The following is a 576,716-nucleotide window of genomic DNA, read 5'->3' on the forward strand; positions in this document are numbered from 1 at the left end:
GTCCTTCACTTCCCTAGCTGTATTCCTAGGTATTTTATTCTTTTTTATAGCAATTGTGAATGGGAGTTCATTCATGATTTGGCTCTCCACTTGTCTGTTGTTGGTGTATAGGAATGCCTATGAGTTTTGCACATTGATTTTGTGTCCTGAGAATTTGCCAAAGTTCCTTATCAGCTTAAGGAGCTTTGGGACTGAGATGACGGGGTTTTCTAGATATAGGATCATGTCATCTGAAACAAGGCAATTTGACTTCCTTACTTCCTTGTCTTGTGGTGACTTTCAAGGGGAATGCTTCCACCTTTTGCCCATTCAATATGATATTGGCTTTGGGTTTATCAGAAATGGCTCTAATTGTTTTGAGGTATGTTCCTTCAATGCCAAGTTTATTGAGAGTTTTAAACATGAAGAGATGTTGAATTTCACTGAAGGGCTTTTCCGGGTCTATTGAGATAACATGTGGTTTATATCTTTAGTTCTGTTTATGTGATGAATTGCATATATTGATTTGCATATGTTGAAATGTCCTTGCATCCTGGGGATGAAGCCGACTTGATCCTGGTGGATACACCTTTTGATGTGCTGCTGGATTTGGTTTGCCAGTATTTTATTGAGGGTTTTTGCGTTGATGTTTTTCAGGGATATTGGCCTGAAGTCTTCTTCTTTTTCTTTGTATCTCTGCCAGGTCTTGGTATTGGGATGATGCTGGCCTCATACAATGATTTAGGGAGGAGTCCTTCTTTTCAGTAGTTTGGAATAGTTTCAGAAGAAATGATACCAGCTTCTCTTTGTACCTCTGGTAGAATTCAGCTGTAAATCCATCTGGTCCTGGGGGATTTTTTGGTTGGTAGGCAATTTATTACTGCCTCAATTAAAAAAATTCATTACTGGTCTCTTCAGGGATTCAACTTCTTCCTGGTTCAGTCGTGGGAGAGTGTATGCCTCCAGAAATTTATCCATTTCTTCTAGATTGTCTAGTTTATTTACATAGAGGTGTTTATAGTATTCTCTGAGGGTTGTGTGTATTTCTGTGCATCAGTATGATAGCCTCCTTATCATTTCTGATTGTGTCTATTTGAATATGCTCTTTTCTTTATTAGTCTAGTTAGTGGTATATTTTATTAGGTTTTTTTTCCAAAAAAACAGCTCTTGGATTTGTTGATTTTTTTGAAGGCTTTTTTGTGTCTCTGTTTCATACAGTTCTGCTCTGATATTGGTTATTTCTTGTCTTCAGCTCACTTTGGGGTTTGTTTGCTCTTAGTTCTCCAGTTCTTTTAGTTGTGATGTTAGGATGTCAATTTCAGATTTTTATAGCTTTTTGACATGGGCATTTAGTGATATAAATTTCTCTTTTAACACTGCCTTAGTTGCATCCCAGAGATTCTGGTACATTGTGTTTTGTTCTCATTAGTTTAAAAAAACTTCTTGATTTCTGTCTTAATTTCATTATTTACCCAGGAGTCAGTCAGGGGCAGGTTGTTCAATTTTCCATGTAATTGTGTAGTTTTGAATGAGTTTCTTAATCTTGAGTTCTAAATTGATTGAGCTGTGGTCTGAGAGACTGTTTTGGTTTCAGTTCTTTTGCATTTGCTGAGGAGTGTTTTACTTGAAATTTTGTGATCTATTTTAGAGTAATTGCCATTTGGCACAAACTAAAATGTGTATCTGTTGTTTAGGGTGGAGAGTTCTGTAGGAATCTATCAGATCTGCTTGATCCAGAGCTGAGTGTAGGCCCTGAATATCTTTGTTAATTTTCTGTCTCCATGATCTGTCTAATATTGACATTGTGGTGTTAAAGTCTCCCCCTATTATTGTGTGGGAGTCTAAGTCTCTTTGAAGGTCTCTAAGAATGTGTTTTATGAATCTGGGTGCTCCTGTATTGGGTGCATAAATATTTAGGATACTTAGCTCTTCTTGTTGAATTAAACCCTTTACCATTATGTAATGCCCTTCTTTGTGTTGTTTCAATATTTGTTGGTTTAAAGTGTCTTTTGTCAGCAACTGGAATTGCAACCCCTGATTTTTTCTGTTTTCTATTTGCTTGGTAAATTTTCCTCCATCCCTTTATTTTGAGCCTATGTATGTCTTTGCACATGAGATGAGTCTCATGAATGCAGCACACTGATGGGTCTTAACTTTTCATCCAGCCTGCCATTCTGTGTCTTTTAATTGGGGCATTTAGCCCATTAATAATGTTATATGTATATTTAATCCTGTCATTATGATGCTAGCTAGTTATTTTGCAGACCTGTTTAGATAGTTGCTTCATAGTGTCATTGATCTGTGAACTTCAGAGTGTTTTTGTTGTGGCTGATAATGGTTTTTCCTTTCCATGTTTAGTGCTTCCTCCAGGAGCTCTTGCAAGGATGGCCTGGTGCTGATGAATTCCTTCAGCAATTGCTCGTCTGAAAAGTATTTTATTTCTCCTTCATTTATGAAGCTCAGTTTGGCTGGATATGAAATTCTGGGTTGGAAATTCTTTTCTTTAAGAATGTTGAATATTGGTCCCCAATCTCTTCTGGTTTGTAGGATTTCCGCTGACAGGTCTGCTGTTAGTCTGATGGGTTTCCCTTTGTAGTTGACCCGGCCCTTTTCTCTTGGTGTCCTTAACACTTTTTCTTTCATTTTGACCTTGGAGAATCTGATGATTATGTATCTTGGGCTTAATCTTCTCATGGAGTATCTTACTGGGGTTCTCTGAATTTCCTGAATTTGGAAGTTGGCCTGTCTTGTTAGATTGGCGAAGTTCTCCTGGATGATATCCTGAAGTAGGTTTTCCAACTTTGTTCCATTCTTCTCCTCTCTTTCAGGTATCCCAATCAGTTGTAGGTATGGCCTTTCTATATAATCCCACATTTCTCTAAGACTTTACCCATTCCTTTTCATTCTTTTTTTTTTTTTTTTCCTAATCTTGTCTGCCTGTCTTATTCCAGCAAGATAGTCTTCAGTCTCTGAGGTTCTTTCCTTTACTTGGTCTATCTGGCTATTGACACTTATCATTGCATTGTGAAGTTCTTGTGTTTTTCAGCTCCCTGAGGTCATTTATGTTTCTCTCTAAACTGGCTATTCTGGTTATCAACTCCTGTAATGTTTTATTATTGTTCTTAGCTTCTTTGCTTTGGGTTAGAACATGCTCCTTTAGCTCAGTGAAGTTCTTTGTTACTAACCTTCTGAAGCCTACTTCTGTCAATTCATCCATCTCAGCCACAGCCTAGTTCTGTGCCTTTTCTGGGGAGGTGTTGCAATCATTTGGAGGAGAAGAGCCTTTCTGGATCTTTTAATTTTCAGTGTTTTTGCATTGATTCTTTCGCATCTTTGTGAGGTTACCTACATTCAATCTTTGAGGGTGCTGATCTTTGGATGGGTTTTTTTGTGGGGTCTTTTTTGTTGTTGTTGCTACGGCTTTCTGTTTGTTTTTCTTTAAACAGTCAGGCTCCTCTTTCATAAGGCTGCTGCAGTTTGCTGGGGGTCCGCTCCAGAACCTATTTACCTGTGTGTCTCCCATAACTGGAGGCTGCAAAACAGCAAAGATGGCAGCCTGCTCCTCCTTTCTCTGGGAGGTTCGTCCCAGAGGGGCGAACCTGATGCCAGCTGGAATGCTCTTGTATGAGGTTTCTGGCAACTCCTGTTGGGAGATCTCATCTAGTCAGGAAGAAGGGGATCAGGAATCTGCTCAAAGAAGCAATCTGGCTGCCCCTTGGCTGAGTGAGTGTGCTGCACTGAAGGGAATTCCCCTCATCCAGACTGCCCGGATTCTTCAGAGCCAGCAGGCAGGAAAGACTAAGTAGGCTGAACCGTGGAGACTGTGGCCACCCCTTCCCCCAGAGGCTCCATCCCGGAGATCAGAGTTCTGTCCATAAACCCCTGGCTGGAGTTGCTGAAATTCTCACAGGGAGGCCTTGCTTAGTGAGGAGGGATGGATCAGGGTCCTACTTAAAGAAGCAGTCTGGCCATGATCTGCCACCACCACTGTGCTGTGTTGTGGGGAATTCCTCCTGGTCCAAACCGCCCAGTGTCCCCAGCACTGGCAGGGGAAAACAGCAGACTAGAGCCACAGAGATGGTGGCCACCTGTTCCCCTGGGAACTGGGTCATCTTAGGCAGTCTCCAGCCTGCTATCACTGGCCACAGGGATTCCATGCCAATAGGTCTTAGCTGGTGAGACTCCATGGCCTGCTGTGGGGCCTGCTGAATGTCACCTCTTGGCTCCCTGGCTTTAGCCCCCTTCTAGTGGGAGTGGACAGATTTCCTGCCTCACCAGAATTCCCAGGGCTGGAGTATGCAAAACAACTCCTCCATCTCAGTACCTGCCTGAATGGCCACCAACCCAAGCAGCTGCCGCCAAAGTCTACACAGCTTTGTGCTTGGGACCCAAGGCCCTGGTGATGTGAGCTCACAAGGGGATCTCCTGATCCGGAGGTGGCAAAGATATGTGGGAAAAGCATAGTTTCCCAGGCTGGGTAGCACAATCACTCACCACCTCTCTTGGCTGGGGGTTGGGGCTCCCCTAACCCTGGGTGTGCTGTTGCCCCACCCTGTTTTTCCTTGCTCTTCATGGGTTGTGCCAACTACCTAGTCAGTCCCAATGGGAGAACCTGGATACCTCAGTTGAAGGTGCAGAATTCACTCACCGCTTTTGTTCTTCTCGGTGAGGGCCACCAACCACAGCTGTTTCTAATCAGCCATCTTGCTCCCCACCCATAAATATTTTCTTAAGCTATGTTTTTGGAAACATGATTTTCAATAGGTATAAAATATTCTAGCATTTACATATCTTAATTTTTAATCATTACTTATTGGACATGTCTCTAATTTTTTTTCTAACAAAGAATTCTTTTTTTAAACGTTGAGACAGGGTCTCACTCTGTGACACAGGCTGGAGTGCAGTGGCGTAATTTCAGCTCACTGCAACCTCCTCTTTCCAGGCTCAAGGGATCCTCCTGTCTCAGCTTCCTGAGTAGCTGGGACTACAAACATGCACCACTGTGACTGGCTAATTTTGTTTTTATTTTTTTATAGAGATAAGGTCTCACTAAGTTTCCCAGTCTCAAACTCCTCGAGCAATCCACCTTGAGACCTCTCTGGTCTCAAACTCCTCAAGCAATCATCCCACGTTGACCTCCTATAGTGCTGGGATTATGGGCGTGAGCCACCACAACTGGCTTGTAATTAATAATTGTTAAAAAATACTCAACAAAGCATTTTTCTTGAACATAGATACTTATATTCAAGAATAAAATCTTTAATTGCACATTTCATGCTTGATAATTTTCTTAGCATAAATTCTTAGATGTGGATATACTAAGTCAAATGTACAAATACTTTTAAGGTTCTTGACATGTATTAACAAAATGATTTCCTGAGAGGGAAAAAACCGTCACACTTCTTAAATAATTTAAGTGCTTACCTGTCATGTCAAATCAATCTCAGTATTTTTATTGTTTCAAATTTTTTAATTAAATAAAAAAACTCATAATTTTAGTATTTATTCTTATTGAATATAAAACAGTATCCAAATGTTCATTTACTTATTTCTAAGTTTATTAATTTAGTTCAGTGTTTACTGGGAGAGGAAGAAGAGGAGGGAAGAGTGGGCAGGGTGTATTGAACAGAAGGAACAGCTGAGCAGAGGCACAGAGACATAAGAAGGCAGACAAGAAGGCAAGTAGACGCCATTATAGAATTTTAAGTATGGAAATAACAGGACAAAAAGTGTACTTTCCAAAGATTGTTCTGGAAACAAGGTACACAATAAATTTACAAAAATGAGAATAGAGTGAATGGGTAAAAATTAAGTCAGGGAAATCAGTTAAGAAGCTATTTTTTTACAGTCATGTGCCACTTAACAATGGGGATGTGATCTGAGAGATGTGTCATTACGGAATTTCATTGTGGCATGAACCTCATAGAATGTCCTTACACAAACCTAGATGGTATAGCATCCCATCCACCTAGACTTCGTGGTATAACCTATTGCTCCTAGGCTACACACCTGTACAGCGTGTTATTGTACTGAACACTGTAAACAGTTCAACAGAATGGTATTTGTGTACATAGCTAAACACAGAAGAGTTACAGAAAAATACAGTAGTATCATCTTATGAGACCACTGTTGTATATTCAGTGCATCCTTAACCAAAGTGCCGTTATGTGTTACATGCCTGTAATCAACACAAGAAAATGAGAGTGAAGATAAGACAAAATTAAGGTGGTGGCTATGAAAATAGAAAGAAGGGGGCAGCTTCAAGGGGCATTTAGAAGGTTGAATCAATACCGTGTATGGAGGCTTCTTGGATGTAGGAAGAATAGGATAAGTGTGAGATGACTGCCAGATTTCTGGCTGGTGATACTTGGGTGGTAGCATTTCACTGAGTAAAGAAATAGAGGCACCTTGGGGAAGCCACATGAAGACACCCAAAACTAGTCAGTTGCATAGGTTCATCACCTAAAAAAAAAGCAGGGTTTGGAGACAGAGGTTTAAAAAATGCTAGGAAGGGCCAGGCGCAGTGGCTCACGCCTGTAATGCCAGCACTTTGGGAGGCCGAGGCGGGCGGATCAAGAGGTCAGGAGATCGAGACCATCCTGGCTAACACAGTGAAACCCGGTCTCTACTAAAAATACAAAAATATTAGCTGGGTGTGGTGGCGGGCGCCTGCAGTCCCAGCTGCTTGGGAGGCTGAGGCAGAGAATGGCGTGAACCCGGGAGGCAGAGCTTGCAGTGAGCCGAGGTCGCGCCACTGCACTCCAGCCTGAGCGAGACTCCATATCAAAAAAAAAAAAGACTAAAAAAAGCTAGGTAGTACTTGAGGTTATTCCCCCAAACCCTCCATTTTTGTCATTTATAAAGTATGGAAAATCATGCTTAATTCATGGAGTTGTTGAAAGGAACAAATGAAATAATATTTATAAAGTGCTTACCTTGGTGAGTGCAGCATACAGTAAAATTTAAATAATAAAAGCTGCCTTATTATTACTTATAAGGAGGTGAGAATGGTCATCAATGTGTCATCCTTAACAGACATCAAGAAAGATAACCCTAAAAATAGATGAGGTAAATATCTCAGTCACGAGAATCTAAGAGACCTTGTAAAGAGCAGTTTCTGTGAAGAGGCAATTGATGTTGGGAGAGTTGAGGGCTGTTTTGGAAAGTGCCAAGAGCATATTGGAAGGGAAGCAAGAGAAAGGGGAGAGTGAAGATAAATGAAAGTATAAATCATGCTGTTCTGTCTCTTTGGTAGGAGAAATAATAACTCCTAAAAGATGCTCATATCCCAGTCTCTGGAACCTGTGAATTGACAAAAGGGATTCTGCAGAGGTGATTAAGTTAAGAACCTTAAACTGGAGAAAGTATCCTGGAGTGTTCAGGTGGGCCCAATATAATCACAAGAAACCTTATAGGAGGAAGGCACGAGGGTCAGAGTCAAAGAAGGAAATGTGATGACAGAAGTAGACATCGAGTGATGCAGCTGTGAACAAAACACTGTGAACATTCTCTAGATGTTGGAAAAGAGAAAGAACAGAGCTGACAGAGCCTCTAGAAGGAATGTAGCTTGGCTAACTCTTTGTTAGCTGCATAAAATCCATTTTGGGCTTTTGACCTCCAGAATCATTAAAAAGTTTTGTTTTTTAAGCCACTAAATCTGTGATAATTTGTCACAGCAACAGTAGGAAACAGATGTACCGGAGTACCTTGAGAGTTGCTGGGCAGTGAGACCCAGAGTCCAGGTTAAGGGATCAGACATGGCTTAGATGGGCACCTCAGACACCCCTATTTGGTAAGCAGTTGCCCAGATCATTTCTAAGAGGCTGATCAGCATGGCTGTGATTAAAGCCCATGCCTGACCATGGGGTGTGCTCAATTAATATATCCTGACTGCCTTAATAATTCAGAGAATGTTAAGTTTTTATTATATTTTGATCTCACTTCTATCTTTCTAACCTCGTCGGTTACTCATATAAGAGCTCCAAATGTTAAAGGTTGTTTATTTCCTCTGGAAATGTTTTTACTGATTGTAAAACAGTACATTAAAGTTGATAAAATTCAGTTCATTTCTACAGAAGAACTAACTCAAACAAACCTGGTCTCATTTCTCTCTCCCTTGAATGAAAAGTTGACCTGCACAATTCAATCTCCATTGAGATGAATTAGAAATTAGAGGCGTTCTATGCAGGTTTAAGCAGCTCCGGGATTTGTCATTACATTTTTACAAATTTCCTTAGTGGGAGCTAACAATAAAGATTAAAAGCAATAAACCTGCAAAGTACATATTGGAGCTAGATTTGAAAGGACACAACAAGCTCTTGCTCACAAAGAAAAGTCCCTGAGGCTGAGCGTTCTGGTCTTCTGTGTATTCATTTCTTGCTCCCACTGACATCCTTTGAAAGCAGCAACCATGTAGTTTAATTTGACATTCAAAGACTACACTGTTAACCAGGCAGTCCACTGTGGTAAAGTCAAAATGCATGTGAAATTCCTTCTAGGAGTGGAAGAAGGCTCTGGAATTCTTGTCATTCTTCAGCTTCTACCTTTCCTTCCTTGAAACTTACAATTTGCACTTAGTTACATCATGTCCTTCCTTTCCACTACCCTCGGGGACACCTTACTCATTGACTCAAAGAGTGCTTTTAGAGACCACTTCTATCTCTAAATAATAGTGCGTTTGGATCATCCCTTCTCCCACAGACACGTTATCCTGTATAAAATAACGTTTTAGTGACAATGCATATCTCTCATCTTCCTTCCTCTCCTGACTTACTCTTTTCTTCATTCTTTGTTTATACCTGTCTCCCATCAGTGAGACTCGGAATGTGACATTAATCTTGACTAGAAATTTAATCAGATTTTTTAGAAGAGTGTAGCAGTGCCCTCAAAATGGAAGAGGGGGTATGAAAAGTAAACATTAAACAAACAAAAAACATGGAAAATTATTTTAAATATTGTAACCAGATGATCATGAACTACACCTTTTCACGACTCCTTAGCTAGTCTTATCACCATTTAGGATTGCACTGTAGATTTCCATAGTAACTCTCCTTAATTGTTGTTATGTCAGTGTAGTTGTTACCACATCTGCCAAAAAAGACTGGTCATTTTCTCAGGAGGAGAAGAAAATAACAATATCCATGGAGGATCCAAGGAAAGTGAATTATTTATGGCCTTGCCACCTAACTACATCCTGAAGCATTCCCTACCAGTTGTACAGGCACGGTTACTTATTAATAATGAGTTAATTTGTTAATTTCAGAACCAAAATAAACTATTTTAGGCTACTAAGTCACTCTGCAAAAATACATAATGTCCCATGAGCCCAGGTAAATATGGCTTACAGTGTTGGCTTTTATTGGGCCATCTGCAAAGGGGCAGAAGTGATATATAGCATTTAGGATACTTTCTTATGGTAGAGAGGTACTTTAAGGTGCAGGTATGTGTCCTCTCCCCACAAACATACATATGTGTTATCCTCCAATCTTAGAAGATTTTCCAGTAATTACTATTACAGGCATACCTTGAAGATATCATGGGTTCAGTTCCAGACCACACAATAAAGTGAATATTGCAATAAGGTGAGTCTCAAAGATTTTTTGGGTTCCCAGTGCATATAAAAGTGATGTTTACACTATAGTTTATTAAGTGTGAAATAGCATTATATCTTACAAAACAATGTACATACCTTAATTTAAAATTCTGTATTGCTAGAATCTGCTAAAAATCATCTGAGCCTTCAGCAAGTTGTAAGCTTTTTGCTAGAGGAGGGCCTTGCCTTCACGTTGGTGGCTGTGGGTGGCTGTTAATTGATCAGGTTGGTGGTAGCAGACAGTTGGGGTGTCTGTGACTATTTCTTAAAATAAGACAACGAAGTTTGCTGTATCAATTGACTTTTCCTTTCACAAAACGTTTCTCTGTAGCATGTGATGATGTTTGAGAACATTTTACCGACAGCAGAAATTCTTTCCAAGTTGGAGTCAATCCTCTCTAACTCCATTGATGCTTTATCAACTAAGTTTATATAATATTCTAAATCCATTGTTGTCATTTCAACAATGTTCAGGCATCTTCTCCATGCGTAGATTCACCTCAAAAAACTACTTTCTTTGCTCATCCATAAGAAGCAATACTTCATCCATTAAAGTTTTATCACAGGATTGTAGCAATTCAGTCATATCTTGGGGCTCCATGTCTAATTCTAGTTCTGTTGCTCTTTCCACTGTTTCTGCAGGTACTTCCTCCACTGAAGTCTTGAACCCCTCACAGTCATCCATGAAGGTTGTAATCAACTTCTTTCAAACTCCTGCTAATGTTGATATTTTGACCTCCTCCCATGAATCAGGAATGCTTTTAATGGCATCCAGAATAGTGAATCCTTTCACGAAGGTTTTCAATCTACTTTGCCCAGATCCATCAGAGGAATCACCATCCATGGCAGTTATAGCCTTACGAAATGTGTTTCTTAAAAAGTAAGACTTGAAATTCGAAATTGCTCCTTGATTAATGGTTTATAGATGGACGTTATGTGAGCAGGCATGAAAACAATATTAATTTTCTTGTACATCTCTGTTAGAGTTCTTGAGTGACTAGGTGCATTGTTAACGAGTAGTAATATTTTGAAAGCAATCTCTTTTCTGAGCAGTAGTTCTCATCAGCAGGCTTAAAATATTCAGTAAACCATGCTGTTAACAGATGTGCTGTCATACAGGCTTTGCTATTCCATTTATAGAGCCCAGGCAGAGTAGATTTAGCATAATTCTTAAGGGCCTTAGCATTTTTGGAATGGTAAATGAGCATTGGCTTCAACTTAAAGTCACCAGCTGCATTGGCCCTTAACAAAGGAGTCAACCTGTCCTTTGAAGCTTTGAAATAAGTTATTGACTATTACTACTACTACTACTACTACTACTACTACTACTACTACTTCTTCTTCTTCTTCTTCTTTCTTCTTTCTTCTTTCTTCTTTCTTCTTTCTTCTTTCTTCTAGCTAGGAAGGTCCTAGTTGGCATCTTTTTCAAATAGATGGCTGTTTGAAATCTGTTGTTTCATGTGGCCACCTTTATTAATAATCTTAGCTACATGTTTTGGATAACTTGCTGCAGCTTTTACATCAGCACTTGTTGCTTTACCATGCACTTTTATGTTATAGAGCCAGCTTCTTTCCTTAAACCTCATGAACCAACATCTGCTAGTTCCAAACTTTTCTTCTGAAGCTTCCTCACCTTTCTCAGCTTTCATAGAATTGAACAGAGTTAGGTTCTTGCTCTGAATTATGCTTTTGCCTAAGGGAATGTTCGGGCTGAGTTGATCTTCTATCCAGACCACTCAAATTTTCTCCATATCAGCAATAAGGCTGTTTTGCGTTCTTATTGTTGACGTGTTCAGTGGAGTTTCCTGAATTTCCTTCAAGAACTTTTTCTTTGCATTCACAAGTTTGCTATCTGTTTGGCCCAAGAGGTCTGTCTTTCAGACTATCTTGGCTTTCAAAATATGCCTTCCTCACTAAGCGTAATCATTTCTAGCTTTTGATTTAAAGTGAGAGACATGTGACTCTTTCACTTGACCATTTAGAGATCATTGTAGGGTTATTAATTGTCTTAATTTCAATATTGTCATGTCTAAGGAAATAAGTAGGCCTGAAGAGAGGGGAAAGATGAGGGAATGTCTAGTTGGTGAAGCAGTCAGAACATACACAGCATTTGTCAATTAAGTGTGCCATTTTATATGGTCGTGGTACATGGCAGCACAAAACAATTACAGTAGCATCTTCAAAGATCACTAATTACAGATCACCATAACAGATATAATAATGATGAGAAATTTAAAATATTGCAAGAATTATCAAAATGTGACACAGAGACAAAGTGAGCACATGCTGTTGGAAAAATGACACTGATAGACTTGCTCAAGGCAGTCTATCACCAATCTTTAATTTGTTAAATGCAATATCTGAGAAGAGCAATAAAACGAAGTGCAATAAAAAGAGGTATCCTGTCTTTGGCTCAAGTATATAGATAAAAGCTCTATTCATAACAGCTTCAGAACTTCCTGGCATCTAAGATGAAATATTTTTAAACAAACCTTGGTTACTCTCTATATGTTTGAAAATGATGGTAAGGCATAAAGCATAGCAAAAGATTCCATAAAATAAAACAGACTAGAGCTTTCCAATGGCATATTTTTCAAAAGCTTCAGTTGGTAAGGTTGGACTAGAAAGAAACAGGAATTTGTGTTTAATATACTTTCCTCTGCTTTCATTATATGGTCATAACAGAAAAATGCCTATTGGTTATTGGTGAGATTTGGAGCTCATGTGCCTCAATAACATCACCCTATCTATATGTTTTAGAGTAGAAGGTTCTCTGTCACTTGACAAATACAAATGTTTTTTGAGCCCCTGCTTACAGGTGGTAGAGAGCACAGCAGGGCACGTGTCTTTGATCTGCAAACAAACCAGTTCAGAGCGATGCCTCCTCTATGGACCCCCACACCCCAGGATGCACTATTCCTGTGCCTTAATCATCCCAGGGCCAGGCAACAGAGGATCGCCCCTATAGCCCAAAGCTCATCACAATTATTCAAGCCAGCCAGTCTTAAATTGCTCACCCTGCCCTGCCTTGCCATTCCCTCAGAAACTTCGATAGAAACAGTAGCCTAAACCTTCCCTTTGCACCTGTCTTCTGCTTCCTGACCACCTTGGTGTCTTTCTCATATGGCCCTGTGTGGTGTGCTGTGCCTCCTGTCTCTAGGACCTGTGAGTAGAATAAATTTTGTTTTCCTGAGCTTCTTTTATGTCTCCTCTTGTGGCCATAGCTGCCTGACCATCTCATAAAAGAATACACAAAACAACCCCCTTGGCTTTGAGCCAGGCACTGCCCTAGCCCCTGCAAAGAGAGCAGTGAACAGATAAATGAAGTCCCTGTAATCATGGAACTAGTGGTGGGAAACAGACTGTCAACCAATGAATAAATATATCATGTGACAGGTGATGAGAGGTGTTATAAAGAAAAAGAAAGCAGGATAAAGAGGATAGATACTAACAGGAGTGGGTTTATGTTAAGTAGAGAGGTCAAAAGAAGTCCTCTCCAAGGAGGTGACATTTAACATTTAAGCAGAGTCTTAAAAGAAATGGCTTTTTAGTATTGCTAAATGCTCTCAGACTCCGGCACCACTTTCAGTAAATCTGAAGATGAAACAAACATCTGCCAGATGAAAGAAGAAAGAGGGTAAAGACAGGAAACTTGAGTGATAAATCCACACCGATCCAATCCAGGGACTAATTTATGTTTCTAAAGCATGTTGAGAAAAAAGTTAAAAAGAAATCCCTACCCTGGGGCTCTTTGATGAATCACCAGTAGCTAATTGTTGCAGAGCATCCCACAGGCATGACATATCATTTGAAATCTGGGTGAATTTCAGAAGAGAAATGTTACTGCATTTTAAACAATACCATTAGCCAATCTGATTTCACTTACTGGTATGCACTTTGTTCCAGCCATCTAGTCTAACGATGAATTGCCCGATGGTTCTATTGTCAAAATGACAGCGTGAAAAGAGAAGCATGTGGGTTGTAATAATAATGTGGTACATGTGTAGAAGGTCAGAGAAGCAACAGATTAACATTCCAGCTAAAGATTTCCCCTGGGACATCTCTTGAAAGTATCAAAGGCCAAAGATCAGGACACTGATAATGTGTCTGGCGTTGGTGGTGAAATTGTTGTATGTATTTAGCTCTGCTGAGGACAGAGCTGTGTTCCTTTCAATTAGTTGATGAAATCTCTCCTGAACAACGAAGAAGCCAACCACAGGAACTGGCTTCAATACAGCTGAATGAATGGAAATGAGGTTGTGTGAAAATATGAATTGCTTACTTCAGATTAATGAAATAAAATGGAACCCATTCCCTTGGGAATCTGACTAAATAATTCCCCATCCTGGAGACTTAAGCCTAATATACAGAGCATGGCATTCTTTTACTGAATTTTAAAACAAATTCTGACACTCACAACATTTCTGAAAGGTGAATTTCAGATTATCAAGTAAAGGAGTCCCGTGTTCCTAACTGCAATCAATGCAGAGGAAAAGAGGTTAGGATCTGGGTGGTGAGGGACTCAGACAGGGACCTGGGCTTGAAACCTAATTCCATAACTTATCTGTGGAACATTAAACCTCTTTTTCCTTATTTTTAGAATAAAGAAAATACACATAGCCTAAACATTCGTAGGGCAGATTTTAAAATACCATTTTTATGAAACATGTAATAAGTTTGCAATAAATGGGAGCTAGGCGTGAATTTTACGTTTGCTCTGTGGCTTCCCTTGATATCCCTACAGCCGCATCTCTCCCTGCCATGGTGGATAAACTCTGATGACTCAGTACACATCAAGACGAAATGGCATTTTGCTTACAGTTCTAAATATAAGCACCCTTTAAGAAGGAAGATGGATTCCTTTGTTTAAAACTTCATTTATATGTTTACTAATAAAAATGGAGACCTAAAAAACTAGGGAGATGTTTATTGGGAAGTATCAGGAAATAAGTAAAATACAAGTGATTTGCAAAGTATAAAGGAACGATCACAGTAGTAAATTGGGAAGCAGTATGCCTAATGGGTAAAGCGTAGTCTCTGGATACAGGGCGTGGGTTTAAATTTCAGCTGCACTACTTCTAGCTGTGTAACTTCTAACAGGCTATTTAACCTCTCTGGTCTTGGAATCTTTAGCTATAAAATGGGCAAATAATAGCACTCACACCTTAGTTGATGTGAGGATTAACTGAATTTGCAAAGAACTTAATGCATGTGATTCTTGATTACTTGAATTGTCATAAATGTAATTCCAAGCTTGGAAGTGTTTTAAGGAAACTTAATAATGTTTTTCAGATGGAAACTTTAATTGTGGTTTATAATTTTATTACTAATGTGGGTGGTTTTGTTATGATTTTTTTGCTCTGTAGTTTTATTTCTTTGGTTAAACAGAAGCTTCATTCATAAATATCAGTAAGGTAGATTTAGACTGAGCTGACTTGACTTTGAACCATTTTGAGGAAGCAGTTTGTTCTCTTCTCAACAAGATCTCACATTTTTATCCGTGGAGACTATCAGAGCAGATCCCTGAAACATAGCCCCTACCAACCCCTCGTGAGAGCCACAATTTACCATTCCATTCTCAATTCCCTCCTTCAACACAAACCGGGAGGCCCTGAGAAGATAGCCCTGTCAAAACAGTTTATGACTTGAGGAGGCCAAAGAAAGTTCCATGAAGATATAATATTTCAGTGTGAGATGTATAAATCTTCTTCAAAAAAATCTGGCCTCTTTTATGACTCGGATAGCCAATGTTTGGGTAAGATGTTTGAAACCAATGAAGTATACAGCCTTGGGCAGAGCTCCTAATCTTTTTTAGGTTCCTCGACAATGGTGTCAACTTCTCCTTTGCTCTTGACAATTATCACCTGATAGTCTTTGAATCAACAATAAAATAGAAATAGAAGAGATAGTCTGACCTGGACCTTAAGAGGAGGCTGTAGAGGGCTTACAATGATTACCTGAGGAAGATGTAGGCTGATGGGCACTAAAGCAAGGGATTAATAGATTCAATAGCTGCTTGATGAATTTCTCTGAAAAGAGAAGCCTGAAGGACATTGGCGAAAAGAAATGGGAGAAAACATAAATGGCTGTGAGAAAAAGCCAAATGGCCTTTTCCTGTTTCCTAAGAGACTGAATCTCCTGAGCTGTACAATGTGCTGTTTCTTATAAAAGCTTCTGGAAATGCACTTTCTTACCAAAATTCAAAGCAGGGCCACAAATCATTTATAGGAGACAAAAAAACAATAAGTAGTGTCAGCACAGAGGAATATATTTTACTTTGCTCTGCCATGGGAATGATGGTGGGTTGTGATGAGTGGAATATAAAATAACGTAAGTTGCCTGTTGACAACAGAGTTTGAAATTATAAAATGTAAAACCAATATATTTTCTGCACACTATGAAACAGCTGGGGTATTTTTATGGCTTCTAGCGGGATACCATGCCATCTCTCAAAACCCTATAATTCTGTAAGCACATTAAGTGCATCCTGTTATTTATTTTGTTTGTTTATTTGGCTTCAAGGATTTCACAGGAGAATATAGCACAGAATGAAATGTAAAGAAAGTGATCAACACTGAATTGTGTTGTCTTCAAGAATGTTCAGTCCAAGCTCGATTGTAGGGTAGCTTGAACGTTATGTTCAATGTGCCAGTATACCTGGGCAGAATGCCATCTTTTTCCTGTAGGAGGAAAATAAAATGCCTCAATCAAAAATGCTACAGGAATGTTTCCTCCCATGGTCTATCCAGAATCTAAGTATAAAAATTAAGTCTTTTATGAGGTTGACAGCAGTGGAGTTCAAATAAGATCTCTTTAAATGACAGATGGTGATAAGCAAGTCAAACACTTCTTAGATGGTGGTTTATGTGCTAGACATTAAAGATGTTGTAACTGTTGACCCATATTAATGCAGTGCTCTGACAAAGGCAGGCAGCAAAACTCTGTGCCGAGTCTCCTACCCTAAGCAATAATTAATTTTATTGTCTTCATTTTGGTTGCTTAATTTAAACCCTGTGTGTGTCAATCAATCAGTATAAAATACCATGATTGTGTTAAATGATTTGGCTGTTACATTTGTTGGATTTTTATGTTTTACTCAAATATCACATTTTCAATTATTATTTATGGGCTAAACTCCTGTGATGTAGAATTGGCTGGAAATGTGTTGGGACTTTGGCAGCGCAAGTAGTTAGTGATCTGAAGTGCATATGCGCCTGCCAATGAACAGAGGGTCGGGAGGGGAGCTGGGGTGGATACCAGACAAATTCTCTGCTTGGAGATGGAGAGAGCCATCTTATCCTGAGACAGATTCCTGCTGCATGAAAGGAGCAGAGAATCTCTATAAATGTGCTCTCCCTGTTAGAGGCAGAGGCCTTTTCTTTCCTTTGCAGGCTCAGGAATTTTGTGAGGGTACGCATCACCCTTCACACAGCAGTTTGTTAGCTGTCAGCAGTGCCTAACACAACAAAATTCCAAGGCAGGGGTATGGGGATGTGTCATACAGAAGTGCCCAGTTGTTTGAGTTGAAAAAAGAGGAAACATCAGATATTGCTTTTTCAAACAAAGACCCAGTTTCATGCTTAACACCTAAAAGATAACTTGGTTTTCTGTTCTCAGGATTGAAAAGAAAAGCCAAAAAAAAAAAAAAAAAAAAAACAAAAAAAACCCAAAATCTTTGTTCCTTTGAAGTAAGAGCAAGCTATGTGAAATGAATTTTAACCAGGTTCTGCCAATATCTATCAGCACCCAGCATTTCATATTGCAGATAATAAGAGTCTGGAGAAAATGACAGGTGAGAGAAAGGAAAATCTGGAGGCAAGTGCCAGCGTTTTCAGTATCCAGGTCAGACAAGGGTTTAGAAGGCCTTTTGGGATGAGTGTGTGACTGAAGCTGGCGAGGGTGAGTGCCTGTTTCCCAAGTTGTGGAATTCTTTTTAAATGAAAAGTACATTAAACCAAGAATTTAGAGGGGGTGGTCAATTTTCCTTTTTAATAGGCTCACTGTAAGAAAAATAAATGCTATTGATGCAGAGAGGACTTAATCATAAATGAATGAACTATGTATCTCATTATTCTTGGCAGTAATTAAATATCATTTATTAATAAAGTTCATAAAGACCTTTTCCCTAGGAAAGACAAAGAACTTATGATTCCTTTTCACTTAGACAAAGAAAGATGCCAAGTTTTATGAATGAAAAAGATGACATGTCTTCCAAAAGGCAAGACGTTATGACTCTGTTTAAGTGACGTCTGCAAAGAGAATAGGCAGTGTTTGAAAAATAAGCAGTACCATAGCTATGCAGGATTTGTGAAGGTTTAGGGCTAGGTACCCTTCTTAAAGTAATGTTTTCGGATTGCATTATGAAATAGAGAATTTTGAAAGAACGTGAAAGGCATATGCCTTAACTACAACTGGTGGAAATTTAAAAAGAGAGCTTGAGATTTAGTTGTTAATATCAATAGCTGCTCCTTGGAAACTGAAAAAAGAAGTTAAAAAGCCAGAAGCAAGTTCAATGAATATCTCTAATATAAGGCTTTTTTTCTGGGTATGTTCCTCACTAAGGGAAACAAGGGTTAGAAATCATATTGTACTGAGATTTATAGCCTGTACATTAACCTTTTGTATTTCCCTATGGTTTATCTTTTTAAAAATCCTGTTTCTTTTGTTTGGAGTGTTTTTTCTTAGAGTTAGTGGTGCAGAGATAAAATCGAGTAAATTTAGATAAGGGAAAGAAAGGTGATGTGGTGAAAAGAGCACCAGAGTGCATGAGAAGATCGAAGTGCAAACCGAAACACTAATTCACCACATGACATTGAGCAGTGGGATTAGTTTCCCTGGGCCTCTCTTCCTCATCTACAGTAGCAGGCTTTTGCATCATCCTTCTCTAAGACTCTTTTTAGGCCTGTCATCCTGCAATCCAAACATTCTCCATATTACCCCAAGGGCAAAATCATCAATGGTGTATGTATAACCTAGGGTGGGTTTTTAATATCACATACACAGGGTGATAATAATTTTAATTGCATTTTGTGGTGCTACCTATTAATCTTGAAACAGAACTTCCATGTGTTAAGGCAACCATGGAGAATACAACAGCTTAGAAAATAATTACTGTGCAAGAAAACTTCAATTTATTTTAAAATTTTATGTTAATCTCACATAAAGCAAAAGGGTACTAAACTGAGGTTTAGCATTTTTGGGTCTAGGTTTTGCTCTCTCAGGCTCTAGGCAAAGCTTTTGCTTTTCATTAGTTCCAAGTTAAAAGAGGATTTTGGTAAAATGATTTCTTAGATGACTTTATAGTTTCCTTTTCTTGATATCCTGAGAGCATGTGAAGTGCAATAGAAAAATCTGGTATTTTCAGTCAATGATACAGGGACATGAATCACAGCTCTACAATCCATTACTGTGTGATGTTAGACAGGTTGGTTCTCTGAACCCTTATTAGATTTCAGAATTTTTCCAGGCATAAGAATGCATGTAAGGTGCCAGGAGATATATGTAATTGGAATTTAGGGAATATTCATGATTATTATGGAGACTTCCCTGATTTCCCTTTGACACTGGCTTGTGGATCTACAGTAATGTTTATGGTTTATATACAATAATCTGTCTGAAAATTATCATCTTAATGTTCATCATATAGAAAAAGCCCTCTGCTCTGTATGTTAACATCTGAGTTTAAGTTGAAACTCTTATCAAATCCTTCCTGGACTTTAAAGTCTTGGGAGATGGCTCCTGCAACCTTGCTCTGCAAAGAGCAAAGCCTGAGATACTGAAACTTGTACAAAGCAAACCCAAGGGACATAGCTCCACCTTGCCAGATGTCTTAGTGTTTTTTACACTGCTAAAACAGAATACCACAGACCACAGGTAATTTAGAAGAAAATAAGTTTATTTCTCACAGTTTTGGAGGCCAGAAAGTCCAAGGTCAAGGGGTTGGCATCTAGTGAGGGCCTTTGTGCTGCATCATTCCATGGAGGAAGGCAGAGGACAAGAGAGTGCCCATGTGAGAGAGGAAGGGGCCTGAACTCATCCTTTCATCAGGAACTCACTCCCTCAATAACTAACTAATTCCTGTGATAATGGCATTAATCCATCCATGAGGGTAGAGCTCTCATGACCTAATCACCTTTTAAAGATCTCACCTTTCAGTTGCATTTGAGGATTAAGTTCCTAGCACATGAACTTTGGGAGACACATTCAAACCAGAGCAGCAGGGAGTCCATATAAGCCCAAATTGACTCCTGAGTAAACCAATAATATGAAATTCCTCTAGTGAAAGAGCTCCCAAGCTCTTTCTGCCTCTAGAGATAAGTCAGGTGGACACGTATTTGCCTATCTGTCTGTAATGTCCATTTCATCCAAATTATGCAACAGATACACCCCAGAGCCAGAGCCTCTCCCACATCAATTCTTCACTACTGACTGGAAAAAGAAAATGAATTTCTAAAGGAAAAAAATATGGGAAATAATTACATTTCTTAACAGCTAAGTGTATTCACATACATGGACTGCATTTGTAATACATTTCTAGGGAAAAATATAAACAAAATATGAATTTCCACTTTGCAGAGATAAAGAATATATTTGACTTTAATTCTATATTTTCAGAAAGTTTGTTAACCTGTGCAGTCATAATTTGGGAATTTAAGAATAGAAGACAACTTTGAGATCATTTAGTCTAAGATCATCATTTAGAGGAGAAAACTACTTTAAAAATAGTTTCCCATGCCACTTGATTTACCTAAGACTTAATATTTTCTATATGACTTGGTCATGGGAATAAGTTTTCCACAAGTAGTTAAGTGGTTGATACGTTCATGTCAGTATTTTTCCAAGGCCATTTCCGGGTTGAAGCATGTTACCCACACGTTTCATGGAAATATTAAATAAATATCAAATGGTGAAATTCAAAGGATTCTAGATATAAATTATACTTTTACAGACAGATGATGCTTAAGTATCCAGTGGCTTAATTCTCTGCCACTCTGAAAGAGTGACTCTATATCTCAGATGATAAAACTTGGATCTAAATTTAACTTCTGTATGAATTTTCTCCAGCATCTGGGTCATTTTCTAGTATAGCAATTAATCTCTGTGAATAGCATATTTAGAGACCACAAATTCTAGTTTGGAGAAGAAAAGAACCTTTTGTTTTGTTAGACAAAATTGCTTCCTGTAGCAGGTAAAATAGCCAAGACAGTTATCTACCAGAACCAGGAAATATTAATACTATGTAAATCATACACACAGATTTTCTAACACCAAAGGCAACTATGGAATCAAATGGCATAGTATAATACATGGAAATATGGACAAATTCCATGTAAGATGCATTTAGCAATCTTAGGGCTATTTCCACTAGGTTATAAGACCATCCATAATCATCTTAGCTTCTAGAGGTTCTGGAAAATGGCCATGCTTGCATTGCACCCAGCATGCAGACTGAGGCACTCAGAAAATAGAATCCACTCTCTACTGGTTTATAGTGCCCTAATCAAAGAAAATTCTCATGTTCTTCTGGGCCTTGAATGTTGGATAGAATGAATCTTGGATTGAATTCTGTCTTTACTACTGCATGGTGTTATCTTCTACTCTCATATTTTCAGATTTCTTGTAGGAAGTCAGCCCAGATTTGATAAGGTTATAAAATTAATTTTCTTGGGTATATATTAATACACTAAAGATGCATTATTACCTAATTACTAACATTCATTGAGCTTAATTTGTTTATAAATACTCTATCATCTGTGATTTTTCTCATAATTAAACATACTGTATAAAATTGATGACAACTTCATTTGCCTAAAAGCTTAAAACCAAAACTCTTAAAAAGTTTTAAGGCCTGAGATTATACAAGATTTTCTTAAAATGCATGGAAACTCTAACTAAGTCTACAATCAGATATTGAAGATTCAGAGCTAAAAAATTTTTCAAAATTTAACTATCTCTGAAGTATGTCCAGTTATCAAGACTGTTTATTCAAGTAGAAAACTTTATCAGTATATTTATAATGATCTTTTCAGTTATTCATAATCCTTGCATAGGCGAGAGATAACTCAGGTTACCTAAAAATATGGTACACATACATCTCTTTCTGCCCTGAAAAGTCACTGTTTTCACGTCACCTGAGAATAATTATTAATAGTGTTCACTTTCACTTTCTTAAGTGTCCTGGTTGGGGCAATAAATTATGTGGTAAATTTACCAAAAGATGGGAATCATTCTAAGGATATGTGGGGAAGTAAGAAAGTATAGGCAAGTGTATCAACCATTAAATGGCCAAGTATAATGGAAGGCTGAAACTTTGGTCAGGATACCTTAGCGTGTTAAAGACCCCAAAGTAACTCTATAGTCAGAGAGCCAACTGTTAGCAGAGGCAGAATAATGGCAAGAAATTGTTAGGCTATGAAAATGTCAAGAAAACTGCCACAAAGCTAGAAAGATGTTGAGAAAAATTACTTTATTGAAGGTTGAAAAAATGGTGAGTCATGTTATGTGGCAATGAAACAACTGGAAAACCGTTGCCTACTAGAACTTGGAAGAAAGGAAATATACTTAATATACTTTTGGATCTTGGTAAGATGATTTTCAGGTAGACTGTTAAAAGGGTCAGTTGGCTTATTTTAATTAAAAAGGTTTGGAAGATAGTTAAAAAAAGAAATGTTCAATTTTTTGAAGAAAAATGTAAGAGTACTATATAGAGGGACTAGAAATTGCTGAGTTGGAAAATAAAACTATTTCTCATTTTTAATCCCTTCATTCTGAAAAGATTGTCAAAGTGAAATTCTGCCTGAGGCATAGATCAAATCAAGTGTGTGGCTATGACTTTCTTAAGACTTCTAAAATACTTAAAATTTAAGGCAATGTCAAGTAGATACCCCCAACCTTAGTTTAAAAAAAAGAAAAACTTCCTAAGAATCTGAAGGGCATTTTTCCACTGTAGGCTGCCATGCTGAACATAGAGAGAGGTGCATATCTAAGAGAATTGTGCATGTGGCTTTTAAGGCATGGCATGGACCCAAATTAGAGACATAGGAAATGTGGAAAGTTTTTTAGAGAGCCAAGTTATAATTAAACAGTGCTGAGATTAATTAAACAGTTAACTGAATTCTCCAAGTCTCAAAAAGTCTCTAGGCACAGAAATTCAAATGGCAGGAAGAAGGCTAATAAAGCTATTCAATTTGCAACCATGAACTATTTCTTATGGGAAACTAACAAGCCTATTCTAAATTTATATGGAAATCCAAAGACTATCCAAGACAATATTGAAAAATAACTCAGAGATGAATGAATCAAAGCTAAGTCTTTGAACTATAATGCCATATTTCCTTCAGGTAATGATGATAATGATCAGGCATATTTATGAATGACCTAAAAGACATTATAAATGAACTTCATGTGAGGAACCTAAAATAGTGATGAATTAGATAATTGATTATAAAGTCTTCTTTAAAAAATATCAGAAATGTTTGATAAAATACTTTTCCAGAACTCTGAACTCTATCTTCATAACTTGGGGAGACAGCCAGGCTCTGTTCTTCCCTGTACTGAAGCTTGTAAATTCTTTCTAGGCAGTAAGCTAGAGCAATTGTAGGGCTCACTTAATTTGTTTCCCTGTTCTCAAGAATCACTGTCCTGTGCTGCCTGTTGTCCAATGTCTGAAAACTATTGTTCTATGTATTTTGTTTGTTTTTAGTTGTTTAAGGCAGTAGGATAAATCCAATCCTTATTTCTCTAATATACCTGAAAGAGGCATCCTCATTTTCTTTTGACTTGCATAGTTTTTGACGAGAAGTCTGTTGTCATTCTTATGTTTATTCCTCTGTAAGTATGGTCTCTTTTCTTTGGTTGCTCTTAAATTTTTTTTTCATCATTAACTTTCAGCAAGTTGATGATAAGCCTTGGCATGATTTCTGTTGGGTTTATTTGATTGATGTTCATTGATCTGCTTGGATCTGTGAATTGATGGTTTTCAACAGATCTGGATTTTTTTTTCTTTAAATATTTTTTGTCATTCCCCCCCTCCCCACTGCTATTTCTTCTCAGATTCAAATTATGCATACATTAGAATGCTTGTTTTTGTCTAATTCGTCCTAATGGTCTGTTCATTTTTATTCAGTCCCTTTTTCTCTCCTAGTACTTCATTTTGAATAGTTTCTGTGGGTTTAATTTCCAATTCACTAATCTTTTCTTTTGCAATGTCTAATCTGTTGTTAATCCCATCCAGTGTATTTTTCATTTTATTTGTTAAATTTTTCAACTCTGTTGAGTCTTTTAAAAATATTGGAATGTAACTTTCTAAGGGATAACACACAGTTTATGGAGTTTCTCAAACTTATTTGACCACAAACCCTTTTAAACATGGAACACCTTAACATCTCTAGAGCTAGTATTTTGGACAACACGGTTTGAAAAATGGCACTCTATATAGAAAAAAAAATCTTCTTTAATGTTTTTAAATCCAGGAAAAGTGTTCATTAGGTATATTAACTGCAGGAGTTTCAATATCCAATATAAACAAATTCAAAGAAATACAGTTATTGATAACTGACAGAACATATAGTAAGGCATGTTGTAAAGATATAAAATGTAAGATGTTTAGCTGAGCATGGTGGCTCATGCCTGTAATCCCAACACTTTGGGAGGCTGAGGGGGGGGGGGGTGGATCATGAGGTTAGGAGTTCAAGACCATCCTGGCCAACATGGTGAAACCCCGTCTATACTAAAAATCCAAAAATTAGCTGAGTGTTGTGGTGCATTCCTGTAATCCCAGCTACTTAGGAGCCTAAGGCAGGAGAATGGCTTGAACTCAGGAGGCGGATAGTGCAGTGAGCTGAGATCACATCACTGCACTCCAGCCTGGCGACAGAGCAAGACTCCATCTCAAAAATAAATAAATAAATAAATAAATAAAAATAAAAATATAAGATGTCCTATCTAGTTCAGGGCAAGGAAAATGATAAGGTTGTTTATGTTCTACAATGTTTGTGTGTTGTCATTTTGTGTTCTTATTTAAACTGACAGCTACCTTATATCTCTGCTATTTCTCTATGCTTTATGTTCACATACTTATATTAGGATTGTTTTTGCCTCTATCACTTATGATTCATGTGTGCTAGGCTAGGACTATGATAAGAATCATTTGTGCTAGGCTAGGACTATGATAAGAATCATTTGTGCTAGGCTAAAATTGTGACATATAAAAGTTCTGATAGGTAATATGAACAATAATTTTAGCACATAGTTTTCAAAAAATATATGTTTATCACATGCCTATATTGTTTCTTGTATAAACAATGGAAATAAAGAAAAACTCAAGCATCCTTGATAGAAATGAACATATTAAATAACTTGTATTTCATCTTTAAATTATTACAAGTAAATATTTAGAGTTATGCTGTTGATTTTTTCCTTTGTAGTGTAATTTCTTTAAATTCAAAACTCTATGCTTTAACTATATTAGAAGCTAATTCTTTGAAGGTGTTTAAGGTTTATTGTCAATGAAGAACAATTCTTAATAACTATCTGTGTTTGTTTATCTTGTTTCCTTCATTTTTTAACTTGTTAGAAGACAAAGGATATAATTATCTTTTTAAAAATGTAATTAATTTAAATATGTTAAAAATGTAGTTTTTTATGAATGGATCTTTCTCTTGTCATTTAACATTTCTACAAAATGTACTACATTGATGTATTGAAGTCAGTGTGCAAATCTATAGATGAAGAAACATCATGGATGTTAAATACAGCTAGGCCACCTTAATTTAGATATGACATGTTAGATATGACATGTGATTTCTGAAAACAAAACAGATGTTTCTAATACAATTAGATTGATTTAAACTAGTGATAAAGTCTTTATTATTTGGAACAAATGATTAATCTTTCTTTACCAAAATTGCTGTTGTGCTTTCTCAACTAGGCATTTTAATTTTCATGTTGACAACCAGTCAGAAAGAATCTATTATAAATGATCAAAGCACATGCTTCATAGGCTAGTTTCTTAAAATGACAAGTAGGACAGTTTTGTGATAGAAAAAAGTTGACGCGTGCTTTAATCTCCATATTTTGATGTATTGAACACCACATTGCCTTTGTTGAAATGCATTTTGTTCTCAAAGCTTTCGCTAAGTGTTTCCTCTTTAAACACTTTGTCAGGTAGATAGATGTTCTGGAGAGGCTATGTTACTAATAGTGTAATGATTGTTTTACTACCTAACACATGCAGAGAAATTGGCTTGTCTAATATCTGACCGTAAACTGTAGTTCACAAGCTGCAAGACAAACAAACAAAAAAAACAGGAAAAGGAAAGAAAAATCAAGATTTTCCTTTTGATATTTTTAATATTCAGGGATTAACTATAGCAAGTGAAGTTAATAAAAAGAAAAACTCTATAACATTAATATACAGAATTGTCTAGGAATGGAGAGTCTTGGCCTAGGGGCATCAGAATAGAGAGTAACAGATAACTTTAGGTGGCCAGACAGGCCATCTACTTGAGGTATTTGAAATAGGTAGGAATTTTCCTTTGCCATTTCAGGTGGATAAAATGTAAGGTTTTATATATACGTATTTCTAAGACATGTCATATCTAACTCCAAGCTCAATGGCTAAGGTTGAAATAAAGGTTAACATTTTGTAACTCCTGTGTCCTTCCTAGTGGAACAATAGGACTTCCAGAGCTTATGTGGTTTAGGAGAATGGTAGAGAAGTCTCTGATGACAGTTATTAGTTGCTGTTGAATTGCTCATTGTTTAGGCTTACAGGATTTCATACAGACAAGCAAGTGACTCTGCTGGAGTCATGGCAGGCTCATCCTTAAGGACCTCATCCCAGCTCCCAAAGCCATGACATTTGCTAATCAAAGAGCTCTTAATGAAGAGAGGGATTCTCCACCAGTGACAAAACAACGGATCCACACAACTTCTGGGACCAGTCACTTGTTGCTATCATTCAGGCCGTGGAAATGCAATTCAACCTCTTTGTGGTCAGACTACTCCTCTCTTCTCCTTGATTGCCCAGGGGACAGCCCTTTTACCCCAGATTATCCACCTTAAATTTTTAGTTTACTCAAGATCTTCAAAAACAAAGCCTGCCTTGCAGTTATTTTGTAGTACCTAGCAAATGATTTTTCCTGGTCTTGAAACACAAAAGCTACCACTCCTTTCTGGCACAAGGGAGTAGAGAATCCGTGAGCCACAGCCCTGTCTGCATCTCCTGAAAGAGAAAATTACTTTGTAATTTTTTGAAAACATAAAGCAAAGGGAGACAACACTGATTGATTTCTTCACTATTTACTCCATTTCGTGTTCTTCTCAAGGCATTTGATACAGTAAAAACTCTAGAGGAAGAAAAAACTAGTGAAAACCAGCAGATATCAGAACATAGGAAAACGGTTAAGAATTAAAATGTGAGGTCAGAGGGTACATCTAAGAGTCTCAATACAGCTGGGAAGAGAGGGGCTAAGAGATCAGAGCTCACTTATTCATTACTTCCCTTCTTAAGTTCCCTCCCAGAATCAAAGTGAGGCTGGCATTTTCCTGGGTTTCCGTGTTGAGATAACAACAACAAAAGGTATGTTTAGTTGAGAACTTGCTATGAGCTTATATACTGTATAAAGCCAAATACTTTTTACATGCATTATTTTCTTTAATTGCTACAAATCTCCACGAGGTAGGTCTATTATTTTTTTCTTTATCACTGAGCTTTGGATTGTAAGTAAGACACCCTGCAATTCACACTGACTATATAGTAACCAGAAGCGTAGAGACAGCGCAGGCTTCATGCTTCTCAGTTTCTCAACAGCATCATCAAGTACCTTTCTGTCTCTCCATCCTCCCTCTACAATGTTGGTCTTATGCTGATGCCCATCATCCTCTTGGGCAAGGGATATCTTCTGCCAAAAATGGGGCATCATAATTCCTTGTACATCCAACAGAACCAGTCTCTATTTTGTATTTTGTTGACTCCAAGTAGCTTGAGCCTGCTGATTCATGAAGCAATCACAGGCAAGGGGCTTGGATATAACAATTATCTTAGAAGAATCATTGAAAGTGGAATGATGTGTGGGAGCCAGCCATGACCATTACATGCTCCATTTTACTTAGGAGTGAACTAAAGCACTATGAAGTTAAGTGATTTACCCAAGTATAGTTATAATTACAAGGGGCAGTTGCAGGTCTGCCCTGCTACAAAGTGTGCGCTCTTAACCTTTGTACTATGGCACTTAGGCACATTCTAGACGTGAGGGACATGGTTTCTCAGAACCATTACTCTAGACCAAGGTAGTCACATTGCTATTGAAAATACAAAACTTCCTTTGCAACAAAAACTGCTTTTTAATTCTTCATGATTGAGATGATTCACTGTAGTATAAAAAGAAGTGTCAGAGGGTAAGGTGTTTCAGAGAATAGTGGATGGAAATTTTGAAGGGAGAAATTGGACCCCGAGGGCAAAAGGATTAATGATCTTTCCCACTCTTTTTTTTTTTTTTTTTTGAGATGGAGTCTCACTCTGTTGCCCAGGCTCGAGTGCAATGGCACGATCTTGGCTCACTGCAAGCTCGGCCTTCTGGGTTCAAGACATTGTCCTGCCTCAGCCTCTGGAGTAGCTGGGACTACAGGCACCTGCCACCACGCATGGCTAATTTTTTTGTATTTTTTTTTAGTAGACACGAGGTTTCATCACCTTAGCCAGGATGGTCTCGATCTCCTGACCTCGTGATCCTCCCGCCTCAGCCTCCCAAAGTGCTGGGATTACAGGCATGAGCCACCTCGCCCAGCCGATCTTTCCCACTCTTAAAGGCTCCCAGGTAATCGTCCTTCAAATTCCAAAAATGATATTCAGTAAGTGCCAAGAGTGAATCAGACAATATGCACTGTTCACATGTCCTACACAGAGAGTGAGCCTGGCCTGGCCTGTCTGGTATTCTTGCATCAGTCTTTGATTTGCGGAAGAATGTGCTGGAGGTTCCTCTGGGTGGTACCCGGTTTTTCCAATAACTGGAGTGTTAGTGAAACAAAGGGGTAAACAGAGTTGTAGTAGAAGAAGCATCAACGAAAGACAACAAAAAAGGTATTTGTGAGATACAGAATATTGTAGGAAAATTATATAGTAGTGAGAGATAGTGTAGTCATAATGTTTGCAGAGGTTTAGCTAAAATGTACCTTTAAAAATCTGACAGATATTTTCTTTGATAGTTATTAAGCTGTCAAACTTATAGGGCCTTGAAGAACTTCTTTTAAACTGGGGATCAAATTTGGATCTTATATGTGCCTGTCAGATGGCCTGGAATCCTGGAATTGGAAAAATTCTCATTGAAAAGCAAGATGATAGTAATCAATGCAGATAATAAGCCAGCACAAGGGATAAAGCACGCTGTTTTGTAAAGATGTTTACTAGCTTCAAAATACTGTAGTTTTTATCTAAGCAGGCTAATCAGAATTGAAATTCAGAACGGGTTTCCCCTGGGCTATCCTGATGGGTACTGATCCCACGTGGAAGTGCCAAAGGCAGTGTATGAATAGAGGATGTTTCAAAAAGTATGCCACAAAAAATGCCTGATGCGAAAGCCTATAGAGTATCTCTGAACTGATTCCCAAATATTTGACTCCACCTGGCATCACTTTTCTGAGGATGAAACGTGTATGCATTCAACTCTCTCTAGGTAACACTATTTGAATGTGCCACAGGCACTTGAACTGGGTGTGTACAAATCTGAGCTCAACTATGACCTTAAATCTGCTTCTTTCATGTTGCCTATCTCAATAAAAGGCAAACATCTGAATAACAAAGACAAATTCTACCACAAATCACTGTGGATCTCTGAAACTGTTCTGTCTTAAAGCATTTTTCACCATTAACTCAAGATGAAGTATCCCTCTTCGGTTTTCCTCTTGAATCTTGTGTATACACTATATAGTGTCCACAGTATAGACTGTAATCTTCTGTTTAATCTTTCTGTTTCCCATCCTAGACCTTAAGCATCTTGAGGACAACCACTGTGTTTTAATCATCTTCATTTATCTAATGCTTGGATTAGGATAGGTGTTCAATCAATATTGTTTTAAAGACTGAATCATTGAAAGTTTGACCTTATCCAGGCTTATCAATAGTAACCATTTCCGAGACTTCTGAAAATACTTAACACTCTTCAGTTATCAAGGAACATGTCTAAACAAGTTCTTTAGTTGAAACTTTCTGGCTTATCTTCAAATTTAATAATAGTTTAAGGGGCATTGCTTTCTAAGACCCCCAGACATGTTAACACATTTCAGTGATGCCACTAAGATGCTAATATAAAATGGCCTTGAGGCACAAAATTTTGTACTCAAAAGTAATTCCTAAGAAAAGTACTATCAAAACAAAGCACAGAAAAACCTTTTCCTGTTATCACTGAAAGTTTCAACTACATTTTATTTAAAATTTATTTCAATCAAAAGTATTTTTAGAGACCCGTTATTGAGATTAATTTTGTACCTAAATTAGCATGTCTTTCTACTGCATCAATTTAGCTAAGCTGGAACGTCATTTTCTGAAATTCCTCTCCTTGTGTAGGTCTGTGTTAGAGGTGTCCATAAAAGAAATTTGTATGAGACTAGTAAGGCAGAAGTGAAGTACATTTAAAAAAAAAAAAAAAACCACTCTGAAAATCAGCAAATGACAAGGAATTATTGCAGCTTACTCACTTTTTCACAGATACCTTAGCTCATCTTCTTGGTGCAGGACAGAAGGTATTACTGTAGCCCCTTCAGCACCCATCAGCTTCTCCTTTAGCTTTTTCCAATCATGGGCCAGCTGCGTAAAGGTCTGTGGCAAGGGATGCCAGTTTATCCTACAGGTTTTCTGCAACAACATGATTGGAAGAGATCAGGGTCAACTTATGCTTATGGGTTCTAAGTTTGTACTGGCTCTCTCCTTATTCAAATCCATCTTCCTTTCCAACAGTTAGGCCTGTTGACTTCAGACCCAACACCAGCAAACCTCCATAGACTGGTGAATCCGCTCTCATAATCATGTTCAATCAAATCTGGCAAAATGTCCCTTATTTTGTGTCATCCAGAGGGGTTCTCCTTCTCTCATCAAACTGTGACTGATACACTGAATGGATTTATGTCACCAAATCCGTAGTGCTGAAATATTTTTTTCAGACCCTGTTACTACACAATTGTCTGCAAGAAAAATGTAAATTTCTAGCGTCCCTGAGTCATCCACTATAGCAGATTCTAAATTATGTAAAACCACTTCTTCTGCAATTATTGAGGTTTGAAAGAACTTGTAAGATTTTCTATGTCTTCATTTTCAAGCTAACAATATAGCACAGCCAACTACATAAGGTCCCACAGTGGCACCTGATGTGTTAAAGGAGGTTTGGGTGAGGATGTTTAATTAATCAAACTGCCTGAGGAATTTTTCATAAGATATTAACCCTATTATTTTCTCATAAAATATGCTTTTATGGGGAAATATCTTAATATTAGTTTGAACATTTGTCATTTTATTAATGGCCACATAATCTAAAAATTTTCACCCTTTTGGAATGCAAATGACAGCTGAGTGTACTATTATTAATTTCAATATTTAAAGGGGTGAAACATATGTCAGAGTATTTGGTATACTCTATCAAGACCACTTACATTTTTATGGGAAGTGACCAAAATTCTGGATCAAGTACCATATTTACTTTAAAGGATCATTCCAAGAAAGAACAAGCATTTCAGTTATTACACACCTCTTGAGACAACTAATTTTTTCATTTTTTACCTCACACTTTGTTGAAAAGATTACAGCTATGGAATAATTATTTGTTATATATTATGGTTGCTGAAAATTGTGATATACTTCCCTAAATGGAGTTTAGAAAATTTATGATTAAGCTGTCGCTATATATCTTGACACTTTCAAGCAAATGGTTAGACTGAAAGTCAGGTTCAGATGACTGGAAATATTCTAGAAAAATTGTTGGAAACATTTTTTTAATACTTAGTTCCTCATCAATCAACATGCCCCTACACATTCCGTTATAGAAGCCAGTTCAGATGAGTTATGCATCAAATATTTTCTTGCTTTAAACCAACTCTATTCAAATTTAGGTGCTTATTTATAAGACAAATATGAGAGATCTACCAAAAACACCTTGTTTATTTTTTTTAATATGAGCAACAAAATAGATTGAATTAATTTTGTAAGGGAACACTGTGGTAATATGTATTGTGGGACTTTGGACTCTCGAGGTTTTGTATTTACTTGTTACTGAAAAGCAAGGTTTTGTATTTACCAAAAAACAAGGGACACATAGAAAGAAGAGTGAAAGATATGACCAAGGGAAAGTACAATAATTGGTTACTCAGCTTCATTTGAAGCAAGGATTGATTGGTAAGGACCTGCCTGTTTATTTTCTATGACTATGTTTTAGCTACTACTCAATTCACTCCTGTCATGTGAATTGAACTCCAAGTTTTAAAAATAAACGGACAAAATATTTATTTTGGCAGATTGTTTTCCTCCTCTATTTCTAAAAACTTAAAAGTCGCTAAATAAAATTTGTCAAATACAAATAATTTTTAACAGGTCCTATAAATGACTGATTCTATTAACTATTGAATCAGTAAAGTAGAATCTCGTTCAGTGCCATGGGAATTATATGAGAGGTCTTTCCTTTTCATCAATAACTGAATACCTCTGTGTTAAACATTTCGTGTTTCTCATCACAGATAGTGAGCAAGAAGGAATCTCTCAGGCACCTGATTTGATTCAGTATCTGTGTGAACTAAGGAACAAAGGTTAAAAATCCTTTTGCAAATGATGAGAATGGGACTCATTAACAGTAATAAAATTACTTTGAATAAACAAAAATCAAAATTTCATTTCTTCTTTATCTCCTTTTATTCTTGTCTTATTTCAAAAGAACACTAAGTTCTTCACATGGACACAGGGAGGGGAACAACACATACTGGGGCCTTTCGTGAGGGTGTGGTGGGGGAGAGAGAGCATTAGGAAAAATAGGTAATTCATGCTGGGCTTAATACTTAGGTGATGGGTTAATAGGTGCAGTAAACCACCGTGGCACACATCTACCTGTGTAACAGACCTACACATCCTGCACATGTACCACAGAACTTAAAATAAAATAGAATAAAAAAGAACACTGTGTTCTAAAAGATTTTCAATTTTTTTCTTCTTTTTTTATGTTTTTTTTTTTTAAATTTTATTATTATACTTTAAGTTTTAGGGTACATGTGCATAATGCGCAGGTTTGTTACATATGGATACATGTGCCATGTTGGTGTGCTGCACCCATTAACTCGTCATTTAGCATTAGGTATATCTCCTAATGCTCTCCCTCCGCCCTCCCCCCACCCCACAACAGTTCCCAGTGTGTGATGTTCCCCTTCCTGTGTCCGTGTGTTCTCATTGTTCAATTCCCATCTATGAGTGAGAACACGTGGTGTTTGGTTTTTTGTCCTTGTGATAGTTTGCTGAGAATGATGGTTTCCAGCTTCATCCATGTCCCTACAAACAACATGAACTCATCATTTTTTATGGCTGCATAGTATTCCATGGTGTATATGTGCCACATTTTCTTAATCCAGTCTATCATTGTTGGACATTTGGGTTGGTTCCAAGTCTTTGCTATTGTGAATAGTGCCGCAATAAACATACGTGTGCATGTGTCTTTATAGCAGCATGATTTATAATCCTTTGGGTATATACCCAGTAATGGGATGGCTGGGTCAAATGGTATTTCTAGTTCTAGATCCCTGAGGAATTGCCACACTGACTTCCACAATGGTTGAACTAGTTTACAGTCCCACCAACAGTGTAAAAGTGATCCTATTTCTCCACATCCTCTCCAGCACCTGTTGTTTCCTGACTTTTTAATGATCGCCATTCTAACTGGTGTGAGATGGTATCTCATTGTGGTTTTTATTTGCATTTCTCTGATGGCCAGTGATGATGAGCATTTTTTCATGTGTTTTTTGACTGCATAAATGTCTTCTTTTGAGAAGTGTCTGTTCATATCCTTGGCCCACTTTTTGATGGGGTTGTTTGGTTTTTTTCTTGTAAATTTGTTTGAGTTCATTGTAGATTCTGGATATTAGCCCTTTGTCAGATGAGTAGATTGCAAAAATTTTCTCCCATTCTGTAGGTTGCCTGTTCACTCTGATGGTAGTTTCTTTTGCTGTGCAGAAGCTCTTCAGTTTAATTAGATCCCATTTGTCAATTTTGCCTTTTGTTGCCAATGCTTTTGGTGTTTTAGTCATGAAGTCCTTGCCCATGCCTATGTCCTGAATGGTATTGCCTAGGTTTTCTTCTAGGGTTTTTTATGGTTTTAGGTCTAACGTTTAAGTCTTTAATCCATCTTGAATTAATTTTTGTATAAGGTGTAAGGAAGGGATTCAGTTTCAGCTTTCTACATATGGCTAGCCAGTTTTCCCAGCACCATTTATTAAGTAGGGAATCCTTTCCCCATTTCTTGTTTTTGTCAGGTTTGTCAAAGATAAGATGGTTGTAGATACGCAGCATTATTTCTGAGGGCTCTGTTCTGTTCCATTGGTCTATATCTCTGTTTTGGTACCAGTACCATGCTGTTTTGGTTACTGTAGCCTTGTAGTATAGTTTGAAGTCAGGTAGCGTGATGCCTCCAGCTTTGTTCTTTTGGCTTAGAGTGAATCCTCACATTTGACAAAGTATATGTATTTGAACCTCTAGATAAAGATAGAATTTTAATGTTGAGATGGTTTTCTGTCATGCATATACATGATCTGAACAAGTTCAAACTCATGACAAAATTAGTACCTTTCACTAAACTTAACTTGGCTATTTTATCAATGACAAGAGACACAAAGGTCAATGGAGATAGGCTATTAATAGTCTCCTGAAAATGTGCTCAGTATCATTAGTCATCAGAGAAATGTAAATTAAAACCACAAAGAGATATCACCTGTAGTCACAAGAATGATCAAACTTTAAAAAGAGATTGACATCTTTAAACATTGATCATTAAAACTAAATTACATATTTTCGTTTTTGTGTATGTGTATACAGATAAGTAATTTATTTTCTATTGAACCTAAAGACAAAATCTATTCACAGGATCTTGTGTGAAGTTATTAAGTTTTTTTGCTCATTTTTTATTGCGTTGCTTTTTGTTATTGATTTGTAGAAGCTTGTCAAATATTCTGGATATTTAATATTCATATAATTGTACTGCAATTATGTTTTCCCAGTTTGTGGCTGAACTATTCATTTTTTAAATTTTTACTTTTTAATTTTTTGGGTACATAGTTGGTATATATATTTATGGGTTACATGAGACAGTTTGATACAGGCATGCAATGTGTGATAATCACATTAGGGTAAATGGGGTTATCTGTCACCTCAAGCATTATTCCTTTGTGTTTCAAACAATTCAATTTTACTCTTAGTTTTTTTTTTTTAAAAAAAGTACAGTTAAGTTATTTTTTACTATAGTCACCCTGTTGTGCTGGCAAATACTAGGACTTATTCATTCTTTCTGTTTTTTTTGTACCCACTAACCATCTCCACTTCCCCTGACCCCACCCTCCTCACTATCCTTTCCAAGTGCCTGCTCATTTTAAATGATTTCTTTTAATAAGCAGACATTAATTATGGTAAGTTCTAATTTATCAATTTTATCTTTATGATTAATATTTTCTGTATCCCAAGACAGCTTTGCCTATCCCAAACTGCTATGGTTTCAATGTGTCCACTCCAAAATTCAGGTTTCAAAACGTCATGGACAATGCAATAGTATTAAGAGGTGGGGGCTTTATAACCTTGTAATAATACATAGTTATTGTTTTTGCTTTAAGCACTTGGTCTTCTAAAGAAATAAAAACATATAACCAAAACATAATGGAGCTGAAAGAAAAGCTTTTGTGTTCTATTTGGTACTATTTTCTTCAGTCTGAAGAATTTCTTTCTCCATTTTATATTGTGAAGGTCTTCTGGAGATAAGTTAGCTCAGTGTTTTTCTACCCCTGTAAGTATTATTTTGGCTTCTTTTTTGAAGGCTATTTTTATAGGATAAAAAACTCTAGGTTGAGAGGTCTATTTTGTTCTGTTAGCAGTTTCAATGTCTTTTGTTGTCTTCTGTTATTTCTGATGAGAACTTATCCATTCTTTTGTTCACTTGTACACGTGTCTGTTTTTTCTCAGTACTTTTAAGCACTGTTCTTTATTGTTGGTATTTAGCAATTGACAATGACAAGGGTTTTTGTTTGTTTGTTTGTTTGTTTTATGTATCCTGCTTGGATATGCTTGGAGCGACTTGGATCTTTTATTAATTTTAGAATGTTCTTAGCCATTATTTCACCAAATACTACTTTTGTTCCATTTTGTTTAACCTCTCCTGGGACTATTTGACATTATTCCACAGAGCTCAGATGCTCTTTGCTTTTTCTTTTTAACTCTTCATTTTCAATTTAGATATTTTCTATTGACTGTTTTAACTTTACTAGTAGCTTTCTCTGCTATGTCCAATCTGCTTCTAAGTCCATATATGAGTTCTTCAGTTCTAATGTTGTAATTTTCATTTCTAGCATTTCCATTTAGTTTGTTTTTTAAAATAGTTTTTGTATCTCTGCTAATATGTCCCATTTCTTTATGAATGTTGTGCACCGTTTTGAATATATCTTTAATCATTTTTGCTATCTATATTTTAAAGTAGCTGTCTGATGATATCAATGTTTGGTCTATCTTTAGATCTGCTTCTATTGATGGTTTCAACTCTTGATAATGAATGCCATTTTCTTGACTTGTTGTGTGTCTTGTAATCTATAAGTGTATTCCAGACACTTAATATAAGGAACAGGGAATCTAAAGTAGATATTTATCTTCAGAAAAATACTGCCCCATTTTCTGTCAGTCTACTAGAAATGAGTCAATCTGATCTGTGGCTTAGCTGAGTCTGGATTTTATTACAGCATTAGTTTGATTCAGTTCACAACTGGCTTGAAATATTTTGAGGGTGGGAGTATAACTTTCCCATTAGCTGGGATGGAGATCTGAAGAGATCTGTCTGTGTTCACAGCCAAATCATCAGCTTTTAGAATTGTTGAAGATACCACTATAGTTTACTGCCAAGTTAAAAGATAATGGGGACACCAGAGAGTCTCTTTCTCTCCAGTCCTACCACCAATTAGTTTCTTTATCTCAGCAAATTGTTTGCAACCTTCCCCCACCCACTTCTCTATTCTTTAGAAAGACGGTGTCATACATTCATGAAGGTCCTCAGTGCTTTGCAATGTCCTCTTAAGTCTCCTGCCCACCCTCAGTCTCTGATAGTTAAAGCCTGGAGTTCCTGGGCAGGGAAATGTTCTATGAGCTCTCCTGCCAGGCCTACAATCTTTTATATGTAATATTCTAGATTGCCACAAGGGGTTTTTCTTAGCTGCTTAACTAAGTATTATTCTAATAAAATGGTCCCAGATTCTTTATTTAAAGATAACATCACCCTAGCACTTCAGAGGAAATTTGGCTTTAAAAATTATGCAATCATCACAAAGACAGCTTGACAATATACAGTTTAGTTGACATTATGGTTTTATTAGGTGGACTACAATGTATTGAAGTATTATTATTGAAACAATCTATTGCTTAGATAGCTTTTTAGTCTATCTAAGAACTCTGTCACAAGGTAATTCTTAATTGTATTTTTTTGCTTCTTCATTGCTTACTAATGAAGCTTGGGAGCATCATGTGACTTCATTACTTCAGTTTTCTCAGTCTGTTCATATTCCATTCCAGGGAGAAATGTGAAAATTAATAACTCTCTAAAGTGCTTTGGAAACTTTAAAACAGATACTATGTAAATCTAAGTAGTCATTACCATAGATATTTTCTACCTTAAAGAATGTTTTTATAATTCAAAAAAAAATAGGCTTTTCAATTGTGTAGTATTCATCACCATGTAGAAGACTAGCTAATGACTCACAGAGCTAGCTTCTCAGTTTCTAAACAAAACACTAGTAAAATGCCCAGCTGGTTCACTTTAATTTTAAATGTAATGATATCTACACATGGGAGCTGGCATGCCGCTTTTAAAATTTTGGAAGGAAAATACAGTTAGAGAATTCCTGCTGGAGGTAATAGTCCACTTGAATCAATGCTAGTCTATGGAATTGCATTTATGATTAAGCCCCCATGCTAACTAATAGAAAAAGAGAAAATCTCTTGTGTCCTCGTGGAAAATGGAGTATAACTGGTGGACATAATGCATGATAAAGATCTGTTTTCTTTGAGGACAAAATTATGAGTGTTTGTTTCCCAGCACAGTAGAACCATTTAGAAGACTCATTTCCATGTTTGTGAGTATTCCAAGGATGAAAATCAAGCCCCAATCGGCATATCAATTACCGAGATAACTTAAAAATCTACTTTAGAGTTAGGACATTTAAAACTATAATAGAAGTGAAGTAAAATTTCCAAAGTGTTCATGGTTGTTTGCCATCAAGTTCCAAAACTTGATGCAGTGGTTACTTGAACAGTATATGAAATATAGAGATAATAGTAACTCAACCTAAAAATCAGTGCTTGTGCTGTGTGGCAGGCCACTAGAGTGTCCATCTTCACCCTTGAAGCATCTTACTAATCTTTGCCAATATCTTACTAAAATTTGCCAATAGAGAGGTTTCTTTTGTACTCTGCTGTATAGTAGTTTAAGGGAAAATTGGTACATTTTCAAAAGCAATACTAATCTTCCACAATTCTCAAAACTACATTTTATAGTTATGGGAACCTTAATGTTTTGTTATTTTATGAAAAAAATTTATTCATATTATCCAATTGAAAATATACTAGATCAGAGGTCTCCCAGCTATTATTGTACACCTCTATTAGTAAAACGATGTTGAGAAAATCCCCCACTACATGAATATTTATTTATTTATAAATTTTATTCTTGTACAATTATTAACTAGTATCTAAAGGTGAAATATACGCTTGGGATTACAGCCATCTCTAATGATAATATGAGTAAACCTATATTCAAAACAGTCTTCTCAATAATTTTAATTTTGTCGGCTAACTGCTTGTCAGATCTTTTTCCGTTTTTTTTCTTGTGAATATTGGCTGAAATTGAGCTCACTTAGAAAGTAGTAGTGACAGGTCTGCCAATTTCTAGTTGTTTGCCTGTTTTGTATTATGAGTATAACCTTTAACCTTTAATGTGTGTTTTTCTCTGCCAGAATCTCTTAAAGTCACTTGTACTTCTTAATGAGAAATGGTCTTTAAAGTGGGTCATATTAAGCTTTCCTTAACCAGACACACAGAAGCTGCAATATGCCAATAATAGGCTGAATATTTGTATAGAATTTGTGACATATGACAGTGTGACATATGAACTGGGCCTCATTCAGTTTACCTGCTAAATATTAGAAGAAATAATTTATTTCATACTGTTAGACTTAAACACAGGGAAATTTTAATACTTTCCTTTTGTATTCCATCTTGCACACCCACTGGGTTGTGACCCCCTATTTGAAGCCCACTGGCTTAAATGACTTATATTTGAAAATGGAAAAACAAACACGATGAAAGGAAAAAAAGAGCTATTTTTAATTCTCAAATACATCATGCTCCAAGTAAAAATCAAATTGAAAATCAAGAAAAGATAATAACACAGGCAAGGATCAAATTACATTAATTTCTGTTGGTCTTTATCTAAAAATACAAGACAGTTTATTTCTTAGAAAAGAAGGAGAGTAATATACGGTCGGGGGAGGTAATTCCAGGGGTATATAAGCAGCGTACAGCAGATTGATGTGTCTGGCAGGGCAAGTACATAAAAATGAATTTTTAAAAAAGAGAATAAGACTGGTAAGAGAAAAAAATGGTAAAAATCAGTATTAGAAACTCAGTGGAAATCAAAGTGTGGAAGGAGAGATGTACTTTAATTACAGGTGAGTGTGTGTGCTTTTGTTGTCATGATGAGGTTGTAATAAAAGTGAAGGAAGGTATAATCTTCCTCAGATACTGCCTTTAGTATTTATATCACTATTAAGATCAAGTCATTATCGGTTGGCACATTTAGTTACAGTGACTTACTTCTTATCCTGTCTCCACTCCAGAAGCAAGTCCTTCTCCTCCTCTAAAGCTCAGAGCCACTTTTGTGCCATCCTACTCTGCTCTTCCCAGGCCCATAAAGACTCTAATTCTCAGTTGATCTCCGCCCTCTCAGGTATCTTCAAACCCTCCTCACAGCTTTCACCCTTATGCCTTCAAAAATGTCTAGTTCTTCGCTGTCTTAGAAAATGTTCTCCTGACCCAGCTGCCCTCTCTAGTTACTGCTGTAATTTTTTTCTCTTTTCAAACTTTTCAAATAAGCAGCCTATGTCTACTGCCTCCATTTCCTCTGACATACCCTGGAAACAGGCTTCTGCTCTCATCACTTTTCAAAAAAAGAATTTCCCCTTGTTCTCATCCAACTATTACTTTGGCCTATTTACGGGTGTATTTGATAGCTGTCTCAGATCACATCTCACCCTCCCTCTCCTTCCCTGCTTTACCCCTAGTGTGGCCTTTTCCATTTCCTGCCTCTAATCCATACTTGCTTCATCCTGTCCAGGAGTTTCACTGCTCCATTGAGACACCTCTCTGTTTATAATATTAATGCTTCCTACTTTAAGACACAGAACTTTTTAATTTCTCACCCTCACTTTTAAGTTTCTCGTATTTTCCCCATACCCACTTTATCAAGTCATTATTTGTTGCAACAGAAGTCACTGAATAAATATTTTTTGAATAAATAAATGAATGAATGAATGGACATATATTCCATGCCCTGGTCAGATGGTATCCTAATTGTTCTATCATAACCATAGTTATCTCCTATCTTTATTATGTTGACAAACTATAGCCATTTGGTTTTGGTATGTAATCGAGTCACTATACATATTTGAATGTGTCAAGCTGCTTAAGTTCATGTTAACAAGACAGGAAACTTTAAACTGCAGTATGTGATTACTAGTATTAATAATACAGAGTAGAGTTTCATTGAGCAGCTCTTCCTGGATACATTATCATGAAGACTGTAAGGGAAATTACTCTATAAGCATGTTTTCTTACTCTAAATTTTTCTATTACTAAAACACAATAAACATGAAAAACGTTCATAAACATCTTCACTAGACAAAAGTTGTAAGAAACAGAATGTACTATTTAAAAGTTAGAAGTTAGGAGGCATCAGCATTTGGGGATCATCTTGACTCCCTTCTACTCATTCCACCTATGATAAATTTAACTGGTTTTCTTGTGGGGCTGCTTGAAGCCTGGTGTGTGTTGAAGGCTTTCAATTAGCTAGCTAATATATTTAAGCTTTTCTCTAAGAGTGACATTCATGATTTTCTCTTTGCAACTGCTTGCCAATCGATACCAGCCGAGATGAACTCAAAGTCATGAATAAGGTGATTATGTGGCTTTTGTGCTCGCCTGCTTATGCCGCTCCCCTCCAGGGAAAACCTGACATGCCTGAGGTTCCTACATTCTTTGCCACATCGTATCCCTGAGTTTTGATTTGGCTGATTTACTACTGAATGAAAATCACAGAGACCTCTCTGCTTCCTCCCAACAGCCTATTCTTGTGGTAAGTCAGTTTAGCAGAATGTGACATCTGTTGACAAGCTTTCCTTCTGCTTAGAGGCCCTAGTCAGCCAGTTTGGAAGCCAGTCTCAGTGATTTCATTTAAGGAATTACTCCATGTAACAACAAAGTAAATGAATATAATACATGTCATATAATCATAAAAACAATTATATGATGTTTTATGTATATTATTTTCATTATTCTTCACTTTTCAAATCCCTTTCTGTACCGGGAAGCCTTTTACAATTATAGTTCCAAACTTTTCTGATGTTTTTTGCCTCAAACTCTTACAAAATTTAAACATTTTCATAGAATCCTATAGTACATGTGTTATTGTTTTCTGTTTGTTGTCAATCACTTGTCCTTATTTGAGGGAAGGAGCCATATCTTTTCGTTTAAATCTCTACCATATTGCACTTTGTGAAATATGTAGTAGTGAGTTAGCATTCATGTGTGCATTGACCAATTAATGTTGGCTGGAGTGGAAGTAGGAGGGAATGTGGAAAAAGAGATCAGAATAGTGGTGGAATGTATTAATAATTTCAAATTACAAGGGTCACTGTTCCAACCGAAACTTTTCTTTTTTCCTTCAACAAATATTTATTGACCACCTGCTATATGCAGACACTGCCCTAGATGCTTAGGATATGACACTGCACAAAACAGAGTAAGATTTCTGTTCCTAGGAAGCTTTCACTGAAGCAGAATGAGATCGATAGTACACAATAAACATAACAAGAAAGTAAATTAGAAAATTAGGCCAGGCGCGGTGACTCACGCCTGTAATCCCAGCACTTTGGGAGGCCAAGGCAGGAGGATCACCAGGTCAGGAGTTCGAGACTAGCCTGGCCAACATGGTGAAACCCTGTCTTTACTGAAAATACAAAAATTAGTTCGGCACGGTGTTGAGCTCCTGTAATCCCAGCTACTCATGAGGCTGAGGCAGGAGAATCGTTTGAACCCTGGAGGCGGAAGTTGCAGTGAGCCAAGATCACGCCATTGCACTGCAGCCTGGGCAACAGGGTGAGACTCCATCTCAAAAAATAAAAAAAGAAAATTAATGAAAGCTTATGGGGAAGAAAAGAAAAAAAAGGGGGGTAAATATTATTGGGAAGTTGGTTGGGGGAGATTTGAGAGTAGGGAGGCCTCAAGAGTTTGGTAAAGACTTGAAATAGGAGAAAGAGTGTCATGCTAATATGGGTGTCTTCTGGGTACACATGGCATCAGTACACAGGCTGTAATCATGCCTGACATGTAAGTTCAAGGCCAATGTGATTGAAGCAGAGTGAGCAAGGGGGAGAAGAATAGAGGAAGGGATCAGAGAACTAATAAGGTGTATGTGGTGTGTGCGTATGTTGGGGAAGGCTATCATGTGCGGTTTCATAGGTAACTGGAAAGAAACAGTTTTAGTCAAGTGAAGTGGAAAGCTGATGTTAATGTAAGATTTTGAGCACAGGAATAACACGATTTGACTTTTAGTTTAAAACATTCACTCTGGTTTATGTGAGAGCAATGTCAAAGAAAGGAGAACAATTAAGAGGCAATTGTAATAATATAGATGAGAGATGGGAGTGGCTTGAACCACAGCATTAGTGTAATATTATTTAGGTTTCCAATATGTAGTTTAGATTCTAGATATATTTGGAAGGTAGATTCAAGAGGATTTCCTAATAGATTAGACTTGAGATGTACCGTGGAATGAATTGTATCCCCCTAAAATTCACATGTGTCCTCCTAACCCCCAATGTGATGGCATGTGGACATAGGACATTTGGGAGATAGTTAGGGTTAGATGAGATCATGAAAATGCAGCCCTCATGGTGGGATTGGTGCCCTTCGAAGAAGAGACACTACAGAGCTTGATCTCTTTCTCTCTGACTGCCATGTGAGGACACTGTGTGAAGATGGCCTTGTGCAAGCCAGGAAGAGGGCCACCACCAGAACTCGACCATGCTGGCACCTTCATCTCAGACTTCCAGTCTCCAGATGTGCAAGAAGATAACTTTTTGTTGTTTAAGCCACCCAGTCTATGTTATCTTGTTATGGCAGTCCAGCCAACTAATATAGGGCATGAGAAAAGGGAGGAGACAAGGATAACTTCAGGGCTTTTGGTTGAGCAACTGGTAGGTTGTAGTCACCATTCAGTTAAGGCAGTGAAGACTGTAAGTAGAGCACACGTCAGAGGAAATGTTGGTAGTCAGCTTTGGGCATGTTAAATGTGAAATCTCTATCAGACATCCAAAGACATTGAGTAAATGACTGGATATACAAATCTGAAATTTTGATGTGAGATTGGAACTGGAAAATAATTACGGCCTTTTAAACTACAGTGGCCAATAGCAACCTACTCTTCAACTACAAAGTAGTTACACGGTATTATGATAGCTCAGTGTCTATGCTAATTTGAGTGAAATCATCAAAGTTGTGATCATATTGTAAGTCAGCTATGGGCCCACTTCCATCAACTTCTACTTAAATTCTGAATATCTGTTAAATGGGAAAATCTGCTTCTTATAATGACCTCCATTCTCCAGTTTGGATTTTTCTCCACATCAATTGGTATCAAAGAATGAACCATGATAAAAGGATATTTCCCTGCAATTAAGAGTTCTGGGCCCTATGGGATTAATTTGGATGAAAAACAGCACTCTGTCTCTCCTTTATAGGTGTTCTTGAGGGATAGTCAGAAGTTTGCATTCATAATTGTATACTAGTATCTTAGATCTACAGCTATCGGATTTGTCTTGTGTATAACAAATGTATGTCTTCACAGACAATGCCTTAAATGCTAGTTTACTACAATTGAATCAGTTTGCAAAAGTGAAACGTTGTCATTCACAAATATGGGAATAAAACTTACTGATGGATTTTTTCAGCTGATTTTTCTGAAGTGTACTTATTCACGTTACCAGCTTAAAGACGGTGCTTGTACTAAATTTAGTAGACTTGTGCTAATTCTTAGGTACCTTTAGCCTCATAGAATAACACAAGACAACAAACTCTAGTATAAAGTTTGTATTGCCAAAAATTTTGATTATCTACACAACGTAGGAGGTTTGAAATAAAATTATTTTCTAAATAATTAGGAGCTATATAAAATGTTCCTAGATAATAATAAAGAAACATCACTGTCCTGGATAGGAAAATAAGTAGGAAACTACAATTGCTTATTCATAAGACTAACGTCAGGAATCAAATGCTGAATTTGGTGGCACGCAAAGGCTGTTTGCCTCGAAACCAACCTAATATTTTAAGAAGAGCACTCTGAAAATCTTGTCATAAGCATGCTCAGTCTAAGGACTATAAGATTTTTCTGAATTTCAGTTTTTCTGTCTGCAAAATAAGACTTATAACACCATTTGTCCAGAAAGGTGGTAGTGAAAAATGTAGGTTGTGTTACAGAACCTGGTAAAAATAGTTCTCTAAAGTATCATGCAACTCCAAACTAAAGAGTTATTTTAGGCTGGGCGCAGTGGCTCACGCCTGTAATCCCAGCACTTTGGGAGGTCGAGGTGGGCAGATCACAAGCTCAGGAGATCAAGACCATCCTGGCCAACATGGTGAAACCCCGTCTCTACTAAAAATACAAAAATTAACTGGGCGTGGTGGTGCATGCCTGTTGTCCCAGCTACTCAGGAGGCTGAGGCAGGAGAATTGCTTGAACCCAGGAGGCAGAGGTTGCAGTGAGCCCAGATCGCGCCACTGCACTCCAGCCTGGGTGACAGAGTGAGACTCCATCTCAAAAAAAAAAAAAAGTTATTTTATTCATTATAATAAATATTGTATTTCCAAATATTAACTCTAATATTCAATAGAATAAACTGAATTCCTATATCAGGAAACTCAGATAAGTAGCCTGTCAATAATTCTACTCATGCATATAACACTTGTCTCTGTAAAACTTGATACTTATGCACGTAGACATCTAAGACATTCCTTTTAGCAATGTAAAAGTTGTTTTATGACCAACTCATTGGCCTTCACCCACCTGATTCTGCAGAGCATATATTTTAAGAGGAAGAGGCACAAGAATTTCAAAATATATAACCTTACTGAGCTAAATTCTGTGCTGACATGGAAACCTTTGACTATAATTATTCTAACAATAGCATCAGGTTACCAACTCCCTCACCAGGTGAAGTCAAAAGCTTCCCCTGAAAAGGCAAAGGTTTCTCAGTGAACACTAGGCAACGTGGTTCATAAAAATTCATTATATTGCCCTTCTTTTCCTGTAGTAAGACAGATGTAAAATCAGGAATTTTCCCAGTAGATCCTTCTCATAGCATTTAGAAAATGAACTTGGAAACACACACACACATAAACACACACACACACACACACACACACTGACAGAATGCATTGAACTCGATAAGAGAGTTGTAGGTAAAGCATGTGACATGCCACAGATAAAAGGTGCCATGCATTCAACAACAGCATCTTTTAATGCAAAGGATCACCATATGCACGTGCTAGGAACTTGCACTGCTCACATAGTTATGGGAAATGCGGGTGGAATGTCAAACATGTAGAGAATAGGCCTATAATTATTCCCGAAACTTCAGGAAATAAACATTCACTTTCAAGAAATTGTTTTCAGCTGCTTTAAAGCCAAGTGACAGCTAAATTACAGTTCAGGGAAGGAAAAGTTTCCATTTTCTAATTTGATGCATTTGGTTGCATCGTTCTACATTATCCAGAGTCAGGGCTGCCATATCCTGTCATGCTTCAAACCCTGGGCTGAAAGCTCCAGGCAGCTGAAAGAGCTGTCTGTCCAGACACACAGTGTGCTCAGTGTGCCATAAGGAAAGCGTTTGGGGACTTGGAGCAAGTCTTTTGGTTAACAATCCTCAGATTTCCACCAGTGCTTTTGACTGTACATGCTGCGGCTGCTCCTTCTGCATCTCCTTTGTGCCAGCCTGTGATGTGTTTATGGAAACTCTGCTGGCCTTGCCTGGAAACAGCCCCAAACCCATTCTTCTATGGTTTTCCTGGGAAAGAAGGATGGAAAGGTAGACAGAAGAGATGGTGGGAGTCAAAACAGAAAGTCTTAGGTGCTCACAAGTTGACCAGTAACTGTCAGGAAAATAAATAACGTGCCGATATCTGACAGTATAAGAAGAAAGAAAGGAAATTAAGTTTTTATTAAAAGAGATAACAGAAATGTTATCAGTCAGGCAGTTTCCTATTGCCTGCTGGGTCTAGTAATGAGGATTCCCAGTTCTGTAAAGGATAAGCTGTCAGAAAAGGCCTATGGATGCACAGTAAGAGTTTCATCGAAGCTTCATTCCACTGCAGATCTTACTCTTATGAAACATTTATTTAAAATACTCTAAACAATTAATATGAAAATTTAAAAAATTATATATACTTTGCTTAACTTGGGGCCTTCAGCTAGATTTTTCTGCTTTAAGTCCTAGAGCATGATGAATTAGAAACATGTATTCAAAAGGAAAAATATTTCATATAACAAATTTATACACAAAAGAATGAAGCTAAAAGTTCTGGCTGAGATTAATGTTTATTACAAGAAATTCAAAGTACTATTTCCCTGATTTCTTCTCATTAGGACTTATGTATCCATTTATTATGATATTGAGCAACTCAAAAAGAGAAAAACACATCAAAAAATTGAAAGTTATATTAAAGTTAAAAAAAAAAAGAAAAAAACCCTGACAATCTCTCCTATAAGATCAGTTCACGTTGCCTGTCAAAGTTTGCTAAACAATCAACTTGTTGAATTAGGCAATGTTTTCACCCCATATGATACCCACACCTCAAAAAGCTTTTATTTATTTTATTTTTATTTATTTATTATTTTTTTTGAGACTGAGTTTTGCTCCTGTTGCCCAGGTGTAGTGGCGTGACCTCATCTCACTGTAACCGCTGCCTCCTGGATTCAAGAGATTCTCCTGTCTCAGCCTCCTCAGTAGCTGGGATTACTGGCATGTGCCACTACGCCCAGCCAATTTTTTGTGTTTTTAGTAGAGACAGGGTTTCATTATGTTGGCCAGGCTGGTCTCGAACTCCTGACCTCAGGTCATCCACCTGCCTCAGCCTCCCAAAGTGCAGATTACAGGCGTGAGCCACTACACCCGGCCTCAAAACCCTTTTAAATGTTAAAAATTATGAATGGTCCAAATAATTGAGTATGGAACAAAAGAGAAGATGAAAGAGAGGCTTGATTCAAATGAGTTATACATCTTTATTAGCACAAATTAAAGTTCTTCATATGTACCAACTTCCTCCAGAACACTAAATTGGGAACAACAAACAAGTCCCAGAGAGCGTCTTTTCACACTTCCTAATCTTGGTTTGAACAGTTCCTGGGTTGCATTGAAAATTGATTTTGTTTTCTAAGTAGGTTTTCAAATTCAGATATTCTGAACAGTGGTTGACTGATTGCATGATTCATGGTGGCAAACCCTTCAGTGCTGGTGAAGTGGGAAGATCCGCAGATGTCAGGGCAGTCGGGGTACAAGTGTGGATACTCCAATTTTTAATTTAATGGGTTATTTTGGTGTGGAAATGGCTGAAGCTTGAGTGAGGAATGAGAGAAAATAATTATCTGAGGCATGAGAGCTGAGTAGAGTTGTTCTTGATTTTAAAGTTATTTTTGCAGAACCAAAAAACACACTACATATTCTTTTAAAAATTATTTCTAATTTCTGAATTTATTTTAAAAATTTTCAGAAAGGAATGCAACTTAAATAGCATTTGTATTGCCCTAAAAATCTTTGGGGGAACAAAAAATGATATAAATAAGCAAGTTTAGTTACTACTACATGTGTATTCTTTATTGACATATAGTACTTAAAATCCAGACTGTCCCAGAACATCTGCAGACCATTTTATACATTCCACAGGAAACCTTTGGGCACGAATTATTAAAATTTCTGAAGAAGGAGGTGAAATACAGAAAACTAAGATATTTAAATATGTCTCAAACAGGCCTTTGGTTAAAATGGCTCCATAATTTCACACTTAAACATATCACCTCTTTCTTTTCCAAAGACAGAGCAATGGCAGATAAAATCAATTAAGAGTAATTGAGCTCAAAAAAAACTATATAAACATCTACATGCACTAGAAGTGCAACAAAAACACAGACCAGTAATAAGCTGAAACTCAGAGCTTTCTGGTTCTTGGGGAGGTTGGCTAAAATCTTGGCTATTGAAAAGTTAACAGGGACTAGAAATGCCTAATCTAAGCTGGGAGGCACAATCCAGTCTTATTAATTGAAGCCAGGGACTCTCTTCAAACCCACCATGAAATGAGGCCAAAGAAAAGAGCTACTGACAACCAAGAAAATCAACAATGAGACCATCAATTTATTCCAAATAAAATTAATTTTAGAAAGCACTTTGACAGTCTTTAAAGTGAGGATACTTATGATGCTCATTTCATCTGTTTTCAAAGTGGAAAAGAAATTATAAAATAAGATGTGGAGAAATGAGGCATGAAAAATGTGAGCTATGTGAAAAAGCTTATTAGGAACCGTGAAAATAAAAAAAAAGAACTTAAAAAATCTTCTTAAGTTACAAAAAGGCTGAAATAAGCACAATTAGAGAATTAGTAAATTTTAAGAACTGGTGAATTCCCTCAAAAATGTATCATGAAGAGATGTAAAACAAAGAGCAGTTGAGAGCCAGAGGCACCGCCTTGCAAGTTCTCTGCATCATAGAAAAGTCGGGAACTACCGCCCCCAGAATCCCCTTTCCTCCATGATTTCAGGTTAATATTCACTGGTGAATGGCATTCACATGAAAATGTGGGGTGGAAGGGATGGGTAGGCATTATTCTCCTGAGACATTTGCACCCAGACATACGGACAGACATGAGATTCACATCAGCTTTCCCGGGAGCTCTTGAGGACCACCTGCTTCAGAACTTCAGGCTGAGATTATCAGGGGTGGCTCTTTTGATCTTCACCTCCCCAGTTCTTCACATGTAAGCCCCTAATGGTTATATTAAAACCACTTATACCCAGAGTGCAGAGAGAGCTTCTGTGTTCCTGAGCAAATACTGAATACATGCAGTTTGCATATGATAGTTATTTTATTATTTATTTTATTATATCCTCTCTTAGCCTTTTAAAAGATGAGAAAAAAAAGGCATACAGAATTAGCTGCTCCACATCACAATAAATAATCAGGGATTGATCCCTCAAGCCTATGCTGATCCTGATTAAATAGGAGTGTGTTGGGAAGAATGCTGAAGCTGTATGGGCACAGTGAGAACCAAGGTCATAATCTCCTGGCAATATTACTGACAATGCGTGGGTACAGGGCAGGGAGTGGTCATAAATGTATTTGTCAGTTGCATACTAAAATATCAAGGGAATAATAAAATGACAGCCCTGTTTTGGCCCTCTGTGACCCAGGTCTGTACACTAGAAAGTTACACTTGCATTGGGCAATTGTTTGGCCCTCTGCACAAATCAGGATCAAAACATAGTCTCTCATATGTTAAACATTATAAATTAACTACATCATGTTTCTTCTTTCACATTTTTAGACGTCTCCTAATCATTTTACTGCCCATTTAATACCTATAAACAGTAATCTTTCTAAAGGTTTTTATATTAACATATTCCTTTCTGGGCTTACTCAGACAAAACACCGGCTTTACTAAAAGCCCTTGGTCACTCAGTAAAATGTTATCATTCATCCCATGGTGCTGTGTAACCTTGCAGAGAAGCCTGCCTCATACATAAGATCAATAATAATTGTGATGTACCCTGTATGGGCAAGATTTGGTACTTCCTTTATGAAAGACTGAAAGACAGAAAAAAGAATAGTGTTACTGTTACTGGGCACATTTATTCTCGTTTTACAAGCACTATGCAATTTAATTTGGATTCAACTTCCCTATTCTATAATCTGCACTTCTTTCCGAATGCCAATAGGAAGGAAATGGCAAATCAGAAGAGTCTAGTAAGTGCGCATTTTAAACATAAGGCAGGAATTTTAGATCTACCATGTGTCAGATCTTTGTTCTTGGTTCATCAGGCCACAATTCATGCCAAATCATTTATCTTATTTTTATTTCAAGACTACAATTGATACACTATGAAGTGTAGCAGTTAGAGAAAATGATTAATAGGTCTCTTTAGCTGTTGATAAATGGTTGAGAACATAAAAATGGAACAAAAGAAACAACAACTATAGATTATAGAAATAGTGATCCTGATGTAGAATTGAAGTCTTTCATCTATTTCTGGGAAAGAGGGCAATAATCTAATGAGAATATTTCTCTATTTTCCCACTCTGAACTCCTTATTTACAAGTAGACATATTCTTAATTTGCTTTTTGATAATGTAAATCAGTACTATATTTTAGACTATGTTTTAGAAACTTTAAAAACTTCTTTCTATACGTGTCTAATTTGAGGCTGCCGGGTGATTTGGTTCAGCTAGGATGTGAGTTTTACTCAGTTCTCATTTCAAAAGCAGAACGTTCGGGCCACTATTTGTCAGGTGATTATGCTCTGCTTATGTTCATTCAGGTGGTCACTGAATTGCCTGCAATCTGCACCATTAATCAAGTTGCCTACTTGGTTGTTAAGGGAACTGAAAACCCCCGCTCAGCTATTTTTTCCAATCTGGTGTTTTTCATGGTTTCACCACTTTATCATGTTAGTTACTGAATTTCCCTATTTTGCATTCACTTGTTCACTCACATTAGAAAAATACATCAGTGTATGTATTTTAGTCTGCATAGAAATCTGGCAATGCCTTTTAAGTCGACCCTGATAAAAAGAATACTAAGAAAATTTTCATAGCAAGAGATGTAGCTGGTCTCCAAAAGATAGATTTAATTTACTAGCATGGGAAATAATAACAGAATCATTTTCTATTTACCAATCAAAACTATGTCCATGTATTTCCACTGTCATTATCTACTTTATATTTAGTGGAAATACTTAAGCAAATATTAATAATCAGTATAATATTCCTGAGGACTCTGACTCTGTCTTTAGAGATGAAATTAAGGAGAGAGCTGAGCAATTACCAAATGGGTTTTATCCACAAAGACAAGTCCTAGAAAAGCCTTGCTAAAGCGATGCCTTGCCCTCAATTTAAAAAATCTTTTCTGTAATCCATTTCACCCTGTTTTAAAAAATATTAATTAACTAATCCAACAAATATTTAATGGGCACTGATTTTGCTATAGGCTTTGGGGTATTTAAAAGATGAGAATACCCTCAGGAAGTTCTAGAAATGGGGAGTCCCCATAAGTTCGATCTCATACCCTCTCTTTAACCCCTGTCCACTTAATAAGTTTCAATATGGTGCCCCAGTATATCAGATGAAAAGAATTATAGCATTGAAAGTGTAATAACTATGTGAAAAATGGATGAAATAAGCTATATTAATTATGAAACACATTCATGATGTCTTCAACTAAGTCTAAAAAATGTGTACATTTTTCAAGATAGAAAAATAAATTCACAGTTTATGACTACAAGCTTTAGGAGAGATGGGTCACTATGCCATCCAATATGTATGTATTGTATCACATCCTAAGCTGTTTCTCCCTGTATATTCTAGTGAAGCAGAGAAGCTAAACAGCCATGACAAGTACAAGGACAGGTTATCACATGTGCACATAGGAAGGGCAACTAGCCAGCAACACGTCTATCAGAGATTCTTTATTTCAGCAGGAATGTCCTCTGAATTATCACCTGTTTTTCCTAATAAAGAGACTAGGTCCCTAGAAGGTGACAGTGGCAAGAGATAAACTGTAGGTGTTCATTTACTGAATGTTTTCTCATTATACGTTTGTTTATTGGACATACATTCAGTAATCTCTCAGGTGCCAGGTTTTGCATCAGCATCTGTGATGTTACTATGTCTTCTAGAAAGAAAATAAAAATCCCAGAAAGAGCTTCAGATTCATTATCTTGTCCTCTACCCAGTGAGCTATCCAAAGTTTTGTAACTTTTGTTTAAAAAAGCCTTATGTCTGCTGGGAGTGAGTTTTCCAAATTTTCTGTGGGGAAAACCTTCCCATTATGAAAATTATTCTTCAAAGAAATTAAACTAGTTCTTTCTGTCTTGCAAGCCATTGTTAAAGAAATAAAGAAAACTCTAAGCCTAAGGCAAGCCCTAGATAACACCTAAAAATAGAGATTTTTTTGGCAAAAATAGAGATGTTTTTGGCATATTTAGAAGAAATTACAGAGAATATACTTCTTTGATCACCTTTCTTTGTTTCTACAGTGTTGGAAACTTGTAGAAACAAAAACCTACTTGAAAAACAAAACCTGTAAATGAGTTATTTCACTTAAAGGAAATGCAATTTTACCTAAAAGGAGTCTTTTTTTTTCCTTTCAGTGTAAGGCAAGAGTAATTTAATTTAGGAGGCTGTTAACCTCCAATGTAACAGATACATAAATCATATTAAAACCACCTTGGAATTTGTAGTGAGCAATGAAATAGATCCCAAGACCAATAAAAGAACTCAGCTAAGTGACTTATCTAAAATGTACACCAGGTAGCAAAGAAGAGGATTCAGGTTTAATTTAAAAGCAAATATCCAGTTTCCTTTTCCTATTTTTCTATATTTTCCTCTTCACTAAGATATAGTTTCAAAGTAATATTCTTGTTCTTTTTCATTATGCTTTCTTTCCTTTTATTTTTTCTTTCTCTTTTTCAGGCTGAGTTTGATGTAAGTTTGGAAGCTACTAAAAAGGGCTTAGGTCCATTTAAAAATTAAAACCAACTCTGCTTCTCAATTGTTTGATTAAAAATTTTGCCTGATTTAAGTTCACAAAATACTAATAGTATTTTTTGTATGATTATATTATACCAATTGTGTCATCTCAAATTAAAATTTTAAAATGCTATTTTAACATTTCATATAAAAGGAAATAAATTTAAGATTTGGAAACTTGACCAGAATACATGTAATACACATAATAAGAAATTATTCCTTGCAAGTCAAGGTGACATTCTGCCCCTAAAAAATTTTAAATAATTTACTTCATGTGAAAATAATGTAAAGAGTATACATTCCATAAGATACAGAGTAATCAAATACTGCATAACTTTGGTATCTCTCTTTCTCTCTTGATTTTTGCTATGTATCACTAGTAACGATATGTTTGTCAATGGAGCAAAATAAGTTTTAGGAATGATAGTACTAAATTAACATAGCCACTGGACATCTGCTTTTTATAATCTTGATGTCCTACATTATTAAGTTATCAATCTCTGAAATACAGTACTGTTGTCTGTTGCTAACAAAAAGAATATTGTACCAGAAAAGGGAGCATTAAACTATCCCAATAATTGGCATTTCAATAGCCAAAAAAATGCCTCTTGAATTTGCTTCTTACAGGTCTGAACATACTATAGTCTGGCATGAATTGACCCAGGAGTATCCTTGCAGTGTTGAGGTCTCTTCTGTTTACAAAATCTAAAACTGTAGAAAAAGAGCCAACTGGCTTGAAGGGGCAGCCATTGCTTCTATAGCTATGTCTTTGTGTCTTTATTCAGTCTTAATGCCTTTACAGAAAATAGTCCAATTTGGGACCTACAACTACAATAGTCCAATATGGGGCCTACAACTAGTTCCTGACCTCAGTCAAAGCAAATAAAATGTGTTTATTTACCAAAAAGACTTTTACTACTTGTATAAAATGCCCCCTTTGGGAAATAGGTACTGGGTAGATTGTTGAAAGTGAAGATGAATTAGTTTACTTTGGGACAGAATGTAGAGAATAAGATATGATGGCATATATTAGCCTTGGTAAAATCCCAGAGGAAAAGGACACAAAGAAGGGAGTGAAGCAGGAAGGCAGGGAAAGCAATAACAGGGATGGAACTATTATCTACCTGGCCACCCTGATAATAGTTACAGCTGATCACTGGAACATAACGGAGGTTCTGAGAGGCCACAAAACTATTGTGCCTCATGACAGTCTGTCTGTGGGAAAAGAGGAAAAGAACGTACATGTTGGTTTATTTTCATTCACTATTTATCGCTATATCCATATACTTCTCAATTTGTCACGAACTGCTGTAGTGTAGCTAGCATCCTCAGGGCTCTAGTTTGGCCAACATGCAGATGCAGGGACCAACACTGTGTGTGTGTGTGTGTGTGTGTGTGTGTGTGTGTGTGTGTGTGTGTGTGGTGGGAGTGGAGAGCAGTCTAAACCTGGATCCACATCTGCAAAAACAAGCACATGTCATTGCTAGGGCTGTGCCAGAAAGCCAAGCAAATGTGTTCATCTGTGGTCATGCGGAAATATACCCTGTACAAAGAATAAGTCTAGTTTGAGAAAGCTGATTACCTCAGGAAAGGTTAGTTACTTCCTCCCCTGTGTTTCTACAGCACCTAATATACACCAATATTAGTAATTTGAGCCCATTATATCATAACTATTTATGTGTGTGTGTGTCTGTCTGTAAAAGATGGTTAACTCCTTAAGTAGGGTAACCTTATTTCTGGGTTTGTACTCGATTCACTACAGTTTAGTTAACATTGGATAATTATTTTAATTCCTTCTTTTACTTTCAAAGTGTCTTTGTTTGGGTAATGAATTACAGGATCACTGTACTCATAAGATATAGTCATGTTTTATTCAATATTGAAAGTACATTCATGCCTAGTATAACATCTACATCATAAGATGTGTTTAATAAGAGTTTATAACCTTTTGAAAATGGAAATAGTGATAAGATTGAAGAATTTGAATAATTTAGAATGTTAAAAAGAGAAAATAGAGATATTGACAATATTTGCTAAATTTAAAAAATAATTGCTTTCATAGAATTTATTGGATAGAATGCAAAGATATTAAAATTTAAACACATCTGGTATGATTTTAATATTTGCTTACTGAGAGAATTACAAGAGGGAAATAATATTAGTTGATAAATAAGCAATAATAGCTACAGTGGTTGTCCTGTGCCAGACACTAGGCACTTTACATGGATCATTTCATTTCTGGCAGACATTGCTAATGCCTACCCAATTAATAGTCTGTTCTTTCCTAACAGGCCACTGATTTTGTTTGGGGCGGAAATGTGTCCAAACAAAAATCCCTTTAATGTTCTAGCCTCCACTGCAGCAAGTGGTAGCCATGAGACACTGTAATAGCTTCTGAGATGCAGTGGGAATCCAGCAAAAAGATTTCTGAAAAAGGTTTTGCTTCCTTAAAACAGGTAGATACTGGTTCCTTCTTGTCTTTCCTGCATAAAATGTTGATAATAGACTTTCAGGAGGAACAGCAACCTTGCAACCATAAATGTGAAAATCACACATGAGTACATGCTACAGTCTTGGGCTGCCAAATTCTAGGCTTCTTCTTATGTGTGAGAAAGAAATCCCTAACTCTTCAAGCCAATGTTAATTGCATTTTCTGTTGTCTACACCATTTCCAAAAGATACATTATTTACTTTTTATAATATCACTATGGAGTATTAGGTTGAATCATATGAAATACTGATCTATGAAAATGGCAATTGAATTAATTCATTTTTCATAATTAATTTAACAAATATTTATCACACATCTACCATGGGCCAGGAACTAGCACATGCTAGCAAACTAGAAAAAGTCACCCTTATTTTAAAATGTAGTAATGAAATATTACTGTAGACCCTGATATGGTTTGGCTGTGTCCCTACCCAAATCTCATCTTGAATTTCAGTTCCCCACATGTTGTGGGAGGAACCTGGTGGGAGATAATTGAATCATGGGAGCGTTACCTTCATGCTGTTCTCCTGATACTGAGTGAGTTCTCATGAGATCTGATGGTTTTATAAGGGACTTTTCTCCCTTTTGCTTGCCACTTCTCCTTCCTGTCACCTTATGAAGAAGGACATGTTTGCTTCCCCTTCTGCCATGATTGTAACTTTCCTGAGGCCTCTCCAGCCATGTGGAACTGTGAGTCAATTAAACCTCTTTCTTTTATAAGTTACCCAGTTTCAGGTATGTCTTTATTAGCAGTGTGAGAACGGACTAATACAACTCCCAAATTCATAAAACTGGAACCATAGTTAACTAAACCAAAAGGATAATGACCTGAATATAAAAGTCAGATATGATAGGATGAATATTATACAGATGTATTAGTTGAAGCCAAACAGATAATTGCCTTTCAACATACATTTGGGAACAATTTGAAGTTTAGTATCATGTATAGTGGCTGTTATAAAGTTGAGAAAATTGGAGCTCTGTAAACACAGGAAAAATAGAATAGGGTAATTCCTCTAAGAGATTGCAGTTTAAAAAGAGGAGGCCAAGATTCAGGATCCATTGGTGAGCTGCTTTAGTTTCTCTACAATTTCTGTTTAAAATGTAGGCCATGGACTTTGGACAGCAGCTTCAATCTGAGTTTATATCCAAGTAATTTTTTTTCTTGCCAAGAACAACCAGACTTGGCAGGAAATGCTGACACACAAGCGTCAGTTCCCCAGCAGTACCAAATCTATCTTCTAAGAACTGTGGTCAGACACCGTAATGAGGCTTTCATGGGGAAAAATAATAGTTCTTGACCTGACACCTGAAAAACTAAACAAAACAAAAGCCAAAAAAAGTTACTTTAGTCGATTCTAAAAATTCATTTTAGTTGGAAGGATTCCTCTTTAGTTTTTCTTTTTATTTTCCTAATATGTCTCCTGTAAAAAAATCTTGATTTGAGAAGCAAAGTATACTTTCCAAACATCTAGGCAGAAAGGCTACTCTAATGGTGTGTTTTATCAAACAATTACTTTGTGATATGCACACCACAAGATTTAACTTGAAAGTTGGGGATAAAATTCAATTTTGCTTTGCAAGATTTTTGAGTATTTCCTAGTAAGAAAGCATGCCATTTTGTCTTCACATCTTGAGGAACTGGAAAAAAAAAAAAAGCGTCAATGAGAACATTGAAGGTTTTCACTAAATAATATTAAATAACGTTTAAATGGTGATTTCCTATCTCTATTTATGGTTCAGGCCTTCTAGCTTGCTAATTCCAAGTAACAGGATCCTTTGGTAGATAAGATGGGTGTTGAAATGCCTCTTTTCCCCAGCAGAGTATACTTAATTAGGTGTTTTCTGCTTGTGTTGAGGTTATTAGCTCATCAAAAAAGTACTGATATTTTCTGGGGGGAGCTTAGGGTGGCTTTGGGTCCTGGTCTGCCTGACTCCATCTTCTCCAAAGAGAATATATGTCCTGCATGAAGGGACCTGAGGAACTTATGATCCTGTTTTTGTCAGGTGGCATAAGGATGGAGCTGATACGAAAGTGCTGGGGAGGGAAGAGCGTGGTCCCTTTAAATAATATGAGAAGGGGTAAGGGAAGTGCTGAGGTGAGGAGATTGTGGTCCCTGGCTAGGGTTCCACCCCCATGGACCTAGGTGAGGACAGGCATTTCCTGCCCAAATGTTTTCCCAAGACCATGCTGGCCTTCCATGCCCCCATCCTGTGCCTATAAAAACCCAAGACCCTAGTGGACAGACACACAAGTGGCTGAACATCGTGAGAACACAGCGGCAGAAAAAGACACAAGTGGCTGGTCCTCGAGAGGAGCACCCCAGCAGAAGAGCATGCCGACAGGCACTGGCATGCCGGCAGGCCATCAACCGGTGGGATGAGGCCAAGTTTGGTGGGGGCAGTCAAAGAAGAGCTGGGGCCACCAAGCAGCCCAACTCCAGGGGAAAACCATCTCCCTTCTGGCTCCCCAGTTGGCAGATAGCTACTTCCACTCAATAAAACTTTGCACTCATTCTTAAAGCCCATGTGTGATCTGATTCTTCCAGTACACCAAGGCAAGAACCCAGGATACAGAAAGCTCTCTGTCCTTGCAACAAGGTAGAGGGTCTAATTGAGCTTGTTAACACAAGCCACCTATAGGCAAACTGAAAGAGCACCCTGTAACACATGCCCACTGGGGCTTCAAGAGCTATAAAGATTCACCCCTAGACACTGCTGTAGGGTTGGAGCCCCACAGCCTGCCCATCTGTATGCTCTCCTAGAGGTTTGAGCAGCTGGGCACTGAAGAAGTGAGCCACACCCCCATTGGATGCCCTGTGAAGGGGACAAGGGAACATTTCCCGTTTCAGAGCCAACATAGGAATAAGAGATAACAGCAGCCACAGATAATCATGTATTAAAGAAAGATTATTTCTTTTTTTAAAACAAATTATTTAACTCTTAAAAAAACAACAAAAATGAATCCTGTAAGGGCTTTCAGAGCTAATGATGAATAAGCTCCAGCTCATGAAAAACTGTGTTCCAACCAAGCAGTCTACTGAAAACAAGTGCTTGGATTTCATCATAAACTAAAAGAAGAAAAACTAAAAACAAACAAAATCCTTGGTTTATTTTGATAATGAAAATAAGGAAAATTTATAATTAAATAAATGTTATGCATGCTCAAAAGTATGAAACTTTTAAAAGCTGGTTTATTTCTAACTATAAGGGAAATATATGTTGACTGTGGAAATGCTGGAATACATTGAAACATACAAAGTAGAGTCCCCATAAACTGCTAACAAACAATATCTATTATTTAGAACTTTTGCTCTGTGTGTGTATGTATCTATATGTATTTTCTTCTTTTTAGGTTTGAATATATGTTAATAAAACTTGTACATATATTTAGTATAAAAGCTAATACTGCAATTATATCTTTGAACCCAATGCCATATTTTTAGAATTTTTTTTTATATCCAAGCCCTTTTTTCTCAAAAGCGTAATTTTGATGTTGCAGAGTATGGTAGACAGACTTTAAGCGTAGCCCACATTATCCCCACCTCCTGGTGTTTGCATTCTGGTGTGCTTTTTGAGTTTGAGTGGGACCTGTGACTTGCTTCTAACAAATAGAATATGTCAATTTGATAGGACGTGCAAGATCACTTGTATATGAATGACATTATATTACATCAAATGAGAGTACCCATCTTTCAGGAGTCTCTCTCTTTCCCTTGCTGGCTTTGAGGAAGCAGATGGTCATGTTGAGAATCCCTACATAGCAAGGAACTGCAGGTGACCACTAGTGGCTGAGGATAGAATTCCAGCTGACAGACACCAAGAAACTGAAGCTCTTAGTCCTATAGCTGCAATTCTGCCAACAGCCTGAGTGAGCCTGGAGCAGATCCATCCCCAGTCAAGCCGCAGATGACACTGCAGCCCCTGTCAGCATCTTGGTTGCAGCCTTGTGATATTCTAAGCAAGAGACCCAGCTAAACTCTGCCTGCACTCTTGACTCACAAAACTGTGAAATAATAAATGTGTGTTGTTTTAAGCTACTAAGTAATATTGTTACATAGCAGTAGTAATATTAAAAGTACTTCATCCTAGGAATATGTTATGATTTATTTAGCCAAGCACTTATTAATAAGGCCAGTTAGATTGTTTCTAATTTAAAAATTTTTATAAGTCTGTGATAACTATTCTTGTACATACAAATTTTTAGTTAAAAAGTGATCAATTTTGTGTGCATTTATTGTTTTTAAAATTATATGCTGAGTCCTGATATATTTACCTAGATACATATTTCCTGTTTGCTGATGGATATCTTCCAGGACTTCTAAACTGATGAAAATACAAAGATAAGCAATATACTGAATAAGAACATGGGATTGCCTAGGAACTCTCAACGTGGATAGCATCTAGGTATGCTAGGAGAAAGTTTGCTGAATGAATGTACAGTAATCTCCCTAGGAACTTATTATCCAAAGAAACAAATGTATTTTTAAAAGCATTCCACATAAAATACACTTGAGATTCAGTTTAATAGGGAACAGGGACTTTTTCGCCCCATAGGCCCATAGGCTTAATTGGCCCAATTGATCATTGCATTTCTCTTTTCAGCCTTATACATTTTTCTTTAAAGATCTGCAAAAGCTATAAAACTTTAGGTATCCCATCCTATAAAATTAATTTCTAATTCTACATAAGAAATGTATAAAAGATGGCTCTGAATGCTAAATGCTTATGAATATTTATAATGCAAATAACTAATAGAAATGCATTTTCCCCCCTTTTTTGGTCAGACAATTGTAGGAATTGACTGTAATTACCGACATAAATGAAGATTCATGTCAGCACTATCATACTTATGCTAATTGGAAAAGCCTGGACTACTTTAAAAATTATGATTTACTTTTGGGACTTCTATCCAAGCCTGTCCAAGTATTCAAAATCAGGACTAGCCTATGCAAACCTACAGGGGACAGATGGGCAATTAATGAGTGGGAAGGATGAGGTGAGGGCTGGCAAGATTCAACTGGAGAATCCTGGCTTCATCTAATGCAGGCAGCTACCATGCAGCATACATGGAAGTGGGCTGAGGATTGGCAGATCTTTGAATTTTTCAAGACAAAGCTAGGAGATTTCGATTTTTTTTTGGTGATTTTTAAAAATTTTTTTAATGTGCTACAAGCCAAATAAAACATGTCTACATGCTGGATTCAGTCAACAGACTGCCTATTTGTGACCCATAGTCTTAGTATTTATTTCTTAAATATGACAATAATTGTATGCCTATTTAGCAACTGAGGGGAAAAAGAGAGTGAAACTGGGAATTAATAAGAGCAAACTTGCAAAAAAGGATTGCCAGACAGGCATAAAACCAATAAATCAATTTATATGATTGGCTTAATGTACTATCCATAGGAGATCAGATTGTCACCGAAGGAATTTGTCCTGAAATTCACAAATGATGTAAATTTTAGAACATGTGCTTATGAAGATTTTTTTTTTGATCCAGCTCCTGCAGGAGAGATGATTTTTATCAACATGGTTTTTGGTGGAATAAACCTTACAGGTAAATATGTAGAGAATTAATTATTCAAAAAGAAGAAATGAAAGCAATAAATCATATCAAAAAAGGTTCTGATAATGCTATACCTGGTTGTCATGAATGTAGGCAAACAATTAGCAGACATTCAGCTCTGCTTTCCAAATACACAGTGTTTGATCATTGAACTAGACAGTACTCTCTTTGGCAAAGCTCGCTCTGCATCTTGAATTTCAAAAGCATTGAAGTAACCTTATGAGCCAGCTTTCTTGAAAGAGCTCTCCCATAGTGGACATAAAAAATGCAAAATGTTCTATGAAAATATGCTCTCAGAGCTACATGATACTACATCCAGCGAAACTAAAGTTCTTCTAATATAAGCAGGTCAGGTTATAATGTTCTCTTAATTTTAGCAGAGATCTTGCTTTTTATAACTTGCTATGTCAATATCTTTGTTAATTCACATCTTAATTTTAGCTAGTCTAGGAAATTAGATAGTTGCTTGTGCAGTTAGAAATACAAGACAGAAAATTCATAGGAGACTTTTTTTTTCTTCAAGATGGAAGTAGTCTTTCACCTAGAAAGGTCAAACATTCTCCATTTGATGATTTACTACACTCTACAGAAAAACATAGGGAATTTTTGCAACATCTTGAGATTCACATAAGAATAAGAAAAAGAAAATAAACACAAAGACTTGCAGCAGGAAAATGTACAGCTTTCCAAAGAATAAGAGACAAGAGGGGAGTCTGGAGGAACGTGTAAGTAGGCATTTCACATGGGAAAGAAGATAAATAGGTAGGAGAGGCAGAGAGCAGAGCAGGAAATCAAACTGGCTGAAAGAAGCCTCAGTATGAGACAAGAGACACAAAGGCAGGAGCTTCCTGAAGTGCAGATATGAGCAATTATATAATGGGTTGCATGGAGTTTCTTTTCATCCTTTATCCCTTCATAGCAAAATGTTTCTTTATTTTAGTTTAAAATACCTGAATAATTGCTTTGACTTTCCTGTTACTCTAATGACTCCTGAATTCATTACCAATCAACCAACTAACAATTACCAATCTTAGGGAGACACGATTATTAGCATTTTGGTAGTTCTGAGGAGAGAATTTTGTAGTGTAGGCCTTGTGGTTTTTGAGCCTAACCGGTCTCATTTTAGAATGTCTTGCCTTTTTGCCAAAACCTGGTGTGTCAAAGGATTGGAGTTAAGTGGAAATTTCACTGAATATAAAGTTATCTCTGAATTTATATTTTAGGACAAGCGAAGGTCCAAAACACATTCTGCAGGAACATAGAAATGATATATGGCTTTTCTAATTTGTTATGTTCATGACAAATTAATTCTGGGTATTTTTAAATTACACATAGCCCATAATCTGGTTATATAATGATGTTTTTAGACACATCTTTTAAAGACACAATTTTTTAACTTACACCATTGAACTTCCTGTGTTTTCGTATACCTAATTTCAGAGGAAATTACAGGTAATTAATGAATTTGAATACATCTTTCAAGACTTCCATTTTAATGATCAATAGAATATTTTAAAAGCCAGGGGGATCAAAATCTATATTAACTCTGAAATCCGGGGCTACTACTATCCACAAGGAAAAATGTTGATATATAGACAGTGCTGTATCTTGTGCATCCAGGTAAAATTAAGCCTTCCCTTTTCTGAAAAGGAATACTTGCTAATCGACACACCCTCCAAAAGATCCTAATAAACCTGTCTACTAGAGTGAAGAGAAAGAGAGAGGAGGGAATGCCACGTGTAGTCAGGCATCCGGGTTCCTCACATAGTTCAGTTATTTTCAGATTACTCTGAAAAGTCTCAGAAAATAGTAAACCTTTCTAAATCAAACACCAAATTGAGATTTTTATGAATATGTATGTAAACTAAAGTAAAAATCTGAAAGACATTTAGATTTTCTTATCCTTTGAGTAATTTGGCTTTCAGAAATAATCAAAGACGAGTACAAAAATCTGAGCGTTTTGTTGTTTTGCTGTGTGGTTGTTGTTATTGTTTAGTAAGAGTAAAAACAATCCGATTTCCCAAAAATAGTGGGAGATAGCTTATTCAATTGAATTTTATTGAATATTTAAGGACATACCAATTACAATGTATTACTTAGAAAATGGGGCAGAAGACAGAACTTTTATAATTATTTTAATACGTTTAAGAGAAAACCGTATTTGACTGTATTTCTAGGCTTTCTATTAGTCATATCATGCTTTTCTAATAACAACAGCAACAAAAACGAGAGTGAGATAAAAAGATATTTAAAAAATTCTCCCTGGTGGTTAAGATAGTCAACTGATAAAAATAAACCCTTTTTTGTTTGTTTGTTTGTTTTTTCTTCAAAGGTTAACACACCTGGTACATTTCCAGTTGAAGTTCTGGAGATTCTGTCTTACTGCTGTCCATCATTTGACAATAATCTCTTTGTGTTCTTAGGTTACAGCTGTATTTTCTTCAAATGTATTATATGATTATTATTCTTGGAATTTAAATTATACTCATTAAACAAAACCAGTTCTGGATTCCCGAAGACAAGGAAGGATCTTATACAATGGCAGACATAAATAGACTTCTTTGAACTCCTGCGCAAGCATCCACAACAGTTTGAGTTGTCTTCTTCTTTAGTTTTTAATAACAATGCCATTTTTGTTCCAAGTCTATATTTGATATAACAGGTATATTGTACATATATCTGATTTTTTCTGAATTAAAAACATTTACTTGGTACTATTTTTACTGACTGCTTGTTTACTTTGCAGTCACAAATTTATAAATTTTTAAATTTTCAAACATTCTAACTATTTTTAACAGGATTTGATTAGCCTCCTTTCCCTGTTTTCCTCATTTTTTTCCTACTAAAATCAATAATCTATTTAATGCTCTTATCTTCTTTTATAGTTTATGTAAAACTTTACTCCAATTTGAATAAAAATTAAGTTTTCTTTCTTTGCAATTTTTTAATTTGACTTTTTCTTATTCCTTTTAATCCCCTTTCTTGTCTTTGAAGCAGTCTGTTATTTTCTTGTCTCTTTTCTACAAGTCTTTACAAATTCTGATTAGTTGTTTTGTACCCCATCATATTTTTATTTATAGGGCAATGTTTTTTTTTTTTTTAAATCATCAACAATAAGACAAAAATGCCATGCAGATATACACATGTTCATCTTTCTTCTTAAAGGATTGTAGTGACTCCTATGAATCACACACTTTTTCAATAAATATTTTGTACTTCGCTTCCACTGGAACTTCACTAACCTTGTCAGAGAGGTGGGTTCTACTTACTAGCAGCGGTGGTGACATTTGACCTGTATCCTAATGGAAAGCAAGAGTTTGAATAGACAGACCATAGAGGAAAACACATCCATGGCCCCTAGTGAAACAAGGCAGTTTAAAACAGTGGATTTGATTAGTGGAAGATCATATTTAGAAAGTATGGTCTTCCCTGGAAGTCTCACAAACTTCAAGGTAAGTAGTTTTAGGTTGACAATATAGAAAATCTAATGAGGAAGCCATTGAGAGTGTAGGCCTGTAGTCTTTGGCGTGTTTTCTTGGGCCATAGTAACTTAAGTTGGAGTTGAGCATAATGAAAAACAAGAACCAGCTATAGGTGCACATTTAATCGCGCCTAAAGTATCTATTTGTATATCCTCTGAAAAATAATGCTAGTGAATAGGGCTAAAGTCCATTTGATTTAAAGACATGCTTTAAGGCCTTCATGAATAAAGAAGAATAACATAAAGGAATATTTCCCTTCCACCTTTCCATTTAGTGTCACTCTTATTAGATTGTTGATTATTTTAAAATAAACTAAAACACAGTAAATCGAGCCTTGTGCCTCATCTACCTTCCTAAAGTCATTTTTCAAAGAGTGAACAGGCCCCTAAAGTATGTATCTTATTAGGCAAATATCTAGTAGGTATGTCCTGACTGACGTGACCAGGCCTAGAGAACAATTCCTTGGGAAATCCTCTAAACCCTCAAGTACTGAAGTACAAAATGAAACCTGTATATACATGTTACAAGATGGCAAATTGGATTTTTCTGCATCATTTAATTGGCCCAAAGTTGAGGGCCAGGTTGCTAGTGATACTACAATCTAAGTTGGCGAGATACCAGTGAGCCAATTCAAGCCACTAAAATGAAACCAAGGCTGGTTCTGGTGGAGTAGGGGGGTGAGCATAAATGAGGCAAGTGGGGAAAGGTTAGGAAAAGAAGATTAGCTCAGAATTGAGATTGAGACTGATTTTATAAAATGAACAAAATCAAGTTTTACAAAAACACCTGAGAATGTCTTGAACCAAAATTGGCTGGAAAGTTAAGAAATCTGACCAAGATTCCATTCTAGAAATGGGAAATTGTCAATAAAGCATAAATGGGGGGAGCTGCAATGAAAACATTCAGTAAGTAGGCTAACAATGCATTCAGGTCAATTGGAAAAGGCACTTCTATTCCTCACTCCACAGCTTAAGAAGAGTGTGATGACTTTAAAGTGACTACCGACATGTCTCATCTCCAAAACAGGGCATAAGAATGTCAATTTGTTTAAAAATCCAGTATTAACCAAGGTTCACCCCTGATTATAGCACGAGTCGTTAAAAATATGGCTTTGGAGCCAGAAGTCTTGGGATGAAATTCTGTTAGTAGCCAGGTTACTTTCATCTCTTGGAGGCTCAGGTTCCTCACCTGAAAAACTGGGGGTAATTACACTTACTTGAGAGGGTTGATATATACATATTGATTGGAATAATCTCTGGAAAACAGCCTTTAGCAAGCACTCCATAAATATTATTGTTGATATTAAATATCATTTTCTGTCTTTCTGTCTAGATGGCAGTGCTGTTCATGGGTAAAATTCAATTATTGTCAGTATATTAACCTCTCTGCTTAGCTCCAATTAAAGGGGCTGAAGCCAAGTTGGCTTATGCTCATAATGATGATCTGTAACAGTACTGATGGACAAAAATCTTGCTGTGATGTTTAGAAAAATATAAAGAATTGGGAGTGCTTGCTAGAAGACTAACATTTTAAGGAGTGATCATCATTTGAATGAATCATTGTTTATGATTCGAGATGTAGATGAGAAAGTAAATACCACTCTTATAATACCTACATAGTCTTTGGCTTGAATAGTTTTTCTTCTTTTCTCCCTCATTTGATTTGTATTCCGTTTTCATTTAGTTCCATGTATATGGAACTCTGCCAGAGTTGAGAGGGCTGAAATGTGACTTACCACTAAATATTTGTTCAAAAATTTCTAGTGTTTTTCCAAGTCAGTATTTCAGTACATTTGCCTCCCCTCCCCACTGAAGGCTAATGCCAGCAGCCAAAGAACGAGAAGTAATCCTCAACTGTCTAACCAGGCAGTTGGCATAGCAGAGAAAAACATTTGACTATGCAAATATCCTCAACTTTCAAAAAAATTGGGATTAAAAACATAAAATAGAATGACTTGAAAAACTATTCAGAAATACTTGGGCATAAATTTTATGTGGCTATCATAAATCCCTTCTTAGGAGTTAACTGTCTTTTGCTACCTCATCTTCTTTCCTCTCTCCTGATAGTGATTTTCTCATTCTTTCCTTTAAGATGCAGTTGCAAGAATTGAACACTCTGTTTTACATTAATAATAACAATGTTCTCAGTCTCCATCAAAGCTAGGATCCAAGATTTTGTTTGGTACTTGGATTGCCACAGTGGATTTTTAGGGATATTCTTTCCCAACAATCTCTTACAATTCCAATGTGCTTAAAATGATTTTGCCAATAGAATAACTTCTATTTTCAGAATCTCTAATTCCAACATCTCCGATATCACCTCACCACTATCACCACTGTGTGTGTATGCACGCACACGCTCATGACTTTGTTTTCTCCCTAGGCAGACTGAATTAAGTTACAAGCACAGATGTCATAGACAAGCCCAAAAGTTTCATTGAAAATAGAGTATAAAAATGATGAAAAAGAAGTTAGAAAGAAGAAGAAAGAAGAAAGTTTGGGCATAGAACTAAAACAATGCAATAAGCAGCTTAGAGTAGTGGGTGTTGTGTTTACCTTTACCCCAGATGCCAATCTGTTTCATTAATTGCTTTTAATTCTGTCATGCAAGATAAGCTGATTATAGAATCTTTCAGAATTTCCATTATGGTTGTTTTTTTTTTTTCCCTTCTTGTAACTCCCATCATTTCAATTTTAATTAAAATTTATCCTACTATCATTTCAATTTGCCAAAATTTCACTTTGAATCACTTCTATTCATTTTCTTTAGGACAGCTTGATTACACAAAAATGATATATCAAGATGATGTTGGCCATCTTTGGATAAAACTATCTAAGATAAATCTTCTAATAGCTCATCATTTTTAAAAATTCACCTGAAATTTTTTTTCTAAAATATATATTTGTATTCCTGATCTGACACAGTGTCCTCCAATGCCTGAGACTATTTAGCCAGGTACTTAGCTACATAAATCAGAGCACATTTGACTGGCAAGAGACCGAACTTCAGTGAACTATTCTAAGGCCAGTTCTTTCAGAAAAACATACAGTGAGTAAGAAAGGGAAAGACCTGGGAGAGTTAAAGCTAAGACGGAAGCAGTGTTTTTACATGCTACAAAGTCTGTACAGTTTAGAGTTCTCCCAGGTTTGTACCAATAGAAACATATCAAATACAATACCCACCATTCATAGAATTCTGCAATTCTCTATGGGCTTTACAAACACACATTAGGTCCTGATAACCACTCTGTGAGTTGAGTACTAGCATTATCATGCAGTGGACATTTGTCTTTGCCTCCCTAGTATCTGTTTCCTTTTCTTGGATAAGCAGGCTCCGCTCTCTGTCCATCTGTTTGAATGGGGCTTGCTGTGGTTTGAATGTGTGCCCTCTACAAAATTCAGGTGTTGCTAATGTGATAGTATTAAGAAGTGGGGCATTTAAGAGGTGATCAGGCCATGAGAGTTCCTCCTCTGTGAATGGGATTAAGTCCCTTACAAAAGCAGCTTCACACAGCATTTGGCTAGCATGCCCTTCTGCCTTCTGCCACGTGAGGACACAGCATTCCTCCCCTCTGGAGGAAATAGTAGTAAGGCACCATCTTGGGAGCAGGCAGCAGTCCTCATCAGACAATTGAATCTGCCAGCAGCTTGATCTCAGACTTCCCAGCCTCCAGAACTGTGAGAAATAAATTTCTGTTTCTTATAAATTATCCAATCTCCATATTTTGTTATAGCAACACAAAACAGACTATGACAGGCTCTATCTTCAGCTCCAGGAAATAGTTTGTGTCAACCTCAGCTATGCTGTAACACTTTATGCCCTGGGACACAGAAAGTGGTTAGTAATGGCCTGTCTTTGGAAAGCTGAAAAGTGGTCTTTAACCTCAAAGGTCATAGACTGAAGCTGCTAGAAGTGACTTGCCACCACAGAGAGAGAGCCTGTATGAGAATGGAACCAACATAGAGCAAGGGGAGCTGATATATGGGAAAGATAAATGAGACCGTAACTGAATATTCATGACGTCTTTTGGATTCTGAATCAAACTGAACCCTGAATTCAGTCCAACACTGATTTTAGGCACTTGAGCCAATATATCCCCTTTTTGTTTTCTTGAGCTTGACTGGATTGAGTTTTCTGTGTCTGGTAATAGAAAGAATATTAATTGATTACATAATGTTATAAATAAGAAAACTGAGGCTCAAAAAGTTTTACACTTGTCCAAAGGTATCCAGCAGGCTGCAGACCTGGACTTTGAATCCAAGTTTTTCTCATTCAAAATATGTTTTTTCTAATGCAATATGAGGCATGAAGGCAATGGTATCCTTTTGAGAGGTGTGATGGTAAGTTTTATGTCAGCTTGGCTAGGCTGTGATGTCTAATTGCTTAACCAAACACTGGTCTAAATGTTTCTATGAAAGTATCTGTGGATATGATTAACACTCACAATCAGCTGAGCACAGTGGGCTCATACCTGTAATCCCAGCATTTTGAGAGGCCGAGGCAGGAAGGTCACTTGAACCAAAGAGTTCAAGGCCAGCCCAGGGAACATGGTGAACCACTGTCTCAACAAAAATAAAAATAAAAATTAGCCAGGCATGGTGTCATATACCTATAATCCCAGCTACTTGGGAGGCTGAAGTAGCAGGATTGCTTGAGCCCAGGAGGTCAAGGCTGCTGTGAGTAATGACCATCACACCACTGCATTCCACTTGGATGAAAAACCAAAACATTGTCACCAAAAAAACAAAAATGTATAAATAAATAAATAAATAAAATTTACAATCAGTTGACTTTAAGTAAAGCAGTGTATCCTTCATAATGTGGGTGAGACTCATCGGATTAGTTGAAGGCCATAAAAGCAAAAACTGAGGCTTCCCAGAGAAAAAGGAATTTTGCCTCAAGACCATAACACAGAAATACTGCCTGAGTCTTTAGCCTGCCAGCCAGCCCTATATTTTTCAGACCTGCCAGCTCCCAGAATCACCTGAGCCAATTCCTTAAAATAAATCTCTCTTTTTCTTTCTCTCTTTGTATATATATAAATATGTATATGATATCTCCAATATATACATATAATTGAGGGGACATAAATATAAATCAATCTCTCTCCATTAATATATGTATATAATAGGTTCTGTTTCTCTAGAGAACCCTGACTGAGACAAAGAGTAACTGAAAGTCACCCAAGAGAATGTGGAAAAGAGTCAAAGGAAATGTATTTCTCCCTCAATAGGTCATTTCCTAGACAACTTTCCAGAATACGACAAGAAGCACATAACTTCATGATCAAGGTCAGAAAGATGCTTTTTCTGTAAAGTGCCTCATGAGAAATTTTGTATGCTTTATTTTTTTCAAGGTGAAAAAAAGTTTGTGAATGTTTAAAAATAATTCTTTTCAAATTGTCCCAGTGCAGTAATTTTTAGAATGCAAACTCACTCTGAAAAAAAAAAAAGAAACTAAGAAGTGTTCATTTGGATAAGCATGAGAGGATTTTCTTATTCTTACAAAGAATGTAATTGTAGTTAATTAAGTGCAGGAGTAGAGTCTAGAAGGAGAACTGATGGATTCTACTTTGATGCACGCTCCATTTCTCATATCATTCTTTCCTGTATACATAGCATCTAGCCAAAGGATGTAGCATTGTTCAATATAATGTGGAGGGTAACTGAACGATCAGCTTGGCTTCACACTGCAACAGTGCTGATGTTTGCTAAAATGCCCAAACCCAGTGGGATAAATAATTCACAGTTTCCCTGAAAGATATGAGGGAAGGGGTTTGACAGGATGATAAAAGAAGAATGCTGCTCTACTCATCTTCTTTCAAAGGATGGAAAGACTTGTCAACTCTATCCTAGTTCTCAAATAAAGCATGAAATTTACAACCCCAAATTGAGATTCTCATTTTCAGCCACAGCTATTCTTAATTTCTGTTCTACTGATACTATAGGCATAGAGAGATAAGTCAGATGATTTGCAGCTCAAACTATAAAAGAAGTTTTGGAAAGACAATAGAAAAGAAGAAGGTTTGGTAGGTTTGGAAAATTCTTTTTCTTCTAATGCACTATAAAATGTGAAGCAGAAACACAATAGCTTAATGAGTTTCCATCTCTGTACTGTGACAAATCTACAATTTGGCCATTGTAAAAGTAATGATGTGTTTCATTAATTTCATACGTTCTTTTAATAGAGTATTTGGAGGAAAGACATTTTTGCTTTAGAAATTAGAGCAAAGAAAAGCGGATAAAAGCTTCAAGTTGGTGTTCAGTACTTCCTGGAATACATTAATAACATTCATCCGCCTTTTCAAACACACAGACAAATCTCAAAGTGATGCTTTGTCTTCTCAGTCATAATTCTAATAATAATGGAAGATGAGACATCCTTACCTCCTAGTCTCTCCCCACAATCCCCACTCCCTGGCTTGCACATGCACACAAATAATGCACTTTTTACTAGTACATTTGCATCTGGAAGTTCACATTCTATAACCTCCATCAATACATGTGGATACTCCAGGGCACATCCTCTGTGCCATTTCCAAATGCCCTATGGGGCTCACTCTTCAGACACAAGTCACATAATCTATGTAGTTCCACCTGCCTTTTCACAGATATCCTCATAGTGTGCTTTCTTAGGCTGGGATCCCCCAGGATCTGACTCCAGATAAGGATTTTAATACAAGTGCTTTATTTGTGAGGGGATCCAAGTAGCACCAGTAGTGGGATGAGGAAATGAGAGAGGGAAGGTAAAGAAGCCGCTAAACGGTGCCCTACTGAGCCAGTTATCATGGTGGGCAATGGGGGCATAACCCCACTGGGGACTGTTGAGAGCCAGTGTAAAACATATCTCAGAGTTCTCACCACTGGGGTATATATCCACCAACTCCCATGTGCCATTGGCTGCTCTCTGGGGGAATGAAATCCCAGTGCTTCCAGCCTGCACTCTTTGTAAGTCAATGGAAGCTGTTAGGAGGAAAGCCAAAAAGTCTTGCAGTAGGGCCCCATCTGTACGTGTGGGACAAGTGAGAGCTGAGAGGGTGAGAGTGAGCAAATGTGGCTGCTGATGGTGCCATAAGACTCCTTTATACCTCAGTTGTCCAAATGCTACTGTCCACAAACCATATGGCAGGTTTTCAAACCAGTCACAGAAACACATTCATCTGCCACACTTCTTCCTTGCATTCAGAAGCTTGACAGTGATGAGTTTTACTTGACTATGTCTTTAGAAACAACTCTGGGCTTGTTCTGTAACCCTAACAGAGGCAGCTGGAATTTACAAACCCACTGTGAAATGTGATGGGCTCAGTGTGTTTCTTCTCCAGCAGTGTCTTACTTCTCTTAGTGAAATTTCTGTCCCAATCTTGTGAATAGAAAAGCGAGGCTGGGGGTTTGGGGATGGAGTGGGAGGAAGGAAAATCTACATCATAGAGAAGGTTTACATATAGAAAAACACAGCATAGTGGGGTAGATCTCAAAGTCTATTGCAGTTTTCTGAAGGGCAGAAGGTGGGTTTTTTGTTGTTGTCTATCATTTTCCTTAGAATTACCAAGGGTAAATTAAGTGCTGCTCTAGAAGCCCTGTCATGGCCAACAACTCGGCAATGGACTGTTGAGGTCTTGAGGTTTCTGCAGAGGTATTTTCAGTTGGTGGGGCTCCAGCACTTTCTTGTTCCGCAGTTCTAAGCCTATTTGCATGAAGCATTCTTCAGGTTAACTGCTCAACTCTCACCTTCATGAATCTGGCATATGAGCAATTATCTCTCTCCAAGGACCGGCATTTGTTGGTCTGATTTTCTCGTTCATAGAGTGATGAGATTTCTGCTTGACGTCCTAGTGCCCCTGAGCCTGGCAGGACATGAGTGGTACTCCTGGGCAACCACAGCACTGTTCCAGATAAGAGCAGTTCTCACTCTGAGGACCCTCAAGTCTTCCATGAACTCAGGTCCTTAAAGACACAAGAACAAATACCTAAACGGGAACTGCGCCGAGACGTGTGTATGTGTGTACATGTGGGTACCTTATGTGGAAGCACACACATGTACATGTGCGCAGGAGCTGAAGGGAGCATGATAATTCCCTACGATGCCATGAATAAGAGAACAGCTGTTTATCTCAGATATTAAAAGAATGTCAATTGGGTTGAGTTTTCTTTTGGCACAAGAATAAGGAATGCTTAAGTTTCCCACTTGCATTTAATTTATTTTTAGGTTTATTCACCACCATTTGTCAGGTTTCTTGAGCGTGACCTGAAACTGACCTTTAGATAAACGTGAAGGCAAACAGAGCCCTGAAACTCTATCTGTATGTTCTTTTGTCTTGGGAACTGTAAATCGGGGCATTAGGTGAATAACACAGCTTGGCTTTGTGTCATGAAAAGTAATTCGGGCTGTGGTAAGGGCAGGATTTATGAAGCTGTCTGGCTAGACTTGGGCAAAATGCCAGCTTACACCTGCCTTGCAGATATGGATGTGTGCAGTTGTCACCTTGCTGAAGCAGCCAAATTCCTTTCACTGGATAGAGGCATTGCTCTGCCACCAAAGCTGGGAGCGGGTAGGGAGGCACTGGTGGGGGCACCTGCTGTGGAGGAGCGAAACAGTCTTTAGGAAACAGACAGCATAGACTTCCCTTTTTGAACTTCCCTTTTCTAACTCCCAGGCAAAACTCTCTTTAAAAAAAAATGTAATTACTATTTCCAAAACATTGTAAGTAATCTTGTGGGGTTGGCAAGAAAATGAAAGTAAATCAATTTGCAAAGCTTTACAGCTTTTTTTTTTTTTTTTTAATGAGAGATTGTGTCATAGCTAAGGTGGCTATATAATTTATCATCCAAACAGGGACACTTTTCAAAGTGAAAAAGGGAGGGCTGTAATTAATTCAGCCAGGACAACAGGCATAAATTGGGGCTGTCTGAGGCAAACCAGGATGGACGAGGACCCTAGTCATGAAAATTTACACTGCCACACAATGAACCCACCAAAGGACTGTTGTGTTACAAGGATGCTTCTCTAAGAAGTGACAGAAATTACACTGTCTCGTTGATGGTGCTGGACTCCCTCCACAAAGCAGATGGCCAAATTGTCATGATGCCAAATCACACTGCAGAATTTCTGTAGTAAAATCGTCATGCGCCCTTTTTCTCAGTGCCTTCCCCATCTCAGAAAAGTGCAAAAGCTCAGCAAATCCTTGCTTTTCCTGAGAATGGCCATCAGATAATATACAAAGCCTGGTCAGCATCTGATTAATTAGGATAAAGGCACAAGGGAGAATGTACAGTGTATGGGGAATAGCACTGATCTTTTTTATCTCAATGCTAATGAACTTTGACATGAACTTCCCCTTCTCCAGCAAAGTCATTTCTTAGAGTTTTCAGCTTTCTCCCCACTTTCTCATACTTTATAGCTTCACTGGTGTATTCATTTCATATGGATGCCATAACAAATAATAAAAAAATTTGGTGTCTAAAAACGAGAAATTATTTTCTCATAACACTGGGAGCCAGAAGTCTGAAATCAAGACGTCAGCAGGACTATGCTCCCTCCAAAGACTTTAGGGGAGAATTCTTCCTTACCTCTCCCAATTTGTGGTGGCTCCTGGTGTTCTTTGGCTTGTGGCAACATAACTGCAAACTCTGCCCCTCTTTCCACATGGCCTTCTTCTTGGGTCTCTGTGTCCTTTCCTCTTTTATAAGGATACCTGTCATTGAACTTTGTGCCCACCTTATATCTGGGATAATTTCGTCTTGAGATTTTTAAATAACTACATCTGCAAAGATCTTATTTCCAAATAACATTCTGAGATTCTGGTTTGACACAGATTTGGGGGGGAACATTGTTCAACTCACTACAATTAGTAAATGACAAACAAATAAATTTCTAAAAAGTAGTCCTTAAACTCCTGGCGACCCCTAGCCCCCATCCAGGTAATTGACTGCATGTGTTGTGAAACCCAGTGCCTCTACATTGCTTCTCTTGCTGTGCGGTTCACATGACAGTCCAGAGGAGGAGGCTACCCACAGAGAATGTATAACTTGAACTCAGCCTTAATAGAAGCTTAATAGAAGTTTGGATAAATTGTGAGAAGGGAGAGGGCATTTGAGTTGAAATTTTAAATCTCTCTTTTAAGCGTCAGCCATAGTGATAACCAAAATGTCTCTTCCTTCTGTAAGAGCCTAAAATTCAACTCAAGCAGGCTTATGCAAAAATGGGCTAATGTATCAGCGATAGTAACGGAAAAGTCCAAGTCTAGGCCCAAGAATCACTGGATGTTGCTCCTGTAAGAGTGCTTTCAGAAATACACTAGTCTCTTCTTGACTTGGGCTTCCTCTGTTTTGACATAATTCCTTGAGAAATGGTCCCAAGCAGCTCCATACTAACAGGCTCTCACATTAGTAAATCCAACAGAAATTTCATGTTTCTTTCCCAGCAGTTCCAGAAAAAGTGGATGTTAAATGGCTGTGATGGTCACACGTTCTCTCCTGAGTAATCATTCTGTCAGGGGCTACTGTACTCCTCCTTCCAGGTCTGAGTCACCTGCCCTACTTAGAGCCATGGGGTGGAGTCAGCCATACCCAAATCATGTGGACTAAGCATGAGAAGAGTGAGGGAGGATTCACTTATTCTAGGAAAGCCATTGTGATGTTAGAGGGGAAGGAGAAATAAATGTAGGCAAACAAAAATAACGGCTGTCCACTCCCCTCACTCTGACAACTTTTACAACCACTTCAGACACTATCGGGAGAATTTCTATTCAGCTGTAAGAGCTGTGTCTGTCCCCAGATAATCCACAAAAATACAAAATGTCTGCTTTGGCACCACAGGTACCACAGATATGTTTTATTTACGCATGGTACCTTAGACCCTATTTTCAGGCAACTAGATGGAAGGTATATCAATCTGCTAGTACTGCCATAAAAAAAATCACAGACTGGGTGGCTTCAACAACAGAAATTTATTTCCTCACAGTTCTGGAGCTACAAGTCCAAGACCATTGTGCTGGCCAGCTCAGTTTCTGGTGAGGGCTCCCTTCCTGACTGGTAGGGGCCTGTCTTCTCCCTGTGTCCTCGCATGGCCTTTCCTTTGTGCTCCTGCAGAGAGAGAGAAAGAGAGAGAAAGTTCTCTTGTGTTTCTTTCTCTTATAAGGACACCAGTCACATTGGATTAAGGTTCTACCATTTTTTTTTAACCTCATTTAATCTTGATTACCTCCTTAAAGGCCACATCCCCAAATACAGTCACATTGGGGGTTGGGGATTCAACATATTGATTTTGAGGAAACACAGTTTAGTCCATAACAAACAGGAAAACATTTTTATTCCACTTACCTCTTACTTAATGTTTTCCAAAGACTTGAAGCAATACATTTTGACACTGATTAACTCTGCCATGTGGTGCCACTTCAAATATTTTTTCAAGTGCAAGATGTAAAATATTTTCCAGTTTCCAATCCATGATATCTCAGAGGTCACATCATGATCCCAAGCACAGCCAGAATCCTATCAGTCTTCCCCTATCAATTAACCCTACAATTGTTTCCATTTAATTGCCAGGTGTTTTTTCTCAGATTAGCAGGCCAACAACTAGACTGCTGCCTCCCAAAAATATTTTCAGACATGAATGACACACGTACACACAAATATTCTATGGCATGCAACATGATGAGATCCTAAGCATATACTGATGTTATAGCCAAGCCTGATTTATGGATGTAATCTCTAAGTATTATGGTGCTTGATTATTTGAATTTCTTTCCACTTAAGCTGACATCAATATATAGAAAAAAGACCATCTGAAAACATGTGATACCTATTAAGTGAAACACGAAACATGACTCTTAAAAGCAAATTGGTTACTAATTCCTGGAGCTGAGTTTATTTAAATCCCATTTAAACCAAGTACCTGTTCTAAGGAAACATTTAGAAATCAAAATCCAGAAAACAAAAGGAAAATTCAGCTCTGGCTCTAGGTTGCCTGATAAAATATTCTGACCCGATGCTGTGCCAAGTTCGCCCAGAATTTATAATACAATCCTTGTTTGAGTTTCTCAGGTACTCCAGATTGGAAATGCACCGAGTCACTATTCCCTCTGTGTTTGCCAATTTGACTTCAAAGTCACACATTAGAATTCATTAGCCAGTTATTGAACTACCCCCTTGTTCCTAGTGTGCAATTTAAAAAGAATTTACAAGTTAAAAAATAGTATAAAGACTACCTCTAAAATGTTTTCATTTTGGAAAAAAAAATCGTGTCTACTTAACACATTAGTTGCTTTTGACAAGCTTTAGTTTTAGATGACTTGGGTAGAATTCAGTGTGTCATTCTTGGCATCATGTTCTCACTGGAACCTTGACAATATTAACATCTCCATCTTTGAGAAGACTAAAACTGGAGTTACCGCAAATCTTGGATTCAATGCTTTTTAGTATTTACACTCAAAAGTATCCTTTTTTCACAGGCCCCCTTTTGAGAAAAGGCACAAAAAGCAGGGTGGGAGTGAATGAACGTTTAACCCCTGAAGGCTGTGCAGACACTTAAACAGAGAAATAAGCATTGACATTGCAGTCCAACGTAAAGGAGGTCCAATTAAAAGCTTTTTTTGTATTAACTAAGATAGATAGTTTTTAGTAAGTCTGCATATATATTTATATTCAGCTCTGTAGAATACAGGATAAATTTAGAATAACAATCATCTCTGGGGTTGGACTTATTTATTACTAATATTAGTGGTATTAACAAAAGGAAAATAGCACCGAGGAGTAATTATTATATCCAAGCTTTATGAGGCCTTTTTTTTGAAAAATGTTTTTCTAAACTGAAAATGAAGAGGATAACATCTTGAATGTAATCCTTGACAGCTTCTATTATGGTTTCTGTCACCTTTTAGTATACTTCCTAACTGTGCGTACTACAGAAAATGGCAAGGAATTAATCAGGTTGCCAAAAGAGTTGGGTTACACAGCATGCAGAAAGCACTTCAGCTACATTATTTGTACAATTTCTGTAGGGAGTTGTGCAATAGAGGCCTTAAATTTAATATGTCTGGCCCCTTTCCACCTGGACTCAGTTCAAACCCATTGCCTGCAGCTTGCTGAATCCAGAGTGGGAAATCAGTCATTATATTAGGAACCAATGGCAAATGATTCCAATTCACATTTTTCAGCTGGTACATTTTTTAACCTAGAGCAACACCAAATTGGAAAATTCTGCAATTCTGCAAGCTGGGCATTAGATCTATATTGCAGTCTAAATACATTTCTAGTCTTAAGAAGTTGACAAGATGATTTTTCTTTAGAATTTCTTTAGTTGATGTGCCATTGACAGAAATTTCAAGGTCTACCACATCATCACCTTTTGCTGGTCCTTTGTTTTTCTCACTGAGGGTAAGTGGTGGTGTCAGTGCCATAAACTGCAATAATCTATGAAACATTGACTCGACTCCTTTATGCCTGTGGCCACATTAGGTAAATTGAAAGGCCATATGCAGCAAAATGAAACTTTCTTGGAGATTGTTAAAAACAAACAAACAAACAAAAAATTCCAAGCATAGTGTCTCTTGCCTGTAATCCCAGCACTTTGGGAGGCTGAGGTGGGAAGATTGCTTGAGCCCAGGAGTTTGAGATCAGCATGGACAACATAGTGAGACCCCATATCTAAAACATAAAAATAAAAAAAAAATTAGTTGAGCATGGTGGCACGTACCTGTAGCCCCAGCTACTCAGGAGGCCAAGGTGGGAGGATTGCTTGAACCCAGGGGACTGAGGCTGTAGTGTGTTGTGATCATGCCACTGCATTCCAGCCTGGACAACAAAGTGAGGCCTTGTCTCATAAAAATAAATTATTTTTTATTAGTAAGTAAACATAAAGGAAAGTAATGCTATATGGAAAATGAAATGAAGAAGCAAGTAATAGAAAAAGAAAGGCCAACCACCTCTTAACCATATGAATATATGGTCAAACATGTTGGTAGCAAGGAAATGTAAAATAAAATATAAATGAGATCTCACTTTCTATTCTTCACATTGAAAACTAATATCAAGTGCTGGTGAGAATATAGGGCAACATACTTTGCTGGTAGAATAAAGAATTGCTACAACCTTTATGAAAAGAATCTATCAATACCCATTGACCTAGACATCCCAATTTTGAAAATATACAAAAAGATGAGTAGGTAAAGTCGGAAGTACAAATATGTTTAAGGCAGTCATATTTAAACTACAAAAATTATTAAAACAACCCAAAACGCTATTGATAAGGAAATGCTTGGTTAAGTTATGGTCAATATAGTGACTGGTATGCAACTATTTTAAAATGGGCCCTATAAGTATTTGCTTAGAGGCAGTTATATAATGTATTGCTTAATTTAAAAAGCAAATTATAGAGTGTTATGTAGAATATAGCCACCTTTAAAAAAAACACAATAAATTATAGACATGTGAACATGAATGTGCATTTGTGTATGTATGTGTTTTATTAAGAAAAGTATAGAAAGGTATACAAAAACAGAAATAGGTTTAGAGGAAAGAAAAGTGAAGAATATTAACATTTCACTTCTATAAGCCTATATTGTTGAGCTTATTAAAATAAGCATGTATTATTTTTGTAAATAAAATTTAATAAAATTAAAAGGAGCAAAAAGGGCAATTAATTTTAGAGCTATAATTTACAGGTGTATTTCAATTAGGGTTCTCTAAAGAAGCAGAATCAATAGGGTGTGTGTGTGTATGTGTGTGTGTAGATGTTCATATATAACTATATAATATATAATGTATAACTATAATACAATTATATGAATATATATATAGGTATATAGACAGACTGACAAATTTTAAGGAATTTGATTATGGGGGCTGGCAAGTCCAAAATCAGCAGGGTAGGCTAGTAGGCTGGAAACTCAAGCAGGAGTCTTGAGATAGAATTTCTTATTTTCTGAGAAACCTCAGTTTTTGCTTTTTTAAGGCAACTGCTTGCGTGAGGCCCACCCACATTATTGATGGTAATTTTTTTATGTAAAGTCAACTGATTGTAGAGAGTAACCTTGTCTACAAAAATATCTTCACAGTACCACCTAGATTAGTGTTTCAATAAATAACTGGGTACTATAGCCTAATCAAATTGACACATAAGACTAACCATCACAGTCCACCTCTTGTCAAATTGGCAGCCATACACATCTCCTTACAACACACTTAATCTCCAAAGTAAAAACAATAAAACAGTAACAAGTCACACTTTTATTGTATCCACCTAACATGATACAACTATGTAGTGTATGACAAAAAAATATACTCTTTCCCCAAAGGGATGCAAAGTCCTTGGATAATGTTCACTCTTCTCTTTGATGTCCTGTAACTTAAATGCTATGGTGGAAAGGTAGCTATTATTTAATATGTCTTATGTCATTATGATAAGAGGAGAGAAAAGAAAACAGAGATATTTGCCATACATACACACAAACACACCTACACTTACACACATACATACACACAAATTTATAACAAAATAAGAAAATAGGCAGGGCATGTTAGCTGACAGCTGTAATCCCAGCACTTTGGGAGGCTGAGGCAGATAGATCACTTGAGGTCAGGAGTTTGAGACCAGCCTGGCCAACATGGCAAAACCCCTTCTCTACTAAAAATACAAAAATTAGCTGGGTGTGGTGACACTCCTCTGTAATTCTGGCTACTCAGGAGGCTGAGGCATGAGAATTTCTTGAACCCAGGAGGCACGGGTTGCAGTGAGCCAAGATCACACCACTGCACTCTAGCCTGGGTGAAGGAGTGAGACTCTGTCTCAAAAAAAAACCACCAAAATAAGAAAATAAGGAAGAAAGGCTTGTAACAATTTCAATTTTTATTTATGCAAATGGTCACATCGTTTTAGCTGGTATTTAAACTACCTTCTTCCACTATGCCCTTTACCTGGTGGAGTGACACAAACTTCTATTCCTAAAGGATCTAGGTCATTAATAGTGCTGCCTGAATTGTGATGTTGCAGTTTTCCATTAACATTAATCACAAGGCATGATAATACTAAGAGATGCCCTAAGGGAGCTCCTATATTTCAGACATACTCTTCCTTCTCTCCATTATGTAGTAGCAGGCCAATTTTCCCTTGGTAATCAGGATCAATCACATCAGTCAGTATACAAACAGGTATATTTTTTGCCCGTTGAGTCAGAAGCATGAGGAACCCAAAGTGGCCAGTGGCTATCTTAACATCCAGTTCAGTAGAATCATTGTTTTGTCTCCTGGTGGAAACATTTCTCCCTTTGGAACTAAGACCTCTAAGGTCAGCAGAGTATGAGATCATGGAGACAGGAAACAAAATGTTGCCAGTGTGTCACCAGGGGTAATGATCAGTGGTGCTACTCACATTTCCACTCATTTCCTTGATTTCTGTATTCATGAATCCTGGCTGTGGGAGAAACAGCACCAGATCTTGGATGCTGATTTAGAGCATATACAGCCTCCTGAAATACACTGGCCAAGTTCTCTAAGGTATTGTCACCCAACTGGCATTGCAATTGAGTCTTCAAAAGCCTATCCTACCATTTTATCAAGGCAGCTGCTTCAGGATGATAGAAAACATAGTAAGACCAGTGAATTCCATAAGCATGTGCCTGTTGCTACACTTTATTTTCTGTGAAGTGGGTGGGTTATTGGATCAGAAGCAATGCTGGGAAATGCCATGATGGTGGATAAGTCATCCTGTAAGTCCACAGATGGTAGTTTTGGCAGAATCAGTGCATGCAAGGAGGCAATTCTGTATCTAGAGTGTCTATTCTGGTAAGATCACAGCACTTCCCCTTCCACGATGGAAGCACTCCAATATCATCAACCTTCCACTAGATGGCTAGCTGGTCACCCCAGAGAATGGTGCCATATTGGGACTCAGTGTTGTTCTTGGCTGCCGGCAGATTGATCACTCAGTGATGGCTGTTGTCAGGTCAGCTTTGGTGAATAGAAGTCCATGTTGCTGAATCCATCCTTGCCATCATGGCCACTTTGTTCATGAGCCCACTAGGCAATGGCAGAAGTGGCTGGAAACAGAGGCTATTATCCACAGAAAGAGTCATCCTATACACTTGATTATTAAAATACTCCTCTGCTGAATTTACTCCTTGGTGAGCATTCACATGGGACACAAATATCTTCACATTTTTGCTCATTCAGAGAGGTTCTCCAGAAAAGCAGAACCAATAGGATGTGTGTGTGTGCATATGCCTCTTCTCCAAGCCTCCCTGTCACCATTTTTGAATCGGGTTTCTTCCAAGTTCCTGACCATCCAGCTAAAACATTAGCCACAACTCATGAATTGATATATACTTGTACTTCTGCCATTTCTCCTTCCAAGTAAATGAACAACCAGGTACATTTCTTGAAGTTCTGCTCACTGTGGAGATTTCCCTTCACCATTGTCCTTTAGGAATGTCCTATAAAGGACTATAGTGCTGTAGATGTCTATTTTTGGATTATGCCTACATATTGTACAGGACCATCTGTAATTCAGACTTGAGTGTTTTGCCTCCACAGTCATTGATTTTAGGGAAAATCCATAAGTATGGATTGAGAAAGAATATATTGTAGCAGGTGTGGAGACCATGGGCATTTGGGCCATTTCTTCATGAAACTTATGGCTTGGTGGGTCAGATAACACTTAGTTCATGATGGGCAATTCAGATGGCATGTTAACTTGGTGGCCCATGATCAAGCATTCTGTCTCTACTAAGGCCCAGTAGCAGGCAAAAGCTGCTTCTCAAAAGGAGAGTATTTATCTGCAAAAGGTAGCAGGGCTTTGCTCCAAAATCCTAAAGGCCAGTGCTGATTTACCTATTGGGGTCTGCCAAAGACTCCAAACAGGTCTCCATCTGTGACTAACACTTCAAGCACCATTGGATCTGCTGGGTCTTATGGCCCAAGTGGTAAAGCAGCTTGTGCACCAGAATGGACCTGTTGCAGAGCCTTCTCTTATTCAGTGACCTACTCAAAACTAGCAGCTTTTTGGGTCAATCAGTAATACACTCGAATGAGGAATACGTCGCCTCTAAAATCCAAAAAGGTCCACTAAGCATTGTGCCACTTTTGGGGTTGTAAGAGAGGTCAGCTGCAAAAACTTATTCCTCATCTTAGAAGGGATATCTTGACATGCTCCACAACACTGCACTGCTAGAAATTTCCTTGTGGTAGAAGGCCCCTAGATTTTTGTGAAACATATTTTTTACCCTCTGACTTGCAAATGTCTTACCAATAAGTCTAGAATAGTGTTGCTTCTTGCTCACTAGATCTAATCAGCATAATGCCATCAATGTAGTAGATTAATGTGATATCTTGTGAAGGGAAAGGCAATCAAGATCTCTGCACAATAAACTATAACACGGGGCTAGAAAGCTGATATGTCCCTGAGGTAGGACAGTGAAGGTGTGTTGCTGGTTTTGTTAGCTGAAAGCAAACTGCTTCTGGTATACTTTACTAAAAAACAGGAGAAGCCATTTGTCAAATCAATACCTGCATACCAGATACAAATGCATACATTACCTCGTTCTAGCAATGAAATTCATCTACCAGAGCAGCTGCAATCAGAGTCACTATCTGGTTAAGCCACTGTCATTCTCCAAAATTTGTGTTCAGTACAGCCCAAATAAGCAAGTTTGATGAGGATGTGATAACAATCACTACCCCTTCATCACTCAAGTCCTTGATGGTGTCACTAATCTCTGCAATCCTTTCAGGAATGCAGTATTGCTTTTGGTTTATTATTTCCTAGATAGAGGCAGTTCTCATGGATTCCACTTGTCCTTTTCTGCATAATAGCCCTCAACCCACAGGTCAGGGAGCTAACATGGAGATTCAACCAGTTACCAGGTATGTTCAAATTATGTATTCCAGAGCTGGGGAAATAACCATATAATGAGTTCAGGAATCCACTGGACCCATTGTGAGATGGATCTGAGCTAAAACTTCATTGAACACTGATCTCCATATTTCTGTACTCGAAATGGTGGACCACAGTGACATTTTGGGTCTCCTACAGTTAATGCCAATTTATAGCCAGGTTCCAGTAATATCTGAAATATCTGCTTATTTCCTTTTTCCCAGTGAACAGTCACTCTGGTAAACAGCTATGGGTCTCTTTGGGAAAGGCTGGAAGAAAGATTAATAGTATAAGTTTTTGGCAGTGTGGTGGGGTCCTTCCTCAAGGATCCTCAGCCTCCTCTTCATTCAAGGGGTTCTGGTCTGCAAACTTGCTGAAGTCTGGGGTTTGATTGAGTGGACATGACTCTGTTTTTATTACTCAAGTTGGACTTTTGTTTACTTGACCTAAAACTCTCCACTTTTACAGATCAAGTAATAATTTAGTAGGCTTCCTACCTATTTCACTTCTAAGAACACTATGATCAACTAGCCAATGTCACAGGTCTCTGTGAGTCAGATTATTACGACTGCCCGTTTGACACTGCTGTCCATTATGATATCCGTGCCCAACTTGCCTTTTGAGATTGAATGTTACCACTTTGCCCCTGCAACCCAAGGGATCCAGTTATTCCCATGGTATCTGGGCTTCTTAATTCAGTAGTAGCAGTTCCCATGATAATTCCAACCTACAGAAAAAAGCAATCACAAAGCTCTTCAAGGATATTGGGACTCCCTTCACAAATTTATTATTCACAGTCATGATGAAAGATATATCTGTGGACCATTCTTGGGTGGGCGAGCAAGTCTTAAATGATAAATCTACCCTAAAAATACCCCAATCCTGAAGACTTTGGATTCTTTACAATATACCATGCCAGTTCTGGCATGTCAACTGTACTTATAGTGGGGCACTTTTTGGTCTATGTTTCAGCCAACCAAATAAATAGCTAAAACCCTTTCTAATCCCCCAAGCTGCAACATTAAACCCAGAATATCTGCTCAGTGAGAATATATCAATAAATTTGGCCTGATCCAACTTTATGCTTCTTCTACTATTATTCCACACCCTTAATATCCATTCCTACATGTATTCCCCAGATTCCTGCCTGTATAAATAGAAAATCATGAAGCTCTTTTGGAGGGTAGTGCATGTCCTTATAGCCACGTGTTGTACCTCACCCTTTCAGGCCTGCTGGAACTTCAGTCAAGTTATAGGTCTAAAAGCAAAAAAGGAGTGGTATAGATGGTCCCTAAGGAGAATCAACAGAAAGCCGGAACCTTGCTTCTTATAAGTTTTTGATTTGGAGTATCCAATGATACTTTGTATCATTGTATCCAGTGATATTTTGCCTATCTCTATTGCTATATCACACTGTGGACTATCAGTGCCCTCTTTACCACTGGAAATAATCATTAGTGTCTTTAAATATAATCAGATTAGAGAATCAATTACAGAAACTCCAAATCATTTCAAAGAATTGATCCTTAAGATCCTGTTCCTCTATAACCACTCTTAGTACTGAAATCTGTATCAGTCAAGGTCTCCAGAAAAATAGAACCAATAGATTAAGATAGACATATAGAGATATAGATGTTAACCATTTCTACGGTATACATTCATTGCAACATCTAGATGAGCATTCAATCAGATTATTGGGTATTACAGCCTGGCTATGTTGATAAGTAAAACTAACTATCACAAAGGAGATGACCAGTAGCTCTCATTAGAATATTATGCTTGGTTTTACCTAGGGTGAACTTTCCTGAAACAATCTAGACTGATCTAAAAACATCTTGTCTCAGTATAACTTGGACATTTTGAGGATAGGAGTGGGAAGGCAACCTGATTATACATAAAACCTTTTAAAGTAAGAAATAAAAAAAAGAGTTAAGAGGTCAATCAGGTTGGCCAATTTATTTGGTAGTTGAGGAGCTGAAGCATTTTTTAATCCATTAATATATACCCATTATGGCTGTATACTCTAACCCTTCTTAGCTGTTAAACCAGAGTTCAGAATGCCTGGATTCAACTTCTAGCTCAGCCATCTTACTCAGGCAGATTACTTCATCTCTATAAGCCCTGTTGGAAATATCTCAGGGTTAGACTTTATGCATTTCTATCACTCAAATTCATAACATTTTAACAATTTAAAAACAAATATCAAAATAATAACATATAGGTATAGATGTGGTACAAAATTTTGCTTTATTTCCAAAGGACTTGAAGAATTTACTTGTTTTCATCCAACACACTTTTGAAAACATAAATAGCAAATATAAATATATTCTCATTGGAGGAGGGTTGATGAGATTTCCCGGGAGCGATGCTCTGCATTCTAAATCTGAGGCATCCTAACAGGTCCTGTGTGCCCTTGAGTTAAGGTGGGAGTCCATGACATTTGGTATAGAAATTGTTGCCTTTGCCAAATGAAAATGAAATTGACATATTGGCTGCACAGCTTATATTCTGAATTGTGTTCCCAGGAGTACATAGCCTGTACTCTTTTTCTGTTTTCTTGTAGTAACTTAAGAAACAAGTTTATAAGTTGCCTAAAGAGTCAAGACTGCTGTTGTGAAATAGAGGTTTTCTTGAAGGAAAACTAACCCTTCTAGTCATTAAGTTTTGTTGTAATGCTCTGGATAACCTGCTCTGGAACCATTAGAGCACTTTCTATAAATATTTCTGGAGGCCTTGATAGAAAATAACTTTACATTCAAATAGAATATAGTGGAATATTTGGAAATATAACCTCTTCACCCTTTACATCAAATAAGTTGCTGTATCAAAACAAAAATAAAAGCATGAGATTTGACCATGACTTTGAGACCTGTGGCACTATTTTCCAGCAGTATAACATCAGAGTTCACTTGGTTCCTCTGAGTCTCAATTGTCTCATATAACAATGCCTACCTCTCAGTATTCTGAGATAATCTTATAATGATATATATGAGAGAGATCTGTAAACTTTACAACATTGGCAATATTAATAGTTCTCTGACAATCATATGCTCTTATAAATTCAGAACAAGTTTCAAAAGAAGCAGATGCTATTTGAGAGAACAGAATCACAATACTATCTTCTTAAAATCAAATCAAAATTTCACAGACGTAGCAACATAAATCCACAAGTGTTTATCTCTAGAAACAGTGAAATGGGAAAAGATTATCAGTCCTTTGTGCAAAGAACGTCTGGTTACAAATTCGGAAGGGTGCTGAAATGCCGGTTTTATATATCTATTTCTGCTAGGCAGAGAGACTAGTCAGGAGATAAAGGACAGAGTGCTGGAAAGCTTGGGCACAGATTTTATGGAGCAGGGAGGAATCATGAAGGTGGGAGCACCATAGACTGTTCTAATATGCGGACTGTCAGTAAATGTCAAGACTCCAACTGAAACATCTTAGTACCGATAGCATCTGTTTCCCCAGCTGGTTCTCAGCCTGAAATTGTTAAGGAAAACAACGTGGTGGCAGGAAAGGATCAGTTTGGGAAAGATTAGATTCCACTCCCGGAGCCATAGAATCAACAGGAAGTTGCTGCATGTGATCTTTATTCAAAACTAGGAGAGGAATCCAGTAGAGTACATTTGTTCTGAAATTTCTTTAGCTTGGCCCAGACTACCTGCCTTTCTCCTTAGAGATAGGACTATTCTAAATAATGATATTTAGTAAATGGTATCTCAAATGTACTGGTAATTGAAAATAAAAACCTGGATGTGATTCTTGAGACCACCTCTCAAATAGTTGTCAAACGGGTTCACTTCTCATCATTTCCACCTCTACCCTTCCAGCCTAGCCCTTTCCTGGGGGTGACACAAGTGGCATTTGAGCTGGATTTTCAATAATATAAAAGATGTCAACAAAATGGAGAGGGGAGGCAGGCAAGGAATTCAAAAGTCAAAAGAGAACAAAGACATTTTGGTAACAAACTGGAGCCTAGAATGCAGAAGGAAGCATGGTAAGATATAAATTCTGACTGCTGAAAATCTTGAATGCCACATAAGGATTTTGGACTTTATGCAAGAGACAAAAAGGTCATTTGGAGTCTTTGAAAATGGGTTTGGCAGGATTAGAACTATAAGGTAGGTATAGAAAACCAGATTTTGTTATCCATTCATCTATCTGCTGATAATAACACATTAATTATCCTCTATGTAATTTTTCCTTGCCCTTCTCCTAAGCTTTGTGCTTTGGGTGGAATTCATTTTACTCCTAGATCCACGGGTAACTCTGTGACTTAGACTTGGCACCCCCAAAATTGTTTTCCATGATCACTAAAATTGGCTTAGAATGGATGAGTGATCTGAAAAGCCAGTAAAAGTCAATGGGACTTTTGTTGATGCTATTGTGGGTCACACTGTCTTTCTTGTGAGACTCAAATCCGGGAGGTTATAGGTTGCAGCAGGTATTTATGCAATCATGTGGAGCCTGGAAATGACAGGCCCATGGGGAAGAAAACAGAGCCTGTGTCCTGGTCATGTTATCTGCGTTGCTCTCAAAACACCCAACCCTTGAGCTTTACGTGTTACCTAAGTCATTGAAATATCTTTCCTTTAGTTAGATTTTCTGCCTTTTGCAGCAGAAAGAATCCTGACTGAAACTCCAGTGAGAGAGATATGTACAACGCTAACGATGTGAGAATACAGATACCAAAGGGGCAAGAGTAAAATCTGATATATATGGGGAAAGAGGTTTTAAGAGAGGATAATTTATGGTTCCCCCTTATTTTCTATCTACAGGGTTAGCACTGTTATTGATCAACACAAGGGAGACTATTGTTTTCCTCTTATGAACCTTCACAACTGTTTAAGAACATTAAATATTAGGGTAAGTTTTCATTTGATTAGAAAGTTCTGTCTTTGTCTCCCTCTTCCAAACTATGATCAGATATAACACTCACACAAGAATAGGCTAACTCACTTATTTATGCACATTTTAAAAAATACTTAAAATATTAGGAAGCTTAAGTGAAAGAAGATAAGGCTATTATGACAAAGTAGATCCACTGTGACTCATGAAGCACAATTTTATTTGTCAGGAAATGTATGTAATTGATGCAGAGTAAATCTTTGTTGAGAAATAGCAGCTAACACTTACCAAACATTATGCTCTGAGATTCTTATATATATTAACCAGTTTAATCCTAATTATAGCTCTTTCAGGAATATATCTTTTAGTTTTAATTTACAATTCAGGAAGCTGAGCACAGATAGGATAAATACCTTGCCCTAACTTTTAATGATGCCAGAATGCGAAACTGGATAATTTAGCTGTAAAACCACGTTTAAGCACTGTACTTGGAGCAAGTGAATAAATGAATAAGCAAATAGATCATCCCTTCTTCCTAATGCTGGAAAAAACCTGGCAATTGGATGGTGTCTTTGTAACAACTCAGTTCTGTTCTCTTCAATAGAGTCATATTCTTTTAATTCCTCAGTTGCTACCTGATTATCAATTAGAAACTTTGAGGAAGCTGTATTCACTATTTCCAATCTCCCAATACAATTTAGTGCACTGAAAAGACAATTTACTCAAACAAAAAACTTGTTAAATGCTAGTATGGTAAAGTGGAGGACTAAGTGTTATTTCCTATATTATCTACTTGTAGTAAGGGAGTAGATGACTCCCTGAGAGAAAATTTGCCTAATTATGGGTCTGATATCTAGTACTTCATAGCATTTTCTGCTCATGTTGAAATGGATGCCAGGCTGCATCTGTGTGTTTTAAATGAAAGTCTTGCCCAGGAACCAGTGACAATTTGCCCAGTCCATGTTTATAGTCTACAGTATTAGGTGGGATGGGTGGCACTGTAGTCACTAATCTGACATGAACTAACACTTACCATAATGGCACAGGATTTACCACTTGAAATTGCACCTGAGTTTGTGCCTCTCAGCTAACATAGAAATGCTAATCATATCTCATACAGATAGCAATTTAAAAATCAATCTCTGTGTTCATGAAAATATGACTTAATTCTTGGCTGATGTCACTATAATGGGAGGGGTAAGATCAACTTCTATTTAAAAATCAGGTCATTCATGCATTTAATTGCAAAATATCTCACTGTCACAAAATGCCTCTCCTCCCTTTGTAGATGCATCCTTTTGTGTTCATCATAGTTCTTTCTGCAGCCTTTGACATGGGCAGGCAACTACCTCTTTGCTTTAAAACATATTATCTTTAAAAAAAAATTAATTGACAATAATTTTACATATTCACGGGGCCCATAGTGATGTTTTCATATGTATAATGTGAAGTGATCAGGTCAGGTTAATTAGCATATCTATCATCTCAAACATTTATAATTTATTTGTGTTGGGAATATTTGCTAACTATAGTCATTTTACAGTGGTTTAGAACACTAATACTTATTTCTCCTACCTAACTGTAATTTTATACCCTTTAACAAATCTCTCCCTAACCCTACCTTCCCTCTACCCTTCCCATCCTCCAGTGTCTTCTGTTCTACTTTGTATTTCTATGAGATCAACTTATTTTAGCTTCCACATGTAAGTGAGAATATGCAATGTTTAACTTTCTATTTCTGGCTTATTTCACTTAACATAATGTCCTCCGATTCTATCCATGTTGCTGCAAATGACAGGAGTTCATCCTTTTTATGGCTGAATAGTATTCTATTGTGTACATATACCAGAGTTTATTTATTCATTCATCTGTTGTTGGATGCCTAGGTTGAATCCACATCTTGTCTATTGTGAATAGTGCTGCAATAAACATGGGGGTGCAGATGTCTCTTTGATATTAACATTTCCTTCCCTTTGGATAAATTCACAGTAGTGGGACTGCTGGATCATGTGGTAGTTCTATTTGTAGTTTTCTGAGGGACCTCCATACTGTTCTGCACAGTGGCTGTACTAGTCTGTATTCCCACCACAGTGTATGAGAGTTCTCTTTTCTCTGCATCCTTGTCAGCATTTGTTATTTTTTGTGTTTTAGGTAATAGCTGTCCTCACTGGGGTGTGATGATACCTCATTGTGGTTTTGATTTGCATTTCCCTGATGATTAGTGATGTTGAGTATTTTTTCACATATTTTTTGGCCATTTGTATGTCTTCTTTTGAAAAATATCTGTTCAGATTACTTGCCCTGTTTTCAATTACAGTGTTTAGGTTTTTTGTTTGTTTGGTTAGCTTTTGCTGTTGACATGCTTTAGTTCCTTGTATATTCTGGATATTAGTCTCATGTCAAATAAGTAGTTTGCAAGTATTTTTTCTTATTCTGTAAGTTGTCTTTTCATCCTGTTAATTGTTCCCTTTCCTGTGCAGAAGATTTTTAGTTTGATATAATCTCTTTTGTCTATTTTTGCTTTTGTTGTTGTGCTTTTGAGGTCTTATTTATATAACCTTTTTCCAATCCAATGTTCTGAAGTGTTTCTCCTATGTTTCCTTCTAGTAGTTTTACACTTTTAAGTCTTAAATTTGATTTTTTTGTATAGTGTGAAAGGTGGAGGTCTAGTTTCATTCTTCAGCATATGGATATCCAATTTTCTGAGCATCATTTATTCAAGAGATTGTCCTTTCCCCAGTGAGTGTTCTTGACAGTTTTCTCAATAATCAGTTAGCTAGGAACACGTGGATTTATTTCTGGGTTCTCAATTCTGTTTCACTGGTCTATGTGTCTATTTTTTATGCCGATATCATTCTGTTTAGTCCCTCAGCTTTGTAGTATATTTTGAGGTCTACTAATATGATACCTCTTCCTTTCTTCTTTTTGTTCAGGATTGCTTTGGCTGTTTGGGGTCTTTTGTTGTTCCAAACAAATTTTAAGATTTTTCTTCTACTTTTGTGAAGAATGTCATTGATATTTTGATAACAATTGCATTGAATCTGTAGATTGCTTTGTGTGGGATGGTCATTTTGACAATATTAATTCTTCCAGTTCTTAAGTATGAGATGTCTTTGCATTTGTTTGTATCCTCTTTAGTTACTTGTAGTTCTATACAAAACATCAATGTTTTATAGTTTGCCTTGTAAAGGTCTTTCACTGCCTTGGTTGAATTTATTTCTAATTATTATTTTTTGGGTAGCTGTTGTAAATGAGATTGCCTTCTTGATTTCTTTTTCAGCTAGTTCATTGTTTGTGTATAAAAATGCTACAAATTTTTATATATTCATTTTGTATCCTGCAACTTTACTGAATGTATTCATCAATTCTCAGAGTTTTTTGGTAGAGTCTTTGGGGTTTTCTATATATAAGACCTGTGTATAAGATATTATTATCTGCAAAATTTGACTTCCTTCTTTCTTATTTGGATGCCCTTTATTTCCCTCTCTTGCCTAATTGTTCTGGCTGGAACTTCCAGAACTATATTGAATTACAGAGGTGAGAGTGAGCATCCTTGTGTTGTTCCAGTTCTTAGAGAAATAGCTTTTAGACTTTTGATGTTAGCTATGTGTTTGTCATATATAGCCTTTATTATGTTGAGGCACTTCACTTTTATACCTAATTTTTAAGTTTTTATCATGAAGAGATGTTAAATTATATCAAACGCTTTTTCTTTATCTATTGAGAGGAACATATTGTTCTTTTCCTTTATTTTATTAATGTAGGCATAACGTTTGTTGATTTGTATGTGTAGAACCATCCTTTCATTCCTGGAATAAATCTCACTTGATCATGTTATATTATCTCTTTGATGTGTTGTTGGATTCAGTTTGCTAGTCTTTTGTTGATTATTTTTCGTCTATGTTAATCAGGCATGTTGTCCTATAGTTTTCTATTTTTGTTGTGCAGTTGTCTGATTTTGGTGTCAGGGTTTATACTGGCCTCATAAAATGAGTTGCAAAGAGTGCCCTCTCCTTCAATTTTTTAGGATGGCTTGAGAAGAATTGATATTAATTACTCTGTAAGGTTTTGATAGAATTCGGTGGTGACGCCATTTGTTTATGGACTTTTCTTGGTTGGAAGACTTATTATTACTGATTGGTGTATTCTAGTTTTCTGTTTCTTCTTCTTGATTCAATCTTAGTAGGTTGTATGTGTCCAGAAATTTATCCATTTCAAATTTATTTGACATATAATTGTTCCCAGTAGTCTCTAATGATCCTTTGTGTTTCCATGGTATCTGTTGTGACATCTCTTTTCTTATTTCTGATTTTACTTCTTTGGATCTTCTCTCTTTCTTTTTTAGTTAGTCCAGATAATGGTTTGTTATTTCCCTTTGTCTTTTTTATAAACTAGCCTATTGTTTCCTTGATCTTTTGTATTATCTTAATTTTGTTTATTTCTGCTCTGATTTTTATTATTTCTTTCCTTCTACTAATTTTGGGTTTGCTTTCTTCTTGATTTTTTAGTTCTTTGAGATGCATTGTTAGCTTATTTATATGACATCTTTCTAGTCTTTGATGTAGGCATTTATTACTATAAATTTGCCTCTTAATACTGATTTTCCTGTGTTCCATAGTGTTTGGTATGTTGTGTTTCTATTTGCATTTGTTTCAAGAAATTTTTCTGTTTCACCCTTAATTTCTTCCTTCATCCTTTGGTTGTTCAGGAGCATGTTGTTTAATTTCCATGTATTTGTATAGTTTCAAATTGTCTTCTCATTTGTAATGTCTAGTTTTATTCCACTGTGGTTAGATAATATGCTTGAAATGATTTTTATTTAAAAAAAAGTTTTAAGAATTGTTTTGTATTCTAACTTATGGTCAGTCATTGAGAATATTCCATGTCCTAGTAAAAAGAATGTGTATTCTGCAGCTGTTGGGTGATATGTTTTATAAATGTCCATTTTCTCTATGGTGCAGTTTAAATTCAATATTTCTTTGTTGATTATCCACCTAGATGATCTGTCTAGTGCTGAAAGTGGGGAATTTAAGTCCCCAACTATTATTGTATTGGGATCTATTTTTCCCTTTGGATTTGATGTTTGCTTTATATATCTGGATATATATCTGGTATTGGGTGCATCTGAATTTACAGTTATTATATTTTCTTGTTGAAGTGATTCTTTTATTATTATATAATGTTTTTCTTTGTCTTTTTTTTTTTTTTTTTTCTGAGACGGAGTCTCGCTCTGTCGCCCAGGCTGGAGTGCAGTGGCGGGATCTACGGCTCACTGCAAGCTCCGCCTCCCGGGTTCACGCCATTCTCCTGCCTCAGCCTCCCAAGTAGCTGGGAGTACAGGCGCCCGCCACTACGCCCGGCTAATTTTTTGTATTTTTAGTAGAGACGGGGTTTCACCGTTTTAGCCGGGATGGTCTCGATCTCCTGACCTCGTGATCCACCCGCCTCGGCCTCCCAAAGTGCTGGGATTACAGGCGTGAGCCACCGCGCCCGGCCCTTTGTCTCTTTTTAAAGCTTTTAACTTGAAGTCTGTTTTGTCTGATATAAATATAGTTACTCCTGTTTGCTTATGATTTCTATTTACATGGAATATCTTTTTTCATCCCCTTACTTTCAGTCTGTGCATCTTTATAGGTAAGGTAAGGTAAGTTGACCAGCTTAAGGGCTGATGGTAATGGCAGACCATTCCTCCAGCTAGAAGTGCAGTGGTGAGGATTGTTTTCTCTGCTTTGCAGGACCAGAGTCATAGCTGATCCTTGGCCCAAGTTCCACATAGCTGGGGTTATGGCATTCAGCCACCCATGTGGGCTTGGCATGACAAAGTTGGTACCCCAGTGCTGGAGAGGTGCAGTGGCTACTGGCTTCAGAGTAGGGCACACTCCAGAGGTGGCTCTGGTCTCAAGATGGAACCAGGTTTCAGCTGCTTGGCTCACAGGGTGTGGGGGTGGGGTAGGGAGTACACACCATGTGCTCCTAATTTGGAACAAGGCAATCGCATGAAGTCCTGACAGCTCTCCAAATTCAACTCAGGGATTCTGAGGACTGTGGGATTCTCCTGTTGTAAAAATTGTGGGTGTTTGAAGTGGCAATGGGGGTCGGTGAAAATTTTCTGCTTATGTTTTCCTTGCAATGGGGAGTCCTTCCTGACTCTAGGCTGATCATATTTGGATGGGGTTGATGGGGCTGCAGATGCTGGGTGCTTCCATTCTGCCCTCCTGAACTTCCAATCACCTCAGGTGCCTCTCCACTTCAGTACTCTCCCATTGACTCTCCTGTCAAATCTTAGCTGTTTATTTGTTGTCTTGGTCCTTGCTTGCAGACCAGCTATCTCTAGTCAGCTAGAATGCCAGCTATCTCTAGTCAGCCATCTTGCTGACGTCACTCCAAGACATAGTGTCTTGAAGCCTTTCCTTAGAAGCATCAAAGGAGACGCGAGGATTGTTTATTTGTTTATATCTTTAGAAAAAATAGCTCAGTATTAATGATTGAAAAAAAATTTAGTCCCATCCACTTTAAGCTCATGTTTTTGTAGCTCCTCAGATCTTGGCAATATTAACAACTTCAGCACTTATTATAAGACTATATAAACCAGCAAAGCACTTCTTAGGTATTTATGTTTCCCTTGCTGAAGTTTTGAAAACATTTTGGTTGTCTCCCATGGGATGTGATTTCCAAATTCTCAAATTACCCTCTGTTGCTTCCTTTTCCAAAAGATAAAGAGCTACATTGCATGCTTCTTTCTCAATACTGTGTATACTTAATGACATTTTTAAAACAAGATTTTTTTCCTTCTTTTTTGTTTCCCCAGATGCAGATACAAGTGAAGGATAAAATTTACCAAGTAGTGTATTGAGTGTCTATTGCTGAGTCCTCAAAAGCCATGCATCACTCCAAAAAGTAAAAGGATCTTAATCTTTTAGCATTTCTTCTCTTTTAACTCTCTGACAATCTCATTTCTCTGAGTATTAAGAACATAAATGTAGTGTCTACTTATACATAAATGGGGTCATCTACTTCTGACATCCTCATATTGGTTAATTTGGTAAAGAGCTGCTTGAACTGTCCTTACATTGAATCCATTCAGCAGCTCTTGCTACTTGTCATAGTAGCTCAGACAGTTTCATCCAGGGCGGGTATCCACTGAGAAAGAAGGTTGATGAAACTGGATCCTTTCACTCTGACACATACTTCTTGAAAAAGTTTCTAGAATGGGTATACACAATGTACATTTCTGGTCTTTTGATGCATTTTCCTCATTATCTAGATTTTCATATGTGTAGTCATTTAGACAAAGTTCCTTTTCTTTGCACTGCTATATTCAGTCAACTGTTGACTATTTCATTAACCCTCTCCTTATGGTCCTAAACTAGGACCTAGTTTACATCCTATCTAGTTGAAAGTGCTTCTTTATTTATTTTCTGGCAGTGCCACACAGTTTTTTTTTTTTTTTGTTCTATTTAGAGCTTTTCTTTGTTGTATATGTTTATATATTTTATTATTACTTTCATGAGCAAGCAGAGCCCAGCAATTCCCAGGGGATGAACAGTCTATAGTACATATCTTTTAAAAATGGCATATGTCAAAAATTCAGATTATTGTTTCAAAGCAAAAAGTCAAAAGACTTCACTAGTACTTGAAGGGGTAAAGCAAAGAAGAATATGGAGGTGAGGGGTGGAGATATCAGACCTAAATTACACATTTCATCTTCTGGAAACCTCAGCCAATCCCTTCTTTCTTCAGAATCCCATGAGCAGACTATCAAAGACCCATCTCCCTCTGAGCCTTCCTCAGTAATATCCTCCTTTCCTTTTGAACTTACCAACTTTAATCCTGGCAGTACTATTTACCCTACCTTCCTGAGTCATTCTGTGGACATTGTCAAGGCTTGTTTCTCTCTCCCACTCCACTAGCTAATGTGTATATAAACTGATAGTTTATACATTCAGTGTGTACTTTGGTTTAGTTCTTTGTGCTTGTGTCCAAATGCATAGCACATTTGTCTATCAGAAATGTTGAGCAAGGGGAAAAAAGCAATCAGAAATCAAGTTTGATTTAGTTCAAGTTGACATTTATAAAAATAAAGAGTTGAGCCAGGCTGTGGACAAAGTAGAAGGGGGTCTGTCTGCCCTTCTTACTGTTTATATTAGTAAGATGAGTAAGGCAGTGAGAAGTTAGAGATCTCTATTTTAGACTATAAGCTTTTGAGGGAGTGCACAGTAACACTTTTAAAATATATTGCTATATCTTTTAGAATGATATTTGGAAAAATGTTGCCTTTAATATCACCATATTTTAACTTGTCCAAACACAGAGGTTTTAATAAGGCAGTGATCTCCAAGCCTCTTTAATTGTGCATCTTTATTAGTAAAAAAAGTGGAATGTATAGTCCCAATACACAGACATATCTATATGGATTATTCACGTATATTACTTTTACTTTATATATTATAAAGCATAAAAATTAAAGTTAAAAATGAATAAGATAAAAATAATTTTTGAATAAAATTATAATATTTTACCCACACCCTAATGGATTACTCAAGCAAGTCTGCCGTACATGTACCCAATGATAGAGGCAACTGTATTTGACTATTTTCTTGCGATATCATATCTTAAGAATGACTAAGTCCTGGCAGTTATATCTCTGAATTTATCTCAAATTACCACTTCTTTTCTTTTCCCACCACTGTGGCTTTCAATTAGAATCTCTTCAACAACCCTTACCTGAACTCTCTTGCTAGTCTCCTTGCTTCCTTTAGCTCTTCTTCCCAATGCACACTTTACCCAGTGGCCTGGATGCTCTCTCCAAAATTCAGTACTCATTGGTCTCTGCTCTGCTCAAGTCCTTCATTGGCTCTGCATTGCCTACAAGACAGAGCTGAAAGCTCTGAGCATCACACAGACTGTCCTTACTCACCTTTCTAGTTTGCCTTCCTCCTTTCCCACCTGACTCTCTAGCTATGTTAAATTGACTGCAGCTTTTGAAGGCACCCTTCTTTCTTTTATTTTCACCTTTGTGATATTTTATCTTCCAGAGATGGCCCTTTCTTCTTGTCTGCTTATCAAACCTCAATATTCAGCTTAAATATCACTTCCCTTAGAAGGTTCTCTTTACTTCCCTTTGCAGAATTAAGCACTTGTCTTCCTGTGTTTAACACCTGTTTGTGTCAAATTGGGGCAATTATCATACTACTCAAACAATTTCTTTCCATGTCTCTGTGCTCCTAAATGATGGAAACTATGCTCTTTTTTATTTTCTATATTAGGCGTGAAGCAACTGCCTGATCTTCCTTAATAAACAGAGTAGATGCACAAATATTAATTGAACAGTGTATAATTTTGGTGGCAGTGAAGGAAACATTTTAGTGGGCAGTCTTCAACAAATAAACAAAAATATTTATACAATATATAGGAAAAATACTTCTTGTCTAGAGTTTTTATTATTTTTTTTCACAGTTCTTCAGCTTTAAGGTCATTTTCAAAGTCATGCCTCTTATATTGACCAGTCAAAATAATTAATAAGGATAACAATAAATAACATTTATGAGTGTTTACTATTTGGCACTGTGATAAGCAATGTATTGCAATATCTAAGTTAGCTATTTCGTAGCCCTGTGAAGTATTTCATTACTAGTATTTCATTCATCTTGCACATGAGCAAGTTAGTGAGGTTCTGAAGGGTGCAGGGTGACTCTTTCCAAGGAAGTGAAAATGACAAGGTTTAGTAGATTTCTAACTACAGGATGTTTACCCAGATGTTCTGCTGTCTTCAGGCTGCATATCTCCAATTCTCTTTTCAGAATACCTACCCTGAAATTCAGTTCCTTCCATGCTAGGTTGGAACATTTCCAGTGTTCTTAGGATAGCTACAAGTTAAATGTAATAAATATGACGGGTTTACATAATGTATGTTGCATACAGTTCCTAAGAGTTGAGAACTCTTCAGAAGTCTCCGGACCAGACTGTTTATATTTAAGTCAGATGATTTCTTTCACTGAGTGTTTCGGCTTCACTACATTATCTCTTGTGTGATATTATCATCTGCCATAGTTGAGATAAATACTCCTGCAAATGCAGTTTTTTTGTTTGTATATGTTTTGGATAATTCTTATTACATCAACAACCTCAGCAGAAATTGATGCTAAATTCATTATTGATTTATCATTCTTCATGGATACCATAATGAGATTGGCCTCAGAAATAAATAGGTGGACAGGGAGACAGCTTAAAAAATTGTGTTTGCTTTTTATTACGTCAAAATGTTGTTTGCTAATTTTTTAATTAGAAAATTATAATCCATATGATATTCACTAGAAATTTGCAACAAAGATGAGACAAAAGCAGTAAGACGAGAAGAATTGAATGATGCCAAATAAATTTAAAATGTGAAAAAAAATCTTTCAGTTTACTCAACTGCACAAAATGTACAGGTGTTACAGTAGTATTTTCTTTCTTTCTGGTTTGGAATAAGTCATTATTTGATAAAGTAGGTAGGTAAGTGACTATTTCAGTAAGTAACCTGAGAACAATTCTGCTCCTCTGAATGTGAGAATGAAAAAGATTTTTTCTTTAACAAAATTTTAATAGAAACTATGAACAACTCATAGTAAAAAAAAATTGAAAACAAATTGGATTTTACATTTGATAAAGAAAATATTTTGAAAATCCTTTGGAAAATGTGAGCTATTTAAGATTCATTTATTATTTTCTGTATTCAGTAATATTTAATACAATTCATCACACATGTAAGACTGTACAAGCCTTCACAAAGCAAACTAAATAGATTTCTATTTACTAGGATCACATGTACTGCAACAGACACCATTGAAAACATACCCAGAATGGGATATAGTTAAATATCCAATTCAAACATCTAAAGACATGATTATGTGAGTAATTATTGATTATCCTGTATTTGGATTTCACTGTGTTGGTATTTGAGAGATGGCTAGTGACTGTATTGTCATATTGTCATCAAGACTTTCTTTTTTATTTTTTTTTAAATGGGGTCTTGCTATGTTTGCCAGGTTGGTCTTGAATTCTTGGCCTCAGCAATGCTCCTGCCTCAGCCTCCCAAAGTACTAGGATTACAGGCATGAGCCACCACACCCAGCCCTCATCATCAAGACTTTTAATTGCAGTTATCACCTGCACTTTCTTCCCATTTAACTAGGAAAAGCTTTATAGGTAAAATGGGTTTTCAAGAGGATCCTGAGTACAAATGCAGGAAGATCAGCATATAGTAAAAAAAACAAAGAAGATAAAGAATTAGTAAAAGAAAACTTCAAAAGGATCTCATTTAGTCCAGATTTATGCCAGTGACTCATATATATACTTTTACCCTGACCTAGCTCCCAAACTCCAGATTTACATACATGCTTGCTTGTCATCTCCACTTAGACGTCTAAGAATACTTTCAGATACATATGTTTAAGATAAAATTCTTGCTCCCACCCTCTCCCCATTCCCCAACATGTTGCTTCCCTAGTGTTCTCCATCTCAGTAAACAGCACGATCATCCATCCACCCAGCTATAAGTCCTCTAGAATCTAACTCCAAAACGTGTCCAGATCCATTCACTTTCTGTCCCTTTATGCCACCACTAGCTGTTGTCCAAGCCACTATCATCCCCTGCCAGATTACTTCCACAGTGTATCACCAGTCTGCAGTCTCACAGAGGTCAGCATTACATTTGCCAGCTTAATGCAAATGGTAGCACATCTCCATTTAAAGCATTCCAATGGCTTCTAACTCTTAAAAAGTAGAACTCAGACTCCCTAGCAAGACTTTAAGGATCTACATGATCTGGTTCCTAATCTGATTTTTCTTCTACCTCATTTTTTATCACTCTCCCCTTAGAAGCCTGCCTCAAATGCCATATTCCTTATTTTTAACTGATGATTCTTCTTGCTTTAAACTCTTTGCACATAGCTGTTTCCCACAAAACAATTCTTTCTTCTGATCTTCACTTGTCTTCCTCCTTCTGGTCATTCAGGTGTCACTTTTTCAGAGAGGTATCACTTCTTCAGCAGGACTTTCTACTGCCATCCAGTTTAAAGTAGCCTTCCTTCTCATCCCCTGAAGTCACTTTGTCTGACATCAACTTGTTTCATTTTCTCCTTAACGCTTAAACTACCAGAAATCACTGTGTGTATTTATCACCTTATTAGTTCACTATATGACTTACTAGTCCATAGTCACCTTGGAGGAGGGTTCCAGGGCCACTTATTCACCTCTGTGTCACCCATATTGAGAATAGCCCATAATCCGTAGTAGATTGGTAAATGGTTGTCAAATAAAACAATAGAAACTAATAGACTCATTGACTTTTCAGGAGTTAGGAGAGAAAAGGGAGTTTGAGAAACTTGATTTCCAAGGGTGCAGTCTTAATCTATGGGAAGAAATATCTGAGATCATCTGTGTATCAATGGGGGTAAGCATCCACACTCACTCGTTGAATAGATTCAATTTATGACTGTCAAAGGAACTCACTTAGTCAAGTCTGATCTATGTACTACTGGTACACTATTTAATATGCATGTTGTGAAGTAAGGATGAAGCTGCTTGAATTTTTCTGCTTTTTTGTACAATTTATAAAAACAGGTGAAGTTGTAGGGTGGCTTGCTACTTAGCCAAGGGACTAACATTATTATTACTCACTTAAGCAATGTTTCAAGTTCCATTGTCTTTGCAATTACTTCAGAGATGAGCGATGAGAGCACAAAACTAAACTGGTAAAATAAGCCAACTACAGCTGGAGACCATTAACAGCAAAATTGGGTATGCAGAAGAGAGCAGTGGGAAGCTGCAGTTATCTCAACTGGAGAAGCCATGTGGAAGTTAACAACATTGCGCTGAATCCTGATCCACAAATAGTACCAACAATGCTTTCTGATGTTATTCTTTCTGCCTCCAAGCTTCACAAAGCCCTCCATTGATTCTTTCACTTATTCTAACAGTTTCATGTGTGTCTATAAATTGGAAAAATATAAGGCAAAATAGTGAGTGCCCCTGGAATTGGGAACAAGATGTTAAAACATCTCTGAAATTGAAGCCAATGACCATCAAAACACAATGGCAAAGATGAGCCTCACAGAGAAGTAACTGAAGCTCCTGGGAATGATTTGTAAGAGTTTTGCTGCTAAGCCTAAGGTGTCTCCTAAATCTTATCAATACTAGAAGTTATTATAATTCCCTTCTGGGAAATATTAAGCTAAAATAAGATAAGATATATAATTTTGTCTGCCAAGAGGTTGCTTTCAGTACAGAACATCTCTGCATGGGGTGGGATGGGAGTGGCAAAGAAGTGGGGAAGTAGATATGTTTGACTGCTAGCTTATTTCTGAAACAGACATTGGTCAAGTTACCGGCAGCCCATCTCTCCATCAAACTTCATCTAGCTTCAAAATCCCATATGAGGAAGGGAAGCACACCTTCTTTTTACAAGTTAGGGGCTGATATGGTTTGGCTGTGTCCCTATTCAAATCTCAATTTGAATTGTATCTCCCAGAATTCCCATATGTGGGAGGTACCCAGAGGGAGGTAGGTAATTGAATCATGCGTGCCCGTCTTTCCCGTGCTATTCTCATGATGGTGAATAAGTCTCACGAGATCTGATGGGTTTATCAGGGGTTTCTGCTTTTGCTTCTTCCTCATTTATTCTCTTGCCGCTGCCATGTAAGAAGCACTTTTGCCTCCCGCCGTGATTCTGAGGCCTTCCCAGTCATGTGGAACTGTAAGTCCAATGAAACCTCTTTTTCTTCCCAATCTCGGGTATGTCTTTCTCAGCAATGTGAAAACAGACTAATATCTTACTCCCTAAAAAGACAGGACACTCACTACTACACAAGATCCTCATTGAGGACACTCCTTTGATAAAATAAGAACAATGATAATAATGAAAGTTATTTAGCCTTCCCTTGTAATTTTATTGACTTATATTAATTCATGTTAATTCGATTTAATTGAATTAAAACCTTGGAATAAACAACCCATTCCTCCTAAGCTTAGAAGATACACTGACCTTCCTCCTTCTTGGGAAACTGCAATCACAAAACAAAACCTAGAAATGCTGAGATGTGTCAGATTTTTAGAAAAAGCTGTGAAGGCTTAGGTCTGTTCTCTCCTACCCTCCCACTCCCCAAAACCTAGCTTTGCCATAGCCAGCTGTATATGGCAACTGGTGACTTGTTTGAGTCTATCTTTGCCCAAAAATTCTGTGCTTGGAACCCAGAATAAAACTGACTTTTAATAATGTATTATAATGGAAAACTATTATCCAAATTGGATAATACTTATACTTTCTTATATCAGTAAATGAATAAGATTTTTTGCCAGTAATAACTTTACCAGAGCAGTTTTTTTTTTTTCCCGGCACTTTGGATGGAGTTTTAGTAAGTCAATTACTAGTGGTAACCATTTCTTTCCAACCACTTTCCTCTACCACTACCCTCTCCCATGATATCATTATATGTAAATTGGATTCATTTAACCTGTATAGAGAAGCTCATCTTTATAATAAAATCATTAGACCATAATGACAGATGAAATGGAAAGGCGGCAGAAAGAAACAGGCATTTCAGAAATATTTATGTAGCTCTGCAGAATGGCGGGTGTCAGTTGCAAAGTTACTATTAGCTAGAAGGTCTTACTGTGTATCCAATTTAATACCTGGTAATATGTTTCTCTCAGTCATCCACAGGGAAAAAGTAGGGCAGTGGAACCCGGGAAGGTTTGGGAGTGGGTCCATCTGAAAGGCAATGTGTGCATATTTGACTGGTTTTGTGTGCATGTGTGTCTGCTTGTAAATGAGTGCTTCTAGTTTGGAAAAATCTGACTCTGAGGCCTGATACATTCCTTATACATTAGGGTGCACTTTTTCTTAGCTTCAGCATTAGGGAATAGAAGGCATCTCTTTTAGCTCCTGCCCAGTGACATCCTTTAGACTTTAAATCATTTCCTTTACATTTTATTTGAAAGAAGAGGTGCCTAAGAATAATAATGCATCAATGACTTCACCATTAGACTTTAGGGATTTGACTGCTGTAATGCCATGGGCCCTTTTTAAGTAACAGTTTTTTTTTTTTTTTTTCTCTTTTCTTTTCACTTTGGTAGTTCCATCAAACTGGGGCCGCTTTATTGAAAGGGATTCATCTTTTTTTTTTTTTTAAAGAAAGAAACATTACTTAAGGACATAAGAATAACACAATGTGAGGCTGATTTCCCCTAAAGATAGAATAGCAATGAAATGAAAAAGAAACAGTGACTATGTAGAATCTAATCCTTCCTTAGAATAAAAAGCTCAAGTTAAAAGAGCAAAACTAGCCCATGCTTCTTAAGATGAAAGTGATGGTAGGGGCATTGCTATTTTGACCTAATGGGAACTGCAAAGGGAATAATGAGGTTACCTGACCCCATGCTAGTTTGTAAATGACTCCTTTCTTACAGAACAATTCTATTGTCAGTAGCTGTCTAACAATTACATTCTCGACTAACACACACACACACCCACACGAGAAAATGGTGGGTGTACCCCCCTTCCTTTCTAAACCCAAACATTCTTGATTTCTACCTCAAGTGTTGTTTCAGTGGTTTTAGAGCAATTTAATTCCAAATAATCCAACATTTTTCAACCAGAATTTTTGCCTTTCTCTTGAACTATCCTTGCTCAAGCTCCTTTTTAAACATGTTTAATGTATGCATTTGTCTTATCTTTGCTGCTTTATACAGATTTTAAAAAGACATTTGGGTACAGAAACTTGAGTCACTATTGTGTCTCTTTAGGGACCCACTCAGGGAGTGATAAAAATTGTTCTTGTATCAGAAATGCCAGCCAAGGCAGATTTTAACCATGCAGCCCTGTCAGAGATCCCTCCTACTTTTACAAAGTAAATAGCATTCTGTCTTGCCTGTCACCATTTGATCAATGTCTTTATGATAACACAATAGCGTTATGAAAACAGTAAAAGGAAATATCAAAATGATTAACACAAATGAGAACTTTGCAACCTGAAATGGGACTGCAAAATGCAGGGTGGGGTGGAGGAAGCAAGATGATGAGGGGAGGGAGTAACAAAGGAAACCAAATGGTTGCACTCCATGCATGCTTCGATTGGCTTTATTGATTTCTCACCCTCTCATCGCTTCTACCTCCAAAACAGTCAGCCCACTCAAGACTTAATTATTTTCTTTCTGAGAGAGAGAGAGAGCAAGGGAATGAGAGCAAAAGCGAGGTGGGGGTCGGGGAGAGGAAGAGAGGGAGAGAGAGAGAGAGAAAATCTGTTCATAAGGGAAGCAGTCATTGCTGCTCATTTTTTAAAAGCACTTAAGGGTCATTAGTCTAACACTGCAGTGAATGTATTATTCATTTTGCCTTAGCCCAATTTCTCAGCTAAGAATTTTGCAAGAAAATGATACACAGTTCAGTAGAGAGGTGATTGATCAAGCCAGAAGGAACAGAGTTTGGGCATCCTGATAAAAATTTTTCTCAGTTTTCTCAGTTAGCATAAATCAATTTTATTTATGTAGTAACACTTGAATACTAACTACCCAATGCCATCCGTCAAGACAAAATTGATGACTATACCTTTAGGTTAATATTACTTGAACATTTCATTCTGAATAATTTATACACATTTCTGTCTGAGTGTCAATTCGCGATTGTTTATTTGGTTTCAGTAAGTATAGCTGAACCACAGCTTTTATTAAGAAAAGATTTTCGCCTCTGTTTACTTTGTGCATTAAAGGGGCCTGTCCTAGTTTGGGTCCTTGATATTATTCCACAGGAATGGAAACACGGAACAATTTTGTGCCAAATCTAGGGTAGCTTACATCTTTTTTTTAAGAGCCTTTTGCTAAATGATTTGTGCCATTCAGTGGAGAAAACCGCTAGGATTATATATAAACAGATAAAAAGCTGGCAAAGAGAGGTGAGCAGATATTTAATAATAACACTTACATGTTGTTTGTGAAGAGGATGTGAGTACATTGCATTAACAGCCTCAATTGCTGTTTTCACTCTTTGCCAAATAATCTAATCTGTCCACCAAGACTAGTGCTAACACCACCCTCTCCTCTTAGGTGACATTAGATGTGTGCATTATTATTCATCTTATGAAGAACGTGATACATTTTATAATCACTCCATTTGCTGCTGCTTCTTCAGTTTTATGGTAATCACCTTCCTACTGGGCAGATAACATGAAAGCATGTGCATGTTCAGATTCTGTGACTGAAATGAATGGCTGATGATGAAATGCTAGTAAATTTTACACAATAAGAAAACAGAAAGGCTCCTTCAACTCAGCTGAGGATCTTCACCTAAATCAACCTGATTGTGTATTTTCACACAAAAGAAGGAAAGTCTTTCATTTAATCTGAAATATTCTGCCCGTTACATTTATAAATTCTTTCTTTTCCTCTCCATCCCCTGCCCCCCAACTCTGTCTTACATGCACGTTCTTTTACTTTTGAGAAACTTTCCCTCAAGCAGTTATCACAGAGTTCAGTCTCAAGAGAATGTCTGACAACCAATGGGAGGAAGCAGCACCTTATACAAGGTGATACCTTAGACATTAGAGGAATAGTATGGAAATGAAGCATGAATTCCAAATAAATCACTCACTCTGCAGTTTGATTTCTAGAAATAACATTTCTTCTGTGTTCAGAGTCCACATTAGCAGGAACCAGCAGAGCTGCAGGATTTTATAGGTGTGCACAGATACTGTACATACACATACACAAACACATACTGTTGGGAATGATTCATGGCTGCCGCTGGAAAGTGTACCTTCAGATTTGCCTCAGATATAATTAATGTTAAAGGAATAAAAATAGAATCTACCCATAAAAGATACACGTATGTAGGCACCGATCAAAAGGTAGCCCATGCTTAACTTTGCTTTGACAACCACATGTGCAGTTTCATCTCCTAAATAGTTTGAATCATTTATTCAATTCAACAGATAAACACTGAACTCCAATTATTTGGAAGACACTGTTCAAGAAACCACAGAGTTGCAGAGATGAGTAAGTCTGAATCTCTAAATAACTTTACAGGTAGCTTAAAGGAGGTTGAGAATACAAGTAGTATGATAAATATCATGTTATGTATGTATATATAATATGTATAAATAAATGGAACAAAGCCAGATTTTATAAAAGCAACATAATAATACTTCTGAATTATTAGACCATGATACATTTTATTAGGGGCATTTATTTTGGTTGTGCCACGTCTATGATTAATAATGCTGTGTGTTCATTAAAGTTTGTACGACAAGATTTTAATTAAGAATTTTTAAGTACTTTGTACATACTGTATTGTTATGCAAAGATTAGAAGTTATTAGAGTTACATGTGCTTTTTGGCTAAGGTAAAAAAGGTATTGTGCATTTTTACAGTCTCGGTTGGGAGAACAGGCTCCTAAAACATTGTGCTATAACTAGACCAGATGTAGATAACGTCCAATAGAATTAAAAACTCTGGTGTTGTGTATTGTTTAAAAGGTGAGTCTCATTACTTTGTAACAAATCCCAGATTATGTAATCATTGCATATGTAATCCAAATCTTATTAATATTAAAATAACACCTCAGTAAATATCTATGTATTGTCAATATTGGGAATATAACTCTATGACGTTAATTTGCCTTCATCTATCTTGTTAAGTGAAACATGCCTTTAACAAATTATACAATTTTTATAAATTAATAGAGATATGATTATACATTTATTGCTTATATAATTTTATTTAATTAAGGGACAGCCCTATAGATAATTCTTATTAAAGTTTGATATTCTTAACAATCAATGCTACTGAAGTAACAATTATAACCATTGACCATTTCGAATGTTATTGTCTCAATTAAATGCTGACTTTAAATACTCAATTTTCTGTGCAGTTGACCTACAAAACTTCTGAAATAACTTTAAAATTATTTCTTTCTTAATCTTAAACTTTAGCTTAGCATATATTTTAAAAACCTACCCAGATGGACCAAAACAACTTGATGAGTATTTCTTAGGGGTGACTTAGACCCAAAAAAGGCCGGAAAATGCTAGGACTGGTACAACAAGTAAATGGCTGGATTCTGGTTCTTTGATAAAACTCCTCAAAGACACCTAGTCTTTTTTTTTAAGCAATAGTTATTTATAGAGTTTCTCAGAACTAAAATCTGTCACCGATATGTCACTAATGTTTTCAGATGAATTTCAGTATTGCATGGACAAATGGGATTGTTTATGGGCCAATAGGTGTCAAGATAAACTAATGACACAAGCTGCTCCTGTCGATACTTTCCATGATTCCATTGGTGGGGTGGGTTTGGAGTGAGTCTGTTTAGCCATTGTGTATTTCTGCAACCCACACAGTGCTGAGAACAAGAACACTAATCTCAAAATTCATGTTCAAATCCAAAGATCTACAAAGCTTCTTGCGGTTATAATACACTGTAAATGCTCACAATATGCCTCTAAAACGTGTGTCACCATATCCATTTTTTTTTAGGGCAGGAAACCAAGGCTCAGTAGCCATGTACCAAACTAGCAATGAACCTTAAATTAGAATCCAGATTCTTCTAGATGACAGAAATTTGGTCTATCTCCTAAAGAGAGATATATCCTTATTGAGAAATTAATCCAGGGTTTTCAAGTTGGAGCTCAAATAGAGGACTGATCCAATATTGGTCCACTGTTAGGCTAAATACTGAGAATGGTTCCTTGGGGACAAGGTTGAACAATTAAATGTAAACTTTATATGTAGATTTTAATCTAATAATTACTAATTGGTCTGAGTAACTGAGGTAGTCACCTGGTCTTAGAATGTTAAAAGCTAAAGGATTTGAGATATACTCAAACCCACCTTTTTCTCTGAGTGATTTTCACAGTTATCTTAAAATAAAACCATGAGAACTCATGTTGTTTGCTTTTCACATATTTTCCTTTGTCAGTGCTGCTTTATGAAAGGAAAATATTCCCTCATTAAGATTTTTCAAATAAGTAAGAGAAAAGATAAAAGTATCTGTTGTATTTTATTGTATTTTATCAATGTGAGACATATTCACATTGGTAATTTATGAAATCTATTAAGTGTAAAGTAATCAGAGATGCTTTTCTATTGTCTTAGTCCATTCTGGCTGCTGTAACAAAATACCATAGACTGAGTAGTTTCTAAACAACAAAAGTTTATTTCTCACAGTTCTGGAGACTGGGAAGTCCAAGATCAGGGGCTGGCATGTTGAGTGTCTGACAGGAGCTCACTTCCTCATAGACAGCCGTCTTCTCATTCTAACCTCGTGTGGTGGAAAAGACAAGAGGTCTCTCTTGAGCCTCTTTTATAAGGGAATTAATACCATAATACTGATTTTCTGGAGGTTAATACTAATAAACCCCTAAAGATTCCATCTCCTAATACCATCAACTTGGGAGTGAGGATTCCCACATATGAATTCAGGGAGACAAAAGCATTCAGACCATAGAAATAAAATATAATGATTCCTGACACTGTGGAATACTGCTCAACTAATCTGCCCACTTTGGGTATGAGAATTCTTGCCTGACAGTTTTCCTTTTGATGCACCTGAGAGAGAGCTATCTTTAACAATGCCTGAAGGAGTTCTTTAACATCTGTTTTTCAAAGAGGATAAATAAGGAATAAACTATATATGGTTCACCTAACATAGTAAACTAATATTTTGAGATATATGTGAATATGTATATCCTTATATACTTATATTTGATAAATCAATTTGTTTAAGGTTTTATTCCTCCTTTCCTCATTCATTCAGTTTTTCATCAATTTAACACATATTCAACAAACATTTGTTAATCACTCTATCAAGCACTGGAGATGTGGAAGTCAGTGAAACATTTGACCTGCATTTATTAAAATCAATTATTAGGAAAAATTCTTGGAACAATCAGTAGCACTATGTAAAAATGAGACATTTGGAAACAGACAAGACAATAGAATGTGATTTTTAAGTAAAATATGCCTAAATCACTATTTTTAGGTGAAATATGCCTACGTAACTTGTCCTTGCTAAGAGATAACCTCTATCTTTGCACTGAGGAAAATCTTGAGAAACCCCCAAAAACCTCTGCTTTACAGCCCTTTTGTTTAGAAATTCTTGATTAAACTTTAGGTACACAGATCTTTATATTAAAGTGGAGAGAAAATTATTACTTTGGTTTTTTAAAAATTATTTTATTTTATTTTTTTAAGTTCCAGGGTACATGTGCAGGATGTGTGTGTTTGTTACATAGGTAAACATGTGTCATGTGGTTTGCTGCACGTGACAATTCATCACCTAAGAATTTTTTTTAATTTCCATAGGTTATTGGGGAACAGGTGTTATTTAATTACATGAGTAAGTTCTTTAGTGGTGATTTGTGAGGTTTTGGCACACCCATCACCCAAGCAGCATATACTGCACCCAATTTGTAGTCTTTTATCCCTTACCCCCTTCCCACCCTTTCCCCTTGAGTCCCCAAAGTCCATTATGTCATTCTTATGCCTTTGCATCCTCATAGCTTATCTCCCACTTATGAGTGAGAACATATGATGTCTGGTTTTCCATTCCTGAGTTACTTCACTTGGAATAATAGTCTCCAATCTCATCCAGGTTTCTGCCAATTCCATTAATTCATTCCTTTTTATGGGTTAGTAGTATTCCATTGTGTGTGTATGTATGTATGTGTGTATATATATATATATAGATATAGATATAGATATATATCACATATATATATATATACCACACACACACACACATATATATATATATATATATATATATATATATATATATATATATACCACATATATATATCCAACTTGTTGATTGATAGACATTTGGGTTGATTCCACATTTTTGCAATTGCTAATTGTGCTGCTATAAACATGTGTGTGCAAGTATCTTTTTTGTATAATGACTTCTTTTCCTCAGGTAGATATCCAGCAATAGATTGCTGGATCAAGTGGTAGTTATACTTTTAGTTCTCTAAGGAATCTCCACACTCTTTTCCATAGTGGTTGTACTAGTTTTCATTTCAACCAGCAGTATAGAAGTGTTCCCTGTTCACCACATCCATGCCAATATCCATTATTTTTTGATTTTTTGACTATGGCCATTCTGTGGTATTGTATTGTGGTTTTGATTTGCATTTCCCTGATCATTAGTGATGCTGAGCATTTTCTCATATGCCTGTTGGCCATTTGTATATCTTCTTTTGAGAATTGTCTATTTATGTCCTTAGCACATTTTTGGTGGGATTGTTTGTTCTTTTCTTGCTAATTTGTTTGAGTTTGTTATAGATTCTGGATATTAGTCCTTTGTTAGATGTATAGATTGTGAAGATTTTCTTCCACTCCGTGGGTTGTCTGTTTATTCTGTTGATTCTTCCTTTATTCTGTTGACTCTTCCTTTATTCTATTGACTCTGTGGGTTGTCTGTTTATTCTGTTGACTCTTCCTTTTGCCGTGCAAAAGCTGTTTAGTTTAATTAAGTTTAATTAGTTTAATTAGTCCCAGCTATTTATCTTTGTTTTTATTGCATTTGCTTTTGGGTTCTTGGTCATGAAATCCTTGCCTAAACCAATGTCTAGAAGGGTTTTTCCAATGTTATCCTCTAAAATTTTTACGGTTTTAGGTCTTAGATTTAAGTCTTTGATCCATCGTGAGTTGATTTTTGTATAAGGTGAGAGATGAGAATCCAGTTTCATTCTTTTACATGTGGCTTGTCAATCATCCCTGCATCATTTGTTAAATAAGGTGTCCTTTCCCCACTTTATGTTTTTGATTTCTTTGTTGAAGATCAGTTGGCTGTGAGTATTTGGGTTTGTTTCTGTGTTCCCTATTCTGTTCCACTTGTCTATGTGCCTAATTTTATATTAGTACCATGCTGTTTTGGTGACTATGGGCTTATAGTATAGTTTGAAATCAGATAATGCGATGCCTCCAGATTTGTTCTTTTTGCTTAGCCTTGCTTTGGCTATGCAGGCTTTTTTTTGGTTCCATATGAATATTAGGATTGTTTTTTCTAGTTCTGCGAAGAATGATGGTGGTATTTTGGTGGGAATTGCATTGAATTTATAGATTGCTTTTGGCAGTATGGTTATTTTCACAATAGTGATTCTACCCCATCCATGAGCATGGGATGTGTTTCTAATTGTTTGTGTCATCTGATTTCTTTCAGCAGTGTTTTGTAGTTTTCCTTGCCGAGGTCTTTCACCTCCTGGGTTATGTATATTTCTAAGCATTTTATTTGTATTTGTTTTTGTAGATATTGTAAAAGGGGTTGAGTTCTCAATTTAATTCTCCACTTGCTCACTGTTGGTGTATAGAAGAGCTACTGATTTGTGCACATTAAAGTTGAAAGCATTCCCTCTGAGAACTGGAACAAGACAAGGATCACCACTTCTCTTCAACATAGTACTGGAAGTCCTAGCCAGAGCAATCATGCAAGAGAAAGAAGTAAAGGACATCCAAATTGGTAAAAATTATTATTTGTAGCTAATAAACGAAAAGAAAATTATCAGTGGATGTCAACCTGAATCTATAGTTTCTGCACCAAAGAGGTAGTCAGAGAGACACACAAGTTTCTCACTCCCTTCCTTCAACATCGTATAGAAATAATTTTCTTAGCTTGAATAGAAGTTATGAGGTCAAATTTCCTTTTTGCTAGTTTTGGAGTAAAAGGCTTTTCAGAAAACATTTGAAAAGTCATATAAGGGATAAATTACAAAAGTATCTTCTCACCATGAGAGCTTCTGAGTCACAATCTCTGTTGGTAGAGCTGCTGACTTGTTTACCAAATTGCTGTTCATTGTATCAATGATGTTGTGGAGCTATCTGTTATTTCACATTATCATCAGCCAGGATACTATCAACCAATACAGTGCAGGTCATTAAGTAATTATTGTTTCAATTTTCACTTTAGCGATTACTTAGTTAGGAATTGTTTGTAAGTTTGCCATTCATTTGTATTTCTTCTTCAAAGAGCACTTTGAATTCTTTGACCTTTTTTTCTATTGTTTCTCCTTCTCTAAATGATATATTTGGAATTCTGTGTATATTCTGTAAATTAGTCCATTATCTTTTAAATATGTTGAAATTGTTCCTTTCAATATCTCTTTTGCTTTTTAAGTTTATGATTTTTTGTTGTAAAGGAGTTTACAATTTTTATCCAGTCAAATCTATCATATTTTCTGATTTTCTGTCTTAGGAAGTCTTTTATCATCTCTTGATTTAAAATTGTTATTATTCTAGATATTCTTGTATTTCCTCATGCTTCGTTGTTCCATTCATCAGATATTTGTGTATTAACTAAATATCTAACTGTATTATCCATTTGTCACAAATCACTTATTGAATACTTCATCATGTCCCCATTGGTTTCAAATGCCACATTTATCATAAAATTATTCCCACATACACAGTCTGCTTTCAGGCTGTTTATTCCATTTATGATATATGTATTTATTCATGTACCAAGATCACACTGTTTTAATTACTCTTATTTTCAAGTATGTTTTGATATTTGGAAGGACCATTCCTTCTCTTTGATTTTCAAAACATTACAGACTAGTTGTGTATATTTTCTCATATAAACTTAAAAATTTATCAATATCCATTACCAAAATGGTAAGAACATGGATTAGAATTACATTAAATATATAGAATTTTATGGGAATGAATAATTAAAAGAATAAGAATTTGAATTTGCTTAATTTTCTTTTAGGTGATTTGGTAAAGTATTGTGATATTCCTTACATATGTTACACATTTTTTGTTAAGTTTATTTCTGGATATTTCGTGGAATATTATTTTTGTAGCAGCTATGAATAGGCTCTTTTTTCATTATAATTTTAACTGATTGCTTTTGATATATAAAAAAATTATTGTTTTCATATATGCATCTTATATCCAACAACTTACTGGCCTCTTCTCTATTTCTAACATACTTCTAAAAAAATATTTTTAGTTTTCCAGGTCCAAAATTAACACCCACAAATACTGAAAGTTTATTATCTTCCTTTCCAAAGAAGTTGATATTTCTATTTTTTTCTCTTACATTGGCTAGGACCTTGAGTGCAATGGTGAAAACTGAGGGTAATAGTAGATATTTTTGTGCTCATCTTGATGTTAGTAGGAAAGCTTTTAATGACTTATTATCAAATATTTTATTGTAGGTTTCTGGCACATAGTTGTTAGTTTCAGAAAATGTGTTTGTTTGCCCCCTTAGTAGATCTTCTTAGATTAAAAAAATGAGAGTCAAATTTTATCCAATGGATTTTTAAAGCAGGTATTCAGGTGATAATATGGCTTTCCCAAGTTAATCTATTTAATCTGTTAACAGACAAATTACATCAAAAGATCTACTGATGTTAACTCATCCTTACATTCCATTCACATACTTTATTTGGTCATAATGTGATTTTAAAATACTCCGCTGGATTCAGTTTGCTAATAATTTATTTAGATATTTGCATCTTAGTTCATAAGAGATAAGATTGGCCTGGTGTGTGTGTGTGCCTGTGACACTTGCTGCATAAAAGAGGTTAACATGTTTTCCTTCAGTTTCCACATCATGGAACAGTTTATATAACAGAGAAACATCCAGTGTATTGACTATTCAATGCCTAGAAACAGACTTTGCCTATGTAACCATTTGAGTTTCACACATGTCCTTGTTATTAAGTCTTTTTGTTTGTGTGTTTTAACTTTTACCAAGGTTATGTTTCTATACAGTTTAAGTAGCGACAAATTTTATGAGGTATGTTAGGGAAAACAGCAGTTCTTACTGCTCCTTCTCACCACTATCCCTACTGACATATTTCCCATTCTTCAGAAATAACCACTTTCAAGTCATATTTATATGATTTGCTGATATATTTAGGTTACTCTGACCATATCATTTTATGTTTTCTATTTACTGTTCTTTGATTCTTTCCATTTACTGTTTTTGTGTGTGTGTCATATTGTTTCTTATAGCTTTGATCCCCAATTTTCCCCTTCCTCTTGTTTTTGTCCTTTTGTCATTGAAAAGATGTGGATCTTACCTCATTTTTAATATTGGTTACCCCTAAATTTTCACATAAACATTTAAATAAACTTTATAAATAATACCTAGCATTACTCAGTAAATTACTTCCTCTCACTTCTCATATTTCAACAGTATTTCTTTTGCTCAAACTAGACTTCTAACAGACTGTTGTAAAATTTTGTACTAAAGCTGCAATATAGAGGTACTTCACAAAACTTGTTTTAGCTGTCTGTTTCATTGGAAGGACCTCTTCAACCTGAATGTATTGCTCTCTCTGCACTGGGTGCTTTCTGTTCTGAAAAGTCAGAGGTAAGCTGAAGGAAGAAGGGAAAAACAGGAGAAAAAGGTTGATTCAAAATCAACCATACTAAATGCAATGCAGTGTCCTGCATTGGATCCAGGAACAGAAAAAAGACATTAATAGAAAAACTGGTGAATTCCAAATAAAGTTTGTGGTTCAGTTAGCAGTATTTTACCAATGTTAATTTCTTAGTTTTGACAAATATATCATGGATATATAGATGTTAACGTCAGGCAACCTGGGCGAAGGGCATACTGAACTCTTTGTATTATCTTTGCTACATTTCTAAAATTCTAACATTATTCAAAAATACATAGTTTTAAAATTGCTTTAGCCATATATTTTGATAAGGAAAAGAGCAACTTTTAGGCTTAATAGAACTTAAAAAAAAGTTCTAGTGCATAACAGCCATTAATATTTTATCAGGTCCTCTGTTGTTCACCATCCCATGTTCTTGGTCCACCAAGAACCCAAAGTTTTATTGTTTAATTATTTTGCATCTATAGTATGAGTTTTCCATCTGGATAGAAGAGGTTATGTGCATGTCTACGTGTGTGTGCACAAAGGAGTATGCATGGGCACATGTATGTGTGAGTGGTTTTGCAGGTACCTGTTAAGAGATGAAGTTGGAGAAATAATAATAATGATGATCAAAATAAGACTATTAGCCATCATGTACTCTGTATTATTTATATGCCAGGTTCTCTGCTGTGAACATGTATTACCTCATTTCATGTTCATAATAGCCTTATAAATTAGGTACTGTTAACAGCCCTGTTAGTTTCTTTCCGCTACCTCCATGTTATCATTGCATTATTGGTATGTATTGATAAATGGCATTTTCCAATTTTTATATTTCTTTTTATAGTTATGCCCCAGAAGCTAACAGAAACCATATACTTAATAGTAATCACTTATATATTTACAGAGCACTAAACACTATTCTAAGACAGCTATATGTACAGGAATATATAAAGATGTATGAATACAGGCATATGTACATACAGATATTCATATATTCATTAATCCTCACAACCATTTGATTAAGTAGGTATCCTGATTATTATCCAGTTTTACGGATGAGGAACCTAGGCGGTGAGAGTTAAATTACAGGCGTTAAATCAAAAGCTGGTAGGCAGTGGGTCCAGGATTTGAACTCAGTCAGGCAAGCTGTAGAATCCAAGTTTATAGCCACTATTCACTATTTAGTTTTTAGACCTGCTGCCTTAATGATTACATTTGCTATTTATTTTAAAAGACAATAACATTTTTACAAGTGAAATACTATAGTGTTGTGTGATATAAAGGAAAGCAAAAAATGCTGTCAGAAACTTAAAAATTTCCAATCAAGCATGTACAGCTAAATTTTCTGTTGAACTCAAGTTGAAGACATTTGGAGTATTTTATTACTTTTAAAAGTTGCACTGATGGCCGGGCATGGTGGCTCATGCCTGTAATCCCAGCACTTTGGGAGGCCAAGGCAGGTGGATCACCTGAGGTCGGAAGTTCAAGGCCAGCCTGACCAACATGGAGAAACCCTGTCTCTACTAAGAATGCAAAATTAGCCAGATGTGGTGGCACATGCCTGTAATCCCCACTACTGGGGAGGCTGAGGCAGGAGAATCGCTTGAACCTGGGTGGTGGATATTGCAGTGAGCCAAGATCGCACCATTGCACTCCAGCCTGGGCAACAAGAGTGAAAAACTCCGTCTCAAAAAAAAAAACAAAAAAAAAAACTTGCACTGACAAGGGGCAGTGGTTCACATCAGTAACCCAAGCACTTTGGGAGACTGAGGCAAGAGGACTGCTTGAAGCCAGGAGTTCAAGACCAGCACGGGCAACATAGCAAGGCCCTGTCTCTACAAAAAATAAAAAATAAAAATAAAAATTATCTGGGTATGGCGGCATGCAGCAGCCACAGTCCCAGCTACTTGGGAAGCTGAGGCAGGAGGATCACTTGAGCCCAGGAGGTCGAGGCTGAGTGAGCCATGATCACACCACCACACTCCAGCCTGGGTGACAGAACGAGATATCAACTCAAAAAAAAAAAAAAAAGAAAAGTTGAACCACATTCTTTAATTAAGGTAATCAGTATGAGAAGCATTTATTGATATCTCTAATAGCTAAATTGTCTGTATTTTTAATTGATAGAATGCCATTGTAAGTCATTATTGGCAGAAGGAGACACATTGCTCAGTGATGTTTACCAAACCACTGATGTACCCTAGCCTTGCACTTGACTGAGATGACAGATGTTAAAATGACCTTATTCTGATTGCTTCCTATGGGACATGCATCTGAAAGAAGTCGGGAATACAGGCAATTTTACCTTAGGTCATTATTAACTTAGGTTCATAAAGATGCTTTCAAACATAGTCATAAGAATTAACATGGTTTTGCATGAATTCCCTCAACTTTAGTATGTATTGCTTGGTTTTAGTTTGTTTTTTTTTTTGTTTGTTTGTTTTTTGGCATGAGATTGGAAAAGACATTGGGAGGTATGGGGGAGGCAATTACAAATACAAGTGTAAAATATTTTATATTTTTAATAAATCTTTAGCTGGGAAGGTGGCAAGCTGCTATTTGTGAAGTTCAAAGTACTGTAACCATGCGATACTCTAGCAATTTTTCATTTTTAGTTTTTTTAAAATTTAAATGCACAAAATAGATATCCACAATTTTTTGATTCACAACATATTCTTGTTGTCCAACATGGCCATGGCTAGCTTTTACTTGTTTAATTGGTTGTTTGTTTACTTTTAATAATAAAATAAGCACCTATAACTCCACTATCTAAAACAAAAGCATAGGTCTGGAGAATAACAACAACAAAATAACCATGTGATCTCCTGTCCCCTCCCCTTGACTTCCTGAGACTAAAGTAAACATGATCTTGAATGTCTTGATCATCAGCCCCTTCCTTTCTCTTTAAATGATTTTATTCCATCCTTATTCCTAAAACAATAAACATTTTTGTATCATTATTTTTCACTTTATGAAAAGGTATATCAGGGTATGTGTAATCTTTTGGAACTTAGTTTTTCTACTTAATATAATACTACTAAGATAGGTTATCTTTTACATGTCACCGCATTGCATTTATTTTGAGTACTATGTAATTCTATATCTGAGGTTTGTTCATCTACTCTTCCCCTGTTAGATCATAGGTTAGGAGTTTTTCCCCTATTGTGAACATCTATGTCACAATCTTATTATCCTGTTCTACATATGCAAGTGTTTCTCTGGAATATATATCTAGGTGTGGAATTGCCAGGTCATAAGCAATGAGTGTTCAACTTTAGGAGAAATATATTTTCCAAAGTGGTTGTATCATTTGTATATCCACCCATAATACATAAAAGATCTAGTTGTTCTAAACCCTCCCAACATTTGATATTGTCAGACTTTTTAGTTTTGCAGATTGAATGGGTGAACATTGTCTCTTATTTTAAGCTTAATTTTTTTTCCTGATTATTGTGATGATGAACATCTGTTTATGAAAAAGATAAAATTAGCCATTTTAGGAATTTTAATATTAACCGGTTTGTAGCCCATAATTTCTCTGTCCTATAAAAATATTTCTATATGTTTTATTAATTTAGATCAAAGGCCAGCAAACTTTTCTGTAAAACAATAAATATTTTTGGATTTGCACAGCAGATGGTTTCTGTCGTGACTACTCAGCTCTTCCTTTTAGCAAGAAAGTACCCATGGGTAATACATAAACAAATGGAGTGTGGCTGTGTTCCAATAAAAGTTTATTTTCAAAAACAAAGGGTGGACCAGATCTGGCTTATAGGCTGTAGTTTGCTGATTCATGCTTCAGATTGCCAGAGATCTTCATTGGACTGTAGATCATGGATATGTTACAAGTATATCTAGTAGCAGTCTATCTACTAGTCTTTAACATATCGTGGATATGTTACTAGTCTATCTACTAGCAGAGTAGCCGGTCCTCAGTTGAAATCATCACAATGCATTGAACATATACTTTCTGTATGGTATATTATAGTATATTATATCATTGTATTATAAAATACATTTATTTTTCAGGCTGTAAGTAGCAAGAAAGATACATTTAAACTTTTCCAAACACAACTTCAAATTCAACAAATAAATCAAACCTTTATAATGCTGGCTATTTTTTTTTTTTCTGCAACAGCTCAGCAAGAGAGATTCTATTTTGCCCAATTTATGAATGAGGAAATTGAGATTCAGAGAATCTAAGTAATTTGCTTACAATGGTACAGGGAATAAATAGCAAAACGTGGTATTGGAATTTGGATTTGCCTGGCCCCAAAGCTTGTACTTCTTTGACTGAAGTGTGCTTCCATGACCAGGCATGGTGACTCATGCCTGTAATCCCAACTCTTTGGGAGGCCGAGGCGGGTGGATCACTTGAGATCAGGAGTTTGAGACCAGCCTGGCTAACATGGCGAAACCTCATCTCTACTAAAAATACAAAAATTAGCCAGGTATGGTGGCAGGCGCTTGTAATTCCAGCTACTCAGGAGGCCAAGGCAGGAGAATGTTTGAACCTGGGAGCTGGAGGTTGTAGTGAGCAGAGCTCACACCACTGCACTTTAGCCTGGGGGACAGAGTGAGACTCAGTATCAAAAAAAAAAAAGTGTGCTCCCAAGGTGTCCACATAGAATGAGGAATCAGTGTGATTTTACTTCTGTATCCTAACAGTTACTATTGCTAACATTACAGAGAGATTTTTTTTTAAAAAAATATGCCCAACACTCTGCTGTCTTTTGCATGCAGTATCTCTTTTAATCTTTATTAAAGTCTTTAATACTGATGTTATAGTACTCTGTTGCACACACAAAAAAACGTGTATTATAAAGTAAGTTGCCTAAAGTCACATAGCTAGTAATTTGCTCAGTCAAAAATTACACAGAAGCAGGAAAGCTGGTGCCCTCAGGGACTCTGTCTCACTGCACCTCTGTCTCACTGCCACCCATCTGACCACATAAACACAAAGTGAATGAGTAACTCTTCCAGGAAAAATGCAGGCATTTCATTAAAAATACTGGCCATGTAGCTGTCTGGCTATGAGTTATCATCATATACCTTATTACCATTCACATTTTCCTGAAACATATACTTTTCCTCCAGAGTCATAAAATACCTTGTGCTATACAGACCTTGATTTCCATAATCCAGGTTATTTCTTTCTCAGAAATGTTGTCACTATTTCCTTTGGAGAGCAGAAAGAAGCTTCTTTCTCGGAGATTATCATTATGGCATGATTGTCAAAATACTACTGAAAGGGGCTCTGCAAAAATGTGCCCTTTGAGAAGATGTACTTGTTTGCCTGAATTGAGAGACATTCATAATAATGGCTTGCCTTTCTCTTTACCTACCTTCCTGCCTTTCTGTCTTCCTTCCTTCTTTCCTTATTTTCTCCATCCAAAGCTTACTTAATCATTTATATTTTTAATCATGTATCTTTTTATTCAGGCAATAATTACTTAGTTGGCGACTACTATCTGTCAGTCATTGAACTCACATAAAAAGATGACTAGAATGTGGTCATTGCCCTAAGGAAAAATACAGTAAAGGAAAGAGAAGTAGGTATAAAACGAGTAAGTCCTCTAAAGCCTTGCTACTCAATGTTGATTCACCTGGGAGCTTGTTAAAAAATGCAGAATGGCAGGCCCCACCTCAGACCAACTGAATCACAATCTGCATTTAGCAAAGGTGCACTTGTGTGCACAGTAAAGTCTGAGAAGTCCTGCAATGCAGTATTGTCACAGCTGTATAGTCAGTGTCATTGTGGAAGACAAAGGAAGCAGAGGTCGCTTTTCCAGAATGGGAATAGATATTTTAGGAAATGCTTCATAGGTAGCGATGCCTGAGCTGGGTCTTACGAAAGTATGGATATTTGCCAGGGAGACAAGAAGTAAAGGTAGCTTACAGAAAGAGAGAAGGAAGCATAGACTGTGGCTGCAAGAGAAGCCTGAAGCAACTCCATGTTTTTAGAGAAGCACAGGGATGTCAATGGAGAGCAGATGGAAGCAGATGTCCCACAATGATACTGGGACACATCTGTGGACAGGAGTCTGGCCAACCACCAGGTCAGTTAAGGGTTTTGGATCTATTCTGTGAACCAGTGCTTTAGTCTTGGCTACAAATTATAATTACTCTGGAAAACTGAATACAGATACTTGGGCCCTGCTCTCAGAAACTCTGGTTTAATTGGTCCGGGATGAGATTTTTTTTTTTAAGTTCCCTAGGTGATGCAGATGTGTGCAGAATGGATTGAGTCCACTGTTTTAGGCAATTGAAAGCCTTTGACAGGTTTTAAGTAGGAAAGTAGAGTGATCCAAACACTGTGTTGGTGTCCAGAGACTGCTCATATAGGAGAGATAATGTGGATGTGAGCCAGAGGAAACCTAAAGGGACCAGGTAGGTGACCTAACCCTAACCGTGGGGACTGATCTGGTATTACTCAATAAAGGAGAGACTAGGCCAGGGGCAAGCTGGGGAGTGAATGCCCACCTGAATGTATTTACACCCAAATTTTAAACTACACATGTCTGTGAGTTGAATCTTATCAGAGATTACCAGTTCACAGCCCCTGGCATAATAACGCTGTAAGGAAATTAAAGTATTAAGGAGATAGAATCAACAGGCTTTGAAATGAGTTTGGCATAGGATATGAGAGAAAGGAAATAAGTTACAACTGCCTGTGGTGACTAATTGAATGCTGCTCCCATTCACAAAAATAGGGACCAAAATGAGGAGGGAAGGGTTTGAGGGAGAGATGGAAAGTTCATTTTAGGATATATTGAGTTTGTGGTGCTTGTAGGACATGCAAGACTTTGAACACTTAAGTACCCATCTTATGCTTTGTTAGATATTTAGGGTTAGGATATAGATTAAGGAATTGCTGATATGTAGGTGTTGTTTGAAGCCAGAAGAATGATTGGGAATCTCTTGAAAGAACCGGTAAATTGAGCAGAGGAGAATATCACTATTTCAGGGGCTGGGAGAAGCCCACCAAAGGCCGAAATAGAAATGTCAGTGGGTTGAAAAGCAGCAGAGAGTTGCAATGAAAAGATAGTCCAAGGAGAAGAGAGATGGTTCACTTTTGCAGGTGCTTTCTTTTTTACATGCTTTCTTAATGTGAAAGGTAGCTGATTATAATATCCTTCAATTTGGAATATTCCAAGACCCATACTATCTTAGAGTAGGAAAGACCAGAGATAAATTAACCTGAACTTCTCCAATCAACCCCCACATTGTTCCTAACAAGTGATGCCAGATTAGGATTTAATATTACTGATGAGGAGTTGTTGCTACCCTTCAAGACAGCTCTGTCTTACATTATGCAAAAATCCACAAACCTAAAAATGTTTGTTAACAGTTATTGAACAATAACTCCACATACTGCGCTGGACTCTGTGAATAACAAGCCTGATTCAACGTTTATTTAGTAACTCCATGTATTAGGCACTGGGGATATAGAAGGAAATAAAACTGGGTTTCAGGTTCTTAAGAAATGTATAATGGCAGAGATAGATGTGTCATCAATTGCCTTCAATACACTGTGGCAAGTGCAGCCAGTGGCATAAACCTGTGTGGTGAGAGCTGCCTGGCTTGACCTGGCCTGACTTGGTCTGAGATACTGAGAGTGGTAAATATACAAAGCTTTCTAGAAGACATTGTATCTAAGCTCAGTGATGAAGGGTATTAAGAAATAGGCAAAGAGAAGAGAGTAAGGGTCTTCCAGGCAATGGGAATGAGAAAGAGTAAAGTGTCTGTCTTGGAGCTGTGTGTGGAATGACAGGCAGTCTAGCATAATTGGGAGGCTCCCTTGGCCAACTAAGAGATTGAATGGTCCATTTGACAATTTGCTGTGCCAGCCCAAGAAACTGGGATTATAAGGTGTCTCAATTTCAAATCCTTTGTTTAAACAATAGCTAATGCAGAAACTCATTAGGAAAAACAAATAAGGATCTTGCAACGAATGAGATCCATAGTATATTTTATAATTTGCATCATAGATCAGTTTCTGGGGTGTCTGCTAAAGATGAATGTCAAAGGACAAGACCAGAAGCAGGGAAATCCATCAGGAGGCTGTTGCAATTTTATTGGGGCCAAATGAGGTTAACTGGAATGGTTGTTGTAAGAAGGGAATGAGGCCGAGGGATTGGCCAAATTTAAAAAAGAAAGGTAGGATGTTATGACTGATTGGATATAGGAATGGAGGAGCCATGAGGAGTCCAACACAACTTCCAAGTTTGATTCACAAAGATTTTCCATGGATCCTGGCCTAGGAAAACTTCTAAGTTAGTTAACAAGATAAATGTGCACAGAAATAACACCTAGCAGGGCACTACAGGGCAAGAGTGACAGAAGTGAGCAAGGGGATCATTCTTCTCTATGGACAAATTAGAAATACCCTTTCATTTGCAGAGAAAGACTGAATAAAAGCACAAAAGCTTCTAAAACAGAGTTCTCTAGTTTTATTTTACAACTGCAGTTCTTAAACTGTACATTCTAATGAAGAGGGTGAAATAGGTTCAAATACCGAGACTGTTGGCTTGAAACTGTCATATGAAAACCTTCATTTTGATTAATATAATTGAAGTGTTAAGTGTGTATCTGCTAAATTGCAATCAAATCAGTAAAATGTTATTCATTTTTTAAATGAATCTGTCAGAAGTTTTATGGGTATTCTGCCAACAGTGAATTGGATTTGCACAACTTAACTACAGATATTACTATTTTATAAATAAGTAAATGGAGACATTGAAAATTCAGTCCCTTGATGAAGTAGAGTCAATAGTTGACTTGCAAATAGACTACCAAAGTCCCCAGTAAGCCAGAGTGATGCTGTCCCTGGTGACTCCTTCGCAAAGTGGAGCAGATTTAATTAAGGTTCTAAATCAACGCATTGAGAGGCACCTAGGTTGGTAATGAAAAATTTACCAACTTCATTCTGTCCTGACCCACCACAAACATAGATACCACCAACGCAGAAAGTCTTGAGACACTCTGTGGGGTTCATTCTGCAGACTATAAAACATAGTTCCCAGCACCATAAACTAATTAATAACTAATTCATGCCCACACCTCTGTTTTCCTATGCCAGACACATTAGTATTAGTTGCCTCCACACCCTTCTCCCTTTGCCGCTGCCACAGCTGTTCCTCTTCCTCCACCCCATCCCATCCCCGTCTTCACCCTCATCTTCACTCTCCTTGGCATCTCGTCTTTGAAAGCTCCTTACACTAAAATATTTGAATCCATGGGGAAGTAATGCTTGTGGTTGGGGGATACAACTATAATATATGTCACACATGCTATAAAGCAAGAAGTGCAGCGTCCTAGGAAAGCAAATAGCACAGGCACCTCACCCAGTCTATTGGGAGAGATGTGTGTGCAGAAAGACTTCTGAGAGGGACTGTTTTCCTTCAATTAAATAGGGAGAGGGAGACATGAAAGAGAGTCAGCAACTATAAACATATGTAGTGGGGCATCAGCCATGGCTTCATGATAGACCACCTGAAGCAGGTCCTAGACCATTTATATCAGATCCCTAGGGATAGGGTGCAGGTATCAGTGTTCTTTAAAAGGTTCCTATGTGATTCTAATGTGGAGGAGCCAAGAACTCTACCTTATGTTAAGCAACATATTTAAAGTCCACAAAGAAGAGAATGATATGGTTTTCATGCTACAATGTATCTTTTCCTCATTACTCATAGAAGTTTTTATTTCATTGTTGGAACCAGTTTACATTTCTAATGGAGGAGATTAATTACACTATCAAAGCTGAAGATTTTCAGCACAGGTTTTATGATACCACTCACAAGACAGGTTTTGAGTTTTGTTTGTTTTGGTCTTATTATTATTATTTTTTAAATTAACGCCTCTCCACAATAGAACTACAGTGTTAAGTATAAGTAAAGTATTGAAGAGTTTGTTTCATTACCTAATTAGAAAAGAGAAAAACAGCAAAGAGCTCCTTCCCTGTGCCTGCCAACTGTACAAGGTAATTTAATAATGTTATTTAATTCAGTCCACACAACTCTGTAAAGAAACCATGGACAGAGAAACCTAGGCTCAGAGAGTAAAGTGATTTGCCCTGTGTATGTCACACAGGAACTCGTTTGTGGTGGCTGCTTGATATCAAAGCTCGCACTGCTTGCCCTGATATACACAATAACCATCAGTATTTGTGTTGTGGAGCTCTACCGTAGAGCTGCACACTGCTAAGAAGGAGTATTGCAACAATTTCTATCATTAGGCAAGTAGAATTTGGACTAAATTACACCCTTTGCAATAAACAACTGCTTCTTAGTAGTAGAATGATTTTTTTTAATATAATTCAACATAGCTTTTAACCAGGAGATCCTTAAGTACAATACAACAAAAATGCCTACATTTTATAAACTTCAAGTTGCAGGATTCTGAGGGTATGATAATCTATTAGGCTCTCCAAAACCTCAAAGAAATCAAACAGAAGAGAATTGAATGTCTGAGTTATATGAAAAGACATTGAAGAAACAAAGTTTAATTCATGATTTTTACTATCACTAAATCACAAAGCAGTTTAGACAGCTAAAGTTTATAGTGCTGGAAAATGCTCATACAGTGTTGAGGACTGGTAGTTATTGGGTATCTAGTTGTAGGGGGAAAGAAAATAAATTGCCCAGTCTATTTAAGGAAACATCTGTTACCTAAATCTTTACATTGATTTTGATAATTTAATATGCATATTGCACTGTGCTTTATTCTGTAAGAGTGACTTGCAGAACTCACCTCCCACTTCTAATAAATGTGTAGGATTTCTTGGCATATAATTTGTGGGCCAATTTTATGCTTGTGTATATATTTTAACCCTATTTTTCTTATTTCAAATTAATTTAATCTTTAGAAATATATTCATCCATTCTATCACAAGAGGGGAATACAGAAATAAAATAAATTTCACAAAGAACAACTCCTTGGGTGCCAACAGAACACCGCCTGTGATTAATAAATAAGATACAATAGACAAACTTTGGGTAAACATTTTCTAACCAATCAACCCTCAAAAGCAAAGTATATGCTGTTAATGATATACTCTAATGTCTACAGAGACATCAAATAAAGTCTCCCCAAAAGGATGTGGGACTTTCAGTGTGAAAATCACAGGTCTTTCTTGTTCATAGTTACTAAGGGAGAGGAGGTGAGAGAAGTGGAGAAGAACATTCTTTCTTATAAATCCATATGACTGGCACAGAAAGCCAGCCTTCCATCTCTTCCTAAAGACAACAGGAGTGGGTCTTCCTCCTGCTTTCTAAAGCCTTGCAAACCCAGGTTGGCCCAAGAGAAAGGAAGCATAAAGCAGGCAATGTAAGCCTGTCTCCAGTTAATTATCAGGCAGGATTCTTGGTAGAAAGACCAAAAACTGACAAGATCTGCTTCTCTTACAAGAAAAGGGACATGCTGAAAAAGTGCCAGGAGTTCACAGAATGGATGGGCAGAGAGAAGTGAGATTGGAAAACGGCAGGAACTAAGGCAGCTGTGGAGAACCAAGAGACAGAAAGCCCTGAAATTATCTTTTCAGCGGGAATAGTTTAGTGAGGACAAATAAATGTTGGGCACAAATAAATGTTGGGCACAGTAGGTTGGCTGTAGGATCACTGACCACAAATGGCTACTGTCCCTGTCAGACACTAATGCTATTGCCTGGATGAACTCAAACCACCCTCTGCTGTTTTATCATTCACTCCGGACAGAAAAGTCTTAGGCAGGAGGATCCAGTTAGCAGACCAAAGTTATGAACCCACTTTCCAGTTGCCTTAGGTGGGAGAAGTAGGGGTCCCAACCCTAATACTGAACGCTTGTTGGTAAATGGTAAATACTGGTACAGAATATAGGCCAGCGTTTTTTCTATTTGGTCGGTGCCTGTGCAATATGAATTGTTTAGCACTTTGAATATTACCGCGGAACTCTATCTCGCTTTTGCCAAGGGCAGAGTTCTGAATTCTAATAAGATGAATATGTCATGACGTTTAATTTTCAAACAGGAAAATGTTGGGCGGCCCCAAAGTTGACAAATATCACTACAAGACTTTGAATGCTATCAAAGAGTCCTCTTAGTTAAGATGCAATTGAACCTAACTCAGCAGGTAGCCAATTATATATATTACTTGGGCAATATGATGTAATTTGGGAAATAAAAGTGTACCTCCCCCAGACAAGAAGTGAGGAGTTGGAGGGCCCTTGGCTAAGGATTTAATCAAATACTTATTAACAGTAATCTCAAAGCTTTGACTGGGTCTTTGTGTAGTTGAAGAAGAGGTCATTAATGGGTAGATGGCTTAGCAGTGGGCCCTTTTCTCATGCCTGGCAGGCCTTTAGTGTAACAATTTGAAAAGAAAGGGAAGAAAGAAAAGAAATAATATTGCTCTCCATAATTATGTGAAGTACTGAAAACTCCATTGTGTGGAGAATCACCTCATTCACTGAAGGAGTTCAGGCTGCAGTGTCCTTGAGAATTAACATTTGTCCTTGTGAGCACTAGGTATGTGTATGTGTGTTTAATTCAACTGTTCCCAACAATTCCTGGTATGACAGTAGCAGAGGTATCCAAGCAAGAGTCTCCTTATAAGTTCTGTTTCAAGTGGAGTTACCTCCAGAAGATCTGTTATTTAACACTGTCCTCAACAAACATGCCTTTAGTAAGAGGTTCCCACACAGCAGTGTCATTACCAGGAGTTTTCAGAAAGCAGGAATATCTCTCGTAAAAATTTTTATAGTGGTGTCCTAGCATTGAGGTGCGCATTATGGATTGTTTAATCAAAAGCCATTCATGCCTTCCCTTTCCTTTGCTTTCCTCTGCTGAGCAGGCTGAAAGATGAACATCATCACCTTTCCAGAATCCACTGCATCCAGGACTGGCCCCGAGCCACAGTCTTGGCCCATAAGTGTCTGTGGAAGCCCTGGGGTAGACACCCTTATCAAATAGAAAGGAAACCCCTTGTTAGATGGCACAACTTTTTCTTTCACCTTTTTTCCTTCTTCCTTCTGGGAACAAAGATTCAATGCCTTTAAGTGCAGCAGCCATTTGGCATCTAAAAGTCACAAGCTGGGGATGATGAAGTAGTAAGTTAGAGGCCTCTTCCTCTGATTGCGCCATTGAGCCACTGACTCACCTGTGGGCTGTTTGTGTGCAGATTTCATGTTGTATGAGGCATATCAACCCTGATATGTTTAAGCTTCTGAATAGGGGATTCTGTTCTCTGCAGCTGAATGCAATCCTAACTATGCAGTGACTCTAGCAGGGGGCTTTCTAGCATGATGACTCCTCTTGCAGTAACGTCCCTGGCAGTACTCAGTAGCATTATTTTTACAGATTCAATTATCCTTGTCTTACCTCGATAATGACATTCTCACACATGCATTTAACATATGCTATGATATTGATTGGAAGAATCTTCTGTGATGTTTGTCATTTATATTTCTATTACTATATTTTTAAATTTCATCAGCAATTTTGATCTCTCCTAACCAGTGGAATTGGTACCCTTAATAGAGTTCCAGGTTCATTACCATTTAGTGCTCACTGCTATTTTTTTTTTTGCCATTGTTGAATTATTTTATTTCATTTTATTTAACTTGTTTTGAGCTGAATCATAAACTTGAAAACAAGGAGTAAGAAAGTAAGAGATAGCCTTTTTAAAGTTTTTTGTATTTATAAGATGTTGAGAATAAATTTAGTTCTGTCAATGGTGAAAATTTTTCTAGTTGTTTTTCTTTATAATGTTAATCTCACTTTTAGATTCCAACATATAACTATAAATCAACAGTATAATTTCTTTTATATTATACCCTTTTAAAACTGTATTTTTCCCTTAACTTGGGAAAAGATATGGTTAAAACTACTGCAGAAGTCATTTGTAACTCTAAAAACTTTTTTTTCGTAAAAGCTGAGATACAGGACATACAAATGAATGGAGCCTTATCATTTTGAAAACTGCATAAAGGAAAAGAATTAATTTTTTCAAACCCTATTATTTCAAGTTTCCATAATACTTTCCATAAAACCACCTTATGAAGGGGTTTGAATGCCTTTACCCATCATGAAACATGTTTTCAATTGCTTTTAAATGTGCAAGTTCCATGGTCTTCTGTTGGCAATGCAAAGGCTTTCTAGGCATCAGGCTCAGGACATAAAAGCAGAATGGCTTTTATATTTGAAGGTTGTTGTCCATTACGGAATACTGTTTCAGGACATAAGAGAGGAATAGCTTTTATGTCAGAAGGTTGCTGTTCAATACTGAGTGATAGAATGCCATAAGAAAGTGTTAAATGAAATAACTGCCTTTAGCGTTTTTTTTTTTAATGATGTAAATGTAAATTTTAGAACATTGATTTCATTAGAGTAGCAGGAATACAGAGTTTGGAGTATGCATACTTTCAGTTTAGCTTACAAAAACAACAAAAGCCAGATCCAACATGGATGTGGTAGGAGATATATATAATTGCACATGAATTGACATCTCGTTGACACTCATTGCAAGAAAGACAAGAGCCTCTATTTGGAAGTTGAATTTGGCAAAAATCCAGTGACATTTGCAAGAAAAAAAGTCTCACTGGTAAGCATTAAATTTAGAAGGGTCATCTCAAATTTTTATCTCCAACTATGCATTCTTTTCATCAACATATAAATTATTCATTAAATAGTGCCTTAGTTATTTCATTTAGAAAAAGGGAAGACATGAAATAAGCCCTAAGTTAACTATATTCAGAGGTTAGGACTTGGGGAGAATTTTCAAATTTTATAAAAATATCTCTATATTATTAATGTCTCCTTAATCTCATAGAACATAGAAACTTCCCATGCTAGGGACACATGGAGAAAGTAAAGGGAAAGAAACACACCTAAGCTGAAGGCATCTTATGAAAAGGGCAGATCCACTTGGCAGAGCAGGTGCAACATATAGCTGAAAATCTTGGTTAGGAATTTGTTCCCAGTGATGATTCTTGCCCTACACTCCCAAAAATGAAATTTTAAAAATCTTCCAAAGGTAGTTTACCTACAAGTATGCCACAGAAAAAGATATCTATTTGCCAATCCTAAAACTGTATTAAGAAATGTCCAATTGTAGTTGATGTTGACTTTCCAGCATCTCTACATATTTATTGTGATTAAAAATAAATTAAGAAACATTATTAAAAATAACTATGTGTGTTCATAAAGACTAGAATGGTAGTAAAACAGAAGACAATAATAATTAAGACCAGGTACCCTGAAGTTAGAATTCCTGGATTCAAATTTAGCTCAAATATAGTGATTCTCAAACTGTGTTCCAGATCAAAAACATTACCATCACCTCTGAACTTCTTTAAAAGGCAAGTTATCTGGCTCTCCTCCAAACCTACTGAATTGAAACTTTGGGTGATGGGTGCCCAGCAATCTGTGTTTTAACAAACTAGGTGATTCTGGTGCTTGCTACAGTTTAAGAACCATTGATCTAGCACTTACCAGCTAGCGGTAGGATCTTGTGTTAGTCCATTTGCCTTGCTATGAAGGAATATCTGAGACTGCGTAATGTACAAAGAAAATAGGTTTATTATGGCTCACTGTCCTGCAGGCTGTACAGGAAGCATGGCACTGGCATCTGCTTCTGTTAAGGCCTTAGGAAGCTTCCAAACAAGCAGAAGGCAAAGTGGGAGCCTGTGTGTCACATGGCCAGAGTGGGAGCAAGAGTGAGGAAACAGGAGCAAGGAAACGGTAGCAAGAGGTGGGGAAGTGCCATGCTCTTTTAAATAACTGGACTTTGCATGAACTTAGAGCAAGACCTCACTGATTACCATGAGGAGGAGACCAACTCATTCATGAGGGGTCCACTGCCATGACCCAAACACCTCCCACAAGGTCACACCTCAGTATTGGGGATTACATTTTTACATGAAATTTGGAGAGGACAAACATCCAAACCTCATCTGATCTTGACCAAGATAATCATTTGGAATCTTGGTTTTCTAATTTGTAAAATGGAGGGAAATAACATTCTCTCTCTCTCTCAGAAGGTTTTTGAGAAGATAAAAGAAGCAACTTAAATTTATGGAAAGCCTTAGGAAAATGCCCAGCATAGAGTGGTCAATGAGTTTTAGCTCTAGGTAAAACCTTTGTGTAAAGCCATAATGCATAAAGCCATTATGGGTTCAAAGGTAACAGTGTTGGTTAAATGATTAATTTCTTTGTGTGGTGTGATAATATAGTCCTCTTCTGCACACAAAGTGATTTTGCATACATCATTCTATTTCATCCTCACAGGATGCCCTTGAGATGGAGGAGCAGGAATTATAGTCCTTTTCCCATCTATATAGAATAAATATTTATTGGTTACTTACCTACCATATGCCTGGCCTTGTGCCAGATGCTGGGTTAAGAGCCAAACAAGATAAATGAAGCCCCTATCCTCTAGAAATTGACATTCTTAACCAGAGGCACATAGTTTCTAATGAAATTTATATCAGCAGTGAGAAGATTTGTTGAAAATACAGATTCCTTAGCTAGACTTTGTAAGATGGTGATTTATTAATATTGGAATCTGAACTTTTTATAATCTTCCCAGGTGATACAGGCGCAGATGGTTCAGGAAAAACATAGAGAAATGCTGGACAGTAGCCTACCAAGAACATACACTAATTCTACAAGTTCTTACAATATAGTGTAAGTCTCATGACAGAATTTCAGGAGGATATGGGAGAATGGGGACCGTTCCTATGTTAAGGGATCTCTGTTAGTCTGGGGCTTAGATCGCGGGGCTTAGAAACAACAGAGATTTCTTGCTTCTGCTGTATGTACATCTTGGATTACAGAAAATGGTTTGTATTTTAGATACTCAGTTGTCCCAGTTTTGTGAAGCAGCCACCATCTTAAATGCTGCAAATCACTGTGATAGAAGGGAAAAGAAAGCTTTGGGAGCCTCACCCCAACAATTAAGTGTGTAGGTAGGAAGCAATGCATGTTACTTCCTTTCACAAATTATTTTTCAGAATTAGTCACATGTCCTCATTTACTTACATACATAGGAACTAAGAAATGCAATCAGACCATGTGCCCAGAATTAGAGAATAATCAGGGATCAGTGAATGGCAATAACCATTATTATAAAATAAGTTTATAAATGATGAAAATTAGTTTTGGCAATAAATAACACCCTCAAAATAACAGAGTTAGTAAGTACCCCAAGAAAGATTCATTCTTCAGTTTTTCTATGGCATCCGTTACAAACGAGAATAAAACTCTGGCCCCATCCTCAAGTACCCTTTAGGGGGCTGAACTAATTCAAATCATTTCCTTTTTTGTAAGCCTTGTTTTTGGTGCTGAGAGCTCAAAGATGAATAAGACATCAATCGTGTCTCCAAGGAGCTCATACTCCTCTGGAAGAAACAATCACAGCACAATAAATATAGACACCTCAGACTGTGATAAGTAATGGACCAGAGGGATGAACATCCAGACTAAGTGGTGTCCAACTGCAGAAGGGGAAATTAATTCTTACGGGTGGGTAAGGAAAGACTCACAGAGAGGCAATGTTTGAGGCAAACCTGAAAGAATAGGAGAGTTTTGTTGGTAGGAAATGAGCAGAAGAACACTTTGGGAAGAGCTGATAGAATGGACACACAGCTAAGAGGCATATATTGGGAATTGTGAGGAGCCCAGCGTAGATTGTCCATAAGGGTTGCTAAGGTCAGGAATGTCAGAAGCTTTCAAAGTACTTTGGAATTAGAGAGTAAAGAGCCTAGAATGGCAAGCCAGGGATTTGGTCTTTTATTCCCCCTAATTGAAATGCTGATTAAAGTTTTTGAGTAGAGTAGTAAATTTGCATTTTGAAAGTTGAGGCAGTATAGAAAGAATAGAGCCAGAAAGAATAAAAAGATAGATAATTCCAGGCAAGATCAAGTAATCAGAGCAAAGAATATTAGCTATGATTATTGGCCAGTTATCTGAAAATCCTAAAATCACAATTGATTTTCTAAGATGGAAATTAATATCAACCAAGACTGTGAACATGTCTGGGGACATAATGTGCTAATTCACCTACCAGCTACACAGATGTTTCAGGTCAAATATGATAAAACATGAGGGCAGATAGGTTGGTCTACAATACCCATGAGCCCATTGTAATGTTCCAAGCATGCTCCATATTTGAATATTAGAATTGGATGACATACAGACTGGAAGGGTCTTTAGAGGTCCTTTAGGCAAAACCCATCAATTAACAGATGAAAATGCAAGTGCAGAAATGATATATAAGGACCAAGATCAAATGATTAGTTTTTAGCAAGCCCAGTTCTAAAATCCAGAGCCACTAATAATTGGATCATAGACTGTAACTTGCTTCATGTAGAGGTGATCACTAAAGCACCCTTTACAACAATGGTTCTTTTGATGCCTTTAGGCCTCACTCATAAAGAATCAGTTTCCTGTGACCAATGAGGCTTTCTCTATTTGTTTCTGTGAAAAGCAGTTTACAGGATTCTCCTGGGAGTCCATCTTTCTGTGAGTATATGTACAGAAGAGAGTGCATGTATTGAAAAGCTCAAAGAATAAAAGTTTTGATGGGTAATGATGTATAAAATCCTTAATATTTGCTTATACAGTCACTTTTTTATTATCCTATAATGGATTATCTAATTTTCAGATTATCCATGTTCTCTGTCTCTGTTTTAAAGACAGTTTCAGCAGAGAGGTAAAGAGTACATTTTTGCAGTCAATTTTTCAATTCGTTAGCAGTTGTATGAAATAGGATTTTTGGAAATACTGGTAACTAAACCTCTCCTTTGAAAAGATCTATGGGCATTTAGCTGTTTGCTTTCCCATCTTCACTGAAATGGGAGATCAAAGTGTGAAAAAAATGTGTTTTGATAAAATACATAAGCAGATGGATACATTAGAAAATAGATAAGGCCGTTAGCTAGCATCATATGGTGCAAATAACTAGAATAAAGTGGTAAAACTCAACATGGAGACATTATATCTAACCAGTGCGATAACCAGAACATACTTCATTTATTTATTTATTATGTTTAATAATTTCAACTTTTATTTTAGACTCAGGGGGTACATGTGCATATTTGTTACATGGGTATATTGTGAGACACTGAGGTTTGGAGTACAAATGGCCCCATCACCCAGGTAGTGAACACAGTGCTCAATAGGTAATTTTTCAGCCCCTGTCCTCATCCCACTTTCTCACCTCTAGTAGTCCACAGTATCTGTTGTTCCTGTCTTTACATCCATGTGTATCCAATGTTTAGCTGCCACTTGTGAGAACATGTGATATTTGGTTTTCTGTTCCTGCATTAATTTGCTTAGGATAATGGCCTCCAGCTGCATCTATGTTGCTCTAGAGGACATGATTTCATTCTTTTTTTAATGGCTGCCTAGTATTCCATGCACCACATTTTCTTTATCCAATCCACCACTGATGGGCATTTAGGTTGATTCCATGTCTTTGCTGTTATGAATAGGGCTATCATGAACATATGAGTTCATGTATTTTTGGTAGAATGATTATTTTCCTTTGGGTGTGTATGCAGTAGTGGGATTGCTGGGTCAAATGGTTGTTCTGTTTTAAGTTCTTTGAGAAACCTCCAAACCAATTTCCACAGTGGCTGAACTACTTTACATTCCCACCAACAGTGTATAAACATCATTCCCTTTTCATTGCATCTGCTATTTTTTGACATTTTAGTAATAGCTATTCTGACTAGTGTGAGATGGTATCTCATTGTGGTTTTGATTGGCATTTCTCTCATGATTAGTGATGCTGAGCATTTTTTTTTATTTGTTTGTTGCCTGCTTGTATGTCTTCTTTTGAGAAGTATCTGTTCATGTCTTTTGCCCACTTTTTAATGGTGTTATTTGGTTTTTGCTTGTTGAATTAAGTTCCTTATAGATTCTGGGTATTAGAACTTTGTCAGATGCATAGTTTGTGAATATTTTCTCCCATTCTGTAGGCCGCATGTTTACTCTCTTGATAGCTTCTTTTGCTGTGCAGGAGCAATTTAATTTAATTAGGACCCACTTGTCAATTTTTGTTTTTGTTGTAATTGCTTTTGAGGACATAGTCATAAATTCTTTACCAAGGCAGATGTCCAGAATAGTATTTCCTACTTTTTTCATCTTACATTTAAGTATTTGATCAATCTCGAGTTAATTTTTGTATATAGTGAAAGATAGGTGTCCAGTTTCATTCTTCTGCACATGGCTAGCCAGCTATCCCAGTATCATGCACTGAATAGGAAGTCCTTTCCCCATTGCTTACTTTTGCCAAATTTTTTAAAGATCAAATGGCTGTAGGTGCATGGCTTTATTTCCAGGTCCTCTACTCTGTTCCACTGGTCTAGGTGTCTGTTTTTGTACCAGTACCATGCTGTTTTAATTACTGTAGCCTTATATCACAGTTGAAGTAGGAGAGTGTGATGCCTCTGGCTTTGTTCTTTTGCTTAGGATTGCTTTGGCTATTTGGTCTCTGTTTCGATTCCATATGAAGTTTAGAACAGTTTTTTCTACTTCTGTGAAAAAATGACATCAGGAGTTTGACAGGAATAGTGTTGAATATGTGAATTGCTTTGGGTAGTATTGCCATTTTAACAATGTTGATTCTTCCAATCCATGAGCATGGAATGTTTGTTTGTGCCATCTATGGTTTCTTTCAGCAGTGTTTTATAATTCTTTTTGTAACAATCTTTCACCTCCTTGGTCAGATGTATTCCTAGTTTGTGTGTGTGTGTCTGTGTGTGTGTGTGTGGCTATTGTAAATGGGACTGAGTTATTGATTTGGCTTTCAGCTTGAACATTACTGGGGCGTAAAAACACTACTTACTTTTGTGCGTTAATTTTGTATCCTGAAGCTTTGCTGAAGTCAATTTTCAGTTCTAGGAGCCTTTTGGTGGAGTCTTTAGGATTTTCCAGATAGAGAATCATATTCTCAGCAAAGAGAAATAGTTTGACTTCTTCTTTTCCTATTTGGATGCCTTTTATTTCTTTCTCTTAGCTGATTGCTGTGGCCAGGATTTCCAGTACTATGATGAATAGGCATAGTGAGAGTGGGCATCCTTATCTTGTTCCAATTCTCAAGGGAAATGCTTCCAGTTTTTGCTTGTTCAGTATGATGTTGGCTTTGGGTTTGTCATAGATGGCTCTTATTATTTTCAGGTGTGTTCCTTCAATGTCTAGCTTGTTGAGCGTTTTTTATCATGAAGCGATATTGGATTTTATTGAAAGCTTTTTCTGTGTCTATTGAGATGACCATACGGTTTTTATTTTCAATTGTTTATGTGGTGAATCACATTCATTGATTTGTGTATGTAGACCTAACCTTGCATCCTAGGAATAAAGCCTCGTTGATCACAGTGAATTAACTTTTTGATGTGCTGCTGGATTTGTTTGCTTGTATTTTGTTGAGGATTTTCACGTCTATGCTCATCAAGGATCTTAGCCTTTAGTTTTCTTTTTTTGTTATGTGTTTGCCAGGTTTTGGTATCAGGGTAATACTGACTTTAACTTTTTTATAGTTTCAGTAGAATTGGTAGCAGCTCTTCTTTGTATGTCTGGTAGAATTTGGCTGTGAATCCATCCGGTCTAGGGCTTTGGTGGTTTTTTATTACTGATTAAGTTTCAGAACTTGATATTGGTCTGTTCCGGGTTTCAATTTCTTCCTGATTTAATTGTAGAAGATGGTGTGTTTCCAGGAACTTATCCACTTCCTCTAGATTTTCTAGTTTGTGTGCATAGAAGTGTTCATAATAGTCTCTGAGGATCTTTTGTATTTCTGTGAGATCAGTTGTAATGTCACCTTTGTCATTTCTGACTGTACTTATTTGGATCTTTTCTATTAATCTAGCTAGTGGTCTATCCACCTTGTTTATCTTTTCAAAAAAGCAATTTTTGGTTTTGTTAATTATTTGTATGGATTTTAGTGTCTCAATTTCATTCTGTTCTGCTCTGACTATAGCTATTTACTTTTCTGCTAGTATATGTGTTAGTTTGTTCTTATTTTTTTACTTTCTACAGGTATGATATTAGATCATTAACTTGAGGTCTTTCTAACTTTTTGAGGTAGACATTTAGTGCTAAAAACTTTCCTCTTAACACTGCTTTTGCTGCATCCCAGAAGTTTTGATATGTTATGTCTCTGTTTTCATTTATTTCAAAGAGCAATTTCAATTCTGCCTTAATTTCATTGTTTGCTCAAAAGTCATTTAGGAACAAGTGTTTAATTTCCCTGTAATTCTGTGGTTTTGAGAGAACTTCTGGGTACTGTTTTCTATTTTTATTGCACTGTGTTCCAATAGTATGGCTGTTATGATTTTGATTTTTTTAATTTATTGAGACTTGCCTTATGGCCAACCATTTTGTCGATCCTGGAGTATGTTTCTTGTGCAAGGTGTGTGACTCAGACTGCTGAACCAGGTGAGCGGTTGCTACAAATGTCTGGAGATTTGCCTGGGTGGGGAGTGGACAAGACCCACTGTACCACAGTCTATGCACAGGAAGAATGGGGTGAGTCAGACTGCTGATCAAGGTGGGCAGGTGCTCTGAATACATGGAGATCTGACAACAGAACATTTAAATAGTAAAAGTTAAAAGTTGTTGGTAATAGACTCTAAGTGGAGCCTTCTTTCTTACCATGCTGGTCTCTCTTAGGCAATTTCATCCTTGGCCACAGTTTCGATTACCACCTATATGCAGGTGATTTACAAATTTTATCTCCCTTTTGAGCTTCTAGGCTGATTTTCTTGAGTGGGAAAATAAAGCCAGATTTAGATTTCAAAATAAGATTTTGAATATCTTCATTTGGTGAGGAAATAAGAGGGAACTTCATCAGCCAAAATTCTGATGGCTATCTCATCTCAATTGCTTTAAAATTACAGGCTCCTTTTCATCAGGTAAAACCAAGACTCTCTGAAAAATGCTCTGTAATAAGCAAAGGAAGAGAGACTGCCGTGAAATAAGTTGAGGAGAGAAATCTGGTGACACAAAGTAACGAGAGAAAGAGTAGACCTACATTTTAGCATACTTCAAAGAGGCTGTTTGAAAAGAGATTTGATATGCACTTGAAAGTTCCACAGTATTTGTCAAATAAAATGTTAAGATTGTTATCTTTTGGAGAATTTTTCTTTGTCTAGCAGGTTACTTGATGTGTAGCTCTGTGTGTTATGGGGAATGATATTCTTCATTATTTTCCAACTGCCTCCTTGGTATCACCTCTTGGATACTCCAAAGCCATCCATCACATCCAAAACTAAAGTCATGAACTTTCTTCAAAAGCCTACTTTCCATTTTCTATTGCAGTGAATAATGACACCATGTATTTAGCTAATCAAGCTAGAAATCTGTGCATTTGTCTCTCTCTTTTGTCCTCTGTATTCAATCCATGACCAAGTACTATATATATATATATCTTTCTCCAAGCCTGAGTTTGAAATCCTTTCAATAATTTCCATTGCTATAAGGAGAACAAAGTCTTATTTGGATTTTCCCAAGGTCTCGACATTGCCTGTTGCTCAAGCCTCATCTTGCTTCACTCTGCTTGAGGCCCTCTATTCCATGTAGCTTCCTTTTAATTTTTTCCAACGTGCCATGCTATCTCTCTCAACAGTGTCTTTCCACACATGTTCTTCACTCTCTTGGAATATTTCTGTTTGTGAATGGATCTTGTACAGCAATACTTAGAGAAGGTCTCTAACTCAGAACTTTATAAAGACAGCATCATTAATTGAGAATGACTAAATAATACTTTGAAAAGAGAGCTAACTATGTTAGTTTAATGGGCAATTATTATAAGCACGAATAGACTATAAACAGCTGTATATGCCAAAGCTACCAAAAATATATGGTAATCCCGCATGCACTAAAGTGTTGCTAGTTGTGGTTTTGAGATAATGTAGCTTTATATTTTACACTAAAACAATTTAAATGTGCAATTTGCCATCATATTTGCAAACAGGTTCAGAAGTGGTTTAGTCTGCACAAAATAAAACCTGTGGCAAAGCTGATAGAATAACAGTGCCACGGTGTCACAGTTCCTGAACCATTGAAGAGGTATGGAAGACCAGGGAAGATTCACAATGATCTAAAGCTGTTTAGTTTTCAAATTGTATGCCTTCCAGAACCTTTGTGTGTTTTTGTTTTTTCCTTTAATCTCCTATTCTCTAGGAGATCTCAATCTCGTCAAGGTGATTTTACCAACCGAAATACTTTTTAGGGATATAACTCCTTAGACAGAAGTATTGTTGGAGAGGCTGAGACACCTTTTCCAAAAGTAGCAGCATTTTTTTTTCAAAAACAAAAACCAAATATGCAGATATGATATAAAGACTAGGATGAAGAAAATATTACATGAAGCAGAATGAAATACACCATTGAAAGCTCAAATCTGAAGAGATACAAAGGATGGTATCTATCTTCTAGTTCTAGCTCCTTCATAAACATCAAGCAAATAATTCTGGCTCCTGACTCTAAGGCCCTACCACCTAATCTCCCTACTACCCAGTTTTACTTGCTGTAATATTAAGACCAAGCTAAGCCCCTGCTCTAGTCGGCAAGAAATTTGTGGTAACACCTTCTCGTTATGGGAAAGACTCTTCCCTGGTGTGACTAAGGGATATATCTCTGTCTCACCTACTCATCATCAGATCCCGACCCATACCTTCTGCTTTCCATGTGCATGCTCTGAATTGGCAAGACTTTGAATGCAAATCATAATTCTCAGTCTTTTCATGTGCAGTTGTTCTAAGTTGACTTGAGGGCAGAGTCTCAGGACCCTAAGCATTTGTAATTAATAGTTTTTGCAGAGATTTCTGCAATAACAGCAATGAAAAAGCTGAATTTTTATTCAGTGTGTCCCTTAAAATTCTGGTTGTGATGCCATGACCTGGGAAATGTCCCTCTCCAGTTCCATGTTTTCTAGGCTTAGTAGCTCTGAGTAACACAGGATCTGTGAGAGGATTTTATTTTAAACTCTGGCTTTTGGACAGGGTTATACCTTCCTGGTTGTTTCCTGAATAAACCTTCCCTGATGCCCAGAATCATGAATCTTATGGTACTTTGTTTCTATCATATTTAAAGTGCATTTATTCTATTCTGTGACCAAAATAACCCAGAGTTTTGCTCACTTTTTTTTTTTTTTTACTGTCCATGCCCAAGTATGAGCACTGCTGTGTATATATACATCTCACTGAAATAACTGGATTTATAGTGTTTGAGAGTCCACCACTTACCCGCAGCTGTGCTTCCACCTATGGCAAGGGTAATTCATAACAACAGCAGTGGCGACACCCTGCTTCTTGGTTGCATGGATGTCTAATTAATCAAAAATTTCTGGGTGAAAAGATAGTCTCATGCTGTCTTTGAATTTTGCTTACCCTACCTTAGCTCTGCTCCTTGGCATGGATTTCCTAAATCCGGCATCCTTTCTGTGTGTAAAAGGGACAATCTGATATGGTGGTGATAAAGAAGGCAATGGAGAAAGCATTCTTTACGTTAGCTCTCCCCTGAAAGCCATTTAAAGTTTAAGATGTATAATGCCATGTTAAAAGGAGCAAAGCCTTTTTTGGCCATAGGATTATGAAGATAAACATAAAGAACTTATTGTTATTCTTTTGTAATTAGCATTAGCAAATTATTCCCCTTGTCTTTTCTTAAGTTTCTCAAATGGAACCTGTTTGTGATTAGGCTCTGTGCCAATTTGAATGGGCAACCTTCTAAAACATAAAAAAAAAGCTTTGTAACAGGAAGTCAGAATCTTAATAACACCGTGAGGAGTAGCTCTGTGATAAATCTGGTCCCAGAAACTAACAGTCAACTTTGCTTTCATAGTCCTAAGACTCACAAACAGACTATTTGCCAAAGTCTCAGAATGTCTGGAGGAGGATAGTAAGAGGATGACCCAGTTGGCAGCTTGGGTCATTTTGTATGAGGCCCTCTGTGAGTTTTCTTGGAATTACTAATACAAGTCAGGAGAAAAATAGATACCAGCACTTCAAGCCTTGTTTAGCTTGAATAGTCACAAAGGACTTTTTGCACTTTGTGTCTAATAGGCTTTGCTCTGAAAATCTTCGTCCATTGCTGTGCCAAATCCTGGCTCATGCCATATGTCATGCACAGCAATTACATTAGATAATAAACTGCATGTTCCCTTGATGTACCCTCCCCCAATCTCCAGTCAGTGACAGTGCCCTTAGAGAATGTCTGAGCTTTCATATTTGCAGAGAAACCCTCTGTTCAGACAGCAGAGGATTCATTTAATTTCAGCAACTGGCTATTACAGCTATATAAACATCTCTCTAGGCTTCCCAAATAAGCATGGCCTACATTCCCCACTTCCTTTTTTATTCAGGATAGGGAAGAATTAAAAAAGAAAAAAGCTAATAAATTTATATTAACAAATAAACAGACATAGGATACGCGCACACACACACACACACACTGCCCATATATATACTTATATCAGAAATATAAAATAACAGAAATTTTAGCCCTCCTCCTTAAGATGGTAGGAATATAAAATAATTTGGAAACAAGTGAAAATATTTGGGAAAGACTGGTGGGCCAGGAGTGTTTGTACATAAAGTTGCTGGTCCCAGGTGGTGATGCACTCAGGGAGCTGGAGGATCCGTTTTCCCTCATCAGGTATCGGGGGCTTCTCCACCTCCCTCTCAGGGGTGAACATAGCCAGCCAGGCAGCTTTCCCTGTGACCAGCGCCTGCCTCTCTGCAGATTGCAGTGTGAAGTGCCTTGTGGGTTTCATGTTCCCCTGAGTTGATTCAGGTGTAAGTATAAAACTGATGGCAGTTGGAGAAGGTCAGCATTACATATTCATTTTATTTTAAATAATTGATGATGTTTCCTGTCTCTGCTTACATTAATTGCTCTCAGGTGTTAGAAAATGACTCAGTGAGTTGCCTTTTAATATGCTTTTTTAGAAAGACAGTGTGTCTGCTCTTTGGAATACTAAAAGCCGCATGTACTGTGCAGGACTTTCTAACTGGAGGTTAATAAAGGGAAATTAAACATATGCATTGATGCTCTCTGCTGTGTGGAGAGGGAGAGTGTGCCCAACTATGCACCCAAGGATGTGAGCCATAATTCTATCCAATCTTAGAATAAAACTCATGTTTACCCAGATTCTCCTGGTCAGATGTAGATGGGAAAGCCAATTTGATATTTTCTAAGGTGGTGACACTAATAATGGAGTATAAAATACAAAGTCATTTTTCACAATCAGTCCATAGAAAGATATTCTTTATCAAGTACAAACCACAAGTATTTTTTCAATGAATGCAGTTATCCAAAGGAATAGGATGCCATTTTTAAAAATTGATCATACGTATACAGAAGAGCCAAGTTCTTAAAACAATGTCGATTTCACTGCTTCTCAAAATATCAACGGCCTTACTTACAGTCATTTATAAAAAGGTGTGGGATTTTTTGGTTTTAAACATTGTTTGTAAAGAGAAGTTGGGCAAACAACATGGCTGACTCTAAGTCCGGCTCCATTTGCATATCCTGCATTGGTGTTTCTGTGAAGTACATTTATGATGCCTATTAAAGAAAATCAAGAAACTTCTAAAACACTTTTCTTTGATGCATGCATCTAGAGTAGGACATGAATCAAATTCAAATGGAATCAAGTCAATCAGGATGAGTCTCAGAAGCACACCTGGCTTTTGAGAAAGAGTTAGTTGCTTTGGGGGGTATCCTAGGGGGAAGCATCTTACTTGGGGTGTCATCATCCAATCAGTAGATGTCTGATGGCTCTGTCCAGCAGTAGCAGTCTCAAACCCCACTGTGAAAAGAGGGGCTTCCTCCTATTTGTCTCTTCGATTTGAAGTTTATACAGGAAGAAGAGCAAGAGAATCATAAATAACATTTAAATTTAGGAGCTACACTTTTTAAGTTTTCAAGAAGACAGCAACTGTAACCAAAAGAGCTTTGTTCTCAGGCTAAATTTTGATTGATTAGGAAGCAGGACATTCTCTAACCATTGTAAACCATAACCTAATCATTAACTTTGTGAAGTTAATATTCAGCACTGTTTTTTTTTTTTTTTTAGATGGGGTCTCGCTCTGTCACCCAAGCTGAAATGCAGTGATACGATCATAGTTTACTGCAGCTTCAAACTCTTGGTCTCAAGGGATCCTCCCACCTCAGTCTCCTGAATAGCTACAACTACAGGCACACACCACCACACTCGGCTAATTACGTTTTTTACATTATTTTTTGTAGAGACAGGGGTCTCACTTTCTTGCCCAGACTGGTCTTGAACTGCTGGCTTCAAGCAATCCTCCCACCCCAGCCTCCCAAAGTGTTGGGCCTGCCTGGCCATATACAGTACTTTATACCGCATTGACCTATACAATCATTTACATGTGCACAAAATATGTGTGCAACATGCAGAGCTATAGCCAGGTGTGTGGTTGTGTGCAGACACATGCATATGCAGACAGAGGCGCACACACACACACACACACACACACACACACACACCAAGTCAGTACACCAGCTGTTCAGCATTATTTACAATATATTGGAATCACCGCTGACCTAAAGAGCTGAAGAAAATAACAGGCCATATTTTCAGCTTAGTAAAACCCTGCAGTAGGGAGCCCTTTATGAACAATTACAAGCATTTGCTGGAAATACATTTGCTGATTTAACAAACTGGGTAGGACAAATGTTTAACATGCTGTCGTAATGATGTTCAGATGCTTTTCTTAGTATTCGCTGATCTGAGATAATGCGTTCTTGCCCAATCATGCTACAAAGAAGCAGCGGAAATAAATAAATAAATAGATGTAATGTGATGCGCTCTCACAATAGCAGAGCTGCTGACTGCCCCTGACAGATGGGAGAAAAAAAAAGTCAATATGATGTCTGAGACAGCCCAGGCTCGGCACTGCAGAATAAATTACATGATTCGCTGAATGCCTGGGCTTCGCTCAGACATACAAAAAAATTGGAAAGATAAAAGCTTGCATTGGCTTCAGATGATATTTACTGCTTGATGGATTTACTAGCAGCCCCAGTACAGTCATACTGTATTGAATTATTGGCCTCTATTTAGCTGTGTGTCCGTCGGAGCTTGAGTGTCCATTTAAGCGTAAGTGAGCTGGAGGCCCGCCAAGTCTCTCAGAGGCTCTGGGTACAGAGGAAGACGCAAGCTAATGGCCACCAGCTTGAATAACAGGGAGCTTGAGGATACTGGGGTAGGCAACAAAGCCCAGCTACAAAGTACTTTCTTATCAATATTAATGCCAAAATAAATATTAATGGAGGCTTCCCGGCATACCATTTTTGAATGTGCCCTGTTTTCTTTGTATTTTAACACAAATAGCTGGAAATGACTGTGTGATTTTTTTCTTTCCCTCTCCTTCACACTTTTTCTCCCTTTGAATCTAAGAAGGAATTTGGAAAAGACCATTAGCTTTACTGCTGCCCGTTGTCACAGCAGCAGTGTTTCTATAAGGCAAAGGAGGCAAATGAAATGCTGGCTCTAAGAGGTATACAGCTTCCAATAAAATATATGATTAGAATTGTAATGTGCAGTACATCAGCTATTGTTACAGAGTCTTTACTGCATTGTGCTATGGCAGTTCAATTGGGAAGGAGCCTTCCATGTACAAAGCGCCCGTTAGGAAAGTTGCATTGTTATCATAGCTTCAAAAAAGAAGGTGGTGTGTGGAACAGGGGATATGTGCAACTCTCTGTACTTTCCACTCAGTTTTGCCATGAACGTAAAACAGCTCTAAAGCATAAAGTTTATTAGTTAAATAGAAACACACAAACACACATATACACACAAAGAGGGTGCAGGCAGGTTGGGTTGCGGTGGAGGAACAAAGAGGGCTAAGTGTTGAAGGCACTGGATTCAGCTACCCAGGGCCTAAAGTGTGAATGAACTGTAATTTTTCATAGTTTGTGCACTATAGGGAAGAGGGAGTAACTGGGGAGATGGGCCAGTCAAAGAGAAAGTCAGGGTCTGGCTCATCATTATTTATGGGAAAGATTAGGGGAGGGTTACTGCACAAGGATCCAGAGTGAGACCCACAGCGAGAGTTCTCAGACATCTGTGCAAGGCAACTGCTTCCATGAGCAGCACCAAGAGACCACATGCTCCAGGAAGATGCACATGGAGCATGCCAGCTGACTAAGTGTGCAAGGCCGGCTTCAGGAGGGTCTCCATGCTCTGGCAAGAGCAGGCACAGCCTCCAAGGCCAGAAACCCTCCCTGCATCGACTTGCCATGCAACCCTGAGCAAATCACTTAATTTCTTTTGTCCCTATTCTCTATCCTGTAAAATAGTTGATGATATCATAATAACAATGAACTACATTACAACATATTTAATGGATCAGGTGGAGTATGGATGACAAAAAGGTGAGCAGTGTTTCAGCAGTGTTAAACTTTTGGAGTGCATTTATGATCATTCTCACATTTATTCTCTCCACAGAACAGTGCATGGGTCTTGCTATGCCCATTTTATAGAATAGAAAAGTGAGGCACAGCTACTTAACCCAGGTCGCACAGCTAGATCACAGAAACACTAAGACTGGCCCCTAAGCCTCCCTTCTGATATACTTTCTGAACTATGAAACTTGAAAAGTCACCATCCCCTATTTGAACAGCAGGAGTAGGCACAGGTGACCCAGTGGACCCAGAAGTGCATCACTACCCTGAACTTGACTTGCTGCAGGACCTCTGATCACATCCCCTAAGTCCCTGGCCCTTCTCTCCAGCTCAGACCTGCCACTGTGAGGGGTTCCTGGGACCAGCAGTGTTCAGATAGACTAGCTGGGGGATCCCAAGGCCCCGAATGCCTAGGATAGACATCTCTCGGCTGGCTTTATGCAGAGCAAACTATTCTGAGGCTGAAGGGGCGTTGGATGCCACGGTCCGTCCCGCCTGCTTTCTGGGTGCTGCTCTCACTTTGCAGACTGCTCACAACAAACAGCAACCATCTATTTCATTCTGACCGGTTCTCACACTAGAACACTTAAATCCATTCTTTCTTTCTCTTGCTTTCTCAAAGCAAAAGAATCCATAAGGCAAAAGGAAATAATCACTGTATCTCAGACTCACAATAATGGAGCATAATTGCTATTTTCGTCTTGGTACTTGACACACATCATCTCACTTCTTCATCAGAATAGTGCCACAAAGTTGTCAGTATTGTTTGTTTTCATTTTCCACAGATGAGTGAATTGAGGTTCCAAGAGGTTAAATCTTTGCTCAGGGTCACACAACTGGTAAGTCAATAAGCTCAGCTTTAAAGCCCTGATTTGGCTGGTTCCAAAGCCCAGGTTTCTCCAGAAAATGTGATGCTCTTTCTGGGATGGCCCTGAAGAGTCTCTGTTTAACAATGCAAGAGAGTTGGCAATCTATTTTTTAAAGTCTTTTATGAAAAATGATCAAGTTTTTCTAATGATACTTTAAGAAAGGAAGAATGTAAATACTATTATGTGTTGTAATTCACCTTTTCTTACAAGGATTTTTTTCTAAAAGCCCCAAGTAGTTTGGTACAGAGTCAAATACCTGGAGCTGGAATCAAACTGGCTGGAGTTCCAGGCCCTGCCCCACCAAGGGCTAACATTCAAACTTTAACATTCTTGTGCCTCATTGCACTCAAGTTCATGTAATGGTAATAACAATACTTTGCTTGTAAGGTTGTTAGGAATATTGAAATAACGTATGGTGCCTTAGCCCATAGGCCTCAATACTTGAGGCTTCTTATTGGTAGTAATAGTAGTATCAACATAACAATGTACATGATTGACTTAAAGTAATTAAACTATGAGACACCAGCCAGCCAGTGTCATAAAATAGGCAGATCACGACAGAGAGGGTGCTTTATTACTCTTAGTAACTACCAAAATGATATTGTTAGTTGCTAGAATAACCTGCAGATTATAAATAGGGAGCTGCAAACACACATGGGACCAGGGGCTCTCTTCAAAGGGTTGCTGTTTCAGATAGAGGGCAAGAGTGACTTTGAATCTGGCAGTCTCTGTGGCATCTGCTTATGGGAGGTAGTACTGAGAGATGTCTTGTTTCTTGGCCAGGGTGACACGATTTGTGATTTATGCCCCTTATCACACCAGGGCTCAGCAAGCAGCAGCCTCTCTGCAGGGGAGACGCATGGCATTGCCATCACACGGAACCCGATTGTGCCATCTGGCAACAATCGGATTTCGTGTGATGGCAGAAATGTACATATACTTTCTGGAATTGATGCAGAAAAAGTGGTTTTAAATTTTTTTATTAACATATATATTTGACAAGCCTATAGATTCATGTTACTAATACTAGGATATATGATCTCTTAAAAGAAGACACATTGAACCACTTTCATAAACACTATAAAAAGTAAAGGACTACATATAAATCCCACATTTTGAAGCATCAAAAACAACAATAATTGCTTTAATTTCATGCTCTTGCACTTATATCATTTGTTCCCACTTTTAATCTGTTAGCTTAAAATCTTCAGCTTCTTTACGAGTACTTGTGTAAAAGTTGACTGAAGCTTACTATTCAGTACGTATGATGTATGTCAAATCAAATATACTATCATTTGCTAACAGTCACTTATAGACAGCAGAGCTCAGTTAAAATCTACCAGTAATTAGAGTCAACACTGGATGTGTTAACAGGGCCCATGTTAATGGATGTGCTAATTATTCTTCTCTGCGACAGACCCTGGCACCTGTTTGGTTTCAAGTTGGGACAAAGAGAGATTCTAGAATGATAGAGGAAGGAGGTCATCCAGGCCAATCCCTTCATTATACACAGGCAGAGTTTCAGAGTCCAAGATACACATCAATTATGGGATCTCTGTTTCATGAGAAATGCTAAGAAGATAATAAAAATAAACTACTACAGTGTGAATACTTAAAACTGCACATGGAAAGGGGAATCATTCATTAATGGGGAAAATACAAAGAGTAAGAATAAATGGCTCACCCTAAGATTGAAGTGATTAATAGGAATTCTCCCTTGGGATCCATCAATAGCAGGACCATTATTCTCTGGTATATTTATTAACAACCTGTAAGATGAATGAGGTGAGAAATAGTTGAATTTGATGACAAAATGGAAAGATTTAGGAAAATAGTAAACTATTATAGGAAAAAAATCTGAGAAAACCCTATATTAAACTAAAATAAGGGGGAAAAAAGAAGCGTGGACACATTGGAGCCTCTCGGAAAAAAAAAGAAAGTTATTGTGCATTATTCAGAAAGAATCTCTTCTGAATATTCAAGAGCAGACTGAATTTGATGAAGGACTCTGAGAATTGCTGTGAATAATTTTGTTAATAAATAAGCACAGACTGAACTAGTAGACACCCATTCTGTATGAGATAAAAAATAAGTCAGCTTCTGCCATGCCATGACCAGCCCATTCTGGTTTTTAGGGCTCTATCACTTCTGGCCTCTTAGGACTCTTCCTTAACTTATCCATCACGTCAGACTTCTCTGCAACTCTTAACCCCTCCAGCCTTACTAATTTGTGCCTAACTGACACCCGGAACCAGACACAGCTAACAATCTCCAAAGTGGTGCACCTACCTATGCCCTTCACATGCAAAATATTTAGAGCCAAAAGAATGGACCACCTGCTTCCTGAATGATCAAGCAAGATGAGAAAGCACAAAGTGTTAGGTACACAGAATGTACGGCTGCCTTGCGTTGTGAAAATTTGCTTAGAAATTCCAAGTTGTGAGTAAATGTGAAACCTCCTCTAATTGCTCATAGTCCCATCAGTAGCATCTGCCAGCAGGCATAGGAGCTCTTTTTTTTCTTTTTCCACTCAAGTCACCACTGGATGTGGAAGCCATCTTTCCCTCTTTGTTCCACCACTGACACAGGTGACCATGGCACTGCAGATGGCTCCTACCATAGCACTGTGGGCTCTCACATCTTGCTTATATTTCAAGACAATGTGAAAGTATGGGAAGAGAGAGACACAGCAATAGGCATCTGTCTTGGGTGAGTAGGAATTTCCATGTGTAACATGTCCTGACTTGCTGAGAATCTTTGTGCCTTGTGGGAGGCTCATTTGATTCTGCTCCACCTCCATGGCTTGCTTCTCCAGGTGTTGTGAGCCAGCTCCTCACTGATGTGTCAACACACCTGATTAGCCTGCAGTGGCAGGGTTTCCACACTTTCTGGAGAATACCCTTCATTTCTCTGGATGGAAGCCCAAAAGATTAAAGTCCATTAAGATGTCAAAGGAAAATAGAACTTTAATACCCTTAGCTAATGATCTTCTGGCAGGCTGTCTCTTTCTCCCTCTGTCTCTGTCTCTCTCCCCCTGCTACCTTGATATATACACACAAACTAGGTATTTATTATATATTATATGTATTATATATTATATACTAATATATTTTCTGAATACATATATATTAAGAAACAGAATATATATTCAGAAAATATATTTTAGTATATATTATATGTATTAATATAGAACTGTGAGAAATAGAATATATACATACTATTTTATATACTATCTCTATATATATTTAAAATATATGTATGTACAGAGCCTTAGCTCAGGCTACTACAACAAGAATACCAGATAGACTGGTTGGCTTAAACAAAAAAAAACATCTTTTTCTCACAGTTCTGGAGGCTAGAAATCTGAGATCAGGGTGCCAGCATGGTTAGGTCCCGGGAAGGGCCCACTTCTTGCTTTCCTTGTATGGTAGAGAGTGAGAGGAGGCAATCTTACTATTGTCTCTTCCTATAAGGCTACTAATTCCATCATGATGGTTTCACCTTCATGGTCTAATTACCTCCCAAAAGCCCCATTTTCCAATACCATCACATTGGGGATTGGGGGTTTAACATGTGACTATTAAAGTGACACAAACATTCAATCCATAGCATATATATGTGTATGTATATGTATATATTCTTACAGAAGGTAAGATCACGTGGATAAAAACATGTTAAAAAGGAAGCTTCTATATATGCAGAGAGATCACATAAAACTTGTTTTCACATAAAATATGGTTTGTAAAATTTTCTTCAGTTGAATGTCACCATAGAAAGTAACTAAAGTTAGAGTCTAAATTATTTCAACAGTAGTTGTTGAACTTATGAGAATAACAATGAGCCCTGAATAATAGTATTCTTGTATCCAAGGTTCAGCACATACAGCTGTGGGGATAAAGCCTGCTGTGCATGATACAGGCCGGCATAATTGTTCAGTTATGGCACCCAGGTGTCAGCCCTTCCACTAAACTTTATAATATGGTCATGGACACCCCCCAAGGTGTTATGGAAGACAAAAGGGACCATAACCATGAAAATTTATACATGTAATTATCATAGTTCTCATAGCAATAATGTGCATATCTGTTAATTTTTTAAAAGTGTCTCTATACTTCTGGTGGGTGTTTTTTGGTATTATAGTTTAAATTGGGTGTCTCTAGATAAAGTTAGATATTGACCATTGTTGAAAATTACCTGGGGTGACTTTACCACCTGACAGCTTCTTTAACCTAATGAGTCATCAAACACAATTGAACTTGAAATGTCCACCTCTGTTAAATGGGGAAAAAAAAATTGTTAAAGGCTATTAGAATAAAATGAGAATAGAAATATATACACATATATGAGCATTTTATAAATTGTTATGTCTAATATGTACATATGAATACATATATTTATTCCTCCTTGTTAAAATTCTATGTGCAATAGTGGAAATTCAGTATAAAGTAGGACTTTAGTGCATTCTATTAAGGAACATTTACCTGAGGAACTAAGAAGATTTTGCTCAGCAAGGAAACCTTGAATGGGAGAGCTCCTCCTCATAAGAATCTCAAGAGTAATGCTGTAATTGTGAACTTCAGCATGAAAGATACATCTATGATCATGTTTAAGGCATACATATATTTGAAATGAGATATTGTCAAAGGAAAAATCTTCCCCAGTAGAATCATTCATACTTAAGGAACTAATGAGATCATCCACATAGATAATGAATCCATTACTTGAAAGAGAAATCAAATTGTAAATTTATATCCTGTATTTCCACTGATGTATATAAATATTGAATGAAATATGAATAAAAATACCTCACCTTATCACTCATGTGTCCAACTGAACCATTTCCAAAGTAAATAAAAAAAGTCGCGTTGAAATTACTTCTAGTTTTCATGATCTCACTGGGAAGAGAAATAATTTTATTCAATAGTCTGCTGTAACTCTGTCATTATGCTGTAGTGAGGTAATTTGCTAAAACAGCTGCCTCTAATGAGTAAACCTTTCCATCTGGCACATCCAGTATAGATACAAACAACTTCATCAGTTTTAAATAAAAAAGTAAAGAAGAGGAACTCTATTTCATGAAAAAATAAATAATTCTATTTTATGAAGTGGCTCTTGAACTAAACACAGGATAAATGCATTTTGAGGAGAAGACCATTTCTGTTTCTCTTGCTGGAGCCGTTTTGTCTGTTCCCAGGCTAAGAGCTCACAAACTTGTTCCAAATTTCTTTTTGCCATGTTGATAATGTGGATAGATTATAAATAATTATATATAATCTGGAGAGATTATAAAACAATTCAGTATAGGTCTATAATAGATTCAACACACAAGAAAACCTAGACAAAAGGAATGCTCTTGTAATATGTTAACTCAAAACTAGAATGAGTAAACATGTTTTTCATAATATCTACATTTTTTAACTTATCTTTTATTCTGAGAAATTATTATTAGGATCTTAATGTAAAGCCGCATTCCATTCAGAAATCCTTGATACCTCACGTGGAACTTTGACTAGCAGATATTCAAAGAAACTTTTGCTACCTGAATAATTGGTGGAAAACTGCATAACACTATAATCTTCTTAACTGCTAATTATTTGGGGTCAGTTTTTATAAAATATTAACTCTTCCCTTTACCATTGTGATAGTTAATACTGAGTGGCAACTTGATTGGATTGAAGGATGCAAAGTATTGTTCCTGGATGTGTCTGTGAGGGTCCGAAGGAGATTAACGTTTGAGTCAGTGGGCTGGGAAAGGCAGACCCACCATTAATCTGAGTGGGCACCATCTAATCAGCCACCAGCATGGCCAGGATATAAAGCAGGCAGAAAAATGCGAAAAGACTAGCCTGGCCTAGCCTCCCAGCCTACATCTTTCTCCCATGCTGGATGCTTCCTGCCCCCAAACATCGGACTCCAAGTTCTTCAGTTTTGGGACTCAGACTGGCTCTCCTTGCCCCTCAGCTTGCAGTTGGCTTATTGTGAGACCTTATGATCACGTGAGTTAATACTTAATAAACTCCCCTTTATATATTTATCTATGCTATTAGTTCTGTCCCTCTAGAGAACCCTAGCACAACCATGTATCTGTTACTATTTTTCAGCAAATATCTGGGCTTAGATTTGAGTGACCAAATTGTCTATTTTACTTTATTTTTAACTACAGACATTTTGACTTCTGGTGAATGAAGTGCAGGCTGCTCAATTTTTCTTTTTCATGAAGCTGATTTATTTAGGCTTAGTTTTAGAAATATAGGTATTACAATTTCTCAGGTTCCTAACACTGCATGCTTCCTAGGTTAAAATAAAGTTTAGATATATATGGAATTGTGTAGAAAAAAGTCATAGGGTTTAGGTTAGAATCAGATTTCATAGCACTGATCTTACTAAAATGTTTTCTAACCAAAGGCAAGCTAACTGTTCATTAAAATGGAAGCCACTGAGATGAATATGTCAGGGATTCTCAATCCAAGTGCTGACATTCTGGCTAAAAGAGCAGTAAGAGATGGATGATATAGGCACAGTCTTGGCATGTCTGAGCCCTGTGCCAGAAGGTTATCAGCCCTTTTGGGGGAGATAATATCTGCAGCTTTAATTTTCTCTCTGACTACCAGGCATAATGTAAAATTAATGTGCATCATGTCAAGGTTATGGCAAGGCATTGTTGTCTGGAAGGGAAAACTGTTTGCTCCCCCGCCCTCCAAACACTTGCACATACCGTGATAATACATTATTAAAAAGCACATTTCTTTGTCATTGTCAATAGTGGTGAGCCAGTAAAGGATATTTTCCAGCACTCATTATGCAGGAGGAAGTTAAGAGACTTCTAAAACTCAGTCTTAAAACAAAGAACATACTTTGTTTATTCATAAAACAAAAATAGTTCCATCTTATCTAGCATTAATAAAAATAAAGTCAAACAAGACATTTGTTCAATTACCTTCCTGGTATTTGAATTGTAAATCAGTAATTCTTGGACTTTTACCTGATCCTACAAACCAGTGATGGGTCTCCAAATTTGTATTTTTGTCCAGAACCATCCCCAGACCCAGATGACTCTAAAATAAGCAGCTGGTAGAGAATTATGATTCTGCCTGAAAAAGATAGGAAAAGCTTTATAACAATAACATCTCTTGTATTCCCTCATCATCTGACTCTTCTCATAGGTCTAGCCTTATACACAAACTCACAGATGGAAGAAAACTCCAGTATTTTTTATGATAAAGATGTGTTCCTTGAGGGTAGAACAGAGGATTATAAACATTTTCCTAATGGAAGAAATCTATAGATAGGCAGAACCAAAAGGAAATAAATGTTTGCTAAATAAATTTCAAAAGAACAAGATTAAATTCAAGCAAATGAGTTATAAGAATAAAATTATGGCAAAAGGATTGTTATAAAAACCAATGTCCATGCTACAGTTTTGTTAACAGTGATGAAAACAAAATGTGCCCTCTTATCTGATTTAAAGTGTTGAAAGATGAAGATAGATCCCTTTTCCCTGAACATATTAAATTCAAGTCTAAATAGTCCTCCAAAAGTAAATTGATTTTAACCTTGCTCACATTTTCTCTACTTCTCTCTTCAGTAGCTAATAATGTGTAGTATTACATGTGGATTAGGCACAATACTAGAGCCTTGTGAAGAAGACAGGTCTCTAGGAATATGACATGTGAGAGCCCTCCTGATGTTTAGCTAGGTTTTTGAAAAAATAAATAAATAAATAAACAAACAAAAACTAGTGTAAAATAAAGAGACATAAACTGAATTTAAATAATTAGTACAACCTATTATAAGGAAAAGTCAGGATAATTTTAAGAGCTATCTCAGTTTGCCACATTTATAGCTGCTAGGCGCTCAGGCTTCAGATATTTTGTAGAATCCTTGCCAGGGTCATTCTACCTTGCCTCCATGGGAGCAGGGTGTATTAGTCAGCTTGGGCTGCCATAACAAAATACTACAGACTGAATGGCTTAAACAACAGACACTTATTTTTACCAAGTTCTGGTGCTGGCAAATTTGGGTTTTGGTAAGGGCTGTCTTCCTGGCTCCCTTCTCACTGTATCCTCACACGGCCCTCCCTCTGAGCTTGCTTGCTAATATCTTTTCCTCTTCTTATAAGGTATAGGTATTCTATTGGATTAGGATCCCATCCTTATGAACTTATTTAACCTTAATAACTTCCTTATAGATCCTGTCTCCAAATACAGTCACATTGGAGTTGGGGGTTCCAATATGAATTTTGGGGGAACAAAATTCAGGCTATATTACAGGTTTAAGGAACACTTAAGATGGGACCATAGGTAGCCCATGGGCCACATGTGGATGTGCTAGAACAAGTCCTTCCTTCCTCTCAGTAGATGTAGTTCTGTCCATTAGGGTGGACAGCTATGGATTTGATTCTGGCCCCTAATTACCTTATTAGTCATAAGTTCTTTGCAGGGCACAACTTGTTCAACCAAAAGTGAATTTGAAGAATCCAAAGAGGAGTCTTGGGCAACTTTGGACCTCAATAATGACAAAAAGAGCCTTCAGCAGAGATAACCAGAGGCCAACTTTCAAATATTGGTAGAATAAAAACCTATCCTAAAATATCTCACTTCCATTTTAGACAGCTACTAGATAATCCAGCATGCCAGACATAGAACTTAGATTCCACCAGACTCAGGTTTAGATCAGAATACACCCCCAAGCACCCTGATGCATACCTGAGGAAAACACAGGAGCATCCATAACCCAAGCAGAAATCTACCTAGGATCCAAACTAAGTACATCTATTTATTTAGATCACGGTAGCACAGAGAGCAGCTTCTAATAAAAATCAGCCTAGTCCCTGAGAAGACTTCATTCATGAAAAGTACCAGAGGTCAGGCTTGACCCCCTGGATTGCCCTGGCTGGAGGCTCCTTAAGGAGAACCAGTGTTGTACAATGGATAAGATGCCAGGTTCTGAGGCCAGGTTGTCTGGATTTGAATCCTGGATCTACCCTGTGATGGCTGTATGACCTTGGCCAAGTTACTTAACATTCTATGCTTCATTTCTCTCATTTTAAAAATGGCTATAATTATATTGCCTATTTCAGATTGATTGTGAGGATTAAATAAATGAGTACACATATACTATCACTTATTTAAAATTCTCAAACCAAAGAAGTGAAAACCTAAAAGATTTTTGTGCCCCTTTAGAGACAAAAACTGACAAACTTATTTGGCAGGAAAGCTTGGTTTGGTCTGAAATTAGACTATGTATAATCCTTATTCATCCCACTTAGTGTTAATATTCATATTTTGCTACAGAAATATGAAAATATATTTGATTACAGAGTGCTGCCTCAGACTCAGCTTGAGATATAAGGTTATATTTGGTATACACACCTTTCTAAAATAGGAAAATACAAAATTGGCTCCTAGGGTTGCAGATAAGGAATTGTAGACTTAGAACAGTAACTAGCACTTAGCAAGTCTATTTAAGTGTTAGCTTTTAAAAGACTGTCCTGTGACTAAGTGTTCCACATACAGAAAGGGAGATCAGTGACCCTATCTGCTCCATAAACTTCAACTTCAAGTTACAGAATCATAGGATAATAGAGCTAGGAACAGGCTGAGAGATGATTTTTTCCAGTCACACATTTTGTAGATACCAAAAACAGATACTAAGCTTCTGACCATAAAGGAGTAACAGGGTCCAGATTTACCCTACCACCTGAAATAACCAAAAAATATATTATAAAACAGTTTTCAGTAGGACATCAGTCAATGAAGAACAGTGATCTCAAGGAGATGGAATACAAAAAGGTAAGCCCTATGATTGCCATAGTTAACTGACTGGAGAAAGTTTCCAGGCAAGGACAGGAAATACAGACAGAGCTTGGTAAAGTCCTTGAGTTGTGACCAAAGTGGATAGAGTTTGCAAGTCAGAGAGCTAGACAGAAGAGACATACATAGAGATGGGACTTTGGAGATCAGCAGAGCATCCCCTGGAGTGTACAGCTGAGTGCTATCTATACATGCATGTGAAGAAACTGCCTGAGGCTGGGAAAAGAAACACTCAAAAGAATGAAAAGGAAAAGTACCCAGCACTTACACAGGACTGGGAATTGTGCCTCCTGTTCCCATGAGCCAGAATGAAAAGAAAAAAACAAAACAAAACAAAAAAAACAACAACAAGATTTATGGTGCATTGGGGTAGAATACACAAAAGGATCTTTTCTCAGTCATGGAGAATAATTAGCCCTAGACTGAATACTATTCTGGTTCTGCCTAAAATATCTTAAAAGCAGAACCCACAAGGCTGAAACTGTTTTCTAAATAACTTAAATGAGTCCCAGAACAAAACTTAAGAATACGTATAGGAATATAAAATATTCAGCAGCCAATAAGGTGAAAACCACAAAGTCTGGGATACAATAAAAAAGGACCAAGCATACAAAGAAGCAGGAAAATATGACCCATAACAGGAAACATAGTCAATCAAAACTGACACAGACTTTTCTCAATTCCTCTCACTAAATACAACTAAAAACCCTGGACATTATAGATAAAACAAACATAAGACTCTGAAGGTGGGGAGAAGAAGGCAAACCAGCTAGGGAAGTCAAGACTCAAGGAATATGTTGGTGAGTTCCCTGGGTTTTCTGTTTCCCTCAGATAGCCCAGAGTTGGTGCTCTACAAATGGGAAAGCCAAAATATCAACATCTGCAGGCAAAAATAAGCCTTAACAGAAGCCTTCTGTCTCTAACCAAAGGTCTATGAGGGCAGCATAGCAAGACAAAAAACTTTTAGAAAACAATCGCTGTCTTCAATCAGAGATCACAGAAAAAAACAGCATTCCCACCCCTTCCATTCCAGCAAAGGACCAGTGAGTATTTTTTCCTTTGTGAGGTTTTAATGGGGTATCACAAGATATTTGTTGGGGTAGTATCAGAGAAGGTCAAGACTGGAGCCAGGTCTTTTAACACTGCAAACTGGCAGCAAATCCCCATTTCCCTGAAGTGTCGTGAAGACCAGTGGGGGAAGCAAGATACCTGCACCCCATCCTAGTTAAGCAGCATTGCCCCTTCCCCTGCCAGAGTGGTGTCAAAGAAAGCTACCGAAAACAGAAGGTTTAAATAATTTCTAGAATCTAATAATATAATATGAAAATATTCAGATTTCAATTGAAAATTATTCATCATGCCAAGAACCAAAACAATCTCAAAATGAATGAAAAAAACAATCAATAGATACTATGCTGAAATTACAGGAATGCTAAAATTATCTGGCAAAGATTTTAAAGCAGCCCTGACAAGAGTCCTTTTCCTGAGAAAACAGACTTGAAAAAATGAAAAAATAGAAAGCTTCACCCAGTATATAGAAAGTTTCAGTAAAGAAATAGGAGATATATTTAAAAATTAGAATTTTAGTACTGAAAATTACAGTAATTGAAAGGAAAGCTCTGTTAATGGGCTCAACAGCATAATGAAAGGAACGTAAAAATGAATTTGTGAAATGGAAGACAGAACTATAGAGACTGCCCAATCTGGACAGCAGAGAGGAAGTGGACTAAAACACAAAAATAAAGAGGGCCTTAGTGACCTGTGGGACTATAACAAAAGATCTAAATTTCTGTCATTGAGTCCCAGAAAGAAAGGAGAAAAAAAGGCAGGGCTGAAAAAGTGCTCAAATTAAAAATGGCTGAAAACTTACCAAATCTAGGAAAACATTTGAACATACACTTGCAAGATGCAAAGTGAATGGCAAGCATGATAACACAAAGAAATCTGTTCCAAAACAACTTCTGAAAATTAAAGAAAAAATTTTTGAAAGCAGCCAGAAAAAAAAAATTGACACCTTACCTATAGGGGCAAATATTCAAATGACAACAGATTCCTCATTAGAACTTATGGAAACCAGAAAGAAGTGGCACAACAGTTTTCAAGTGATGAAAGAGAAAAAAACAGAACTGTCAACACAGAATCCTACACCCAGTAAAAATATCTTATAGGAAAGAAGAGAAAAATCAAGTGTTCTCACACGGAAGAAAACTAAGATAATTTGACACTAGCAGACCTACCCTAAAATGACTAAAGAAAATTCAATAAACAGAAAAGAAATCATAAAAAAAGAAGCTTGGAACATCAGAAAGAAAGAGAGAACACGATAAAAATATGGGTAAATAGAAGAGATTTTGCTTCTCTTGAGTTTTCTAAAGTTTGCTTTATGGTTGAAACAAAAATCAACAGTGTCTGATGTGGTCCTAAATGTATGTAAAGAAAACATTTAAGACAATTATAAGTAGGGGATGGTAGAAGAGCATAAAGGTCAGTGATAATTCTATACTTCACTAGAAATGTTAAAATGACAACACCAGTAGACTGCAATAAGTTATGTATGTATATTGTAACACCTAGAACAACCACCACAAAAGCTATAAAAAAAGCACTCAAAAGCATAAATAAATCAAAATCTTTAGAAATGTGCATATAATCCACATAAAAACAGAAAGAAGAAAGTAAAGAAGTGAAACGCAGAGAATAAACAAAAAACAAAATATAAAATGGCAGAATCGAGCCTTAACATATCAATAATTACATTAAATTTAAATGGTTACTACATCAATAGAAGACAGAGATAGGCAGCACTGATTTTAAAAACAACTCCTCCCAACTATATGCTACAAGAAACCCCTTCAAATATAATGATATTGACCAGTTGAAAATAAAAGGGTGGAAAAGACATATCATGCAAACAAGAGAAAAGCAAGAGTGGTTATAGTAATATCAAATAAAGTACCCTGTAGAGCAAAGAAAATTACCAGCTGCAGAGATTATATGTCATGATAAAAGTGTCAATTCACCAAAAAGTCATAGCAATCTTAAATGTATTTACACCAAACAATAGAACTGCAAAATACATGAAGTAAAACTGACAAAGCTGAAAGAAGAAATAAATCCAAAATTATATTTGAAGATTGCAATAACTTTCTCTCAAAATTGATATAACAGCTACATGGAAAATCAACAGTTATACAGAATTCAATAACACCAACAACCAACAGAATCTAATCAACATTTATGAAACACACACCCTACAAGAGCAGAATACATTGTTTTCAAGTGTCCATATAATATATTCTAAGATATGCCATATCCTGAATCATGAATGTAAAAGAATTGAAATTATCCAGATTGTGTTCTCTGACCACAATGGAATAAACTGGAAATCAGTAACAGAAAGATAACAGAAAAATCTCTAAGTACTTGAAAACTAAACAATACATTTTAAAGTAGTCTGTGGGTCAAATACAAAAACTCAAGGGAAATTTTAAAAATACACTGAGAAATAAAAGTGAAAATACAATGTATCAAAATTTGTGGGGCACAGCTAAAGCACTGCTGAGTGGGAAATGTACAGCATAAAATATATACATTAGATAGAGAAGAAATAACAAAAATAATCTGAATTCCCACCTAAAGAACCTAGAAAAAAAAGGGAATAAAATAAACACAAACCAAGCAGTAGGAGGAAAATAATAAACAAGAGAAATCAGTGAAATCGAAAACAGAAAAACAATAGAGAACATCAATGAAACAATGAGATGGTTCTTTGAAAAGATCAACAAAATTGACAAATCTTTGGCAAGACTAAGAAAAAAGAAGAGAAAAAGCAAATGTTGGTTAATTTCAGAAATGAAACAGGACATATTACTACAGACCCTGCAGACATAAAGTGAAGAATAAAAGAACACTATGAACAACTAACGCAATTCACCTTATATGAAATAGGTAGACTGAAGAGCCCTGTAACTATTAAAGAATTCAATATTGATTTAAAACTATCCCAAAAAGGAAATCTCCAGACCCAGATACTTTTACTAAAGGATTTTACCAAATGTGTAAAGAATAATTCACAACAGCGTTATAAAATCTCCTCCAGAAAACAGAAAAGAAGAAAATACTTCCCATTTTATGACATTAGTTTAATGTCAAAAATAAACAATGATGGTACAAATAACAGAAAACTACAGACCAATATCCCTCATGAATAAGAGGCAAAAGTCTTTAATAAAAATTTTAGCAAATAGAATTCAGCAACTCATAAAAAATTATACACCATTACCAAGTAGAGTTTATTCCAGAGACAGGTGGCTAAATACTCAGCAGTCAATAAATAAATGTAATTCACCTTATTAACAGGCTAAACAAAATCACATGTTGGTATCAGTCAGCAGAAAAGCATTTTACAAAATTTAACACCTATTCATGATTTTTAAAACTCTCAGGAAAGAAATGGAAATGGAGGAAATCTTCCTCAACTTGATAATAACATCTACAAAAAACTTAGAGTTAATATTACACTTAATGGTGAAAGATTAAATGCTTTCTCCCTAAATCAGGCCAAAAGCACATATGAGTTGGGCTAGTGGCACACACACCTTTAGTCCTAGCTACTTTAGCTACTTGGGAGGCTGAGGCAGATTACTTGAGCCCAGAAGTTCAAATCCACGTTACCCTGTCTCAAAAAAAAAAAAAAAGTCTTCTTTCAGAAGTCATATTCAAGACAATGCTAGACCTTCTAGCCAGTGCAAGAAGATGAGAAAAGGAAACATAAGGCATCAATTGAAATGAAAGATATTAAACTGTTCCTATTTGTAGATGACATGATTTATTTATATAGAAAATGCTAAGGAATCTATAAAAACAAAACTCCAAGAACTAATAAGGTAGTTCAGCAGATCTCAGAATACAAGATATATAAACATCAATTGAATTTTTATATACTAGCAATAAACATGTGGGCGCCAAAAATGAACATACAACACTACATAAAATTATTCAAACAAATACAATTCCTAGGTGTAAATCTTACAAAATATGTACAGGACTTGTATGCAGAAAACTGCACAACACTGAGGGTTTTAATCATAAAGGGATTCTGGATTTTGTCAAATTCTTTTTCTGCATCTATTGAGATGATTGTGATTTTTTATTTTAATTCTGTTTATGTGGTGTATCACATTTACTGATTTGCATGTGTTAAACCATCACTGCATCCCTGGTACACTTGATCATGGTGGATTATCTTTTTGATGTGCTGTTGGATTTGGTTAGCTAGCATTTTATTGAGGATTTTTGCATCTGTGTTCATCAGGGATGCTGGCCTGTAGTTTTCTTTGTTTGTTATGTTCTTTCCTGATGTTGGTATTAGAGTGATACTGGCTTCATGGAATGATTTAGGGAGGGTTCCCTCTACCTTGTGGAATAATGTCAATAGGATTGGTACCAATCCTTCTTTGAATGTCTGGTAGAATTCTGCTGTGAATCCGTCTAGACCTGGATTTTTTTCTGTTGGCAATTTTTTTTAGCACCATTTCAATCTTGCTACTTGTTATTGGTCTGTTCAGAGTTCCTATTTCTTCCTGGTTTAATGTAGGAGAGTTGTATATTTCCAGGAATTTATCTGTCTCCTCTGGGTTTTCTAGTTTGTGTGCATAACAGTATTGACAGTAGGCTTGAATGATCTTTTGTATTTCTGTGGTATTAGTTGTAATATCTCCCATTTTGTTCTAATTGAACTTATTTGGATCTTTTCTTTTCTTGGTTAATCTTGCTAATGGTTTATCAATTTTGTTTATCTTTTCAAAGAACTAGCTTTTTATTTCATTTATCTTTTATATTTTTTTGTTTGTTTCAATTTCTTTTAGTTCTGCTCTAATCTTTGTTATTTCTTTTCTTCTGCTGTGTTTGGGTTTGGTTTGTTCTTGTTCCTGTATTTCCTTGAGGTGTCACTTTACTTTGTCTTATTTGTGCTCTTTCAGAGTTTTTGATGTAGGCATTTAATGGTGTGAACTTTCTTCTTAGCACTGCTTTTGCTATATCTCAGAGGTTTTGATAGGATGTGTCACTATTATCATTCAGTGTAAATAATTTTTTAATTTCATCTTGATTTTATTGTTGACTCAGTGATCATTCTAGAGCAGGTTATTTAATTTCCACGTATTTTTATGGTTTTGAAGGTTCTCTTTGGAGTTGATTTCCAATTTTATTCCACTGTGGTCTGAGAGAGTACTTGATATAATTTCAATTTTCTTAAATTTGTTGAGACTTGTTTTGTGGCCTATCATACACGGTCTATCTTGGAGAATGTTCCATGTGCTGATGAATAGAATGTGTATTTTGCAATTGTTGGGTAGAATGTTCTGTAAATATCTGTTAAGTCCATTTGCTGTAGGGTATAGTTGAGGTCCATTGTTTCTTTGTTGAGTTTCTGTCTTGATGATCTGTCTAGTGCTGTCAGTGGAGTATTAAAGTCCCCCACTATTATTGTGTTGGCATCTATCTCATTTTGTAGGTCTAGTAGTAATTGTTTTATAAATTTGGGAGCTCCAGTGTTAGGGGTGCATGTATATTTAGGATTCTCATATTTTACTGTTGAATTAGCCCTTTTATCATTATATAGCATCCCTCTTTGTATTTTTTAACTGTTGTTGCTTTACAGTCTGTTTTGTCTGATATAACAATAGCTAGGCCTGCTTGCTTTTGGTGCCCATTTGCAGGGAATATCTTTTTACACACCTTTACCTTAAGTTTATGTGTGTCCTTATGTGTTAGGTGAGTCTCTTGAAGACAGCAGATACTTAGTTAATTCTTATCCATTCTGCCATTCTGTATCATTTAAGTGGAACCTTTAGGCTATTTACATTCCACGATAGTATTGAGAAGTGAGGTACTATTCTGTCCATTATGCTAGTTGCTGCCTGAATACCTTATTTTTTATTCATTGTGTTATTGTTTTATAGGTCCTATGAGATTTATGCCTTAGGAGTATTCTATTTTGCTGTATTTTGAGGATTTGTTTCAATTTAGAGCTCCTTTTAGCAGTTCTTGTGGTGCTGGCTTGGTAGTGGTAGAGGTGAATTCTCTCAGTATTTGTCTAAAAAACACTGTATCTTTCCTTCATTTATGAAGCTTAGTTTTGCTGGATACAAAATTCTTAGCTGATGATTGTTTTGTTTAAGGAGGCTAAGATAGGGCCCCAGTTTCTTCTAGCTTGTAGGGCTTTTGCTGAGGAATCTGCTCTTAATCTGAAAAGCTTTCATTTATAGGTTACCAGATGCTTTTGCATCATAGGTCTTAAGATTCTTTCCTTCGTCTTGACTTTAAATAACCTGATGATTATGTCCCTAGGTGATGATTTTTTGTGCAAATGAATTTCCCAAGTGTTCTTTGAGCTTCCTGTATTTGGATGTCTAAATCTCTAGCAAGGCCATGGAAGTTTTCCTTGATTATTGCCTCAAATAGATTCTCCAGACTTTTAGATTTCTCTTCTTCCTTGGGAACACCAATTATTCCTAGGTTTGGTTATTCAACATAATCCCAAAGTTCTTGAAGATTTTCTTCATTTTTTAAAATTCTTTTTTCTTTGTCTTTGTTGGATTGGGTTAACTCGAAAGCCTTGTTGTTGAGCCCTGAAGTTCTTTCTTCTACTTGTTTAATCCTATTACTGAGACATTCCAGTGTATTTTGCATTTCCCTAAGTATGTCCTTCATTTCCAGAAGATGTGATTGTCTTTTATTTTTGCTACCTATTTCTCTGGTGATTTTTCCATCTATATTCTGTAACTTTTTTTTTATTTCTCAAAGTTGGTATTCACCTTTCTCTCGTGTCTCCCTAAGTAGTTTAATAATTTGGACTTCTGAATTCTTTTTCTGGCAGTTCAAAGATTTCTTCATGGTTTGGATCCATTGCTGGTGAGCTAGTATGATCTCCTGGGGGTATTAAGCAACCTTGTATTGTCATTACCAGAATTGTTTTTCTGGTTTCTTCCCATTTGGGTAGATTATGTCAGATGGAAGATCTGGGCCTCAACAGCTATTGTTCAGATTATTTTGTCCCACGGAGTGCTCCCTTGATGTGGTGCTCTCCCCCTTCCTCTAGGGATGAGCCTTCCTGAGAGCTGGATTGCAGTAATTGTTATTGCTCTTTTGGGTCTAGCTGCCATTGGGGTCACTGGGCTCCAGGCTGGTACTGAGGAGTGTCTGTAGAGTCCTGTGATGTGATCCACCTTCAGATCTCTCAGCTGTGGATACAAGCACCTGCTCCAGTGCAGGTAGCAGGGAAGTGAAGTGGATCCTGTGAGGGTCCTTGGTTATAGTTTTGTTTAGTGCACTGGTTTTATGTTGGGTGGCCTCCAGCCAGGAGGTGGCACTTTCAAGAGAGCATCAGCTGATGTAGTATAGGGAGGATACAGCTTGCTCTAGGGTTATCTGGATAAGTATTTGCATTTCTCAGATGGTGGGCACAGCCATAGAGCTTCTAAGAGATTATGTCCTTTGTTTTCAGCTACTAAGGCAGGTAGAGAAATATCATCAGATGGGGTCAGAGTTAGGCGTGTCTGAGCAGGGCTTGCTGTGGCCATTGTATTAGATGGGTGTATGGTTCTCAGGCCAATGGAGTTATGTTCCCAGAGGGATTATGGCTAACTCTGCTGTGTTATACAGGTTGCCAGGGAACGGGGGGAAAGCTGGCAGTGGCAGGCCTCACCCAATTCCCACAGAGCACTAAAGGCCAGTCTCACTCCCAGGGTGCCTCCTTCAACAGCCCAGAGTTTATTTCCAGGCAACCAGTGAGCAGGGCTGAGAACATGTTCTGGGCTATAAGCCTCCCCACTAAGAAAGCAAGCAGGGCTTTCAGGTCTCAGGCCTCCCCACCTGTCTTGGTTTCCATACTCATATCTGCACACCCTGTTTGCCTCCTCCCTTGGATTCTGTCCAGGAAACCTCACATTTGGTTGAAATTATTACAAATTTCAGCTGGAAGTTTCCTTCTCCCTGTGGTCTTTCCCTAATGCCACTGGCAGCCCTCCCCAAGAACACCTATGAGACAGTCAGGAATAACTTCCCTGGGGACCAAGAGTGTCCACAGGGTACTTTCTGCTGCTTTCTCTACCCCTATATTTTGCTCAGCTTTCTAAATTTTTCTCAGATCCAGGTAAGGTCAAATACTTCTCCCATGAACTGAACCTATAGGTTCTTGAACGGGGATGTGTGTTCAGGGACGGATGTTTCCCCTCACATTTTGGGCACTCATAGTTTTTCAGCAGATTCATGGAGCCTGCAGTGGTAAACCACTTCCTTCCAAGGGTCCGTGGATTGTCTTGGCTTTCCCGGTATGTACCTGTGGTAGTTCCTGAAGCAAAAGTTTACAATGTGAGTCTCCACACACTGCTCTATCTGTCTCAGTAGAAGCTGCAAGTTAGTCCTGCCTCCTATCTGTCATCTTTTCTCCATATTCCAGCATCTCTTTATGATTAAAACCCTCAGCAAAATTAGAATAAGGGACACACCTTAAAGTAATAAAAGCCATTTATGGCAAGACAACATTATACTGAACAGGGAAAAGTTGAAAGGAGTCCCCCTGAGAACCGGAACAAGACAAGGATGTCCACTTTCACCACTTCTATTCAACATAATACTGGAAGTCCTAGCCAGAGCAATCAGAAAAGAGAAGGAGATAAAGGGCATCCAAATAAGTAATGAGGAAGTCAAACTGTTGCTGTTTGCTTATGATGTGATTATGTACCTAGAAACCCCTAAAGACTCATCCAAAAAGCTCCTAGAACTGATAAATGAATTCAGTATGTTGCTGGGTACAAAACTAACATACACAAATCAGTAGCACAGCTATACACCAACAATGACCAAGCTGAGAATCAAATAAAGAACTCAAACTCTTTTACAATAGCTGCAAAAAATAAAATAAAATACTTGGGAATATGCCTAACCAAGGAGGTGAAATACGTCTACATGGAAAACTACAAAACATTGCTGAAAGAACTCATAGATGACACAAATAAATGGAAATGCATCCCATCCTCATGAAGGGTAGTATCAATATTGTGAAAATGACCATACTGCCAAAAGCAATCTACAGATTCGATGCAATTCTCATCAAAATATTATCAACATTCTTCACAGAACTAGAAAAAACAGTCTTAACATTCATATGGAACCCAAAAAGAGCCCACACAACCAATGTAAGATTAAGCAAAAAGAACAAATCTGGAGGCATCATGTTACCCACTTCAAACTATAATATAAGGCTACAGTCATCAAAGCAGCATGGTACTGGTATAAAAATTGTACATAGACCAATGGAACAGAATAGAGAACCCAGAAATAAACCCAAATACTTACAGCCAACTGATCTTTGGGGAACATCAAGTGGGGGAAAGGACATCCTATTCACCAAATGGTGCTAGGATATGTAGATGTATGAAACTGGATTCTCATCCCTCACCTTATAAAAAAATCAACTCAAAATGGATCAAAGACTTAAATCTAAAGCCTAAAACCATAAAAATTCTAGAAGACAGCACTGGAAAAATCCTCCTAGACACTGACTTAGGCAAAGACTTCATGACCCAGAACCCACAGTAAACAGACAACTCATAGAGTGAGAGAAAATCTTTGCAAACTATGCATCTGACAAAGGACAAATATCCAGAATCTACAAGGAACACAAATCAGCAAGAACAAAACAAACAATCCTATGAAAAAGTGACCTAAGGACATGAATAGGCAATTCTGATATACTCATCTGACAAAGGTCTAATATCCAGAATTTACAAGGAATTTAAACGAATTTACAAGAAAAAAACAAACAACCACATCACAAAGTGGGCAAATGATGTGAACAGACAATTTGCGAAAGAAGATATTTATGCAGCCAACAACCATGAAAAAAAGCTCAACATCACTGATCATTAGAGAAATGCAAATCAAAACCACAAGATACCATTTCACACCAGTCAGATTGGTGATTATTAAAAAGTCAAGAGATAACAGATGCTGGCACATCTGTGGAGTAATAGGAACACTTTTACACTGTTGGTGAGAATGTAAATTAGTTCAACCATTGTGGAAGGCAGTGTGGCAATTCCTCAAGGATCTAGAACCAGAAATACGATTTGACCTAGCAATCTCTTACTGGGTATATACCCCAAGGAATATAAATCATTTTATTTTAAAGATACATGCACATGCATGTTTATTGCAACACTACTCACAATAGCAAAGACATGGAACCAACCGAAATGCCCATCAATGATAGACTGGATAAGGAAAATGTGGTACATATACACCATGGAATACTATGCACCCATACAGATGAATGAGATCATATTCTTTGAAGGGACATGGATGAAGCTGGACACCATTATCCTCAGCAACCTAACTCAGGAACAGAAACAAAACACTGCATATTCTCATTCATAAGTGGGAGATGAATAATGAGGACACATGGACACAGGGAAAGGAACAACACACACTGGGGCCTGTTGGAGTTAGGGGAAAGGGGATGGAGAGCATCAGGACAAATAGCTAATGCTTAAAACTAGGTGATGGGTTGATAGATGCAGCATACCACCATGGCACATGTATATGTAACAAACCTGCACATTCTGCACATGTATCCTGGAACTTAAAGTAAAAAAATTAAAAAAAAGGAGATACACAAATGGCCAACAAACATATAAAAAATACTTAACATCACTATTTATCAGGAAAATGCAAATCAAAACCATAATGCAATACCTTCTTATTCTTGCAGGAAAGGCCATAATCAAAACACTTAAAAAAATAGATGTTGGCATAGATATGGTAAAAAGGGAACACTTTTACACTGCTAGCGGGAATGTAAACTAGTACAACCATTATAGGAAATAGTGTGGAAATTCTTTAAAGAACTAAAAGTAGATCTACCATTTGTTCCAGCAGTCCCACCACTGGGTAACTGCCCCAGAGGAAAAACAGTCATTACATGAAAAAGACACTTGCATATGAAGGTTTATAGCAGCACAATTTACAATTGCAAAAATATGGAACCAGCTCAAATGCCTGCCAATCAATGAGTGGAAATAGAAAATATGGTGTGTGTGTGTATATATATATATACATATATATATATATATATACATATATATATATATATATATATAGAGAGAGAGAGAGAGAGAGAGAGAGAAAATATGGTGTGTGTGTATATATGTATATATAACATGGAATACTACTCTCCCATAAAAAGGAATGACATAATGGCATTTGCAGCAATCTCGATGGAATTGGAGACCATTATTCTAACTGGATTAACTCAGCAATGGAAAACCAAACATTATATGTTTTCACTCATAAGTGGGAGCTAAGCTATGAGAATAAAAAGGCATAAGAATGATACAATGAATGGACTTTGTGGACTTAGGGGAAAGGGTGGGAGGGGGATGAGGGATAAGAGACTACATATTGTGTACAGTAAACACTGCCTAGGTGAGAGGTGCACCAAAATCTCAGAAATCACCACTAAAGAAAGTATCCATGTAACCAAACCTACCCATTCACCAAAAAAAACTATTGAAATAAAATAAACAAATAAAATATGAAATGTTTATAAGAAGAATATATTGAAATTAAAGCTACTTGAATTCTTGGGTAAAAAAAGAAAACTGCACAACACTGATAAAAGAAATCAAAGGATGTCTAATTAAAAGGAAAGTCATTCCATTCATGGACTGAGAGACTAAACATAGTAAAGATGTCAATTCTCCCTAAATTGATATATGGATTTTTTTGCAGTAACTATAAAAATCACAGTAAAACTTTTTGTAGATATAGAAAAAAATTCTAAAATTTATATGGAAAGGTAAAATATTTAGAATACCTAAAACAATTTTTAAGGAAGAATAAAGTGTGAGAAATTTGATTTATTACATAGTTACTGTAATCAAGATCATATGGTATTTGCAGAGGGATAGACATAGATCATAGGTTAATTGAACAGAACTTACAACCATTAATAGATCCAACTGATTTTTGACAAAAGTGCAAAAGTAATTCAATGGAGAACAGACAGCCTTTTCAAGTAGTTCAGGAGCAATAAAACATCCATAAGCAAAAGCATGAACATCCATTAACCTAAGTGTCACAATCTTTTACAAAAATTAATTCAAAATGGACCAAAGACTTAAATATAAAATGCAAAAGTATAAAACTTTTAGAAAATTAACATAGGAGAAATTCTTCTGGACCTAAGTGGACAAAGAATTCTTACACTTGATACCAAAAGTATGATTCATATAAAGAAAAATTGATAAATTGTACTTCAGAATTAAAAATGTTTGTTCTGCAAAAACTAATAAAATTTTTAAAAGACAAACTACAGAGTGAAAAGAAATATTTGTTAGCCACATATGTGACAAAGAACTAGTATCTGGGAAATAAATAAATCCAATTAGAACATGGGCAAAAGACATGAACACTAATGGCATTTTATCAAAGAAGATATATAGATTTCAAATATATCTATGTATCATAAAAAGATGTTTAACATCATTAGCCATTAAAGAAATGCAAATTAACCACAATGAGATAACACCAGAAGCTATCACAATGTTAAAAAATAGTAACAACATCAAATTCTGGAAAGGATGCAGAGAAACTGGATCATTCATACATTGCTGGATGAAATGTGAAATGGTACAGCTACGCTGTGAAATAGTTTGGCAGTTTCTCAAAAAACTAAACATGCAATTACCATAAGACCCAGCAATTGTACTGCTGGGAATTTATCCCAGAGAAACAGAAACTTATGTTCACACACAAAAAAACATTTACCCAAACATTTATACCAGCCTTATTTATAATAGCCCAAACCTGGAGACAACCCAGATGTCCTTCAGTGGGTAAATGGTTAAACTGTAGTATGTCTACATGATGGGACACTACTCAGAAAGAAATAGAAAGAGCTACTGATACATGCAACAATCTGTATAAATCTCTGGAGAAATATGCTGAGTGAAATAAGCCTACCTAAAAAGTTATATACTATATGATTCCATTTATGTAACATGCTGGAAATAACAATATTATAGAAATGGAGAATAAATTATTGGTTACCTGAAGTTAAAGAGGAGATGAGAGGGAAGTTGTTGTGGCTATAAAAAGACTATGTGAGAGATTCTTGTGGTGATGGAAATGTTCTGTGTCTTGACTATATCAATGTCAATATTTTGGTTGTGATATCGTACTATAATTTTGCAAGCTGTTATCACTGGAGGAAACTAGATAATGAGTACACAGGTCTGTCTGTATTAATTCATACAACTGCATGTGAATCTACAGTTATCTCAAAATACCATATTTAATATTTTAATAACAAACCTATAACTAACTTCTAGAGATTAAAACTGCAATGTATGACATTAAAAAATGCTTTTGAGGGGACTAATATCAGATAAGACATTGAAGGAAAGAAGACTAGTGAACCTGAAACCAAGCAATAGAAACCATCTAAAATGAAACACAGATTAAAAGGGGATATTTAAAAAATAAACTGAATATCAGTGAGATGTGAGACAAATTTCAGAGGCTGAATATGTATGTAATTGGAGTGCCCAAAAGAGGGAGAGGAAGAAGACAGGAAACATTTTGAAAAAGTAATGCCTGAACATTTTCCAAATTCAAGGATAACTATAAGCCCATAGATCTAAGGAACTCAACAATCTCTGAGCAATATACACATGATGAAAACAATGCCAAGGCAAATTAAAAGCATAATGCTCAAATGCCGTAAAAAAGTGTATATATTAAAAAAAAAAAAGGAAAGAAAATGACACATTACATTACAGACAGAACAAAGATAAGGATGACAGCAGACTTCTCAGCAGAAACAATGCAATTGAGAAGACAGTAGAACAACATAATTAAAGTATTCAAAAGAGGAAGAAAAAAAAACAACCTGTCAACCTAAAATTCTTTACCCAGAAAAGTATCTTTCATGAGGCTGAAACAAAGGTAACATAAAGACTTTTTAAGACAGAATTTAGCTGAAAGACTTCATCACTAGTCAACCTACATTCCAAGAAATGTTAAAGGAAGCCATTCAGGCACAAGGAAAATGATGCTAGATGGAAATATAGGTTTACACGAACGCTGAGCACTGGAAATGGTAAATATAAACTTTTTTCTTATCTTTTAAACTTCAGTAGCAGGTAATTGTTTAAACAATAATAAAGACAACATAATTTGTCATTTGTAACATATGTAAAAGTAAAATAGCCCAAAACTTCGAAAAAGCCTACTACTGCATACAAGCAAAGGTATAACAACCTGGATGAATCTCAAAATAATTATGCTGAGTGAAAGGAGACCAAGAAAATAGTATATGGTCAATTCATATGAAATTCTAGAAAGTATAAATTAATGTATAGAGACAGAAAAATAAAAGCAAATTAGTGGTTACTTGAAGATGAGCAGAGAGGTAGAAGATAAGGAGGAGAGGGAGAGATTACCAAAGGGCTAGGAAGGAAACATATATATTTACTACATTAATTCATTTTCACACTGCTGATAAAGACGTACCTGAGACTGGGTAATTCATACAGGAAAAATTTATACAGTTCCACATGGCTGTGGAGGCCTCACAATCATGGTGGAAGGCAAGGAGGAGCAAGTCACATCTTACATGGATGGCAGCAGGCAAAGAGAGAGAGAGCTTGTGCAGGGAAACTCCTGTTTTTAAAACCATCAGATCTCATGAGACTTATTCACTATCACGAGAACAGCATGGGAAAGACCCACCTCCATGATTCAATTAACTACTACTGGGTTCTTCTCATGACATGTGGAAATTGTGGGAGTTACAATTCAAGATGAGATTTGAGTAGGGACACAGCCAAACCATATCAGTGGCATTCATGTCACAGTTACAACTTATAAAACTGTGTATTTTAAATTTGTACAGTTTGTTGTATGTAAATTATTCTACAGTAAAAATATTTTTTAAACATAAACATGTGGCCAGGTTCAGGGCTCATGCACTTTAGGAGGCCATAGCAGGAGTATAGCTTGAGGGCAGGTGTTTGAGGCCAGCCTAGGCAAAATGGAGAGACCCCACTTCTACGAAAAAATTAGCCAGCCTTAGTGGCACATGCCTGTAGCCATAGCTATTCAGGAAGCTGAGGGAGGAGGATTGCTTGAGGCCAGGAGTTTGAGGCTACAGTGAGTTATGACTATGCCACTACACTCCAGCCTGAGCAACAGAGTGAGATCTGTCTCTAAAACAAGCAAACAAAGCATAAAAATGAAACATACTGAAACCACCTGAGGTCAGATAATTTTATAATTTTATATGTATTTGTTTATCTACTTGCTGCTTTTAAATTCTAGCAAATAGACTTTTGGTTCATTTTTAAATATTTAAGTATTTGTTTGAAGAAATTTTTGTTTTTATACTTCTCTATAATAGATGACAACTTTGTGTGGCTCTTCTAGGTATATCCAAAGGTTGCAGACATGATTATGGGCACAGCTAAGACAGAGTGTAAACAAACTAAATGCCGCCAGGGATCGACATCAGCGGCACATTTCTTTGCTGTTATTTTTAGTAAATGAAAGTATTGTGAATATTGAAGTGGCTCTGTCTTTGAATGTGGATCTCTACTATGGATGTAAAACTTTTATCCAGTGCCAAATAATGAAGTGGGAACTGGCTTCTCAAAGTTGTTTTCACTTGTAAGATTGCAAGTAGATATATTTCCATGGATGTTAAATATCAGCTTCTGGGCATTCTGCCATAATTTTAAGACAGCTGAGAAAAGTGATCTTAAAGTGTGGGCCACAGCCTAGTGGTAATCTTTAAAGGTCTTCCACGTGGTTCATGAAGTCATTAAAGGGACAAATCACAGGAAACTCTGGGCACTTTAGTGTTTTTCTCCATTTCAGATTTAGAGCAACATTAAAAGTCACAACAATCATCATTGTTCTTCTCTTATAGCATTAATTTTGATTTAAAAAAAACCATTCAAACTAGATATAAAGGGGCTAACTATGAGTAGCCACTTTTGCATTTTTTTTCCTTAAAGTGTTCTGCAAACCAGCTGCCCCAGAAGTATCTGAAAAACTTAAAAGGCGGATTCTGCTTCCCACCCCAAATCTATATTGGATTATTTAAGGATGAAGCCAGAAATCTAACTTAAACAGACTAGTGATTCTTATGTATACAAAGATTTGAATGCTACAGCTTTGCCCCTGTGGATGGATTTTTACCTGGACAGTAAAATATATTTCATAAAATTAAGAACACACTAGTGTGTTGCTTGACTATGGACTGCATTGTTGGTAACAACCTCTTTCATTCTTCTGTTTATCTTTGGTGTGGTGGACTGAGCTACAATCAGAATTATAAGGTCACATTCAAAGATGATCAAGAAAACCAAAAGACTTCTGAGAAGTGGTTTGAAGAGTGAATGAGGAAGCAGCCGGGCATCTGTTTTACCAGGTTTTGACGAATCAAAGTGAAAGTAACCAGGCACAGAAAGATAAATATTGCATTTTCTCACTCACATAGGGGAGCTAAAGAAAAGTGGATCTCATGAAGATTGAGAGTAGATTGGCAGTTACTAAAGCCTGGGAAGGGGAGGGAGGAGTGCACATGAAGGGGGAGAAATATATAGAGATACATATATTTATTACCAGCGAACTGTATACTTAAAAATGATAAAGATGGTAAATGTTATATGTATATTTTACCTCAATAAAAAATATATTGGAAAATGTACTACCGAATGCTTTACAATGGAAAAAAATCTAATGATCTTAAGCCTAAAGCCCTCATTGAAACAATTATTTTATAATCTAATTTTTTAAATGTGAGAAACTTAAGAAAAAAACTGTAACAGAATAAATTACACAGAAAGATTCCTACAGGCTACTAAGCCTTTATGGACCTAAAACTGCCAAAACTAAAGGGCCAGGGAGGTCACAGTGACCAACAGCAAAGAACCTGGCTGCTCCTGGCCAAGCCTTTAGAAATTACTTATATTTTTATACCTAAAATTTCTCAATCATAAGAAACAAAATTAGCACTATGATAACCTAATAGGCATTTATGTCTGTACATCAACAGCTATAGGGTAAATACAAACTTTGAGCTCACTGGGCTAAGCGACTGATAGTGTAGATGCTACAAAAAGACAAAGGCTAGGTCTAAAAAAACAACAGAATACAATGTATTGTTTTAAATGGAACATATCATCAGCACAAGGAGAAAACAGATTGGGTTCAATGTGCCCTTCCTTTGGGTATATGGTAGGTTCCCCCAGTATCTCTTCATCCACTGACTCACTAGTATACCAGAGTCAGGTAGGAGAGGATAGTTGGTGAGTTTTAAGGGAATAACCCTGGACTTGGGAGCCTAAGCACAGTCTAAACTGTGTCCTGCTGGAGTCCCTAGGTGTGAGGGTCTCAACCTGACATTTGGAAATTTATGTTGCCCCGCCTTGCCAAGTCAAGTCTGCACAGAATGGTGAGCCAGCTTTTGGTGTGAGTGCAAGGCCTAAACCATGAGTTAATAGTGGCAGGCTGTTTCTGTGTGATACTTCACCTTCAACTGTACATGAGAAGAGGAGGCTTAGAAACAACATTAGTAAGCAGAATAAAATAATGTGTATTTATTGTGATTTAAAGAAATCATAGGAAGTAGCCAATTAGTAGATGTTGGAATTAAGGTCACACAAATAGAAATTGTTGCTGTATGAGCCCTCCACATTAGACTGGACTCTTAATTTGTACATTATGTACCCCCTCCTCATCTCTAGATTATTGGGGTTCAGGTGAAAAGAGATCACATTCATGGGAAGTCCTCCCCACCACCTCTTTCCATGTCAAAGTCTTTCTGTCTACCTCAAATACTGCTACTTCCCTGAAGCCACCCTGCCTTCACTCTATCAGAATTATTTTCTTGAAGCCTCTGCTTTGTTCCTTATAGACTTTGCAACTCTTTCATAGCACATACACATTTCATGATGAAGTTATTGCCTGTCTGTCCCCCTTAATTAAACTGAAAGACAAAGTCCATGACTGATTATCTTTGTATCTTCCACAGCACAAAGCACATTACCTTGCACAGAATTGGCATTTGATATTATTTAGTTGACTGAATTTAAAGAGGTCATAAAAATGATCATGGAATTTTCAGAGTAAATACATTTAGCTAGATAAAATAAGGTGTATTTCGTCTGCTTTTAAAAAGTCATAGAAATAGTTCCCAAAGAGGATGTTAGAGTTACCCAGTTTCAGCCAGGATTTACCTAGATCAGAAGCCCAGATCTGCACAGTGTCTTCAGTATATTTAAATGTATTTGAAAAGCATGATTCAAGATCATCATCCTCTCCATCCTGAGAGTTCAAAATATAGTACTTTATATTTATATGTAGCGGCCACACATCTTTTTACAATCACTGTGGTTTTTTGCCCTTCTTTCATTTTTACTTATAGCTAGAAAGTTTTTGATGAAATAACTTGAGTTAAATAGTCTTAATTGATGTCTAATCTCCAAGTGATCAGATCTATTCAAAAGTCTACTACTGTAGACATTTTAGTGGCAGAAATGCATAATTAAACATCTGTCCCTAAATATATAATGCACAGAAAGTAAATAAAATAGAAATTAATGTAAGTATTTTTTAAACTTGGTAAAAAAATCCATTTATTTATGGAAACAATTGAATCATACCATTATTGTAATCAACTTTATAATGGTATGATCTTTTGATCCCTTCTCCCCAAATTAGATAATACATAGACTTAGTTATATTCAGATGTATTTATACAAAGATAGTGCAGTGTGTTTTTATTCTATAGCAACCTATGTCTTAAATGTATACATAAGTTTATAAAGTATATCTACCTTGTATGTAATCTACCTCTAGGGAAGTCATATTTTTTTATTTTTCTCAAATGTAAAGATAAACGAGACAATTTAGAAGTCAGTAATGAGCAGTTAGTAATTTAGGAATGACTAACAGTATCTTCAGCTACAATTTTGGAATCTGAAAACTGCTAGGATCTAGGGAGCAATTTTATTGGCCATTAAAATGTTCTTAAGTTGTCCTATAAAAATATAAAGTTTCTACTGATAAGCAGAGCTATTAGTGGTCAGCTTAATTTTAAACAAATTTAAATATATTAATTTTCCTACTAAATATTTAATTATGTATGCTGATGACAGCAAAGTGATTCTACAGACTAGAATTATCTTGGGGTAATCAAAGCCTCAGGAAAATGAAGGAATTTTGATTGTGGCTGGCTCTTTTAACTCGGAGTAGCTATTTATTTTTTTACAACATAAAAAGCCTGTTTTCTTGCTAGCTGGGCCACATGGGAAATTCAACAGTTTCAGTTCCAGTCAAGAAATATGCATTAGGCACCTTCTACAAGAGAAGTCAGTATAGCACAATGGTTAACAATATGGCCTCAGGACCTAACTGCCTGCTCAGACCCTTGCTTCACCCACTTGGTACCTGGTTGATTGCCAAAGTTACTTAACAACTCTGTGCCTCAGTTTCCTTATCTGTAAAATAGGGATGCTGGTCGTTACAGTACCCATATCATCAGACAAAGTAAGTTTAAAAAAAAGTGCATGAGCTTCTTTAAAAAGTTTTGATGTAAGAGTGCTTGATAAATGTCAGCTGTTGTAATGTGAAAGGCACTGTGTTTGGTGCTAGGCTTACAGGATAAATACAACACAATCTCCTTCCATAAAACAAGGCAATTCTGCAAACCTCAGGCAAATGGCCATCAACTTGGTCTTCATAAAACCACCTGGGAGCACACTACAGGACCACTCTAAGAGGAAATGATGACTTTGTACTTCCAACTTATATACTTTCCTTATATCACAAGTTCCTAAAGAACTTAGTCTTGAGGAAAGAGCTAATTTGAATCTTAAGAAGAAATAACTTTCCTTCTGTTGGTGTTCAGCAGCACCCCAGAGAAAGACATTCCCCAGGAATTACTTTTCTGGTCTGTTACTGTTATAATTGGTTTCCAAGTGTTACCGATCCTTCTCACCAGAAAGTGGCTGGAAAACAATAATTCATTTCTAGTCCTTTCCCACTTGAGACAGAATTTGAGTTTATAAATTCAGCCTTAAAAGATCAATACACACTTCCAAGCCAGCATATCCTCTCATCTTAAAATGGGTTTGTTTTTTATGTATAAAAAGCCAGTGGCTTAACTGAGTAGACACTATCATTTTTACAGGGCTAATTGCATTTGGATAGGGCCCTGGGGGAGGGGAGTGGTGGGCTACGGTAGGCACAGGTAGATGGGGGACATCTGGCATTCTTTGGGAATTGTTGACATTTTGCTTTTTTCCTCTGTCACTCGATAACCCTTCTTCTAACAGTGGTAGACATTCCAAGGTAGCTGGCTTGAGCAAACAAAGAGAACTTACTGGCTCACATTACAAAAAAAAAAAAAAATTCTGGATAAACTGCATTCAGGAGCAGCTGGACCAGACAGAACTCAGTAAGTATCAAGGCTCCATCTCTGCACACGACGGGTATGATGTCCCCTAACAGCCCCAGAGTCCCATCCTGCTAGCTTTGTAACGCCTGCAGAAAGACAAAATGTGCAACTTCTACCCATACCATCTCCCTTCTCTTGGACCATGTGCCCAGCCTTGGACTAATCTTTGTTTCCAGGCAGGTAGGGTACAAGTAAGTCATCTGCCCACCCTTAGAGCAGCACTATTGTGAACTAGATAAGAACAGAAGTCTGGAGACACAATACCCAGGTTTGGATCTCACTTTCACCACTTAACTAGCTGCGTGACATTAGGCAAATCATTTAGCCAAACTGTGCCAAACGGATTAAACTGAGTTTATACATGTAAGGCATTAAGACTAGCACCTGACACCTAATAACCACCGTGCTGACAACTATGATGAAGAGCAGAATGATGGTAGTGGGGATAAGGAGGAAGAAGATGCAGAAAAGGAGAAATCAGGGACTGGTAGCCCCACCAGAAGTACATGGACTAAAGGAAGGACGATCTTGAAAGGAACTCGGGTTCATGGCAGAAAACAAGAACAATGAAAACTAGCAATAACTAGCAGATATTTGTTTGTAGCCCCTACACCAACCTGTTATGCCCTGCTTTGTTCCCTAATAGAAGTCCACGTAGTTTGGGTGCTAGAAATATAAAACCTGGAATGTGATAAGTAAATCTCTGTGGATATCCTTGGTGTTATAAATGTGCTGCTTCTCTGCTTTTAAAAATAAAGCATTTGGGCCAGGCATGGTGGCTCACACCTGTAATCCCAGCATTTTGGGAGGCCAAGGCGAGCGGATCACATGAGGCCAGGAAATGGAGACTAGCCTGGCCAACATGGTGAAATTTTGTAAAAATACAAAAATTAGCCACGAGTGGTGGCATGAGCCTGTAATCCCAGCTACTTGGGAGACTGAGCCAAGATCGCACCGCTGCACTCCAGCCTGGGTGACAGAGTGAGACTCTGTCTCTAAAAAATAAAATAAAATAAGTAAAATAAAATAAAGCAAAACAAAATAAAATAACATCTTGACCTAGTAAAGGCATTGTTTAGGACTTCTCCAAATAACTTCCCATTTGTAATGCTCATCAATTTGTACATGACTAAAGGAATGATACGCATGATTGTGTTGCAGGATGGAAAAAACCTACCTCAGACATATCTTTTTAAAAAAAATAATGTCAATCCCCCCAAACTTCTTTCCTACAGGAAATGAACTGCACGTCAGCTGTGCAGGCAGGGAGAAAGGAGGTGGAAGAGGCAAGGGAGCAAGAAAGGAAGGAGGGAAGCAAAATAAACCCACTCCTGTGTAGAGCGTTGGAAATGTGGCACTAACAAAGACTTCCTGTTCCACATAGAATCAGCGCTGGCAGAGGCGGCATGCAGGGCTGTGGGTGTACTCAGCTGTGCAGAGCTGATTATAGAAGATGAAAGGGCTTGGCAATTTATTTCATCTCACACTGAAGCACTGCTGACAACTGAAAGTGAGGACAGAAGGATTCATTTGTTCAACTTCTGTTTTAAAAAACAGACTTCAAATGATACCACAGAGAAAAAGGAGGAAACGCTGCAGTGTAATAAAATGTCTATTTTTAAAAAACACACTAGCTGCAGCATTTTTATTTCATAGGTGGGTTTGAAGGCAAAGGGGTTGGCTTTTTTGTGGTTGTTATCAATTCCAGGGAATGTGACATGCACGCAGGATCAATTACTAATCAAATAGACCACGTTCACCTAATCTGACCAAAGCTCTCGTGTACATTCATCCTTGAGTCCAAAGATGAGTCACAGTGAGGAAAACCTAACCCTGCAGTGTTTAAATACTTCCTATGCAGGATCTTTATACTAAAACTGAATAAATGTATGATATATGATGGAGAATCTATTTTAAATTTTATAATCCTGGTCATCTTAATTTTTAGTTCACAAATTCAGATTTTCTTCATTTATCTATATGATTGCGTTTGCTTGAATTTTTGGAAGAAAATGTTATATTTCCTTTTAAATAAAATGTGTTATGACTTCTCATCAGCATATTTAATGTTTGAGAATGAGGAATATTTTTCAGTTCAAAGACTCATATAAATTATTGTGAAATCTAATCTACCTAGCAAAGTGGTCTTATCCCAAAAGATTTATAGAGATGGGTAATATCCCATACTGGTAGCACATTAGTTATTTATGATTAATATACAAATACAAATGTTAATGAAAAAGATTTTTAAAAAATTCTTCCTATAATCATTAAAATTAAACTATCAGTAACATGAGCATATTAGCCTTAAGCAATTTCTTAAGCAATTCAGGTAAATGATTGATTCCTTTCTTTGTAATTTATATCAGAAATTTAGTCATATTTACTATTTTAAATATAGGTTTTCTTTGGAGGAACACACCAGAGCAATAGAAATGGAAAAGATTACAGCTAAAATACATTCTCTAGCTCCCCTAGGCCTCTAGAAACCATTAAATTTAAGAGTTCATTTTCTAGCAATATATTTGGAGCACCTGCTGTGTGTCAGGCACTGTTTTAGGTACTAGGAATAACAGCATTTACCAGGAGCTTCTGTTACCAAGCTCACTGTGTGAGGCTGGCAGGTTTACCCTGTCTCACTCCAGGAACAACATCCACATAGACAACAATGTGAGGGGTCTGCCTGGAGTTGGGCAATGCACAGCCCTGCTTATGGTCTAACAGAAAATGTAGAAGTAAACTAACAGGAAATCAGATAAGAGTAAGAATTCAATGTAGAAAATAAAAACCCACAGGTAGCACCATAAAGGATAAGAAGAGGGGCCACATCATAAGAGATTTTAAGAACGGTCTTGCTAAGTAGTAGTATTTAAGCTGAGATTGGAATGATAAGGAAGATCTAGCTTTGTGAAGATCTGAGGAAGAACATTCTAAAGATGAAAACACAAGATGAGCCTGGCAGCCTCTGGGATCAGAGAGAAGACCTGAGCAACTGGAGTGCTGAGCCCAGGGGGAGCAGGGTGGGCCAAAGAAGGTCACAGGTAAGAGAGGGGCCACTCTTCAGAGGGGCTGACAAGCCAAGGAGTTTGACATCTTTCTAAGGACAAAAGGAAGCTCCTGGAGAGTCCCTTCCAATAAGGAGAATGATGTTGGAGTCTCATGTAGCACAAAAGCAGCCCAGCATGGGTGCTCCTGTTTTGTCCTGGATGATTCAGAGCCTCAGATGATGGGATCTGAAGATGAGAAGAGCAAGTAGGGAGATAAACTATAATTGAATGATGATTATTTCATTGAGGTTCTAATTGAAAAATTACAATCCAAACCATACAGAAGCAAACCCAAACCAGTAATATTACATTTGTTTGTCTGAATAATTATTTTTCAAAGACACTCAGACACCAAATTGTACATTTTTGCTCTGCTATAATGAATGGTACTGAAACAAAATGGAAGACTGAACATACTGTGAAAAGAATGTTACAAGTGGTGGTTCATGTGCCAGTGGGCTCTGACCCCAGCGTCCTCTAGTTAGGTTATATAGAGGTAAATATTAAGTGTAATATTGAATATTCAATAATGCTTCAATATTGAGTATGGCTTAATTATACATAGCTTCATATTGCATTGTGTATACCAAAACACACCAAAAAATGTAACCACTTTTCTATATAAGCTACCATTTATAATGTAGCTTATGTGTTTCATTATGTTATGAAAATACCAAAGATACTTAGAAGTGGAAAAGCATATAAATCAGAAATGTTATAGGTAGTCAATAAATGTTTGAACAAATAAGTTAATACCTAGACTTTAATCATTTGTCATTCAATAAAAATGTTATTTTATTGAAATTATTTGAGCTGTAAGTTCATTTGAATAATTTTTCTTGGTTTTTATGATAAAATTTAATTCTATCTAGTATGTAGGGTACATATTATATTTTATTGATAGAGGAAAAATTATATATATGAATGAAACATTATCATTAACAACTCCATTACTCCATTTTAATACATGATATATTGGGGAATATCATAGGTATACTCAGTTTGGGGCATAGATATTACTTTTATAAAGATAACTTGGAGGCAGTAATGATTGATTTAGTTGGAATGTTTTGAGAAAGCTTGTCCTACAGTAAACTTTTCATAAATTTGCCCTCACAAAAGAGTTAAATAATAGGGAAATGCTTTAAAGTTATGTCAAAGATGGTACTCAGAGTAACCAGATATATGAAAAATAAATCACTGACTCAAGCACATGAAAATATCAACAAGTATTTTGGCAATTAGGTGAACTAAAACCACATCTGGTGATTTTTTTTCAAACCCTGCCTCTTATTTTTATCAAGGTATAAATTATTCACAGTGAAAAGCAAACATCTTAAGTTTACAGTTCAGTGGGTTGCAACAAATGTATGCACCCATATAAGCAGCACCCATACCAAAGAAATTCCCTTCATGGCTCTTTACAATCAATTTCCTCACCCCTCATGCAGAGGTAATCACTTTCCGGATTTCTATCACCATAGCTTCGTTTTAACAGTTCTAGTAATTGGCTATAAGCAATTATATTACTTAACAATAAAAAGAAATGAACTATTAATAGGCACAACAACATCGATGAACCTTATGATGAGTGAAAGTAATCAAGCAAAAAAGAAGTACCTACCATATTATTCAATTTACATACAATTCTAGAAAATGAAATTTTCTAGAAATGAAAACAAATCTTTAGTGATGGAACTCAGATGGCTAGGTGTCTGGAGACCAGGAAGATCCGAGAGAGAAATTATAAATGGGCATAAGAAAAATTGGGGGGGCTTATAGATAAGTCAAAATGTATCAAATTGTACACTTCATACGTAGTTGATTTTGTCAATTATATCTCAGTAAAGCTGTTTAAAAATTGTAACTCCCAATGGCAAATCAGTTTGCTGGGTAAGAAAAGATCACTTTGCAAGTCACGCTAAGCTTTTATCTTTAATAAGTAATTAAGCTTTCATACAGATTTTTTCAATTTGGAAAACATTTGAGCATGTTATCTTCAAATATTTTTGCTAATGCCAATTCTTTTCTCTCCCTTTTCTGCAATTCCAGTTCCATGTATGTTCGATGTTTTGATATTGCCACACAATCAAAAGATCGATATGGTTATTTTTAATTTTTCCAATCTCTTTTTTCACTCTGTGCTTTGGTTGGTTTGTTTCTGTTGACTTATCTGCAAGTACAGTTATTTTTTTTTCTGATTGTCCAATCTGTTGTTATAACCTCCAGTAAATTTTCCATCTTCTCAAATTTCTATTTGAATTTTTATAGTTCTCATTTCTCTACTGTGAACCGCTATTTGTTCATATATTATATCCATCTTTACCTTAAATCTTTGAAAATATTTATAATATAGTATTAAGATTCTTTTGGTTCCCAGAAATCTCTAAACATTTTTTCAGCACAAGTTATAAAACAATTGTGAATGCATGTTATTTTAGTCTGAGTAAATAGCTCTTTTATTTAATGTTTTATGTAATTTTGATATACTCCTCAGAGCACAAACACTGAGCTCTTTAAACACAAACCCTTTCTACACAGGTTTATACAATATTTTGGACATATGAGATGTACACTGGATCTACCATTAAGAGTTCTGTTAGAACCACCATCACTGGAAGAAGGAATTTATTGATCTACTAAACTTTTCAATGGTTTCAATCTCATATTCAGTTACATATGTTACTAGTTGACCCATTAAAATAAGATGGCAAAAAAAACAACTCAACCTTTGGAATAGTTTTTTTTTCTCTTTAACAAGTTGTATATATTGTCTTCTGTCATAAATAAAACAAACAAATAAATATAATTGAGTAATGTCTTATTCCATATTTGTTTTAATCTGATACTTCACTCTAAATTTTTTTTGAGCTATAATTCACACAAAATAAAATACACATATCTTAAGTGTTTTGCTTAATGATTTTATAATTATATATCTCCACCTAACAACCACCCAAATAAGATATAGAACATTTTCATCAACCTAAAAATTTTCCTCATGCCCCTTTTCCAGTTAGTTTACCTTCTCCCAAAGGTAAGAAGTTTCTGATTTCTATTGGCATGGAATTCTTTAGCATCTAGCTTCCTTCAAACAAATAATATTTTTGAGGTTTGTCCATATTGTTGAGTCAGTGAAGACTTTATTCTTTTTTATTGTTAAGTAGTATTCAATTGTACAAATACATAACACTTTTTTATCAATTTTCTGATTGTTAGACCTTTGTATTGTCTTTAAATTTTGCTATCATGAATAAAGTCTCATATACATCTTTCTATGGACATATTTTTTTCTCTCAGCTGAATACCTAGAAATGGCATTCCTTTGTCATAAGATAGATACCAACTTTCTTACGCTTAGTACTTGTGTGATACATCTTTTCCCACTCTTATTTTATTTTAAGTTCTGGGATACATGTACAGGACGTGCAGGTTTGTTACATAAGTAAAAGTGTGCCATGATTGTTTGCTGCACCTATCAACCCATCACCTAGGTATTAAGACTTGCATGCATTAGCTGTTTATCCTGATGCTCTCCCTCTCCCCAGCCCCCTGACAGGCCCCAGTGTGTGTTGTTCCCCTCCCTGTGTCCATGTGTTCTTGTTGTTCAGCTCCCATTTATAAGTGAGAACATACAGTGGTTTTCTGTTCCTGTGTTAGTTTGATGAGGATAATGACTTCTACCTCCATGCATGTCCCTACAAAGGACATGATCTCATTCCTTTTCGTGGCTGCGTAGTATTCCATGGTGTACCACATTTTCTTTGTCCAGTCTATCCTTGATGGGCATTTGGGTTGATTCCATGCCTTTGCTATTGTGAATAATGCTGCAATGAACATATGTGTGCATGTATCTTTGTAGTAGAATTATTTATACTCCTTCAGGTATATGCCCAATAATTTTTTCCACTCTTTTAAATTTAACTTGTGTTTTTAGATGTTGTAGAATGTTTCTTATAAGCAACATGTAAATAGGTTTTGCTTTTTATTATCTTATAATTTCTTTCTTTCTAATGGAGTGCTTAATGCATTTACATTTAATATAATTATGGCTTTGCTCAGTTCAGTTTAACACTGCTGTAGGCTCCTTTGAAAGCTCATTGAAAATCAACTGACAAAAGGCAGATTAACAGGAGAAAAGGCATTACAAAAATTAACATGTTCACATGTGCATGAGAGTCATACAAAATATTAAAACTAAAAGAAAGGGCTAGATTGATTTTGCTTTTATACTATCTTGAGCTTACAGGAAAAATAGGGGCTAGGAATATGGCAAGGAGAGAGAAAAAGAAAGGCATGGGGCAAAGATGATCTCGTTATGTAGATAAAACCTCACAGGTAGCAGCTTTCAGAAAGAATAGATGGGGAAGCCTCTGGTTAAGTTAATCTTTCCTAGGTCTGAATAAAGGGGAGCGCCTCAGAGAAAGCCTGGCTGTTTATTTCACTAAAGTAGATTTTTCTGTACAGATGCAAATCTCCTCCACGAAAGGCAACTTTTCAGGGCTATTCTTGTTTGCAGGACCTCGGAATAGCCATCTCAAAATATGGCAAAGGAGTGTATCTTGGGGTGAAATATGATAGAGTTTTTTAAAATTCAATTTTATCTACTTCATTGACTTTTTAGCAATGCATTCATGTATCACTTAATAACAGGAACAAGTTCAAAGATACACATCATTAAATGATTTTATCCTTGCACAAACATCATAGAATTTACTTACATATACCTAGATGGTATAGAATACTACCCACCTAGGCTATATGATATAGCCTGTTGCTCCTAGGCTACAAATCTGTACAGCATGTTACTGTACTGAATATTGTAGGCAATTGGAACACAATGGTGGTATTTCTGTATCTAAACATAGAAATGATACAGTAAAAATATGGTATTATAATCTTCTGGAACCATTGTTGTATATGCAGTCCGTTATGTAGCACATGGCTATAACTTTTTTATGTGTCTGTGTGTGTGTGTATAGGTGGGTGTCTTCACGTATGGTTTAGTGTTTACCCTAAAGATCACAATATGCATTCTTAACTTATCACAGCATCATTTCAAATAATACTACACTACTTAAAGAACAATCCAAGAACTATATAGCCTTATAATGTTATTTAACCTCCACTTCATTCTTTGTATTCTTGTGATATGTTTTAATTCAACATATATTATAAGCCCCACAGTCCATTATAATTGTTTCGGCTTTAAACGGTTAATAGCATTTTAAAGAAACTTAGCAATCTGAAGGTTCTGGGAAGACCAAATTTAGATTTAAAGATGCTAAGGCAGCCAGGACCTGAGAGAGGCCAAGTTCCCAGGGATAATATTAAAAGAATTGAGCCCAACAGTCTGAGTCTTTTTTTCCCCTTGAGGCATTTGCCGATTTGTATGTACTGTAGGCTGAAAGGTAGAGAGCAGAGCAGAAATTAGCTGCTATGAGATTAAGAATCGAAACATGATTTTTGTCAGTTTTGTAATTCTGGGGAGATAAAAAATGGAATTAAAAGATCACCGAAAGAATGGGCTTCTAATAAAAACCTCGAGCCTTCAACTGAACTCCAGAAGAGCTGCAGTCTAAGAGTGCGATTAAACTGGAAATAGATCAGCTTTACAAAGACTGAAACATGGCACTGAATAAGCTCAGTCTCTGTTTGGATTAAAGTAATCCATGCCTGGGCTAATTGCCTCCCAGAAGCTAAGGAAATCCTCTCTAGAAAAAGGTAACATTTTCTAGAAACCGTAAATTTTGTACATGATTTCCATAATTTAAGTTAAACAAAAAATTACCAGGAATACAAGAAAAAAAATGAGGAAAAAAAAATAGGACCTGATGCACATGTGATTCAGGTATTGGTTTTAATACATAGACTTTGAAATACCCATGGTTAATATATTAAAGATAATAGATGATAAGATAGATAAATCAACCAGAAAATGGAAATTTATATCAAAAGAATAAAATGGAAATTCTAAAACTAGAAAATAGCATCTAAAATAAAAAAATACAATAGATGTCACTGATCATCCACCAGAATAGCTAAAATTAAAACTACTTATTACCATGACCGTGTTGTAAGTGACAGTGACAATGTGGAACAATCAAAACTCTTGCACATTGTTAGTAAGTGTGTGAAACAGCACAACAACCTAGGAAAAAGATATGACAGGTCCTTATAAAACTAAACATGTACCTTTCCCGTGATCCAGCGATTCTATGCCTAGGTATGTAACCAAGAGAATAAAAAACATATCATTGCAAAAAAAAAAAAAAAACTTGTGCAAGTGTATTTGTAACAGCTTTGTTCATAGTAGCTCAAAACTAGAATCAGTTCAGTTATCCATCAACAGAATGGATTAAAACCAAACTGTGAAATAGTCATACAGTATACTACTACTCAGCAATAAAAGAGAATGAACTGTCATTTTAGTTTGAATTGTGTCTTCCCAAAAAGATACTTTAAAGTTCTATCTCCAGCACCAAAGAATGTGACCTTGTTTAGAAATAGGGTGATTATAGGGGAAAATGAGGTTAAAATGAGGTCATGGGTCAGATGCGGTGGCTCACACCTGTAATCCCAGCACTTTGGGAGGCCAAGGCGGGTGGATCAACTGAGGTCAGGAGTTCAAGACCAGCCTGGGCAACATGGTGAAACCCCATCTCTACTAAAAATACAAAAATTAGCTGGGCACAGTGGCGCATGCCTATAATCCCAGCTACTTGGGAGACTGAGGCAGGAGAATTGCTTGAGCTCGGGAGGCGGAGGTTGCAGTGAGCCAAAATTGTGCCATTGCACTCCAGCCTGGGCAACAAAGCGAGACTCTATCTCAAAAAAAAAAAAAAGAGGTCATTAGGGTGGGTCCTAATCTATATGATTGATAATCTTATAAAATGGGGAAATTTGGGCACAGAGATAAACATACGGAGGAAAAATGATGTAAATACACAAGGAGAAGACAGTCATGTGGCTGAAGTAATGCATCTACAGGCCAAGGAACGCAAGGGTGGCTGGCAAACACCAGAATCTAGACGAGTCAAGGAAGGACTCTGTTCTAGAACTGTAAGAGAGAGCATGACCTTGCCAATACCTTGATTTCAGACTTCTAGCCTCCAGAAGTAGCAAACTTCTATTGTTTTAAGCCATCCAGTTTTTGATACTTAATTTACAGCCATCCTATGAAACTAATATAATTATTTATGCATTTAACAACATGAATGAATTTCAAAAGTGTTATGTTGAGTAAAAAATTCTTACATAAAATAATACACTTTCTAGGAAGTCTAGAACAGGCAAAACTCATCTATGGTGAAAAAAAAACATTCAGACCAGTGCTTGCTCATTGGTGTAGACACCGGGATTGACTGGAAAAGGGGATGAGAAAACTTTCTAGATGATGATAAAAATCTCCTATATCTTATGGGTTCTATGTCTTATAAGTTGAATTGTATTCCCCCAGAAATATGTGTTTATACAAGTGTTTGCATTTATCAACACTCAGGAAATAAAGGTTTAAGATTTATGCAATTCATTGTGCATAAATTCTACCTCAAAAGAAATAAAATCTGTAAACAACAAATACAGAATTCTAATTAATGATATGCATTCTAAAGTATTTAAGGGAAGTGCACTGATATCTGCAATTTAATTGGAAATACATTGAAAAGTAAGATGATTGTTAAATTGACAGAGAGATAAGATAACATAAGTATAATATAATATTAATGGTAGAATCTATTTGGTAGATAGATATATGGGTACTTAATATAAAATTTTTTCAACAGTTCTGTGTTTGACTGTTTTCATCATAGAATGTTGCACAATAAAAGAGGGTAGCATAGGAATTTATAAGCAAATTATATATAGCTGAAGAGAGGTTTAGTCAGACTAATACCTACAGTAAAAAAGCGAATAAAAATACAGAAAGAAGCATAAGTGGGACTAGACTCAGTGATAAAGTCTAGCATAGGTATAATTGGAGTTCTAGAGTAGAAAGAGAAAGAGAATGGACTAAATGCTGTTTTAAAAAAGATAATAGCTGAGAATTTTTCAGAGCAGATGAAAGACTTCAAGCTACATGTTGACTTAACACAATGAAATGCCAGCAGGATAAATATGAAGAAAAACACAACTAGGTACATCTAGTTGAACTATTGAAAGACACAAATGTCTTAAAGAATTCAGAGAAGCAACAATAAGACTGAGAGCTGACTTCTCAATAGAAATGATGGAAGCCAGAAGTCAATGGAATGACATTTTAAATATGAGGCACATGGATAGAGCTAGCAATTATTAGGCTCCTCCTATTGTGTACTAGGCTCTAGGCCAAACTCTTTACAAACATTATCTCATTTAGTCCTCACACTCTCCCAAAGAGATCAAATTCATATCTCCATTTTAATGAAAGGAAATTGAGCCTTGAAAAAGTTAATGATTTACATAAATTCAGACAGCTAACCAGTGGTAAAGATTGAAACTTCACTGTGACAGGTTCCAACATATTTACCCTATATATTATGAAGCTTCCTGTCTGCTTTCATATCTATCCCTATGGGTCTGCTTAGGCTCTGTGTCCACGCACTTCCTGGTTTGGCAATCTCATTGCCAAGTCTTGTAGTAGTTATGACAATATGCCAGAGTTAATAATGCAAAGGAGAAAGAGAGAGAAAAATAAATGTGGTGGAATGCTAGTATCTAATATTGGATAACAAGGATACAGATCACATTATTGTATGGTACCACAGACTGTGGAGAGAATACCCTTAATTGGCATCTTTTCTTTGAATGCAATATATCTAATCTCCATTTTGACCCTATAGTAAATGAATGAAATGCTACCTGTGTGTTGTTAGCACCATATTGTGAAGTGTATATTATTATAGAAAATTGACAAGCTGATGAGCTGTTCTTTAGCTAAGAGAATATCCTATTTTTAATTTATATTATTTCATAAGGAAATGTGCTGATGACAGCTTATTTCAGTGGCAACTGCCGATGCATAACCTTTTTGCTAGACAACATTATATCAGTATGACAATATTTTTTAAATTATACTAAATACTAGGAATGTGTTTTCAAGAATATTTGAGAAATGAGTATATAAGATTATAAATGAGTATACAAAAATATTTCTTAATATATTAGCACATATAGGAGATTTTATTGGGGAAATGCATCTTTTATAATGAGGTAATCTTTATGTTCAATAATATTTTGTTTTTATGTATTTTTTCTTTAAGCCTATAATAAGATGTAAGAATATCTCTTCAGAATACATTTATATGTGTAGATGAATACACAAATGTGTGTATGTATATATTGATATGCATATAGACAAAAAATTCCGAAGTTAGAACTTAAATATGTATACATACACATATGTAATTATATATGTCTAATTTTATATAGAAAATATATATAATTTAAATTAAATATAATTATATATGTGTGTATATATACACATATCAAAATACTTGTGTGTATTTGTGTGTGTATATATATATAGTTGTGTGTATATACACATATACACACAAGAATTTTGATATAGCCTGAATTTTTCTAGGAGTCACTAATCTATGGTTCAAATAAAGTTATTTATTAATAGTGCTCAAATTTCGCCATTCTATTGCTCATATACTAATGAAGCCACCTCAAAATCTAAGCCAGCTGGTTCTAGGAGAATGAGTGGGAATGGAGTTTGGGGAGCTCATAAAGAGTATTGTGTTCTCTGTTCTCCCACTCATTGACACTTCCATGAAGCTCACCGGGGATCCCATATCACCAACTCACAGCCAACCTGACCACAGCAAGAGTGATATATTCATTCAGGTGCCATCCACTGGATACTCCCAAAGTGCTCACCATCCAAGGAGCCTGAGCACTGCTGCGCTCCACTTTTTTGTCCACAAAGCAGGTGTATTAGTCTGTTCTCACACTGCTCTAAAGACACTACCTGAGACTTGGTAATTTATAAAGAAAAGAGATTGAATTGACTCACAGTTTTGCATGTCTGGGGAGGCCTCAGGAAACTTAAAATCATGGTGGAAGGCAAAGGGGAAGCAGGCACCTTCTTCACAAGGTAGCAGGAGAGAGAGCACAGGGGAAACTGCCCAGCCCACAAAGCCATTTTTCCCTTCTAGGCCTCCAGGCCTGTGATAGGAGGAGCTGCTGTGAAGGTCTCTGAAATGCCCTGGAGACATTTCCCCCATCGTCTTGACTACTAAGATTCAGCTCCTCCTTGTGCAAATTTCTGCAGCCGGCTTGAATTCCTCCCCAAAATATGGGTTTTGCTTTTTTACCATATGGCCACCCTACAAAATTTCCAAATCTTTATGCTCAGCTTTCCTTTTAAATATAAGTTCCAACTTCAAACCATCTCTTTGTGAATGCATATAACTGAATACTTTCAGAATAAGCCAAGTCACCTCTTAAACACTTTCCCCACACCTAGGTTTTAAGCTCCCTGAGTTCAGGGACTATGAGTATTTTCTGTTTCCTACAACTTCTGGTCCAGTGATTTAAATAAAGATGCTCAATAAATTTTGGCTAATCATGTATAATAGAAATCAAATTAAGATGCACAGAAGGTAAGAATCTTTTCAAAGTTTACATAAAATTATCTAAAAGTATATTATGTAGTTAAACATGAGGAATATAGAAATCAAAGAAAAATTTGATAACCTTTAAATATATACCACTTGACTATTTTTATGACTTCAGACACAATATTTCTGGGGCACATAGTTATCCATTTTGGATAACATTTGGAAGTTGTTGGACAAAAAGGTAAAACTTAAAATTTTTTTCAAAACGTGTAAAAAATGAAAAAAGTGTTTTCTCTAAGGAAATCCATTTTACAAGTGAAAATTTCTTTGTCCAAGTTCTCTCTATCAGGAGTAATTTAATTTTCTTCATAATTTAGGCAGAAATAAGTAAGTTTTTCTTGGATTCAAACATCAGCAAGCAATACAAAGACATTATTAGTATGTTTTGTAATCTTCACCAAGACTGTGAAATAGAAACTAACTGGAAAAAAAGTTGCTTTAGAAAGAGCAATGTAGAAACTATTCATATGGGGGATGAGGAGGCACATAAATGTAACATATAAAAATTTATCAAAGATAAAATAATAATTTAATGCCTATATCTTTGGAGACAACAAATACTTAAATAGAGATATATTCTTCCATTCAAAAAATACTTAGAAAGGTCTAGAAATAGTCTAGTGATAAATGAGATATATCTATACTTACAATGTAATATGCATCTCTCTAGAAATTTATTTGTTAACATGGAAACTTGTTCATCATATATTAAAGTTTTAAAAAACAATTAAAAATAATACATTGTGTAATTGTATCTATGTAGAAAAATAAGAAATATATATGTATATAATATATACATAATACATAATACATATATGTATTATGTATATATTATATACATATATACATAATACATATATGTATATATTATATACATAATACATGTGTGTATATATGTATATATTATATACATATATACATAATACATGTGTGTATATATGTATATATTATATACATAATACATATATGTATATATAATATATAATATATACATACTACATATATGTATATATAATATACATTATATACATATATACATACTACATATATGTATATATTATATACAATATATACATATATACATACTACATATATGTATATTATATACAATATATACATATATACATAATACATATATGTATATATTACATAGTATATAATATATACATAATACATATATGTGTATATATTATATACTATATACATATATACATAATAATATATGTATACAGTATATACTATATACATATATACATAATTAATATATGTATATATTATATAGTATATACTATATACATAATACATATATGTATATAGTATATACTATATAATATATACATAATACATATATGTATATATAATATACTATATAATATATACATAATACATATATGTATATATATTACATATACATTATATAGTATATATCCATATCTATAGTATATATTTATGGAGAGAGAGAGAGAGAGTCTCTGAAGGAAAGTGTCTTGAATGCTGTAAGTGCCCCTTCTATATCACTTTTACTGGACCAGTGCACCCACACTCTGACTGCTGCTATGAGTTTTGCCTGCTGAGGCTCACCACTGCCACCTTTCTCTGAAGAATTGTCCTTGGCTAAAAAGGAACTGCCTTGCTCAGAGTTAGAATGCCCTGTCCCAGGAGGCATCTTGCAATCAATGACAGAGAGTACAAATGCCTGGCCTCATGCCTCAACTAACTCTGTAGTGCCAACTGTGCTCTGAATTTCCCATGAGACCAGAAGCATGAGACTTCAGCCAATTTCACAAGCTTTCACAGCTCCTTCCCCTGCCATATCCTATCACTTCTCCTGCCCCAAGAGCACTCCCTCAATTAATCATGTGTGTCTGATTCCCTGTTGTAGGTTGGGCTTCTAGGAAACCAGCCCTGAGACATACATAAAATGTTAAAAGTAGTTCTACAGGTACTGGAATTAGAGATCATTTTTAGGTTATTTTTCATGCTCTTCCTGATTAAACTATTTTTAGGATTTTATTTGGTAGAACCTCAAAATATAGAAAAAAAGAAAGTTCAAAGAAATTGAACATATTTTATTTTAATATAATAATATGTGTTCATTTAAATAAGACCAAATTTCTTCAGGATCCTTCAGGAAAGAATAAAGTAAGTATGTCTCCTCTTTGAATATTCCCAAATTATTAATAATAAATTATTTCCTGATGCCAGTTTTAGTCTTTAGATTCTAAGATTTTACATTAGATGAAATATAAATACTAATTGGAATATTATTGATCTTTTTCAACTTCCTCCTCATAGTAGCTTCAATAAGCATATTATTATACTAGATAACTTGAAAAAGCATCTCATTTTCTTTGACATTTTTTCTGTTACTTATATCTAGATCACAAAATCACACAAGTCTTGGCAAAGAAAGTTTTGAAACTTTGTGGAAGTTTTTGGCATTATCTATGTCATACTTGAAAATCATTTGTTTTAGTCATATAATACACTTAGTATTTTTTCTGGACACTATGGTAGCCATGTTACCTGTTTTTACCTTAATCCTCACAGCAGCCCTTCAGCAATATTATTATTCGTAATTGAGAATCAGAAACATTAGGTGCATTATACAAGGTCTCATATCTGAGGGTACCATATCCATCATACCACTTCTTCCTTTTGAAGGAAACCAGAATATTTCACCCCAAAATGTGTTTCTTTTGCATATTTGGAGACAGCTTTTCAGAAAAGCTGCATACACAAGAATAGCCCTGAAAAGCTGTCTTTTGTGGAAAAGATTTGCATCTGTAGAGGAAATCTACATTAGTGAAATGAAGTAAACAGCAGATGCAAATAGGCTTTTTCTAAGCACCTCCCCCCAGCTCTCATCCAGATTCAGGAAGGGTAACTCATAAGAACAGGAGATGAAAGTTTGACACTTTAAAAGGTCTGGCAGAAGAACTTTTACTACAGGTCATCATTTATCCCTCAAAGGCAATTCTGAGAGATTACTTGATTGGGCTTTATTTGCATAAGACAACCATTGTTCATAGTGAAGTTCTGCCCCTCACCTTTCCCTACACAACCTCCTCTAGAGCTCAGAGAAAGTTGGTCCTAGGCTATTGTTTATTTGGGCTTATTCATTTCCCCTGAAAATAATTTATTTCTATATCCCCACATCTCTTCTCTCCTCAGTAGAAATGGTATTTAAGCATCAACCATCTGGCCCTTTTTTTTGAGTTTTTACATTTTGTATAATTCCTGTGCACATGTGTGTGAAATAAATGTATTATCCCTTTTTCTTGTTAACCTGTCTTTTGTTTTAAGGGTGTCAGTCATGACCCCTTATGATGGGGAAGAAAAGGATCAACCCCTTTCCATTCCTAAAGTTCTCTTATACAAAGTCACATGATCAGACTTACTACTTTCTCCTTCAGTGTATTTCAGTGTATTTCATTTTTTCCTATGTGTAATCACCAAAACTGACTACAAAGTTTTCCTAAATAAAGTGACAAGTTCTTATCTAAAATAATCAAAATTCAAATAACTTTTAGGGGAAATCTTAATAAAGGATAACATTATTTTAAGGACATCCCTCAGAGCTCTAATGATAAATGAAATTATATTACATTTCTCAATAAAGAGGAAACTATGTTCTCCAAAGCACATAAAATTAGTTCCAAAATTAAAAATTCAGAAGTTAGACTTCAATGAATGCCATCAATTAATTTTTATAAAAGAACTAGAACCATTTTGAAAAAAAGTTCAATTGTCTTCTAAATGAAAATTAGATAAATAACTTCGTTTTATTGAGAAAAATTATTATGATCTGAGAGACAGACCTAGCAGGCTTTTTAGGCTTCAATTAAAAACATTAATTCTCCAGGGTAGTCCACCAAATCTTTAATCCACAAATGAGCAGAGCTCAAAGAGTATTTCACCTATAGAGCAAAGGAGCAGTAGTTGACAATGATGCTTCTTTATATTTGTGATTCCATTGCCTTCAGCAATAATGATTTAAAAAAAAATACTCTGACAATGATCAAATAAATATTTAAGTTCTTAAAGGCTCCAGGTACTATTTTGTAAATTGTACCCCACAATTGAGAATCTGATGGAACCTTAAAACACTGAACATGTTTCCCATGTGATTTACACTTTCCCAAACTTCAGTTGCAATCTTCTAACCACTTGAAAAGTCTCCACCTGTTCAATTCTTCATACAATGAATTAAGAATGAAAAGAGCTGCTCTTTGTTACTATGTTGTTGGCACAGAAATTTATAAAGATGCTAAGATACTGTGTAGATTATTGATCCTCTATACCTGAGAATCTGACCAGTAATACAAAAAAGACACAGAATTTCAGCCCTTTTACAGTTATTTTTTTCTTTTGCATTTTCATTTTCACTACTTTTCTTTGAACTACATATAGGAATGTAACAATAAGGAATTTTTGTATGCCTGGCTATCCTGTTCATGACTCTATTTTTTTTCATTACCAAAAAGCATTTTACAGTGTGCATTAAAATAATTTAAGGAACTAGAAACACCTTATGAATGCTACAGAACAATTTATGATAGAGCTAAAAGTGACCAACTCACTTGTTCCTATTTTCTCAATGGTTCAAATAGCCCAAATCCCAAACATATTCCAACCAAAACAAAATGGAAGAGCCATTTTCAGTGCAGTGTCACTCATTTTTTTTGCTTTTTTTTTTTTAAGACATGGAAGCATTTGCCAAAATGGGATCTCTGTAATAACAAACCACAGGAAAAAAAAAAAAAGTAAAACATCTCTGCACAGTGATGGTATACTATTACATTTAGCCTACCCACGCAAATTGGTCCCAGCAGTTTTCTCTTTAATTCATGATTTATGGAAACATCTGAGATTATAAAATTAACCAAACAAAAACAGATGCTGTAATTGTGAGGGGCCCAATTCTTGGATGAATACCAGAGCTAAACATTAGTATATGGAGTGGAAACATTTTAACTTAAGTTCTTATATATCAGTTCACAAGCTGATGTAAATATTCCACATGAAAATAACTATCTAAACAGCTTGGAGAAATAAAATTATGTTCACATAAGTGGCCCATTTTTCTCTCCTTCAAAAGGAAGGCAAGGCTATTAAAATGATAATTTCCTCAAGTTTTTTAATTAATAATATAAAATCTCCCACCTATATTTACAACTTCTAGGAAAGAGAGGGAGGAAGCATATCTTAGATACAACTCCCAAATTGTGCTTTTATATTACTCTGGGGCGATACATAATAACTCCATTGCCACGTAGTTTGCATATTTATTGCAGAAGACCCATTCTGAGCAGTATTTAGCATTCGGTCAGAAAGAGCTCCAACTGAAAGGAAAAAGAACACCTTTGCCTTTGAAGTAAGAGTAACTATTTAAAGGTAGTAGAAAATGTCTTTCTAGACTAGACTACCCCTAGACATTGTAAAAGCCCTGGAAATTATCCCTAGGAAAGAGAGCTATAAAAAAATGAAGTTTGCTGGTTGTGTTTCCATTTAAGGTCTGGGTGTGGTTGTAGCAACTGACTCCTTGTGGCTACGCCTTTGCAGAGACTGCTTTTAAAGTATAAATACAAAGGAAATTAGAGACTTAAAACCAGTCAAAAATGTGTTCTTTTTAGGAATGAAAGGCCTTTAAGTGATCTAAGATGCTTTTTCTGTAAAGCAGTAGGTTTCTTTGAATACAAGAACACATGGCAAAGGCTATGGTTCTAAGACTGGGGAAAAGGACTTTGTAAACACACTCAGAGAAATGTCAGGATAATACCTCCAGGGGACTTCGGCCAAGATTTGTTTATTGGATTTCCACAATTGAACCAATCATGATTAAATTGCCTTAGGGCAAAAGTTCAAAGGGCTAACAATCAGAATGCATAAAAAGTAGAACAACTGGCATATATTAAAATAAACAAGATGTCATGTAAAGAGATGTGTCTTTCAATTCTTTACAGTTCGGCTTGTAGAAGGTCATTAAACAAGGAATAATGTGGGGAACAAAGAATCCCACAAACAAGAGCCATCCACAAAGTCTAATTCCTTCTTGAGTTCTTTACAGATGAAATGTGGTAACTGTTAGCTAGAGCCCTCCAGCTGATTTATATTTCTATGAAGTTAAATAGGCAGTGTTTCCCACAGTCTATTCCAGAGAACATGAAATCCATGGAATGTTAATAAACATTGGCAACCCACTCTCTTTCCCTACCAAGGTGATTCATCCAGGAAACATGGATTTAAACCTGGTTACCAGGTTCTCTATTTTCCTAGAATCTAGGCTTTCAAAGCTTATTTGATCCCAGAAACCTCTTTTCTTAGTAGAATCTTGCAGGAATAGTGTTCATTAGAATACACTGGGAGAAACACAAACCTAAGTGGACTAGTGTACAAGTTTCATACTAGGCCCAAAGGTGAAGAAAGCTAGTGGTGGGTCCGTGGTAGGTCCATGCTGGCCCCCAAGTCCCAGGCAGTGCATTTTTCCTCCACCTAAAGAGCCCAGACCCTCATGCTCTTCTCTGTCAAAGGTGGATCTGACTCAGCTTAAAATACGGTAATGTACGGGCAAAGGGAAATTTTCCCCTTCACCCTCTACACGTTTGCCTAAAAATCAGCTCACAAAAGGCAGACATATGGATAAAAGGGATACAGATTTACTTAATGTCTATATACGGGAGACTTTGTGTCTATGTGTAGGAGACTTCAGAATGAAAACCCAAAGCTATAGGAGAAATTGTCCATTTTCATGCTTAGGTTCAACAAAGTGTGGAAGCTGTGTAGAAAGATGATTGGACAAAAGGCCATGATCTAATGCTAATGGACTGAGCGGGGAAACCCAGCAAGGCCTGTCTAGATTCCTGTTGCCCTCTCCAAGCACACATTCCTTCCTTCTGGGTGTGGAGCAGGACCCTCTCTGAAATGGGAATCTTATTATCTATAGTCAAACAAGGTAGGCCAGATAATTTGTTGATGGCCAGTTTTTACACAGAAAGTCAGGGGAAAGTTAGAGTAATAATTTTAGGTTTTATGGCTGGCTTTTGTTTTGGTTTCTGTGACATGCCTAGGGGAAGAGAGATTCTAGTTTCTATGACCAGCATCAGGGGAGAATGAAACTGAGAGACAGGAGGGCAGGAGAAGATCAGAGAAAAACTTTTGCTTCTGAGGCCTTCAATTTGCAGTATTGTTTTCTGAGCCCTAATAGTAAAAATGTGTGATGATAGCTTGAGAGTTTTCTTTTGCAAATACATTTGCATAGTAACAGAACAGAAACTTTGATGTGAGAGAATCAAATTCTTAGAGATATTTTAGGCAAGCAAATAAGACAATGTTTGGGAAACTAATGTATCTATTTCCAGGATCCTTGTCCCATGCACCAGGGATAGTCAAATATGACAGTGACCCAGTCCAAGCTATTGAGATCTTGCAAAGCCATAATTAGCATTTTGAACTGGACCTAGTGGTCTCTGAAGCACTTGTTTCCCAAATTCCTTGTATCTGAGCGATTCCTTGAGTCATCTGATTACAGAGTCACTGTGACTTTTATATTCAATCTTCTAATTTTCCACTCCAGAAAAGACTAGCATGCCTGACATTGCACAAGCCCCCTTTCACAGAGCAGCTCTTAAGAATTACATGATAGAAATTTCATCAATAATAGCCTTCTAATAACTTTCCTGTATCTCCGAGTTCTAATTCAAAATTTCAGCTCTAGTTCAAAATTTATTCTGCTCACAGAAGTATTGCAGAAAAGAGAGATAACATGTCATTTCATTTTTTCTTCTCCAAGCTCAATATATCCATTCTTTGTATGGCAAAGCATCAGATCCCCCTTAATTCTAGATACCCTATTTTAGATATTAACCTGATTGTCAATGTCCCTTTTAAACTCAGCACCCCAAACCAAACTATTTATACCAAATTATATTCAGCATATGATAAAAGAGCTACACTGCCTTAATTTTCATTGTGTTGGGCTTCATTCATTCTCAAAGAACAATATTTAATATGTAGACAGATTCTTCCCAATAATTCACTAAGAAAAATTCCAGCAGTTCTCAATAGTCCTGTTATCCTGTTCCTCCTAAGATTCATTTACAGAAAGAAAATAATATCACACCAGAATGAAAGCATGACAGCAGGAACTGGGTAGAAAATCAGTTCCTCAGGCATTGGAAAGAGAGTTTTTAAGAACTTGCTGAATGGCTGTTTTGGTTTATGTAAGAATTGAGAAGGAGAGTAATGACATTTTGAGAGTATTGATCATGAATTTATTCACTAAAATGTGATTTAAGACATGAAAAACTATATACAAAGTAGATTTAAATTATGTTTTTTTCTGGACTTTGATAATTTAAATGTGACTTGCTGCAGAGATTGGATGACTGAGGTCTATAAGATTTATAAGAGTTGACTAACTCAAAACATGAACCATCTATTAGAGGCTATAGTCTGATCAGGTGCAATGGCTTACGTCTATAATCCCAGCACTTTGGGAGGTCAAGGCAGGAGGATCACTTGAGCCCAGGAGTTAGAAAGCACACTGGGCAACATAAGGAGGCACTGTCTTTACAAAAAACTTAAGAACATTAGCTAAGCATGGTGCTTCCTGCCTGTGGTCCTAGCTATTCAGGAGGCTGAGGCAGGAGGATCTGTTGGGCCTGAGGGGTTGAGGCCATGATCATACCACTGCAATGCAATCCAGTCAGGGTGACAGAGACCCTGTCCAAAAAAAAAAAAGAAGAAGAAAGGAAAAGAAAAGAAAGAAAGAGGCAAACTATGGTCTGTTTGGGGATACAGAAAGAAAGGCACAGTCTCTGCCCTTTGGGACCTTACCATCTACCAGCAAAAGTGGGGAATGCAAACAAAAATGTCAATAAGAACATCAATATTAATGTTCTTTGTGGCCAAATCACATTCTAGGCTCAAATACTAGATCTACTTTCAAAGATTTGCTGCCAAGTTGGCTTTATTTTCCCTTATATTTGCACAATTGATATTTTTTATTTAAATGAAGAATATAGTTCTATTTTCTTTTTTTCCTATTTTCTAAAATGGCTGAGATTATTGAAATCATTTTTAGATTCAATTTTACATATCTCTCGATGTGTTATTTCTTCCAGAATAAAGTCATCCTCAGTCACATTAGGTATGCCTTCACTGTGCATAGTGAAGACATTTCATGTGATAGAGGACAAAGCTAAGGACAGTGAGCTGTGACCTCTGCTAATGTCCCCCCTCAGTGTTAACCTTATGCTACATGATATAGTGCTTGGAGTTTAATGAATGATTTCATATGTCTCATTTAGTCTCACAACAATCCTCCAAGGCAGGCTGGAAACTGAGACCTAGAGGGGTTAAACGGCATATTCAAAGTCAGGTCATTTGTAAATGACAGAAACTACTTCTACTGATAAATACAGACTTCTTTCTACTAAGCTACATCTGATGCTTCCCCAAACATCATTAACCAGTCCTTACAATTTACAATTGTAAAGTAGAAACCTCTTAGAATGTACTACATCCAACAACTTTATCTACAAAAATATCATGGGAAATAACCAAATGTTTGGCTAAAGAAAAGTATATCACATGTGTATAGAAAATTCTCCTAATTTAGTATTCTGGGAACCCCTTTCACTACCATAATTTGTGGAAGTGACCTTAATTTGGCATAAATTAAGAGGAAGTGACCTTAATTTGGCATAAGTAGTTCTTAGTTAACTGACATTGGCTTCTAGAGATGGCCACATGTTTGTTAAGAATTCATAAACTATCTGATTGATGAAAATGTTCTAAAATATTCCTGGGAACTATATATCAAGTTCACTAGTCGGAAGTTTCTTTACTTACTTTTTTTAAATGTAGACTTGGGACTTCACATGTTTCTTTTTCATTTTCTGGCACCTTCCAATCATGCATGACTTTTCAAACATTGTTTGATTCTGAGATCACACCTGTATGATTCTTCCATAACCTGGACCCATGTTCATGGGATCCAGAATAATTTATTTCAATTAGTGACTCTCTCAACTAAATTGAGCAGAGATTCCCTCTTTAAATTGTTCTGCCCTTTCATAAAATAGCAACCCTTTACAATGTACTGCATGTGTTTCATATATACTAGATGCTAGGTACTCGAGATAATGATGTCACATGTACCAATGAAGAGTTGCAACCTAACATGGGAAAAAACATGTATACAGCTAATCATAATGCAACAAGATAAAGCTCATAATAGAGATAAGTCAATGAGCCAAGAACAGGAAAAAGGAAAGGGAGGAAAGGGTAATTAATAGGAAGACTATTTTATATCTCAGTTTCTTAATCAGCAAAACAGTAATAATAGGCACCTTTCCTGGGAATTAAATTAGATATTTTCAAGTACTTATGACAATGCCTTCCATATAAAAAGAGCTTAATAAATGTCAGCTGTTATTAGTCTGGATTCTTGGTATATTAAGAAGCATCAAAGGACTGAATAATTGGAAATTCTTTATATTCTTTGCCCATCCATAGGACCCATGTATGCACGGGCAGATTTGGAATCCACTTTAGGAAAACTTTCTAAAATTTAGTATTATTCAAAATGCTAACAGTAAAATGATTCACTCCTTCTCATGCATACAGCCCAAGGAGATGCTGAATGATCAGCTGTTACGGTTTTGTGCATTCAGTTAGAGGCTGCATTAGCTCTGGAATGACAAAGATGTCACTTCAGATCAGTTGATATTGGCTAACTGAAATACTATGAATATGAAACTGTGCTTGGCTCAGTGGAAAACAGTAGCCATTCTATTCCTGACAACAGGAGGGGAGGTGATGGCATCAATGTCATTTAATTGCTGACCCTGGACTAGATGTTTTCTACTAGAAAGGAGCCTGGCGGAAGACCTGCCCAGTTAGCTGTGAGGTTCAACCAACAGTGGCTGCTTTGAGGTTTGTCTCGGCATTCCAGGGTACTACACTGTCCAAGCGGTGTTCACATAGCTGTTAGTATCACAAGTCTAAGAAGTAACAGAGTTTCTTAAGGTATCCAGAAAGTAAATGCTCAAATGCTAGGCAGAAAGACAGTGAGCATCTTGGTTATTTTCTTATTACAAAATTTGTTCATTCACTAAGCAATTACTGGGCCATGTCATTTTAGGAATTGGCCATAGAATAAAGAATAAGAAAAACAAAGCCCATACATTCATGATACAGTCATCCCTCAGTATCCTTGGGGGATTAATTCCAGGACACCCCTACCCTAGCAGACACCAAAATCAGTGGATGTTCAAGTTCACTATATAAAATGACATTGTATTTACATATAACATACACACATTCTCCTGCATACTATGAATCATCTTTAGATTACTTGTAATACCTAATATAATGCCTACATATCACTTCATTTTCATGAATCATGAAAATGTACTTGATGCCTGGCAAATTCTAGTTTTGGTTTTTTGGAACTTGGTGGGGTTATTTTTCCCCAAATATCTTAGATCCATGGTTGGTTGAATTCATGGATGCAGGTAGGAATGGCTGACTATACTTACATTTAGTTGGAGGAAGACAGTAAAAAATAAGTAATCAAACCAGGAAGTATAAAGAAATGCTTAAGTACAATAAAGAAAATATAACCAAGTGACATGAAATATAGTGATAAGGCTATTGGGGTGAGGTTCAAAGACTCCACTATTCAGGGATAAGAATGACAAATACAAGGCAGGGACCTAGAAGGAAGCTGAGACATCTGGTGAGATATTGGGAAAAAGGTAGGAATACAGGTAGAATCTTAGATCTATGACCACAAGTGGATGAGGGACTCGGGAACTTAGGCAAAAGAAGAACACTTAACAGAACTGGGATTAGAAGAAGCAACATGTTCATCACTGAGCATAGGATGAAACTAATTGCAATGGAAGAATTTAAAGGTCGACATCAGGGCATCAAATGGCATTGAAGGAGTAGGCAGAGTGGGCCAACTAAAGTTCCTTCTCCAAAGGGTTGTAGTTTAACTTTCTGCTCCAGTTAAGATTGATCTGGGGTATGGATATTCTTACTGCTGGGCCAGATGAATGAAGATCAGGAGATGTAGCCTGGCATTTTACATCTATTGGGTCCCATGATTCTATTCTGAAGACTCTAATTTGAAAGAGCCACACCACATTTACAGTCATAACTCAGCTGGGTTTTCTTTTTTTCTTTTCTTTTCTTTTTTTTTTTTTTTGAGACAGGGTCTTATTCTGTCACTCAGGCTGGAGTGCAGTGGTGCAATCATGGCTCACTGCAGCCTCAACCTCTTGGGCGCAAGCAATTCTCCCACCTCAGTCTCCTGAGTAGCTAGGAGTACAGGTGTATACCAGCACACTCGGCTAATTTTTTTAGTATTTTGTAGAGACAGTGTCTCCCTATGTTGCCCAGGCTGGTCTTGAATTCCTGGGCTTAAGGGATCCTCCCACCTCAGCCTCCCAAAGTACTGGGATTATAAGTGTGAGCCACCTCAAATTGGCCTCAGCTGGATATTCTTTTTTTTTTTTTTTTTTTTGAGACGGAGTCTCGTCAGCTGGATATTCTAATTGTACATTCAATCCTGGCTTCCCTTGAGTCAGTTCCTGGGCTGGTATAAGAAACGCAATTCCCTGAATCAGCTGCAGGAGAATACCATAAATGACAGTTTGGCTGGGCAGATGTTCGACAAGAGATGATGCATTTTCTTTTGATGTAAAACCTTTATTTTTCAATCCTGTTAAGTTAGCAACCATAAGCAATATTTTTATAAAGGCTCTAGATGTTGTATCTCCTGTTAAAAACAGATGGTCGAAAATAACTTCTACATGTGAATGTCCTGGAAAATTCTAAATTTTCCAAATGGTGAGAGATAATACTTACAAAAATTTAAATATTTTAATAAACATATATCATATATACTATTGACTTGGAAATATTATTTCAATCCAAAAACTCTGACTAGAGATTGGGGCAGGAAGATAATAAGTTAACTTTTTTTTTTTTTTGAGATAGAATCTTGCTCTGTTGCCCAGGCTGGGGTGCAGTGGCAGTATCTCAGCTCACTGCAACCTCTGCATCCTGGATTCAAGTGATTCTCCTGCCTCAGCCTCCCAAGTAGCTGGAATTACAGGTGCACACCACCATGCTTGGCTAATTTTTGTATTTTTAGTAGAGATGGGGTTTCACCATGTTGGCCAGGCTGGTCTTGAACTCCTGACCTCAAGTAATCCGTGCCCCCTCGGCCTCCCAAAGTGCTGGGATTACAGGCGTAAGCCACCATGCCTGGCCAATAAGTTAACTTCTAAAAGATTCTGTAGTACAACCCTTTGGGTTCATCTGTAAGCAGTCCAAGAAAAAAAATAGCAAAATTAAATAATGGATTAAACGCAAGTTAAAATCTGTTTGTGGTATGTCTCCACCCATCTTTATTTTAGAGTGAATTACAATGGAAAAAAAATTTTCACAGACCAGCTGTCTCACAGTCTAGGCATGAAAGAAAGTGTGGTTCTGAAACTTTGGCAGTCCTGTCTAGGAAATTGTTTTAAGGGTCAGTTCTATCAATATCCTATAACAAGAGAGGGAGACAGAGGCTCTTTTGATGGAAGTACAGAATAAAATAGAAAACATGTAAAGTTCACTTGGCCAAAAACTTGATTGAGCTTAATGCTTTATACCAAGTGTTGGTTTGGAACATTCATATTTTAATATTTGCTCAAAGTTTATTTTCTATTTTCAACAAGCATTTATTACTTATTTACTTACCGGACATTATATTCTGTTACGTTCTATGAAGGATAAAAAGGCAAAACTCATCCCAGTCCTGAAAAGGCCCTTTGCATATGTTCCATGCTCTGTAGTATAGGACATACTTGGTGCCACCAACCAAGGTGGGTGTTAAAGCCTCAGGTGCATGGAGAAGCTTTAACTTTCACATTATCTCCACCAATCACCAAAACCTGCCCTGAAAATCCAAAATGTGAGTAAAGGTAGCGTGCTTGCTATGCAAATACAGTTTGAATACATTCCCTTGTCCTCTCTTCCAAACTTTGGTATCTGTACGCCCCTAGTTGTAGAAATTCTAGACCCTTCAATATCTAAGCCGAGGATCATTTACTGCACAGCAGAGAAAGGGTTAGAAAAAAAGGCATGAATAAAATGTAGGAAAGTCTCAGAGAGGAAGTATGACTTGAGTGTTACTTTGTGGCTCTATCGGATTTCCACAAGTAGGGATGAGGGCAGGCTGAAAAACCGGCAAGAGCAAAGTTTGTATGGACAGTAAAGAGTAAGGAGAACAAGCAGGAAGAATCAGGAAGATCGGTATGACTCAAAATTTGGCATGATCTCTGGGGCACACCTCAAATTATACCTGGAGCGGAGTTGTACTCCAGAAAACCCTCCAAAGCTTAGGATACCTGGTAGGAAGAAAGATGGAGTGAAAATTAACATTAGAAATGTGAAAAGGGTCACGACTTGGAATTCCTGATTGTCTGACCTAGAAGTATAAAGAATATTCTGTGTACATTTGGCTACTACTAAAGATTTGATCTATACATTTATACAATAGTTATTTAAAGTATGTGGTTTGATGTGGAACAAGGAGGGACTGAGAGAGAGGAATGGTCAGGATATCTACACTGTTTATTTTGTCCCAATGAAAGTTCATTACAACCTCAACTAGAACGCTCATGATGGGGCAGAAAATGGGAAAAATGTAACAGCAGAAAAGAGGATGAATCGATGAGATTCTGCAGCTTAATGCGTTTGGAAAGAGATTATGATCTGATGTTTTTGAATCTTGGAAGTCATTTGGCAATGTGGTACATACATAAAGAAAAGCATATTTTGGTGCAAGAGTTGGATATCCATGAAGGAGTTAAGATGACTGATTAGGTTTAGGACATGTACATTTAAATGACCTACAAGTAAATGTAACCCTCAGACAAATGCAGATGAGGCTTTGAAATCAATATCAATAAAGAGTTTAGTTCAACCACTTGTCTTTTGTTAACTTCTCTTAGTGGTTTGGAGACCAAGTAAATACATCACATAAACGAGGCGCTGCTTGTCTTGGAAACATCTGTACTGAAGTTCATCTCAGGAGTATTACACTTTGGGTTATGACTAGATATAAATTCCATGACCAGAATTCCCAGCAATGCCTTCATCACTGGTAGCCACTTCCCAGAGATCTAAAGGATTTGGGTGTTTCTAGTTCCCAGAGTCTCTGGGAGAATCCTTTCCATAGTTCCTCTGTCAGAATTAGACAAACCACGAACCAACCTGGGATCAAGTCTCAACAGATCCAAGCAGAACTGTTCCTGAACTGAGTTCACAAGGGCCTGCATAATACTCACTCTGGTCACTTTCAGTCTAAGAGTAAATAAGCAGCCACCACTAAGTAGCAACATTAGCTAAACACCGAGCTTGTAAGAAATCCGAAGTAAGGTGAGGTCAGGGAACAGATGCATGGATTTGGATGCTTTATAGTCCCTTTAAACTTCTGAAAGGGGAAGGTGGTAACACAGAACAGTTCAACATTTGACCAACCATTGAATGTCCACCATTTTTTGAAAAATCAAAGTAATTATATGAATAGTCTCTGACTGTGGCACTGGCTTCTAATTTTTGCTTCAGGATAATTCACTGTTGCCTGTGCCTCAAATTTCTTAACTGCGGATAATAATACTGATTGCTCCCTAATGAGAGGAAAAATAAAATAAAAGCTTTTTCTGAATAGAAAGTATTCTGTAAGAACTAAATAATGATAACGTCCTCTCCAGTGTGTATGTATTGGTGAATGCTTTTTGACTTTGCTATCTTTCTTGGGGGACTATTCACAGAGACTTGTATATATGTGTCTTTTTCTATTGCTTCATTTGTCTTTCTCTTTCTACTGTAATAGCCCTGTCTCCAGTTCTCACTTCCACTGATATCAGAAAAATGTCTCCCTGTTGCTGTGTCCGCAGCTTCCTTCCCGCAGATCTCTCCATCTCTGTTAGTCCATCGTATTTAATTTCATGCTCTCTACAGACCTTCCCCTATTCTGTCATAGATCTTACTTTGAAAAACCTATTGTGCTTTTTAGGTTCTCTCCTCAACCCTCACTTGTCCACCTCTCTGACATCTCATTTTCTTTCACTGCTCTCCAATGTGCCTCACTCTGCCTTTATTTAATACTACAGAAAGAGTAAAGTGGGAAAGGGTGAGCTTATAAATTATAGAAAGAACCAATCTTTCCACTACTAAAATGGTCTTCTACTGATCTAATTTGTCAATATATTGTTTAGTACCTCACAAAATTGGACATGCACAATAGGTAGTAAAAATTGACCAAATTGGGAGACATAAATTCCCTCTGATTGCAGGCGCAAGAAGTGGAAATCCATATGCTGAAGTAGAAAAATATTGATGGAGGCACATTTGCTTAAGGGCTTAAAATTATATTACTGACATTTCAAAAAGTATTGGGTCCCAACTTCCAGGTGAGTTTTGGAGGATCTAGCAATGTGATTACAGTAAGAAATAAAACTTTTAAATACCCCTACCTATATGCTTATCCTTGTAAATGTCTACTGTTTATTATATGAATGTTGGAGAGATGTATAGGCATTTAGAAGGACCATGTAAACTAAATGTTTTGCAACTTAACATGATACAGACATGAGATTTGGAAATGAGTATTTACCAAAAAGACAAAGAAGCTCACCACAGGAGTTGCTGGAAATACAGTTATTCTGGGTGTACTGGATGTCCCTTATTTATGCTGCATTCTTGAGATGCAAATAGGGGTCTTTCACATAAAACATACTTTGGCTAGCTTTTTGAGATTGGAATGCCTTTCCAATAACAAGTTATCAATAAGAAGTTCTAAAATGTTATGATCAGATCATCACCACAGCTGTAACTTTAACTGAAATGTTCTTTTTTAGGCTGATTATCCACAGAAACTAGTTTACCATTTTAAATGACTTTTTAAGTCACAGATTATTTAAAGTGCACACAATAACAACAAAAACAAAGTAAACTATTTCACAATGGCTTGTGAGTATGGACCTAACCTGCATCTTTCTTCCAGTCTTTACTTTTCTCCTTATTGCTTCCTTTTTATTTCCTTTTGTATTAGTTCATTTTCACACTGCTATTTAAAAAAAAAAAACTGAGACTGGGTAATTTATAAAGAAAAGAGGTTTAATTGACTCAAAGTTCCGCGTGTCTGGAGAGGCCTCAGGAAACTTACAATCATGGCAGACAGCAAAAGAAAAGCAAGCACCTTCTTACATGGCAGTAGGAGAGAGAGAAAGTGAGGGGGGAAATGCCAAACACTTTTAAGCCATCAGATCTTGTGAGAACTCCCTCACTATCACAAAGACAGCATGGAGGAAACTGCCCCCAAGATCCAATCACCTCCCACTAGGTCCCTCCCTCAACACATGGGGATTACAATTTGACATGAGATTTGGGTGGGGACCCAGAGCCAAACCCCATATCACCTTTCCTCTTCCCATTATTTTACAGTTTCTTGATAAACTTTAACTACATCGACTAATTTGTGATTCAAATTTATAATTGTTAATAGTGTTTTCTAACTCTGTTTTTATACACTTTCCTCCCATTCATTACAACTAATCAATGACTTATAAAATTCAGCAGGCTTGTGGCATGAGTTTTCCTGTTCCCACTAGACACTAAAATATGACCCTTGAAATGACATCATTAGGTCGTCCGGAAGCAATCAGATTGCTGAAAACCAGAGAAGCCCTTACTGTCTAAAAAAAAAAAAAAAAGGTATATGAGGAAAATAAAGGAGTACTTCTTGGGAAAATGAAAAGGCAAAAGTATCATATCATAAATTATTCTTCCAAGTGCTCATTTTATTTTGTGTAATTTCCCTGAGCTTTAGGTTCTTGAAGACTGAGAACATAAAATAAGAAAAAACTGGGCTGTAGTAGAGAAAAGATTAAGTGAGGACACTGTACATTCATGACTCCTGTATATAATAAAAGCACTTTCTGGGCAAAATTAAGACTGTTATCAGATATAGATGCACATGTACAGATGATATATATATATATATGTGTATACGTATATATGTATATATGTCTTACTGGGTGGTTTTTATGCACCCTGACTTTTCTACTACTTGATTAAAAGACTAGGCAATTCCCCTTGAGATTTGTTCCTCCACGCAATGTGCTGTAATTGCAACAGAGTGCTTGATACAGCAGCAATGAGCACTATTCTGTAATAAATTTGGGTCACTGCACGGTTCATCATGTAGTCCTTGGCAACAGGAGATAAAGCACTGGTTAGTGCCTCTCGCTTTTAGCTGCAGTGTCACTGGTTCTCCTGCCTAATTATATTAACAGAGCTAAATGTACGCAAATTGTCCCTGTCCTAGGTCTTTCCCTTCCCACTGTCTCCATAATATTTCATCTCCAGAACACATTTCTTACAACAGTAATGTGAGTCAGAGGTGTGGAAGTGTGAGCTGCCAAGAAAAAGACAATTCCCTTCTTGTTGCATCATCCTCTTCATTTTCCTGTTTCCTCAAATCAATATTTTAAAAATCTTTTAGTTCACACAAATTCTCTCATCTATTTCTCTGATGGAAAATCAAATAGAACTTGTATAGGGTTTTCTAAAGTGCTGATTCCTATAGCTAAGTATTCGAATAAACTTAGTGCATTTCTTTAGAGAAATGTTTTTTGCTTGCTTCATTACCCTTACACTTCAGAGTTTTTATTTGCAGATTGTAGTTCACAGGAATTAATTTCTGATGCCTCTAAACACATTTTACAGGGCTACCGGCAAGATTTAACCCTTTGCTTTCAAGTCTGCACATCCTTCCCGTCATCTCTTTCCAGACCCTTCTATAACCACACCCATATCATGCTCTCTTTCTCTCCCCTAACCCTGCCCTGAAAAATCCAACATCTATTAATTCTCAAATTTGGCTCAGTGAAACTTTAAAAAATTATTGCTTTAATAGAATTTGGGGCAGGAGGATTCAATAAAAGGAATTCATGCGATAGAGCCAAAATAAGTATTAGAAATATTAGAGAGATGGAATGGTTTCTTTTTAACTCCAGCGCACATATTTAAATCAGTGAACTGTATGCAGTAGGTTTCAGACTGACGCCTGAGACATGCATTTTGCTTTTGAAGATCTTTGCCTTAAAACACTTTTGAAGCATTTAATAAGTGAGTTAGGACTGTGTAAATCTTGTTAAAGCAAGTGAACATGAAGTACACAGCTGAAAAGGCAGCCTGTTAACGCTTGGAGGGAAATGAGTGTCCTTATTCTGCTCTTACATCAGTATCGGGGTGAAGCTGGAATGCTCACTTTTACCTTGCCTCGTAATGATAAAAGTTCTCTACCTTTTGAAGCGTTAAGACTCTACCATAAACAGATACTTCGCTTGCTGTTTTTTGTTATTTATCTTGACAAGGCTTTTATTTTTATTTTTTGACTTTGCTTTTCACAGAGCATCACAAGCTTTCTTAATCCTGTGTAAATGTAGAGAATAACCTTCCCCAGCTGTGACCAGTAACATAGAAATCCTCGCGAATCAGACTTGTCATGCCATAGTAAATCCCTCAAAACTAAGCGAGAACCTGAAAAAGCAGATGACCACCCCCAGGTGCTTTGTCATCAACAGTAAGAGGAAAATATCCCAGGGATGTAGGTACCTGAGAAACCAAGAACCAAATGCCTGGGATATATGGAAATTTTTTTGTGGTACCAGAGAACCAAGTTCCTCAAACCCTATGTGACACCATATCTTCCCACAGACAAAAAAAAAAAAAAAAGTCACTTTGGTCTTCATCCCAATTGGCACCAAATATTCTGAAAAGAGCACAAATAAGCAACAATTTTCTATGAGCATATAACTATAATTTTTGATAACCAACCATAGATTTTGCAGACAATAAACCTCTTATTTATAGTTGACTTTGAGCCTCTCTGGATCTTATTTTTCTCTCCTGTATTATGGGACAATATTTATCTTGCATGGTTGCTGAGAGAATTAAATGAACTCCAACATCACTAAAGCACCTGGCACAGGGGACAAACACAACAAATTTCAAGTCGCTATCATTCCCACTCTGAAGTGTAAAAACCATGTCTCGTTATGCAGAGAAAATGCATTTTAATAATCTTGACAATAGACTTGAAAGTGTATTAAACATAGTCCACATTCAACCTATTATAAACTCTTAGAGCACTTATTATAGTGAATCCTATTGTACTTTCTTTCTTTTTTTCCTCCCAAAAGAATACTGGAGTCATTTATTTCCTTGCAGGAGCACTGTGGATGTCTTTGTAAGTCTGATAGCATTATCTGACAAATAATCAATGTTTGGCTGTAACCCGAGGGCCTCCAGAGCTAGAGGACATTAGTCAGCATGGTATCATGGAGAAGGAGGCAAATCCAGCATAAATTGTTTTCTGTGCTGAAATTATCAGGTGATTTTTGCCCAGGACTTTCCATCATAACACTTCCTATAGGATTAGATTTGAAGCTCAGAATTATTTTGATTATTCATCATGTCATCTTTTGTATCTCGACAGCTTTTCTTTCACAAACTTATTATAGCAAAAGCCCAGCTGAATGTTTCCCGACATGTATCAGTAAAGTGACAGAACAGCTCTATATCCTTATGCTCTTCATTTTGCAGAGAGGTTAAAGTGACCTTTTAACAGACCCACAATAAAATTGGAATATGAAAAGAGTGTGAGGCCCAGGTATAAAACACGCTCCAACCTAGCTGACATAAATACTAATAGGATGGAATAATTTGAGTGGACAGAGGAAAAATAAATCAAAGTCACTCACACTTAAATGTATAAAACTATTGTAGAGACACAGAGCATGACTAAAGGTCTGATTTATTTCTGGCAAAGCCCAGTAAAATTGAAATACCTAATACCATATTCCAAACCACCTTCAGAAAGGCATACGTTTAGATATTCTTTCTTGCTTCCAAAATGTGTTCTTTCTCTGTTATCTGCCAAAGGGGAAGCATGAAGCAGACTGATTAGAAAAAATCACTAGTATATCTTTTGGAAGTGTAAGAAAAGTGAACATATAATTTACGTATACTATCCAGTCTTGTGTTATAAATACATGATGCTTTCTCATCTCAACTACCTGACTTTATATAACATACTGCAAATAGAAATCTGGGGTTAGACCAAAAATTTTTTAAACTTGAAAGTGAATTGGACATAAGAATCAGTTCTTTTCTACCTTGTATACATAAGCATATAATTGTGAAAATCTAGGGTGTTTTGGTGACTACAGCCAGTTTTGTTATTTTGAGGGATCTGCAAAATCAGAGCCATTGTTGAAGTGAGAATTAAAAATTACAATGGGTCCTCCCTACTGAGATACAATAGAGAACAGCAGAAGAGTGGGGAAAGAAAAGTTCAGGGCCATACTGAGGTCACGGGAGTTTCCTGAGAGATAGTAATTATTAAGAATAACCACACCAGAAATGATGTTTGCTCTTACAAGGGTATCCGGGACAACAGGGTTAAGAATTTGAGACCTTGACCTAGGAGACAGAGATTTGTAAAGTGAGCTACTCTTGGAATATTAACTTGATAAATTAGGTTTTAAATTCCTAGTCTCTCATCTCTTCGAGCCATGCAAAAGAGACTGAAGTCCAAAGCCCCCTGAATGCAAGCTCCAATCTACAGACTTTTCATGAGAAAGTCTGCAGTCTCAATTCGAGACAAAGCCTGATCTCAGGGCAGCCAGTCTTCAGCAAATAATCTTGGCATTTTAAGTGGTGTTTAAAATGTTCTATACCATTAAAACTCTTTTGATGTTGAATCTAAGAGCATTCTAAAGAACATGGCAATAATGAACCCAAGCTGCACACCAAATTCTAGGTAACATAAGAAGCTCTTTGAAACATCTTCAATTCAAATTCTAACATACAGTGTCCAGAAGAAACCGCAAAACAAGAAAGCTTAAGTTTTTAATTTACATTTGGAAAATGATGAATACGAAATTTTAAAATGGTATTGTACAATCTCTCTTAACTTTGGAAATGAATAAAATGGTGATTATTTAACAAAGATGTAATTGCAGGTGACTTATGGCAAGAAGCCCATTACCATGATTTATCCAAGCAATAAGCATTTATTAAACATCTACTATAAACATTTATTGAGCATCTAACATTACACCTGAAGCAAAACTACTCAAGATTGCTCTTGTGAGAGGCAGCACAATCACAAATCAATGACTGCAATTCCGTTTCTCCCTCCTAGCTTTTTATTTAAGGCTCATATTTGAATTTGTTTTCAGTCTTCTCTGTCCACAGCATCTTTATATACAACCCATGTCCCCCCTAAGGCAGACACACAGCTCTCTCCTTGTGTTCCTCAGTTCTGCCACTCTGAAAATGTGCCTACCTCTTTGAGGGGCTCCCAGAGGCTTCCAACATAAATTGTGTGCATGCCACATGCCACATAGCCTGTGCTTTAATTGGCCATCCCAAATATACCTTTCAAATTCAGTAAAAATTCATTCCATAGTCCCATGTGTGATATAGTATCAAACAAAGAGATAGAAGATAATATTTTAGTTTATGGATATCTCCCATAAGGGTGCTCATATTTGACATCTATTCATTACTTATGTCTTTCTCCCAAATGCAGAGCAAAGTGAGACCAGGAATGCTTTAAAGTGATTCCTGTAGCTGTTGATCAGTGAGAAGAATAAGTAGTTTATCAACCCAAATATTAGCATTACCTGGATAATTCTGTAAAAACACAAATGCTCAGATACTATCTCTGGAGATCTGGATTCAGTAAGTTTAGGGGCGAAGACTATCTGATTTTTTCTACTCTCTAGTAATATTGGTGTATAGTAAGGGCTGAGAAAACCAAGATAGGAAAATTTTTAAGTTCCATCAGAACTAATAATTTATAGCTCCATGCTATGTGTGGTTAGATACTGGAACCACCTGGACAGAAAGCTTTGATGGAGGGCAGGAAAGAAGGAAAATGAAATACACAAAACATGGAGTGTGACCCCAGCAGAGCAGACCCCATTGAACTCTACGGCAGGGTTTCCTGGGTTTCTAGATGAACGGAAAGGAGTCACCAGCTGCTTTTGATGGTGTTAAAAGACATAACAAAATAAATGAGTGCATAGCATATAGGGGTAGAAGAGTGTTTGAAGATTAATTCTAAGCACTCAATCATTTTGTTTAGGGCCTATGTTGCCCATCTATCACTAAAATGATAGCCGAGTAAGGTGAACATGCATGATATGGTTGCTACAAACTGGATCCGCTTTGAGGAAATATGATTCTGATTCAGAACTTTTTTACACTTGCAGGTTTTGACAGAAAAGACTGTGGACTCTGGCAGCTGCTCTGGGATGACTTTACTCTTTTTTTTTTTTTTTTTTTTGAGACAGAGTCTCGCTCTGTCGCCCAGGCTGGAGTGCAGTGGCACTATCTCGGCTCACTGCAAGCTCCGCCTCCTGGGTTCACGTCATTCTCCTGCCTCAGCCTCCAGAGGAGCTGGGACTACAGGCGCCCGCCACCACGCCCGGCTAATTTTTTTTGCATTTTTTTAGTAGAGACAGGGTTTCACCGTGTTAGCCAAGATGGTCTGGATCTCCTGACCTCGTGATCCACCCGCCTCGGCCTCCCTAAGTGCTGGGATTACAGGCGTGAGCCACCGTGCCCGGCCGACTTCACTCTTCACATAGTTGTTAGTTGCAGTGAGGGCCATATGTGTTCTGCATCATCCAGCAAATGTGAGCAGAGAATGTGGACCCATCTTTCACTGCGAAAACTGACATCCAGAAGCATTCATTTCCAACCAGCACACATTGCCTTGATGGCCATGCTGGCAATGGGCTGTTGATGTCCCGTCTCCACCCGCTCGGCCCCAAGGTCAACATCTCCATTAAGCAGAGTAGGCACAGTGCAAGGGCCCACGATAGTGTTGAAGTTCATAAAAAATGTTTTAGTTTCATTTAAAATCTGGAAAAAATTAACTTTTAGGTCAAGAACATGTTAACCTATTCATCTTTGTATGAACGCAGTTGTAAAATATAATTCTAATATGATTTTAGGAAGGAAGAGGTCCATGAAGGCAAAATTGGCTAGGACCCATAAAAGTCACAAGGTAGTCCTGATTGTCCTTAATCATGGCCAGCTATGTGATTTGTATGTTTTTTATGCAAAATAAAAAATGCAGGGCCTCTTGTTCAAAATATTATAAATTTCAAGGTGGTGACGGTAGAGCATTAAACCAAGCATGGGGCCCTCTGAGCATGGTACCCTGTGCAACCTGTCTTGAGAGGTGGCTGATGGGAACCATATTTTTGTTAGAATCTAATATTTCATGAGCCAAGCCCAGAGTCTTCATCTCTATTTTTGACCCAACTTTCTGCATTTCTAATCCCTTTCTTCCTCCGTGTAACTCCTACCAAAATTAGACAACAATAGGACAAGAGTGTTGAAGAAAGACATTGGCTATTGTGGGCATTGGGTTGAGAAATTTTATTCTCTTTTTGACTATCATTACTCTTATGATACTTCAGTTCCACCCTATCATCGACCATCAGACAGAGGATATTTTTTCCTTGTTAACCCACAAATATAACATTTAGTGACCTTGAAATTATGAGTGTTAAAGACATCATACCTTATCTTAACATGTCATTGTCACCAGGTAAGGTCCCTGTTACTATTGCTTTGAAACAAACCACAGTTGGTAAAGGAACTTCTACTGTTAAACCTATCTCAACACAAAGTCGGCGTTATTTATTTATGATGTTACATGAATCATCTGCACTTTCCCTGATAAGCCCTAGGCTGTGTGTCTTTCATTTCAGCTGACATTTTGCTGCCATTTGCCAGGCTAAGTAACTACCGTGCAATCACTCTGAGCTGATGCATGGTCATTGTTTTGCACAAAATGGATTTTTAAGTCAGCTGAAAGGCTTTCTGAAGAATATAATTTGACAAAGTAAATTTTTGCTCATATAACAGAAATCAGCCAGGGCTGTACCAAATGTATTTTTTAAGATAGCTAAAAGGATTTCTGCAGAGAGTTTGACAAAGTATTTTACTTTTGTGCACAAAGCAAAAATTGATTAGTTTTGAACAAAAAGGATTTCTCAGGGTGCTGAAAGGCTTTTCTCTGGAATTAAATATATTCTTTGGCTTGCAGGATAAGGTATTTGAAAGTAGTGTCTGAGAAGACAAATAGTTGTCAGTGACATTTTTTTTTTCAGAAACAAGTTAAAAGAATCTACTTAAATGACATTTTCAACCTGGTTTGGCTCCAGATCTCTCACTGCTTACAGAAAGATGACCCATTTTCCAGTGTACGAGGCTTGTTGCATGATTCATTCTCTTGTTTGATCCTGCTCCTAAATTGATAGAATCATTGAGTAGACATTTCACTGAACACTTTTCCCCCTTCAGTTTAACTATAGGAGACAAGAAATCTGAACAAATTGAAGGGCAAGGAGTTTTAACTTAAATTGTTTAGCTTCAGGGAAATTTTGCTGACAATTTTCCAATACCCACAGTACTTCTATTTGAGGAGAGGAGGTGATTTGGAAACATGCAACTTATACAAAAACTGATTCCATTTTTTCTAAACGTGTCAGTCTGCTGCCATGGAAAGTTTTAAAACTGGAAGATAAATGCAATGACCTACTTATCCAATGTGCTATGAGAGTTGTGTGTGTGTGTGTGTATGCACTCGTGGGGGTGTGTGTGTGTATGTGTTAGTCAGGGGTGGTTGTGAGCAAGTATGTGGTGTGGCTATGACACCAATCAAATTTTTGGACAGTGATCCTTTTTCAAATGAAAAGGTTGCTTTTAGGAGTACATGTAAAAATAATTTACAACCAAATATCTTGGTATATATCTTGAATTTTTAATGCATTTTTTACACTTTTTTTATGCTGGTACAAAGTTTGAATTACTTTTTCCAGCTTAGTTTGTACTCCCTGCCTAAGATCATGAGAGGGCAGCGTCAAATCATCCTTTCCTATCATTTTTGGTTACACCATTAAATTAAATACAAAGTCCAAATTTAAAAGTTCTTCATTAAGAATAAATTGTTAAAGGTTTAGAAATTAATCCCTGATATATACTATTACCTTTTTTATATTTAGAAATTAAAGGCAGCTTATTTTTAAGAGTTTCATTGCTTAACAAGATTGTATTCATACATTTGAAACAAGTTCTTGATTTATTTACATTAATGGACACAGGAGATTGAATATATGATCTTATTTTTGTCCTTGTTTCTAGTTCCAAATCAAAGTAATTTAAGGTAAATAGAATCCTCTTTTCCACAAGATGTTCCTTATCTTTTTTTATTTTTTTATTTCAATTTAATTTTTTTAAATTTTATGGGTACATAGTAGGTGTATATATGTATAGAGCACATGAGATGTTTTGATACAGGGATGCAATGTGAAATAAGGAAACCATAACGAATGGGGTGTCCATACCCTCAAGCATTTATCCTCTTTGTCATGTTGTTTTCAAAGTAGAGACTTTTAAATAAAGAAAATGAGAGTTGGTGGGTCAGCTCTTTTCATTTTATCATTCACCAATATGAGGAACACACATCCACACATATGCTTACATACATATCGTTATTATGGCACTACCTCCCCTAAGGTTCGACAGTAAACAGTAAGCACAATCATTTTATTGACCAAGTCTCTGACTTACTGTCAAAACTAAACAGAACAAAAGTAGGGCAAATCTACAGGACATTGATTACTAACCTATTTTTAAAAGGAGACTAACCCAACATGTGCCATTTTGCCTGATACCTTACTAATTTCACACCATGTCTTAACTATATGGTATCACAAGCAAGTTTAAAAGAGCAGTGTTTCTAGTCCATGGCTTATCCAAAGAAACCATTCACTGCAAATGTCAAATCCAGTGAGGTGAAACATGAACAAGTATGAGAGGTTAACCCTTGGCATGTGGTTCCAGGGTGTGGGGGTGATATGGTTAGGCTTTTTGTCCCCACCCAAACCTCATATTGAATTGTAATCCCCAGGTGTTGAGGGAGAGACCTGGTGGGAGGTGATTGAATCATGGGGGCACGAGGTTCTCATGATAGTGAGTGAGTTCTCACAAGATCTGATGGTTTAAAAGTGTTCGGTAGCTCCCTGCTTTCACTCTGTCTCTCCTGCTGCCATGTAAGAAGGTACTTGCTTCTCCTTCATTTTCTGCCATGATTGTAGGTTTCCAGAGGCTTCCCCAGCCATGCAGAACTGTGAGTCTATTAAACCTCTTTTGTTTATAAATTACCCCATCTTGGGTATTTCTTTATAGCAGTATGAAAATGGACTAATACAGTAAATTGGTACCTCAGAGAGTGGGGTACTGCTATGAAGATACTTGAAAATGTGGGAGTGACTTTGGAACTGGGTAACAGAAAGAGGTTGGAACAGCTTGGAAGGCTCAGAAGAAGACAGGAAGATGTGGGAAAGTTTAGAACTTCCCAGAGACTTGTTGAATGGTTTTGACTAAAATGCTGATAGTGATATCGATAATGAAGTCCAGGCTGAGGTGGTCTCAGATGGAGATGAACTTATTGGGAACTGGAGCAAAGGTCACCATTGCTGTGCTTCAGTGAAGAGACTGATGGCATTTTGCCCCTGACCTAGAGATCTGTGGAACTTTGAACTCGAGAGAGATGATCTGAAATTGGATTTTTTTTTTCTTTATTTTTTTGAGATGGAGTCTTGCTCTGTCAGCCAGGCTGGAGTGCAGTGGCACAATCTCAGCTCACTGCAACTTCAACCTCCTGGGCTCAAACCATTCTTCTGCCTCCCAAATAGCTGGGACTACAGGCGCATGCCACCATGCCTGGCTAGTTTTTTTTGTATTTTTAGTAGAAACAAGGTTTGACCATGTTGGCCAGGCTGGTCTCTAACTCCTGACCTCAAATGATCCACCCACCTCAGCCTTCCAAAGTGCTGGGATTACAGGCGTGAGCCACTGCACCCAATCTGGAACTTATGTTTTAGAGGGAACCAGAGCATAAAAGTTTGGAAAATTTGCATCCTGATGATGTGATAGAAAAGAAAAACCCATTTTCTGGGGAGAAATTCAAACCAGCTGCAGAAATTTGCATAAGTAATGAGGAGCCAAATGTTTACCACCAAGAAAATGGGGAAAATGTCTCCAAGGCATGTCAGAGATCTTGGTGAAAGCCCCTTCCATCACAGGCCTAGAGGCCCAGGAGGAAAAAATGGTTTGTAGGCCAGGCCCAGGGCCCTGCTGCTCTGTGCAACCTCAAGAGTTGGTACCGTGTGTTCCGGCTGCTTTGGCTCCATCCATGGCTAAAAGGGGCTAAGGCACAGCTCAGGTCATCGCTTTAGAAGGTGCAAGCCCCAAACCTTGGTGGCTTCCACATAGTGTTGTGCCTGCGAGTGCACAGAAGTCAACAATTGAAGTTTGGGAACCTCTGCCTAGATGTCAGAGGATGTATGGAAATGTTTGGATGCCCAGGCAGAAGTCTGCTGCAAGGGCAGAACCCTTATGGAGAACATCTGCTAGGGCAGTGTGGAAGGGAAATGTGGGGTTGGATACCCTACAGTCTCCACTGGGGCACTAATTGGTGGCTGTGAGAAGAGGGCCACCATCCTCCAGACCCCAGAATGGTAATTCCACCGACAGCTTGCACTGTGCACTTGGAAAATCCGCAAACACTCAACACAAGCCCATTAAAGCAGCCAGCAGGGGAGATGTACCCTGCAGGGCAGAGCTGCCCAAGATCATAGGAGCCCACCCCTTGTGTCAGCATGACCTGGATGTGAGACATGGAGTCAAAGGATATCATTTTGGAGCTTTAAGATTTAATGACTGGCCTGTTGGATTTCGGACTTGCATGGGGCCTGCAACCCCTTTGTTTTGGCCAATTTATCCCTTTTGGAATGAGAATATTTACCCAATGCCTGTAGCCTCATTTTATCTAGGAAGTAACTAACTTGCTTTTGCTTTTGCAGGCTCCTAGTTGAAAAGGACTTGCCTTATCTCAGAGGAGACTTTAGATTTGGCCTTTTGGGTTAGTGTCGGAATGAGTTAAGACTTTGGGGGACTGTTGAGAAGGCATGATTAGTTTTGAAATGTTTAAAGACATGAGATTTGGGAGGGTCCAGGGGTGGCATAATATGGTTTGGCTTTGTGTCCCCACCCAAATCTCATTTTAAATTGTAATCCCCAGGTGTTGAAGGAGAGACCTAGTGGGAGGTGAATGGATCATGGAGACAGTTTCCCCCATGCTGTTCTCAGGATAATGAGTGAGTTCTCATGAGATCTGATGCTTTTATAAGTGTTTGACAGCTCCTCCTTCACCTGCTCACACTCTCTTCTGCCACCTTGTGAAGAAGGTGCCTGCTTTCCCTTCCACCATGATCGTAAGTTTCCTGAGGCCTCCCCAGACATGTGGAACCATGAGTCAATTAAACCTCTTTCTTTATAAATTACCCAGTCTAGTATATTTCTTTATAGTAGTGTGAAAATGGACTAATACAGGGGCGAGGAGTTACTACACCCTGGAGACAACAACAGAATGACAATGACACACAATAGGCACAACCAGTTTGCTAAACTCCCTGAGATATTTGGCATGGGATACCAAGTGATTAGGTTCAAATGAATACTTGTTGTACTAATTGTGAAGATGATTCAATAAGACCAACACTTCAAATTGAAAAGGCAAAAAATATGCATATATCTTCAAATGTTTCAGAAAAAGAGCTACTTAATGTCAATGTGAAAGCAAGATGAGCCCATAAGCATTAAGAAGGAGCTGAACACTGATAGAAACAGAGAAAAATCTAACTGTCCATGAAGGCCTACTTCATAATGACAAACAATGGCATTTTCCCAGAAAAATGGAGGAATAGAAAGCCCCTGAGTTGCTAAGGAAGAAGTACTCGTGGAAATGCCAGGTCCTAACCATTGCTCATTCAGAAGCTGCAACTAATATTAAGAAAATTACAATGTGGAAGCTTGGGCCTTGTCCATTCAAATTCATAACTACAAACTCAAATCACTTCTTTAAAAGCTATAGCTGTAGCTTATAAGAGCTAGTAGTGAGTTATTAAGTCATATGATTTTTTTTGGTGATGGTACATTCAAATGTGAGTGTGCGTTGTCAGCAGCACATTTCAAAAAAAGTGACATTAACTCATCACATTTTCTTAAATAAAATGTGCTTGATATCTCTACAAATGGGGCAAAGGAGAAGGAAATCCCAATGATTCCAAGCAGTGAATTCTCCGCTACTTCTCTGCTACATCATCAAAATGTAAGTTACAATCAGATTTAGCTTGATTTTAGGGGAAAAATATAACTGGATATTTTCTGCACCTGAGCATATTTGCAAATTCATACCCATTGTACTTACATCACTATGTACCAAGCACTTACTAGGCCCCATGGTGAAAGAATTGAGACTCAGAGAAGTCAAGTGACTTGTCAGAGGCAGGTCTCAAATCCAGTTCTGTCTGAAGCCAAAACCTCTACTCTTGATTTGAACACTGTGATACACCAGTCCCCATGCTGACATATATAACCTGTATGTCCTATTATATATATACCTCAGTTTATTCATCTACAATCTAGTAATAATAATGCCTACCCCATGGGAATATTATTCTGAAGATTAAATGAGAAAATGCATGTAAAATACTTAGCAAGGGGCCTGGCACATTGGAATGGTGGCCATCTCCCATCTGCTCAATTGTCGTTACACTCCAGGCTAGGGGTTCCTGACTTGGATTCATGGATGAGCTTCAGATGACAGCAAAACCCCTGAAGTTGAAAGCACTAGGTTGTGTAGATGCACAGACATGCATGCTTATAGTACTGAGTCAGATCTAACAGCCAGGGCATGGGAGATGGGGAGCTGATTGAAAAAATAAAAATCCCACTCAAGGGAAGTGTGATTTCATTGAGAAGCCCTGGCATCTTCCCTTCAGGGAGCTCATGACAATTAAAGGGACATATAGATCATTTTAAAATTCTTATAACAGCAAGAAAACATTAACAGATCAAATATTAGTCAATGTCTCCAACTGAAAGCCAGACTACTTTAGCTAAAAATTAATGAAAAATTACTCTTAGAACCTATGCTTGAAATTTCCTGGCTATGATATTGAGGCTCAATTGATATAATTCCGATTGCCCACTAAGTTTCATTTTCTGACTCACCATTCCATAAAACTTCAATTTTGAAAGAGGAATAATTATTTCAGGAGAACTTCCAAGTTGGATTTGAAAAATCTTCCATGCTTTTTCAAAGTTCTAAGAGCATTAAATAAGATTGAGGTAAATTATTGGTAGCTTTAGCACATTTATTTTTATTTGGAAGTTGCAAAATAGGCATTTACTTTATTTTCTTTCCACATGGTGTTTGAAACTCTGGAAATGGCATAGAAAAATTCAGATTTTTATCTTCCATTGAAACACTTGAACATCTGGCAACATGCCAACACTAGAGCCACATCTTCAAGTGGCAACAAATGGCTGGAGCAAAGGGACAGCTGCTTCTGTTAGCATCCTTGTTCCCAATTTACCATAGTCACCAACATTCTTTCATGTCTAACGAGAGCCCTCTTCACTCATTTATAATACCTGTATTTGAGTTTTTGATCCCTGGTATGGAAACGGAGAAGAATTACAAAAGCAGCTGTGCTCATCAAATGTGCTAATTTGGATCATCTATCCACCGAAAACTGCCTTATTAACTGGACTGTCATAAACTGCAGTTTAGGTGGTCTTCTGTGAAGGTGATTTAGCATTGTCCAATTCAAATCTTGCTAGATTGACAGCCAAGGAAATAAGGAGCAATATCTATGCAGCAGAAGCTAGAGAGATTAGGGAAGTATTGACAAAGAAATTGGTTTTTCCTAGAGTCCTGCACATGTTGGCCTAATACCAGTGTGGACAATCATTAGCTAAAACACTTTACCATTGACATTAGAAGATAAATCTTGGACTGAAGTTTTATGGGCTTCCCTCCATAAAACTGGACTCCAATACACTGAAAGTGCATTTTCTTCCCAGTTCATTTATTTACTGAGTGCCATTATGTAATAAACACTGGGAAGAGAGAAAGAAGAGATACGAAAGACAGTCTCTGCACTTGTGAAACTGTCAAACTAGTCAGGAAAACTGACATGAAAACAATTAAATGTAATCTATGGCTGATGATGTAACGTGACTGATTTGGAGAAAAGACAGATGAGGTAGGGAAGATAGACCGGATACTGGAGGATAGGGGCAGGGAAGGGAAGAGGGAATAGACCTACTAGAATATTCCAGAGAAGAAATTAAGACAGGTTGAACCAGACTAGAACTAGAAATGGAAGGAAAATGTAATGTATTTAACAACAGACACTCAGGAGCTCATTGTGCAAAAGGAAGGCCAGTTCACCCAAGTTCACACAGGGAAATTCTGGTCAAATTTCGAGGAAGGGTGTGAAAGTGTGGTCTTGTAGGCCCCTTTAGATTCAATCATATAACCAGTTACAGCATTTGTTCTCTGCTTTACCACAGTTCCCACCACTCCCTAATGTCCAACACCAATTCACTTGGCTCACCAACCACGTTTAAAATACCATATTTAAAATTAACCATGCTTTTTGTTTGTTTTAATGTGCTTTGTCTAGGCCCAAAATGAATCATACAATTTTGGCCTGAATTGTCATTCTCTATGAAGCTTCCTGGGCATCCACATCCCCTCACCCCAACTGTCCACACCTCCTCTGTCTTCCCACAGAGATGTTGCCATGCTTGTTTTCTAGCATTTACTGTACTATATTATAATTAGTTACTTATATATCTCTCATGCCAGCTTATGTTCAAAGCATCTGCAATATAGAACTGTAGTGGGTTGAATAATATTCCCCACCCAAAAGATATACCTACCTGGAACCTATGAATGTGACTGCATTTGGAAAAAGGGTCTTTGAAAATTAAGGATCTCTAGATAAGATTAAACTGGACAATTTGAGTGGACCCTCAATCCAATGATGTGTCCTTATAAGAGACAGTCACTGTGCAATGGCTGGTTCCCTTATGCTGATGTCCAAACTGGCTGCTGCCGCCAGCCAGTCCCTACTAAGGGCCCAGGAGGCTTCTCTCCACTTGCTGGATTGCTGATGCCTAAGAAAAGCCACACTTGTGGCTTCATATGGATTTTGTAATACCTTTCTCTTCCCCAGCAATGACTCTCATCCTCCCCTCATTCTGATATGAGTCTACCACTAGACCTAACATTTGGCTTTCAAACACATTTTTTTAAAAATAAGGCATTTTAATGTTAATTGCTCATATGTGGCTAAATGAAAGGACAAAAGTAGGCTAGAAATAGCATATACAGTTTGGTATCACAAAAAAAGGTTAAAATAAAGATTAGCTAGATAGCTGAGGATAGGAAGATAAAGGAACTGAAATAATAACAGTGAATATTTCTAGGTAGTAAGAATGCTGGTTATATATTTTTTGGATTGTTCTATATTCATAAGTTTTAACTGATCATAGATATAAAACAACAGATGCTTTAAAATTAGTAAAAATATAATGAAAACACAAAATAAAGGGGATAAATTCTTGAGTTTTCAGAAGCTGAGATGAGCACCGGTCCAGGAAATTAACACTTGCATACAAGTTGCCCAGAGTATGAATTCACAGGTTTATTATAGTACGTAATGCAACATCAAACACATGAGGGAAGGGAGAGAAAAATGCAGGGCAGTGGTTAGAAGCTCCTAAGTTGGAATCCCACTCCTTTAATAGCCATGTGACCTTGAACAAATGTCTTAAACATTCTAAGCCTCAGTTTCTTTCACTGTAAAGTGAGAAAAATAATGGCTCTCCTTTCAAAAAGCTGTTAAATTAAATAAGGTAGTATATAAAAATCACTTGACATAATATCTAATATATAATAAGCTTCAAATAAATGTCAACAATCTATTGATTATCAACATGTAAAAAGCATGTGGTTTATATCACATTTTCACTTAGCACCCTCCACCTAGTAACCTCCACCTAGCAAACTCCATTTAACCCAAAATAAAGGGTCTTGATCCCCTGTATGGCCTGTGTTCCAGGGGATGGGCCAGGGATTTGGATGTCCTTCACAGATAAAGAGTGAATCTCTGGGTTGGACACTCCTGGATTCCTTAGCTTTACTCTGAACCAACACTCTTCTTAGACTATAGAGTCATTCTCAGGGTATGCTTCATTTATGGCTGACTGCCACCTCTGCCATACATATGCCAATCCCCTGCCTCATCCTTTCTCTTCCTCATAAACTGAGGAGTGGGATGGAAGGAGAATCACTGAAGTCTCAAGGTTGATAGTAAGATCTTACATCCCTCTTTCCTCCAAAAGCAAAGTGTACGTGGAGAAGGTGAGGGTGCGGGTGGAGCTCAAAGAGATCAGGGATGCCAATGAGTAGGGGAAAACAGTATCTTGTTCCCAAGTGGATTATTGAAGAAGTGCAAAACATCCAGTCACCCATACCCTGAAAAATAAGTAATAAAATTCGTGGATGCCTCTGACACATGTCCCTGGAGTTGAAGGAAACATCTAAAGACCTAGAGACTAGTGACTGCTTCTCACTTGAAAATTGACCAAAGACAGCAGGTTTGCCAGAGCAGTCTGAGCCAAGGGTTGAGTAGAGAGCACACTACCCTGTACCTAAGAAAATAGCATGGGAGATGTCAACACCATCACCTAAGGGTCCCACAACCCTTGGAGGATGCCATAAATGACCTCAGAGATTCTGGAAAGGCTCCTAGATATTCTAGATAAGTACATTTCCATAAAGCTACCCAGGTGGTTTTCAGGTAAAGGAAATGAAGACCTGCTTGGAGAAGGGGTTTGAGGAATGGACTACTTAGCAGGGCTAAAGTGATACATGGCCACCTCTCTTTCTGTGAGTTCTTGTTAATGGAAGGGATTGGGTGTCATGCTACCCCTCTAAGGTAAACAAGCACATTATATACACTAAGACAACTTCACTGGTAGAGGACAGCTGCAGAGTTGGAACTAAACCAAGGCAAAGTATGACCAATCAAATGTGATGCTGAGAAGAACTTTTGCTGCTGCCTCGAAATTGGCTCTCTTTAGAATGAATTAGGCTAATGTGTTGTCCAAAGAGTGGTATTCTAAAGATAACATCTAAAAAGAGGCACCTACATATGAGGTTAGACACTTCCTCTGTTTATTGAAGTGTGGTTATTGGGCTTGCCTATCACCAGCTTGCACTCCAGTTTTCCACCTGCATGCCTTCCCAAGCTACACAAGAAGGCTGAAGAGAAGAGAGAAGGAGAGTCCTCTGTTTGTTGTGATATATCACTTTTGCCATACTTAGATGCCATGCTTGGAGAGTGAGGGGAAAACTCCAGAAGAGTTACTCATTGACAGAGTGATGATAGGAAGTGAAAAATGACATTCTACCCTTGATTGGACATCTGCTTAGGCAGCAGACTTACTAACCTAGCACTGAGTTTGTGTGATCAGAGAAGATGAGTATTGGAAACAAATGACAGAGAATAACACAGAATTATTCTGTATATATTCCTTTTGCAAAAATGACAAGAATTCATGAGTTTTCCGGAGCTTAACTGGAGTCTGTAGAAGATGCCTGGGATTTTGTCTTTCTGCTGGCACCTCACATGAGTCCTGCCCATTGAGCAAGGGGTCCCCAACAGCAATAGGCTGAGCAATCAACTGGGGTAGGGCTGAGGGACAAAGGAAGAAATCACCTAAAGCTGGATTCCTAAGGCCAGGGAACTACACAGTGGAGAGACACTATAGGATCCTCCATAGAAATTATATATGTACCCCCATAAAACAGCCAGTATTTAGAAGCCTAACATGCAGAGATCAGGCACAGCAGAGAGCTACAATATCAGCCTTTGAGTACAAAGACATTTGTCTCCTTTCTCTCCTTGCCTTTGGCCCCAACCCACACGAGGAGCTGGGCCTTGGAAAGGCAGGAAGCTATCTCCAAGCAGGAGCACCCACCTTTTCCAACACATCCCACCTACTCATGCTGTCAGTGCTCCAGACTGTCCCTGCTCTAGGGGGAAAAGAGAAGAGATTTAAGTAAAGGTTCAGATTGGTCCAGACTTACTAATGTGAAGTTATAGAATCTGACCCAGAGATTTGACAAAGCAGTTGAAAACAGAGAGTGAAGAAAAATAAAACTTTTGTATTATGTAGCCCATAGAGTTAGTCTCTTCAATATTCTTTTAAAAAAATAAATAAACTTTATTTATTAAAGCAGTTTTGGCCGGGTACAGTGGCTGATGCCCGTAATCCCAGCACTTTGGGAGGCTGAGGTGGGCAGATCACGAGGTCAGGAGTTCGAGACCAGCCTGACCAATATGGTGAAACTCCATCTCTACTAAAAATAAAAATAAAAAAATTAGCCAGGCATGGTAGCACGCACCTGTAATCCCAGTTACTCAGAAGGCTGAGTCACAAGAATTGCTTGAATGTGGGAGGCAGAGGTTGCAGTGAGCCAACACCGTGCCAATGCACCACTCCAGCATGGTGACAGGGCAAGACTCTGTCTCAAAAAAAAAAAAAAAAAAAAAAAGCAGTTTTAAGTTCATAGCAAAATTGAGTGAAAGCTACAAAGGGTTCCCATATACCCCTCCCCTCACACACAGTCTCCCCTGCTCTGAACATCCCACGCCAGAGAGGCACACGTGTTACAATTGATGAACCTACGTTGACATGTCACTAACACCCAAAGTCCATAGTTTACATTAGGATTCATTATTGGCAGTTTAAATTCTATGGGTTTTGACAAATGTATAACATGTGTCCACCTTTAGAGTATCATACAGAATAGTTTCACTATCCTAAAAATTCCCCATGCTCCACCTATCAATATAACTTTTATGTGTGTATTTTATCTGAAATTCTATTCAGCTCATTCAAGATTTTCATGTTCTAATCTCTCCATCTTGATGAAAATCACCCTCTGTAAGAATATCCTTGGCATTTGGTATTTTATGAAGAAGTGGTATTTTGTTATTATTTGCATGGTTGTTTATTCAATTTACTCACTTTAATGTTCCTGCTTCTAGGGTATTCAGGTCTGCATGAATGGAGTCTACCAATATGACCAATCCAATGAAAAAAAATCAGAAATGATTTCAAAACCTTTTCACTGAGGCATATATTTACAACTCTGATGTGATCTCTCCCCAGAAGAGGTTGAAATTGTCATCATTTTACAAATGAAGCAAAGAAAATAAACATGTCCTGACTGTTTAAGGCTAGCGGAAAAGGTAAAATTAAGTAAATATACATATTTCTTGCTTAACATAAGTAATTCATGCCTTGAGAAGAAAAGTCTGCCTAAGAACGCTGATCAGGAGACTATTTTATTTTAAATGGAAAAAAAAGTCATTCACTATACTTTAATACAAAGCTCGTTACCAATTTCCTAAATGTACTAAAATACATTGCCTACATACATAAGTAACAAATTATCATGTTAGGATATAACATACTTAAAACATTGCTTTCTGACCACCAAATAATTAATATTGTTGCTAACATAGAGTTACCGGTGTGCAGTAATTCATTGTGCTTTCTAAGTGCTTCTATACAGGATTGTGAGGTGCTAATAATTGAATCTAGAATAAAACTTGAGACCATTCCAAGATACCGCTTACTTTAAAATGTTGTACTAAGTGTTTGGTTCATAAATATAATTTTTTCATATATACAAACATGGTCTGAAAATACGTTGTTAAGAAATTTATAAGTTGTGTGAATTTTGGTTATCAAAAACAATGAGGTATTATACTGGGAAATATGCCAAGAGATAGTATGCCTGAATGCCCTTTGAAAGCCAAGTCCAAAATAGCTATTGAAAACTGGCAGGGTGAGGTGGAGCCAAGATGGCCGAATAGGAACAGCTCCAGTCTACAGCTCCCAGCGTGAGCGACGCAGAAAATGGGTGATTTATGTATTTCCAACTGAGGTACCGGGTTCATCTCACTCGGGAGTGCCAAACAGTGGGTGCAGGACAGTGGGTGCAGTGCACCGTGCATGAGCCAAAGCAGGACGAGGCATCACCTCACCCGGGAACACAAGGAGTCAGGGAATGCCCTTTCCTAGTCAAAGAAAGGGGTGACAGACGGCACCTGGAAAATCGGGTCACTCCTACCTGAATACTGTGCTTTTCCAACGGGCTTATCAAATGGCACACCAGAAGATTATATCCCGCACATGGCTCAGAGGATCCTACGCCCACAGAGCCTCGCTCATTGCTAGCACAGCAGTCTGAGATCAAACTGCAAGGTGGCAGCGAGGCTGGAGGAGGGGCGCCTGCCATTGCTCAGGCTTGAGTAGGTAAACAAAGAGGCTGGAAATCTCAAACTGGGTGGAGCCCACCACAGCTCAATGAGGCCTGCCTGCCTCTGCAGGCTCCACCTCTGGGGGCAGGGCACAGACAAACAAAAGACAGCAATAACCTCTGCAGACTTAAATGTCCCTGTCTGACGGCTTTGAAGAGAGTAGTGGTTCTCCCAGCACGCAGCTTGAGATCTGAGAACGGGCAGACTGCATCCTCAAGTGGGTCCCTGACCCCTGAGTAGCCTAACTGGGAGGCACCCCCAGTAGGGGTGGACTGACACCTCACATGGCCGGGTACTCCTCTGAGACAAAACTTCCAGAGGAACGATCAAGCAGCAGCATTTGCGGTTCACCAGTATCCGCTGTTCTGCAGCCACCGCTGCTGATACCCAGGCAAACAGGGTCTGGAGTGGACCTCCAGTAAACTCCAACAGACCTGCAGCTGAGGGTCCTGACTCTTAGAAGGAAAACTAACGAACAGAAAGGACATCCACACCAAAAACCCATCTGTACGTCACCATCATCAAAGACCAAAGGTAGATAAAACCACAAAGATGGCGAAAAAACAGAGCAAAAAAACCGGAAACTCTAAAACTCAGAGCGCCTCTCCTCCTCCAAAGGAACGCAGCTCTTCACCAGCAACGGAACAAAGCTGGACGGAGAATGACTTTGACGAGTTGAGGGAGGAAGGCTTCAGACGATCAAACTACTCCAAGCTAAAGGAAGAAATTCGAACCAATGGCAAAGAAGTTAAAAACTTTGAAAAAAAAATTAGATGAATGGATAACTAGAAAAACCAATGCAGAGAAGTCCTTAAAGGACCTGATGGAGCTGAAAACCATGGCATGAGAAGCACGTGATGAATGCACAAGCCTCAGTAACCAATGCGATCAACTGGAAGAAATGGTATCAGCGCTGGAAGATGAAATGAATGAAATGAAGCATGAAGAGAAGTTTAGAGAAAAAAGAATAAAAAGAAAGGAACAAAGCCTTCAAGAAATATGGGACTGTGAAAAGACCAAATCTACGTCTAACTGGTGTACCTGAAAGTGACGGGGAGAATGGAACCAAGTTGGAAAACACTCTGCAGGATACTATCCAGGAGAATTTCCGCAATCTAGCAAGGCAGGCCAAAATTCAAATTCAGGAAATACAGACAACGCCACAAAGATACTCCTCGAGAAGAGCAACTCCAAGACACATAATTGGCAGATTCACCAAAGTTGAAATGAAGGAAAAAATGTTAAGGGCAGCCAGAGAGAAATGTTGGGTTACCCACAAAGGGAAACCCATCAGACTAACAGCTGATCTCTCAGCAGAAACTCTACAGGCCAGAAGAGAGTGGGGGCCAATATTCAACATTCTTAAAGAAAAGAATTTTAAACCCAGAATTTCATATCCAGCCAAACGAAGCTTCATAAGTGAAGGAGAAATAAACGACTTTACAGACAAGCAAATGCTGAGAGATTTTGTCACCACCAGGCCTGCCCTAAAAGAGCTCCTGAAGGAAGCACTAAACATGGAAAGGAACAACCGGTACCAGCCACTGCAAAAACATGCCAAATTGTAAAGAGCATCAAGGGTAGGAAGAAACTGCATCAACTAACGAGCAAAATAACCAGCTAACATCATAATGACAAGATCAAATTCACACATAACAATACTAACCTTAAATGTAAATGGGCTAAATGCTCCAATTAAAAGGCACAGACTGGTAAATTGGATAAAGAGTCAAGACCCATCAGTGTGCTGTATTCAGGAAACCCATCTCATGTGCAGAGACACACATAGGCTCAAAATAAAGGGATGGAGGAAGATCTACCAGGCAAATGGAAAACAAAAAAAGGCAGGGGTTGAAATCCTAGTCTTGGATGAAACAGACTTTAAAGCAACAAAGATCAAAAGAGACAAAGAAGGCCATTACATAATGGTAAAGGGATCAATTCAACAAGAAGAACTAACTATCCTAAATATATATGCACCCAATACAGGAGGACCCAGATTCATAAAGCAAGTCCTTAGTGACCTACAAAGAGACTTAGACTCCCACACAATAATAATGGGAGACTTTAACACCCCACTGTCAACATTAGACAGATCAACAAGACAGAAAGTTAAGAAAGATATTCAGGAATTGAACTCAGCTCTGCATCAAGTGGACCTAATAGACATCTACAGAACTCTTCACCCCAAATCAACAGAGTATACATTCTTCTCAGCACCACAACGCACTTATTCCAAAAATGACCACATAGTTGGAAGTAAAGCACTCCTTGGCAAATGTAAAAGAACAGAAATTATAACAAACTGTCTCTCAGACCACAGTACAACCAAACTAGAACTCAGGATTAAGAAACTCACTCAAAACCACTCAACTACATGGAAACTGAACAACCTGCTCCTGAATGACTACTGGGTACATAACGAAATGGAGGCAGAAATAAAGATGTTCTTTGAAACCAACGAGAACAAAGACACAACATACCAGAATCTCTGCGACACACTCAAAGCAGTGTGTAGAGGGAAATTTATAGCACTAAATGCCCACAAGAGAAAGCAGGAAAGATCTAAAATTGACACCCTAACATCACAATTAAAAGAAATAGAGAAGCAAGAGCAAACACATTCAAAAGCTAGCAGAAGGCAAGAAACAACTAAGATCAGAGCAGAACTGAAGGAAATAGAGACATAAAAAACACTTCAAAAAATCAATGAATCCAGGAGCTGGTTTTTTGAAAAGATCAACAAAATTGATAGACTGCTAGCAAGACTAATAAAGAAGAAAAGAGAGAAGAATCAAATAGACGCAATAAAAAATGACAAAGGGGATATCACCACTGATCCCACAGAAATACAAACTACCATCAGACAATAGTATAAATACCTCTACGTAAATAAACTAGAACATCTAGAAGAAATGGATAAATTCCTCGACACATACACTCTCCCAAGACTAAACCAGGAAGAAGTTGAATCTCTGAATAGACCAATAACAGGCTTTGAAATTGAGGCAATAATTAATAGCTTACCAACCAAAGAAAGTCTAGGACCAGATGGATTCACAGCCGAATTCTACCAGAGGTACAAGGAGGAGCTAGTACCATTCCTTCTGAAACTACTCCAATCAACAGAAAAAGAGGGAATCCTCCCTAACTCATTTTATGAGGCCAGCATCATCCTGATACCAAAGCCTGGCAGAGACACAACAAAAAAAGAGAATTTTAGACCAATATCCTTGATGAACATTGATGCAAAAATCCTCAATAAAATACTGGCAAACCGAATCCAGCAACACATCAAAAAGCTTATCCACCATGATCAAGTGGGCTTCATCCCTGGGATGCAAGGCTGGTTCAACATATGAAAATCAATAAATGTAATCCAGCATATAAACAGAACCAAAGACAAAAACCACATGATTATCTCAATAGATGCAGAAAAGTCCTCTGACAAAATTCAACAACGCTTCATGCTAAAAACTCTCAATAAATTAGGTATTGATGGGACGTATCTCAAAATAATAAGAGCTATCTATGACAAACCCACAGCCAGTATCATACTGAATGGACAAAAACTGGAAGCATTCCCTTTGAAAACTGGCACAAGACAGGGATGCCCTCTCTCACCACTCCTATTCAACATAGTCTTGGAAGTTCTGGCCAGGGCAATGAGGCAGGAGAAGGAAATAAAGGGTATTCAATTAGGAAAAGAGGAAGTCAAATTGTCCCTGTTTGCAGATGACATGATTGTATATCTAGAAAACCCCATCACCTCAGCCCAAAATCTCCTTAAGCTGATAAGCAACTTCAGCAAAGTCTCAGGATACAAAATCAATGTACAAAAATCACAAGCATTCTTATACACCAATAACAGACAAACAGAGAGGCAAATCATGAGTGAACTCCCATTCACAATTGCTTCAAAGAGAATAAAATACCTAGGAATCCAACTTACAAGGGATGTGAAGGACCTCTTCAAGGAGAACTACAAACCACTGCTCAATGAAATAAAAGAAGTTACAAATAAATGGAAGAACATTCCATGCTTATGGGTAGGAAGAACCAATATCGTGAAAATGGCCATACTGCCCAAGGTAATTGATAGATTCAATGCCATCCCCATCAAGCTACCAATGACTTTCTTCACAGAATTGGAAAAAACTACTTTAAAGTTCATATGGAACCAAAAAATAGCCCGCATTGCCAAGTCAATCCTAAGCCAAAAGAACAAAGCTGGAGGCATCACACTACCTGACTTCAAACTATACTATGTGGCTACAGTAACCAAAACAGCATGTTACTGGTACCAAAACAGAGATATAGACCAATGGAACAGAACAGAGCCCTCAGAAATAATGCCACATATCTACAACTATCTGATCTTTGACAAACCTGAGAAAAACAAGCAACGGTTTCTCCATTTAATAAATGGTGCTAGGAAAACTGGCCAGACATATGTAGAAAGTTGAAACTGGATCCCTTGCTTACACCTTATACAAAAATTAATTCAAGATGGATTAAAGACTTACATGTTAGACCTAAAATCATAAAAACCCTAGAAGAAAACCTAGGCAATATCATTCAGGACATAGGCATGGGCAAGGACTTCATGTCTAAAACACCAAAAGCAATGGCAACAAAAGCCAAAATTGACAAATGGGATCTAATTAAACTAAAGAGCTTCTGCACAGCAAAAGAAACTACCATCAGAGTGAACAGGCAACCTACAGAATGGGAGAAAATGTTTGCAACCTACTCATCTGACAAAGGGCTAATATCCAGAATCTACAATGAACTCAAACAAATTTACAAGAAAAAGACGAACAACCCCACCAAAAAGTGGGCGAAGGATATGAACAGACACTTCTCAAAAGAAGACATTTATGCAGCCAAAAAACACATGAAAAAATGCTCACCATCACTGGCCATCAGAGAAATGCAAATCAAAACCACAGTGAGATACCATCTCACACCAGTTAGAATGGCGATCATTAAAAAGTCAGGAAGCAACAGGTGCTGGAAAGGATGTGGAGAAATAGGAACACTTTTACACTGTTGGTGGGACTGTAAACTAGTTCGACCATTGTGGAAGTTGGTGTGGCGATTCCTCAGGGATCTAGAACTAGAAATACCATTTGACCCAGCCATCCCATTACTGGGTATATACCCAAAGGATTATAAATCATGCTGCTCTAGAGACACATGCACACGTATGTTTATTGCCTCACTATTCACAATAGCAAACACTTGGAACCAACCCGAATGTCCAACAGTGATAGACTGGATTAAGAAATTGTGGCACATATACACCATGGAATACTATGCAGCCACAAAAAATGATGAGTTCATGTCCTTTGTAGGGACACGGATGAAGCTGGAAACCATCATTCTCAGCAAACTATGGCAAGGACAGAAAACCAAACACCACATGTTCTCACTCGCAGGTGCGAATTGAACAATGAGAATACATGGACACAGGAAGGGGAACATCACACACTGGGGACTGTTGTGGGGTTGGGGGAGGGGGGAGGGATAGCATTAGGAGATATACCTAATGCTAAATGAGGAGTAAATGGGTGCATCACACCAACATGGTACATGTATACATATGTAACAAACCTGCATGTTGTGCACATGTACCCTAAAACTGAAAGTATAATAATTAAAAAAAAAAAAGAAAAGAAAACTGGCAGGGTGAAAGATAAACTATTAGGAGGCATTACCAAGGAGAGAACAATTAGATAAATTACAGTACATTTTGGATTTCTAATTAAAATGGAATTCCAAAGGAACATATCATTCAGTGCACACAGTTTTTGGGATCACTTCTATCAAGTATGGAAAAGTGTATTTGTTTTGAAGGGCTTCAAGGAAAGTAAATTATCAGCTTCCCTGCCTCCAGTTCATGTCACGTCAGAAAAGTAAAAGATCAGATGACAGTTGTTTCAGAGCTGAGACAGAAGAGGAGTTTCAATGAGTTTCTTGGACTTGGTCATTGTATTTGGCTATGTAGAGAATGTGCTTTTGAAGCAGGTCCCTTTGCTTAGAAACTACATACTGAAGCCTTTATAGATGAAATGTTGTGATGTACAAATAGTTCACTGCAGAAAGAGAGACAGAGAGGAGAGAAAGGGATACGGCAAATGTGGCAAACTAATAATTGCTGAAATTATATGAGTTTATGGGTTGTCAATGTATTACTTTTGAACTTTTGAGGATAATAACAAAGAATCAATACTTTTTGGTTAATATTTTGCTATTTTATTACATATATAAGGCATATTTAGTGTAAATATTAGGAAATACAAAAAAAAACTAGAAAATAATCACTTATAACACATATAATTTAACCCAAATGGACTCTTTGTCAATCATTTGTTTATATCACTCCAGATTTTTAAAATAAATATTTTTTAAGTAATAAAAATTGTATTTACTTAGAAGTATTCAGAATGTCAACAAACAGCTGAAACTATTTTTTTTTTTTGCAATTACAGAGTGGTATTCAGCTAACAGAACAATTATTTCATAAAAGCTGCATGACAGATAACTGCAGATGAAAAAACTACCATCCGTATACACAATTAATTTGTGTTGTGCACCAAAAAGAACCTGCTTTAAATATCCATGCCAATTTACAACCCCCATACTGTACCAAGCAAGGTTAGTGGCTATGGCAAACACCACCAGGACAGTACTATCTAAAGACACATTTGGTAGTGTGGTTAACTATACAAAAAAAAAAAAAAGGACACTGTACAGTTTAAGAACAAATCATATGTAGCCTTACTTCTTTCTTTAAAAGGAGTGAGTTGTGTATAAGGGGTTTAAATGCTTTATAGACCAAAAAAAAAAAAAAAAACTGTACTACAACCAACTTAGTTATCATCATCATCTTTATTTTCATCCTCCTCATCTCCCTCCTCTTTCTTCTTTTTCTTGCATTTTTCAGCCTTGACAACTCCCTTTTTTGCTGCATCAGGCTTTTCTTTAGCTCACTATGCAGCAATATCCTTTTTGTCTTTTTCCTTCAGCTTCAAAGACTTTTCATAAGGCAGCTTGTCATCTGCAGCAGCGTTATTCCACATCTCCCTGTTTCTTTGCTACATCACCAATGGATGTTCTTTGATTTTTGCGTGATGCTTAGAGCAGAACAGGAAAAAAGTCAAAGGAGGAATCTTGGGTGCGTTGGGCTCCTAGACTTGTTTCTCCTTTACAGGGGACATAGGTTTCATTCGTCTTTCTTAACAAGCCTAGTCCACCTTTGCTATGTCTTCAAATTTTCCTTTCTCTTTAGCAGACGTGGTCTTCCACCTCTCTGAGTTCTTCTGAGAAGCTTACAGAAGCATCTGGGTGCTCTTTTTGTGCTCTTCCTAACACTTTTGCACAAAGAATCCGTATGATGACATTTTGCCTCACAGCATCTTAGGCTCTCCTTTGCCCATGTTTACTTATTTTTTCTCAGCAAGGCAAAGAGTAGTCCAGTGCCCATCTGGCTCTCACCTGCCCTGGTGCCGTCTCTAGGGAACTCAATGTATTGCAGTGGCTATCTACAACAGACACATTCTTAACAAAAGTGAGATTTTATTCTTTGGAGGCTTTTGTTTTCTATTAGGAAACATATTGGGGATGTATTTCATAAAAATAAACACTGATTTGCATCACTTTAATGGCTCTATAGAATTCTCTTGTAAGGATATATTCTAATTCATTTAATAAATACACTATTTTAGAACATTTAGTCTGTCACCTCTCTTTTACTACTATAAACAACCTGCAGGAAGCAATAAATAGAATGCTACGTAATATATTTTTGCTGTCTGTAAAACACTTTTCTTAAAAATACTTCAACAAGAATACTTGTGAATTTTGCCATATTGCTTCTCAAAAAGTTTGTACCTTTATAATAACAATTACCAACAAGGAACGGGATTTCACTTTTTCCATTCTGTTTTCATCTTTGCCAGTTGAAAGATAGAATATGCTAATTTTTTTGACTTTGCATTTCTTGATTAGCAGTGAAACTGATGAATTTCTCACAGGGCAGATAAATCTCTCCTCTAGAAACATTCTTAGTCCATTTTTCCTTTAGGGCATTTATCTTTTGCTTATTAATTTTTAGGAACTTTCATATTAAGAATAGCAACACATTTTTACCACATATATTGTAGATATTCTCCCAAGTTCTTTTATAAATGAATTGGTAGTTTTGAAAACAAAACTTTTAAATGTATACCTGGTTAACTCAGTGGCATTTTCTTGTATGGTTTCTGCCCTTAGGTTCATGATTAGACAGAGTTTTCCTCTCAAGATTATATAAATATTCACCTGTATTTTTCTATAATTTTTTACATTTAAAAATTTTAAATGTAAAAATTTAAATTCTATTTTAAATGTAATAGAAATTATTTGGTGTAACGTACAGAGTAAGGATATTAACTGATCGATTGATTTCTAAATGATTATTAAATTACCCAGCACACTTCATTGAATAATCTTCTTTTCCTCCAATTTATTTGAGGGACCCTCCCCCTCTATTCTTCTCTTTTTTTTTTTTTTTTTTTTGAGACGGAGTCTCGCTCTGTCGCCCAGGCTGGAGTGCAATGGCGTGATCTTGGCTCACTGCAAGCTCCGCCTCCTGGGTTCACGCCATTCTCCTGCCTCAGCCTCCCGAGTAGCTGGGACTACAGGCGTGTGCCACCTCGCCCAGCTAATTTTTTGTATTTTTAGTAGAGACGGGGTTTCACCGTCTTAGCCAGGATGGTCCTGACCTCGTGATCCACCCGCCGCAGCAGTTTCATACATATTTAAGTCTGTTTCTGGATTTTTTATTTTGTTCCACTGATCTATTTCCTGTGCCACCGCTTCCTCTTCCTATTATGATATCCATATGACTTACTTCTTCAGGTTTTCAACTTGCCTTAGATCAATTTTGGTCATTTATATTTTCTCAGGAAATTATTCATTTAATTCAAGAATTTTACGTGTATTGTCCATGAAAGCATAACCATGACATTTCTTCTGTGTCTACGGTTTCCCTTATATTACATAGTTTTTTCTCTCCCTCTCCCCTTAATTCCTGGTCAAAGGTGTGGTTTCATTATCAAGCCTTTAAAAATTCTTAGATTTACTCCTTACATCTACCTTTTTCCTCTTTTCTAATTAATTATATTCATCTTTTTTTTCAGTATTCCTATTTACTATTTACTCTCACTATTTACCTTTTCTCTCTATTTATACCTCTCGTTGTTCTTGGGCTTAATTGGGTGTTGCTGTTTTTTGTTTTTATTTTGTGAATCAATGTCTAGTATATTTATTTTCATTCTTGTTTAATCATAAGTGTCCTTGATACTATGCTTTTTTTTTTTTTTTTTTTTGAGACGGAATCTTGCATGGTTGCAGGGGCTGGAGTGCAGTGGCGCAATCTCGGCTCGCTGCAACCTCTGCCTCCCAGGTTCAAGTGATTCTCCTGCCTCAGCCTCCCAAGTAGCTAGGAATACAGGCGCCTACCACCATGCCCGGGTAATTTTTTGTATTTTTGGTAGAGATGGGGTTTCACTATGTTGGCCAGGCTGGTCTTGAACTCCTGACCTCGTGATCTGCCCACCTCGGCCTCCCAAAGTGCTGGGATTGCAGGCATGAGCCACAGCACCTGGCCAATACTATGAATTTTTTTGAGTAGCAACTTGGCTAGATCCCAGGACTTTTATGAGTAGTGTTTCATGTTTTTTTCTAGGTAGTCTTCAATTTCAATTCTGATCAGCCCTTTTACTGGAGAGTTGCTCAGGAAAGCACCTGGCTTGTACTAGGGGAGGGATGTCAACTTCTCGGAGAGTATATGGGAATTTCCTTGTAGTCTTTTGCATGATTTATTTTTATAAATGCTTCGTAAGGGTTAAAAGAAAAAATTGTATTCCTTATTTGTTGGATATAAGGTTTTAATTATTGCTTAAAATCACTAATTATACCATTTAGTCTTCTATTTCTTTATTCTTTATTTTCCTCTTAAAGACAAAGAGTCTTTATTAAAGTCTATATTAAAGTTTTCTCAGGTGGGGCATGGTGGCTCACACCTGTAATCCCAGCATTTTGGGAGGCCGAGGCGGGCAGATCACCTTAGGCCGAGAGTTCCAGACCAGTCTGAACAACGTGGAGAAACCCTGTCTCTACTAAAAATACAAAATTAGCTGGGCATGGTGGTGCATGCCTGTAATCCCAGCTACTCAGGAGGCTGAGGCAGGAGAATTGCTTAAACCCAGGAGATGGAGGTTGCCGTGAGCTGAGATGGCACCATTGCACTTCAGCCTGAGCAACAAGAGCAAAACTCCATCTCCAAAAAAAAAAAAAAAAAAAAAAAAGTTTTGTCATACTATTATGTTTCTCTCACTTTAATAAGAGGGACTAAATTTCTAGGAGTAAAAACAACAAGAGTAAAAAATAAAGTGCTAGAGAAAATTGTGGGAAAGTATTTTTATGATTTTAGTGAAGAAAATGTCTTTATAATCAAGACAAAAAGTCTAGAGACCATTTTAAAAGATTAGCATATTTGAATACAGGACTTAAAAAACTTTTATGGTGAAAGACACTATAAACAAAATATTTTAAAATAGTAAATATCTGCAACACATAAGTCTGTATTTCCAAGCTAACGTATCTTCTCTTGTTTTCTGAATATTCAAAAGTAACATATAAAATACCTTAAAAAGGTTATAAAAGTAAATATCAGAATTTTAAACTTTATTCGTCACCTTTCACTCTCATTTATGAGTAGATAATCTATGTGGCACTGAGAACTGCCAGGCCCTCAAGCCACTTCTGAGATAGGTGTTCAAAGGCCATTTCTTTTTCTTTCTTTCTTTCTTTTTTTTTTTCTTGAGAGGGAGTCTCGCTTTTGTTGCCCAGGCTGGAGTGCAATGGCGCGATCTCGGCTCACCGCAACCTCCGCCTCCCAGGTTCAAGCAATTCTCCTGCCTCAGCCTCCTGAGTAGCTGGGATTACAGGCATGCGCTACCACGCACAGCTAATTTTGTATTTTTAGTAGAGACAGGGTTTCTCCATGTTGGTCAGGCTGGTCTCGAACTCCCAACCTCAGGTGATCTACTCACCTCAGCCTCCCAAAGTGCTGGGATTACAGGCGTGAGCCACTGCACCCGGCTGTCTATTTCTTTCTGTGGCCTTCCATTCCTTACATAATGTCCCCTGCAACTCTTTCCACAACTCACTGCAGTAATGATTAGTGTCTAATGCAAAGGGAACAACAACAAAAAAGGGCATAAATAGGCTTGTGAGGTAGCCCAGCATGAGAACTCTTCCCAGTAAATACTTCTTATACCCGTTAGTGACTACTCAACCTGAGAGGACTGCTCAAATCCCCCCTCTTAGGGTATTAAAACACAAGACATGAGAGAGAGCCACCAACGAGAGAGAAGCAAAAGACAAGAGCCACATAGAGAAAGTCAGTAAGCAGAAACCATGAGGCTACAGAAGCCATTAATCAAAAGAAACCATGAGTTAAGGAGGCGAGTAAAAAGAGACAGAAATGACAGAAGGAAGAATAACATGCTACCGCTGCATTAAAAGAAGAGAGAGAGAAACTCAGTAATGAATAGAACAAAATAAATAAAGTAGAAGGCATGTCCTCTGAGATGTCAAGAGTTGGTTCTTCAGGCAAGGGTGAGTCAGGGTGTACATCTTTGTTGTCTGACCTTTCAGTTTAGGACTTGATCTTATGTTTCCAGTCTTTCAGGTACCTGCTACAATAAATTGCTAATTCGAGATATCCTAAGCTATTTACCTGTCCTTGTCATCAGAAGGATCCTAACAAACACAATTCCTTGGTATCATTGCAACTGGTGCCGTTCTAATTTTATAGTACATTTTCAAAGAATTACATGAGCCTGTTGAGTATCTCTATTCCATAGCCATACTCTTCCTCCCACTGAATATGCCATATAATTGATGACTTCCAGAAGTGTTGACATTTCCTGCAATCATCAGTATAAATACTTTATTAATAATTTGTATTTATAGAACATCTGTCTCCCAAAGAGCTCAAAGCTGTTTACAAACATCATCTCATTAATCCTGACAGCAACCCTTTTCTTTGTAAGGTAGAAATATGTAACAGCTAATGGGTACTGTCATCTTCATTTGAATCATGGGAAAACTTTACAAGGTCAAACAGTATTGTGGGAGATAGTACAGAAACATAATTGAGAGTTTCTGCCTCTTTGTTCTTTATGTTCTCCCCTAGAAACTTTCATTTCATATCACATACATATTCATTGGTATGCACCAGAATAAATTGTTAATATAACTTCCTCTCCTGAGGGTAAAAAATCCCACAAGCCCAAGTGTGATAACTTAGTGGACTTTGACTTAACTTTTCCAGAGGTTATCACGACAGGCAGAGCCATGAAGTATGATTAAATTCTAGGACTAGACAGCATTTTTACTGGCGTTTTTAATCCAGTAAAGGCATTGCTGTTTGGCATCTGAATGTGCTCCCTCTCCATACTGGAAATAGAAGGAACAACTTCAAGATGAAAAAAGTGAAAGTAATAAGTATTTTCAAGAAGGATGAAAGCAATGGCATTTGACTAATGTTATATCCTATACTGAATGGTTGCTAAATGCTAGGCTTGTACATACATGATGTTGTTGCAATCCTATGAAGCCTACCTTGTTATCTTTATTGAAGCTCAATACAGTTAAATAAATGGTGAAGCTGAGTTCTTCAGCCCGATCTCCCAACTTCTCTTATTTGTGCTTTAACCTAACACCATACAACTACTACAAGTAACAGTGATAATTGCTGCTACTGCTCTTGTTGTTTAGAGTTGTGCTATCTGAAACTCACAGAGCAAGCTGAATATAGCATGGTATAGCTACTACAGCTTATGCTTTTCTTCAAGTACAGAAAAACCTAAGGAAGGTCATTAAACTTTATTTCTCTTAGAAATAAAATATCGTGGCCGGGCGCGGTGGTTCACACCTGTAATCCCAGCACTTTGGGAGGCCGAGGCGGGCAGATCACGAGGTCAGGAGATCGAGACCATCCTGGCTAACACGGTGAAACCCCGTCTCTACTAAACATACAAAAAATTAGCCGGGCGTGGTGGCAGGCACCTGTAGTCTCAGCTACTCGGGAGGCTGAGGCAGGAGAATGGCGTGAACCCAGGAGGCGGAGCTTGCAGTGAACCGAGATCGCACCACTGCACTCCAGCCTGGGCAAAAGAGCGAGACTCCCATCTCAAAAATAAATAAATAAATAAATAAAATATTGCTAATAAAGTGGAAGTTGTCACCTTCCATTATCATCTCTTTTCTCTCCCTCTCTTCCCCAAATTAACCACTATCCTGAAAGTGGTATGCATTCTTCACAGCAATGTTTTCATATTTTTACTATGCACGTAGATATCTATAAAATATAGTATCATTTTATGTATTCACTCAATTTACACAAATTGTATCTAATGAATCCTTTTGTGACCTGCTTTTTTGAACCAACCTTTTTGTATTCTGGTAAAATATACGTAAGATGTACAATTTCATGATTTTAAGTGTACAGCTCAATTCTGTATCCATCAAACAATAGCCTCTCATTCTCCTTTACTCTTCCAGACCTTAAAAACCATTGTACTGTCTGTCTTTATGAATTTGATTCCTCTAGATACTTTATATAATGGAATCAAACAGTAGTTGTCCTTTTATGGTTGGCTTGTTTCATTTAGCATAATGCCTTCAAGTTTCATCCATATTATAGCATATGTCAGAATTTCCTTTCTTGTTAAGGCTGAGTAATACTCCATTGCATGTATATACCACAATTATGTTCATCCATTCATTGTCAATGGACACTTCGGTTGCTTTCACCTTTTGGCTATTGTGAATAATGCTGCTATGAACATTGGTGTACAAATATTTGTTTCAGTCCCTGCTTTTAATTCTTTTAGAAATATACCCGGAAGCAGAATTGCTTGATTATATGGTAATTCTGTTTTTTTTTTTTTTTTTTTTTTGAGGAACTACCATACTGTTTTTCATCACAACTTACAATTTTACATTCCTACCCGCAATGTACAAGCGTTCAAACTTCTCTACAGCTTTGCAAATATTTTCAGCTTTGCTTTTGAGATTTATCCATAACAATACAGGTAAATCTTTTACCTGCTGTCCAATATTTTATCTTGAATATACCATATTTTATTATCCATTCCCTGAAGGCAGTATTTAGCTTATTTCTTCCTTGTTACTGTTACAATTGATGCCACAATGAACATTCCTTTATATCTTTTTGTGCACAGATATAAAAGTTTCTCTGGGCTACATACCTAGAAGTGAAATTTCTGAGTCACAGGGCATGTGTAATTCAAACCTTAATATTTATTGCCACTTTTTTTCACAGGGCTAATTCCCAAATTACACTCCCACCAGCAGAATATGAGAGTTCCTGTTACTCCACACCCTTGACAACAATTGCTAATGTCATAATTTGCATAGAATTTCTCTGTAGTTTTATATAAAGAGCAAGAGGACTTCTGCATCTGCTCAGTCTACAAGTTTACAATATTATTTCTCTGTTGGTGTGTTTTTGCTTTTATCTCTTTTCTGGCCTGCCTCTATTGCCCTCATCTCTATTTCCCTCTTCTCCTTTTGATACATACTTTTTCATGACCGTTAATCTTAATCTTGAAATTTTTCCCACTTGTGAAACTCTCCAAAACTGAGCCAACAATCACCTTCTTCACAAGAACTATAAAGTGAAATGACTTAAAGTCCTCAGGGAATTTTCTAAGTGGTTAGCTAGTATCTACATGTGTCCTAACCAGCAGAGTCAGCTGCTAAGCCATTCTTTGGCTAACTTCTGGGGAAAAGTTTGGGGGAATGAATGCATGAACTTCATTCATTCCCCCAAAGGGGAGTAGAAAAGGAGTGCCCAGCTATGACTGGCAGTATCACTTTATCTACAAATTCAAGGCTAGGGCTAGGATGAGGCAAATAACACATTCATCTCAGACATAAAATTGATGGAGACCCCAAAGCTCAGAAATCAAGAAAAATAATATTATAGTGGAATTTTTTAAATGAAAATTAATGCCAAAAATCCACGGTAAATAAAATATCAACATTTTAAATAAAGACAAGATCTGTATCATTATCATATCTCTATTGATTGTAGCCGTTAAAGTTTAATCTAATAAATCCTTTCTTTATATTTTTTGACATGTTTAACAAAAGTCAATTAAGCCTCTCAAATAAAATTCATACACATGCCTCATTTTAAAAATTCAAAATGAAATAGCTTTATGAATTCTCTTGAATGTAAGAATGCCAAGGAGAAAAATTTGAACAGATTTTTAGTCAGCAAAATAAAGATGCACTTGGAGATTAGCATCACAGAAATGGTTTTCTCATTTGTCAACTTGAAATTAACATTAACAGCCATTTGTAAAACTTAGTGAACTTTATGAAGTACACATCAGTATTCTACAAAAGTCATAATTGTAATGCAGATTTTCTACAATCACAGGAAAGATAGTCCTCACTGTCCAAGAGAAGTGTATTAGTTTGCTTGGGCTGCCATAACAAAACACCACACTGGATGGTTTACACAATTGAGATTGATTTTCCTATGGTCCTGGAGGCTGTAATTCTAAGATCAAGTTGCTGGCAGACTGGTTTCCTTTGAGGCCTCTCTTCTCACCCTCTTGCACCTCTTTGTATGACTTCTGTGATGTAAGACAGGGATGATACAGGGTGGTCACAGGAGGACAGAAAACTCCAGGCAGAAATTTCATATGACTAGCAAAAGGAAACTGTTGAAATATGTGCATAATCTAGAGGCCAATAAGATCCTGAAAACCAGGGTGTGGACCAGGCTGGCTAAATCCGACTAGACCCAAGGTGGTACTGGATTTGACCCAGGTTTCACCTAGGACCTCATTATACCATCATTAGCACATTAAACACACATCCACCAGCACCATGACGGTTCCCGGAATACCCATGTTTGCTATAAACATGGGTGTCACCACAGTTCCCAAAAATCTCCATTTGTTCCCAGGAATCTTCATGAGTATTTCACCACTTGATCAAAGAAACCCACAAAGACAAACCCCAAACCCAGTGTGTGACTCTCTCCCGTATGCCCGCATTCTCCTTTCTTGATTGTGTATATGTACTTTTCCCTTTGCAATAAATCTCTGTACTTTCACTATTTTCCAACTCATCCTTGAATTTCTTCTTGTGACAGTGTCAACAGCCTGGACACCAGCCGGGGTCAAGATCCCACTGACAGGGACAGGAAGCAGGGAAATTCTGGGCAGAAGAGGGCGGGTCCCTGGAGAGGGCCCCACCCTCAAGCCTGGAACCATGGCCCAAAGCAAGAACTTACATCCCTGTTTCCCTGCTCCAATGTTGCCTTTTCCAAAACCACCCATGGCCTGCCCCACCCCCGATCTTGTGCCCATAAGAACCCAGGATCATCCAGCAGGGAGCAGGAGAAGCAGCTGGACATCAGAGACTACAATTGGACGTCAGAGAAAAGCGTTTTGACTTAGAGGGACAGCTTGATGGCATAGCTTTGGAGAGGAGTCCGGCCAGGAACAGCTGAACTTCATGGGAAGATTACGTTCCCTCCATGTCCTCTTTTCAGCTCCCCTTCCCACTGAAAGCCACTTTCATTGGTAATAAATTCCCCCACATTTACCATCTTCAATTTGTTCATTGGACCTCATTCCTCCTGGATGCCAGACAAGAACTCAAGTGTGAGTGCAAATGGCTATCACACTGACCCTCCACTGAGCTGTTAACACTTAAGCTGTCCAAGGACAGCAAAGCTGAAAGAACACTATAACACTCTTTCTGGGGCTTCAGGGGTCAAGGGCACCCCCCCAGGCACTGCCACAGGGTCTGCATGGAGTTTTACTCCTGCCAGCGCCCGAAAGCACTCACCCGTCTCCTGCACTGGCTCACCTGAGTGCTCCCCGCCGGCCATGACGGGTGAAGCACAGCAGGTTAGAGTAAGTGGAATTCATCCCTGCTGGCGCTGAAGTGGCCAGCTAGTTTCAGCACTCCTGCACTCCAGTTCCTGCCCAAGAAGGGATCAGGGAAATATCCTACTTCACTACCAGCATTTGGGACCTCCCCTAGCCCACTAGTATCACATGTGCATCCCTGGATCTCTGTAAGTCCAAATTTTCTCCTCTTTTAAAAACACTAGTCAAATTGGATTAAACCCTACCTTAACAGCCTCACTTTAACTGAATTACCCCTCTAGAGGTCTCATCCCCAAATACAGTCACATTCCTGAGGTACTAGAGGTTAGGGCTTCAATACATGTATTTGAGGATTTGGGGCACAATTCAGCTGAGGGTTAGGGGGAAATTAAATGTTTGCTAGCAAGGAGGTTTTATCCCCTGACAACTGATCTAGGGCTAAGAGAGGAAGCCAGGCTCTGTTCTAAAACAGAAATGTCCTCAATTGTTCAACCTATCTGGATGTCAGTAACACACAGCAAACCCTTATTCAAACTGGATAGATAGAAGCTGTGAAAACTCCAAAGTCCTTTGGAGCCACCACTATGATCTTATCCAGTTCCTTGAGTAACCCATGAACACTACTGAATAGCATCAAGGTGTAAGACAAGATCACCAAAGACAAATTCATACAATCCAGCCACTCTACCAAACAGTGAAGTGATACTTACAACATCACAACTCCACTGCAAAGAATGGGGTCAGCGGGATACTCTGGCAGCTGGAGTGAAGTGATCACAGCAGTGAACTAGAACCATAGCCTCGAGCAATGCAGCCCGTTTGTAAATGGCTGGGGAATCCCAGTGTCTAACAGTTCAGCTTCCTCTTTCTATATAAAAATATTCTTTTTGAGGAAAAGTTTGATACTTTTTGTGAGTCTAGGAGTTAGCGTCAGAATTGCCAATGGACCTTTCAGCTAGCAAACCGAATTACCACAAAAAAATTTGTACTCCTCTTTATTTAGGGAGTGATGCCTGGGGGGGAAAAAAAGAACAATATTTAAATGGCTTTCCAAGTTTCCCAAATCTAACAGAATAAGTAGTTATTTCAGGGTTCTAATTCCTCTGGTCATCTTGAAAAAGCCATGGAACATTTACATTCGTGTACAAATTCTTACACTTGGAAAATAAGGGCCCCAACATCAGAGAAAATGAAGTGTGTAGGTGGACTGCTCATTTATAAACTTCTTAGATGCCTCAGAAGAAAAGGATTATATAAATCTGAAATACTTATGACAGCTTCCTTTAAATGGTGATACATTTCGGAAAAGCAAATGCGAAGGTTCATGTTAATGAAAAAACACTGTCTACTACGTCATGTTTGCCTCCTGTAAAGTACCAGAATCTCAAAGTCCAAGTTTATGGTGTTTGAACTTAGATTTTGCTTGTGGGAGGGAAGTTGATTGATTGCTATTTCTAAAACAATGCTATTTCTGCTTTATTCAGTGTCTGACATCTTAATAAATGTGAACATGGCCTAACAGGCTGCAAATCCCTTCTAATGCCAGCATTCAGGGGATCTAAGTTATAGAAAACTGTTTTTCTTATTATCATTTCTCCTTAATGCTTAAAAAAATAAAAAATCCCTGGAACAATACTCCCTACTCATCTCACCTACTTGTTAATCGGTTAGAGAAAGCATATTGTGGAAAGCATATTGTAATGAGTGAATAGCTGTTTTAAAAGAAGAATCGGGGGAAAAAAGGCATGACATTGAACAGTACAAATGATCCAGACTTTTGCTCTACCAAACCTCGGGGCAATGTCTTTTCAATGTCATTCTTTAGAAAAAGTCTTTGAGACCATGAGTATCTTTTTAAACAGGGTAGTCCGGGGGGAAAAAAAAAAGAAAGAAAGAAAAGGAGAAAAAAAGAAGGAAGGAAAAGAAAGGAAAAAATAGGATAGAAATTTTTAAAAAGCTTTTTTTCTTAAAGCAAACAGCTAAGTGATTTGCTGCATGCTTACCATGAATAATAACAAGCAGACTGGTGCTGCGTTCCTCTTTTTAATTAGCACATTGCCGTCTGCGGTGGCACCCTGTCTTATGACAGGGCACCTAGCGTGCCCCACTTCAAGCGCTGCACAAAACAAGACGGGCAAAGAAGGCCCAGTGAGTAGTCTTGGGGAAGATATAGAAAGCTTCCATTTCCCACCCCCCTCCCGCCCCTCCGACCCCAACGAAGTTTTCACCAGAGTCTGAGAAATCGTTCTGGCTAGTTTTGTTTTGTTTTGTTTTTGTTTTGCCTTGTCTTGCTTACAGAACACTGTAGAAATCCAGAAATACATGAAGCTATCTTCCTTGAATAAATTACTTATTTGCTTCTTTAGTACTAAATTACTTCTTTAGTTCTATAGTTCCAAGTATAGAACTAAATACCTGAAAGCATTTTAAAAGGCAGGGAGAGGCCAGGCGTGGTGGCTCATGCCTATAATCCCAGAACTTTGGGAGGCCGAGATGGGCGGATCACCTGAGGTCAGAAGTTCAAGACCAGCCTGGCTAACATGGAGAAACCCTGTCTCTATTAAAAATACGAAAATTAGCCATGCATGGTGGTGGGCACCTGTAATTCCAGCTACTCGGGATGCTGAGGCAGGAGAATTACTTGATCCCAGGAAGCAGAGGTTGCAGTGAGCAGAGATTGTGCCACTGCACTCCAGCCTGGGTGACAGAATGAGACCCTGAAAAAAGGGAAAGAAGGAAGGAAGGAAGGAAGGAAAGAAGGAAGGAAGGAAGGGAGAGAGAGAGAAAGAGAAAGAGAAAAAGAAGGAAGGAAGGAAGGTAGGAAGGAAGGAAGGAAGGAAGGAAGGAAGGAAGGAAGGAAGGAAAAAGAAAGAAGAAAGAAAGAAAGAACAAAGAAAGGAAAGAAGGAAGGAAGAAAAAGAAAGAAAGAAAGGAAAGAAAAGAAAAGAAAAAAAGAAAGAAAAGAAAAGAAAGAAAAGAAAAGAGAAGAAAAGAAAAGAAAAAAGGCAGGGAGAGTGCAAGACCAGCATTAGAACTCACACTATCAAGATCAGAGGTGAGACAAAGCCCTGACACAATCTGCACTCAATAAAACAGTGTTCAAATTTTAACACAAGCACTTCTGACCCTAAAACAACAATGGAGATTGTTAAAGACCTCTGTTCTGGCATCCTTATTTTTGGAAAAGATTTAATAGTCTGAAAGCAACCTTCAAAGTAGCAGAGGCACGAGAGTAATTCTGATAACTTTGGATAAATGTATAATCTCTTGCAAGGGGAACTTCAAGGGCAATATGTCAGAAAAAAAAAAAAAAAAAGAAGAACAGTTGGGAAAATGAAAACCAGTCTTAAAAATCATACTTTTATCTGTAATTAAAAAGCATTTACAACATCTCTGTCAGCAAACCCTGAAATGCAAGTTAAAATATCAAGCAGCTCCTATGTTGCTGTATGAATCTGTTTGCACGCACATACATATATCTAGTACAGAATGTTAATTCATTTTCCATCACCAGGAATGTTGGGCATGCTGACACAGCGAAGTGAGGTAATCTCAAATTGTTCCAGGATTTGATTTTCATGTGAGTGCAGCCTACAGCTGCATTTGATAGTGCAGCACATTGATATGACACCTTTTCTACAAGGTCTTTGGTGGAATACATCTGCTGAACAGAACAGAAACAAAATATGTGCCTTGACTCAAACTTGTGACAGAGAGCTATCAAAGTGGAAACCTGCTCGAATCCATTTGCATAATATGCAGATGAAAATCTAATGAGAAAGGTATATTGACAGACGTTGCCTTGTTATCTGGCAATGCTGTGCATAACAGCATGTGGTACCTAGACATAATCTCCTGTAATGTTATTTTGCAATTTAAATGTTTTTTTCCTCCTCCAAAAGAAGACACACATCAATAAGTGCCAGGCATCAATAACTGACATTTGAGATAAGATAAACCACACCAACTCATTCAAACAGAATCAGCCGAGTTTATTTTGGGACACAGGTCTCTACATTATGTGCTGCTGGCTGAAGAAGAGGGAAGAGAGGCAGCCCCAAATGCTCACTGATGCCTCATTTTTACTTGTGTTCTGATGGCTGCTCATTCAGCCCTGGTCCCAGTTCTGAGTATATTTCAAGGAACATTACTGAGAACAAAATCGAAGGCCATCAATATTAATGATCTGAACCAGGAAGATAGCTTTTAGTGTGCAAATTAATTACCCTAATCACAGGGTTTTTTGTATCCATTTTAATGAAATAACTATTTATTTCATTGAATCCCATGCTTTTCTTTTGCAAATAAGGCACATTTACATGATAAATACATGAAATTTAAAAGGATGACTAAATTAAATTGAGGAAAAAAGACCTTTTTAAATACAATTTTCTTAGGAAAAACAGCTAGATTAATGGGTTGGTTAGCTGACTGGCATCTGTGATTAAATCTTTTTTAATGTACATCAAATAGAATTTAATGGACCTTGAGAAATGTCTACACAGTCAGTAATATTGAGGGGCTGTAGAAGATTCCAGTTGTCTCCTGTCATTTGTTGGTGAACTCCTGAGTCCTTGGCCTTGGGACTCTGACACAGGCTTTCACACTTTTGGCCTCTGCTTTTTCACTGGGTCCTCTTTCTCTTTCCTTTGACCTTACTCTTTCCTTTAGACCAGGTTGTCTTCTTGAGCAATGTAATCAATGCATTCATTTTCCAGAATGCAGGCCAAAAAATAACTACATTATCAATGAAAGCATTAAGAGTTTAAATATGCCTCATATTTAATCATCTAATTCACATTTGTTTCAAACTGTGCTGGCTTTGGTAACTTTAGACCAAGAGTGATAGGAGGAGAGGGAAGGAGGAAGGAAAGGAGAGAGAGGGAGAGAGAGAGATGCTTAATTCAGAGGAATTTTCAATGAATCTTTTAGAGTCTATGGGTTTTGAAAACTTTTATTTATTGTGGGTAAGCTTTGAAGGGCTGCAAATTCAACAGAAGAGAGATTTGAAACACATTCCAGCTCATTTTTTTTTTTATAACAGACCCAAAGAACAGAGCATCTTTATCTGCTTGCTCCCCCACAACCCCCCACCACCCTTCCCCCGCCCGCCCGCCACCAGAGATATCTCCCTCTCCCTTTGATTTGGAATGATCAATTGCAGCTGCAGCAGCCGGGCAGGCGGCCCCAGGCACCAAGAACATGAGCCTTTTCCCTGCACATTAAGATTTACATTTCAATGGATGCCACCATTTTAAAGATAATTATAACCTTTTTAGATTAATAATTTTCTGTGGCTTCTCTAATGTTTTAACAACGTAAATATTAATTTTGCTGGTTTAAGAGGAAATGTTTCTCTCTCTCCCCTCCCCCCTCCTCTCTATAACTTGCAGAGTGCGGAACAAGGGTTTCCACCCAAATCTTTCCGGGGCAGGGTGTAGTGGGAAGATAGGATGTTGAACTAACAGATATGATTCAAGTATCTTGGCCCTAACCTGGCCCAGCTCTTATAATTTCAGTGTATTTCAACTATGAAAGACTGAAAGCAGTTATAGGGGGCAAAAGACAATGAAGCTACTTTCTGCATAGACGACGTTTAGAAAGTCAGAATTTTTAAAAAGTAAATTGTTTTCAGTTTTATCCAACCTAGAAAGTCAACCCGCAAGACCTGGCAGATGGGATTCACATTTCTTCGATCATATTCCAAGTGCGGTGGGAGATCTCACAAAGATGAAGCTGTCTTGATGAACTCAATAGTCTTGAAAAGAGAAAAAAGGAAACTGCCCACAAAAGATATTGAGACTATGAAGAGGCTTATATTTCACTGTTACTGCAAACTTCCTTTCTGCTTATTATCATTCCAACACTTTATTTCCCAGCAGCTGATGCAGCTGGGAAAAACATCACATTGCACAAACAGATGTCGACTCACTTAAATTGCCTGACCATGCTCCATGGACTGTGATCTATTTTTTGCTGCCCCACAAGTATTGAGTATGTTGTAGACATGGGGACATGGCTTTTTTCCCCCTTCTTTTTACACTCATTAGGTTGCTACAAATATTCTCTTAAGGGCTTATATTCTCCTTATATCACTAGGCATCATTCAAACAATTTACATCAGGCAAATAAAATCAGAGGAACATGTTTCCCATATCCACTGATAACTGAGAGGAATCATGTATATTAAGAAGAAAATTGATAATAGTGCTGGTCAGATGTTACAAGCAGGTCATTCGGTTGCTCTCCTTGATAAAGTGCAGAGCTACAATAATTGCCCTGAGATCTCTTTATGGACAAGACCTTTATTTCCTAGGCACCAAAGCCATGGGATTGAGCATTGCTTGCAAGTGACTTGGGGAATAAAACTGCTCATGAAATATGCATGACTAACACATAGGCTGCCAGGGGAACTGAGTGTATTATGTATGACCCTGCTGTAATTGTAAGGAAATGATATTCATTTAAGTGGATGATTATCACAGTTAAAGGTGCACCTAATGAAACAAAGGTCATAAGCCTAAAAACACAAGGTTATAGCCCTTTTATCGCACCACTTCTCTCTCTGTTTGAAAAGACCTGGCCTTTATTCACAGCTGTTTTTCTAACACCTGTGTGCTCTGTTTATGCAGCCTTAAAGAGTTCCTGTCACCCATATTTAAATGCCAAAAGGACTATTATATTAAATGTTCTTCTAAGATTATTTCCACACATCTGGGAAATATCAGACAGCATGCTGCAATATATATCAATTCAGGCTAGAGTTTTTAGCTACCGATATTTGGTTAGCTGAGGAGTATCCCTTCCTCCCACCACCAGCCACATTTCTCTCTATGGGAAATGTCTAACACTACATTAAGTGAGAACTGGCTTTCATTCTGAGATCAACAATGATGTGATGTGAACCTTCTGGAGTAGACCAAACTCTGAGACAAAATGGAGGTAGCTTTACAGAGTGGATAAAAACCACTATTCAGGAGCCAAACTCCTAAGAGTGGAATCCAGCTCCACTCTTCACCAGTTGTGTGACCTTGGGCAAGTGACATAACTGCTTAGTGCTTCTGAACAGAATCTTAATCTATAAAATGGAGCCCATACATAGTTGTGACCTCACAATGTTGTTACGAGGATAAATGAGTTAATATTTTAAAAGAGCTTAGAACAGTTCCTGGTACATAGTAAGTGCTACCGGTTTGTTAAGTTAATAAAATACACAGTTTGTATGGTTGGCTTGTTTTGCTGTTCCCCTCCTCCATGTACCCCTGCAATCCTTTTGTCATTTCCTTTTGTACCCAGTGAACTTCCTAGTGCCCATGTTCACCTTTAGGCTTCAGTTGTGTTTTAGTCTGCTTGGGTTGTTCCAACAAAGTACCATAGACTATGTGGCTTATAAAGAGCAGAAATATCTTTCCCACAGCCTGGAGAAACCTGAGTTAGGGTATAAGCATGGCCAGGTTTTGGTAAGGGCCCACTTCCCAGGTGCAAAGAGCTCACTTCTCACTGTGCCTCCTCACATGGCAGAAGAAACAAAGGAACTCTCGCAGGTCTCTTTTAAAAGAGCAGTGGTCTGGGTGTGGTGGTGCACCTGCAGTCCCTGCTACTCAGGAGGCCGAGGCAGGAGAATTGCTTGAACCCTGGAGGCTGAGGTTTAAGTGAGCCAAGATCACACCACTGCCCTCCAGGCTGGGTGACAGAATAAGACTTCGTCTCAGAAAAAAAAAGAAAGAAAGAAAGAAAAAGAGCACTGGTCCCAAAGGCCCCACCTCTGGATATCATCACATTGTGGGTTAGGAATTGAACATATGAATTTGCGGGTGACACAAACATTCAGACCATAGTGGTGCAGCTTGTACCACATCTCACCAGTAACCACAACTTCCAGCCAAGGCAAACTGCGTGCAGTAACATGCCTTGGCGAGGGCAGCAGCAACCCATCCGATGGAGGCTCGTTCACTTACAAACAATAAGCACCTGAGGACTTTCCCAGTCTTGCTGACATTTGCCTAGTAAGTTCACAGAATATTGGGAAATGGGGGAAAATCACGCTAGAAAAACACACAGGAGAGAAAACCACAGGAGTCTTCATGAGCTGAATCCAAATTAATAGTGACTCTTCTAATTACCTTAATGTCATTTTGTTTTGCTTCAGGAGGTAAGGCAGAAAAATAGAACAGAGACGCCACCTTATACAGGGAGCATATATTAGCTCTGGAGAGTTTTACAGATTTCATAATGCTTTCATTCATCATTTCCTTCTGATCTCAAAATTACCATTTGTGATGGATAGGACAGTTTTCACCATACCCAGAAGGTTTTAGATAACTTATAAACTCCTGACCTTTCCCTTCCAAAATGTAACTTCTTAGGATAACCAAAGTTGTCTGACATAAGATAAAATAGAAGCAGTAAAGTCAGTGAGAAGAATTGGATTTTATAAAAACCATTAGACTGGTAACCATAAAATAACTTCCCTGCAAAAAAAAAAAAAAAAAAAAAAAATCACAAACTTTGTTTTCTTAGCTTTTAAAGAAAAATCACTGTGATGCAATCGCATGTAGCAAAGGAGTTGTGAAGCTGACATGGCTGTGTTTGAATCCCAGCTCTGGTGCTTACTATCTGTGTGACCTAGGGGAAGTTACTTCACCTCTCTGTGGCCTCAGTTTCATCTGCTGTACAGGGATTAAAAAGCCCATAGCGTTGCTAGGTTTCTTAGCAAGAGAATACATGTGAGTTTAGAACAATGTCTGGAATGTAATAAGTACCCTGTTGTAAGCTATTTTATTATTACTGTTAGAATAAAAATCAGCATTTAAGAAAAGTTTTTGGCATTTCATGCTCAGAGGCATTTGTCTGCAACACTTTTTGATAGTTTAAAAACATGCATTCAAATTCTTTGACACTCCATCCTTCAAAAGGTAAAATTCACTTCTCACCTTGAATGTGGGCTGTACTTAGTGGCTCATTCCTAATAATTAGAATGTAGTGGAAGTGATAGTGTGTGAATTTCAAGCCTAGGTCATTCAAAGCATTTCCATTCTTGACATGATTTGTCTTGGATCACTAGCTCTGGGAGGAAGCTAGCTGCCATGTTGTGAGGACACTCAAGCAGCCCTCTGGAGAGGACATGGGAATGAGTCATCATGGGAGGAGACTTTGGCTGCAGTCAAGCTTCCAGATCATTTCAGCCTTCAGCCCTTGAACTTTTCAGAGAAGGCACCAGACAGGTAGAGTAGATATAAGCCACACCTACTGTGCCGTACCAGAATTCTCAACTCGTTTAAAATGATGAGATAATAAATCGTTGTTTTAAGCCACTAAGGTTTTGGGCAATGTATTATACAGCAATAGGTAACATCCTTCAATGTAGAGGTGGGAGTTTCACTTGCCATGCTGAAGACATGTATAGATAGGGATGAGTAGTGAGGCAAGGTTTTAGAGATCTAAATGAGCATAGACTACAGTGCAAATTAGCGAACCTTTTGAACATCCTTGATTATACTTCACTTTTGTGTTATCTATTAACATAGAATCTTTTTTTTCATACCTAAGTAAAATAATTCTGTATCATATGTAGTACTTACTTCTAGGATGACCAATCACCTAGTCAGTCTAGGACTGTCTTTGATTTAGCAAATGAAATTTATATGTCCCAGGAAACTCTTCAGTCCTTGGCCAACCAGAATCTAATCACTTTAGATTAGATAATTATAAATATCTCATATGAGCTAGTCCTATAGGTAAAGAAAAGACATTTGGGCTGGGCACAGTGGCTTATGCCTGTAATCCCAGCACTTGGGAGGCCAAGTTGGGCGGATCACTTGAGGTCAGGTGTTCAAGACCAGCCTGACCAACATGGTGAAACCCCATCTCTACTAAAAATACAAAAATTAGCTGGACATGGTGGTGCACACCTGTAATCCCAGCTGCTTGAGAGGCTGAGGCAGGAGAATTACTTGAACCTGGGAGGCAGAGGTTGCAGTGAGCCAAGATCGTGCCATTGTACTCCAGCCTGGGTAACAGAGCAAGACTCCATCTCAAAAAAGAAAAAAAGAAGACATCTGAATGGAGGTTTTTGTTTCAATACATGCTTTTAGAGGAAGGAGAGACATCCCAAATAGTCCCCACCTCATCATATTTCTCCACACTTCTCTGAATCTTGTCATACTACTGCTGAGCCCTTCATATGGAGAGGAAAGATGGCATAGAAGGAGAAGAGATCACTGCCACTTAGCCTTCAGCTCTTTAAGGCTCATGGGATCTAGAGGTGCAGGGTAGACAGTGATGATTGTTGTCAGGAGGTGTGAAGGTGTCAGGAAGTAGAAAGCAGGGTTCTAGGGGAAGCTCTGCAAGCCTTAGTGGCAATTGAGTATGGACAGAGAATGCTCAAATCAACTTTCCTCCCCTCTGCCCTTTGGCTATCGTCTGTTTTGTTTCATGATTTAGAAGTTTGTAAGGGGTGTAGTTTATTGTTTAAAAATACTTTCAAGTTCTGGAAAAGATAATGGGATGGATTCTCATCTATAAGTAGAACAAAGAACCAAGAATTCAGCTGCAAGCACACCCTTTTTCCTGCCTGTCAATAACCAAAATAGCATATAACTGTGTATTTCTTGTGAAACTATCATGTGGGCAGGAGAGAACTAGATAGAGCATTTATTGCTCAGGGTTATATGATGCAGAGACTAGGTCATACCAGTCTAACAAATTTCACCTGCTTAATTCCATGGTGGACACATGAGAATAGCGTAACTTGTTCAAAAGGAAATGTACCTGAGTTATGAACAAAGGAATTTATAAGTCAATTAATAGCTTTAACAAGGGAAATGTTAGCTGACACAATAGAATAGCATTTGCATCCAAACAATATGGGTAAATTATAAATTTATCTTTTTGTTAAAGCACTCTTTTTTCTTCATCTGTCAGAAGGGTTACTCTAATTTTAAAAATACTGCTAATAGTCATATTCAACATGTAATGAGTAACAATAATCATATTCAACACATTGTGTGCCAGGTACAATTGCACTATACCCATGTTAAATCAATAGATAGGACAGGCCTAATGAGGCAGGTGCTACCAGATCCCTATTTTACAAATAAGGAAACTGAGTCACAGAGTGACTAAATAATGTTTCCAAGGTAACTTCACAAGAAGGTGGCCAAAAATCCTAGTGTTCACACTCCATACTTGGTCTTTTTCTTTGATTAAATCAGCCTCTGATTATGCAGAGTTTTATTTTAAAAAAATCTGCTCCTCCTCTTCTAATAAGAGTAAATTAGCAAGTTCAGCTGCCTGCTCTAAGAAAAGTGATTCTGGTTCAAGAAACACAAATTAGGGGGAGTTGGATAAAAGCAGTGAAACAGATGGAGAAAGAAATGTAGGAGAGAGGATTAAAGTAGGCAAGTGAACCTAAAGAAGAGAACAGGAGAACAGAGAAGAAGAGAAGAAAAAGAGGAAGAAAATAAGAGAAAGAGTAAAGGGGAAGGAAAGAATGGCAGGAGGACAGAAAGGCTAGAGAGTTGGAGTAGGAGAAAATGTTAACACAAGCAAGGGTTCCAAGTTCAGATGATATCAGTGTTTTACATGTAGTAAATAGTTAAATGCTAAAAGTAAGGTGATAGTTGAAGATTTTCTTTCTCTGAATTTTTCTTACAAAAACTGTTGTTAAATGTAAAGAAGCAGGGGGTGGAATTGGCATCAGAAGAAAAAAAAAATGCCTGCTCAAGATTTTGTCTGAGGCAGGACAGACTTCTGACTGCAAAGGGAAAGCCACAAGAAATTAAAAAATCAGTCCGGGCACAGTGGCTCATACCTGTAATCCTAGCACTTTGGGAGGCTGAGGTGGGTGGATCACTTGCGGTCAGGAGTTCAAGACCAGCCTGGCCAACATGGTGAAACCCGTCTCTAATAAAAATGCCAAAAAAAAAAAAAAAAAAATTAGTCGGGCATGTTGGTGCATGCCTGTAATCCTAGCTACTCAGGAGGCTGAGGTGGGAGGATTGCTTGAACCTGGGAAGTATAGGTTGCAGTGAGCTGAGATCATGCCACTGCACACACCAGCCTGGGTGACAGAGGGAGTTTCCATCTAAAAAGCAATAGAAAGAAAAAAAGAAAAGAAAGAAGTAAAAAAATCTAGAAAAGTATAGCAATGCAGGCAGAGGCAGAAGTCACATTCCCAGAGGACATTCTACCAAAGCAGTACCTTTTCAAACAAATTTTAAGGACGTTCATTGACATACAGTGTTTAAGACAGTGATGAAAACGAGTGCAGTGGTTTTCATCCCTGCACTTGTTTGATATATGGTTTATGTCTTAGTCTGCTTTGTGTTGCTATAAGAGAATGCCACAGACTGGGTAATTTATAATAAATAAAAATTTATTTGGCACACAGTTTTAGAGGCTGGAAAGACCAAGAAGAGCACAGAACTGGCATCTGGCGAGGGGCTTTTGTGCTACATCATACCATGGCAGAAGGCAGAGAGGCAAGAAAGGGAAAGAGCTAGTGTGCAAAAAGGGGCCAAACTCACTTTCACAACAAAGCCACTCTGGCCATAACTAACCCACTCCCACAAAAATGACAGTAATCCATTTATGAGAGTTAACCCTCATGACCCAGTCACCTCTTATTAGGCCCCACCTCTCAACACTGTCGCACTAAGAATTATGGTTCCAACACATGAATTTTGGAGAACACATTCAAACCATAGAATTTTGCCTTTGGCCCCAAAATTCATGCCCTACTGACAAGGCAAAACACATTCATTCCATCCCAATAGTCCCAAAAGTCTTAATTCATTACAGCACCAACTCAAAAATCTAAAGTCCAAAGGCTCATCTGAATCAGATGTGAGGCCAGGCATGGTTGCTCACACTTGTAATCCCAGCACTGTAATCCCAAGCCTTGGCAGCCTCCAGGTGGTGTTGAGCCTGCAGGTAGACAGAAGGCAAGAGTTGAGGTTTGGGAACCTCCACCTAAATTTCAGAGGATATACGGAAACACCTGGATGTCCAGTCAGAAGTTTGCTGCAGGGGCAGAGCCCTCATGGAAAACCTCTACTGGGGCAGTGCAGAAGGAAAATGTGGGGTTGGAGCCCCTACAGAGTCCCCAATAGGGCACTGCCTAGTGGACCTGTGAAAAGAGGGCCACCACCTTCCAGACCCAAGAATGGTAGATCCACCAACAGCTTGTACCATGTGCCTGGAAAAGCTGCAGGCACTCAATGCCAGCCTGTGAAAGCAGCTGGGAGGGGCACTGTACCCTGCAAAGTCATAGAGGCAGAGCTGCACAAGGTTGTGAGAGCCCACATCTTGCATCGGTGTGACCTAGATGTAAGACACAGAGTCAAAGGAGATCATTTTGGAACTTTAAAGTTTAATGATTGCCTTGTTGGATTTTGGACATGAATGGGGCCTGTAGTCCCTTTTCTTTGGCCAATTTCTCCCATTTGGAGCAGGTGTATTTACCAAATGGCTGTATCCCCAATGTATCTAGGAAGTAACTAGCTTGTTTTTTATTTTACAGGCTCATAGGCAGAAGGGAATTGCCTTGCCTCAGATGAGACCTTGGACTTGGACTTTTGAGTTAATGCTGGAATGAGCTAAAACTTTAGGGGACTGTTGGGAAGGCATGATTGTATTTTGAAATGTGAGGACATGAGATTTGGGAGGCACTGGGGGCAGAACAATACGGTTTGGTTGTGTCCCCACCAAAATCTCATCTTGAATTATAGTTCCCATAATCCCCACATGTCTTAGGAGAGACCTGGTGGGAGGTAATTGAATCATGGTGGTGGTTACCTCCACGCTGTTCTTGGGATAGTGAGTGAGTTCTCATGAGATCTGATGGTTTTATAAGGGGGTCCCCGCCAACACACAACTTTGCTCTGCACTTTTTCTTGCTGCCACCATGTGAAAAAGGATGTTTGCTTCCCTTCCACCATGACTGTAAGTTTCCTGAGGCCTCCATAGCCCTGTAGAACTGTGAGTCAATTAATTTATAATTTCTTTATCAATTACCCAGATTCAGGTATGTCCTTATAGCAGCATGAGAAGGGACTAATATAAGGACTTTCCCCCTCCCTTCATCCACCACTGCAGACACACATGGGGCTTCTCCCACAGGAGCTCAATGTGGGTACACCTATAGACAGCATTTTTGGATCACTTCAGGGTGACCATTTTTCCAGAGAAGAAATGACCTCCAGGTTAAGCCTTGCATGAAGGGTGGAGTAACAATCCCTCTCTACAAGGAACATCAACATTCTTGCAGATGGAAAGAGTTGCCTATCTGCCTAAAAGGAGTTCTAAACCATGAAACAAAAGCCTGAACTATCAAACCCAGTAAATAAAATGTGAGGAATAAGTAAGTCAATAAATAACTGCACACCACAGAGGAATGAGATAAGCTTCATTTAAAGAAATGATCAAAGTCTCTAAGAAATATAGAATTATGTAAAATGGTCAAACCTAAGATCATTGGTGTTCCTGAGGGAGAAGAGAAAGCAAAAAGTTTGGAAAACTTATGTGAGAAAATAATTGAGGAAAACTTCCCTGGCCTTGCTAGAGATTTAGACATTCAAATATAAGAAGCTCAAAGAACTCCTCAGAGATTTATTGCAAAAAGGACATCACTGAGTTGTACAGTCATCAGGCTATCTGAAGTCAACATGAAGGAAAGAATTCTAAGAGCAGTGAGACAAAAGCATCAGGTAAGCTACAAAGAAAAACCTATCAGACTAACAGCAGACTTCTCAGGAGAAGCTTTACAAGCCAGAGAAATTGGAGTCCTATCTTTAGCATCCTTAAACAGAATAACAGTCAACCAAGAATTTTGTATCCAGCAAAACTAAGTTTTGTAAATAAAGAAGAAATAAAGTATTTTTCAGACAAGCAAATGCTGAGGAATTTGTTACTACAAGACCAGTCCTGTTAGAAATGCTAAAAGGAGTTCTAAACCATGAAACAAAAGGTTGATATACACCAGAATAGAATCTCAAAAGATAAAACTCACAGAGCCTATAAAAACACAATGAAGAAAACAAAGCATCTAGCTAACAATCAACACGATGACTGGAACAGGACCTCACATCTCTATTAACATTGAATGTAAATAGTCTAAATGTTTCACTTAAAAGATACAGATTGGCAGGGTAAATTAAAAAATAACAAACCAAATATCTGTTGTCTTCAAGAGACTTACTTAACACAAAAGGATTCTTATAGATTTGAGGTGAAGGGATGAAAAAATATATTTCACGCAAATAGAAAACAAAACAGAGCAGAAGTAGCTATTTTTACCTCAGAAAAAAACAGATGTTAAAGTAACAGTAAAAAAAAAAAAAAAAAAAAAAAAAGACAAAGAAGGCCATTATATAGTAATAAAAAGAATCCAACAAGAAGATGTTACAATCCTGAAATATATATATTCACCAACTCTGAGGCTCCCAGATTTGTAAAACAATTACTACTAGACCTAATAAAATAAGTAGCCACACAATAATAGTGGAGAAATTTAACACTCTGCTGATGGCACGAGACAGATCATCAAGGCAGAAAGTCAACAATGAAACAATCGATATAAACTACACTCTAGAACAAGTGGACTTAACAGATGTTTACAGAACATTCTACCTATGAACTGCAAAATATACATTCATCTGATCAGCACATGGAACGTTCTCCCAGATAGATAAATATGATAGGCCACAAAACAAGTCTCAATAAATTTAAAAAATCAAAATTATATCAAACATCTTCTCAAACTGCGGTAAAATAAAACCAGAAGTCAACTCCAAAAGGAACCCTCAAAAATATACTAATACATGGAAACTAAACAATCTGCTCTTGAATGATTGGCATAACAATGAAATAACAATGGAAATGTTAAAATTCTTCAAAATGAATAACAGTGACACAAATAACAGTGACACAACTTATCAAAACCTCTGGAATATGGCAAAAGCAGTGCTAAGAAGAAAGTTTATAGTGCTAAATGCCTACATCAAAAAGTCCAAAAGAACACAAATTGACAACCTAACATCACACCTCAAGGAACTAGAGAAACAAGAAAAAATTAAGCCCAAAGCTAGTAGAAGAAAAGAAATAACAAAGATTAGAGCAGAACTAAATAAAATTGAAATGAAAAAGAAAATATTACAAAAAATCAATGAAGTTAAAAGTTGGTTCCTTGAAAAAATTAACAAAATTGATAGAACATTAGCTAGACTAACCAAGAAAAGAGGAGAGAAGATTCAAATAAGCTTGATTAGAAACAAATGGAGACATTAAATCTGACACCATGGAAATACAAAAGCTCATTCGAGACTTCTATGAGTGCTTCTATGCATAAAAACTAGAAAATCTGGAGGAAATGGATAAATTCCTGGAAATATACAACCCTCCTAGCTTGAATCAGGAGGAAATAGAAATCCTGAGCAGACCAATAATGAGCAGTGAGATTTAATCAGTAATAACACAAAAATTGCCAACAACAACAAAAAAGCCTAGGACCAAATGGATTCAATTGGCAAATCTACCAGACAGTCAAATAAGAATTGGTACAAAACCTACTGAAACTATCACAAAAGATTGAGAAAGAGGAAATCCTCTCTAACTCATTGTATGAAGCCAGTATTACCCTGATACCAAAACCAGGAAAGTACATAACAAAAAGAGAAAACCACATACCTATATCCTTGATGATCATAAATGCAAAAATCCTCAACAAAATACTAGCAAGCCAAATCCAACAGCACATCAAAAAGATAATACACCAGTGATCAAATGGGTTTCAGTGCAGCGATGCAGGGATAGTTTAACATATGCAAGTCAATAAATGTGATACATCACATAAACAATTAAAAACAAAAACCATATGATCATCTCAATATATGCAGAGAAAGCATTCATTAAAATCCAGCATCATTTTGTGATAAAACTCCCAACAAATGCAGCATAGAGGGGACATATCTCAAGATAATAAAAGCCTCACACAAGAAATCCACAGCCAGCCTCGTATGGAATGGGGAAAAGTTGAAAGGATTCTCCCTGAGAACTGGAACAAGACAATGATGCCTACTTTCACCACTTCTGATTAACACAGTACTAGAAGTCCTAGCCAGAGCAATCAGGCAAGAGAAATAAATAAAGGGCATCAAATTGGAAAAGAGGAAGTCAAACTATTGCTGTTTCCTAATAGTAAAATTGTATGCTTAGTAAACCCTAAAAACTCTTCCAAAGACTCCTAGATTTGATAAATGAATTCAGTAAAGTCTCAGGTTACAAAATCAATGTACACAAACTAGTTGTGCTGCTATTCACCAAAAACAACTTAGCTGAGAATCAAATCAAGAACTCAATCCCTTTTACAAGAGCTGCAATAGAATAAATAAATAAAATATCTAGGTATATACTTAACCAAGGAGGTAAAATATTTCTACAAAGAGAACTACAAAACACTGCTGAAAGAAATCATAGATGACACAAACAAATGGAAACAAATCCCATGCTAATATATTGAAACAATCAATATCATGAAAATGACCATACTGCCCAAAGCAATCTACAGATTCAATGCAATACCTATTAAAATATCAATATCATTTTTCACAGAATTAGAAAAAACAATCCTAAAATTCATATGGAACCAAAAACGATCCTGAATAATCTGGAAGCATCACATTACCTGACTTCAAATTATACTCCAAGGCTATAGACACCAAAACAGCATGGTACTGGTATAAAAGTAGATATATAGACCAATGGAAAAAGATAGAGAACCCAGAAATAAAGCTAAATACTTACAACCAACTGATCTTTGACAAAGCATACAAAAACATAGATTGAGGAAAAGATATTCTATTTAACAAATAGTGCTGGGAAAATCAGCCGCATATAGAAGAATGAAAGTAGATCCCTCTCTCTCATCTTATACAAAAATCAAGTCAAGATGGATTAAAGACTTGAATGTAGGACCTAAAACCATGAAAATTACAGAAAAAAACCTAGGAAAAGCTCTTCTGGACACTGGTTTAGGCAAAGAATTTATGACTAAGATTCCAAAATCAAATGCAACAAAAACAAAAATAAATAAATGGGACCTAATTATACTAAAAAGCTTTTGCACAGCAAAATAAACAATGGTCAGAGTAAACAAACAACTCACAGAGTGGGAGAAAATATTTACAAACTATGTATCTGACCAAGGATTAATATCCAGAATCTACAAGGAACTCAAACAAATCAGCATTAAAAAACAAAAGCAAATAATTCCATCAAAAAGTGGACAAATGATATGAATAAACATTTCTCAAAAGAAGATATACAAATGGCCAACAAATGAAAATAATGCTCAACATCACTAATCATCAGGGAAATACAAATTAAAAGCACAATGAGATAACATCCTACCCCAGCCAGAATGGCCACTATTAAAAAGTCAAAAAACAATAGATGTTGGCATGGACATGGTGAAAAGAGGATACTTATACACTGATGTTGGAAATGTAAATTAATACAACCTCCGTGGAAAACAGTATGGAGATTTCTTAAGGAACTGAAAGTAGATCTACCATTCAGTCGGGCAGTCCCACTGCTGGATATCTACCCACAGGAAAAGAACTCATTATATCAAAAAGACACCTGCACATGTATGTTTATCACAGCACAATTTACAATCGCAAAAATATAGAACCAACCTAAATGCCTATTGACTAATGAGTGGATAAAGAAAATGTGGTAATATATACACCAGGGAATACCATTCAGCCACAAAAAAGAATGAAATAATGTCTTTTGCAGCAACTTGGATAGAGTTGGAGGCCATTATCTTAAGTGAAGTAACGTGGGAATGGAAAACCCAATATCATATGTTCTCACTTATAAGTGGGAGTTAAGCTATGGGTACACAGAGTGGTAAAATGGACTCTGGAATTCAGAGGCGGGAAAGTCGAGATGAGGGATAAAAAGCTACATATTGGGTACAGTGCACACTACTTGGGTGACTGGTACACTAAGATCTCAGACTTCACCACTATACAATTCATCCATGTAACCAAAAACCACTTCTACCTCAAAAGATACTGAAATAAAAAAAATTAATTTAAAAATTTAAAAAAATAAAATGTATTTTTAAATTAAAAAAATACAAACGCATTGTACAACTGTACAAAAATATTTTCTTTTTTCACACCCTTATTCTATAAGCTTTTTTCCATTTTTAAATTATCTATTTTTTTAACTTTTAAACTTTTTTTGTCAAAAACTAAGAAACACACCTTAGCCTAGTCCTCCACAGGACCAGGATTATCAACATTACCATCTTCCTCCTCCATATCTTATCCCACTGGAAGGTCTTCAGGGCAATAATATGCATGGAAATTTCATCTCTTATAACAATGTCTTATTCTGGGGTACCTGCTGAAGGACCTACCTGAGGCTGTTTTACAGTTAACCTTTTCTTTAATAAGTTGAAGGGGCACACTCTAAAATAACAACAAATAGCATAGAATAGTAAATACATTAACCAGTAACATAGTCATTTATTATCAAGTACTGTGTACATAATTGTATGTGCTATAATTTTATGTCTGGTAGCAAAATACGTTTGTTTCCACCAGCATCACCACAAACACTTGAGTAATGTATTGCTGTAATGCATTGCATTATAATGGCTACAATATCAGTAGGTGATAGGATTTTTTCAGTCCCGTTATAATTTTATGGAACCACCATTGTGAATGTGGTCTGCCGTTGACCAAAATGTTGCTATGCAGCAAATGACTATATTTTGCTTAGAAATTTTCATGCCAGATACCCTGCTTCATTGCTCTTTCATAAAGCCCTAGGGCATGGACACAATTCAACCAAGTTCTTTGCCACTTTAAAAGGATGGCCTTTTCTCCAGTTTCCAATAAGATGTTCCTCTTTTTCGTCTGAGACCTCATCAGAATGGCCTTTACTGTCCATATTTCTACCAACATTCTTTTATAAATCATAGCAATTTGATATATAGATATATTGGTTTGATATATAAGAATCGCCTCTGGGAAGCTATAAACCATACTGATGAGCCTGCCTACCCCAGCCTAATTAAGGCAGAATCCTTGAAAGGAGGGCTGGGCATTACAATTTTTTAAAATTCTCTAGGATATGTCACTATGAGAGATTCCACATAAAAGAAGTAATGGAAATGTTTCTAGCAAGTTATTTTGTAGAGATCACTAAATTGATTTCAAAGTGTATAAGGAGAGAGAAAAGACCTAGAATAGCCAACACAATATTGAAGGAGAGGAACAAAGTGAGAGGACTGACACAACCTGACTTCAAGACTTACTATAAAGCTACAGTGATCAAGACAATGTGGTATGAGTGAAAGAAAGACAAATAGATCAATGAAACAAAATAGAGAACCCAGAAATAGACCCACATAAATACACTTGCTATGGTTTGAATTTGTCCCCAGAGTTTATGTGTTGGAAACTTGATCTCCAGTGTGTTGATGTTGAGAAGTAAGGCCTAATGATTAGGCTCTGAGGTCTCTGTCATCATGAAGGTATTAATGCCATTATCACAGCAGTGGATTCCTTATAAAATAATGAGTTTGGTTCCCTTCCTCTCTCTCTCTCTCTCTTTGCTCTTCCATCATGGGGTGACACAGCAAGAAGATCTTTGACAGTTGCCAGCCCTCCAATTTTGGACTCCCCAGCCTCCAGAACCATTAGCTAATAAATTTCTGTTTGTTAAAAATTACCCAATTCGGGTATTCTGTTAACAGCAGTACAATAGCAAAGACAGAACAACAGAGAAAAGGTAGTCTTTTCAATAACTGTTGCAGGGACAGTTAGACATCCACATGCAAAAATAATGAATCTAGACACAGACTTTATACCCTTCACAAAAATTAATTCAAAATGATCATACACCTGAATGCAAACACAAATCTATAAAATTCCTAGAAAATAATAGAAGAAGCTCTAGACAGCCATGGGAATGGTGATGACTTTTTTAACAAAGGCACAATCTGTAAAAAAAAATCATTGATAAGCTGGACTTCATTAAAATTAAAAACTTCTACGGTGTGAAAGACAGTGTTAAGATAATAAGAAGACAAATGACAGACGGGAGAAACTCTTCGCAAAAGAAGTAGTAGGAATATAAGACCGTGAGAAGGATGAGAATAATTTATAGTAAGTTTCATTACAAATAAAAGGCACCCTCAACTGCCTCCACTGACAAAATTGCTTTGGTGGTGATAGCATCTGGCAGGATGGGGATGGAAGTGGGGAGCGTTTGTTCTTTGGAGATGGTGTTGTCTTTTTCAGATGGTCATTACTAGCCATTCTGGTTTTCTTTTCTTACACTGAGTTTACAAAGCCTCTTGATTCCTAGCAAAGCATCCCACCCAGCAAATGAGGGTAGCATGGGCATTTGAGTTGTGGTTGCTGACATGATTATTTCCTTGCTCTTTGTATCTGCTTGGGCACTTGCAAGCCAGCTTTTATTTCTCTCCAGGAAGGGGGTTATGTGAAGATTTCTTAAACTGCAGTGCATTCTTCACCATTCAGCCTCCCTCAATAAATCTGGCAGAAGTTCAGCTCCTGTAAAAAGCAAGTCAGCCCCAACTACCCTTGTCATTTCCATTTTTCATACATCTACTTTTGGTATGTGCAGTATGAATGCTATTTCTCTGTGCAGTTTCATCTCATTTGCCCACTGCCATAGGCTACAGTGTGGAACAAAGTTCACTTTCAAATTCAATCTCAAACAAAATGAAAAAGCAAGAAAATCATGAAAGAGAAAGCTGGCTTCAGCCATTAATATGGATCTCACTGCCAGATTCTTCTGCTTTATCCATCAAATGTGAGTGAGAGGAATCTGCTCCCACGTGCAGCTGCTACGGCTCTGACCCTGGTCACAGGATACTGTCAATCAACAGAGCAGCTCCTAAGAACAGCCTGGAGTGAGTGCTGGCTGCCAGGTGCAGACAGCCCAACAGGCTATTGAATAACATCATGAATGGTACTGGACCCCTTACTCTGATAACAGTAACAATCCCTGGGGCCTTTCAACAAAATGGTAGGAACCACCCTAAATTTATTTTAGACACCAAGTTTAGGATTAAGGGATTCAGGAGGAAATGACAGGGTTTCCAGAGGAAAGGTATGCATTTTCTTTAAAAAAAAATTTTTTTAAACCCACACAGTGTTTATATCTCTGCTTGAAAGTTCAGTATTCTTTAAATACATCAGTGGATCCTGCTAAATTATACATGTGGTCCGAATTAGAGAGTCCTGTGTCTTACATCTGGGTTTATTCCAATTTGCTGGGTTATCTTGGAAAATCAGCTCAAATGAAACTGAGTTCTGTTCACATGTACACACATACACAACCCCCAGGCCCACACCTGCCCATATGCAAGGTTAAACTTGGGGATAGCAGAAGTATAGGGGACATAGAAACAGTCCTGTGATTTTATCCTGGGTATTCCTAGAAAAAAGATGGCAAAAGTCCTTCAAAGCCTTCCCCAGAAGTGAGCTAGCACCCCTTCTATAAAATCAGGCAATATTGTACCTTATTAGCTCAAAAAATTCTGAATGTTTTCTACTTCTTTCCCCCAAGTCCGAAAAGATGCGTGTTGGATACACCAAGAAGGAAACGCTCAGGCCTTCTTTCCTACCTGGCTGTGAAAGTTGGTAAGGAATCTAATTTTAAAAGAGCAGGGAAGGAAACACTGAGTGGCTGCAGTTCAGACTCTGAGTTTGTTGCGATGCACAATCAGTGCCAACGGGCTTCTTCTCTTCCAGGAATTATATGTGATTGATCCTCTTTAAATAAATTTGGCTAGCTAACAAATAGCTTTCCCTTGCCAACGTTTTCTCAATATGGTCTCCAGACTCTTTATGGTTTTAAAAAAATTACCAAATAAAATTCATGAAAAGGCAACAAGAAACATATCTTACAAAATTTCTGTACAGAATTCAAACATTGTTCTTGTGCCAGACACACACAGCTGTGGGCCTGACGTGGCAGAACCATCTGCTATAAGCTCCACGCTGTAGCTGCTTGAAAGACAGAGCTGGGTAGGTGCGTCTTTTGTTGGAAACACACAAACCATAACTATGGAGCTTTCCTGTTTCCCTCCCCCGCCCCCTTCATTGCCGTCTGTCCATTTGGATGGAATTATCACAAGAGTGTTATATGCACAGAATGGTGCAGACAATGTGGGCAAAATACAATTGCTTAAAGCAAATGGATGTTTGCACCTTGGTGTTTAAGCTTTCCTGATTTCAATTGGGTTTGGGATCATTATACCTACTGAAAAAATGGGAACCTTCAGAACATTAGCACTGACACATATGTCAACTTAAACCAGTTAAATCATTCTCAATCCAGAGCAGGTGTCCTAAGTGTCATTTCTATACATCTATTTCCTTTATAAACATAATTATGTGAATATGTTTTAACTTTCCAGAAGAATCCTATCAAATTGTGTTACCATCAAATCTTATTAATAGAGCTAAATAAGCAACCGTCTTTGACAGGAAGATTGTTCCTCTTCCCATTCTACACTGTGGCATCATTTGCCAGAATCAGAGCCCCCCAGCTGCCTGTAGGATGCTTATGTCAGTCACATCAGAGAAGGAATGTAGGACAGCTCTAAGAGTATCTTTGGACAGGGGTGGGCTCACATAGCCTCAGAGTAAGTGTTTTCTCTTAGGTAAAGGGCTCTTCCTGAGTCAAAGGTAGGTTGTCTTAGCTGGTGGAGCTTATGAACATCTTGTCAGAACGGTGTTTTTACATGTGGAAAATAAAATCCAGAATACAGAGAAAATCAATTATATTGAAATATTCTTATCAAACTGTTTTAACAGACAGGTTTGTGATATAGTAATGTATATGCATATTTATTAACTCATTAAATAACAGAATAGGGTGAAGGGTGGAATATCAATCATAAGGCTGAGCTAAGTGATGGACATTAACAAACTTTCTGCAAAAACTTTAATGCAATACAAAATCATCTGTGAGTTTTATCAGTGACAAAGTCACAAGTGCTTCTAAGACTACTGTGATGTTTTTGCCTAAATGCAGAATTGAAGGAAACACTGAATTACAGTTAGAGATTCATAAAAATAAAGTTATTTTCCCCCATTCCAGTTCATAGGCCCCCGAATTCTATCCATGGCCCATTTTTTTATTTATTTTGCTTTTCAACAATTGGTTTATGGAGCTTTTAAAAAAGTGTGTATAGAGTCAATGATGAATTAGGATGTAGTATGAAAGAAAATGACAGAGGACAGATATTGAGAGATCATTTGTCCATTTTTTAAAATCAGATGATTAGTTTTGCTATTGAGTTGTTTGAATTCTTTATGTATTCTGGTTATCAATCCCCTGTAGGATGAAGAGTTTGCAAATATTTTCTCCCACTTTTTGGTTGTCTCTTCACTTTGTTGAGTGTTTCCTTTGCTGTGCAGAAGGTTTTTAACTTGATGTAATCATTTGTCTATTTTTGCTTTTGTTGCTTATGCTTTTAAGGCCTTACCCCAAAAAATCTTTGCCCATACCAATGTCTTTTTTTCCCCCATAAGTTATTGCAGTACAGGTTGTATTTGATTACATGAATAAGTTCTTTAGTGGTGATTTGTGAGATTTTGGTGCACCCATCACCTGAGCAGCATACAGTATACACTGCTCAATATTTATGGACTTCTATCCCTTGCCCCCCTCCCACTCTTCTTCCGAAGTCCCCAGAGTCCATTCTTAGGCTTGTGTGTCCTAATAGCTTAGCTCCCACGTATCAGTGAGAACATATGGTTTTTGGTTTTTCATTCCTGAGTTACTTCACTTAGAATAATATTCTCCAGTCTCATCCAAGTCCCTGCAAATGCTGTTAATTCATTCCTTTTTATGTCTGAGTAGTGGTCCATCATATATATCTACCACAGTTTCTTTATCCACTTGTTGATTGATGGGCATTTGAGTTCGTTCCATGATTTTGCAATTGTGAATTGTGCTATTATAAACATGAACATTCCTCTTAGCACTGCCTTTGCTGTATCCCAGAGGTTTTGGTAGGTTGTGTCATTATTGTCATTCAGTTCAAAGAATTTTTAAATTTCCATCTCTGAAAAAAACTATATCTTTCCTTCATATATGATGCTTAGTTTTGCTGGATACAAAATTCTTGGCTGATAATTGTTTTGTTTTAGGAGGCTGAAGATAGGGCCCCAATCCCTTCTAGCTTGTAGGATTTCTGCTGAGAAATCTGCTGTTAATCTGATAGGTTTTCCTTTGTAGGTTACCTGGTTCTTCTGTCTCACAGCTCTTAAGATTCTTTCCTTTGTCTTAACTTCAGATAACCTGGTGAAAATGTGCCTATGCAATGATATTTTTGTGATGAATTTCCCAGGTGTTCTTTGTGCTTCTTGTATTTAGACATCTAGGTCTCTAGCAAGGCCAGGGAAGTTTTCCTGGATTATTCCCCCAAATATGTTTTCCAAGATTTTAGAATTCTCTTCTTCCTCAGGAACACCAACTATTCTTAGGTTTGGTCACTTAACATAATCCCAGACATCTTGGATGCTTTTTTCATATTTTCTTTTTTTTCTTCATCTTTGTTGGATTAGGTTAATTCAAAAACCTTGTCTTTGAGCTCTGAATTTATTTCTTCTACTTGTTCAATTTTATTGCTGATGCTTTCCAGAGCATTTCACATTTCTAAAAGTGTGTCCAAAGTTTCCTGAATTTTTAATTGTTTTTGTTTGTTTGTTTAAGCTAATATTTCCTTGAATATTTCTCTCTTCACTTCTTGTATCATTTTTTGGATTTCCTTGCATTGGGCTTCGCCTTTCTCTGATGCCTCCCTGATTAGCTTAATAACTAACCTCCTGAATTCTTTTTCAGGTAAATCAGGGATTTCTTCTTGGTTTGGATCCATTTTAGGTGAATTAGTGTGATTTTGGGGGATGTTAATGAGGCTTGTTTTCTCATATTACAAGGGCTGGCTTTCTGGTTCCTTCTCATTTGGGTAGGCTCTGTCAGAGGCAAGGTCTAGGGCTGAAGGCTGTTGTTCAGATTCTTTTGTCCCACGGTGTTCCCTTGATGTAATACTCTCCCCATTTTCCTATGGATGTGGCTTCCTGTGAGCCGAACTGCAGTGATTGTTGTCTCTCTTCTGGGACTAGGTTGGTACTAGCAGTTGTTTGCACAGAGTCCTGTGATGTACAATGTCTATGGATCTTTCAGCTGTGGATACCAATGCCTATTCCTGTGGAGGTCGCAGGGGGTGCAATGGACTCCGTGAGGGTTCTTAGCTTTGGTGGTTTAATGCTCAATTTTTGTGCTGGTTGGCCTCCTGCAGGGAGGTGGCACTTTCCGGAGAGCATCAACTGTAGTAGTATGGAGAGGGACCATCGGGGGCAGGGCCCCAAAACTCCAAAGATTATATGCCCTTTGTCTTCCACTACCAGGATGGGTAGGGAAGGACCATCGGAGGGGGCAGGGCTAGGTGTGTCTGAGCTCAAATTTTCCTTCAGTGGGTCTTGCTGCGACTGCTGTGGGGGATGCGGGTGAGATTACCAGGTCACTGGAGTTGTGTACCTAGGAGGATTATGGCCTTCTCTGCTGAGTCATGCAGGTTGTCAGGGAAGTGAGGGAAAGCTGGCAGTCACAGGCCTCACCCAGCTCCCACGCAAACCGAAGGGCTGGTCTCATTCCCACAAAACCCCCACCAACAGCCCGAGTCTGTTTCCAGGTAGTGGATGAGACGGGCTTGAAAACTTAACCCAGGCTACCCACCTCCCAGTTGCAAAAGAAAAGGATTTGGTTCTTCCCCAGGCGCTGTGGAATCTGCATACTAGATTTGCACCTTCCCCCAAGTCCTGGCCAGGAGGCTTCTCGCCTCTCACCCATTCAAACTGTTACAAAGTTCAGCTAGAGATCTCCTTCTCTCTGTGGAGTTTTACCCCCTGCTCCTCTGGCCACCCTCCCAATGGATCCCTGTGGTGCCAGGCAGGAGTGGCCTGCTAGGGGACCCAACAAGCTCCCAGGGCCTTTCTGCTGCTTCCTCTACCCCTGTATTTCACTTGGCTCTCTAAATTGACTCAGCTCCAGGTAAGGTCGGAAACTTCTCCTGCAAACAGACCTTCGGTTTCTCCAGTGGGGCTGTGTGTTCAGGAGAGTAGTGTCTCCCTTTCCCACTTCTGCAGTTGGAGCCCTCACAGTATTTGGAGTATCTCCCGGGTCCTGCAGGAGCAGTCTGCTTCCTTCTGAGGGTCTTTGGGTTGTCTCAGGATTGCTTGTTTGTCCATGGACCCTTTAGAAGTCCTAGGTAAAGATCCTTATTTTTCCTTTTAGATTATTAAATCTAATAATATATAGATATAGATATAACAAATACAATCTTGTGGTCCAAACAGTAAGTGAAAATGTTACATGAATATGGAAGGTTATGTGCTTCCAGATTCATGAATCCCAAGCTTTCTCTGTCAAAGAAAATATGTTTGCTACTGTTGAAGCTTCACAATGCTGGCCTTTTAAATGCCATTTGTGAGTTTCTCTTCTGTATCAAATGATACCTTTATTCTAGCTTCTCCTCTCTCTTGTCATTCTAACTTCTGGATGTGATGCTTACCTCTGTATATCTTGCCTGCTTCCACAAATACACTCCTATTTCTCTCCTGTCTTGGTTTTTTTTTCTCCCCAAATCCTAACAACGTTTGTGTATATATAATTAATCACCAACAAATGCATTAATCCCTGTTGTTTATTTAATGGTCACATGATAATTCTCACTAATATGATACTCCAAGAACTTCTGAAGAGCCCCTTCTCTGCTGTTTCCCATCCCCATCCCACTAACATCTCCAACCCAACAGCTATGAGAATCAACCTGAGAACCATTGGCAAACACCATTAACTGCTTTCTAAACATATTTTCGGGGAAATTTTAAAAAGACGTTCTTTTCTTTTGAAGCTCTGGCAGACTAAATTATCAGAAACTTGCTCACTTCTCATTAGATATAAGAGCTACAAGCATGAAGGGAGTAATGTATTAGGTGAACAGTTGAATTAAATAACTTTGCAGGTCTTGGCTACCTTTGAAATTCTAAAACCCCCACTTCAATTGTATCTGAGCAACTCAAAATTTCACATCCAAATTCTGTACATGTAAATTGGTTCTAACTGGTGTATTCACAGACTTTGGAATAGGCAATAGAGATTAGGGAAGCATTGACTCTTCATGTTTGTCGAATACATGAGTTTCATTTTTATTTGGTTGTCAGTATACCTTGTATGTTACTGTTTCATTTTGCTCTTGTAGGGACAGAGAGGTAAGATCCCTTTCCTCACCCATCATAAGGGCCATGGCTAACAACAAAAGACAGATCAATTAAAGTTTTAGGTGACATAGGAGCCTTCAGAAATGAAGACTCAAAGACTCAGGGGAAATCGTTTTTATGCTAATGTTCAATAAAGAATGAGCAGCCGTGTAGAAATGTGGTTGGATGAAGGGGGTATGACTTAATGGTAATACACCGAGCAAGGAAAACCGGCAAGGCCTGTCTGTTCAGATTCTTCTTGACTTCTCTGGGTAGCATTTCTCCTCCCTAGCATGGGGCAGGACTGCTCTGGAATGAGGGTCTGATGACCTGCTCTCAGACAAAGTAGGAGGCAGGGATAGTTTAACAAGTCAATGAATATGATACACCACATAAACAGAATTAAAAACAAAAATCACATGATCATCTCAATAGAAGCAAAAAAAGGTCAGGGAATTTTTTAATGGCCAGCTCTTATACAGAAAGATGTGGGAAGGTTGGAATTCTATTTCTAGGTTTTAGGGCTGGCTTTAGGGAAGAGGAATTCTAGCTTCTATGACTCACTTTGGGGAGATAGATGGGTGGGAGACAGGAGGATGAGAAGTCAGAAAGACCTTGGTTATAAGCCAGTCATGGTGGCTCACACCTGTAATCCCAGCACTTTGAAAGGCCAAGGCAGGCGGATCACTTGAGGCCAGGAGTTTGAGACCAGCCTGGCCAACATGACGAAACCCTGTCTCTACTAAAAATACAAAAATTAGCCGGGTGTGATGGTGCTCATCTGTAATCCCAGCTACTCAGGAGGCTGAGGCATGAGAATCATTTGATTGTGGGAGGCGGAGGATGTAGTGAGCTATCACACCACTGTGATCACCAGCTTGGGTGACAGAGCAAGACTCTGTCTCAAAAAACAAGAAAAAAGGCCTTGTTTATGAGGCTCTTCTGAGGTCTTCCAATCTCCTTTAGTTCAAAGTACTCAGCATGCCAAAGCACTATACTTTGGGGCATCATTTTTTGAGGCCCAACACTATGGAAGAACAGGGTTACAGGTACCTAAGTGACTGTATTGAGTGTTGAAAAATTCCTCAGTTATGAATATATTCTTTGTAAATTCTTTCTGATATTACCAAAGAGGGTGGGATTACAAAGCTGCTCAATGAAAAACCAGTAGAAGACATCTTTTTCCAAAATGGAATTAGATTTAGTTTCTCCGGCAACTAAAAATGAGACCTTCTCACTACAAGTAATTTTGAAACTACACACACTAACATTAGAAGAAAAAGGTTTTTAGTCTCATCAATATCTACCACCCAGAGATGACCACAGTTAATTCATGAGCAACCCTCCAGACATGTGTCTACACATATAAATAGATGTGCAGATATAGATATCTGTAATTTACATAAGTAAAATAATTTTACACATGATATTGTGTCATGAACACCTTTTCAGATCAATAAATACAGCACTACATCATCCTTTGTAATGGAGCTTTAGTATTCCATTGAATTTATTTAGTCAATTCATCTGTTGTTTTGAAAACCCCACTTTTTTGCAGGAAAAAATTAGACAAAGTTTAATATCCATTTATGACCAAAACTCTCAGCAAACTTGAAATATAAGAGAACTTCCACCTGCTAAAATGTATCTATGAAAAACCTATAGCCAACCTCATATCTATTTTTTCTTTTCTTCAGCTTTTAAGTTTAAGGGTACGTGCAGAGGATGTGCAGGTTTGTTACATAGGGAAATGTGTGCCATGGTGGATTGCTGCACAGATCATCCCATCACCTAGGTATTAAGCCCAGCATCTGTTAGCTATTCTTCCTGATGCTCTCCCTCTGCCACCGCTGACTTCTGACAGGTCCCAGTGTGTGTTGTTCCCCCTTGTGTCCATGTGTTCTCATCATCCAGCTCCAACTTATTGAAAACCCCACTTTTAAAAGTGGAATAAATCTGGTGGCATAGTATGACACTGCCTCAGCAGCCTCTGAGGTAATCCTGGCATATCTCACACCAGACAATGATAACGTTAGCCCTAGAGTCACTTAATAAGAGAAGCCCACAGTTACTGGGTCAGACTCTGAGATACCAGAGTCTGCATGTCAGAAACCAAACCAAATCAACAGCGGGAGTTACAAAGAATCACAAAGGCATTCATGGAGAAATGAGCTCCCCTGGGAGACTCGCTACAATTAGGAAACCGCCCCCTCCTCTTCCCCATGGTGGGAACAGTATGTCTGATCCAGCAGCCAGGCTGTGGGCAGGAAACCCTGCTTGATGCCACGTAGGACAGAAGACCAGCTCTCGTCCTCAGACACACGTGGCTGGTGCAGTCTGGCACATGAGGAAGGGTATTACTCTTCCCAGATGGTGTTTCCTATCCCTCTTCACAGCCAATCTAGGAAATGGCTGTGCCAACATTGGCAAAAGTGTCCTGCAGTCGACATGGGGAGTTAGTCTCAGAGTTGGAGGATTTACCATCGTGATGTAACTGGTATCCCTTACATGGAAAAGGTAACTTACAAGTACACAAACGGTGTAGCTATGTGCCATAGTTAGAAGTAAGACTGGATGAGAATACCAGATCTCCATGAAGAAAAGATCTAACACTCAGATGGTGTACTGACACAAGAAAGAACAAAATCAAAGAGATGAAAACGAACCTCTTGCTTTCAGGAAATCCTGATGAGACACATAGCTTTTGGCACTCCCAGTAGGAATGCAGTTTTACTCAATGCCTCCCTTTGAACTCTTGCTTCTACTAAAAACTAATTGGTGCTCTGATGACGGGAAAGCCTTCCTTTAGTGGGGAGGCTTCTAGTGTTAGGTATGTGTCCTTTGAGCCATTAATACCTCCATAGGTGGACAGTCATAAAAATAACTGTCCTACCTAATAAGAGTACTGTTAAAGTTATTCAAAATGCTGAAAGCATTAAACAGATATAAAGATGTACATTTTTCTATACCTATATGATAAACACTGAGATGAATATTCATATTACCCAGAAGAGATGTGGCAAATATGGAAGCCACTTGCATTCCACAGTATTTATGTGCAAGGCATGGTGCTAGGTTACAGGGAAGCCAAGAAAACGAAGTCACAGCTTCTACCCTCAAGGAGTTCACAGCTTTATTTTTTAAAAAGGGCAGCTACTCACTACAAAAAGAAGTAACTTACTCAAGATCACACACAGTAATGAGCTTCAAAAAAAGGTCCAGGAGTCAGATATTACCTTGAATATGTCTCTCTGAGCAGAGGAAGATACAGAATTTTCTTTGAACTGTTCCACATGTCCCCTGACATGAAAGCTACTAATTTAACTGGTTAAGAAACCCTGAATCATAAGGGCCAGAAATGCCATCTTTTCCCTGACTATAAACTCAGCAGACAGCAAGAAAATAATGCAGAGTAAGGGGGAGGAGCGATTAACAAAGTACTGCATGTGGATAATGTTAATTTTTAAAATAGATGCACTCGGGGATGTCTCTTTAAATATCCACATTGAATAGGGAGGAATCTGTTCATTTGTTTATTCTACTCTAACCAGACCCTGGCATTCTGTTACCAGAAATATCCTCCTTTCCCCCTCCTCTCTTCCCGGCATTGTCTGCAGGTGCCTTCGCCCTAATACTGAAGTCCTCTGCATGAGGCTGTGACAGGGCTCCTCCGAATATTTGGCAATGAAAGCTGCTTGGCCCATTTTGCACATGCATTTGGGAGATTTCCAAACAGATGCATATTCGTCTTCACTTTCTTGGCAGGAGGGCTGAGAATTTAAGGATTCTTATGGAGAATTTATGCTGCTCTGAAAACTTAACCCATCGTGGAAGAAACATGAAAGAGTTCGTATAAAAGACATGACCTTTTGCCTCCTTTTGGAGTCTGTTGCTTGGCCTCCTGTGTCTTTGTTGCCTTTTATTAAAGCTTTAGCGACTTTCTTTGTGAACGGGTGATTTTCACTGTCCTGAGCTCTCTAGGGTCTATTTTATTTTCAACAATGATTTCCATTTCATCTGAATCCATTGCCACAGCCAAAGATGTGCTTCTTTATTCAGAAAGTGCCATCAGTAGGGATGGAAACAAAATATTGTCTGAAAGCCATTTGGGGGCAATTTAACAAAAAGGGGGTAGAAAAATGAGAGTAACCTATAATTTTATTACCTGGAGCTACATGCTAACAAGGACAAAACAAGAAGTCCCAACAATGGGTGAGCCATGGATGGATCAGCAGCCTGATTGGCAAATCCTAAACAATAACTCTTATTCCTCTGAGTTATTTAATCCCCACATGATCAGACAGAACAAAGAAAGCCCTGCATATCAGGAAGATTTTATAATTTCATATCTGCCTATATTTGTCTGGGCTAAATATAGCCAAGAGCCTTTTAATATTCTCCCTAAAGGATCCTTTGAAAACTCACCAAACAGGAATTACCCTGTAAAAATGCAGAGACGCAATGCTCTGCAAACAGTATTTTCTTAAACTGGATAAACTGCAAATAAAACAAACACACAAAGAAAATTAAATAGTAGTCTAAAAGAATAAGAAAGTAACCTAGCCTCCCTTATTTGACATTGAAAATAATTTTTATAATGTTTAGCCAGGTCCTTCTTTGATAAATACACTAAAGAAATGATTTTTTTTGTCTGCTTAGATATTTCAGGTTTTGTTTTTAATTTGCTTCCTCAGTCATGCTTTTACTTACTTTCCAATTCCTTCCCTCCTTTCCTGGCTCTTACCTGTGTAACCTGATTATACCCTGACATGGATTCCTCCCAGTATAGCTTCCCCACTGCTCAGGGACTTGGACTACAGTCACAGGCATTTATACATCTGCACTGACTCACTCAATCTATTCTTCAGCTCAGTAGGATGCCCTGAAGAAAGGTTCTCAAGCAGGGTCTAACAGGATCTTTATGAGTTGGGAGTTTATTTTTCCCTCTTTAGGGTAACCACTTTGCTAGGAGATGACAGAGATGCTGAGACTCCCTGCATCTGCTCCCTTCTGGCACCCAGCACCAGGGATTTATGATCAACCAAGACCAAGGAGCAACCCCCTGGAGGACGGCTCACAAGGCCTTGTGAAACAAAGGAAGTTTCTTCAAGCAGCTTATCTGTATTAGCAGCACTTGATTCTAGATAGGCGAGTGCACCAACAATTCCGCCTAAAAGAATAACAGTGGCTGAGGAGAACACACTTCCAACTGTGCAGCAATTAGAGTGCTGTTGAATGGCTGATTGCTTGCGTGTGGTCCCCTTAGTTCCCTGGTGGAGCGTGCTTATAGTTCTGCAATTGGATAAAATGGATTGGAATGAGCACTGTCATATAGAACTGCCAGCTGTTCTACTGTTAATAAAGACACTATTTAGCTATTAATACATCCCATTCTTCCATGTTGTGCCCATTCAAACAAAATATCTTTGTTTGCAAAGGGGGTGTGACTGCACCTGTTCTTGATTGGAGATTCTGTGGCCTGTGGAGGACCCCTTGTTACCATTGCGCAGCAATTGTAGCTTCCAGGCAGTGTCTGCTTGTAAAAGAAACGGGGAGACTAGACAGTGGGATTTAAAAAAGAAAAAAATGAAGCTGTGGGTTCAACAGAGCTGCCATTTCTTCAAATGGTCTTTATGAAAAAAAAAAAAAGTCTAGTTTATTGGGCAAGTTGGAATTACTTGTAAGCAAATTCCGTGTGACTAATGATTCCTTCCCTTTTTCAAGGAGTTATTGTGTTTTAAATATTCCTGAGTATGAAGGCAGAATTCTATGGTGATCTCAGCAGGTGAAAAATGCAGCCTAAGCCTGAGTAATTAACAGGAGATACTACTTCCCAAATAAGCAAAAGAGCAAAGCACTTTCTTTCTTTCTATGGGCAAGCACAATACTAGGTTCTTTGGAGTGCCATCTTCAAGGAATTTACAATAAGGGTAAGGAGACAAGATATATATAGATATATATATATATATATATGCAGGAAATATATATATATATGCAGGAATATATATATATATATATATATATATATATATATATATATGCAGGAAAAAATAACCCACATGAACCAAGCTATGTTATGTCTCTGTTTCCACATGGATAGATATGAAACACAACAGGGTGTTGAGTGGGATCAATTCTAAAATTGTAGTTAAGGCCCAAGCGGGAGCCACCACTTAACTGCTATCAGTTGGAGTAGATTTTCTTGGAGCTTATGAAGATGCTAACCTGTTGCTGATAATAACCACCACCATCACCATGAAGAAAATCAAAATATTCGACCCCAAAATACACTTCTGTAACTTATTTTGGAATGGCTGTTCCTCAAGAGCCAGCAAACAGAAGTAGCCTTGCAAAGTTGTCTTTTGTGAGGGAGAGTTGCTTCTGTAGAGAAAATCTGCATTGATGTAGCCGGGTTTTCTCTGAGCCTTTCCTTATCTGGATCTCGGAAAGATTAACTGAAAATGTGATACCTTTAAAGGTCTGATACAAACACTTTACCATCTATGGTCTCTGAAGGATTCTACCTGTGACGTTTCCTCTACGTAACAAGATCACCTTTGCTAGCCAGGTTTCCTCTTCTCTCCTGACCACCACCTGTTTTGCCAACATCCAAGCTTTCATTCTTTCTGTAACCTCAAGATGGTAGGTAAGCTTCTGTACCCCATCGTGGGTTTGGGGTCATCACTCTGTGGTTCTCCTCCATGCGCATGGTAATAAATGTGTATGCCTTTTCTCCAATTACTCTGCCTTCTGTGAGTTAATTTTTTGGTGAAACTTCAGAGGGTGAAGAGGAAGTGTTCCCTATGCCCCTACAACTATGACCGCCATCACTACCTGGGATATAAGCAAAAAAACAGAAGGAAGTGAAGAAGAAGCATTTACAGTGGTCATTACCAACCTGTGGGAATTAGGTGTTCCAAGGTTTATTAGTCTCCTAGAGATGCCATAACAAAATACCACAGACTGGGTGGCTTAGAAAACAGAAATTTACTGCTGTCAGCTCTAGATGCTGGGAAGTCCAAGATCAAGGTGCTGGCAAGGTAAGTTTTATCCTGAGGCCTCTTCTCTTGGCTTATAGGCAGCTGCCTTCTTAATGTATCTCTGTGTCTCTTCTTATAAGTGCACTAATCCCAGCATATCTGGATGCCACTCTTATAATCTCATTTAACTTTAATCACTTCCTTAGAGCCCCTATCTCCAAACACAGTCACAGTGTTCGTTAGGGTTCCAGCATATAAACTGGGGGATAGGGGTAGACATAATTTAGTCCATAATACTAGGTAATGATTTTCGCTTTGTTCCTTCTGAGGGGTGAGGGGTAGAAACACATCATTCAATCATTCAAAAGAAAATGAGGGTAATTTCAAACAGGAGTGACAGTCTGTCTTCTGTGGATGAAATCTACCTGGGATATAGAATCTACAAGCAACCCACTCTACTTGGTGTTGCTTCCTGAGAGGGGAATGATAAGGATTTCTAAAAGGAATCCAACACTGTATTTAGATGCCATTTAAGGCCTAGAAATTTGTAAGGGCTGGCTGGAAAGGCATTGGGGGACTATGGGATGGGTGCAAATTAATCATGCTTTTAATGTATCTTATGAGGTTTTGATGTTAAAAAATCCTGCTGGCCAAGGGGAGACTACCTCTCCCAGGGCTAGCCAATTCTCAGAGATGGCAAAGAACTTGGCTGGTAGCTTGCGTTTCATATGCAAACCAACCAGTCTGAGTTCTTATTCCCCAACCACTTATTTTCTATAACTCTCAGACACCAAGCCAATATTTCCCCTTCTCTAAATCAACCCAGGGCCAAATATCAGACAACTAGAGACTACCCCTATAGTCCAAAGCCCATTGATATTATTCAAATGAGGCAGCACTAAGCTGCTTACCTCTCTCTGCCTTGACTTTCCCACGGAAATCCCTATCAAGCTCTGGACTAGGCTTTCTCCTGGTTCCTGCTTCTGCTTCCTGACGAAAACCTGGAAGTTCTCCATGTGGCCCTGCATGGCAAGACATGCCCACCTTCCTCAGGAAATATAAGTCATAAATTATTCTCTCAGTGGCATTGACCAATCTGTGTCATCACACAGTCACCAGTAAAAATTAAAATCCCACATTTTGAGACCCGGTGCCCATGAAACAGCCTCAACAAACAGAGAAGACCTCAATGGTTCTTGTGGCTCCACCTGAGAGGGTCTAGGGCAAGAGAAAGGGCAAGAATATTAGGGCTGCCCAAGATGTGGCGGAGCCGGAAGAGCACAGATGTTGCTGGAGGATTGGTGATGCCTCTCTGAGGGGTCCTTGACAGCAGAGAGGCTGGCCTGGAGCTGAGCACTGCCCCAGGCACACTCTATTTCATCTACTTAGGACCACTGTGTCTGCAGAGGCCACCAGCAGCAAACAGAATCAGATGAAACCAGAGTTTTCAAAGCCTGGGCACTTCCTGCTATGTGCCTTTGCAATGTTCAGTTACAGAAAGTCATCTTTGCCTCCCCCATCTATTCTCACAGTTCCCTAACAACAGAAATGTGAGAGAAGGGGGAAAGGATATGCTGGAGCCATATCACCCTCTCTCGCCTCCACTCTGAATCTTTGCAACTTGATATTTAACCTGTCCAGATGGGTTTAAATTGGAGATGGGACAGTTAAACCCGGAGATCTGAGTTGGAATTTGGAGCTTGGAGTTACTGGACTGGCTAAATTTTAATAAACAAAATGGTGGGAAAGTTCTAGACTCCTTATAATATAAAAAGGAAGATTTGGTAGAATTAAAAGCAGTAACAAAAAATAAAATTGTGTCTTATAGCATTGTACGTTTTACTTATCTTTGTTAGCAGTTCTATTTCTCTCTGAAGAGTCGGTGTATGAATAAATAATTCGGAAAAAATTAAAAGAATTGTATCCAGTGTAATAAGTGCCACAAAGTAAACCCTCAATCTAAATTTGTTGGATGGTAAGTAAAATACTCTTTCTTTCCCTTTAGGAAATTCCTACAAAACATCAGTGGAATGCGTCTCTTTATAAACTAACTACTCACCCAGAAACCCCAAACCTCCCCAGGTACAGAAAAGATGGCCACTAAAAGAATTTGGTATCGTGTCTTTAGAGCGATTCTCTAGCACACATCCTCTAATTTGTTCGTTCCTGATCCTGCAATCTGCTGCCTCAGCTATATGGGGGTGTTCTTGCACAGATTAATTTTGGAGAATTAATTTTTCATGGGCACTCTTTCTTTCAGGTTTAACTCAGTTTCCTGCTTCTTCAAGTCACCCAATGAATATTTCTACACTGATATTTTAGGCCTTGGGGTGTGTGTGTGTGTGTGTGTGTGTGTGTGTGTGTGTGTGTGTGTGTGTGTGTGTCCTCTCCCAAAATTACTTGTCATTTCCAGCTGCATTCTGGGTATCCTTTTGTAGCAGTTCATGTGGGCTCCTCACAACAGATTGGCATGATTCATCTTTTAAGACACATGTTAGACTGAGAATCAGGAAGCCTAGAGTTGGTTCTGGTTTTGCCAGGACCATGAACAAGCTGATTTTTGAGCCCCCAGTCCATATATTCCTTCCTACGTCAAACCTTTTCTGACCCCTAGATAGAGCAATTATTTCTTCTTACTTCTATTTCAATATCTATTGCTCTATATTTGCACCTACCCATTTATGTACTCGTTCCCTCTTCTAAAGTGTGAACTTTTTTAAAAAATTTATTTTAAGGTCTGGGATGCATGTGCAGGACATGCAGGTTTCTTACACACGTGTGCCATAGTGGTTTGCACCATGGTGCACCTATCAACCCATCACCTAGGTATTGAGCCCCATATGCATTAGCTATTTATCCTGATGCCCTCCCTCCCCCTGAACCCCTAACAGGCCCAGTGTGTGTTGTTCCCCTCCCTGTGTCCATGTCTTCTCATTGTTCAGCTCCCACTTATGAGTGAGAACATGCAGCATTTGGTTTTCTGTTCCTGCGTTAGTTTGCTGAGGATAATGGCTTCCAGCTTCGTCTATGTCCCTGCAAAGGGCATGATCTTGTTCCTTTCTGTGGCTGCATAGTATTCCATGGTGTACATGTGTCACATTTTCTTTATCCAGTCTATCATTGATGGGCATTTGGATTGATTCCATGTCTTTGCTATTGTGAATAGTGCTGCAATAAACATGTGTGCATGTATCTTTATAATATAATGATGTCTATTCCTTTGGGTATATACCCAGTAATGAGGTTGCTGGATCAAATGGTATTTCTGGTTCTAGATCCTTGAGGAATCACCACACTGTCTTCCATAGTGGTTGAACTAATTTACATTTCCACCAACAGTGTAAAAGTGTTCCTATTTCTCCACAGCCTCGCCAGCAGCTGTTGTTTCTTGACTTTTTAATAATTGTCATTCTGTCTGGTGTGAGATGATATCTCATTGTTGTTTTAGTTTGCATTTATCTAATGACCAGAGATGTTGAGCTTTTTTTCATGTTTGTTGGCTGCATAAAAGTCTTATTTTGAGAAGTGTCTGTTATGTCCTTTGCCCACTTCTTGATGGGGTTGTTTGTTTTTCTCTTGTAAATTTGTTTAAGTACCTTGTAGACTCTGAATATTAGCCCTTTGTCAGATGGATAGATTGTAAAAATTTTCTCCCTTTCTATAGGTTGTCTGCTGTAAAGTATGAACTTTTTTTTTCCACCTTTGGAATTCTCATATGATTGGTTCTTCTTAAAATGGGGGTGACTAGCTCAATTTTTTAAAAATTCTACTTTAAGTTCTGGGATATACATGCAGAATGTGCAGGTTTGTTACATAGGTATACATGCGCCATGGTGATTTGCTGCACCTATTAACCCATCATCTAGGTTTTAAGTTAGGGTCTTATTTATTTTTGGGTCCCCAGGGTGTGCTAATATTAGGAGTGCATTGGATGCCCTGAGAGAATGAAAGGATAATCAGTACAGAATCCTGGCTCTTTGACCTAGTTGTTACTGTCCTAGTCCCTATTCTCACAGTGCTGGCACTGTGCTAGGTGGAATAAGGCACTCTCCAGGGCCTATACCTATTGTCAGCCTGGGATAAATTTGGCCTCTAGCTTCAACTCTTCCCACAACCAGGTTTTATTTTTTTATTCCATTCTTCCTCCACTTTCCACTGTGACAGTTGGGCCTTACTGATACAAAGAAATCATGCTAATAGAAGAAGGATAATCTGAATCAAATCCCTCTTTTCTAACAAGACAAAACAATATTGCACTCCTAGAGATCAGTGAATCAAAACAAGCCCCAAGAAGTGAACTTGTATTTGGGTGCTAGAGATCTTTTAATCCAAGTGGTATGGAATTCCTCTCCTCAAATATATGAAGTCCAGCATGCGAGGTCAGGGTAGCTTAATGATCTCAGCACATGAAACAGGGACTGGGCCAAAATCAGAATGACTTGTCCATAGTAAAAGAGGCATAGAAGTGAGATAAATGGACTTTAGCAACTGAGAAATAGAGATATAGCCTTTCTATGAGAGATTTTATTTCTTTGTATTTCCTGACACACATAGAACTTTGAAACATAGTAGGCACTCAATAAATTCTCTTTGAGAGGACAAAGGGAGAGTATATCATTTAGAATACTTTCCCTAACAACTGAAAATTGTTATTAAGATATTAAGGTAATTGTTAATTGTTAATTGAAAATTATTATCTTAGAGATTAAGGTAATTTATTGGACAATATAAATAAAAAATCCAGAAGGTATAAACTTTGCAGGATTTGATCAGTACCACCTCCATATCTATTTTCTTGGGATTTTCTTGGCTTTCCTCTCCTCCATAGTAGTTTTATCCCTGGGTTGTTTTTCCCATTGGTAGCAAAATGGCTTCATCAGTGTCAGACATTATGTAACCTCACCGTCCAGGGAAAGAGAAAAGGCCACCTAAATTTGAAGAGTTACCTGTATTTTTTAACCAATAGCTGGGACAAGGTGAGAGTGAGATTATACTGACTGGCCTAAGCCAATCAAGACCTATCTCTAGATCAAGAGGTGGCATGGGATAAATTTGGCCCTGCTAAATTCATATAACAACAAATGGGAACATTTCTAAAAGTTGAAAATAAAGAATAATTACCGACAGGCATCTAGAAAATTCTACAAAATGTAAAATGGGGAGAGGAAGGGAGGGAGGAAGGAAGGGAGGGAGGGAGGGAAGGAATGAAGGAAGGAAGGAAGGAAGGAAAATGAGAAGAAATAAGAAGAAAGGACAGGAGGAGGGAAGGGAAAATGGAAAAAGAAAAGGAAGAACAAAAGGAGGAAAGAAGGGAAGGAAAATTGAAGAAAATAAAAACCCTGGTTTTTTTTGTTTGTTTGTTTTGTTTTGTTTTTGTAACCAGACCCTGGTTATTCACAGTGTAAAAAATACAACTCTATATTGGGGATAGGGAGGGGAAGTGGAGTGAAACATTAATTGAGCAATCCTGGTGTACATTCTGATATTCTATACCATTGTACTCTTCCGGCTTATTTTATGTTTAATTAAAATAGAACGGTTAGATATCTTCAGAAGCAACCTGATTGATGATGACCTGCACAGAGAGGTAAGAGACAGATTTTAAGTCTTCTGGACTTCCTCCAGTCTGGGTCTTTTTCTCTATGTCTTTATCACACACAAATATGGCTCCAGTGGTATGAAGTCAAGAGGAGATCAAAACATGCTGGAAGAACGAAGTAAGTATCAAGAAATAACAAGTGTGCATCAAAAAGTCCAATTTCAAATCTGCTTTTTCACATCCTGCACAAATTTGATCATGTTAAATAATTTCTGAGTTGTAGTACCCTTATCTACAAAATGGAGATAGTATCTACCTCACAGTGTTACTGTGAAGATTATATAAAATAATCTACATATACAGCAGCTATAGTAGGTATTTAATAAGCATTAGTTTGTTTCTCCTTAAGAATTTTTTCTGAGAATGAATTTTTTTGAACAGCTTTGGGACATTCAACCTGAATTATTAGTTACAGATATAATAACTGATCCAAACCTAAAGGCTTTTGATCCTTTATTGAACTCTTTATCCTTTATTGAGAACACACACAGTAGTAGAAAATATCTAATTTTCATGATAAATTGCTTTCTGATGTGTTCTATTTCTCTGAACCTGAATTTCCCACAACAAACATTGATTCAATATTTATAAGTAGCTATTGCCTGACATGGGCTAGAAGAGAGAAGGAAGAAAGAAGAGAAAATAGAAGAAAGGAGGGAGGAAGGAAGTGTGGGTGAATTATTTATGAGTTAGCACGTTCATTGTTGTTATTACAGATGAATATCATCTAACCCTTGCATATGAACCTCTATTGGTGAAATATATAAAACATTATCTTAACCTTGCTTTTTTCTCTCCCCCTATTTCAGGCTGTTATGATTTAAAACCCAACAAAGTGTACCATCCTGGATGAAGAATGAAGGGTCTTGATCCAGGAGTTGCTGGCTCAGCATCTGCTCTCAGAATACTCGAAGTCTACTTTTAGCAATAGGAATAGTTACCAGTTGGAAATTCTTTGAATTCTATTAGCACAGGCTTAGTTTTCTACACAGTGTTGATAAATGAAGTAACTGGTTAATCTTACATTTACTTGATATTTCATTTGCTTGCATCCCTTGACATGCCTGAATGGCAATGCAACTATTGATTTCAACTTTTTTTTTTTTTTTGAGACCAAGTCTCACCCTGTCACTCAGGCTGGAGTGCAATGGCATGATCTCGGCTCACTGCAATCTCTGCCTCCCGGGTTCAAGCAAGTCTCCTGATTTCAACTCTTTACTCCCTCTCAGTTTTTCAATTTTTATGATTTAACTGTTTGAGGCTAAATTCAGGTACTTTTTTAACATTTTTTTTAAACATGGTGTCTCACTATGTTGCCCAGCCTAGTCTCGAACTCCTACGTTCAAGTGATCCTCTCACCTCAGCCTCCTGAGTAACTGGGACTACAGGCATGTACCACCATGCCTGGCTCCTAGTTACTTTTTAATGATACATCTGTAATTATAAAAATGCTTTTCTCAATTTCCAACATATAATAAGTATGCTATTTGTTTAATTCATTTACTCATTAATCCATTTATAAGACTATGATGAAATATGATGAGTAAAGATGCTTCTTGGTCTAAATTCAAGGAGAAGGGAATGCAGTAATAGATACAAAGCTCAGTATTCAGCTGTAATTTTCTCTCTGAGGAAAAAAGACACTAAAACTTGTCCATCTGGTGCAGTATTTGTAAATAATATAATGGAGTAGATAAGTCTTAAATTATTGACACACTTGTTAACTAAATGAAGATCATTCCAAGACAAGTGTACTCAAAACAAATAAACTGATATGAAAACAGTGGGGGGACAGTTTCCTTCCCATATCTTGCAAAGTAATATTAAACCAGAAGTTCCTAAAAATATTTTTCCTTTGATCATCTTCTGTTGAGAAGGTAAAGGAGAGAAAATTATGTTGTCAAAAAATTAAAATGCTGCAATTTCTTATCTTTGAGATTCAAAATGACTACTAGCATCTTAAGGTTTTGAGATGTTCTGTAGTTGAAACAAATAAACAAAATTTGACTTTATTTTCATTTCCTATACTTGACTACACATTTTTCTATAACAGTTATTAACATCCAACATATAGGGAATATTTCATGAAGCACATTACTCTCTTCCATAAGACGTCCTTGGACTTTTAGCAACACAATGACATTTCTTGTGAGTACATAAGAAAAAATGAACATCATTATGATCTCAAACAGATCAAAATAAATATTTGTAAATCATAATGCCCTTAGGGAAAAAATAATATAATTTTCATTGGGGGTGTTTGCTTATTGTATTGAATATATTCTTAATCACTATTTCTAGAATACTACTTTGCTCTTAGTAATCTCTTAATAACTACTTGTTGAATGAAAAATACTTCTAATATTCTAAGTCCTAAAATCTTTACGTCTCACAAAGAAATACTACTTTTTCCAGCTTTTTCCCAATTTAGATCAATAGAGATATAGAAAAAGGTATCTAGAATGAAGCAAAAATCAATTAAAAGTTTGGAAAAAGTAAGTAAATGTTGAAGAAATGTGATATTATGTACCCTAGTGACAACTGAATAGTGTTCTCCACTACATGAGGAGTGAATACATAATAAATATTGCAATCAAATGTTAATTAAAAACCTTTGTCAATTATCTGGTAAACCTGATCTCTCTCCTTTGTAGTGTGTTTTATCCTTTCCATCTAAGACATACTACCTATATTACAGTTATTGCAGCTGAATGCAATGTAATACCCTGCAAAATCACAAGCACTTTCTGGAGTGCTGTTATAGGTGGGGTGCTAAGGTAAGAAGTTGAAAGCACAGAATCTAATTTCTGTAAAGGGGGAGAAAGGCACGTAAATGGAAGCCAGTGTGTCAGAGTGGTTAAGAGTGCAGACTATGGTATCAGATTGCCTGAATTTGAATTCTGGTTTTGATACTTGCTAGATACATGATCTCATACAAGTTACTTAACTCCTCTAACATTAAGTTTCCCCATTGTAAACAAAACTACTAATAAAACCTACTTCACGTGGAGTTTATGTGAAAGTTAAATGGCAGTATTCAAGCACTTAGCTCTGCGCTGAGCACTTTGCATGCCCAACAAATATTTGCAATGTTCATTAAGTGTTAAATGACTAAAAACTAGCACATGATAGTTCTAGGGAGGAGGTATAAACACACTTCTATGTGAGCACAGGTGAGGGACCAACTTATTCAGCCTGAAGGGTGTGCTCAGAGTTTCCCAGGGTTTTGCTAGGCTTTGGAGTAAGAGTCAATAGAGAGGGGTGTGTGTGTGTGTGTGTGTGTGTGTGTGTGTGTGTGTGTGTGTGTGTTTGGCGGAGGAGGGGGCGCAGGGTAAGATATTGGAGATCAAGACACTGGCATGAGCAAAATTGGAAGGACATGAAATGGCACAAGACATTCAAGAAAAAGACAAGTCAGGATGTGTATTAATTTCCCAGAAGTGTGCTAACAAAGTACCACAAACAGGATGGCTTAAAACAATCAGAATTTGTCTCATAAGACTTCTGGAGGTTAAAGGTGACAGTAGGGAGGGCATGCTCCCTCTGAAACCTGTAGAGGAATCCTCCCTTCCCTCTTTGTAGCTTCTGGTGGTTTGCCAGAAATCTTTGGCATTTCTTGGTTTGTAGATGATTCACTCCAATCTGATGTCTTTACACGGTGTTCCTCCTGTGTCTCTTCACATCATCTCCCCCCGTGCCTGTCTGTCTACATGTCCAAATTTTCCATTTTTGTAAGGATATGTCATATTGGATTAAGGCCTACCTTAACTGAACTCATTTTAACTTTTGAAGACCTTATTTCCAAATAAAGCATTCTGACATATGGTGGGTTAGGACTCCAGCATATACTTTTAGTGGGACACAATTCAACCCATAAAAGGTGGCAGTGCTTGAGCACTGGATTCATAGAGAAAAAGGAGGCTGGGTAAGGTGGGTCACCGCTGTGATCCCAGCACTTTGGGGGGCCAAGGTGAAAGGATTGCTTAAAGCCAGGAGTTCAAGACCAGCGTGGGCAACAAATCAAGACCCCACTCCCAGCCCCCATCTCCACAAAAAAGGTTTAAAAATTAGCTGGACATGGCAGTATGCACTGTAGTCTCAGATGCTCAAGAGGCTGAGGCAAAACAATTGCTTGAGCCCAGGAGTTTGAGGCTGTAGTGAGCCAGGATCGTGCCACTACACTACAGTCTGGGTGACAGAGCAAGACCCTGTCTTCTTAAAAAAAAAAAAAAAAGAGAGAGAGAGAGAGAGAGAAAGAGAGCGAGAGAAAAAGACAAAGAAGAATGGGTAGTGGGTAGTAAGCAGTCAAGGATAGTCAATAATAGAACTCTGATGCTAGTTTGTATTCATTTTGTAGAAAATAAGGAAACTGATGGATTGTACTCTGAGGAGCTGTTTGGTCAGATTCATATTTTAGAAAATACCCTGATGGGCAGTGTCGAGGATGAATTGGAGCATGGGAAACCTGGAAAGAAACATACCATGGATGGGTACTACTTCTGTTGAGTAGAAATATGTGGGTTTATCCCGGGCAAAGCCCATGACCAGAACAAGAAAGAAGAGATGTAGGAGAGATTTGGGCAGCAGAGCAGACCAAGAACAATGGTGCATGTCTCTGTCTTCTCCAGAGACAGAGGCCCTCAAGGGCAGAGATCATGTCTTACTAATTTTAAATCCCTTCACAACATTTAACGCCATGCTTTGTTTCTTAATCAGCTCAGAATGCCATAACAAAATGCCATAGACTGGGTGGCTTAAGCAACAAAAATTTATTTTCTCAGTTCCTGAGGCTGGAAGTCCAAGATCAAGGCACCAGCATGGTCCATAGCTGGTGAGGGCTATCCCCTTAAGGTTGCAGGTGGCCACTTTCCTGCTCATATGACCTCTTCTTTTTGTGAGCTTCCAGAGAGAGAGTGAGCTAGCATTCTGGCGTCTCTTCTTAGAAGGACTTAATCCTATCAAGAAGGCCCTACTCTTATCATCTCATCTACCCGCAATTATCTCCCAAAGGCCCCATTTCCAAATACCGTCACACTGGGGGTTAGGGATTTAAAATACATATATATTTTGAGACAGAGTCTCATTCCATTGCCCAAGCTGGAATGCAGTGGCATGATCATGGCTCACTGCAGCCTTGAACTCCTGAGTTCAAGGGATCCTCCCATCATGGCCTCTCAAGTAGATGGGACTGCAGTTGCACGCCACCATGCCTGGCTAACTTTTTATTTTTCTGTAGAGGCAGAGTCTTGAACTCCTGGACACAAGCCATCCTCCCACCTCGGCCTCCTAAAGTGTTGGGATTACAGGCATGAGCCACTGCACCTGGCCTAAAATAGGAATTTTGAGGGGGCACAAACACTCAGTCTATAACACCTTGAACGCAATAAGGATTCAAAAAATTTAATTGGATGAAAAGGTAAAAGAATGTCCTCCTAGCATTGGGATTTGCGTTGCCAGGTTAAATACATGATGCCCTATTAAATGTGAATTTCATATAAATAAATAACTTTTCAGTGTATTCTAATGACTAAAAAATTACTTGTCGTTTATCTGAAAATCAAATTTCTCTGGGGATCCTGTATTTAATTCGCTAAATCTGACACCCCACAGGTATATTTGAAAAGAAAAAGCATACGTTTCCTAATGCAATAAGACCTCTTTATGTTTGGGACATGCAACATTTGGGACATACTTATACTAAAAAGATTATTTATTGTTTATCTGCAATTAAAATTTAACTGGGCATCCTGTTTTATTTTATCAGCCCAACCAATCAGCTAGGCATCCCAATTAGAATTATCAGAAAATCTTATAATCCTAATTGGGATGCCTGGCTGATTGGTTGGGTTAGAAGTAATAGAAAGTGGTAAAGAAAAATTCCGAAGGATGTAAGTAAAAAAGATCATTCACTTTCCCATGTAAATAAAAACTATAAGACTTCTATTAAAGCCCCTTATGGCAGGGATTGTATCTTACTTATCCTCTTCCCTCAGTAGCTGTAAAAACATTCCCCAGGATCTAGAAATATCACCAAATAGGAGTTTATTGGAGTTCTAAAGAACTCTAAATTATGAGAAGTTCTAATAGTTATAAATGGAGTCACATTGCTACCCCAACCCCAACCTCGCATGTTCTAGAAGTCTCCAGACTTGCACTCATAATTTGACCCAAAGAGGCCTGGATGTGTGGGAACTAACCGTGGAAAATTCAAAAAAATTTTGAACCCAAAAGGCCCACAACCCTACCTGGTAGCCCACCTAGTCAGTTTCCTATGGCTTGGGTAGTGTGGAAGGCCAGACAGACCCCCCAGTGCCAGACTATTTAGTCTGCCTCTTATCTGCTTAATTCTCCACCTTGTCCTTGTTCTGTCCCTTGCCTCCTGGCACAGGCTGTGATGGGTATGCCAGTGTTGTCACCTATCTGGTACACACAAAAGAAACCCTGCATGGGACGCACTATCAAGAGAGTCCTGTGGCTCCCGCAGGACGCCTCTCTGCCCCACCTTTGCTGGGGTTGGCCTATCAGAAGCTGACATCTGCAGAATTGCTTTTACTAAGTTTTCCCTAGAATAACTCTCTTCCTCATGCCCACGGCCACATTTTCACTTGACACATTTTCTACTTCCCTTTAATCCTCTGATATCCAGTCAGATCCTAATCCCGGAGCTTAATGCATTTGATGAAATGTTTGTTTTGGACAAGATTCGAGATGGAACCTTGAAAAAGCCAACAGTAAACAGAAACCTTTTCTTGCCCATTATCTACTTAAGTTATTCTGCTCTACACCCGAGATTTCCTGCTTTAAGATAAGCATGGATAAAGCTTTTATGACTTAACTCCAAGCATTCAGGCCTGTGAAAATCTTGTAGGTGACCTGGATTTCCCCTGTACCTACTTTCACACCCATAGCAGATGGTGGTAAGGAATGTAGAGATAGGGAGTGATTTTTAATGAGTATCAGGGTCCATTCCATCACTGAGTTTCTTGAATAAGTTTTCTTACTTCTCTATTCTAATATCCTTAAGTAACACAACTTTCTGAGTATTTACCACACAGCAGGTTTTCAAACATTTTTTTTTCTTCTCTCTAGGCAGTCCCTGATGGAAATACACCCAGCTTTCAAATGAGCATAAGGCTAGCAATATTCCAAAATGGGAAGTCCCCAAAAAGGGCCTCACCGGAGTTATTTTCAGTCTGTGTTTCCATAGTCCTGGGAATTATTTTCTGATTGTAGTAATGTGGCCCAAAACAATCAGATGATTGATTCATCAAACACATCAGATCACTGCCCAGTGATGATGATGAACTTTATACAAATACGGACAGCCCAGTGGCCAATGCAATCATATGACATATATGAGTAATGTCTATTTACTCTTTAACTCCACTAAAAGTAGAGTTCTCAAAACAGAATTTTGAAAATATAAATAAAATGTTCCTAATTGGTAGGTTAAAAAAATTAGATTAATTACTATGGGAACGTTATGGATTTTCTTCCTTAAATTTGTCTAAATTGGCTATTCTCCTAACAAGAAATCTTTAGGAAAGTCCTCCCTAAAACCAGAACAGATCTATTGACCTTTTGAGGACTAAGTCCCTCAAGATCCTATGAAACTTTTCTATTCTTATATACAACTCTTTCAAGCTTGCTCCTTATCACTGAGCTATTTTTTTTTTTAAATCTCATCAGAATGTTCCCAAATTGCCTCTGTTGGTAAATTATTCATATAAGGCAAAAGCTTTTAAATAGATTTGACAAGACAACTTCTTTAGCAAAATCATTAAGATAAGAGACCTCAGCAGGGATGGAAGTTATTCAGATTAGACATGAAGCCTCGCTGTGTGAGCTGTGGTTTTTCTGTTCTCTTTCTCTCCCTTCCTACCTTTTTTTTTGGTATCTTTAACTAAATGTCATTGGGTATAACAAATCACCACTTTGCCACAAGTAATGTAGGTTTCTGGCAGTGTGCAAAACTGTTTCGCTTGCAGTATTGTAAAACATTCAACATGGAAATGTAGCCTGAGGAAAAAAATTCATTCAAAGTTCAGAGGTGATTTTAGAGACAGTGAATATTAAAGACAACCCCTTTTTGGAGATTCTGGTGACGGCAGCAATGGAAGAATTAGGTTAAGACTGGGTGCAGTATGTGTGTTTGCCCAAGATAAACACATGAATGGCATTCTCTAAAAGCACATGTGTGCCTATTTAGAAATATTTAGTGGCTGCAGAATTTTCATGCTAAAAAAAAACATATGTTCAAGCTTCAGTGTTACTAGTTGATGACCTCAAAATCCACTGTCAGCCTGCACTCAAAAGGATCCACATAGTTTGTTCTGTGGGGGTTGTAGGCAATGCAGTTTAAGGGGCAATCTGGGAAGGGAGAACATGGTATCAGCTGAATTATGATATTATTTAGGAAGCAGGACACAACCAGAACTTCCAAGTTTCTGCCTGGCTGTTCAGAGCTTCCTCTCCATATATCATTAATTAATTCAACTCCACACATAATTATAGGCAATTTGCATGAAATGTGGTGTTAATGATGAAACAATGCTGACTGTAGAACTTTACGGTATCAATTTTGTTTATGAAACTGGGAAATAACCCAGGTTTGAGAAAATACCTTATTCATTAATGACGCATCTACTTTTATTGTTATCATGGCTTAAGCGTTCTAACTTGTCAAAAATTGTCAGGAAATAAATAATCATGACACTCCTATTTCCCTTCTGAAAAGAAAAGACTCAGTGTGTGGAGAGTGGAGGCTGAGCTTGACAATTCCTCCTGGATCACGTGGCTCTCCTGTCCCAGTGAGACATCTGCTGAGGCCACCCTGTGCTATGGGCAAGCACCACAGACCCAGGCAGGGGGGCAAAATGGGACTGGAAGGATGAAACAAAGGAGCAACCCATGGCAACAGCCAGGGCTTTTCTCTGCGGATAAATACTCTTTTTTGGATTTTATGTCATTGTCTGCTGAGAGAGTAAGCATTATGGCTCTTGAAAGATGGAGACCCTGTTTTGGGTTCATGACATTTTACATCTCAGAAAAGTTGTAAGTTGCCTCTTATCTGAAGGTCACGAAGAGTCAATCCACAGGCTACACGTAATCTCAGATATGTTTCATTGGACACATAAAATTATTATTTTTTAGTTCGTATTCATCATAAACTTTAATAATAATGAGATTCTGGTGGGGAATGCTGATAATGGGGGAAGCTGTGAGCGCGGGAGGGGAGGGCAGGGGATATGGAAAAATCTCTGTGTCTTCTGGTCAACTTTGCAATGAACCTAAAGCTACTCTAAAAATAGTGCATTAAAAATGACAAGATTCCATACATCTGTGTCTGTTTCTGTGTTTTTTGTTTGTTTGTTTGTTTGTTTGTTTGTTTTTACCTAGAGTAGAGGTTGGAGCACCATTTGGAGCTGAGTTGTTGCTGTCTCCTTGAGATCTGGTAAACCAGTTCATCATAGCCTCAGTCCAGCCTGCAAACTTCCGTTATGTACTTAGCCAACCTGGGTCCTATGCAGATATTTGAGTCTCTAAAGCTTTGCTTTAGCCCAGCCCACTACTTTTTTTTTTTTTTTTGATGTTTTGATGTATGTACACGTTATGGAATGATTAAATCAAGCTAATTAAAATAGCTATCACTTCAGATACTAATATTTTGGCGTGTGAACATTTAAAAATCTACTCTCTTAGTAATTTTGAAATATGCATCATATTATTAACTATAGACACTATGAGGTGCAATAGATCTCAAACATTGATTCCTCCTGTCTATCTGAAAGACATCTCCCCTCCTTCCTCCAGCCCTGGTAACCCTCATTCTACTCTCTGCTTCTATGAGTTAGATGTTTTTAGATTCCACACACAGGAGATCATGCAGTATTTTTTCTACTTCTCTTTTTTGATATCCCACCTGGTCATGATTCCCAAATACTGATTACAATGGCACAGCATAATTACAACAGTCATTACTATGAAATACACCTTTTTCAATGAACGAAATTGTAGTATTATAATAATATGTCAAATGTACAATGGAAACTAAACCTCAAGTGCTTTGTAATTTTCAGAATGCTTTTACATTGATATTGGTGACATTTATCAATGGGAATTTTGAAGGTTTCACAATATTTTCAAATAATGCAATATGTTGATTAAAGTCAGGTTTAAAAGCAATGCAGAGAGAAAAATGCAGCAGCCAAATTATTATATTATTTATTAAGCAGGACTCAAACGAAAACTGAGAACTTCAATGTTTCTGCCCAGCTGTTCAGAGCTTGCTCTTCATATATAATTATAAGTGTGTTCGTCAGAAATGGAAAAATATATAAATTGATTTTGGGTTTGAATCCAATTTGCTTTTGGCCAATAGGATAGATCACGCCTTTGTCACACCTTTGGACAGGTTTCTGTTTAACATTAGACGTTGAATCAGATGATTCTGAAAAGTCTATGATTCTTTGATTGTTGGAATCTGATGAAAGTGTTATTAAGACTCTGTAGTTGCTAGATGCAGATCATTGTGTGCAATGGGCTGTTGAGAGAAAGCTGTGAGTCTCTGCTTTCAACATTCCCAGCTGCACCTGCACGTCTCCACTTTTCACAGCCTGAGGTAACCACCAATAGAAGCTTGATCTTGGAATATTGCCTGGCCTCTGAGTCCAAGCAAATCAATAATCACTGAAACTTTCAAACTTTGGGAGACTCCATTCTGCCTTTATTCCTACACTAGGATGGCCATTCACAATGAGATGGTACCAACAGATGGTAACAAGACTCTGAGGCTCTCAAAATTGACAACTCAGGTTTAATAGGTGTCTTCAGCCCTTCTATGTGACATAGTCTCAAACTGTCAGGGACATTGTCTGAGCACCAAAATGTTGCCATTAAAAAGTTTTATTACCTCTCTCCTCTTGCCAAGTCTCCACCCCATTCTCATATGTGTTATCAGTGAAAAACTGTGGAATACATGAGGGATAATGGGAATATAAGAAACAGAGAGGGCTGGAAAGTTGACATTTAGGTACAGACTCCACAATAAGTCCTGACGCTCATCCATGCACCCATGATTTCTACTTCCCTGCTCTGATTCGGCATACCCACATACACAGAATCCCATCTTTCTCTTAACTGAGAATCCAAGCTTCTGCTTTGGAAATCATGAAGATACAATGGCCCAGGATTCTGTAAGTGGAATACCTTTGTTTTCTGATTCATAAAATGAAGAAGTTGGAATGATCTCTGAAACCAAAAGACAAAGTTTCTAAGATCTTGTGAGTTGTTAATTAATTAGCAAAATCATATATATTCAGAAATATAATACCTTGACATGGTACAGAAGCTGCCGTGTGAATAATAGTCACATGAAGAATGGCTATAGTTTCTTCCATTTTGACTCTGGTTTTCAAAGATTACAGTATCTTTTCAGGTTGGCTCAACAAATATTTCTTTAGCCTTATTAGACAGTGCGGACACAGATATGCAATCAACCATTCTAGAAATATTTGAGGAGATAACATTTGAATTAACACACAATTGTTGTGTTTAGGCAGAGAAAAGAGCAAACACAAAGACTCTAAGCCCTAAGTTTGGCACATTAGAAGAATCTGAAGAACATGAAGAAGGCCAGTGTTTGCAGAGGAGCATAGTGGAAAATAAGACCCGGCAGGAGGCCAGGATCTGATCATACAGTCCAGGGAAATGCTTTGCATTTCACTGGGAGCACAACTTGAACTGTATTCTAAATGCTGCTGGAGAAGCAGAGAAGAGCAGCATCTAACTCAACAAGACTGATGGAGTAAGGCAACGGGAATGAACTGAAAAAGTTTACAGCTGAACCAAGTCTTAAAGGATTAGCATGTTTTAGCAGAAGAAAAAGAATAAGCAAAAAGATTGGAAAGGAAAAGGAAAACAGGAGAAAGCATTGCTAAACCATAAAATAGGAGCTAGGAATGGCAGTACATGAGACTAAGGAAATGGGAAGTGCTGGAAATGTTGATATTACAATCATAGCTACTCAGGACTATAAAACACATTTGCTGGCTGTATGCTAGAATTCTGTATCTTATTAGATTAAGCACGTGGTGAAAGGGCTTACAATCTTATGCAATGCATTTTTCTTCTCAGCATCTAGCATAGAGCTGGTAAATATTCAATAAGTATTTGTGGATTGAGTATCAAATACCACTGACCATTTTCTACTCATTTCTGCCAATGAATCACCAGGATTTTCACCATGCTGGGTAGGTCAAGAGAACTTGTAGGAATTGATAATTGCCGCTTAGAATTCATGGTGAAATAGTGTTCAAAGGGCCCCATCACCTCCCTTGTTTCTGGCCTATAAAATTAACAAAGTATTCAACTTGTTAAGATGGCTTGTCTTGCTTAAGTAATGCATTATTACCTTACCTGAAGCGCAAGGCAACTTCCTTAGGGAAGAAGATTTCATAGGAAATAGTAATAACTTACATACAACAAGTGCTTTATAGTTTTCAAAATGCTTTTACATACAGAATATTTTATACTTACAGCAACTCTCTGAGTTTGGCAAAGTAGATATTATCATTTCCATTTTACTTTTATGAAAACCAAGACTCAGAGAGCTCACACAACTAATATAGTGTAGCCATGATGACAACTGAGGTCTTTGACTCTCATATTGTTGTCACCTTGTGGTTTTCATGAAGGATGATTTTAGGAAAGACAAATGCATCATAATTGTATTACTTAAGTAGAAAAAGGGCAATGAATTTACTATAAGCTAATTGTGTGTGTAAAAGATCTGCATCTGTTCTTCCATTCCTTTATTGAGCAAATATTAATCCAGTGCCTACTATGTTCCGGGTACATTTCTATTCACTGGCGATACAGCAAAACAGACAAAAATAAGTGACTTCATGTTGTTTACAACTTAGGGGAGATTGACAATAATCAAGTAAGTTATGTAGGATATCAGAGGATCATAAGTGTCTTGGGTAATAATAAAGCAGAGAACAGAGATGGGAGCAGTAGGGTGGGTGGGTGTGATTTAAATAGGAAGGTCAGGAAAAGCATCACTGAGATTATGGCATTTGAGCAAAAGTCTGAGGAAGGCATTGCAGTGAGCTAAGTAGATAGCTGAGGCAAGAGCATGCCAGGCAGATAGAATAGTAATTGTCAAGATCCTGAGGTTGCAGAATTCCTGGCTTGTTGGAAGAACAGCAAGTGGGTCCATGTGTCTGAGCAGAGGGTAGGATTGGGAGGAAATACAGTTAAAGTTAATGATGTGTGTGTATTGGGTTAGGGAGGCCACTGGAGAATTTTGAGCAGAAGATTGGCATAATCTACCTTACCTTTTTAAAGGATTATTCTGCTTGCTTTGGGAAGAATAGTTTATATGGAGGAGCTGGTAATATCAGGTATAGCAAGACTAATATAGAGATTATTCCAATAATCAAAGCAAGAGATCACATTGGCTGAGTCCAGGGTGGTGTCAGTTGAGAATGTGAGAAGTGGTTGGGTTGAGAATATATTTGGAAAGTGGAGCCAAAATAATATGCTAAAGAATTAAATGTAGATTATGAAAAGCAAGTTTTATTTTGAGTCTGCGCTATGTGTCACGAACTTGGTTAAGAAACGGCAATGCCATGATGCTGCTGACAGACCTGGCTCCTGACTTTGTTGAGTTTACAGCCTTGCCTGTTCCTTAAGGCTGGCCAATTTCCAATTTGGCAAGTGACCATGTGGATCAAAACGACCTCATTTGTTTCAGTGTTTCCCTGTTACCACAATTCTAACTGACCATGCCTCACCTCAGGTCTGAACAAGTCAATTATTTTCACTGGGTTTCAATTTCCTCATAGGAGGTTGATAAAGTAAACAAACTAAGGTGCCTTTTAGCTTCAATATTCTAACAGTCCACATGTCTTTAAAAAGCAGGAGGAGGGATCTTTTTTGCTATTTTTTATGGGATGGGACTGCATATTTTAGGGAACATAGGATATCTCCAAGAATTAGAAGTGTTGGGACCAGGGACATGAGAAGACATCTCCTAAATCTGTGCCCTCTCCTAAAACCACGTGATTGCAAACACATCTGTCACTGACTGTCTAAGCTGCAGTCAACAACCTGATAAAGCACTGCCTCCAACACACAGAGAAAATGAGACTCAAGGGAGTTCTCACTTTGGAGAAATCCCTTGCTGCTTTCTTATAAAGCCAGGAGCGCAGTGAAGCAAGATGCTTGGCTCACTATTCTCCAACACAAGCTTCAAGAGCTAGGTTTATAGCCCAACTCTGAACTTGGCCTCTATGTGTTCCAGCTTGATCTCTCCAAGCTGGTGAAAGTCCTTGTTTATGTCTCATTTTCTCAATATTTACCTTTACTACTTCTTCCCCTTCATCTCATCAGTAGAGCAAACTACTGCAGGGAAGAATTCTTCCTCCCCCTTTGAGTGTTTGAGTCTGCTAAATAAATGGACAGCATGCAGATTAACAGAAGAAGAAAAGGCATACAAACATGTTGACATGTGGGAGGTTGAGCAGGAAGATTGCTTGAAGCCAGGAGTTTGAGACCAATCTAGGCAACAAAGCTAGACCCCTGTCTCTACAAAAAAAAATTTGAAAATTAACAAAAAAATAGACGGGCATGATGGTGCACACCTGTCATCCCAGCTACTGGAAAGGCTGAGGCAGGAGGATCACTTGAGCCCAAGAGTTTGAGGCTGCAGTGAGCAATTAATAGAATTGTGCAGCTGCACTCCAGCCTGGGCAACAGTGAGATCCTGTCTCTAATAAATAAATAAATAAACGGAAGATCACTTGAGCCCAGGAGTTTGAGGCTGCAGTGAGCTATTAATATAATTGTGCAGCTGCATTCCAGCCTGGGCAACAGTGAGACCCCATCTCAAATAAATAAATAAATAAATAAATAAATAAATAAATAAATAAATAAATAAGCACAGGAGCCATACAAAATATGAGACTCAAAGAAGGGCCAGATGATTGAGGGGCTTCATATCCTCTTCAATGGGGAGAGAGAAAGGGAAGATGTAGGAAATTGTGAGGGGTAGTAAAAGATTTTTCAAGGGAAAAGAATAAGCCCAAAGAACAGATAATGAAAGGCGTGGGACAATGTTCCTCTGAGCTCTGGAATAGGTGGCAAGAAGGTGAGGGGCAGAACTTCATTGTGAACAAAGGTTATTTGTTACGCAGATAAAGTCTCTCAGGTAATTTCTCAGAGCTGCCCTCAGAAGAAGAGATGAAAACTCTGTCAAGGTGTGGGGTTTTCCTGTAGTCTTTTTTCCTCCCCAGTGGTTAATCTTTCCTAGTCATTTGATGAGATTCCTAGAGAGAGGGTCTTTAAACAATTGCATTTCTTTTGGAAAGATGTTTCCTAGTAAGATGAAATTTTAGTCCCTCCCTGTGCTTAGCAGGAGGAAAAACAAGAGAGAGTTAGAAAGTCCTTGGTTCTGAGGCAGCTTCTAATGCCTTCCAGCTTCTTTTCATTTGAAGTGCTCAGCACGTCAAAGCACCATACTTTGGGGTATCATTCTCTATGCTCTGTTGGAGCTCAGAGAGTGATAACCCTAAGTAAAGGCCACAGAAGCAGCCTCAGAAGCAAAGATCTTTTTCTGAATTTCTTCTGCCCTCCTGTCTCTCAGTCTCATTCTCCCCTAAAGCAAGCTATAGAAACTGGAATTCCTCTTCCCCAAGGTGGGTCATAAAAACCAGAACCCCTTTTCCCCAAAGCCAGTCATAAGAATGAAAAAGATTACTCTTTCTATGTAAGAACTGGCCATAAAGAAATTCTCTGACCTACCATATTTGATTATAGGTCATAAAAGACCCATTCCAGAAAGGGTCCTGCCCCATAGCTAGAAGAAAGGATCACTGCACAGAGAGGCCAAGAAGAATCTGAACAGACAAGTCTTTTTAAAAAATATTTTTAAATATATATATATTTTATAAAATAGAAACGGGATCTCAGTATGTTGCCCAAGCTGTCTTGAACTCCTGGGCTCAAATGATGCTCCTGCCTCAGTCTCCCGAAGTGTTGGGATTACGGGTGTGAGCCACTGCACCCCACCTGAACAGACAGGTCTTGCTGCTCCCACCTTCTATTACCATTAGATCTACCTTTTTTGTACAATCATATTACTACATGGCTGTTCACGATTTATTAAACCTAAGCATAAAAATGAATACTTCATCCTGGGTCTTTGAAGCTCCCATGTCCTGTGAAACTATGATTAAATAAATGTATTATGCTTTTCTCTTGTTAACCTGTCATTGTTACAGGGATGTCAGCCATGACCCTTGTGTTGGAGAGGAAAGGGACCTTTCTGCCCTGCCCTCACAGCCCCAACACGACACAGACTTGGGATGATACAGTCTAACCACCACATCCACTCTCACCACTTTAACATAAGTCCAGCTGGGGAAACAGGAGCAGAACAACCATGAGGCAGAGCATTAAAAAAGACAGTGACTCAGTGATATCCAAACCATTTGACCTGCTGCTGCTACAGATCAGCACTCTGCCCACAGAGATGCACGGGAACTGACTGGCTCCCCCTACCCCCTTCTTGGCTCCCCACCATTCGCTTCTCACAGCTGTGTCCCTGTTCACTACTCAGGCTCCTACCTGTCCCCTCCACATTTTTCTTTTTTTTTTTTTTGAGATGGAGTTTTACTCTTGTTGCCCAGGCTGGAGAGCAATGGTGCGATCTCAGCTCACCGCAACCTCCACCTCCTGGGTTCTCCTGCCTCAGCCTCCCAAGTAGCTGGGATTACAGACATGTGCCACCATGCCCAGCTAATTTTGTGTTTTTTTTAGTAGATATGGGGTTTCTCCATGTTGGTCAGGCTGGTCTTGAACTCCCGACCTCAGGTGATCTGCCCTCCTCTGTCTCCCATAGTGCTGGGATTACAGGCATGAGCCACTGCACCTGGTCCAGCCCCCCTCCACATTAATGAATGATGCCACTTCTGTGTCTCCAACCTCAGCTAACCCTCTTGGTGAGTGTAGCCTTTCTTTTCTCTGCCAAATAAATCCATTCAGAATTCTCTGAGTTAAAAAAAACAGCACGGCCCTTTTGATACTACCTTGGCCTTGAGATCAGCTCACCCCTTCCTTCAACTGGCCTTATATACAGAACCTGGAAAAAAGGTATAGCTTAAAAAATAAATCATGATTCAGCAAACTTCTGTGCATAGAGTCCCATGACTCCACCCATTTTTGCTTTCATGAAAAATCTTTCTTAAGGGAAAAATTTGACCCAAGGCACAATGAATTCCTGCAGTTAACAGCAGGCTTGGGCTATTGCACCCTGGCCAACTATTCCTACAGAAATTGGTGTTCTTTATCCGATTCCCTTGGCCTTTGTCTTATCTGGTTTCTGTCCTTATTTTCCACTATCAAGGGAGTATTGCTTCTCTCCTCTCTCCCCTCCTTTGCAGCTTCATAATTGTTTTGAACTCCTCCATCTGTATCTCTTACTGTGGGTTCTATGCTTAAGATGGGTCCATTGTTAATGCAGGTTCGTGTTGACTTTCTACACAATCCTGTGCCTCTTCCAATGGCTGGAAGGTTTTTGCTAGATATGCTTATAAATGTTTGTATGTGGGAGGAGGTTGTCATTATTTTTAAAGCAAAAATCTCTTATAGCACTGTGAAGCCCTTGCCAGGGGAAGTCACAATCTGGCTGCCTCTTTACCAGAAAAAAAACTACATCCCGTCATTCCTTGAGCCGTGGCCAGGGCCAGCATGTGGCACTGGCCTGGGGCCAAGAGGACTCTGCTACTGGCAGGGAGGTGGTGACAGGCTGAGGGGGCTCAGAAGCCTCTCATCACACTTTCTCAGGGAAGTGGGTCCAAATTCATTTCCCTGGTTCATGCATTCCATTATACTCAAAGCCAGCAAGCACCACATAAAGTGACGATTTTTAAGTACACTTAAAACTAGAGTATTGTTTTCTCATGATTGCGTTCAGTAAATTATGGGGGAGGAAAGGTGTCGGGAGCTTTCTCGGCCCAGAAACGTGTAGTTACGCCTTGGGGATTAGGAAATAAAATGAATGCTGGTGATCTGGCCTCCAGGTGGAGGCGAAGAGAGAGAGGAGGTGTTACATGTTTCTTTGCCAAGTGCTGGTTCTGACTTGCCAGGATCTTGCTGGAGTAGCTCCTGCTTTCCTGGGAAAGTCCAGCATCCAAATGGCACCAGCCAGATGTGAGAAAACCCTACAAGCTGCCCACAGCCCCTCCTCTGGCTGGGAACTGAAATGGCAAGTCCACCTGGCTTTGTAAAAACAAAGAGGTCCTTCTCTCTGCCTGTAGCTTTATGGGTTGGCAGGTCCGGAAAAGCCTCCCTTTGATCTTGAGCTTTGAAGGGATCAAACAAGCTGCTTTAATGGGCAGGAATGCAGCTCTGAAAATCCTACCTTTTGTCAGTAAAGCATTTCTCTTTTTCCTCCTGGGGCAGGTGCAATGGAGGATGTAGTCTGCTTTCCAGGCCCTGAGCCAGATGTTCCTTCTTGCAACAAGTAGAACAAAGGAGCGAAAGTGAGATCAGGGCAGCCACTGACAAGGCCTTGTCCACAAATGAGCTTTGCCAGGTTTGAGAGTTAGTTCTTGATGTGTTCCTTCCTGAAACCTGCTTTAACTACACTGCATTTTACAAAGGCCAGAAATCAGCTGCTTTGGTGTTAACTGTGCTGATCATGACTTCTCCAAGCTTTTAGATTTTGTTTGGAAGAAGGCTCACCTTTAAGCAATGGGATTTGGGCTAACATCCTTTGATTTATGAGATATGCTTTCCAACCCTTTACAGCCTAGGATCCCAGACTCCTTCTCAATGCCAAAACAGCCTTTAAATAACCACTTTTCTTCCCTTAGCCTATGCTGCTACTATGACAGCAGAAATAGAAAAAAGAAAAATTGGATCATGTTTTTGTTTCATGAGGACCATTCCAACATCACTCTAAAGAGATGCTGTTAACATCTCACATCAGATAGAGAATACATTTCTCCAGCTTACCTGAAATAAGTAGATTCACCACATCCTCTAATACCTGAATAACTAGAACACTGCTCCCTTATAAAATGTTTTCTAGAAATTGCCTTAAATGCCTTTAGGGAAGAGATACTGGTGATTATGCCTCCAAATGATTCCATAACTATTCAAGCTGGCAGTTGAAGTTTTCTTGGTGATTCTTATTTTCATTAAGCATCTTTTGAAACTGGATCCCCCAAGGTAGGTTCTGCAAATCCCTAGACCCAGGATATGTTCCTTGAAGAGAGTGCTCCGTGGCCAAAGTAATTAGCAAAACATTTGGGTTTTTTGTCTGTTTTATTTTTTAAATTTATTTTATTTTTTTTAGAGACAAGGTCTCATGTTGTCACCCAGGCTATAGTGCAGTGACCTGATCATGGCTTGATACCCCCTGCCCACAGGGACTCAAGTGATCCTCTTGCCTCAGCCTCTCGAGTACCTGGGACAACAGGTGCATGCCACCATGCCTGGTTAATTTTTCTATTTTTTTTTTTTTTGGTAGAGACAGGGTTTTACTATGTTGCCCAGGCTGGTCTCAAACTCCTGGGCTCAAGAGATCCTCCTTCCATGGCCTCCCAAAGTGCTGGGATTGCAGGCATGAGCCACCACACTTGGCCCAGTTAGGGAAACATTTGAATACCACAGTTTTCTCTTGAAATTCTCACTGTGCATTCAATATAAGTCTCCTAGAAGAGACTTGTTAAATACCATTTAACCTATGTTTTCCCAAATCACTTGGCCAGGGGGAATGTTTTGCCACATAATGTTTAATATCCCTAGAACTAACTCTTGGGAAAACAGACTCTGATATATTTTTCCTTAGAGCACAATCATAGGATCTACCTGTAGCACTCTCTTAACAGATTTGCAGATTTGTTCCTAGGGACTGTGACTTGATAGATCAGAAGTGGGATCCAGGATTTTAAACAAGGACCCTAGGTGATTCTTATAGTGAGCTCAGTTTGAGAAATTCTGGCTTTCTATATACCTACCCTCTGCACTTCCTACCTGTCCCTCCCCCCACATACAAACACACAAATATATACATGCTAGTTATGAAAACACACCATAAAATATACAAACCCCTGAAGGTAACAGAGATAATTTCTTCTTGCAGAAAGGAGGCAGACATAATGTAGGCAAGTTGAAGCACACAAAGTGCACCTTCTTATTGCCAAGCCTTTAAGAATAATGAGCATATTAGCCTAAGAGAGTACAGAACAAGTCAGCCACACCAGATGCCCAGGAGGTGTCACAGGACAGTGGTGAAGCTTGCAGACCTAGAATGAGGTCCCCCCAACCCAGGTTTGTGACCCCTACTCTGCTGCTCTACATTTTCCAAGCCTCAATTTCTTCATGTGCAAATCAGGAATGATTAAAAAAATAGTATTTCCCTTACATAAAGTATTATAAAGGGCTAAATGAGACAACACAAGGAAATTGTTTGGTATAACACCTGACATGTTGTGCTAAGCAATTTGCTTAATATTTGCTATTATTTTTAAGCAAACATTTTAGGAGGCATGAAAATACATGAAAAAGGAAAAGTGAGGGTGGAGAGAGCCTGTCTTTGGATACTCAGAAAATCACCCAGCAGAAGTCTCTTCTGAGTAAAACACAAAATAGGACATGGCAAGCTTGCTTTTTGCCTTATCTCTGTTGCTATCAGTGGCTCCCAGACTCCTACAGTTTGAGTCGTTTAGCATTTCTGGATATTTCCCTTGTTCCCCATGCTTTTAAGCCTTCCGAGTTCCAGGCCACCAGCACCCAGGGCTCACCTCAACTTCCCCAGCAAACCAATGCAACGCAGCACAAAAAGGGTTACAGGCATGTTTCTAAACAAATAAGAACTGCCAAGGCTTGGTGCTGATATGAAATTATAATCAACCATTCACAGATTGGTAGTATTTATCATGTTGTTAGCATTGTAAATTTGTACCATTGTAGATAGGAGTCACACAGCTTGGGGCCCTGTACCTTCACCTATTGTTTTCCCCGTGTTATGATAAATTTCCAGCAACACTTGATTAAAACTGCCAATTTGTTGGGAATAAAGAGAATCTCTCGACACCACCAGGACTAATTACGTTGTCCTTGCCAAAGGGGTAGTTGAATAATTGCATGCGATTATTGCACAGGCATGGCGCTTTTCACATCAGTAGCAAAGCAATGAAGATTGATTCCCTTTAATTAATCATTCAAAAATAGCCCCCTTGTATCATTCCCCAAATAGGAGGGAGCATGTTCCTACATCTTTCTTCCAAAAGATGCCTGGATGCAATTGGTTCCCTGATGAGATATCAAAATGTGTGTGCCTGTCCGAGATAGGAGGACCTTCTCCGTAATTGATTGTGGAGCCTATTCAGATTCTTTATCCTCTGTTCTGAACTCTCTTTGTAATCTGAACAACCTGGAGCACATTTACATAGCTTTCATTAATTGTACTCTGGCTTCTCATTAGAAAAGAAGGCAACAACTTTTATCAGATCCATATAGGCTTTATTTTACATATCTGCTAACATAATACATTGGGCTTACGTACTCTTAGTGTTTGGTATGGAGAACCAAAGGCTTTATAGGACCCTATATTATTAGAAGGCATTGATATACATTCTTACGTATTATTTGCACTGTTTGTTTCTTCCTTTTTCCCACAATCTCCAAATTCAGCCTTGTTTATGTTTTTTATTGTTGTTTTTGCTTGTTTCTTTTTGGGTTTTTTTTTTTTTTTTTTTTTTTTGAGACAGGGTCTCACGCTCTGTCACCCAAGCTGGAGAGCAGTGGCACAATCACAGCTCACTGCAGCCTCCACCTCCCAGGCTTAAGCAATCCTCCCACCTCAGCCTTCCAAGTAGCTGGGACTACAGGTGTGTACCACTATGCCTGGCTAATTTTTGTAATGTTTGTAGCGATGGGGTCTCTCCATGTTGCCCAGGATGGTCTCAAACTCCTAGGCTCAGGTGATTCTCCTGCCTTGGCCTTCTAAAGTGCTGGGATTACAGGTGTGACCCACCAGCCCAACCTTGTTTATGTTTCGAAAACCCTATGTCAGCCAGATGCAGTGGCTCATACCTGTAATCTCAGCACTTGGGGAGGACAAGGCGGGTGGATCACGAGATCAGGAGATCAAGATCATCCTGGATAACACAGTGAAGCCCCTTCTCTACTTAAAAATTAGCCGGGCATACTGCCATGTACCTGTAGCCCCAGCTACTCAGGAGACTGAGGCGGGAGAATTGCTTGAACCTGGCAGGCAGAGGTTGCAGTGAGCTGAAATCACACCACCATACTCCACACAGCCTGCGCAACAGAGCAAGACTCTGTCTCAGAAAAAAAAAGAAAACCCTATGTCTAGTTTCTCAACTCAGCCTTTTAAATATAAAGATACACTATAGTGATATCTTGAAATATTGCTTGTTTTTTTCACACACCCTTATCACCATGGTTGTTAAAAGTCTTTGCTTTGGAAAAAAAAGATTTAATTAGCAATATTTATTGATGGTGTTCTGCAAAAGAATTGTCCTTGATGTTTTGTAGTGATGCTGAAGAAGGAGGATGATATGGTTTGGCTCTGTGTCCCCACCCAAATCTCATCTCAAATTGTAATCCCCACATGTCAAGGGAGGAACATGTAATCCTCACATGTTGAGGGAGGGAGGTGATTGGATCATGGGGGCAGTTTCCCCCATGCTGTTCTCGTGATAGTGAGTTCTCACCAGATCTGATAGTTTTATAAGCATCTGGCATTTCCCCTACTTGCACTTCTCTCTCCTGCTGCCTTGTGAAGAAGGTGCCTGCTTTCCTTTCATCTTCTGCCATGATTGTAAGTTTCATTGGACCTCCCCAAATATTTGGAACTGTGAGTCAATTAAACCTCTTTCCTTATTAAATTATCCAGTCTCAGGCATTGCTTTATAGCAGTGTGAAAACAGACTAACACAGAGGATTGTACTGCTAATTGGGAGCAAAATTGTGATGTGCAAGATATCCACTATGGGCACATCTCCACTTTCCACACCTGGCTCTCACCATCTCATCTCTCTTCCGTCGTCAGAAAATACCATATTAACACATTTTTATGTATACCAATTTTCAACATTTTAAGTCACTAGAGGAATAGAGCAAGTGTCCATCTCAGCATAGGCACCCCCTTCGTTTTTGCTCTGCACCTTTGTCTCTGAAGCTTTTTCTCCTTTTCATTTCACCTCTACCCTCCCCTACTCTGTGGACCAAAGCCCTTGCTCTGTGCCCTTGCTTGTATGGGGTTGTCTTTTTAGTAAATTTTAGAAACACCAAACTTGAGAGTATCTCAAAGAGCATCTATTCCAACTCGTTGAATATACAGATGAAAAAACTGAGGTCTCAGAAGAAGTGATCCCTCAGTGAATGTTCAACAGGGCAAAATAAAAGAAAGGAGAAAGAATTATGGGTCAGCTGAACCACAGCTTAGGATAAATACTACAGGTTTTGAAGTCAGCCCTGTATAAAATCTCAATGCTGGCGCTAATGTGTATCCCTTGAACCTCAGCTTTTACATCAGACATAAAGACATGACAACATGTTCTTATAGAGTTATTGTAAGAATGAGAAGTCACACAGGTAAAGCAATGGGTGCCAAATAGATTCTTTTGAAAAGATAGGCCAGGCGCAGTGGCTCACGACTATAATCCCCAGCACTCTGGGAGGCTGAGGCAGGTGGATCACAAGGTCTGGAGTTCAAGACTAGCCTGGCCAAGATGGTGAAACCCCGTCTCTACTAAAACAAAAATTAGCCGGGAGCAGTGGCATGCACCTGTGATCCCAGCTACTCTGGAGGCTGAGGCAGGAGAATAGCTTGAACCCGGGTGGCGGAGGTTGCAGTGAGCCGAGATCGCACCATTGCACTCCAGCCTGGGCGACATAGCGAGACTCAGTCTCAAAAAAAAAAAAAAAAAAAAAAAAAAAAAAGAAGAAGAAGAAGAAAAGATAGTAAAAATGACAATGATGTTACTAAAGTATAGTGTCTGCTGCCATTTTTCCAGACCTCAGTATCTTAAATGTTAAAAAGAACTGCAATTCATTAACCAAAAGCTTTCTTTATTTTCCTCCTAGGAGTTTATTTTTACTCTGGGATCAGTCAATAATAAAATGATCTAAGAAAAATCTTCACCATGGCTCTCTAAGCTTCTCCCTCATCATTCTTCCTCTCTCCTTCCATTTTTATACGCAGAGAACAGAGCTGGGTTGAGAAGACGAATATATAAATTCAAGTCCCTGCAGCTCTGATCCCGTGGGAAGATGAATAGATGTTTGAGGCATCATTCAAAAAACTCCTAGAAGGAAGCTTCTGTTAACATGCCCCATCTTGCAGATACTTGGTAGAGATAGACAGAAGCTTAAATGATGGATCCCAGTGCTAGAGCCCTCTACCTTAGATGGGTCTTTGATTCACCAACTCACTGTAAAACCATCTCCCGTCTTATCCATAAGCCGAGATCCTTCTCTTGACCGATGTTTCTCACTTGGCACTATACATTAGTGATTCTCACATTTTTAATCTGCACCATTTGGAGTTCTTGTTAAACTGCAGATTCTTATTCTGTAGTTCTGAGGTAGGGCCCAAGATTCTGCATTTCTAATGAAGTTTGCGGAGATGGCAATGCTACTGATCTTTGTGCCATATGAGTGGCAAGGGTATAGGTCATTGTTCCCTGGGTGCTGCTGTAGCACCCAAAACTTAAATGTCAGCCTCAGAACAGTTTTAACTAATATGATCGCTACATCTTTCTAATTGGTTTATAGGAATAAACACACATTCTCATGTCAAATATATATATATGCACATACACACATATATATGTTTATTATAATAATAATAAACATAATGATATGTTTATAATACCGATAGTTCACTATTTTATTTTCTTACATAATGATCCATACTCATAAGCATGGGGCAGTATATGGGAGGGGTGGAGGAGGTGTGGTTCATAAGACAGTGAGAAATTTTTCCCAAATCCTTCTCTGCCTTCCCCAGCAATCGTTTCTATTTCATTGCTGCTAAGTTTTCTCTCATCCCTGAACTAGTGGCTTCCCACTATGGTCCATCTGCCCTGGGCCCAAGCCCCAAGGTAAGCTGCCAATGTCCATCAGCCACTTGTGCCTGGCCTTGTTCTCATAGGGTTGGCATGAGAACAAAATAGATTAGCATATGCAAAATGCTTAGAATAGTGCATGGCAAAGAATAAATACATAGTTTTTAAAAAGTTGCAATTATTATTATTGCTGTTGCTCTTAGGACATGACTGTCTCCTCACCCCTTCCTCCCCACCAACCACCCTAACACTTTCACTAATCTGTTCACTAACCTGCCCTATGTATGTGTGCCAAGGGCTATGTTCACAGTGCTTTCTTGGTGATCAACTGACCCAGAGTTGTGGATTCATGCCAAAAACTCCTCCCTGTGTCAAGACAAAATTAGAATAAATTTAGCTATAGATCAAATTGACTTTTACTCATGATTGATGAATTGGAACCACTTCCATTCTACAAAATTAAATGACAGCATTCCATGGGTAATAGCAGAACAGTGGGTTTTGCAAGGTGAGAACAAGGAAATCAAACAATAGGAAAAAAAAAAAAAAACTGGGCCAGGTGCAGTGGCTCACTCCTGTAATCCTAGCACTTTGGGAGGCTGAGGCTGAGGCAAGAGGATCGCTTGAGGCCTGGAGTCTGAGACAAGCCTGGACAAAATCCTGTCTCTACAAAAATAAAAATTAAAAAAATTAGCTGGGTATGGTTACATATACCTGTAAGTCCTAGCTACTTGGGAGGCTGAGTTGCGAGGATCACTCGAGCCCAAGAGGTTGAGGCTGCAATGAGCCATGACTGTGCCACTGCACTCCAGACTGGGCAACAGAGACCCTGTCTCTAAAAAAAAGAAACAACAACAACAAAAAAAAACTGATGATGGGTTAACATCAGGCTACTTCAGTTTACTTTTTAGGAAGGGCTAAAGCAGAGGGGACTTCTTTATTATGCTGACTTGGGAAGACAGGAATCTCCTGTTTTCAGAAAAAAACAAAAAACAAACAAACAAAAAACCTGTTCTATTTTGGGATTTACCTGCTTCCTTAAAGTTTCAGTTTGGTTATGTGGCATTTACCATGAATGACTCCATTTTTATTTGGTCTGCTCTGCTGGGGCCTAGTACAGGAGCTCAGCCCAAAACAATGGCCTCCCACAATTTTGGCTCAACGCTTGTAATGTACAAAGAACTGCTAGCGATAGTATCTCCTCTTTTACATCATAGGAAGGTCACCAAGAGAAGATTCAAGATGATGCAGAAGGCAAGAGCCAGATTGTGGCAGGCTAGCAGGGCAGCCGTTTTTAAACAAGGATGACTCTACAATGTGATTCTGGCATCACTCCACAGAACTACAACAAACCTATATTGAGCCCAACCTCTACTTGGCACTGGGTTTACAAACATTACTAACACGAAGCCTGCCTCTGAGTACTTTATAATCTTCTTGGGGAGACAAGTATTTTCTCATCCAAGTAAAAGCAGAATACAGTAAGTACTATGGGAGTGTGAAACAGGGAAGGATTCATTCTGACTTGGGAGAGTAGGGAAAGGCATGAAGGAATGTGTGACATTTGAAGAAGAGTAGAATGTTGACAGATAGTGATGAGGCCCTCCAGGCTGAGAGAATATCACCAGCAAAAGACCACAGACATGGAAGTGGAAGGATTACTGAGGAACTACATAGATTGACAGATGCATGGGGGTCAGGGGGAATTGCAGGCAGGTGGGCAGGCAGGCTAGGTGAGACCAGATGATGGCCAGCCTGAGCCTGGAGGGCTCTTTACACAGCTTAGATTTCATTCCAGAGGTGATGGGGAAATATTAAGGTGTTTGAGTAGGCAACAGCTGTATTTTTTAGGAAGTCTGTATCAGTGGAGTGATCAACTGAATAGGAAAACATGTTAGCGATAATTACAATCATATTCTAGGCAAAAAAAAAAAAATGAAAATGGTTGTATTAGTCTGTGCTCGCATTGCTATAAAGAAATACCTGAGATTAGTAATTTATAAAGAAATGAGGTTTCATTGGCTCACAGTTCTGCAGGTTGCAGAGGAGGCATGGCCACATTCACTTCTGGGGAGTCCTAGGGGAGCTTACAACCATGGCAGAAGGTGAAGGGGGAGTGAGGCATTTCACATGGCAGGAGCAGGAGCAAGAGAGAGAGAAGGGAGAGGCGCCACACACTTTTAAGTGACCAGATCTCTTGAGAACTCACTTTCACAAGAAAAGCACCAAGAGGGAAATCCACCCCCATGATACAATCACCTCCCATCAGGCACCACCTCCAACACTGGGGATTAAAATTTGACATGAGATTTGGGTGGGTACACAGATCCAAAACATATCAATAGTCTTTAGAATTATAATGACAGTAGGTACTAACAGAGGAGTTGGATATGAGAATCCTAGCAGAAAGTCAAACCCCATGTAAAATACATGATTTAAAATCAAGCTAATGTATCCTTGAAATTCCTTACGTTCATCTGCTCAGACTGCCATAGCAATATACCACAGACTGGGTAGCATAAACAACAGAAATTTATTTTCCCACAGTTGTGAAGGCTGGAGGTCCAAGATCAGAGTGTCAGCAAGGAACAAGAGTTGGTTCCTTCTGAGACCTCTGTTCTTCATTGTAGTAATAGATGGCCATCTTCTCCCTGTGTCTTCACATAGTCCTTTTTTTTGGGTGTGTCCTAATCTCCTTCCTTTGTGTCTGTCTGTGTCCTAACCTCCTCTTCTTATAAGGACCCAAGTCAGATTGGATTAGGGCCCACCAATATGCTCTCACGCTACCTTAATCACCTCTTTAAAGGCTCTATATCCATATCAGTCACATTCTGAAGTACTGGAGTTAGGGCTTCAATATATGAATGAGGGAGGGAGTGACACAATTCAGCACCTGACACTCCTGTTTCAGTCCTCACATGTGCTGCACCCAATGCGCTGTGCGTATCCAGTCACATTAAGAACCCAGTCATGAATATGTGCCTTCAAATGCACATTCCGGGTTACAGCAACTGGGTTAGACCTCCCAGAGCAGCCCATATATTTCCATCAGGTCCCCCAAAAATAAAAATGGTGCAAGATAAAAATGGAAATAAGAACTTTTATATTAATGCATTTCTGAAATGGCAGTTTTTGATTCTCAAAGAGCCTTAGGTCAGGTGGGTCGGGGGCAGAGAGATTGGATTTGAGATCTAACGTGAGTGATGCTTCTATAGCCTGAGAAGTACCCATGGTCCCTCCTGTAGACAAGTCAGAGCAAACTGGACAGACTGGATCCACCCTCCTTTCTGTTCTAGTTGTGCTTTTGTAGATTCAACCTTGATGAAACCCATTTTTACAAATGCTAGCTTTTTTTCTAAAGAAATGCAAATGTCTCTCTTCTTCACACATGCACACAGAAACACATGCACACACACACACGCATGCATGCACACACGCTACCACCATATACAATATCAAGAACCAGCCCGTCACCTCTAACTAAATGTACCATTATGGGGCTCACTGCATTACCACGTTTTTAAGTCCTGAGGTAGCAACCACTGATAATCAATATTCTAGGTGTAATCTCAAATTCTGTGCTGTTTTCCAAAAGTGCATTAACCTTTAAGGTTCACATTAGGCAGCATAAAGTTTCTTTTGATTTGTCAGTCACTACCACCCCTCGATCTCCTTCCACCTCCCTGTTTCCGATGGTTCCCCCACCTGAAAGGCCTGGACAATGCCATGCCGTGCTATAAAGAAAAATAAAGGCCAGGCATGGTGGTTCATGCCTGTCATCCCAGCACTTTGGGAGGCCTAGGCAGATGAATCATGAGGTCAGGAGTTCAAGACCAGCCTGGCCAAAATGGTGAAACCCTGTCTCTACTGAATATACAAAAATTAGGTGGGCGTGGTGGCACGCACCTGTAGTACCAGCTACTCGGGAGCCTGAGAGAGGAGAATTGCTTGAACTTGGGAGGTGGAGATTGCAATGAGCCGAGATCATGCCACTGCACTCCAAACTGGGTGACAAGAGCAAAAACTCCTTCTCAAAAAAAAAGAAAAAGAAAAAAAAAAGTATTTTCTAGCTTCCCAAATTGTCTCTTCTGGGAGCCTATTTATCAGAAGGCGCAATATAAAAGAGAGGAAGGGCTGTAGGTAGATATTATAAATTCCACTGGGGTTTCAGAAGATGAACCATCTATTTTATTCTAGCAGGAGATGTTTTCTATATATCTGCTGATTGCACATTCATTCTTTAATCTTTATACATGAAAAGCTAAAAGCAGAAAGCTATGGACTAAAATTTTCTCTGTAAATTGTTGAACATTTGCAACAGATATAGAAAATCACAGTGTGAAAGCCGTTAAAGCTGTGAAAAAATAAATTGGAGGCGCCACAGGAAATGGAGGTTTTACATAAGGACCAGCAGCCAGCCAGAGTTTTCAAGTCCATTTTGTAATAAAGGAAATTATGATCCACATAAAGCCTACTTTGGGAAATTTACATTTTGATGGATAATACGCTTATAACAATTAACATGAATTGTTTCCGGTTTACTTACGACATGCTTCTAATAGATAGTCCACACGTGTCTTTAGCAGAATGTAACTGCTAATATTTGAAGTGCAGGAAATTCCTTGGTTCTCATTTAAAATACCGTAATGCTCTCCCTGCTCCAGGCAGGCGAAAATAAAATCTCAATTAAAGTAAAAGCAGGCATAGTTCCAGTTAAGCAATGATCATTTAGAGAATTAATGCAATAAAGCTTTTTCCATAAAGTGCATAGTCAGCATGGCGTGGGAGCAATCATGCCGGACTGGGATTCCAGTCCCCTGGACCCGGAATTGGCTGCTCTTTCACCAGGTTGTTCAATCTTGTACACATCACTTAATCTCTCTGGGCAACAACTTCCTTATGGATAAAAAATAATATTTTTAGCTATCATCTCTCAGACCTGATCTAGCTTCGGAACGCTGGGCTTTATGATCTAAAAAACCTGTGGAAATCCTTCTAGCATTGAGAAATAAAAGTATTCAAAGGAACTTAGTTTCACTATAATCTAAACTCAAGAAAATTAAGAAAATAGAACAGTAACTAGGTAAGGAGATCACAGGCAGGCAGCACTGTGCCAAATCTGGTCTTTAACATTTTGTTTGACTAGCACAACATTTTTGTTAATAAATAAATAAATAACACTTTAGATATCCAGTGTCTCAGAAAATACATAGCTTGGTCCCTATCATTACAAACTTTATCAGGCATTTGAGCTTCTTAAATGATTTCTACTGCTCCCCTTTGCTTCAGACAAACATTTCCCTCCTCCCACATATCTGGGGATTAAGAGGGTTTTGCTACCTTCTAAGCACATTGGTGATGAGGCAAAAGGAATGGAATCTTGTTGTTCCCTAGCTCTGCTGCAGAACTGACCTCATATCTTGTTCCATTTCTTTTTTACTCATCCGTTTTCCATTCCAGGTCTCTTTTCACTCCAATGCCGATATCTGAATGGAAAGGGTTGGGCAGACCTTCTAGGATTAATGAAAATGCCCAACAAATATTTGGCTCTTTACATCCCTCTGCTTATCTTCAGAGATTGGGAGAAGGGGAGGAAGGGAACTATTAAGTAAAAACATTGACACACTGCTTAGAGCAGAAGAAATCAGAAAAAGAGTAAATGTACTCATCACGAATCCAACTGTCTACCAATGTGAGGGAAAACAAGAAGGCCTTAAAAACTAGTGAAAGTTGTTCTCAGGTTTTCCCATTCATTATCTTGTAGACTAAAAGAAAAACATAGATGTAGTGGAAAGAAAGCAGGGCCAACAATCAACACCTGAGTCCTCTCTGGTTCTTAGTGTCTATTTCTACAAATGAAGAAGCCAGCACTACTTCACTGATTCTAAACCATGGCTGCATATTAGAAGGACCCAGGGAGATTTTAAAAATACAGAGGCTGGACCTTACCCAGAATCCCTGGAGAGAGGGCCCAGACAATTGTATAACTGACCTTTTTGTTCTTCTGTTTAGAAAATATATAAGCCAAAGTTCTAACCACTCGTTTGAGTTACTCATCTCTGAGCACTCCCATGTGTATGTGTGATGCATGTGTTTATAAACTTCTGTTTGCATTTCTCTTGTTAATCTGTCTTTCGTTGGTCTAATTTATAAGGCCCCAGCCAGAGAGTGTAAGATGGGTAAAGGAAAAACATTTTTTTCTCTTGCAATATAAAGTAAGTATACTTATAAATGTGCACATATTTGTATATATGTTTAAAAGGATATATTTGCATATATATCTTAAATCTTTTCACTAGAAAGTCAAGTGAGCAGTGACTTTCTGTTGGCACAAATCTTGGTTTCCAAACGTCACTCTAAATGTGCCAGAGCTCCTTGGAAAAATGGACAATTGTTGTACTGCAAGAGGAGCCTGAAGTATCTGATGGCACCAGAAGGTAAGGAAATGCTCAAAGAATAATGGAGACATATATAACCCACTGGATTATAACCCATGGACTATAACCCAATTCTGCAACCAGTGGATTATAGCTCACAGAATAATAGGATTATTCACATAATAGAAATTTATGAGTCAACAGTGATACAAATAAAGAAAAAAAACACATAAGGAGAAAACTGTTCCTTATAACAGAGAGCTAGCTAATAAAAATAATGATAAATAGAAAGGAAATAATGGCATTGAATAACATCTTTTGGCAACGATTATAGTAATATTATTTCAAGCAGGAAACATCAATGGATGTTATAACTAGTAGGAACAGGGAAGGATGAACATAATTTTACATGGTCTCAAAGTATCTACTCCAAAATATTTATTCATCCACATTTTTCAAAAACTAACTCACAGTAGAAAAACCTGGCAGACACTATCCAAATCAAATGATAAATGTAAATAGCACTCAGTAATGGGGAAACAGGCCTCATGTGTTTCCCAAGAGGAGTTAAAGAGCACAAGCTCTGTGATATTCCAGCTAAAAATCTATCCAGGATCTAATCATAAGAATACATCACACAGTTCCAAACTGGGGGACATTCCATAAAATAACTGACCTATAATCTTCAAAAATGAGAAGAAAATGAAAATCAAAGGAAGACGGGTTTCAGGCCTCTGAGCTTAAGCTAAGCCATCATATCCCCTGTGACCTGCACGTACACATCCAGATGGCCGGTTCCTGCCTTAACTGATGGCATTCCACCACAAAAGAAATGAAAATGGCCTGTACCTGCCTTAACTGATGACATTCCACCACAAAAGAAATGAAAATGGCCTGTCCCTGCCTTAACTGATGACATTATCTTGTGAAATTCCTTCTCCTGGCTCAGCCTGGCTCAAAAGCTCCCCTACTGAGCACCTTGTGACCCCCACACCTGCCCGACAGAGAACAACCCCCCTTTGACTGTAATTTTCCTTTACCCAAATCTTATAAAGCGGCCCCACCCCTATCTCCCTTTGCTGACTCTCTTTTCGGACTCAGCCCACCCACACCCAGGTGATTAAAAAGCTTTATTGCTCACACAAAGCCTGTTTGGTGGTCTCTTCACATGGACGCACATGAAATTTGGTGCCGTGACTCGCTCTTTGCTCTGTGAAAAAGATCCACCTATGACCTCGGGTCCTCAGACCCACCAGCCCAAGGAACACCTCACCAATTTTAAATCGGGTAAGCGGCCTCTTCTTACTCTCTTCTCGAACCTCTCTCACTATCCCTCAACCACTTTCTCCTTTCAATCTTGGCACCACCTTTCAATCTCTCCCTTCTCTTAATTTCAATTCCTTTCATTTTCTGGTAGAGACAAAGGAGACACGTTTTATTTGTGGACTCAAAACTCCAGCGCCGGTCACAGACTTGGGAAGGCAGCCTTCCCTTGGTGTTTAATCATTGCAGGGACACCTCTCTGATTATTCACCCATGTTTCAGAGGTGTCTGACCACATGGGGACGCCTGCCTTGGTCCTTCACCCTTAGAGGCAAGTACCGCTTTTCTAGGGGGCAAGAACCCCTGATCCCTTATTTCCTTGCCCTGACCTCTTATCTCTGTGCCCCGATCCCTTATTTCTGTGCACCGACCTCTTATCTCTGTGCCCTGATCCCTTATTTCCGTGCCCCGACCTCTTATCTCTGAGCCCCGATCCCTTATTTCCATGCCCCGACCTCTTATCTCTCTGCCCAATCCCTTATTTCCGTGCCCCAATCTCTTATCTCTGCGCCCCAACCCCTTATTTCCATGCCTCAACCTCGTATCTCTGTGCCCCAACCCCTTATTTCCACACCCTGACCCGTTTACCGCTTTTCTAGAAGGTAAGAACCCCTGAACCCCTTCCCTCCCTGTCTCTACTCTCTCTTTTCTCTGGGCTTGCCTCCTTCACTATGGGTAACCTTCCACCCTCCAGTCCTCCTTCTTCTCCCTTAGCCTATGTTCTCAAGAACTTAAAACCTCTTCAACTCACACCTGACCTAAAACCTAAATGCCTTATTTTCTTCTGCAATGCTGCTTGACCCCAGTACAAACTCGACAGTAGTTCCAAATAGCCAGAAAATGGCACTTTCAATTTTTCCATCCTACAAGATCTAAATAATTCTTGTCATAAAATAGGCAAACGGTCTGAGGTGCCTGACGTCCAGGCATTCTTTTACACATCAGTCCCTCCCTAGTCTCTGTGCCCAGTGTAACTCGTCCCAAATCTTCCTTCTTTCCCTCCCGCCTGTCCCCTCACTCCCAACCCCAAGCGTTGCTGACTCTTTCTAATCTTCCTTTTCTACAGACCCATCTGACCTCTCCCCTCCTCGCCAGGCCGAGCTAGGTCCCAATTCTTCCTCAGCCTCCGCTCCTACACCCTATAATCTTTTTATCACCTCCCCTACTCACACCCGGTCTGTCTTATAGTTTCGTTCCATGAGTAGCCCTCCCCCACCTGCCCAGCAATTTCCTCTTAAAAAGGTGGCTGGAGCTAAAGGCATAGTCAATGTTAATGCTCCTTTTTATTTATCCGACCTGTCCCAAATCAGTTAGTGTTTAAGCTCTTTTTCATCAACTATAAAAAACCCAGCCCAGTTCATGGCCCCATTAGCAGCAACCCTGAGACACTTTACAGCCCTAGACCCTAAAAGGTCAAAAGGACGTCTTATTCTCAATATACATTTTATTTTATTACTGAATCTGCTCCCAACATTAAATAAAGCTCCAAAAATTAAATTCCGGCCCTCAAACCTCACAACAAGACTTAATTAACCTCACCTTCAAGGTATACAATATTAGAGTAGAGGCAGCCAAGTAGCAACATATTTCTAAATTGCAATTCCTTGCCTGCACTGAGACAAACCCCAGCCACATCTCCAGCACACAAGAACTCCAAATGCCTGAACTGCAGCTGCCAAGTGTTCCTCCAGAACCCCCAGGAGCTTGCTACAAGTGCCGGAATCTGGCCACCAGGCCAAGGAATGCCCACAGCCCGGGATTCCTCCTAAGCCGTGTCCCATCTGTGCAGGACCCCACTGAAAATCAGACTGTTCAACTTACCTGGCAGCCACTCCCAGAGCCCCTGGAACTCTGGCCCACGGCTCTCTGACTGACTCCTTCCCAGATCTTCTCGGCTTAGCAGCTGAAGACTGATGCTGCCCGATCACCTCGGAAGCCTACAAGACCATCACAGATGCTCTAGGTAACTCTCACAGTGGAAAGTAAGTCCACCCCCTTCTTAATCAATACAGAGGCTACCCACTCCACATTACCTTCTTTTCAAGGGCCTGTTTCCCTTGCCTCCATAATTGTTGTAGGTATTGATGTCCAGGCTTCTAAACCTCTTAAAACTCCCCAACTCTGGTGCCAACTTAGAAAACATTCTTTTATGCACTCTTTTTTAGTTATCCCCACCTGCCCAGTTCCCTTATTAGGCCAAGACATTTTAACTAAATTATCTGCTTCCCTGACTGTTCCTGGACTATAGCCACACCTCATTGCTGCCCTTTTCCCCAGTTCAAAGCCTCCTTCACATCCTCCTCTCGTATCCCCCCAACTTAACCCACAAGTATAAGATACCTCTACTCCCTCCTTGGCGACCGATCATGCACCCCTTACAATCTCATTAAAACCTAATCACCCTCACCCCTCAATGCCAATATCCCATCCCACAGCACGCTTTAAAAAGATGAAAGCCTATTATCACTCACCTGCTACAGCATGGCCTTTTAAAGCCTATAAACTCCCCTTACAATTCCCCCACTTCACCTGTCCTAAAACCAGACAAAGCTTACAGGTTAGTTCAAGATCTGTGCCTTATCAACCAAATTGTTTTGCCTATCCACCCCATGGTGCCAAACCCATATACTCTCCTATCCTCAATATCTCCCTCCACAATCCATTATTCTGTTCTGGATCTCAAACATGCTTTCGTTACTATTCTTTTTCACCCTTCATCCCAGCCTCTCTTCGTTTTCACTTGGACTGACCCTGACAGCCATCAGGCTCAGCAAATTACCTAGGCTGTACTGCCACAAAGCTTCACAGACAGCCCCCATTACTTCCATCAAGCCCAAATTTCTTCCTCATCTGTTACCTATCTCGACATAATTCTCATAAAATCACATGTGCTCTCCCTGCTGATCGTGTCCGGCTAATCTCCCAAACCCCAATCCCTTCTACAAAACAACAACTCCTTTCCTTCCTAGGCATGGTTAGTGCGGTCAGAATTCTTACACAAGAGCTGGGACTGCACCCTGTAGCCTATCTGTCCAAACAACTTGACCTTATTGTTTTAGCCTAGCCCTCATGTCTGCGTGCAGTGGCCGCCACCGCCCTAATACTTTTAGAGGCCCTCAAAATCACAAACTATGCTCAACTCACTCTCTACAGCTCTCATAATTTCCAAAATCTATTTTCTTCCTCACACCTGATGCATATACTTTCTGCTCCCCGGCTCCTTCAGCTGTACTCACTCTTTGTTAAGTCTCCCACAATTAAGATTGTTCCTGTCCCGGACTTCAATCCGGCCTCCCACATTATTCCGGATACCACATCTGACCCCCATGACTGTATCTCTCTGATCCACCTGACGTTCACCCCATTTCCCCATATTTCCTTCTTTCCTGTTCCTCACCCTGATCACACTTAGTTTATTGATGGCAGTTCCACAAGGCCTAATCGCCACACACCAGCAAAGGCAGGATATGCTATAGTACAAGCCACTAGCCTGCCTCTCAAAACCTCTCATTGTGGTAATCTGTCCTCAAAGAAATAACTTCTCAGTGTTCCATCTGCTATTCTACTACTTCTCAGGGATTCTTCAGGCCCCCTCCCTTCCCTACACATCAAACTCGAAGATTTGCCCCCACCCAGGACTGGCAAATTAGCTTTACTCAACATGCCCCGAGTCAGATAACTAAAATACCTCTTAGTCTAGGTAGACACTTTCAGTGGATAGGTAGAGGCCTTTCCTACAGGGTCTGAGAAGGCCACTGCAGGCATTTCTTCCCTTCTGTCAGACATAATTCCTCACTTTAGCCTTCCCACCTTTGTACAGTCTGATAACAGACCAGCCTTTATTAGTCAAATCAGCCAAGCAGTTTTTCAGGCTCTTAGTGTTCAGTGAAACCTTTATATCCCTTATGGTCCTCAGTCTTCAGGAAAAGTAGAATGGACTAAAGGTCTTTTAAAAACACACCTCACCAAGCTCAGCCACCAACTTAAAAAGGACTGGACAATACTTTTACCACTTTCCCTTCTCAGAACTCAGGCCTGTCCTCAGAATGCTACAGGGTACAGCCCATTTAAGGTCCTGCATAGATGCTCCTTTTTATTAGGCCCCAGTCTCATCCCAGACACCAGACCAACTTAGACTGTGCCTCAAAAAACTTGTCATCCCTACTATTTTCTGTCTAGTCATACTCCTATTCACTGTTCTCAACTACTCATACATGCCCTGCTTTTGTTTACACTGTTTCTCCAAGCCATCACAGCTGATATCTCCTGGTGCTATCCCCAAACTGCCACTCTTAACTCTTAAAGTAAATAAATAATCTTTGCCGGCAAGGCTATGCTGACCCTCTTTAAGCACTCTCTAATTAGATGTCCTAAGTCCTCCCAATTCTTAGTCCTTTAATACCTGTATTTCTCCTTCTCTTATTCCGTTTAGTTTTTCAATCCATACAAAACCGTATCCAGGCCATAACCAGTAACTCTACATGACAAATGTTTCTTCTAACAACCCCACAATATCACCCCTTACCACAAAATCTTCCTTCAGCTTAATCTCTCCCACTCTAGGTTCCCACGCCGCCCCAATCCCGCTCGAAGCAGCCCTGAGAAACATCTCCCATTATCTCTCCATACCACCCCCCAAAATTTTCACCGTCCCAACATTTTACCACTATTTCGTTTTATTTTTCTTATTGATATAAGAAGACAGGAATGTCAGGCCTCTGAGCCCAAGCTAAGCCATCATATCCCCTGTGACCTTCATGTACACATCCAGATGGCTGGTTTCTGCCTTAACTGATGACATTCTACCACAAAAGAACTGAAAATGGCCTGTTCCTGCTTTAACTGATGACATTATCTTGTGAAATTCCTTCTCCTGGCTCATCCTGGCTCAAAAGCTCCCCTGCTGAGCACCTTGTGAACACCCCCCACACCTGCCCGCCAGAGAACAACCCCCCTTTGACTGTAATTTTCCTTTACCTACCCAAATCTTATAAAACAGCCCCACCCCTATTTCCCTTCGCTGATTCTCTTTTGGGACTCAGCCTGCCTGCACCCACGTGATTAAAAGCTTTATTGCTCACACAAAGCCTGTTTGGTGGTCTCTTCACACAGACACACATGAAAACGGGAATTGTTTCAGATCAGAGATAGAGACAGGTGTGAGTTGGGAGCAGCCCCTGATCCTGGATGGGATCTTTTGCCACAAAGGACATTGCTGGAACCATCAAGGAAATTTGAATTCAGTCTCTGGGCAAAGAGTATAAAGGAGTCCTGGGTGCTATTCTGGCAACTTATCTGTAATTTACAACGTGTGACTTTTTCCCCCAGGGTTAGAGTTATTTATGTGTTGTCTTCCTTCCTACTCCATCAGCTGCTTGACTGCGGGACCCGCAGCGGGCTCAGTTAGCTGTCCCTCCACAGCACCTAGAGTGTGGTAAAGCCTCGTAAATGTTTCTGGAAGACAGGAGGGGAGAGAAGGGCCACACGGGAGGGAAGGAAGGAGCGAGGGACTGGGGGAAGCTAGCCAAAAGTAGACATGTGACCTCTCTGCCAGACAGTTCAGTTGGGCTAGATTCCTAGGTGACACTGGGCTAGATAATGATTGTGGAAAATTCTATCATTGCTTTACTTAAAGTGTCTCTAGAGGAAAGAAAAATCATTGAAGTGTGTTTTTGGACCAGCTTGTCATTAGCTGGAAAAAGCTATTTTGTTGCGTTAATTAGTTTTATTGTTTTGACATTTTAGCTTTTTAAAGGCTTTGTGCTGGAATTCAAGTACAGTATTTCATTGCCACAGAGTCTATTTTAATGAATGATTATTATACAAATGAACCTGCTAATAGGTTCCTTTTTTTTCCCCCAGAAAACAAACAAAATTCACAAAGAAATACTCAAGGGCCCCCACTTTATATTAAACCTGTGTGCGTGTGTTTTTCTTCCTTAAAAACAAAACAATTTTTATAAAAACCACATTTGGTTCTGCTACAAAAATCTAAATGGCTGTTGCGGTAAATTGACATGTAAGTAATGCAAGGTACTTAATAATGAGAACATTCCCACTCTATTTTTTTTTTTTTCAGATTAGAAAAGGTGCTAATAAAATAATGCATTTGCCAAGGCTCCTCAGTTTGCTCAGGAAAATCTTTTAAGGATGTTAATTCTTTGCTTCCTGTCTTAAAACCTAGTTTTTCCTGTGTGGGTACTCTGTTTTCAGGGGCCAACCTTGAACAGGCTGCTAACCATATAAACAGAAGATCTTGTTCCTGGAAGAAATGCCCCACCCATGTACTCATAAACAATGATCGCATTTGTTGGAGCTAAACCTCCCTGGACTTCATTGAATGTGGCATTACCCCATCCTAAGGGATGCCGTGGCATATTACCCAGCAGGATTCCAGTTATAAGAGCATGGTAAACAATTAGAACTCATTTACATTTTACAATTAGGTTTCACTTACATTTTACTGTGATTTTTACACGCATCAAAAGCTTTATTTCACATCTTTACTAAATCCACAAACCGTGAATTTAAGCGTCCCATATTTTTGACATGTTATTCCACATGCTAAATGTCAGTAGTCTACATTTGGTTGAACAAAGGCTAAGAATTATACAGGAGTGTGCCCAAATTGAAATGAAATGACTCTGAAATCTAAAAGCTAAGCTAAATCATTTACAGCAGCTTCGTAAAAGCCTGAGAGATGAAATGCAAATTTCCTCTGGTATTAAATAAAATATGTTTAACTCATGTCATGTATTCTAAAGGTCTCCCAGGATAGATTTCTGAAGGTCTGTCAGTTTATTAGGGCACAGATGATATCCATCAATTGGAAATCAATACTTACTGCTGGGTTGTAATTATAAATTATTGGGAAAATGCAGGTGGTAAATAGGCAGGGTATTTCTTGCTAATAGTTTGAAATAAAATTGGTTTGATTTCTAGTATGTGGGTTGAGAAATAATTTTTCTGTATTTGCTTTTAATCTTAATTTTTTTCAAGGTTTGGTTGCCAGAGGAACAGTTTATCTCTATGGATTATTGCATTTTAAATTCTGGAAAACAGTGCTCTACAAATCCAATATGATGATGTTCATAGGGAAATAACATGCATTTACATTTTATTGGTATAAATAAGAGGGAATTTTTCTGCCTCTTTTCTTTCTTTTTCATGGTCACTTTACTTCCAAATATACAACAGTGTGCATTCATTAGCCTTTTAAAACATTTTCTGTACATAATTTCAATTGCTTTTCTTTTCCAATGTTCCCTATCCTGCATTTCTGTCTATATAATAAAATATTCCTTTGTATAAATATACAAAAGAATTTTACATTCGGCAAAAATGATCTGAAACTTCACATACAGAAACGAGGTTTTTTGCCTTTTTACATAGGCTGTCTCATTTGTCCACTAAATTCTACCACTAATGTTATTTATAATGTAGATGTTCCAAAAATTGGCTTTGTTTGTCTTGTCAGCAGAGGAGAAGGATTCCACCTTCAGGACTAATTCTTTATAATCAGCATTTGCATTCAATCCTGGGAGCTTTCCCCAGTTACCTGCTATTGATTCATTTATGCCTTCAGGCCAGTATTCAGTCAAGGCCCTCTACTTTTTACCAGGCACAAATGTGACAGCTGCTGCCCTCATGGTACACAGAATCTAGTAGTCAAACATGACAACAAAGAGTGACACCTTTTGAGGCAAAGAACAGAGAAGAGGTATTTGGGGAGTGCCAGGGGAACATAACACAGGAAGCCCTAGTGGAAGGAAGTCTGCCATCTTTCCACTATGCAAGCCTTGAAAATGAAGGAAGGTGGGGAAATCTAGAGCTTACTCTCCTACCTCTCTGCTAGTCTATTAAAAAGAGGTGAAGACGAGAGAAAGATGAAAAACAGGGAGATTAGAGGGGTGGCCATGCTTCAGCTCCAGAGAACGGAGGACACAGAGCTACATTCTTGATGCAAATTCTGGAGAACTGCAATGAGCAAATCAGTGATTAGGTCATACTGAGACTGTTCCCAAAGTAAGCATGTTACCTAAGATCCTTCCTCTTATTTTTAGCAAAAGCTTCAAAGAACACCAAAAGGCCTCAGGAAGGGATTAATAATTATTTTTACTTCAAGTGCAAATGTTAATTCTACCCATAGAGTCAAATATTATAGAAATATTTTACATGAAAAAAATAAAAATATCTTATAAGGACATTTGGGGTCATCAGTACACAGCTCTAACCCATTGCCCAAACATTTTATCCTACAATATAAAATATCCACACATCCACATATGCACCACACACACAGACATGTACACATCAAACCAGAGACACATACATATAGGCTTATACACATACATACATGGAAACACACATGCAGCTACAAACATACAGATGTAGATACATATATAGCCACACAGACAGAATATCATTTAAAATAGCATCCTAGTCATAGAATAGCAAATTATGCACTCACTATTCTATTTTCAATGCGTTTTTCACTTATATCCATCATTAACGTTTCTTTCTTCTCTTTCTTTCTTTCTTTCTTTCTTTCTTTCTTTCTTTCTTTCTTTCTTCTCTTTCTTTCTTTCTTTCTCTTTCTTTTTTTTTTTCAGAGTCTCGGTCTGTCACCCAGGCTGGAGTGCAGTGGCACCATCTCGGCTCACTGCAAGCTCCGCCTCTCGGGTTCACACCATTCTCCTGCCTCAGCGTCCCAAGTAGCTGGGACTACAGGCGCACGCCACCACGCCCGGCTAATTTTTTGTATTTTTAGTAGAGACCAGGTTTCACCGTGTTAGCCAGGATGGTCTCAATCTCCTGACCTCGTGATCCACCCTCCTCGGCCTCCCAAAGTGCTGGGATTACAGGTATGAGCCACCGCGCCCAGCCCATTAATTTTTCTTTACCCACTTCCCTCTTGGCTGAAATACCCAAGATCACTGAAAACTCAAATACAGCACCTACATCTTCAAAGCCCATGTTGCTTTTCTACTCCAATGTGCTGCTCTGATATTGAGTGACACTTTCACTGACTGCCTTTAACTGAAAAGCAAACTAAGTGGGAAATAAAGATGAAAGGGAAAGGAATGTTAGAAGAGGAAATACTATAATGGTCAAAGAACCCAATCCACAAAGTTCCTTTTAGAATGTTTCTCGAATTGTCTATTCTGCTGATGATTAACCATTGAAATGCTATTTTAAACCATCTATGGTTGAATGAGCCATTTCTGTCACCCACCTCTTTAAGCCATAGGTAAGAAATCTCCACCCCCAATGGCCTTGTTCTGAGAGTTCCAAATCCTGTTTCTTAACACTAATCTTCGGATTTTGCTTTATGGACAAAAGTATGCTAAAAAGACATGAAATGAGAAAACATGAGTGTCAATTCCAGACCCATCTCTTACTGGCTGTGGAATACTGGATATGAATCGTATCTGAGTTTCACTCAGTTTCCTTATACATAAGTATCATGTCTACCCACCTTTGAGTTCTTTAATGTGTGTGGGCAGTAGTACCCCCTTATCCACGGTTTTGAATTCCATGGTTTCAGCTACCTCTGGTCAACTACAGTCTAAAGATCTTAAATAAAAAATTCCAGAAATAAATAATTCATAAGTTTTAAATTGCATGCCATTCTGAGTAGCATGATGAAATCTTATACCATCCCATCCAGATGTTTATCATCCCTTTGTCCAGCATATCCATGCTGTATATGCTCTTCGATGGTGACTTAGTAGCTGTCTCAGTTATCAGATCTACTGTCTCAGTATCGCAGTGCTTGTGTTCAGGTAACCTTTATTTTACTAAATAATAGCCCCAAGAGTAATGCTGATGGCATATTGTTATAGTTGTTCTACTTTATTGTTAGCTATTGCTGTCAATCTCTTACTGTAACTAATTAATAAACTTTATCATAGGTATGTATGTATAGGAAAAAACATAATGCATATAGGATTTGGTACTACCTGCGGTTTCAGACATCCACTGGGGGCCTTGGAAGATGTCCCTCATGGATAAAGGGAGACAACTGTATAAAAGAATAAAATAATGAACACGAGTACTTCGTTGCCTACAACATACTTGTATTAGTCTGTTCTCGCATTGCTATAAAGAACTACCTGAGACTGGGTAATTTATAAAGAAAAGCGATTTAATTGACTCACAGTTCTGCAGTCTTTACAGGAGCCATGGCTGGGGAGGCCTCAGGAAACTTACAATCATGGTGGTAGGCAAAAGGGAAGCAGGCACATCTTACATGGCTGGGGAATGAAGAAGCGAGTGAAGTGGGAGGTGCTACACACTTTTCAACAATCAGATCTCGCTGGATGCAGTGGCTCATGCCTGTAATCCCAGCACTTTGGGAGGCCAATGTGGGCAGATTACCTAAGGTCAGGAGTTCAAGAACAGCCTGGTCAACATGGCAAAACCCCATCTCTACTAAAAATAGAAGAATTAGCCTGGCATGGTGGTGCTCGCCTGTAATCTCAGCTACTCAGGAGGCTAAGATATGAGAACTGCTTGAACTCAGGAGATGGAGATTGCAGTGAGCAGAGATCTTGCTGCTGCACTCCAGCCTGGGTGACAGAGCGGGACTCTGTCAGAAAAAAAATAAGGAAAAAAAATCAGATCTCATGAGAACTCACTCACTATCACGAGAACAGCAAGGGGGAAATCCGCCCCCATGATCCAATCACTTCCCACCAGGCCATTCTTCCAACACTGAGGATTACAATTCGGCATGAGACTGGGGCAGGGGTTCAAATCCAAATCATAACAATACTATAAAAATTCAAAGCCCGACACGGGTAGTCCTAGTTACTTGGGGGGCTGAGGCGGGAGGATTGCTTGAGGCCAGGAGTTTAAGGCTGCAGTGAGCTGTGATCATGCCTGTGAATAGCCACTTTACCCCAGCCCAGGCAACATAATGAGACCCTGTCTGTAAAAGTAAAAAAAAAACCAAAAAACAAAATATTATTGTTCTTACCCCAATCATTATCATCACACAGTAAAAAAAAAGCGGGGGTGCCTATATATGTATAACTTTATGCCGGAAGAGACAGAAATAAGCATAGTCTTATCCATACAAATTTACATTCAAAAATATTTATATTCTGATCAGGCTAATTCCTTATGTATAGTGTATTTTACATTTCCCTGTCCCACTATTTAAGCATATCCTTGGAAAGCGCATTTATCAAAGAGTTTTAGGACTGCAGCATCTTTGCAAAGTTGGGAAAGTACTTTCTAGAGCACACCCAATTTTTATAAAATGAAGCTTTCATATGTTTATATAAATCCACCTTAACCTTGTCTAAACAGGTGGGTTGTGTTGTCAACCTATACATCCCTTCTTTTTCCTCCTTCATAAATTCATCCTTTGTGGATCATCACATGGTTCTTTCCATTCTCAGCCACAAGAATAATGACTTTTTTTTCCCTGATTGGAGACTCAAGCTTACAAATTAGATATGGTGGCAGTTTTCCTCCATCTGGAATGTTAGCAAGAGACTTGGCAAACTCAGGTCTTATATTATTCAGTGGTGAGACTGACAGTCTTGTGGAGTCAGAAATGGATACCGTAGATTCAGCTGCCATGTCAAATCAGATGGCAAGTCTATCATTGTTTGTGATCTGATGAGGACGGGAGAGTCAGCATTGTGGTATTACATTCTCCAGTTAAAATCAAGTGAGAGCAATTTATAACTTTCCAGAGATATCATTTAGCTGTGGTAGAGTCTATAGAATGAGTTACTCAGCCTTAAAGCAGTGCATTTCTACAATGCCTAAAGCAATGAATCTCCCATAGTATCCACAGCTCCACGAAGCTTCACATGGACCATCAGATAGGCTTTTCATCTCACATGTGTGGTGGATAAAGTTGGAGCAAGAATGATTTATGTGAGTTATGCAATATGAATTTGATACATGCACTGGTGAATCATACTGTTAAACTGAGAAATGAAAGTAAAGAATTTCCCATGAAGGGCTTCACCTTAGGGCCATATTACATATACTCATTTAAGGGCCCTTTCTCTTTTCCCCAAACAGAAGCATAAGTTTAAAAAAAAATACTTAGGACAAATCATTTGGAGATAGTTAAAAATGGGCCAGGCACAGTGGCCTATGCCTGTAATCCCAGCATTTTGGGAGGCCAAGGTGGGTGGATCACTTGAGCCCAGGAGTTCGAGACCAGCCTGGGCAACATGGTGAAACCCTCCCTCTACTAAAAAAATACAAAAATTAGCAGACCCTGGTTTGGTGGCATGTGCCTGTAGTCCCAGCTACTTGAGAGGCTGAGGTGGGAGGATTGTTTAAGCCTGGGAGGTTGAGGCTGCCGTGAGCCAAGATCCCACCACTGCACTCCAGTCTGGGTGACAGAGAGAGGACCCTGTCTCAAAATAAAAAAAAAAGAAGTCAGAAATATGAACAATTGTCCTAATTCTAAGATCTCCATCACAAAGTTAAATAATAATAACAAAAAAAGAAAAAGTAAGTGTCCAACAACATGGAAATGAATAAATGCATTATGGTCAATAAACATGGTGAAATATAATGGTACAATGAAAAATGCTTTATAATTAATTTTAATGACAAAAATGCATCTCATTAACTTCAACAAGTCAGGATATCATACTGTATCTAAATTATCATTTTAATCGCAGAAAAATCTGTATGTATGGAAAAGCAATGGAAAGAAAATATACCTAAATATGAGCAATCATTATTGTTGAAAGCAGATGTATCAGTGGTTACTTCTTTTCCTTCATATAATTTTCTATATTTGTCAACTTTTTCTACAATAGGTGTGTATTACTTTTATATTCAGGAAAAAGTGAATAGTACTAAAATAAAGTCTTTTTGAGATTACAGGCGAGTGCCACCATGCCAGTTATAGTTACTGGCTGACGGTACTTTTTGTATATGGACTTGCAGGTTGCTATTTATTCTTTTTTGTAAAAAACATTCCTCCAGAAATTTTTAAAAGAAAAGATGCTCTTTGAGATATTCCTTGAATTTAAATAATGAATAGGACATGAGCAAAAGATGCCTACATTTCAACTTTTTCCAACTGTAAGAAGTGAAGAAGCACCATTCCCTTTGTAATGACCCATATTCCCCGCCACTTTCCCCATGCATCACTGGCTAGACCCCCAGGCAGCAAGCAATCGTGCTGTGCATTGAATGACTCCTCTACTCAGTGACCTGAGGCACCCTGGGAATTTCTGACCTGCTCTATTCATTTTATTAATCATCAAAACTTTGGCTATGAGACATGTTGCTATTGAAATAATTTTACCTGTGGGGTTCATTTGGCTTTAATCATTAACTTCAGCTTTCAATCTCCTCTCCTTTATCCCCATCAGAAAACTTCTCAAGCCTCTAGTCTGGCATGGAGATTAGCGTTGAGGCCTGTTGGTTCAATTAGCCTCTGTGCTTCATTATGATCCATGACATAATGACATGATGTGATTTGCCCCAGTGCACTCTGAAGTGACTTGCTGCTGTGGTTCTGCAAGGCAGAAAGAATTTTTGAGAGGCCCCATTCTTGTTGACATCACACTTTCTAAAACACCAGATTTCCCACTGATTTTGTAGAAAATTAGTTTACATATGACTATCTCCACCAATAGGCACACATGTATGTGTACATACATATAGGCCTGCTGGCCTAAATTGAACATCTTAATTATTCTCTTATTTTGTAGGAATCACTGAATACATTTTTGGTTCCACTTTTGTTTGACTCAAAAGTGCGCATGTGTGAGCGTGTGTGTGGGGAAGATGAAGGAGGGCAGATGGAAAATGTGTTCTTTAAGATATTCCTGAAATAAATGCAACTATGTTTGTTGCTTTCCGTTTATTTTTATACACATGTGGCTATCTGACATTATGAATTTCTCTTCAGGAACTAGATACCTTCAACATTTCAGGTTAAAACCACAGAATTTGACCCTACAGTTTTTGTTTCTTTTGGTTAGATACAGAAGATGAAAGCAGACTATGCTTTTGGCCCATTCGCCTTGACATCTCATATCCATCCAGTCATGACCTCTATTCAGATCTTGGAAGGGTGAGGGCTAACTTGGTCTCCAGAGGTATGCCATAATTTATATAATTTTCCTTTGATCTGATTTGATGGTATTTTAGTCAGGGTTCTTCAGAGAAATAAAACCAATAGAAGATATATGTCTATGTATACACACACACACACACACACACACACACACACACACACACATATATATATATAAAATGAGATTTATTACAAGAAATTGGCTTATATGATTATGGAGGCTGAGAAGTCCCATGATTTGCCATCTGCAAGCTGGAGAACCAGGAAAGCCAGTGGTATAAATTCTAGTCCATGTCTAAAGGCCTGAGAACCAGGATTGCCAATGGTGTGAGTCCCAGTCCAAGGACGGAAGGCTGGTGTCTCAACTCAAGCAGTCAGGCAAAGAATGTAACCTTCCTTTGCCTGATTGTTCTATTCAGGCCCTCAACTGCTTGGATGAGGCCCACCCACATTGGAAAGGGCCATTCATTTTATTCAGTCCATTGATTTAAATGCTAATCTCTTCTAGAAACACCCTCACAGACACATTCAGGAATAAAGGTTAACCAGATATCTGGGCCTCCTGGCCCAGTCAAGTTGATACATAAAATTAACTATCACAGATGGCATTGAGCTCACTAGACACCACTCAACATCCTGTCTGGACACCCAGCTCCAGACAGGATGCTGGGAAGGACTGATGTTGAGTGGTAGTTTTGCAGGATATCAGATCACTTTTCTTTAGTTAACTGCCTTTTTCCTGTACTACCACTTTAAATCCAGGAAGTTTTTCTCAGTTGCTCTCTTATCTTAATTGCATATTTTTCATAAGGGCTTATTGTTCAAACATAGCCCTAAGATCCTATAGATTTATTATTACTCTTCTTTTTGTCCTTATTTGTTATTTCTCATCTTAATCTTATAACTTAATTTTGATTCCTCTGTGAACTTGAATCATTGGGGAAAAAACAAACAAAAAAAAGCATACCTCAGTCCTTTTTGCATTGGTAAGATACTATTTCTAGCATTAAAAAAATGCTGATAGACAAGCCACAGTTTTAATCAATGAAATTATATGTAGACTCATTAAATGTCATATCTTTTTTGTAATTTAATATCTTGCTAATGTAGAATTTGCTTTTGGTCACTGGTAGGCTTCTTGTGGCCAGTTTCATGTCTTTTATTAATCAGGAAACTTGATGTCCTTTTGTTTAGCTACTGGACTTAATGGTGAGAATGAAGATGCATAAAATGTGTGGACCAGCCTATCCATAATCTGTCCAGATTTGGGGGTCAAAAAAGAATTTATATTGGGTGGAGTTGAGATGCAACTTTATTACTAAAATATAAACCAAATGCCAAAAGACATGCCTGATATGATTTGTCTGTGTCCCCACCCAAATCTCATCTTGAGTTGTAGTTCCCATAATCCCCACATGTCATGGGAGAAACCCAATGGGAAGTAATTGAATCATGGAGACAGTTACCCTCATGCTGTTCTTACGATAGTAAGTTCTCAGGAGATCTGATGGTTTTATAAAGGGCTTTTCCCTCTGCTCGGCACTTCTCCTTCCTGCTGTCCTGTGAAGACAGGTCAGCAGAACAGACTGTGTCCTACTGTCCCCTTCACCTCGCCATGATTGTAACTTTCTTGAGACCTTCCTAGCCATGTAGAACTGTGAGTCAATTAAACCTCTTTTCTTTCTAAATTACCCAGTCTCAGGTATGTCCTTATGGCAGCATGAGAACAGACTAACACAATGCCCAAACAAAGTTCACTGTTGTCTAACGTCTCTGAAAAATACACTACTTAATTTTATATCAACTCAATTAAAACATTTCATGGAACTAAATATAATGCATTAGAAATCAACAACAAGTAAATGTAGTTTACAAGAAAGTAACTAAGCTTGGAAAAGGGGAAAATCTGATGTTATTCCTAAGAACCGATCCATAGCTCTTGAGAAGCTGTCAGCACAATTTACAGGGTTTACAGCAGAGTTTAAAGCAGTGTCTGGAGCCAGACAATCCAGGTTCAAATCCTGCCTCTGTCACTTATTCCAAGAACTTGAATAACTGACTCGAATAACTTCTCTTAGCCTCAGCATCACCATTGACAAAATAGGGCTAATGATCTCTCTTACCTCCTAGGGATGTATAGATTAAATTAATACAGGTAAAGCACCTAGACAAATACCTAATACAAGGTAGTATCTAATAAATGCTATTGACTATTCTTGATTAAATAAAATTCCATGATTAACACACATACTTGGCTTTAGTGTTAGTGGGAAAATCAATTATATGATTATTTTGATTTATAACAAATGTTCTCTGTGTGACAAAGTGGCAAAGCCAGTTGATATTTATTAGATGCATTTTGTGTTGTAAGAGGCATAGCCATTTTGACTTCTATATTTAAAGACTTTACCAAAACAAGTTATAAAGTACTGCCATGAGAAGCCAAATGTAGAAGTGATACTAAGTCTATAACTTAAAACATTTTGTGCAGATGAAATCAATGGTACTATCTAGGAAAGGAACTTTGCAAATTCTCCTTAGTGGACAAATACCTCCCTCCGTTTGGCAGATAGTGAAAACAGGCTTTTACTTTTGGCTCCCAGAATTAGCTGATAGACTAAGACTAAGCTTAGTGCATCTCAAAAGGAAAGATTCTGTGGGGCAGCAGAGTGAGAGAATGACCAAGGAAATCGCCAGAAGCAATTTAGAAAGCTAAATTGGATAACCAGAGTAGTACTGACCAGAATCAAAGAAACATAATTACTGTGAACAAATTCATGCAATAATAGAGAGGACTTTTACCAAGAAGGTAATAAGGAGGAAGATGAGGAGAAAGTGCTCAGAGTGTAATTTGTCTCTAGCAAAAATTCAGGATAAATTTTGGAGCTCCGTTCAGGCTCTTTGTAGGTCACATGTGCTCTTTGACCTTGACCTGTGCAAAAGAAATGTTCCTTTAAAATTGTGTAACCAAGAATATGTACTTTAAAACAAATTGCCCACAAGAAATAATGATGAAGGAGCAGTGCCATTGAAGTTTTAACTAACCCAGGAGGCATGACAAGAGATTATAGCCTATCTTCATTAAAATACTGTGTACATTTGAATACATAGCATGAGGGAAGGGATTACTGCAAGGTAAAATGATCAAAGACAACAGAACTGGAGAGTTACAAGATGACTGTAATAAACACAGAGATCAACCTCCTCAGGAACCCTGTAGCTCAACGGCTCTGACTTAGTCCTTTCCTTTCTTGGTAGAGAAATAGAATGTGTCTACTCCTTCAGGGGGCGGTCTTCTGGTGATAACTCTCAGCTAGGATCAGGGAGATAATATAACATAAGTAAATTCTGCAGTTCAGTGAACATAAGCCAGGCACAAACGTGATGCTCAAGACAAATGAGGTAGCTGAAGAACATTCACCTCATTATTAATGTAGCAGGATCAAACTTCATCACCATAAACTCAGGCAGGCAAAAGTGTTAACTAGTGTTAATTTCATGGTCTATAACTCAACTTCTCTTTGCTCTTTATCTACCACCCTGCTAAATGACAGAAAACATCATGGTGCCAATTCAAGATATAATTTTAGTTTTTAGTTTTAGTCCTTCCAGGTATTTTCTTTTTCAGGCATACTGACAAATTTAGCACTTTCTCTCCTTCTTTTTCTTTCCTATCCAAGAGGAGTTTATAGGAAGAGTTTCCAAGAGAAGCTCATCAGAAAAGACATAACTTTCCCAGTCATTGGCCACTGTCCTCACTGGTTTTAACTGAGATGTACAATCCCTGGTGGGGATTAGTAGCTGCCTTCTATTCTTACTGAGGTATGCTGACATGACACCAAGGCCAAAGTTGACAAGTTACACACACTTCGATTCTTCCTCACTCCAAATCTGACACCTCCTTGGGTCCACCTGCCTCCTCATAGACACATTCACACTCTCCTGAAAGAATAATAATTTTGGGCTTCTCTTCCTGCAGCATTCCTTGGTGACAATTCATCTTATCACACTTCTTATTGATGGGGTTTAGGACATGCTATCCTCAAATATGGCACTTCAGCATTTGAGAAAAATAGCAGAAGCAGAAAGGTCATTCTCACCTTCCCCTCATCCCTTGTCCCCTGAAGCAGGTCATAAAATCTAGGGAGGATTTTCTGACCTCACCCTGAAGCAGAATGTAAGACCCTCAGGTTTCCATCATTCTCAGCAAACTATCGCAAGGACAAAAAACCAAACACCGCATGTTCTCACTCATAGGTGGGAATTGAACAATGAGAACACATGTACACAGGAAGGGGAACATCACACTCCAGGGACTGTTGTGGGGTGGGGGGAGGGGGGAGGGATAGCATTAGGAGATATTCCTTATGCTAAATGACGAGTTAACAGGTGCAGCACACCAACATGGAACATGTATACATATGTAACAAACCTGCACATTGTGCACATGTACCCTAAATCTTAAAGTATAATAAAATAAAATAAAATAAAATAAAATAAAATAAAATAAAATAAAAAGACCCTCAGGTGAAAGGTACCCTCCTTATACCCCAATGAAAAGAATGTTCTTACCTCTGAAGACAAAGGGTCACAGAGAAGAATCTGAACCAACAAGCCCTGCTGAGTTTTCTCCAGTTTATTACCATTAGATCATACCCCCTTTATCCAATCATATTTCTCCATGACTTTCTACTCTTTCTCAAACCTAAGCACAAAAATAAACAAGTTTATCTATTTCTTTGGGTCTTCATTTTCTTATGAAGGCTCTCACGTCATACAAAACACATATTAAATCAATTTGTATGTCTTTCTCTTGTTAATCTGTTCTTTGTTATAGGAGGCTCTACCCTGCACCTAGAAGGGGTGAGGGAAATACATTCTTCCTCCCCTATCAATACCCATATATTGGTATAAAAAAGTGCTTGTGGGCCGGGTACAGTGGCTTATACCTGTAATCCCAGCACTTTGGGAGGCCGAGGCAGGCAGATCACCTGAGGTTGGGAGTTGGAGACCAGCCTGATCAACATGGAGAAACCCCATTTCTACTAAAAATACAAAAAATTAGCCGGGCATAGTGGTGCATCCTTGTAAATATCATGGTGCCAATCCCAGCTACTCAAGAGGCTAAGACAGGAGAATCGTTTGAACTCAGGAGGCAGAGGTTACAGTGAGCCGAGATCACACCATTGCACTCCAGCCTGGGCAACAAGAGCAAAACTCCGTCTCAAAAAAAAAAGTTGCTTGTCCTCTCTTTCATGCCACTATACTTGGTAGTTATGTGAATGTACATTAATTTTACAAAGAAATAACTAGAAAGGATGTACTATTTCAAGCACATATTTGATGAACTTACATAAACCAGGAATTTCCTGTTGTTATGGATGTATATATCTTATTGACCAATGCATAATATCCATATATCTCTACTTGCTAATGTATAGCATATATAAATACATGTAAAGTTTGCCATTTATTTTATTACATTTCCTTCTCCAAACTGCTATTTAACTTAAATTGATATATTATGATTTAGTCCACAACCACATTTTAGTATAGAATTGATTTTTAGAAGTGCTTTTAAGTGGTCGTATATTGTGGTGGTTTAGAGATCATGTTGCTTAGCCACAGTCCTGGATGGAAACTCAGCTCCACTGCCTACCAACAGAATCACTCAAGGTACGTTACTTCATTTCTCACGCTTCAGTTTCCTGAAGTAGAAAATTAGAAGAATAATAGTTTCTACCTTATAAGATTGTTGTGGAGATTAAACAAGATAACACAAAGTGCTTGAAGTGATATAATACAAAGTAACTATTCAATAAAATTGTACTGTTAATATTATTTCAGGAAGCACAAAAGACACCATCATGACTCCGGAAAAATATATTATACATTCCTTACGACTAAGTTCGATCTTGTCTGGATAACATCACCTGAGGCCTAAACTTCAGGGGACATCTTAAAGATGAATCCGGTTTTTGTTTTTGTTTTTGTTTTCTGATAAGGTCAAGGGGTGATGATTTTGTGTCACAGGATATAAACAAGAAGGGGATCATCTTCTTGACTGTCCACAATCTTCTGTGTTTTCACCAGCATTTATATAAGTACAATATATAAAAGCTTTTGAAAGGACTCAAATGTTCAAGTGACTTATCTCATGCTCAATGGCAGAGTTAGAAAGATATGATAACAATTGCTTATGTTTCTATACCGTTAAATTTTATAAAGCACATGTACTAGGTTCCAAAAGGTGCCATAACACAGTACCACGAACTGGGTGTCTTAACAGAAGTTTTGTCTTTCACAGTGCTGGATGCCAAAGGTCCAAAAGCAAGCTGTCTGTGGTGTTGGTTTCTTCTGAGGGCTTTGAGGGAGAATCTGTTTCATGCCTCTCTCCTATCTTCCAGTGATGACTGACAATCATTTCTATTCTGTGGCTTGTGGATGCCCTCAATCCAATCTCTGTTACTATCTTCACATATGCTCCCCCTGCATCTCCATACATTCTCATGGCCATCTCCTTAGAAGAATACCAATGGGAAGGATTAGGGTCACTCTACTCTGGTATGGCCATATTTTAACTTAGCTAATTATATCCACAATAATCCTATTTCCAAATGAGGTCACATTCTGAGTGCTGGGAGCTAGGACTTCAGCAGATCCTTTCTGGGGGACTCAATTGAATCCATAACAGCACGTTAATAGCAATTCAGAGAGTAAGAATTATTGTCCCTGCTCTCTATATAAGGAACCAAGGGCTTGAATAATGTAAGTGTCTTGTCCAATGTGACACAGCTATTTCCTAGATTAAGCTCAGATCTTATGACTCCAAGCTTAATGCCTTTTTGCAATTGCACCAATATCACAATAATAGCTTCCATTTCTTGTTTGCCTACTATTTATCATGAACTTTATATATTGGTTAATAAGTTTTGGTTTGCAGAAACAAATAAAAATTACCTCATACTGGCTTAAGCTACAAAGATGATCACTGGCTATTATAACTGAAAATCAAGAGATGTGGTGGGCGTAAAAGTTGGAGATTTACTCTTTGTCTTATTATTATTATTTCTCATCATCTTTTTTCCTTTCTTTTCTCTTCTTTTCCATCTCCCAACAATGCAGTTCAAAAGTCAATGGGTGGAGTCTAGGCAAAGTAGGCATTTGTGCAGGGAGGGGAGCTGTGGATGCCAAGAGTAGAGAGCTGAAGCCTGAGCATCCTGAGAGGTGGTGGAATGACCTGGAGCGGGATGTGGAACCAGGGAGGAGGGCATCCGTGCAGACGCACACACCACCGAGGGGATGCAATGATAAGAATACAGCATCACTTCTGTAATATTCCTGCCAAACACGTATAAATGAATCTAATCATGAGTAAATACCAGACAAACTCAGATTGAGGGATATTCTGCAAAATAACTGGCACGTACTCTTCAAAAATGTCAAGAGCATAGAAGTAATGACCAAGGGACTGTTCCAGATTAAAAGTGGCAGAGAAACATGAAAACTAGATGCAATGCATAATTCTGGACTGGATTATTTAGTTATAAAAGTCATAATTGGAACAACTGACAAAACTCGAATGTGATTTGAGAATCAGGTGAAAGTAATGAATTAATGTTAATATGCTAATTTTGATAGTTCTATTTTGGTTATTCAGGAGAATATCCTTGTTTGTAGGACATAAATTCTAAAGTATTAAGGAGTGATGGAGCATCACATTGACAACTTAAATTGGTTGAAAAATAAGAAGTTATTTGTACTGAATTTGCCAACATCAAAAGTTAGGGTTTGATTTAGTGGCTCATTGGTGTCAATAGAGATCCAGTCCCTCTCGATCGACTGTGCGTTCCCGTATGTCAGCTTCTAGGGGTTTCCAGGGAAAGGCATTTTTTTTCCCCCCTAAGGCTGGCTCTCCTTCATAGTCATAAAATGGCTGCCAACAAAGAGAAGGGAGAGGAGGCTGGGGAGGGTTGGGGAAAGGGAGGGTTGGAGAATGAAAGCGTTGGGGGAATTGCTTCTAGAAGCTTTCTGGGAAAAATGAGAAAGGAAAAATAAGAAAGTTAGGAAACCTTTTTCTGGAAACCCCTAGAAAATGTCTTAAATCTCATTGGCCTAAATTGGGTCATGTTTGGCAAATGAGCTCATGTTCATCAGTATAAGCTTGACCTGCTTTGCTGCTTTTTCCAAAGCACATGAGCTTCACATGGGGGGAGATTTAAATAGCTGAATGAAAATGTGAGGTTAGGCAGGCAATTACAATATCCACACTGAGGGTCAGTATATCATTGTGGTTAAGAGCTTCGGTTCTGGAGCTAGACTATCAAGGAAGAACCTTGGTTCTGTTCATTTCTAGCTATGTGATTTTGCACAATTTCTTTCATCTGTCTTTGCCCAGATTTGTCCACATATGAACTGAAGAAGAAAATTTTGTCTACCTCACAGAATTATTGTGAGAATTCCATGAATTAGCAAACGGAAAGCACTCAGAATAGTGCCTGATGCATAATGAGTATTCAAAAAACACTATCATCTCAGTTTATATTTACACTATCCCATTTTACAGAAATATTGAAAATTTATGCTTGCTATATACCACACTGTTCTAGACATTAAAAATGTAATAATATTCCAGACAGCCTGAATCTATCTAAGATGAATTTAAATAAGGAGCTTGTTTAGGATCAGAGAGCTAGCAACGGCCAACTACTGTTTAAGTACAGAAGGTCACGTTGCATAATGAAACCAGGCAGAATGATACAGAAATGATAAGACTTGAGATGACATTTTTCTCCAAATTTCACAACACAACATACATTTCTAAACTTTACGAATTTTTAAAATTGTGGTTGACAATAGTTTAAGGAACTACACTGGAAGGAGGGTTTGGTTTTGTCTTCAGCTAACATTTATTGAGCATTTACTTCATGCCACATACTACACATCAACTTGATTAAATTTCAGCAGGACCCTGGAGAGTCAGTGTTACTACTGTCACCATGCTACAGATGAAGAAACCCAGGCTGATAGAAATGGAGTGAATCTCCCAAGATCACAGAGTAGTCATTAATGGAGCTACGATTCAAACCCACGTTAGTCTAAATACAACTTTTTTCTCCCTCAGTTACTGTTGTGCCTTAAGCTGCAGCAAATAGGTGATACCTAATTCATTAGCATTTATTGAACAGCTACTATTTGCCAGACACTATCTTAAATACTATGAGCGATGGAAAGCTGGACAACTCCAGCCTTCAAAGTAGTCTCCTGTTGGTCCAGATTATGAGATACACCTCATAGTCTTATTTAAAACTACTCATGTAGATTCAATCAGACTCGAGCATTCAATGCTTAAGAAAGTCTTCAAGGACTGACAGCAGGATCTAAGGGTAGTTTCAACTTATGTGGCAAATATAAGTTGAATGTTGATTTTTTACAATATAGCAAAATTCTGTATATGTATTTCAACTATACAATAGCAAGACAGGCAGTCATTCAAATAAAGGCAGCAGAAAAGCAAAATATACTTAATAGTAGAATTTTCTGGTTTGATCACACCTCCCCAGAATGCTTACTGGCAGAGGAGCAAAATGATCTTTAGGGAATATATCAAGTGTTTATGCAATCCCTCTTCTCCCACCCTATAAGGCTCCTTTGGCTTTTCCACCACTCCTTCTTTTTCACTTTTTCCTTTCTGATGCTCTTATATACTCTTTCCTTCCTTTTCTTTCTCCCTGTCTTTCTGTACCTTTAAATTTTTCTCTGCCTTTGCCTTTAGCCTGGTAGTGGCCCTCAAGGGCACTGTCTACCCTGCTGCTGACTTCTGGGGCTAAAGCATTTGCTAAACCTGTGTTCTGGGTGATAGGGCATCAAATTCAATCCCTCACTAGCTGAGTTATTAAGGATCCTATGGAATTTCTCACTATGGTGTTAACTGAGCCATCTGGCCCCTTGCCCTCAGAGCTGTTGCTTTGGCCTCCTGCAGACCCTTGTCTGCAGTTTCAATTGAAGAGCCATCTCTTACATCTTCAAAGACTCTTCCACTGATTTGCTACAGGCAAGCCCATCCCTAGGCAAGATTTTTCCATTGGCTGCTGAACTTGAGAGTCTCTCTCCCCAACCACAGCCATTCTCTACAAGTTCCCAGAGATCTCAGGTTATTTCTGGCCACCAAAGCCCTCCAATTAAAGAAGTGTGTCCAAGTCTCATCTTCTGGGTGGCATCACATGCTCTGAACTTTTTCTTTTTTCTTGTTTCTATTCTCCTACTCAAACATGCTTGCCCTACATCCTATTCTCCTGTGACTGCTCTGTCTGTTAGGAGACAGCTAGCTGGGCTGAGAAACTAACCTGTGTTAAAGGGATAACACTTGCAAATGATCAGTAGTTTTCCTTACATCCCCCAGTCACCGAATCCTCAATTCTCTCCACAGAGTTTCATTTCTAAATCGCAGCGAATACCTCTATTGAGCAATTGCCATGTGTCAAGCTCTTATATAGGTGTTTTACATTGACTTATGTAATCTTCATAACAACCCTATAAGCTAATCACTGTTATTGCTATTAGTATCACCCCCAGTTAACAGATGAATAAATTGAGGCTGAAGAGGTTAAATCATTCACTCAAAGTAAATCCACAGAGCCAGGATTTGCTTCCAGGCATTTCTGCCACAGTGCCTCTGCCCTTCCCTCCATGCCTGCTCTCTGTCAATTCTGCCTCTTCTTTCTGGTGGGAATCTGGGATCCCTCTGCTTAAACACCTTAAATGCTAGATGATGCTTACACCAACTAGAAAGCAAAAAAATTCTTCATAACCAGAACCCCAACTAGCTTTCAAGATTTAGCCTCCATTTCTCCACTCCACATGCCAGTATTTGGCATGTACATTCCCTTGATATAATGTATATTCTTGTTAGTCTTTCTTAAGGAGTCTAGGAAATGCTACCTCAAAATATGCTGCTTTGTAGACTGATTACTTCAAACTGAAGGCATTTGATAAAGCAGCAAATATAGGGAGAGGCTTTCTCTGGGCTTCCCTTATCTGCCTAAAGACAGATAGTCCAAAAGAAACTCAACTATCATGAATCCCCTCCCTGGGAGTCTCATCAACCAGGGAAGATTAACTCGTATCCCAGGAGAGGAGGCTGGAAATCAACACCACACTCAGACTTCATCACAGACTGTCGCCTGTTCTTTTAAGATCCCATTCATCTTTCCTCAAAATTATTTATTCTCCCCTAAGTTTTCTATAACCCCCTCCCCTATAAAGACAGTATATAAGCTAGTGAATCTCACTGTTTTGGGTATATTCGCTTTTCTTTTCTGTGATGTCCTGTGCACATTATAAATTTGTATACTTCTCCCATTGATCTGCCTGTTGTCGGTTTATATCATAGACTCAGTTATTGAACCCTCAGAGGGTAGCGAGGAAGTCGTCTCTCCCCTGAACTTTCATCATTATTACCACTCAATGAATGCATTTCCCACACTCTGTGACTGGAAAACCCTTGCTCATTCTTCAAAACTCGTCTCAAAATTCTTGTCCTCTTTGAAGATGTCTCCAGACAGATAATTAAGTATTTATCCTTCTTTGCTCTCTCATACATACTTTGTGTATATGACAGTATGCAAACTAGCTTAGGAAAAAAAAAAAAACAATGACCTTGGGTATTCTACAGCTCAAAATATGTAAATAGAGTTTCAGCTCCCTTGCTATCTCTCTTTTTATCTCTTTATCTTCATTTCTCAAAAAGGCTTTCTTCACATGGTGGACCTATGGTTATGGGCAGCCCAAGACTCACATCTTATTTGTTTAGCAATTCTAGTAAAAAGAAAGCTTTTTCTCCAATAGTGTTAACAGGAATGTCACAGAGAGGGCTTTAGTTGGCTTGCATGTCCAACCCTAAATCAGTCACTGTGACTAGGTAAAAGGATAAATTTAATATTGAACACCCTAGATTAGATGCCTAATCCTGTAGTAGGGGGAGGGGTACTAGGTGAGGGGGTGATAGTCAATCTTCACCAAACAAATGAATAGTTACCCCCCCAGGAATAGGGATAACCTTTATTTAAAAGAGGGCTGGGCATGGTGGTGCATACTAGTAGTTCCAGTGACTTGGGAGGCTGAGGTGGGGGGATCGCTTGAGCCCAGGAGTTTGAGGCTACAGTAAGCTATGATTGTGTCACTGCACTCTAGTCTAGGTGACAGAGCAAGTCCCTGTCTCAAAAAATAAATAAAATAAAATAAAATAAAAAATAAAAGAAAGAATAAGGGATGCTGAGCAGATCTCAGGTTTTCATTGCATTACACTCCTTCTCTGGCTCACATTCATACCATAGTCATACCTCAGCTATTGCTGGTTCCATTCCAGACCACAACAATAAAGTGAATAGCACAATAAAGTAAGTCACACAAACTTTTTGGTTTCCCAGTGCCTATGAAAGTTATACTGCAGTCCATTAAGTGTGCAATAGCATTATGTCTAAAAAATGAGCATACCTTAATTTGAAAAACACTTTACTGCTAAAAATGCTAACAATCATCTGTGTCTTTAGCAAGCTGTCATCTTTTTTGCTGGTGGAGAACCTTGCCTCATTGTTGATGGCTGCTGACTGATAAGGCTGGTGGTTGCTGAAGGCTGTGGTAGCTGCAGCAATTTCTTAAAATAAAACAACAATGAAGTTTACCTCTTTCATTGACTCTTTCTTTCATGAAAGATTTCTCTGTAGCATGCAATGCTGTTTGATAGCATTTGACCAACAGTAGAACTTTTTTCAAAATTGGAGGCAATCTTTTCAAACCCTATCACTGCTTTATCAATTAAGTGTATGAATATTCTAAATCCTTTGTTGTCATTTCAACATTGTTCACACGTCTTCATGAGGAATAGATTCCATCTCAAGAAACCACTTTCTTTGCTCATCCATAAGAAGCAACTTCTTATCCACTAAAATTTTATCATGAGATTGCACCAATTCAGCCACATCTTTGGGCCTCACTTCAATTCTAGTTCTTTTGCTATTTCTGCCACATCTGCAGTTACTTCCCCCCACTGAAGTCTTGAACCCTTCAAGGTCATCCATGAGGGTTGGGATCAACCTCTTCCAAACTCTTGCTAACATTGATATTTTGACCACCTCCCATGAATCACAAATGTTTTTAGTGGCATCTAGAATGGTGAATCCTTTCCAGAAGGCTTTTAATCAACTCTGTCCAGATTTATCAGAGGAATCTCTATCTATGGTGGCTATAGCCTTATGAAATGTATTTCTTAAATAATAAGACTGAAAGTCAAAATTACTCCTTGATCCATGGATATTGTGTTAACAGACATGAAGACATTAGTCTCCTGATACAGCCCCATCAGAGCTCTTAAGTGACCAGGTGTGTTGTCAATGAACAGTAATATTTTGAAAGCAGTGGGTTTTTTTGGTTTGTTTTCTTTTTTGTTTGTTTTTGTTTTTTTTTCTGAGCAGTAGGTCTCAATTGTGGGCTTAAAGTAATCAGGAAACCATGCTGTCAAGAGACATCTCCAGGCAGATGATGTTCCATTTGACAGAGCATAGGCAGAGTGGATTTAGCATAATTCTTAAGCATCCTACAGTTTTTGAAATGGCAAGTAAACATTTGCTTCAACTTAAATTCACTCACTACATTAGCCTAACAAGAGAGTCGGCCTGTCCTTTGAAGCTTAGAGGCCAGGCTTTGATTCCTCTTTAACTATGAAAGCCCTAGATGGCATCTTCTCCCAATAGAAGACTGTTTTGTTGACATTAAAAATCTGTTATTTAGTATAGGCACTTTCATTAATGATCTTACCTAGACCTTTTGGATAACTTGCTGATGCTTCTACATCAACATTTGCTGCTTCGCCTTGCACTTTTATGTTATAGAGATAGCTTCTTTCCTTAAATCTCATGACCCAATCTCTGCTGGCTTCCAGCTTTTCGTCTACAACTTCCTCACCTTTCTTAGCCTTCATAGAATTGAAGAGAGTTAGCGCCTTGCTCAGAGTTATGCTTTAGTTTAAAGGGATGTTGTGGCTGGTTTGATCTTCTATCCAGACCACTCAAAATTACTTCACCTTAGAAATAAGTTTCACTTTCTTGTCATTTGTGTATTGACTAGAGTAGCACTTTTAATTTTCTTTGAAAAGATTTCTTTGCATTCACAGCATGGCTAACTGGTGCAAGAGGCCTAGCTTTCAGCTTATTTTTGGGTTTTGCTGTGCCTTCCTCACTAAGCTTAATCATTTTTAGCTTTTGATTTAAAGTGAGAGACATGTGACTCTTTCACTTGAACACTTAGAGGCCACTGTAGGGTTATTAATTGGCCTGATTTCAATATCATTATATCTCAGAGAATAGGGAGGCCCTAGGAGAATAAGAAAGATAGGGGAGCAGCGGGTAGGTGGAGTAGTCAGAACACACAACATTCATTGCTTAAGTAAGTTCAGTGTCTTATATGGGCATGGTTTGTGGCACCCCAAAACAATTACAATAGTAACTTCAAAGATCACTGATTAGAGATCACCATAACAAATACATAATAATGAAAAAGTCTGAAATATTATGAGAATTACAAAAAGGTGATGCAGAGACATGAAATGAGCACGTTATTGGAAAAATGGCCCAGAATAATTTGCTTGACCCAATGTTGCCACAATCTTTTAATTTGTAAAAAACACAATATCTGCAAAGTGCAATAAAGTGAAGCACAATAAAATGAGGTATGCTTATACATACCATTTCAAAGATACCTTCATCATGAACTTTTCTACCAACAACCAAAAACACACTATTCAAAAGAGAGAATCCAAAAGTTTTCCCAATTGCTATGTCTAGCTCCATGTTCAGGACCTCTGGTCTCAGTCTAAGCAAATAAGGCTCTTAATGATATAGCAGCCTGTGAAATTAACCACATCAATACACCCAATATACGGTGGTGATGGTAAAACAAGAGAAATATACCAAGCACTACCATTTAGAAACCACCTACAATACCATGGTTACTGCTGCAAAACATATATCCTGCCAGACAGGGATTGTAATGATATCCTATCTAGGCAATAAAGTGGTTTGCTAGGTTGAGTGATATAACTGCCCTTTGTCCTGTCCTCTGGGAAGACCATTCTTGCTCACTGCTCTTCATGAGCACATATGAGAGAAGTATTGAAGAATATTCATTTTCTGGGAGTTTAATTGCCACAGCAGTGCAATTCGTGTTAGGGGAATAATTCTAGGGTATAGCAGATTATAGACATAGACCTTGGGGAAATAAGTACTTTAAAACTTCACTTGACCACCGCACAATTATCTTGCCAGAAAATCCACAGACTATTAATTGCGGTCAGAGAATTTGTCAAGTCATGGTCTCTAAACCTGGATTAGAGTTAGAGTTACTCTTTCTACTTCTATCTCCTAATGAGAGGCCTTTATGATGGTACATGCTCACTGCACTTAACTTAAAATGTTCTTACAGCAGAGCCCTCTCCTCATCTCTCTGCTTCCAGACAGTCCAGCTTAGACCTGAGCTGGTACCTTATGATATCTCATATTACAATATCTTATTGAAAAATTTAAAAAGCAATCAAGAGGGGGAGGTTGTGCTTGTGTGGAACAAGGGTATATAAGAATTCTTTATACTTTCTGCTCTATTTGGCTATGAACCTAAACTAGCTCTAAGATATAAAGTTTATTAATTTAAAACGAAAATAATTAACAAACTCCAAAATCCTCATGTTTCCTATAAAATTTTCCAAAATTAGTTTTTGTAGGTATATTTCTATATCAAGAAAAAATTAGCAAAGACATCATAAGAAACTGTTTCTGACAGTTAAGTAGAGACAACTTCTCAGAGATGGAATAGTGTTTTAGCTTTGCTTACTTGTTATACCATTCTTGATACCAATTTCTGTTCCAGGATTTGTTGATTATAAGCAATAAGAAGAGGCCAGGCATGGTGGCTCACGCCTGTAATCCCAGCACTTTGGGAGGCCAAGGCTAGTGGATCACCTGAGGTCAGGAGTTCAAGACCAGCCTGTCCAACAAGGTGAAACCCTGTCTCTACTAAAATTACAAAATTAGCCAGGCATGATTGTGTGCACCTGTAATCCCAGCTACTGGGAGGCTGAAGCAGGAGAATCACTTGAACCCGAGAAGCAGAGGTAGCAGTGAGCCGAGATCGCTCCACTGCACTCCAGCCTGGGTGACAAGAGTGAAACTCCACTCAAAAAAAAAAAGAAAAGAAAAAAAAGCAACAAAAAGAAGGAAAAAAGGAAGGAAGAAAGGAAGGAGGGAGGGAAGGAAGGAAAGAAGAGAGGGAAAGAAGGAAAGGAAAGAAAGGCACAATTACATAAAAGAATTCATTGATGAACTAAAAGTCTCTCATACTGGCAGGAGGAATTGGACTGTCAAGTCTCAGGAAGGTCAGAAACAGGGTAGTCCTAGGAATTTTGGTGCTGAAAAACAATAGGCATCTCTCCAGAGTGTTGTCATCAGAATGGAACAAACATTACTGTTTTCTACCCTTGTGCCATTTAGTATAAGATTTACATTCCTGAGAAAGAGAATGCAGTTGGTTTGGTTTCAGTCATGTGCCCATTTCTGAATAAATTTGGGATGAGCTGAGAGACGTGGGCATGGAGTACTTTCTGATGGCTATGTATCAATGTTGGACCCACACCTTTCTTTGATATAACTCAATGTCACAAGCAGAATAGATTCCTTTGAGAAAAAGCAAATTTTTTTGCCATTAGGAAAAGGGGAAGGGATGATGGCAGGGCCAGCTTAACAAATCCCTGCTTCAATATTAAGTATGGTACTTAATACTTTACATTTCATTTTATTGTTTTAATGTCTATCACCCTTGCTGAACTTGATATTGCTTAAAACAATGCCTGCAATGCCTAGTAAAAAATAGATACATAGAGCTGTTTCAATAAGTGTTTTTTAATTGCTAGCTTAAAGTATTATCCATTTAAGGCATATTAACAGGGATCTTCTAGGAATATTGCCCAATGTTTTTAAAGTGATGATGTAAATTACAAATAACACATTAGGATAAGTGGTTCATCTAAGCACATCAAACCACTCCAGTTGAAGACTCATAATCTTAGGGTTGGAAGGAAATTTACAGATCACATTCCAGTCTCTTTTCTCGTCTTCAGGACCACCCCATCATGCCCACACTACATGTGTCACATTAAGCAAAGGACTTTTCCATAACCTAAATGGTTTTATTTTAGTAAGACATAAATTGTATACCTTGAATAAAACCATTAATATGAGAAATAAATGTATACCAATTGGGTGTATTTTCTTAGTAATTGTGAAAAGGAATAACTGGATAAAATAGGCATTTAGGAGACAGGCTATGGAGTCATAATCCCCACTCTACTACATCTGACCACAGTTAGTATGTGAAATGGGAATAAGAATATTCATTTCATGGTCGATGTGAAGACTAAATCCAATAATGTTTATAAAGTCTTAGCACACTTTGTGGCATATTATAAAATTCAATAAACAGTAGAGCTTTTATTAAATCTGATCTGCCATTAGATTTGATATGCAAATATTTCCAGGGGATTGCTTACAATAGCCACACAAATTATAAACAACCTATTAGAATATTCATATTGGAATCTTTGCTTCTTTGCTAGCACTGATTCCACTAATGACGTATTATCAGTCTTATTAATGATCACTATGCTATCCCTTACACAAATATTAAGCTTTGCCTTTTAGCCCTAGGCTCTTTACTCCTATGCTCATTAACTTTGTAGTGTTCTAAAGTCATTCTCTGTCACTCTTTATTTTTGCGCCTCTAGGTGATTTTATACTAATAAGAGCACCTTCTATTTGGCAACCTTGCAACGAATGTTGCTTTATCCATTATCACAGGTTAGATGTACTACAGACCATTCAGCTTTGAAATTAAACTGTAAGAATAAAAACATACAGTTTAAAGAACTTCTACATTCACTACAAACCTCTGCATTTCCTTTTGACTTTTCTGTTTTCCTTTCCTATTCTGGACATCTGAGGGAGAATCTGGATGTCACACCCACACAAGTGCTACCTGAGTATCTAGCTTTCAGGACAGAAGAACAATAAGGATAGCCCCTGCTACAGCCCTCCCCAGATTATGTCAATGTGGTGCTAGTTTTGGGACCTTGTGTAGACATTTATAACTGTGCAGGGTCAACAAATTTATTTATCTTACCCTTTCCTTATGCCAAATCTCTCCAAACATGTTGTAAAATCTTCAAAATGAAGATTACATTTTGTATATGTATATATGTGTATATATATACACACATATATTTTTTTATTTTTGTTTTATTTATTTATTTCTTTTGAGACAGAATTTTGCTCTGTGGCTCAGACTGGAGTGCAGTGGTATGATCTTGGCTCGCTGCAACCTCCACCTCCTGGGTTCAAGCAATTTTTGTGCCTCAGGCTCCCGAGTAGCTGGGATTACAGGTGTGTATCACCATGCCTGGGTAAATTTTTGTATTTTTAGTAGAGATGGGGTTTCACCATGTTGACTAGGCTGGTCTCTAACTCCTGGCCTCAAGTGATCCACCCCCCTTAGCCTCCCTAAGTGCTGGGATTTTAAGCATGAGCCGCCACACCTGGCCAGGATGAAATTTAAAAATAACTTTCCTCAACTCCTTGGGCAGAAGGCATGTTGATATTTTTATCATTATTATTATCATTTAGTTGAATGGTGATACTATAAATAATATAATGCACATTCTTTCTCCAACTCTTATAAATGTTCACTGATCTATTTATTCAATAAATATTTACTAAGCCTCTCCTTTTTTTCTAGATGATAGAAACATAGTAGTGAACAATGCAGATATAATCTGCTCATAAAACCTAGTGTGAAAGACTGGTAATTAAACTAGCAATTATAAAAGAGAATAGCAAACCCTGCCATAGAGGAGACTCAAGGTGTCATGGAAGCATACAGCAAAAATGTGTAATATGAAAAATATCAGGAAAGACTTCCTGGGGGAAGCTTAGAAGAAGGAATGAGATTTAGCTATATTCAAAAGAGGATAAAGGAAATAAAGAGTAAAGGCAGAGGAAACAGTGAAGACAAATATAAAAGGTCTACAAGAGAATACCTTGCATAGTTCTTGACACATATTTAGACTCAGTAATCCCTTACTGATTGAAAGAGAGAGCAAAAGCATGGCATACTAGAGGAATTAAAAAGAAGTTCACCATGTGTCTTAGTCTGTGTCCTGCTGTTATAACAGAATACTGCAGTCTGAGTAACTTATAAAAGAAAGAGGTTCATTGGCCTATGGTTCTAGAGGCTGGGAAGTACAAGACTGAGGAGTTGCATCTTGTGAGGGCCTTCCTGCTGTGTGATAACATAGTAGAAGACATATTATGATGACAGAAATGGGGATTAAACTTACTCATTTATCAGGAGCCCCCTCCCATGATAACTAACCTATCTCTGTGATAATGGCATTGATCCACTTACGAGGGCAGAGCCCTCATGGCCTAATTACTGCCTAATGGCCTCATTTCTTAATACTGTTACAATGGCAATTAAATTTTAACATGATGTTTTGAGGAGGCATTCAAATTATGGCATTTTGCCCTGGCCCTCAAGGTACTTCTCACACATAAAATATATCCATTCCATCCCAATAGCCCCCAAAGTCTCAGCTTACTCCTCCAACTCAAAAATCTGAAGTCCAGAGTCTTATCTAAATCAGATATGGGTAAGACTCAAGGCATGATTCATCTGGAGACAAATTCTTTCTAGCTGTTAGCCTATGAAATCAAAACAAGTTATCTATGGTGGGACAAGCATAGGATAGATATTTCCATTCCAAAAGGGAGAAAGAGGCAGAAAAAAGAGGGTAACTGGTCCTAAGTCCAAAACCCTAAGAGGGAAAACAACATTAGGTCCTAAAGCTATTATAGCAACAATTCCATTCACAGTACTAATTTTCTGTTTTATTTTGTGTTTTGCTGCTATAACGGAATGCCATAGACTGGACACTTTAGAAAGAAAAGAGATTTATTTGGCTCACTGTCTGGAGGCAGGGAAGTTCAAGATCAAGGGCCACACCTGGTAAGGCTTTTCGTATTGCATCATAACATGGTGGAAGGCATCACATGGTGAGAGAGGACAACAGTGAGCAAGAGTACAGGACAGAGGAAGAATGGGGGCTAAATTTACCCTTTCATCAGGAACCCACTCCTGTGACAACTAACCCATTCCCTTGACAATGGCATTAATCATCTCTTAATGTTATAATGTCAATTAAGTTTCAATGAGTTTTGGAAAGAATATTCAAACTACAGCACCATGGCTAAACTGAAGAGAACAAGTAAAAAAATCTTGCCAATTAAAAGAGAATGAATACGTAGAAGCAGATCATGTAACCTGCAAAAAGGAGTCAAAGCATTGTCTTTTTTGAACAATGGAAAGCTATTGAGGAGCTTGAAATAAGACAATGACTTGTACAGACTTTTATTTTAAAAATATCACTCCATCTGTAGTGTGGAAAATAAATTGGGACCACTACAGGAGATAAAGAAATCATTTTAAAGTCTGTGGAATAATCCAAGCAAGAGAGAACAGTGACTGGAATTAAGGTATGTGGGGAAATTGTATGGATTTGATAAATACTTAGGGTTGCGTGAAAACGTCTTTAAGACATTGGATGAAATGCACTGGTGAGTGGAAGAGATCTAGGAGGAATCTCAGGTTATTGGCCTGAGCAGCTGAGATAAGTAACATGAGAGAAAGAACAGGTTTGAAATAAAAGATAAATTGTTCTGTACTGAGTTCCAAATACCTGTAGAAAACCAAGAAAACGTGTTCAGCAGGCAATAGCTTAACTGGGTCTGAAGTTCAGAAAAGACATATGTGTTGGAAATAAAAATTTCGAAAATGTCAGAATGTGGATGGAAAATTAAACCTACTGAAATAGATATGCTCTTACATTTAGAGGAGACTGTGACCAATACCAACACTGAAGACCTGGACAGATGAAGATGAGAACACAAGGAAAACTGAGAGGAAGGGGCCAGAGAGTTATGGAAGAAACCAGGAGTATATAACAACACATAAGCCAACGAGGAGATTGTCTTAAGTTAGAGGAAGTTATTTCCAGTGTCAAATGCTGTGAGGGGGTTAAATATGATTATGCCTGAAAAGCATCTATTTAATAAATTTTGCAACAAGCTTATTCCTTGTGACCTATAGGAGTAGGCTCAGAACAGTAGCAGGAGAATAACTCAGATTACTTTGGGTTAAAGAGTGATTGAGAGGTGAATAAATGAAAGTAACATATAGACTTCTTATTTCAGTAAGGTTTGCTGTAAAGAGAAAGAAAAATGAGGCAGTAGCTAAAGGAAGATCTGGGGTCCATGGGAGTGGCTTACATATAGACTGGAAAGAATAACCAAAGAGAGCAAAACTAAAGATAAGGAAGAAGGAGCACAATTAATAGAGTGAGGCCTCTGCAAAAGCACAAACAATGGGAATTAAGAACCCAGAAGAAAGAGGACATTTCTTTAGGAGAAAAGATACACATTCTACAGATATATGTAGGAGAAGAGGATAGATACAGATGCAAGTGTGTGCGTGCAGAGACAGGAGTTAGAAGGAGACCTTGGCTGATGGTGTCTATTTTCTCTGTAAATTAGAAAGTAAGGTCATCTAATGAGACAAGGAAGGTGGTAGGATACGAAGTGAAAGGACACTAGAGACTTGAGAAACAAGAGCACATTAAGAAAATAGAGAAGAATGATCAGTTGACACTGAGAGCTCAGTAGACTCCAAGATTTTAAAGTTTTGGTTGTACAATCTTCAGAACTGTGTAACTAGCTATTTTGAGTACTGCAGGCATAGGCTGCAGTGACAAACAGTTGGATGGAACCAATTGGATTATTCTCCAGCTTCAGAAGGCAAATAGCTGGCCCTCTGCTAGGCTTCTAAGGAGGAGTTAAATCTTTGAATTCAGAGAGATTCATGTAAAATTAACATAATTACCTCTCCCAGTGCCACAAGGATGGAAGGAATAGTGGAAGCAGCAGCAGGCTAACAGACAAGACCTGAATTGTAATCATAACTCTATCCCCAACAGCCATGCCTCCTTCTTCAAGTCAGTGGGTCTCAATTCTCTAATCTATAAAATAAAAATATTATAGAAGAAATCCCCCTCAAATTAGTGTTCTAAGTTTTTGTGAAAACATTGCTGCTCACCTATATCAGGTGAAGGGCACCTCCACATCACCATAAATTGAAGAAAACATTTTGCAAACAGGAAAACTGAGGGGTAAGCTTCTAGAAAACCTCCTATGCTAGACAACAGAGATCCCCTGATTACCTCCAAACCCACATCTTCCTCACATTCAGAAATACTCTCAGGTTAGGCTTGCAGTGTGAGAGGTCTGTAGAATCTATGGCATTATCAAGAAAAGCAGTTCACCTTGATAGCATATCCCAGAGAGAAGACAGCATCTTTTGAACTGTGCGAAGTGACTGGTCCAGAAAGTATCCATGAAAATTAACATCCTCCCCCAGAGAGAAAAAGACATGTTAGGAAGCAAGATTAACAAACCTTTGTGTCGTTCAAAAATTAATCAACACACAGTTTAAACTCACATCAAAATAAAAAAATTTTTAAGCACCTTTCCTAGAAACTCAGGCCAGAGGATAGGGAAGAGATTTTTCTTTCATTTTCTTTCTCTGAAATCAGTCATTTGAAATCAGATGACTGATTTCAGAACAACTACTGAGTGTTGAACAATAAGACATTCAAAGACCAAAACTAGAGAGTCATTTTTTTCAGCACAACACCCTCGGGTAGCTGTTCGCTGTCTCTGGCAGACAAAATTATTTTCCAGTGGCTCCTGGAGGACCATCTATAAACAAATTAGAAATTTCAAAGGGTTTGTTTTCTGCCTTCTGGCTGCCAGTAGGAGCCATTCCCTTTGTGTCCTTCATATGAAAAAGTAATTTAACAAAGAAAAAAAGAGAGAGAGCTCCTTGGCTCAAAACAGACAAGCAAGTACACCTCCTTCCCCGCCCTTCTGTGTTTCCCCTCTGTCCATTGTCACGTTTGGTCAGTTTTCTGTCAAAACAACTTTTATTGTACGCAGCTTTCAGTCCTGCAGAGCTCCAGGAGCTTGGGAGACAAGCCATTTTCCTACAGCAATTTCATCAATAAGAAAAAAATGGAAAATGAGTACTGATTTATGGCTGATTCTTCATAACAAATAGCAGCAGCCAGTAAACGCCCACCCAGCTATGTAGGAAGGAAAAGTTAAGTGCGTCCATCCCCACCCAGTTCAGATGCAGACCCAAGCAAGTACAGCCTCAAAACAAAAGAGAGCTTTCTAAGCATTTCACAACAGCTTGTCAAGTAATGCACAAGGACATATTTCAAAGGAAAGAAAAAAATCAATTCTGCCGCATACTAACTCAGAGCTGGAGTGAGGCTTAATATCTACTAAAAAAAAAAAACCGTTATTCCCCAAAATATCCACCAGTATATAGGTATAAGAAATGTGTTATGCTCCACATGAGGACATTAGCACAATTGCTCCCAGGTTCCTGATAAGGAAACTGAGACCTGAACAGTAGGGAGAATATGTCTATAGTGCCATGGCAAACTGTCTTGAAGACAGGACCAGCAGGCCAGGGGCACTGCTCTCTGTGTTATGTGCTCTAAAGTCAACATATGGAGAATAAGAGGCTTTCCTGAGTTTTTGGCATGAAAAGTCCATTTTCTCATTATTATCTTAGTTTTCATTCTCTGGGATTGATTTGGGGCTTGGCTGGCAGTCAAGAGCTGAAGAACAGGAGGTTCACAAACACAGCTATTTCTAGTATGCTGATACTCTCTACTAATCATGGTTTAAGTGGCATGCCAAATCTAGACTTTGCTTTCTTGGGCCCCATTCAGAGGTTTGCACTTTGAGGTGAAAAGGTCTTAAAAGCCTTCCTAGCACACTGCATTTCATTTAAGGACATTCTTGGCTCGGGAAATCCAATTTGAAGCTATTGGTAGTATGCCAATAAAAAAAAATTACTATGTGGCCTTAATTCAGTTCTGGACATTTTTTAGAAACATAGTTTGGCATGCCTTTATTTTCTAATTCTATGTCTGTAAAATCTCTGGATTCTGTGGGTAGATTTCTAGCAGCAATTCCAGGCTTGGGGTCAAGAAAAGAATGAAAAAATGACCTTTAGGAGTAAAGGCTTCAAGAGTCAGAGCCCACGTCCAGCGTGCACTGTGTGCATGCATGTGTGTATGCGTGTGCCTGTTGCTGCGGGAGGCGGAGGTGAGCATGGGGTAGAGCGCTAGTGAACGAAGTGCTGTAGCACAGAAATGTGATGCTCCAGTTTGGCTAAGGTTCAAATACAACTTCACTCTAGAGCCCTGATTAAGCAAATGTTTAGAACAATATTCAAGTCATAAGCATCAAAAAAAAAACAATCATTTTCCCACTGCCCAGTTGAAATACTTTAACTCACCCTCAAACATGTGCCCTCCATACATGCTCCCAAATGCATGTCTAGGAGCCAGCTAAGAAACAAATATTTAAAATTAACTTACTTTTTGAAATAGCATTCACAGAAAATGTATTCCTCATCTGTTTCCCATGAATGAGATGAATCCATCCTTTTCTGCATGTGTTAAAGTAAAGCATAATCTTGAAAGTAGAGAAAAGGAATCAGTTTTCAATGAAAGTATTTATAGTACTTGGGCTGAAATAATTGACCTAGGTTCAAATGACTAATAGAGAACAGACAAATATTTCTTCCCTTCCCCCAATAACGTAAAAGAATACAGTATTATGGTGAAGACAAGATTTAATAAGCCCAAACACATGTATTCTAAGGAAGATGAAATGTAAGTCACAGAGGGAGTCTTGGTAGTATATTCAATACCATACAGCCATTTTACAAATTGTTTATTTCCTTTACCAGATGGACCCTTTTAAATTTCCTCTCTGTGTACCTTAGTCCTAATGGAAAACCCACCTGAATTGCTTCAACGTCTGCACAGCCCTTTCTGGGACCCTGGCTGGCGCAGCGCATGCAGAGTTAACGCCAACCTTGAGCAGCTCTCTCTGCCCTGAGTAAGGTTATTAAACAGGAACATTTGACTCACAATTTGTTCTCCTCATGTTAAGTAGATTGCAATAACTCAGCTGTCCAGGATCTGTTTATCAATGCTCTGTGGCTTTCAGCAGCAAATATTTTATAACCACTAAGTAGATGTTCAGACCACTCATCAAATGAAAATCTCCTGTACTCAGAGCTGGTGTTATCATCACAACCCACCAACTGAAGAGCCCTGCCCCAGAGCCTGTCAGGCTTAGTCAGATCCTCATTCTGGGGAATTCTCTTCCACTAAATGATTTAAATAGAAACTAGTTCACCGTCAGAAGAGGCTATGACATCTCAGAGACTCCTCATTGTCCTATAGTGTCCTAATAAATTGTCATTTTATTTAGTTTTGCTGTCTTCTTTGTATGCCTTCTAATAAACATTTTATATGCATTCCAATTCAAGAAGGGAGAAACAAGAAAAAGAAAGGGCAGGTAAATAGATTCTCCGACAGTCTGCATTCTGTTGATGCTGTATCCCTAAGACTAGACCATTTGAAATTAGCAATTTATTATTGCCACAGATATGCTTCTTCATAACAATCAGATTTTTGTTAATGAACCACAGTGGTTCTGGCATTGTCCACTTAAGATTTAAGGTACCTTCCCCAAAATGAAGGGCATACAACAATTTAACTGCAGGATATTGGCCAATTGTTAAGGTACTGGTAATTAAATCAGATCCTAAGGAACCTATTAAGTAACCTAATGTCTAAAATAGTATAAGAATAGAACATTAATGTAGGGGCCCAGACACTTGGCCTCCTGGAGGTTCAAAAATCACTGACATGAGGCAGATTAATGAAAGAAAAGGCTTATAAATTACTTACTATGTATACAAAGGAGCCTTCAGAATGAAGACCCAACTCCCCAATGAGGTACAGAAATTTATATTCTATCTTGAGGTTACAGAAAGAATGGGGGCTTGGGTGGCCAAAGAGGCTATGGGAGGCAGGGAGAAGGAGAATTCTGGGGAGGAGCAATAAATGATTACCAGGCAGAATGGATGGGAACAGAGGTGAACCAGTAAATAGCTATCATTGAAGTATGAATAAGTCTAAGAGACAGCCATCATCTTGCCAAAGGATCTGTTCAGGTTTGGTTCACTTTATTGGTCTTCTTTTCTTCAATAGATAATGAGGCCAGAGGAATGGAAAGAAAAACCAATTGTTCTTCTTTGTGGGCCCAAACTTTAGGCAGATAAAGGAACTTCAGAGATCAACTTTATCCTATGCTTTGGGGGAGACCCAAATTAGAGGGACCTTGAGACTTCTTCAGTTCAGCATGTCAAAATGCCATATTTTGGGGCATTGGTTTCTAAGCCCCAACATTAACATTTATCATTTTTGTTATTAAATGAAAATTTCCACATGCTGAATAAAAATGCTTGTGGTTTGATTTTTGAAACAAAGTTCTTGTGCTTATCAGTTATATAAACAAAGGAATTACCTATTTTAATTAAGCTTCTTTAAGTTGGGATACTGTCACTTCCAACCAGATAGCACTGAATAGTATCTATACTAGTACTAGGTATAGGGTACTATGATTGGCACAGCCTAGATCACTTGCCTACCTAGAGTGAGAGAGAGATAGTGCTGAGGGACATCTTGGGTGCAGGAAAGGCATTACCCCAAAGAATAGGGCCATTCCTAGTAAAAGACAACAAAAGAAATGCAAGGAGACAAAAACACCCATTAACTAATCTAATGTCAACTACTATCCTGAAAATCTCTCTCCCTAATTGTCCCTGTTTTCTGTGGGTTACAATAGCCACATTAATCACAAAGTATTAGTCCCATCACTATGACAACTACTGAAAATCTCATGAACAGAATGATTTACAATTAGAAAAGAAATAAAAAGATTATTAGAGGAGGCTTCTCATGATGAAGTGATATTTAATCTGAATTTTGAGGAAAAAACACGTAATAAGACAAATTTAAGAGTTTAGGGTTAAAGTTATCCTAAATGTAAAGTCCCTTTAACTCTAAAGAATTTAGAAAATTCTGCTCTAATTCACATGTAGAAAGAAGCAAGAGACAGCTGCTCTCACCCTAACAATAAAAAGGCTGGAAAAGCTACAGAATAATAATTTTTTAGAGCCCATCAGAAAAGGAGACAAAGAAAGCCATGTGAATAAAATACCAGAGAGTAACATATCCTTTTCAAGAGAGAAGAGACACAACACTGCTCTCATACCTGGCAGAACTTCAGGAGGGAGAGGAATATACCTGAAACATAGTCACCAAAATTTGAATGACCTTTAAATAGCTTCATGTGGGAAGCATGATAGATCACAATCTGAAGGAGCTCCAGTCACAGAGCAGGACTCCAAGCACACAGTGTTGTTTACATGAGTCTTCCCTGAGTGCTCAGGAGCAGTATATCCGCCCAACATGGTAAAACCCCGTCTCTACTAAAAATACAAAAATTAGCTGAACATGGTGGTGCACGCCTGTAATCCCAGCTACTTGGGAGGCTGAGGCACAAGAATCGCTTGAACTCAGGAGGTGGAGGTTGCAGTGAGCCGAGATCATGCCACTGCACTCCAGCCTGGGGGCCGGAGTAAGACTCCATCTCAAAAACAAACAAACAAACAAACAAACAAACAAACAAACAAAAAGTAGGTGCAGAGAAGACCTAACAGAGATACCCCTTGAGATGGTGTGTTTGTGTGTGTGTGTATAAATATGGTTTATATAATAGGTATTGTGCATATATGCATATATATGATTTCTTTATATGACATTATATATTTTCTTTGTATTAGGTAGTACTATATAATATTTATATTTATTATAAAGTATAATATATGCACACGTAAGTACATAACACATATAAATATATAATTTATTTTCCCTTTTTTTTTTATTGCCCAGGCTGCAGTATAGTGGCATGATCTCAGCTCACTGCAACCTCTGCCTCCCAGGCTCAAGTGATCCTCCCACCTCAGCCTCCCAAGTAGCTGGGACTATAGCTGCGCACCACACACCCAGCTAATTTTTGTATTTTTGGTAGAGGTCAGGTTTTGCCATGTTGCTCAGGCTGGTCTCAAACTCCTGGGCTCAAGCAATCCTCCTGCCTCAGTCTCCCAAAGTACTGGAATTATAGGCATGAGCCACTGTGCCCAGCCAATATATAATTTATTTAAAAACCTTTTTGTCTGAAGCAAAAATACTAACAATGATTATGCTGTTTATGCCATATGTAATAGTAAAATATAAAATCACAAGAACACAAAGTATTGGAGGAGATAGAGCAAATTATTTTATTTTAAAGTTTCTTGTGTGTTTCATTCAAATAGGTGACAATGTAATAATTCACACTGTAAACTCTAAAGCAATTACTAAAAATAAATTTAACACAAAAATTATAAAGATAATACATAAAAGAAAATGGAATACTAAAACTAATGCAATTCACTCAAGAGAAGTTAGGAAAGGAGGAACAGTAGAGCAAAGAATACATGGATGAAATATAAAACAAACAGGAACATGGAAATCTTAAATACAACTATACCGATAATTGCACTAAATATAAATGAACTAAACATAGTCATTGAAAGATAGATATTATTAGATTGGATTAAAAAATTATGACCCAACTTTATGCTGCTTATAAGAAACATATTTTGGTTATGAAGCACAGGCAGGTTGAAAGTAAAAGGGTGGAAGAAGGTATAGCCTGCATGGTAGATGATGCCCAGAGAAGGAGCCATCAATTCCTACCTTGTCTGGACAAGCAGGCTACTTCTCACATCAAAAGGGGATAATTACATCGTAATTGAACTTAGGCTTAGGCTGACTTTAGTGATTTGTTTAACGAACATAATATAACGGACACAACATTCTGGGACCTCAGAGGCTACTTGATCATAAACCTTGCAGCTTCTGCCTGAGATTCTTAGAATGCTTGCTTTTTGGATGCTCTCTTTTAGAAACCAAGCACCAGGTAGCGAGAACCCAAGGTCCTTCCCTGTATAATAAGGAAAAGGAGAGGGAGGGGACAGAAATTATATGAAGAGATCCCTCCCCATGGACAGAAACATCTGGAATAGGAGAGACATATTTCTTCACAGAATTCCATAAGTTTGGTGTTTTTGTTTTTTGCTTAACACATTGAACTTACCTATGAAGTACAGGGTCAGTTTGGAGTGACAGAAAGGAAGTGGGTAGCAATCACAGTAGGGTGAAGATAGGGGAATATTGGACTAGCCCTGCATGAGGTTACTTCCACAATGCCACTCTCCTTTGGGTATTCTCCTGCCACCATTGGGGAGAAATATTTATTTCCCTCCCCCCAGAATGCTCTAAAGTGAATTTGATTAATAAAATAATTAAGAAAACTTCAATTTCTTTCCACACCCAAAGCTGAAAATCCATTCACTATTCTATTTCCCACCCTAAATAATATCTAGGCACATATTATTCTATTTCTCACCCTATTTCCCACTATTCCATTTCCCACTATTCTATTTCCCACCCTAAATAATATCTAGGCACCCTAAATAATATCTAGGCACATATTATGTCATGTCTGACATAATATATAAGAAGTTCATCAATGAGATTGAGTAACAAATATTCAATATTCAATAAAGCATTCAACAAAAATGCAATAAGAAACTTCAATAATAAAATGTCAGCAATGCAGAAATGACACAAATTTTAAAATAAACATCCTCTATTATTCTATTAAAATTGAAAGACATTACATTCCAAATGTATTGAAGTTCAAATTGAAGTTATTTTGCCCTGATGAATAAATCCTTTGTAAATTAAAGTCCAAAGGCATTAAAATTAAAAATCAATTCTCCTGACCTAGTGACTTAATAGTCCAAAGTCTGAAATTCAAAATTCATCATCCTTCCTAATTTAATTTCCTTCAGGTTAAGTTCTTAATGCCTCAGTAAAGCTGTGGTTCCTTCAGCAGCCTTCTTAGGTTGCTTCTTCTTAGAATGGATGTAGTTCCTTCTGAACATCAAAAGAGGTATGAGTTCAGTGTTAGCTCTCTGCATGAATCCATTTCCTAAGATCTTGAACATTTATTATGATACACAAGTTTATTATAGCCCTGGCTTCACAACCACCAATTTGATAAAACAAGATAATCCCCAGTCTCTAGAACAGTTACTACAGGCAAAAGTATATACTTAAAGCCCAGTTCTAAGAGTTGCTAAAGGCAATATGGCAAACATTCACTGATGTCTGAAGGAAACAAAGTAGACAAACTATTGGTTCAGCATCACCATGTGCAATCAGTTGATGCCTGTTGTTCAGAATCCACAAGTTGCAAACTTGAAATCAATGGCACTATTCATTCACCATTACTGTGGACAATCTTTCTAAGCTCACTGTGTCATTTCTCAGAGTGGTATTTGAGATACTGCTGCCTTCTTACAAAGCTTAGAAATTTGAAATGGTGGCAGCCCAGTCAGCAAGTATTATTTGAGGTGCTCATCTTTCCCAGCCAATGTATCTAACTACTTAGTCTTTCTTGTTCTTTTCTCTGGGATCCTGGAATTTCCATGCTGCCTGCAGGTGAGTGGTGCCTTGTAATATGGCCTCCACCGTGTCTGTGAGAAAGCTGCTACCTCTGCTTCTTGCATTATAATTGCTTAGGGAAGAATTTCACCTTCATATTGAATATATTTAGTCAGAAAAGAACACTTAACTGGATATCCACTTGCAGAAGAATGAAGTTGGACGCCCTACCTCACATCATATACAAAAGTTAACTCAAAATGGATCAAAGATTTCAATGTAAGAGTTGAAACTATATGCTAAATGAAAGAACCTAAACACAGAAAGCCACTTATCATATGATTCCATCAATGGAATCATTCTGTACATTTATATGAAATGTCCAGAATAGACAAATCCAAAAGGACAGAAAATAGAGTAGTGGTTACTAAGATATGTGGGAAGAAGGGAATGAGGAGTGAGTGCTAATGCATACGGGGTATCTTTTAGGAGTGATAAAAATGTTCTGGAACTCAATAGTGGTGATGGTTGCATAATCTTGTGGCTATATTAAAATCCACTGGATTCTCCACTTTAAAAGGTAAATTTTAATGTTTAGGAATTCTATCTCATTTTTACAAGAAACAAGGAAAACACACAGCATACTTTTGAACCAAAGCTGCGGTTGGTACTTCAGAATCTTGTGCCCCTAGGGCCCAATGAGGACCAATACCATTCCATATCCTCAAGATGCTGTCTTTCCTCCTCCCACAAATAATTCATGTTATCTGGCATGTTCTCTTAGAACCAGTTCTATCTGATTTTGCAATAATCATTTCAAACAGCAACTATTTAGGTAACAAGATTCTTCAGGTTGCCAAGTTGAACTAGGCTCAGCTGGGCCGTTTTCTGGTCTTGGGTGGGTATACGTGTCTGTATTCGGCTTCTGGTCAATGAGGGGTTACCTAGTCTAGGACAGCTTTAGCTGAGTGGATCATCTTTGCTCTACATAGTTGCTCATTTTCCAGCTGGGCTAGCATTGTTGTCATGGGGCAAAGCAGAGTTCCAAGAAAGAAAAAGGAAGTATTCTTAGAGGAAGGGACATGTCATTACTTGCATTACATTCTATCAGCCAAAGCAAGTCATGAAGCCAGGCAAGATTCAAGAGAAGCAACATATGTTTATTTGCTTGATAAGAGAAGCTGCGAAGTCACATTCTAAAGGGTATGAATTTAGGAAAGGGTATGAATTTAGGGTATTGGGCATTTTTGTAATATACCACTTCCTAGAGCAGAAGTTCCAAGACAACATCTAGGCAGTGGGTTTAGAGAACAACCAGCACACATCAGAGAGGTGGGATGGAAGGTTCCAGAAAGGAAATTTCTAAGAGAAAAAAAAAGGAACCAAACGAAATGAATAGACAACCAGATGTGTTAGACCAGACTGAAAGGTGTTTTAGCATTCTGTCAGAAACTACTAATATAGATTGCAGGATCACAGAAAACAATCTCCTTAGGTGTGATATGGTTTGGCCACCGAAATCTCATCTTAAATTGTAGTTTCTATAATCCCCATGAGTTGTGGGAGGGACCCCATGGGAGGTAATTGAATCATGGGGACAGTTACCTCCATGCTGTTCTCATGATAGTGAGTGAGTTCTCATGAGATCTGACGGTTTTATAAGGGGCTTTCCCCCTTTTGCTCAGCATTTCTCCTTCCAGCCATCATGTGAAGAAGGACATGTTTGCCTCCTCTTCTGCCATGATTGCAAGTTTCCTGAGGCCTTCCCAGCCATGCAGAACTGTGAGTCAATTAAACCTCTTTCCTTTATAAATTACCCAGTGCAGCTGGGTGCGGTGGCTCATGCCTGTAATCCCAGCATTTTGGGAGGCCAACGTGGGTGAATCACCTGAGGTAAGGAGTTTGGGACCAGCCTGGTCAATATGGCAAAACCCCATCTCTACTAAAAATATAAAAATTAGCCAGGTGTCGGGGGCACACACCTGTAATCCCAGCTACCTGGGAGGCTGAGGCAGGAGAATCACTTGAACCTGGGAGGTGGAGATTGCAGTGAGCCAGGATCACACCATTGCACTCCAGCCTGGGCAAGAAGAGTGAAACTCCATCTCAAAAAAATAAAAATAAATAAATAACCCAGCGTCAGGCAGTTCTTTATAGAAGGGTGAGGATGGACTAATACAAGGTGTCAAGTGGGTAATATAATTATGTGAAGTGGCCAAAGGTAAGTCATCAAGGAATGAACTGGAGAGTACATGCCCAACTTAAAACATTCAAATTATTAACTTCAGAAAAAATAAAAAGGATTTCAAATATGCTTAATATAGTATATTACAGACTTCATGGTATGTGTGGTTATATTTACATAATCACCTACTTATGTATTTACATGGTCATAATAAAGCAAATTCTGAATATTAATTTAACAACTAAAAATGTGATGTAACTACAGTGGGAAAATAAAGTAGGGAGAGGTGTATGTGTTTGAATCAGGAAAAACAGAGTAAGAGTGGAGAATAAAAACCCAAAGATCAATAGAAAACTTAAAACATCTCAAGTATGAGTATTGCTGGTACGAACTAAGACAAGTCTTTGATTTACTGAGAAAGTCCAAAGATGCAAGCCAAAACACAGAGATGTAAAGTTAGGCGATTATGTTAGGTTGTCCTATGTGTTATATTAGTATCTGTATTTGTCTAAAAATAAGTTTATTTGAAAAAATCTGGGCACAGTAGAGCAAAAGATAATTTAAACCATGTGCTAATTATACCTAAATACATGTAGAGGAAGCAGTTTTTAAATTTCCAATTGCAAGTTATCAACCTTCTTGGCTGTCCTTAAAAAAGTAGTTAATGTAGCTGCAGAATGATAATAAATGATTTTGAAACCTCAGTTTACTGGGAAGATTTCCAAAATTCATCAGTATTTACTCGAAATGACTCTACCCATGAGCAGGGTTAAAAGTCAATACCTTTAATGACTTTAAGACACCCTTCTCCTCCTTTAAGATAAATTTACTAATTTTGTCTTAAGTAAAGTCTGCTATTTTAAGGACAACCTTAAACTTCATATTGAGAAAATTAGTATATGGAAATTCATACAAAATCTACAATAGAAGAACATGAAGGCAAAAACATTCTGGAATGATGAAATAATCTTTTCATCCCCTGGTTTGGGTACAGGTACTTATTTTTAGCTCAGAGGCTTTATAATTTTTATAAAATAAGATTACCTATAAATCTTCCTTGTCAGAAAACCAACAGTAATTGACAGTGTTTTTTGGATTTTGGCTTCCTTGAAGCAATTCTCTTTCATTTTCTGTATTTTGAAAACCACATACCAAAGCCAATTAGATTGACGTATTGGCTAGTGGGCATGGGTAACTACAGAACGAGGAACTGGCCAGAGCCATTGCTCCCACAGGCACACTCATGAGGCATACCTGAATCTCATTCAAGCTTTCACTGTGTAATGCCCTCATTTTAAGCAGAGCCTGTGGGTAATAAACAAAATACATCTCAGTGGTAAAACCACTCTATCCGGTTGAGCAGACCACATCTTCAGAACCACAGGGAAACCAAGCATCATTTTGTGATATTTTTAAAGGCCAACGACAAGGAATCAGACCAATCTGTAATTTCTGGCCTTCGTGTCTTATCTCTTACTTCGAAATCATAGACGGACATGGGGTGGAGAGAAAAATAGGGGATTATGATCAGACATTTTAATAATTTTAAATTACTTTGTTATGGACATATTCCATAGAAACAGAATGACTATCCGTTTAAAGATTAAAGACAAGGTTTTACTTTTTTAATTGAATTGAGTAGATACCTATTGGGTATCTACTTTGTAAAGAATCCTGGGCTAGGCAGCATAGGGTTTGTTAAGATGAGTAGTTTACAGTTCCAGGCCTAAAGATTTTACAGTTTAGTCATGAAATCAGGTATTTAACCAGGGTGGGCAAACTCACAATCGCTAGGTAAATCTGGTCCACAGCCTTGTTTTAGTTGTTTGTTTTGCTGAGTTTCTAATTTGAACGTTCTAAGCTGTGCATGAACTCTCCAGCTCATTTTCTGCTGACTTACATTCAGCCACTCTACACAATTACATTATCCACTGGGCCCCTGACGGAACTGAATTTACGATGTTGATATAAACACCAAATGTACTCCATAAGCAAATGAAATAAATTGGGAGACAGTGTGTTAGAGGAGAACACATATTTTTGATCTGAAAGAGACTCACTTACGAATCCTGATTCTGCCACTTAATATCTATGTGATCTTAAGCAAGTTATACTTCTTTGAGCCTTAGTTTTCTTTTCTAAAAATGAAGCTAGTGGTGAACTGACTTCACATTATAGTGGTGAAGACTAGACAAGATAATATTTCTGATTAGCACAGGATCTGCCACGTTGCAACTTCACTATATAATTTGGCATCTTTCCCTCCCCTTGAGTAGATGAAAATGGAAGTTTAGAAGGATCCATTAATTCTCTCTGGGTGGTCAGGGAACACTTCACAAAAGCAAGTGGTCATTTGAACTGGATTATGAAGGAAGGAAAAGGTTGTAATTGACAAGGAAGAGATGTGGCACTTTCTAAGGTTTAGGGTCTCCTATTGTGAGTAGACGGGAAGCCAGGCCACTGATGAGGGTTCTGTGGGGTCAGGGATGGTAGAGAACATCCTCTTAGAGTAAGCAGGAGCAAGTCTGGAGCAGGTATTGCCGCTCATCACTTGCTTTCACTTGTGGCCTTCAAGTACCACTGGCTATATTTACAGGGTCTAGGACGGAGCAGACCCTGGTCCCTGGAGCTGAGATACGGAGTATGAGAAATTGGAAGTCCACTTATGTCAGAAAAACGTGAAAGGGAGCATTAGACCCTAAGGACAAATTCCACAATTCTAAGCACACACAGGTATTTATTGAGATAAACTCAGATGCCATGTCTTATTCAAATGGTTTCTCCCAGGGTTCAGTAAGAAGAAAATTATGTTTTATGTGGTTTTTAGGATTACCGGAATATGTCATTTAGGTCCTTCTGAATAGTCTATGACTTCTACAGGTAGCGGACAACTACCTAATATAAGGAAAGAGTTAGTGGTTGTGAATGGTTGTATTGTGGGCAGATGAGTAAGTGGGTTGTTCTGTGCAGATTCTGTAGTGTCTGCAGTCACAATTTATGTAGAATAAGTAGAAATAGAACATGCTTGTGGGACCAAATAAACTGCTCCATCAAGCCATCAGTCTGTAGCAGGTGATGGTAAACATGTTTGTAGACATGAAGGAATTTTAACAGTGCTTTTATAATCTAGACATCAACTTGGAACAAATATCTGAGATAAAATTGGTACTTTAAGGAAGAACATTTTCCTTTATAAGAAGAGTTGCCAAATTATCTTGAATGTGGAGAGAAAGGAGTAAGATGGTGAAATTCAGCAGATAAAGTATGCTGTTTAAGAAAGTGTATCTACTCTCATGACTGTAGTAGGAGAAAGGATGTGAGATCTAAACTAAAGTCTGACATGAAAGTGTCTAAAGGAGTACACGAGTTAGGAGCAGAACTCCTTGCAAGGGGCTTTTGTTTTTGTTTTGTTTTGTTTTGTTTTGTTTTTGAGACAGAGTCTCGCTTTGTTGCCCAGCTGGAGTGCAGTGGCGGGATCTCAGCTCCCTGCAAGCTCCGCCTCCCAGGTTCACGCCATTCTCCTGCCTCAGCCTCCCGAGTAGCTGGGACTACAGGCACCCGCCACCACACCGGACTAATTTTTTTTTGTATTTTTAGTAGAGACGGAGTCTCACTGTGTTAGCCAGTATGGTCTCAATCTCCTGAATTCATGATCCACCCACCTTGGCCTCCCAAAGTGCTGGGATTACAGGCGTGAGCCACCACACCCGGCCAGGCTTTTGTTATTTTTACAGACATGCTTCTATCACTCAGACTCGGGACCCAAGCACCAGGCACCTGGCCTTACCACACCACCAGTACTGTGGTCCCTACCTGGTGATGCATGCAGTTTTCAAATACACACAAGAGACTCATGTGTCTCTAGATGTGTGGGCACACTATGGCTTGCTATGATGTGAGTTTTGGCAAAATTCTAGCTCTGTAGAAATCTATAAAAGCCAAGAAATGGGAAGATTGTAATGTTCTGGAAGTCGTCAGGCACTTTCCTAAGCCTTTTTCTAGTTATCTAGTCAAGATATTGAACCATTCTACTCAGGCAATCAAGTGAGAATGCAGAATTCAGCGTATGAAAGCCCGCAAAATCTACCCCTTAAAAAATGAATTCACTGAGCTGGCCACATCCCTGCTGATAAACCTGTCAAACATGACAGTTCTGTGTTCAGAAATCTGGGGTGAGTCCCACATTTGAGGTTACCATGTTGAAGCTGCAAACCACTCATCACTTCACCTCCTCAGAAAAAGCCGTACTTCATTGCATTCTCTCTTGAGTGCAGAACTATGGGCCTCTATAGGTATCTGCTTTTACCATTATATGTTGGGAAATATGGATGGACTCCCCTAAAATCTCTCAGGAGTCATGAGTGTGAACAGATTTTAGTTTCTAACATTTGAGACTCATCAGAGGGCTGCCTTGATCCATGATTTTTTGTTTTTGTTCTTCCCCACAGTGCTATGTGGTATACTATAGCAGGGTGACACGTATATAGCAGGGCGTGGGATGTGGCCATTGACCCCAACTGGAGCAGCTGGATCTGATATCTTGTGTAGCACAAGAAATGTCCAAACTGCTCTCTTCAGGGAATGCCTGAAGTGGCTGTCAAGGGTTCTGTTGTACTGAACTGTCGGAAAGACTCTACTACAAGTAGATCCTAGACAAATGGTAAACTCACATGATTATTGGTGGCATAAAAATACACCCATGGGAGCTTCAGATAAAAATTTAAATTTTCAGGTTCTCTTTAAAAATAAAGATATAAAAACAAAGGCTCTACATTCCCACATGGCAGCAATCTACAGAATCTAAATAAAAACCATCCCCTTCACACTGGCATATTCTCTCTAATCACCACAATCTTCTTCACTTCCTCTTGTGTTATAGGGACTAGTTTCCTCATTTACTTGCATATCCTAATTTAAAGGAAGAAAGAGGCCAGAGGGTGTAGCATGATAAAAGGAAGGAAGGTGTGAAGTATGAGTTATTTTAAAAGACATACACTAAGCTACGGGGATGGAAGGAGAGATTAAAACAATGATGAGAAGGGCTATGAAAACCATCCTAAGCTCTTGAGCTTTATTCCTTAGTTAATGTTACAAAGGCCTTTATCTAAGAGTTGAACAAAATGTAAACTGTTTTAGAGAGATAACTTCAGAAGCAGTGTGGAGGACATAATGTAAAAGTTAAACAGTAGAAGCAAGGAGGTTATGATAGAAGAGTGTACATAAGAAAATGTGAGTATGACCTGTGGACTTGCCCATAATCATGGAAAGTAAGGAAGGAAAATTGGAGAGAATTCAGAGATGGAATCTAGTAATCAACTGACTGGGATAAAAAGAAGGAAATGCAGATGAGTATGATGACTCTAGTCTAAGTGTCTGGGAGAAAAACATTAACTCAGAAGATAAATTCAGGGGAATTTAATTGGGAGAAAAGTGAGTTCTGTTTGAATGTGTTAAAATGGAAGGAAGGACTAATTATTTAATATAAACACATCCTGCAAATGGAGCGCAGGAGAAAAGGAAGAACTAAACATAGGGACTTGGAAATCATCAACATAGAGGTGATATTTGAAGCTAAAGACTAGGTAAGATTGTCCAGGACAAGGAGAAGAGGGGCACATAGAGCCTTCAGGAACACTAGACTTGCAGAGATGGTGTTGGAAGAAGTACCAATAAGTGAGACTAAGAAGAAAACATAAGTGAGATGGAGATTTGGTGGCTATTTTCCATTTGCCCTTCTAAATCCACTTTCCACCCTGCTCTGTGCTCTGGGAGGCTGACCTGTCTGAGCTGCATCCATGGTTCTCTTCTCCTCTGGCACTGGGCCTAACTTGGCCAGTGGGAAGCCTTGGTCAAGATCAGAGGTTAGGAAGAGAGTAAAGTTAGATTATTTATTCTCCCTCGCTGCCTCCCTATCAGATTACCCCAAGTTAGCAATATCCCTCTCTGAAGTCCACAGCTTCTGTCAAGTGGCAGTTCTGATAGCTGCTCCCATCTTTTGCCCCTAGAGGTGGTCACAGACACTCCTATCTTTAGTCCAAGAGTACTGCCCAATCTGCTGTTCACTTCTTGTACCCCGTCACATCTTTATAAAGAGCCCCTTCATTACACTCACTTCAATTACTCAATGTAAATGTGCCATCTATTTCCTGCTAGGATACTCTCTGATTCAAGGGGTAAATCTAGGAAGGTGCAATATTCTGGAAGCCATTATGGAAGAGTTTGCATAAATGCTACAGAGCATGTAACAGGATGAAGACTAAAAAGAATCAGACTTTGACTTTTTCTTCTTTTTCAGAAGACTGGTGTGTGCAGGAGACAGGGTGCAAGGTTTTGTGGAAGAAAGGAAGAAATGAATGGTAAGAGAAAATAAAGGCAATGAGTAAAAGCTATTGCTTCAAAACAGCTGACGCTGTAGGGGTACAAAGGGGAGATAGGACATTAGTCTGAAACAGAACTAATCTATGTCTTTAAATTTAAGGAGAGATTGAAATAGCACCACAATACTGCCTTTATTTATTTATTTTTTTTGGAAGGGGGCAAAGGACATGAACAGACATTCTCAAAAGAAGACATTTATATGGCCAACAAACATGAAAAAAACTCAACATTACTGATCATCAGAGAAATGCAAATCAAAACCACAATGAGATACCGTCTCACACCAGTCAGAATGGCAATTATTAAAAAGTCAGGAAATAGTAGATGCTGGTGAGAAGGCTATGGAGAAATAGGAATGCTTTTACACTGTTGGTGGGAATGTAAATTAGTTCAACCATTGTAGAAGACAGCATGGTGATTCTTCAAAAATCTAGAACCAGAAATACCATTTGACCCAGCAATCCCGTTACTGGGTATATACCCAAAGGAATATAAATCATTCTACTATAAAGACACATGCACACATATGTTTATTGCAGCACTATTTACAATAGCAAAGACATGGAACCAACCCAAATGCCCATTAATGACAGACTGGATAAAGACAACGTGCACAGGGAGGTTCCAAGATGGCCAAATAGGAACAGCTCCAGTCTGCAGCTCCCAACGTGAGCGACGCAGAAGACAGGTGATTTCTGCATTTCCAACTGAGGTACCAGGTTCATGTCACTGGGGCTTGTCGGACAGTGGGTGAAGGACAGTGGGTACAGCCCACGGAGTGTGAACAGAAGCAGGGCGAGGCATCACCTCACCCGGGAAGCACAAGGGGTCGGGGAATTCCCTTTCCTAGACAAGGGAAGCTGTGATAGACGGCACCTGGAAAATCGGGTGACTCCCACCCTAATACTGTGCATTTCTAACAGTCTTAGCAAATGGCACACCAGGAGATTACATCCTGCACCTGGCTCGGAGGGTCCCACGCCTGCAGTCTCACTCACTGTTAGCACAGCAGTCTGAGATCCAACTGCAAGGTGGCAGTGAGGCTGGGGGAGGGGCGCCTGCCATTTCTGAGGCTTGAGTAGGTAAACAAAGCTGCTGGGAAGCTCGAACTGGGTGGAGCCCACCTCAGCTCTAGAAGGCCTGCTTGCCTCTGTAGACTCCACCTCTGGGGGCAGGGCATAGCTGAACAAAAGGCAGTAGAAACTTCTGCAGACTTAAATATCCCTGTCTGACAGCTTTGAAGAGAGTAGTGGTTCTCCCAGCACAGAGTTTGAGATCTGGGAATGGACAGACCGCCTCCTCAAGTGGGTCCCTGACCCCCAAGTAGCCTAAATGGGAGGCACCTCCCAGTAGGGGCCGACTGACACCTCATATGGCCAGGTGTCCCTCTGAGACAAAGCCTCCAGAGGAACGATCAGACAGCAACATTTGCTGTTCTGCAATATTTGCTGTTCTGCAGCCTCTGCTGGTGATACCCAAGCAAACAGGGTCTGGAGTGGACCTCCAGCAAACTCCAACAGACCTGCAGCTGAGGGTACTGACTGTTAGAAGGAAAACTAACAAACAGAAAGGACATCCACACCAAAACCCCAACTGTACATCACCATCATCAAAGACCAAAGGTAGATAAAACCACAAAGATGGGGAAAAACCAGAGCAGAAAAGCGGAAAATTCTAAAAATCAGAGCACCTCTTCTCCTCCAAAGGAATGCAGCTCCTTGCCAGCAATGGAACAAAGCTGGTTGGAGAATGACTTCGATGAGTTGAGAGAAGAAGGCTTCAGACGATCGGTAATAACAAACTTCTCCGAGCTAAAGGAGGATGTTCGAACCCATTGCAAAGAAGCTAAAAACCTTGAAAAAAAGATCAGATGAATGGCTAACTAGAATAAACAGTGTAGAGAAGACCTTAAATGACCTGACAGAGTTGAAAACCATGGAACAAGAGCTACAAGACACATGTACAAGCTTCAGTAGCCAATTCGATCAACTGGAAGAAAGGGTATCAGTGATTGAAGATCAAATGAATGAAATGAAGTGAGAAGAGAAGTTTACAGAAAAAAGAATAAAAGGAAATGAACAAAGCCTCCAAGAAATATGGGAATATGAGAAAAGACCAAATCTATGTCTGATTGGTGTACCTGAAAGTGAAGGGGAGAATGGAACCAAGTTGGAAACACTCTTCAGGATATTATCCAGGAGAACTTCCCCAACCTAGCAAGGCAGGCCAACATTCAAATTCAGGAAATACAGAGAATGCCACAAAGATACTCCTTGAGAAGAGCAACTCCAAGACACATAATTGTCAGATTCACCAAAGTTGAAATGAAGGAAAAAATGTTAAGGGTGGCCAGACAGAAAGGTCAGGTTACCCACAAAGGGAAGCCCATCACACTAACAGCGGATGTCTTGGCAGAAACTCTACAAGCCAAAAGTGAGTGGGGGCCAGTATTCAACATTCTTAAAGAAAAGAATTTTAAACCCAGAATTTCATATCCAGCCAAACTAAGCTTCATAAGTGAAGGAGACATAAAATCCTTTACAGACAAGCAAATGCTGAGAGATTTTGTCACCACCAGGCCTGCCTTACAAGAGCTCCTGAAGGAAGCACTAAACATGGAAAGGAAAAACTGGTACCAGCCACTGAAAAAACATGCCAAATTGTAAAGACCATCTATGCTGGGTAGAAACTGCATCAACTAATGAGCAAAATAACCAGCTAACACATAATGACAGAATCAAATTCACACACAACAATATTAACCTTAAATATAAATGGGCTAAATGCGCCAGTTAAAAGACACAGACTGGCAAATTGGATGAAGAGTCAAGACCCATCACTGTGCTGTATTCAGGAGACCCATCTCATGTGCAGAGACACACATAGGCTCAAAATAAAGGGATGGAGGAAGATCTACCAAGCAAATAGAAAACAAAAAAAAGCAGGGGTTGAAATCCTAGTCTCCGATAAAACAGACTTTAAATCAACAAAGTTCAGAAGAGACAAAGAAGGCCATTACATAATGGTAAAGGGATCAATTCAACAAGAAGAGTTAACTATCCTAAATATATAGGCACCCAATACAGGAGCACCCACATTCATAAAGCAAGTCCTTAGAGATCTACAAAGAGACTTAGACTATCACACAATAATAATGGGAGACTTTAACACCCCACTGTCAACATTAGACAGATCAACGAGACAGAAAATTAACAAGGATACCCAGGAATTGAACTCAGCTCTGTACCAAGCGGACCTAATAGACATCTACGGAACTCTCCACCCCAAATCAACAGAATATACATTCTTCTCAGCACCACATCACACTTATTCAAAAATTGACCACATTGTTGGAAGTAAAGCACTCCTCAGCAAATGTAAAAGAACAGAAATGATAACAAAGTGTCTCTCAGAACACAGTGCAATCAAACTAGAACTCAGCATTAAAAAACTCACTCAAAACCGCTCAACTACATGGAAACTGAACAACCAACTCCTGAATGACTACTGGGTACATAACGAAATGAAGGCAGAAATAAAGATGTTCTTTGAAACCAACGAGAACAAAGACACGACATACCAGAATCTCTGGGACACGTTTAAAGCAGTGTGTAGAGGGAAATTTATAACACTAAATGCCCACAAGAGAAAGCAGGAAAGATCTAAAATTGACACCCTAACATCACAATTAAAAGAACTACAGAAGCAAGAGCAAACACATTCAAAAGCTAGTAGAAGGCAAAAAATAACTAAGATCAGAGCAGAACTGAAGGAGATAGAGACACAAAAAACCCTTCAAAAAATCAATGAATCCAGGAGCTGGTTTTTTGAAAAGATCAACAAAATTGATAGACTGATAGCAACACTAATAAAGAAGAAAAGAGAGAAGAATCAAATAGACTCAATAAAAAATGATGAAGGTGATATGGCCACCGATCCCACAGAAATACAAATTACCATCAGAAAATACTATAAACACCTCTACGCAAACAAACTAGAAAATCTAGAAGAAATGGTTAAGTTCCTGGACACATACACCCTCCCAAGACTAAACCAGGAAGAAGTTGAATCCCTGAATAGATCAATAACAGGCTCTGAAATTGAGGCAATAATTAATAGCCTACCAACCAAAAAAAGTCCAGTACCAGATAGATTCACAGCCTAATTCTACCAGAGGTACAAAAAGGAGCTGGTACCATTCCTTCTGAAACCATTCCAATCAATAGAAAAAGAGAGAATCCTCCCTAACTCATTTTATGAGGCCAGCATCATCCTGATACCAAGGCCTGGCAGAGACACAACAAAGAAAGAGAATTTTAGACTAATATCCATGATGAACATCGATGCAAAAATCCTCAATAAAATACTGACAAACCGAATCCAGCAGCACATCAAAAAGCTTATCCACCACGATCAAGTGGCTTCATCCCTGGGATGCAAGGCTGGTTCAACATATGCAAATCAATAAATGTAATCCAGTATACAAACAGAACCAAAGACAAAAACTACATGATTATCTCAATAGGTGCAGAAAAGGCCTTTGACAAAATTCAACAGCACTTCATGTTAAAAACGCTCAGTACATTAGGTACTGATGGGACATATCTCAAAATAATAAGAGCTATTTAGGACAAATCCACAGCCAATATCACACTGAAGGGGCAAAAACTGGAAGCATTCCCTCTGAAAACTGGCACAAGACAGGGATACCCTCTCTCACCACTCCTTTTCAACATAGTGTTGGAAGTTCTGGCCAGGGCAATCAGGCAGGAGAAAGAAAAAAAGGGTATTCAGTTAGGAAAAGAGGAAGTCAAATTGTCCCTGTTTGCAGATGACATGATTGTATATTTAGAAAACCCCATAGTCTCAGCCCAAAATCTCCTTAAGCTGATAAGCAACTTCAGCAAAGTCTCAGGATACAAAATCAATGTGCAAAAATCACAAGCATTCCTATACACCAATAACAGACAAATAGAGAGCCAAATCATGAGTGAACTCCCATTTACAATTGCTTCAAAGAGAATAAAATACCTAGGAATCCAACTTACAAGGGATGTGAAGGACCTCTTCAAGGAAAACTACAAACCACTGTTCAATGAAATAAAAGAGCACACAAACAAATGGAAGAACATTCCATGCTCAGGGATAGGAAGAACCAATATTGTGAAAATGGCCATACTGCCCAAGGTAATTTATAGATTCAATGCCATCCCCATCAAGCTACCAATGACTTTCTTCACAGAATTGGAAAAAACTACTTTAAAGTTCATATGGAAACAATAAAGAGTCCTCATTGCCAAGACAATCCTAAGCAAAAAGAACAAAGGTAGAGGCATCATGCTATCTGACTTCAAACTATACTACCAGGCTACAGTAACCAAAACAGCATGGTACTGGTACCAAAACAGATATAGACCAATGGAAGAGAACAGAGCCCTCAGAAATAATACCACACATCTACAACCATCTTATCTTTGACAAACCTGACAAAAACAAGAAATGGGGAAAGGATTCCCTATTTAATAAATGGTGCTGGGAAAACTGGCTAGCCTTATGTAGAAAGCTGAAACTGGATGCCTGCCTTACACCTTATACAAAAATTAATTCAAGATGGATTAAAGACTTAAATGTTAGACCTAAAACCACAAAAACCCTAGAAGAAAACCAAGGCAATACCATTCAGGACATAGGCATGGGCAAGGACTTCATGACTAAAACACCAAAACAATGGCAACAGAAGCCAAAATTGACAAATGGGATCTAATTAAACTAAAGAGCTTCTGCACAGCAAAAGAAACTACCATCAGAGTGAACAGGCAACCTACAGAATGGGAGAAAATTTTTGCAATCTACCCATCTGACAAAGGGCTAATATCCAGAATCTACAAAGAACTGAAACAAATTTACAAGAAAAAACCAAACAACCCCATCAAAAAGTGGGCAAATAATATGAACAGACACTTCTCAAAAGAAGACATTTATGCAGCCAACAGACACGTGAAAAAATGCTCATCATCACTGGCCATCGGAGAAATGCAAATCAAAATCACAATGAGATACCATCTCACACCAGTTAGAATGGCAATCATTAAAAAGTCAGGAAACAACAGGTGCTGGAGAAGATGTGGAGAAATAGGAACACTTTTACACTGTTGGTGGGACTGTAAACTAGTTCAACCATTGTGGAAGTCAGTGTGGCGATTCCTCAAGGATCTAGAACTAGAAATACCATTTGACCCAGCCATCCCATTACTGGGTATATACCCAAAGGATTATAAATCATGCTGCTATAAAGACACATGCACATGTATGTTTATTGTGGCACTATTCACAATAGCAAAGACTTGGAACCAACCCAAATGTCCATCAATGATAGACTGGATTAAGAAAATGTAGCACATATACACCATGGAATACTATGCAGCTGTAAAAAAGGATGAGTTCATGTCCTTTGTAGGGACATGGATGAAGCTGGAAACCATCATCCTGAGCAAACTATCACAAGGACAGAAAACCAAACACCGCATGTTCTCGCTCATAGGTGGGAATTGAACAATGAGAACACTTGTACACAGAATGGGGAACATCACACACCAGGGCCTGTTGTGGGGTGAGGAGAGGGGGTAGGGATGGCATTAGGAGAATTACCTAATATAAATGATGAGTTAATGGGTGCAGCACACCAACATGGCACATGTATACATATGTAACAAACACAAACCTGCACGTTGTGCACATGTACCCTAGAACTTAAAGTATAATAATAAAAATTTAAAAAAAGAAAAAAAGAAAATGTGGCACATATACACCATGGAATACTATGCATCCATAAAAAGGAATGAGATCATGTCCTTTGCAGGGACATGGATGAAGCTGGAAGCCATCATCCTCAGCAAACTAACAGAAACAGAAAACCAAACACTGCATGTTCTCACTTATAAGTGTGAGTTAAACAGTGAGAACACATGGACACAGATAGGGAAACAATACACACCAGGGCCTGTTAGGGGGTGGGAGAACTGAAGATGGTGTTCATTGAAGGGAGGGAACTTAGAGGACAGGCTGATAGGTGCAGCAAACCATCATGGCACACGTATACCTATGTAACAAACATGCACATTCTATATGTGGATCTCATGTTTTTTCTTAGAAGAAATAAAGAAAAAAAAAGATTCACTCCCCCAACACTTAAGTTGGAGTGCCATTTATGTGCCAGATACGAGTTAGAGTAAACTTTAAAGAAATAAAAATACTATAATTTCTCTCAAGAAGTTAATAAAGGAGATAGCTGTGTAAAAAAATATTGTGCATCTGAAGCAGATATAACCAGTCTGAAAAATAAAAAAAACACAAAAATAATTGTGAAAAAAAACTGCTTTTGGGTGTGTGTGTGTGTGTGGTCAATTACCTCATTGTCACATGATTCAAATGGCCTTCTTAAGTTAGCAAATCACCTTCTCCCTGGAATTTTAATATGACAGAAAGATTTCAAATATGACCAAGAGACAATGAAAGATGCAATATCTAGTTTAGGCTTACCTCTCTGAGTCATTCCAATTATTAATCATGTATAAGACACCATAAGCCACCTCTAGGAAAATGATGATTCTTTATTGCTTGTTAAAAATATTTACATTTTCCTCTACCAGCTGTATATAAGGAATTGATATTTTCTGAATCGCTAAGTCAATAACATCTTCCTTGAGCCATCAAAGGATTTGATAAACCAGCAAAACACAAGAGCCTCTGCTGCAAATAAGTGGGAGGCACTCGGGCTGTCAGGCAATTAAGTGGACCTGAATAAGCTGATGTAATTAAGCCTCCTACTGCATAATTATCTTTATTTTAAATGTGTCTTTTGATGAAACATCTGTTCCCTGCTCCATATATGAAAAGAGGGACCCATGCTCATGAAGAAAACAGAGCTTGTGAGGCCTTCACACATGCTGCCTGGGCTGCACAGATCCAAGGCAACAAATGTTGTCATTTGTTTCATCTTTGCACGCAAGAGGCAGGTGTCCTCCTGTCCTCAGCCCGTGTTCGCCTGACCTCTGAGCTTACAGCAGCTGCCTGGAGTCCTGTTACACAAAGCAGCTCCTGGGTGCTGAGGGGACACTCAGAAGCAGGGGTTGCATCTAGCTATAAGGACCAGTGCTTTGGCCATCTGCAAAGAAGAACAATCACATGTGCTCAGCAAGAGAAGGTTGGGTACTGATGGTCAGCAGGACTTCCTTGGGTCCCTGTCTCCAGCCTCAGTGCATGACCTCATTCCTTTAATCAAAGGTAAATCTGATTAGTCAAACCAGAGCACATTAAGGGTGGGCCAGCATTACCTTGGTGAATTTCTGTATGGAATTTTTGTCTGTCCTCAGTTCTGGAGGCTCCAAACTCTGGCTTGCTGCATCACTATTTTTGTCTGAATCAGACATTTTGAATCACACCAATGGACATTTAAGTGGAAAAGTTATAGGCTTTGGTGGGAAAGAGATCTGATTTTATATTTAGGGGATGCCAATTGTGGGCTAGGTGATCAACCATTTGTTGTCTTTCAGCCTCGACTTATTCAACTCTAAATTAGAGATAAGGATACCTACCACATAGGATCATTGTGAGAATTAAAAGGTAGACAGAGGGCCTAATACAGCAGCTGATCTGAATAAACATTAGCTCCTTTCCCCTTTCTCTGACTCACCTTCTCCCACTGCCCATGCAGAGGTCTTAATGCCAGTCTATTAATTAATAGTGAGAAATCTTCTTTAAAGGACACTGACCAACACCACTTCTTTCTACAATGTCCCATAGTTGGGGATCAAGGAGTTGGACCATCAGGATGAGTGTTTAATAGAATCAATAACAGCCTAGTGCATCCAGAGAAATGAACACTATTTATCAGTGATCAGAGCTCATACCCCTGAGCCTGGGTCACAGCTTTCTCAGTTAATAATGGAGAAAAACCTCCAGTATTTTTTTTTTTTTTTTTTTTTAGGGACAGAGTCTCTCTGTCACCCAGGCTGCAGTACAGTGGCATGATCTTGGCTCACTGCAACCTCCACTTCCCAGGTTCAAGCGATTCTCCTGCCTCAGCCTCCCAAGTAGCTGGGATTACAGATGCATACCACCACATCCAGTTAATTTTTGTATTTTTTTAGTAGAGACAGGGTTTCACCATGTTGGCCAGGCTGGTCTCAAACTCCTGATCTCAGGTGATCCACCCACCTTGGCCTCCCAAGGTGCTAGGATTATAGGCATGAGCCACCACACCTGGCCCAAATCTCCAATATTTTTATCTTAAATTCCTATATTCTGTATTCTGGATAGATCATTACTGACTATTCCTCTCCTTCAACATATTAATATTATTCATACTAGATCAGCTATTGGCATGCTAGTATTGTGAGGCAATGCCTTAGTCTTTTTTTAATAGCTTTACTAAAATATAATTCATATATCATGCAATTCATTCATTTAAGTATACAATTCAAAGCCTTTTAGTATATTTAGAGTTGTGCTTCCATCACCATAGTCCATTTTAGAACATTTTCACCACCCCAAAAAGAACTCCAACACTGCTTACACATGATTTCTCAATTCCCCTATTCCCACATGGCCCTAGGCAACCAGTAATCTTCTTTCTGTCCCTATGGATTTGCCTATTAAAGGCATTTAATATAAATGGAAACATACAATATGTATTTTTGTGTCTTTTTTTTTCACTTAGCATGATATTTCCAAGGTCCATTCATGTTGTGGTATGTATTAGTACTTCATTCCTTTTTATTGCCAAATAATATTCCATTGTGTGGATATACTACATTTTATTCATCCTCAGTTGATGGACATTTGGGTTGTTTCCACTTTTTTGGCTATTGTGAACAATGTAGCTATGAATACTCACGGCAAGATTTTACATGAACATATATTTTTAATTCTCTTAGGTATTATACTTAGGGTTGGAATGGGTCATACGGTAGCTCTAGTTTTTTGAAGAGCTGCCAAATTGTTTTTCAAAGTTGTTGCACCATTATAAATTCCCACCAGCAGTGCAAAAGGATTTTAATTTCTCCACATCTTGCCAACACTTGTTATTACCTGTCCTTTTGATTACAGCCGTCATAAGAGATGTGAAGTGGTATCTCTTGCTGTTTTGATTTGTACTTCCCTAATGGCTGATTGTCTTAGTTTGTTGCAGAAAATATTTCAATGACCCCCACTACAAGCCACTGCCTCTGAGAGTATCTTGCTGTGACTTCTTTTTTCTTCCTAGATGACTAACAGCCAATATAGGCTTTACTTCAGCAAGACAGCTATCCAAGAAGGTACTTTTTGGCCCAGATATTTGTGATAGCCTGTTACACATCATTTTTGCAATGGGGAAGAAGATAAGTAAGATATTAGGAATAACTTCTTCATCTCAAAGCAAGGGCATTAGGGAGGGCACGGAGGGAGGGTCTCAGAGGAAAAGTTGAAATCAAATTTCATCATTAATTCGCTATTTAGAACCAAACTTTAATGTTCTGTCATCAGTGATGTCAGTGATGTTATATTTACATGCCACTTATGTGGAAGGAGAGAAATAGAAGCTAAAAATGGTATCGAGAAAGCAGCATACGAGCCCTGCTTCTAACTTCTGTTCTTGATGGTTTTAAAAAAGCACTAACTTTAGGTTAAAATTTTTTAAGACAGAGAAAATGATTTCCCCATGGGGTTATTGTGAGGGCTAATTAAGATAAATTTGTTGAGCCTACTTGATAAACTTTAAAACACTAAGTAAGATATTATCTGACACTTATTAATAGTAAGAATAGCTCATATTTACTGAAAATTTGTTTTATGCTGGGGCTGGACTTCAAATCCACCCAATATAGTGTCTTTATGGTACTTAAAAAAAGAAATTCCAACCTCATGTAACAATTTTTTTTTTTTTTTTTGAGACGGAATCTCGCAATGTCGTTCAGGCTGGAGTGCAGTGGCATGATATCTGCTCACTGCAACCTCCACCTCCCGGGTTCAAGTGATTCTCCTGCCTCAGCCTCCCAAGTAGCTGGGATTACAGGTGCCTGCCACCATGCCTGGCTAAATTTTTGTATTTTTAGTAGAGATGGGGTTTCACTATGTTGGCCAGGCTGGTCTTGAACTCCTGACCTCATGATCTGCCTGCCTCAGCCTCCCAAAATGCTGGGATTACAGGAGTGAGCCACCGTGCCCGGCCTTAAGTAACAATTTTTTAAATTTTTATATTATTACACAATCTGTATCACTGGCTGAAGTCATAAATGGGCTTAAATGCTCACACATACCCCTATGTCAATGCACAACACAGCTAGTAGCACTCATACTCAATGTTCCCAACTGTTTTAGTCCATTTTCACACTGCCATAAAAAACTACCTGAGACTGGGTAATTTATAAAGAAAAGAGGTTTAACTGACTCATAGTTCCACATGGCTGAGGAGGCCTCAGGAAGCTTTCAATCATGGCGGAAGGTGAAGGAGAAGCAAACATCAACTTACATGGCGGCAGGAGAGAAAGAGAGCTAGCAACGGGAAACTGTCAAACACTTTTAAACAATCAGTTATCGTGAGAACTCACTCATTATCATGAGAGCAGTATGGGGGAAACTGCCCCCATGATCCAATTACCTCCCATCAGGTCCCTCCCTCGACACATGGGGATTACAGTTCAACATGAGATTTGGGTGGGGACACAGAGCCAAACTGTATCACCAACCTTGTAGATGGGGGAAGGGGTAGACATAGGGCCTCTCAATACAGCAAGCTTCCAAAAGAAACAACCTCAGGACAAAGTTGGGCAGGGCACAACCTCACAAACATCTGCATGCCAAGTGAGTATGTGTATGTCCTACCAAGTATGGGCATGGGTACACTCACATGTTTGGATTTATCACCTGGGTTCTTGCATATGGCTGCATCCATCTAGAGTTTTGATTGGGCTGGAAGGTCTAAGACAACCTCACTTCTATGTCTGGAAGCTCACAATCTGTTCACTCAGGCAAATCATTTCACCTATATATGACCGCTCATCCTTCAATAGGCTAAATTGGCTTCCTGTCATGGTGGTCTCAGCACACTGTTTCAAAAAAGCAAAGGCAGAAACTACATAGTCTTTGTAGATCCCAGAACTCACGCAACGTCACTTCTGCTACATTCATAGTCAAAGCCAGCCCAGATGCAATGAAGTGGAGGAATAGACTCTACCTCTTGATGTTATAAAATATTATATGTCATATTTATTGCACCCCACTCATATGCAGGAGCCATGCTTTACTTACAACAATGCCATGAGCTTACTGCAACACCATGAGAGCAACTATAATTTTATTCACTTTTTAGATTAAAAAATTGAGATCCAAGCTTAAAAGCACAGTTCTTGTGACACATCTGGGTTTGAACCCAAGTCTGTCTGACATGACACCTACTATTGAATCTAGAGATTTGAATTTTGCTTGCTATGATCAAAGCTCCTATGGAAATTTCTCTCTCCTCCATACTTCAATATGTCAGGATTCAACAAACTGTTTCCTTCAAGTATATGTATCCAAGAGATTCAGCTTCCCCTTTGGAAGATTTTAATGCCCTATCTCTGATCTCTAATTTTGCCCTTCCCCTAAAGTCTACTTTTCATTTATAGAAATGGATTATAATTCCGGCCAAATTCAATCTCAGAATCATGTGTAAATTTTTGAGAAAATATGAATTTTTCCTATTTACCTGAAAAGTTTATTTAATTTTTTAGGCTAATAGAGCAGATGCAGAGGTTCTATAGACTGGGCAATAATTTAGCCCTGGTTTTAATTTTGAGTCTTTTATTTATATTCGGATATACTTTGGTCACTTCAGTTGAAGTAATTTATTCAAAGTAGACTTAAATGTGAGAAGAAGGACCACAGAGAAAACATATCACCACCTTTGTGGAAAGATAGAAACAAGAGTAGATGAAGATTACAAGATCAGATTTATTTGAGTTGTACAAATGAATGGCAATTTGATCTTGGCCAAGTCATTTCACTAGTTTGGGCCCAAGTTTTTTCATCTCTTACATGAGAGAATGACACTGGATACCCTCTTGGATCTTTCAGCTCTGACATTATTTGATTCTAGTGCCAGAGCATAATTTCACCATATATACCACACATTTTTATTCCAAAACACATTGACATCATGTTAAATTAGGTTGACTCAAGTTCCTCATGTAAACAATTGTGGCTATTGCCAAAATTTGCTAACAAACAGAAAATAAGTATGTTTCAAGTTCTTTCCTTTAGTGCTCTGAGCACATTTTTGATGTGTTGAAAAACTGCAAGGTATTTCTGTATGCTGCTCTTTGACTCACCAGATCACCCCAAAAATATTTCACGGAACCTCTTTCCTATTTTTTTCTGGAACATCATCCAAAGTTGAACAGAAATATTTGAACAAGATGTCTTGATTTAAAAAAAAAAAATACATCTGTGTCAGAGAAAAAAGCAAACATACAAACTAGATTTTAATCTTTCTGTTTGATAAACCAAAGCACATTGATAAGCTCCTGCCAAGTAGTTGAAATGTATTATAAACGAACATAACTTTTGTTGGACAGTGTGCTAACTGAGCTGAAGACTATAGCCTAAAGACGTTTATAACTAGACAGAGACACCATAGGATATGGGGTTCGCAGGAAAAACCATGACTGAAACTGTGAAATGTTTTGGAAAGCAAGAATTCTAAACTATCATCTTCCCAGCAGATCTGATTACTCTCATGTGTTCTGATTTCACAGCAAACACTGATCCAATTGACATTTGGGGAGAAAGTTCCCCAAACAAATGATTAGTGGCATTCTTGGAAATATTTCTGGATTATGTATTATGAGAAGGCCTAGTATCATCATAACTCAAGTTTATATCCACTGAGTTTCTTTGACTAAAAGGAATCTTGAGTAAGGACATGAGCTCAGACCTTAACACACACTGCTCTTTGGCACGCAGACTGGTAACCACATGACCTTCACTAAAAGTCTTAACACCAGGCAGCTTAATCTAATGTGCAGTTGGATCCAGCATCTTGGAACTGTTTCTGTTCTTCCTGAATGTCCCACAGGACTCATCTGAACACAGAGCTCCCATCCCCTTTGCAAGTGACTTGATGTTTGAGATCAGCCCGGGATGTCAAGGAAAAAGTCTTCACAGTCCTTACCTTTTCTCCACACAAAGGCCAAAGGCCACTATAGTGTGACTGAGGATAGCATGAAGAGAAGGAAATCAGTATTGTCTTCACTAGAAGTTTCTCTTTGCCTTGCCTTGGCAGCTGGAGAGGCTAGCCTCCACAAAGGCTTTCTCTAATGTCCACCACTGTCTTTTATGTCAAATGCACCTATCCTTTCCTATCCCTTGACACAGCCTTTGACTCAGCAAACCTGCCAGTTACACTCCCCTAGCTGTCTTTTGCTCCTTACTTTAAGTATCCTAATTTTCTCTGACTCAATTTTCAATTAAAACTAATTTGCTCTCCCATCTGAAGAAGTGGTATAGGCATACTAGTTAGTGTATGTCATTCTTGTATTTCCCTCTAAGTCTTTAAGAAAGCTCATCTAGGTAGTAAATAATACACTTGACAAGAATTGTTCTTTCTCATGAAAAAACTTTCACTTTTACTAGGATAGCACTGCAGCTAGGCCTTGGGACTGAAAAAGGGAGGGATTTCCTCTACTCACAGGGAAAGTATTTGGAAACCTGGAGATAGGAGTAGTCTAGGCACAGCATACAACTGAGAAAGGAAATCCTCTGGACCCTGTCACCAGCAACACGGTCAAGCTTTGAAGAATTTGGGGGACGGGGACACAGATTCCTCCTTCTACACCTATATGCAGACAAAAAATGACAGCCAGGATCACAGCTTGGAAAATGGACAACGTGTTTTTTTCAGGGACAGGCCCCCTGATTTACAATGGATACCTGGCCAGCCCCTAACTTCAAGCAGTGCACAAGGAGCTCAACCCCAGGGAAGTTGGGCCATCTGGATTTCATCAGTGTCACACTGGGCAGCAGTATCAACAACAGCCACAAACAAAGACTCCTCCGTAGGCTGAGACAGATCTCAGGCATTTTCTTCTCTGCTCAAAGACTGGTAATCAGAATTGAACCTTTGGTCTCAGGTATAATTACTGCTCTTCTTGGGAATCATCAAGCGAAACCCCAGGGTGGAAAAATATGGCATTCCCTTGGTTACAGGAGACAAGGGCTCAGAGTCATTGAATTTAAATATTTAAGTTCCCAAGACTGGGGAAATTAAAAAAAAATTAATTTCAGAATATTGTCCTAGTACTGTTGAGCTGCTATGATAAAATACCTTAAACTGGATAGCCTAAATGAGAGAAATTTATTTCTTACAGTTCTAGAGGCTGGGAAGTTCAAGATCTAGGCACCAACAGATTTGGTGTGGGATGAGGGCCTGCTTTCTGGTTCATAGATGGTGGATTTTCATTGTGTCCTCACATGGTGGAAGGAGCAATCCTCAGGCCTCTTTTATAAGGGCATTAATCCCACTCACAAGGGTCCTACCCTCATGACCTAATCACCTTACAAAGTCCGCATGTCCTAATACCATCCCTTGAGGGTAAGGGATTCAACATTTGAATTTAGGAGAAACATAAACATTCAGACCATAGCACAGGGTAAAAGGGCTCAGAATCACTGAGTCTATATACATTTTCTACCCTAAACTGAAGAAATAAGGAATATCAATTTCATGTCTGTGGATTTTTGGATTGTCCAGCATCCATCTTCTTTCTATTACCACTCTAATTCCTTTTGAGAAATTACTTTTTTCCTATAAGACACAGTCTGATGGGACAGTAACCAGGGCCCATACCCTTCCCTACCCATGAGACTAGCACAAGATTGCAACTGGGCCTACTACTCTACTACCGCCCTTTCACTAGTATTCAAATCTGAGCGTAGGATCAAAGGGACTGGAAATGAATAGCATACACTCCATCCTCATGGACAGTTCCTGCTGTGGCCTCTAGAATGTCCTGCTTCTTTGCCCTCTGAAAAGGCCTTATTTCTTGTCACATCCCTAGCATGATCTTCTAGGCTCCTGGCTATTCTGTGAGCCTCAATATACTTCCACTAAATTCTCTCTAGCTTCAGTTAGCCACAGTTCATTTCCAGGCTTATAATCAAAGGCATGGAACTAATACACACCAACCTGTATACAACAACTAATAGTTCACAGAGCATTTACTCATTTTGTACCCTATTCCCTCCCACAACGCTCTGACACTAGTAGACCAGATATTATTCTCATTTGACATGTCTGATTTTTAAAAAATCTCAAAGGGTTTAAACAACAAGAAAGTGTGCCCCAGCTCAAGACTTTTGGTTTCACATCTAGTAACTCTTCACTGCAGTGAGATGTGTCACTCATCTGTTCCCCATAAAACAGCAAAAGGAAGACAAGCTAATTGGAAACACTCTCGCTCCTTTGCTAGCATTCATGTGACTAATATATCATGGGCCTCTTTTAAAATTTCCCTTTTAATGCACAGGGCTGTAGATGTAAAAACATTCTTTAATATACTGTAGCAATGTTCATGGAGCCAGACCACAACAGAGTGACGTATTTACATTTGGAAACATTGAAGGTGATGGCAAATTGGCTCTGATGGCACCTAAACTGCTGCCTTTTAAAGAAAAGATACCTAAGTCTGACATCACCGTAGAAAGAAATGACTTCCTCGAAACAAAAATATACATGCCAATTCCCTAAAAGAGCATGGACACTAATAAAGAGGAAGCTGAAAATAGGCCATGCATAGGCAATAAGTACCTGGGAGTTATTCTAACTATGGAGGATTCTAGACTTTTTCCTTTACTCATAGAAGGACTAATTTTAAAGCATCATTGAAACTTAATTGATCATTACAAGATTTGTCTGAAGCCAGTAATATTCTTTTGATATTTAAAATCAGTGGATAATTTGCCCAAAGTCACATTTTGGATCCTCGGCAATATTTGGTGCAGCAGGCAAATAGTTTAGTCTAAAATTATCACACTGAAAAATCACCCCAAAGCCTAGGACTTCACCCAACACCAGAACTGAACTATAAAATCAAGAGCTTGTGGTCTCAGCATCACCATTTAGACTCCTCTCTCTCAGAATAAGTGTTTCTCATAGAAAAATGAGAAAAAAAAACTCAGTTCCTGATATTGCCTGCTTTTCTGTCTTACACTATGTCTCAATTTAGAAGAAAGAATACTTCATAAAAATGCTTGATATATAAGCACTAAAGAAAAAGATATGACAGAAACCAATATATAAACATGTTGAGTTCATGGAGGCTTTAAAATATTTTATTTACATATAAAATGTCCACTTGTCAACATCTATTCTGGCCCTTTTATAATAAAAGATACCAGCTAGATAAAATGTATTTTATAAATAACAGCCATTTCATGACCTTATATGAAAAATCTAGGGACAATACTTCTATTTCAAAGGCTCCAAATTCTAAAATCAGATGGTCTTTTATGCTTGGGAAAATGTGAAAAAAATTTCCTCCTTAATAAAATGCATCTACATATACAATTGAACTATTTGAACCTATTGGTATCACTCATGCTTTGGTAATATTAACATATTAACTGACTCCACAGTTTGTTCACAGTTGAGTTGATTTGATATGCTTCTTAATTTTTACAAAATGGATTTATTGAAACAAAACTAAAATTTCTACAGCTCTAAAATATGTCAAAGTTTAAAACTGACCAGCACACAAAAGAAAGACAGGAAGTAAAGCAGAAAAGAATAAAAGGACTTATATAACCTTCAATGGTCACATAATTATATGGCATTCCAATAAGAATGTATCAAAACAACCATGAAAAGAGATCTATGAAACTGTTCTTTTTATTCTTACCTAGATAAAAAGCAGATTGAAAATAGTTTCTAGAGTGATGGTTGCGGAGCATTAAGTTCAATGTTAGGGCCACAGGTCAAATTTTGATGCCACTTTCTATCCCTCTCTCTTTCTCAATCACTTTCTCTCTCTCTTTTAAGAGATGGGTCTCACTATATTGCCCAGGCTGGCCTGGAACTCCTGGGCTCAAGTGATCCTCCTGCCTCAGCCCCACAAGTAGTTGGGATTACAAGCATGTGCCACCACACCCAGTTCTTTGGTACCTCTCTTAATTCTGTCTTCCTTTAGTGAATTTTCTTCTTCTAGTTTGGTGATTTGTTAATATTTTCATTGTTGATTTCTGTATATATGTTACTCCCTGTTGTAGGGCAAGCACATGGTTATAGTTCTTATGGATAACAACTACTCTTAATATGTAAGTCAAGCATTGTCAAAGCAATTAAAGTGTTTACAAAATCAAGCGACTAATTGTATGATGTTATTAGTGTTGACATAATTTTTGTTGTAATTCTCCTCTCAAAGAAAATTTTTGACACTTTTAAAGAATAGGTACGTTCATTTGCAGCTTTCTTATTCTCTCTTTATTAGAAAAAAGTTTTACAAATAACAGAGTACATAAATGTTTTTGGAATGTAAGTGAACCTTGCTTTATATGGGGGTCAGTGGGGTGAGAAAGAGGTAGTATCCACAATTTCCTTGTTTTCTATGACCTTTCCGTAACTCTCTGTTGTCTGCACATCTGACAGGCTCTATCTGAGCATCTAAGATGGTGAAGTAGATCAAATTTCTTTTTTCCTTTCCCCAGGTTAATGACATTTGCTGTGAAGGCTGAGTGATTACTGGAAAATTGGGAACTGGAGACAAGCAACCAGAAGGCTAAATCTAAGGAATAATATCCTCCATTTATCTGAAGAGAGTATTGAGAAAAATTCCAAGTTATTCATCTATATAAATAACATTGCGACCCACCTGGCATTTTCTCAGAGGCAGGCTTCTGATAACCTCTCTCTGGTTTCTACAGAGAGCAAACTTACTAACTCATAGAAAGTTACCTTGTGGTGTTACATATTCTATTTATTACAAAATGCCCATTGCTTAAAAGAAAAACAAAAGTTTAGGATCCTTTGTTTTTTTTTTTTTTTTTTTTTGACCACTTCTCTAAACATTCTATTTCCTAGAATCATCACCCAGCATTTATTCACCATGCTTGGCTCCAAATACATTTTGACAGTCTTCCAAATCCAAGTATACCCTCCAAGGATGAAAAATCACTGTTAACATTCTTTTGAATGTGTCAGAGACTGAGGATAGCACCTGATAAAGCCTTCCTAACAATGAGGCCTGGATACTAGAGCCAGCTCGTGTTAGAATGTTGTTCATTATGCAAGAAAGGCACTTCAAAGCTAATCAAGACACCCTGCCCTCTAAACACACACACACACACACACACACACACACACACACACACACACGCAGAAATCAAGGTCTTCCAAACAAGGCAAATTAATTAATAGTGTACTAAGGTAGAAACAAGGAGAAAACAAATCCTTAAATTTAGTTATTTGGGGAGAGATTATCCAAGTCTCCCATTAACTTTACATTCCATGGTAGCTGCAACTCAGGTTCACTAATGTTAAAAAATGTGTGTCTTATATTTGTGTTACATTCCTGGATCTCTATACACACCAACCCTACGAATGATAAGAAATCTCCTAGTCCTGTCTAATTTTCTCTACGTGTGTGGTGTTATTTTAGGAACCAAAATATAAGGAGTTTTCACGCTTCTTAATAAGAATGCTTCATGCCATCTTTCTTACGGATACTGCAATAAATATATTAGTTCCAAATGGTTGGGTTTTCAGTCCCTTGTTACTAACTCCAAGGCAATGCTCTGTGTACTCTTCAGCATGTAGAATCATGGAAGTCCAGAGGGAAAATAAAGGGCAGGATATATGAACCTTAACTCCTGAATGAGCTGAGGTGCCTGGAGCCGCTGACATCCAGAAACATGGAGTTGAGGTATGGCATTCCTTAGGTAATTATGATCTCAGCCAGGTCTAATGGAGTGATAATAGTTTGGCAGATCCTGTGAGTGGTGTGCATTGCAGAGCCCTCACAAGTTCAGGGAAAGAAAGTTATTCTTTTACCTCAGGAAAAATAGAATAATTGACCTACTGGGACAAAGGAGAAAATTGCTACAGTTCCTTTGGCACTAGGGTCCCTTGTCATTTAGAAAATAGTGATTGGATTATAGAGTGGATTAGCATAATTTAGTGGCAAAAGCACTCGTAACCATTTCTCTCTGGACAAATGACTACTGAACCATGTTTCTTCAATTCCTTCCCTTCTACCTGTATCAGTCCGGTAGAATAAAAGGGGATGGGGTATCAAAAGAATATGATGTCACTCTGAAACACTAAACACACAAGACCACATAGTACAGTAAGTGCCTTAGTGTGAGTGAGGATGACAAGTGCTGGATATAATATTATCAGAAACACAGATGGAAAATGAAACTACTCATTGGATCTGCAGACTTCTTATAGCTAAGGGTGATCATTTGAAATAATTACATTTCTTTGCATTGAATTAATTTGCTAAATTACCTTAGGGTTTTAAGAGTCCTTTTAAAAAAAACATGGCAATACATACACAGTATTTTAAAAATCAAATATATAGAAATGGGTTTTTTGGTTTGTTTATTTGTTTTGTGGTTGTTGTTTCTTCCCTAGGATGTCACTCTGTTGCCCAGGATGGACTGCAGTAGTGCAATCATACTTCACTGTAACCTCAAACTCCTGGCCTTAAGCAATCTTCCCACCTCAGCCTCCGAATTAGCTAGGACTGTGGGTACACACCACTGCACCCAGCTAATTTTCCATGGTTTTTTTTTTTTGTAAAGATGGCATCCCACTATATTGCCCAGGCTGGTCTCAAACCCCTGGGTTCAAAAGATTCTTCCCTAGCACTGGGATTGCAGGACTGAGCCATTGCACCTGGCCCCCAGAAGTGGTTTTACATTTTGAAAAATTGCTTTATCTCATTCTTTTCCTCCCCCCAGGGTCCTGCTTTCCAGAAGCAGCCACCTTAATTTTATTGTTTTTAGTTATTAAGTTAACCCTAAATAATATGTTATGCTGAAATTATTGATGTTGAGGCGCATTCTATTTTAACTTGAAGTTGAGTACTTAGCTAGGTGAAGACTAAAAACCAATCAAAGTCTTTGGATTAATATGACATGTAAAATAGTGTTCACTACAGAGTTCACTACAAGCAGAGTACCAAGATTATATTTCCGTATTCACAGGTTTAAAGTCATGACATTTGTGCCATTCAAAGGAGAAGGATAAAGTGAGCTAAACACTCAGTCAAATGAATGATCATTTTTACAAATCATTAATTATAAGAAATCACACCATATTTGTGTTTGCTCCTGATTGGACTATTATTCTCTTATAATATTTTTGCTCTATTTGTTTCGCTTTATACTTTTCTGGGTCTTATAATTGCTTCACTGGGGGGAAGGAAAATTAAAAACTCATACCTACTTTGTCCATAAAAGTCACCTTTTCTGTGAAGCCTTCTTGGCTCCCCAAGATAAGATAACTCAAGATGAGATAAGTAACTTTTAAGTTCCCATAGCACACATTTTGTCTGTAGCTCTAGGTTAGTAAAAGCCTGGCTAGAAACAGAGTCCTTATTCTACTGCATTATAATAATACATTTAGGGCTATGTCTACTGAACCAGACTATAAATTCCTTAAAGGGAAAAAAATTATATTATCTTTTCATGCCCTGCCTCTAGCATACTGCCCAACACACAGTAAATGTTCATTACATTTGTTGTATGAATAAATGAACATGGTCTGTAAACACACACATCTCAAGTGAATATTAGTGTTCATTCATCTCTCACCCTGCCATCTTCAACCTTCTTTAATCTGGGTTCATTTGGGAACAGCTAAAGTTAAAGAACAATGTAAGTTTTAAACTATCTTCTTAAAAATTTCAGAAAAGTACATTATTCTCTGACCTTGAAAATAAGAACCATCACAAAAATGTTGGCACTGTCCTTCTTTTTACCCTCCGTTGATAAGCATCTCATCTTCTTCTTTATTTATTTATTTATTTTTATATACAATTCTATAAAGATATAGAATATATATAAAATGATACAGAATATATAAATTTAAAGACATAGACTATGTAAATATAGAGACATAACTGACTTCTATGTTAGGCAAATGGGATTGATTGCTGCTTTGCCATGATCAGATTTCTCTCAAATTAACTTGTGATTACAAGTTTCTGAGGGGCTTTTCAAAGTCTGTCTGATTTCATGTTATCACAACATTTCCTGTTATTGTAAAATATTTAGAATAATATTCACAAAACCCATATTGCATAGACTTGAAAATGTCATCACATTTATTGGAAGTGGTTTGGTTTTATTTAGTTCTAAGCTGTATGTCAGTTAGGAGATGAGATCTTTTGAGCTACTATCAATCATCTTGGCTGAAGTTTGTTTGACAACAGCAAAGTCATCATAACCCTGGCCACCCACATCTTTAAAAAAGGCATCCTTTTAGCTGAAACATCATCTTAACAATGAGGATTTTCCTGACTCCCTGGGATTCAACTCACCACACCCTTCCTATGCTCCCTCTGAAACTTCTCCAAACTGTCAGAGTATGTGCTGTGCTTTGTTACACTCGTTGTTTTGCTTGTTTGTTTGTATTTTATCATCCTCATATGCCCCTAGAAAGCATGACTGTGTGTGGTTATAGCCCAGCACCACAATACAGCAGGCATTCAATACATGTTTGCAGAATAAATAAAGGTATCTTTCATATGGAAATCTTCAGAAACAATTATAAAACATTTCTTATAAGAACAGTCCAAAATGATTGCTTTGGGCCCAAATCCTTTGCCTTAAATTGAACAATTGTTTTTATTAATATTTTTATTTTCTGACAACTCAAGGCATGGATTCCAGAAAGTTGGGGAGATGGTAAGACTTAAGAGGCCACCACTGCCTAGTGCTGGCATTCAGGCATGTCTGGAGTTATCTGATAAATGAGCAGAACAGCCCTGATGAAGGTTTATATGCATGAAACTGAGGTTACTCTAGGGGTAAGAAAAAACAATCTCAAGAGAAAACAAACCTAGACATTTAACTTTTTCTCCTGGAAATGTGTTTCTTTAAAAAAAAAATGAGTGTAACAAAGCATAGCACATACTCATGGCTTGGAGAAGGTTCAGTCAATCATTATTTGTTGTGTTCCAATGATGTTCCAGTTATTGTGCTGGGCATGGGTTGTTGTTGTTAAAGTGACTCCATCTACACTTCCAGACGGAATGGCCTGAAAACTCCTAGCTGATATGAAATTTAAAATGGCTGCTCACAACAGCAAAATATAAAAATAAAATTGAAGTCAGAAAATATGACTAATAAACATTAAAAGAAATACAAATTTAAACAATATATATCAAGTATTTTCATCTAATTGAAAAAGAATTTAAATAACAATTATACCAAGTGTTGACAGATGAAAAAAAAATGTACTCTCATACAATATATGTTTGAAGTGTAAATAAGTGCAACCTTTGAAAGCACCTTGGTCATGCATGCACACGCGCACACACACACACACACACCAAGCCAGAAATTCTATTTTTCTTCTCTGTTATTGAGAATACATGCATATAATATATATATGAAAACACCGGTGGAAAGCTTTGCTTTGCAGCAAATATTTACAAGAATAAACAAATAACAACCAGGAGGATTCTGGGAAGATGGTGGAATGGGAAGCACCAGCAATCTGTCTGTCTCCCCACCTAGACAACATTTGCTCTGGCAGAATCAGTCTGATGTAACTCTTTTGGAACTCTGGATTCTATTGCAGCCTTGCAATTTCTAGGAAAAGCCTTTAATGGTCAATTGCAGTTAATTTCAGTCTATTTCAGTTCTTATCAGGGTAGCAGCTACCCATATTCCATCCTCAGCCCTGTGGCAGGCAGCTGTGTGCATGTTTCTGGAGTGTCCTGGGTATACCCTGTGGAAGTCAGGGTAGGAAAAATGGACCCTGTCCTCCAAATGTCAGGTATCTGTACACTGATTGCTGCTACTTCTGATCACAAACATACCGACAAAGAGACATGCAGCCATTGTTGTTTCACCTCCTCCATTGTTACAGCCCCCACACTCTAGGGCTAAAATGACTTCCAGAGGATTTAAACGGCTGGCACTCTTTCTCCCCTCCTTCTTTTATTATTCTTTTTTTCCACTTTTTGGATCCAGACATTAAAGACTCAGTTATTCAAAAGCAACTACATATATGGGGAAAATTTGAAAGTGACCGTGCATGCCTAGGAAAAGGTGCAGCTTCAGAAAATACTTGAGAAGACATTATATCTCACACTGACCTATGACATAGAGACAGGTTAGAATAACCAAAAAAACAATAAGCAAAACCCAGCAAACCCTGGGGAAGATGGAGAATCTAATTTCAAGAGTTACCACATCATTAGATTCAAATGTTCAGTTTTCAACAGAAAATCATAAGGCATGAAAACAAACAAATAAACAAACAAACAAAAAACATAGGAAAATATGGCCCATTCAAAGGAAAAAAGTAAATCAACAGAAACTATCCCTGAGAAAGACCTAATGGCAGTTGCACTAAACAAAAACTTTAAGCCAATTGTTTTAAATATGCTCAAAGAACTAAAGGAAGGTGTGGAGAGAGAAAAGACAATGATGTACGAACAAAATAAAAAATCAGTAAAGAGTTAGAAAATGTAAAAAGAAGCCAAAATGAAATTCTGGACATGAAAAATAGAATAACTGAAATGAAAAATTCACTAGAGGGATTCCAAGGCAGATTCAAGCAGGCAGAAGAAAGAATCAATGAACTTAAAGAGAGGACAACTGAAATAATTGAGTCTGAGAAACAGAAGAAAAAAAGATTGAAGAAAACGAACAGAGCCTAAGGGACCTGTGGTGTTGTGGGAAGCCAGGGACCCCAAATGGAGGGACCGGCTGGAGCTGCGGTAGAGGAACACGAATTGTGAAGATTTCATGGAAATTTATCAGTTCCCAAATAATACTTTTATAATTTCTTACGCCTGTCTTACTTTAATCTTTTAATCCTGTTATCTTCGTAAGCAGAGGATGTACATCACCTCAGGACCACTGTGATAATTGTGTTAACTGTACAAATTGATTGTAAAACATGTATGTTTGAACAATATGAAATCAGTGCACCTTGAAAAAGAACAGAATAGCAGCAATTTTTAGGGAACAAGGGAAGACAACCATAAGTTCTGGGGTAGGGCAAAAAGAGCCATATTTTTCTTCTTGCAGAGAACCTATAAACGGACGTGCAAGTAGGAGAGATATCGCTAAATTCTTTTCCTAGCAAGGAATATTAACATTAATATTAATATTAATACCCTGGGAAAGGAATGCATTCCTGGGGGGAGGTCTATAAACGGCCGCTCTGGGAATGTCTGTCTTATGCGGTTGAGATAAGGACTGAGATACGCCCTGGTCTCCTGCAGTACCCTCAGGCTTACCTGGGTGGGGAAAAAACTCCACCCCGGTAAATTTGTGGTCAGACCAACTCTCTGCTCTCAACTTTGTTTTCTGTTGTTTAAGATGTTTATCAAGACAATATGTGCACCGCTGAACATAGACCCTTATCAGTAGTTCTGCTTTTGCCCTTTTGTCTTGTGATCTTTGTTGGACCCTTATCAGTAGTTCTCCTTTTTGCCCTTTGAAGCATGTGATCTACTCCCTATTCTTACACCCCCTCCCCTTTTGAAACCCTTAATAAAAAATCTTGCTAGTTTAAGGCCCAGGTGGGCATCACGGTCCTATCGATAGGTGATGTCACCCCTGGAGTCCCAGCTGTAAAATTCCTCCCTTTGTACTCTTTCTCTTTATTTCTCAGCCAGCCGACACTTACGGAAAACAGAAAGAACCTACGTTGAAATACTGGGGGCGGGTTCCCCCAATACTGTGGGACACCACCAAGTATACCAACTTACATACTCTGGGAGTCCCACACAGAGAAGACAAGGATAAAGGGACAAAGAGAATAGTTGATGAAATAATGAATGAAAACCTCCCAAGTTTGGTGAAATGCATGAATACAAACATCCAAAAAGCCCAGCAAACTCTAAGTAAGAAGAACTCAGGGGTCTACACCACAACACATTTCAATCAAACTTTCAAAAGCAAAGGCAAAGAGAAAAACTTGAAAGCAGCAAAAGAGATGTGACTTGTCACATAGAAGGAATCCTCTATAAGATTATCATCAGATTTCTCATCAGAAACATTGGAATCCAGAAGACAGTGGATACATACATTCAAAATGCTAAATTAAAACAACAACAACAACAACAAAAATTGTCAAACCAAAATCCTGTATTTGACAAAACTGTTCTTCAAAAGTGAAGGAGAAATTAAGACATTCCCAGATTAACAAAAGTTGAGAAAGTTTGTTCCCACTAAATTTGCCACACAAGAAATGCTTGGGAGTCCAGGAAGGTGAAATAAAATGACACCAGAGAGTAAAGCTATATAAAGAAATAAAGATCTCAATAAAGGTAAATACATGGGCAATTATAAAAGCTAGCATTACTGTAACAATGGTTTGTCACTGTACTTTTTGTTCTCTACATTATTTAAGATACTAAAACACTTTGAAAAATAACAATCTAAAAGCTAATATTATTGTAACATTGGTTTGTAACCCCACATTTTTCTATTTATTTAAAACACTAATGCATTTAAAAAAAATTATTAGTTTATATTTTGGGGCATACTATGTAAAAACATGTAATTTTGTGACTTTAGCAAGCTAAAGCGATGAGGATGAACCTGTTAAAGGAGCAGTTTTGTATGTTATTGGAATGAAGCTGGTATAAATTGAAGTTAGACTGTTATAACTTTAGAATGTTAAATGTAATCTCCATGGTAACCACAAAGAATATGCCTATAGGATATATAAAAAAGAAATGAGAAATGTTTTTCTACAAAAAAATCAACTAAACACAGAAGAAAATAGTAATTCAGGAAATGAGGAACAAAATAGCTATTAGACATTTAGAAAACAAATAGAAAAATGACAGAAGTAAAACCTTTTTTTAGTAATTACTTTAAATGTAAGTGAATTAAACTCTCCAGTCAAAAGACAGAGATTTGCAGGATAAATTTAAGAATATAATCTAACTGTATGTTGTCTACAAGAGATTTACTTTAGATCCAAAGACACAAATAGATTTAAAGTGAAAGGATGGAAACAGATATTCTATGGAAATAGTAACCAGAAAAGATCAGAGTTAGTGATACTAATATCAGACAAAATAGTCTTCCATTTTTCAAAATTTACAAAAAATGAAGAAGGGCATTATGCATTAATAAAAAGTTCAGTACAGCAAGAATATATAATTATAAACATTTATGCACCTAATGACAAACCATTAAAATATATACATGTGCAACAAAAACTGACAGAACCAATGGGAGAAATAGACTGTTCTACAATAATAGTTGGAGATTTCAGTACCCCATTCTCAATAATGGCTAAAACAACCAGACAAAAGATAAATAAGAAAGTAGAGTACTTAAACAACAGAATAAACCAACTAGATCTAATAGACACACATTGAACACCGTACCCAGCAATAACAGCATACACATCTTCTCAAGTGCACATGGGACATTTTCCAGGATAGACTATATGTTATCTATATATATTTCAGTATATATATATATACTGAAACATAGATTATGTTTCAGTAGATTTTCAAAGACAGATATCATAAAAAGCATCTTCTCCAATCACAATGAAACAAAATTAGAAATCAATAACGTAAGTAAAAATGGAAAATTTACAATATTGTAAAAATTAAACAACACACTCTTAAACAACCAACAGATCAAAGAAGAAAGCACAACAGAAATTAGAAAATACTTACAGATGAATGAAAATGAAAGCCCAACATACCAAAATATGGGATGCTGTGAAAACAGTGCTAAATAATTTTAGGGGAAATTTATAGCTATAAACACTTAAAAACAAGAAGGATCTCAAATCAACTACCTAAAGTTACAGCTTAAAAAAAATAGAAAAAGAAACTATCAAAACCCAAAGTTGGCAGGAAAAAAAAGAAAAACGATGGTACAGAAATAAACAAAATAGAGAAATACAATACAGGAAATCAATAAAACCAAAAGTTGGTTTGTTTTAAAATATCAACAAAATTGACAAAACTTAAATAGATAGGCTAAGAAAAAAAACCACAGACTTAAATTACTAAAGTCAGAAATGAAAGCAGGAATACTACTGATTCTATAGAAATAAAAAGGATTGTGGGAAAGTACTATAAATAATTGCACACTAACAACTTAGATAACCTAGATTAAATGGGGAAATTGCTAGAAACACAAACTCTACCAAGACACAATAATGAAAAAAATATAAAATCTGAATAGACCTGTAACTAGAAGGATATTGAGTCAGTAATTTAAAATCTTCCAACAAAGTAAAGCCCAGGACCTGACGGGTCCTGGGTAAATTCCAACGAACATTTAAAAAAGAACTAACACAAATCATTTTCGAATTTTTCAAAAAGAAGCATTGAAAAGATGAGAACACTTTCTTACTCACCTTATGAGGCCAGCATTACCTTGATACCAAAGCCAAAGGAAGACACTACAAGAAAAGAAAATAGCAAATCAATATCTCTTATGAACATTCATGCAAAAATGCTTAATAAAATACTAGCAAACTGAATTCAGAAGCATACTATAAGAGTTATATAGCATGACCAAATGGGATTTATTCCTGAAATACAAGGATAATTCAACATACAAAAATCAACATAACACATCACATTAACAGAATGAAGGGGGAAAAAAAACACATAATCATCTTAATCAATGCAGAAAAAGGATTTCACAAAATTCAACACTGTTTCCTAATAAAAACATTCAACAAACTAGGTATAGAAGGAAACGACCTCAACATAATAAAAGCCATATATGAAAAACCCACAGTGAACATCATACCCAATGGTGAAAGACTGAAAGAATATCTTTGACAAGAAAAAATAAACAGATAGAATAGAAATGGAAAAGGAAGAACTAAAATTATCTGTTTGCAGATGATATGATCATCTATGTAGAATACCCTGAAGATTCCACATAAAAATGTTAGACCTAATAAGTGAATTAGGCAATTTAACAAGATACAAAGCCAGCACAAAATAATCAGTTACATTTCTATACACTAACAATAAACAATAAGAAATGGAAATGATGAAAACAATTTTATTTACAGTATCATCAAAAATAATAAAATACTTAGCAATTAATTTAATCAAGGAGTTGAAAGACTTATACAACAAAACAACTATAAAACAATGCTAAAAGAAATTAAGGAAGACAATAAATGGAAACATATCCCATGTTCATAGATTAAAAGACATGCAATGGATCAAAGAAATAAGTGTAAGTTCTAAAACTAAAATTCTTAGAAGAAATCATAGAGGAAAAAGCCTAACAACATTTTTTTTCACAATGACTTCATTGGCTATCACACCAAAGGCACAGACAGCAAAAGAAAACCATGGACTTCTTTTTTCTGTTGTTTTAACTTTCTTTATTTCCGTAGGTTATTGGGGAGCAGTTGGTATTTGGTTACATGAGTAAGTTCTTTCGCAGTGATTTGTGAGATTTTGGTGCACCCATCACCTGAGCAGTATACACTGCATCCAATTTGTAGTCTTTTATCCCTCACCCCCTTCCCACCCTTTCCTACTGAGTTCCCAAAGTCCACTGTGTCATTCTTATGCCTTTGTATCCTCATAGCTTACATCCTGAGTTACTTCACTTAGAATAATCATCTCCAATCTCATCCAGGTGGCTGTGAATGCCATTAATTCATTCCTTTTTAATGGCTGGCTGAGTAGTGCTCTGTTGTATATCTATGCTACTGTTTCTTTATCCACTTAATGATTGATGGGCATTTGGGTTGCTTCCACATTTTTGCAATTGCAAATTGTGCTGCTATAAACATGTGTGTGCAAGTATCTTTTTCGTAAAATAACTTCTTTTCCTCTGGGTAGATACCCAGTAGTGAGATTGCTGGATCAAATGGTAGTTATACTTTTAGTTCTTTAAGGAATCGCCACACTGTTTTCCATAGTGGTTGTACTAGTTTACATTCCCACCAGCAGTGTAGAAGTTTTCCTTGTTCACCACATCCATGCCAACATCTACTATTTTTTTATTTTTTGATTATGGCCATTCTTGCATGGGTAAGGTGGTATGGCATTGTGGTTTTGATTTGCATTTCCCTGATCATTAGTGATGTTGAGTATTTTTTCATATGTTTGCTGGCCATTTGTATATCTTCTTTTGTGAATTATCTATTCATGTCCTTAGCCCACTTTTTGATGGGATTGTTTTTTCTTGTTGATTTGAGTTCATTGTAGATTCTGTATATTAGTCCTTTGTCAGATGTACAAATTGTGAAGATTTTTTCCACTCTGTGGGTTGCCTGTTTACTCTTCTGACTGTTCCTTTTGCCATGCAAAAGCTCTTCAGTTTAATTAAGTCCCAGACATTTATCTTTGCTTTTATTGCATTTGCTTTTGGGTTCTTGGTCATGAAATCCTTGCCTAAGTCAAAGTCCAAAAGGGTTTTTTTCAAGGTTATCTTCTTGAATTTTTAGAGTTTCAGATCTTAGATTTAAGTCCTTAATCCATCTTGAGTTGATTTTTGTACAAGGTGAGTGATGAGGATCCAGTTTCATTCTCCTACATGTGGCTAGCCAATTATCCCAGCATCATTTGTTGAAAAGGGTGTCCTTTCCCCACTTTATGTTTTTGTTTGCTTTGTCAAAGATCAGTTGGCTATAAGTATCTGGGTTTATTTCTGAGTTTTCTATTCTGTTCCACTGGTCTATGTGCCTATTTTTATACCAATACCATGCTGTTTTGGTGACTATGGGCTTATAGTATAGTTTGAAATCAGGTAATGTGATGCCTCCAGATTTGTTCTTTTTGATTAGTCTTGCTTTGGCTATGTGGGCTCTTTTTTGGTTCCACATGAATTTTAGAATTGAGAAAACCATGGACTTCCTAAAAAAAGTTTAAATATGCTTCAAAAGATACTACTAACAGAGTAAAAAAAGGCAGTCCAAAGAATGGGAGAAAATATTTGCAAAGAATGTATCTAATAAAAAAAATTAATAGCCAGAATACACAGAGAATGCCTAAAATTCAACAACAACAAAACAACCTAATTCAAAAATGGACAAAGGACTTGAATAGACATTTCTCCACAGGTGATACACAGATTACCAAGAGGCAGAGGAAAAGATTCTCAACCTCACTAGTTATTAGGAAAATGCAAATCAAGGCTACCATGAGATATCACCCATTAGAAAAAGGTTAATATTTAAAAATCAGAAAATAAGTGTGAGCAAGGATGTGGAGAAATGGAACCCTTGTGTACAGTTGGTGAGAATATAAGTGGTACAGTCACTGTGGAAAACAGTATGATAATCCTGCAAAAAGTTAAAAATAGAATTTAAATATCATCCAGCAAGTCCACTTCTGGGTACAGGCATACATCAGAGATACTGTGGATTTGGTTCCAGATCACTACAATAAAATGAATATCACAATAAAGCAAGTCATACAATTTTTTCATTTCCCATTGCATATAAAAGTTATGTTTATACTATACTATAGTCTATTAAGCATGCAATACTATCATGTCTTAAAAAAACAATGTACATACCTTAGTTAAAAAAATACTTTATTCTTAAAATATTCTAACAATCTTCTGAGCCTTGAGCAAGTTGTCATCTTTTTGCTGGTGGAGGGTCTTGCCTTGATGGTGATGGCTGCTGACTGATCAGGGTGGTGATTGCTGAAGGTTGGGGAGGCTGTGGCAATTTTTTACAGCAATACAACAATAAAGTTTGCACATTAATTGACTCTTTCATGAAAGATTTCTCTGTAGCATGCAATGCTGTTTGATAGCATTTAACCTACAGTAGAACTTCTTTCAAAATTGAAGTCAATCTTCTCAAACCCTCTTACTACTTTATCAATTAAGTGTATGAATACTCTAAATCCTCTGTTGTCATTTCAACATTGTTCCCAGCATCTTAACCATGAATAAATTCCATCTCAAGAAACGACTTTCTTTGTTCATCGATAAGAAGCAACTTCTCATCCATTCAATCCTTATCATGAGATTGCAGCAACTCAGTCACATCTTTAGGCTCCACTTCTAATTCTACTTCTCTTAGTATTTCCACCACATCTGTAGTTAATTCCCCACTGAATTTTGAACCCCTCAAAGTCATCTACAAGGGTTAAAATCAACTTCTTCCAAACTCCTGCTAATGTTGATATTTTGGCCTCCTCCCATGAATCATAAATGTTCTTAATGGCACCTAAAATGACAAATTTCTTCCAGAAGGTTTTCAATTTCTTTGCCCAGACCTATGAGGGGAATCATTATCTATGACAACTATAGCCTTATAAAATGTATTTCTTCAATAATAAGACTTGAAAGTCAAAATTACTCCTTGATACACATGGATATTGTGCTAGCAGGCAGGAAAACATTAATCTCTTTGTACATCTTCATCAGAGCCCTGGGGTGACTAGGTGCATTGTCAATCAATGGGCAGTAACATTTTGAAAGGAACAGTGTTTTTTTGTTTTGTTTTGTTTTTGTTTTTGTTTTTTCCTGAGCAGTAGGTCTCAACAGCAGACTTAAAATATTCAGTAAATCATGCTGTAAACAGATGTGTTTTCAACCAAGCTTTGTTGTTCCATTTACAGAGCACAGGCAGAGTAGACTTAGCATCATTCTTAAGGCCCTTAAAATTTTGAAATGGTAAATGAGCACCGACTTCAACTTAAAGTCACTCACTGCATTAGCCTCTAACAAGAGAATCAGGCTATCTTTTGAAGCTTTGAAGCTAGCCATTGACTTCTCCTCTTTAGCTATGAAAGTCCTAGATGACATCTTCTTCTAATAGAAGACCATTAAAAATATATTGTTTAGTGTAGACACTATCATAAATGATCTTGGCTAGATCTGGATAACTTGCTGCAGCTTCTACAACAGCACTTGCTGCTTCACCTTGCACTTTTATGTTACAGAAATGGCTACTTTCTTAAATCTCATGAACCAATGTCTGCTCACTTCCAGCTTTCCTTTGGCAGCTTCCTCACCTCTCTCAGCCTTCAAAGAATTGAAGAGTTAGGGTCTTGTTCTGGATTAGGCTTTGGCTTAACGGAATGTTGCGGCTGCTTTGATCTTCTATCCAGACAACTCAGACTTTCCCCATATCAACAATAAAGCTGTTTCACCTTCTTATCATTTGTGTATTGACTAGAGGAGCACTTTGAATTTTCTTCAAGAACTTTTCTTTGCATTCACCACCTGGCTAATAGCTTTTTGAAACAAGAGTCCTAGTTTTTGGGCTATGATGGCTTTTGACATGTCTTACAAACTAAGCTTAGTCTTTTCTAGCTTTTGCTTTAAAGTGACAGATATGTGACCCTTCCTTTCACTTGAACATGTAGGCCATTGTAGGGTTATTAATTGGCCTAATTTTAATATTGTTGTGTCTCAGAGAATAGGAAAGCCCAAAGAGAGAGAGAAAAATTGTGGAATGACCAGTCCATGGAGCAGTCAGAACACATATACTTATTTATTAAGTTCACCATCTTATATAGGTGTGAATTGTGCCACCCCCAAGCAATTACAATAACATCAAAGATCACTGATCAAAAATCACCATAACAGATATAATAATAATTTAAAAGTCTAAAATATTATGAGTACTGCCAAAATGTGACACAGAGACATGAATGAGCACATGCTATTTGAAAAAAATGGTGGCAATAGACTTGTTCCATGCAGGATTACCATAAAACTTCAATTTGTGAAACCACATTATCTGTGAAGCACAATAAAGTGAAGCATGACAAAATGAGGTATGCCTGTATATAACCAAAATAATTGAGAGTATGGCCTTGAAGAGATACACCCATGTTCACAGAAGCATTATTTTTAATAGTTAAAAATGGAAGCAACCAAGTGTTCATTGATCAATGAATGGATGAGCAAGATGTGGTATATACATACAATGGAATCTTATGCAGCTTTAAAAAGAAGGAAAATCAGGCCGGCAGGTGCCTCAAGGGCGGGTGTGGTGATTCACGCCTGTAATCCCAGCACTTTGGGAGGCCGAGGGTTGGGGGGCCAGATCACTTGAGGTCAGGAGTTCCTGACCAGCCTGGCCAACATGGTGAAACCCCATATCTACTAAAAATACAACAATTATCCAGGTGTGGTGGCACACGCCTGTAATCCCAGCTACTTGGGAGGCTGAGGCAGGAGAATTGCTTGAACTTAGGAGGCAGAGGTTGCAGTGTGCTGAGATCGTGCCACTGCACTCCAGCCAGGGCAACAGAGCAAGACTTCGTATTAGAAAAAAAAAAAAAAAAGAAGGAAAATTGGACTTATATTACAACATGAATGAAACCTGAGGACATAATGCTAAATAAAATAAGCCAGCCACAGAGAAATAAATACTATGTGACTCCACTTATATGGAGTATCTAAAGTAGTCAAACTTTTACAAACAGAAAGCAGAATGGTGGTTGCCAGGGATTGTGGGGGTAAGGAAATGAGAAGTTATTCTTTAATGGATATAAACTTTCAGTTTTACAAGATGAAGTGTTATGGAGTTGAATGGTAGTAATGGTTGTACATTAACAATGCAGTGAATACGACTGAATCATACAATTAAAAACAAATAAGATGGTTAATTTTATATAATGTATTTTTACTCTAATAAAAAAATTTGAAAAGAAAATGGAAGGAAAAATCAAGTACTAATAACCAAAAGTTGACTAATGGGGAATGGCTAAATAAAAATAGGGCCCATCCATGAAATGGAAAACTATCTAGCAATTTAGAAGCATAAATTAATCTAGAATGCATTAGTATTAAAAAAATCTCTGAAACACATTATTGCTTGTACAGAGTATATATATATCAGAGAGTATATCGAGACAATATATATACAGAGAGCATAATAGGGCATACTGGTTAGAAGTGTAAACCTGCATGTGAACCCTGGCTCTGCCACTTACTGACAGTGCAATCCCAGGAAAGTTACTTACCCTCCCTGGGTTTTTCATTTTCTCATTAGCAAAATGGGGATACAGAGAGCCTTATAGTGTTGTTGTCAGGATTAATTAGAACAGTACCTGTTGCATAGTAAGTACCCTAAAAATATTAGATATCATTATTATTGTTTTAAAAATTCACAAATACCTTCTTTGTGCATGTACACATCATACATGTACACACACATATACATTAAGAGAAAGTGGTCCTGAAAGACACATACCAGTGTTGAAATAAGAATTATGAGTACAGAGAGAATTCACCTAGAGATGAGCCAGGGAGATATTTGCTTTGATCAATAACCGTATAAGAAAACTTTTTTGTTTCATTATGAAGTTAAATATCAAAACATATCGATTGTTTAAAAACTATACAACAAGGAGGAAGAAAGGAAGAAAGATGAGAAAGAGAGAATCCTGAGCAGAAGGCAGCCTGTTGAATATATAGGATCTATGGCCAAAAACCTTAAGTGCTATTATCTGGACTCAATAAGACATTGAATAGTGTTACTCCTAGAGTAATGGAATTAATGATTTCTGAGTAATTAAAGAATTGATAATTAATGAATGAAAAACAAGAATATGCCCTAGAAATATTTCAATAATCACCTGAAAACTTCCATAAATTGTTTAGATAGAAGTTCTTATTCATATATGTATATATGACTATATATACACAAGAATGTATACATATCTACATATATATGACATTTAGGTTTTATATAACATCCTACCATTCTGTGCCCTTGTTCTAATAGGATTTTTTGTTTGTTTTGTTTTGCTTACTTTCCTTTTCTTCTTGTAGAATGCTTTGAGCTTTGAAAAGCTCTGTATAAATATCAAACATTAAACACTAATTACAAGCTTATAAACTTAGTTTCTGTTGAAAGAGTGTTAGTAACTCTGTGCTGTCAACTCAGAGCTTGACAACAAAATGCCTCAATGAAATAAGCCCAGCCTTTGTAAAGAAAAGCAGCTTTTAGTGCCAAGAAGTTAGCACCAACTGCCATCTCAGCCTCCAGGGGGGCTCAGACAAATTGCATAATAAGAACAGATAAATGGAATCTCGAAAACCCGGACTTAGGAAAATGTCTTTTTGAGAGTTGAAAGCAGAGTCAGCAATGGAGCCCTTTAACTTAATCCTGGTCAGAGGCGAGCAGAGGAAGCTATACTGGAAGAAATCACTAAGTTGACTTCTTACCCTGCATTCCCTCATGCCCCAGCACCTGGACTGCCCTCAGTTACTCGCTCTGTCCAGTGCTTGCCTCCTGGCTTAGCTCTACCCTTCCCAAAGCACCTCTCATCCTCTTGACCACTGTCAGGGAAATAAAACAATCCTGTCAACCAAAGACCTCTCCATACCAATAGGCAAGACAGAAAACACAATTGATTCATGAGTAGGCATTACAGACTTACATGCATGAGAATGTGGACAAAGTCTGGGTAGAATTTAGCACAAGTTTATACGGGAAAGTAGAAGAGCAAGTAATTTAAATGTCCTTTTCTGAGATTACCTCCTGTATGTCTATGAGAAACTTATAAATTAATCTTGGAGTTTTTTGTTGTGCTGTTGTTGTTTACAATTCTAAGCATCAGAATGCCCATAAACTTGCATTATAAAATCAGAGGCCTGAGCCCATATAAAAATAGGGCTGATTATATTTTTAGGAACCATCCTACAGAGGAGAGGATGGGGAGAGGCAGCTGCATCCTCCTCTTTACTAAACCAATATAGCTTGATCAATTTACCTTACAACTTGAACACTAACGTTACAACACAAAGGGGAAAAATCTTGATTCATGTATCAAAACCTTGGATAATTCACTATTTGAGCCCTCTCTTGTCAGATGCAATTTCACAGCTTTGTCTGTAACATAAAACAAAATCTTGCCTTTTGGGCTGATGAAATGAGAATTGTCTCTTTTCCTTCTCTGGATTTGACTGACGTGGCCAAAGAAATGAAGTTTCTGTCAGGCTACCTTGAAGAGTGGGTCAGTCGTCTGTCTTCAAGGTCAAACCTGTGGCTTCAGAGCGGCTTCCCAAAGCCCTGTCTGCCTGCTGCATTCTGGGCTTTGCAGGGGTGGCAGGATTGCGGCAGGCCGAGGCTCCTCAGCCAGGAGCAGTTTGGAAAGACGTTTCGGCTCTCATCTCCTCCTTCCACCACCAATCCTCCTCACTCACCCGCCACCAGCAAGCACTCCTTCACTCCTGTCACTATTTCCACTTCCTACCCTTATGAAGAGGAAGCAGAAGTTCCAGGTTTTAAATGAAACACTCTTAAGAACAATCCTTAAGAAAGCAGCTGATTCTTAGAGAAAGTGCTAATAACACAGTCAATTTAACCCTAGCATTTGTAGCCAATTTTTTCAAATTCCCATTTAGTAGGCAACAAAGCTTTGCAGCTGAGCTCTGAGGCCTCGAGAGAAAGCAGGTCCCAAATAGTGAAGGTTTAGAATGAGGCTCCAAAGCCATGCCCCCCGTACTTTGTCCGCCACATCCTCCCCGCCAACAGATGAAATATCCCTTTGGTCTGTTCTGTTGACAGCTGCATTTTAAAAAATCTGATTTTTCCCAATCCGGACAGCATTATCCTTTACGATTCAGCACAGACCCCTGACAACTGGACTTGTGACGAGCAGATTACAAAGCTGGTTTATCCAGGCATTGTGTTTCTGCGGCTCTTTCTGAAGCCACAGCCTCCGCGGCAGCAGGGAGCACTAATTGCTCATTTGCGGCAGTGACCTTTTCAACTGGACAGCGCCTGGGATCTGGTTCCACGTTGATGTCTCTCTTCTTTACAGTGTGCTGGCAGGGAAAGAAGCACCCAGTGGCACTGAGTATAGTAGTATCTAGTGTCTGGACCCAGCTCACTCTGCTTCTCAAAGCAAGACCCGAGGAGCAGAGGTATCTGTTCTATTCACTTTGTTTTTGCACTTGGATTCTGACAGGAATTTAAGCCACTGGGATCAGGAGTGCATTAGGGCACAGTTATGGCAAGACACTTGTCTGGGAGTCACTCATTTTCAAAAGAAAACTGGACACATTTCCATCAGGCAGCAAGTGAAAAATATTCAGAGAGATCTATTTTGATATTTAATCTCCAAATCTTATATTTGGGATTGAGGTCAATATCCTATTTGATAGTCTCCCAGCTAAGAATCTACTTTCATTTGCTCACTGCCTGTTGTGTATGCAAAACGAGTACAACATTAATCTAGTGCAAATGGCATCTACGAAATTTTCCAGGAACATTAGCAGATTGTTGGCACTTTACGAAGGACTTCGCAGGACCAGAATGAGCTTGACACAGGTAAGGAGAGAAAAATCTGAGTGAAACATTGAGTGAACTGATCTCAGAATCCTGTGATACTGTCTGCAGATTGGAAAAAAGGGACACAACGAGACAGCCACAGTGCAAGGCAAGGAAGGGGCAACAAAGTGAGCATTGTCACATTTAGGTATTCTAGTTCATCTATCTGCTACCAAGAGCTGCCAATCAAAAATATACTGTCTGAGAGTGTGGCAGATTGCAGAGGACAGGAGACACCATACGTGTTCATCATCCAACCAAACCCTGACGCAAAACCCACTGAACATTTATTGATGAAAAGCAAAAATAGGCCACAGGGAGAAACCCAATGGAGCAATTACACCTAGGCTACATTTCTCAATGGTTGTATACACCAATTTTATTTTTCTTTTTGTACTCCACAAATAACTTGATGCTAAAACCTGAAGCATCAAATAAATAGTTCCTATCCACCGCCTCTCATAGCCCACGCATCTTACCTGTACTTTATCAATCCCATTCTCTCATAAGATATAGAAAACCTATGGCATGATGGGGTTCAAATATATGTATCTGAAATTTATTAAGAAATATGTTAAGATTGCTGATGGGGTGGCAATTAAGCCCCTGCCATCACTTTAAAGAGCTACCAAAAAGAAACCCAACAGAAATGTAAAGAGAAATTGTACTTTAAAAAGAGTAAGTATATTTTGAAAACGATAAGTAATAATGTCAAGTAAGATTATGATTCTATCCACACAGCTGGCCCTGACACTATTTGAAGGATGCCTGTGTGTCAGGGGAAGGAAGGGGATCTGGATCTGCCTCTCCAGCTTCCCAACAATTGCTCCTGTGATTGTTTCTAGTTTTCTCTTTCTCCCTTGGGAATAACATTTGCGTTCCAACTACCACATTCATTGCAATATTAACTCTATGCTGGTGTAAGTGCTTAAGCAAAAATCCTCAGAGAATTAAGTAAAAGGTATTATATGTAAATCCCTCTTGGGCACTTCATGCTGATAGCAACTAGCCAGAACTCAGTGATAGAATGAGGTTCTTAACAGACTTTTCGCAAAGAAAAGAAAAGCAATATTCCCTGTGAAATTTTATGAATAAGCTAGTCAAATCCAACCTCAGAGACAAATTGGTGGCTACCATGATGCCTAGCAATATGACAATGCACTTTGAAGGGAAATAATGACATTTCCCTAATTTCTCAGACATGTCACTGAAAAGTGTTCTTGAATTGCTCAGCTAAACATTAATTCCATTGTCTTCATTTAAAAGGGCATATTCTATGGCCCAAACCCAGTCTAAAAACCCCCACTGACTTCACAGGGAGATTTTCCTGAGTAAAGGTGACAGGGTACAATTCCATGTAGGCTGAGTGACTGTCTGTCATTTTTATTACTTGGGACTGAAAATGTTTTCTAGCAGTACAAACCCCAAGGGACCACATGGTGCCTAAATTATCCATCTGTAATGCTGTTTGGATCCTTGTTCATCTGACTCCACAAGGGACCAGAGTTACTCACCTGCTATGACCACATAGGCATAATTTCTGTGCTTTATATTACCGACCAAGGAATGCATTTTTCCAGCTGCGGAAAGTATAAATACAAATGTAATATTCAGAAGTGGAAGAAACACTGGAGTCCAGGTAGAACTAACTGATCTTTACCAGGGCAGAGCATGTATCTCTACAACCAAAACTAAACTGAGAAACAATTCACTGTGTGGGGGACTCAAAGATCTTTTCTGTGTCAGTCTCAATTATTGGTTGAGGGATGGTGAGTCATTTAAAAGAGGAGGTGAGAAAGAAGAGGTGGAGAGGTGAACTTCAGTCATTTTGTGAAGATCCTGAGTCTTTTCGAAATAACGAAATATTTCATATTTAGATATGTATGACACCAAGTACCCAGAAGATTCTTGAATATTCCATATATAATCATTTTTATGTTATTTTGGTGTCCTGTTCTACCTATGCTATTTTATAGAGTCAGAGAAATTAAAAACGATACAAATTGCAGTAACTAGGATTTTTGACTTCTTTTTCTAGAGTTCCCTCAGTAAAGACTTTGAAAATTAGAAAAATAGAAATTATTTTGCCCCTAGTGAAATAGGCAAGACATAACCACCCATTTTGCTGTAGTCTTTTTTTAAGGGTGAATGGCTACAAAAAGTCAACCAGGGAGGAACTACAACATATTCTTTTTTCCTAACATTGATTCAGTTTTCCATCTTTATGTAGTAAAAGAAACATGACAGAGAAACAAATGCCCTTCTATTGTTTACATTTGAGGTTTACAGAGAGAGCAATCAGCAGATTTTCTGTAAGATCCATCTATCTGTCACTGTGTTTTATTGGATATGGCTGCAGCTGAATCGAAAACAGGAAAGAGGAAAGAAGTGAAAGTGACAAAGATGGTTATAAAAATAGAAAAAAAAGAGTGAAATCTCTGGAGTGTAAGAGTGGACCAAATACAGCTGTGGGCAATATTCCCTCTGTTTTTATAAAGTGTGTGCATGTGCCTTGCCACATAAGGAACGAATTATGAAGACTAAGCATGTTTCATGTTTTTGGCATTGTATTCAGATGGAATTCATGATGAAGTTTATCAGGCATGTTTCATCCACATTATGCACAATCAGAACTCTGCCACATGGTAATTAGGTCAGCACCACCATCCCCCACAACCACTTCATATATATACAAAATGCAGCATCAATCAGTTCTGCTTGTCCACAGATGAAAGCCTAACTCAGTATGCCACTTAATAACCCCTATAATCTGGTCCCAACTTTTTTCCATAACCTAATTTCCCTTGCTCCTACCTGCCCCACGGAGAATGATCACTGCACAAGTGATTGCCATTTTCTCTTTCACGACCCTGTTACCTTACATTGACAGTATCGCAACACCCCAATTTCACCATGCTTTGTTTTTCTAAGTCTTGCCTTTCTTTAAAGATTTTCCTTACCATTTGAACAATGTCGCCCCCACTGCAACAACATTAATTCTTTCTTAGATTTAGATATCACCACAGAAAACTGGCGTGAAGACATAAAATGGTGTTAAACAGGAACCAGTAACATAAGCGCAGCCAGTTACTTAGTGGCTTCAAAAAAGTGCAATTATTTTATCTTCTTCCCTGGTTTCTGTGGGTGAGGAATTAGATTGGACGGTTGTAACTCAAAGTCTACCTGTGGTGGATTTGGAACAGCTGGGGGCTGGACTACCTAGGGCCTGGCCCAGCATCCCTTCATCTCTCTCTCTCTCTCTCTGTGTGTAGTCTCAGGGTCTCTCCATTTTCTCTATCTGAGCTAGTTTGGACTTCTTCAGAGAATGACTTCTTAATTAGCAGCCTAAAGCTTAAAGGGTAAGCATTCCAGCAAGCAAGGCAGAATGGAAATTGCCTTTTGTGATTTAGCTTCAGAATTTACAGAGGACATTTCCACCATAGTCCGTTGTTTCAAACAGTCATCAAAGCCTGCCCGATGCCAAGGGGAAGCAACATAGATCCCAGCTTTTGTGAGAAAGGATGTCAAAGTCATATTTATAGAAAAGGTTTGTGAGATAGGAAATGTTTCTGTGATCATCTTTAAAAAACACAATCTGCCAAAGGAGCAGATTAATTTTTTTTAAGAGAAAAGAAGGAATTTTGGGATTCTGCCATTTCCCTGCCAAAGAACAATGTTCCAGATACCTATTCAACTATTGTGGTTTTGCTTAGTTTTTATAGGCATGCTTGTCCAAAGGCATGTTTTAATTATTTTTTATTTGCATGTTGTACATTATTTTTTCCAAAATGCTAAAGTACACTTAGTTATGAAGAGGGGCGAGTTTATTTCTACACTTTATACATATTCACTGTTATATATCTTATATATAACAAGTTTTTGTCCCAGAGATGCTAGGATAATGTAATGCAACCCAAAAGTGATTAAAGCCCAAAGCAGCCTTCTTTAAGCTCAAGTAAATATGAAAGCAAAGGTGATATGGTCATTGAAAACATGGTTCTAGACTCTACCATTTTTATCACTGTCTAGTTCATTGTCTGCAGATAAATGTGACCTAAAACATAATGTTCCCTAGTGGAATACTTCACAGATTTTTTTTTCTTTTTTCTTTGTAATAGAGAAAGAGTCTCACTGTGTTGCCAGTGTTGGTCTGAAACTCCTATCTTCAAGTGATCCTCCTGCCTCGGCCTCCCAAAGCTCTGGAATTACAGGCATGAGCCACCATACCCAGCCCTTGACAGAGTTTAACGAGTGACACTGTCTTGAATCTGATGTTGGTGTTCTGAAGTACAATCCTTCATAACCCTGCCAAAGATATGACAATGTAGCCAGACCCAGGCTAGGTGCTGCCATCAAAAAACATGGTCCTAAAATCAAAGTGTACTTTCCAAATAACTCATGTTAGAAACCTGGACATCTCTAACGCTATGAAGAGGATACGTAGTCCATAGCTGGATTTCTGAGCAATTCTTCTTCCCTTTTTTTCATTCCCTTTGTTTATACCCCAGAATTCTCTCCTCTAAACTTTGAAAAATCCTCCTGATTTGAAACGAATCTATTTTATCTGCCTACCACATCTTTTTTCCTCCAAATTGGGTAGCATAACACTCAAGTAATGGCATACTCCTGCCCCACAGGCTAAAAATACCCAAGTAGACAAAGAATGTTCTTCAGTATGAACATCTGATGTTAATATTTTTTTCCCAAATCATTCTTTCAAGGGCAAGTGTGAGTGAAAAGCACTCACATGGTGAGTGGTGCCATGTCACCATGGCATTTCCTTTATCAAGCAAGTCCATCATTCAAATCCTTAATGGGTAATTGTCAGGGGTGGGAGAAGAACTTCTCATACTTTAGTATGCATATGAATATTACCTGGGAATCTCGTTATATTCTGATCCCATGGGTGTGGGCTGGGCCCCAGAGTCAGCATTCCTAACCAGCCCCCAGTTGGTGTCGAGGCTGCTGGTCTGGGAACTATACTTGGGGTAGCACCAACCTATTTTTAAACTATTATTTTTAGTTATTTAAATTCTAAATTGCTTGTTTTGAACTTTTTCCAGTTTACTGAAGATTTTGGAAGGTATGAGATAAATAAGAAAAGATACAAAGGAAAATCCAGTGATCTCAGCCAGCAAAAGCAATAGGAGTGGAAAGGCCATAGGCCAGTGCTGGGTTGGTGAGTTGCAGGTGGATCTGAGAAGGCAGCAGACGCAATGTCTCACCCTGAAGTTCCAAACCCGCCACTGCCCTCCCCACCCTACTCTGTCCTCCTTCCCCATCTGATTCCTGAACTTCATGCCTCAGAGACCCTCTGGGTACCATTACGGGTAAGTTCAGAGGTGAATTGTTAGTTAATGACTGAGCAGGGTTGGGAGCAGGGAGCTGAGAACTAGAAACAAACAGAGGCTAAAAGTTTGAATGAGATATGTGCGAGTTTCTCTGGGAGGCAGGGTGCAAGGACAGAGGAAGGATTGTCAAGAAGGAAAGGAAAAGCACCCACAGTGAAACCTGAAAGAGGCCCAAAACAAAACTCCCCTGATTTCCTCATTGCCTCAGGGCTGGGCCCCAGGTACATTTATTTCTTTTCTAATTACCTACACCTGAGTGAACATAGACAGGTATTTATATCTCAGTGAGCTGTTTAGGTGTGTTTATTTAGGTTTTATTTATAATCCCAGATTAGGTAATTTCCTTTTAAAAATTATAGGTGGACTGTGATGAGAAAGAGCTTTTATCTGATTGTTAGTAAGATCATAGGCGTAAAGAGAATTTTGCTTTTGAAAACTTACAAGGGCTATTGAGTTTTTCAATTAAACAATGTGGCCCTTCTAAGGTTACTAAAGAGAAACCCACATATTCACAATCAACCTCTAAGGCTGTTGAGGTTTCTCAGTTCTTTGAACCTCGAACACTCTGTGTTCCTAAGCCACTAGAGGTGGAAACAAAATAGAGCCGCTTATCACATTTCTTCTATTCCACACCTCAGTATTGTCATCGTCTCCACTTGCCCTTCAGCGGAGGAGATTAATAGATTTCAACAGGACCTTTTGTGGGCTCAGAGGAGCTGGCTCTGCACTTATTTGCCCTCTTTGTGTGGTTGTAAAGTGTTCTGACCAGATGACTCGGCATTGCCAGTAAGAACCCAGCCCCATGCCACAGGGACTCTATGGCCAGAAGCACTGCTTCCTCTGCCTTGTTTCTTGAGATCAGTGAAACAGGAATATTTTCTTGCGAAACCCTGATTCAATAACTGGTGGCTCAGAGCCCACAATAAAATCATGGTAACAGTCTATAAACATCAAAACATTAATCCTTTCCAAGTAGGAGCTGACGAGAATAAGCCTAATTGCAGTAATGACCTGAAGTATAGATGCTGCTCTGCATAAACTCTCACTCCCTGGTGGGAATGTTCCCATGGAACTCTGGGACTGTGCCATGCACACACCTAACTCTAATAATACTAAATCTAAACATGGGCATTCCTGCTGGATGAGCGGACTGATAGTCATTAAAGGCCTAAAAGGTAAAAAATTATTACTACTTTAAATCACTTTCCAAAGACTAAGCATTTTTTAAATTGTTAATGATGGCCCCATTCTCTCATTTAATTTCATTTTTAATTTTTAACTTTAAAAAACACTCCAGTTAGATACAAATATTTTAATTTTTATTTATTAGGGACCATATATTTATGCAATATCCATGTTTGCTACCATAGGCACTTGAGCTGTGATGATTTCACTTTGGTAACTTGAAAATGTATATAATAGATTTTTAAAATTAATTTGTAACAGGAATAAAAATTACCACAGTGTGAGAATTCACAAAGCTCCCTCTCCTTCCCCTTTTTCTATCCTCACTCCACAACTGGCACTAGCTTTTAAAGGGGATGAATTTTTGCATCCTGGATCAGCGCCTGGACTTTTCTTTGGAAAAACAAACAAAGAGAATGGATAAAACTGAAAGAAAATGGAAAACATCCCTTCACTATTCTGGTGGGATTGACCCCATCCCCAACTCCAAAGATGGGCCCTAATTTGTTTATCCAAATAATACACATACACACACACACACACACACACACACACACACACACACACACACACACAGCCCACCTTCTGTGGAGGCCTCAGTCGCTATGACAAGATCCAGTGTTGTTTTCTCCATAGTAATGATGACTTTCCTTGTTTTTTGGTTTGTTTGTTTACTAGAAAAATTAATTCCCTGGAACTGAGGACTTTGGTGTCTTTTTCACTCCTATGCCCAGCACCTAGCACAATGGCACAGCATCTGACACATAGTAAATAATCAATATTGCTATTGCAGTAGCTTCCTAACTGGTCAAATTACTTCTGATCCCGCCCCGCCCTCTCAGTGCAGCCCCACCCTCTGCACCTCTGTACCTGTGCAGCAGCTTCCTCTGGCCAGCATGGTGTCCACAGCCCAGAACCTGGCACTAGGAGATTCCTGGAGAAAGTGAGCCTTCTTGTCTGACTGTCCAGAGAGTGAGAGAAAGTGTGGCAAGTATTTTTGTATATAAGCTTCCTAAAAATAACTTGTTATAGAGCCACATGAATACCTGCTTACGAAGCATTTTATCAGCCTCACGAAACATGTGAAAAGGAATTACATAAAATTAGTAAGACAGATCTGAAAAATGTTTTCATTTAAAGTAAAATTCAAGATTTGTTATCTGATAATATTTTGTGATGATTATATATATCTAAAGAAAGATAAATTTCTTTTTGAAACTTATTCTCCCTTTTCTTTCCTCAATAACGTTTAATTTTTTATGTAAGAAGTCCAACATACTTAGAAGTATACACAGAGAATGACTTAATAAAAACTTACATAGCTGCAACTTAGATTTGACAAATATCAATACATTTCTAAACATCTTTATTTAAAAATAAAATTGGATATTTTCACATAATTGAAGTTCATAAAAAGATTTGAGCCACAAAAAAAGAGTTTGAATATTACTGTAACATAAAAGTTTGAAAGATTTTTGTTGAATGATTTTAAATGTTACTGAATCAAATTGATGCAGGTTCTTTGGAAATAAAATAAATTTAGGCAAAATTACTTCATCACAAATACCTGAGTGTTTTAATTTTTGTGTGAATAATATTAAAATGTGACTGAGGTTAATATGCAGCTAGAAATCATACATCTAGGAGATGGATCTGAGGTTCACCTATCTTTTTATAGTGAATTTTGAAATATAGGCAAGCACAGCATAATGATGGTTCCATCAATGACAAAGGGCATATATAGTGGTAATCCTGTAAGACTAGAATACTGTATTTTTACTGTACCTTTTTAATGCTCAGATATGTTTAGATATGTAAATACTTACCATTGGGTTACAATTGTTTACAGTATCCAGTATAGTAACATGCTATACAGGTTTGTAGCCTAGGAGCAGTACCATATTGCTTAGGTGAATAGTGGGTTATACCACCTAGGTTTGTGTAAATACATTCTATTATGTTCACACAATGATGATACTGCCTAATCACACATTTCTCAGGACGTATCTCTGGCATTAAGCAATGCATGACTGTAAAAGGAAATTATGCCTTTTTTTCTCCAAATAGTAATTCTCTTCTAGAACACTATTCCTCCTACTTATGTGTTCTAGTATGTGGGTTGGTATGCCTTGTATGATGTACAACAGGTCTTTCCTAGTTAGGAGAGATATTTAAACAAAGGTAGAAAGAGAATTTTTAAAAAGAATGGAGAAAATTAAAGACCACTTCTTTCTTAATTGAAGGACTATGGTTGTAAAAACTTTTGATCATTTCCCTTCTCTACCCTTGTAAATACATGTGTAATCAAGTACTGACCTTTTGGTACTGGAAACAGGAAACACCTGATGTACAAGGTTATCTTTCCTGTAGAACATGTTGTCAGACGCACAGCTGAATTAAGGGTGGATCAGGCAGGCTGCTGCTTGGGAAACTGTTCTGTAAGAGGGGCTAAGAGAATCGTGGAAATGTCACAAGATGGAGGAACTTGTATATGCCACGTTTCTTCTTAGGGAAAAGGATGGGATACTAAGATGGGGCTAAGACCCGAGAAGGCGATATTTGCATCTGACTTCCAAGAAGAGCAAGCCAGAGGCACAGCCTCTGTGGGCACAGCCGTGCTGAGTGGAATATCCACACCTGGTAGAGCCAAATAGCCTAAGACATGAAAGGGGACACCGAGGGACCCAGAAGTTCCCACTGCACATTGCTCCCACACAGAGCTCAGACTCTCTTCGATATAAATGTACAAATATTGAAAGAATATGGTTTTAAAATAAAATTATCAACCTGCCAGGATGCCCCCAGTCCCCATCTAGGCCTGGTCACAAATCATTCTGACAGCAAAGCTGTGTTCCTCTGCCATCTATCCATGGAAATGGTTGAGTTCTTTAGGGAACTTCACTCTCATGGTCCTATTGTACTGGGACATTGGGCGAATGTTCCACTCTTTATAGATAAAAATTGTAACTGAATGCTTTTCAACGTGTGGACTGGCTGTTAGTAAAGAAGAAAACACTCTTAATTCAGCTACTTCCTTTCCTATATCAACATCTCATTCATTCTGTTTCTCTCTCACAGTGAGGTTGGTCTCAACAACCCTGATGGTGTTTATCAAATTCCTGGGTCTGAAGGGACTTGCCCCAACCCTTATAAACTTTCCCCACCAGGAAAGAAGGAAATACACACAGTTGACTTTGAGGGTTCTTTTTGAGAATTATTTTTTATTATCGCCTATTCAAAAAATTTACCATCAAACCATGTGTTTCAGATAAAGACTAATAATTACTAAACAAGATTATTGTCTGAGAAACCATGACTTATGTGAATTGCTTGTTGTCTTGTTACAATTCTACAACTATATGAGAGCCTCTCTCTGTCATTATTTGCATATGATAATTCCAGAGTTGGACCTAACCCAAGCACAGTGAAAAATCAGCTGTTTCTGACTCTGTTTCCTCATTTGTGATTTAGAATTAATGATAACAAATAGAATTATGTTAAAGGTTGAATAAGATACCATGAAGGTTCTTGTATGCTATAAATTGTTGGTTATGAGTTGGCCCATTGATGGTAAGATTTGTATGTTTTTTCCCATATTAAGTAAGTAATATTACTAATTCTGAAGAAGGTGCTTTGCAAAGTCCTGTTCACTGTAAGGATCTGATTTTGTTGCTACAAACCCTAGGTTGCTTGTTTGGGGTTAGGACCATTATAAAAGAAAATAGGTGTAGACTGTTGGAATCCAGAGTATGATGTATGACAGGGGTGCAAGATTAGAAGTTAGCCCTTGATATTATTTCTATTCCAGTGGCAGGTGGGGTGAGGATTTTTTACTGAAAATTGAAATTCAGCTGCAGCATTGGCTCATGTCATCTTTGCTGTCATTATGTCCCAGAATAGCATCACTTCAGTCAGCTTTACCAAATTAAATCAAGTATCACGGGGTTACAAGCTAAGAAACAACAATGGGTTAAATTTTTAGATTGTCTTTTTGGTTTTTAAGGAAAACATACAAGGTTCCACAATAAAATCATGTTATTAAAAGGATTGCTCTGATAGGATCAAACATATTAAAATCACATATTTCGTAATGTCATTATGTTTGGTCTTTAATCTATCCTAATGAGCTCACTGGGTCTAACAGTTCAGCTTGTTGAGATTTGTGAATTAGAGCTAAGCTTTTACTGACCCTAATTTTTTAGGTTAATAGTAGTTTTTATGAGAGGTGATCACCTGATACATTGTGGGGATAAACGAATCCACTCATTTGGGACTCTGCCATCTGACACCAGTAACTCTTTACAAGAGTTAATTTTTACTCAGATTTTTCTCCAAAATGATATATTAGCCATAGCTTTAACACTGTGTATATCTAATATGCAAGTACATACAATTTTAATGTATATATTAACTATGAAAATATATTTTCTTTCTGCCTTAGAAATAAGCACCTTTTTCTTTGCAATAGTCACCAAAATGCTCATTATCCCAATAGATTTCTTTTGATTAGGCTGAGTGTATGCATTAATTAACCTCACCTGGATTATTTTATTTAAAAAAAATTAAAAATACTAAAGCACATTTCATTCCAACATTCCCAATGTTGAAAGTCTTCTGACTTTCATGAAACCTCTTCAGAGTGAATGAAAAGAGGTGAAGATGCTCATTAGCCTGTAATTCCTGAATGTGACTGTGTCCTAAATTCTTCAAGATGCCATAAGCAGAATGTTTGTACATCAAATACATGTTTTTATCATTATTTCTCTTTTAATAAGCGCAACATTATACTCTATAGAATGGAAACTATTTATTTAAATACAGATTTTATAAAGGGTTTTCTATGATGTTCAACCTGTCAGTATTTTATCAGGCTACAAAACTTAATTTGGATTATTCAGCCTTAAAAAGGAAGGAAATTCTTACATATGCTACAATATGGAAGAAGTTGTCATAAAGGTTGACAACTTTATGCTAAGAAAAATGACCAGTCACAAAAAGACAAATATTGCATGATTCCACTTATAAAAGGTACTTAAAGTAGTCTAAACCATAGAGACAGAAAATAGAATTGTGGTTGTCAGGGTCTGGGGGGTGGGGTAAATAGGGAGTTATTGCTTAATGGGTATGGAATTTCAGATTTACAAAATGAAAAGCATTATGGAGATTGATGATGTTGATGGTTACATAACATGTGAACATATTTAATACCACCGAACTACACAATTAAAAATAGTGAAGATGGCAAATTTTATGTTATGTGTATTTTACCACAATCATAATAATAATAATTTTTAAATAAAACTTAATTTTGTCTTGCTTTACTAAATACTATCCTCCTTCTAATTATTTTTGCCTCTGGCACCATGATCCAATAAGCCAAACATGAGTATCAAACAACAAACTGTTAAGAATTTATTACCACCTACCATGCACAAGGTATTTAAGGAATATTAGGAAATATAAAGCAATTTCTTCATAAAAGCCTGCAGAATTCTTTATAAGTTTTCACCTATCAAAAAATAAACACTTATGGAGTTTAAAAAATGGTGAACTCAAAGAGACATGAAGATTTCAGATGCTTGCAGAGTTTCTAGGCTCTAAGTAATTAGGTTTATTTCCATGTCTTCTCTCGGAAAGATGGGTACCAAGTCCACAGGAAGAAGTAAGTTCTTGGATAGATCCAGTGCAAGGTCAGTTTGCCTTAGCAGAGCACCAGAGTTCAGCAAAAGAATGAACATGTTCTAATGTCAAGGTAAGTAGTCCTGGGGGTGAGACCAGGTGAGAAGATGGTGACAGGGCTGGCAAAACTTGATGGGAAATGGGCATCTAAAAATTATAAGGTACTACACTTTCACTGCAAACCTGACCTCAGATTGTTTCAATTTTATATCTCACGTTGCTGCCTCTAAAATGTATCCTTAATCATCTTAACAGTCATTGGCATGGCATTACTTTTCAACGTGGTATCATTAAATCAGGAATAGTAGTCTAAGGAGAGGAGCTAACACCTCCCAGGTGACCGGCCAGTGTCCTGCCCTCCATGCCATGAGGTGTAGGGAGGCAGAGTATAGAATCCTGACAGGAGCAGTGGGTTTACTTACTAAGGGTTTGGTGAAGCAGAAGAAGGGAGTGATAAAGATTAGGCCACGATGACCTACTTTTAACACCAGCCACTAAGGCGCCTCAGTTGATTGTGAGCACTACACAGTAGAATGCTTTAGAACAAAGAGTGCGTAACGTGAATCTTGCACACAGAGAGGCGTTTGAAGCTTAAAAAATACCCAAATATACAATGGCCTCTTGTTTAATTATAGTAATTATTCATCAGACTCCAGATGTTAGGAAAGAAAAAAACTTTATCTTTTTTGATTAGAAGCGTGAATCCTTTCAAATGTGTGTGTCACTGAAATGGAATGTATCTAATCATCAACTTGCAGCTGAAAGAGTGCCGAGTAAATAACTGAAGCCAATCCAGATACTTATTAAAAGAATTTGTTTCCAAAGGGAAAGAGAAATACCTTCCATTTGAAAGAAATCAACCCTACAAAAAAGTCAAAAGTACTTGGGGCATTCTGGCAGCATCAGGACTTATTTTAAAATGTTCAATCAAATTCTTGTCCAAAATCCATTCATCGCTATGCCCTTATTGTGAGGCTGCTGCATTCTTTCAAAAGTGATTGAGAGGCCCAGAAATCAAGGTCTCACTAGTTATGCATCACTGAATCAGGGGAGAATGTAAGGCAGCCTCCCAGAAGACCAGGCCTGGAAATTCGTATCTGACGTCCAGTTCCTTAGGCTCCACCAAACTCCATGAAATTAAAGAGAAGGCAACAAACTTCTCTTTCTGATGGGGTCCCAAACACATAATTGGACAATAATTACTGAGGAGTGGTAGCCAGCCTCTAAAGCAGCCCCCAGTGGTCTTCACCTCTTTATATTCATGCCCTTATGTAGTTTTTTTCCACTTTGAATATAGATGACCATGTGAGCAAGTGTATCACTTAGAAATGACAGTGTGTGTCTTCCTAGGCCAAGTCATAAAAGGCATTACCACTTCTAGCTTGCTCTCTGTCTCTCTTTCTCTTTCCCTCTCTTTCTTTCTGTCTCCTCCTCTCTCTCTCAGATCACTCACTTTGGGAGAAGCCAACCACCATGCCAGTAGATACTCGAGATGCCCAACAAAAGTGACCACATGGTGAGAAACTAAGGCCCCTTACCCATAACCAGCACTAATTCGCCATGTAAGTCACCTTGGAATTGGATCCTCCAGCCTTGGTCTAGTCCTCAGATGACTGCAACCACACACAGCTACCACGTTGACTGCAATCTCAAAAAAAGACCCTGAGCCAGAATCACCATCTAAGCCCCTCCCATATTCCAGCCCCACAGAGTTATGTGAGATAATAAATGTTTATTATTTTGAACCACTAAGATTTGGGTTAATTTGTTACATAGTCATAGATAAATATTGCTAAGGGTAATCTTAAACTGCCTGACTGGATCCTTTCACCTTGAGGCCTCTCCATAAATAAAGCCATGCATTTCATTTCAGGCCCAAATAATAATTACATGGTGTGTGTGTGTGTGTGTGTGTGTGTGTGTGTGTGTGTGTGTGTGTGTGTTGGGGGAATCCACCTCTTCTACCCTATGATGCAGAATACAGCTCAGGGATACCAAAACATACTATGCTTACTCATTTCATGGACACTCACATTAGGATATATGCTTCAAGAACTTTTTCTATCTGCATTTAAAAAAAGAGAAAATAGTAGCTTCACAAATTATTGAACTTAATTTATATATTTAAATCACCACCATATTCAAGGTAATATGCCAAATGCAGGAGATATTCATAGATCTAAGAGTGTGCATAGACCCTGCACTCAAAGAACCTACTCTAGGGGGAAATGCAAGTATACATGCATCTGTAAAATAAAAATTCCACTAAAATATACAGTAAATTTGTATAGTGATAATCAGGGATAAGCTAGAAGTTATTATTTGAAATTTGGTTCAGTAATAGGTAGGGCTTCAAATGGGCAAAAGAGGAAGTGAGAAGCCATTTCAGAAGGAGGGTGCAGCATGAACCCAGGCAGCCTCAGAACCAGTGGGGAAGAAACCTCAGAATGTACTAGAAATACACCAAGGTTTTGCATATTGCAGCCAGGGATTTACATTTAGTTAAGTAGCCAGCAAGAGATATTGAAGTGTTGTGCAAACTGGGATGACCATATCAAAACTGCACTTCAGGAAAAATAATTGAATATATAGAGAACATATTAGAAGAGGGAAAGGCTAAACGCTGTACCGTGAGAAGGCTGTGGTCATGGTCTAGACAGGAGGAACAGAAGTAGGAATTACAGAGCAGACAGCGAGAATAGAAAGAAGGAGTATATGTGAGAGGCAGAAATTATGGAGTCTGTAGGTTCTGCCACTAACAGGATGAAGCTAAAGTAGGGAAAAGTGGGAGAGGTTGGAGCAGACAAAGAAGACACAGGTGTTTCAGGCTAGGAGATGAACAGAATTAACAGAATTAGGGATGGACAGAAACAGTGTCTGTACTAAGACTGGAGAACAAGGAGGTGGAAATTCAAATATAAATACATATTAGAACTCTCCAGCCTTCTGCTATATCATCCTCAGACTGCAGGTGGGTGTCTTTTGCAAGTACAAATACTTTCATTTGCATTGGAAACTGGCAGCTGGACTTGCAAATAACATATAAAACCATTCTGTATACCAATGCAAATATTCTTTGCATCAGCAGATAGAAATATTGAAAAGCTCCAAATTAGACATCACAACAAAAAAGCCTTTGTGGTTTTTGGCAAATAAGCTTTTTAAACAAAATCTGACCCCATCCCATCTTGAAATATGTCTTTTAAAAAACTCTTTGTCTTGCCATACTTTTATAAAATGGCTGAAAAATACCATCACCTAACTCAGTTTTCTCAACTTCTCAAATTCTTCCTGGCAGTTCAACTACGGAAAAATCAAAACCTGTCTTGCTCACTGGCAATCAGCTAATTCTGTGAAGTAGCATTCTCCATCTGATTTAAACGCAGTTGCCCTTGTGTATTCTGAGCTTGTTCTATATACTTAGCTTGAAAAATTGTCCAGATCTCAAAGATAGAGCTCTTCTAATCTACCAATGCCAAGGCTTCTATGCAAAGCTAGGGTATAAATTCAGATCTTCAAATTAAGCTGTTGGATTTATTTTTTTTCTATGCATATACATGAAGCAAATATTTACTAAATACAAGTTTATTTGCAAATTAGAACTGCTCCTGGCTAAGGTGCCATAATCAGCAGAGGAATATAAAAATAATAATAACGGCAACAACTTACCAGGGCCTTAGTAGCACCATTTTAAGCACTTTAGATATATTAACTCACTTAATTCTCATAATACTACAAGGAATTTTCTTTAAAGAGACAAGGTCTCATTCTATTGCTTAGACTGGAGTGCAGTGGTGCGATTATATCTCACTGCAGCCTTGAACTCCTGAGCCCAAGTGATCCTCCTGCCTCAGCCTCCCAAGTAGCATGTGCCACCATGCCCAGCTAATTCTCACAATAACGCTACAAAGGGGTTCAGTCAACATCTCAAGAGCCAAAGATTGAACTCGGGCATCCTCAGAGCCTGGGCTCCTAACCATTGGGCCTAAAAAGAGGAATTTTCTGTGGGTGTTTTTGGTCACCCACTGTATTAGTTTTTTATTGCTGCTATAACAAACTACCACAAATTTAGCAGCTTAAAATGATACAAGGTTGTATTTTTCTAACTCTTCTTCCATAGGCATATATCCCTCTGACTCTGACTTCTTCTGCCTTGTTCTTCTACTTTTAAGAATGCCTGTGATTAAATTAGGCCCACCAGGAAAACCCAGGGTTAGCCGCCTTAATTCTTCTTTTCTCTGTAACCCAACATATTCACATTTTCTAGTAATTAGAATGTAGGAATCTTTGGGGGCCATTAGTCTCTCCACCACACCCACTGATTCTCTAGGTAAAAAGAATCTGAAAGTGCAAGCAGATTTAAAGTACTAGAAATCAGAATAATAAATAAGGAAAGAAAGGTGAGTAGGGGGCGGCAAGAACAAAATGTTTACAGGACAGTATCCTATGCAGGTGTATTAGTTCGTTTTCACGCTGCTGATAAAGACATACCTGAAACTGGCAAGAAAAAGAGGTTTAATTGGACTTACATTTCCACATGGCTGGGGAGGCCTCAGAATCATGGTGGGAGGCGAAAGGCACTTCTTACATGGCAGCAGCAAGAGAAAAATGAGAAAGAAGCAAAAGCGGAAACCCCTGATAAACCCATCAGATCTCGTGAGACTTATTCACTGGCCCCATGATTCAATTACCTTCCCCTGGGTCCCTCCCACAACAGTAGGTGAGTAGAAAATGAGAAACTGAGGTCTACTTCCTGATCCTTGACATTTGCCCATTGCCCCTCCAACTTCATTGTTCTTTCACTGACAGTCAATATAACAAAATTCTAGTATCTTCATATCATCTTCTAAGCAGCTCTACTAGGAAAAATCAAAACTTGTCTTAGTTTTATGACCTTACCGGTCTTCATAATCATTATTTTGCTAACTTGAATGTAGTTTACTTATACCCTTACAGTGCATGTTCTCTATCCCATCCCAGCCAGGGAGGCACTCACAGGCTCTCATTGCCTGGTGGTGAACCACTAGTACAGAAGTGTGAATAGGGCATGATGGCAGCATGTGGGTGTGCCCCACACTTAGCCGGGGAGACAGCTGTGGCATCTGGGGATAGAGAGTCAAGGTCTTCCAAACGAAGAGGGAAGGAAACAGTAGACCAGGAAGAGAAAGTAGTGACTCCAGGACCGAGAGGTGGAAATGAGCATGGGCTGGTTTCTCTAAACACTCTTGTCCAATAGGCTGGAGCATGGAGAAGAAGGCAGGGAGAGGTAAAAAGTCAGGCAGGAGAGGCCAGCAGCGTCAGATCCCACAAGGTCTCGGGGTCATGTAAGAAGCCTAGGATGTAACATGTAAGTAACAGGGAAGCACTGGGGGGTGCTAAGCAGGAGCCAGAATCCATCTACTGCTGACCAGCTGTGAACCTGCATGTCACCTTTCTGTATCGTCAAATGGAGATAGCAGCACTGACTCCATAGGGTAGTGGGGATGATTAAATAAGAGCTAACCACCTAGCATAGTGGGAAATGCATGGTCAGTTCTGGAAAAATGTTCAGATAGAAAAGATAAATGTAACCAAAATGTAAGCTGGAGGCTCCACCCTAGAGAGCTAAGGTGGAATTACCTTAATGCTCCAAAGTCTATTTTCTGGAGTCCAGAGTCCTCTGAGGCTTCTGCAAACTGCCAGGACAGATGGGTCTTGAGACCTCTCCTGACTGCAGGACGTCTGCCTCCTAGGGCTACTGTGTGTTCTGCACTGTCATCCAGCTGAGATCCTCAGGCTCCCTCTCACGAAAACTTAGTGAGCTTCTCAAAGGTGGGGTGGGTGCGAGGCACATGGAGGAGTGATAGATCTGAACAGCCGGAAGGACTCCAAGGGGAACCAGGGCATGCGAGTTTTTTTAGTACCCTCAGGCCACTACCACCGAGCTTTCCATTGACACTGCTCTCATTAGTGTTGGCCTCTCCTGCTCTATCTGAGAGCTCCTCTCCCCCTTTCTTTCTCATCTTCACTCATCAACCCTCCTCCCATTAAGATGTGAAAAAAATTAATTATTCCCTTTGTGTTATGCAGGTCATCTTCTCCTTTCCTCTAACATCTTAGTACAGGCTTATCGATGTGTTTCCTAAATGCTGTGAAGAAAAATTCTAGCACCCGCTGTGAAGGTAGTTAAATGTCTTTACCATCCAGGCACAGAAGTACAGGACAGGTTTGGCTGAACTTGAGAAATGAGACTGACTTTGTTGGCCAAGAAGTGACAGATCTCACTGATATTGGAGGATTTAACATTCCTCTCCTAACAACTCTGCCCAGGAAAGGAGCCAGAAGCCACCTGAGAGAAAAGGGACTGAAATGTGTCCCCTCTGCCATGTAAATAAAGAGGGACTCTACCTGGAATTAGCCCAACTGCAACAGTTAGATGATGCAGTCTCCATCCAAGATAGCTCTCCCTTATGGCACCACCTGCCAGTTCACTTTGCTTTCCCCAGATGACTCTCAGTTCCAACAATTCACTAGAAGGACACAAGAACTCACTGAAAACTGTTATGCTTATGGTTACACTTCATGACAGGGAAAGGATACAGGTCAAAATCAGCCCAGGAAAGAGACATAGAGGGCAGAGACTGGGAGGGTCACAAACACAAAGCTTCTGTTGTCCCCTCTTTGTGGAATTAGGACATCAATGTGTAGCAATGACCATAAAGTATTGCCAACGACAACAACAAAAGACCAAGAAAAGTTCACCCAAGCTGTGATACCCACACCAACCAATACCACATGACTCAAAGCCTCCACCATCAATCACATGGCTGGTCTTTCTGGAATGGCCAGCTCTATCCAGTGTTGACTGGGTGAGGCCGGCCCCACCTTGAGTTCTGGTATGGTCAGCTCTTACCCTAAACAAAGACACTTCTGTCAGGTGTGCCAGAAATTGCCTCCTAGAAACTGAGGGCAAAAGCAAAACCTCTTTTTGGACAAGGCCAAATTCTTACTACACAGACTTGATGAAAAGAATAGAAGCCAAAAATGTCTAGGAATGAATGAGCTCCCTCTCGCCTTCTGTCCTCACTCCCGGAGGGACGTGGGTAGGCAGGCTGTTGAGATCTACTCAGGACAAGACTTAAGGTTTCAGAGAGGAGGGCCGGGTCCTGACGCAGGGCTGGGCAGATCTCAGGCCAACCACCCTAGCAGCGAGTGTGTCAGAGAAGCAGCTTCCCAGGACGGTAAGATTTGTTTCCTAGAGGCTGAGAGTGTGAGAGAGTCGTTTCACAAAGGAACAAGTGGACAAAGGGGGAAAACGGGGGTTTATATATAAATTGGGAACAGTTATGGCATAAAACATGCCAACTAGTAAAGATATAAAAATATATAGAAGTTATCTCTTGTCCACAGGTTCCAAGACCCCCAGAGGATGTCTGCAACTGCAGATAGCACCAAACCCTCCATACATAGTTCCTATGTTTTTCCTACTCATACATGCCTATGATACAGTTTAATTGACAAATTAGGCACAGTAAGAAATGAGCAATGACTAATAATAAAATAAAACAATTATAACGATATACAGTAATAAAAGTTATGTGCATGTGGTCTCTCTTTCTCTCTCTTAAAATATCTTATCATACTCTACTCACCTATTTTCAGGCCACACTTGATCACAAGTAACTGAAGCCTTGGAAAGTGAAACCACAGATAAGGGGGACTACTGAATATCATAAAGGATACATGATTAGGGAGGGTACATGTGGCCTTGCATCTTGGATAGGGTGACATTTTTGAGAGTGAATGGAGACCCTGTTGATAATTATGCCAGGACAACAAGTACAAATAAGATTACCCAGACAACTCAGCAAGCCTATTCAAAGAGTTTTAGGTGGTGACTAGGGATTACAGTAATCAGAGTTTGGAGACAAATATTCCACATTTGGCACAATTCGTTCTGGTTCCTGAGCACTCCTGTTTTTTCCTGGGCCATATTTGGCCTGATGTCCATGAGAGCTGTTGTGAGCCTGGTTTGGAGGGCCCCAGTCCCAGGCAGCACCTGTCTGACGTGTGGATGTCACTGAGGCCTGGGGTCTCAGTACAGGCTATCCAGGATGTTCAGAGCAGAGGGAAATACCTTAGCCCAGAGTGGTGAACCCTCGCCTGTGTGCCCCAAAGACTGTAGGCCTGTGCTAAGGGCTGGTTCTCAGCTGTCTTTCTGCACATAGTCTTTAAGCATTCAGAAACTAAGGTTACTTTAAGGCCAACTGTACCCTGCAAGTGTTCAACTGGCCTAAGGCATCTCTGCAGTGCTGGCATAAATTGAACCGAAGAGAGAGATAGACAGAAATAGACTAGAGAGATAAACAAATAGATGGAAAATGCATGATACTTAATACATAGCCCTGATGTAGAAATAATGGGGTTAAAGCAAGGAAAAATGCTTTTCACCACTCCTATAGAATCTTACAGTAGATGGAGGAAAATTGGGTGGATTTGGGAAATGAGAGAGTTGTGGAAAGAATCTTGGAGAGCAGTTAGGAAACTTGAATTTTAGTCTTGGTTAATTTGCCATGCGGTGTAGAAAACAACAACCCAGTAAGAACAAAAATTACTGAACACTTACTATTAACTGTACTTAACTCTCCAAACAACGATAAGAAGTAGACACTCTTTTTATTCCCATTACCCAAAAGGAAGGAGATGCAGAGCGGTTAAGTAATCTTCCCAAGTTCACACAGCAATCTTATGCCAGATGAAAAACTCAGGTAGTCTGGCTTTTGAGTTTATTCATTTAACTTTAGCATGTTTGTTTGTAAAATCAAGCAATTAGATTAGATGATGCCTAGACCCCTTTCCTCTGTTACAGTCTATTACTTGGGATTTATATTTAGGTGAAATTTAGATATAAAAAAGAATCTAATTTTCATGGTCATATTTACATGTAATATCCAACACAAAAACTAAATTTTCCTTGCAGCACATTCATTGCCCAAAATTCATTTTACAAGAAGCTAAAGAAGGCAAAGAAGGTTAGCTATTGAAACAAAAATGTGATTTTTATTAGTCTCCAGTGGTGACTGCTCTAGAGTCAAGAGTAAACAAAGATGTCAACACTCTAGTGGTATTGGAGTCTTAAAACACACAGACACACACCCTTCCATAAATTATTTTAAATCAGGTTAACATAAGCCTCTAGTTCAGCCAAGAAACTATTTTTTCAAACCAAAAGTGCACTGATAGTAATGTCTTGATGTCAATTCTGTCTTATTTTTTCAAGTGAAAGAGAGATAAAGTGATAGAGACCTCAACATCTCTGCAGAATAGGCAAAGTCGGTCTTTAGCAAGCTTATTTCCTACCAGAGACCTTTCCTCTCAGCAAAACCCTGGCGCTTCTCTCATGTTTGCCAGTATTGGCATTCTTATGTACTCTGAACAGGAGAAAAATATTTGTCCTGGGTTCATGGCTGAGGATGTTATAACAAAAGACAGATTACAAGAGAAAAGCATACAAATTTATTTAATAAGCTTTATGTGACATAGAACCCTTCTTAAGCAAATGAAGACCCAAAGAAATGGTTAAACCTGTACGTTTTTATGCAAGGTTTGATAAAGAGCGGACAGTCATATGGAAACTACAATAGGGCAATAAGAGTATGATCTAATGGTAATAAGCTAGGGGAATCTTGGCAAGGCCATTTGTTCAGATTCTTCTCTGTGACCCTCCATCTTCAGATATAAGGATATAAGGATGTTCCTTTCCTTCATGTAAAGAAAGAGCACCTCTCAAATAAGAATCATGACCTGCTTCAGAGGAAGGTCAGAAAATTCTTCCTAGGTTTTATGACCTGCTTCAGGGGAGAAGGGCTGGGGAAGTTGAGGGCAACCTTCTTGTTTCTGCTGTTTTCTTCAATATTCCAAGTGCCATACTTTGGGGTAGTGTGTCCTGAGCCCCTTCAGCTCTCTCTTAACCTCTCTTTCTGACGCTGCCCTTTCCTCTCCTAGCTAAAAATTACTGAGAATGCTTGAAGCATTGCCTGTTCAGGTGGCATTCTGGCTAGGACCAAAACCCTAAACTAAGCTCTGGGCTGAATTTCATTTAGACAGCCAATGATAGAAAGATGCACAAAGTATTATGGGAAAACAGAGCAGGGGTACCTATGCCCCTCTGAGGAGTGAGGAAATAGAAAAGGAAATCAAGATGAGGTAATCCCTAAGCTGGGCATTAATGGATGAGTAGGAGCCAGTCTGGCAGGATTGCTGGAGAGAAGTGTTCCAGGCAGAAAGGAGAGCATCCACCCAGACCTGGAGGTTACAAATATCCCAATGTGGATACTAATTCGTGGAGCTTCATGATAGTCTTGTCAAAAGATGCAGCTGATGAGGTAGAGTGGAGCCTAAACCCAGGGCTTGTTCACCTTTATCCTGTGAAAAATTGGGAGTTACGGATGAATTTTGTAGGGAATTGACAATGCCTGACTTGTGTTTACAGGAGTCATCTGGCTGATATGATGGATGTGAGGATTACCAGACCAGAAGCTGGTTAAGAGATAGTAAATAAGAAGTCACATAATATAGGTAGAATTTGAGATGTGGAAAGTGGAAATGGCCCTAACAAAGTGCTATGATGCCCCCAGATTTTCATCTTAGGTGACTAGATGTTTGGATGTTTATGTAAACCTCTAGCCCCCTAAAATGTCCCTAGAGCCCCTGTTCATGATTTTTCAAGTCACCAGAGACTCATATGTGCTTAAAAAGGTCTGACCCTATGGTATCTGTATCTGTATCTATACATGTTTTGTATGTCTTTATTTATTATTATTCTACAATGCAATTTAAATCATATATAGATATATATATACACACACACAAACACATTGAAAATATAATTACAAAACCTGCCTGAGGAGAATTCAGATCTTGCACAACTAACACCATAACCATCTGTGATTTACAGAAAAGCAATACAAAAGAAAGAAGATATACAGCAGATATTTTAAAATAAGTAGGGTCTACATATTAAACTAAAAATTTGAGGCAATTTTTCTCATAGTTCGGAATATCTTGGATAGAAAAGCCAATTTGGGGATGTTAGAATTATCTGACAAATGTTTCTGCATCATTTTAGAAAAGTAGGCATATTCTTAGCACAAGGACAGAGCATTTGTCTTATGGCCATTGAGAGATAAATGGCTTACAATAAAATAAACTGTATTTGGTAATTAAGATGATGTGCATTGATTCCTACCACTTATCTCTTTTGAAATACCCTTGCAGAAAAGATCAGAAAATCACACAGCTGAGCTGTCAAAAAGGTGTAGAAGGACTGAGAGCGGGGACAGCAGGGAGCAAAGTGAGAGGTTTTTTGTTTTTGTTTCTTGAAGTGCTGCTAAAATTAATAGCACTTTTTTCACACTTGTAAAGTAGACAGTGTGATTATAGTCCAAGCAAGGTTTCTTCCTCTCCCCAGAGACTTGAGGGCTTTGAGAGCAACTGGTCAAATGCAAAGGTATAAATAATCACGATTTCCTCTTGTAGAAAAGTAAGTAAACAGCCTTTCTCCAGAATGACTGTGACCTGATGAATTAATGGGGGTATACTTTATTTGTGAGAAATTGTGAGATTTCTCAACTAGGCAAGAAAAAAAAAGGTGTTCCTTTGGAAAGAAAGAAGTAATATTGTCTGTTTGCAGATGACATGATCTTATTTATAGAAAACCATAGTAATCCCACCAAAAAAGCCCTAAAAACTAATAAACAAATCAGTAAATTTGCAGGCTATAAAATCAACATATAAAAATCAATAATGTTGCTAGTCTCCATACTCTGAAACAAACTTTTCAAAAAAGAAATTAAGAAAACAACCCCAGAACTAAACTCAGCATGATGGCACAGTAGAACTCTCCAGGATCATCCCCCCACAAAAACATCCATGTGTACAACTATCCATACATGAAAAAGCCTTCACAGGAGATCGGACAACAAGGTAAGAGATCGCCTTGTATACCAGTACTTGGTTTTAGCATAATAATAAGACAAGACACATTGAAGAGGATAGAAAGAACAGTTTAATATTACCTATGCTACCCCTCCCCTAACCCTACGCACCACAGTGCAGAGACATTGTCCATTTGGGGGAAGAGGAGAGAAATGAGCATAAAACTTTGCTTTGCAGAACAGTACTAGGCCAGCCAGAAGACTAGCACCAGACAGAACCTCTTGGCACCTGACATCAGGCTGGTACCCATGGACAGAACCTCCAGACCCACCCTAGCACTAGACAGGAAACTGCAGCCCCAGTGGAATGGACTTATGTTCCAGTCAATACGGACTAAACTCAGCATGATAGACTAAACTCACTGCAGGCCTACTGTAGTGGCCTTGGGCTCTAAACAAACCTCAGTGGCAGGCAGGGCAGGGCACACACAGGCCTTAGGCATGCCCCAGTGCTGCACTGCTATCGGTGGCACTGGGCCTGGGGAAGACCAATTTGCATTAGCCTCAGTGGCCATGGGATTGCCTATGTTGCCCTTTCCAGAACCCCAAGTAGCACAGCACAGAGAAAGACAACATTTACCTGGCCGAAAGAGAGGAAAGTAAGTATAAGACTTTGCCTTGCAACCCTATACTGGACTTGCAGTAAAATCCAGCACTGGTTAGAAACATGGAACCCCTGACACCAGGCAGGTATCTGTGAGTGGGGCCTCTCAATTCAATCTGGTACCAAACAGGAACCTGCAGGCCCAGTATGATGGACTCAAGACCTGGCCACCTTCACTACCTGCTGACTATATGGGCCTCAGGCCCTAAATAAACCTCAGCAGTAGGCAGGCCACATCAGCCACAGACCTCTGGCACACCTCAGTCTGTGCTGGTATTGGCAGCTGCGAGCTTTGAATGGGACCTAGCACTTGTGTCAACCTCAGGAGCCAAAGGATTTCAGCCACAGTGGTCCTGAGTTTAGGGTGCTCCCTAGCACTGCAACAGCTAAAGCAGTGGGACTGGGGCTTAGGGTCCTCACCAATTAACCCGCCCTAAGCAGAGAGCTTAGGGTCCTCACCAGTCAATCTGCCCTTAATCTCTGGACAGGCCCACTACTGAAAGAACCAAATCAGGCTGTGAGGACTGGATTAAATACCTATATCAATGTGCAGACATTTGTGCACAGCCACAAAAACCAAGGGAAACATGAAGATACCAGAAAGACAAAATAAAGTGCCAGTGAATGACACTACAGTGTGGAGATGAAAGAACTGCCTGATGAATTCTAAACAGCGTTTTTAAGGAAGTTCAGTATATTAGTTAATTCTAACATTGTTATAAAGAACTACCTGAGACTGGGTAATTTATAGAGAAAAGAGGTTAAACTGACTCACAGTTCTGCAGGCTGTATAGGAAGCATGGGTGGGGGGGCCTCGGGAAACTTACAATCATGGTAAAAGAGCAAAGTGGAAGCAAGCACAATATTCACATGATAGCAGGAGAGAGAGAGAAAAGGGGAAGTGCTACATGCTTTTAAACAACCAAATCTTATGAGAACTCACTATCATAAGAACAGCAAGGGAGAAATCTGTCCCCATGATTCAATCACCTCCCATTAGGCCCCTCCTCCAGCACTGAAGATCATAATTCAACATGATATTTGGATGAGGACACAGAGCCCTTATCACTCAACAAACTTCAAGAAAATACAGATAAATAATTCAGAAACTTATCAGAGAAATTTAACAGAGATTTAAGTAATAAAAAATAAATAAATAGAAATACTGGGGCTAAAATACACAATGAATAAAATAAGAAATGCAATAGAATGCCTCGACAAGAGAATTGATCAATAAGAGGAAAGAATATGTGAATGTGAAGACCAGTTACTTAAAAATAAACAGTGAAAGAGAGAAAAATAGAAAAAGAATGAAAAGGAATAAAGAAAGCTTATGGGATTTAGGGGATAACATCAAAAAAGCAAATGTATAGGTCATTGCTATTCCAGAGACAGTAGAAAAAGAGAAAATGAGAGAAAACTTATTTAAAGAAACAATACTAGAATTTTTCCAAACCTGGAAAAAGATATAAATATCCAGGTACAAGAAGGCCAAGGCTCCCCAGTCAGATTAAATTCAAATAACAATGCCCAATGATATATTATAATCAAACAGTCAAAGGCAAAGACAAAGAGAGGATCCTGCAAGCAGCAACAGAAAAGAAGCAAACAACATATAGAGAAGTCCCAATATATCTAACACCAGACCTCTCAGCAGAAATCTAATGACCAAGAGAGAGTGGGATGATGTATTCAAAGTGCTCAAATAAAAAAATCCTGCCAAACAGGAATACTGTATTCAGCAAATCTGTTTCTCAGAAATGAGGAAGAAAGAAGATTTTCCAGACAAACAAAAGCTGAGGGAATTCATCACCACCAAATCTGTCTTACGGAAAATTTTAAGGAGAGTTCTTTAAGGTGAAAGAAAAGAAGTCTAATGAGTAACACAAAAACAACTGAAAGTATATAACTCACTAATAAAATTAAGTACATAGTCAAATTCTGAATATTCTAATAATGTAATGGCAGTATGTAAATCACATTTTCTGTACGAAGGTTAAAAAGTGAAACTATGAAAATAATAACTAATGTTAAGAGATATTCAATGTAAAAATATATAAATTATGAAGTCAAAACTTTTAAATGGGAGAGTGAAATAAAAGTGTAGAGTATTGTGGAGTCTTTGTTTTTTCAATCAAGTTAAGTTGTCAACAGCTTAAAATAACCAGTTATGACTATAAGATGTTTTTTTGTAAGCCTCATGATAAATACAAAGCAAAAACCTATAGTGAGTATACAAAAAAAGCAAGGAGCTCTGCCCTCCAAGATGGCCAAATAGGAAGACCTCCAGTGTACAGCTCCCAACGTGAGTGACGCAGAAGACGGGTGATTTCTGCATTTCCAACTGAGGTACTGGGTTCATCTCACTGGGACTTGTGGACAGTGGGTGCAGCCCACGTGACTGTGAGCCAAACCAAGGTGGGGCACTGCCTCACCCAGGAAGCACAAGGAGTCAGGGAATTCCCTTTCCTAGCCAAGGGAAGCCATGACAGATGGTACCTGAAAAATCGGGACACTCCCACCCTAATACTGTGCTTTTCCAATGGTCTCAGCAAATGGCACACCAGGAGATTATATCCCATGCATGGCTCAGAGGGTCCCATACCCATGGAGCCTTGCTCACTGCTAGCAGAGCAGTCTGAGATCAAACTGCAAGGAGGCAGTGAGGCTGGGGGAGGGGGATCCGCCATTGCTGAGGCTTGACTAGGTAAACAAAGCAGCCAGGAAGCTAAAAGTGGGTGAAGCCCACCGCAGCTCAAGGAGGCCTGCCTGCCTCTGTAGACTCCAACTCTGGGGGCAGGGCATGGCTAAACAAAAGGCAGCAGAAACTTCTTCAGACTTAAACGTCCTGGTCTGACAGCCTTGAGGAGAGTAGTGGTTCTTCCAGCACAGAGTTTGAAATTTGAGAATGGATAGACTGCCTCCTCAAGTGGGTCCCTGACCCCCGAGTAGCCTACCTGGGAGACACCTCCTAGTAGGGGCCGACTGACACCTCACACAGCCAGGTGCCCCTCTGAGATGAAGCTTCCAGAGGAAGGATCAGGCAGCAACATTTGCTGTTCTGCAGCCCCTGCTGATGTCACCCAGGAAAACAGGGTCTGGAGTGGACCTCCAGCAAATTCGAACAGACCTGCAGCTGAGGGTCCTCACTGTTAGAAGGAAAACTAACAAAGAGAAAGGAACAGCATCAACATCAACAAAAAGGACATCCACACAAAAACCCCATCTGTAGGTCACCATCATCAAAGACCAAAGGTAGATAAAACCACAAAGATGGGGAGAAACCAGAGGAGAAAAACTTAAAATTCTAAAAATCAGAATGCTTCTTCTCCTCCAAAGGAACACAGCTCCTCACCAGCAACAGAACAAACCTAGACGGAGAATGACTTTGATGAGTTGACAGAAGTAGGCTTCAAAAGATGAGTAATAACAAACTTCTCCAAGTGAAAGGATGATGTTCGAACCCATCACAAAGAAGCTAAAAACCTTGAAAAAAGATTAGACGAATGGCTAACTAAAATCAACAGCATAGAGAAGACCTTAAATGACCTGATGGAGCTGAAAACCATGGCATAACAAATACGTGATGCATGCACAAGGTTCAGCAGCTGATTCGCTCAAGTGGAAGAAAGGGTATCAGCGAATGAAGATCAAATGAATGAAATGAAGAGAGAAGACAAGTTTACAGAAAAAAGAGTTAAAAGAAATGAACAAAGCCTCCAAGAAATATGGGACTATGTGAAAAGACCAAATCTATGTCTGACTGGTGTACCTGAAAGTGACGGGGAGAATGGAAACAAGTTGGAAAATACTCTTCATGATATTATCCAGGAGAACCTCCCCAACCTAGCAAGGCAGGCCAACATTCAAATTCAGGAAATACAGAGAATGCCACAAAGATACTCCTTCAGAAGGGCAACTCCAAGACACATAATTGTCAGATTCACCAAAGTTGAAATGAAGGAAAAAATGTTAAGGGCGGCCACAGAGAAAGGTCAGGTTACCCACAAAGGGAAGCCCATCACACTAACAGCGGATGTCTCAGCAGAAACTCTATAAGCCAAAAGAGAGTGGGGGCCAGTATTCAACATTCCTAAAGAAAGGAATTTTCAACACAGAATTTCATATCCAGCAAACTAAGCTTCATAAGTGAAGGAGACATAAAATCCTTTACAGACAAGCAAATGCTGAGAGATTTTGTCACCACCAGGCCTAACTTACAAGAGCACTGTAAAGGTAGCACTAAACATGGAAAGGAAGAACCGGTACCAGCCACTGCAAAAGCATGCCAAATTTTAAAGACCATCAAGGCTAGGAAGAAACTGCATCAACTAATGAGCAAAATAACCAGCTAACATCACAATGACAGGATCAAATTCACACATAACAATATTAACTTTAAATGTAAATGGGCTAAATGCTCCAATTAAAAGACACAGACTGGCAAATTGGATAAAAAGTCAAGACCCTTCAGTGTGTCATATTCAAGAGACCCACCTCAAGTGCAGAGACACACATAGGCTCAAAATAAAGGGATGGAGGAAGATCTACCAAGCAAATGGAAAACAAAAAAAAAGCAGGGTTGAAATCCTAGTCTCTGATTAAACAGACATTAAACCAACAAAGATCAAAAGAGACAAAGAAGGCCATTACATAATGGTAAAGGGATCAATTCAACAAGAAGAGCTAACTATCCTAAATATATATGCACCCAATACAGGAGCACCCAGATTCATAAAGCAAGTCCTTAGAGATCTACAAAGAGACTTAGACTCCCACACAATAAAAATGGGAGACTTTAACACCACACTGTCAACATTAGACAGATTGATGAGACAGAAAGTTAACAAGCATAACCAGGACTTGAACTCAGCTCTGCACCAAGCATATCTAATAGACTTCTATAGAACTCTCCACCCCAAATCAACAGAATATACCTTCTTCTCAGCATCACATCACACTTATTCCAAAATTGACCACATATTTGGAAGTAAAGCACTCCTCAGCAAATGTAAAAGAACAGAAATTATAACAAACTGTCTCTCAGATCACAGTGCAATCAAATTAGAACTCAGAATTAAGAAACTCACTCAAAACCACTCAACTACATGGAAACTGAACAACATGTTCCCGAATGACTGCTGGGCAAATAACGAAATGAAGGCAGAAATAAAGATGTTCTTTGAAACCAACGAGAACAAAGACACAACATACCAGAATCTCTGGGGCACATTTAAAGCAGTGGGCAGAGGGAAATTTATAGCACTAAATGCCCACAAGAGAAAGCAGGAAAGATCTAAAATTGACATGCTAACATCACAATTAAAAGAACTAGAGAAGCAAGAGCAAACGCATTCAAAAGCTAGCAGAAGGCAAGAAATAACTAAGATCAGAGCAGAACTGAAGGAGATAGAGACACAAAAAACCCTTCAAAAAATCAATGAATCCAGGAGCTGGTTTTTTGAAAAGATCAACAAAATTGATAGACTGCTAGCAACACTAATAAAGAAGAAAAGAGAGAAGAACTAAATAGACACAACAAAAATGATAAAGGGGATATGTGCACCGATCCCACAGAAATACAAACTACCATCAGAGAATACTATAAACACCTCTATGCAAATAAACCAGAAAATCTAGAAGAAATTGATAAATTCCTGGACACATACACCCTCCCAAGACTAAACCAGGAAGAAGTTGAATCCCTGAATAGACCAATAATAGGCTCTGAAATTGAGGCAATAATTAATAGCCTACCAACCAAAAAAAGTCCAGGACCAGATAGATTCACAGCCTAATTCTACCAGAGGTACAAAGAGGAGCTGGTAACGTTCCTTCTGAAACTATTCCAATCAATAGAAAAAGAGAGAATCCTCCCTAACTCATTGTATGAGGCCAGCATCATCCTGATACCAAAGCCCGGCAGAGACACAACAAAAAAAGAGAATTTTAGACTAATATCCCTGATGAACATCGATGCAAAAATCCTCAATAAAATACTGACAAACCGAATCCAGCAGCACATCAGAAAGCTTATCCACCATGATCAAGTGGGCTTCATCCCTGGGATGCAAGACTGGTTCAACATACGCAAATCAATAAACGTAATCCATCATATGAACAAAACCAAAGACAAAAACTACATGATTATCTCAATAGATGGAGAAAAAGCCTTTGACAAAATTCAACAATCCTTCATGCTAAAAACTCTCAATAAACTAGGTATTGATGGGACATATCTCAAAATAATAAGAGCTATTTATGACAAACTCACAGCCAATATTATACTGAATGGGCAAAAACTGGAAGCATTCCCTCTGAAAACTGGCACAAGACAGGGATGCCCTCTCTCACCACTCCTATTCAACATAGTGTTGGAAGTTCTAGCCAGGGCAATCAGGCAGGAGAAAGAAATAAATTGTATTCGATTAGGAAAAGAGGAAATCAAATTGTCCCTGTTTGCAGAGACATGATTGCATATTTAGAAAACCCCATCATCTCAGCCCAAAATCTCCTTAAGCTGATAAGCAACTTCAGCAAAGTCTCAGGATACAAAATCAATGTGCAAAAATCACAAGCATTCCTATACACCAATAATAGACAAACAGAGAGCCAAATCATGAGTGAACTCCCATTCACAATTGCTACAAAGAGAATAAAATACCTAGGAATCCAACTTAGAAGGGATGTGAAGGACCTCTTCAAGGAGAACAACAAACCACTGCTCAATGAAATAAAAGAGGACACAAACAAATGGAAGAACATTCCATGTTCATGGATAGGAAGAATCAATATTGTGAAAATGGCCATACTGCCCAAGATAATTTATAGATTCAATGCCATCCCCATCAAGCTACCAATGACTTTCTTCACAGAATTGGAAAAAACTACTTTAAAGTTCGTATGGAACCAAAAAAGAGTCCTCATTGCTGAGACAATCCTAAGCAAAAAGTACAAAGCTGGAGGCATCATGCTATCTGACTTCAAACTATACTACAAGGCTACAGTAACCAGAACAGCATGGTACTGGTACCAAAACAGAGATATAGACCAATGGAACAGAACAGAACCCTCAGAAATAATACCTCACATCTACAGCCATCTTATCTTTGACAAACCTGACAAAAACAAGCAATGGGGAAAGGATTCCCTATTTAATAAATGGTGCTGGGAAAACTGGCTAGCCTTATGTAGAAAGCTGAAACTGGATCCCTTCCTTACACATTATACAAAAATTAATTCAAGATGGATTAAAGACTTCAATGTTAGACCTAAGACCATAAAGACCCTAGAAGAAAACCTAGGCAATACCATTCAGGACATAGGCATGGGCAAGTACTTCATGACTAAAACACCTAAAGCAATGGCAACAGAAGCCAAAATTGACAAATGGGATCTAATTAAACTAAAGAGCTCCTGCACAGCAAAAGAAACCACCATCAGAGTGAACAGGCAACCTACAGAATGGGAGAACATTTTTGCAATCTACCCATCTGACAAAGGGCTAATATCCAGAATCGACAAAGAACTGAAACAAATTTACAAGAAAAAAATCAACCCCATCAAAAAGTGGGTGAAGGATATGAACAGACACTTCTCAGAAGAAGACATTTATGCAGCCAAAAGACACATGAAGAAATGCTCATCATCACTGGCCATCAGAGAAATGCAAATCAAAATCACAATGAGATACCATCTCACACCAGTTAGAATGGCGATCATTAAAAAGTCAGGAAGCAACCAGTGCTGGAGAGGATGTGGAGAAATAGGAACACTTTTACACTGTTGGTGGGACTGTAAACTAGTTCAATCATTGTGGAAGACAGTGTGGCGACTGCTCAAGGATCTAGAAATAGAAATACCATTTGACCCAGTAATCCCATTGCTGGGTATATACCCAAAGGATTATAAATCATGCTGCTATAAAGACACATGCACATGTATGTTTATTGTGGCACTATTCACAATAGCAAAGACTTGGATCCAACCCAAATGTCCATCAATGATAAACTGGATTAAGAAAATGTGGCACATATACACCATAGAATACTATGTAGCCATAACAAATGATGAGCTCATGTCCTCTGTAGGGACATGGATGAAGCTAGAAACCATCATTCTGAGCAAACTATTGCAAGGACAGAAAACCAATCACCGCATGTTCTTACTCATAAACAATGAGAACTTTTGAACACAGGGTGGGGAACATCACACACTGGGGCCTGACGTGGGGTTTGGGGCTGAGGGAGGGATAGCATTAGGAGAAATACCTAATGTAAATGACGAGTTAATGGGTGCAGCACACCAACATGGCACCTGTATACATATGTAACAAACCTGCACGTTGTACACATGTACCCTAGAACTTAAAGTATAATAATTTTTAAAAAGCAAGGAATCAAAATATACCACTAGAGAAAATTTATCAACCACAAAGGAAGACAGGAAAAGAGGAATAAAGGAACAAAAGATCTACAAAATAACTGGAAAACAATTAATGAAATGGCAGTAGTGAGTCTCTATCTATCAAAAATTATCTTGAATGTAAATGGACTCAGTTCTCCAATTAAAAGACATAGAGTAGTTGAATGAACAACACCAAAGTAAAAACAAGACTTAACAATATGCTGCCTTCAAGAGACTTACTTCACTTATAAGAACAGACATAGACTGAGTGAAAAACTGGAAAAGATATTTCAAGCAAACAGAAACCAAAAGGAAGCAGGAGTAGCTATACTTAAATAAAACAGATGTTAAATCAAAAACTGTAAAAATAAAGGTCATTATATAATTAGAAGGTCAATTCTGCAAGGGCAGATAACACCTGTAAATATATATGTACCCAACATTGGAGCACCTAAATATGTAAGCAAATATTAATAGATCTAAAGGGAGAGACAGACCACAATACAATAATAGTAGGGGTCTTCCTCACCCTAGTTTTAGCAATAAACAGATCACCCAGATTAAATATCAGCAAAGATCACCCAGATTAAAAATACAGCATTTAGTCTACTGTACTGTAGACCAAATGGACCTAATGAACATTTACAAAACATTCCTTCCAACAGCTATAAAATTTACTTTTTTCTCAACTGCACATGGAATATTCTCCAAATGTTAGGCTACAAAACAAGTCTCAACAAATTTAAGAACATCAAAATTATACAACATATCTTTTCTGCCTACTGGAATAAAGCTAGAGATCAACAACAGGAGAAACCTCAGAAACATTACACATACATGGAAATTAAACAGCGTGTTCCTGAACAACCAATGGGCCAATGAAAAAATTGAAGGAAAAATTTAAAAATTTGTTTAGACAAATGAAATGGAAACACAACATATCAAAACCTATGCAATACAGCAAAGCAGTTCTCCCAGGAAAGTTTGTAGCAACAAATATTTACATCAGAAAAGAGGAAAGAGCCAGGAGTAGTGGATCACACCTGTAATCCCACCACTTTGGGAGGCATAGGCAGGTGGATCGCTTGAGCGCAAGCCCAGGAGTTTGAGATCAGCCTGGGCAATATAGTGAAACCCTGACTCCACTAAAAATACAAAAAATTAGCCAGGCATAGTGGCATGCACCTGTGGTCCCAGCTACTTAGGAAACTGAAGTAGGAGGATCACCTGAGCCCACGAAGTCAAGGCTGCAGTGAGCCAAGATTGTGCCACTGCACTCTAGCCTGGGCAATGAGAGTGAGACCCTGCCAAAAAGAAAAAAAGAGAGAGAGAGAGAAAGAAGGAGAGAGAGAAAAGAAAAAAGGAAATATATCAAATAAACAACCTAACATTGCACCTTAAGGAATTAGAAAATCAAGAACAAACTAAATTCAAAATTAGTAAAGGGAAAGAAATAATATCGATGAGAGCAGACATAAACAAAATGGAGACTTTAAAAATACAAAAAATCAACTGAGTTAGTTTTTGGAAATGATAAACAAAATTGGCAAACTTTTAGCTACAATAACTAATAGAGAAAGAGAGCCCCTATAAATAAAATCATAAATGAAAAAGATATTACAACTAATACCACAGAAATAGAAAGGATCATAAGAGACTACTATGAACAACTAGACACCAACAAATTGGAAAGCCTAGAAGAAATGGATAAATTCTTGGATACATACAGCCTACCAAAGTTGAATCACGAATAAAGAGAACACATGAACAGACCAATAATGACTAACAAGATTGAATCAGTAATAAAAAGTATCCCATCAAAGCACAAGAATGGATGATTTCCCTGCTGAATTCTATCAGACATTTAAAGAATTTATCACTTTTTTTTTTCAAATTGTTCCAGAAAATTTAAGAGGAATTCTTCCAAACTCATTTTACAAGGCCAGCATTATCCTGATGCCAAAATCAGACAAGGGCATGCCATAAAAAGAAAAACTACAGGCCAGTATCCCTGATGAACACAGATGCAGAATCCTTAACAAAATACTAGCCAATTACACATTAAAAAGATCACTGTGATCAAGTGGAATTAATTCCAGGGATGCAAAAAAAAGTCCAACACATGCAAATCAATACATGTGACATGTCACATTAACAGAATCAAAGACAAAAACCGTATGTTCATTTTAGTAGATGCTAAAAAGGCATTTGATAAAATTCACCATGTCTCCATGATAAGAATTTTGAATATGTTAGGTATAAATAAAATATACCCCAACACAGTAAAGACCAGATATGTCAAAATCACATCTAACACCATACTGAATGGGGAAAAGTTGAATGCTTTTTCTCTAAGATCTAAAACAAGATGAGGATATCCACTTTCACAGCTTTTATTCAGCATAGTATTGCAAGACCTAGCCAGAGCAATTAGGCAAGAGAAGAAAATAAAGGACATCCAAATTGGAAAAAAGGAAGCCAAATTGTTCTATGTTTGTAGATGAAATGATCTTAAATGCAGAATATCCTAAAGACTCCACCAAAATAACTGTTAGGATCAATAAATAAATTTAGTAAAGTTGCAGAATACAAAATCAATATACAATAATCAGTAGCATTTCTATACACCAATAGCAAATTACCTGAAAAATAAATCAAGAAAGCAATCCCATTTACAATACTTACAAAAAATAAAATACCTAGAAATACATTTAACTCAGAAGGTAAAAGATTGTTACAGTGAAAACTATAAAACATTGATGAATGCTTTATTAATGAAAAGATATCCTATGTTCATGGGTTGGAAGAACTAATATTGTTTAAGATGTCCACACTATCCAAAGCAACTTGCAGATTCAATGCAATCTCTATCAAAATACCAATAACTTCTTCACAGAAATAGAAAAAACAATCTTAAAATGCATACAGAATCACAAAAGACTCCCAACTAGCCAATGCAATCCTGAGCAAAAAGAACAAAGCTGGAGGTATCACACTTTCTTACTTCAAAATATACTACACTACAAAGCCATATAGTAACCCAAACTGCATGATACTGGCATAAAAACAGACACATAGACCAAAAGGAGCAGAACAGAGAGCCCAGAAACAAATCCACGTATTTTCTGCCAACTCATTTTCAACAAAGATGCCAAGAACGCACATTAGAGAAAGCAAAGTCTCTTCAATAAATGGTGCTGGGAAAACTGGATATCCACATGGAGAAGAATGATGCTGGAACCCTATCTCTCACAACTGACAAAAATAAACTCAAAATAGATTAAAAACTTAAATGTTAAGACCCAAAACAATAAAACCACTAAAAGAAAACATAAGAGAAATGCTTCATGACATTGGTCTGGAGAAAGATTTTTTGGATAAAACCTCAAAAGCACGAACAACAAAAGCAAAAATAGACAAATGGAATTACACCAACCAAAAAACCTCTAAACAACAACAAACAAAACAATGTGAAGAGACAACCTACAAAATGGAGACTGGGAGAAAATATTTGCAAATTATGCGTCTGACAAGGGGTTAATATTGAGTATAAAAAGAACTCAACTCAGTAGAAAAAAAATTAACAATTTGATTTTTTGTTAATGGGCAAAAGACCTGAATAGACATTTCCCCAAAGAAGACATACAAATGGCCAACAGGTATATGAAAAAATGTTTGACATAATTAATCATCAGGGAAATGCAAGTGAAAACCATAATGAAATATCTCCTCACCACCATTAGAACAGCTATAAACAAAAAGACAAAAAAATAACAAATGTTGGCATGGATGTGGAGAAAGGGGAATACTGATATACTGTTGATGGGAACATGAATTAGTACAGGCATTAGGGAAAACAGTATTGCGGTTTCTCAAAATATTGAAAATTGAGCTACCATATCACCCATCAATCCCACTGCAGAGTATATATACAAAGGAATTGAAATCGATATGCCAAAGAGATAGCTGCACTCCATGTTTATTGCAGCAATATTCACAATAGCCAAGATATGAAAACAACCTAAGTGTTCATCAATGGATAAATGGATAAAGAAAATGAGGTATATGTGTTACATACCACATATATAGTATATATGTGGTATACTTGTTATATACCATATATACAGTATATATCCTAAACCTATATACCATATATAGTATATACCATATATATAACACATATACCACTATTTATACTATATATAGTATGTAACACATATACTATATTTCTTATATATAGTATTATATTATATATATAGTGTGTATATATATATATATAGTGTGTGTGCATATATATATATATATATATATACATATAATTCAATGGAATACTAAATCAGGCATAAAAAAAGAATAAAACCTTGATATTTTCTGGTAAAATGGATGAATCTGGAGGACATTATGCTAAGAAAAATGAGCCAGACACAAAAAGACAAACACCACATGATCTCATTCATATGTGGAGTCTAAAGAAGTTGATCTCACAGAAGTAGAGTGTAGAATAGTGACTATGAGAGGCTAAGGAGGGTAGGTAGGAGTAGGGATAGGGAGGTTGGTTAACAGGTACAAAGTTACAGTTAGGAGAAGTAAGTCCTACTATTCTATTGCAGAGTAGGGTGTTACAGTTAACAATATTGAATATTTCAAGATAACTAGAAGAGAGAATTTTAAAAGTTCTCACCACAAAGAAATGATAAATGCATGAAATGATGGATATGCTAAATATCCTGATTTGATAATTACACAATCTACACATGTATCAAAACCTCACACTTTACCCCAAAATGCATACAACTATGTGTTAATTTTAAATATTTTTAAATTTAAAACTAAAAAAATAGAAAAGAGTCCCATTTACAATAGCATCAAAAAGAATAAAGTACTTAGGAATAAATTTAACCAAGGAGGAGAAAGATCTGTAAACTAAAATCATAAAGCATTAACAAAAGAATTTGAAGAAGATAAAAATAAATGGAAAGATACCCTGTGCTCACTGATTGGGATAATTAATATTACTAAAATGTCCATGCTACCTAAAATGCTTTACAGATTCAATGTAACCTCTGTCAAAATTCCCATGGTGTTTTTCACAGAAATAGAAAAGAAATCCTAAAATATGTGTGAAATCACTAAAGACCCTGAATAAACAAAGCCATCTTGAATTAGAAGAACTAAGGTAGTAGCATCACATTTTCTGATATCAAATTATATTACAAAGCAATAATAATCAAAACAGTATGGTACTGGCATTAAAAACAGACAAGTAGACCAATGGAACAGAATAGAGAGCCCAGAAAAAAGCCCACATGTATACTACAGTCAACTAATTTTTGATAAAGGCATCAAGAATATACAATAGGGAAAGGATGATCTCTTCAATAAATGGCATTGGGAAAACTGGATATGCATATGCAAAAGAATAAAATTGGAATCTTACTTTATACCATACACAGAGGTTAACTCAAAATGAATTGAAGACCTATACACAAGATCTGAAACTACAAAACTAGAAGAAAACATATAGAAAACTATAAAAATAGAAGAAAACTTTTGTTCCTTGAAATTTTTCTTGGCAATTTTTTTTTACTTATCACTCAAAGCACAGGCAACAAAAGCAAAAACAAACACGTATAACTATATCAAATTAAAAATTTCTGCGCAGCAAAAGGAACAATCAACAAAATGAAAAGGCATCCTATGGAATGTGAGAAAATATGTGAACACTGTATGTCCAATGAAAGGTTAATATCAAAAATATATAAGAAACTCTTACAACTCAATACCATACAAATGAACAAACAAACCAACAAAATAACCCAAGTGAAAAATGGGTAAAAGGGCTGCATAGAAAATTTTCCAAAGAAGATATACAAATGACCAACAGGTACATGAAGAGATGCCCAACATCACTAATCATCAAGGAAATGCAAATCAAAACCACAGTGAGATATTGCCTCACACCTGTTAGGTTGGCTATTATCAAAAAGTCAAAGATAATGAGGGTTGGGAAAGATGTGAAGAAAAGGGAACACTTATCTACTGTTGGTGAGACTATAAATTGGTACAGCCCTATGAAAATAGTATGGAGTTTCCTCAAAAAATTAAAAATAGAACTACCATACGATCTAGCAATCCCTCTTCTGGGTATATATCCAAAGGAAATAAAATCACTATCTCAAAAAGATAGCTCTACTCCCACATTCCCCCTTGCAGCAATATTCATAATAACCAAAATAAGGAAATAATCTAAGTGTCCTACAACACACTGATAAGGTTTGACTGTGTGTCCCCACCCAAATCTCATCTCGAATTGTAATCCCCGTAATCTCCACCTCAAAGGAGGGACCTGGTGGAAGGTGACTGGATCGTGGGGGTGGTTTTCCCCATGCCGTTCTCATGATAGTGAGTGAGTTCTCATGAGAGCTGATGGTTTTATAAGTGTTTGACAGTTCCTCCTTCACACTTGCACACACTCCCTCCTGCAGCCTTGTGAAGAAGTTGCCTGTTTCCCCTTCAATTTCTGCCATGATTATAAGTTTTCTGAGGCCTCCTAGTCATGCTTCCCATTAAGCCAGTGGAACTGTGAGTCAATTAAACCTCTTTCCTTTATAATTCCTAGTCTCAGGTAGTATTCTTTATATCAGTGTGAGAATGGACGAATACACACAATTGAATATTATTATTGAGCCTTAAAAATGAAGGCTATCTGGCCGGACATGGTGGCTCATGACTATAATTCCAGCACTTTGGGAGGCCAAGGTAGTCAGATCCCTTGAGCCTGAGAACTCAAGACCAGCCTGGACAACATAGCAAAACCCTGTCTCTACAAAAAAAAAAAAAAAAGCAAGAAAATTACCTGCGTGCAGTGGCATGTGCCTGTAGTCCCAGCTACCACGGAGGCTGAGGCGGGAGGACTACTTCAGCCCAGGAGGTCAAGGATGCAGTGACCTGTGATCCCACCACTGCCCTCCAACCTGAGTGACAATGTGAGATCCTATCTTAAAAAAAAAAAAGGAGAAAGAAATCGAAATCTTGCCATTTGCAATAACATGGATGAAGTTAGAGGACATTACGCTAAATGAAATAAGCCAGATAAATAAACATAAATACTGCATAGTCTCATGTACATGTGGAATCTTTAAAAAAAAGTCAAATACATAGAAACAGAGAGTAAAATGGTGATGACCAGGGGCTGAGTCATGGAAAAAAAAGGGGAAATATTATTCAAAGGGTACAAACTTTCTTTTTTTTTTTTTTTAAAGAGCCAAGGTCTTGCTGTGTCACCCAGGCTGGAGTGCAGTGGGGTAATCATAGTTCACTTCAGCCTTGAACTCCTGGGGTCAAGAGATCTTCCTACCTCAGCCTCCTGAGTAGCTGAGACTACTGGTGCACACCACCATACCTGGATAGTTTTTTTAATTTTTGTAAGGATGGGATGTCATTGTTACCCACGCTGGTCTCAAACTCCTGGTCTCAAGTGACCCTCCCACCTCAGCCTCCCAAAGTGCCGGGATTACAGGCATGAGCCACCACACTCAGCCAAACTTTAAGTTCTCAAATAAATAAGTTCAGGTTTAATGTCCAGCTTGGTGACCATAATTAGTAATAATGTATTGTGTACTTGAAATTTGCTAAGAGAGTAGATCTTAAGTGTTCTCACCAGGGAAACAGAGGTAACCACGTGAGGTGATGGATGTTAGCTTGATTGTGGTAATAATTTCACAGTATATATCAAAATATCATGTTGTAAAAAATATATACAATTTTTATGTGTTAATCATACCTCAATAAAGGGTGCGGGGGAGGATATTGCCTCCAAATCAGGGTCTATTCACACATTTCCCCTGAGGAGATTCCCTCCAGCCTGGCCAGCTCACTGTTCAGCCCCGGGTGCTGCCCCTGAGGATGCAGCTTCTGGGGATGGCTGAGGATGGCTGGCTACACTGGAGGCAGGAGGCTGATGGTTCAGTGATGTCTTTGATCCCTACATCTATATTACTGCATTGTTCCACTCACTGGAATAAGAACTTTGATTCCTATTTAAACCAGGGCTTTAGAGGATATTTAAAAGAAATAATGGGAATTCCCAACATGGAAACATTACTTTTTACTGAAAGCACAGTTCACAGACAGGGGGATAAAAGGAAGTTAGATCTGATTCCTGAGTGTCCTACCTATTTACATTTTGGAATCCAGTAATGTAAGTACATTTATGCTTGTGTTTAAAATATGAGCATAGAAACAACACCTAGAAAACACATGTATTTAAATCTAAGTTGAAGATAAGATGGAATTTATTGGAGGGCAACAGCAGTGACCAAAAAAAAAAAAGCAAGAGACCAATTCAACACATTAGACCTGGTCAAATAACTACCTCACGCGCAGCTACAATTACCTGAACGCCAACAACAAAATGCTGTGACGATTCAGTCTTCATCATAATTACTCATCTTCTATAGACGATACAGTCTTAAAGCATAGGAAAGAATGTATGTACAAAGAAGCACGGAAAATGACACGGTGTAGAAGATGATGACTACTCCAGTGAATGCCATAGGTGGAGCCAATTTTCTAACTGGAGTAAAATGAACTAAATTCAGAATCAAATTGAAATGTAGAGGAATATTTATTTTTCTCACCTTAATGCTTTCCTTTAAGCAGGTTTAGTTTTCATTCATTTCACTGATCTAAGGTTAATAAATTCATTATTTCAGCACCCTATGAAGAAGAAACACATCTTTTTTTTTAATTATTCTTCCTCAATAAAAGCATATCTGGAATCCTATTTTCTGAGTGAGCTGGCACACGGGGTGGGGGAGGGGAAAACTGGGAGTGTGTTGGGGAAAGCGAGGGCAGGAGGGATGACAAATCTGACCCTACCCGACAGTGCTGCCTGTCCTGTAGCATCCCAACCCTTACAGTGGTCACCCATGTGTAGTTAATCAGATTAAAAGCCTCTGAGAAACCCCTTTGAATCTCTGTCAAACAAAGACATGGAATAAACAAGAAAAAGCAGGAAGGTTATAATGCTGCACGTGGGTTAGTAATAGAAGCAAATGCAAACGCCCAGGTACCTCAGAGACTTACCCGTACCTGTCAGGGGTCTGAAAGATTTCCTGTGGCCCTGGCAGTCTGGATTTAAGGCAGGCTTAGGGGAATTAGTAAACAAAACACAGCTGAGGGTCTTTTGCCATAAACTGAACAACCAAGGAAATGAAAGTAAGGCCACGGCAAAGTTGTCTCAGCGGTGTCACTGGCTGCCATGGGGCAGCCCTGCGGTGGAAGGGCCTGACCGGCCCGGGCCAGGGTGACATCTCGGGATGTGATCTGAGCCGTCCTTGTGTGCAGATCCATGTGTTTGGAGAACAGGGTCTGTCTGTTATGTGAACACAGAGGGCATTGAGCCCAAAGCCTCATATACATTAAAAATATAATGAGAGAGATTTTTATCTTCCATGAATATTTAATTCTTCTGAAAGCCAACCATCTGCATATCACAATGCCCCGATGCATGTGTGTGATTTTCTCTGTTGTCTTTCAAAATAAAGCAGACCATTTCACTCTTCCTGTGATGCCTTGAAAGTTGCTTAAATGTGCATTGATCACTTTGATCTAATGAGTGTGTGTATTTTAAAACAAAGTCAGCACTGTTGCTCTAATCTATTTGTGTGAAGGAAACAGAACAATGGGGGGAAACCAGGTCGGGTTTCATCGTTTTCCTGGTGGCCTGTATCACAATTCACTGCCGTTTTGAATGCTGTTTAATTTTTGCTGATGTCTTTTTATCTTAGGCTTCATGTGAATTTAAAAAGAGTTTCATTGATATGCAACCTACTGTGTATTATGATATCCTGCCTGCCCTGTTGCACTGTGGAAGCCTGCAGCTGCCTGAAGCCTAATTATGCATGCATGCATGCCAAGCCCAGATGCTCGGCCAAGAGTGCCTCAACCGACTACAGTTTCTCACTTGTTTTTGTTTGAATTATAATTGGGCAGATCTATATTTCTCAACCCATCTTGTAGCTTCAGCATGCTCCTCTTTGCCTCTGTTGCTACCTCTGCTTGAGTCAGCTTCTTCATGAAGGAGTCCCTTGCCAATCTGAAGTGCCTCTGAGATCTGAGAAGGGTCATTCATGGGTTTGACAAATCCTTTTACCTACACCGCATTTTAAAAGGTACAAAAATGACCCTAGCCCCAATCAGATTTCCTCCAGATGGTTGGTAGCTTAAAAAAAAAAAAAAAAGAATAGTTAACTAGAAGCTGGCATCTGGGTAGAAACAAAGAAGGCTTAGAGCCAGGCATCTACAATGGAGAGGAATATCAGAACTAAAGCTTTACACCTGCTGAAGGAAGGTAATGGAGACTAGCAAAAACAGATTTGTTAAGCATGTGCATTCACTATTCAGAGAGCCTTTTGTGAACTGTTTTCCAGGCTACCTACGGGACCTCAGTCTTCAAGAATAACAAAGCCTCATCTGAGAGTGTGAAACTGGGTATGGCATCGCACTAAATGTGGTGTTACTCTGAGTCACCCTTCATCTGGAGATGTACACATAGAGTAACCCTCTCATATAGGATGGCAGCTGCTAGTTATAGTACTTATTTCTTTTTTTTACAACTTTAAAAAATTTCTTGAGATGTGATTTCACTATGCTGCCCAGGCTGGCCTCAAACTCCTGGCCTCGGGAGCTCCCAAGTAACTGGAACTACAGGCACACACCACCATGCCAGGCCATACGGTATTTATTTCTGAGGTACTATCAGAGACACTGTATTGTTTTTTAAATGGAGCATCAAATTAAGCACACAGATTAATTTCATTGAAAATCGTGGGATATTTTTTGATCCTGAAGCTTAAAAAAAAGTGGTGAAATTATATTGAAGCTTCAAGAGTAAGCAGGAATTTATAATAAGATAATTCTCCATGACAATCTTAAGACATAAAATCATTGGGTGAGCATTTGTCATTCAATTAGACTACTTCTGTTTGAAGAGTAATTCTTAACAACTAACATTTTCATCCAACATGCTGGTAAAGAAACAATTTTTCTGACATTTGTTAAAATGGCTAGGTAGACTTTATTCAGGGCTATTGTGATAAAAGTAGATACTGCTGCAATACAGTTTTGTAGTAGGGGAGAGAGATTGGGCTCAACATTGAATATAAGGAAAAGTGAAGATTTATAGTGAGGTGGGACACTGAATGGAAAATTGCTAAGAAGAAATATCATGGGAAGAGGGGATTCTGCCTAAAATGATTCTGGCTAATCTGACCTAACAAGATTCTTGCTGATAGCAGGCCAAAGTGGTCAGACGTCAGCTGGCAGATGGTGGACAATGAGGAATTTGATCAGATAGTGTGTGTCATCCATTACCAAGGGGAGAGGTTCTCTCTAAACTAACTTTTCAAGATTCTTGCTAAAACCGGATTCTACAAGGCTAGAGACAGAAGCCTACGGTCAGGTCCGGTCTAGCAAAGGCATCAGTATAACCTGACTAGAGATTGGTCAAGGAGAAAATCTTTGTCAACACCTTACTACTCATGTTATAGTGCCATTATAATTACTTGAAGTTGATACTATTACTATTTCCATTTTACAGATAAGAACATTGAGACCTTGACACTTTCCCAAAACCAATCGCTTCTATGTTGGCAGAAATGAGATTTGAACGCACATTGTCTCAGTCCAAAATTCATGTGCCTAGCAGCGATTATATTTTGCCTACCTAAGAGGAACATTTGACTCAAATACTGTTTTCAGCACACAAACTCTGTTTCTCAGATGTAAATAATACTGACATTTATCTAGTGCCTACTCAGTGCCAAACACTGAGTGCTTTACAACTCCTGTATGAGGTAAATGTATGCATTAGCCAATTTTCTAAATGAGCTCTCCACTCTTAACCATTCTGCTAATAGTTTCCAACTTTAGCTAAAACATAGATGGCTGAGCTCTCTCCCTAGTGTTTTGGATTCAGTAGGTCTGGGTTCAAGCCCAAGAACTTGCTTTGTAATACATGATGTTGATCCTGCTGGTCTGGGGACCATACTTTAGAACCACTACTCTATGCTGTACTAATATTACCAATATATAATTGGTATAATTAATTATCCCAGGTCCTTCACCTGCATGCTATACATTTCTAATCCTATTAAGGGAGAGGAAAATTGAGTTCCAAAAAGTCAAGTAAATGGTGTGGCATCACACTGATGGTAGGCAGGAGAGCCAGGACCCAAATACAGAGCTGACTTCCAATACCCAAGCTCTTCCCAAGACCACCCGGGGTTCCAGGCTGGGTGGTCTTCCAAACTGACTAGTCATAGAGTAAACCCAGGATGTGTCTTACACTAAATGGTAACATAATACAGTGCACATTAATAATTAATATAATTCCCTGGAATATGAGGAGGAGTGTCATTGTCTTAATAAATTGCTTGGAAAACAAAATGTTTTGGGCATGTTGGCAATGTGTGAAATAACTAGTGCTGGGGCTTAGAAAAATGATACCTCAAAGCCTGGCACTTGGACATGCTGAGTACTTTCAACTAAAGAAGCAACCTCAGCACCAAGGTGACCTCCTGCCTTCCTGTCTATTGCCCCTCTGCTCCTCCAGAAGCACAGGGAAGGGTTTCCTTTGAAATTCTCCTATCTGACTAACAATGTTCCTCCAGAAGGAATGCAGTTGTCTTGGACCTCCTCCCTATAATCTCATCAAACCGGGAAGATTAACTAGAAGGAAAGAAGACTAGAATTGACATCACACCCAGAGCCCAGAGGAACTTTGTCCCAGATTATTGTCTTTTCTTCAGGTCCATTCATCCACCTAAAAATCCTTTACTCTTTCTCTAAAATTGCCTACATCTCTGTGTTAGTCTGTTTTCATGCTGCCGATAAAGACATACCCAAGATTGGGTAATTTATAAAGAAAAAGAGGTTTAATGGAATCACAGTTCCATGTAGCTAGGGGAAGCCTCACAATCATGGTGAAAGGTGAAAGGCACATCTTACATGAAGATGAAAGAGAACGAGAGCCAAGAGAAAGGAGAACCGCCTTATAAAACCATCAGATCTCATGAGACTTATCCACTACCAAGAGAACAGTAGGGGGGAAACTGCCCGCATCATCCAATTATCTCCCACTGGTTCCCTCCCACAACACATGGGAATTATGGGAGCTACAATTCAAGATGAGATTTGGGTGGGAACACAGCCAAACCATATCAATCTCCTGTTTCCCTGTCCCTCATGAAGAGGGCATTCAAGCTTCAGTCATCTTGCCCTTCATACTTTGTGTGACTCCTGTGCCCTTGCACGTTAACAAATTTGTATGCCTTTTCTCATGCTAATCTATCTATTGTCTGTTTATTTTATAGACTCAAATTCTTGAAGCTTTAGGGTTCAGAACGAAAGTTCCCTTCACCTGGGCACTAGATTCAGGCAAGGAGATAATTTTCATGACCAAAGATGCTTGTCAGTACTGTATTAAATTTTTCTTTAAGTTGAGACATTAGAAATATATTTTACTCCACGAATGAAATGTGACACAGAGCAAAAGAGAAACAGATAGGGATTAATAGGATATGGATATTTATAGGTATTTAGACCTGTGAGTTTAATTTTCTTTCTTCTATTTTTAGAGACAGGGTCTCACGCTGTCACGCAGGCTGGGGTGCAGTGTGTGGCACTATCATAGCTCACTGCTGCCTCAAACTCCTGGGCTCAAGTGATCCTCTGGCCTCAGTCTCCCAAATAGTTGGGACTACAGGCACAAGCCCCCACACCCAGATTTTGACTTGTAAGTTTAATTTTCTAAATTGGATAGATCTAATATTTAGAAGTAGTGGCTAAGAGGTCACATGCTTGTTCATTTCTCAACACTGAGTTAGCAACAAATCTGAATTCTTAATATTACTTCCCTCAAAGATGAGCCTGTGCCCTATAGGTCAAAGAGCACCAGAAAATGCATTTTCACTGAAGAGGAAAAAAGGCTAAACTGCCTGAGAAAGATTTTTATCTATCAAGTTAGCTAACATTCTTCCTTTTTTCCAAATTGGAAATTAAATATATTCATAAGCATCAATTTTTATTTGCCTCAACTGTGTCAGTGTAACATGAATGCTAACTCATGATCTACTAATGTTTGAAGCAATTATATCAAATGACATTTTTTAAATTGCAATTTAATGCAACTTTACAGAGAAGAATAACCAAATAAACATTAATATTGTAATGGAGAGAGTTTGGGTTCAGCATCAGAAAATCTCTGTGTTGAAATTCTCAGTTTGTCTCTTCCTCCTAGTGTTTTCTTGGATAGATACTCAACCTCTTTGAAGGTCAGTATCTTCATGTGTAAAACGGTGATACTAATGCTGATTGCCTACACTTGTTATGAGAACATTTGTGAAAGTCCTGGGAAATAACACTCACTAAATGATTGTTGCCCTTCCCCATTTCCAAAAAAATTGACTTCTGAAATATTTATTAATGCCTTTTTTAGCTGTAACCTATGTTTTTATGTTAGATTGTTTTACTTTTGCTTAGCACTTCTTCACTTACATATTTCCCTCTATTATTATTTGCCTTTTTAGTAGTCATCTAATATACAAATGATTAGTCATCTAATATACATCTAATATACAATTCAATTACATTGAAACATTTACATTTTCCCCAATTTTTTCCTGTAGTGAAGAATGCCCACTGGCTGTTTTTGAACAGCTTATTTTTCTCATGTCTTTGGACCACTTCCTTGACCAGGAAGTAGTGGAAGTACAATATCAGATCCAAGGGTGGGTATGGGAGGGGGAAATAAACTTTCAAAGACAAATATAAAATATTTAGAAGAAAATTAGAATTTCTGGACAGGTATGGCATTGAGAGTGATGTTTGGTTTTGCAAATGCATGATCCATTGCTCCAAATCTACCTCTGTCCTTCTCCAAGGAGGTTCTTACCGAGTAGTCTTATGCTTGGCTCATATCAAATGCTGTTCTTTTGGGAGGCAAATGGTCCTGCAGACCAGTGGAAAGGAAGTCAGTCAGAGTTAACCAGGTCAGAAACCAGCCTGAGTGAAAGATCCCACTCAGAAAGATCCAGTCACCATTCTATTCATTCTAAAGTACTTTGACTCCACTTTATCCCAGGCTGCCAGAGACTGTCTATTAATAGAGGTGTGGAACAGAACCTAGACTAAATATAAAGTGCTGGGCTCCCCAGTGGTATGTCAGCTCACTGTTGGATGCCCTTGAAATGCTGAAGGTCTACTTTTGTCAAAACCAAAGTTGCTGCTCTCATAATGAATATCTGCTAGCGGAAGTCTGAGGTTAAGAAGGATGGGAGGGTAAGGGTGCACCTGTGAGCAACTAGGGTGCCTAACACCCCTGTGATGAAACAAGCCGAGAGGGAGTAACAGCTATGGCTTGCTCATTTTGGTAATAATGTGTCATGAGCTTCTCTCTGCTGCGAATCCAATGCAAATAACAGTAAATATTTGTTGGGTGTTTTACTATGTTCTATTACTGTTCTAGAAGCTAGAGATACCACCATGAACAAAACACCAGGATACATACCTTCATGAATCTTAGATTCTGTTGAACTTTTGGTGAGTTTTGAAGGAACAAAAGAAAAACATTTTCAATTCATCAAAAAAGAAAACATTAAATGTTTGATATTTTTCTTTTCTAAATGTTAGACCTTATTTGCCTCATAAATCATGTTCTCCCAACTCTCGTTTGACACACATCACCCATCCTATTTCAACCACTTCAGAATGCTGGCCATTACACTTTTGTATACCCCAAATTAACCAGAATGTATTTTATTTAAATGGCTATAAATTTTCTTCAATCTGAGATCCCTTAGGTCCCCCTCTGTACCTATATATCACTATATGTGATGAAAGATGGAGGTGTCATGAGTTCCCAGTCAGTGGTAAGATGTAGCCTTAAAAGGAGAGTGTGACTTCATTTCTCTAGTGATGGAAGGGAAAAAGCTGTCTTTATACATTTAGGTAGACAGTAGAGGGGCCCCAGGGCTGCTACATTCTCTACCCGATACTCTTTCATTCATTCTTATCTTTTTGCCATAATTAATGGCTGCCAACAATAAATTTGCTTTAATAATCCTACCACGAAAAGCTTTTTATCTTCCATCAGTTTCAGAGATTTTAAAATACTGCGAAGAGCAGTAGGTAGGTGCCCTCCTTCTGTTTTCACAGTGTCTGTTTATGGCATCTAAGATAATCATTTTATTGCTTAATGTAGTTCATAACAGTCCCAAAATGCAACCATTCAGCACTTGTATTTTGAGAGAATGTATATTAGCAATAAAGAAACACACACACATGCGCACACACACACAGACACACACACTCCCCTTACAGACCCTCCCTCAAGATTGAATTTCCCCCATAGAATGAAAGGGAGATATTTGTGTGGACAACTAGCAGCTCCCTGCCCCTAACAACTCCACATTTGGAAGACTGAGCTTCATCTTTGCTTCAAAAGACTGCGATTTATTGCCATATCCATATCAGAGACCAATAAAAAAGCACCAGGGAGGGTGATTCTTGTGCTCCTCAAATATAAACAAATTTCTTTTCTACTAAGGATGAACACAAAGCTTTATAGCCACTAGATAAAGCACATTAACTATGACCCTTTCTCTGGGCCATGTTTAAGAATAGAAGAAAGAACAAGAGATTATATACACAACATATGTATTATACATATATATATAATTAATATTAGCCACCACACAGTAAGGTTAATTGTTGCTTCTCTGAACACTTAATATGTTAGCAGTTGATAAATCCCACCCTGAATAGAAGTGGCTTGTATTTAGGTCACACAAAGTCATTGCCGTTTTTTAATTTAAACTGTGCACTAGATTAAAACACAAGAGTGTTTCAGGAGGACAATTCAGAAGCAGCAGCAATAGGCTGTCTTTGGCGTAAAAAGTTTCCACAGCACACCCTAGGGACATGTTAATCAAAGCTTTTTAATGGATTCAGTCTGATCTGTGACAGGCTTTGTTCCAGAGATGGCGTTTGCTGGATAGAGCTGCAAGTTATCAATAAGACACAGTAATTGCGGGGAGTGATTGAGCTGCGTTTCTGGGGCTTCATACCATCCAGCTCTTTTTTTATTATCAGTCGAAGCAGAGATGTCTTGCAGTCAGAGTCAAAGGATGACTTATTTCTTTCTTTCATCTCCCAAAATATAATGATGGTAAATTAAGCAACGAGAAAAACTGACAATTTTTGTAAAAAACAACAACAACAACAAAAACCCTCATACTACCTTCTCCTGTTTCTCCTCCTTGTCAAGTCTTTGTCTTAGACTTTCAAGTCTGGTCTGGGTAGCAAATCCTTTAACCTGAGCAAATAAATCCATTTTAACCAGAGGCAGGCATTTGAAGCTCCTCTGTGAGCTTGTGCTGGTTCTGTGGTGGCTTCTTTACTAAGTTCTTTATTATCACTCTGAAATCAAAACAGCCAGAGGCTAAACTAATGACTGAGGATCACACTGATCACCTACAGGGATATTTAGCTTTTCAGCCACTTAAGAAGGTTAACGCTCATCATCAGATGGAAAATGTCTTGGTGTCTGTTCAAAACCAGTCATGTAATAGGAACCTAACAGCTGTTTTCTTTAATAAGTCACAATCCTCACTCTGGAAGATCTGAAGCATTCCCTTAGTAAGAGATGTCCAGGTAGATAAGCAAAGGCAAGTTGGGGAGGGAGTGTTCAAGGAGGAACCAGCCTTATTTAAGGCACTTTTTCACAGTCCCATGGTTTTCTCAGCTCCCATGTCTCTGAGCTAATATGTCACTGCTAAAGATGCTCACACCTGGATAGCCAGTGTCCACACCTTAGAAAACAAAGAAAGAACAACCAGATATCTGCAGCTCAGTCTCAGCGGATCTCTTACTGCTTCCTAGTATGCTAATGTGTAGGTAGCTGTTACCTCTGTTCCCCAGGCAGAGGGTCGGGTGGATTTATCAACCTTATTCAACTGAGCTCTGACTCTACCTACATATAAGTTGCTATCCATGTCTTTTGCTGGGAAATAAAATCACATAGAGGTACCTCTGAGGTACAAATATGGGATATAACACTTCTCACACGATGACTCTTACTTATCCATTACGCAGTTTCTCATATAGAGTCCAAACTCCCTTAGTGGACTCTTCAGGACTGATTTACAAACTACTTTTTCAGTCTCATGTCTTCTGTTCAGCCCATACCATTCTACTTTTGTTGGCTGCATAACATGTCTTGTAATTTCATCCCTCCTGTCTTTGTTTATAGCATTCTTTGAGCCTGAAATGATCTTCCCCTCATTCTCCACTTACCGAATTCTTTTTAACCCTCAAGCTTCACTCAAATGCCATCTACCCAGTGAGGTCAGAATTAACTGAGACAAGGGAGAGAGCTACAAAAGGTTGGGTCTCAAGGGTCATGGTACCAGGGACTTCTGCTCTCATAAAGCTTTAGGGAGATGATGCAGCTTCCAGCCAACAAAGGTCATTTGTTCTCAGGACTCCAAGTGATAGCCTGTTGATTCCCAGCATGAGTAAATCTCTAAAACTCATTGAAAAAAGCTAAGAAAGAAAAGAAAGTAACCTCAATTCTGCCCCTGGAACAGCCAAGCACTGGGCACCTTCAGGCATTCATTCAAGAAACCAGGAGCCTGGTTTGCACCTGGAGATGCAACACTTTAGAAATAAGGTCCTTTGGGAGCTTGCTGTAGCACAGAACCCAGTAGTAGACAAGATTGTGCTTTCCAGAATCTCTCTCCCGTCCTTTGGTTAATAGTACCTTGATTATCTTTGAGGACGGTGGTTCTCAAACCTTACCTCATCAGAATCACTCAGAGGACTCATTAAACAGAGACCGATGAGGCCCACTCCCCAGCATTTCTATCCAGTGGGTCTGGGGTGGGCCAGAGAATGTACCTTTCCAACAGGTTCCCAGGTGATGATGAAGCTCCTGGCCAGGAAAGCACACAATGAGGACCACTGCCTTAGGAAATGACCTCATCCCCTCTTCTCTCAGACAGATCTGCAGAGTACAAATTTAAGGGCAGAAGAGTCAAGAAGACTGGTTAAGAGGTTATTGCTATGATCCTAATTAGAGATGATGAGGGCCCAAATTAAGGAAGTGGCTGGAGGAATGGAGAGAGGAAACATAGAGTGAGCATTTGCTGATTAACTAGATCTGAGCATGAGAGAGAGAAAAGAATCTTGGATACCACTACATCTCAGGCCTGAGAGGCTAAGACTCGTCCCTAAGAGAGGGGCTGTTTTATAAAGAGAAAGAATTGGGTCTTGATAATTTGGTGACAGAAAGGAGACAATCAGGCTGAAAAGTTGACACAGGAACCAAGAGGATAAATGATGAAGCAAGATCTGTAAGGATATGTGAGCACGGGAGGGGATGAGGCCCAGCTCACTGGCTCAGAAGACGAGTCCGTTTGGGGACAGGAGCCCGTAAAGATCACTTGGTAGGCAGGAGGTTAGGAACTTGGGGGAGTTTATACTCAATGTTTTCCTTGCGAAATGGAAGTTTCTGAGATTAGACGTTTGAGGAGACATGCTGCTAAGGGAAGCAGAAGAGCAAACTGATTAGGACAAACTGACAAAGGACAAGTAATGAAGCTGAGAAGCACTGATGGACTCAGATGACATCCCACAATTTTATAGCCCATCTGCAAGGCTTGTTTAAGCTTTACAACAATTTGACAAGCTCCTAGTTGAATCTGAGCTCAAGGTTTCATGGCTATTATAGATAAAGTGGAGCCAGGTCCTGAATCTGGGTCCATTACTCTTCTCAAGGTTTAAGTCATTGCCTGTGTAAGACAGAGGCTATCTTGTTACCCAGGACAAGAGGACATGCTTTTCTGATAGGAAGGAGATGTCTAGACTCTCTCCTGCCCTTCTTTCCCCTGGGTGCTCAGAGCCCCAGTGAAGAAGCCTTCCTATGGGTGTTTCTAGCAAACGTTCATGTGCACAGCTTTATGTTTCAGTAGAAGCATTAGCCAAGGCCTCACAGTTGCAGCTGTGATTAACAACCCATCACCAAGATGCCCGTGGTCCTGTCAAGGGGGATTATAAAAGTCTCCAAACAATATTACTTTTCACTAATATTTAAAGTTTAAGCAACAGAGCCTCTCTATGAAACCTCCTTCCTTTCACAAAGTGGGATTCCCAAAAGGTGGAAATCATTGTTCTAGTCATTTTGAATTCATATGGATCCCGTTTCAAAGCTGCTTCCCATAATGACTGTTGTATCAAATAAGGCCACTCACAGCCATAGTCCCAGGAACATTTGCCCACGATAGTGGAAAAGAATATTAAAACAGGGTTACACAGCCCTTGGAAACCAGAAAAGCTTCCCAGACAGGTAACATGAGAAGATAAAATATTTAGAAACACTGGCCTATTCTCAGAACCAACCGGATCTATCTGTTTTTGTGCATATTGTGGAAAGAACTGATGTTGGAAGAAGATGCTTTGGTTTTGATGAAGTGAAAACAACCACTGCCCACCCAACACATACTTTCACACAGATGCATGCCTATGTGAAAACACCTCCACACACACATTTCCATAAAACAAATCCAACTGTAGTTAGGACATTTCAAGAAAATTAAAAGCAAGCTCTGTCGGTTTGCCACAGCTACAAGTGATTTTCCATTTGCAAAAAGACTGCTATGGAAATAACTGATTTGGGATATTTGTCCTCGACATCCTCAATATATGTAGCATCACCTTGGCCCCCTGTAGAACACTCGGGCCGTTTCCATGACTATGTCTGGAGGCACAACACCTCCTCAGCATGCTACTTTATAAGATGAAGTACTGCAGGCCTCCCCAACTGCTTGTTCAGAGCGTGTCACAAATAAACACTTTGTCACCAATCCCTGCTTAGTGTCTGTTTCATTTTGGAAGTGGCTATTACAGCTGTCTAACACAATGAAAAGACAATTCTTCCTCAAAATGTTAAGGGTCGCTTCCATTAATGCAACTACCACCATTAGATGAGTAGATTCTTAGTTTTAATTCAATCCTCCAGCTTAAAGTACACAGGACTATCTTTATATTTAACAGTTCAATGTCCCCAACAACTGAATACTACAGGAGAAAATCATGTAATCAAGTATAGCGGTCGTATGTTAAATTCAGGATCTCAAATCTCAATGGGGACTCCACACAGCCAGCAATTCTCCTCTTTTAAAGGAGTGGACTCTTTCCCACTTCCCAAGATGGCTGTTTCACAGCACTGCCTCAGACCTTCCACACCTCCCCCTCTGCCCTTATTCTCAGCTGACAACTTTACCTCGTACTTCATTAAGCAAATAGAAAGTGAACACCAATTGTTCATTTTACCACCCCAAACCCACAATCCCACTTTATCATTATTTCCTCCTGAACATGAATGGCCTCCTCTCAGCCTCCTATAGCTCGATGTCATAGCTTCCTAACTGATTTACTCTGCTACACTTTCTGCCTCTGATTCCCTCAATACAGATAGGCAAATGTATCTTAAAATGGAAATGCTATCATATCACTCTCCTCTTTAAAATCTATCAAAGGCATCCACCGCAGTTAGATTGAAGTCATACATCCTCACCATGGCCTGCAGAGTTATTGCAAGCCACTCTTCCCTAACTCAGGGCTCCTCACCCCTGGTGGCCTCTTCTCACTGCCACAAATATAGCATTTCCTCCTTCACTCAGGGACTTGGCCTTGTTCCCTTTGTCCAGAGTGCCCCCCTCCCACCTGCTTTTCCCATCTACCTTTTGATTACCCCTCAGAAAGGGCCCCCTTGATGGCTCTGCCTAAAGTGGGGCCCCTGGGGATGCTCTACCTTACACAGCTTATAATTCCTTTCTTTATTTTATATTTTCTTGGTTTTTAAAAAATCTTCCCCCAACTCACAAGAAGCTCCATAAGAAGTGAACCAAGTCTGTCTTGTTCTTCCTGGTGTTTTCAGGGCCCAGATAGCACCCAGCATGGTGGAGCCACTCAATACCTCTTAATTAATTCACACACTCACTAGAGTTTCTTTAAGTATCTTAAGTGGGGCAAGAATCCCCAGATTCAAAGATCAATTATTTCTAAAAGGGAAAATGTGATTTTTGTAAATCACCAAAAAAATCTACAAGTGTTAAGTAAAGGCGCTACTGAGGGAAGTGGAGATGGAAGGAGGGGGAGGATTTCCTTGACCAAACAGAAATGCAGCTTAGGAGAAGCTTAGCTTGGCAGAAAAAAATAGCATCATGGTCAGTCCATCTATCAGCTAATGGGGCATACTGGACCCCCTTGACCCATAAATTGAATAAGAAATTTAATTCAATAAACATATTTAAAATCCTAGTCAAAGGAATCAAGATCAAAAACTCTGATATATAGGAACAGTATGGAGAATTAAATCATATAGTATGAAAAAAATGTAAACGCATCACCTAAACTGATGGGCTTTCTCAAGAAAAGCATCAAATTGACTTTGTCCCTGATGTTTCCGAGATGCTCACGGAAAACAAGAGCATTTGCTGCCACTTATCAAGACTTCCAGTTTATGCTTTCTAACAGGCAGCAAGGACAGCACTGTTGAAATGCTGGGTTCAATAAGGACTTTGTTCAGTGTAATCCTGGGGCCAGTAAATTCAACAGCGACAGCATAAAGACATAATTTGATGCTCTTTGCTATAGAACTCCACATATCTCTGCCTGATGCCCTCGGCCACTTTATTTATTTGCTACATTCCAGAGTCTTAGTTATTAAGTTGTGCTTTACACTGTACACCCCAAACACTCCATTTGTTCATTCATTCACTCATTCGGCAATTCAACAAGCCTATCTCAAGAGCCTACAAAATGCCAGGCACTGTTCCAGGGGCTAAAGATAGAGCAGGGAACAAAGCAGACAAGGCCCAGATCTCCTGGAGTTTTCAAAAATACAGGGGATGATGAATGATAAGTATCTTCCCAAGCTAAGAAACTAGGGGCTGCACGAAGGAAACAAAACAAGGGAATCAAAGAAAAGGGTGAGTGGGGTCACATGTGGGTAAAAATGGAGAACTTAAGGGAGAGCAGAAACTCTGGTGGGGGAAAGGGGTCTCTGAAAAAGACGTGCTTGAGCTGAGGAAGAACAATGTCTCACAGAGAATCGCACAAATGACCCATGGCCCAGGGTCAGTGTGGCTGAGCAGAGTGAGTGGTGTGTGGTGAGCAGGAAGGCAGGGATAGGCCAGATCATAGAGTACTGAGGGGCCACAATGAAGGAGTCTGATACATTTGAACTGCCTGTCCAGGCAGATCCTCTCTCTATACTCTCGCGCGTGCGTGTGTGTGTGTGTACATGCATGTGCACGCACAGGAGGAGGTTTATATAGCTATCAGCACTCCCTTGTCCTTTGGCTTCTGCTTGTGTTGAGCCACTGCCCCACTTCCCCTGGTTTGCAGAGTGCAGAGGGTAGGAAGAGAATGAGGGTCGCTGTGGACAGGCTGTGACTCTCCACAGAAGGTCAAAGCTCCTGTCAGGAGCTCTTTCCACACAATTCTCTCTCTGGGCTCCTATAATTGCTCACCCGCACTGTCCTCTTCAGGCCTGGGATAATAATGGCCCTGCATTCTTAATGCCCCTTAGGGGTGCTACACCAGCCTTAGTCACTTTTTGAAAACCCTGTTCATGTTCTCCTAGAAATTTTCATCAAACACCCAGCCTGAAAGTACTCTTCCTGCCAGGACCTTGACTGATAGATTCTATTCTGAAATCACTGCACCAAGCCACTCTCTCACCTTCAGCAGTTACCTTTTGCTACCTCCTTAGTCTTGGTAAGCCACTTGCTGGAAGCTGGTTTCTGTAAGTGGCATGTAACTCCACATAACATCACCTTTGGAATTTTTAGAAGTTTCTGGGTCAATTAAATGTCATCCAGCTCCTATGGTTCCCTTTTTTTGCACAAAGCTTCCCTGAGATCAGAGCTCTCTTTAGGGTGATGCAAGTCATACCAATAAAATGATTCAGGACAGAATTTTGAAACTAAAAGGCAGTGTGGTATAGAAAGACCTCTGAATTTGTACTTTAACTGTGTGACTCTTGGCAAGTAAGTTTCCTCATCCTTAAGGTAGTAATGATAATAATGTGCAGCGATAAATTTATTTCTCAACACTGGCCTCATTGGGCCATTTTGAGGATGTAGCAGAGATTACTCCAGCATCAACTTCTTTGCTTCACTGATTCTGAGACACAGAGTATAAACAAAACCCAGGACGACTCATGTTTTTGTCACTCCTTAAAATTGTGAGGTCCCCACAAGTGTTATAATACATCGATTATTATATTAGTCATCACGAGCTGCCATAACAAAATACCAGACTGGGTGGCTTAGACCACAGAGGTTGATTTCTCACAGTGAAGGAGCCTGGGAAGTCCAGGTTTGGGGTTGCCAGCATGGTTTGTTTCCTGCTGAGGGCTCTCTGCTTGGCTTTCAGACAAGAGCCTTCTTGCTGTGTCCTCACATGGAGAGAGACAGCTCTGATCTCTCTTCCTCTTTTTATAAGGGCACCAGCCTTGTGAGATTAGGAACCCACTCTTTAACTTCATTTAGCCTTTATCATCTCATGGGTCCTATCTCCAAATATAGTCACATTGGGGGTTTCGGTTTCAACCTATGAATTTTGGGCAGATGCAAACACTCAGTTCACAACAGTCATCTAAACCAACTGCATGATAACCATTACCCAAACATTATCTATTTCTCTCAGGAACGGCAACACAGATGATTTGGAATTCCACTAGATTAAAAGCTCTTTTCCTCTACAACATATAATGATGCATGCTGAAGATTATGATTAAAAATACTGAGTTAGGTTTAGTAATTTATATAAATAACTTACTTAGAATACACGTACAAAACTAAATCAAAGAACCACTGTCCAATTTATGCAACTACTCAGTGTCTGAAAATCTAAATTCCTAAGATTGCCACGACTTTGCTAAGATTTTAACCAAAAATCTTGACCAGCATGAGAAATATTGCCTTGTATGACTGTCATACACATTCCTGCTTTAGTAAGGAATGAAATTTTTTAACTATTAAAAAAAAAGGCAAGAAACTTGAGAATTTGAGAATGGAATACTTCACAGCAGTTTTTTAATTAACCAGATTTACATGTTTCAACAGGAATAAACCTTAAAAGCGAGTATAACCCACATAAGCAAAATTGTTTCAAAAATTAAACAAAATACAGTTGGATACTGCAACTTCCTATAAAACTAACTCACCTCTGCCTTTCTGAATAAAAATGAAATGGAATAAAACAAATCAGTCTTCGACTGCTTCCTCTGTCTGTGACCACATACCGTCGTTTAGGCTAATCTTTTACATTTTTTTCCCCGTCCCTTTCATTTCAAAAATAAAGATAATAATATTCAATATTTAGAATGTCCATCATGGAGAACTGCTGGCAGCATAAAAAGAGAATCATGTGACTTTTACAATATAAAATTCTCCATTTGAAGGATATTTGTGTATAAGGCTCTATAGTTCAGTATCAACTAACATTTATTTAATACTATGTGCCAGATATTACAGTAGGCACTTTTGTTTTCAATTTATATTTACCTTTTACAACTCATCCGATTTTGGCACACTGGCAACTGAGAATGTTGAGGGGCACACATAAAAAAATACTTTTTAGGAGATCCACAGTTATGGAGCAATCACGTAAGACTTCACCTTGAAATATCTTTATTTTATTTTATTTTTTACTGCCCTGAAAGATGGGGTTAACAATATGGCACATGTATACCTATGTAACAAACCTGCACATTGTGCTCATGTACCCTAGAACTTAAAGTGTAATAAAAAGATAAATTAATTAAAAAAAAAGATGGGATTAAGACAGCAAATAATCCAGGTAGTCAGGAGAACTTAATGAAACAGCCGTTCTGCTCTGCCTAACTTTCCCACCTTCCCTTGCTGGGGCACCACTGCCCATGGGTGGAGCTGCCAATTAAGTCAGAGCCTCAGGGTGACACACAACTACTGAGCCAACAGACATCCAACAAGTACTCTCTGTATCCAGAAACACTAACTTATCTAAGAGCAGAGAATTCACAGGAACCCTATAATCGTCAGTTAGGTAAGAAAAATAAAACCAATTTTGAAAGTTTGCTGGGGAATAACATCGATGTTTAAAAGTCACTGAAGTGGAGAATGTTCCACTACATCATTAGAAGGAAGGGGGGTGCTCCTGAAACCTAGCAAACCAAAATCTTAAATCACTCCTTAGTTTACCGCATGTTATTTGCCTCATCAAAGGTCTTTGCAATCATAAAAATTTGTTTCTTAAAACTCGAACCCCATCTTGCAAGACAGAAGATCAAAGAGCTTCCCAGAGTGTTTGGGATTGGGAAATTCTTTTTTCCATTTGTAGGTTTTGCATCAAAACAGATGCAGCAAGAAAAGCCGCATCTCAATGCCGTTGTGACTTTATGAAGGTGGACAATCCTGGTTGAGCAGAGATATTGCAGATGTCTCCCCTGTCATGGAGGATAACCTGCCTTCCCAGGTAGGTGGAGCTCAACCACAGCAGAGGGTGATATGTGGAAAGCATTATTCTGAAGGAGGAAGAACTAATTCACCCTGTCACCTTTCTTCGTTAAGGAAAGATAACAATTTGAGAACTCGTGTCTGTATCCATTTTCTATGTGAAAAGGAAGACTTTTGCAATAAAACAGGTATTTTGTCATCTTTTAACAAGATTTCCATTTTATTTTTAGAAATACGCAAAAGATAAGTGAAGACAGGAGACTTTCTAGCAGGTCCTCTTCTGTTCAGTGAGGCCAGAAAATGAGACATAAAATTATATCAGTATACACTGGTCCCTTGTAGTTAAAAAAATATACATGGTTCTTCTTGGAGTTTTTGAAAAGCAACATTAAGCAGCTCTACTATGAATATTATTTAGTATAAGACTTAGGTATGTGGAGCTTTAGATTTTCCAGAAAAAATCTACACTATTTGGAGAAGCATTTATGGTGATTGCTATATGCAACAGCTTGTTTGAATTCATTCTTTCAATTTTAGAAGCCACAGGAATGTAACAGAAATGGCCAAATCATGAATATTATTTACTTTATTCTAAATGCAACTAGACCTAGGGAGACTTTGCTAATTACTGGTAGCGTAGCGGAGCAGAAATCTGTTCATGTCTCATTCGAGCCTTGGATTAGATAAAACATTAGTTCCATGGAGCTGATCACTCTGGAGGTTTACTCATTTGCCTTGATGCAGTAAATGTTGGCACATTAGGCCTCCTGGAATATCCTGAAGCCGGCCTAATAACACATCTGCTGTGTTTATTTTTGAATGTAAATGGCACTCAAAAGTATGCTTTGAAAATTGATTTCAGCTGAAACACACTAAACATTAATAAATACAGATTTTGTTTCTGCTAACAATTACTTCACAAAATTGTTAGATGTGGTGGAAAGAACTAGTTTACAAATACAGTTTGCAGCAATTAAATCCCTTCAAGCCAAACTACTCCAAACTGGATGGATTCCTCTTAGATGTTGTGAGGGATATTCATACAGACTTAAAGGATTTTTATGACTTTGTGTGTACATAAAGAGCAAAGGCACCCATTAGGTCAAGGATGTTGCTGTGAAAACAAAGGGAAATTAATTTCTAACAATTGGATCAAGACAAAAGAATGGTTACACAAATCTCTTAAGAAAATGTATTCTTGTTGACATGGACAAGGAAAACAACAAAGATGACACTTTCCTGCTATTTTCTAAATATCTTTTTTAAATTCTAGCAAAGGCAGAAGGGTGCTCTTTCTTTAAATCCTCCAAATTGAAAATGATCAAGCAGTAATTGTGGCACACTGGCCTGCAATATGAATTGAGATGGTCGGCTCACCCTAACGGCTGGAGTGGACAGATTGAAGCATTCAGCTGGTTCTTGGAACCACGGGCCATCTGTTTACATTGTGTGGTAAAATCACCATGCTGGAAGCTGCGTGGGTACCGGTAGCCTGGCCTGCAAACAATCACCCCTGGGATGCTTGGTTCTGCCTAATCTTTGAGGAGAAAGGAAATCATCCTGGTGTGAGCATCCAGAGGCCTCTGCTCATTTGTATCCAGCTATAGGTCTTGGACCTTTCATTCTGGGCTTTTGGTATTCAGCTTCCTCACCTGTGAAATAAGGCAACTGATCCTCTTATCCCCCTCCAAGGTGCTCATCATACCTCTTTCAAGCCTTTATCCCACCACAGGGTGATTGTAAATTGAAATGGTAATATATAAACAAACAGAATTTTCAAAGAGATGAGACCAAAGGTGACTCTCTTCTAACACAAACCAAGCCAAATAACTTTGTGATAATGGAATATGGAATTTTAAAAAACAGAAGACTGATCTAGAGAAAGCTAGGTAATTATATTTAGTTATACAGCTAAAGACTCCTGGACTGCAAGAAACCTGAAGGACTGGGGTAGATGTCAAGCATCTTTGTATTCTGTGGTAGCCAGAACAATAGCTTGCAAGTTATAGACACTCGTGTATATTTGTTGGTGGAAGAGTGGCTAACTTAAATTTTTAAACACCAGATTTAAAACATTTGCATTCATTAAAATTATATAATATTTGTGAGCTCAGAAAGTTTTAAAGGGCTCAGGGAACATCAACTAAATTGCGGGGTAAAACAGTTTGACCCTGTGGTCTGACCCTGCCTTCATCAAAGTTGAAGACACTACATGTGGACAGAATGTGTGGTATTGGCAGGATGCACTTCAGCTGTGCTGAATGGATCCTCTCTGTGAGTAACTGACAGGACCCAGCAACAAAGGACACTGGCTCAAGCTACCCTGTTTCTCTCAAATTTGCTACATTTATATGCATTTTATATGCATTTCAGATAAACTGAAGTATGAAATTGTGTAGTGAGTTTTCTGCCTTCTATCCATTCATTCCTAAGAAAAATGAAAAATAGATTTGGGGGTGGGGGTTTTGTCTGGTGAAAATAGTTAAGAGTGAAAGCAGGAAAACCAGAAAAGCCACATACTGCCTTCTCTAATTTTATTCATATCACATACTAAAGAGTTTAAAGAAAAAAAAAAGTTTCTCTCTTGCCTCAGTTGTTTATAGTTCTTTAGCAATCTTGTCTTGATTCCAGATCATATTGCTGGGTCAAACCCAAGATCAAAATGCCCAATGTGGTGTGAGTTTTTATTTCAGAAATTGGTCTGCTAATGACATCCTAATGTCTATCTTCATATAGCAGGAACTATATTAATATTTTTTTCTCTCAGGCACTGTTACACAGATGTCAGCTCTAATCCCTATAGAAGGCTGCTACAAGTCAATCTTCATGGAAATATATTAGTGATGCCTGTGAAGTTTCTAGAAATATAAGAGGTGTGAAAATTATAATTAAAAAAAAGAAACCTTAAAAAAAATTAAGCTTATCTAGAAATATGTAAAATTATTCCACTTGATGACAATAACTACCCACGATTTTTTCAAAACTACATTAGTCTAATGTAAACTAATAATACATATATTAAAATCCTTCAAATAATCTAAATACATCAACTGTTTTATGCAAATCAAACACAAGAAAGCTCTCTGTTTTGGCTGAAAGTGATGCCTGACATTAATATTTCACAATTATGAATTAAATGAATACAAAATCCATTTGTAAAATGTTATTGATGTTTCTTTTTCAACGTAACTTTTATGCTGTGTTCAGAGAGCAGGAATACAGATGTTTCTCAACCTGCAGGGCTGGGGCAAGCCTGTCTTTTAAGAGCACGATTGTAAACCGATGAAAGGTGTGTAAACAGATGACAGGGGCAATTACAATGTAGAATTGATTAGGCTCTCAATTACTAATGGCACGTCGCCGGCATTCTTCTTTTTATGCTGCTCTTTGATGACAAAAACAACATGAATAGCTCATCAGGACTACAACATGTTTGTATTTTGAATGTCTCTCAGTAAGGGAACATGTGTAACTGCAGTTGAGGCTATAGAATGAGAGTGAGCTGGCATAGATTCTTACAGAAAAATGAGTTATAATGATTTCACCCCCAGCAGGTATCAGTCACTTTTTAATTTTTTCTTAATGCCATCGAAGAGTAAGCAAGACCCTTGGACAAAGGGGAGAGTGTTAGAAGGGAGAAACTGGGAAAGAGAACATGGCCGGGACTTAGACATATTAAGTTAGGAATAGAAGTGTTAACTGGAGCAGAATCTGTAAATCTGTCAGTCAAACGATCATTAGTTATCAAGGATTGATTAATTGCATCTGCCTCCATACTGTATATCTCTGTAATACTTGTATCTTATAAAATTTCTCCTCCCTATTCATTTTCTGATTTTCTAGCTTGTCTTACAGATGCTGAAGAAGCTCCCAAAATATAGTTGGGATTTTAGTAACAAATATCCTATGAGTTGCTGAATTGAATTCAGTAATCTCAGAAAACCCAGCCTGGCCCTCCAAACTCAAGCCTCTCCACTGGGTCTCACACCTTGACAGTATGCTCCATCGCACCGCCATTTCTACACCCCACGCCTGGGCCTGGCTGAAACTTCAAGGCTCCCCTTGGAAGGCAGCCCATCTTTGAGGTCAGAAGAAAACACTGTCATTCTGAAAGTTGGCCACTCACCTTCGAAATATCCCATCCCTATGGTTTTTTTGTTGTTGTTTGTTTTGTTTAAAGGCAACAAAACGGCTAGTCTGTGACCCATACCAGAGGTGTTAAAACAGAAGGATTAACTCTAGACTTGGCCCCAAGTGCTGGCAGATGTTTTTGAGAACGGAGTTGGGGATGTTTGAGAACACTGAGAACTCACGCTTGTAACGTGCAGATGTGGCGAACCTGGAGTGAGTTCAGAGAAGTGACAAAGATGATGAAAGGGCTAAAGAATGGTTTCTGAGGGAAGGCTGAAGGGATTCTTTTTGCCTTTATCCCAAGAAATGAGAAAATAATGATTATTAACTTCAAAGCCAGTTTGCTCTTCATGTCTGCAACAAACCCAATGAATGGAAATAGGCTCGAATTAAAAGCAGGAGAGAATTGGGTGAGGTAAAAGGAAGACTTTCTTGTGCTTCAGAGGAAGAAATATGGCAATCTGAGGTCATGGAGTACAGATGTGTATACAGATTTTAATAGAGGGATAGACCACACATTTTTTATAATTAAACTTGACTTCTCATTTTTTAACTGGTTTTTTTTCTTGGTTGTTTAGACTCTGAGGAGCAAAAACTGGAAATATGTAATGGTTTCATTTCCCCACCCCATTCCTGTTCTTCAGGCACCCACAGCCTGGTCTTACAAATGTACCACAAAAGGACACTCATGGCTAGATCTCAGTTCTCAGTGGTCAATATTTTTCTTGATTTTTACTATTTTCAGCACTTTGCAAAGACATATGGGGAAAAGGAAATGGAGGATTATGGCTAGTCGGGGAGGCTTAAAGTCAAGAGAAATTGGCACAGATCTGGAAGAGAGCATATGTCATTGATCTTGTCCACAAGCTAATTGAGAACATTCCCAGGCTTCACAGGGCAATACTATTTCTAGACTCTCAGGGTTTAAGAAGCATTCGATAGTTCAACATAAGGCAGTGTGCTTGCTGGATACGGAGTCTGGTTAAGCAATAACTCAATCTGTCTTCTGAGGCCTCCAATGCAAAAAACTAAGGAGGCTTTGCTGCTGTTTAGTGACACCTCCACACCTACTATAAAAAATAATAGTATTAATTATGAAGAAAACACTGAGGGGATTTGTTCAAAATAGCCAAGTGCCAACTGACCCTTTTGTTTCCTTACCCAGCTGAAATATTCACCTTCACAATACTTTTTTAGCAACCAGTTTGTCCCTATGGCCCAAATGAGACTCCAACTACAAAGTAAAAAGAGCAAAAGCCTCTGTTGGTGACCTTCAAGCTGGCTAAAGACCTAGCCAAAATCTGTCACCATATAGTTTCCATTTCCCTGTGAGAAACCACAGGGGTACATGCATGGGTGACATGAATGGAGGTGCTCGGTTGTAAAATGTTATTCACATGCAAGACATCATTGTTATTGTTTCCTGTAATTATTCTGCCTAATAACAAAAGGAAAATGACTGATTTTGACACCCAAGTTTTGCTGTAAATAGGCAGAATGTTGTCATGAATATGCAAAATATTATGATCATTGCCATACCTAACTAATTGCATTTGAAACATGCTGGCCATAAAATAATTAATTAGCAGTGCAGAAAGGCATCATGATACTAGCTATAAATACTAAACATAACTAATTATTTCCGTCATAAAATGGTCCTGCCAAGTAATTTATAACAAAACCCCGCATAGAAGGCAAAGCCCAGAGTTCCTACAGCTTGGCGTGCAAGGGCTGTGTCACCCAAGGCTTTGTATTTTGTGATATTGTTGGGATGAGTGGATACCAATTTGAACATAAACTAAAATGAAACTAATCTAGGATTTCAATGTTCTTTGAGCTGTTGGGTGATTGTTGTGGAAAATTCAGGCAGATCCTTTTGTTGTTGACATCAAAAGTGGTAGGTCACTCTGGACCTGCAGAGTACATTCTGAGCTCAAGCAAAAATTGATTTCCTTTTTTAAAAAGCAGCTGGCATTACAATGAATAGCTTTCTTTCGATTTTTCTTCTCCAATGAAGCATTCACTGAATGCAGCAGGCATAATAGGCTGAAGTAAACAGTGTCAGGTTCTGTTATATCAGGAGCTCTTTTAAACCAAGCAGACAAGCTATCATCAGTGCCTGAAACCCTGCAAATCATGGCAGAGTCGGAAAATGAGTTTGTTTCCTGACCAGTGTGTTGATGACATTTTGAAGAATGGAAGGAGGCGCTTTGCTAATCACTGTGGCTGCTGCATGCTCCATTATGATGCCATCTCGTTAATGAGCAAAAATAATGTGCCTGGATGAGGCAGTAATAGAATTAGAGCCTCCACAAGCTGGACTCAGGACTGTCGTGAACATTCTCTGGTTTTGCATGAAACATGTGAGAGAGAGCCTTGGGATTCATCTCTTAGAATCATTTATCAGAACCCTCTGGCCTCATTTTTTTTTTCCAGTGGTTTGAAAATAGGAAATTGGCCTACATCACAACAAAGTATCTTGCCCTAGTTTTTAGTCCTTAGGGTGAAAGACTTCATGACCAACTCAAAGACAGCTAGTCTGGGTTGTGGCTTTTTTGTTTCTACTGTTGTTTTTCTTCCCCCCTCCCAAATGACTGTGAGAGAAATGATTGTAAGCAAGGATTTAGGTAGTGGAAATGTTAAAATGTATTCATTCGTGTCATAGTAGAATCAGGCTTGCAATGATTCAACTGCATGCTAACGAGCCTTAGAAGACCAGTGTTCATTTTGATCTAAAAAATATCTCTCTTCTAAGTACACAGCTCTCTCGCCTACATAACTACAACAGTGACACTATGGCCCATTTAACCCTCCTTCATACAATCCTAGGGACAGGGGGAGATGTAAGTGCCTTCAGAGACACCCTAGAATTCAAGGCAAGTGCCATTCACTTCCAGCCAAGGAAGCCTTCTCCTGAGAGTCTCTCTAAAGTGAATTCTGCCCACTGCTTTCAGGATGAGAGGCAGCCACTGGAATGGGAGGGACTCCCAAGGCACCCCACAGATAAGTGCCCCAGGGTGAAGCAGGGAAAGGAAATACTTGCCACGTGGTGCAGGGGACCCCTTCTTCATCCCTCACTAAAATCAAAAAAGCTTCTTCACCAGGAGGGTGTTTCTAAGCAATCGCACCTCTAAATAGAATGTAATTACGAAGGAAATTAACTTCACAGCTAAAGACTGTGTTGTCATGATAATTTAGAAAAGTGGGAAGGATGTTTTCTGAGCAATCCCTAATCTTTTTTTCTTCTCCCTTTTTGGTTATCACTTAATGCTATTCATTAAAACCGATAACAGAAATTGTTTCTCTTTAAATTTCCTACTGAGTCTCGATTTAGTTGAGTTAGACTTTTCTTGAAACAATACATTAGTGTCATGCCCAATTGACTTCTGTTGTAAAAGAAATAAATCTCCCATATGACTTTGTTGCATGCACCTGGAAATGGTTAAAAATAAGCACTCTGTCATCCATTGTTTAAAGAAAAACAGAGGTTCTTCTGTCCCCCAATCTCAGTATGCTGTCCCTACTCTGTCCTTTGCTGCAAATGAACTTATCAGAGTCCTTCCTTCACTGCAAGCAATATTTACCTTTGGAGATTATACATGCTTACAACACAGAAAAGGTTTACCTTCCATCACTAGCCCTCTTTTAGGCTCACTTACACTGTCCCTGCAGAGCGACACAGCAGCTCCTCAGTGAGGCCCTGGAGATGTTCAAACTAAAGATTCAAGAGGTGCTAACAAAAATCACAGCAACCATTGGTCTCATTTAAAATTGTGTTTCATCTTCAAGCAATTAACAGAGAAATCTCTCTCTTCCACACTTAGAACCCTAAGTGTCATCTTTAGGTTTGTTAAGTGGAGCCACTCAGACATGTGACATGGTACCCATCATTTACTCAAACTGGGAGGCTGTATTTAAAACAAAAGCTGCCTAAACTGAGTTAAAAATAGATAATAAATGCGACTGTTGGTCTTGGCCATATCTTTACCAATGTGACCAAATTGTATGAGATTGAATCACTGGGTCTCAGTCTGCGGTATTCAAGACTATAATCCAACAGAGAATCCTGGCCAAAAGAAAAGCAGCTGGTGACATTGTAAAGAGTGTGTCTGAGCCTCTACCATGTGCTAAACATTCCAAGCACTTGAAATTGACATTGTCTCATTTAATCTTCATAGCTCTTTAGGATGCTTTTACTGAAATTTGTTTTATTATAAGCCCTATTTTATAAAGGAGGAAATTAAGTCTCGGATAGGTTAAATTTCCCCAGCTAGTGATTGGGAGGATCCAGGTATAAGTCCTGGTCTTTTGGTCTCTTGGAGTCAAAATACTTGAAGATGCCTTATGTCCATTTGATTTGACCACTGGTATTAGCTTTGGAAAAGACAGGATGTGTATCTTTACTTTTTTACTGCTTAAAAATTTCAACAGATATCACTATAACTAGCTCCATCTCAGAGAAGTGAATGAACTAGAAAAAAAAAAATACCTTATCTTCTTTAAGAGCAAAAGAAAGTGGAAAAGGAATCAACATTTACTAGGTCTCTTATATACACACATACAGACAACAATTCTTCAAGGTGGGCATTTTTATCTGTATTTTGTAGATGAGCAAATGAATGCTCAGAGAGGATAATGATTTGTTAATTTCATCCACCTCGGTGCAGCAGAGCCAGACTCAAACTGAGATCTGGTTTGTCCCAAATTGCATACTGAAACCTGGGTTGAAATAGAACTTCAAATCTATGGGGTTTGACTACGTGGATGAATGACCAGAACTGTCCCAAATGCAGTCCCGACATTGTTGAATTTAGAGACATTGCTTTTTTTTTTTTTTAATTTTTTAGAGACAGGGTCTTACTCTGTTGTACAGGCTAAAGTGTAGTAGAACAATCATAGCTCACTGCAGCCTCCAACTCCTGGGCTCAAGGAATCCTCCTGCCTCAGTCTCCCAAGTAGCTGGGACTATAGACCCACACCACCTCATCCAGCTAATTCTACTTATTATTTTTTGTAGAAATTGGGTCTTGCTTTATTGTCCAGGCTGGTCTCAAATTCCTGGCTTCAATTGATCTTCCTGCCTTGGCCTCCCAAAGTGTTTGGATTACAGGTGTGAGCATACAGTGCCAGGCCTAGAGATATCACTATTTAAATCTTCTAATCCAAAGCCTTCCAAAGAAAAAAATACGGAAGTAATCTTAAAATCATTATTCTCAGTTTCTCATGGGGGAAAGCAGAATAAATATGTTGGTTTCCCCATGGTTGTTTGAGGTTTCATGTAAACCATGACATATATCTGTTAGATCATAAGGAACTTAAAGTGAAAATAACCAAGATAACTAGGAAGCATAGTAATAAGATTTGGCAATGAACTATGGTTTAACACGTTTTGCTGTGGGATTTCTCACTACTCAAGGTCAGTGTGCTCCTAAAATCTCCCTGCCTTTTCAGCAAGTTAAGCAAATTTGCAAGGGTTGGTAGCTCCTCATCGTAGCCTTTTCTTTTTCCCTTGCTATTAGAATATTTCCCTAGAAGAAAGTCAGTGTCAGATGCAAAAATGATATAATGTGCAGTTGTGCAGAAACAAAAGATGTGCTGTAGAATACATATTAAGCAAACACCACAGTAAGCCAACGAACATTGAATGAATACATGAGATGAATAAATAGTGAATAGCATTTTGCATTTATAAGTTCCTTTTTATTGAAACAGTAAACAGTCACATGACCTTGAATATAGCCCTTAGGATTGCAGTAGAGCCAGCTTTGACAGCAATCCAAAAATACTGCAGTTCTAGAGAGACAAAAAAGTGCTAAAATTGATCAATGCCCCAGGTAGGGTTGATGAAAGTTTTACATAAGAGGAAATAACTACTTCAATCTGAATATCATATGCAAAAGTTCAAATCCGCTGTCCAAACTAGCAGCCATATTATCAGAATGGAGAGTCATGTTAGCTATGAATTATATGTCTTTATCTTATAATTGATTGTAAGACGTAACATCAAGTATTATTCTCCATACTAAGCTGATGGTCACTATGGTCACTATTAAATGCTACCAAACTTCAAAAGCTAGAATGCCTAGGAGCAAGGAACAAGATTTTGACATATGTGTTTGTTATACTGTTCATAGAAAATGGTTTCAAATTCCCTAGCCAGAGTCGGGGGAAGCGTCTAAACACAGTAGCTTTCAGTTTGGAAAGAGTGCAGCATTTTAAATACAATATGCTGTTGTGATCGCAAGTGTATTTGTCATAGTGCCAAGAAGGCTGAAAGTTGAGTTTCTGAATTAACACAACATAAAATTCCTCTAGTATTAGCAATTTTTCATCTTGCTCAAATAAATTGTATAAGCATATTTGCCCTATAAAATGGCAGAAAACCTGATACCGTGACTGTACATTCTGTGTTGGATTATCAAGATTGAGTAGTTGATGTCTTCCCACCTTAAAAATAAACTCCGAAGGAGTAACATCAATGGGATGGAAGGCCAGAAGGTCCCAATGTTCTTCTCCCTCATAGAAAAAAGAAGGAACAACTACATGTCAACAAAAATACTGAAGGAAGAGTTCTAGAGTACAGCAAAGGAGCAGCAGAAACACTGTGGAGCACAGAAACCAAGGATGGCTGCTTAGAATAGGGTAGGAAACACATTATCTGTGCCACCCCATGCCCCAGTCAGGATCAGCTTCGAACCTGGAGGAATGTGCCCCTGAGGGGAAACAGTGAGCTGGAGGACTCTGGTTGTCCTCATCACCCCTGCAGACGCCTGAAGTCTTCACCACTGGGGATCCCTGCATTTTTCACCAGCACTGAGCTCAACTCAGGGAGCTTACTCACAACCAAGTGGGATTTAGCCCTGGGATGCAAAGTTGGTTTAACATAACCTAATCAATCAATGTGATATACGACAGTAACAGAAAAAAGACAAAAGCCCCAAAATCATCTCAATAGATGCAGAAAAAACATTTGGCCAAGTTCAGATCCTTTCTTGATAAAAGCTGTCAACAATTTAGGTACAGGAAAGGAAATTTCCACAACATAATTAAAGCTATATAAAATGCTGTCGGGTAACATCATAATCAATAGGGGAAAACTGAAAGACACGAAACTGTAAAACTTCCAGGAGAAAATGTAAAAGAAAGTTCTTTGACATCGGCCTTGGCAATAATTTCTTGGACATCACACAAAATACTCAGGCAAATGAAAAAAAAAAAGGAAAGATAAACAAGTGGAACTCATACATCAAACTAAAAATCTGCATAGCAAAGGAAACAATCAGCAAAATTAAAAGGCAGTCTACAGACTGAGAGAAAATATTTGCAAGCCACATATCTGACAAGGAGTTAATATCCAAAATATAAAGGAAACTCATATAAAAAAAACACACATTTTAAAGTCAGAAAAGGACTTGAATAGATATTTCACCAAAGAACACATATAAATGTCCAATAAGTTTATAAAGAGATGCTTAACATCCCTTATTATTAGAGAAATGCAAATAAAAACCATAAGATATTAGTTCTCACCTGTTAGGATGGCTATTACCAAAAAGACAAGCAATAACAATTGTTGGTGAGGGCATGGAGAAGAAGAAACCCTCATACACTGTTGGTGGAAATGTAAATTGGTATAGCCATTACAGAAAATAATACAGAGGATACTCAAAAAATTGAAAATAGAACTGAATGGTTAACCCAGCAATCACTTTTCTGGATATACTCAAATGAAGTGAAATCAGTATGTTGAAGAGGTATATGAACTCCCATATTCATTGAGCATTATCCACAATAAAAGATATAGAAACAACCTAAGTATCTGTCAATGGGTGAATGGATAAAGAAAAGTGTTGTACATATACAATGAAATATTATTCAGCCTTAACAAAGAAAGAGATCTTGGCATTTACCACAGCAGAGATGAACCTGGAGAATGTTATGCTAACTGAAATAATCCAGACACAGAAAGACAAACACTGCATGAACTCACTTATATGCGGAATATTTGTAAAAGTTGATATGCAAAAAAACAATGTAAAATGGTGGTTACCAAAGACAGGAGGGAGAGTTTGGGGGAGGCTGATGGGGGAGAAATGTAAAGTCATGGGGAAATGTAGGTCAAAGGTCATAAAGTTGCAGTTACATAGGATGAATAAGTCTAGTGATCTGGTGTACAGCATGAGGACTATAGTTAATCATATTGTGCTGTATACTGGAAATTTAGGTGGCTCACCACAAAAAAAAAAGAGAAGGTGGGTAACTCTGTGAGACGATGGATTTGTTAATTGGCTTGACTGTAGTAAGTATTTCACTATGTATATCAAAACATGATGTTGTACACCTTAAATATATACAATAAAAATAAAGACACATATAACAAAAAGAATAAACTACATTTTCTCTCCTATGCAATCTGCGTCTTTTGTTTCGTTTTTGGGGTTTTTTGTTTGTTTGTTTTGCCCATTTGTGCTAACGTAAGACAACACTGTGAAAAAATATATTCACAAAAGACTTGCATTAGCTCTTATTCAGAAAGCTGAATAGAGCCAATTTCTAGGGCAGAGCTGCTTCCTCTTATAGAAAACTCAACTCAATCTTATTTTAATTTTTAAAGAGTGGTCCTACTGGGCAGTAGCGTATTGAACCACCATTGTGTGTGTGAATTTCATGCCTTCAAAGTTGCACACTAGAGAGTCTTCTGGAGTGAAGTTTGTTTATTTGCAGCTCAAGTACTGCCAGGACAGCACTAACAACATCCCCACAGGGTCCTCCAAATACTTGCGCCCCATTTCCCCTATGCCCGACCCCCATAGAGAAGGAAGAGAGTAAACTCCTTGGGCATTGTCCTAATTCTCTAAATTCAACATCCCATTTGGAATGCAAAGCTACAAATTCCAATCCCTGGATGCCCACTCAAAAGCTTTTGAAATGCAACTTTGCTTCTCCGGATTGAGGCTTCCCTGCCTTTTATGATGGAGGTGATGGATAATGCTGACCTACAGAAATTAATTAGTATAATTCACTCGAAGGCTTATTGCTAACATCATTATAATTCATCCCCATAGGAGTCATTTGATTATTGCCTTTCTTGCCAATAAAAATTAAAATAGCTAGTTACTAGTTGCAGATCATTAACCCATTTCAGTCTTTGCCATTATACAGGAATGTAGTGTGGAGGACATCAGGACCCTGACCCCTATGACCCATCCTCTCTGTATAGAAAGGAATTCCGTCATATCCATGAGCCCAATACCAAGAATATACAGACCACAGAGGGAGGGCTAGCTAGATTTCCTAAAACTGCTCAGAGTTGTGGAACACTCAGGAGATACTTCCTTCACTATTTCTCTGAGTGTCTTAAGAAAAATATACAGGATTGAGCAGGAAGAATGAGTTAGCTGCCAAACCCAAAATATTCTCAGTGCCACTGCAGGTTGGTTATATGTAGCATCACATGCCCGAGCAGGTAGTTTATAAACAACTATGTTAATTAATTAGTTAATTAATTACTAATTAACTTGACTTCTAAACACACCACTGTCCAGTGGGAACAGCTTCTGATCCACCCTCGAGATCATTCTTTATACAAAGTGTATTTCACATTCTGTTGCGAATACCCTGCAGTTTTTTCAAAGTTATGTCATAATCGCAATTCACAAAGCTATGTTTCTGTAGGCTCCATATTATTTGTACATGTGTGAAAGATCTTTGTGCCTATTGTAAATGAGGAGTCAGAAGTGTGTTTTACTGGATTAAACTGGATTTATGGATTTTACACATGCATAAATAGTGAAGGAGAAAAGCTCACTTAAAGTAGTTTTGTAAGTTGGAAAAGCATAAACCATTAATAAGTGGTTACTAGTTAATTTTTATTTTTCCTGACTCTAAAAGACCTATTTAGATTATTGGTATTCACATTACTTTCTTCAGCCCAGTGTTTCTGGGGTCTAGACCTAATCTAGTTTCATGATAAGTTTTACCAAATCCCTTTACTTTGTTCTCCTCTAAAAGAGGTCTCTCATTGTATATACAGTCCATCTGAAGTGTATATGTCACAGCTGGATTTCATGAAGAAATTTTTACCTATGAAGTTAATTGCACTGGCCTTTGTCCTAAAAGAAATCTAGTACGGTCACCCTCAGGGTGACTCTTGAGTTTGTGTGCAATCATCACGTGTCAATAGTATTAAATTCAAATGAAATGATGTGAGATGAGTTGGAAAAAAATGACATTGAAGTCTGTGTCTGAGAAAACTAATCTAAGCTATTCTTCACTTCCATAAATATTTATATGTTTATTACCCCCAGAATTTAATAACTATAGACTCTGAAAGAATTACTTTATAAAAAAAAAAAAAATCAAGGACTGTCCTAGCAGAAACCGCAATAGATTGAGACTTCTGTGAGGTATACTTCTAAAATTGCTGTTAGATTCCAATATTTTTTAAAATGGTGAGCATGATATTAGGCATACACTGACTCAAAATCATTATGTGCCAGGTCTAAAATACTTTTAAAAGAAAGTATGTGCATGCTGCAAAAATCACCATCCTTGGCACCTGAACACTAACATTCCAGCCCTAAGTCGACCATTAAACAGATCTATGGCTATATATACTTCATCTGACAGAAAATTAGTTTTTACAAATAAAAAATAGACAGGTGAATAACAGCCTGATCTACATCTGGTGACTGGGGAAGTCTACATATTACAGTGTTCTTTCACTTTTTAAAGTAAAGTGGAAGAGCACCTTAAAACTTTTGGTATAACAGAACTGGTTCCATGTTGCTGGTTTTGCTGTGGCCAAGTATGTACATTTTTACACTCTAACATAGAAACCCTTCATCTCAACAATTATATCTGAATCCCAAAGCTATTTGTAATGGGTTTCTATTCTATTTGACCATTGGTTCTTGTATTTTTAATACTTTTTGTCAGTTCTTTCAGAGTAATACAGGAGCAGTGGTAGAAAAAAGCATAGGTTTTGGGCTTAGGCAGACCTGGGTTCAAATCCCAAGTCTGCCAGTTAGAAAGTGGGTGTCACTGGGCAAGGCCATTATTTCCTTGCCCATCATTTTTCTCATCATTTGTCGAATGAGGGTAGCATTAGTATTTATTTCATAGTGATTTATGAAGAATTTTTAAAAATTATGTACTGAAGGCACAGTGGTACAGCTCAGCTATGTTAGTGTTCAACAAAAGCATTTATTATTAATAAAATAAAGCAAAAATTATGGAGATTTAGTAACTAAAGAACAAATCACCTTGGCATGGTGGCTCATGCCTGTAACCCCAGCACTTTGAGAGGCTGAGGCAGGAGAATCCCTTGAGCCCAGGAGATCAAGACAGGCCTGGGAAACATGGCAAAACCTCATCTCTACAAAAAATACAAAAAGCTAGCCAGGTATGGTAGTGTGTGCCTGTAGTCCCAGCTACTTGGGAGCCTGAGGTTGGAGGATCGGCTGAGCCCAGGAGGTCAAGGCTATAGTCTCACTTGGTCACTCCAGCGTGGGTGACCAAGTGAGACCCTCTCTCAAAAAAACAGACAAACAAAAGAATAAATCAATTGCTGCATTTGTTTAAGACATGAAAAGAACTTCTTTCTGACTGTGTAATGAATTCTACTTTCTAGTGTCAAACTAAGGCTTTTTGACTGATATTCTAAAGTTTTTGAGAACATATTGAAATGATAATTTCTAGAAAACATCTTTCTACTTAGCATAAGTAAAGTTATTTTTAGGCAACTTAACTAAAAACCAGAAGAGAAGAAATATGTTTCCCCTCACCTGGTTTGTTTTACTCGGAAAATGGTTACATGTTTCACAGATACAATGCACTAAGAGCTCAGATTTCACAGAAATTTAGTCTGTTCTGTTGCTGGAATTGCAGACAATGGGGATGTGAAATAGCTGTGTTCCTGTAATTCACTTTGCATCTCATTTAGAGAAAAATGAAAACAAATTGAAATCTCACATAAAATAGAATACGAAATAACTAGAGTGAAAATAATGTCAGACAGTGAGGCTGTATTCCATTCAAGGTTAAGACTGTGGGCCTTGCAGTCAGTCAATCCTATCTGAGTGACCTTGGAATTTTCGGCACTACACTTTTTCCTCATCTGTAAAATGGGGTAATAAGGGATATGTACCTTATAACACTGTTATAGGAATTGAATGAGACAATACGTGAACTGTGCATGAAGCGTTGCCTGATGTTTCTGTAATCAGGGTAATCATGGCTCTATTCAGACTGAATGCTTTTATTTAGAAGGGAGTTGGTTGTCGGCTGGGTGTGGTGGCTAATGCCTGTAATCCCAGCACTTTGGGAGGCCAAGGCAGGAGGATCATTTGAGGCCAGGAGTTCAAGACCAGCCTGACCAACATGACAAAACCCTGTCTTTACCAAAAATTCAAAAATTAGCCAGATGTGGTGGCACACGCCTGTACTCCCAGCTACTCAGGAGGCTAAGGGAGGAGAATCGCTTGAATCTGGGAGATGGAGGTTGCAGTGAGTCAAGATTGTGCCACTGCACTGAAGCCTGGGCAATAGAGCAAGACTCCATCTCAAAAATAAAAAAGGGGGTTGGGGGGAGTCAGTTGCCAGAGAGTCCCCAAGGGTCCTCAGGACTCTAATTGTGTTCATTATCCATTGCCGAATGACAGACTACTCCAAAATTTAATGGCTTAAGTTAATAATCATTTATCACCGCACAGTTTCTGTGGGTCATGAATTCAGGAAAAATTCAGCGGGGTGGTTCTAACTTGGGATTTTTCACGAGGGTGTCATTAACATGGCAGCCAGGATGGCAGTTATCCTGATCCCCGAAGAGCTGGAAGATCTGTTTCCAAGACGACTTACCTGAGCTAGCAAGTTAGAGCCCATCCTTGGCAGGAGGCCTCAGTTCCTTGACACATAAACATTTCTATAGGATGCTTGTGTGTCAGCTTCCCTCACAGCAACTGATCCAAGAGAAATCAAACAAAAGTGGCCATGTTTTCTGTCACTTATTCTCCCAAATCACACATACATCATCATTTCTGCCATTTTCTATTGGTCGGTAGAACAACCTGGTTCTGTACAAAAGCCCTGTGGGAGCTCCACTCAGCAGCAGGAGCACCAGGAGGCAAGCCCAGTGGGGGCCATCATGGAGGCTGGCTCCCACACTCCTACCTTCCTGGAATTGAACCCAAATTTCTCTTTTTGAGAAGTTTGCAGCTCCTTCTGATAAAAGATAGAATAAATTACCTTGAATTTTCTAACATGGAAACATAGTGTTTCCTCAATATTATTGTACCAGGTATTATAAACACCAGGCTTGTGTTTAGGAAGACGTGTTGTATGAAAAACACATATCTTGAAAAGTATTACAATCTTTTAAAGTAGCGAGCTGCTCACTGCAGGAGGTCCTAGGTAACAGTTTTCATCACTCCCATCTCCGACTCTTCCCGAAAGAGTCATTCATAGAATGGAATGGCAGGAGTCATGGTTCACTGAATTTTAAATGTTTTCCTCACTCTGTTCATTCGTAATCCCCATCCCTATCTGTTTAAATCTGTATATGATGCTGAAGGGTCAGAAAGAATAAAGGTAGGACCCATGCTTAAAATGGAATTCATTCTTAAAGGCCAACCCATTAGCAGAATATAGACTTTTGCCCATATATTTCCATCACTCCTCTACTGATAAAATATAGGAAGAAAACAGCTAGGCATCAGCTTGATCATAACCTCTTTGAAGCTTCCAGATGCAAAAAGAGGAGCCAGGGAATTACTGGACAAAGGCAGCTGGGGGATTCAGACATCCAAGGCAACACAAAGAAAGTATTTAACATAACTTTTTTAAAAAATCAATTTTGTTGACTTTTTTTTTTTTTTGAGACAGAGTCTCATTGTATCTCACAGGCTGCAGTGCGGTGGTGCTCTAGCTCGGCTCACTGTAACCTCCATCTCTTGGGTTCAACTGATACTCATGCTTCAACCTCCCAAGTAGCTGGGATCACGGGCACCCGCCACCACACCCGGCTAATTTTTGTACTTTATTAGAGACAGGATTTTGCCATTTGGCCGGCCTGTTCTTGAGCTCCTGATCTCAGGTCATCTGCCCACCTTGGCCTCCCAAAGTGATGGGATTACAGGTGTGAGCCACTGCACCCAGCTTGATATAATAAGCCCAGATATAATAAGCCTCATTCATTTTAAGTATACAATTGGACAAATTTTATCAAATAATGTGTGTGTGTGTGTGTGTGTGTGTGTGTGTGTGTGTGTGTGTGTTTATATCCAGGTCTACCAGAACAGTCAAGGTCCAGAATATTTCCTTCACTCTCAGGAAGTTCCCTTGGCCTTGACCAGGTGTCGTGGGTCACGCCTGTAATTCCATCACTTGGGGAAGCCAAGGTGGGTGGATCACTTGAGCCCAGGAGACCAGCCTAGGCAACATGGTAAAATCCTGTCTCTACAAAAAATACAAAAAAAAAAAAATTACTTGAGTATGGTGGCGTGTGCCCGTGGTCCCAGCTACTTGGGAAGCTGAGGTGAGAGGATCACTTGAGCCCAGGAAGACAAGGCTGCAGTGAGCCAAGATCATGCCACTGCACTTCAGCTTAAGTGACACAGCAAGACTCTGTCTCAAAAAAAGACAAGAAAAGAAATTTCCCTCAAGCCCAGGGCAGTCCATACCCCCTCTGTTTCCACAACTAGACAACCACTGATCTGCTTTCTGTTGCTATCCATTACTCTGCATTTTCTAGAATTTCACATAAATGCAGTCATTAGTGTTTGGCTTCTTTTGCTTAGCATAATGCATTTATATTTCATTCGTGTGGTTTTATCAATGGTTCATTATGTTTCATTTCCTGAGTAGTATTCTATCATATGAGTGTACCAAAATCTTTTAATCTGTTTACCTGTTTTTTCCAGTTTTGGGGCAGTAAAGCCTCTATGAATATTTGTGTTGAGGGACATATGTTTCCATTTCTCTTAACTAAATACCCGTGAAAGGAATAGCTAGGTCATATGGTATGTGTTTGTTCACCACTTAAAACACTGCCAAGCAGATTTCGAAAATGGTTCTACTGTTTCACATTCTACCCAGAAGTCTATGAAGATTCCACATCCAATGTAACTTTTTAATTTAGGTTTCTGGTGAACTACAGTAGATTCTGTCAGTATTCAGCCAAGAAAGGGGACTGTGAGGTAAGAATAAAGCCACTATTAAAAATAATAAAAGTGACAAGAAACACGAACTTTATTTCTTGGGCTTTGTGGGCTGCTGAGCTCTCCCAAGGTGTCTGTACAGCTGCATGTGCTGCATGTAATGCAATAGCAGCAAAGATATGTCAAGCACCAAAGATGAAATCCACTGCATAGACAAGGTCTCTCTTCTCATGAACTTTCAGTAAAGGAAATTCCATTTGGAATGGAATGGCTGGTACAAATAGCTAAACTAAATTAAACTGAGCTAAACCAAATCCTGTCCCTCCTTTGTATGTTTGTGGAGTTTTGTTTTCCATTGAGCTTCTGCATTCCATGACTCTCTAGGATAGCCTTCTATGGGAAATTAATTAAACAGCATCGTTTACAATGCCTTGCCATCCTTGTCTGTACTTGAAATGCACTAAAGGAACACTAGGCATCCATTCATTCTAGCTCTTACTCATCTACAAGTTACACCCATGGCATTAGCTTTAGCAGAAGAAATGATAATGTCTCCAGAACATTGAAAGCAATATAAAATAGACTCTTGCCCTAGTCCTATCACAAGAGCTTGAAAACACTTCCAAACAAGTCCATTTGAGCCTGATAATTTTCCTAGGACAGTTGTAAGCAGGAAGAGCACTGGCCAGAGGACGTTGAGTAAATCACTTCATTTCTTTATTAAATGTGAGTAATCATAGTGTAAGCCCTGTCATGAAGTAAGAAGGGCACCAGGTTTGGACTGAGGCAAATCCATGTCAAAGTTTCAGCTCCACTCTACTGATGGCATCACCTTGGCCAAGTCACTTAACTTTTCTTGGCCTTTGTTTTCTCACTTACCAAAAAGCAACGGTGAGGTTTACCTTGCAAAGTAGCTGTGAAAATGAGGGAAAATATACATAAACCAGCCAATTGCAAGCACATAGCAACTCGATAAAATGTAAGTAGGTTTGCTCACAGGGTTTTTCTAAAAATGAAATGAGAGTTCAAAAATGCCATGGTACCCTATCTCCAAAGAGTGCATTTTTGTGAATAACTGGGAGTTGGGCTCTGAATATATCACCAAAAATTATTTGTAGATAAGTCTGCCAGAAGGTATATGTAATCTTGGGACAGTCATGTAAAGAAATGATATTTTCTTGTGGACTTTTAGAAAGTACCCCTGACTGTCTTACTTTTCTGTCCAAAGCCGTCACAGGCCTCCAGTTACATTTTGAATAAGATTCAAAGCCCAGAATTCAGTCTCCCAGATCTACCAGATTCAGCCCTGACATGTTCACTGTGCTCTGTCTAGTCCAATGGACTCTCTTGTTCCTAAAACATTCCGAGCCACCAGACCTCAGAGCCTTTGCATATTCTGTTTCCTCTTCAAGAGCAAACTCCACCCCCAGATATCCATGATTCTCTTCACTCCAACCCTGCTCGAATGCATCCCTCAACATTGGTCTTTCCTGACCCCTATCCAAGACAGCACCCTCACTCATTCCTCTCTGTCCTCTTATCTACTTCATTTTTCCTCATAGCTTTTCTCACTACCTAACTTTAAGTTATATATTAATTAATTAACATGTAACTTTTATGTAAGTCCCACGAGAGCAGTGACTTTATTCATTTATGAATCTCCAGAACAATGCCTAGGACATAGTAGGTCTGTGTGACATTTGTGATGATTTACTTTGAAATAATTTAGTGTGAGTAGCATGATATGATGAATGTGGGAATAAGATAATCCTCAAAAGGATTAATACCTGAGGGCTACTTTATTATCATAAGAAGTGTTAGAAATACATTGGGATTGGTATAACGTATGATGTTTGAGACATGCGACTGGCTGGGAGTGACGTGCAAGGACTCAGTGCTCTTAAATGACTTGGATAAATCAACTACCCCTCTCCATTGCTGCACTAGAGAGCCAAGCTTGCCTCTTCCCACCCTTTCCCATAGAGGATCCATTGGCTTGTCAGGAGAAAAGACTGCAAACACTGCTGGAAGAAGCTACTGTTTGCTTCCTACTGGGCCTTTTTCATGCAAGAGTCTGCTCAATGTGCCTAAAGTGGGGGAGAGAGAGAGAGAAAGAGAAAGAGAGGAGTTCAGAGCTGCACACTGGGCCTGCTGGCTCATAAATGTCTGTAAGATTGATGAACCCTGCTCAGGGATGCACCTTCATTGCAAGACACCACCTCATAAGCGAGCCTGCAGGCTGGTCATGTGCAAACCTTGTTGGCTTCCATCCTCTGGAGGCTAAGGAGTTTCCTCAGGAGAACCTGACATTCACAATGTTTATACACATCAAGCAAATCAAAATAAGTTCAGCTTTGATGGTAATAGCACTCAGTAGAGATATATGAAAAAAGAATAAATGAATCAATGACTATTTTTCCTCAATCTTCCAGGGTAAATTACAGTGTGGATTTGACACTAAAATCTTTAACAATGTTGTCTACTTGAAACCAGGCTTTTTTTTTTTTTATTTAAGGGAAAGCTCATTGACCTTGTTTTCCTTCTGTGTCTTCATTGTTGCTCTGTTCTTTCTTCTGTGAAATAAAACTCGGTCACATTTGCTGGCAGTCCTCCTAATCAAACCTCAGCTGGGAGAAGGCCTCAGCTTCTGCTGTGCTGTGGCTTACTGTCAGTTCTCTCTTTAACATTCTCATCATGACTTGGGGGAAGAAAAGGTATTTCGAATCTCTATGTCAGGAGGCAATAACTTTCTGCTCTGCTCTAACCCATCACAAAAGCCACAGCAAGTGACTCCCACAAGTTTTTCCCAATTTACCTGTGTCACTGATTCAGTGACACTGGGAAATGTTTCTTTAAAAAAAAATTTCACTAGTGGGATTACATAAGATGGTCTCTCTCCCCCAAATTTTTTCCATGTACCAAATAAGAAATTGTGGTTCCTTCATAAGAACACCTGGTTGTAATATAATCTACATTTTTCTTAGAAGTCTTTTGATTTGTTATACAGTTGTTCATTGAGGAAGAACTGTGTGAGCCAAAAAGAGACCACATTAACAGTTTTGATGTCAGGGACACACCTGGGGGTCACCGCTGCAGCCAGTGCTCAGAGGCCTCTTTGAAACCCTCAGCTGGAATAACCTGACTCCACCAGGTCAGGTACTCCTACCTAGGAGTAACCTGGCTCTCTCAGCAGCAACAGCCCAGTATCTAAATGTCTGAATCATTTAAACATTGTCATTGAGTCCCGTGGGCAAAAGTGTACTTACCCTCTAGCTTGGTGATATATACAGGCACCTACAGAAAAGACTTGTTATCAAGATTCTAGCTTTGCTCAAAAATGCTATCACAACCATGAATACAATACTGAATGAACAAAGTTCAGAAGCTGCCCTTATTTACTTTTTTTTTTTTTTTTTTTTTTTTGAGACAGAGCCTCACTCTGTCATGCAGGCTGGAGTGCAGTGGTGTGATCATAGTGCACTGCAGCCTCTATCTCCCAGGCTCAAGCAATTCTCCTGCCTCAGCCTCTCAAGTAGCTGGGACTACAGGTATGTGCCACCACACCCTGCTAATTTTTATATTTTTAGTAGAGATGGGGTTTTGTCATGTTGCCCAGGCTGGTCTTGAACTCCTGACCTCAAGTGATCCTCCCATTTCAGCCTCCCAAAGTGCTGGGATTACAGACATGAGCCGCCATACCTGGCCCCCTATTTCTTAACAAGTGAAAAAAGCCATATCCCCAGGTTTCCGTGATAAAGAAGTTCTTCTCTAGAAAAAATTAAACAGAGAGAGAATAGCCAGGAGTTGCTTCCAGAATTTATATACAGCGGATGATATGCACTAAGTTCATCTTTCCCACCAAGTGCCATTCAGATCCCTTCCACAATTAGACAATGAGGGCTAGTGACCACTACCAACATTCACACAAGCATCATATGATAATGAAGCAAAACTTTAATATTCAACAATCTGTATCGCACATTGAATTGTTTCTCAGAACCAGGTTTGACCATCTACATAGTCTTATTTAACAGAATTACTACCAATATGCTCAGCCAAAAAGGTGTGTTATATGGCCAAGCATCTCCTTTGTATCTGGACATAGGTAACACATAAAGGGGGACTAAAAAATTATCCTTGCCTCAAAAAGTTATTTTAACAATAATCTTCAAGTGGATTTAATAATGTCACCCAATATTAGCCAAACATTGTGGCACGCACCTGTAGTCCCAGCGACTCGGAAGGCTGCGGCGAGAGTATCACTTTAAGCCCAGGAGTCCAAGCTTGCAGTGAGCTATGATCCTACCACTGCACTGCAGCCTGGGTGACAGAGTGAGAACCCATCTCTAAAAATAATAATAATAATAATAATAATAATAATAATAAATAATAGTAATAGTAATGTCACCCAATAAACTCCTATTTCAACCACACAAATTATTTATGTTTCTTTTAATCTAATTTTTTTCAAAACTTTTGAGTACATACCTAAAATAGTTTGGGCCATTTCCCCCTGCCATGTGCTGTTATTTCTCGTAATCAAGAAGAATTAGAACATTTATTTTTAATCACCTTCTGTTCAACCTGGAGATTTCTTAAAAATCATGATTAGTTCTAGATTAGTTTAAAATAGATGTAAAATCCTGACATTGAATTTTTCTTCCCATTAGAGAGGTTTCTTTAAAGTCCATAAATTGTGTTATTTTAAGATGTATACAACAATTTGTCTACAGATCTTTTTATTGTCAGAAATAGCTCCAATTTGGGATGGACATAGTTCCTTAGAGACCCTTTGCTAAACACAGTGCCTTTTGAAGCCTTGAAAAATGCCCAAAAATTAATTATTTTTTCCCTTCTTACCAGTAATTGTTTATTACATAAAACATTTTTGACCAGTAACTAAGCTCAGTGAACTAGGTAGGCACATAGCCCAATTTTGTTTCAGCACTTACAATGAATTCAGCTGTATTCTAAGCACTTTAAATATGGTGACTTATTTAATCCTCTTAACAACCCTATAAATAGGTACTATTATCTCATTATCTCCACTTACTGACTAGGGACTTGAGGCCCAAAGAGGTTAAGTACCTTGCCACCAAGGCCCTGTGACTAAAATACGATGAAGCCAAGGGGTGGACCTAGATAGTCTGGCATGCAAACTGACCTCTTAACCACTTTTCCATACTGACTTCCTTCAATCTAGTGTATACAAATATTTACCAATAAAATAGCTACTTTAAATGTCTTATTAAAAAATGACTTTGGGATATCTATCAATAGTAGAATGAATAAATAAAGGTTTTGTGTACTCATTTACCGTACACTAAAATACACAGCAATAAATAAGAACTACTGATATATGCAGCAAGTTAGATGATTCTCACAAATGTAATATTGCATAAAAGAAGTCAGACACAAAAGAGTACATACTTTTTATGATTTTATCCATATGAGGGTTTCTCAACATCAGCTCTATTGACATTCTGAGTGACAAAATCCTCTGATGTGCGGCATTTTCCTGTACATTGTAGGATGTTAGTAGCATCCCTGGTCTCTACCTAACAGATGCCAATATTACCCCCACCCCAAGGCCCGTTATGAAAACCAAAAATGTTTCCAGACATTGCCAAATGTCCTCTTGGGGATAAAACCACTTTCAGATGAGAGCCACTGATATATGGAGATCAAAACCAGTCAAGGCTAGTCTATGGCATTAGAGGCTAGAATAGTGCTCAGGAAGCCTTCTGGAAATGTTCTAGATCTTGATTTGAGTGATGGTTATATTTAAAATTCATAAGATACAAACATTTTATTGTACGTAAATCATACAAGACTTTTTAAAAATATTCTTTAAATTAAAAAAAATTAATTATTTGCTGGGAGTGGGAGCATAAGAAGTACTTTGAGAACTCAGGAAGAAACAATTCCGTGAGAGATGAAAGATTCATGAAGGCTTCCAGGAGGGCAGGGGCCTGAGTAGGAAGGATCTGAAGAGTGGCATGAGTGGAAGAGGGCAGGGCGTTCCAATCACAGGAGACAGCAAGGCCAAAGGCAGAGAAGCAAGGTCATGCTCTATTAAGAGCATTTTGCCACGTACTATTTTTTTTATGAATATAACCAAGGGAAATTCAAAATGCATGCTTGCGTAATATCCTTCTAGGGGGTAGGATCTAGGTCAATGCTGTGTTCAGGAGGGGATGTAATAATCACCATTTGGTAATGGTGAAAATTAAACCTTTGAAATTAAATAGGATGAAAAACCATTGGGCATTTCAGCTCATTACCTCACTATCGCAGAATTCCCCACTGTCATCTATTCTTGCTATTTGTCCAGACTTTTTCCATCCCAGGTGAATGATGCTTCCGCTACATTTTTTTCATAAGGCTAGTCAATATAGAAATAAAACTCTACTGGGAAGTTCCCTACCGTTTTTTTAGCCATCATTTTCTTTCAAGCTACTAATTACTGTTGGTTGTGTTATTCGTCATCATCTTTAATTGAGCATGAACAATGGCTCCACACTGTAAAGAAAATGTTAGAAGAGACTTGTTTTATTGAAGCCAGAGGATTTGGAACTGACTTCAAGAGGAAAAATAATGAGAAATAGAAATCTAGCAAAAATAAGGTGGCCACTGCTTTAACTCTACAGAATGCAGATCTTCCCTGTGTGGATGATCTCACATAGGGCATTTCATGTCCTCAGTCCTGAGTATGAAGGGCTGCGAGGGAGACCCCAGCCAGGCACCAATCATGCTCATCATTACACAGGCACACCTCAGAGACATTGCGGGGTTGGTTCCAGACAGACTACTGCAATAAAATGAATATCAAAATTAAGCGGGTCACACTAATTTGTTTGTTTCTCGGTGCATATAAAAGTTATGTTTACACTACATTATAGTATATTAAGTGTACAATTGCATCATGTCTAAAAAAATGTACATACCTTAATTTAAAAATACCTTATGCTAAAATATGCTAATGATCACCTGAGCCTTCAGGGAATTGGCATCTTTTGCTGGTTGGTCTTTTTGCTGAGGATCTTGCCTCAGTGTCAATGGCTGCAGACTGATCAAGGTAGGGGTTGCTGAAGGTGGATGGCTGTGGCAATTCCTTAATATAAGGCAACAGTGAAGTTTGCTACATTGATTGACTCTTCCTTTCACAAAAGATTTCTCTACAGCTCACAATGCTGTTTGATAGCATTTCGCCCATAGTAGAACTTCTTTCAAAATTGGAGACAGTCTTCTCAAGCCCTCTTACTGCTTTATCAACTAAGTATATGGAATATTCTAAATCCTTTGTTGTCATTTTAACAGTGTCCACAGCATCTTCACCAGGAGTACATTCTATCTCAAGAAAACACTTTATTTGCTCACACATAAAAGGCAACTTCTCATACATTCAAGCTGGATCATGAGATTGTAGCAATTCAGTCATGTCTTTACGCTTCACTTCTAATTCTAGCTCTCTTGGTATTTCCATCACATATGTAGTTACTTCCCCCACTGAAGTCATGAACCCCTCAAAGTCATCCATGAGGGTTGAAATCAACCTCTTCCAAACTCCTGTTAGTGTTAAATGTTTACCCCCTCCTATAAATCAAGAATGTTCTTTTTTTTTTTTTTGAGATGCAGTCTCACTCTGTCGCCCAGGCTGGAGTGCAGTGGCACGATCTCAGCTCACTGCAACCTCTGCCTCCCAGGTTCAAAGGATTCTCCTCTCTCAGCCTCCCAAGTAGCAAGGGTTACAGGCTCCTGCCACGGCCCAGCTAATTTTTTGTATTTTTAGTAGAGATGGGAGTTGGCCAGGCTGGTCTTGAACTCCTGACCTCAAGTGATCTGCCCGCCTTGGCCTCCCAAAGTGCTGGGATTACAGGCGTGAGCCACAGTGCCTGGCTAAGAATGTTCTTAATAGAATCTACAATGGTGAATCCTTTCCACAAGGTTTTCAATTTACTTTGCCCAGATCTATCAGAAAAATCACTATCTGTGGCAGATAGCTATAGCCTTATGAATTTATTTCTTAAATAATAAGACTTGAAATTTGAAATTACTTCTTGATCCATGGGCTGCAGAATGGGTGTCATGTTACCAGACATGAAAACAACATTAATCTTCTTGTGTATCTCCATCAGAGCTCTTAAGTAACTAGGTTCATTGTCAATGAGCAGTAATATTTTAAAAGGATTTTTTTTCCTGAGCATTAAGTCTTAACAGTGAGCATAATATATTCAGCAAATCATACTGTGAACAGATGTGCTGTTACCCAGCTTTGTTTTTCTATTTCTAGAGTACTGGCAGAGTAAGTTTAGAATAAGTCATAAGGTCCTTAGGATTTTCAAAATGGTAGATTAGCACTGTGTTCTTAAAGTTACCAGCTGCATTAGCCCCTAGCAAAAGAGTCAGCCTGTCCTTTGAAGCTTTGAAGCCAGGCATTGACTTCTCTCTAACTACACAAGTCCTAGATGGCATGTTCATCCAATGGAAGGCTGTTTCATCTACATTGAACAGTTGTTGTTTAGTGTCGCCACCTTCAATTATCTTAACTAGATCTACTGGATAACTTGCTACATCTTCTACATCAGCACTTGCTGCTTCAGCTTGCACTTTATGCTATGAAGAAGGATTATTTCCTTAAGTCTCATGCACAGACCTCTACTAGTTTCCAACTTTTCTTCTGCAGCTCCTTCATCTCTCTCAGCCTTCATAGAATTGGAAAGTGTTAGGTCCATGCTCTGGATTAAGCTTTGGCTGAAAGGAATGTTGTGGCTGGGTTGATCTATCCAAACCACTCAAATGTTCTCCACATTAGCAATAAGGGTGTTTCATTCTCTTTAATTTCAACTTTTAGTTTAGATACAAGGGGTACATGTGCAGGTTTGTTACATGGGAATATTACATGATGCTGAGGTTTGGGGTATGGACCCCAACACTCAGGTAGTGAGCATAGTGGCCAATTGGTAGTTTTTCAACCCATAACCCCTCCCTTCCCCTCCTCCATCTAGTAGTACACAGAGTCTATTGTTCCCATATTTATGTCCATGTGTGCTTGATGTTTAGTTCCCATTTATAAGTGAGAACATGCAGTATTTGGTTTTCCATTCTTGCCTTAATTTGCTTAGGATGATGGCCTCCAGCTGCATCCATGTTGCTGCAAAGGACTGATGCTCAGCATCGCTTTATCATTTGTGTATTCACTGGAGTAGTGCTTTTAATTTCCTTCAATAACTTTTTCTTTGACTTCACAACTTGGCTATTTTGTGCAAGTGGGCTAGCTTTCTAAAGTGCCTTCCTCACTAAACTTAATCATTTCTAGCTTTTGATTTAAAGTGAGAAATATGTGTCCCTTCCTTTCACTTGAACACTTAGAGGCCATTGTAGGGTTATTAATTGGCCTAATTTCAATAACATTGTGTCTCAGGGAATAGGGAGGCCTGAGGAAAGGGAGAAAGGGGAACAGCTAGTCAGTGGAGCAGTCAGAACACACACATTTATCTGTCAAGTTTGCTGTCTTGTGTGGGCACAGTTTGTGATGCCCTAAAACAATGACAACAGTAACAACTAAGATCTCTAATCACAGATCACCACAACAGATATCATACTAATGAAAAAGTGTGAAATAATAGGAGAATCACCAAAATGTGACACAGAGACACAAAATGAGCACAGCATGTTGGTAAAATGGTGCCAATGGGCTCGCTCAATGCTGGGTTGCCACAAACCTTCAATTTTTTTTTTTTTTAAATGAAGTATCTGTGAAGCACAATAAAGCACAGAGCAATAAAACAAGTCATGCCTGTACTGGGGGAAGGAGGGCCCCAGAGCCTAGACTGCAGAGGAGAATGTAGCACTACTTTGTATTCTGCTTCATATTTTCTATTCTATGCAGAGATCCAAAAACACTGCCTAGAGGGCAGGATAGTCACTCCGCAGACTCCAAGAATTTATTTTTTTATTTATTTGTTATTGTTAATATTTTACAGTTTACCTCTAATTCTTTTTTTTTTTAAGTTCTGGGATACAAGTGCAGACTGTGTAGGTTTGTTACATGGGTATATGTGTGCCATGGTGGTTTGCTGCACCTATCAACCCATCATTTAGGTTTTAAGCCCCACGTGTGTTAGCTATTTGTCCTAATGCTCTCTCTCCCCCTTCCCCCAGCCCCCAACAGGCCCAGTGTGTGATGTTCCCCTTCCTGTGTCCATGTGTTCTCATTGTTCATCTCCCGTTTATGAGTGAGAACATGCGGTGTTTGGTTTTCCGATCCTGTGTTAGTTTGCTGAGGATGATGGCTTCCAGCTTCATCCATGTCCCTCCAAAGGACACGATATCATTCCATCTTATGGCTGCATAGTATTTCATGGTGTATATGTACCACATTTTCTTTATCCAGTCTATCATTGATGGGCATTTGGGTTGGTTCCATGTCCTTGCTATTGTAAATAATCTTGTAATAAACGTACATGTGTATATGTCTTTATAGTAGGATGATTTATATTCCTTTGGGTATTGACTCAGTAATGGGATTGCTGGGCCAAATGGTATTTCTAGTTCTAGATCCTTGAGGAATTGACACACTGTCTTCTAAAATGGTTGAACTAATTTACATTCCCACCAACAGTGTAAAAGCATTCTTATTTCTCCACAGCCTTGCCAGCATCTATTGTTTCTTGACTTTTTAATAATCACCATCTGACTGGTATGAGATGGTATCTCATTGTGATTTTGATTTGCATTTCTCTAATGATCCGTGATGTTGAGCTATTTTTCATGTTTGTTGGCCTCATAAATGTCTTTTTTTGAGAAGTATCTGTTCATATCTTTTGCCCACTTTTTGATAGGGTTGTTGGTTTTTTCTTGTAAATTTGTTTAAGTTTCTTGTAGATTCTGGATATTAGACCTTTATCATATGGGTAGATTGCAAATATTTTCTCCCATTCTCTAGGTTGCCTGTTCACTCCAATGGTAGTTTCTTTTGCTGTGCAGAAGCTCTTTACTTTAATTAGATCCCATTTGTCAATTTTGGCTTCTGTTGCAATTGCTTTTTGCATTTTTGTCATGAAGTCTTTGCCCACGCCTCCTATGTCCTGAATGGATTGCCTAAGTTTTCTTCTATAGTTTTTATGGTTTTGGGTTTTACATTTAAGTCTTTATTTATTTATTTATTTATTTATTTTGGACAAAGTCTCCCTCTGTCACCCAGGCTGAAGTGCAGTGGCATGATCTTGGCTCACTGCAACCTCAGCCTCCCAGGTTCAAGCAATTCTCCTGCCTCAGCCTCCCAAGTAGCTGGGATTACAGGCACCCACCACCATGCCCAACTAATTTTTGTATTTTTAGTACAGACAGGGTTTCACCATGTTGGCCAGGCTGGTCTCGAACTCCTGACCTCAGGTAATCTGCCCGCCTCCGCCTCCCCAAGTGCTAGGATTACAGGTGTGAGCCACCATGCGCAGCCTACATTTAAGTCTTTAATCCATCTTAAGTTAATTTTTGTATATGGTGTAAGGAAGGAGTCTAGTTTCAGTTTTCTGCATATGGCTAGCCAGTTTTCCCAGAACCATTTATAAAATAGGGAATGCTTTTCCCATTGCTTGTTTTTGTCAGGTTTGTTGAAGATCAGATGGTTGCAGATGTGTGGTATTATTTCTGAGGTCTCTGTTCTGTTACATTGGTCTATATATCTGTTTTGGTACTAGTACCATGCTATTTTGGTCACTGTAGCCTTGTAGCATAGTTTGAAGTCAGGTAGCGTGATGCCTCCAGCTTTATTCTTTTTGCTTAAGATTGCCTTGGTTATACAGGTTCTTTTTTGATTCCATGTGAAATTTAAAATAGTTTTTTTCTAATTCTGTGAAGAATGTCAATGGTAGTTTGATGGGAATTACATTGAATCTATAAATTGCTTTGTACAGTATGGCCATTTTCATGATATTGATTCTTCCTATCCATGAGGATGGAATGTGTTTCCATTTGTTTGTGTCCTCTCTTATTTCCTTGAGCAGTGGTTTGTAGTTCTCCCTGAAGAGGTCCTTCACATCCCTTGTTAGCTGTATTCCTAGGTATTTTATTCTCTGTGTAGCAATTGTGAATGGGAGTTCATTCATGATTTGGCTCTCTGTCTATTGTTGGTGTATAGAAATGCTTGTAATTTTTGCACATTGATTTTGTATTCTGAGACTTTGCTGAAGTTGCTTATCAGCTTAAGGAGTTTTTGGGCTGAGACAATGGGGTTTTCTAAATACAGAATCATGTTGTCTGCAAACAGAGACAATTTGACTTCCTCTCTTCCTATTTGAATACCCTTTATTTCTTTTTCTTGCCTCGTTGCCGTGGCCAGAACTTCCAATACTATGTTGAATACGAGTGGTGAGATGGGGCATCCTTGTCTTGTGCCAGCTTTCAAAGGGAATGCTTCCAGTTTTGCCCATTCAGTATGATATTGGCTGTGGGTTTGCCATAAATAGTTCTTAGTATTTTGAGATATACTCTATCAATACCTAGTTTATTGAGAGTTTTTGACATGAAAGAACTTTGAATTTTATCAAAGGCCTTTTCTGCATCTATTGAGACGATCATGTGGTTTTTGTCATTGCTTCTGTTTATGTGATGGATTATGTTTATTGATTTGCATATATTGAACAGGCCTTGCATCCCAGGGATAAAGTCAAGTTCTGTTGATGTCTATTAGGTCCACTTGATCCAGAGCTGAGTTCAAGTCCTGAATATTTTGTTAATTTTTCCATCTCATTGATCTGTCTAATATCGACAGTGAGGTGTTAATGTCTCCCACTATTATTGTGTGAAAGTCTAAGTCTCTTTGTAGGTCTCTAAGAACTTGTTTTAAGAACCTGAGTACTCCTGTATTGGGTACTCAGATTTATATATCCTAAATATATATGCACTTTTTTTTTTTTTTTTTTTGCTTTCTATTTGCTTGCTAAATTTTCCACAGTCACTTTATTTTGAGCCTCTGTGTGTTTGCACATGAGATGGGTGTATTAGTCTGTCTTTATGCTGCTGATAAAGACATACCTGAGACTGGGAAGAAAAAGAGGTTTAATTGGACTTAGAGTTTCATATAGCTGTGGAGGCCTCAGAATCATGGCGGGAAGTGAAAGGCACTTCTTACATGGCAGCAGGAAGAGAAAATGAGGAAGAAGCAAATGCAGAGACCCCTGATAAACCCATCAGATCTCATGAGACTTATTCACTATCACGAGAATAGCATGGGAAAAACCAGCCCCCATGATTCAATTACCTCCCTCTGGGTCCCTCCTACAACATGTGGGGATTCTGGGAGATATAATTCAAGTTGAGATTTGGATACGGACACAGCTAGACCACATTATTCTGCCCCTGGTCCCTCCAAATCTCATGTCCTCACATTTCAAAACCAATCGTGCTTTCCCAACAGTCCCCCAAAGTCTTAACTCATTTCAGCATTAACCCAAAAGTCCACAGTCCAAAGTCTCATCTGAGACAAGGCAAGTCCCTTCTGTCTAAGAGCCTGTAAAATCAAAACAAACTAGTTGCTTCCTAGATACAATGGTGGTACAGGTATTGGGTAAATACAGCCATTCCACATGGAAGAAATTGGCCAAAACAAAAGGGTTACAGGGCCCATAGAAGTCAGAAATCCAGCAGGGCCATCAAATTTTATAGTTCCAAAATAATCTCTTTTGACTCCAGGTCGCATATCCAGGTCACTCTGATGCAAGAGGTGGGTCCCCATGGTCTTGGGCAGCTCTGTCCCCATGGATTTGCAGGAGTCAGCCTCCCTCCTAGCTGCTTTCACAGGCTTGTGTTGAGTGTCTGTGGCTTTTCCAGGCACACTGCACAAGCTGTTGGTGGATCTACCATTCTGGAGTCTGGAGAACTGTGGCCCTCTTCTCACAGCTCCACTAGGCAGTGCCCCAGTAGGGACTCTGTGTGGGGGACTCCAATCCCACATTTCCCTTCTGCACTGCCCTAGAAGAGGTTTTCCATGAGGGCCCTGCCCCTGCAGCAAACTCTTGCTTGGGCATCCAGGCATTTCTGTACATCTTCTGAAATCCAGGTGCAGGTTCCCAAACCTCAATTCTTGACTTCTGTGCACCTGCAGGCTCAACCCCACATGGAAGCTACCAAGGATAGAGGCTTCCGCCTCTGAATCCACCACCCAAGCTGTACATTGGTCCCTTTCAGTCATGGCTGGAGCAGCTGGGACACAGGGCAAGAAGTCCCTAGGCTGCACACAGCATGGAGTCCCTGGGTCTGGCCCATGAAACCACTTTTTCTTCCTGGGCCTCCAGGGCCTATGATGGGAGGGCCTGCCATGAAGGTCTCTGACATGGCCTGGAGACATTTTCCCCATGGTCTTGGGGATTAACATTAGACTCCTTGCTACTTATGCAAATTTCTGCAACTGGCTTGAATTTCTCCCCAGAAAATGGGTTTTTCTTTTCTGCTGCATCATCAGGCTCTGCAAATTTTCCAAACTTTTATGCTCCATTTGCCTTTCAAAACAGAATGCTTTTAACAGCACACAAATCACATTTTGAATGCTTTGCTGTCTAGAAATTTCTTCCGCCATTTACCCCTCATCATCTCTCTGAAGTTCAAAGTTCCGCAAATCTCTAGGGCAGGGGCAAAATGCCACCAGTCTCTTTACTAAAATATAACAGGAGTCACTTTTGTGCCAGTTCCCAACAAGTTCCTCACCCCCATGTGAGACCACCTCAGCCTGGATTTTATTGTCCATATTGCTATCAGCATTTTGGGCAAAGCCATTCAACAAGTCTCTAGGAAGTTCCAAACTTTCCCACATTTTCCTGTCTTCTTCTGAGCCCATGAAACTGTTCCTATCTCTGCCTGTTACCCATTTCCAAAGTTGCTTCCACATTTTCAGGTATCTTTTCAGCAATGCCCCACTCTGCTGGTACCAATTTACTGTATTGGTCCTATTTTCATGCTGCTGATAAAGACATACCCGAGACCGGGAAGAAAAAGAGGTTTAATTGGACTTACAGTTCCATATGGCTGGGCAGGCCTCAGAATCATGGTGGGAGGCGAAAGGTACTTCTTACATGGCAGCAGCAAGAGAAAATGAGGAAGAAGCAAATGCAGAGACCCGTGATAAACCCATCAGATCTCGTGAGACTTATTCACTATCAAGAGAACAGCATAGGAAAGACTGGCCCCCATGATTCAATTACCTCCCCCTGGGTCCCTCCCACAACATGTGGGAATTCTGGGAGACACAATTCAAGTTCAGATTTGGATAGGGACATAGCCAGACCATATCAATGGGTCTCCTGAATACGCACACCAATACGTCTTGACTCTTTATCCCATTTGCCAGTCTGTGTCTTTTATTCAGGGCATTTAGCCCATTTACATTTAATGTTAATATTGTTATGTGTGAATATAATCCTGTCATCATGATGCTAGCTGGTTATTTTGCACAGTAGTTGGTGCAGTTTCTTGATAGTGTCAATGGTCCTTATATTTTGGTGTGTTTTTGAGGTGGCTGGTACTGGTTTTTCCTTTCAACATTTAGTGCTTCCTGCAGGAGCTCTTGCAAGGCAGGCCTAGTGGTGATGAAATCCCTCAGCATTTGCTTGTCTGAAAAGGATTTTATTTCTCCTTTGCTTATGAAGCTTAGTTTGGCTGGATATGAAATTCTGGGTTGGAAATTCTTTTCTTTAAGAATGTTGAATATTGGTCCCCATTCTCTTCTGGCTTGCAGGGTTTCTGCTGAGAGGTCCACTGTTAGTCTGATGGGCTTCCCTTTGTAGGTGACCTGGCCTTTCTGGCTGCTCTTAACATGTTTTCCTTTATTTCAACCCTGGAGAATCTGATGATTATGTGTCTTGGGGTTGATCTCCTCATGGAGGATCTCAGTGGTGTTCTCTGTATTTCCTGAATTTGAATGTCGGCCTGTCTTGCTAGGTTGAGGAAGTTCTCTTGGATAATATACTGAACTGTGTTTTCCAACTTGGTTCCATTCTCCCCATCTCTTTCCCATACTCCAATCAATTGAAGGCTTGGTCTTTCCACATAGTCTCATATTTCTTGGAGGCTTTGTATGTTCCTTTTCGTTCTTTGTTCTCTAATCTTGTCTGCATGCCTTATTTCAGCAACATGGTCTTCAAACTCTGATACCCTTTCTCCTGCTTGGTTGACTCAGTTATTGATACTTGTATATGTTTCACGAAGTTCTTGTGCTGTGTTTTTCAGCTCCATCAGGTCATTTATGTTCCTCTCTAAAGTGATTATTCTAGCTAGCAGCTCCTGTGACCTTTTATCAAGGTTCTTAGCTTCTTTGCGTTGGGTTAAAACATGTTCCTTTAGCTCAGTGGAGTTTATTATTGCCCACCTTCTGAAGCCTACTTCTGTCAATTCGTCCATCTCATCCTCCATCCAGTTCTGTGCCCTTGCTGGAGAGGATTTGTGATCATCTGGAGAAGAGGCACTCTCACCTTTTGGGTTTTCAGCGTTTTTGTCACTGATTCTTTTTCATCTTCATGAGTTTGTCTAGTGTCAATCTTTGAGGCTGCTGACCATTGAAGTTTTCTGGGGCCTTTTCTCTTGTAGATGCTATTGTTGTTGTTTTCTGTTTATTTGTTTTTCTTATAATGGTCAGGTCCCTCTTCTGTAGGGCTGCTGTGGTTTGCTGGGGGTTCACTTCAGGCCCTATTCATCTGGTTCACTCCCACACCTAGAGATGTCACTCGAGGAGACTGGATAACAGCAAAAATGGGTGCCTGCTCCTTCCTCTGGGATCTCTGACCTTGAGGAGCACTGACCTGATGCCAGTAGGAATGCTGCTTTATAGGGTGTCTGACAACCCCTGTTGGAGGGTCTTACCCAGTTGGGTGGCACAGGGAGCAGGACCCCTTTAACGAAGCACTTTGACTGTCCCTTGGTGGAGGGGGTATGCTTCCCTGGGGGAAACGCACTGGTCTGGGCTGCCCGGATTCCTCAGAACTAGCTGGAGGAAAGACTAAGTCTGCTGGTCCGCAGAGCTGCCACAGCTGGTGTGTTGGCTGTGGAGGATACCCCCTCTGACCAAGCTGTCCAGCCTCCCCAGCTGCATCAAGGGAAAAGTGCAGCCTGGAGCTAAAGAGATGGCTGCTGCCCTTCTCTCACCCTGGGAACTTATTGTGTTAGGCAGCTATCAGTCCCAGACTTTGTTGTCGCCCCTTCCCCAGGGAGCTCAAACAGCTTAGACAGCAGGTAGCCGCAACTGTGGTGCTGGTCGCCCCTCCCCGCTGGGAGCTCACAGGCTTAAGCAGATTCTAGCTGATTGGCTATTGAGAATCTGTGCAGCTCCATGGTTAGGACCCTAGGCCCTGGTGGTGGGCTCACAAGTGGGATCTTCCAATCCGTGGGTTGCACAGTTCCATGGACAAAGCACGGTTTCCCAGGCTGGGTGGCACGCTCACTGACAGCCTCCCTTGACTGGGGAGTGGGGGCTCCCCTGCCCTGTGTCATTGTGGCTCTCACGTGGGCTGCCGCACCACACTGCTCTTCCTGCCTCTCTGTGGGCCACACCAGCGGCCTAGTGAGTTGTGATAACAGAGCCTGGAGACCTCGGTTGCCAGTGCAGGATTCGCACTTTATGTTATGGTTCTTTTCCACGGGAGCCCCCAATCGCCACTGCTTCTAGTCAGCCATCTTGGCTCCACATGGCTCGACTCCAAGATTTTAAATGATTGCAGGATTTTTTCACCAGAACAGCTGTGTGTTTGTTTTCCCCGGTTACATTGTTACAATTGAGGTTTATTTGAATCAGTGCCATGTCCTCACTTTTTCAAGTCCTCTGTTTCAGTTAGGATAATTTTGCAACAGGTAAAAAATTACTCAGTAAAGAGTGATATAAGCCACACAAATATTTATTACCTTCCCTATCAAGAAATCTGCAAGCAGGCTGTAATGAGGTTGGCCAGTATCAACACTATCAGCAAGCATGTTAACTTTTTCCATGTTTCTGATCAGGCATCCTCAGTATGTTGGTGATGCTTCCTTCGTGGTTACAAGTTGGCTGTTCCAATTCCAAGCATTGCATCCCAAAAAGCAATATCCAAAGCAAGAAGCAAGGAATAAGGCAAATAGAGAGTTTTTCCTGTGTACTACTGCCTAATTTATGAGAGTAGAAAATTTTTCCCAGAGACTTTACATCACATTGACAAAGAACTGTCCTAGTTAGTTACTGGGCAAAGAAAAATGACATTTTCATGATTGGCTTAAATTTATCTTAATTCATTCCAGAGTTGGATGGAATTCACTATAACTGTCAGAAAATCAGAAGTCTTTCACTAGGAGAAAAAGGGGAAAGAGCTGCTAGATGAGCAATCAAATGCCTTGGCCAGATACTGATTTTGCATTTATTTTCCTTGAATAACTTCCAATCCACCTATATTGGTGGTATACTCTACTACATAAACCCTGGTCCCAAGTTTAGATTATTAATTCTGTAAGTCGCAAAGTTCAGATCTTACAATAGATTGTACATGTAGGTTAGATTCCTTAAATATTCAAAGTAGCCCTATTGGTACACTTAGTCATTTATTCAACAAATACTAATTAACCCTCTTCTATGTCAGGCACTTCTTTGGGGGCTGAGCAGTGAACAAAAATGGCAATACTTTCTTTCTTCATGGAACGTATGTTAGAATGGGAGGGGATGGGTATTAAGTGAAATAAAACATTGCACACCAGATTGTGATAACCGCCATGGAGAATGTTAAGAAAGGGATAGGGAGTATAGGGGGTGCAGGGGTGGAAATTGCCATTTACATTGGGTGATTAGAAAGACCTCACGGAGAAGATGACATTTAGTAAAGATGAATGTAGTCATGTAGGTGTCTGAAAGAAGAGTGGTCAGGACTCAGGGTGCAAAAGCTGTGAGTTGGGAGTGATCCTGACATGACAGCTAGGAGGCTGTGGCTGGAGAAGTGCATGGGAGGTAGGGCAAGCATTTAAAGGAACGAAATCGGAGAGGTCAAGTGGTCAGATCACACAGATCTTATAGGCTGATGCAAGGACTTGGTCTTTTGCTTTGAATGGCACAGGAAGTGATTGGAGGAGGTTGGGTAGAGAAGTGACTTAATCTTGCTTAGATTTTTTAAAAAATCACTCTGACTGCTTTGAGGGGAAAAAAACTGTATGTGGAAAAGAGAAGAAGCAGAAAGATGGCCTCGGAGATCATTGCAATAAAACAGGAAAGTTAGTGGCTTAGGTCAGGCTGATATTAGCAGAGGCAGGGCTTCACTAGTGCGTTAGATGTGGGGTATGAGAAAAAGATAGGCTTCAAGTATGACTTTGGGTTTGGAGCTTCAGTAAATGAAAGGATGGAGCTTTTATTTACTGAAATGAAACAATGTCAAGGAGCAAGTGGGGGAGGGAGAAAATTAAGCATTCAGTTTTGCACATATTTAAGCTCAAGACGCCTATTAGACATCCAAGAGGAGATGCTGCCTGTGTTGCATGGGTGAGTAGTCTGGAGCTCAAGGATGAAGAGAATGCAGTTCACATACACATGGCAAATAAAGTTGTAAAGTCCAATGAGATCATTAAGTATATGAGGTCAAATAGAGGATAAATGATCCAAGGATTAGGTCCTAAACATTTTAATGTTGACATACAACCAGAAAGAAGATGAAAAAAAAAGTCTCAGTGAGCCGTGAGGACTTCTAGCAGAGGGTAGTGTCTTAAGAGTGTTTCAAGTAAAAGGAATGATCAACTTCAAAAAAATGCTGTTGATAGATCAAAATATGAACTGAGACTCTAAAGAGTTTAGCTTGAGGAAGGGAGAAAAGTGAAGTGATTACCAGTTGTGCAAAGATTAAACACTCATAAAATCTTGTTTACATTGTATTGACTATGAAGTGAATCATTCATGATTTCCTATAATTATCTTTTCTTTTTGTCATTTTAGTATCCTTACAGACATTTAAATTGCTGTCAGCAATATTTTTATGCTTTACTCTAATAAAATCTGATTTAGAAAATCTAATCAATTAGATATTTTAGGCCTAATCATTGACATTACAAATGTACTACGGTTTTACAGAATGATGAGCCACAAATGACAAGCACATTCATTTAATTTACAAAAATTGTACTTGTCTGTTGCCTTTCAGAAGCCATGTACTGTATAAACTTAGGCACAGAGGCCTTCCTAATAGATGACATTGAATTTCTAATGGGAACTTCTGCAATAACAAATTCATCACATCCAAAGCATACCTCTGCAATATTTCACTTTGTCATTGGCTACACTTTTCTAAGCTCAGTGATGCTCACAAAAGCCATAGGATATCATTTGGCCTGAATCAAGAGCTTTACATTTCCAAAGAAGAAAGAGAATGTCAAATCCCTGCTAAAATTTAATAATCTATATTCCTCAAATTTTTTGTTCCAATGTGTACTATTTCATATTGTTTCTCATTACATTTTTCCTAAGATATTCATTTTTTTCTGGTAACTCTATATAGCATGTAACAAAACTAATATTATATCATGATCAAAATCTAAATATATATATATACACATTAAGGAGGCATGCTCTGGGAACTATTAGAAGTTGTCTTCTATTTTATGTCATCCTCTTTTTCAAGTCTGATCTCTGTTAGACAGCTATTTTTCTTCTGCAGCTAATATAACATTTATGTGGAGGGAGATTTCTAATTTTACTTTATTGGTGTATAAATGTGTCATTTCATACAACTAGCTGTTTTTCTTTGTTGTAACTTCTTTCTCTCTGTTTTAGCCTGAGGCTTTCCTCTTTATTTGATCAGTATAGTTTATATCATATTCTAGGCAGCACCCCTTCCCAGGAGAAAAACAGGGTTTCAAATTGCTACTCATGATTCCTAAGGCAAATGGAAAGGGTGCCTCCTGAATTAATGTTTTCTTTACTATTTTCATTGGTTATTGGTTTTATTTCCATCAGCTGATGGATACATTTATTTTCTACCTTTTAATATCATTCTCTCTCTATGACTGCCAATTGTTGTTTTGGCTTGATTATTTATGGTTGGCTGTATGAGTGGTTAGATGGAAAAATAATCAGTGTGAGGACTTGGTGACAAAATTTGAATTAATTTTTCAATAAATAACTAAAAGGTATTTGGGGTGTATTGAGTTCAATTTTTTTGATTGGCTTCTGAGATAAATGCTTCTTTTAAGGAAAGAGAGTTGGATTCTATGTTTTCTAACACTATTCACAGCTTATAGGGATTACATTTACCCTTAAAATATATTATAGGATCTATTTTTATGAGTATTTCTGCACATGGCTGTCTGACAAAACAATGTATTAGCCAGACCTAAAAAATTTTTTATGCATCCTCATCCCCAAATTTAAAAGAAAATATGTACCATTGTAGAACATGGAGGAAATATTCAACTACTTCTGATAGGACTTAGTTTCCTTTATTAGTCAAAAGCAAAAGAAGTATCCTGAAATATATTCCCACTATAATAATCACTCACAGAAAGAATTTTTTTTTTTTAAAAAGCTAAGTTCTCAATAAACTTGCATGAATGCTGAGAGAAAAAGAAGCAATATGGACACCCTGAGAGTCAGATGTGGTCAAGAGCAGAGATAAAAATGGGGGCCAGGACTGAACATCCTTTTCACAAGACATAAGCAAAGTCCATTGTATCCCTTCCCTGGAGGATGGTAAATCCATGTGGAATCATTTCCAAAATGAGTATGAAGCCCTAGGTCCTTTTCCATGCTGATCTTCTATACTACAGAAGTCTATATTATTAGAGGTAGTCATAACAAAAAAAATGCTTTTATATTACCTCATTATTTTACCTTTTTGTCACAAATCTATCATTAGATAAAAGAATGTCCAAACTTCCCTATGTTTCTATTATGTGTCAGGCCTCTGAGCCCAAGCCAAGCCATCATATCCCCTGTGACCTGCACGTACACATCCAGATGGTCAGTTCCTGCCTTAACTGATGACATTCCACCACAATAGAAGTGAAAATGTCCTGTTCCTGCCTTAACTGATGACATTGTCTTGTTAAATTCCTTCTCTTGGCTCATCCTGGCTCACTAGCTCCCCTACTGAGCACCTTGTGACCCCCACTCTGCCCGCCAGAGAACAACCCCCCTTTGACTGTAATTTTCCCTTACCTACCCAAATCTTATAAAACGGCCCCACCCCTATCTCCCTTCGCTGACTCTGTTTTCAGACTCACCCTGCCTGCACCCAGGTGATTAAAAGCTTTATTGCTCACACAAAGCCTGTTTAGTGTTCTCTTCATACGGATGTGCATGAAATTTGGTGCCATGACTCGGATCGGGGGACCTCCCTTGGGAGATCAATCCCCTGTCCTCCTGTTCTTTGCTCTGTGAGAAAGATCCACCTACGACCTCAGGTCCTCAGACCCACCAGCCCAAGAAACGTCTCACCAATTTCAAATCCGGTAAGCGGCCTCTTTATACTCTCTTCTCCAACCTCCCTCACTATCTCTCACCTTCTTTCTCCTTTCAATCTTGGCATCACACTTCAATCTCTCCCTTCTCTTAATTTCAGTTCCTTTCATTTTCTGGTAGAGACAAAGGAGACGTGTTTTATCTGCGGACCCAAAACTCCGGCGCCAGTCATGGACTAGGGAAGGCAGCCTTCCTTTGGTGTTTAATCATTGCAGGGACACCTCTCTAATTACTCACCCACGTTTCAGAGGTGTCAGACCACGCAGGGACGCCTGCCTTGGTCCTTCACCCTTAGTGGCAAGTCCTGCTTTTCTAGGGGAGGGGCCAGTACCCCAACCCCTTCTCTCTGTGTCTCTACCCCTTCTCTGCTTTTCTGGGGGAGAGACAAGAACCCCTCAACCCCTTCTCCTTCACCCTTAGCAGCAAGTCTCGTTTTTCTGGGGGAGGGACAAGTACCCCAACCTTGTATCTCTTCACCCCGATCCCTTATTTCTGTGCTCTGACATCTTGTATCTCTGTGCCCCGATCCCTTATTTCCATGCCCCAACCTCTTATCTCTGTGCCTCAACCCCTTATTTCTGCACCGCGACCCCTTTCCCACTTTTCTGGAAGATAAGAATCCCCGAACCCCTTCCCTCCATGTCTCTCTCTCTTTTCTCTAGGCTTGCCTCCTTCACTATAGGCAACCTTCCACCCTCCATTCCTCCATCTCCCTTAGCCTGTGCTCTCAAGAACTTAAAACCTCTTCAACTCACACCTGACCTAAAACCTAAATGCCTTATTTTCTTCTACGATGCCACTTGACCCCAATACAAACTCGACAGTGGTTCTAAATGGCCAGAAAACGGCACTTTCAATTTCTCCATCCTACAAGACCTAAATAATTTTTGTCGAAAAATAGGCAAATGGTCTGAGGTGCCTGACGTCCAGGCATTCTTTTACATCCGTGCCTCCCTAGTCTCTGTGCCCAATGCAACTTGTCCCAAATTTTCCTTCTTTCCCTCCCACCTGTCCCCTCAGTCCCAATCGCAAGCCTTGCTGAGTCTTTCTAATCTTCCTTTTCTACAGACCCATCTGACTTCTCCCCTTCTCCCCAGGCTGCTCCTCACCAGGCCGAGCTAGGTCCCAATTCTTCCTCAGCCTCCGCTCCTCCACCCTATAATCTTTTTATCACCTCCCCTCCTCACACCCGGTCCGGCTTACAGTTTCATTCCGTGAGTAGCCCTCCCCCACCTGCCCAGCAATTTCCTCTTAAAAAGGTGGCTGAAGATAAAGACATAGTCAAGGTTAATGCTCCTTTTTCTTTATCAGACCTCTCCCAAATCAGTGAGCATTTAGGCTCTTTCATCAAATATGAAAAACCCAGCCCAGTTCATGGCTCGTTCGGCAACGACCCTGAGACGCTTCACAGCCCTAAACCCTAAAAGGTCAAAAGGCCATCTTATTCTCAACATTTTATTACCCAATCTGCTCCCGACATTAAATAAAACTCCAAAAATTAAATTCTGGCCCTCAAACCCCACAACAGGACTTAATTAACCTCACCTTCAAGGTGTACAATAATAGAGTAGAGGCAACCAAATAGAAACATATTTCTGAGTTGCAATTCTTTGCCTCCACTGTGAGACAAACCCCAGCCACATCTCCAGCACACAAGAACTTCAAATGCCTGAACCGCAGCTGCCAGAGTTTCCTCCAGAACCTCCTCCCCCAGGAGCTTGCTACAAGTGCTGGAAATCTGGCCACTAGACCAAGGAATGGCCACAGCCCGGGATTCCTCCTAAGCCGTGTCCCATCTGTGCAGGACCCCACTGAAAATTAGACTGTTCAACTCACCTGGCAGCCACTTCCAGAGCCCCTGGAACTCTGGCCCAGGGCTCTCTGACTGACTCCTTCCCAGATCTTCTCAGCTTAGCAGCTGAAGACTGACACTGCCCCATCACCTCAGAAGCCTACAGGACCATCACAGACACTCTAGGTAACTCTCACAGTGGAGGGTAAGTCCGTCCCCTTCTTAATCAATACAGAGGCTACCCACTCTACATTACCTTCTTTTCAAGGGCCTGTTTCCCTTGCTTCCATAACTGTTGTGCGTATTGATGGCCAGGCTTCTAAACCTCTTAAAACTCCCCAACTCTGGTGCCAACTTAGACAATACTCTTTTAAGCACTCCTTTTTAGTTATCCCCACCTGCCCAGTTCCCTTATTAGGCCGAGACACTTTAACTAAATTATCTGCTTCCCTGACTATTCCTGGGCTACAGCCACACCTCATTGCTGCCTTTTCCCCCAGTTCAAAGCCTCCTTCACATCCTCCCCTTTTATCTCCCCACCTTAACCCACAAGTATAAGACACCTCTACTCCCTCCTTAGCGACCGATCATGCACCCCTTACCATCCCATTAAAACCTAATCAATCTTACCTGGCTCAATGCCAATATCCCATCCCACAGCACGCTTTGAAAGGATTAAAGCCTGTTATCACTCGCCTGTTACAGCATGGCCTTTTAAAGCCTATAAACTCTTCTTACCATTCCCCCATTTTACCTGTCCTAAAACCAGACAAGGCTTACAGGTTAGTTCAGAATCTGCGCCTTATCAACCAAATTGTTTTGCCTATCCACCCCATGGTGCCAAACCCATATACTCTCCTATCCTCAATACCTCCCTCCACAACCCATTATTCTGTTCTGGAACTCAAACATGCTTTCTTTACTATTCCTTTGCACCCTTCATCCCAGCCTCTTTGCTTTCACTTAGACTGACCCTGACACCCATTAGGCTCAGCAAATTACCTGGGCTATACTGCCGCAAGGCTTCACAGACAGCCCCCATTACTTCAGTCAAGCCCAAATTTCATCCTCATCTGTTACCTATCTCAGCATAATTCTCATAAAAACACACGTGCTCTCCCTGCTGATCGTGTCCGATTAATCTCCCAAACCTCAATCTTTTACAAAATAACAACTCCTTTCCTTCCTAGGCATGGTTAGTGCAGTCAGAATTCTTACACAAGAGCCAGGACCTCACCCTATAGCCCTTCTGTCCAAACAACTTGACCTTACTGTTTTAGCCTAGCTGTCATGTCTCTGTGCAGCAGCTGCTGCCGCCCTAATACTTTTAGAGGCCCTCAAAATCACAAACTATGCTCAACTCACTCTCTACAGCTCTCATAACTTCCAAAATCTATTTTCTTCCTCATACCTGACGCATATACTTTCTGCTCCTCGGCTCCTTCAGCTGTACTCACTCTTTGTTAAGTCCCACAATTACGATTGTTCCTGGCCCAAACTTCAATCCGGCCTCCCACATTATTCCTGATACCACACCTGACCTCCATGACTGTATCTCTCTGATCCACCTGACATTCACCCCATTTCCCCATATTTCCTTCTTTCCTGTTCCTTACCCTGATCACGCTTGATTTATTGATGGCAGTTCCACCAGGCCTAATCGCCACACACCAGCAAAGGCAGGATATGCTACAGTATAAGCCACTAGCCCGCCTCTTAGAACCTCTCATTTTCTTTCCATTGTGGAAATCTATCCTCAAGGAAATAACTTCTCAGTGTTCCATCTGCTATTCTACTACTCCTCAGGGATTATTCAGGACCCCTCCCTTCCCTACACATCAAGCTCGAGGATTTGCCCCCACCCAGGACTGGCAAATTAGCTTTACTCAACATGCCCCGAGTCAGATAACTAAAATACCTCTTAGTCTAGGTAGACACTTTCACTGGATAGGTAGAGGCCTTTCCTACAGGGTCTGAGAAGGCCACTGCAGGCATTTCTTCCCTTCTGTCAGACATAATTCCTCACTTTAGCCTTCCCACCTCTATATAGTCTGATAACAGACCAGCTTTTATTAGTCAAATCAGCCAAGCAGTTTTTCAGGCTCTTAGTATTCAGTGAAACCTTTATATCCCTTATGGTCCTCAGTCTTAAGGAAAAATAGAACGGACTAAAGGTCTTTTAAAAACACACCTCACCAAGCTCAGCCACCAACTTAAAAATGACCGGACAATACTTTTACCACTTTCCCTTCTCAGAAGTCAGGCCTGTCTTCAGAATGCTACAGGGTACAGCCCATTTGAGCTCCTGTATAGATGCTCCTTTTTATTAGGCCCCAGTCTCATCCCAGACACCAGACCAACTTAGACTGTGCCCCAAAAAACTTGTCATCCCTACTACTTTCTGTCTAGTCATACTCCTATTCACGGTTCTCAACTACTCATACATGCCCTGCTCTTGTTTACACTGTTTCTCCAAGCCATCACAGCTGATATCTCCTGGTGCTATCCTCAAACTGCCACTCTTAACTCTTGAAGTAAATAAATAATCTTTGCTGGCAGGACTATGCTGAATCTCCTTAGGCACTCTCTAATCAGATGTCCTGAGTCGTCCCAATTCTTAGACCTTTTATACCTGTTTTTCTCCTTCTCTTATTCCATTCAGTTTTTTAATTCATATAAAACTGTATCCAGGCCATAACCAATAATTCTAAATGACAAATGTTTCTTCTAACATCCCCACAATATCACCCCTTACCACAGAATCTTCCTTCAGCTTAATCTCTCCCACTCTAGGTTCCCACGCCGCCCCTAATCCCGCTTGAAGCAGCCCTGAGAAGCATCGCCCATTCTCTCTCCATACCACCCCCCAAAAATTTTCGCTGCCCCAAACTTCAACACTATTTTGTTTTATTTTTCTTATTAATATAAGAAGGCAGGAATGTCAGGCCTCTGAGCCCAAGCCAAGCCATCATATTGCCTGTGACCTGCATGTACACATCCAGATGGCTGGTTCCTGCCTTAACTGATGACATTCCACCACAAAAGAAGTGAAAATGGCCTGTTCATGCTTTAACTGATGACATTGTCTTGTGAAATTCCTTCTCCTGGCTCACCCTGGCTCAAAAGCTCCCCTACTGAGCACCTTGTGACCCCCACTCTGCCCGCCAGAGAACAACCCCCTTTTGACTGTAATTTTCCTGTATCTACCCAAATCCTATAAAATGGCCCCACCCTTATCTCCCTTCGATGACTCTTTTCGGACTCACCCCACCTGCACCCAGGTGATTAAAAGCTTTATTGCTCACACAAAGCCTGTTTAGTGGTCTCTTCACACAGACGTGCATGAAATTATGCATGAGTAATTTTTCCTAGAATATTAACTAAGCCATTAAAGTTCAACCAAGGCCTAGTTCTCATAGCCATTGGTTGCCACCAAAGTATAAATATACCTCATTCTGGCGTTGAAATGCTAAACTCAAGGAGCTAGGGTACTATCATGCCATTATAACACATTTTGGATTTGAATGTAACTCATCCCAAGACCAAGTACCACCCATCCACAGGTTAGAAAGCCAGATGGATACCTGTTTCAAGAGAATCCATTTAACCCAACCACCTACATCAATTTAAAGTTTAATTTGGATGATGGATGAATTGGTCTTAACCTTTTATCTTTAATATACCATAATTCATAACTACTTTGAGGATGTGAGTACATTTAGTCTTCCACAGTTACCTTAAAATGAAGTACACTGGTAGGGAAGTGCTATTGTTTCACTGATTATAAATTACAATAATAAAATTAATGTCAAATGTCATTTCAGTATATACTTTATTACCATGGTAACCCACAGGTAAGTGAGTTGGTAAAATTGCAAATTACATATTCCGCTATTTAAAGACGTCAATGAACTAAAGTCATTTAATCAAGCTTCTCATTGCCTGTGCTATGTAATCAAGACGACCCGATTAAAGTCAAAGCCAGAAAGCCACAAGCTCCCCACTCCTTGTCTGGCATTTCTGCCATCAAGTTCAGTCTGGCTCATGGCTGTATGCTATATTTTGTAAGCATGTTAATAGAGATTTGTTTTCTTGAGGGGATGGGGTCACAGTACAAAAGTGATTTAACTCCCAAATGGAAATCAGAGGAGGTCAATTTCCTCTTTTATCCCTCAAATGCACACACCATAAGAACCAGGGCATATCTGCTTCCCACAGAGAGAAACTGGTAGAGCCTTAGACTTTTTTCTCTGTTCTATCCAACCCTTGCCACTGGTCTCTCTTCCAGGCTACTCCATGGTCAGTTAGACCCAGATCAGAATTGACCCCTGTGGTTTGTTCCTTTCAGGTTAGGTATAGGGAACTGGGGTGGTCTCCAGCTTCCTCCATCACCTACTCCTCTATCCTGATTCAGGGACAACTTCATGATGTCAATCCCAGGAATTTCTTGGCACCTGTCAAAGAGTACATCCTTTAATTGCCCTAAATATCAGTCCATATACAATCAGGCACACAATATGTGCTCCACCACTGAATTCTTAAAGGATCCACACTTCTCCAGACTGTCTTCAATGGCCACTTAAACAAAACTGGGTTGTAACTTTCAGAGGACATGGAGCAAGTAAAGTGAATTAACCTATTTGTCTTTTTAGAGTTGAGCTGTAGTGATGCATGGGCATAGAAACGGAGAATTCTCTCTGGAAACACAGAAGCATAAGCCCAAGAATTACTACTCGCCTGTGAGATTTGCATGAGTGATGCTTATTAATGTAATCTTAATAGGAAACAAATTGACATAAGACCTCTTTCTTATCCCCAAGTAGCTTCACCAGCAGATGAAGAGAGCTCTTCAGTCACTCCTGAAATTCCTTGAAAAGCCACAGGCATTGTTACCCCGGCAACATTCTATAAGAACAAATCTTGACCCACATGAGAGGTCAAGGCAGGGAATGTGGAATTTACAAAACAGAATAAAGCCTATTCGGAAAAGGACAGTTTAACTATGCTCAATTGTTAGACCCCTCATTTTTCACTCTGAGCAATACTTAAAGTAATTTCTAAATCCCAGACTGACTTGCAGTACTATTTTCATACAGTTGCACTTCCTCCACCCACCCGCCTTGGGTGTAGAGATACAACCCAGCTCAGCAAGATTTCTGGTGTGGCAGGGGAGCAGACCTCCTGGCTCCCCAAGGTTTATGCACCAAGTACAAAAGAGCTAGAGTTGGTGATGATGGGACTTAGGGGATGAGACCTCTCTAAAGGACCCCAGGGCTGCAATCTGGATGAAGAAACTTCCATGCACTGTGAACAAATAGGCCCAGAGGAGATGGTCATACCTGACCTGAAACTGCCACCTAGGACCTATAGCACTTCAAAGATCACTGACATAAGGAGCAAGTCCTTCTAGAAGGACCCAGAAACCCCTTCCTCCCACTGCCCTGAGGTCACATGCATCACCTAGACACATTTTGGAGAAAAGTGAGAGGAAGGGCACAGAACTCTGGAAGCCTGAATTTTACCTGAAGCAAACAGGAAAAAGCTGGGTTATCCAAAGAAACTTTGCAAGTCTTTGCCTCAGCTCAGACAGAGTTTATGGACTAAACTAAATTTTTTGGTTTTGTTCCCACAGACAGTATGTGACGATTCACAGAGAAGATCATATCAGTTATAGAAGAATAAAGGAGAATAAAGGTTCATTTGTCTGGGTAATCTGAGTCCATGTAATTTTGTGACCTTGCTCTGCATGTTTGTGTGTGTGTATACTTATCACACACACACACACATACACACAAGCACACACACACAATTACATAAAGAAAGAGAAATAGACAGGGAGAGTGACTGGAAACATAACAAACTCAGAAGTGATTCTTTCTGGATAATAGGTTTATGGAAAAGTTTTATTTTTTTCTTCCTGCAGATTCATTCATTTTTTCTAAATTTAGAATAATGAACCTACTTTTAATGATATGTAATTCATCTGTAAAGAGAGTTATTTTTCAAAAATAATGAGAATTTGCTGCTTCTCAGGAGGTGTCCCTTTTTATATTCTAGATAGCCACCCAGACTTCTTCCAGGTGCATTCTGTAAAGAACCTAGGACAAAAGCTTAATTCCCCAGGTTTTCCTGGACCCCTGACCAGTGACTGGCCACAGATGACCTTGAGTATGAAAATAGAAGGCTTAAAACCAATGCTAAGTCAGTTCTCACAAGGAGCAGATCCTTGCAGAAGGACCCAGAAACCCCTTCTTTCAACTGGAGATACATGGCAATGGCATATATATCCATTTATCTTGCCAAAGATTATTATTTTCAAAATTATCAAACTCTGACTAGGTCCAGACTCCTACTTGGCACTACTTGGCCATGCATCTTCTAGAAATTCTCTTTTCTAAATGACGTATCTAGGGAGAGATGACCGCATTCTGAGCATTCTCAAAAGATTCCACCGGACACCACAGGCCTGAATGAGAATGGTCTTAAACAAGCTATACCACTGTCAGTGCCATCTCAGAGCTCAAAAGTAAAATCAGCCAAGACCATTTTTCACTGTTTCTGCCTCATTGCATAGTCTTGTGCTCTACCAAGTTCTCAAACTTTCCCACACACAGTCTTAAAGTCTGACTAGCTGAGAGATTAAAGGTGCAGTGTTTCTAACATCCACAACTACCTGTGCATGACATAATCAAGATTGTTATAGTGTGTGCGAAGAGATTTCACCCCAACAGAGAGGGCTAGGCAGAGCATTCAGAAAAAATCATGTTTTTGTCTTATATTATAGTCTTACTTTTACTATTCTATTAATAGTGACACAACTCAACAGATTCCAGAAAACATATATCTAAGACCAAATTTAACCCAAGTGTTATCAATCCCTGAACCAACAAACACTCTCAAAGATAACATGCAGCACCTCATTTCAAGTAATTAAGCATATTGGAATCTGTCTTGATTCTAGCAGTGAAGAATCCAAAGCTCCTATCTGACAGGTTAATGAGGATTTGAAATGAACAGTATTACTAATGAGAGTCTTTGGAAATTAATCATATCATATTATTATTAACAACTGCAAAAGCTAAACTTCCAGAGATTAGATTACATGGCATAATTTTGAAATGTGAATAAGCCAATATTAAAGTGACAGAAGGCTATTTCCAAGTGGGATTAATAAAACATAAAGCATAGAATAAAAATTAAGAATGGGTAAGGCAATTAAGATGTTCCTTCATTTAAATATATACATTAAAATGCAGTATTTTGTTTGATAAGTCATTTGTGCTATTGTTTTTGCCACTTACCTTAAGTTCTACAAGAGAGAAGAAATAAATGCTGGAAGAATATTTTGATATTATGAAAATTGAGGTATAAAATAGCACAATTCTATTTACCCAGGAAGTTCTACTCCAACATAAGGCATCATATATCATTCCCAATTCTTTAATTGGCTCCTTTTTAGGAAATTCATAAGTGTGTCTGATTGAGAATGCCATTCTAGAAGTTTTCAAAGTAGGGCATCTTTACAGCCACCACTCCTATCCTTCAAGTGTATGGTAGGCGTGTCCAGTAATGATGGACTAGTAGCCAAACACATATTATCAATGCCTCACACAGTTTTGAGATTTGCTGTCCCTCCTGGTAGGGAAGAAAGAGGCAGATTTTACTAAATAGGCATTGTCATTCATTCCGGAACACTGGATGAGCACCTCGTATTTATCTGGCACTGTGCTGGATGCTGGAGATCCAGTCGTGAGCAAAATAGACATAGACCCTGAGCTCATGAAGCTAAACCTCTAATGATGGAAACAGACATTAACCCAGCACCAAAATGAATTTCAAGGAAGTGATAAAAGGCCAAGAGTTGTGAAAAATAATGTTTAAGCAGAGGCAAGTTCAGGCCATGTTTTATCATTTTCCTAGGTTCAGTGCGAAGCCATTTAAGGGGAGTGTGTGTGTGTCTCTGTGTGTTGGGGAGGTGTGTGTAACATGACAGATGTGCATATGAAAGAGATCTGCTGTCTGCTATGTGAGCGGTCTGGAAGCAAGCAAGGGGGTAAGTATGGAAAGACCATTTAAAAGGTTATAGCAGTAGTTCAGGCAGAAGGACTTGGATCTTGGTATCTTAGACTATAGAAGAGGTGATAATGATAGAAAAAAAGTAGACAGATTCAGAAGATCTTAACAAGGTCCACATACAGGGCATGAAAATGAATTGAATATGCAGGAATGAGATCTTTAAAATGCACTCTGTAGGAGAGTTTCCAGAACTGCCTTGTGAGGTTGATAAGATTATTGTCATTTTATGTATAAGAAAGTAAATGTTTAGAAAGCAAAAAAGGACAGAAGTTAGACTTCCAACCCAAGTCTATCTGAGTTAGAAGCCCATGTCTTCTTCCATGAGACAAGTTTCATGTGAAGCAGAACGTGACCTTCAACACTGTCACCCACATATTTGTGAACATTCTCTCGCTGTATTAGTCCTTCTTATTTCTCTGTTCTTAACTTTTGCTCACAGAACTAACCTTTATTATTATACTTCCTGCTCCATTAGGCATCATAACCCTTATGACATTTATGTTCTCCTACCACTACTGTTTTTTTAACCAAGGTTCCCCTGTTGGCTTTGAAAAGGATGATGAGGATTTTTTTTTTCTGTTATAGTTTATGCAGTTGTCTTCCTCTTCCTCCTAAGTTGGCTAGACAAAATTCCTTTCTGTAGCATCTGTCCATTGGTTTGCTTTTTATATACCAGTGAAAATAAATTTCCCCTGGACTCTACTCTCTTGCGTTAGCTTCTTAAGCTTCCTCCCCTATTCTGTTAATAACTGTCTCAACAGTGTCAAAGTTCTTTGGGAGGTCTCAAAACCATACACAAAGTCAAGACAGCAAATTATGTAATATGACTTTTCTCACCCCCTTTATTTCTCCTTCTTTTATTAACTGCTCCCACATACCAAAGATTTACTGACCTTATTTCTTGATCAGTAATGTCACATATAATGCTTTCTTGTCTTTTAAACATTTATGACCTAGTCAAATTTCTTCAGGGATTGGAATAATTTTTTTTTTTTGAATCAATGAATACACTTCCTACTGGATAGAAAGTATGGCAGCTATTCTCAGATCACCAGATGCAGCCAAATGGCCATGTGAATGTCCATCCATCTTCCTGGTCCAAGCTGACATATTATGTGTGCCAGAATTAGTGAGGTGGAGTATTGCAGGGGTTTAGGGCAGGGGTCTCCAACCCCTAGGCTGTGGACCGGTACTACTTTTTGGCCTGTTAAGAACTGGGCCACACAGCAGGAGGCGAGCATCTAGTAAGCAAGCATTACCACCTGAGCTCTGCCTCCTGTCAGGTCAGTGAGAGCATTAAATTCTTACAGGGGCACAAACACCACTGTGAACTGCACATATGAGGGATTTAGGTTGCGTGCTCCTTGTGAGAATCTAATGCTTGATGATCTGAGGTGGAACAGTTTCATCCCAAAACCATACCCCCACCATCTGTGGGAAAATTGTCTTCCACAAACCAGTTCCTGGTGCCAAAAAGGTTGGGGACCACTGTTTTCAGAATGTATGGTAATACTGCATAGTAGTTATCTACTTAATACCACGCTTGCTAGCTGTATGATCTTGGGTAAGTTACATAATCTCTATTCCTGAATTTTTTGATGCATATACTCACAATAGTATTATGTACTTGATAGATTGTTATGAGGATTAAGTGAATAAATGCATGTAACATACTTATCTTAGTGCCTGGCACATAGATACACAATAAATACTGGTTATTATCATCATTGTCATCAATCATCTCTCCAACTAGATTCTAAATTTATTAAGGACAGAGGTTGTGTTTTATACCTCACTGCATCCTCAGAACTTGCCATCTAACCTCACTTTATAGTAATGATAGAGTTTGAAAGGGTTGTTGTTAATTTTGCTGAGCAGTTTTAGTACTTCTCTTAAACTAGACAATATATTTCTATGAGTCATTCAATAGGAAATTTTCTATTTATGACACCACTCATTTCACCCATTTAAGGAAATGTGAAATGTTGCTGAGTATATATTATTATATATAAAATATAAATGATTAATTTCTTTATATTACCCAGAAAATCCATTTATAGCACAAATTCACCTTTGTTAACTATATACAATAATGGGTGGCAATTAAACAGATTAAGGATAAATTGAAGTCAGAGATTGCACTCAGGGGAGAATTATTTGTAATGTTAAGAAATAAATAACTATGGAGACCAGGTGCTCAGAGTACAAAGAAGACAGGTGGGGAGAGCCCAGAGCAAGAGTAAGGGCCCTCACCCTGGATAGAGGGCCCAAAAGAAACAGTCCAGTCTTCAGGTCACCATTTCATTCTTCACAGCCACAACCAAGTGAGGAGACTAAGACAACACCAAGTCACCCCTCCTTTATGGATCACTTCAGCTCCCATGGACCCATCCACCTGTTTGCTTATAAGCCCTGTTTCAGTTCTCTATTGCTACACAACAAACCACCCCAATACTCAGTGGCTTTAAATGACAATTTATTATTATCTTATGTAGTTCTTGACTTGGCCAGGCTCAGCTGGGCACTTTTCTCGCATTGTTTTCTCAAGCAGTTACAATCAGATGGCAGATGGGGCTGGGGTCACCTGAATTCTTGACTTGGGCTGGCCAACTAAGATGGCTTCATCTCTCACATGTCTGATGACTCAGATGGTTGGCATAGCTGGGCAATGCTCAGACACCTCTGTCTCCATGCAGTCTCTCCACATGGCTAGCTTAGACATCCTCAGGATGTATAGTCTCAGGGAAATCTGACTTTTTTTTTTTTTTTTTTTTTTTTTTTGAGACAGAGTCTGGCTCTGGCACCCATGCTAGACTGCAGCAGCGTGATCTTGGCTCACTGCAGCCTCTGCCTCCTGGGTGCTAGCAATTCTCCCGCTTCAGCCTCCCGAGTAGCTAGGACCACAGGCATGCGCCACCACACCTGGCTAGCAGGCTGACTTCTTACGTGGTGGCTGGCTCCCCCAAAAGAAAGCATCCCAAGAAACCCAGGCAATATCTACAAGGCTTCAAAATGCACTTTAAGAGTCTGGCAGCAGCACTTCTGTCTCATTTTATTAGCCAACCCGGGTTCAATGGGCAGAGACCACACAAGGGCTCAATTTCCAGTTATGTTTCATTAGGGAGGGAGCTATCTTTGGAGAGTAACTACCATAGCTTCAAAGCTTCTCAGGCAAGTCCTGGCTCATGTGTATGGGGAAGCCGGGGAAAGACATCTCATCTTTTGCCAACAGTTTCCTGCCAATTTCAGGTGGGAAAGGGGGCAAACAAAAAATACTTTTTGTAAAGCTTCTGTCTTTGTTAAATCCTCAAAATCTTTGGATAAAATTTCCTATCAAGGAAGGAATTTAAGAAATTTCTATTAAGATTTGGAAATTCACAATCAAAACAAGCCATTTGAAGGGCAGAGAAGTTATTAAGCAAAAATGACAAGTAAGAATTAAAAAAAAAAGGCAACACTTCATCTGCTTCCCCTGGTCTGAGATGGAGTTTGGACGCCAGAATGTTCATTTCTGTCTAAATGTTTTCCCTAAAAGAAATGTTTAGGTAGCAAATATTGTGTAGAAATATATTATCTGTTTCTCGAATAATGAAGTAAAATCAGAAATAAGCCCAATGCCTCCTGATTTCGTCCTGCCGAAAGCTTTATTAAGCTTTTTTGTCAAATAAGTCTCAAGAAAAAGGAAAAAAGGGACCCTTCCTCTCTTTTAGTTCTAGACTCCTCTTCATTTCTCATAGGAATAAACCAGGAGCCATGGATTTTCATGAACATGCTCAAGGGTCCACAAACCAGTGCCTGAACGAGATGTGGGCTCTAAGTCATGTTGCCAAGCCAGATGTTTTCTTTTTCAGAAATGATTTTGCATCTCTTATCTTTCCCTCCCATTCATAAGTGGGATAATTAAAATGGATTGAGCATCCACTGGACATAAGGTAATATATTCAGTGCTCTTTCCAAAAATCTCTTATCTTCATTTTCCCATAAAGCAGAGACTAGATATACAAGGTTGCTTTCACTGGTATTTATCTTCAAACAACAGGCAGGTGTTAAAAAGTAGTTAGGAAGGTCACAAATGTGTGTAGTAAAGACTGCTCACAGGTTTCTTCAGTGTCATATACACATGGCTCTCGTGTGTCATTTCTGCACACAGTGACAGAATATTTCTGAGAACCATTTAGAACATATAACGTGTGCATGTATTACTTCATATTACCTCATTCTGCCCAGTCCTATTTATCCTTGGAGAAAGTTCCACTTTTGGATTTAGTGGAAATATCTCCAATTCATCCAACTCAGGGATAAGCATATGACCCAGGAAAATCATTTGAACCTTTGGATCTAAGGCTTCTGTGCCACTAGACTTTTCAGTTATGTGAGTCAATAAGATCCTCTCCCCTCTCCTTCATAGGCTATTTGGGGTTGGGTTTCTGCAGTTGTAGCTATAAAGTTCTAACTAATACACAATTGCTTTAGGTCAAACCAAACAAAAGCATTCCAGCTACATGGTAGCACAGTCACTGAACAACTAGGAAGATGCATCATTTTGGCAGCTACAAGGCTGAGCTTGCCAAAGCCTTACAGTCAACAGAGCTATTAGAGTATTTCAGCCCCCATGTGAATTAACTGGTTTGAGCATTTTGGGGTCTCTTTCTCCTGCCTACATACCCAGTGTATCAGTCAGGGTCCCAACAAGTATATTTAATCAAGTGCTAACTTACAGAGAGGTGAGCAGGATTCACAACGGATGGGTACCCAGAGACAAGCAACAATGAGAAGGCTTTACCAACCTGTGTTACAATCCTCAGAAAAAGCAGGAACCCTGGTGGGGCCCCTCAGCAGAAGCTGCCATCATGGAGGAATGCATGCCAGAGATATAGCACCAAGGCAGGGAAGCAGCAAGGAAGACATGACCCAACCCCTCTCTCCTTCTGTCTTCTGATCTGCCTGTGTGTGCCGTTGGCCAAACCCAGTGGAAGCCAGCTGGCAGGGAGTCCGGTGATGCAGACCTCAAACAGTCAGTTCCCTTGAACAGACAGCAGTGCAGAAAAAGAATCAGCAAATGAAACCAAGAATGAATGGGACACCTACCCACCCCCTGTTTTGGTAAAAATTATATAACACCATTAAAGAATCATTGGGATAAAACGTGGGGGGAGCACATTGTTTTTGACTCCGCATGCTTGGTGCAAGAATTTTCACTGTCCAGAATTTCCTTCCTGTCTTTGCGCATATGAATCTGCACCATCTCTTCAGAGATGATTTTAAAACTTAAAGTATATCATTTTCGGTTTTAACATTATCACGTAAACCTTTTCACTCAGCATTTTCTCACTTGTTCCCTAGATAGCCTTATATATTGAGGATATAGAAGAAAATAGAAAAGGAGCATGGAAGCTCTAAAGCCAGGCTCAGGGATGACAAAGAACCCTAAGTGTTTGATGTTCCTCACATTCTCTGAAGAACAAATGCACCCAAGTGTATGGTCTTTAACAAGATGAATGCACACACTAGGATGTTTTGCTTTGTTTTCGTGCTTTCTCAGCATCATTTTCAGGCAGACATTTCTCCTTAATACATACAGTATACACGAAATTGTCTTTGGCTATAAAAATGCATTAACGGCTCCAAAGGAGCAATTACACCATACACTGTAAATGCACATTAAGACTAATACAGCATACTTATCTAAACCTCAATGAATTCAGAGCTATGGTATCACAAGTCCAAAGGTGACTCAGATTAGTTCAAGATATAAGACCCCAGGGGGAGAGGGCTTTCCTCTGCTGTGTCAATTACAATGATACAGGTATAAAGTAAGGACCTGATCTCATTTTGTTGCTTTTTAAAGAAGCTTCAGCACCTAGGATGAGGTTGTATGCACAAAAGAGTGTTTATGCCAGTACATTCCCATGGTGAACTTCTGCAAGCCCTCTGACTCAGGTTAGCCCTTCACATTTGGAAATCACTGTGTCTCATGCAGACGGCGAGTCAATTACTGAGGCTATATGCCTGGTTTTAGAGTAGACTTTATTTATTATCCTTGTTATGGCTGGGATATGGAGGACCCTAACCATAATGTGTGAAATCAGATTCTTCTGCTGTTGCATTACAAATCTCACTGGATGCAGTGAATTTGCTTTATTCAGGTCTATTCTGGATTAACAGGAAGGAAAATATGGATTTTTTTAATCCATATAAAAAATGAAGACTTGTTAGAGACTTGTTTCTGATGTTTATGGATTTCTCTTTAGTGCATACAGCCTATGGAAAATTGTTTTTAAGCAATAAACAATAATTGTATTTGGGGACACAGAGGTACTGCTGCCGTATTGCATTCAGCTTGTGGATAAATTTCTCTGGCCTATTTTTTTTCTTATACAGACATAAAAATACAAAGACAAACAATAAATTTTCCTCCCTCTACTGCAGCCTTTTCCTCTTCCACTTTATTTTCCACTACATTTCTCATTTGATATTACCTTTTTAAATTGCTAAATATAAATATTCCACAATGAATGTCTGTAATTAGGTTGTCTGCTTCCCTTCAAGCACTTGTTAGAAAGAGAAAGGGCTTTAATCTAAAGCAAACTAACAGAGCTAGAAGTTAATTAGAAATTAACCATATATCCTGGGTAAATTATTTATGCTAAGCCATGTGTTACTGTAAAAATAATATACATTTACACTGACTATTGTAAACATAAAATAATTAACAATAAAAGGGAAGATATTATCCCTTAATAGAATCCTTTTGCCAAGACCAATTTAATTTTCTCTCTCATAATACTGAATGATAACTCGAGGTATCTGCTTCATAAATGAAACACAAGTGTTCTTTTATAGTCGTTCTTCAGTTCCCCTCTTTTCCCTTTTTCTTCTCTCCTCTCTACCCCTTTCTCCCTCTTCTTCATGAAGACTTGTTTTCTGATTTATGTGACCTTTTATCATACTTTTTCCTTCTCTTTTCATTTTTCTTCTTGCTTTGTCTTTTTCTTTCTTTCTTCCAATTGTTTTCTTTTGATTAAAAATGGAATAGATATCTAAAATCTCACTACACATGCTTCTCTTTCCCTTCTCACCCTATTTTTTGTTGTTTCTCTCTCCTCCTTTTTTCCCTTCCCTCTCTTAGGTATCCAGCCTTCTTATAAAATGTTTATTGTTTGAGCTGCTCAGGAAAAAATGTGCTAAGGTGCAAACATAAAATACAGTATATTTTAATTCTCTCTCCTTTTTCTTCCTTGTTCTATTAGCGAGGACATAAAGGTCATTCAAAATGGACCAACCCTGGAATGTGCTCTCAACCCACTTAGGGGCCTTTGGATTCACCCCAAATGCTGAAATATGTTTGGTTTCTGGGGTGTGCACAAATATGTAATAGAATTTCACAACAGCCCTTTTGGGAATAGGGCATTTGTATTCATATACTTCTATATGCATAATCAGTATTAAATACAATCTAATGAAGTGTCTTTGTGTCTAAAATGCAGTTACCTGAGGACTCTCCTTACAAAACATTCATTGAATTTTTTTCCCATTCATGTCTGGCAGCAACAAATACTGTACAGCTTTTACATGGTTAGTGTAGGTGTTGTTAATGTACGTTCCACATCCATTTAAATGCAAATCTTCATGCAAATAATTTGGAGGAGGAAAAAAAGAGAATGTGTTTAGCTGAAGACAAAGCTGGAGGGATAATAGAAAGCTTGAATAGGGTGTCAGCGGACGGCTGCACAATAAAAACCTCCCCTGTATGAAAATGAAAACACATTAACAACAGCACAGAGGATTTCTCACTAGGTTCTTACAGTATTGTTGTATGTAAACATGATTCCCAGCAGCTGAAACAAAATGAATGAATTTGGGAGAAATTTACATGTCTCTAGGAGAAGTAAGAGGTCAAAATGGTTGTACAGGACACTTGATCAAGGCCCAAAATACCAACCATGGGCAAATATTTAGGCTTCCTTCAGAAATCCAAATTTTAGAAACAAACAGCTAATTGTCCAAATGACTCAATTGTTAAATAGTGCTGTAGGAAGAGTGTTTCAACAAAAAAAATGTAGGAAATGAGCTGAGACTGAATAAATATCACCATACTTGAGAACAGCAACTTTGAGACTGAATTTGGCTCTGGGGAAGGCTGGATTGTGATCCTAGGGAAATTTCCAATTTGCACTATTTGCAGAGAAAACATTACATCAACAAAGGTTAAGTGTTGGCATTAAGAAAAGCAGAACATCCTAGAGTTTCCCAGTTATTTCTATTTTAGGTACCTCTCCAAGTTTCCGTTGGATGCAACCAAAAAAGTTGACAAGAAATGAAGGAGGTTGCAAAATAACAAGGCCAAAGGGCTGGTAATGATATATGAACAGAAAAAAAAAAAAAAGATCTGTTGGTGTCAAATACTTCCAAATGGATAAATTGTGACACAGGTTGTTATATTTGAAAAAAAATGCTTCAGTTTTCTTGTAGGTTTCATTATTTGCGGTTGCTTCATTTGACAGCACCAACAGAGCCATGGAACTTGGAAGACTTAATTTGGACATATTTTGGAAAGATTTCAATAGACTTTAGGCAGTATTATATGCTCTTTAACTTGGAGTGATTTCACATTTCTTGGAGAGTGCAACTGGCTAGAAAGATCATTTTATTTCCTTGGCTGCATATAGTCCAACAACCCTCCCACCCAACCCCCACCATCGCCTTGCCAAAAGGAAAAAAGAGTAAAAGAAAATAAAACCTTTGCAAAAATTAACTCAATGAATTATGTTTATTCTCCCCACAATGAAAATCTTTTCTTATTTAAATAAATATTTCTTTTCAACACCAGTTCTCCCATTCTTCTATTTATTGCTCTTTGAGATAGCATTAGGAATCTTAAGACTATTTGTCTGCTTCTCCTACTCATCCAGTTCAAACATTCCATATCTGCATGCTTTCTGCCATTGATTTCAAACCCTTAGATTATAACCAGAGTTGGATACATTCTGTAAAAGATTTGACTCTATGCCAGGACATCCGGTGGTATTAGAAAGTGAAAAAGTAAAAAATTTTTTCCCCTGAATAGCAGAAAGAGTTAAGGTTAAGAACAAGGAGAGAAATGGAGACAGCTTGGACTTTGAACAGACTCGTTGGTTTCCAAGCATTAAATTGTCCATTGGAATTAATAAATACATGGCCTGCAGTTTATTTATACTGATGTACATATTTAAGTTATTAGCTTATATTTTAGCTATTAAATATATTTGTCATTTCAAATATTTATATATTTATTAAATATTTAAATTATCAAATATATTTGTTAATAAATATATATTTATATTTATATTTATATATTCACTTTTCCATAAGGAATAGGCCAGGAGGAAGATATCTTCATCAGGATAAGCTAGATAATGCCATGACAAAAATGCCCAAAATTTTCACTTATGTAATCCAACGAAAATTTACTCTTGGTCAGTCAATATCCACTGTGTGAGTTCAGGAGAGTTTTCAGGGCAACTGATCTCCATTCAGTGACTCAAGTCATCCAGGCTCATGAGGGGTCCACTTTCTTGTAACTGCACCATCCTGAGGCTGGGGGCATCTCTGTTGCCACAGAGGGAGAAGAGGGCTGCAACTGCAATCAAATACTTGGGCTTGGTAGTACACATCATTTTTTCTTGTAGCCCATTAGCCAAAACTAGTCACATGACAGTGAGAGCAATATGTGACCCGCCCATATTCTCAGAGGGCCTAGAGAAGTAGATATGAGTAAGAAAGTCTCTAGCACAGAGGAATATGGTGGTAATCAATGTGATTTTTCTCCTTTAAAAATCTATAGTATACTTAGTCCTTTGCCTATCATATTCAACATTCATTTTTGGAATCTCTTTGTAGGCTTATCTATTTCACTCTTGATGGCTTGGGAGATCTTTGAGATTAGAAAACACATTTTGCTCAATTTTTAATACCCCACTGACCTTGCATATAGCGGGTACTCTATAAATATTAATCTAACTAAATGAAACTATTCTTCCTAAGATAATCATGAAGGTTTCTCTGTCTTTTCTTGGTATAAATATCAGCTCACAATCCTTGGAAAATTTTTCAGTGCCTGGACACACAGAAGTTATAGGTAAGTGCAGAATTCAGTGGCCCAGCTGGACTGCATCAGTAAATAATACTGAGCATATTTTCTTGTCCTGCCAGAAAAAAAAATAAAAAGGCAGTTTCACAAAAGAGATGCTATGGGGTGCTATGAAAATAACACTGGACTAGAGTCTGGAAAATTGAGTTCTTGTTCCAGCTCTGGCCTTAACTCACTGTGGGACCTGTGTATTCACATCAACTCACCCAGCCTCAGTTTCTTTAGACATAAAGGGATGGAGTCGAACCTCTGAAGTCCTTTCCAGATGACACATGCAATACTGCATGAATTGTGCAACCGAAAGGAATTTTTAGATAATTTTTTCAAAAACTTTGCAGTGTTTGTACATGAGATCTAGAGTAAGAAAATTTGGGGAGAAAGTAATCTTTAGCATCCTCTTACCTCTCCTTGTTAAGGCCCTTTTTTATTTCCGTGCCCTGCTCACTGTGTCCCTTGGTCATCCGGCATCCCCTCCTCCCCCATTAGTGTTTAGTTGAAAATTCACTATCCTGAATTCACATCAAAGCTTATTTATTTTTCCCATTTTCCTTTGATATAGGAATCAGCTAAGTTCTAAATAATAAATGTCAGCTAAACATTTGTAACTCCCCAGTGTGTATAGACTTGATGGTAGCAGTTCCCTGAATCCTTTGGGGGAAGCTGAAGGCACCAGATCCTCCCTCCCCAGAAACAGGGGTAGTCACCTTATGCATATATGACCCAGAGCTGGCCTAGAAGATGCTCTTGTCTAGGGCTTTGAATCCTAGCATTGTAATGCCAAAGCACGAGAACTGCTTGGATTCACCTACAGCAGGAGATGTGATAGGAAGGAATATCCTCATTAATTGAGGAGGAGGCTGCAGATGGAGAGGTTGTCCCTTCAGTAGCAGAAGTCCTGTCCTATAGTACTGGTGGTAGTGACATTCTGGTCAGGCTGCTTCTGCTAAAACATGACGGCACTACTCCCTGATTGTTGACTCTCCTGGCTTCTGTCCACTTTCCCAATTCTAGTTCTTCAATCTCCTATCAATTCTGAAGCCCCCAAGAACTTTGTGAAATTTCACCTATTTGCTTAACGACACTGGAGACCATTTGTGTCCCTCACAACTAAAAGATTCCTAATGAACTTAGAGATTGTGGCTGATAATTAGATAGTTTGCTACTGTAAGCAGAATATATTTCTTCTTAACAGAGCTTGCCTGGTTTGACCATTGAGCTGCCTAAAGCATGTTATTGTTTCTATAGTGTCAACAAATATGCTATCCCATTTCATCCTCTCATTGATCCCAGAAGGGCACAAGATATAAAAATATAAATATTTCCAGCTGGGCATGGAAGCTCACATCTGTAACTCCATATTTCCAGCTAGGCATGGCAGCTCACATCTGTAATCCCAACACTTTGGGAGGCCGAGGCAGGAGGATCACTTGAGGCCAGGAGTTTGAGACCAGCTTGATCACATAGAGAGATCTTGTTTCTACAAAAAATTCAAAAATTAAACAGGCATGGTGGCTTGCGCCTGTAGTTCTAGCTACTTGGGAGGCTGAGGGGAGTGGATCACTTGAGCCCAGGAGTTTGAGATTGCAGTGGGCTAGGATTGCACCACTGTACTCCAGCCTGGGTAAAAGAGTGAAACCCTGTCTCCAAAATAAAAAAAAAAAGAAAAGAAAAATAAATAAATATTTCTAACTCAGTGGTGGTAAATTTAAGGTTCCCAGATAGTAATTGACTTGACCAAGGTCAATGCAGTATTAAGGAATAAATCAAGATTCATAACCAGAACTGATCTATGTTCAGTCCTTTTTTACTATACCACTTTGTCTTCTCCAAAGGAGTTGCTTTAACTGCAATAGCCCAACATAGAAAAGGCTTTTTTATCAGCAGATGGAAGGGAATGCTCCTGAAATTTTGCCCAAAGGACTGGCCCCTTGCTTGTACAGGCATAAGTAATCACCAGCTTGCTTAATTCTAGCTCTGCACATTGCCATGACTCAGTGCCACTGGCTCTCCAACAGGATATAAATAGACCCTCAGAGGAAAAGCAGATTCATGACAATTAACAGTCTATGTGGTATAGCACAGCCACAGAAACTAAATGGCTATACCGATTGTGCCCCCTTAAAAGGTGTAAAACTTCCTCTTTCATATTTCATTTCAGCCTGTAACTTTTTTGACATTGTCATATCACCTCCCCGTCCCTGCTATTTTGACTTCTTCCGGATCTGGATGCAGTATGAATTCTAGAAGTACAAATTCTTTAAAATGCCACCCAAGAGGCTTAATCTATTTTCTAAATTTCCACCTGTCTGAAGTCTGTCCTGTACACCTTCTTCTAATCTAAACACTTGTTTTTTAGTGTTGCTTCTTAAAAGAACGAGCAGGCCTTAAAAGCTGATGTTTTGGCAAAGACAGAGTACAGGAAAAGTTACCTGAACTAAGCAACTTGGAGAAACAAGTTTGAAAGATAGTTCCCCAGCTGCAAGTGGTGTGTGAGGGGTAGACCACACCTGGGTCTGAGGGTTGGTTAAGCTAGTGAGTGAGTATCAGAGATGGATTAAAATGACTGTGGCTATAAGGAAGATGAATAGAGCAAGAGCATGAATAATGACACCAGAATAACAGGCATATTTCCATTCCTCTTTATACACAATTGAGCCACTAGAATTTGAAAGCAGACTTGTAATTGCTAGAGAACCTCACTCATTAGAAGGAGTAATTTTGAAGGGGAACATTCCTAGGGATTGAAGATGGTATAACAACTGTGTGAGACTCCCCTAAGAAGTGTGTGAAAGAGGAGACTAGCAGTGAGCAACTCTACTTCCTGCTACAATTCACTGTGGACAGGGAACAACTCCTATGGAACTTCATGAAGGAGGCCTAAACCTCTGTCATCCACTGGGTTTTGTGAGCAGCCCCATTCTGCTTTCTATCATGGAGAGTAACAAGAAATTGAAAATGAATATGAGTTTTGTGGCTTACAGATATGTAAACATTCATATCCTTCACAGAGGCCGGGCACGGTGGCTCACGCCTGTAATCCCAGCACTTTGGGGGGCCGAGGCGGACGGATCACCAGGTCAGGAGATCAAGACCATCCTGGCTAACACTGTGAAACCCCGTCTCTACTAAAAATACAAAACATTAGCCGGGCTCGGTGGCGGGCGCCTGTAGTTCCAGCAACTAGGGAGGCTGAGGCAGGAGAATGGCGTGAACTTGGGTAGCGGAGCTTGCAGTCAGCCGAGATAGCACCACTGCACTCTGGCCTAGGCGAAAGAGCGACACTCCGCCTCAAAAAAAAAAAAAAGAGTTAGATCGCAGAAAATTAAAAAAAGATAACAGCCAGAAAAAAAATGGTATATAGCCCACATCCCTGGGGTAGGGCCAGCAGTAAAAATGGAAGAGAGAGAGCAGGGAAGCCTACTTGTGACCCTTTAACATGACTGAAACGATTCTGCCATCCAGACTACCCAAAGAGATTCACTTTATCAGTCAGTGTTTTTTACTGCAGACAACAGAATCTATTATTGATAATATAAAGAGAAAGGGAATTATTATAGAAAGTAACCGAGCTCACAAAGCCATTGGGTGATTTGAAAGAACAGGCTCTAAACAGAAATTTCAGAAACAACTTCCTTAGCTCCTCCAGAGAAGTGCCACATTAAAAGATTTGGTTGCAACACAGGCCTCGGTTGCAATTACCAAGTGCCGAAACAAGGAGCTGCCTCTGCAGCCACCAGCCCCAGAACTACACTGCCTCTGACCTACACTGGCCAGAAGGTTAGATCTCTATGCATATAGCCACAGCCACTTGCTCTTTTACTCCTTCCAAATCTCACCTGATGTGAGAGGTGACAGCGTGTTGGCAGCCCTCACAGCCCTTGCTCGCTCTAGGCACCTCCTCTGCCTGGGCTCCCACTTCGGCGGCAGTTGGGGAGCACTTCAGCCCCCCCGCTGCACTGTGGGAGCCCCTTCCTGGGCTGGCCGAGGCCAGAGCCGGCTCCCACAGCTTGCGGGGAGGTGTGGAGGGAGAGGCGCCGGTGGGAACCAGGGCTGTGCACTGTGCTTGCGGGCCAGCACAAGTTCCCGGTGGATGTGGGCTCCGCGGCCCACACTCAGAGCGGCCGGCCGCCGCTGCCGGCCCTGGGCAATGAGGGGCTTAGCACCCAGGCCAGCAGCTGCAGAGGGTGTGCTGGGTTACCCCGGCAGTGCTGGCCCACCAGCACTGCGCTCGATTTCTCGCAGGGCCTTAGCTGCCTGCCCGCCGGGCAGGGCTCGGGACCTGCAGCCCCCCTATGCCTGAGCCTCCCCCCCCCCTCCATGGGCTCCTGTGCCCCCAAGCCTCCCCGATGAACGCCACCCCTGCTCCACCAGCACCTAGTCCCATCGACCACCCAAGGGCTGAGGAGTACGGGCACACGGCAAGGGACTCTCAGGCAGCTCCACCTGCGCCCCCGTGCGGGATCCACTGGGTGAAGCCAGCTGGGCTCCTGAGTGGTGGGGGCTTGGAGAACCTTTATGTCTAGCTAAGGGATTGTAAATACACCAATCGGCACTCTGTATCTATCTCAAGGTTTGTCAACACACCAACAGCACCCTGTGTCTAGCTCAGGGTTTGTGAATGCACCAATGGACACTCTGTATCTAGCTACTCTGGTGGGGACTTGGAGAACCTTTGTGTCCACACTCTGTACCTAGCTAATCTAGTGGGGAGGTGGAGAACCTTTGTGTCTACCTCAGGGATTGTAAACGCACCAATCAGAACTCTGTCAAAACAGACCACTCGGCTCTCTGTAAAATGGACCAATCAGCAGGATGTGAGCGGGGCCAGATAAGAGAATTAAAGCAGGCTGCCCAAGCCAGCAGTGGCAACCCGTTCGGGTCCCCTTCCACACTGTGGAAGCTTTGTTTTTTCGCTCTTTGCAATAAATCTTGCTGCTGCTCACTCTTTGGGTCCACACTGCCTTTATGAGCTGTAACACTCACCACGAAGGTCTGCATCTTCACTCCTGAGCCAGCAAGACCACGAACCCACCAGAAGGAAGAAACTCCCAACACACCCGAAGATCAGAAGGAACAAACTCCAGACACGCCGCCTTTAAGAACTGTAACACTCACCGCGAGGGTCCGTGGCTTCATTCTTGAAGTCAGTGAGACCACGAACTCACCAATTCCGGACACAGATGTGTCCACTTGAAGAATGAAGGTCAGAGGTACCTCTAACTGCAAAGGAATCTGTGAGATACAGTTTCCAGCTTACCAGGCTACCATGTCTAGGAGGACATGCTAGAAAGAAGAGGTCTTAAGCAGGAAGATCTGCAGCATCTGCCACATTGACCCTCTGCTACCCATGCTTGTTGGTCTCTAAACTAAAGGCAAGGTTGCAAGGGTATTTGCTTGTTATAAAGTAATATGTTTGTTCTTGGGAAATTACAATCCAGATTTCATCTTAAACACATAAATCAGGTTCCCACTGGAACTCCCTTCCTCTTCAGCCAAAGACCATCAGGAAAATTGGCAAGAAAAATTGTCTCTGAGTAAAAGCAAGAAGGCTTGCCCAGGGACTGCCCTCTCCTCAATTTTCTGGAGATGTGGATTGGCATGAAGAGAAGAACAGGAATATTTCTCAAGCTCATAAAACAAAAGCTCTGTAAAATACCCAGGCATAGCCAAAGCCTTGATCTCAGGGGCTGGACATTTAATTAGGGATTCTGAGAGTTTAGTAACAAACGATCTGATTGGCAAGACTCCTTTTAGACCACTTAAAATGTGCATGGACTGTCTCAGGAGTGCAAACTGGAGGAAAGCTTGGGGTCAGGAGCAATAAGACTGTGATAAAAAGAAGCAGAGCTTAAGTGTTTTGTTACTAATCTAGACCTGGGTTTTGTCTGTCTGTTTGTTTGTTAGAAATGAAGTCTTGCTCTGTTGCCCAGGCTAGAGTGCAATGACATAATGGTAGCCCATTGCAGACTCGAACTCCTGGGCTCAAGCAATCCTCCTGCCTCAGTATTCTAAGTAGCTAGGACTACAGGTGCATGCCACCACACCCAGCTAATTTTTTTTATTTTTTGTAGAGATGGGGTCTGAATATGTTGCTCAGCCTGATCTTGAACTCCTGGGCTCAAACAATCCTCCTACCTCAGGCACCCAAAGTGTTGGGATTACAGGGGTGAGCCACTGCACCCAGCTTGGACTCAGTTATTTGGCTTCCACTCTGACTAAGGTTATCTTCAAGGTGCAAAACCACCACAACACTGTACATACTCAAAGTTAACTGGTCCCATTTCCCTTGCTCCAGTTTTTCTATGATTAACAAGACATTAGTAATAAATTAAGGGCTTTTTCCACATGAAGCTCGAAGAGCTATTTGCTTGCTTGTTTTAGTTCCATCATCAAAGACCTTCAGCAGAGACGCGAATCCAAGTATTAATTCTCATGAAAATTCATAACAACATTGGATATTGTCATCTCTAAGGAAAGAAGTACGTGTGACTCTGAGGGTTGCCCTGCCTTTCTGAATACAGTTGACCTTCTGTTAATCATTCTTGTTAGTCATTAAACCAGAGTTATCATAAAATAATGTGTTTGTTAATTGGAAATTAGAATCCCAAAGCAAAGCTGACTTCATCTCTAAAATCACAAGGATCCGGATATAAATCAAGCCTCCACTGGAAGCTGCCATGGGTAACCATGAAATTCAAAATGACATTGCTGTCCTAGAAAAACCTTTGGCCTACTTTCTATTAGGAAAGATCAGAAAAGAGCTTATTTCCCATTTGAAAGAGTGAGTTCTCCTGTTGACAAGAAGATTCTAGGACCACAACCGCAATTTGGAAATGAGAGAAGTCTATTGCTGTAGTACTCTCTTTCTGGAATCTCTTCCATGTAAAACTTCAAGGAACATAGGCCAAACAGTTGGTATGGTTGGGTTTCCAAAGGGCTGTGAAGGCTCCCTTTGTATTTTCTCTGCTTTTAACCTCAGTGTGACTACTCCGTTTGGAAAAGTCACCAGGACTTTGACATGGGCTAAGACTGAAGCCCATCAAGCCCCGAAAGCAGTATGCCATTACAACTGTACCTTCTGAGGCGGTGCACGACTTTTCTCCACTACAAGAACAATGAGATGACTCTCTTTCTGGCCACCAGGAGGTCTCTGAGTTTCACTTCTGCTATGACTCCCTCCACCAGAGCTGATAAAGGCAGCAGAGATGAAGCAGCAGGTAGCTCCCTTTGCAGGTCTGGCACTGCCCTAAATGAATATGAGAAAGCCTCTGGCTAACGTCAGCTTGGCATCCCTGTCAAAATCTCCCCTTTATGTTTTCATTGTGCATCCATTTTGCCTTCTTTGTCTTGCCTTTCCAGTTTCCGTGGATCTCCAGGTTGCTGACCACCTGCTCAGGCTTTGTAGCCACCTGCATTAATATCCCTTTGACATCTACTTCCTCCTAACACCAAACTGCTAGACTCTTTCCAGAAACCTTTGTTCTGAGCCCTGCTGTCAATTTATACTCTTATCTGCTCACCTGTCCCCAGGCCCTCCAGTTCTGCTTTGAATATAAGCCTTCTCCCTCATGTTTCCACCCCATACCCAAGGATTCCACCACCATGCCAAGCCTCCATCCCCTACCAGGCCAGCACACCCTGGCCTTGGTCTCTCAATGTGAATTAAATCTCCATCTGCCTTCAATATTTCTCTAAATGGCTCTTTATCCAGCTTAACCCCTACATTTTTCACTGACTTAAGGATATGATCACACCTTACGAAGAGTTTATGCTATTCTGAACTGAACACCTGGAGAGGAATATGAGTACAATCAAATATAGTTATGAGCTGGATGCTCACCACATCCACACATGCTGTTAGCTTTTGATAGGTAAGATGCATTCCTAAGAATATTATGCTTCACCATAAAAACCCTAGGAGAAAACCTAGGCATTACCATTCAGGACATAGGCATGGGCAAGGACTTCATGTCTAAAACACCAAAAGCAATGGCAACAAAAGCCAAAATTGACAAATGGGATCTAATTAAACTAAAGAGCTTCTGCACAGCAAAAGAAACTACCATCAGAGTGAACAGGCAACCCACAAAATGGGAGAAAATTTTCACAACCTACTCATCTCACAAAGGGCTAATATCCAGAATCTACAATGAACTGAAACAAATTTACAAGAAAAAAACAAACAACCCCATCAAAAAGTGGGCAAAGGACATGAACAGACACTTTTCAAAAGAAGACATTTATGCAGCCAAAAAACACATGAAAAAATGCTCACCATCACTGGCCATCAGAGAAATGCAAATCAAAACCGCAATGAGATATCATCTCACACCAGTGAGAATGGCAATCATTAAAAAGTCAGGAAACAACAGGTGCTAGAGAGGATGTGGAGAAATAGGAACACTTTTACACTGTTGGTGGGACTGTAAACTAGTTCAACCCTTGTGGAAGTCACTGTGGCGATTCCTCAGGGATCTAGAACTAGAAATACCATTTGACCCAGCCATCCCATTACTGGGTATATACCCAAAGGACTATAAATCATGCTGCTATAAAGACACATGCACACATATGTTTATTGCGGCACTGTTCACAATAGCAAAGACTTGGAACCAACCCAAATGTCAAACAATCATAGACTGGATTAAGAAAATGTGGCACATATACACTACGGAATACTATGCAGCCATAAAAAATGATGAGTTCATGTCCTTTGCAGGGACATGGATGAAATTGGAAATCATCATTCTCAGTAAACTATCGCAAGAACAAAAAACCAAACACTGCATATTCTCACTCATAGGTGGGAATTGAACAATGAGAACACACGGACACAGGAAGGGGAACATCACACTCTGGGGACTGGTGTGGGGTGGGGGGAGGGGGGAGGGATAGCACTGGGAGATATACCTAATGCTAGATGACGAGTTAGTGGGTGCAGCGCACCAGCATGTCACATGTATACATATGTAACTAACCTGCACATTGTGCACATGTACCCTAAAACTTAAAGTATAATAAAAAAAAAAGATTAAAAAAAAAGAATACTATGCTTTAAAGATTTTGCTATTCAAGGAAATAATGACTTCTGATTGCTTTTCCTGCAATCCAAAATCATATCATTACTGCCAAAAAAAAAAATTCTGAAGTCCAGACATGAGACTACAAACTACTATATTCTCCTTTTATGCCTCCTGGCCTCACTGAACTGCAAAGGCAATTGGGAAGTGTAAGGTGTCTAGGCAGTCATTGTACAGCTTCCGTTACCATGAAGGAAATAGAAAAGTGGTTTTGGTGGACAGCTAGCAGTCTCCACAACTTGTTTACTAATTAATACCAAATATGTCAGTAATTCTGATTTTCCTATATGCCGTTCACAGACTTACAAACCAGAAGTCTCCTTATGGAAATCACCTTACTTCTTGTGCAAATGCGATTTTAAAATTTTTTATATCAGTCTTTTTTTTTCTTTTTTCACTGTATTTACTAATGGAATATGGAGATTCTACATGGCCCCATATTTTCTGCTCCATTGAAAAATGGCTTTTGAGACCAGTGTAATTTAAGGGTGGCCAAGAGGCAGTAAGATTTTTTTAAGCCTTCCATTCCATTTTTACACATAAGAAGGCAGCTTACAAAATGGCAACGCAAACCTATTGCAAGCAATGATGATTGCGTTCCCCATCTAGAGCGCTGCTGAGTCTCAGCAGCCTGGACTTCAAAGTTCATCGTTTGCTTATGGACTTTAGCCTGTTTTATCTCTGACTCCAGAAATAAAGCCTTTTGAAAGAATTTTGAGAATGAGGAAGGCTTTTTTGTCTCTCTCTATCTCAGACCAGCCCTAGTGTTTTATTGCACCCAATGTGCTAACTCAGCCATACCAGTATTGGAACAAGCTAAGGATTAAGAAATCCGGTTGGAGGCAGTCTGCAGTAGTGTGCAGTATTTACTGCCAGGCAGCTTCTATCAAGAGTGCCAGTGAAAAAATAGCCAGCACATCTATTATAGCAAAAAACTCCTGGAAGAGAGACCGGGGGTGTGGGGGTGCAGGGAAGGAACCAAGACATTGCCAATGTTTTAAATAGCTCAGAGTGCACACACACTACTTGTGTAGCGATAGAAAAATGAGTAATATTGATAGTTAGGTAAAAGCAGCAGCATTCAGAACTGAGTCAGAAATGAGGAAAGAGCTGGGGCAAAATAGTTTCATGATCCTTTGGTAAAGAGTCAAATCACCTGTTATAAAAGATTTCATCATTGAGTAGAGAATACCTACAGCCATCCTGGGAGAGTATTAGTGTGGTCTGTTCATAAATTCCCTGGCAAACTATCCTAGGATGAGTCAACCTTGGGGATGTACAGCATTCTTGCCCCCAGAAAGATTCGGAAGCAATGGTACAAATTCAAGAACATTTGGTTTTTAACATGAAGTTCCTAGGAAATTAGCAATTTGCCTGTGACCAAGAAGGACAACTATGCCAAATGATCTGCCACCTCAAGATCTCTGGGACTTTCCTACAACCCTGGGACAGAGTCAGATTGAAGCCCAAACAATGGATGATACTAAATTTCCTGCAGTCGCAATGGAATAAGAACTCAGAGACAGATTTCATTTAATTTAGGAAAACGAGGCAGCGTGACATCTCTCACACATTCACATCTAGGAATAAGATGCATACCTACTATGATAGAAACGAAACAATGGAATGTCATTGATATCTCTATGAGCACCCTTTGCCTTGCATTTATGTAGCATGTTTACATTTTCAAAATGATCAAAGCAACTTCTCCACGTGACTATAGAAAAGAGAATTTGCCTGAATGCACCAGCCTAGACAGAGGAAGAGCTATGGCCAGCCCTGAAAACATACCATCCTCTAAAGCGAACAAAGGTAATTTTTAAAAGACACACACAAGTATTGCCAAGAGAATTGCCATTTCCAGTTTGAAATGTGCATCCTCTTTTTTTTTTTTTTTTTTTTTTTTTGAGACAGAGTCTTGCTCTGTCACCCAGGCTGGAGTGCAGTGGTGCGATTTCGGCTCACTACAACCACCGTCTTCTGGGTTCAAGCGATTCTCCTGCCTCAGGAGAGCAACTGGGATTACAGGCGCGTGCCATCGCACTTGGCTAATTTTTTGTATTTTTAGTAGAATTGGGGTTTCACCATGTTAACCAGGATGGTCTTGATCTCCTGACCTCATGATCCACCCGCCTCGGCCTCCCAAAGTGCTGGGATTACAGGCGTGAGTCACCACACCTGGCCGAAATGTGTATCTTCTAAGATGTGGGAGATCATGGCCATCTCTGCTTTTCCTTATGAGTGGTTTTCAAAGTGTTCTCTGAGTTGCCTTAGACATTCCACTACTTGCCTTGGAGAGGATGCTGGGGGAGTTAGATGGGGATCCAGAGCTTGACTCTCCCTTTCCATCCAGGCTATGAGTCACAACTTTACTCTTCTCAGTTGGGTTCTGAATATATGGTGTGGTTCCTGTGGTTTCACTTGAAGAAGAGTTCTGCTGCTTAAATAGAAGTGAAAACCACCTTTAGAGACTGTTATCAAAAAAAAAAAAATTGTTAAGTTTCTTCCAAACACCCTTCATTATTGGTTGCCCAAAGAATGCTAAATCAAGTCACTAGACAATCATTTCTGAGCCCCGCCAAGCAAGTGTGTTCACGCTAAATGACATTAACACTTTTAGCTTGACTCATTTTATTTTTGCATGTCTTTATATTCAGATTTTCATTCCAGTTTCATATCCAATTGTCAAATAATAATAAAGATTTCATCTAAAATGAAATATTGTTTGTTTAAAAATCCATAAGATGCTTTAACAGCAGGAGAGTGGGGCTTATACCAATTTAGTGAGAATCTAGTGTATTATATAAATTTATCTCTACTGTGTACATGAGCTTTGAAAAGAGGAGAATCCCATCTGCCTGTCGAACAGAGATTAGGGAAGATAGATTAAAATGCTGGTTTTCATCATTCTTATTTAATAAGCAGGAAAAAGTAACTGGAAGCATCTATGACACTTTCTACATTACATAGAGGTTAAATGTGCTCTCTGTTATAGCCACATTGCACTCTGCTTTCAACATATCACGAAACAAATCTGCTAAAATAGTTGTCTTCCTTTAAATCTAGTGTTTATTTATTCATTTTTTTTCATTTTTTATTTATTATTATTTTTTTTTTTGAGACCAAGTCTCTCTCTGTCACCCAGGCTGGAGTAGAATGGCAAGATCTCGGCTCAGTGCAACCTCTGCCTCCCAGGTTCAAGCAATTCTCCTGCTTCAGCCTCCCGAGTAGCTGGGACTACAGATGCGTGCCACCATGCCCAGCTAATTTTTTGTATTTTTAGTAGAGATCGGGTTTCACCATGTTAGCCAGGATGGTCTTGATCTCTTGACCTCATGATCCTCCCATCTTGGCCTCCCAAAGTGCTGGGATTACAGGTGTGAGCCACCGCGCCCAGTTTGTTTGTTTATTTTTGCCAGTAACGCCAGGCTATTCTGCAAGGCCTCATCCAAGGACAAAATGGAGAAATAAATCCTCCAAAGTTAGGTTTATAGAACACTGGGCTTTCTGATTTTTTCAAAATAAAAAAGTACAAAATGAAAAGAAACTAAGCTGTTTACACTCCAGCTCTAGCTGAGAGCTGGAACAGTGCGTTGGACACTGGCAACTCCTTTCTGGAAACATTGCTGTCAGGCGCCATGGGAAGGCATCATCCCCAAGTCTGCAGACTTTTTCAGAGCCCTCTATGAGTTCATACAGCTCCAAGTCGGCTTCCTCATTTAGCCTCTGACCTGAGAAATGGCTCCACCAAATCCCTAATTTCTCAAGCTACAAAACTCAATGTGCCTCATACTCCTACTCCTCTGTCACCAACACCCCTCTATTCAATTAATCACCATGTCCTGTTTTGTTCTCCTGTCTAAATGCTCTTCAAATTATTTCACATTCCAATCATGCATCACTCCCAGGCCACTGCCATTTTTGAGGCTTTTGTTGTGTATTAAATGGACCATTGGGTCAGCTCCTAATTCGTCTTCCTACTCCTCATCTCCTTTAATCCATGCTCCATGCTTACCATACGCAAATCCAATCAGGCCTCTGTTTATCATCTTTCCCTAGCTTCCCACTGCCTTCATGCTAAAGTGAAAAGTCCTTAACACAGCATATAAAGTGGTCTAATCCTTGCCTACCTTTCTGATCTCATGCCCCATGACCCTCGCAAGTGTGTTTCCCATGTCCAGCCAGGCTGTCAGCTCCATGACCATGTCTCACCTTTCACATCTTTGGACATACTCACTCATCTCTCATGGGGAAGACCTCTGCTTTGTCTACTTGGCAGGCTTTCGCTCATCCTCCAAGATTCACTTCAATTGCCACCTTCCCTATGAAATCCCTTCACATCCTAGTATGATACCTCTTTTTAACACTTATTCCAATACACTGAAACTGTTTGTTGATGTGCCTGTCTTCCTACTACTTCATGACTCCCTTCCAGGACAGGGACTATGATGTCATTCATATATGCTGCACAGTGCCTGGCATAAAACCATACCCCAATAAATGTTAACATATTAATGGCTTAATTGTCTGCAGAGATTTTCATAGACTAGGAGACAAGAATCCAGGCTTCTTTTCTCAGTGGTACAACATTCTATTCAACCTCCTTAGGGCTTAGAATCTTTAAGTGTAAAATTATGACAATAAATTGTTAAAAGGGATCTGACTTTCTGTCCAGTTTCCAAATAAAATTCTACAAATCTGTGATGTCTAGGATTGCAGTGATGGCCTTTCTTTTTTCAAGAAGGACACTTAAGGTTGTGAACACCAGAACATAAGTCTGCTAGTACCAGCTGTGGCCTCTGGTTCTTTATATGTCAAGTTACCTAGGCCATTCCATGCTCATGAAGATGGGAGCATTCAATGAATGAATGAATAAATGAATGAATACAATCACCTTATTTGTTATATCCTCCACTTTGAATAACAAATGTAAATCTTGGCATTGTGCCCCTGTTTCTAAAGCCTTTTTTTAAAATCAAGGTAGATAGATTTAATAGCTAAAGTCATTGTTAATTACATATACATAAGCATATTGATAGGATCAGAACAGCAATTACATAGCAACACTGGAATCAATCCATAGAATTCTTAGTTTGATAATCGGAAAAAAATACTTTCAAAAGACTAAAAAGTCAATGAACTAAAAGTTCATTTTAGTTTCCATTTTACTGACATGAGAAAAACATGTCATTGGCATCATATTTTCAGTGCTTAATCTTGCACAATAAGTGACACGGAGAAGCTCAAAGGGATCCCAGAGAGCCACTTTCAAAGTCAAATGTCTAATGGGAGAGTAGGGTCATAGAAGGAAAATTAACATTCATTAGTCAGTTTTAGAGGAAATATCTGGAAGCATAATTAAATAATATACATACAAGCATCACGCTTTTTGTGATAGCTTTAAAATGTGCACTCACACATTTTTAGTTGTTTGTTTTTGCCACAGATGAAAAGATGAGCATGACAGTAATGAAGTTGTAGAGACACTTGATTCACTTTTTTCCCAGGCAGACCAATTAGTAATTGTAGCCTCTAAAAGAATCACTTTGTAGCTCTCTGTCAAGGGAAATACTGCCAAACTTCGCAGGAAAAAAAAAAAAAGATAGCATTTGATTTGCTCTGCTGTGACAGCCTTCCTTTTCTCTGAGAAAGATGCTGGCCTCCCTCACACTATGGCCCTGAAAGCTTGGTTTGATGTTCCTCTCTTCAATGCATAGTCCAGAGCGTGCTGATGTCCGGCATAGTGCCACTGAAGAAATCCACTCCAGGTGCCAGCAGCTAGCAGAAAGCAATATATTACTGATGCGCTAATCGGCAGCCTTTTTAGTTGTAAAAGAAATAAATGCAACCTCACACTGACTTAAGGCAAAAGGGGATCTGGTGACTCAAAGCCATCAAGAACCTGCCTGCTCATCTCTCCTCTCTGCTTTCCTCTCCATCAGCTCCTATCTCCAGCAGGATCTCCTGTGTCATGGCCCGATGCCCACCTGCAGCTCCAGGTTTACACACTTTCAGCCTAGCAACTTATCCATGACATAAATCTTCTCTTTCATGATAACTTCGAACAAAGGTGCCAGGCAGGGCTGCCACTGTCCATTCTAGGTCACATGACTATCACAAAATAACCAATCCCTGGTCACTGTAGCCAGAGACATAGTGCTCTGATTGCCAGGCCTAGGTCAGCTGGGGGCTCCTGGAGCTGGGAAGGGGGTTACTGAGAATGAAACAGGTAATCCTCTAAAAAAAATCAGGGTACTGCATCCAGAAGGGAAGGGATGCTGAGAAGGCAAAAATAAATGTTGACTACAACACTGAGTCACTCTTTTTCTTCTAAGATGTAAACATGTTTTCTACATAATTAAAAGAAAAAACAAAAAGAAAAAGCAGCACGTGTTCCTTCTCAACAGATGCACACTCCTGGGCTATCTCAACCGTCTCACGATTTCACCTTACAGCTGTCCCTCTTAGAGTTCTCCAAATCGTCCATGTAAGATAGAAAGAAACAAACAGCTTGCTGGTCATCCTCACCTGTATGATCAGCAGTCACTTCAAGCTGAACTCGCCCACAACAGACCTCGCCATATTTGCACTGAGCCTACTACTTCTCCTGGAGTCTCTATTTCAGCAAGTGCAACCGCCACTGCCATCATCATAGTGACCTCAAAATAACCAATCCCTGCCCTCATCTCATCTCCCACCTTCAGTGCCACCCATCCCATAGCAATCACCAAATCCTGCCAATTCTTCCTCCTAAATGTAGTGCTCCTCGAAGTTGTCCCTTCAGCTCCATCTTTAGTCCCACAGGTCAGGGTCCTCATCATGTCTCGTGTGGAGCCCGAAGGGATTCTAAGAGGCTCTTCTGGGCTGTGCCTTCTTCCCTCCTGAGTGGCTGCCAGAAGGATCCTCCCCTCACTCAAATCTGACCAGGCCATTCACCACTCTTCAACCTTGCAGGAGTTCTCCTTCATCTACCCCTGCGATTTCCTAATGAAACTTACATAGAAGCCCAGTGTATTAATTTCCAAGGGCTCCTGTAACAAATTACCACAAACTTCATGGCTTGAAGCAACACAAGTTAACTCTCTCAGCTTTCTGGAGGCCAGAAGTCCCAAATCAAAGTGTGGTCAGGGTTGGCTCCTTCTGGAGTCTCTGAAGGAGAGTCCGTTGCACCCCTCTCTCCTAGCTGCTGCTAGCTGTGGCAATCCTTGGTGTCCGTGGCTTGTAGGCACATCCCTTCACTCTGCCTACATCTTCACATGGCCTTCTCCACTGTGTTTCTCCTCAGGGTCTATATGTCTCAAATCTGCCTTATAAAAACACTAGTCATTGGATTTAGGATCCAATTAATCCACCCAGTTAATCCAAAATTATGTCTTGAGATCTTTAATTTAATTACATCTGCAAAGACCCTGTTTCCAAGTAAGGTCACATTGACAAGTACCAGGGATTAGAATTTGGGTGTATATTTTGGGGGAACACAATTTAACTAACGACACCCAATATATGCAATGATGGTTACAAGATAAATCCCAAGCCCTTGTAAATGTTTATTTTTGGAGATGGAGTGTCACTCTGTTGCCTAGGTTGGAGTGCAATGGTGGTCAGCTCACTGCAACCTCCACCTCCTGGATTCAAATGATTCTCCTGCCTCAGCCTCCCAAGTAGCTGGGATTACAGGTTCACACCACCACACCTGGTTAATTTTTTGTATTTTTAGTAGAGACGGGGTTTCACTATGTAGGCCAGACTGGTCTCGAACTCCTGACCTCAGGTGATCCACCCGTCTCGGCCTCCCAAGGTGCTGGGATTACAAGCGTCAGCCACCGCGCCCACCCCCTTGTAAATCTTGATCCCATGATTACTGTAACTTGGGCCCATCCTCCTTCAATCTAGCTCCCCTCCTTTGGCTGTCTCCATCATCACTGGCTCACATCCTGGCTTTGTGCCCCAGTCCTACCCAAGGCTATTTTCTACCCCTGTGTCTTTTCCCCTTCTGATACTTCTACCTGGGATGTGTTCCTGCCTTGCTCCCGTATCACCTGACTGTGAGCATTTTGGGACTAAGACACCAAAACAGAGGTCTTACTGGCAATCAAAAGCAAAACTTAACACTACAGCTTGAATCAGCTTTTGCAATGTTTAAGAAAAAATCTAACCAATTGCCATTTTTTTTAAACCTGCAGATTCATATAAAAAAATCGGTATTCCCAGCTTCTCTTTGGCAGCATTAGCCTGCTTTCTGGTGTTGTAGCATGAGTCCAGAGCTGCAAGTAGCAGGGCTGCTCACTTTGGCCTTCATGTATTCTGCAATTCACATCCAGTTTACCTCCAGGCCTCTGGCACTTACCCCCATTAGCATTGGGTCCTATAGGCCCTTGAGTTCATCCTCTGCCTTAAGATTTCTCTTCTAGACTGAGCTGCCTTCTCTACAGGGAAACCTTAGCTCACCCTGCCTCTCCACCCTCCCATTTGTTCTGGTCTTGCTTCACCACCTGCCTCAAGGGAGGCCACTTCAAACACACACAAAAATCTCCCTCATGACCTGGCACACTTTCGTGTTCTCTCCCTACCACTCGTTTTCACAATATACTAAATAGCCTATACATTATGTATTATACGTTAATTACAAAATTAATCCATAAACCACAGCATCAAGGCCAAAGCAGGGCACCACTGTCCATGCCCAAATGCCTGCATACCTTTCCCATTTCCAGGCTGTTGTAGCTCATCATTTTACCCTGGTGTTACCAATACTAAAATGGCATGGAGGTTGGGAAAAAAAATGGTAGGATTTATCTTACTCCATATATCCATCTAGCAATCCACCCATTCCTCACTTTCTACCTAAATTGCTGAAAAAACAGAAACTGGCAGCCAGCTACCCAGATAAATTTTCTTTTTTTTTTTTTTGAGACAGAATCTCTCTCTGTCGCCCAGGCTGGAGTGCAGTGGCGCTATCTTGGCTCACTGCAAGCTCCACCTCCCCGGTTCAAGCCATTCTCCTGCCTCAGCCTCCCGAGTAGTGGGGACTACAGGTGCCTGCCACCGCACCCAGCTAATTTTTTGTATTTTTAGCAGAGACGCGGTTTCACCGTGTTAGCCAGGATGGTTTCGATCTCCTGACCTCGTGATCTGCCCACCTCAGCCTCCCGAAGTGCTGGGATTACAGGCATGAGCCACCACCACACCCAGCCAATAAATTTTAATGGCAAGAGTAAATTAGGCCAGGCATGGTGGCTCACACCTGTAATCCCAGCACTTTGGGAGGTAGATCACCTGAGATCAGGAGGTTGAGACCAGCCTGGTCAACACGGCAAAACCCCATCTCTACTAAAATACAAAAAAATTAGCCAGCCGGGCATGGTGGTGTGTGCCTGTGATCCCAGCTACTCGGGAGGCTGAGGCAAGAGAATCACTTGAACCCAAGGGGCAGAGGTTGCAGTGAGCTGAGATCATACCACTGCACTCCAGCCTGGGCGACACAGCCAGACTCCATCTCACATAAATAAATAAATAGTACCTTCTTTATAAACCTGCTCTCTGGAGGCAGCTCAAGAGATAGCCAAACTCTCTCCAGGATTTTCACCAAAGCACATTGCCGAGCCCCTTGCTGAAGAAAGCCTACCCACACCTCCAGGATTTTCACCAAAGCACGTTGCCGAGCCCCTTGCTGAAGAAAGCCTACCTATACCCACAACACTCCTGGGTCTGTCCTTTGTTTTGACACAGCCAAGATAGGTTGTACATAGCAAGATAAAATGCCAGGATGGCGACATTTGTTCTGCCCAGCTTCCAAGCTTGCCCTCATGTGTCAGATGTCAGATTTCTAAGAATAACTGCTCGTTTTTCCAAAAATGAACCTCACACATTCATTGGAACTTCCTGTCCCCACCAAAGCATTCTTCATAACCAAGCAGACAAAAGAGAGTTGTTGGGAAATGATCTCGTGCTCAGAATCCATGTCAGCAAATGCCTTATGATCAGGAAGTTAGTGTTATTTAAGTGGGAGATGGTTCCTCTCTAAAACAATGGTGCCCAGAAAATAACTATAATCATGTTATTTTATTACTTTGCCGTTGTGCTTGTATATTTTTAACCACTGCATTGTGCTTTTTGCACCTATATTGTACTTTATTATACCCTGAAGGTATCACTTAAGTGTATATTTTCATTTTAGGGCATATGGTTTTCAGTTTTTCAACAATTGAAACAAGTTGGAGTTGTAGTAAAGTAATTTGAGAAGAGGCCAGTCTTGGAAGTCTGTATTTTTAAAGACTTTGAGTTTGGGAAAAAACATTTGTTTTACTTATTTACTGTGGTTAAAAAGACCATTACATTTGCTTGTTAATCAGTCATAATTTGAGAAAGGATAGTTTCTTTAGAGCCTCAGAAAATGGCCCTCTGGCCACCAACATATTTTCCATTTTGGCTCTGTAATAAAACAGTATTCAGTAAATGAAAGACATTGGCATTTGTTTGGATTTCTTTTTTGAACTTTTTATATAAAACACTTCTGTTCCATTAGGATAATCCTATTTGACTTGCTTCTCTCAGTCAAAGAAAAGGAAAAAACTATTATGAGAGAGCCAGGAACAAAGGATTTCCCACCCCTAGTCGGGCTTTTGATCCTCACATGGTCATAACAGGCCTCCGGCAGTAGCCAATAACTTCCGGCTTCAAAGGAGGGGAAGCAGGCTTAAAATGAACGCACCGTCCAGTGCTGCCATGAGGTTTGGGCTGGCAGATTGCTCTCCTGACCCCTGTGTACAATCACTTTCTGCCCTCTGTGATGGATACAATTACCACTGTTTTTACCTACAGAGAAACCCCCACTACTATTTTATGGCCAGTGAATTTGCCTGCCCGTGTCTAATACAGTCATGGTGTTGAACTCGACCATGTCGCACTAGGCTTATGTTAAGATAATCAAAGAATGTGGAGCACTGAGTCACTTTTGTTCTTTATAGAAAACACCAGAGCAGAAACCAACAGTTTGTCAAACAATTCACCATAGCAAGATTTTAATAAATGAGTCTTTTTGCTGATATGGCAATTATTTTACACAGAAAAAAGATATAAATTCCATGCTGTCCTGGATCTACACAAACAAGAAAAAACATTCATAATTCTGGAAATTTTCTAGTTCAGCAACTCCATCAACTTTCAATTAACCTCAGAAGCCAGGCCATTACTGCTGCCAGATTAGCTCGAGAACTCTCCAGGACCCTTTAATTCTTTACACCAGACCTTTTCCACATTTATTTATCTATTTCTTCTTTCCCTTCCACACCCCTGTTCTCTTCTCTGCCTCCTTCACTTTCTATTCCATTATACCCTTCTTAATCTACCACACCTCAGTGGTGATGGTGGGCAAAAATGGCTGCCATTATGTTATCAGCACGAACTAAGCTTACTTGGGAAGTCAGAAAACGGGATGCAATCCCCATAAACATGGAAAAGGCATATTGATTCTATGTCATCAAGCTCCACCTTTCCCATAGGTTGCACATGGCAAGATAAAATGCCAGGATGGGGACAATTTTTCTGCCCAGCTTCCAAGCTTGCCTTCATGTGCCATATGTCAGATTTCTAAGAATACTGTTCAGTTTTCCAAAAATGAACCTCACACATTCATAGGGCCACTCAAACTTCCTGCCCCCACCAAAGCATTCTTCATAACCAAACAGACAAAAGAGAGTTGTTGGGAAATGACCTCGTGCTCAGAATCCATGTCAGCAAATGCCTTATGATCAGGAAGTTAGTGTTATTTAAGAGTGAGATGGTTCCTCTCTAAAACAATGGTGCCCAGAAAATAACTATAATCATGTTATTTTATTGCTTTGCCGTTGTGCTTGTATTTTTAACCACTGCATTGTCCAAAGGAAATCCTTGCTCTTCTCTTTCGTGAGTTTTCTTTCTTTCTACCCACTTTCCCCCATCTTTGCTACCCTCCTTTCAAATATTTGCTCATACCATTTTCCCTTTATGGAATGCCCTCCCTGAATCTATTTATGTAAATCTACTCTTCACTTCAAAATACAACCTAATTGCTTCTCTTTTTCCGAGCATTCTATGATCAAAAGAGCAGGTCATGGACTTTTCTGCCTTGAATTCATGTGGCACTCACTGTCCAGAGCAAGATTTGTATTCATGCAACAGAGCTTCTTTAAGCACCTACTATATCCTTAACATAATGATAAGCCCTGCACTGTATGACATTTTCGAAATGAAAAAAATTTACTTTATCAAAGAAGAAAAGATGTCACATGACACAAATATCTATATGACAATGTAGAATATGATGAGTGTCATGAAAGATATATAATTTTAAAGCTCAAAAGAAGGAGACAGATGACTTCTCTCCAGGGAAACTGCTTCAAGGATTTGCTTGTTGTGCCAGTCTAGAAGGAATGCTGATCTCTATCACATTAGTATTTGTGGCCCTGGAGTCATCCCTCTTGCCTTTCATTGTTCGTTGCCTGGCATTGTTCACTTGCATTTTTAGATGCTTCTGTCTTGTCACTATAACTAGATATGAGCTTGAAATGAACTGAAATCTTGCCTTATATTTTATATGGTTCCCTCACTACCCTTTACCTAATAGTTACACAGTAAACATTTTTTAACCCAACAAACCCTTATTTAACCCCTACTGATTTCCTGACTCTGAGCACGGTAGTTAGGGATGGCAGCCAACTTCCACAGAGAGAGACCTGGCCAGGAACCATTCCACTATGGAGGTGAAGAATAAACAGGACTTTATAGATGAGTGATGGTTTACCAGATGGACAAGGAGAGAAGTATTCCCAATGCAAGAAGAGATTGTCCAAAGGCCTGAAAAACAAAGAAATAAGAAACAGAAGTTGAGGCAGGAGAGGTCTTTATTGGCCACACTAATATCTTACCCTAGAGCCTCTGACATCCACAAAAAATGCAGTATTATTGCAGTGAGATGAGATCGGGCCACTGCACTCCAGCCTGGGCAATAGAGTAAGACTCAGTCTCAAAGAAAAAAAAGAAAACAAAAAAGAAAAAGAAAAGCAGAATTAACTCAACCACTGTTCTTATTTTTATGTTAAATGTGGAATTTGTAACATTGTATTATAAATTATAAAACAGAACAAAAATTCTATTTTCAGGTTGTAGAATCCAGATGATTGTAGAATCGAACTGATGAGCTCGTCTAAATCTCTGTCTCCCTTAAATAAACAATTTGGTCAGTTAGCCCATCCTAGGGTCACCACTTCTCCAGATCATTAAAGAGAAATTAATTTAACAAACAGATGTCTTCTTATCAGGGACAATACAGTCGCTTCCTAAAGAAGCATTCCAAGTAAGATTCCTTTAGAGCAACCATACAAATTAGCACTGGCACTTGAAATTGTAAGTCAAGAAGCTTTTTTTGGTAAAAGTTCTATCCAATGGCTGCTTCCATGTGGCTTCTCTGAGATTTACCAGGATTTCCAGCAGGAAAGAAGCAACCGTAAGAAATTTGATCTTCATAGTTGGACTTCGTCATCACTTCGTCGCTGGCTACCCTTCCCCACTGCTATCCTTTCTTGAAAGTCAAAAGTTACTTTCTCATCCCAAAACCTTCTAGAGACTCTTGTCTTATGAATTATGAAAATTTATGTTACTGGGCAAGTACATATTTCATTTAAAATCCCCATCTCTATTTTAATAAATGCATTATTCCTAATATAATACCACATATTCTGGACATGTTTGTCTGGATCAGACTTATTTTTTTGCCAAAGGCTATAGGACAAGACACATTTAAAATTTAAGTAGGCCAGGTTTCAGAAGATGAAAGGGATTTGGTTTTAAAAGGTTACTAAGAAAGCTATTAGTAGGATAATTTCAAAGGCAGCTACTCCATGGGCATTTCTATATTTTTATTGGGTACAAATTGGACAAAGGAAAGCATTTAATTGACAAATTGGGGGGACTACAAATAAGTGTGAATTTTATGCTCAGCTAATAAGCATACAAAACAAATTATGTGAAAATTTAGTCAAAGAGAAGAATGGAATATAATTTCAAGAAACTCTCTAAGTGACTCAACGGATATTAATGACCACACCGAAAAGTGGGAAGTAAATGTAACATGTGGCAGAGCAGGGTTGGAGTCAGACACTCATACCATGGATAACTATTTGTCATTTTCCCAGTGACTCCATAGCTCTCCAAGCTCCTACATAGAAGAGATTTTCTGTGTGGAGTAGCAATGGCCATGTTTTCATCAACTCTAAAACAATCCAATTTGCATCTACCCTTCATGAAGAGGGTTGCCTATTCTCTAATAACAGAAGTTTCCCCCTTCTCTCCTTTTCTAAGTCCTGTGCCCAGGCTTAAAGCCACAGGAAAGAATCAACTGACACCACCACTCAGGCAATAGTTTCTAGAAAAATCTGACTCCTCCCTATGCCACGTGTCCTTTAAGGCAATCAGTGTGTCATGGAGATCTACAAAGGTCCTGGTTACTCATCACTCCTGCTCTTCCCTGAGCAGCCCCTTGCTCCTCTCACTTCACTTCCAAGACCTGTTAGCATCAGCCTGCTTGAGACTACTCCTGACAGCTGTGTATGGCACAGCTTCCTTCTCCACTACACCTGCCTTCCCGCATTACACCTCTCCAAGGCATTAGCTCACATCAACAATCACCAAGCAGATCTGCTCTGCTGCCAGCTATGCAGGGACAGGACTGAGTAGGAATCAATATATCCCACGACCAGCTAGAAGACAAAGCGAGATCAACATTTCTGCCCTTTGAGAGAGTCAGGACACTGGGAAAGAGAGACAAAGGGGCTGAGGGAGGGGGGTTGAATCAGTCTAGGCTCAGTAGGGTGCCCTTGTGGAGTGCCAGCCCTGAAGTTATTGCTCTTTCAAAGTCAGAGAAAAAAATAAAATGAGACAATTTGTTCAATTTAGTCCATCTTCTCCATAGGGAAGAGAAAAGTGGAACCAGCTTTGCCAACATGGCAAGTTTGGCCAGTAAACTGGGTTCTCCATGGCTTTGATCTGAAAGAACCTGTCTAGCCATGGTGTTGGCAGTTTTGTCACACTTAGAGCTAGAGAGCAATCACTGGGGCTGTCCTCAGGGCAGTGGCCTGGGCTACCATATTGGAAGCAACAGGATGGTCCATTGATTGTTTTAGCTGAGGTTTTATGCTGGGAACTTAATTACTAAGTACAAAAAGGAAGACTTCCTCAGCTCTCATGATCCACCATATGAGGGTGATTTGTTAGAAAAAAAAAAAAAAGACATTTAAGGACCTCTCTTTAGGGTCTCTTAGACCCACACCATCCTCCTCATCTAGGTGAGAGGCTCCATTCAGATGAATGGACTAAAGCCTAGGATTATAACCAATCATGTCCCTCAACTCTCCCTCCTCCTGTTCCTCACAACTTAATTAATGCCACAACCAACACCCCTGTTGCCTAATCCAGGAAACTCAAATCCTACTTTGTCTCTACAACTAGCACCTCCTGTTCAATCTATCACAAAATCCTATTGAGTCTTCCTTCTAAATGTCACTTGACTCTGTCCCTTTCTCCCTTTCCTTGTTTCAACCCTAGCTTGGGCCACCATCATCTCCAGTCCATTCTGCACAAGCCCAGAGAGGTATACTCTCAAAATGTAAACAGAATTATGTCATCCTCTTCCAGATTAAAATCTATCAATGCCTTTTCACTGGTTGTCATTAGGATAGTCTAAACTCCTAACTCTTGCCAACAAGGCTCTTCATGGTCCAACTTTTGCTAGTGTTTCTGATCACATCTCCTTGTATTTATATTTCATCCCTCCACACACCAGCCCACCTCACCCATACAAACACACAGGCAAACACATAATATGCTCCATAATTTAGCCATATTAAATATTCAGCTCTTTGAATGAACCACACTTTTTCCCTTAAGTTGCTGAATACTTTACCCTTACCTTGTAGAATACTCTTCCTCCTACTCATTCATTAGTACTCACCTTACAAGTCAGTTCCTCTGGGAAGCTTTCCCTGAACAACCGACTTCTATCTTCATAGTTGTTAGAGAAGTTTGGTGCAACATATAATTATGATGGCTGATTGCATTCAGATGCATTTAATTTTAGTAGCATCTGCTATTTGCATATTTACCTGGTAAGTAACCATGGAACACAAATGACCTTTTATTCTTGTCCCTTCTGTCCTCAGCATAATAACCCTCTTAAATAATTCTGCCTTCCTGGGAAGTGTGGTGTCCTATAAACTTTCGCTGTGCAAACTTAGGCACTTTACAGAGATGTGCAGCGACTGATTGAGAATTCTTTGTATAAAACATTTAATTGACTCGAATTGCAGAACAGAAGAGATGTGTATTTGATGGCAACTATCTACAAAAGGAGTAATACATTTACTACCAGATGATCATAATTGCACTTCACAAAAACTGGAAGATTTCACCATTATGTAGTTTTGTTGTTTTCAAAAGCCTCTTTGGTAAACACAGCCTCTGGCCTTGCGGTCTTCACTAGCTAGCTCCATTTGATTGCAATTGTTCATCTTCATTAGGAGCTTCACCTGTAATTGAGTGTATTCAAGAGAAAGCTTGGTAGGTATTTTAACACAACCTGCAGTTGCTTTTGTGCTCCAAATCAGAGATTCTATCCTGTTGATTTTGCTCATTCCTAAGTTATTTCTTTGACTTGGCCACTTGAATAAATTGTTATATTTGGATCCATCCTAAATGGAAGCCTGGTATTCAAGATATTATTTGATCAATATCTTAAGAGTTTAATGGCCTGCATTTATTCTCCTCCATTTCGGTTTTACAGGTGTGTTTTAAACTTCAAAGGCCTTCCAAGTAACTCAGATGTACTATAACTTATCCTATTATCTGAAAAAGATGGCCCACTCGCTGAGGTTTGGAAATATTTTGCGCTATAGAGACTCAAAGATACATGTTAGGCTCCTTCAAGATGCACAAAAGAGACTTGCTCGGGTTACTTGTAAAAGGTCATGGGATTTGTTGTACATGTTTATTAACCAGAGTTCTTTTTATCCTCTCTTCATTATGGTAGAGGCTCCCCTACCAACCTCACTCCCTGGACTCTCTTTCCCTCATTCAAATAGCAAGGCTCGTGGCATTCACTGCCTCGAGGGAGGGTTACTGCACTAAAAAGTAAAGAAAAATAAAGTCTGACTGGGTAGGGTTTCAAGGTTCTAGTATCCTGAGAGGAAGAGCCAGAAATTAAAGTACATGAAAAAGCAAAAGGAATAAGAACTACTGCCCCTTCCCCTGCATATACACCAAGATCACCTTGGCTTCCCAAGGGTGGGGAAAGAAGGGTGCTGAGGGAAGGAACCAAAGGAGAGGGACATGTACAGGTCTGCCATGAGAAGGGGCTTGGAGTGACCATGAGGCAGTAGTGACATCAGGTCCCTTGGGTTGCCTGGCCTCTCCTCCTTCAATATCCCCCGTATTGTCAGCAGCAAGCAGCTTCTAGGAACTGCTCACCTCTTCAGACTGTCTAGTCCTTACCCACAAGCAATGCAACCCCCTTCTCTAAAGAGCTGTGCTGCGTCTCCTTCCCACATTGCACCCCACAAAAACCTTGCTGTGAGAGCAGGCAGTACATCCTCAGTGAACCTCTGGGAGTACAGTGCCAATCTGGCCCAAGATATTGTCAGTCTCAACAACATACCCAGTTTCAATAAGCTTCAAAGAAGGACAGGGACTTGGATACCCCATGGGGAGCAAGTAGGATGGAAAGAAACATCCTTGCACTTGTACGCAGATACAAATGGGCTTAAACTTCCTCAAACCCCACCTCCTACTCACCCTCAGCCCCTCAGCCAGGAAATGGTAAAACACACTATTAGATAAGAATTCACAGGAAAGCCAGGAAGTCAGCAGATCAACCCAATTAAGCCCAGCCAAGCCTTACAGAGGCCAGAATTTCATTCAAGACACAATGCCACCAAAAGCAGCTACCAAACCATCTTATCCCCTCAGCAGCTAACTTCTGCTGTTGCCCTCTCAGGTGCTGCACGAGAGTGGGTGATGCAGCTACTCTCCCTGTGGCTGAGTCTCTAATTGGTCTCCCCCTGCTGTAACCAACTAATGCCAAGAGTCTGAAGTTCAAAGCCACTCAGGTGACAATGTGACAGGGTTGGCTGGTTAGCTCATCAAGAGCTGAACTGAACTCTCAGGCAACACTCCTTTTAGACCACAAGTCAGCCTATGAGTCAGCTGCCATTGGAGAGAACACCAGTTACTTGTCAAGTCCAGTGAAGCCAAACCCAGAAGAAGGACTGTGGTGTGGTGACTATTCTGAGACTTCACAGAAAGAAACAGAGTAACTGTCAGGTGCTTTACATGCCAGGCCAGGAAAGGATGTTAGGATTAAAATGCTGTCTACATTTCAGTTCCTAGGACCCAAAACCCAGGGCTGAAGTAATCCAGCGAATGTCATACAATTCACCCGGAAAAAAAAACAGATTCTATTGTAGAACTCAAAGTACACAATACACGTATAAATTGAGGGGCATACATAACACTTGCCAAGTTTGCCAAAATTCCAATGCTTTTTTTTCCTGATGTGTCCAGATAGAGATGTGGCAGCATTGACCACGCAGAAGGCACAACACCTGAAAAGCAGATGACTTGGTTCTCAAATGCAACCAAGAATGCATTAAGGAGGCCAAGGCAGGAAGATTGCTCGAACCCGGGAGTTCAAGATCAGCCTAAGCAACATAGTGAGTCCCTGTCTCTACAAAAGAAAAAAAAAAAAAAGCTGTGCATGGTAGTGTGCACATATGTAGTCCTAGCTACTTAAGAAAATGAGGTGGGAGGATTGCTTGAGCCCAGGAGTCCAGGAGGTTGGGGCTGCAGTGAGCCATGATGGCAATGCTGCACTCTAGCCTGAGCAACAGAGCAAGACCCTGTCTCAAAAAAAAAAAATGTATTAAGGAACAAGGGCTAACTCTCCTGGGCTAGAAGGTTTGTAAGTCCTTGAGCTTAACCAACAGTATCTCTTTCCCACAGGGTAGGAAGGAGAATACAAAGGCTGCAGCTGGTCCATGAGCCAAAATAACTAGTGTCTAGGCCCATATGCATTTGTGGCATGGGCTGAATACTGGAGGCCCCTGGACTTTGCAAAGTGCCTCATGTCTATGCAGTGCTGTCTTCAGTTGCCTTTTCTGTACTGGCAAAAGACTGGTTACATTCGTGCCCAAGAATATGAACTTGAACTATTCAAGATGTTTTACAACCATTTCTGTGATAACTCCATGAACACACACACAAAAGCCATAGATTCTGTAAAACTGCAGGCTGTACATAATAGGGCTTTGGGGGAAAATAGTGTTGGGACAAAATCTATGGAACTTTGTCATTAAAGCCCTAAGAAAAACAATAACAACTCTCACAAATATACAGGCACAGTTAACTTTCTATTGGCATTAGCACCCAACACCACAATCAGTTTATCATTTGCAATCTTAATCTGAAACTCCTGTTTCCTCCTCCTTACTGAAATAAGCTCTTGAAGGCATGATATGCTTCTAATAGAGACCAGTTTCATCAAAACCAAAAAATATATCCTTTGTTTTAATACAGAAAGAAATTTTTTTAGCTTTCTTATCTACACCCTCAGCTTCCTCAGATAGCTTAACACATTGAAAAATATAGTTCTTAAAGCCACCAAATCAGCCATGGTGTTAAAAATAGACCAAAGGAGTAGAATGGATTCATCTCTTTGCACTTTCTATTAAGATATGCATTAGGTCTCTCAAATTAAAACCAGAGCAGAAATTCTCCAAAGCTAGGAGCCAGAAATGCAGGTAAAATCCAGATAAAGGAATAAGCATCCGCAGAGCTTTTATCTCATTAAAATAAATAAAGAAAAAAGACAAGGATGAGGGAGGTGAAAGGAGATGGGATCATCTGGGTTCTAACAGTCACATAAACACTGATGGTGAGGAGGTGAAGATGAGGACTTTATTAAAGGAATAATGTTCTCACCATAAACTCAAACTCATTTCATGCTGTTTCTTGTCCTTGTTCCTTGTCAAACCACCTCCTATGCCTCTTTGGTACACAACCCCCTGTGAAAATGACTGATCTAGTCTAACCCATCAGGCACACATAGGTCAGCACCATGTGAGAAACTCCCTCGGGTGCTATCTCAGCACCAAGGAGAGCTCCAGGCCAATTGCGATGGTAGGCCATTTGTGCTTTTCCTTCTGAGCAACTAAGGAAAATCCAGTCCATCTCACTCCTTCACTTAGCTTTTGGTGTGGATGTACTCCAGGAGGATTTCAATTTTATATTTCAATAACTTATGTCATTCCTCTCCCAGATTAGGCATGCCCAGTCCCACTGCATTTCACCAGAATGCTGTTCCAAAATGTGGTCCGGGTCCAGGCTAGGGTAAAACATAAAAGAATTCAATTTAGAGGAACAATGAAAGTGTAATGTCTAACTGAGAATGGAAGTGATGGTGACCCATGTGTGCCCTGTGTATGTTTGTGTTAGTGTGTATGCATGTGTGAGTGTGAAGTCAATCCTCCACTCACAAAAGCCATTTTATGGGAATAAAACTGTTCATCTTTCATCCAACAATTTGAAATTGAGATATTATTAATTATACACTAGGCAGGTTTTCTCTCGGTTGAAAACCTGAGCAATTGAAATTATAATACAAGCACACCCACGTTAGCCTTCCATCTTACTCGTATTGACTCCTATTTATTTCTTCATGAGACTTGTTTTTTTCTTCCCTTCAAAAAAATAGAACTTGAAAATAAAATAATGGCATAACAGAAAGTAAGCTGTGATTTAGGTTGCCTTTTTATCTTCTTTTATTTCAAAAGAATGATCTGGAACAAAGAATACTTTTGTGAGGTAAAACAGATGATCCTCTAAGAGGACTGCACAGTCTGTGAGTATTATTGATTTTTCTTCCTAAGTCATTTCAGCGATACAATCTTGAGCTGAGTGACCATCGATAGTAAATGATTTCCAGCCAGACACTCAATTGTCAGACCTGCTTCTCTCAAAGGTTTAGCACTTCTGGTGAAAATACATACATGGATTTTGAAGCAGTAATAGTGTATGATAGAAGATGTCAACTTGAGAGAATTTTTACTTATTATAACAAGCCCTATGACTGGAATTACAAACAAGAAAGTGAAAAGGAAACCACAGTTTCTGCTAGTTTTTTAAAAAATTTTTTTCTTCAAGGCTTGGGAAATTACAATAAGTAACTAGATCTATTGCTTCCTAAACCTTAAAGCCAAAAAGGAACAATATTAAATCTCCCAAGATCAAGATCTCTTGTATCAAAGAATGTGTAATGAGACTACATGTCAACATCATGAGTGGCAGCACCACCACCTTGAGAGATCTGTGATGTAATGATGCATGGGCAATAGGGTTCAAGGGGCATTTTCTCCAATCCCTGGCAAGCTCCTGCTGAAGCTCCAACCTAAACCTTATTCAAGCTAAAATCTTTGAAGAATTCAACACCAATCTTTTTCTTGAGTCCTATAAAATGCTAAGAGTTTGACCATGAAATTCAAGTCTCAACACAGCTCTTGGAAACCCAGTAACAATAGTCCAAACCTTCATCCTTCAGGTTGAATGTATAATTTCCCAACCATACTTGTATTGACTCCTATTTATTTCTTCATAAGACTTGTTTTTTTCTCCCCGCTCAAAGAAAAAGAGACTTGAAAATAAAATAATGGCATAACAGAAAATAAGCTGTGATTTAGGTTGCCTTTTTATCTTCTTTTATTTCAAAAGAATGATCTGAAACAAGGAATACTTTTGTGAGGGAAAACAGATGATCTTCTAAGAGGACTTTCATTGGGGTTTCTCTATCTATCTATCTCTCTCTCTCCCTCCTTCCCACTTCCACCACTACCCCGTCATTACCTCAATCCTTCGGGCCAAGATAATTCTGCCCAAGCTTATGTAAGTCCTTGGAAAATCAGAGTGCCTGTGAGCTACACTGGATCCACCTAATGAAAAAATAACACTCAACTAGATAAAAATGGAGACACTTTAAGAACACAACTTGAGGTTCTAGTAGGTTCTCCCAAGATCTTCTGCAGAAAGAGTAGCATTTAAATGCTTAATCAAAGTCATTTAGCAGGGGGTAAGAAAACTCAACAGGATGCCCTGCCAATGTCATTTTCTCTGAAAACCCTACAGTGCTAAGCTCTGTCACCTGCATAAGTAGCATTTCCACTGGTTCATGGGCTTATAAATTTGGCCAACTAGGTGGTCAGGTTTTATCTTTGTTTACTGAAACCCACATCCACTCACCAAGTAGATATGCATTAAATTTGCCAGTTTCAAACCATTCATTATCTGCTATCTAGCTGATCAATTTGAATTACCACTAACTTCACTATAATTCTGTCTCTAATTATAATGATGCTGAAAGGCTTTGAAAATTGTCTTGACTTCTTTAGCACTAACAGCTTTAACTTCCCAAATCCCCATTGTGAAAGTCTGTCTCCCAGAAAAGGCCTATGGAAAATAAAGGAAAGATAGAAGCAATGAAATTGGACTTATTTTCAAAACTCAAGGACTGGTTTTGTTTGGAAAGTCTGTTTCTCTCTTTTCTGAAACAGAGAAGAGCCAAAAGACAAACAAACAAACAATCCGGCTGGTCAATTTATTGTAAACTGGAGGTAGTGTATAGAGATTGACAGAGGTGCTTGGCTGGAATGATGGACAACATGGAGGGGTGCTCAGGGATGCAATCAATATATTACCTCCAATATATTACCTCCTATTCCCATTTGTGGTAATTGTCATATAATAGCTTGTTTAAGTCTTCTCGCAGGCCTTAATTGCAGACTGGGTTCTCACCTTTGAACTATAATCCCCTAGTTTTAATTGTAAACAATAAATTGTCTTTCAAATGCTTTCGCTTCTCTTTGCCTCCATCCTCTCAAAACTGAATCTGCCTCAGCTTGACATCTAACAGAAGGTGTAGTGGTGAGAAGGAGAGAAGCCAGCGCAGACCTTGGAAGTCACCTCTGAGCTGAACTTCAGTGACTAAGAAACACCGATAGAAGGACCTAGAAAACGTGGCATCGACAAGCAGCAGCTAGTTCACCAAACCCTAGTGGCCAGTTTCACTCTGACCTAACTTTCTCTCCACCCTCATCCTCTCCTATATAAAGGCCTCTGGGGGAAGGCACTATTGGCCATTTAAACAATAAGTTTCTCAGAGCTTGTGCCAGATATTTCTTTTCAATTGCTTAAAGGCCTCGAGAAATAAACGTTACACCACTGAGGTCCCTCAACCTGTTCTCGTATGAGTCAAGAGCAGATCTCTCCCTCTGCTGGGTACCCTTCCTATTTATTCCTTTGTATATCATTCAGAGCCATTAATCAATCCAGCAGCAGCTCCTTCTCATAGGAGATGTGGGAAATGATAATGTTTTATGTGAACAATTAATCCTGTGGCAGATGTGGAGTTTCCAAGACTACTACCATTAGCACATTGACAGGCTTCCGAACACATCTTCCAGCACTGGTTAGTAATGATTTTAATATGCTAATACTATGTTACTCATAAACAAGAAACATTCAGGCCTTAAGTTTTACATAAGTGCTATTATTTGCAGAGGCTTTCTTTCCAGAGAAGACTGGTGATGAGGTTTTTATATTCTTAATGCTGCTGTTGAATAAACAGTGTCCAATTAACATACCAGCTGGAAGCACCCCATTCCTCAGTTCTGTTTCTTCCTATAATATTCAACATTTATTTGTAAAGCGAATAAAATAATTCAGAGTGAAACTAAGCCATTTGGGGAAGAGAAAACAGGAGTTCTGGGGTGGATTACTTTTCTAGCAATGTGGCTTTTGGTCTTGGATATTACAAAAATGACTAACAGAGCTACAAAAGAAAATGCAGGAAAAAATACTGGCTATATTTAATAATTTAAAAACATTTCTTAAAAATGCAAAGCTGGTGTATGCCCCGTACTCACTTTGTCTGGTGGCTGCTATGTATTTTGTCACAGGGTAAGCTTGTGGTCTTAGATTCGCTATTTATCCAGAGCTGACAAAGTCCACAGTCTGAAGCCTGCTTTATTATTTCTCCCTAGTTTAGGTAAGGTAATAATCCCCAGATAGTCACAGTACCTTCTGTCTACCTTTCTTCTTGTCACATTTTCTCCTTAAAGATGTTTTAGTATAATAATGAATTGCTATCCACAGTAAAGGTGCTTCATCATAATTTTGCTTCATGCTGAATTTGTAAACTGGCCACAGTCATTGACGGGCAGTCTGTAACAGCAATAAAACAGAGTTGCTACGGAACTGACTCAAGGTCAAACCCTCAGTGTTGGGAAGTACAAAAACACTGCCTCTCAGAGAATGCTGTTTCTTACTGTTTCATGTTTAACACGATAAAAGGAAAGGACACCAGGCATAAGAGAGACTTTTTGTAACCAAGAGTTTTTTTTTTAAATAAACATCTTAATCAAACAAATTGGGAAACAATTTTCCTGTGGCTTTAGACAGAGCCCCAAAAATGGAGGGCAGAGGGTACCTCAAGAAACTAAAGGAATGGATTCCAGCATGGTCAGCTCGTGACAGTCATTCCTGTTAGACTAGCACCTGCAGATGAGAGTTTTATTGGAAACTTCTCTTCAGCCCAATGTCCCACACAAACAAGAGGGTTTTGTTTGTTTGATTTGTTTAGGCTGCTATGTTATGTTCCATGAACAAAATGATCTTTTAGAAATATCATGGAGGCCAATCTTTTTTTTTTTTTTTGAGACAGTCTCTCTCTGTCGCCCAGGCTGGAGTGCAGTGGCGTGATGTTGGCTCACTGCAACCCTCTGCCTCCCAGGTTCAAGCAATTCTCCTGCCTCAGCCTGCTGAGTAGCTGGGATTATAGGCGCACACGACTATGCCTAGCTAATTTTTGTATTTTTAGTAAAGATGAGGTTTTGCCGTGTTGGCCAGGCTGGTCTCCAACTCCTGATCTCAAGTGATCTGCCTGCCTTAGCCTCCCAAAGTGCTGGGATTACAGGCGTGAGCCACCGCGCCTGGCCGAATCATTTAGATAAACTACAGAACAATGCTGCAGGCACAACACAAAGAAGAGCCCTACTCCTTCCCAGGGAAGCATCTAGGAGATAGTGTCACACAGGCAAGGTATTCCTTTCTGCTGACTGCAGATCATGGAAGATCCTCCTTTCTCTTAATACCTATTTCCTTTGTCTTTTAGTTCAAGGAAAGAGCACTAACATTTGATGAGTGTCTATGAGTATATTCCAAGGCCCAAGCACTCTCCATCCTGATTTAATCCTCAGAACAACCTATGAGACAGGAATCATTTGCTTCATTTCACATGAGCCACAGCAAGGAAAATTAAATTGTTCCAGGCCCAGAGATTCAAATCCAGTTTTGTCTGGCTCCAGACTCTGCTTTCATTATTTCCTCTTCTCATCTTCCCAGCACCAACTGTATTTCCTGGAAACTATTCTTGAGACTACAGTATGATAACATTACTCCTGCCTTGGAGGCAGTCAAAATTTAGCAACAATTTAGAAGTTTATTCTTGATATTATCAAAGAACATTTTCACCATGCAGAGTATTTGTAAAAGAGTCCATTTAAATCGAAGCCTTCATTGGTATAATCAAAATTTCAAAACTACAGTCAACTTAAAAGTTTGGATTTTTTTCACTCCTGTTTTTAATAATTCTTCTCCTGAACAAAGTGCATGCCTGTGTAATGAGATAATAGGAGCATTCCCTCAAAACAGGTGGAAATCTTCTGATCAAATTCATCAGTTTTAGTGACTTAACTATAAGTGTATCTCAAAGATTGAACTATTGCTACATGTTATACACCTAAAAGGAAGTAAGATGCCTGACTAATGATGAATTAGAATTACATTAGACCCTCTACACAGTTAGTTCATGCCTTTAAAAATTCTTTTCATTTCATTGGTCTCATGTGGATCCTGTGGGCTTATGTGAGACCTACAATCCTCTTCCTCTATCGGTCTATAAAAGGCAGGCGGCATCGTTTTTCAGTGCCATGGGCTTTAGAAAATGTACAGTCATGATCCCAAGATGATCTTTTTGAATTCTTTCAATCATCCTCTTCTTAGCACACTCAAATCTCCTTAGTATGCTGCTTCCTTAACTTAGCAAATGATGATTGTGAACCCACAATGTGCTAGCCAATGTGCTAAGAAACCGTGATAAATAAAGCTGACAAGGTACTTACCCTGGTAGAGTTTATATTCTGTTTTTTGTTTGTTTGTTTGTTTGTTTGTTTTTTAAGATAGGGTCTTGCCCTGTTGCCCAGGTTGGAGTACAGTAGTGTGATAATGACTCACTGTAGCCTCATCCTCTTGGACTCAAGTGATCCTCCTGCCTCAGCTTCCCAAGTAGCTGGGACTACAGGCACACACCACAATGCTCAGCTAATTTGTTTATTTTTTAAAGAGACAGGGTCTCCCTAGTTTGTCCAAGCTGGCCTTAAACTTCTGAACTCTAGCAATCCACCCACCTCAGCCTCCCAAAATGCTATAATTACAGGCGTGAGCCACTCGGCCCAGCCTAGTTTATGTTCTATATCGGCAAATATTTTTTAGTAAAGAGTAAGATAGTAAATATTTTAGGCTTTGTCGATCATACAGTCTCCAATGCAATGACTTTATTTTGCTATTGCAGCACAACAGCATCCATAGACAACAGATAATTTAGGAAGACAGTAGTGTTCCAATGAAAGGCTATTTATAAAAACAAGCAGTGGGCCAGACTTGGCCTGTGGACCATAACTTACTGATCCCTGTTCTATTAGATTCCATGTTGTTACTGGTCTCGCTTTTTATTATATGTATTATTAAAGTAAATCTGATATTATTTTCCATTAAACTTTTTATTTTGATATAATTATAGATTCATATTAAGTTGTAAAAAATAATATAGAGGAATTCTGTACACCTTTCCCCCAAGTGGTAATATCCTCAGAAATGATAGCATGGTATCACAACCAAAATATTGACATTGATGCAGGCAAGATACAAAATATTTCCAATACTACAAAAATCCCTCATGTTGACTTTCTATAGCCACACCCACTGCCCTCTCTACCTGCCCCTCCTTAACCCATGGCAACCACTAATCTCTATTTCTGTAATTCTATTTTTATAATTTCCTTCTCATCTCTATAACTTTAAAGGGTAAGAACACATTTTTTCTTACGATTTCTGTTAACATAGAACACAAAGTCACATCTTACTCTGTGTTAGATTCTAAAACTGATAAATGAGTTAAAACTTAATTGTATATAAGAAAACTTAACCTTAACAATTCTTAGAAAGGCACCACTTGGTAGATATACACACCAACTCACTCGAAACAGAGTAAAGCCAGCACTTTCTTCAGTGGTAGACCAGATGGCTTTGTCTCTGTTGTGGCACCTACTCATACTCAGATTATGTATCTTTAGTCACTGGAATTGCATTCAGCACATCAAGAAAAGAAACATGTGGGAACTGAGGCTACCAAAAAAACACAACAGTTTCAGGTTCCTATCTGAAGTACCTTATGCCTTATATGGTGCCCATTGAGTAGAATATCTTCTCCATCCTTCACTGTCTCCTTCTGTTCTTTAATGCAAAGCACATAATGCCTAGTATTAAATATATTGATCTCTTTGAATATCACCGGAGTTTTTACAATATTGTTCAGTGTCTTGGTAGAGCTCATCTAACTCAGTAGAAATAGCAAAACTGCTGTCTGCTTCTATGTAAGTTCCATCTATTGGGTTATACTACTTTAGCCAGCTGGTGTCTTACAACTGCATCTGTTACTTAAAAAAAAAATAAAAAATGCTCTTCCCTTTAGTAGACATTATATAGCTTTGTTATTGTAATTTTGGGCACACTGCATGAAGACTCTTATCTAAAATTGGATATTTGTTTTGTACATTAAGAAGACAAATAGGTTTGATTCTTGTTTTATTTATTTTTTATCTTCCATGCAGTACAGAATGCAAACATCCATAGAAAGAATCAATTCCCTCCAATACTAAGAGCTTTGTTGTCTCTTTTTTGACTTTCAAAGACCTTGGCTACTGTAAAACAAATCAGTTAAAAAAAAAACAAAGCATTATTCAAAGGGAGCACTCTGGTATGCTAAGTTTTCACCCAGAGGGAATTTTTACAGTGAAGTTACAACCCTCTTAAAATAGGGTTATAATAGAAAACATCAGTAGACAAACAGTAGTCACTTTAGAAGTTCTCTTTAATAGCAGTATAAGCATTGACTATTTCTTCCTGGGAAATATTTGAAATACCTAAATGTGTTCCATCTTTACTCAGCCATGCACCTTCTAAATAATTTCCTAGTACAAGTGGAGGTTTGTGACTAGGAGAACAGCATGGGCTGTCTGGAATGTTTCCTCAGATTTCTGCAGTAAGCTTATGCCCTTCACATCAGTCACTCTTAACATGAAAGAGACTTGATTTAACTTCTGCCCAGCAGTACACCCCTGGACTGTTATGAAATGGAAGCTTATATTCAATGCACGAGCTTGCGCCTTACAATCTCAGCTTTCCCCAGGGACAGCAAAGTCCTCCCTCCTTAGCCTTTGCCATGTTTGGTAGTTGTGGCTGTTTCAGCATACATCTCAGGCTGCCTTACAGAATCATTACTGGTGCACATGTCCATTTTTCCCATCAGATTCCAAGCTCTCAAGAACAAAAACATTATTCTCTACAGCATCCAGTACAGAGCTTGGCACATGGTAAGTGCTGAAACAGCATATGTGAGAAGAAAGCCCCTGAGAGATGTTTACTGCTCTAAGTGAAAAAGGTCTGGGATATCAGATTTGGGTAATACACAAGACTAGGGACACACTGATCCTGGGTAAACTACAACAACAACAACAATTTTTTAATGTAGTGTGGGGAATTAAGAAAAAAAAATTTTAAGAGATTGAAAGGAATAGAACAGGAGTAGCAAGCTGAAACTGAAGCCAGATAGGTGAACAATATCACCAAATCTGGAGTTAACCTAGAGTAAATTTCAACAGTAGTGGAGAACTTGGGTGGCTAAATGTTGTCACTGCTGCAAGCTGAGGGAGCTGAATCTGGGAAATATGCATTAGTATGGATCCTCCAAAACAGCTAAAGAGATCCCACGTTAGAAGCACCCCACTCCCGGCCGGGCGCGGTGGCTCACGCCTGTAATCCCAGCACTTTGGGAGGCCGAGGCGGGCGGATCACGAGGTCAGGAGATCGAGACCATCCCGGCTAAAACGGTGAAACCCCGTCTCTACTAAAAATACAAAAAAACTTAGCCGGGCGTAGTGGCGGGCGCCTGTAGTCCCAGCTACTTGGGAGGCTGAGGCAGGAGAATGGCGTGAACCCGGGAGGCGGAGCTTGCAGTGAGCCGAGATCCCGCCACTGCACTCCAGCCTGGGCGACAGAGCGAGACTCCGTCTCAAAAAAAAAAAAAAAAAAAAGAAGCACCCCACTCCCAGCTCCAAGAAGCAAACACAAATTCTCTCTGAAAGAAAGTATTGCCAATTCAGTCTCACATGATTCCTAGAGATTACGTTGAACAAAATAGGAGCTCACAACAGCAACAACAAACATTACCAACCACACAAGGAAATAAGCAGCTATAAGTGAATTCAGCGAAAACAAAAATCCATGAAGTTAGTGCCTTGATGATTTTACTACTGGAATAATTCTAAGATACAGAATATAAAATAGGTGTGACATATTTCTTAAAAATATATAATTTTGCAAAAACAACTTTTTATTTATCAAGCAAAAGACTTTACAAAATTATCAGAAAGAGTTAAATAAGAATCAAACCAACTTTCAAAAATAAAAGTTATAAGCATTTAAATTTAAACCTCAATTGAAGTATGAGACAGTCGATTATATACTGCTGAAGAAAAAATTAGATAATGGGGTAATAGATATTTAAAAGTTACTCACAATGCAGTGCAGAGAATAGAAAGTATGGAGAAGGCTTAGTGAGAAGACTAAAAATCAGTTAATGGAATTTTTAGAAGGAAAGAAGAGAAAGAATGGAGGAGAAGCAATATTTAAAAGGTAATGGTATGCTGGTCGTGGTGGCTCACGCCTGTAATCCCAGCACTTTGGGAGGCCAAGGCAGGTGGATCACCTGAGGTCAGGAGTTCGAGACCAGCCTGACCAACATAGTGAAACCCCATCTCTACTAAAAATACAAAAATTAGCCAGGCGTGGTGGTGGGCACCTGTAATCCCAGCAATTTAGGAGGCTGAGGCAGGAGAATCACTTGAACCCAGGAGGCGGAGGTTGCAGTGCAAGATTGCGCCATTGCACTCCAGCCTGGGCAACAACAGTGAAACTCTGTCTCAAAAAAAAAAATAGTGTTATAAAAGGTAATGGTTGATGATATTCCATGACTGATGAAACACAAGACTTTTCACACAGAGGATGCAAAACCCATATCAAACAGCACAGATAAAACCAAATCCACACTTAGTCACATTGTAGTCAAAGAGCAGAATATCAATGACGAAATAAAGAATTATAAGGCATGAAGAGGAAAATTGCAAATCACAGAGAAACAATTAAATGGGAAGCAAGATTCTCAAAAGCTGTAGTGAAAGCTGGAAGATAGTGAAAGAATGCCATCCGAATGCTAACGTATACAACCATCAACCTAAAACAGGATATTCAGCAAAATATCCTTTAAGAATGAGGATGAAATAAGGACGTGTTTAAATAAGCAAATACTGATATAGTCTACTCAGCAGACTTTCACCATTGAAACTTTTAAAAGATGTATTTCAGAAAATAAGAAAGCTGCCCAATACAGGAGAAGAAAATGAGAAAAACGAAAGTGGAAAACATGTATGTAAATTTAAGCAAACATTCTATACAATAATAATGATGCTAATGTCTGATGTTATTGGATTAAAAACTAAAATAATGAACAAAAATAAAAGGTATTTTGGAGAATGGTTCTCAGAATAACAAATGTTTTAAGTTTGTGTATGGTTTGGAAAGTCATTTAGATAAGACTAACTTTGGACTTCGGTTAAGTCTAAATAGTAGTGGTAGTCCAAATACACAGTAAAATTTAAAGTGTAGCCACTACAAAAATAGACAGTCATATTGTGTCTGGGGTTGGTTTTTTCTGGTGAGTTCTTGGTCTCTCTGACTTCCAGAATGAAGCCGTGTACCTTTGCAGTGAGTGTTGCAGCTCTTAAACGTGGCACGGACCCAAAGAATGACCGGCAGCAAGATTTACTGTGAAAAGCAAAAGAACAAAGCTTCCACAAAGTGGAAGGTGACCCAAGCCGGTTGCCGCTGCTGGCTGTGGTGGCCAGCTTTTATTGCCTTATTTGTCCCCGCTCACATCCTGCTGATTGGTCCATTTTACAGAGCGCTGATTGGTCCATTTTACAGAGTGTTGATTGGTCCATTTTACAAACCTCTAGCCAGCCATCAAGTGCTGATTGGTGCGTTTTTACAGAGCACTGATTGGCACATTTTATAAACCTCTAGCTAGCCACAGAGTGCTGGTTGGTGCGTTTTACAATCCTAGCTACAGAGTGTTGATTGGTGCATTTTGCAATCCTCCTACAAGACAGAAAAGTTCTCCAAGTCCCCACCTGACCCAAAAGTCCAGCTGGCTTCACCTCTTAATATTATCCAAATAACTAGAAGGAAAAATAGAATAAGAAAATAAACAAACTCAAATTTATACACACAGAAAAGTCATGATATAGAAAACTACAAAGTAACACAGAAAACACAAATTTAAACGTATTACTAATAAAAATAAATGTAAATGATTTCAGTTGTCCAGCCAAGGAATAGAGATAATCAGATTGGGTGGGAAAGCATCTGGCTATATGCTAGTTACAAAATAAAGTTTAAAAATGAGTACATGGCAAGATTGAAAGTAAAACGATGAAAATTGATCAAGTTGAAAGTAAAAGGAGAAAAAAATATAAGATTAAAATGAACCAATGAAAACAGGGTTAAATATATTAATTCAGAAAAAAATGACCTTAAGAGGCACACATGTTTTTCAAACAAAATGTGTCACCGTGGTAAAGGTTCTTCTCAACAGAAACATGTAAAAATTTAAAATGTTTATGCACCAAATAGGGACTCAAAAAGTACAAAACAATAAAGTGATAAAATTACAGATAAAAAGTAACAAATCCATCATTATAGTGGAACATTTCAGTATGTATCTCTCCATAATTGATGGCTCAAGCTTTCAAAAGAGTGGTAAATATGTGAAATTTTAAATCACAGTCAACATGCTTGACTTAAAAGATGTAAATAGGGGCTGGGCGCGGTGGCTCACGCCTGTAATCCCAGCACTTTGGGAGGCCGACACAGGTGGATCACCAGGTTAGGAGTTCGAGACCATCCTGGCCAACATGGTGAAACCCCGTCTCTACTAAAAATACAAAAAAAAAAAAAAAATTAGCTGGGTGTGGTGGCAGGCGCCTGTAATCCCAGCTACTCAGGAGGCTGAGGCAGGAGTATCACTTGAACCAGGGAGTTGGAGGTTGCAGTGAGCCAAGATCGCACCACTGCGCTGCAGCCTGGCAACAGAGTGAGACTCCCTCTCAAAAAAAAAAAAAAAAAGATGTAAATAAGATGCTGTGCCCAACAATTAGAGAATATATAGTCCTCTCAAGCACACATGGAACATTTACAAAAACATCGTCCACACAGAAGCCATAAAGCAAGTACCAACAAATTTCAGATTTTAACCATAATGTAATAAAGTTAGAAATGAATAAATAGAAATAAGTTATGTGAGTTTTAAAAAAACTCATATAGCCATTTTTAAAAGACTTCTAAGTAACGCATAAGTCAAAAACATTATAATTGATATTTTAAAATACAAGTAGACGATAACTTGAGAGAGGTAAGCACCAATGAAAAGCACAAACACAAACTAGAAACCTGAAGAAGGTATTTGCCACATACATAGCCAAATACTGAATGGTATTCAGAATATATAAAGAAGTGCTGTTAATCACTAAGGCAAGCAACCAAATGGGAAAAGATATGAACAGGTATTTTAGAGAGGAGGAAACAAGACTGGCAAATGAACCTATGGAAAGAGCTCAACATCATTCACAGTCAGGGAAACACTAATTAAAACACAATGAGATACCATTTTTCATCCATTAGAACAGCAAAAATTAAGAAACCTGACAACACTAAACGTTGGCAAGAGTGTGGAAGAATAATCTGCCTCTCAACTAATGAGAATATGAATTATTATAACTACTTTGCAATGAAATTTTGCATTGTTTGGAAAAGTTGAACTTTCAGCCAAAAATTATAGTGCCAATTTATGCTAGAGGAACTTTTGCATATGTATACCAGGAGACATGTACACAATTATTCAGAACAGAATTATTGTAGCAAAAAAAACTAAAAACAAACCAAACAAATTAAGGATATGCACAAATTGTGGGTTTATTCAAACAGTAAAAATATACTGTTATGAAAATGAATTAACTATAGCTATGTACAAGAGCATGGATGAATTTTAGAAATGTGTTGAATGAAAAAAAGTAAAGTATGAAAAAATTGTATTGTATTTGAAATCAAAGCTAAATACATAGTGATAAAGGCATACATGTTGTGCATCTGTGGTTAAAAGTTATATTTAAAAATGGGGAGGAGGAGTTGAGAGTTGCGGATGAAAGTAACTGTTAATGGGTACAGTGCTTCCTTTTTTAGTGATAAAATATGCTAAAATGATTGTGATGATGGTTGCAGAACTCTGTAAATATCAATTAAAAAAACTTTGAACTTTACACTTTAAATGAGTGTATGGTATGGGTGTGGATTATATCTCAATAAAGCTGTTTAAGGGAAAAAGCAAGGGAATGAACACAAACACAAAAGGAGAGTGGTTGCCTTTGATAACAGAATGATGGAGATCAGTTAATTTGGTGGACTTTTGTTGTAGTTTTATTCATGCTTATAAGTGTACGTGTGTGTGTGTGTATTTTTCCATTTGTGTCAAATATCATGTAAGTTTAAAGGCTGCGAGTAAAACAAACAAATTTACATATTTCCCCTAGAGAAACCTTATTTTGAGCTTCCAGAAATTCACATGCAGCAAAGCCCCAACTCTGTAAAAGTGACTCACACCAGAATTCTTATTTCTGGAATAATTGAGTTTGTATGAACAAAGTGAAATAAATTTCAAACACTAAAATCCTCTGGTATATAGATTTGCCCATTATAATTCAAAAGTCTAAATACACTGCAGAAGTAAAACAGAACATAAGGACAATTTACATCAACAACTTGCCCTTGGAAGTGTTTTTAAAGTGAAGCTGACTTGTATAAAACGTCTTTAATATGAATATTTCCATTGGATTTGAAAAAATAGGTAAATGCCTTTAACTTTTATTTAAGATATTTGCAGGCGGCCT

General features: G+C 38.6%; 4 long non-coding RNA genes and 1 pseudogene across 4 annotated transcripts, besides 19 other annotated features; 1 reads left to right on the forward strand and 4 right to left on the reverse strand.

The window, feature by feature from the left end:
- Positions 40,733-41,306: an enhancer, noted in NCBI's record as "OCT4-NANOG hESC enhancer chr5:123360854-123361427 (GRCh37/hg19 assembly coordinates)". NCBI's record gives its function as "activates a minimal SCP1, AML or CMV promoter by ChIP-STARR-seq in primed H9 embryonic stem cells {active_cell/tissue: H9 hESC(primed)}" and the evidence as "EXISTENCE:reporter gene assay evidence [ECO:0000049][PMID:30033119]".
- Positions 50,861-50,910: an enhancer, noted in NCBI's record as "active region_23007". NCBI's record gives its function as "activates an Ori minimal core promoter by ATAC-STARR-seq in GM12878 lymphoblastoid cells {active_cell/tissue: GM12878}" and the evidence as "EXISTENCE:reporter gene assay evidence [ECO:0000049][PMID:35858748]".
- Positions 72,284-72,473: an enhancer, noted in NCBI's record as "active region_23008". NCBI's record gives its function as "activates an Ori minimal core promoter by ATAC-STARR-seq in GM12878 lymphoblastoid cells {active_cell/tissue: GM12878}" and the evidence as "EXISTENCE:reporter gene assay evidence [ECO:0000049][PMID:35858748]".
- On the reverse strand, positions 75,366-454,092 carry LINC01170 (long intergenic non-protein coding RNA 1170). Its single transcript, NR_125774.1, has 6 exons — positions 453,967-454,092; positions 453,269-453,448; positions 451,730-451,867; positions 401,801-401,845; positions 77,990-78,082; positions 75,366-75,520 (listed from the first exon to the last, which is right to left on the reverse strand). It is a non-coding gene; the product is annotated as a long intergenic non-protein coding RNA 1170 (long non-coding RNA).
- Positions 103,120-103,870: an enhancer, noted in NCBI's record as "OCT4-NANOG hESC enhancer chr5:123423241-123423991 (GRCh37/hg19 assembly coordinates)". NCBI's record gives its function as "activates a minimal SCP1, AML or CMV promoter by ChIP-STARR-seq in naive H9 embryonic stem cells {active_cell/tissue: H9 hESC(naive)}" and the evidence as "EXISTENCE:reporter gene assay evidence [ECO:0000049][PMID:30033119]".
- Positions 146,766-152,890, reverse strand: LOC101927397 (uncharacterized). The gene is made up of 4 exons (XR_246575.3): positions 152,784-152,890; positions 150,612-150,696; positions 149,996-150,072; positions 146,766-147,570 (listed from the first exon to the last, which is right to left on the reverse strand). It is a non-coding gene; the product is annotated as an uncharacterized LOC101927397 (long non-coding RNA).
- Positions 235,916-236,672, reverse strand: HMGB1P29 (high mobility group box 1 pseudogene 29; annotated as a pseudogene).
- Positions 245,671-246,446: an enhancer, noted in NCBI's record as "H3K4me1 hESC enhancer chr5:123565792-123566567 (GRCh37/hg19 assembly coordinates)". NCBI's record gives its function as "activates a minimal SCP1, AML or CMV promoter by ChIP-STARR-seq in primed H9 embryonic stem cells {active_cell/tissue: H9 hESC(primed)}" and the evidence as "EXISTENCE:reporter gene assay evidence [ECO:0000049][PMID:30033119]".
- Positions 272,269-273,468: an enhancer, noted in NCBI's record as "MED14-independent group 3 enhancer chr5:123592390-123593589 (GRCh37/hg19 assembly coordinates)". NCBI's record gives its function as "activates an origin of replication core promoter dependent on BRD2, BRD4, P300/CBP and CDK7 cofactors, and independent of MED14, by STARR-seq in HCT116 cells {active_cell/tissue: HCT116}" and the evidence as "EXISTENCE:reporter gene assay evidence [ECO:0000049][PMID:35650434]".
- Positions 279,185-280,125: an enhancer, noted in NCBI's record as "OCT4-NANOG hESC enhancer chr5:123599306-123600246 (GRCh37/hg19 assembly coordinates)". NCBI's record gives its function as "activates a minimal SCP1, AML or CMV promoter by ChIP-STARR-seq in naive H9 embryonic stem cells {active_cell/tissue: H9 hESC(naive)}" and the evidence as "EXISTENCE:reporter gene assay evidence [ECO:0000049][PMID:30033119]".
- Positions 305,372-306,335: an enhancer, noted in NCBI's record as "OCT4-NANOG-H3K27ac-H3K4me1 hESC enhancer chr5:123625493-123626456 (GRCh37/hg19 assembly coordinates)". NCBI's record gives its function as "activates a minimal SCP1, AML or CMV promoter by ChIP-STARR-seq in naive H9 embryonic stem cells {active_cell/tissue: H9 hESC(naive)}" and the evidence as "EXISTENCE:reporter gene assay evidence [ECO:0000049][PMID:30033119]".
- Positions 321,823-333,433, reverse strand: LOC107986448 (uncharacterized). Its single transcript, XR_001742871.2, has 4 exons — positions 333,221-333,433; positions 329,889-329,950; positions 329,162-329,272; positions 321,823-321,863 (listed from the first exon to the last, which is right to left on the reverse strand). It is a non-coding gene; the product is annotated as an uncharacterized LOC107986448 (long non-coding RNA).
- Positions 324,029-325,021: an enhancer, noted in NCBI's record as "OCT4-NANOG-H3K27ac hESC enhancer chr5:123644150-123645142 (GRCh37/hg19 assembly coordinates)". NCBI's record gives its function as "activates a minimal SCP1, AML or CMV promoter by ChIP-STARR-seq in naive H9 embryonic stem cells {active_cell/tissue: H9 hESC(naive)}" and the evidence as "EXISTENCE:reporter gene assay evidence [ECO:0000049][PMID:30033119]".
- Positions 417,716-417,885: an enhancer, noted in NCBI's record as "experimental_80867 CRE fragment used in MPRA reporter constructs". NCBI's record gives its function as "activates a minimal promoter by MPRAs in K562 erythroleukemia cells, with activity observed for the non-introgressed 5:123737922 or rs257701 variant allele {active_cell/tissue: K562}" and the evidence as "EXISTENCE:reporter gene assay evidence [ECO:0000049][PMID:34662402]".
- Position 417,801: a transcriptional cis regulatory region, noted in NCBI's record as "Neanderthal adaptively introgressed variant 5:123737922 (GRCh37/hg19 assembly coordinates) or rs257701 in the experimental_80867 CRE". NCBI's record gives its function as "modulates activity of the experimental_80867 enhancer by MPRAs in K562 erythroleukemia cells {active_cell/tissue: K562}" and the evidence as "EXISTENCE:reporter gene assay evidence [ECO:0000049][PMID:34662402]".
- LOC105379155 (uncharacterized) lies at positions 419,082-425,633 on the forward strand. The gene is made up of 3 exons (XR_001742872.2): positions 419,082-419,152; positions 423,847-423,961; positions 425,333-425,633. It is a non-coding gene; the product is annotated as an uncharacterized LOC105379155 (long non-coding RNA).
- Positions 426,345-426,414: a silencer, noted in NCBI's record as "silent region_16277". NCBI's record gives its function as "represses an Ori minimal core promoter by ATAC-STARR-seq in GM12878 lymphoblastoid cells {active_cell/tissue: GM12878}" and the evidence as "EXISTENCE:reporter gene assay evidence [ECO:0000049][PMID:35858748]".
- Positions 457,869-458,375: an enhancer, noted in NCBI's record as "OCT4-NANOG hESC enhancer chr5:123777990-123778496 (GRCh37/hg19 assembly coordinates)". NCBI's record gives its function as "activates a minimal SCP1, AML or CMV promoter by ChIP-STARR-seq in naive H9 embryonic stem cells {active_cell/tissue: H9 hESC(naive)}" and the evidence as "EXISTENCE:reporter gene assay evidence [ECO:0000049][PMID:30033119]".
- Positions 484,042-484,883: an enhancer, noted in NCBI's record as "OCT4-NANOG-H3K4me1 hESC enhancer chr5:123804163-123805004 (GRCh37/hg19 assembly coordinates)". NCBI's record gives its function as "activates a minimal SCP1, AML or CMV promoter by ChIP-STARR-seq in primed H9 embryonic stem cells {active_cell/tissue: H9 hESC(primed)}" and the evidence as "EXISTENCE:reporter gene assay evidence [ECO:0000049][PMID:30033119]".
- Positions 512,479-513,070: an enhancer, noted in NCBI's record as "OCT4-NANOG-H3K27ac hESC enhancer chr5:123832600-123833191 (GRCh37/hg19 assembly coordinates)". NCBI's record gives its function as "activates a minimal SCP1, AML or CMV promoter by ChIP-STARR-seq in primed H9 embryonic stem cells {active_cell/tissue: H9 hESC(primed)}" and the evidence as "EXISTENCE:reporter gene assay evidence [ECO:0000049][PMID:30033119]".
- Positions 513,071-513,661: an enhancer, noted in NCBI's record as "H3K27ac hESC enhancer chr5:123833192-123833782 (GRCh37/hg19 assembly coordinates)". NCBI's record gives its function as "activates a minimal SCP1, AML or CMV promoter by ChIP-STARR-seq in primed H9 embryonic stem cells {active_cell/tissue: H9 hESC(primed)}" and the evidence as "EXISTENCE:reporter gene assay evidence [ECO:0000049][PMID:30033119]".
- Positions 517,755-518,340: an enhancer, noted in NCBI's record as "NANOG hESC enhancer chr5:123837876-123838461 (GRCh37/hg19 assembly coordinates)". NCBI's record gives its function as "activates a minimal SCP1, AML or CMV promoter by ChIP-STARR-seq in naive H9 embryonic stem cells {active_cell/tissue: H9 hESC(naive)}" and the evidence as "EXISTENCE:reporter gene assay evidence [ECO:0000049][PMID:30033119]".
- Positions 520,300-520,349: an enhancer, noted in NCBI's record as "active region_23009". NCBI's record gives its function as "activates an Ori minimal core promoter by ATAC-STARR-seq in GM12878 lymphoblastoid cells {active_cell/tissue: GM12878}" and the evidence as "EXISTENCE:reporter gene assay evidence [ECO:0000049][PMID:35858748]".
- Positions 570,092-570,980: an enhancer, noted in NCBI's record as "NANOG hESC enhancer chr5:123890213-123891101 (GRCh37/hg19 assembly coordinates)". NCBI's record gives its function as "activates a minimal SCP1, AML or CMV promoter by ChIP-STARR-seq in naive H9 embryonic stem cells {active_cell/tissue: H9 hESC(naive)}" and the evidence as "EXISTENCE:reporter gene assay evidence [ECO:0000049][PMID:30033119]".

The sequence above is a fragment of the Homo sapiens genome, chromosome 5, assembly GCF_000001405.40.
Source record: "Homo sapiens chromosome 5, GRCh38.p14 Primary Assembly".
NCBI lineage: Eukaryota > Metazoa > Chordata > Mammalia > Primates > Hominidae > Homo > Homo sapiens.